The sequence below is a fragment of the Bos indicus x Bos taurus genome, chromosome 4, assembly GCF_003369695.1.
Source record: "Bos indicus x Bos taurus breed Angus x Brahman F1 hybrid chromosome 4, Bos_hybrid_MaternalHap_v2.0, whole genome shotgun sequence".
In the NCBI taxonomy this organism is placed as follows: Eukaryota; Metazoa; Chordata; class Mammalia; order Artiodactyla; family Bovidae; genus Bos; species Bos indicus x Bos taurus.
Window position 1 is genome coordinate 44,543,298 of NC_040079.1, and position 576,716 is coordinate 45,120,013.

The window sequence follows — 576,716 nt, forward strand, 5'->3', positions numbered from 1 at the left end:
TAGATTACTAAGGCTTTCCTATTGGGGATGTGGAGTTAGAAAGTTCCTAGTTTCAGTTTGAAAAGTTAAAGGTGTTTAAATGTGCTTGGAAATAGAGCTAGAATTATAAGAAAATTCAATCCACAATTGAGTGTTAAATAGCAAGCAAAAATGAGCATTTTTAAGTCAACATAAAGTCTACTAAACTTATGCATAAAAGATTTGCTCTTAGAATTTAAGAAAAGCTGTATTTTTAATTTAAAAGCAAAGCAATTAGATGTTATTTTAAACCCAAAAAAAGTAACTGTAAATAGTCTTATCTACAAATAGCTCCTCTGCACCAAACAAAACCCAGATGACACAGAAAAAGCAACCCTGAGAGAGGAGAATTTGGAGAAAGAAGAGAAAACTGCTGAGATGGTGGAGAGTCATAAGTGTATGGGTTAGTGAGAAGGTTGGGGACCTAGGAGAAGAGGGGACTCTTAAATCTAGGAGATTTCAAATGTGATAAAGACCTTTGCAACAACTTGGTGGGCAAAAGAAAGCACAGTTGTTGTAGCAACATGTGTCTGGGCAGAGGGAGTTAAACCATTTTCTGGGTTTCCAATGTCTCAGAGTATTATACAAAAACATCTGAAAAACATTTCTTCTTTGAGAGAGATACTGTCTCTCTAGCAGATGTCACTGAGAGAAGAACAGCAGACTTGAGAAGGTCTGATGCTGGGAAGGACAGCAAGACTCCTTGAGGAATTAGTAATATGAAGATGAGCAAAGTCATTAATAGCAAGAGATATACTAGAGTGGATGAGGTATATCTTAGCTGATGGTGGTAGAAGACAGAAGAAACACACATTGGCATTGCTGTTGTCTTAACATACAAGTAGCCCTGATGCCACCTTTCAGAGGAGAGAAGAGGGAGCAATTTTAAATTGCTGATGTGTCTGATATGAACCTGAATTGGAAAGATCAGGTAATTGAAGACTAGTTTGTTTGGAACTCTAGATACCAATTAAGGTTAATCACAAAATTAAAGATATCGTTTTACCTTTTTGCCCAACTGGAAAGCCTATGTTTCTGTATGATAATTCTTGATATTTAACAGTCAATGAAAGTTATTTCAGTTATAGTAGCAGAATATCATGGAAAATAATCTTCAATATTAAGTATTGAAGACCATTGTCCCCATTTTGAATGTCCAGGCTCTAGATAAGTTGTGGATATCACCTTGACACAGTCAGCAATTGGAAACCATCCTAGAATATAGGTAAGTTGAATTTCTCGCCAGTAATAACCCTCCCTGTATGAAAGACCATCCACAATGCTTATCATCAATTAACAAAGGGAAATACAGAATTTAACAAACACTACATGGCAAATATGACAAAGCCTGTAAGAAAAAATACATAGTATTTTCTAAGGTAAAAGGAAATACAGAAAGCCCAAGTGAAGACTGGCTATAGGTGGATACAGGAATGCAGAAGTATCTGCACTGGAGAGCAAGTATCACAGAAGAAAGTCTTTTCCAACCAGCAGGTGACCTTGCAGTAGCCAGTCTTGCCCCCTTAAGCATTCAGGAGTGCTCTTCTGAGGATCTTAGTGTATGCCTTTCTAAGTTTAAAAAAAAGGAGAGAAGATCAAGAATATTCTCAATGAAAATAATACTTTTTAGGAGCCAGGATTTCAGAAAAAGTCGTGGTATCAGAAATACAGTTTAGAAGTCATAGTTTAGAGTTGGCTTCCTGTCTCTGTCACTGGCAATGTATGGAATTTGTGCAATTCTTTTAGTTCATGCAAACCTTAGTTTCCCCATCTGTACAACCAGAAAAACCATAATGATCCCTCACTTATTGACTGACTCTCCAATTAATCATTTCCTACCACCTTCCTTTCATCACTGTCAATTCTAGAAGTGGCCAAAATAAACTTTTTCTTTCCCAGACTACCTCCAGTCAAGAATGGCCAATGAGATGTGCAGGAAGAGGGAGAGCTTCTGTTAGGCTTTCACCCTGGTTCTTTTCTTCATTTTACCTGTCTTGCCCACAGATGATAACTGCATCTGAGGCAATCACACTCTAAACAGGAGACACCAGCACAATTGGCCAACAGGATAAGAAGGTGACCAGTCCAAGATGCCCTGTTAAGCAGATGTATCAGTACAGCAACTGCCATTCTCTGGACTTCTTGTCTCAGATAAAAAATTAATCCTTTATTGTTAAACCAGTGTGTAGCATATTTGCTGCTGAAAGTATTTCTAAACACCAAGACATTTAAAAAACTGTTTTAAATTGTATGCAATATAAAACAAGATCTCTTGTTATTATACTTACAGATACATAGCATAATAGCATACCATAGAATACAAATTTTATTTGTTACATTGTATAAAATTAAATGACATTTATTTATGTACCAAATAAATCACATTTATTGAAAAAAATAGAAACACATATGCATTGCACCACTGAAAAGAATGAAAGAATAAATGTCTTTCATAGTTTTTAAGCCATAGACAACACATATGTAACATGAGAGCTTATGACATTTTTATTTTAAAACAGAAAATTTATGATAAATTAGCTCTGTTGGAACCATAGGATGAAATGAAGATATTTTGTGATGTCTTTGTGTCTTTCCTCAGGAAACTTGTCCTGGCAAAGATAAAATCTAACTTTACAGAACAAAATAGTCCAAAAGCACTCCCTTCCTCATCCACCCTCCATACATGACCTTCAGAAGCATTGCCAACTCATGCCTTGGGGATGCTGCCCAAGCTAGGGGTCTGACATACCAGCTTGAATCCCCCAGGGCCCTGGCCCAATCTGCCAACCCACATCATTTCCTGCCATTTCCTTCAATACCACCTATGTTCTATCCAGAGAATTATCCAATCACCTCTGAACAAATAGCTTAACTGTTTGCTTATTTTTCCTGTGGAAAATGCCCTTCCCTTAATTGTGTCTTTCAGGAAAACCCCTCTTATCCTGCAATGCCTGCCTGTGTGTGTACTCAGTCGTGTCCAACTCTTTGCGACCCCATGGGCTGTAACCCGCCAGGCTCCTCTGTCCATGGGACTTTTCAGGCAAGAATCCTGGAGTGAGTTGCCATTTCCTACTCCAGGGGATCTTCCTGTCCCAGGGATTGAACTCACATCTCCTGCATTGCAAGTGGATTCTTTTACTGTTGAGCTACCAGGGAAGCCCCTTATCCTGCAAAGAAGAAGAAGAGTTAGTTGCTCAGTCATGTCCAACTCTTTGCAACCCTGTGGACTGTAGCCAGACAAGCTTATCCTGCAAGGTCCTCCTCAAATATCTGCTCCTCACTGAAAGTCTCCACAGCAGAGTTCACAAATCCCTCATGTGATTCTCTTGTAGTATTAGCACAATGTCCTTGCTATAGGCACTAACAGTGTGTATCTTTTATCATATTATACAGCTCTTTCCCTCAGTTGAATGTGAAGCCAGAGCCCATAACTTTGACATCATAACAGGATTTAAGATGCATCATGACCTTCTGGTTGACTGGCATTGACTCTCAAGTGGATAGATTCAAGTTTATGCAAGCACCAGAAATGGAAGACTGCAAAGAAGCCACACAAAGAACTTCTCTACTGGGGATTGAGGTTCCAATTTTTTAAAAATTTACTCTAACACATGTCTATATACTTTTTTGTTTACTAGTTAGGTATACTCCATTACATAAAGGCTACTTCTGTGTTCTATTCATGGAAGAAATGTATATAGTTCAGTCAATCAATAATCTCCAATATTTTCACACAGCATCTCCTGATAATTGATTTGGGAACTATCTTCTACATTTAGAAACAGCTCAGTGACCCAATTGGTCTTTAGTGCCTCCAGGATAAATGAAAATGTGTGCTTCCCCTAAGGGTCCTGGTTTCCATTTTTATCCCTTAGCGTTTGACTTAACACCACATGAAAATGAAAAACCTATACTAACTTTCCTAATTGAAGCTGTGTCTGATTATGGAAGCACTTAAAATGGAAAAATGGATTGCACATGGCCTGCTCCCAGCATTGAAATCAGGCACCACTTCCTGCCATCAATCCTTGATAGGGCAGAACCAACCCAATACTGGGCTATGAAGTTATGATGAAGCATGAAATGGTAAGAATATTAAGTTTCAACTGACAACACTCTACCAGATCCAATTTAAAAGCATTTTCCTGACTATTTCACTTTGTAGGCAAACACTACCAGACATCTCAATGTGTATCTCTAAGAATCTGAGTTTATATGTAAATTGAATCTATGCAGGGGGCTGAAGTAAACTGTTCACAGACTTTTTCCACTAGCAGAGGGCAGTTGGCTTCAATCTCAAACTTTCTTAATAATTAGAACTACGTTACTAATCAGTTTCTAATGCCTATAAGTCTTCAAGAACAGAAGCCTAACAAGATAACTCAAGTCTGTGCTTGGCTAGATCCATATTTCATTCCCAATCCATATTTCATTCCCTACCCAGACTGCACTCCATTGGAGGAGGGCTGGGGAGAAGGAGGGCTGTTATCATTGTTAATGTTCAACAGAAATTAAATTTATATAGACTACAATTTAAGAAATTGGTTCTAATAAGAGTAATGAAGACAATCCAAATATATCAACTTTAGAACTCCAAATGGCTTAATTTTCATTTATCCTGAGGAGATAACTAAAAGGAAGGAGGTTTTTTTAACCGCAATGGGGATCTATGTCACTATGCTTTCTACATGTCTCCAGCCTGTGTTCATGCTATGAAAGTCTTCATATTCCCATAAAACCTACACTGAGTTCATGTCAGCAGACCTGGGCCAATTTCTCTGGGTCTCAGGTTGTAAAGAGGAGGAAGCAGAATCAACACTTCATCGTTTTAAAAAATAAGCTGTTTGGAATCACCAAGATGGGTTTCAGATCTCAGTTTTGCCACTTTCTAGGTAAAATTTTTTATCTCTTTTTAACATCTGAGAAGACATTTTATTAATATTTCACTATATATTACATTAGAGACTAAACCAGTTTGCATTTTCTCAATTAGCAAACAAAGCACACGATAACATTTCTCTTTGATTCAAGAGAAGGTCAATACCATTTCTCTTTGAGAGAACCCAGTTTTTATGACAGCTGTGGGACTGTCCACCAGAGTCCCAGTGAAGCTTAGTAGGAAAGAATATTTTGCTGAATTGTTCTATCATGGTTCTTATACCTGGCATTTACCTTTCACTTCTCATCTGTATGTTTTTTGTTGTTGTTGTTGTTTTTTCCTACACTTTGATCATGTTTCCTCACTATTATGCACAAGATCTGATCCAGGGATAAGTGTTGTGTGTTTATATGGGACATCCACAGAAGGGTGATGACATACTCTTGTCTTGCCATCAGATGTCAAATCAAAAACTGCTTTGCAATTATAGCCTTCTAGAAGAGAAGAATACATACAGACCTATGAAAAATGCAGTATAATGTCTTCCATTGTGTATCCATTCTCTTCCTGGTGGACATTTAGGTTTGCTCACCTTTTCCATTGTTACAGTCTTTAGAATGGAAATTCATGTCTCAAATAATCACTACTGTGCTGCTGCCACTGCTGTGGTGTGTCAGGATATCTATCAGGTGGTCTAGAAAAAGAGTGTTTTGACGAAAATTTGCTTTTAAAATCTGCTTCCAGTGCCCTAGTGTTCATATCCAGACAGGAAAGTGAAAGTGAAAGTCATTCAGTCGTGTCTGACTCTTTGCGACCCCATGGACTGTACAGTATATGGAATTCCCCAGGCCAGAATACTGGAGTTCATAGCCTTTCCCTTCTCCAGGGTATCTTCCCAACCCAGGGATCAAACCCAGGTCTCTCACATTGCAGGCAGATTCTTTACCAGCTGAGCCACAAGGGAAGCCCAAGAATATTGGAGTAGGTAGCCTATCCCTTCTCCAGCAGATCTTTCCGACCCAGGAATCAAACCAGGGTCTCCTGCATTACAGGTGGATTCTTTACCAACTAACGTATGAGGGAAGCCCATCCAGATAAGAGCTCACCAATTTTTCTCTGGAATTTTGTCTCTTAACTTCAGGTCACACCTATGTGGAAATGAAGAATGCAATTCAAAGAAGTATGTAAAAGCAGATGGTGCTTTGTAGAAGAACCAATGAAAAGCCATTTCCATTCATTTTGCTCATGAAGACAAAGGCAAGGCCAGGAAAAAATGTGTGAGATCCCTTCCAGATATAACAATCCATGGTTTATTTTCAAGCCAATGATGTGTTTGAATTTGATTAGTCGTCCAGACAGAACTGGGGGCAGATAATGGAGCAAGTCATATGCTTTGAAGATTTCCTTTCATCGCAAGGAAGCTACATGACTTAGCATCTCTCTAATAATAACACTTACATAGGGCTCTCCTGGACAGAAAACCTGGTGGGCTACAGTCCATAGAGTCACAAAGAGTCAAACACAACTGAAGAGACTTAACACACACACACACACACACACACACAGCACTCTCTGAAATGCTCATCACTGCCTTAAGAGTTTTAATCTGTATTGGACCATTTAGTCTAATGACCACTAATGCTTACATAGTAATTAATATGAATGTTCAATGTGCTTTGTGTTTATTAACCCTCAATCTTCACAAAACTTTAAAGTAGATACTTCTGTACCTCCTTTTGCACACGTGGAAACTGAAGCACCATAACCCAGCTTGCTACAGTGGAGGTGAGCATCAAGGTACTTGCTCAGAAGCCAGGCTCTTAGTAACTACCCTTGCAGCCTCTGGCTCCAAGCAGGTTCGAGTCATCACTCTTGTTGGGTTGTTCTGTCTGTTGTGCTTTTCTAACCACTGTGATAAAATTGTTTTCAAGAGCTGCCCGCCTGTCCTCCCAGGATGAGAGGTAAATGTAAAAGCTGAATTTTGTGGATAAAGAAAACTAACTCTTTGGAGAGAATGCAGGCCAGTTACCCGGACTTCACTTGCTAGCCATCCAGTTTAGGAGCATGGGATTTGTTTGTTTTTTGAGTAGAAACACCTTGGATTCGAAAAGCTCCTGTCTCTTCTAGAACTTTCAAATTCTACATTTATAAAACAATTCTCAAGTCAAGTAACATATTCCTCAATTTAGCATTTGAGGGGGCTTAGTAGGTTGTCATGGAGAAGGCAATGGCACCCCACTCCAGTACTCTTGCCTGGCAAATCCCATGAATGGAGGAGCCTGGTAGGCTGCAGTCTATGGGGTTGTGAAGAGTGGAACACGACTGAGCGACTTCACTTTCACTTTTCACTTTCATGCATTGGAGAAGGAAATGGCAACCCACTCCGGTGTTCTTTTTTTTTTTTTTTTTTACTTTACAGTGTTGTATTGGTTTTGCCATACATCAACATGTATCCACCACGGGTGTACACATATTCCCCATTCTGAACCCCCCTCCCACGTTCCTCCCCATACCATCCCTCTGGGTCATCCTGGTGCACCAGCCCCAAGCTTCCTGTATCCTGCATCAAACCTGGACTGGCGATTCGTTTCTTATATGATATTATACATGTTTTAATGCCATTCTCCCAAATTATCCCCCCCCACACCCACACACACAGCAAAAGAGACACAGATGTATAGAACAGTCTTTTGCACTCCAGTGTTCTTGACTAGAGAATCCCAGGGAAGAGGGAGCCGGGTGGGCTGCTGTCTCTGGGGTCGCACAGAGTCGAAGACGACTGAAGTGACTTAGCAGCAGCAGCAGCAGATTGTCAATTAAAAAAAAAAAAAACGCACAATGTGAGAGTTGCGAGTTAAGTTTTACTGGGGGTAAAATGAAGACTGCAGCCTAGGAGACAACACCTCAGATAGCTCTGAGAGGCTGCTCCAAAGAGGCAGGGGGAAGGTCAATGTACGTGATTTTGGTAAAGGCAGAGTACATGCACTCAAGCACAATGTAGAAAGCTTCTGCTAGTCAAGAGGAACAGTCGCCCCCATGAAGGATTTTAGTGCTTTTCTAGATATGAGAGATACAAGGATTTCACTCATAAAGTCAGTTTCTGAGAATATCTAACTATCTGAAGATGATTCCTGCCAGTTTTTCCCTGAGCACAGAGGGCCTCATTTCTGCTCTACACCCTGAACTCCTTCAGGGGGTGTTGAAGGTAAGCAACTGCAATGGAACATAATCTAATCCTTGTAGAGGTAGGAGGCAAGCACCCATAGCAAGTGCCAATTTGTAGTTGACAGGTGATGTCATGGGCCTGAATTTGAAGTGTAGGAGCCCATCATTTTCTTCAGTTCATCATAAGGAGGCCCTGCTACATCAGGTTAGAGTACCAAAGCTGTGAGACAAGTCATATCTCACAGCCAGGACTGCATGTCCTCATCAGCAAGTGATATAATTTATGTGAGGGGCTTGGCACAACCCCTCATACACAAGGAGTACAGAAAGTCATGAGTGAGTAGGGGTGTTATACTATTATGATTACTATTTCTTTTACTATTATAAAATTATTGTGGTGCAAAATTCTTTGACACCTGGAAGTAACTGAACTCTAAGCTGGGCTAGCTAGGGGTTTCAAGTTGTGAGTCCATCCCTTTGCAGACCTTCCCTGGAGCCTGAGATTCTGCAGATGTGTCCTGAGGCCATCTGATATGCAGATAGGTGTGACTTCCCCAACCAGATAAATGCACAAGGACACTACCTGATAGGTATATGCTTACAAGAATCATCACTCCTGCTGTTACAAAGAGCTACACTTTCTTTTGCTCCTTCCTTTATTTTTGAGTTCCTTTTTTCCTGACATACATGACACCAACAGGCTGGGAGAACATGTGTTTACACAGGGCTCCTGGGAAAAGGTAGCCTTTGAGGCCACCATGTTCAGAAGGCCCAGATTCAGTACTCACAATGCCTCAGCTGGTGCATGCAGAGTCACCATCAACTCCTTGAGCATCTGACTGTCGACCCAACTCCTCTTGGCTGAGTCAGTGGAAAATGCATTTACATTTGGCAAATGCCAATGCAATTGGGCTTTTTAAAGTTCCAGAAGACTTTCACTGCAGAAAATCACTTAATTTTAAATCCCTTATTGTCTTTTTTTTTTTTTGCTTTTGAAGCTGAGCAATGAAATGAGACCAAACTAGAGTTTAATAAAAATGAATTCCCAGTAGAATTCAGAGCACAACTTTAAACTGCCTTAAGTCTGTCATGAAACGCTGACCAGCAAACTGCAAGAGGTCAACAGCCTGTTTCTAATTTACACATTTTACTCTCTTCAGGAGATAGAAGGAAAAATATCCAGAAAATAATGTCTGCAAAGTAATCATAGTTCCCACAGTGCTGTGCAATTGCCAGCCTCTGCTCGACTCATTGGAGAGGAGGAGAGGAGTGGCCGCGAGGGTTCCCGAGGACCTCTGAGAGGAAGAGAGCTGCCCCATATCAGCACCTCATGATGCCAAGTGCTCGTGAGCATGATGCCTCTGCATCCTTGGGTTGCTCTATGAGACATGTTTGTATTACTGTGTAACCATGAGTTCAGAGAGGTGGGGCCTCCACACTAGCAATGTGCAAATGTCATACAATGTGCAATTCAAACCAGGTTCTCCTACTTCCTAAATCAGTTTTCCTGCCAGACAAAATACAGGATGCTCAGTTAAATTTGAATTTCAGATAAGCCAGATGTTTCTAGTAGCCCCAACACCCAGGGGAAGGCTTTGGTGTAAGTGTGTCCCAACCACAGCATGGAGGTAGATTCACTAAGAAATAATCCACTGTTTATCTAAAGTCTCCATTGAACTGAGCATCCTATATTTCTATTTGCTAAATTTGGTAACCCTAACATTGGGAGGTTTTTCTTGATAAGAACTAAATGTTGACTATCTTGTTCTCTTGATTGCTATAGGTTTCAATTTTAAAAGATAATGTATATTTGAAAGGGTCTATAGGAACTTGCTGCTTAATATTTTATTTTAGACTTACAGAAGGAAAGGAAAAAGAAGAAGGGAAGAAAGCAGGGAAGATGAGCAGGAGGGGAGAGTAGGAGTGAAGGAAAAAGGGAAGAAGGAAAAAAATATGATACTTCAGGACATTTCCTATTAAAATCAGCAATACTTTTACTATATCAGATTTGTAGACTGTTAAAAAATAATCTAGCTTACAACTAAAATGAATAATAATCTCTTATATAGGACATTTATTAAAAAGATAATCTGTAAAATTTTGTAGTGGGACATTTCAATTTAAATATGCATATCTTTTACTAACTAAATCATAGTATTAATGCCATGTTTCTCAAATATTATCATAACCAAGCAGATCTACAATAATTAGATTATAGTAAGACAACTAAATTATATGCAGATAAATTCTGCTTTCATCCATTCAAAACATATCATACAAATCCCCAAACATCTAGGAATCTGCAAGAAACTAAAACTCTGGCATATTGATAGGCAACATAATTCACTGATTTAATATTTTTTTGCTATTTATCCAGAAGTTGCATCTCCATATACACACACAGTCACATTTCTCATTGATTTAAGAAGCCATTCGACCTCTCCAGGCCTTGCCCATTGTCTCCATGTAATGAGGCGTGGGCTCCAGGACCCTCCTAGACCTTCTCACTCTGATATTTAAAGATTTCCTGAGTCAGACTTCAAGTGAGTAATTGCAAGTAGTAGAGGATTAAAACATTGCTCTTCTCAGTTGAAAGATGGTTAAAGAATACAAATATGCACTTATCTCATTTCTATTTAAGCTTCCAGGGATATGAGACATGGTATTTATAGCCTGCATAGATGATTATTAACCCAAGTGAACATGAGGTGAGAGTGGGGGGCAGAGGGAAGTAGTGGCAGGAGAGACAATAAAATCACACCGTAATCTTTTCTATTTACTTAAGGCTCATTGTATTTATTTGAAAATGCCAAGATATATTCCAATGGGAACAGACACCTAGGAAATAAAATGTCACTCCAGACTGACTTCACAATGATTTAATTGTTAATATAAAAATCCCTTTCCTTGTTATCCTTTAATTCTCAATCTGTGTGCCTCGAAAGTGAAGAGGAATGACTGTATCCAGTTCCCACAGCATTCCTGCAGTACAGAGGCGTTCACTAGCTCCTTGGGCTGCACATATGAAAAAAACATACTTTTCCCTTCAAGCAAGGAAAACATGGACTCAGCCAACTTTAATGCACTACAACTGGTTTGTAACAGCCAGAGATGAAAGGACCTCAGGGGAATGTGAAGAAAGAGCCCCAAATTCTCGGAGGAACCCAGAGATGATCCTCAGAGGATGAAACAGTGGTGGAGGGAACCCCAAAAGCTCAGGGCATCAAAGCTAACGAACACTATCATGGTATCGTGGGCCCAGGGACAATGGGCTGTGCTGCTGTGTATGTCCAGGCTGAGGGAGCATTAACGTGGTATATTAATAGAGACTTGAGGTACTCAAGTCCAACAATCAGGAGATGGTTGCCACTGAAAGGATAATCTGTTTGATTCCAAGAGGAGGAGGGCCCACCTTCAGAAGCACCAGGGTCAGTCAGGAGCAGAGAGAGGAGGGAGCAGAGAGCAAGAGCCTCTGTTGTGGTTTCCTGGGAAGGACCAGAGGAGACTGGCTACACATGCAGGCCTGGGACTGAACTGGTTTGAGTGATCAGTGGACTCTGGGTGCAGGGACTGTCCCTGGTTGCCTGGTCCCTGGTCCTCCAGTGACTGGGGAAGGGGTAGTGGATCTTTGCCCACTGCACACCCATCACCTGGCTGGGCACAACATCCCTAGAGGAAAGCATGGGTGTTGTGGTTGTTCTTGGGAGGAGAAGGTCGTGCCCAGTCCAGTGGGGTCCAGCTCCTGATGCATTAGTTCAATTCTCCACAATTCCCCAGGGTGTTCACAAGACCTTGTGCAGCCCAGGGGAACATTTCATCTCTAGTTCACAGACACTGACAGTAATTGTTTGTGAGCTTATTGCACGGATGGAGAAGAAAGGCAGGGCTTCCCTGGTGGCTCAGTAGTAAAGAATCTTCCTGCCATGCAGGAGACCCAGGTTTGATCCCTGGGTGGGGAAGATCCACTGGAGGAGGGCATGGCAACGCACTCCAGTATTCTTGCCTGGAGAATCCCACGGATAGAAGAGCCTGGCAGGTTGCAGTCCATGCGGTCGCACAGAGTCAGACATGACTGAAGTGACTAAGCAGCAGCAGCGGCGGCAGAAGAAAGGCAAGGATAATTGTCACCCCTGATCCCGCACTTTATCACCTCCACTTCCCACAAAGGCGAGGACCTGGTGAGTCTCAGCAGCACTGGAAAACTCCTCCAAACCCATACCAAACATGCATGGCATTCTTGTACATTCACTTGACTCATATAAAATGTTTCTAAATATTAGTAAACAACTTTGATTTCAGAGCCTTTGATAAGCATCATGAATGGTAATCAAGCCAAATAATGCTTCTATACCGACATAAAGTGAAATTCAAGTAATTTTTTGAGACTGCCAAGTATTTAAATATTAGACACTGTGTAGATAAGCATTACCCAATCATAACACCCCATATTCTATTACAATCTTGGACTCACTAGTTATAAATGAAGTCTCCTATGAATATGTGCACAGAGGAAGAAAACCACAGAAGCAAAGCAGTTAAGCTCCTCAGCACCACATCAAATTTACAGATGGGAAAACTGGTGTCCATCCAAATGACCCATGTCACTTGGGAACCCACCAATAGCACAATATTGAGATTGCAGTGTTTATAGTTTTCACAATTATGATGCTATTTTTTATTTCCCCAAATGGAGAGAGAATATATATACACACACACACACACATATATATATAAAGAAGGATGGCATCCATAAATTGGAATACTAGAATAAAATACTTGTATTTACTGACTTTTACTCTAATGTTTTTAGTTTGGAATAAGAAGAATAACTTTTATAAGATATTTTATGGCCAAAGCTCTCCTCCTGGAATCTTTTCAGGATGAAGCATTGTAAAAGAATCTGCCAAACAAACAGCTGTGAGGTTTACACAGTAGAGGGATATGGATATTTTTGGAAGAAAACACATGGGAATCATTTCTAAAGCACTTCTGAAGAGTCCTTCACATTTAAACAATAAAATATTAGCCATAAAAACCTAAGAAGATAAAAGTTATGGTGATAAAATCTTTTTAGCTTGGCCACACACTGAAAGCGAGGACATGCAGGTAAGTCATGAGACGCAGTGACCGAATGCCCTGAGATCCAGGTTGACACATGAGACAAATATGCCCTTCACACTGACTGACTTAGGACTCTAACCATGTGGATCAGAAGGCCAGAGAACCAGAGAACCTTGTCCTTCACACCACATTTCTCCACCTCTGTTAGGTGAGATGACAGATGAAACTCTCACCCAGTCAAGGTACAGCAAAGGTTAGGGGATAAGGATGAGGGCTAAGTGTCCAACACAGCTGCCCTCTCCCCAGCAGAAGCGGACCAGCTCAAAAAGTAACTTTGATCTCTATTTTATTCCAGACCAAGACCTGTTTTGTTTTTTCAAAGATTAAAAGGTCTTATTTTTCCTCTGTTGTCTGCTGCAAAGATTGGGCTCAAACTACAGCACAATAGCTAACACTGTAGTAAATCCCACTTCACAGTTCCCTTAAAGAATCCTCTTGACAAGGGGAAAGGTTCACAGGCTGCAGCCTGTATGAGGCCCTGGTGGCCTGACCTTCAAAGCCTGGTATGCCGGAAAGACTCCGTATGTAATCATGCATTACTTTGACAAATTTGTAAAATATGGACAAAAAGCAATCCAAAAAAATATCCCAAAGTATTTTAGCTATTTGATCTTAAGAAAGTTTTGGATTTCCTCCCCCTTACCCTCCACACAGAGAAGAGAAATAGATATATATTTGAAGTGGAGGAGTTAAATTCTGAGTGTATCCATACCTCCTGGAGTCCTTTTCAAAATAAGACAGAACTGACAAAAAGGGAGGTTTTAGATAGTAATAACAACCATTGACCTGTACTTCCTAATAGCCAATACTTACTTAAATCCAGTTGGGCCTTTTTTTAATATTAAAAAAATACTTAAGCAGAAGTAAATTCTAAATAACAGACTTCTTATTTTAATGTTGACTTCTCAGCAATCTGTACAACATAAATTATTGAATTCTTTATTGCTCCCAAGGATATTTTGCCACATCCAATCAGAACAGAAAGTTTTGGAAAGATAACTTGATAATTTACCTATTGTGCAAAAGTTGAGAAATATGAAGATATTTGTGAGTTTTGCCATGGGTGGAAATTTAGAAAATCATTTAATTCTTTTTTAAAAGGTAGAGTTTAGAAAATTCCCAAAATATGCCCTACCAACTATTCCCATTGAACTCTAGCTCTACTCTTTACCAAATATTGATTCTAAGAGGATTCTGATACATAATTTTGAAACAAAATTAAGAGATTTTTTTTTCCTTTAAAAACAAGGAACTAGTTAACCAAGAAGGATTTAGTTGATCACATTGAGAGCATCTCTTGGTTGTCAGGTAAGATTTCCTCAAACCCAAAAATGTCAAGAGCTGAAGTTGACATTGCAATTCAGTGAAATGAGAGAGTAATACATTCATCCCAAGAACAGTATGTCTTTCTGTGTTTCATATTTTCTAGATTTTGCTAATTGAAAGAACAAGCTGGAAGACTAGCAAGATGTAAGCTAAATTTTACAAAGGGTCTAAAATAAATCACTGTAAAGGATCCATCTCCTCATAAAATATAAAGAAATTGTCCACTGAGAGAGAAAAATTGTCCAAAGGAAGAAAAACATCCAGATGAAGAGAAATGGTTTTTCTAATAGCTAGTGTTTCCTGGCATCTTATGCTATGCATGACACTCCCCTGTGTGTGTTATGTGTGACCTTGTTACAAAGCTACCTTGAGATGTTGGGAAAAGGTAGATCCTTCCCTGCTACCACCACCATGCCCAGCTTCCAGGCATACTGTGAAACCTGCTGTGTCCTGGTCCTAGTACACAAGCCCTGTGCAGATATGGAAGGAGCACACAGCCACTTGGCCAAGGAGCTTTGTGACTTCATCACACCTAGCTCCAGGGCGATTCCCACAGGGGCTCCACCCTGACTTGACTTGGCCTTACCATGAATACAGTAGTAGCAGGATTGAAATGTTCTCTGAGGATTTCCAGCAAGTGTGGCTCCTCTAAGATAATTCTCACACCCGCCTATAAGAACCACCTTCCAGCTCCAAAGCATGCAAACAAAAACCAAAACTGTATAACAGCTTATAGGATGCCTTCTGAGAGAACACCTGATGTAAAAGTGATGGATGGGTGCATTCTGTAAGCATTCATTAGCTAACTTCTACATTCTTGGGGTGTACTGGACCTGGATTAATTCACTTAAACTCACAACAGCTTTATTGACTAGATTATTATTTTTCCCATCTTTTTATGTATAAGAAATGAGAGCCTTAGAGAAACTAAGACAATGTTCATGGTCACTGTGATAGTGTGATCTATAAGAAAAATATATTTGGTCATTCAGATGACCAAAACATATTTCTCATATATATTTGGTCTTCCTTCACAGTTTCTGGCTCATAGCTCCCATAAACCCTTGGAATTTCCTGAGCAATAAGAGCAGTGGAAGCTTTTGTTATATTTGGTCTCTTGTCCTCAGTTCTAGAAATCAGTTCAGAGCTGTAAAGATAAAATAGGTGTCTTATTATTCATAAAAAGCTCTTTCTACCACAGCTGGAAAGGTGAATTTTGAAAAGCACCTAACCAATGAGGGCTTGATGCCCAGGAAACTGCCAAGTGATGAGAGGGTTGTAACTCTCTCAGTTCCACCCTCTCCTAATTTCCAGGAAGAGGAGTGGGGCTGGAGGTTGACTCAATTACCACTGGCCAATGATTTAATCAACTGTGCCTCTATATTGAAATCTTCATGAAAAATCAAAAGAGTGAGTTCAAAGATCTTCCAGGTTGGTGAACAAGTGGAGGTTCAGGGAAGGTGGGGTCCCTGGAGAAGGCATGGAAGCTCCATGCCCTTCCCTATAACGTGGCCTGTGCATCTCTTCCATCTAGCTAATTCTGGGTTATATCCTTTTATAACTGGGTTATATCCTCTGATAATAAACTAAAATCTTTCTCTCAGTTTTATGAGCTGATCTAACAAATTAATCATATCCCAGGAAGGGCTCATGGGACCCTCTGATCTACAGTCAACTGATTAGAAGCACAGGTGACAACCTGGACTGGTGACTGGTGTGTGAGGTTGAGGGTGGGGAGTGCAGTGCAGTGCAGTCTTATGGGGCTGCCCTTAACCTGTGCGATCTGACATTACCTCCAGGTAAATAATATCAAGATTAAGTTGAATTGTAGGACACCCAGCTAGTGTTGCAACATTGCTGTGGGAGTGGGGAAACCTTCCCCCCAACACACACACATTGGAATTGGGTATTAGAACTGAAGAGCCACAGAGATAATTTGTCAGAGGATCAAACTTTGATTTCAGATCATCCTAATCTCAAAGTTCATTCTGCCACATCACAAGGCCTCTAAGAAGGGATACTTTCCATTTGGAAAGCTGGGTTCTTTTTTATACAGCTCTAGAGAATTTAATGCTTTTTTACTGAAGTATAATTGATTTACCATTTTGTATTAGTTTCAAGTGTACAGAATATACATATATATATATATATATATATATATATATATTCTTTTTCAGATTGTCCTTATATATTATTACAAAATATTGAGTATAGTTCCCTGTGCTATATAGTAGGTTCTTATTGGCTATCTATTTTTTTATATAGGAGTGTATATATATTAACTCCAAACTGCTAATTTATTGCTCCTCACACTTCTCCCTTTAGTATTCATAAGTTTGTTTTCTATGGCTGTGGGACTATTTGTATTTTGTATATAAGTTCATTTGTATCACTTTTTTTGGATTCTGCATATTAGTGATATCATATGATATTTGTCTTTGTGTGGCTTACTTCACTTAGTATGATAATCTCTAGATCCATCCATATTGGAGCAAATGGCATTATTCTGTTCTTTTCATTGCTGAGTAATATTCCATTGTGTGTGTGTGTGTGTGTGTGTGTATATACATATATATGTGTGTGTGTATATACACACACATATATACACATCTTCTTTATCCATTTATCTGTCGATGGACGTTTAGGCTACTTCCATATCTTGGCTATTGTGAATACCTTGCAATGAATAGATATCTTTTACTCTGGTTTTCTCTGGATACACAGAAGTAGGATTGAAGGATTATAGGGTAGCTCTATTTTTGTTTTTTAAGGAACCTCCATACTGTTTCCCATAGAGACTGCACCAATTTACATTCCCACCAACAGTGTAGAAGTGTTCCTTTTTCAAAGACTTGATTTCCTAAGATTCAGAAGTTTTCCAGTTAATAAGGATTCCCATCCATGTGTGCACCTTGATCTCTACTCAAGCAGCAGTGTGCAGGGAAGCAAAAAATCAAACTATGGAGGCTTTTGCTGGCTTATGCAACTGAATGATTGTACTCTCAGGAAAAGTGATTGCACTTCTGCACTCTCAGGAAAGAAGAAGGAAAATGAACTCTCAAGTCTTCTTTTGCTGCAAAAGTCATGACTTGCAGCATTATCCTATCTACAACATGAGAAGTTAAAATGTAGGCTTTAAGAGAATATGTTTCCAATTGCATTTTATAGCCAAGTCATTACAAAATGTCCATTCTCTGGATAAGATGAAACTGATGACTTCCTGTTGGAATATTTTCCACACTCTTAATCCTGGCCCTGGAAAGGAGAATTTGCAGAAGGCTAAAGTGGCAGGAGCCATGGATATATCTCATCTTCCCTTCATGTTTCACAGGCCTCCTTCTATTTAGTAAATAATTATTTTACTAAATTATTTAACCTTCCACACTTCTAATTTTGAGTATTGTAATCAATGTCTCCACATCTGCTTCTATCTCAGGAAACATCTCTTCTAGATAGCCCCAGGATTGTCTTCTTAGTAAACAAACCAGGTCAATCCTCTTCTAAGGCTGAAACAAACCTAACCAAACCAGACAAAACAGAACTTCTGACAACTCCTGCTTCATTCATATGGGAAGACTGTCATTCCCAGCCTAGCACACAGACCCTTGACATAAAAGCCACATCTTGTCTTCTTACCACCACCTACCACTTTTTTTCTGACTGTACAACCCTTAGTTCTAATTTCCTGTTTCTCATCAAGCACTGTTTTATCTTGCATATATCTAAGTCTTTTCAATATACTTTTATTTATTGGTTTGGCTGTGCTGGGCCTTCATTGCTGTGTGAGCTTTTCTGTAATTGTGCAAAGTGGGGCTACTCTTTAGTCGAGGTGCACCAGCTTCTCATGGTGACTGCTTACCTTGTTGCTGAGCACAGATTGCAGAGTGTTTAGACTTCAGTAGTTGCAGCAATGGGCTCAGAAGTTTCAGCTCCTGGGCTCTAGATCCAAGCTCAGTAGTTGCGGTGCACAGGCTTAGTTGCTCCATGGCATGTGGGCTCTTCCTGGACCAGGGATCAAACCCAAGTCTCCTGCATTGGCAGGCAGATTCTTTGCCACTGAGCCACCAGGGAAGCCTTCATGTATCTAGTCTTAACATGCATTCTTCTCTCTTCCTGGATTATCCTTTCCCTTATATTAACAAAGTGTTTGAAAGAATAATTCAGAATACAGAATCTCAGAGAGATTTCCATCTTGGGTTGACTTCAGGCTTTCTCCATGTACTTATCAAAGGCTGGCTGTACATCTTTCTGCAAACCACACATTGTATATGATGTCTAGTTCCACCAACTTGCTGCTTCACCAGTCCTTGCTGAGTCCTGAAGTAAAGAAATGTCACAGATCTTGGATGAAATATGCAGATTAAATTATGTTCCACTTTTATAATAAGGCAGCTTGGTTGAAGTCTCACTATAACCAGCTAGATGAGATTGGGCAACTTGCTTAACAATATCAACCTCCATTTTCTCATCCATAAACTAGGAATAATGACACACTTCTCAAAGAACTGTGGTGAGGATTGATGTTTGTAAACACTCAGCGCTGTCTGGTATAAAGCAACTATTCTGTAAATGAGTGGTCAAGAGTTTAGGCTCTGGAGGCAGAGCACAGTTGTCCACACTGGAAGCCCTACCTTTTAGCGGCTGTGTGAACTTGGCCAGCGAAGCCCTTTTAAACCCAGTTTCTCCATATATTAAAATGAGAGTGAGATGCTTGCACTTAGTTTGCGATTATGCATATAGATACACTACACTAGAATATTGTTGAGTAGAAGCTGCAGGACGCACCGTGCAGGCAATCCTCCATGTGTTAAATCACACCACTTTCACAAAGTCTGTGCTCAGCATTGTTAACTCTTAATGTTGGTGCTATCATTATTGTCATCATCACCAACATGACCATCCTCATCTTCATCATGGTCAGCATCATTATGGCCATCATCATCACTCAACTCTGCCTCACATCATCCTCACCATCATCCTCTCCTCTGCCATCATCATCACAGTTATCACAGATATCATCACCATCCATCATCATCATCTTAGTGGTCCTCACACACTCACACTGGCTCCTACTTGACACATTCCTGTCTAGTCATATCCACCCGTCACCTCCTTATAATACTTTAGTTATGAAACTTTGGTAATGTGCTCACAAGCCCCTTAGAATCCAGCCTCTGCTCTCCAGGCATGACAAGGACAGTTTGAAAGAAGCCTGATCACTCTGCAGTGCAACTCATGATATCATTTCTTCAAATAGGAGAATTGATTGAGCTCATTGTGTCCAGCTCACTCTTCTCAAAATCACCCACAAAAAAAAAAAATCTTATGAAATGTTCTGAAAATGTTTAAAATTAGAATCTATCCTCGATCAAAACTTTGAGAAAAATCATATTATACTTAATTGTTTAGATACACAGTAACTCATTTTAGCATATTAAAGAACTGGAGAATTGCCACAGTAAACTAATTAATATATTAAACTAATGTAAGTCTGCTGATCTGAGTAATCAGCTAATCCATAAATTTATGACTACAGAAAATTTCCCTGTGTTTGTGCGTATGTGTATATAGCCAAGCCAGGCTTCAGCAATATGTGAACCGTGAACTTACAGATGTTCAAGCTGGTTTTAGAAAAGGCAGAGGAACCAGAGATCAAATTGCCAACATCTGCTGGATTATCAAAAAAGCAAGAGAGTTCCAGAAAAAACATCTATTTCTGCTTTATTGACTATGCCAAGGCCTTTGACTGTGTGGATCACAATAAACTGTGGAAAATTCTGAAAGAGATGGGCATACCAGACCACCTGACCTACTTCTTGAGAAATTTGTATGCAGGTCAGGAAGCAACAGTTAGAACTGGACATGGAACAACAGACTGGTTCCAAATAGGGAAAGGAGTACATCAAGGCTGTATATTGTCACCCTGCTTATTTAATTTATATGCAGAGTACATCATGAGAAACGCTGGGCTGGATGAAGCACAAGCTGGAATCAAGATGCCAGGAGAAATATCAATAACCTCAGATATGCAGATGATACCACCCTTATGGCAGAAAGTGAAGAGGAACTAAAAAGCCTTTTGATGAAAGTGAAAGAGGAGAGTGAAAAAGTTGGCTTAAAGCTCAACATTCAGAAAATGAAGATCATGGCATCCAGTACCATCACTTCATGGGAAATAGATGGGGAAACAGTGGAAACAGTGACAGACTTTATTTTGGGGGGCTCCAAAATCACTGCAGATGGTGACTGCAGCCATGAAATTAAAAGACACTCCTTAGAAGGAAAGTTATGACCAACCTAGATAGCATATTCAAAAGCACAGATATTACTTTGCCAACAAAGGTCCGTCTAGTCAAGGCTATGGTTTTTCCAGTGGTCATGTATGGATGTGAGAGTTGGACTGTGAAGAAAGCTGAGCACCAAAAAATTGATGCTTTTGAACTGTGGTGCTGGAGAAGATTCTTGAGAGTCCCTTTGACTGCAAGGAGATCCAACCAGTCCATCCTAAAGGAGATCAGCCCTGGGTGTTCATTGGTAGGACTGATTTTGAAGCTGAAACTCCAGTACTTTGGCCACCTCATGCGAAGAGTTGACTCATTGGAAAAGATTCTGATGCTTGGAGGGATTGGGGGCAGAAGGAGAAGGGGACGACAGAGGATGAGATGGCTGGATGGCATCCCCGACTTGATGCACATGAGTTTGGGTGAACTCCGGGAGTTGGTAATGGACAAGGAGGCCTGGCGTGCTGTGATTCATGGGGTTGCGAAGAGTCAGACACAACTGAGCAACTGAACTGAACTGAACTGATGCAGTAGGAAAGGCTGTGTAAATGCCCTTCCTCTTCTATCTGTTCATATGTGTGTCTATGCATCTGTGGTGTGCTAGATGCCTCTCCTTTATGTGTATGTGTGTTTATTAAACATGCAAAGATGCACCATACACCTACTTTGTGTACAAGTGTGCGCTTGTACAATGAATGGAAAGAATGTATTACGTGCCTTCTTTTGGTGTATGCATGTGGGGGTGCATATGTGTGCTATGCTACATGTGTTCTCCTTTCTGTGTGTGTGTGTGTGTGTGTGTGTGAAGTAATGAAAGGATGTACCAAGTATTTTTGCCTATGAAATTTCTCCCACCTTAGCCTTCTGCTTTTCGAGTTTTGAGCTCCTTTCCTTTTCCTAATTATTGACTATTCTATCAGTATTTCTACAGTTTCTGTCTCTTTCCATACTTTTCCTCTACTCTGTAAGAAAAAAGAAAGTACCAGAAGGCAAAGGGGTGGTACAATACGTTGTACGGCCACTGGTCTTCACTTATCTTTTTCCATTCTGTGGGGCTGACCTGGTGCTGGGTCTGCTGCTGCATCAATACCAGTCTTCCCCCGTGCCTCTTGTCCCTTAAAATTTTTTGAAATGTCCCCTCTTCAGAAAATGAGCATGGGCCCACACTCACACCCATCTTCACATGTATGACCTTAGGCCCTTAGATGTCAGGCCCATGGACTCCAGGCTAAGATAGATGGATGACAATCACCATCTTAACCCCTGAATCCTTAAGGCTAGCAACAGGTCTGGCAGAGAGTCACACCAATAAATGTTAAAAGAATAAATGAATTAATCAGGATAGCTCACCAAGGACCTGTTTATTTTTAAGACCGTGTGGTATGTTTTCAGTCAGCAACATGTTCAACAGCAAAGGACAAACTTGTCCCAAGCCCCTGATGTACTATCTTAATCCCCTTTCTAAAGGTTATTATTCTCATACATTCATCCTGCTTTCCTCTAGAAAGTAAGTCTCCACCTTTAAGAGTCATTATGTACAGTTGTACAGATTGTGCACTGTTATTAAGCAGAGTGTCTGGCCAAGGGGAGTGAGAGTTGAAAGTCAAGTTTGCACATAGGAGCAGGGCAGGGTCTGCCATGAAAAAGCAGCATGTGTTTGCAGTTATGTGTTCCCAGAGGGGATGCTTTTTATTATTCGCTCAAAGAAGTAGTGTGGATTAGTGGTGAACCTCCCACAGGCCACATGAATCCCTGGGGGTACTTCTTTCCTAAAATCTAGGTCAAGAGTTGAAGAGGATGGACATATGCCACCTTTTTTATTATGACTTACTGTGTGGATCACAGTGGGAAACATTCTGGAAAGAACATAAGCAGCAGACATTAGATGTGACTATACTGAGTCTCATAAAACCCTTTCCTACAGTGGCCACAGAGTGGCTGAGATGCAGATATGTGCTGACAATTAAGAAACAGAAAGGGGTGAAGAAGAAACCAGGAGCAGGGGTGGAGCCACTGGCCCGCATGCAGTCCCAGCTGACGCATGGGAGTGAAGTTTTCTAGAAGGATACAAGTTGTACCCAGTGGTCACCTGCAACCCTCCTCCTATCAGGAGCCCATGGTATCTGTTAGTCGTTTTCTTCCATCTCCAAGTGAAGAGTCCTTCTGCCCTTCAGCCTGCTAGCCCTTCTTCCCTGGCATGAAGGTCTTGCCCCCAGTTACAGATTTCCTCTGGCCCTTGTCATAAAGAGACCCCAATAACAAACAGGTGGAAACCTTATTCACGTGGCCCCTGGTCTCAGAGGAATAATGGATATCTGCAGAGATCTCTGATCAGAAAAATTTTTGACTACTTGTCTCACCTGTTGCCCTAGAAAGGTCTCTCTCAGGTAGGACCCAGCAAGAACCATTGTTATGTGTACCAGTACACTCCAGGCATTGAGTTGGGCACTTGACCTGAAGAATTTCTTCATTTGTCACCAAATCTCCAGCATAGCAGGCAGATTCTCTACCATCTGAGCCACCAGGAAAGCCTCATTTGTCACCACAACCCTCTGCTAAGTTACTGTACATCTCTGCATCCTAAAGGAAAACAAAAACAAGAAAACCACCCATGTTGTAGGAGTGTAATTATAAGGAGGAAAACTGCATAGAAATACTCAGCAGGGCACCTAGAGTACACTGAGCACCAGGTCACTGAGTTGTTGGGTTTGTTTGTTGTGCAAACTGCCTCTGTAAAGATGCAAACACATAACACAGACATTTGGGCCTGATGCAAACAATGGTGAGAAATTGTTCCTTGCTGGACGAGTTAGGTTGAAATGATTTTTTAATATTCTATCTTTGTGGCCAAATCCTACTTGCTGGGTTAACTTTTGAAATTTAGAACAAATTGTCATCTAGTAAGTTAAAATGATCTCAGCCTGAGTGTGTTTCCTGCTGTTAGTTCACTCGGAATGTTCTGGGCTGTGTGTCAAATGCATTCTCATTGTGTGACTGCCAGAGGGGGAAAATGCCCATTGTCTTGGCTATTGCTATTTTTATTTAAATTGCAGTCCAACTTTTAGAAAGTCTTGATGGTCATAAATGTGAAATGGTGGGTAAAGTACTCTTGAAAAAAGATATATTGTTTTAATTAAAAGAAAACAATACATGTTCATAAGGACACATTTTGGAGACAAAAACTGTAAAAGCGAGAACCATTCTCCTATAAGCCTTTTTCTAAAACAGAACCACTTTTAAATTTTTGAGATTTTAAAATACAGACATATAGACAGATAGGTAGATAAACAACAAATAGACAAACAGATTGGATATATATGTATATGTCCATGTAAATGAGTGAACAGACATAAATATAGATATTTTCTAGATATATATACACATATATACCTAACTTGCAATATATAATTGGAGTTGTGTATATATATATAATATAATATATATATATATCTGTTAACATGATGTGTGTATGCATGCAGAGACACAAACATAAATGATATCTGGAGATAAATAGATACACTGATCATACTGTTGTGAATCTGCTTTTTAAGCTTAATACTCTAGCAAAAAGAATATTTTGTATTTTGCAATGCTTTTTATGATTATCATTTTAATAACTGCAATAATAGATGCAATAAAAAAAGTATATTTCATAGGTTTCCAGATCATAATTCAAATATCACTTTTCCTGTGGCTGGAATTTGAGATTGTTTCCCAGTCGATGTTTGTATAAAGATTGCAGGAATAACATCTTTTGCACAAATGCTTATTCATTGTTTCTCTCTAGGACATATTTCTGGATCAAAGAGTATGGCTACTTTGGAAGGATTTGAGATATATCATAATAAACATCACTTAATTATTTCATTGTTTTTAATTTGGTTTGATTAATATTCCCACCAGTGTATTTATACTTTATTTCCCTGAATTCTCCCAAATGCAATTACCACAATGTTCAAATGAGAATGTTTTTATATTGAAAATAATAGTATACATTCAATAGGGTTTGAAGTGTACCACAGAGAAGATAAACAACCAAGAACTCAAACTGTTATATGTAAGCCATTTTTAAGCATTAAGGTCACTAAGTTTGCTGTCGCTGTTTAGTCACTAAGATGCGTCCGACTCTTTGCAACCCTATGGACCACAACACACCAGGCTCATCTGTCCATGGGATTTCCCAAACAGGAATACTAGAGTGGGTTGCCATTTCCTTCTCCAGGGGATCTTCCTGATCTGGGGTTCAAACATGTGTCTTCTGCACTGGCAGGCAGATTCTTTACTACTGAGCCACCAGGGAAGCCCCCACACTAGGGTATGGGGGCTTTTATTCTTTCACTCAAGGAGATTATAGCACTGAGAGGAGGATGCTGGCATGACTGCACCCCATAAAAAGGGGGTTCACAGTCCCCATAAATGTCATGGTCTCTGCAAGTGAGGAGGACCAGAGAATATGCCTCAAAAGAGTTGAGATTCCAGTGGGACTGAAGAATGTGACAAGAAAAGCAGTCACCTGCAGAAGAGTTCGTGGAGAGCAGTGCCTGGCAAACAAGGGGCCCGGGGGTAGATCTGATAGCTGATGGTGAAGATGGGTGGCTGAGAGACCAGCATACCTGGTGGAGGTGAGAGACTCTGTCATGTCGGCCACACGGAACCTTGGGAGGAGTATGAGATGGACAGGGAGGACACCTGTGAGTTGTGGGGGATTCACAACCTTGCCTTGGGAGGGGGCGAGGGGAGACCCCTGGGGGAAGATGGCAGGTGACCTGAAAGAACAGTTCCACAGGGTGAGCTTTAACTAAAAGAGCATTGTGGCCATAAAAACAAATCCCCCATTCAAAACATGGAGGAAAGAACGGGTAGAAATTGGTCAATGAGTGCACCCTGGGAGGGCCGAGAGGTGCAGGTTTGAGTCAGGTGGGGTTGGAGCCACCTGACTCAAGCTACCTGAGCTAGGGTTTGGGTATTCTCAGCACCGGGAGCTGGTCTGTGTTAGTGACCTACAGGCAGATGACCCAAGTGTTCTTTCACTCGGCATGGACATGAGTCTTCCTAATATTCCCACACAGCCTCAGCTAAATGGTACCCCTAAAAACCCCAGAAAACCCTGCCCTCTTACTTCCCTAATCTGACAATATGTGTTCTCTAAGGTAAGGTTGAGAGGTTGACTGGGGAGTCATATCCAGCTCATTAAAAACAGCAAAAAAAGAAAAATATTTAAGCAGAAATGCTGTGGGAAACTTCAGAGACTTCTCTTCATAATGACGATGGTATGAAGGTTCCCTTCCCCTTCCTTCTTAATTGGCCCAGAATACAGCTGATGTGATGGTTGGAGCTCTAGCAGCCATGTTAGATCATGAGATGGCCTTAGAATGGAAGGAAGCCACAGGCTGAGGATGATGGAGACTTTCTTCCTAAAGGCACCGTGGAACCACCACATCAGCTTGTTTCTGCCACTTTTACTTTGGGTCTTTATGTTTTTGTTTATTTAAAAAGTAAAATTCAAGCTAATTTCCTTCATATTTATTAAATAAATTCTTAAGAAAAAAAATAAAACAAAACAAAAAAACAGCAGTCCCAGGCTTCCCTGGTGGCTCAGTGGTAAAGAATCCACCTGCCAATGCAGGAGACATGGTTCAGTCCCTAGTTCAGGAAGATCCCACATGCCATGGAGCAACTAAGACTGTGCACCACCACTACTGAACCTGTGCTCTAGAGCCCATGAGCCACAGCTACTGAAACCCACACATCCTAGGGCCTGTGCTCCATAACAAGAGAAGGCACCACCATGAGAAGCCCCCTCCCTGAAACTAGAGAGCAGCCCCCGCTCGCTGCAACTAGAGAAAAGCCTGTGCAACAACAAAGACCCAACATAGACAAAAATAAACTAATAAAACTTTTCTTAAAAGAACAGCAGTCCCGATGCCCAAACTGGGACCTCAGTCACCTCACTGTAACCAGCTCTGCAGGCCACCTCTGTGTTCCAGAGAGACAGGTGACAGGGGTATCTCCAAGGAAAAGAGGGAGGTTCCTTCCAAGAGCTGGTCAGCAGTGCACCTGCAGGGTCTGGGGAAGAAAGAGTGCAAGTCCAGGAAACAGAAGCTCCAAATCCACCCCAGGAAAAGATGACCAGGCCCTGGTGAGGAATACCCAAGGGGTTGTTCCCCAATCTGAACCCAAATAAATACCAAAATTCACAAAATATTTAAAATGTGGCCAAGTAAGAGGCCAAGCATGATAACTGAAATGACTTGCACTTGTTTCCCTGAGCAACTCTTATGTTCTGCTGTAGGATGATTGTATCCTGATAGCCTAAAGAAACCACCTGCCAATGCAGGAGACATAAGAGATGCAGGTTTGATCGATCCCTGGATTGGGAAGATCCCCTGGAGGAGGGCTTGGCAACCTACTCTAGTATTCTTGTCTGGAGAATCCCTAGGACGAGGACTCTGGCAGACTACAGTCCATAGGGTCACAAAGAGTGGATATGACTGAAACGACTGAGTACGCACGCATATAGCCTAAAACTAGCTTGCACAGTCATTAACAGGACCCCCAAATGCAGCAGAGTTGTGGTGAGCAACTGTTTTTAGAGATTATCCAATTTGTGGCACTGTTGCCACTAGAATGAGAAGCTCTTTTTCTTCCCATATAGCTCGCTGAAGATAGGTGTGGGGTTCTGGCTTGTGTGACCCAGGCTCTGGTGTTTGTAAATACCTGGCCCCCAGTGCCTTGCCTCAGGGCTGCTCAGGAGCTTTGTGTGTGTGTGTGTGGACAGAATGAGAAAACACACAGCCATGCAGTCAGTCTTGAGCCCCTTTCTCTACTATACAGGGGTGAAGGCGGGGGTCATGCATTGGATGTTTCAAACTTTACATGAGAGAGGAGGTGGAGGTCTGGCAGGCACAAGGACTAGCCTTTAGCCAGACAGAGAAGAAGGAATTATGAGTAGTGGTGGGAAAATTGAGAATATTCTAGAGTTAGAAAGTTTACAGTGCTCTGAAATAAAACAAAGATCTGTACAGGGGGCACTAACCACTGTGCATCTGCCTGGAATGCTTGTAGAAGAGGACCTGGAGTGGTACAAAAAATAATAACATAGAGAACTTAGAAACATGAAGTGGATACTCCTATTCTTTCAAAATTTTATATACATACATACACACACACACGGGCTTCCCTGGTGGCTCAGACAGTAAAGAATCTGCCTGCAATGCGGGGGCCCTGGGTTCAATCCTTGGGCTGGGAAGATCCCCTGGAGGAGGACATGGCAATCCATTCCAGTACTCTTGCCTGGAGAATCCCCATGGACAGAGGAGCCTGGTGGGCTACAGTCCATGGGGTCACAAAGAGTCAGACATGACTGAGCAACTAAGCACACACATACACACACACAGATGCATACATACACAAGAAAATGTGCACACAAATACATACACAAGCATATACACAGATACACACACACAAACATACATGCATAGACACACACACATACAAACATACATACATATTTAGGTGCTAAGTCGTTTCAGTCGTATCCAACTCTTTGCGACCCTATGGACTATAGCCTGCCAGACTCCTCTATCCATGAGATTCTCCAGATGAGAATATTGGAGTGGATTGCCATGCCCTCCTCCAGGGGATCTTCCTGACCCAGGGATCAAACCCAAGTCTCTTACGTCTTCTGCATTAGCAGGCAGGTTCTTTCCCTCTAGCACCATCCAGGAAGCCAAATTTACATGCATGCATACACACAAATAATGCACACTAAGCACAAGCCTGCATACAAACACTTATACACATGCAAACATACATACAAAACACCGAAATCAATACATGCATGCATACATACACACATACAAACATATATATGTTTGTGCACCTGTTCTCCTACTGGGGTCAAGATAAGTCAGGGAACAATCACAGTAACATGTCTATACTTCAAGTCTTTCAGCACCATTTCCACTGAACTCCAGTTCAGACCAATAGCAGCTGGGGACACCTGTCACAGAGGCTGGCCCCACAGCTCTGCGGGTGTCCCGGGTCCGTCACTCGGGGTCATGCGCCCATGTTCCTGTGTAGCAAACCTCCTGTCAAGGAGCGGCAGTGTCACTTATTTCATTGGCTGTTTGAAAACCCAACAAGACAACTGTTGAATTTCCCTATAAAATGTAAAAATTTTGAGCAATCATTCATCTGTACATATTTGATGAATCTACATGTTTTGGGCATTTAGGTATCAGGCACTATATCAATTATTTTTATAAATAATCACAAAAAGCAAGCCATTGGAATAATATACCACCATACAAAAAGACCTATTTGGAACAAAACGTAGGACAGGATGGAGGCTATCAAACCCTCATTTCCCTGAGAAAATAAGAGGCAGCCAGCCTGTGTTCGGGGAAGGGTGCTACGTGGATCATTAGTGATGAGGCCCATGTCCCAAAGCCTGGACCCTTTGACCTGGGGGCCAGTGCTCCCTTGACCAGACCGCCCAGCTTTCTGCTTCCCAGAAACCCCTGGGAGGCAGAGGCAGATACTGAAGGTCGCCTAGGAGCATATGAGAAATAAACATGGCAAGTTTCCCAGGTCCATGGGCTTCCCGCCAGGCCCTGGCAGCAAACAAAAGTGCAAGGGTGTCCCTGGCTCTGAGAAGTTCACCAACAGGGGCAAGGAGAAGGAGCACTTAGCTCTATTTCCCTCCAATTCCTATGAGAAATAAACCAAATCATATATTCATATAGGATGACCAAGGAGGGCATCCTATCATCTAAGTGATGCAACGAGGCATCATCTTCTACAGCTTGTTTGTCCAGCTGCACCAGGATACAGGGGCCTGAGACACAAACACCCACACAGTCCTCACCTCTTATCAAGAGCAAGGCAATAGAATGCAGTCAGGTGCAGCTCCTGGAGTTGTGTTCTCCTGTTCCCGCTAATGAGTTTGGACCCGAGATTTCACCTCTCACTTGCCACCTAGGTGTCACTGGAGGCTCCCAAGCCTGTTTCCTCACTTGCAAAGAAAGGATGACAATTGAAGTATCCTTGGTATCTTTGAGGGATAAATGAGACGATACAGAACATGCCTGGGTCCTAGCAGCACTCAGTGTATGACCTGTGATCCTTATGACGCCATGCTGCCTTCTAGGAAAGATGCTAAGTTGGCTCAGAGACACCAGATATCAGTGCAATCCTAAATCCAGGGACCAGTACAAGATGGAATTCAGGAGTCAAAGAGACTGAGGTTCAGACTAAGGAAGACATGGAAAAAGAGAGAGAGGGATTTTGAATTCATGTGAGAAGGCAAGGACCTTGAACACAATGGAACATGAATTTACCCTACACAGGGATGATGATCGAGCTTAATGTTTCTGAGGCAGAGAGGAAAAATGCTCCCAACCCTTGCCCTATGTTCAATGGTATTTAGTAACTAAATGAAATCCTATAACAGAAAAGAGTTCTTGAAATGCTTATAATCAGAAAGAAAATTTTGCACCAACGCTTGCAGCAAAATGTATGCTTCTATCTAGCAAATTTTCAGCCTGTTTGGGACAGGGAAGAATGGTATAGCAGTTGAGTGGTTGGGGACCCCAAATGCTTTGGCTGATGAAACAGAAAAAGACCTCGGCCATTGCAGTAGCAGGTGAACTTTTCACTTGCCTCCCTGGTGCTTAGTGCAGGGCCTCTGTAGCTGACAAATTCTTGCCCACTTGGATGACAAAGAGGAAGGCAAATCAGAGGGAAGGGCAACATGTTCGGGCAAGATCTGAGCATAATAATGAGATGAACGCTCAAGTCCCCCTCAGAATCAGGAAAACCAGATTGAAATCCACTTTATAATATATATTCAGACAGGTAAGATATTATGTCCCCATGTAGAAGCAAAAATGTGAAGGAAACAAACACACACATGAGCTCTGATCATAGATTGGACTGACCAGAGTGCCAAGCCTGGGGAAGTCAGTTGACAGCACAATCAGAAGCACACAGAGCCTCGCTGGACTATACAGCTTGCAGAAGGGGAGGGGCATGCCTGTGTTTTTACTACTGTATGCTCAAATGCTCACAATGCTTAAATTGTAATAAAGTAAATGTTTAATATGTAATTCTTACAGTGACTCTGGAAGAGAGCTCATTCTTCCATCATGAAGTAACCTGGGAGGAGCTGGGTCTCAGCAAAGCTGTGTGGATTTCCATTTCCCACAGGAACCAGTCCCTTTCAGGGCAAGGAGCTCAGCATCCAGGATCCTCAAGAAGTACCCAGTAAAGCTGACAAAATTAATCAATAAACAATCTATAATCGGAATAGAAAAGAGTTTTATTTGACCCAAACTCAGGATGACAGCCCAGGAGACACCTTCCCAGGCAACTCTGAGGAACTGCTCTGGAAAAGTATTATTTTTAGCAGTTTTCTGTCTTGTCAGATCAAAAAACATCACGTAAGTCAAGGGTACATCTCTTTGAGATTTCAAAAACACAGATCATTATGTACACAGTGGGTCAGTATGGCCTTGGCTCATCAGAAGGAAGTTTTATCATCAAAGGAGGACCATTATTGGCACTACAGGAAGAGAGTCTTCAGTTTTCACTTTTAACATGAACATTCTCTCTGATCAATACCCTCCTCTTCTCTAATAATTAAAGCAGATGTACAATGTATGTTTGATAGGCCACAAACAGGCTGTTCTAGTTAGTATAAAATTCAAGGTAAGCCAAGATGACAGCCTCTTTCCTCAATATGTGAGTATTTGTTTTAACAATATGAACTTAGCTTTAATAGATTAGGTGAGAAATAGGACTTCTTTGGTGGCACAGTGGATAAGAATTCACCTGCCAAGGCAGGGGCCATGGGTTTATTTCCTGGACTGGGAAGACTCCACACGCCACAGGGCAGCTAAGCCTGCATGCTGCAGTTACTGAGCCCACGTGAAGCCTGGGCTGAGCAACTACTGAGACCTGTGCACTCAGAGCCTGTGCTCCATGGCAAGAGAAGGCATCACAATTAGAAGCCTGTGCCCCTCAACAAAGGGGAGCCCCCACTCCCACAGTTAGAGAAAGCCTGCATGCAGCAAAGAAGACCCAACACAACCAAAACAAAATAAATAAGTAAATAACTTAAAAGAGAGAGGGAGAGACTAAGGGAGAAATGGTTAGAAACTGTGGGCAGGAAATTTGTCAGTCACACTAAAGGGACTGGACTTTGAGAGACCGGAGCCCAAGCTTGGTCTAAGAAGAGGTTAGGAGGAGCCTGCCGGCTTCCTTGTCCTCTGTGCTTGCGGCCACAACTTGTCCTGAGGAAACGCCCAGTGTCCTTTACCAAAAAATATGTAAAGGGGCTCATCTTCCATGAAAGCAATTCGCAAAAGAAATAAGAGTTTCAAAATATACTCAGAGACCAAGTAAGGTTGTCCCCTCCGTGCCTCTAAAGGATTATTTCAAGTTTCCCATGCTCAGTCTGTGTGCATCCAGAAAGCTGTAACTTCTTGGCTGAGCTCAAGCTGAACTGATAGGAACTCCTGGCTGAAAGATTAACAAGATATTTACACTCATTTTCACAGGGGAACCTCAACAAGGGTCGTTAGCAAATGATTTGTTTGGCTTTCTGGACTGAACCCCAGGAAAGTACATAAAAATGCTAATTAGATGTTAAGAGAACACAAGGAATCCTTGAGAAATCATTGAGGTGGTCACCCTACTTTGGCAAAGCCTCAGAGTCAGTAGATAAGTCTGCCTTATAAAAGAGATTCAGAGAAATGAGTTGGCAAGACCCCCTTGGTGCCCTGTTACCATGAGTTCTGTTAAAGGAAACCCTTCCTTACAATGCACTAAGCCCCACCTCGAGCCTCTGTTGCTGTGTTCTGTTCTAGAGGCAGCAACACTCAAATGACTGGTTTCCTTCTGTGTGTAGGCAAGTTCCATATGCTCCATTTCATCAATACCTGGCTTTTTCAAGGTTAACCCAGCCCGGATTTTCAAGGACACATTTCTTTTTATAAAACCCTTTGTAACAGTTTCCATCTGTCTCTTTTGCAGATTGAGAAACACAGCAGGATGAATAATAAAAGATCCAGGATAAAGTTGTGCTAGGAAACAAGAAACGGCAAAGACCCAGCGATAAGAGCAGCCCACCACCTGCCAGGTCACGGAAGGCAAGAATGCGATGCTGCCCTCTGGAGCCCCCAAAGAGGTGAGCTCACCACTGCAATGCGACTACAGAAAGAAAGCTGGGGCTGTCCTCAGCACAGGGACTGTGTGGGCTCTCCCCGAGGGAGAGGTTGAAGGACCTCTCAGGTGTCCAGCTGATCCCGTTGCTGGAGCAGTACCAGCCTGGAGTCCTGGCAACTATGCATTCGTGGAAATCTGCTCAACTTTGCTTTTGCTGCCTGATTGCCCTGCTCCTGTCCCTGCTGTTCCTATTCCCGATACACAGCACCTTCTTTCTTGGTCCTCTAGTTAGCTTCATTTTTCATTCCCTCTCAGCATAATGCTTGACTCATGCCTAAGTCTCAGCCTCATTTCTACCTTTGAGCTCATGAGTATTACCTGTTCTATCAGGTGGCTCATAGCAATAGCTATGGGTTTGGACTGTTAAGAACAGAGCTATAAGCATTTATACATAGTTTTTGTGTGAACCTGAGTGTCTACTGGAGAAGGCAATGGCACCCCACTCCAGTACTCTTGCCTGGAAAATCCCATGGACGGAGGAGCCTGGTGGGCTACAGTCCATGGGGTCGTGAAGAGTCAGACACGACTGAGCGACTTCACTTTCACTTTTCACTTTCATGCATTGGAGAAGGAAATGGCAACCCACTCCAGTGTTCTTGCCTGGAGAATCCCAGGGACGACAGAGCCTGGTGGGCTGCCGTCTATGGGGTCGCACAGAGTTGGACATGACTGACGCGACTTAGCAGCAGCAGAGTGTCTACTGCTCTGGGATAAATGCCCAAATGTATAGCTGGGTCATTTAGTATTTGCATGTTTTGTTTTATAAGAAAGTGGCTAGGTATTTTCCAGAGTGGCTGTATCTTTAAACGTTTACTATCAGCAATAGAGGAGTGATCTATTCTCCTCACCAGTATTTGGTATATCACTATTTTTTTTTATTTCAACCATTATAATAGATATGTACTGATATCCTATTGTGGTTTTAATTTTCATGTTCTTGACAGCTAATGATGCTGAATACTTTTCATTTGCCATTTGTGTATTCTCTTCAGTGAAATGTTTCTTCATGTCTTTTGCTAATTTTCTAATTGAATTGTTTGACTTTTATTATTAAGTTTAGAAAGCTCTTTACATATTTTAGAAACCAATTCTTCATTTGAATATGTGATTTGCAAACATTTTCTTCCCTCTTTAGTTTACCTCTTCATCTTGTTCATTAGAGTTTCCATGGAGCAAAAGTTTTAAATTTTGATTAGGTCATATATGTCATTTTTCACTTCTATGGATCATGATTTTAATGTCTAATAATTATGCATAGACCTGAATCCTGAATACCTTTTCTCTACTTTTATAGAAATATTATAACTTAATGTTTGCTATTAACCCCATGATCCATTTTCAGTTTTTGTTGTGTTTGTATAAGGTGCAAAGTTTACACTGAAGTTCATTCTTTTTGCCTACAGATGTTCAAATATACCAAAATAGTTTCTGGAAACATCTATCCTTATTTCATTGAACTGGTTTTTGCATCTTTATTGGAAATCAGTTAATTATATTTGTGTTGATCTATTATGGAATCCTGCATTCTGACCCAGTGATCTAAGTGTCCCTCCCTCCAGCAATACCAAACTGTCTTGACTGCTATAGCTATATAGTGAGACTAAGCACTGATTGGGGGTATAGCTCAGTAGTTGAGCACATGCTTAGTATGCATGAGGCCCTGGATTCAATCCCCAATACCGCCACCTTCATATATTGGACTTCTCTGGTAGCTCAGCTGGTAAAGAATCTACCTGCAACGCAGAAGACCCCAGTTCAATTTCTGGGTTGGGAAGATCCACTGGAAAAGGGATAGGCTACCCACTCCAGTATTCTTGGGCTTTCTGGTGGCTCAGCTGGTAAAGAATCCACCTGGAGACCTGGGTTCAGTCCCTGAGTTGGGAAGATCCCCTGGAGAAGGGAACGTCTACCCATTCCAGTATTCCAGCCTGGGTTGAAAAGAGTTAGGACACGACTGAGTGACTTTCACTTTCAAGCATTGGATAAAGTGAGTCCAACCTCTTTATTGGGATTTGTCAAGAATGATTTATTCTAACACCTGTGTCTTTCAATATAAATTTTAAAATAATATTCTCTATATCTACAAAAATCTTGCTGGAATACTGATAGGAATTGCAGCTATAGATCAGTTTGGGGGAAGTTGATGGCATATTTACTAGGTTGGATCTTTTGGTTCATGAACATGGTATGTCTTTCCATTTAGTTAGGCCTTCCTTGATTTCTTTCATGAACAAATTGAAGAATAAAAACCATATAATCATCTCAATATATGCAGAAAAAGCTTTGACAAAATTCAACACCCATTTATGATGAAAATGCTCCAAAAATTGCACATAGAGGGAACCTAGCTCAACATAATAAAGGTCATATATAAGACCCATAGCAAATATCATTCTCAATGGTGAAAAACTGAAAATTTTTCCTCTAAGATCAGGAATAAGACAAAGATGTTCATTCTTGCCACTATTATTCAAGATAGGCTTGGAAGTCCTAGCCATGGCAATCAGAGAAGAAAATGAAATGAAAGTAATACAAATTGGGAAAGGAGTAAAACTATTACAGATGACATGATACTATACATAGAAAATTCTAAAAAAAGATGCTACCAGAAAACTACTAGAGGTCATCAATGAATGTGGTAAATTAGTAGGATACAAAATTAATACATGGAAATCTCTTACATTCCTATACACTAACAATGAAGCATCATAAGGAGAAATTAAGGAAACAATCTCATTTACCATCACATCAAAAAGAATTAAATACCTAGGAATAAACCTACCAAGGAAGCAAAAGAACTGTACTTAGAAAACTGTAAGATCCTGATGAAAGAAATGGACACAAACATATGGAAAGAGATATATTCTTGGATTGGAACATCAATATTGTGAAAATAACTATACTACCCAAAGCAAAGTTCAGATTCAATGGGATCCCCTTCAAATGACCAATGGCATTTTTCACTGAATTAGAACAAAAAATTTTACAATTTGTATAGAAAGACAAAAGACCCTGAATAGCCAAAACAATCTTGAGAAAGAAAAATAGAACTGGAGGAATCAGGCACCTTAACTTCAAACTATACTACCAAAGCTCCAGTAATCAAAACAGCATAGTCCTAACACAAAAACAGAAATATAGATCAATGGAACAGAATAGAAAGCCCAGAGTGGTCACTTAATCTATGACAAGGGCAGCAAGAACACACAGTGGAGAAAAGAGAGTCTCTTCAATAATGGTGCTGGGAAAGCTAGACAGCCACGTGTAAAGGAATGAAATTAGAACACTCCCTAACACCATACACAAAAATAAACTCAAATAGGATTAAAGATCTAAATGTAAGCCTGAACACTATAAAATTCTTAGAGGAAAATGTAAGCAGACACTCTTTTATATAAATATCTTTTTTTACCCACCTCCTGGAGTAATGAAAATAAAAACAAAAATAACCAAATGGGATCTAATTAAACCTAAAAGCTTTTGCACAGCAAAGGAAACCATAAGCAAAACGAAAAGACAACCCTCAGAATGGGAGAAAATATCTGCAAATGAAGCAACCAATAAGGGATTAACCTCCAAAGTATACAAACATTTATGTAGCTAAATATCAAAAAAACCCTAATAACCCAATCAAAAATGGTAGAAAATCTAAACAGACCTTTCTCCACAGAAGATACACAGATGGCCAAAAAGCACAGGAAAAGATGCTCAACATCACTAACCTGCTTATCTCAACTAGAGAAAACCCACATACAGCAACGATGATCCAGCACAGCTAAAAATAAATAATTCAAATTTAAATAAAAAGAATTCACAGATGACAATTATTGTCTTTAATATTTCAAAAGTGTTGTGCTACTTTATTCTGGCTCCATGATTTCAACTCAGAAATCAACTGTTATTCATATTGGTGTCCTCCTATGGGTAAGGCAAAATTTTTCTGGCTTCCTGTAAGATGTTTCCTTTGTCTTCAGTTTACAGAATTTCATGGTGATATTTTTTTGGCATGGACATGTTTGGGCTCCTCCCATTTGCTTTTTTCTCAGCCACTTGAATCTGCATACTTGTGCATTTTAACAAATTTTAGTTTTCAGTTATTTTTAAAATATGCTTTCAGCTTCATTCTCTTTCTCTTCTTTTTCTGGGACTCTGTACAAACATTAGATCTCTGGTTATTATGCAAAGGTCTCTGAAACTGTTCTTATTCCATCTTTCTTGTGTTTTTTCAGTTTGGTAAACTCTATTTATTCATCCATCTTCCTGTTCATTGGTTTTATTCTCTGTCATCTCCACTCTACTATTGAGCCCATTTTACAAGTTTATTTTTGTTTCAATGTAGTATTTTTGTTTCCATAATTTTCATTTGGTTCTTTTTTCTTAATTTCTATTTCTTTGCGGATATTTTCTACCTTTTTTACAAGAGGATGTTTAATTGATCATTGAAACATTTTCATGTTCTCTGCTTTAAAATTCTCAGATAATTTCAACATCTGATTCATCTTGGTCTTGGCATTAGGTGATTGGTTTTTTTCTCATTCAGTTATGCTTTTTTGGCTCTCAGCATAATAGGAGATTTTCAGTTGTATTCTGGACATTGGTCTATGATATTAGGAGACCCTGGGTCCTATGTCAGTCTCTATTTCGGCAGCCACTCACCCTGTTTACATTTGATGTGGTGGCCTTGGCTTGCTGTAGACTGTGGTCCCACTGACAATTCAGTCAAAGTCTTTCCATGTTATTTTGGTCTGCATAATTTATCTGATGTATCCATGTTTCTGCTGGTTCCCAATGTTGCTGTCTGAGGGGTGGAGGGGTTTCCAGGCAGGGTCACTGGGAAACTCAGTGGTGGAAAGGAGGCTTCCTGGCTAGATGCTTGTCAGGTAACCCTAAGAGCGTTCCCCCTGCTGTCCTATATCTTAAGGGACTGTGATTTATACTGTGGGACAAGAAGACTTTCCAAGCCAGGACACACAGGCAGGGTGAAGCATTTTCCCCTGGACCAGAGTTGGCTAACAGACAGGTTGAAATGCAAATATACATTTGCCCGAAGTGGAGAGCTACGTTCTTTCTCCTTAGAACACTGCAGTAGATGAGAAAAAAACCAATGGAACAGTCAATCAATAACAATAATCTGAGATACAATAGATGGTTGATGCAAGGAGAAAGTGACAGTGTGGAACTTCACCTGAGTCTGTGCTTCTGGGAAGCAAAAGGTCCCGAAATGCCCCCACATTTGTATCCTGGGAAGTGACGTGCTGTGAAGGCCTAATATGACTTGAATCAGACTCACAATGCCTCCTGTTCCCCTAGGACCAGACCAGAGAGCCCAAACTCCCATTGACCAATCTGGACAAATGCCCACCAACTTGACCAGTTTTCAGTGAGGCTTCTCTCCTCCCACAGGCTCTGAACTTGGCTTGCCATTGAGCTCTGGAATAAGGAACTCCTCCTCCTTCATAACCCAATTTTGTCAGATCCATCAAAGGCTTCTATTGCTCCCTGCCCCGACATGATTGAGTTTTAGCCCCATCACAGTGAAGGCACCTGACACAGAGAGGTTGGAATAGTGCCTCTTGCTGACACAGATGATCAGTGGTCCACGAGAAATAATGGTCATAAGATGTCAGGGGAGAGAAAACTCTGGTTCCAGTCAGTGCTGACCTGCTTCTCCCCAGTGGTCGGATTCCATCTTTGGCGTCAGCCCCCCCAAGTCCCCCTGCACCCTCTTCAGGCGCAGCGTGCAGCTGTGAGTGCCTCTGGGTCATCACCCACCAAACCTGCCTGCGCGGAAGTTACCCACGATACACTTCATAATTGTACTTTGTGAAGTTGCCTGCTTGTTTTTTCCATCTCAAATTTCCTTCTCAGTTTAGTGAGTGCTTTAGATTCCCTTCCTACTCAGAAATAGCCCCTCCAAGAATCAGTCTCTGAAAAATGCATTCCCTATCAACAGTATGGTTCTTTCTAGTCTTTTTTGCCTTTCTAGATGAAAGGGTCTCTTTCCTGGTGACTTTCAGACAAATTCACTAAACCTCTTGGCAGAATTTAGCACAGTTGTCCAATGTCACTTTCTCTGAGCATAACATTCTCTCGAATTTTGATGGCACAGCATCCACTGGTCTTCAGTGCATATCCCTGGCTGCTCTTCTGCTGGCTCTGAGTTGAGGTCCTCCTTCCTTTTTAGCTGTCGGTGATAAAGATCATAAATAATGTTCATAAAGATCACAATTATGTTCCAAGAAATAAATGAGCTCTTGGAGCTTTTACTTCTCTTCTTTTCTTCCTTCTCAGTCTCCTCTCCCTCCTCCTTTTCTTCTTCCCCTCTTTCTCTCTCCCTCTCCCTCTTTCCCATTAATTGTACTCTTTCTCATGACTTTAAATTCCATCACTACGCAAAACCCCCCAAATTTATATCTCCAAACAAAACTTCATTTCCTGCCTCAGTGTCTATTACTGACTAAATTATGTGCTATCCCTAAAATTCATATGTTGAAGTCCTTATCCCTAGTAAGTTAAATTTTGAATATAGGGCCTTTATAGAGGGGATTAAGTTAAAATGAAGCAGTTTGAATCGGCCTAGTCCAATCTGACTGGTGTCCTTATTAAGAAGAGAAGACTGGTACACAGAGGGTGCCTGGAATGGGTGCATGCAGAAGACAGACCATGCAAGGACACAGCAAGAGGCTGCTATCTGCAAGTCAAAGCCTTGGAAGAAACCAAACCTGCTGACACCTTGATCTTAGACTTCCAGCCTCCAGAACTGTGAAAAAATGAATTGATATTGTTGAAAGCCCTCAGTCTGCAGTATTGGTTATGACAACTCTAGCAAACAAACATGATGTCCAACTGTCTGTTATCCACCTTGGAGATGTCATAGGCATCTCAGCATACACTTGTCCAAACTTGACCTTCCTCAAAGCTCCTCCTCCCCATTAAAGGTACCCACCATCCAACTATTTGATCAACATTAAAAGCTAGGAGTAATTCTGTTCAATATCATCAAATCCTTCCAACTACTCCAAGGAAATACTTATTTTCATTGCTAACTTTATGGTTTAGATGACTATTATTTCTTGGTTGGCCTGATAAAGTATATACATGATTATACCCCTGCATCTATTCTCCACTCAATAGCCAGAGAATTCTGCTAAATATTTTGTGTAGCTTTTTACTAGTCCTTGGAGGGAAAGTTGATCCAGATTCCCCATTCTGACATCATATCCAGATCCAGAGTCCAAACATCATGACTTCTTATCTTTCCTCCTTGGAATTGGCCATTGTCTACATCTTCTCCGTTTTTCTTTTCAATAATAGACCTTTAGCCACTCCACCATTCTTGCCTGGAAAATCCCATGGATGGAGGAGCCTGGTGGGCTGCAGTCCATGGGGTTGCAAAGAGTCAGACACGTCTGAGCAACTTCCCTTTCACTTTCACGCATTGGAGAAGGAAATGGCAACCCACTCCAGTGTTCTTGCCTGGAGAACCCCAGGGACAGGGGAGCCTGGTGGGCTGCCATCTATAGGGTGGCACAGAGTCGGACACGACTGAAGTGATTTAGCAGTAGCAATGGAAGTTGTCTCCCACCTCATGGAAACTGCACAGGGCTCTGCACAGATAGGGAACCCGAGCATAAGAGAGGTTAGCAGGCATACAACCCACATCTAGTAAGGGGTTGACCCAGGATTCAGCCCTGTCATCAGGCTCCAGCAACTACATTGGTAACCACTTTTCTAGCAGGGTCTCAGCTGCTGCACACCCCCATCCCCAGTCTACTGTCCTGGTACTTCTGAGAAAAACAGAGGTCCCAAAACCCTCAACCCACAACCAACTTTTCAGTTCAGCTCAGTTCAGTTGGTCAGTTGTGTCCGACTCTGCGACCCCATGAACTGCAACATGCTGGGCTTCCCTGTCCATCACCAACTCCTGGAGCTTCCTCAAACTTATGTCCATTGGGTCAGTGATGCTATCTAACCATCTCATCCTCTGTCATCCCCTTCTCCTCCTGCCTTCAATCTTTCCCAGCATCAGGGTCTTTTCAAACAAGTCAGTTCTTTGCATCAGGTGGCCAGAGTATTGGAGTTTCAGCTTCAGCATCAGTACTTCCAATGAATATTCAGGACTGCTCTCCTTTAGAATGGACTGATTGGATCTCCTTGCAGTCCAAGGGACTCTCAAGAGTCTTCTCCAACACCACAATTCAAAAGCATCAATTCTTTGGTGCTCAGCTTTCTTTATAGTCCAACTCTCACATTCATATATGACTACTGGAAAAACCATAGCTTTGACTAGACGGACCTTTGTTGGCACAGTAAAGTCTCTGCTTTTTAATATGCTGTCTAGGTTGCAAGTAACAGAAGTAACTCTCTTCTGTTACTTACATTTCAAAACAGGCTAAGAAGTGGGGTGATTTCGTTATCACCAGCTGCCAAACAAGGGCAGACCCATTTTGTGCTCCTCACTGCACACAATTTTGTCCAGAGACCACTGCAGTAGGATCAATAAATAGCAAGCAGATAATCAAATGAAATATTCTTAAAATATTCAGATGCTTGCCTAGAAGCAAAATATATTGACTTTCATTAACTTCCAATATAGAATAAATTAACCTAGAAAAAACTAATAAGAGAAAAATCTGCACTTTTAGGCTCTTTAAAAATATACTTACATGTTTTTTTTTTTTTTTCTAGGTTGTCTGGGAAATAAGAAAGCTCAGTCAGACATCATTCTTTTTTGTAGACATAACTGAAATTAGTGAAAGCCCGTGTCATGAGCCAGATGGGAGGAGAGAACCCCTGGGCACAGGCACCTCATAGCGCCCAGTCCATGTAATTCTGTCTAAATGGGTTGCCAACCAGCTCTCATATCAGCAATAGAGTCTTTGTTCACACAGTAATAAACTGAAGTGTACAATTGAGTTTACACTCCACACATAAACTGTATCCAGGACACAACAAAATAACAAGAAGTGAACCATAAAGTTTCCAAAATGTTTTAAGAATTACAGGAACTTCCTAAGAAAGAAACAAAAATACTATGCTTTGTGAAACATCAGTAGAAGTTGCACTTGAGTTGTTTTGTTTGGTGAGTAAATGTGGTCATTTTTCACCTCCTGAAGATGTTGACTCAAATCCCAAGTGTGACTGAGCTGCAAATTTTTCATGAAACCATGCTGTGTAATGTAGCCAACCCTCCAGCAATCTGAAGATAAGGACCATGGAAAGAGGAAGCATACTCAGCGCCTCTGTGCAGGGTTGCTACATGGAACCACCCGAAAGGGACCTCTCATGAGTGGGGCAGAAGCTAGAACCTGTTATACAGAATGAAGTAAGTCAGAAAGAGAAAAACAAATACCATGTATTAACGCATATATATGGAATCTAGAAAGATAGTACTAATGAAGCTATTTGCAGGGCAGCAATGGAGACACAGACTTAGAGAACAGACTTGTGGGCACAGAGGGGGAGGGAGAGGGTGGGACAAAATGAGAGAGAAGCATTGAAGCACATACATTACCATATGTAAAACAGGTAGCCAGTGGGAATTTCCTGGATGCTGCAGGGAATTCAAATCCTGTCCTCTGTGATAATCTAGAGGGGTGGAATGGGGCAAGAGGTGGGAGGGAGGTTCCAGACGGAGGGGACATACATATACCTATGGTTGATTCATGTTGATATATGGCAGAAACCAATGCAATATTGTATCTTCCAATTAAAAATACATTTATATAAAAATTAAAAAAATATTTTAAAAGGAACATGCCAGTCATGCTCTGGTGCTCACACTGATATAAAGGAGGAATAGGATAAGAGCTTGAGGAGCAGCCCATGTTCCCAGCCCCAGCATCCTGTCCTGCTCCTTCTACTTCTTCAGGTGAGCCTTGGCACCCCAGAGGCTCCTCCCAAAGGCTACTACAGGTTTTGTTTCTTGTGGTTTTAGTAAGCGCTGCATGAAACAGGCTGTTTCATCCATCACCTGGGATCTGGTGAAAGCCTGCTGAGTGGCAGACACAGTGCCCTTGTGAATAAGCCAATGCTCAAGGACCTCATAGGGCTCTCCCACGGTCATGTGCCAAGTGTAGCTGATCAGAAACTAGATCCCAGATCATGTGGTTTCAAGCCCTCTGCCCTTTCCGCTCCTGGGTATTTATCCAAAAGAATTGAAAGCAGGATCTTGAAGAGAAATCTGCACTCCTATGTTCACTGCAGCACTGTTCACACTAGCCAAGATGTAAAAACAAGCCAAATGTCCACTGACAGACGAAAGGATAAAGTGTGAGATAGGCATGATATAGATAGATATAGATACACACACTGGAATATCATTCAACCTTCAACAAGGGGGAAAACCTATCATTTGCAACAACATGGATGAGTCTGAAGGACATAGCACCAAGTGAAATAAAGACAAATATTGCTTGATTCCACTTACACAAGGAATCTAAAATTGTACACCCATAGAAGTAAAGAGTAGATTGGTGGTTGTCAGGGGCTAGGGGGAGGGGAACATGGGGAGGTGTTCAGTGAGTATAAAGTTACCATTATAGGAGATGAATAGATTCTAGAGACCTGCTGTACACCACAGGTACTTAGCCATTTAGTATTGTACACTTAAAAACTGGTGAAGAGCGTAGATCTCATGCTAAGTGTTCTTAACAGTAAAAATAAAGGCGAGGGGACACAAGAAATCTCATGGAGGTGATGGATGTGTTTCTCACTTCATGGTGATAGTACCCGGGCCAGGGAATGTCCAAACAAGCACAGTATACAAAAAGTATACAGTACATATGTGCAACAGTTGGTAGATTGCATATATGACAATGAAGCTGAACAAAGAAATGTCAAAGATATCTATTTTAAGTAAGGAGATATGTGTTAGAATTCATTCTCATGGTGTATGGACAGATTGCAGAGGAAACGGAGAGAGATTCTAGTTTCCCTAAGAAAATTTCTGGTTTCAATACACAGAGGTCTCTGATGTGTGGAAGTGGATAGCATGAGAAACAGGGGAGGAGCAGACCCTCTTGTAAGGATCTCTCCACTATGGCCTCTGATGGTTGACCTGGACACACATGGCACCCCATCAAAATCTGATAAGTTCTTTTTGCCTTTCCAGGCAACCCAATCTGCGGCTGACAGCAATGGGCAATGAGAAGACATTGCTTTACCTGGTTGAGTCTGAGTCAACCCCAGTAGGAAGGGCTGTTGGCTATTTGACCACAGTGGTTTTCTATGGAGAACAAAAACTAGAATAATGTGAAAAATGCCAATGAGAAGAAATCCAGAAAAAGCTACAAACAGAACTTATGACTTCGGAGAAGAATGTTGGGAATTGCCAGCAACATATCTGGGAAATGGGCCACCTGGTTTTGATGCCTCAGACACAACAAATGCTTGGGAGGACTTAGACTGGCCGACCTAAACCAGAACCAGACCGTTCACACGGGAACCAGGCTGGCCGCCGCTCCTGCGAGCTGCACTGGCTTGTGGCAAGGGCAGGGAAACATTCTGCACAGCTGAGTGAGGGCTCAGAGGAAACTTCGCGATGGTCAGGAATGTACTGTTCTTTGAGCTATTTCCTTTAACAACTTGGAAGAAATAATAATTAATATAAACAGTAGTCACCAGACTTGGACCTGCTGCAGGAGAAATAAGAGAACATGAATCAGGTTCAAGGCATAGTTCTTTCTCTACTGTCCTGTGGGGATGGAGCTAAGTTACCAAAACTCTCCGAGCCTCAGTTTTCCCTTCTGCAACATTAGCAGATACCTGCCTTGTAGGGCTAGTAATAGACTCAGGTGCCCCACAAGCATAGAAATCACACCATGGGCTTCCTTATTATTCTTATTAGTTCTATAATCTGCAAAGTAGGTGGTCCTCAGTAAATTAGAAGAAATAACAAACAAAGCTAAAATGAGACTCTTGGAAGAAATCTCTGACTTTCAAAGTGATTATAGTCACAAAGAGTTTAACTCATTAAATTTATCATATTTTCAAGAAACATTAAAATCCTCCCAGAATATATAAAAAGATGGAAAAAGCACCATATTTGTTTCACCAAGCATGCCTAACTGCAACATGAAAGTATAATTAAAATAGATCAGTAAAGAAAAACTGCAGAACTCATCTCACAAGACAGTATTTGAGATCCATAAGTATTAGCTAATAAATATATTCCAAAGTTCAAAAATATGAATAAGATGGCATAACACAAAGTAAAGTACTTATTTCAAAGCACCGCTCTTAACTTGGAGTCATTAGATGATTTTCAGTGGTAGCAGTGATACAAAAAAGAGAGAGATTACAAGAAAAAAGGGTCCAATGATTGAGAAAGTTATTGTCAATACAATATGACATTAAATATATATAGCAGACTGGAAAAAATAAAACTGTATTTATCTGAATCTGTGATTATGTAATAAAAATCCAAAGATAAGAACTAGAAGCAGATTTGGGGCAGATAAGAATCAGAAGATAAAGGCAGTAGCAGGCAGCTCTATGAGCCTGAGGAGGAGAAAGCCCTGTCCCCAAGAAACCAGACCCCTTGGGAGGCACAAGGTTTGAAGGGCTGGGGGTTCCACACTCAAATTTGTGGGTGTGATGATGGAAAGTTCACACCAATCTGGATGGGACTGCTGTGGTCCAGGCCTGTACATCTTGCAAACACACCAATCAAATTCCCTCTTCAGGACAATGAGGCGGTACTGATGAGAACCCCTGGGCAGAGGACCCAAGTAGAAACCACAAGGGAAAACAGTGACAAGAAAGTCTAGATTTATAAATGGACTGAATGACGGTGAAAATGGAGAGCAGAGCTTGCATAGTGTATCTCTGCTCTAGCTGATTGAACACTGCTTGAAAGGCAGGGTGGCCAGCAGGTGCTCTCATGAGACTAACCTAGAAGGAAAGGGTGGGGAGGAAAGAAAGGAGGAGGCTTCAGAGTAAAAGCCAAAGACTGAGAGAGCTCCATGCTAGCTGAATTGTTCTGTGTGTGATCCCATAATTTATCTGTTGAAATTCTAACCCCCATGGTGATGGTATTAGGAGGTTGGATTGTTTAGAAATGATTAGGTAGGATCAAGCCCTCACAAATGAAATCAATGACCTTAAAGAAGGGGCCCCAAAGAAATCTCTTGCCCTCCTTCTACAATGTAAAGATAAAAGAACTAGGCAGTCTTCAACCCAGAAGAGGTGCTCTCCCCAGCACCTGACCATGATGGCACCTTGACCTCAGACTTCCAGCCTCCAGGACTATGAGGAAAAAAATGCCTCATGTTTATAAGCCAGTCAACCTATGGTTCTTTGCTGTAGCATCCAGAACTGATCAAGACACTGCCTTACAAGGAATAAATATTAAAGGATGTCCTTCAGGTGGAAAGGAAGTGATACTGGCAAGATGGTAATCCAAACCCACAGAAAGAGATGGAGTGCACCAGAAAACACACACATACTTCATAAGACATTAGATTGCATAAAATAATTAGAACATAGCATTGTTGGGTTTATAACACATGTGGGTATTTTCTATATGTTTCCACAGCAATAAGGGAACATCACAAGGGAGGAAACCATTGATCATAATGGTTGCTGAGCTCACAGCCTTTCAGGCTGAGACTCTCTCAGCTAACAAGGCAGAAGGTGAGACTGGTCACTGCAATGCATCAGGACATTTCCAAGAGGAGAAACAGGGGCCCAACTGTGTCTCTGAGAACAGAGCCAGGCAGGAATCTCCCCACCAGTGGAAAGCTTTCCCTCTTGGAATAAATGTATGGCAGGCATTAAATAGGGCTTCCATGGTGGCTCAGACAGTAAAGAATCCACCTGCAATGTGGGAGACCTGGGTTTGATCCCTGGGTTGGGAAGATCCCCTGGAGAAAGGAATGGCAACCCACTCCAGGATTCTAACCTGGAGAATTCCATGGACAGAGGAGCCTGGCAGGTTACAGTTCATGGGATTGCAAAGAGTTGGACACGAGTGAGTAACTCAGTTTCACTTTCAGGCATTACATAAAGCATGGCCAAAAGGATAAGCCACCCCCATAACATTATAGATAATCCGTTCAAATTTGGATTTAGAGTCGCTGTAGCTGCCATGGACTTTTCCCAAAGATAAATAGGAGCCCCAATGTAGGAAAGTGGGTATCTCAGCACAGGATGGCACAAGATAGCCATCACTGTCAGGCTCATCTCTGAGCCTCAACAGAAGCTGATCAACTACCCATGCAGGCAAAGAGCTCCCACAGTTCTGAAGGAGGAGGGCCAGGGACTGAGCCAAGCTGATTGTACTGTACAAACATTCAAGATATATTCAAAACCGGAGGCTTCAGTTGAGTTCAGTCACTACTTTCTTTTTTCTTTTTTTCTTCATAAAGTCTTAAATTAAAATATCTTCTTCTTACGGCTATGAGGAGACAGCTGGGCCCCTGGGAGCATGGTTCAGAAAAGCTAAAAGAGCCTCCTAAAACCAGCAACACAGCAATTACCTGGGACCACTGGCTTTGCACTCTAAACCAGATAGCTCTTGGTCTGTATACTGGTTAATTTTATAAAATGGTAAACTAATCCAGGTTCTTTCAAAAGATAAAAAGAGATTCTACTCTCTCTTATCAACAGGACATTTTCTATAGTACATTTTTAGTTTCTTTATGAGGCCAGCTATCAGAAAGTACATTAAATGTACACTTGTCTTTGTTGAAAGACTTGTAAAACTTTAGTAACTTTTCTAAATTTGAATCTGTTTTACTTAAAATTGAAGTCATTTTTTTATATTCAAATTTTTTATAATTCTATAATCAAATTCTAGCCTTATAATTTTATACTCACTAAAGCTGGCTTAAAACTTAATATTCAAAAAACTAAGATTATAGCATCCAGTCCCATCACTTCATGGCAAATAAATGGGGAAAAAGTAGAAACAGTGACAGATTTTATTTTCTTGGGCTCCAAAATCACTGCAGATGGTGTCTGCAGCCATGAAATGAAAAGGTGCTTGCTCTTTGGAAGGAGAGCTATGACAAACCTAGACAGTGTGTTAAAGAGCAGAGACATCACTTTACCAACAAAGGTCAAGACAGTCAAAGCTATGGTTCCAGTAGTCATGTGGGGATGTGAGAGCTGGACCATAAAGAAAACCGAGTGCCAAAGAACTGATGCTTTGAACTGTGGTGTTGGAGAAGACTCTTGAGAGTCCCTTGGACTGCAAGGAGATCAAACCAATCAATCCTAAAGGAAAACAGTCCTGAATATTCACTGGAAGGACTGATGCTGAAGCTGAAGCTCCAATACTTTGGCCACCTGATGCGAAGATCTGACTCACTGGAAAAGACCTTGATGCAGGGAAAGACTGAGGGCAAAAGGAGAAGGGGATGACAGAAGATGAGATGGTTGGATGGCATCACCAACTCAATGGATATGAGTTTAAGCAAATTCCAGGAGTTAATGATGGACAGGGAAGCCTGATGTACTACTGTTCATAAGGTCACAAAGAGTCAGACATGACTTAGTGACTGAACAATTCTCTTTACTTTTCAGCCCCATGGGAAACATTTTCCAACTTGACATATCAGCCATTCTTGGCATTCAGCTATGTGAAAGGTCTTTGACGTATAACATACATGGATTTGTAGTTGGATGTCAAAGTCATGAAGTTTCTTTTTATTTGAGAGGTCATAAGCTTTAAAACTTAGTATAAGGAATGGGCAAATATTCATAATTTTCTCTACTCTTAAACTGGCAAATTAAAATTTTAAACTTTATATTCAAATCTATGGCTGCCATAGACCAAAGTTATCCTCATGTCCTGAGAGAGTTCACCTGTCAGAGAACCAGCTGCCCAGGGCTTGCAGCAGACAAAAGAATCAGCTTCAGCCTCACAGAGGCTGAAGTCATTTGGTGCTAGTGTTGCGTGCTGGCAAGAGTATGGGTTGGAGAAGTGGCCTCCAGCCTGGACAGGACCATAGAATCTTGACTCCAGATTGTCCCAGGTCTTTAACCTCCTGATTCCATGCTTCACAGTCCAGGAGGGCAACTTGGGTAGCTTTTGTGAAACTATGAGAAAAACTCAGGCTCTAAAGAGTACATTATTATTGTGATGTGCTTTCTCTTGCCTGAAGGAAAGAGGCAGATAAGATGGATCCACTCAAAGACAGTTTCCTTGACTAGCCTTCTAGAGAAGAGAATGCTAGGACTTTGGGGTGAGACATTTCTTTATTTAGGAGAATAATTCCTTATTATTTGTTTTTAAAAAACATTCTAAATGAATGCGTTTTTAATGGAAACTGGTAGATTCTATTATATGGGCAAAGTAATAATTGCCACCATATTGTAGGAAAGTTAAAAGACCCAACACCAGTCAATTTTCAAACATTAAAAAAATTAAAAAAAAAAAAACAGTTAATTTGTCAATGGCATAACCCTTAACCACTTAGATGCATATTGAAGTTCATGCATTTACGTCATTTCACTTTAATTAAAAACTGACTCACTGACTCTGAGAGGTTGCAATGATTTATTTGTCCATGATTTTTCTCACTGAGCAGAGACTTCCAAATCCCTGGGTCCATGTGAACCTGACTGATTTGGAGCCATCTGCCTCTGATGGACCTTTGAGCTCTCACCTGTAAAAACCAGTGCCCTGTTGTGATCTACTTCACAGGCTTGCTCTAGAATTAAATTAGAAAAGTTCATGATGAGAATTTACCCACACCGTGGCATGCACCCTGCAGGCAATCACCAATTACAGCTCTCTCACAAGTTATCCTTTCTCCCACCAGTCTTAACATTCAGACATGGAAATCAGAGAGCCCAGGCTGGCCTGCTGAAAGCGAGACCCAGAGGTACTAAGAGACTCGCTAACGGCCACATTCAGCCCTCACCCCCAGTTCCTCCTCTCTGCTCAGGCCTCTTGCAATGATACCACAGCTGCTCCTTCACAAAAGCTGTTTGAGAAAAGGCTGCTCTGTGTGACCCTAGTCTTTGCTCTACTTGAAACCCCAGCTAGCCTCAGCATTAAGATAAACTCTCTTAGAAGGCATCTGAAGGAAAAGCAAATATTTTGACCATTAAAAGAACTTCTAAATCTAAATAACAAATGTCAAAGGCCTGGCTTGTATTAGGCAACTTCACTTATCTCCTGGCTCACAAGGACACTTTGCTCAACCCATTTTCCAGTGACTGTCTCTCTGGGACCTCTGACAACAAGATATGTGTCTGCAAAGATGGCAATGCTAAATGCGCTCAAGAATTTCCCTTGCATGGAGGTGATTTCTTGTTTCTTAGACATTTTCACCATGTCCTCTCATGGAACTCGTGTGCAGAGCAGCTGGGAAGGGTTAATGTAGAAAGGGACCAAGATCAAGACAACATTCTGCAGGTACTTTGAGATGACCCTGAGCATTCTTTCTTCCCCTACCCCTCATAATTGCATTTTCAGAGGGTTTTATGTAACCCTAGTTTATGTAACAGATTTGGGAATTTGAAAAGCATGTTTATAGTATTGAGCTTATTGCCAGCTTAAAATGATAGAACTGAGTCTTTCAAAGAAGGTCTTGAGGGTTTGATATATGGCAGAGATTACCCACATTTATTCATTCAGTTCATTCTCTGCACACATTCTTACTGCTTGCTGTGTGCCAGGCATTCCTCCAGGAGCTGGAAGATGCTCAGCAATATAGGACCCTGGGACTTAAACATAATTCTAATATAGGCCACAGTCAAGAGGTTTTAAGAAACAATGTATGAACCTATGTCTCAGCACACCCGTATACAGTCAGTATATATGTTGTCCCATATTACAGATAAGAAAACTGGCCACCACCACCCAACTCAGGCACATGCTCTGAGGCTTCCTGACTCTTCAGCCGTGGTAGGAAGTGTTGAGAGGCGCACGTCCACCTACACTTCTCCCGCGTGTCTTTGAAAACACAGGTGACGATTAATATCATGCTATCTGTCCTACTAGGTCCACATTAAACTGGCATAAATCTCTGCTTTCTCCAAGATTTTTATCACTTCCTGGTATCTGACTCTAGGCAGCTCCAACTCTTCTTATTGTAAATTGCACATTTCTTTTCATCTCCCAGGGGACGTGGCTCTTCTCACCTCTCGCCTGTTTTTGACCCCTCTTTACTGCTCATCCACAAGAAGCATATGTAGATGCCAAATTCTCACGACTGCCTTCAGTGACAATGGTGGGCAATAACTCAGCAATAAACAGGAGATTTTAAACAGAAAAAAGGAGATTTTAAAAAATTAAACTTGAATGCTAGATATGTTTTCATTCTGAGGTTCTTTCCCCGCCCCCAAACCTGAATTTCTCACTGGCTGCTAAACCTCTACAGGCCTCTCATCTCTTATTCTGTTGCTCAGTCCTCTTCTGTCCATCATTCCATTGCTGCCTACCTCCAAGCTTTTATTTATTTTTTTTTTTGCATGTCATGATATAGTTCATTTTGTTTGCTTTTTCTTCCTAAGCCAGGTTTTATGATCCTTGCCCTTCATTTACAAAGTGGCATATAAAAGCTTTTTATTAATAAAGAGGATAGCTATTAAAAGTGGAAATTATACCAGTCTGATAAAGACTGGTATGGTAGAAATTACCATATGGTTTATTCATTCAATCCATTCTCTGCACACATTCTTACTGCTTGCTGTGTGCCAGGCATTCCTCCAGAAACTGAAAGATGCTCGGTAATCTATGTCCTGGGACTTAAACCTAATTTTAACATAAGTCATAGTCAATAATTGGTTGCACTTTAAATAGAATTTGGGTTGCCCTGACTTCTGTGAGGTAGGTATCATTCGTCACAAGTGCCAATGCCTTATCCAGGATCACAGAGGGGAAGAGATGAAGGCAGGACCTGAGAGCACATCTTCCTCCCCACATCCTCCTCATAGTTCCTCCTCCCCACCAGAATGCCACACTCATGAATCATGGCATAAATCCACCCAACACATGGAAACCATTATCAAAATACAATTTCAACAACCAAGAAAAATAAAACACCTAGGTATATATCTAACAAACATGTCAAGGACTTGTACAACAAAACCTACAAAATGCTGGTGAAACAGCTCAAAGAAAACCTAAATAAATGGAGATACATACTGTGTTCAAGGATTGGAACAGTCAACATAGTAAAGATGACACTTGTTAAATTGAACTCAATTTTCACACTACTTCCTACAAAATCTGAGCAAGGTCTTTCTAGATATGGACAAGTTTATTCTAAAACAAATATGAAAAGCATAGACACTACGGCAGTAGCAATCTTGATAAAGAATCATAAAGTGGAGGAATCGTGCTTCTGCGTATTAAGGCTTATTATCACACATAGTTACAGTAATCAAGACAGTGTAGTATTGTTGGAGGAGTAGACACATAGATCATCAAAACATGATGGACAACATCATTAGTATTTAGGGAAATGCAAATCAAGATGATATAACACTATGTACCCATTAGGATAATTATGATAATAATTAAAAACAGATAATAACAAGTGTTGGTGAGGATGTGGAGAAAATGAAACTTTTAAACATTGCAGTGGGAATGTAAATGGTGCAGCCACTTTGGAAACCAGTCTGATATTTTCTTACAATGTTAAACGTAAATGTACCACATGACAGAGGGTCCAGTCCAAGAGAATCTGAAATGAAATGAGGAACAAAAGCATATGTGCAAACAAAAACTTGTATACAAATGATCATAGCAGTAGAAGTCATAGTGGCTAAAATGTGCAAGCAATCCAAATGTCCATTAACTTGTGATGTGCTAAATCTCTGTCATGTCCAACTCTTTGTGGCCTCATGGACTATAGCCCACCAGGCTCTTCTGTCCATAGGATTTTCCAGGCAAGAACACTGGAGTGGGTTGCCATTTCCCTGCACATATAAATTATGGTATATTCATATGAATTAAAATATAATGGAATACTATTCAATAATAAAATAGAAATGGACCACTGATGCATATTACATGAATGAACCCCAAAAATATTTTGGTAGATGTCAGATGCAAGACTACATATTGTATGATTCATTTACATGAAATGACAAGACTAGGGATTTACTGCAAACAGGAATAAGAATATTTTCCAGGTATTAGAAGTACTCTAAAACACTTCTGTTTAGATAGTGCTAATGGCTGCACAACTCTATAAATTTATTGAAGTCATCAATTTACACTTAAAATGGGTGAAATTTTACCATATAAAATGTATCTCAATAAAATTATTTTTATTTTAAAAAAATCAGCATGACAGTTTTCTAATAAAGGCATGAGGCATTTCGAGGAAAGGGTACCTTTTTCGTCCTCAGAAGGGCAAGATGAATCCTCAGTTCGTTTGGAAGGGTAGGTTATAGACCAGATTGCAAAGGGTCTTGGGCCATACTGCGTGATTAAGGCTTGATTCTTCAGGCAATGGGAGACTGTCCACGGTTTTGAGGCTATCAATTCAGTTCAGTCGCTCAGTTGTGTCCGACTCTTTGCGACCCCATGAACCACAGCATGCCAGGCCTCTCTGTCCATCACCAACTCCTGGAGTCCACCCAAACCCATGTCCATTGAGTCTGTGATGCCATCCAACCATCTCATCCTCTGTCGTCCCCTTCTCTTCCTGCCCCCAATCTTTCCCAGCATCAAGGTCTTTTCAAATGAGTCAGCTCTTTGCATCAGGTGGCCAAAGTACTGGAGTTTCAGCTTGAAAATCAGTCCTACCAATGAACACCCAGGACTGATCTCCTTTAGGATGGACTGGTTGGATCTCCTTGCAGGCCAAGGGACTGTCAAGAGTCTTCTCCAACACCACAGTTTAAAAGCATCAATTCTTCGGTGCTCAGTTTTCTTTATAGTTCAACTCTCACATCCACACATGACCACTGGAAAAACCATAGCCTTGACTAGACAGACCTTTGTTGACAAAGTAATGTCTCTGCTTTTTAATATGCTGTCTAGGTTGGTCATAACTTTCCTTCCAAGGAGTAAGCATCTTTTAATTTCATGGTTGCAATCATCATCTGCAGTGATTTTGGAGCCCAGAAAAATAAAGTCAGCCACTGTTTCCACTGTTTCCCCATCTATTTCCCATGAAGTGATGGGACTAGATGCCATGATCTTCGTTTTCTGAATGTTGAGTTTTAAGCCAACTTTTTCACTCTCCTCTTTCACTTTCATCAAGAGGCTCTTTAGTTCTTCTTCACTTTCTGCCATAAGGAGTCTTATCAGAGCTATGGTTTAGAAAGCTTATTTGGGCATAACTGTGGAAGATGATTTCAAAGAAAAATTGAAAAAATAAGCCCTGTGGAAATGAATTTTCATGTATTGTCAATAGTACATCTAATATGTGCACATTCATACATTTTGCTTAGTTTCTGAAAACTCACTGGATTTGAAGCCCAAAGACATTTGATTGAAAAACCTACTTCTATTGTTAGTAGCTGAACAAACGTGGGGATGTTTCTTAATCTTACTATAAAATGAAGATAAGGGCTAGGAACTTGTGAAAAAAATATAGGTAATGAAAAATGGAGACCCGAAGTAACAACTTACCTCTCTGCTCACTTCCCCTTCACGGTGCTCATCTTCCTAGATGTCCAGGCCCAGGGACTGGATGTGGTCCTTCTCCCCAGGCTGGTACTGTCATAGGTTCTGTGACCTCAACTCCACTCAACCTCCACCCTCAGTTCTGCTTAGTCTAAAGTTACTTCCTTGTTTCTGGTGCTTCCCCTTAAAATAGAAACACATTCAAAATAGCCACTTTAAAAAAAGAAAAGAAAAAAAATTCAACCTCTGTTAACCTAGTCACTTTCTAGGTATTCACCATCTTTGCCTTCATAGCAAGTTTTGCATGAGTCCTTCACCACCTCACTTCTCACCAGTCCTCTGCCTTCTGCAGTCTCATTTCCCTACTTGGCTGATTAAACTGTCCTTGCTGAGTTAAATATGATCTCTGCCCTTTCTAAATCCAGTTCCTAACCAAGATGGTTTCTTCCACCTTGGAGCTACTCAGGATTGCTGCATCAAATTTCACTTGTGCCTGTAACCCAGGAACCTTTTGTTTTACTTGGAATTAAAAAAAAAAAAAAAAAACCAACGGACCTGTTACTTCCTTAGCTTTTGAAACCATCTCCTGCGTTTTTCTCCTGCTTCCGGAGCTCTTCAGCTAAGTCTGCAACCCCTGCCACCTCTTGGCCTGAGCCTCTTCTTTCATGCCCTTCCCAGACCAGCCTCCAACCACCACCTCACATTGACAATTCCCCACTCGAGATCCTCAGGCAATTCCACAGTCAGAGGCTGACACACCCTACTGCCGGATAAACTTTCAACCCTCATCTGTCTACACACTTTATTCTTTCCCCACACACTTGATCTTCTCACATTCCCTGATCCTGAGATATCCTTGATCTTTGTAACAAATCTTGAATTCCAATGGTGAGTTCAATGTTGTGATGGAACAGGTCCTCCTTGTTCTCCAAGAGCTCTGCTGTGCAACAGATCCTCAACTGGAGACCAAAGCAAGACTCCTGCCTACCCCAATCAGCCTTCTGCTGAGTCTGATCAACTGAATACCATCAGTGTTCCTCACATTGCCCTCTCCCCATTTTCTTTCTACCATCACCCTAGCTCAAGTATGCCTCATTTTTTGATCCACCTTGTAACCAGAATGATGCTCCTTAATAAAATACATATCCTGAAATGCTTTGGCATATATTAAATTCTACATTTTCTACAGCTCAACCCCTTCACATTACCCTTAGGATAGATGTAAAGTTCTTCGGCATGATTGCCAGTGCTTTATGGTCCTTCCCAGCATTGAAGTCACCATCAGTTGCACTCTTCACACCACAATCATCTTTAAAAGCACCCAGACTACAAGCATATAAAGTGCTGGAATTTCCGAGAATATGCTTTGCTCTTTTGGTCTCAACCCCTGTGTCTTTGTACCTGCACTTTCCTCTGCCTATACCTACTTCCTCTTCTTTTCTTCCCTATTGAATTCATATTGTTCTTTGAAATTCAGTCTATGAGTCATAGATATACACTCACACATATATGTACGTTTCAGGTGTACAGCATTATAGTTTGACATCTGTATACACTACACTGTGAGCACCATCACAGGTCTTGCTGCCACTTATCACCATACAGTTGACCATCTTCACCTATTTTGCCAACACCTGAAGCCCTTTCCCTTCTGGTAACCAACAATCTTTTCTCTGTATCTGTGAGCATGCTTTGCTTTACTTCGTTTGTTCATTGGTGTTTTTTGTTTGGGTACCTTTTTAGATTCCATATTTGAATGAAATAATACACTAATTGTCTTTCTCCATATGACTTATTTTACTTAGCATTAATAGCCTTAAACTCCATCCAAATTCCATTCCTTTTTATGGCTAAATAGTATTCCTTTATTATACATCTTCTTTATCTATTCATCCATTTACGAACACTTAGGATATTTCCATATCTTGGCTATTGTAAACAATGCTGCAGTGATATTGGGATTCTCATATCTGTTCTTTTCTAAATTTTCATTTATTTATTTTATTATTACTTTTTTGGCTATGCTGGGTCTTCATTGCTACATGAGGGCTTTCTCTAGTTATGGCAAGTGGGGGCTACACTATAATTGCGGTGCATGGGCTTCCCATTGCCGTGATTTCTCTTGTTCTAGAATGTACAAGCTTCAGTAGTTGTGATGCACAGACTTAGCTCTAGTTGACTAAAGGCTTTTTGTCATTTGTTTTTAACCATTAATTAAGGGTCGCATCTATTTTGACTCCCTAATTTCCATCCTGTGTGCCATCCCTACAGAAGTATTGCTGTTTTCCCAAATTGCCAGCTTTTCCATGCCTTTGTTCTGTTGCACATGCTGTGTTCCCTGGCAACATGATCCACTTTCACGTGTCCATTCAACTCCTACCTGTCCCTGTGAACTCACTTTTAAGGTCATCTTCTATGCAAAGCCTTGTCCCAGCTGTCCAGTCTAGGTTCCCTCCTTCCTAAGTAGCACTTGCCACATTATGTCTAATTTATATATATCACTTATCTTCCTATATTATGAGCTACTTGGGGAGATAAGGATGTCATATTTGTGTACCTCCAGCATCTAGTGCATTGCTTGATTCACAACTGCTGCTGCTGCTGCTAAGTCACTTTAGTCGTGTCCGATTCTGTGCAACCCTATAGATGGCAGCCCACCGGGCTCCCCCGTCCCTGGGATTCCCCAGGCAAGAACACTGGAGTGGGTTGCCATTTCCTTCTCCTATGCATGAAAGTGAAGAGTGAAAAGTGAAAGTAAAGTTGCTCAGTTGTGTCCAACTCTTAGAGACCCCATGGACTGCAGCCTACCATGCTCCTCCATCCATGGAATTTTCCAGGCAAGAGTACTGGAGTGGGGTGCCATTGCCTTCTCCCATATTTTGGATATTAACCCCTTATCAAATTGGGAGGCTGTCCAAACTGTAGATGGTTAGTAGTTTCCTTTTCTGTCCCCATCTTTCCTATACCCATCTCTCTATAATGTTTGTCAAACATTGTTTTCCATGTCTGTCTTCCCCAGGTGGTAAGAGCTACTGTAAAGAGAGGCACTGAATTGCTTAGTGACTGAACAACAAAAACAATAGCTGAATCTCTAGTTTATAGGCCAGGGTCTGGCACACAGGAAATGTATGTAAATGACTGAACCAATAACCAAACGAAAGGGCTTTCTTAAATCTAAACATTGAATATATACAAAAATGACATTATCATATGAGTTTTTGTTGCTTATCCAAATAAAAAAATCTTAAGAATGTATTTAGTCTTAGCCGTAATGTGGTTTTCCCTTCGGTTTAAGGAGACAATTCTATTTGATTCCAAAACAACTTTTTTTGGTCAGAAAATGATGTTCCCACTCATAATGAATTAAGAAGAGCTGGACATCCCGATAAGGACAGAGGAGAGGACAAGAGTCGTTCCCATCCCTGTCTGTCTCGCTGATCCCCTGCTGGTGCCGCCGATGTTGTAAAACTAAATAAACACTGGAGGAGCTGGACATCTGTCTACTGAGGCTTGACCTTTCCTGAACTTCAGTGCTGCATCCTACAATTTTGCTTATATTCTTCCTAATCTGTTTGGTCTGGAGCTGGAGCTGGACGGCTCCTGACTCTAGAAGACTCTTCAGGCAGGGCCAGAACGGCTCTCATGTGGCTCAGCCTGGAGCCATCCCCCCATGCAGACATTCTGGCTGTCTTCATCATGGGTGTAGGAAGTACAGCTTTCTTACTTGACTTTGGAGACCAAAACCCAAAATGCTCATTGCTACAGGGCCTGAAAAGAAGAAGATTCCCACACAAAAATCAGCACTAGTAGGCTGGAATATTAGACTGGAGGGTGAGGAACCTTGTGTAGTCTCATCTCTGGGATGGGCTCCACCAGCCCCCGTGGGGAAATGGACTGGCCCCATTGGGCGAGGGAAACTCACCTGGATGTTCTCTCAGGAACAGATTAACAGCCAACCAGCCCAAAGCCTTGGGGTCTGTAAAGGACTTGGGCTGCAAAACAATTGTAAAACTACATAGGAACCAGACCCCAAACTAGGTGTTCCCACCTTCCTAATTTACTTGGATCTCTGATTATGGCCCACATTTCATACAGGAAGACACCACGGAAGGTTCAGGATGTGGAAGTAACTCATTCAACATCACTGACCTCCCTGCAGGAGGCAAGGATGTGGTGGGGCCCCACTGTCTTCCTTTTACTCACCTTGGCTATCCAATCATAAGTCCACCTCATCCTACAGGCAAAATTTTGGCCCTGGATGTATAAACATTGAAATTTCTTGCTCACATTTTCAGCAAAATGTAACCACTCTTCACCCTAACCCTTCTCCACCCACGTACACAGAATCTAGGCTAAGACTGGAGACAGTGGACAGGGTGGAGATGGGAGACAATGGTTGGAAGGTTCAGGGGTCGGGGGGCAAGGGTGAAGCTGGTCAGCCAGTGATAAAGAACCAGGAAACAGCCAGAGCATTTGCAAATGGCAATCAATGATCAGTTCTGGGTTCCCTTTGAGGAAGGCGGATATCATAAAATATGAAAATGCTATGTAATGTTTGTGTCTTAAGTTTAAAAAAAAAAAGCTGAGCCCAAGTTTGTCTGATTTGTTTTTAAAGAGCTTACACTGACTACCAGTTCTCAGCCTCCACCAGTCCCTTGGTGCCCTGGGCTCTCTACTCCAAATGGTTTTGTTACTTTTATAATTGTTATAAAGATGAATGATGTAAGTGAAGCACCCGGGACCCTCCCAGACATCACAAGCTTCTGACCTGTGTTAACATTTCCCATCACCACTGTTCCCAGTAATTCCTCCAGCTCCACATCAATTCATGTCAGTTAGCTTCAGGGCTTAAGGCTGAGATTCCTGAGCCCTGCAGTATGTAAGGAAATCTTACCTTAGAAGATCAAGCTCCTTGTTTTTTAAAAACTTGCATTAAAGGGAAAAAGAGAAACAAATCCAGACTCTTCTCAAAAGTTCTTATTGGCTCACAAAGGAGGCTAGAGGTCCTCACCTGATGCAGGGAGGGAGCCAGGCCTGTGGGGCTACTTGGCAGAGGGATGTGTGTTTGAGGAAGTGGAAAATGGAGGCTGCAGGAGGAGGGAGCAGGGAAGATGGGGATGGGCAGGGGCTCCCTGGTCAGTCATGGAGGCCAGGTCCTGAAACAGGAGAAACCCCTCGTTCTCCAGAGAGGACTCTACACTCACAGAGCTGCACATGCCAGCCTGCAAGACCTGGCTTGTCAGTCATTGTCAGTTGACTTTAATGGGCAGCAGCCAGTGTTCTTCGATGAAATGAAATAAACAAAAGAGAAAGATTAGAAGACGGAAGAGAAAGTAAGGGAAGGTGAAGGGCAACCATCAGCCTGCCTGGCCCCGAGGAGGTAAGCCACTTTCTGTGATGCTTCTGTTTCAATTCCGTGTGTGACAGTAGAAGTACCAACTTGTGTTGTAAAATAGATGCCTTATAAAAATATAAACTGTGTTCAAAGTGACTGGTTTAGTCCACTCAACCAACTGACTCCTCTTCTTCTGAACCACATCTGTCTTCACTCTCTCTGAGGAAGTCAAATTCAGAGAACAGCTCTAAGACTGTCTTAAATGCACAGCTACCTTTCTCATCATGACGGAAATCTTGTTTTGCCAGAAAAAAATCTTTTAAAACTTTGTAAGAGCACGGGAAAATAAAAGTTAAGGTCTTTAGCCAAAAAAACCTTTACAGCACTCCTGAGAAACAACCAGCCAACAGACTTACGAGGGACAACCCCAGGGAACTCACAGCCCAGTCCCCCAGGCAGAGAGGGTACTGAGTATTCTAGACAACCAACCATTCTAGACTCAGAATCAACAAGTACCAGGGGCAGGAGGGGCATGGGCAGTTTCCATGACTTTGGATAGACACTCACATTCTTAAGTTAATACAATATCATTTCTTCCCCAGTCACTTAAGCTCACCATAATTATTTCCTTGCTAAGCCAGAGCAGTGGGCACAGAAGCCAGCCAGGCAACGCGGTGTGCCAGGAAACCTGTAAAACCCGAAAGGGACAGAAGCCGCAACCCCAGAAGAAAAGTTATCAGTCCGGCCATTAAAATGGAAGCTATTGGCCAATTTTCAAACACAAAAATTACAGTGTCCTTACAGTGAAGATATTTGCTGAAAACATAACAAAGGAGTACCTTCTAGAAAAGTGGGATTCATCATGAAGTTAATGCAGTGGAGGCTTCAGCACCACTTACTCGTGTGGGTTCATCCCAAGGTCGGGCAAGGAGCTGGAAGTAAGCAGCTACATTCTTCTCTAATTTTATATTATTTTCCTTGCGGATGGTCCTCTAAACTTGATCAGCTTTAGGAACCACAAAACCTAAATCCATCCTAGATTTCCAGAGCAAAAATATCCTATAAACCAATAAGAAAAACAGAAGCATTACAATAGAAAAAGGGGCAAAGGATATGAACAAATAATTCATAGAAGAAATGCAAGGAGCAAATAACCATAAGACATGTGCTCCAAAGCACTTGTAATTAGAAATATGCAGATTAAAACAAAAATGAGGATTTTTCTCCTTCAGATATGCAAAAATTTAGATGGCTGATAATGTTCTTCCATGGTGAGGATGCATACAATCTGACACATGTTGGTTAAAGTAGAAAATATCCAGGTCTTTTAGAAGAGCAAATTGGAAGACCTATCAAAGCATGTGTGACCTTTAATTTTCAGATTCCGTTTCTAGGAGTCTGTCTGATGGACCCACACATTCCATGAGGAAGTGAACAAGAGAATGTCTGCTGCAATACCGCAAAAGTCAACTTAGAAGAAGCCTAAAAGTCCAGCAGCACAGTCAGATGTCCACACACCCTGCCTTAGAAGGAATGAGAAGATACATACACCCTGTTCAGAAAAATAAGCCCACAAAGAAACATTTTACATGTGAAATTTGGAAGTTAAAAAAAGACTAGTGTGTTCTGTATTGGTGTCTTCTGGGAGAAGCACTGAGCCAGACAAAATTACAAGATTTGCTCAAGATTAAAAATTGTCATCAACGAAGGCTAAGTGTCATTCTCTCCCCCAAGAACACCTGCAGTGGAATTTCAGTTTCTTGTGAGCCCTTATTCAAAGTTAGTTCTTTGAACACATTTTTATATTTCTTATCATTTCCTTTGCTTATGGCCCCATTTGCTAATATGATTTCTACTCTTCCAGTCTCCTGCAATTCCTCCCTATCCTGGCATTTAGTATGATCAATGACTTGTAACTCATCATACAACATGATTTCACTTTAAATGTATTTCTATGTGAGGGATCACTGGTTGTATGACTCATTCTCATTGAATGCAACATGGTCTTCATTCAATGTCAGGTATACCACAAGTCCCTTTATTCTCACCTTGATCCCCTTCTCTGGGAGGAGGTTTTGTGTACAATGGTAGGCGAATCCATACATTCGTCTGAGCTACTATCATAAACGTGAATAATGCCCCAACCACCCTTTGAGACAGAGGCATCCTGATTTCAAACCTCACCTTGTGCCCTGCAGCCCCACCTACCTCTTGGGTTTATAGTAAATAAGTTGATGAACAGAAAGTCCTTAGCCCTGGGAAAAGTGGGAGTGCAAAAGCGGGTGTGCAAAAGCAATAGCTGTTTTAAATGACATTTTCGTTATAATTACCTGCTTTGTCAGATAACAAACACACAGTACATTTTCCAAGATTACTCACATAGTGAGGATGGCTCTGAACTTCAAAACCTCATTACCAGATCCTGTCACTCCCTGCTGGCCAGTGCCAGTCCATCAGGGGTCCCTGATGCCCACGCCTCCCTGGGAATATGCCTGCCCTGTGAGGCACTGCTCAGGCTGTCACTCATTCAGCACAGGTTACAGTTATTTTACTAGGTCTGCTAAAGAATAGAACTCTATGCCAAATGGAGCCTGAGATATTTCTTTATTTTTTAAAGATCGTGTGTGTCTGTCCTTTTGCATACAGCTGCCTCCGTAGATAGACTAGCGAGAATGAATCCCTCCACAGGTCAATTACCACACGAGAAATGCACATTTGGGTATCTCCAGGATCCCCCAGTTCCTGCTCTTGAGAAAGGAACCAGAGGCTGTGCTGGGACAGTCACTTCAGGCCTGCCGGAACCCCCCAATCATCTATGGGCAAGACCTTCTGTGGCCCCCACTCAGAGAGTATGGCCTTCCATTCCTAGAACTCCACTGTCAAGCCCAAGTTGGCCAAAATGTGGGTGCTACTTTACATCACATCGGGTAGGGCTATAATCCAGGGCAAACTAAAACAAAGCAGAGAAAGAGCACACATCTGAGTGGTCTCAGCCCTCAGGTTCTGCAATTTTCATCTCATTATTATTCAGATAATTGATATAAGGTCAAATCAGAATATAAAAGCACCTTATACAGCCTCACAGCTGCCAACTGCCAACAAAGCACCCAAATCAGCACCTATCTACTCAATTTTCTGGTCAATGAATGATTTAAAAGATTTGAATTTCAAGTACAAATGAATACATTTTCTCTTTGAAATGACGTACAAAAGAAAAGGTTATTTGCCAGGTAGAGTATAAGACTCTTTATTAGAAGATATCCACAGAGGAAAGACAAGTAAAGGACACCCTTTACTATCAGATCTAAGCCTCCCAGCCCTAGTGGGCACTAAAGGAACTGGCCAGCCAGTGGACAGAACTTTCCTCTAACCTAACGACCTGACACTTAGAACCAAAGCAGCTACGTGGCTCAACGCCTTCCAAACCTGCAGCCAGATCCTGGAATTTAACCTTGTGGGGACCAAGACCAGTCTGGGAAGGTCACTCTGAACAGTGAATGTCCACATTCTGAGGGCACAGCCAGCTGAAGCTCCTGCCCCAGACCAGAGAGTGCAACCTCCCCTCCCCCTAAGGAGAAGCAACTCGGACCCTCCTGTCAAAGAAGGGGAGCGGGAGGTTAGCCAGAGGGTGCGGTTTCTGGGTTTCCTTGCTCAGAAGGAAACCCTCCATCCTCAGCTAACCACCATGCAGGGAAGTCAGCCTGGGAGGCAGAGGAAACACTGAGGAAGAAGGGGGAGGGGAGCAGTCCCCCAAGCAGGTGATTGCCTGGATGCCCTCCCTTCAAAGACTTTGCAGAGGTCTTGCCCTTTGCCCAAATCCTCCAGACAGAGGGTCATCCCTCCCTCAGCATGCCTCCCTCAAGCTGTAGGTGCTTCTCCTCCAACACACATTCCTGTGGGAATCTCTCTGCCTTTTCCTGTGACCAGACTGTTGGCTTCTGGAAGGCATGAATCAGCCCTTACTCACACAGGCACCGCAAGGACGTGGTGCAGTGGTGGGAACTAGGAGGACTCACCGCTAGATAAGTAGCACAATGACCTCTGCAGACCTAGATGTCCTGAAATGCTCCCTTTCCAGGATTCCCTGAGTCAGAGGCAGGAACCTCCTTGGATCCAAAAGCACCAGGTCACTCAGCTGGGCTCCTGGGTCACAGAGCCTGATCACAGACTCCAAGGCTCTGCACATCTGGCCATAGAGCAAAAAGGCCAGAAGAATCCTACAACAGGGCTCTGTGTGCAGCCTAACTGGGAGGAAGGGCAGACAGACGGGCGTAGACTGGATGTGTCTGTGGTGGGCAGGTGACGCAGCAACAAACATTGAAAGCCCCAGCAAAAAAAAAAAAAAAATGGAGTAGGGCAGCGAAGCCAGTCATGGCCGAGAAGGAGGGCTGGGTGCCCCCCCCCCCCCCCAGGCACAGCGCAGCAGCCGCATCATCACATCCATGTCGGCTGCTCAGATGGACCATGCACACAACACACACGCTGCACGGTATGACTAGGAGACACTGCTGGTTTCCCAAGCACGGGTATAGAGACTGGAGCTAATCTGCGCTTCAGACATGGATACAAATTACCAGGAATTTTCACCTTCCTTGCTTTACTTTACGTGCAGGGAACTTTGCAGACCAATGAACCAGATCCTTCAGCCACCATCCCAGGGACCTTGCTGGAACTGGAGCCCACCGCCCAGGGTTCTGCTCGACGCTCAGACATCGCCATCTAGTGGTGAGGATGTGCAAACAGCACCCACTCTCCCATGCATAAAACATGCGAATTCTTGTAAGAAATAATTTTTTAATAATGCATATTTTAAAATATTTTTCTTCCTTTGAAACAAAACATAATGAAAACTGAACTTTGCTTTGGCCTTTTAGCCTCCTAAATAAAAGCGGATAATGAGAGAAAAACCATGTCAAGGATTTAACCAACCAGAAGTCAAGGAGTTTGCTCAGTGCTTTGTTTCAGATACTTTTCCCCCCATAAATGGCATAATTCTTCTTTAATGAAGCACAAGACAAGTGATAAAGCAGTGAAATTTAAACTTCACATTAGTGTGCAGATTCCTTCTCGGTCATTTTCCAGGGAGAGGACACAAATTCTCTGAGGCTCATACTCTTAATTGCAAAATGGGAAGAGCGTCACTCGTTTCACAAGATTGAATGATAAGAAAGTGGGAGTGATCATGTGTGCTCAACCTTGGCCAACGGACTCCACCCAGGAGAGCACTGACCAGCCAACCCCAGGAGCATGCAGCTAGCGTCTGTGCAGTGTCTAAAGTATTCCAAACAAATATCAAACATGGTAGAAAAACCCATCCATTTTCCGTGTGCTCAAGTGTCTAGAACACACTTCTAGTCTTCATTCTGGGAGCTCGGGTTCTGTGGCTCCAAGGAGCTGATGAAGATTCACTGTATTATCCTCCTGGCTCCACAACCCCTTTCTCAGTAATGAGCCTTTGCTCCTAAGACCACCTCTTCAGGATCCCACAGTGATTCTGCTCGTAGACTCACTTCCTGCTCCTGACAGTCTCTCTTCTCTCTCCTATGTGCGCAGACACCTCCCAAGCCCTCGTCTAAAGCCGATCTTTCAGTGGCCAGGCTGCCCCTCTGGCTGTGGATCTACTTCTGGTGGGTCATAACAAGCATCTCTGCTTCCTCCCAGCCACCTCCTGAGAGCCGCCCCACTTCAGGTTGGGTGCAGGAGACAGGAGTATAAAGCTGAGCCACACTCAGGGGTAGTGGAACAGACCCAGGGAGACACCCTCCAGGGTAACACAGGCCAAGTGCTAGTTTTAGTATGAGGGTGAGGAATTGCTGGGTCCCAAGAAAAGGTACAATTCTGCTAGAATCTTCCTAGCAAAGCACACACAGTCTGCAGCAGGACAGGGTCACCGGAACTGCCGCAGGGTCATTGGAACCGCTTCTCTGGACTCTCCTGGCAGCCCTTCAGGCCTGAGCTCTGGCTGACCACCCCAGGGCCACATCTAAGAGGACCCTCTCTGTTCCCCTGATGACCCTCCACCACCACGTCCCTTGCCTGGGTGGACCTCTCTTCGTGCCCCACAGGGCGGCACACATCCCCCAATGCCATGCGCCATCACCTTCCCTGATCTCTTCTCTCCCAGTGCCCACCAACCCAACCCTCCATTCGGGTTCCCACAGCCAGCCACCGGCCGCTGCATTGTCCTGCTTTCCTCTGTTTCTGTCCCTGGCACAACTGCTTCCCGTGGCCCCCCGTCTGCTGGGCATGGTGCATGATGTATTGCATGGAGCCCATGAGTGATGACTTCTGTACAGGACCCTTGCAGGGAAGCCGCGGACCAGGAGAGCTAACCCCACCGCCCCCATCCCACTCCACCCCCAGCTGGTGCACTCCTTCCAGGCCTGGCTGAAGGGCAGTTTTAGCCCTTTACATCACTTTGATGTCCCCGAGGGGAGACACCAGCCTTTCTCAGCTCGAGTGTTGCTACTCATGTTTATGGGGAACAGAGTCATAAGCATGCAAAAGGCTCCCCACTCCCCCATCTGGGATGGCAGCCATGACCCTCTCCAGGGGCACCCAACACCTCCCTATGTCCTTCTGTGCTGTTGCGAGAGAGGGATGTTTGCCAAAGCTCCCCATCACCCCTCTGCTCTTAGAAGCCACTGAGGAGTGGAGCCAGAGTCCTGGCAGTTTCACCAGGAGCCCATCTGCTCAGGCCCCCTGAGTTTCATCACAGCTCCGAGCTCAGGCAGGTCTGCATCTGTGAGCACGTTAGGAGGCTCCATGGCAGTTGCAGCAGCAGCAGCTGGGTAGTCACGAGCCCCCCACGCACCCATGCTCAAACCCAGGGTGTGTCTCCCCAGCTGTGAATGGGGACCCATCACAGTGACACCATCTCAGGGCATCGGCAGGTCAATGAAGTGCCAGATATCCATTCACACCTAGGGTGCTCATCAAATGCCCTCAGGACGAGGGCCGCTAAGGCATCACTGTGTGGAATCACCACTGAGGGTTTCCTGCTCTGTAACTGCCCTTCAACGCATGAAGGACACCTCTGTCTTTCAGAATCTGATTCCTTTCTCTTCCGTTAGTCCTTCAGGGGTGAGCCTGGCCACCTGGGCCGACTGTGATTTACCTGGTGCCTGCGCTCTGTCTCAGCACGATGTTATTCGAGCCGTGTGTTGTCTCTGGTGGATAAAAGGGTGTTCTCACAGTCTATCAGCTGAAAGTCGAGAGCAGGAGCTTTCTGGAAAGAATGCTTTCCATCCAGATCTCATGAATTTGTAGGGCTGGTGTGGAATGAGATAGTAAAATAAAGAGAGCAGGTCCACAATATGAGGGGACCCTTGCCAGAGTCTCAGAAGGAAGTCAGCGATTTGTTTTATTTGAAAACTTTTAGAAACATAAATCCATTAAATATTTGATGATAAGTTGAATGGTGAGACATTTTTAATGGGAAACTCTGAGATTCGCTCTTGAATAATTATCCCTGCTTAATGTCTTCTCCCTCCTCATGGCACTGTAGCATTTTGCTATGCATGAGGTCATTGTACATACACAGTACCTTCAACTCCCACAATATTCCTAAAAATGACTGTGGCGGGCCCCAGGAAACCATTATTACAAAGGAGTAACAGAGATTGGCACAGCTAAGGAACTTGTTCCCAGTTATTCCCCTGGAACTGGTCCTGTGATAAGACTTTCTATCTGGCCATCACTCAGTGACACGCAGGATATCTTCCCTTTGCTTCATTTTGCATTGTTGTTATCCTTTCTCCCAAGGATCCACTGCCTGATTATTCCAGTCATGTTTCATTATGTACACACACCAGGAAGCTCCTTGGAAAGATGAAAGGTTTGAATTGGAATATCTGAGAAAAACTGCCATTAAGGATTAGTTCTAAAAGTGCTGAGCTGATGGAAACCCCGAAGCACGAGCTGTTGCAAATTCATCAGGATGACCACAGGAAGCCTGGGGCCAGCCTGATTTTCAAGAGTGAGTGGGTGTGTGAATGTGTGTTTGAAGGTATGTATGAGTGTGTGCATGCATGAGTATGTATGCTTGAATTTGCATAAGAATCTGTGAGTGTGAAGTGTGAGGGTGAAGTGTGAAAGTGTGAGTGTGAAGTGTGAAGTGTGAGTGTGAAGTGCATATATGAGTGTGTTCTGATATGTGTGTGAATGTGTCTGTGTGTGAGAGAATGTGAGTGTGTGAAAGAGTGTACCTATGGCTGTGAGTGCACACGTGAGTATATTGTGTAGGGATATCTTTAAGAGTGTGTATATATACATATATGTGTGAACATGTGTGTATCTGTGTATGTGTATAGTAGGGTATCTTTAGGGTGTGGGAGTATGTAGGAGCGTATGTGTGAGAGCATGAGTGTATATGAGGTACATGTGTGAGCGTGAGCACCTAGGTATGTTGTTTGTGGGCGTATATAAGTGTGACTGAGTGCCTGTGTTGTATGTGTGTGAATGTGTGTGTGTGAAAGCATTTATGTTTATGTGAGCGCCTGAATGTTTCTGTCTCTGAGTTGTGTGTGAATATTTGTATACTTGAACTGTTCCCAACATGTGACAACTGAGATTTTCAATCAGGGATATTCCTGTTGTTTATCAGATGAGTCCATTTCAGAGACAACCAAGATTTCTTGATCACTTTTCTATAGATTGTGTCATGCACCCCAATGATCTAAAGCTACAAAATGAAATGTCATTCTGCCTGGTCACCCTGAGGCATCAAACTGTATCAAACCCCAAAGAAAGACTAAAATATACTCAGTTCTATGTGAAAAGTACCTGGACAGCTCCATCTCAAAGTATCACTGATTAGCTAACAAACCCAGTCGGCAAGCATTGTTTATCCTCAGGAGCTCCAGAGTTTTTCATTCATTTCATTCATTCACAAACTTCAGAGTTTTTCAACACATGCACATCAGATTGCTCAGGTTGCTCATCAGATCCTGTACCCTAAGCATTAGTAGGCACTTCCTAATTTGAACAATCTCAGCTCCCCCATCCTCTAGTGCCTGCCTCCTATTCGTTCTTCGGTAACATAGTGAACTCCATTTCTCAAAGAGAAAACCACTTCTCCTTTTTAAACAGTCACAGATCTGCTCTTTTAACTCAAGAGACCCCAGAGGATAAGCATGGGTTCCCAGAAGCCTGACGAGGTCTGGGACAATGGTGAGTGGGTTTGTAAGGCACAAGCATTGACAAGGGAGTCCATCTCTCCCTCACCTGCATGGGGTCACCCAGCCCTCACCCGCATCCTCACTGGCAGAAAAAATGGGAAATTATTGATTATCCTCGGGAAAGAATTCAGGACCAAGTGTTGGGTTTAAGAGGAGCAAACTGCCTCATGAATATCAGAACATGGGTGGCATCTCATTTCTATGCCCTCAAATCCAGTCCAGGGCCAAACAGTACTGAGGAAAGCAGTTGACCAGGGTCAGAAAATCTGGAGGTAAAGATACACTCACCTACTAAAAATGTGGTGACCTGGCCTGGGAAAGTCACAACTTCTCCAAGCCCTGATCTCTTCATCTTTGAGATAGAAGGATCAATAATACCTGAGGTTATGTGGACCCATAATATTTGGGATTACTCAAGTAAATGTGGACTCCACCATTAGTTTCAGGGTATACTAAGTTAGAAAGAGGAAACATTCTGTAAATGAGGATTAATATAACTATGAACAGAGGTTGAAATTTTCACAACATTTTGCATTTATATCATTGGTCAGAGAAAAGAAAAAAAGAGACAGCTAAGCAATTATGAAGGGAAGGACTTCCCTGGTGGTCTAGCGGTTAAGAATCCTCCTGCTAATGCAGGGGACACAGATTCGATCCCTGGTCTGGGAAGATCCCACATGCTGTGGAGCAACTAAATCCGAGAGGTACAACTACTGAAGCCTGAGCACCTAGAGCCTGTGCTCAACAAGAGAAGCCACTGCAGTGAGAAGCCCATACACAGCAGCTAGAGAGTAGCCCCCACTTGCTGCAACTGGAGAAAGCCCATGCACGGCAACAAAGACCTAGTGTAGCCAAAAATAAAATTAATCAATTAATGTTTTAAAAATTGTGAAGGGGAGCCCAGAGCCCTGCAGGGTAATGGAGGCCACCTGGCAAGATGACGAAGATGAAGCCCGAACCTTCGGTTTCTAGGGGCACAGGACAAAGGGAGCCCTGTGCAGTGAGCTGCTCTGAGGCCCCTAAGCTAAAGAAGCAGACTTCTGGAAGAGTCTCTGGAGTCTGAGAATCACTTCTGGCACTCTGGCAAAATGCTGACTTTCACCAGAAAGTGCATAAGCACCCCAGGACTTTAAGAAAGCAGATGCTGGAGGGTTTAGTGATTGCAGAGCTGGATCTTGGCAAGAATATGGAATTTAACAGCTAAACAAAGATGCCAATTGTTTAAAATTGGCAAGACCCTCACCTTTAGATTCCCATATTACACACACACACACACACACACGTACATGTACACATACACACGCATCCACCTCAAAAGGGACTCAAAAGGAGAGATTTCACAGTATGTCTAAATTTACCTCTTGTTACAGAAGCATTTCAGGATAGATAATTTGATCTATTTTTTTGCTTAAGACCAACAAGGCTTCATTCTTCCTCACCCAAGAGCTCTTATGATGAGTTGACACACACGCACAAAGCTGAATATATTACCTTAAAGTCGAAGACTTACATTTTGCACGCAGGTGACCAAATAGTCCCAGTCAGCATCTAAAACACCTAGGGAAGTGACCTCTGCTCCCTTAGGGCAACCTTCAAACAATCCCAGCTCCTAAGTAGGGGATGAATGGGCTGAGAACAAGTCACACCCATTTCTTTTTTTAATCTTTATTTTTTATTGGAATATATAGTTGATCTATAATATTTCAGGAGTATAATAAGTGATTCAGATAGATATATACATATATATATATATATATATATATTTGAAGCATATCCAATTCTGCCATTGGTTCAGACATTTTAGGATAGGAATATCCTAAATTGTTAAAACATTTTAAGTCTAAAACATTTTCAATTTGGGTTTTTTATTCCTGGATGTCTGCTATCCACTTGTCTCCCTTCAAAATGGATACCATTTTCCCTTTCTCTGTGGTTATAAAAACCAAAAAACTTCAACAAAGAGAGTAAGCTAAGAAAAGAGAATAATCCAGGAAAACAGGGATGGTGTGACCCATCCATGTTCTCACAGGTCAAGAGCAACTCTAGCTTCTTGGGTTTCCAGACGCTGCACACAGGCACCTGAGTGGTAAGGGCATCTTCCGTGTCCCGGAAGCAGCCAACAAAGTGGCCTCCATGTTTGTTTCCTCCCTTAAATGCTGAGTCATTCATCTGTTAATCTTCTACTTCAGAAAGAATGGAAGGAAGAGCTATGGAATCTGTGGAATAGGATTGCTGGTGTGAAATCAGTCTTCAAGTTAAGGTCAAGTGCCTCACACACCCTGCTGAGGTGTGGGGCATGCCCCCACCAGACCCTCAGCTGAAGTGGTGCAGGTGCCTCCAGCGTCACTGCCTCCTGGGGTGGGGACTGGGGGCACACTTATCCCTGAAGCCTGACAACCCCTGAATCCATGACTCCCAAACACTTCCCTCCAGTCCAAAGCTTTCCCCCAGAACTTGTCTCCTCTACCTCTGACTTAGCAAATATTTCCTCCTCAGGCTCTCTTCGGAGAAGGCAATGGCACCCCACTCCAGTACTCTTGCCTGGAGAATCCCATGGACTGAGGAGCCTGGTAGGCTGCAGTTCATGGGGTCCCAAAGAGTTGGACATGACTGACGACTTCGCTTTCACTTTTCACTTTCATGCATTGGAGAAGGAAATGGCAACCCACTCCAGTGTTCTTGCCTGGAGAATCCCAGGGATGGGGGAGCCTGGTGGGCTGCCGTCTATGGGGTCGCACAGAGTCGGACACGACTGAAGCGACTTAGCAGCAGGCTCTCTTAGGCACCCCTCTGTCTGCCTCACTTAACAACACTATTCTTCATCCAGGGGCTCCAGCCTCCATTCCCCAACCCTCCTCTTCCTTCCCTCTTTACGGAATTCCTTGCCATACCTCCCAGTGGGCCCTTCTGAGCTTCTATCACTTGCAACCCTCCCCATCAGCCTCACTCACTGATTCCTGCAGGTACTACTCCTGCTTCTTGCCTCTCTTTGCTTTCCTTCCTCTGCAGCCTGATTGTTAGAAGGATCCTCCTAAGACACACCCCAGAAATACTGCCCACAGGATCCAAATCTCTAATGGTTTCCTATGGTCAGGTACTGATCCTCCAGCTTGGCTCCAGGTTAGAATCACTTGGGAGAATTTTTTAAGTACTAATGCCTCTATCTGATGCTGGGCAAAAGGACAAGAGGACAGCAGAGGATGAGATGGTTGGAAGGCATGAACTTGGGCAAACTCCAGGGGATAGTGAGGGACAGAGAGGCTTGCGTACTGCAGTCCATGGGGTCACAAAGAGTCAGACACAACTTAGCAACTAAACAACAACAAATACTTCCACCCCTGGAGACTCTGATTGCATTAATACAAAGTGTGGTCTGAGAATCAGTGGTGTAAAAGCCACCCAAGGACATTCTAGTGTGCAGCAAGGTGTGAAGCCCCTTGGGCTCCATTACTCCAAGAGCTCCACTAGCCTTCAGAGCAGTCAGAATATTCTCTTTTCCAGGCCTCTATTTTGCCCCTATTATTCCCTACTCAATATAGACATAGATATGGATACAGGTGTGGAGATAAACGTAGAGGGAGGTATGTAGATGGAGATGTAGAAACAGATTTCAATATAGATATACACAATTTTATTTATGATATTGTTTAGAGTAACCAAAAAACTACACAGAAACTAAATCAAGAAGGAAAGCCAGCCAGTTGTAGTTATTTGCATCTTGTTGGCAATTCTATCTGCTGTTCACAGTTCAGCTCAGGTGCAAATGCTTCAGGGATGGGGAATCTAAAACACTTGGGGCAGAATTGAATGTTTTTCTCTAACACTCCCAGACCGTATTTATGCATTTCCTATTGAACTTACTGAGTTCTGCCAAAATAATGTTTGGCTTTTCCCCTTATGGGAACCATGAGATTTGGGAGACAGAAACCAAGTAAATTTACTAAATTATGTCCCACACTATCAGAATTCCTTCTACAAAGCAGAAGTTCAGTAATTGCTTGTGAAAAAACATGAACGAATTAAACAGATCTATTTCTACACATTTCCATGCTAATCTACCAAAAAAAAAAATTGTCAAGAAATACCAAGACCTCAGTAATTGCAACAGTAAAGTAATTATGGAAAGATAGAAGTGAAAGGGCATTAAATGTCATATGGTATAATCCCAACAATTTTCAAAGATAGAAACCCAGATAGTAAAGTTCTGAAAGGGGCAGTAAGTCACTTAATAGTGACTTAGAATCAACAAACAGCCAGATTGAAAGCATCATCTTCTGAGCCACGCACAGCCCCCTCCAGCTCTTCCAGCTTTCCTCCCATTCCCAGGGAGACAGGCACCCTGAAGTCAAGCTGAAGACACAGAGCAGCGTGCTTGCCATCCACACAGCTGGAATTCATGGGCCATGCAGGAAAGCGACTCCGCCAGAGTCACAGTGAAGGCTATCCCAAATCCTTGTGCTCATCCGAGAAGACCAGCTGTGTTCAGGAAGGTAGACTATATGAAAAGAAAACCCTTCCATAAGAAAGGACTGCTCCATTTTTAAAATGCACTGCTCATTCCCAGCAGTAGGTATAATGAGGCATTGTTCCTAAAACACAGCTGTGTTAAGTATAGCAAACCACTGTCAATTGCAATTGGGTCTGAGCAGTCCAGATTTCTCTCAAAAGAAGTTCTTCAAGAAAAAATAAATTTTGAAGCAAATGCGGTAATGTTTGGAGTACTTCTCCCAGAACACTATTTTTGCACCTTGCTTCTTTTGTTCTAGCTGTAGCATTTCTGATGTGGGTATTTATGTATGTGCTGGATGTAAGAACTAACCATTTCAAAGACCTCTTAAATCAGTTCCAGAAACCCCATAGAGTTGTGTTTAAAATGAGATCAAGTTTTTGGTATTACTTCAAGCTGTTTGGGGGAAATTCATTGTTCCTCTCGCTTCTGTGTTCCATGTTTCCATTTATATTTTAGGCTAATGTTTTTTCCCCTAAAACCTCACAAGCAAATCACAATTTTTTAAAAATAGGTTTTGTGTAAAATATGTTGACAGCCACAGTATAATTTGATGTAATAATTAAAGACATGACATAAAAATAACATCTCTAGATTATTTATGGAGGTACGTATTGAGCCCCTTTGATAAGTGGCCAGTAACTGAATTTTAAAACTATTTTTTCATGCAAGCTACTTTTTAATTTCGCCATCAGCAATTTATACTTAGATCACTGACCAAATTAACAAAACATTCTAAAATGGAATACCCACTGCTGACAAGTTTGGTAGAAGAGGCATTTCATAAACTGCTGAGTGGATACAGAACAAAGTGACACAATAAATATTAAGGATGACACCATTTTAGCAGGCATTGCAATTCCTGGAACTCTATCCATAGGTGTGTGAAATGTGGGAAAGGCATATATATGTGTACAAAGATTTTATGCCTAATATTATGGTTAATGAAGGGAAAACTACAAGCAATCTAAAGGGCCAATAAGTTGCTTACCAAGTGAAAACAAGTTAAGAACAAAATACAAAATTATTTTAAGGGATGATTCTAAAGATTATGTAACTGTAGTCACATAGTTATTCAACATAAGCTTCAGCCTTATATATAACCAAGATCCTATAAAAAATAATTTTGCTTTTTCAGGAAAGGCTGCTGGGTCATGCTACAGTTCATTGTACTGTGTCTCTCAAGGTCCCTTGATTTCCGAGTACCCCTCGGTGGTACTGGGCAACGGGAAGAGGTGACTGCCTTCCTGCCTTCAAAGCCAGTGAGGGACTGGAGTGAGTGTTTCCTGCTGCCAGCTAACCTCCAGAGAAAGGAAGCCGGGAGCGGGACTGGGGGGCCCACGATATTCCTGGGCCACCACTGCAGACAGCAGATGGGTCCTGCAGCCCAAGGCTCACTCAGTGTCCAACTCTACCACCCCAGGACTGCTTCCCCGCTATGCCACCCTGGGGATACCCCAGTGCAGGGCACCCCAGGCCGAGGGACAGAGAGAAATAGGAAGAAGCCACTGGCCCCTGCCCCCACCACACCAGAGGCCCAAATCCAGGAGGAAAGGCAGGGAATGTCGAACTCCACCTTGCCTTTCCCACTCAGGCAAAACTAGTGGAGAAAATGCAGCCATTGAGCCCTGAGAGCCCACCACACCCCTAGGGGCTGCCTGCCCCTCTACCCACTCTGTTTCCTCTGCCAGCATCCCTCACTTCAGTGCTGCTGCCTCTAGGGCTCCAAGTTAAAAATGCCAAGTAAACGTCAGAGTCAAATCTAGGTCTGTCTCGCTTCAGTGTCTTCGTTTCCTCCCACTTTCAGGAGTAATGAAGTCTTTTTTTTTTTTCCTGACTTTCATTATATTTATTGTTGAGCACTGAAGTTTCAATTTAATTCTCTTTTATTGAAGTATAGTTGATTTACAATGTTGTGTTAGTTTCAGGTGTACCTCAAAATGATTCAGATATATTCTATATATATACACATATACATATATACATATTCTTTTCATTCTAATAAATTCTTTTAGATATTCTGTATCTGTAAGCATGTCATCTCAGAATGAAAATTGCTTTGTTTCTCCCTTCTCAATCCATGCACTTATTTCTTTTACTCGCCTTTTTACAGTGTCTTGATACCTAGTAAAATGTTGAGCAGTTCAAGTAGTAGAAGGCAGCCACATCTCCTCCCCAATATTCTTTTCATCAGTAATTATGATGGTTGCTATAAAATTTTTATAAATATCTTCTCTTAAAAAGACAAATCTTTGTTCTTTACCTGGTTTCTAACTTTATCATAAACAGCTATGGAATTGTATCAAAACTTTTCTACATTGATTAAAACAATAATATAAAATGCCTCCTTTATTATGTAAATGTTGTTAATTATTTTCATTTTTAAACATGAAGTCATCTTCCATTCATATAATAAATCAAACTATAATGCATCAACCACATCCACAATCATCAATGTTTCCTTTATTAAAATATCCTTCAGATCACTAAATTTGAAACTATAATCTGTTGCCAGGTACCCAGCAGGAATACAGCTTTTCCCTCTTTTTATTTTCAATTTGAGGAGAAGGCAATGGCACCCCACACCAGTACTCTTGCCTGGAAAATCCCATGGACAGAGGAGCCTGGTAGGCTGCAGTCCATGGGGTCGCTCAGAGTTGGACACGACTGAGCAACTTCACTTTCACTTTTCACTTTCATGCATTGGAGAAGGAAATGGCAACCTTGCCTGGAGAATCCCAGGGATGGGGGAGCCTGGTGGGCTGCCGTCTATGGGGTCGCATAGAGTCGGACACCACTGAAGCGACTTAGCAGCAGCAGCAGCATTTTCAGTTTTACAAGAGAGAAAATAACATATCATTGTCTTTTATTTATTTAAGCTGTTGTTTTGAAGAATGTCACCTGTTTGCAATTAATTTATTTACTGATACGGTAGTTTTTAAACTTTCCATCTTGTTTGTTTTATACTACAATTTTCCACCTATTTTATCTTACTTTCAGTTACTTATCTTGCCTTATTTTGGACTGATTATTTTTTATTCCATTTTCTTCTCTATTATTAAAATAATCAAATATTATTTTGTATTGTTTTACTGGTTATCTTAGAGATTGTGACATGAATTTTTAACTTAGTAAAGTCTAATGTTAATTTGTACCATAGCCACTTGCCTGGTAATGCAAGGACCTTTGCACAACTGAACGACATTTGTCCACTCCTGACTTGTATGCCATTGTCGAAGAGTGGTTTACTTATTTCTCTGAATTTTTAAATTTGGAAGTAATTTCAAACTTATTAAAAAGTTAAAGAACAATACAGAGAAAGCTTATACAGGTTCACCATTTTTGTAATATTTTTGCCATTTTAGAGTCTTTATTCTTTCTATCTTTGTAGATTAATATTATTTTTCTGAACCATTTAAGAGTATTTGTGTTCATTTTGCCCCTTAACTCAATACTTCAGCATGTATTTCCTAAAACAAGAATCTTACTTTTTATATGACTATAATACAGTTTATAAATTCAGTTTATAAATTTTTCATGAATGTAATATGTATTCTTCATATTAATGTAATTTTCATAAATAGCCTACAGTCAATATTCCATTTTTTTTCAGTTGTTCTTTATAGTATATTTCTCCTCAGCCCAGGATTCACCCCAGAATGACACACCACATTGTCCATCATGGTTCCTTGGTCTTCTTTAATCTAGAGCACTTCCTATCACAACACTGGTAACAATAGATCAGATATTTCACATAACATTTCTTCATTTGGCTCATTGGATGCATCCTCATGAATTCTCTACCAGAAATAACATGATTTGGGGTCATCCTCAGGGGACGATGATCAACGGCACACATTACCCATCTGCCCTTTGCCAATCTTGACCCTAGGAAAGGTGTTGCCTGGTTTCCCCACTGCAACTAACTTTTCCCCTTTGTAACTGCTGGGAGATTACTTCTAACCAAAGTATTTCCAAGAACTAGAACCTGTTGATGACTTCCCTGCTCAAATCAATTACCTTGTGATGACTGCAAAATCATTATTGTAAAAAAAATTCCACACTCTCTCCACCTGTATCAGTCCATGTTCTACCTGATTACTGTTATAGCATAGTGATGCAGTATTTTTCCAGATAATATTCCTTTAAAAGTTATAACAAGATAATGGTGTACAGCAGAAATTAACACTTTGGAAATCAACTAGACTTCAATTTTTTTTAAAAAGAAAAGAAACAAGATAACAGCTATAATTCTCTGCACAGTGTGGAGATTCCTTAAAAAACTGGAAATAGAACTGCCTTATGATCCAGCAATCCCACTGCTGGGCATACACACTGAGGAAACCAGAAGGGAAAGAGACACGTGTACCCCAGTGTTCATCGCAGCACTGTTTATAATAGCCAGGACATGGAAGCAACCTAGATGTCCATCAGCAGATGAATGGATAAGAAAGCTATGGTACATATACACAATGGAGTATTACTCAGCCATTAAAAAGAATACATTTGAATCAGTTCTAATGAGGTGGATGAAACTGGAGCCAATTATACAGAGTGAAGTAAGCCAGAAAGAAAAACACCAATACAGTATACTAACACATATATATGGAATTTAGAAAGATGGTAACAATAACCCTGTATACGAGACAGCAAAAGAGACACTGATGTATAGAACAGTCTTATGGACTCTGTGGGAGAGGGAGAGGGTGGGAAGATTTGGGAGAATGGCATTGAAACATGTATACTATCATGTATGAAATGAGTCGCCAGTCCAGGTTCGATGCACGATACTGGATGCTTGGGGCTGGTGCACTGGGATGACCCAGAGGGATGATATGGGGAGGGAGGAGGGAGGAGGGAGGAGGGTTCAGGATGGGGAACACATGTATACCTGTGGCAGATTCATTTCAATATTTGGCTAAACTAATACAATCTTTTAAAGTTTAAAAATAAAATTTAAAACGAAAAAAAAAATTTTTTTAATTAAATTAAATTAAAAAAAAATTCTCTGTGCTTTGCAATATATATTTGTTGCTTACCTACTTTATGCATACTATTTGTATCCCTTAATCTCATACTCCTAAAAAGCCCCTCCATACTCTTTTCCACAGTGGCTGTACCAACTTAAATCCCCACAGACCTTTCCTTTTCTTCAGATCCTCTCCAATATTTGCTATTTATAGACTTTTTGATAATAGTCATTCTGACAGGCGTCAGGTAATATCTTACTTTTTTTGTTGTTGTTTAGCACTTCTCTAATTATTAACAATGTTGAGGATCTTTTCATGTGCCTGTTGGCCAACTGTATGTCTTCTTTGGAAAAATGGCTATTCAGGTCTTCTGCCCACTTTTTATTAGGCTTTCTTTTAAATACTGAGTTGTCATCTGACTTGTTTATGTATTTTAGATACTAACCCCTCGTAAGTCATATCATTTACAAATCATTTCTCTCACTCTGTAGGTTGGGAGAAATCCTGTCTTTTCACTTTGTTGATGGTTTCTTTTGCTGTGCAACAACAGCAAAAGTTGTTTAATTAAATTACAACTTAAATTAAAAGTTTAAGTTTAATCAGGTTTCATTTTTTTATTTTTGCTTTTATTTCTTTTGCCTTAGGAGACAAATCCAAGGGGTGTCAATGAGTATTCTGTGTTCTCTTCTAGTAGTTTTATGGTTTATATGGTATGAGGAAATGTTATAATCTCATTGTTTCACATTTAGCTGTCCAGTTTTCCCAGCACCACTTATTACAGAGATCCATCTTTTCTCATTTATACATTCTTGCCTCCCTTGTTAGCGCTTAATTGTGAGATTATTTCTGGGCTCTCTGTTCTCTTCCATAGACTGCTGTGTCTGTTTCTGTGTCAGTATTATGCCAAGCTGGAAATAAAACTCTCACTCTTTGCAGATGACATACTTTATATAGAAAACCCTAAAATCTCCACCCAAAAACTATTAGAACTAATAAATAAGTTTAGGATAGGAGATTAATATACACACATCTGTTGCTTTTCTATACACTATCAGAAAGAGAAAGCAAGAAAACAGTCCTGTTGAAAATTGCATCAAAGAGAATAAAATAACTGGAAATAAACTTAACCAGAGAGGCAAAAGAGAACTGTTTAACAGTGATGAAGGAAATTGAAGACGATATAAAGAAAGATATCCTGTGCTCTTGGATTAGAATAATTAATACTGTTAAAATGGCCATACTACCTGAAGGAACCTATAGATTTAATGCAGTCCGTATTAAAATACTCAAGGCATTTTTCATAGAACTAGAACAAATAACCCTAAAATTATATGGAACTACAAAATATCTCAAATTGCCAAAGAAATATTGAGAAAAAGAAAAGAACAAAGCTGAAGATATCATCCCCCCAGACTTCAAACCTATAATCAATCAAAATTGGATTTTTTTTTAATACCAAGATCTGGACTCTTTTGCTCCTGAGATATCTTTGGTTCTTGACATTTTCAGTAGACAAAATTAGTGTGTACATGTGTGTATACATGTGCATATGCATGTGTGTATGGGGTGGGGGGGGTAAACAGGTATACATGCACACACATTCCAATACCTCCATTACTATGACTTCTTTCTTTGCCATCACCCTATTCAAATGAAAGCTCTGAATCCCATAATGGTTACCATTGTTTGCCTTCAGTTCAGTTCAGTTCAGTTCATTCGCTCAGTCATGTCTGACTCTTTGCAACCCCATGAATCGCAGCATGCCAGGCCTCCCTGTCCATCACCATCTCCCAGAGTTCACTCAAACTCACGTCCATCGAGTTGGTGATGCCATCCAGCCACCTCGTCCTCTGTCGTCCCCTTCTCCTGCTGCCCCCAATCCGTCCCAGCATCAGAGTCTTTTCCAATGAGTCAACTCTTCGCATGAGGTGGCCAAAGTACTAGAGTTTCAGCTTCATCATTCCTTCCAAAGAAATCCCAGGGCTGATCTTCAGAATGGACTGGTTGGATCTCCTTGCAGTCCAAGGGACTCTCAAGAGTCTTCGCCAACACCACAGTTCAAAAGCATCAATTCTTCCGCGCTCAGCCTTCTTCACAGTCCAAATCTCACATCCATACATGACCACAGGAAAAACCATAGCCTTGACTAGACAGACCTTTGTTGGCAAAGTAACGTCTCTGCTTTTCAATATGCTATCTAGGTTGGTCATAACTTTTCTTCCAAGGAGTGAGCGTCTTTTAATTTCATGGCTGCAGTCACCATCTGCAGTGATTTGGGAGCCCAAAAAAATAAAGTCTGACGCTGTTTCCACTGTTTCCCCATCTATTTGTCATGAAGTGATGGGACCAGATGCCATGATCTTTGTTTTCTGAATGTTGACCTTTAAGCCAACTTTTTCACTCTCCTCTTTCACTTTCATCAAGAGGCTTTTGAGTTCTTCTTCACTTTCTGCCATAAGGGTGGTGTCATCTGCATATCTGAGGTTATTGATATTTCTCCTGGCAATCTTGATTCCAGCTGGTGCTTCATCCAGCCCAGCGTTTCTCATGATGCACTCTGCATAGAAGTTAAATAAGCAGGGTGACAATATACAGCCTTGACGAACTCCTTTTCCTATTTGGAACCAGTCTGTTGTTCCATGTCCAGTTCTAACTGTTGCTTCCTGACCTGTATACAGGTTTCTCAAGAAGCAGGTCAGGTGGTCTGGTATTCCCATCTCTTTTAGAATTTTCCACAGTTTCTTGTGATCCACACAGTCAAAGGCTTTGGCAGAGTCAATAAAGCAGAAATAGATGTTTTTTGGAACTCTCTTGCTTTTTTCATGATCCAGCGGATGTTGGCAATTTGATCTCTGGTTCCTCTGACTTTTCTAAAACCAGCTTGAACATCTGGAAGTTCACGGTTCACATATTGCTGAAGCCTGGCTTATCCTACATTAAGATAGCTTCAGAATTGCTATACACACAACACTACAAACCCAGACTTACTAATGAGAGTGCACAACTAATTGCAGTTAAGACTGCCATTTTACAATCAAATAACCATGTTCAAGCTACTTACATTTGATTTTTTTCCTTCACTGTGTGTATGAAGTAGACCTATATTCATCTGTTACTAATTGTATTCAGTATTAGATTTTCCCCCATAATTGTTTATGTAATGTTATTTTTGAATATGTGGAATACCAATGTTTCCAAAAGTCAAAATCCTTTAAGACATAACCAGAAAATTAACTCTGTCCTCTGACCCTTCAACACCATTGGGCTCACCCAGCTTAGAACCAGTTTTCCTGTTTTCTGATTTATCCTTCCAGTGCTTTTCTGTTTTGTTTTTGCCAAAATTGTCAAATACCTGTATATTTTATTATTTCTCCTTCCTTCATCAGAATAGGCAGCATACTATACGTTCTCCTTGATCGTCTTTCCTGTTTTAGTAAACAGAGACTCAGAATTTACTGCAGACTCTTCATATAGATCTTTCTTATTCTTTCATACCGCTGCATATTTCTCATTTGTGTAAGTACCAAATTTTTAAACTCATTCTCCTATATTGGGCATTTTGGTAATTTCCAAAATTTTGCAATTACAAACAATGCTAACAAATAATTTTGTACTTGTGTATTTTTGTATTTTAGAGGTGTGTCTTTAGGGAAAATTTCTAGAAGTGAGATTGCTGAGTCAAAGGATAAATGCACATGTATTTTGGAAATTCATCTCCCTGGGACTGTGCCATTTAACTTTCCCAACACAGAAGTATAACAGTATCCATTTCACCAGAGACTCACCAACATATATATCATCAAGGTTTTGAAGTCCTTAAATCTCCTTTAGCCACGTTTATGGGCTTTCCTGTTAGCTCAGTGATAAAGAATACACTTGCTAATGCAGAAGACATGGGTTCAATTCCTTGGTCAGGAAGATCCCCTGGAGAAGGAAATGGAAACCCACTCCAGTATTATTGTCAGGAAAATCCAATGGCCAGAGGAGCCTGGTGGGCTACAGCCCATGGGGCTGCAAACAGTCAGACATGACTGAGTGATTGAGCACACACGTGTAGCCACTTTTATAGGATTTTTAGACTTAGTTTAAAGATAATAATAACTTCAAATTATTCTGAATGTCTTGTCCAAACATATGTCCAAAAAGACAAAAGTAGATGAATTTGTGATTGAAAAGCTGTCTTTTGACCAAATTTTGAGCTGATGCATTTGAGAAAGAGCATTCAAACCATTGTTAACTATTTAAATTCAAAGGCTTAAATTATGTCAATCTTTATACCTGCTTGTGGTCTGGTGGAAGCAGCTAGACAGGCAGGACTAAGCTCTAGCAAGTTCACAACATCTTTGACCTTCAGTAATTCCACCCTAAGGAATAATGTTTTGTATATAACTCATAAGACTCTCATCAAGGACAGGGCTAGTACAGTCATAAATCTGTGTTCTGGACTCTCTTTCAAGTAATAATTGCCAGATCATTAAGAAATATTTTAACATGATAAAAATAGTTCCTGCAAAAAAAAGTTCAGATTCTTTTAAAATGTTCTTTATAAATAAGGAATATTAGTTCCCTTATCTGTGACATATATTGCAAATATAGACTCAAGATTATTCTTGATGCTTTTCTGCCATGAACACATTTTTCTTTTTAAGTTGTCAAATTAATCAATCCTTCATTACTGCCTCTAAGACACTGTAAGTCTTTCTTTACACTGAGGTTTTGAAGGTATTCACACATATTTTGTTGCATACTTTGTATATTACTATTTCTGAACCATTTGGGTTTTTCTTGTATGTTGGTAATTTTTTATTGGGAATATATATATATTCACCACCTGTATATGAAGGATGGTCTGGGGGCAGGAAAAGCCAGGGCAGTTCTTGTCCAGAGAAGTGCAAAGGAGACAACTGGCTGAACCCCTAGAACGTAGGATTTCAGGAGATAATTCAGGAAGCTCAAGTTAAGACCGTCTCCAAAAGAGGTCAGTTTAGGAAATGTTGAGTTTGGGTACATGGAAAATGCATAGTTAAGAGATCAGCTCCTATAATAGTCAACTGTGAAAATGGATTCTAAGATAGGAAAGAAAAGGCTTCTCACTATTCAAGTTCCTCTGTTAGAAGGTGGAGATAAAGCCAGGAATGTGACACTTTCTAACATGCTTCATTTTCATCTGACCCCAAATGGCAGCTATGACACTGGAGAAAGGGCTGGCAATTTAGAAAGGGCTGGTCACTGCTGGCTGTGACCTGGCAGTCCCCACACCTACCACAATGCTGGTGGGAATTGAGGGGTAGGGGTGAAGAAATCACTGAAACTCATTTCAGTGCTGAAGAAGTTACCCAGCATTTCTTATGGGACAGTCTTAGCAATTCCCATTTGTGACTCAGCTATTTTCCATGAATAGTACAAGCAACCCTCTCAGGCTGCCTAGTTTTATAACAATAAGTACAGTAGCACAGCCATTCTTTTCCTGGAAATGACCTATTGGGGTTGAGAAAATATATATTCAATTTAAAGGAGTCCAATTGTATTATATTCCCAAGTCTGTTCCCTAAGTTTTCATTAAATGACTTTAAAGTATGATAAAGAAAGAGCAGATTGCCTGCTGTATGATTGACACTTACATGGTTTTAGCCTTGGAAAATCCCTAAAAGTCCCTAAGCAAAATAAATTGCATTTTTAACCCAAATCCAAAGGAACAAAACAACATTAGCAATTGTACACACTGCGACTCCCCCCTCAGGCCAATTAAAGCCTTAATCGCCAAGTAAATCTGTTCATTTCTCTTTTTGTATTTGAGTAGAATGTAAACTGTGAAATGTCTTTGCTTTTCCATCTGCATGTAAAAATGTGCTTTGAAGCTCCTGGTATCTGGTATCCGGTTGTTCACCCTCTGCCCATCCTCGCCCCACATGGCTATCCTAAGTATCCTCCATGATAAGTGCAGGCTGGAGATCACCTCCACAACTCCTACTGACATCCTAGGGGACCTCAGTATCTGTCAGGATGACACAGCCAGCACCCCAGGCCAAGTGTAAGGATCTTCTCACCTGTAATGATCTTCACTGCCCTCCTTTCAGACACTAACCCATCCCACACCTGAGGGCTAGAATCAGTTTCAAACGCCCCAGGCCCAGGCAGGTTGAGGAGCACCTCTTGTCTGGTGAGTTGGTGCCCTAGAGGTTGAGCAAAGGCCAGGAGAAGGGAGCCGTGCCCTTGCAAAATGGCCACAAACATGTCAACCCACTGCAGTCCATGCCAAACATAACCAATCTGATTTACAGAGAAAAGAGAAAAAAAAAAAAAATCCAGACTTCTATGTGTAATCTGTTGGTTATTCAATTGGCTCAATTAAAATGCAAAATAAAACAAAAACTACAGCAGAAGCATGATATGAGTCAAACTAAACTCATGGACCCTGATTCCTAATTTTCACCCTCTGCTTTAAACCTCTTCCCATTTCAGAGCTGTCCCATCCGTGAAAATCAGGGTCCTACTGACCCTCTTCAAAGGCTGCTGCTCCTCCTTCTTGCTCCACTGCTCTGTCCAGCCCATGCTTCATCATCCTGAACACAAGATTTAGACTCTCTCCTTCCCTCCCAGGCTCTCCAGCAAATGGGCTTCATCTGGCCACTCCAGAACTTACTCCTGGGCGCATCGCCTCACTGGCTCCCACACCCCTCCTCTTCCCTGGGTCTGCCTCCCTCTGCACCTATACAGCCTGGGGCAGCATTCTTGGGCCCTATTGTGCTCTTCCAAGGAAGGACATGTTTGTCTTGGTGTGAACCAGACCCATGGCCATATCCTAAGGAATATATGAAGGAAGGAAGGAAGAGAGGGAAGGAGGGAAAGGGAGGAAGGAAGGCATTTTCCAATTATGTTAAAAGCATGGGCTTTAGTATCAGGTCAATCACTCACAAACTTTTTACATTATGGAAAATTACTTAATCCCCAAAGCCTAAGTTTCTCATATATAATACAGCGCTTGGCAATAGGGAAGAGCAAAGGGTTACTGGAGGCCACAGGCCCAGTACTAATGCCCAGAAGGTAGGCGGTCATTTCTTGCTATTGCTGTTGTTATCACTCTACATAAGCAGTCAAGACACCAAAACCCCCTACCTTAAGCACTGAGAACATCAGTTGTTACACTCTCTTCTCTTTGGGGGTGGGCCCTGGATCTGGGCAGCAGTGATACCAGCAGAGAGCAGCATTATTCAGGCTTGATCCTAGAGTTGGCACCAGGATGCAACCCAGATGGCACTCTGACTCCTGAGGGGATCAATAGTCGCACACCTGCTCAGAAAGATGCACGAGGGGCTTGCTGGCCTATCTTCCCCTGGCCCTGCAAATGAGGAGACTGGAGAAACGACCATAAGGAAATTGGAATTTGTTCTCCCTCCCCACATGATGGGATGGGAGGAAAGTCCTCAATGCCTGGATGTCCATCCAAGTGCATGGAGGGAGATGTTTCTCGCAGCTGCGTGGGTATCTGTGCCACTCACATTTGGGAAAGGTGGGGGAGTTCATCCAAAGATGAAGATGATCTGGGTCTTTATGAAAAAGGTCAGGGATAAGTCCCGAGCCAACCCTCAGAGAACTGAGCCTCCCGCAGAGCTGACAAATCAGTGGCCAGGCATTTCACCTCCAGGGCAGATGACTTGGGCTCGAATTTGGGCTCTAATCTTTCCTATATGGGACCTTGGGCAAGTCCACAACTAAGTGTCCATCCCTCCCCTGTGAAAGGATGATATGAGAAGAGCAGCCGCTGAAGGAATTGCTACAAGTAAGTAAAATGATACATGCAACATGCTCGGCGCTGTGGCTGGCACATAGCAGGGTCTGGATCAATGCTGTGTGCTGCACCGCTGGGCTTAGTTACTCAGTCGTGTTTGACTTTTTGCAACCTTCTGGGCTGTAGTCCACCAGGCTCCTCTGTCCATGGGATTTCCCAGGCAAGAATACTGGAGTGGGTTGCCATTTCATTCTCCAGGGATCTTCTTGACCCAGGGATCAAACCCACATCTCTTGTATCTCCTGCATTGGCAGGTGAATTCTTTACCACCTAGATCAATGTTACCTTTTTTTTTAATTAGAAAAGATACATAAATGCAGAATTATTTAGAGAACCAAATAATGACCTTAGGGTTGTATTAAATGTTATAGGATACAAACTGGGGGACAACTGAGTTGGGGAACACTCTATAAGGATGGCAGAATGTGAGAGCAAGAATTTGCCCAGTGATAAACAAACAGAACCTTCCAGTGAGAGCAGATAAGAAATGCAAAGTTACAGAAATACGAAATGGGTGCACAATTCCACTTTGGTCTGTGGGTCCTAGCAGAGTAAACAAGAGTCCTGGCAGCTTGGGAGACAGAAAAGTCATGGGTGTCAGCCTTGGAAGTCAGGACTTAACTTTTAAGACGGCTGTGAAGACTTTGTAAGAAGGATCTAAGCCATGGCATTTCTCAAAAAAATCAAGTGTGCAGGAGTTACCTCACAATGCCTTATTGTGATGAGGTTGCTTGAGTTTTCCATCAGCTTAATGTTCTGCCCTGGGTCTCAGGCCCCGTTCTCACTCACCCTTCACTCAGTGACCCACATGCAGGGGCACCCGACTGGCTGAGGATACCGTTCCTGATGCACCAGCCTCTTTCCAAGTTGTAACACCTCAACTCCTCCCCAGTGGCCACTGACAGCCCATTTCACTTGCTGAAAATGCTAGGATGCTGGCCAACACTTTGAGAAAATAAATAACCTTTTAATGACCTTGTTTTCATTCTACCTGCATTCAGACCCCAGCATCCAAATCTGATTTATGACTTTCTTCCTCACTGTTATGTTTCCATGACCCATACTTACTCACCCACCTTATCGATTCATCCGGCTGGACACATTTCCTTCCCCCAAAATTTTGCAATGAAATCCGGGAAGGGAAAACTCTTCGGGTGCCATGGAAGGTAGAGCACAGGTGACCTCAGCCATGGACCCGGTGGCCTGCCCTGGGGGACTCAGCACCTCTCTCCTGGGAGTCCTGGCCACAGGCAGGGGGAGAGTTCCCCCATCAAGTGGGACCACTGCATGGTTCACTCAGCCCATGCTCAGACAGGGGCCAAGGAGGGCAGGTTTAGGGGCCAGAAAAAATGTTTTCTTTGGCAGAGCCTCTGCATTCCAGATTCCTTCCAGAAGGCTTCCATCATCAAGGAAAGATTCATTATGGGCAATCAGGCAGGCTAGATGGGCTGCAGTCCCCTGGGACTTTGCAGCTGCTGAGTTGCTTCAGTCGTGTCCGACTCTGTGCAACTCCATAGACGGCAGCCCACCAGGCTCCCCCATCCCTGGGATTCTCCAGGCAAGAACAACGGGAGTGGGTTGCCATTTCCTTCTCCAATGCATGAAAGTGAAAAAGTGAAAGTGAAGTCGTTCAGTCGTGTCCGACTCTTAGCGACCCCATGGACTGTAGCCCTCCATGGGATTTTCCAGGCAAGAGTACTGGAGTGCGGTGCCATTGCCTTCTCCACCCCTGGGACTTTATCATCACCATTTATTGCCCAAACTGCCCCTCCAGGGTCACCCTGTCATCCTGTCAAGCCACCAGAAAGTGTATCTGACCTCGGATGAGAAAGTGGCAGGACCTGGCTTTATTCAGCACTAGATACGAATCCAGGATCAGCTAATTCCTGTCTATCTTAGTCTGTGTGGGCAGCTATATCAGAATATCACAGACCAGTTGGCTTATAAACAAGAAACCTATTTCTCACAGTTTCGAAGGCTGGAATTCAGGGATTAAGGAGCCAGCAGATCTAGTGTCTGGTGAGTGAGGCCTCCTTCCTGGTTTCATAGACAACAGCTTCTAACTGTGTCCTCATATGGCAGAAAGGACAGGGGAGTTAAGAGACGTGGGTTTAATCCCTGAGTCAGGAAGATCCCCTTGAAGGAGGGCATGGCAACCCACTCCTGTATTCTTGCCTGGAGAATCCCATGGAAAGAGGAGCCTGCGGGTTGCAGCCCATAGGGTCACAAAGAGTCAGACATGACTGAAGTGACTTAGTACATTCAGACCATAGCAAACCCTGTGGAAAGCAGTTCATCTCTCTGAGGTTGAAGCCCATTCAACCATTCAAAACACCTTATGACTGAGTTTCCTCAGGGCGCTGACCTGACAAGCCCCTCATGAAGTGTAAACTGGGTTTCCAGTCTCTTCTGGGCCCAGAGATGGGCTGGAGGCACAGAGAGAGTGATTGTGGGGACTCCAGGGAGGAAGAGGAAGCAGTGTCCCAGGGGTGAAGGTAAGGGATGGCAGTACTGACAGTTATCAGGCCCTCCCACAACCCAGGGTGGGGAAATCCTCTCAGAGAATCAAGCCATGGCTGGAGAGGCCCCATCAAAGGAAGGGGACAAAGCTGGGCTCCCTGACACCAAAACACTGCTCTTCAAACCACCCCCAGCTACTCACCAGCTCTGCTGTTACATGTGCTGCTCATTCTTTATTTGGCTTATAAAACACCCTTCTGAACTTTAGCAGGAAAATGAATCAGTCTCACACTTGATCTAATGAAAACAAATTATAAACGCATTTAATTTTTTTAATGTAATAAAACCCTCTGATTCTTGGAACTTTGGGAAATCGCTCCTGGGAATTACAATGTTTTCAGAATAGATGGTAACTCACCTCTTGTTTTGGAGAAGGCAATGGCACCCCACTCCAGTACTTTTGCCTGGAAAATCCCATGGACGGAGGAGCCTGGAAGGCTGCAGTCCATGGGGTCGCTGAGGGTCGGACACGACTGAACGACTTCACTTTCACTTTTCACTTCCTTGCATTGGAGAAGGAAATGGCAACCCACTCCAGTGTTCTTGCCTGGAGAATCCCAGGGACGGGGGAGCCTGGTGGGCTGCCATCTATGGGGTTGCACAGAGTCGGACACGACTGAAGCGACTTAGCAGCAGCAGCAGCAGCACCTCTTGTTTATTTCACCTGCCAACAATCACCACTTTGACTCACAGACCAGTGTGAGCCTCTGATTACGGAGCACGTGCTATTTTGCTGTTAGGTGACCCATGGACCTTTTTTTTATGGACCTGCTGGAGTCTGCTTCCTGAGCAGAACATTGCTAATGACTTGGAAGGATCACATGGAGAAATTGAATAGAAGCAGTTTTAACCTGTTAGCCTTCACTCCATTTAGTGCACACTGCTTGTTTTGTAGCAAGATTGCAGAGCGGACATTTATTTACTTCTTTCTTGAAGTATAGTTGACTTACGATATTATGTTAATTTCAGGTGTACAGCAAAGTAATTCCATTTTTTGGAGGATAATGGAGATTATTCTCCATCATAGATTATTTTATATGGAATGCAATTCCCTGTGCTATACAGTAAATCCTTATTGCTCATCTATTTTATGTACAGTAGTTTGTACCTGTTAATCCTGTACTTCTAATTTTTTCCTCCCTCCTTCCCTTTCTCCTTTGTTAACCATAAGTTTATTTTCTATGTCTGTGAGTCCATTTTTTATAGATTCACTTGTATTGTCTTTAGATTCTACATATAAGTGACATTATATAAAATTGTCTTTGACTTATTGCACTTAGCATGATATTCTCTAGGTCCACCTACGTTGGTGCAAATGGCAAAATTTCATTATTTTTTACATCTGAGTAATAGTCCATTGTATATATAATATACCATGCCTTCTCAATTGTCTGCTGATGGGCACTTGGATAGTTTCCATGTCTTGGCTATCATAAACAGTGAACATTGGGGTGTCTACATTTATTTATTTATATGAGAAACATGAGCATTTTTTCAAACAAGCCATCAAGTCACAGAAACTTATGCATTAATAGACACCTGCACACTGCTACAGTTGAAAGATTGTAAATAATACTGGAAAAAAACACCTTTTTGTAAATTATTTGGGGATATGCTTATGCTTGAGTAAGCCCCTAAAGAATGGAATAATTAAGTGTGGCTCTTCCTTGTGTTGTCTCTCATTCTGATTGTGGCTTGAGTCAACGTCAAAAATTATGGATGCGTTTACCTCGTGGCACTTAACAATGTAAGAACCATGGGGTATGATTGCAAACCACTGGTGTAGGAGTCCTGGATTGTCTTACTAGCTCACCCTGTTTGGCTGACCAGATACACTTAGGGGGACAATGTTGCTGCTCGAGTCCCACTTACTCAATATACCAGGGACTCTGCACTTGATTAGACCACGTTCTAATTTACCAGTGCCTTCTATGCACTGGTGCCATGCTATTCTCTTTAAACCTGTCTTCTTGCTTCTTCTGATAAAGTTGACTCTCAGTGGAGTAGAGATGGACATAATAGCAGAGATATATCTCAGAGACAGAGATAGAGCAGTCAACGCTGTGTCCGGTGGAGACACGGACTCAAATGTAATACTCGACCATAAACTTTGCCTAGTAGCAATTTCACCTGGAGAGACAGATACCAGCTAGAAACAGCAGCTTGTTAGCTGAGGCTGGGTGAGCTGAAGCCACCCACCCTTGTACATGCACACACAATCCTGCTGGGGAAGATGAAACATCTGTACTCTCTTCACACTGTTTTGTGTCCTGGCCACTCCTGCTCAGATAGTCTTTCTAAAAACCAGAGTGGATCAAACCACCTCCTAATTGTCATTATTCAGTTCAGTTCAGTTCAGTCACTCAGTTGTGTCCGACTCTTTGCGACCCCATGAACTGCAGCACGCCAGGCCTCCCTATCCATCACCAACTCCCAGAGTTCACCCAAACTCATGTCCATTGAGTCGATGATGCCATCCAACCATCTCATCTTCTGTCATCCCCTTCTCCTCCTGCCATCAATCTTTCCCAACATCAGGTTCTTTTCAAATGAGTCAGCTCTTCATATCAGGTGGCCAAAGTATTGGAGTTTCAGCTTCAGCTTCAGCTTGTCATTATTCAGTGACTCCTATATCTTTCAGGTTAAGCCTGAGATTCTTAAGTGCACAATCAAGGCCTATTTAAACCTACTCCTCCAACTTTATTGCCCCTCATTCAGGAAATTACTCTCCATCCCCAAGACTTCACTCCCTTTCACCTCTGCACCTTAGGCAGGAGGGTTTCTCCTCTTCTTGCAATCTATCAAACCCCGTCTGAAATTTTGCCTCCCCTGATTGTTCCCTCTCTTGCATCCCAACCATTTCTGCTGCCCTTTATGGAGAAGATAGCATTGGTTTGTATAGAGTGTTGTTGAAGTCTTGAGGTGAGACTGCCAATATCCATCTCTATGCCCTAGAACCAAGCACATGCTGGACTCCTGGAAAGGTATCAAGGCCACAAGGCATTGAGTGAAATTCATTGAGGGTCATGCTTGTACTTCCCTTGCCCAGCAACAATTATAAGGTAAATGAAAGGCCCTGGGATAGCCTGTATGCCCAGGGGAAATCTGTTCCTTCTCATGGAGAAAATAAAATATCTGTTCCCTGTACTCCCATCTTCCTCTCTGCAAGATTTTAGAGGGAAGACAAAGGTATTAAGAACAGAGATGTTTTGATGGCTAACAAACACATGACAAGATGCTCAACATCACTCATTATCAGAGAAATGCAAATCAAAACCACAATGAGGTACCATCTCATGCCAGACAGAATGGCTGCCATCAAAAAGTCTGCAAACAATAAATACTGAGAGGGTGCGGACAAAAGGGAACCCTCTTACACTGTTGGTGGGAATGCAAACTAGTACAGCCACTATGGAGAACAATGTGGAGATTCCTTAAAAAACTGGAAATAGAACTGCCATACGACCCAGCAATCCCACTGCTGGGCATACACACCAAGGAAACCAGAATTGAAAGAGACATGTGTACCCCAATGTTTATCTCAGCACTGTTTACAACAGCCAGGACATGGAAGCAACCTAGATGTCCATCAGCAGACGAATGGATAAGAAAGCATTGGTAAATATACACAATAGAATATTACTCAGCTATGAAAAAGAATGCATTTGAATCAGTTCTAATGAGGTGGATGAAACTGGAGCCTATTATACAGAGTGAAGTAAGTCAGAAAGAGAAACACCAATACAGTATATTAACACATATATATGGAATTTAGAAAGATAGTGACGATGACTCTATATGCGAGAGAGCAAAAGAGACACAGATGTAAAGAACAGATTTTGGACTCTGTGGGAGAAGGTGAGGGTGGGATGATTCAAGAGAATAGCATTGAAACAGGTATATTATCATATGTGAAATAGATCACCAGTCCAGGTTCAATGCATGAGACAGGGTGCTCAGGGCTCATGCACTGGTATGACCCTAAGGGATGGGATGGGGAGGGATGTAGGAGGGGGGTTCAGGATGGGGAACACATGTACACCCATGGCTGATTCATGTTAATGTATGGCAAAAACCACTACAATATTGTAAAGTAATTAGCCTCAAATTAAAATAAATAAATTTTAAAAAAATAAAAAATAAAAGAATGGAGATGTTTTTTAAAATCTGACTTTGAATAAGACACTGAAAAGATAAATCAAAAGCTTATAAAATATTGGCCAGAAATTCTCAGTACTGAGTTATGGATTTTATTCATTCATTCACACAGCAAAGATTTCTTAAGCACAATCTAGGAAAAGTTTTATATCAGGCATTGGAGTGGATACCTGCCTCCCCACCAGCACACCTCTAAGAAGACAGAAAAATGAGACCAACGTGTAACAGAAGTGTGAGCATGCTCAGGGTATGAAAGGGGCTGTCAGTGCTGTTGAGCAGGACTGAAAAGTGGAAAATGGAAGATGAAGGCATATCTTACAGATTTTATCTGTGAACTATATGAACAGATTATCTATGCTGATATTACTAAGTCTACATAATATTATTATCTAATATTAAGCAAATTGTCAACAACTAAAGCAAAATAGAAAACACGGCCCTGTGACACCACAGGTCAGCATGGAACCATACTCAGCACTGCCCGTCAGAGGAAGATTTCTCCCCACACAGAGGCTTCATCTCTGAGTACCCTTGCGTCTAAAAGCCTCACTTGACCGCCTCAGATGCAGATTCCCAGGCCACCTGAGCCCTCTGAGCCTGCAGTGTGCCAGAACATCTGCCCTGGAAGACTTCTGCCTGCAGAGCCTATCGGTCCCCTTCTCTGGGGAACAAGCTCTGATGATGACACCCCCGTCCATCTGACCCACTGTCTTATGATGCCCACATCCAGTAGAGAAACTACCTGAGGAGTCAGAGGTCTCAGGGTGATGCTGACAAACATCAGAGGGAAAGAGGGTGGTTAGAGCAGGTGGGGAAATACAGGTGTTGACCCAGTGCAGGTGGGCACCAGGCAGGTAAACAGATTGCTCACAACAGGACTAGAGTAAGCCAGAGAGGCAAAACCCATGGATGAGCACAAAACAGCGGGAGAAGCAGTGCTCACCCTGTAAGAACCCAAGGTGCTTCTGTGAGCAGCAGAGTTCATGTCAGGTTCAGGAAGGGGCCTGAATCCTAGAGGAGACCACTGTCACAGCAAGGCAAGTCTAGACTCAGAGGGTAAATGAGGAACCAAATCATGGTCTGAGGAGCAAGGACCGGACTGGACACGAAAGCAAGTCATGTTGGGTGGAGGAGGAAAGACTAGATTAACAAAGTTAGTCCTTTCTTCTCCTTCTCAGCAGGTGACACGGTCATCTTCTTTACAAAGAAAATAGGAACAATGAGAGAAAGAGGTCTTGCCTCCCTTCTCATCCTCTTATTATTCCTTGTGTATAATTTTTCTGTATAAATTTTAGAATCATCAATTTAAAATAAAAACACTAATATTGATAAACTTCTAATCTACATATAAATTTGAGAAGAGGTTAATATATTGGTAACCTTACACATCTTTCTCTAGATTTTTTCCTACTTATTTGATATTTTATAAAGCAATTATAAATAATGACTTTTTACCTTTTCTAATTGTTTACCCCAAATATAAAGATACAACTGTTTGGGCTTGTCTTATATGCAGCTGTTTGCTGAACACTCTGTCTTGGAGGGATCCCTCCTTCTACCTGCTCCTCTCTGCCTCCTGCACTGATGTCCTCCGCTGCAGAGACGTCAACTAGCTCTACCTTTTCCACAATACCCATTTGGGAGTTTTCTCTCCCAAATCCTTCTTCAGAAACAGCTGCCTGTACAAGCCTCAAGGGAAATCTCATTGTCAAGTCCAGTTGCCCCATCTCAGCCTTCCCTTCCTCACTTTCTCTGATTGCTCTGATACTCCTGTCTGGTCCCCTTCCTTTGCCTTCTGGGAATCTGCCCTCTCACTTTCTGCCTCTTATCTCCTGATTGCTTCTCACCATCTTTATCCCACATTCCTTAAGCATGGTTCTTCCCAGGAGCTCCCCCTCCCTCCTACTTTCCTGCTCAATGTAGTATCCATCTTTCTAAATGATATGAAGAGAGTTTTCAATTACTTTCACTAGTGGTTCTTTTATAATAATATTTTTGCATTCAATCAAGCATACACATTGTAGACTGTAAAACGTGAATTTCAAAATAAAACATTATGCTCAAGGCAAACTTGCACTTGGATTGGACATTTACACACAGTATACAAAAAGATTCTCCAGTTCTGCTTGGATATGCCTTGGTGGAAAATTTTGAGAAGCACTTCCCTAGAGAATCAAATACCCACTTCTCCAGCTGTAACAGGATATACCGTTTTTCCTCCTTTCTATTGCCTCTATTCACCCTATACTCAATCAAACTGAACTTGGATGTATCCACATTGAGCCTGGCTATCATAACAAATCTTGAGGGGGAGCCGTTGTTGATTGGTCATGTCTGACTAAGTCATGTCTGACTTTTTGCAACCCTATGGACTGCAGTATGCCAGGCTTTCCTGTCCTTCACTATCCCCTGGAGTTTGCTCAAACTCAAGTCCATTGAGTTGGTAGTGCTACCCAAACATCTCATCCTCTTCCTCCCCCTTCTCCTCCTGCCCTCAGTCTTTCGCAGCATCAGGGTCTTTTCCAATATGTCAGCTCTTTGAATCAGGTGGCCAAAGTATAGGAGCTTCAGCTTAAGCATCAGTCCTTTCAATGAATATTCAGGGTTGATTTCCTCCAGGATTGACTGGTTTGATCTCCTTGCTGTCCAAGTGACTCCTATTAAGAGTCTTCTTCTGCACTACAATTCAAAAGCACCAATCCTTTAGGGCTCAGCCTTCTTTACCGTTCAACTCTCACATCTGTACATGACTACTGGAAAATCCATAGCTTTGACTAGATGGACCTTTGTCAGCAAAGTGATGTCTCTGCTTTTTAATATGCTGTTTAGGTTTGTCCTGGCTTTTCTTCCAAAGAGCAAGTGTCTTTTAATTTCATGACTGCAGTCACCTTCCACAGTGACTTTGGAAAGGGTGCCATAACTCTGTCTAAACCAGGTTTCCTGAACCATAGCATCCATTTGCATGAATACATAGATCTGATTAACTTTTAGCCTATTTTTAAAGCCAAATGGCATGTCAAACAGCAGGGCCTTTCTATGAACTCCCACTGGGCTGGAATAAGAATGAAAGAACCAACCTGGAGCAGAATTGGAGAGACACATTTCAGGTAATTTTTAAACAATAGTTTCACTTGTCTGCTATGTTATAAATAACATATTTAAATTATGATGACAATGTGCCTTCTAATTAATAACTCCAATTTGAAGAGTATTTACCCTTGGAATTAAAATTTTCTCTCCTGGACTATTGCCAAACATAAGAAATTTCAGTCCAAGACATAATTTTTGCATAATGATTTCTTTCTAAAGAAATAAAATAATGCTCAGTATGTCTCCTCCACATGCAATATGGCAGCACCAGTACCATTAGTTCAGAGTGACACTGTCACAGTTCCACTCAAACAAAATAAAATTTTCATGTGGGTTGATCTTTTGGTTCAAATAATAAGCTTACTGACGAGTGCTTGTTTTATATATGCAACCTCTTCCCAGAAATCTGCAAAGGTAATATTATGTTTTAGTGCTTTTGATAAGTAGAGAAAACCCATCATTATTGGCTTTTTGTTTGTTTTGTTATAGTTGTTGTTATTGTTTGAAATGGCATGATTTACTGGACTACTCTTAGCATCCTGTACAATGCCTGGACCAGAAAGTTAATTTCAAAAAAAACAAATGTGAAAAAAAAAACAAAAAAAACAAATGTGATCAATTTCAACCATATGTCAAGCAATTGCTTTAAATGCTATATATAAAAGAGCAAAGAATTGTAAACAAATCCCATATGGGATTTGTTTTAATCCAATTATGATTCATACATATATATATAGGATTTGTTTTAATCCTATTACAATTCTTTGCTCATATATATATATATACACACATATATATATAGTTAAAGTAGATAGGCCAAAAATGAAATGATATGAAAACATAAACATAAAATATAGGAAAGACAGAGAAGAACAAAATAAAGATGATGGTAAGCATGATAATCATTGTGAAGTAAGCATAAGTCTAGGGCAAAATTGTTTAAGAATATGAAGAATAACATCTCTTTTGATGAAAATAATGATACAGATTTAAAAGCCATGAAGCTAATGCTCCAAACATTATGCTATCAAAAGCATAATGTGCACTTATATAAGAACTGGACAAAAACACAGCTGTTAGAAATATTAACCTACATTTACCATCCTAATCTATTACTTTCATCAAGTGATCAAAAAATGTCATAGGATATTTAATGCATGCATGCTTGGTAAGTCACTTAAGTCATGCCTGACTCTTTAGACCCTATGGACTGTAACTTACTAGGCTTCTCTGTCCATGGGGATTCTCCAGGCAAGAATACTGGAGTGGGTTGCCATACCCTCCTCCAGGGGATCTTCCTAACCCAGGGATCGAACACTTAGCTCCTGTGGCTCATACATTGCAGTCCAATTTTTTACCGCTGGGCCAACCAGGGTGAAATTACAGTTTCCCCTCACATCTCTAATTTATGGAGTCATCCACAAATGGACCACTCACACCAAACATAGTAACTGCACACACCTCCCCACAGACTCCCACAGACCCACTTGCATCTGGTTGGGCACCATCAGGTATTGCAACCATGGCCCCAGGGACACAATAACCCCACTATGCGCCACTTCCTCGGGATGCAGCCCTAAGTCCACCAGCCAGTCCATCAGTGTAGCTGCCGGAGGGCAGCATGTTTCACTGCAGTAATAGAAAATGCCAGTTACAAGAACTCAAATATTATTTTAAAAGGTGGGCAATACCTGGAGTTGGTCATCTGTTCAGTGATGGTAACAAAGACCCAAACTCTTCTTATCATCCCACTTAAAAGTCTTAATATCTTCGCTTCTCACACTTGTCAAGATGGCTTCAACACCTCCAGGCATCATGATCACTTCAGTCTGAAAGAAAAAAGAGGGAACAGCAGCCAAGTCTGTCCTGGCATCAATTAAGATAGATGAGGAAATGCTGTGATAGAGCACAGCCCTAGGGCTTTAGTGTCTGAGAACCACAAAGATCCATATCTTCTTACTGTTATATATTCCTCTGAACTCAGCAGGACCTCAGTTCTATATCCTCCCCACTCAGAGACCCAAGATGGAGAGTCGTCCACTTCCTGGAACCATATCAACTGCCACAGCAAAAGGAAAGAACTTAGACTCTCGCCTCAACCATTAGAAGCTTCCAGCCAGCATCGCACACATCGATTCTACTCATACTGTATTGACTGAAGCAAACTGCACACCACATATACATTTATGGTAAGGTAGACTTGCAGCTGAACCAGGTTCCAGAATGAGAAGAACCAGAAATACTGTGGAGCAGCACTGATGCCTGTCAGGAAAACTGTTAAATCAAGAATCTGGCCAACAGGAACAGGACTGCCATAGCTGGTCATAATTAGTTTAAACCAATCATCATTCATTGCCTGGGAGTGAGCACAGGGGTAGGTGGTGACAAAGGGACCCTTGCCCTCTCTGAAACACCATCTGCATTAAAGATGTCATATAAGTGAGCTGCTTGCTTCAAATGCATTACAAAAATTCTTAGTTAAATAGTTCTTATATGTGTTTCTTCATGTTGTACCCACCTTTCACTTCATAGAACTCAGATATGAGTGTCATGTGGCAGATCCAGGAGGTAAGATCACTTGTTAGTCTTGAGCTCACAGCAATCCACTCCCTTAAAGACCAATGCTTTTCTGCAGCACTAGCTCATTTTGAAGGCTTTTTCTTCCTTTTTAAAGCCCCTTGTACAGTGACATCTAAGCCGGAAACTGGGTTTCAAGCTTGATGTACCAACTTTGGGTTTGGAAAACTGGGTTCTAACCTTCCCTACCTTTCGGCTAGTGAGTGAATGAGTGATAGTTGCTCACTCATGTCCGATTCTTTGCCACCCCATGAACTATAGCCTGCCAGGCTTCCCTGTAGATGGAATTCTCCAGGCAAGAATTCTCCAGGCAAGAATACTGGAGTGGCAGCTAGCGAGCTGATGCAAATAACCCACACTGTCAGATCTTTGGTTTCCCCACTTATACTTGGAACATGATGTCTGCCCTTCATAACTGCCTGGTGCATAAGAGAAAACACATAAATAGTAGCCATGATTCTCAAAAAAGGAAGAATGTGTGCCTGACTCCAGTGCCCAGATTCTGTCCACAGCAGAATGTGGTCTCTCATTGTGCTTCCTAATGCTTATGACTTGTTTCAGAACATATTGAAAGTAGATGCTTCTTTTCTGTACATGTACTTTGAGCCTAAATGGATAGGTGGGGAGGAGGTTTATAAAATTTGTAATGATATCAACAAAAATTTGTCAAGTAGCATTTCAAAATGGAATCTTAATATCTTCATGAAAATCCCAGTGTTCAAAAAAATTATGATAACAATTAGTATTCAAAACCACCTAGCAATTATACATAGAAATAAATGCTTTCTGATAGAAACAATGCAAACTACATGAAATAAATGAGTGCAAGTTACCACAATCACTAGGGTTTTTTTAAATCCTCCTTTTTCCCCCAAATCTTGTTTGCTTCCTTAAGAATGAATCAAACACACAATGCTATGAGAAGTAAAAAGTATTTAGTATTTTCCCCAGCAATATTTGTTGAGTCATTACCAGTGATAAATAGTTTTTTGCATGAAATTTCTATATAATACCTGGGAAAATTAAGTTCAGATAAGGTTTCAATCAATAATTAAATCAAACAAACTCCTCCTATGCCATTTCTTTGGCTTCCCAGGTGGCACTAATGGTAAAGAACCTGCCTGTCAATGCAGACATAAGAGATGCAGAGTCAGTCCCTACATCTAGAAGATCCCCTGGAGAAGGTCATGACAACTCACTCCAGTATTCTTTCCTGGAGAATTCTACAGAGAGAGGAGCCTGGCAGGCTACAGTCCAGGGCCACAAAGAGTCAGACACAACTGAAGTGACTTAGTATGCATACACGCATCATACCTGATTAATCTCAGTTTTATGCCACCAAGGTGAAAAATAAAGTTAGTCTATACTTTTGATGGGGAAGTTCAAAGTTATATTCTATACAAGCATACTATTAATATTCCTGGTCTTATCTCAGAAGTTGAACTTAAAACTCCTGTCTAATGTAGGATTGTTGCTCACATTTTGCAGATGTAAGTCTCCAATCTTGGCAGCACCACATAATACACAGCTAATGTGTGGTGTGATTATCTGTGTCATGAAGATCTTTTTTGTACAGTTCTTCTGGGTATTCTTGCCACCTCTTCTTAATATCTTCTGCTTCTGTTAGGTCCATACTATTTCTGTCCTTTATTTTGGCCATCTTTGCATGAAATGTTCCCTTGGTATCTGTAATTTTCTTGAAGAGATCTCTAGTCTTTCCCATTCTATTGTTTTCCTCTATTTCTTTGCATTGGTCACTGAGGAAGGCTTTCTTATCTCCCCTTGCTATTCTTTGGAACTCTGTATTCAGATCCTTATCTTTCCTTTCCTCCTTTGCTTTTCACTTCTCTTCTTTTCAAAGCTCTTTGTAAGGCCTCCTCAGACAGCCATTTTGCCTCTTTGCATTTCTTTTTCTTGGGGATGGTCTTGATCTCTGTCTCCTGTACAATGTCACGAACCTTATTCCATAGTTCATCAGGCACTCTGTCTATCAGATCTAGTCCCTTAAATCTATTTCTCACTTCTACTGTATAATCATAAGGGATTTGATTTAGGTCATACCTGAATGATCTAGTGGTTTTCCTCACTTTCTTCAATTTAAGTCTGAATTTGGCAATAAGGAGTTTATGATCTGAGCCACAGTCAGCTCCTGGTCTTGTTTTTGCTGACTGTATAAAAAAGATCTTCACGACCCAGATAATCACGATGGTGTGATCACTCACCTAGAGCCAGACATCCTGGAATGTGAAGTCAAGTGGACCTTAGGAAGCATCACTACAAACAAAGCTAGTGGAGGTGATGGAATTCCAGTTGAGCTATTTCAAATCCTGAAAGATAATGCTGTGAAAGTGCTGCACTCAATATGCCAGCAAATTTGGAAAACTCAGCAGTGGCCACAGGACTGGAAAAGGTCAGTTTTCATTCCAATCCCAAAGAAAGGCAATGCTAAAGAATGCTCAAACTACCGCACAATTGCACTCATCTCACACACTAGTAAAGTAATGCTCAAAATTCTCCAAGCCAGACTTCAGCAATATGTGAACTATGAACTTCCAGATGTTCAAGCTGGTTTTAGAAAAGGTAGAGGAACTAGAGATCAAATTGCCAACATCCACTGGATCATTGAAAAACAAAGAAAGTTCCAGAAAAACATCTATTTCTGCTTTATTGACTATGCCAAAGCCTTTGACTGTGTGGATCACAATAAACTGTGGAAAATTCTGAAAGAGATGGGAATACCAGACCACCTGACCTGCCTCTTGAGAAACCTGTATACAGGTCAGGAAGCAACAGTTAGAACTGGACATGGAACAACAGACTGGTTCCAAATAGGAGACAGAGTACATCAAGGCTGTATATTGTCACCCTGTTTATTTAACTTCTATGCAGAGTACATCATGAGAAACGCTGGGCTGGATGAAGCACAAGCTGGAATCAAGATTGTCGGGAGAAATATCAATAACCTCAGATATGCAGATGACACCACCCTTATGGCAGAAAGTGAAGAGGAACTAAAAAGCCTCTTGATGAAAGTGAAAGAGGAGAGTGAAAAAGTTGGCTTAAAGCTCAACATTCAGAAAATTAAGATCATGGCATCTGGTCCCATCACTTCAAGGCAAATAGATGGAGAAACAGTGGAAACAGTGGCTGACTTTATTTTGGGAGGCTCCAAAATCACTGCAGATGGTGATTGCAGCCATGAAATTAAAAGATATTTACTCTTTGGAAGGAAAGTTATGACCAACCTAGACAGCACATTAAAAAGCAGAGACATTACTTTGTCAACAAAGGTCCATCTAGTCAAGGCTACAGTTTTTCCAGTAGTCACATATGAATGTGAGAGTTGGACTGTAAAGAAAGCTGAGTGCCGAAGAATTGATGCGTTTGAACTATGGTCTTAGAGAAGACTCTTGAGAGTCCCTTGGACTGCAAGGAGATTCAACCAGTCCATCCTAAAGGAGATCAGTCCTGGGTGTTCTTTGGAAGAACTGATGTGAAGCTGAAACTCCAGTGCTTTGGCCACCTGATACAAAGAGCTGACTCATTTGAAAAGAACCTGATACTGGGAAAGATTGAGGTAAGGAGGAGAAGGGGACAACAGAGGATGAGATGGTTAGATGGCATCACCAACTCAACGGACGTGGGTTTGGGTGAACTCTGGGAGTTGGTGATGGACAGGAAGGCCTGGCGTGCTAGGGTTCATGGGGTCACAAAGAGTCAGACACGACTGAGCAACTGAACTGAACTGAACTGAATGTGTGCCAAGTTGAGACCTGTATCCAGGTGTGTTTAATTATTTCACCTCACTGTTCACTAGGAAGTGACTCCCTTTTTTATTAACTCCCTTTATTAGTTATTTCTTCTAATACTGGATTCTAGAGGTTGAATTGTGTCCCCCCAAAATCCATACATTGAATTCCTAACCCCTACGACCTAAGAAGGTGACCTCATTTGGAGACAGGGCCTTTAAGGAGATAATCAAGTTAAAATGCGGTCATATCAATGGGCTTTATCCAGTATGATTGGTGTCTTTCTAAGAAGAGGAGATTAGGTTTGGGACACTCACAGAGGGAGAGTCCTGTGAGGATACAGGGAGAAGATGGCTGTGTGCAAGCTGAGCAGAGAAGCCTCAGAAGGAAGCAGTCCTGCCAACACCTTGATTTCCAGCCTCCTGAACTGTAAGGAATAAATTTTTGTGTTTAAGCCCTGCAGCATTTGGTACTTTGTTATAGCAGCCCTAGAAGACTAATACTCCGGGCAGTATCTTTCATCATATTTACTGTTCCTTCAGCATCCAGCCAATGTTATATCTTTATTAAAGTCATTGATTTAAAAAACAAATTGTATGTAACATGTCCCAAGTGAGAGAGCCTGAGGTTCAACCACTAGACCCACAAGTAGATGTCCCCTGAGAATGGTTCCTTACTCACTCATGTTTGCATATGTTAGCTGACTCCTTTCCTGGTTGTGTGTCTGATATATAGCCAATGACAATCCACCTCTATTAGAGAATAGAACTTGTAAGTACCATTCTCCCTCACTAGAGTGTAATTGTCTGAAGGCAAATGACCATGAGTTATTTATGATTAAATCTCAAGCAGAAACTAGTACAGCAGTTAATAGAGACACAACTGCATTGAAATAAGTTAATACTCATGGTATACTAGATTTGCAAGAATACCTAAATATCATTTTTAGATAGCAAAATTGGGACCCAATGGGATCAAATGATGTATTTCTTTAGCTAGTAGAAGAAATCAGTCTTGCTCTCAGCTTACGAACTCTAGTTTCCTCCTGTTCTCCACACACATCTCTCTTCCACTTAGCATCTTACTTTGCAATTATGTTAACTTGTTCTTATGAATGTGTTGGATTTGCACTTGTCTGGAGATGATAAACTTCTCCTTTATTCCCCATTGTCCGATTCTGTGAGTTATTTTTAAGCCTTGTGGAGTCATGGAAATTGCTTGAGAAATAACTCTTAGGAAAACTGGTTCTAATTATTTCCATTTAGAAATTTATTGACAGCAAAAATCTCCATGATGGTGCTTAAAAATGCACTGTATAACAAAAGCGATCCCATTTACACGATCATGGTAAGGAATATTGGCAGTGTGTAGAGTTCGGTCATTCCCTGTAATTTCTCTTCTCACATTATTCGGTGCTCTCTGCTCTCCCCCACAAGAGCAGCTGAAAACTGTCATGAGATAGTTTCACTTAGGAAAGTCATTTTGCAATTCTAGGAATCCCCAAATGTCCGTAAATCAGCATAGGAATGGATTCAGACCACTGTCCCCAGGTCCCAGTATTTCTGTGGTCATTAGTTGACTTCGTTAGGTCAAGAAGGGTGACTTGGATTAGGATAAGTAGAAACAGGAGAAGAAAGACATATTTCCAGTAGAGGGAGGATCATGGGCAGCAGGATGGAGAGGCAAAGCTGCCCATAAGTTAGCTGACACTGCAGAGGAGTGTTGCTGGGTCCTCTTGGGAGCAGCCTTGAAGAAGGGTACCATATAGTACAGACAGCAGGGAGCCAGCAAAGTGTTTGAGAAGAGGGATATGATCAAGGCTTGTTTGTGAAAGACATCAGGGCAGCTGAACCAGTCATCTGAAGAGGGAGTATCTAATAGGTTAAAAATGAGACCAAAGGCTTTAGGAGCACTCCAAATGAAGAGAAGGCAGTGGTAATGAGCAAAGAAGTAGGTGAAACAGGACATGTGTCAGAAGTAAAGTGAGCCAAAGTTGGTGAGAAGATGGGGGAGTGAAGGCTGTGTTGAGTTAAAGGGGACCCCTCAGGACAGGATGCTGCTGACGATGAGATCATGGGAAAACCAGCATTGTGGGGAGGTTTGTGGGGAAGGTGATGGGTCCACCTGGAGCTATTTTAAGATGTCCCTGTGGAAATGTCCTGCAGGCACATGAAAGTTTCCACCTGGTACTCACAAGAAACTCTGGAGGACAGAAGTCTGTCAGTCAGGAGATGAAGATGGATGTTGCAGTCAAGAGAAGCTAAGATAGCTTAGTCCGTTCAGCCTGGTACAGCAGAAAGTCCACAGACTGGATGGACTGGAAACAACAGACATTGATTCCTCAGTTCCAGAGGCTGAGAGCCCAAGATAGGAGTGCCTGCAGATACGGGGTACAGGGAGAACCCTTTTGTTTATAGGTCCTCACCATGTGTCCTCACATGGTGAAAGAGGCCAGGGAGCTCCCTGGGTTCTCTCCATAAGGGCACTAATCCCACTCACGAAGCTCTGCCCTCATGCCCCAAAGACCCACTTCCTAATACTCTCACCTTGAGGGTTAGGAGTCCAAATGTGATCTGCGGGATCTGAATACACAAGCATTCAGTCCACAGAAATAATAGAGAGAACATACAGTGTGGGAATGCAGGAAGTCCAAAGCAGGAAGTCTGAGAACAGTGACATTTCAGTGGTAGATGGAAGAGGCAGAGAAGAACTGATATAAATAAGAACCAGAGTTTCATGTGCCAAAGCACAGGAGCTTCATGAATGAAGGTATGGTCAGAGCTGTAAAATGATTCAGGGAAGCTGAATGTGATAAGTATGACAAGAAAGGGAATGACCAGAAATTCTTCAACCACTTTCAAAGGAGCCTGTCCAGTCAGATAGCTGTGCAGCTGGGTGAAGAGATCAGACCCAGTTTAGCTGAGGACTCAGGAGGAAGTCAGTCAGTGGAGGCTGTGCTCGCAAGAAGTTTGATGTAAGTTGAGGTAGAAGCCAGTTGGAAAGAAGTGCAATCAGGATAGAGACTGAAGTCAATATGGCTTGTCCCCTCAGAGTTGCAAAAATATCATAAGAAGAGTTACTTTTTGCTTAATTGGAGCTTCTGATAGATTCCAGAGATTTCCCTACTAAAGTGGTTTTGTGTCTTAAGACCCTTTTGGCCATATCTGAATTTTCCTCACCCTGGCCCGAGTCTAAATAGGATCACCAAGCCCTGTGTGTGTAGAAGGGCTCAGCATAGTGAGTGAGGACCAGTCTGGCTCAAACTTAGTTTCTAGGGCAAGTTGCCCCACCAAATGATGAGGTGTTTTAGAGCTGCAGTCAAGTTTTTTATAAACTAGAGCTGGGACCACAATCTATTAAGTGCAACATGTCTGTTAATAATTACTTAATGTCCAGGGCCAAGAAAATATTTCTTACAAAGAGTGTCCTTGAAAAGAGAACCGTGATATTGGCAATGCTAAAGGCTAATGGGCTTTCTTAACTAAGCTATGTGCTGAGTATGTATGTATAGTTCAAACTAAACCAAGGTCATCTCAGTTTAAAATGAAGGCTTTGTCTTTCTTTACTTCTACTACATAGAACTAAAAGCTTTTCTTTTATTTAGCAAGTTGGGGGTGGTGGGGGTGAGGGGTGGGGGTGGAGAATAGATTAATGCACTTTGGGAACTTTTCTTCTTTAACATCTGTTAAGAAAAATTATTTCCATATATTTAGTGGTCTTTCTATTTTTATATTACACAGATTTTTAAATTTTAAAATTACACAATACATTGTCAGTAATATAATAAGTACATTAAAATTATTCCAAATCCCAACACCAGGAAAACACACTATTGACACTGTATATATTATTTTTCAGATATTGATACAAATGAAAAACAAGTGAAGATATAAAGCAAAGAGATTTCTATTAAAAATTATTTAATAGCTAATAATGTTTCATGGAGAAGGCAATGGCACCCCACTCCGGTACTCTTGCCTGGAAAATCCCATGGACCGAGGAGCCTGGTAGGCTGCAGTCCATGAGGTCGCTAAGAGTCAGACCCGACTGAGTGACTTCACTTTCACTTTTCACTTCCATGCATTGGAGAAGGAAATGGCAACCCACTCCAGTGTTCTTGCCTGGAGAATCCCAGGGACGGAGGAGCCAGGTGGACTGCCATCTATGGGGTCGCACAGAGTCAGACATGACTGAAGCGATTTAGCAGCAGCAGCAATGTTTCATTATTTAGATGTGCCATATATTATTTTAACAATCTCTTATTGCTGGGTAATTAGGGTGAATCCAGTTTTTCACTAGTTTCAGCAATATTTAGAACAATTTTACACATAGTTAGTCATACTTTTGCATAATATTTCCTTGGCATACCTCTTATGAGATTGCTCAAAAAATAATAATTGGTGTTTGTGAGCACTTACAAGACATGACTCCTAAATTGTATTTTCAATTTCTAAATGGAGACATTTCCAGCTACCTTCCATCTACAAAACAAAACAGAAAATAGAGTAAGAAATTATTACTGTCAGCATTTGGAGTCTGCTGAGGAGACTGCTGATGTATATTCCTTTCTATTGGACTTATTGTTTCCCTTCCTCAATTGCAAGATGTTTGCAAATTCTGGTGATAGAGCCAAAACACTGTGACAGAAACCACTACTCACCCCCTGTAACTGATCTTGGGTCCATTCCCTAACATAGGGAAAGATTAGTTAGTAAAGATTTCTATCCATTACAAAGAATCTCATTTTCACATTAATCCACTCCAGTGGAACTTGGAGGAGGAAAAGAAATAAAGGACACATTCACATCAGGATAAATCTGTGAAGTACATGAAATATGTGCATTTCCTTCTTTATTTGGAGGCAGCATCCAGGATTCAGTTACGATGGTGTCCTACAGAGTTCCTGGTACCCAATATTAACTCCATTTGAACTAATCATTTCATTTGATCACTGGAATAACTTTGTAATATTGGGAAAGGCAGGTACTACTTTTCCCATTCATCAATGAAAATGAAAGTTAAGCAGGGTAGGAATGCAATGAGACTAATTTAACAAGAAATGGGACACATTCTTCTGTAAGGAAGGAATAGAGAATTCCATCAGGTTGGGAAAGAAAAGATATATATATGAGAATCAGCAAACAGTTGCTAATAAGAAGCCAGAAAGTCCAGGAAACTAAATCCAGGTCAAAGCTAAGGTCGCAGGTCAGACCACAAGGAAAAGCATTAATAGGGAAAAGACCATGAGGTCCTGCTCTCACCACTGTGTCTTGTCCAGGCAAAGATGAATGTGAGTACATCCTGTTACATGGCTGTGGATGGACCTGGGTAGTCACTACTCATTGCACACTATGAATGTATAGTAAATGACTAAAGTGTTCCAGCGGTACCTGACAACAAGCATTTAATTTCCCTCACATCTATGGGTCAGCTGGGAAGTTCTGCTGGTCTGAGCCAAGTTTGTGAGCCTCACTCAAGTGTCAGCCATGGGCTGACTAAAGATGATCTGTGCAGTTTCCTGATCTTGCCTGGGTTTCCTGATCACACATGTCTGGAAGTCCAGCGAGGGCAGCTGGTAAAAGCAGAGAAGCAAGAGAGAATGCAGAAGTACAGCTGCTTGACTCAGAGGGCCCAGAGGCTGAACACTTCCAATTTCTTGACTTCTATTTTGTAGTCCATTTTTAAGAAGTGGGGAGAGTCACTTGACCTCTAGATGAAAAAGCTTCCACAACAATATGGATAAAAATCCTACTGATGAAACTGTGGGACAGGACATAGAGAACAGACTTATGGACACAGTGGGGAAAGGAGAGGGTAGGACAAATTGAGAGAATAGCACTGAAATATGTACATTACCATGTGTAAAACAGATAGCTGATGAGAAGCAGCTGTACAGTGCAGGGAGCTCAGCCTGGTACTCTGTGACAACCTAGAGCGGTGGAATGGGGTGGGAGGTTGCAGCAGGGAAGGGGGGAGATCAAGAGGGAGGAGGCATGTATACCTATGACTGATTCATGTTGATGTATGGCAGAAACCATCACTACAATGTAAAGCAATTATCCTCCAATTAAAAATAAATAATTAAAAAAAATAAAGTTAATAAAAACAATATGGATACAGGAGAGCATGGAAAACAGAAGCCACTTTTGCAATCAATCTACCACACTATGAAATGTACCTGGGCTGATCTGCTGGAGGAAAAGCCAGTTGTCTACATTGGGGCCATATTAAATAAGTCCACACCCAACAATCACCAAGTATATGAGAGACCCATGCACCAAGTTTAAGAGATCCACAAAGCAGAACTTCCCTGTCAGCCCAGAGCAGCAGAACCAACAGACTTGTGAGTAACATGTAAGTCACCTGGCAAGTGATTAGATTGGTCCCATAAATCTGTCTTTTGCTTCCCAATCAAATTTTCTTACCCTGAACTATGCTATCCTTAGTAATATGTTTTGAATGAGTAACAAATGAAGAGACACAAATCAATATGAATAATTAAAGTCAAGTTATAATAGAGTAATTGATTATTCTAATTTGCCATAATATCCTCTGGGATGTAGATTTTCTGTCCTCAGTACCTAGGTCAGTGACAGATATACAATAAATATTTGTGTTTATATTACAAGTTTTCATGAGCAAAATTCTCTCAAAACACATTGCCTTTCATTCTTTTCATTCCAAATAGATTCACAATCAATTTCTCCCTTTAGGAGTGAATAAGCATGACGACATCTGTAAGTGACGCACTCATGAGGCCCTCCCAGCCTCGCAACCCGGTAGCGCTGCTGCCTCAAGCACAGTCTCCCCCAAGAAGCATGGAAGGATGCACAGAAACTGACAAAACCCAGGCTGAGCAGACAAAGCTCTCCACTTGGTTGTATGATTGCTCCCTAAAAAATTAGTGAGAATAGCTTGAATTTAGGGGCTCAACCATAAAAGCCAACTGTGATGATAAAAAGATGTGGCAGTCACTACCCCAATACAACAGATGATGAGCTTATTTATTTCAATTTTTATTTACTGAGAAGTGTTCCTTGAATCCATTTTTTTCAAATTGGGTGGGGGTAGGGGGTGCAATCCTGAAGAATGTTTGAGGTACTATTGCTTCTAAGAAAAGTGTTAGTAACTCAGTCACCCTCTGACTCTTTTCAATCCCATGAACTGTAGCCTGCCAGGCTCCTCTGCCATGGAATTCTCCAGGCAAGAATACTGGAGTGGATAGTCGTTCACTTCTCCAGGGACTACTACTTCTATATTTGGTATTTATTCAAGGCTTGTAAGTCTTGGATAAAGGAGGACACTGTTAATGGTGTATGCATGATCACAGACATTGGCATCCTGTTATGTTATTCTTACTTATCCTCATGGATCAGTAACTCTCCATCAGCTGTACTTATTGATAATGTAGAAAAATTTAATGATTTGCTTTTAAATACCAAGAGTTTTTCTAGCTTCTGGTTTTATATAGAGAAAAAAAAAACTTGTCTTTGATCCACACCACAAAAATGTCCAAATTTATATTATTGCCAAACACAAACACACACTTGAGAAATGAAAACAGAGTAAAATTCATAAAATTATATAAACCCAGGAATGAACTATGAAAAGAAATGGCATTATTCCTGTATATGAGACTCACATGATTTATCTAGAATTTAAAATGAATTTTCAGAAATACAGCTTACAATAAAGTCCATACCTTTGACAAAGTGATGGAATGCCTGTAGTAGAATGAAGTATTTGGAAAGTTTACAGGGCACCTGGAGACCCCTGGGTCCCCACTCATTCTCTCCATTTTTTTGTTGTTGTTGTTGTTAATAAACCTTTTGAGCCCCAGACTAGGATAAATGTGCAAAAAGACACACAGCTCCACGATAACAGACTAGTTCTCAAAATCCAGGATGCCTGTGTTTTCCACTTTCTCCCAATGGATCTTACTTCAGAAAAGTATAGACATTAAAATTAAGAGTTTAATTGGAGGTTATCTAGTTAAGCATTTTTATTTTTACCTGAAAAGAGAATTAACCTGTCCAAAATGAAGAGCACATGCTTAGAACCTGGAAGAGCTTGAATTCAGTGTCTCAATGGTAAACCTCTGTTTTCCCACTTTACTACACACACACACTCTCTTTCTCTCTTTTAATTTTATTAAATTCTGAGTATAATATTGCTTCACGTGCTATGGTATGTTTTCATTAAAAGAAAACAGCTATATGGATGTCATGAGAATATGAAGGAGAGGGAAATACCTTTAGGTGTAATAATGAAGCTGTGAAAACACAAATTTGAAATAATAGTGTGACATCAATTTCTCTGCCCCTGGGTGCCATCTTTTATATGTGTACATCTAGTAACAAATGCATGTGGTATTTGGGTATAGGAAGTACATGGCAGCCATAAAAAGCACTTTGAAATCTTCATTAGAGTAGCAGTTAAATTCTAGGAGCCCTGTGATCTTGACCTATCATATAACACACCCTTTGTAAGCAGGGGGGAGATATAGTTGTTGGAAGACTGACATCCGGGACTTCTGGAGGTCCAGTGGTTAAGTCTCGACACTTCCAATGCAAGGGGCATGGGTTCAATCCTTGGTCAAAGAACTAAGATCCCACATCTTTTTTTTTTGGGTGGTGCTGCCCGAAAAATAATTTTAAAAATAAAAAAAATGTTTAAAAAGACTGACAGCCATGGAAATTATGTCAAGGATGGAAAGAATTTTTCCTTCAGTAATTTAGAAGTCCTTACTCAGTCTTTGTAAAAGGTTAATTAAAAGTAAAATTCATACATGGGAAAAAGAAAAAAAATCAAAAGAAATAAAAGAAAAAAAAATAATAAAATTCTTGAGGTCAAAGTGTAAATAGCAGTCTCATTTGCTCTCTGGCACAGGACAAATGTTTATGTTTTACCCAGCCCCTGTCTTGGCTAAACATGGTTCCACCTATCATCCCTGCTGTTTAAAATCCCAGACATGCTCTCTGAAGTGACATGAAGAACCTCTCCCCACATCCAAGCACACAGACACTCCATGGGAGCTGGTGTCCTCCAGAGCCTGGTGCCACACAGGCGACCCATCTGCATCTGCCAATGACAACCAGCAATGCCGCTCGCTGGAGAGTGAGGAACGTGGGCCCACGAGTCAGGCAGACGTGCGCTGAAGCCAGCTCCTCCCTGCTCCGTGATGTTCGACTGTTTGTGTCACTTCTCTCAGGTTGTGAAGAATAAATAGATTAACCCCTGTGAAGAATTCAGCCACTTGCTGTCACACAGTAAAAATCCAATGTGTTTAGTTCTGTAGCTGTTAAGTGAAGGGTCTGGCAGAGCCCCTGGGGCCCCGTGGACCCAGGGGAATGGAATCCATTCTTAGGTGAACCGTGGTTCTGTCTGTAACTAGTTCCTTCTACTTCACAACCTGGAAGGCACCCATTCTCCTTGGTCCAAACTTTCACCACGTCTTTTTTGTGGATGTTTAAATACTTCTGACCTTTCTGCTGCTCCCTACAAGTAACAGCTTTCCACACGCATCTCAACAACAGAAAAAAATGAATGATGAAAGGAAATTTAAAAACATCCTTGCAAGTTCGAGTCTGATGCATGAAGCAGGGCACTCAAAGCCGGTGCTCTGGGACAACTCAGAGGGATGGAGTGAGGAGGGAGGGGGGAGGGGGGTTCAGGACAGGGGGACGTGTGTGTGCCCATGGCTGGTCCATGTAATTGTGTGGCAGGGGCCACCACAGTGTTGTGAAGTGATTGTCCTCCATTTAAAATTAATTAATAAAAAAAAAATCCTTGTGACAGAAATTGTTTTGCCCATGGCTCCCTGCTCTGGACTTCCAGGCTTCTTATTTGCAGGAACTGAATGGCCACAGGGCATCTGGATGTTCTAATCATCTGTAGAACAGAACAGCAGCCCCTCTTTCGAGGTGTAGCAACCTGCACAACAAATATGCTGGGGTCCTGTTTTGCTATATTCACTGAAGCATATTTTATTCCTGATGTTTCCTTCTGCTCCCCTTTTGACATTTGAATTAGAGGATGATACATTTTTATGTCTAATAAGTGCTTTTATAGAAGAGCACAAAACACAAAAGAGACAGTACGCAAAAGTCAACAAATACGGGATGACTCTTCTTGCCCTCCAGAATGGGAAAAATATTCTCCATGTTGTAGGAGGAAGAAAGAGATGAGAAAGCACAGGAAGCTTGAATATTTTGGCATAATTGATGTGGGGGCTGAGTCTGATTCCACATCAAGGCAGGACAAGGAGGAGACAAGAACAAGCTGGAAAAGTCTGGGGAACCCGAGGGCAGAACCTTGACAATCCCACCCTCCCTGTCCCACTTCCAGCCTCTCAAGGGAGTAGCAGCCTAGAATAGTCTGGGACCACTTCTAGCCACCAATTGTCAGAGAAATGTAAACGGTTTCCTGTCTGCCCCCCAAATAACATAGAAATATAAGGAAGTTCAGCCAGATTCAGAAGTTCAGAACTAGAAATGGGAGAAGGGTCATGAACTTTAAAGAACAGTCATGACAATGTGTGTCCACAATCAAAGAAGAGGCAGAATTAAGAATTCTTCCGTGGCTACCAGCCCAGAAAACCACTACGAAAATCCTCAGTCCTTAAGCCCAGGACATCCTCTGGGAAACAGAGGCAAGGGTGAGGAGACCCTGTGTTGTCAAGCATTAAGTTTCATAAATTGAAGGACTCAAAAAAGAAATGGTGTTCAAGGATGAATAAATAATGTCACATTCATTACACACCAGAATTTGTGGACTGAAACTCTTAAATGCAACATAAGCAGACACATTTCTTTAAATATAGGGATATCAGGCAATTCTCTCCAAGCCCAGTTAAGTTATCCTGCGAGTTCATAAGCATATGCTTTTGAAAAACCAGGGACTAGAGGACAGAGCTCTGTTGGAGTTGGGCAAATTGTGGCTCTCCATTCTTCATCCTAACACTGGTGGGCTCCTTCCCTTTTCCATTTGATGGCATCAGGCAGAGCTAAAGTGATCTCTTTCTTATCCCCAGTTGCCAGGGTTTTGTCTGATATGACATGCCAGGGGCACACAACAGGTCTTCATTAACATCACAGTGGATTACAGCCTGCAGGGGCTCAGCCCCCACAACAATTATGCCAAAATACACAAGTTTCCTGTGTTTCCTCATCCTCCTACGACTTGTGAAAACTGTTTTGAGTAAGGAAAAACACATTCAGCTTTCTTTTTTCTTTTTTTTTAAATCTTGCTGTCTTAAGAATGGTATCTCAGTTGAAATATTTAAGCCAAAACATACAGAAAGAATAGAATAGACTATAACTGCCTTGAAATTCCTAGTGAGATAGCTATGACAATAATAACCAGTGGCTGTTTACCCTTAGGTAAACAGCTGGTGGGTCATTTTATAAGGCGTAGATCAGGTGACCTCAGCTGTACCTCTGGCCACACTCAATGTTAGGGAGGCGATTCCGCTCCTCCCCATGGCGTTGGGGGAGAACACAGTGACACAGTCGGCAAGGATTCCTTCCAGCAGAGGAAACTGACCTGAACAGATCAGGTCAGGTGGAAACAGACAGGAAGCAGGAATACGGCCAACTTGAACACAAGGATGAAGGCAGTGATGTCCAATAATTGGGAAACCACGAGACAAATGTTCCAGTTTCTTCAACAAATAAATTGCAAGGAAAAAAAAAAAAAAAGATGAGAGGGAAGGTGAACAGGAAAATTAGAATGATGAGAGAAACATGAGTCAGCACAAAGTTTGGACCTTACAAGCCCACTAGATAGAACATTGATGAGACATCTGGGAAGATTTAAACCTTGGCAGACATATGTTAATGGTGGAAACTGCTAATAATTAGTGTAAGTATTAGTTAAAGCATCATTTATTCTGTTTAAAAAGACTCTTATCTGTTAGATAAGATTGAAAATGGGGAGAATTCCCTGGCAGTCCAGGGAATTATGACTCTTCACTCTCACTCCTGAGGGCTGGGTTCGATCCCTGGTCAAGGAATTAAAATCTCACAAGCCAAAGTGAAGTGAAAGTCGCTCAGTCATGTCCAGATCTTTGCGACCCCATGGACTATATAGTCCATGGAATTCTCCAGGCCAGAATACTGGAGTGGGTAGCCGTTCCCTTCTCCAGGGGATCTTCCCAACCCAGGGATTGAACCAGATCTCCCACATTGCAGGCGGATTCTTTACCAGCTGAGCCACGAGGGAAGCCCCACAAGCCAAGCATCACAGCAAAAAAAAAAAAAAAATTGAAAATAGGTGAAATGAGATGAGGTCTGGGAATTCATTGTACCATAAATGCAGTGGGGGTGGGAGAAGTTGAGGCAGAGATGGGACAAGACTGGTTCTGCAGATAATTGCTAAGTTAGGTAAAGGAAACCAAATTTAATCTGTTAGAATTCTACAACAGTCTCAAAACTTGAAAAGTATCCTGACTATTTAAATGTATGTTAAAAATATTTTACTTAAATAATACATGCTGCAATAAAATGCAATAATCAAATGGATATATAGTGAATAATACACCCATTTCCCTCCAGTGCCTATGAACATTCTCTTGGTAACAGACAGGAGTGTATGCTTTCAGAAATATTTTGTACATACACAGGCAGGTATATCCGGAGAAGGCAATGGCAAGCCACTCCAGTACTCTTGCCTGGAAAATCCCATGGACACAGGAGCCTGGTAGGCTGCAGTCCATGAGGTCGCTATGAGTTGGACACGACTGAGCACTTCACTTTCACTTTTCAATTTCACGCATTGGAGAAGGAAATGGCAACCCACTCCAGTGTTCTTGCCTAGAGAATCCCAGGGACAGGGGATCCTGGTGGGCTGCTGTCTATGGGGTCGCACAGAGTCGGACACGACTGAAGCGACTTAGCAGCAGCAGCAGGCAGGTATATGTACAGGTGGGCTTTCCTGGTGGGTCAGTGGTAAAGAATTCATCTGCCAATGCAGGAGACACGGGTTCTATCCCTGGGTGGGGAAGATCCCCTGAAGAAGGAAATGGCAACCCGCTTCAGTATTCTTGCCTGGGAAATCCCATGGACAGAGATGCCTGGTGGGCTACAGTCCATGGGGTTGCAAAGAGTTGGACACCACTTAGCAACTTAACAACATGTAGAGGTAGCTCCATTTTACACAGATCTTTTTCTGTTATCCACTGTTCTGTACCTTGTGTTATTTTTAAATTAATATGTTTGGAGATTACACTATTTCTTTTTTCCTTATTTTCTTTTCTTTTCAATAGTTCATAGTATAGGGATGATCCATAAATAATTTACCTTCTCTGCTAGCTATGAAACTCTAAGTTTTCTCCACTCTTCTGCTATTTCCAAAATGTGGTCAACATTTTTGCGAATAAGTACTTGCACATATGATGGTCAGGGAGGCCTGGCGTGCTGCGATTCATGGGGTCGCAAAGAGTCGGACACGACTGAGCGACCGAACTGAACTGATATCTGTAGGAAGATTTTAAATAAAGAAATAAAAAAATATATATTTAGATTGTTGTTGTTCAGTTGCTAAGTTGTTTCTGACTCTTTGCAACGCCATGGACTTGTAGCCCACCAGGCTCCTCTGTTCATGGGATTTCCCAGGCAAGAATACTGGAATGGGTTGTCATTTCCTTCTCCAGGGGATCTTCCCAGACCAGGGATCAAACCTACATCTCCTGCATTGGCAGGTAGATTTTTTATCCCTGAGCCACCAAGGAAGCCCTTTAATTTAGAGTAATACTGTCTAATCACTCTTCAGTGATTCTGTACTAATTTATTATCTCACCAACACATAACTCAGATAGCTACATGTGAGGAAAGTGAATGATGACATGGCCTAGAAAACAGTAGCCCATAGAACAGCTGACTCAATATTTGATATATGTGCTAAAAGTCACATTCTAGTAATTAAATTTTATATGTTTTGTGTGTGTGAGAGAGAGAGTGCTTGCCTAATATTTCAGCCATTCTCATGACTTCTGGGAAAGAAGAAAGATCCATAAATCTTCCATGAAAATAACACAGGAAACATTTCAAAAAATACTGCAAAGATTATGATGTGAATAAAAGGACAATCCAAATTTTAAAGTTGGAAAAGGATCTGAATAGAATTTCTCCAAAGAAGATATGTATATGACCAATAAGTACATGATAAGATGTTAAACAATGTTAGCCATTGAGAAGATGAAAATTAAAAACACAAAAGATGCTACTTTGCATTCTCCAAGACGGCCAGCATCAAAAAGTCAGTGTCAGGTTGGCAAGAATGTAGAGCAAGCAGAACCCTCATACATTGCTGGTGGGAATGTAAACTGGTAGAGTCACTTTGGAGAACAGTCCAGAAGTTCGTCAAAAGGTTAAGCATAGAGATATCATGTGAACAAGCATTTCTGCTCCTTGGTATATAGATCCAAGAGAAATGAAAACGTGCCCACCCCAAAATTTGTATATGAATATTATAGCATCATTATTCACAACAGGCAAAAAGTGGGAACAACTCAAATGTTCGTTAAAGCATGAACAGAAGGACAAAAAGTGATATATCCATAAAATAGAATATTACTTGACCATAAAAAGAAACACATTTCTGACATAGGCTATTACATGGTTGAACCTTGAAAACATACCAAGTGAAAGAAACCAGTCACAGACAACATATACAGTACAATTCCATTTACATAAAATATGCAGAGTTGGCAGTAAAAACAGAATATAAATGAGTGGTTGCCAAAGGCTGAGGATCAGTGAGTCAGAGGTGGAGGGTGGGGATGGGGTTGCTGGGGAGGTGCAATATTGGGATAAAAGTGGAAGAACAGCTAAGGGGTACAGGTATCTTTTTGGAGTGACCAAAATGTTGGAAAATTGATCTCCATGGATGTACTACTTTGTGAATACACTAAAAACCTTCAAACTATATGCTTTAAATGGGTGAATGGTACGTATATTGTATCTGAAGATGTTGTCTATAAAAAAGATTAACATGTGACAAGTAAAAAGGTAGGGTTTTATTTTGCTCTTTTAATCATCCAGTCCCATCACTTCATGGGAAATAGATGGGGAAACAGTGGAAACAGTGGCAGACTTTATTTTTGGGGGCTCCAAAATCACTGCAGATGGTGACTGCAGCCATGAAATTAAAAGACGCTTACTCCTTGGAAGGAAAGTTACGACCAACCTAGATGGCATATTCAAAAGCAGAGACATTACTTTGCCAACAAAGGTTTGTCTAGTCAAGGCTATAGTTTTTCCTGAGGTCATGTATGGATGTGAGAGTTGGACTATGAAGAAGGCTGAGTGCCAAAGAATTGATGCTTTTGAACTGTGGTGTTGGAGAAGACTCTTGAGAGTCCCTTGGACTGCAAGGAGACCTAACCAGTCCATTCTGAAGGAGATCAGCCCTGGGATTTCTTTGGAAGGAATGATGCTAAAGCTGGAACTCCAATACTTTGGCCGCCTCATGTGAAGAGTTGACTCATTGGAAAAGACTCTGATGCTGGGAGGGATTGGGGGTAGGAGGAGAAGGGGACAACAGAGGATGAGATGGCTGGATGGCATCACTGACTCGATGGACGTGAGTCTGAGTGAACTCCGGGAGTTGGTGATGGACAGGGAGGCCTGGCGTGCTGCGATTCATGGGGTCGCAAAGAGTCAGACACGACTGAGCGACTGAACTGAACTGAATCTTGTGAAGGTAAATTGTCTAAAAGTTTTCCCCAACTTTAAACTTTATTATAAATAAGGAAAGGAATATTATTTTCTAGATGAACAATGTAAATATACATTCTATGCCAAGTCCCCAGGGTAGAGTCTGAAATGCAAGTGTTTGTCTCTGACAATCAGAAGTTGTAAGTACTTGTCAGAAACAAATTGAATGTAGCAACACATGCCCGAGGCCCATGGTCTTTATCACAGTTTGCACACATCAACCATGGTTCCATGTGTGTGACACCAAAAGCTGCCCAAGTCTGTCTCCCAGTAGAAGTGCTTTGCAGCACTGACTACCATGGCTCAGGTGTGGAATCCTAACCAGACAAGAGGGACCTGCCTTGGTGGTGTTTCAGTAAATAATCCACTTATTTAGAGCCACTGCAGCAGAACCATGAAATCCAGCCAAGCAGCTGTTGGTGGCTGCTGTGGCCACAGGAGTGGCCCCCACTCTAGCAGAGCAGGTTAACCTGTGTCCAGTATCCGAGACAACAGACGTCATGTCAGTGATTGGCCTCGCAGGGTATTTTTCCCTCTGAATAGGTGGGTCTTCTAGAATGAGGGCAGTGCAGAAACGCACTTTCCTTCTGCCTGAATCTTCCATCTGACTCTTCCATTCTGCCAGAACTTTCCATCTTTCACAGCTAAAAACCCAAAGGACTTTGTTTCACTCTAGTCATATGGACAGTTTTCAGTGCCAGTGACGGACAGTTACACTACCTGCCTTTATAAGGCACTCTTGTGTCCATTTGCCTCTCCCTGGTGGCAAGGGATGGTGTGGACTTGCCCTAGACACACACCCCTAGTAGTTGGTGACTCTCCTGAACATGCCTCTTCTGGTCTCTCCCCCTGAAGAGAGATGGCCTCAGCAGTAAAAAATAAGTTAAATGTATTGTGACATTTAAGGTTACACTGGAACCAATTTATTCTAAAATACAAATATGCATGAAAACTTAACCATAATAATGCCTATATCTAAGTTCTTTGTACTTGGAAAAAAAAAAAAGATGAGACTACTTAAAAGAAGACTGCTTAAAATAAAACTGTGACGTAATAAAACTGGATCTGTGTAGCTGTTTAAAGTCCTCCTGTAAAGGAACATTTAGTAACCTGGGGATCTCACATCCCGTGACAGCACACTAGTGGCATAAACCCTGCCATGTCACCAGGCCAAGGGGACGCTCTTCCTTTGATCTCATTCTATATCCCAGCTCTCTCTTAGTCATCCTCGAGAACGTCACTCAAGGTTGGGCAAGAGAGATAGGAAGGTTTGAAGTCTTCCTATCACTTCCAAGAGCCCTTCTGCCCTGTATCAAAATCTCCTCCACAGGAGGTATCCTTCCAGCACTTACCACCTCGAGCTGTGATTATATCTTATGTAGTCAAATCCCTCGTACACTGAGAACTCACAGTCAAGGTCATTCAGGAAAACACAGCACATTCATCTGCTGGAGCTGCCATAACAAAAGACCACAGACTGGCTGGCTTAAACAGGAGACATATACTGTCTCACTGTTTCAAAGACTAGAAGTCTGAAATCAGGCAGAGTCACACTTCCTCAAACACCAGGGAAGGATCAGTTCCAAGCTTCTCTCCTTGGCTTTCAGAAGGCCAAGTTCTCCCTGTGTCCCTTTATCATTTCCTTTTTATAAGGATACAGTCACATTGGATTAATGACCCACCCTAATGATCTCAATATCAATAACCTCGGATATGCAGATGACACCATCCTTATGGCAGAAAGTGAAGAGGAACTAAAAAGCCTCTTGATGAAAGTGAAAGAGGAAAGTGAAAAAGTTGGCTTAAAGCTCAACATTCAGAAAACAAAGATCATGGCATCTGGTCCCATCACTTCATGGGAAATAGATGGGGAAACAGCGGAAATAGTGTCAGACTTTATTTTCTGGGGCTCCAAAATCACTTCAGATGGTGACTGCAGCCATGAAATTAAAAGACGCTTACTCCTTGGAAGAAAACTTATGACTGTCATGTGAGTGTATGCACAGCAGTCAAGGTACCAGGACATGACTCCTGGATTCACTATTCACAAGTCAAGCCGTGGAAGAAAACAGAAGAGGACACTCAATACACCTGTGAGCCCCTAGAAGAGCTCAGATACCTATTCAGAACTACAAATGAATGCCATTCTCAGGATAACTCTAAAGAGCTAACACAGCTTGACAGAGCCTGTACTCCAAAACAGACAGGAGATAGATCTTCTGATCCCTGAACAAGGAGGGACTTGAGCGAGCCATCCTGGCCGTGTGAATTTAAAATTGACTAATGCCCCTACTAGTCCTTGTTATGCTATATTGATGATGCTCATGATTACTCCATGTACTGTCAATTGTCTAACCTCTTTTGTCTCTGCCCAGGTCAACAAGCCACAACATGCAGTGCCAGTTCAACAAAGATATAAAACTACAGCCGACCACGGAAAATATCACACACTCTTAGATGGACACCGCTATAAGGACTCTGAGGCTTGAGACTAGAAAGGGGGAGGCCCAATACCCCTTGCCATCCCAGTTCAGCAGGAAGTAGCCAGAAAGACCTCGATGCCCCTATTCCCAAAGAATTGGGCCTCCCATCTCTTGAGGGGGGAATGTTAGGTAGGTAGAATAGGGAAACTGCTGCTGCTGCTAAGTCACTTCAGTCGTGTCCGACTCTGTGCGACCCCATAGATGGCAGCCCACCAGGCTCCCCCATCCCTGGGATTCTCCAGGCAAGAACACTGGAGTGGGTTGCCATTTCCTCCTCCAATGCATGAAAGTGAAAAGGGAAAATGAAGTCACTCAGTTGTGCCCGACTCTTAGCGACCCCATGGACTGCAGCCTACCAGGCTCCTCTGCCCATGGGATTTTCCAAGCAAGAGTACTGGAGTGGGGTGCCATTGCCTTCTCCGAGAATAGGGAAAAGGAGTCCAAAATGGAGGTGGCTAAAAGACAAGAAAGGGAAAAGCCTGCGAAAATAGAACAAAGGAAGGTCAAAGGAAGGTCCGAGGACCAGAGTGAAGACTTCAGGTAAAACAAACAGCACTCCTGGCTAAGCCCAATTTGAATAGGGCAGCCCCAGGTGAAGGAAGAACATATAAAAGGAGGAGCAAAGCACTTTTTCTCTCTTTTTCTCACCCATGTGCATGCGTTCTTTCTCTCTCTCTCCCTCTCTCTCTCTCCCCCGTGCGCTCCTCCACTCTCTTCTCTTTGAGTCTTTGGGTTGGCATGCCCTGTGCTTTGAGGATGGATTCTCCTGCTATCTTCTAAATAAAATAGAGCTGTTTGCCTAAGAGCTATAACACGGTTGGTCCAAGACCTGAGAGCTGTGACGCACCGAGGGCTTTAATATCTGTCGCTCCAAATTTTTGTTGTGATGAGACAAAGAACCGAGGAACATACACTGGCATGACATGACCAACCTAGACAGCATATTGAAAAGCAGAGACATTACTTTGCCAACAAAGGTCCATCTAGTCAAGGCTATGGTTTTTCCAGTCGTCATGTATGGATGTGAGATTTGGACTGTGAAGAAAGCTGAGCCTGAAGAATTGATGCTTTTGAACTGTGGTGTTGGAGAAGACTCTTGAGAGTCCCTTGGACTGCAAGGAGATCCAACCAGTCCATTCTGAAGGAGATCAGCCCTGGGATTTCTTTGGAAGGAATGATGCTAAAGCTGAAACTCTGTAATTTGGCCGCCTCATGTGAAGAGTTGACTCATTGGAAAAGACTCTGATGCTGGGAGGGATTGGGGGCAGGAGTGGAAGGGGACGACAGAGGATGAGATGGCTGGATGGCATCACTGACTCGATGGACATGAGTCTGAGTGAACTCTGGGAGTTGGTGATGGACAGGGAGGCCTGGCGTGCTGCGATTCATGGGGTTGCAAAGAGTCAGACACGACTGAGTGACTGAACTGACTGAACTGACTGAACTGAACTGAATGACCTCATCTTAACTTGATCCAGAACCCAGTGCCTTTGCATCTGTCTTCTGCTTTCAACAGGAATAATTGGGACCACATTTAAGTTTACACATGCAAACCTACTCAGCCAAGTACCACACAATTGAGATGTGTAATTTTAGTTGTGTGTGTGTGTGTGTGTGTGTGCACTAAGCCACTTCAGGAGTGTCCAACTCTTTGAGACTTTATGGACTGTAGTCCGCCAGTCTCCTCTGTCCATGGGATTCTCCAGGCAAGAATACTGGAGTGGGTTACCATGCCCTCCTCCAGGGGATCTTCCCAACCCAAGGATCAAACCCACATCTCTTATGTCTCCTGCATTGGCAGGTGGATTTTTTAGCACTAGCACCACTGGGGAAGGCTCAAATCAGATATACCTCAAATCAAAATTTGTGGACCCCTGTATTTCCTATGATTCCTGTTTCATTGTAAGTGCACAGGTGGAAGCCCCACACTCTAGAGCACCTCCCAGTCAGTCTGACGGTGGATGAGGAGCTTCCTCCGATGGTGCTGCACAAAGTTAAGGAGGGAAGTTGTATGATGTTCTGATGTGTGTTTCTATGTTGCAGACTCAGATGCACTGCTCTGATCCACACATGCCCTTGTAAAATATGCATGATTCTGCCCACTTTATGCATGAAGCCTGAGGATCCCCAAGGAAGCAGCTTTCCCTCAGGGTAGCCCAATCTCCAAAGCCCGCTCCATGGGGCCGCTATGCAGACTTCCAGGTTCTGGACTGCAGAACCACACACAGCAGTGTCAGGGCAGCCTGGACTCTGTGAGGATGCAGTCAGGCCTGCATGTCAGCTGGACTCTTGTCCAGCGCTCATCTAGACCCAAGCAAGCGCCCCTCATAAACACAGGGAGTGGGGAGGGCAAAGCAGAAGCAGCTTTCTCTCTCATTCCCTGTTCCTGCTGAACTTCTCCCCATGGGCTTTGTCTGAGGGTGAGAGGTCTGTGCTTTTTTGCTGATATAGGGTCACTGACAATTTAGGCTATGGCTTTTCCAGTAGTCATGTATGGATATGAGAGTTGGACTATAAAGAAAGCGGAGTGCCGAAAAATTGATACTTTTGAACTGTGGTGCTGGAGAAGACTCTTGAGAGTCCCTTGGACTGCAAGGAGATCCAACCAGTCCATTCTGAAGGAGATCAGACCTGGGTGTTCTTTGGAAGGACTGATGTTGAAGCTGAAACTCCAATACTGTGGCCACTTGATGCGAAGAGCTGACTCATTTGAAAAGACCCTGATGCTGGGAAAGATTAATGGTGGGAGAAGAAGGGGATGACAGAGGATTAGATGGTTGGATGGCATCACCGACTCAATGGACATGAGTTTGAGTGAACTTCAGGAGTTGGTGATGGACATGAAGGCCTGGCATGCTGTGGTCCATGGGGTCGCAAAAAGTCGGACACGACTGAGCGACTGAACTGAACTGAAGGCTCACTGACAGGGACTACAAGAGAGGCAGAGCCAGTGGTCCCCTCCCATCCAGGGAAGCCCAGGCCAAACCAGAGCTACTGCAGTTGGGGATCTCAAAGGCAGAGGCACCCCTGCCCTGAGGAAGTGTTCACCCAGGGAGGGAAACCATTTCAACAGCACAAAACAAAACAGAGACACGCCAGAGACCAAGAAGACAAGGAAAATGTACATAATGTGACAGTAGCTGAGCAGAAGGAAAGCAATGACAAAAGAGAGAGAAATGGGCTGGTTTGGAAGCAGACCTGGTTTTGCATCCTTGCACAAGAAGCAAGGTGCTTGTCGTGAAAATGGAACAGGGACACCAGGGTCCTGCGGGTGAAGAAGACCTCTAGTTGTGTTTCTCATGGGGAATATTTGAAAATCAGGACTGGACAATGGGAGCAGGGTGGGTGCTGAGTGACTGTGCTGCTTGGATCAAACGATTTTAGTTCAGAGGTTTGAGTTGAGTGAGGGGCTAGGAACCAAGACAGAGGGCCTCTTGCCCTTGTTGTTTAGCTGCTAAGTCATGTGCAACTCTTTCATGACGCCATGGACTGTAGCCCACCAGCTTCCTCTGTCCATGGGATTTCCCAGGCAAGAATACTGGAGTGGGTTGCCATTTGCTTCTCCAGGGGATCTTCCAGACACAGGGATTGAACCGGCATCTCCTGCACTGGCAGGTGGATTCTTTACCGCTAAGCCACCTGAGAAGCCCTGAGGATGTCTTACTGTCTAAAACACTTGACCTATTCCTTTGATGGTGGAGAGAGCCTGTGGAGCTTCTGAGGCTCTCTCTGGGATTTGAGAAATCCTGCTGCTCCATACATCTCCCAGCTTGGAAGGAAGGCAGGCCAGTCATGGTTTCCCTACACCATGGGTCTCTGGTGAAATAAACAGGCTGTTTCCTTTCCTTTAAACAGGTGTTTCCAGGACTGGTGCCACCACACTCACTTCGTGGGAGGGTGCCCTTCACTCAGCACAGACACCAGGACATTTAAACCCCAGCCATGGGGAGAATGGGCTTCCCAGGTGGCGAGAGTAGTAAAGCACCTACCTGCCAGTGCAGGAGACTTAAGAGATGCAGGTTCAATCCCTGAGTCAGAAAGATCCCCTGGAGGAAGCCATGGCAACCCACTCCAGTATTCTAGCCTGGAAAATCCCATGGACAGAGAAGTCTGGTGGACTACAGTCCATGGGGTCATAAAGAGTCAGACAGGATTGAAGCCATTCAGGATGCACTCACATAGGGAGAATGAATGATGTGAACCCACCATTCTTACTAAGGAACATCCTCATGCAACCAGTCCTTCCCTGCTGCTACTGCAGAATCACAGAGCCTGGCTCCCACTGTAGCCCCAGAGAAAAGTACACATAGAACATGAGCGAGATTGGGGTGGAGAAGGGGATAGAAGGGGAGGGAGAGGGCAGGAGGGGTGAGGAGGGATCTTCCCTAAGATCCACGGAAGAGCCTGGTAGGTGGAGAAAGAAGACCCTTTCTCTCTTCCTTCCTCCCAGCCAAGGAAACCAGTGAAAGCTGGTTCTCACAGCTCCCTCATCCTGTCCCTCCCTCTCCCACCTCTACGCTACCCCTACCCTACTCCCAAGATTCTGAAGCAGCTGAGAACATATTCACTGGACATCTTTGTTTTCTCTCAGGAAAATAACCCAACCCACTCCCCACCTGGCAGACCCAGTCAGAGCTGTCCCAGTAACCAAAAAGACAGTGGCTTTTTCTATTTTCTTAGAAAATGACAAGATAAAAATCAAGGTGAACCGGGAGAAGCCATGCCTTAGATAATTTTATCACCTAGGTGACTTTGAATAAAATGTTCCTGAGATGATCTTCTTTGAGAGTAGACGTGCGTGCCCTGAGACTCTGCATGAGTCAAGGGAATCATGAGGAATTTGACATCAAAGGTCAAATTCAAAAATCATCAAAGATGATGATGTTCGTTTGGCAGAAACCAAAGAAAAGTATCCACATTCAATTGTGTGACAGAAAGTATTTCCTCTTCATTAGACAAGTTGTCCTTAGGGAATAATATAGAATGTTGTCTAATTTGGGTTTTCTTGGACATTCCCAGGAAAACTGCTCTTTAGAGGAAGCAGTTTCCCATGGGGGCTGGTCCATGAGATTCCTGGTCAGAGACCGCCATCTGCTGGAAAGAGGGTGGGCCAGAAACTAGCAGGGTTTTTCTGTTTGGGGCTCAAAGAAGCCAGTGATGGGAAACAGCCACAAATGAGTTAATCTGGAGAAGGATTTAGGTAAATGAGGTTCAGACACTCTCTGGCACCCGCTGAGAGTTCCAAAATACCTGAGCTTCCCCAGGGCAATGTTGTGGAGCACAAGCCTTCACGATGTCCCAACCACGAGCAGGTTGTTAAAATGAAGGTTCCCAAGCCCCTTCCTGGACAGTCCATTTCAGGATGTCTGGCAGGCCTGAGACTCAGCATTTTGAGCACACTCCCTGGGTAATTCCATCATTGCCCAAGAAAGGAAAAGGGTTCCTGAAAGGGACGAGGTATTGTGGGACCCATCTGAATTCCTGTCCCTGCTCTGAGATCTCGAACAAGCTAACCCCCCCACCCTACCCTGCCTCACCACCCCACCCCACACTGACCCAGGACAAGGACAGAGATCCAGTCCCATCAGTCCTCTGCTTTTCTGTCCACTGCAGAAGGTCCGAGTTCCTCAGTGGGACAGACAGGCTCATCTGATCCATTCCACCAACTCTGCCCACTCCCCTCTCCAGTTAGCCCCTGTTCCTTCCCCCACATGTCCATTCGGAAGACCAAGCCAGGGTATATATATGCAGCCAAGATGGTGGCATGGATCTTCTCACAAAACTCAAATTAGGGAAACAGGTGGAGGCTGGATACAGCCCAGGGATGCAGGGTGCTGCTGCTGCTAAGTCGCTTCAGCCGTGTCCGACTCTGTACCACCTTATAGGCGGCAGCCCACCAGGCTCCGCCGTCCCTGGGATTCTCCAGGCAAGAACACTGGAGTGGGTTGCCATTTATTTCTCCAATGCATGAAACTGAAAAGTGAAAGTGAAGTCGCTCAGTCGTGTCCGACTCTTAGCGACCCCATGGACTGCAGCCCACCAGGCTCCTCCGTCAATGGGATTCTCCAGGCAAGAGTACTGGAGTGGGTTGCCATTGCCTTCTCCAGGACACAGGGTGCTGACCCTCAATTCGAGGGAAACTGAGTGCACATTGCCTCCTCCCCACCTGTCTCCTTTCATGCCTGCTAGCTGCGTGTGTGCCGTCCTCCTGAGGTGTAGGCTGAATGGAGCAGTGTAGCTGCCTGGAGTGAATGCAGCAGCGTGGCTGGGTAGCCTGGTGCAGACGGGGCATGAGCAGGGGCTCTGGCTACTGCAGAAGGGGATAGTCTTGGCACTGATGGACAAGGACATTGGCATTACCAGCACGACCATGAGGGATCCAGCGTGGAGGTTACTGCCTTCACCTGCGCTCACTCTCCCTCTGGTTAAGTCACACAGGTTGAACCGATGAGGCTTGGAGAGTCTAAGCTACAAAGAACTTGCGTGTCTGACTTCACAGTGCGTGTCCCCCTGAGCCCCTCCTCCTGTCTGAATTCTTCCTGAAGGGAGGATACCTGCCCTGGAAAGAGCACTCGGTCCACTCACCCTCCACTCCAGCTCCCCGAGTTCAGCATTCCCATGATTCACGGGGGCCTGTCCACACAGACCTGATTTATAGCTTCCAAATATTGGCCCTGGAGCTGCCTCCAGCCTGCCAGGTACTTTCTGAGGGAGAACACAGCTCAGTGTGCTCTTTCTTCCTCTCTCCCTCTATCTCCTTCGCCCTCTCTGTCTCTCTCTATTTCTCTCCTTGTCCAAAGGCTGTTTCTGAGTCACCAGCCCTTCGCCGAGGGGGAGCTGGGACCACCAAGACCAACGCCAGTAATGTCCTCGGGTTTCCACCATTCTGAATTGAAGGGCACCACCGTCCATGCAGGGTGTGGGACGGTTTGAGAAACTCAACATCTTTAAAAATCTTACAATCAAGGACTGGCCCTCACGTTCAGGGAGAGCATTTCAGTGCCCTTCATGCAGGTGCTGGGATAGCACCTAAAGGTGCACAGACTTGGTAGGGTCCTTTCTTACTTTTCCATGGGCATGGACAGCCCTCATGTTACACAAGACTCACAGAGCCCAGCCCAGGCATGGACCACAGCCTGGGAGCTGCTGGATCCCTCATCTCCCTATGCTAGTGCCCAGCCCAGTGAGAGGCACAGTAGCCTTCAGTGTCCCCACTGCCATTTGGGGTCCACTCAGGGGATGAAAGCAGGACATGGGACAGGAGTGAAGTGTGTGCTGCACCTCCGGCTTCTATCATATTAGTGGATCTGGGGTGAGGGGCTCAGAGACCCCCATCAAAGCGAGCTGACTGAGACAAAAATGGAGCATTTCCTGCTCTGTGCTGTGGCCCACAGCTGCAGCAGACCAGGGACCCCTGCTGCCCTCCAGTCCCCAGCTTCACCCCACTCCAGGTCTCCAGCACGTAGAGACACAGCACCCGCTCCCCAGAGTGTGAGCACCAGGTCTTGCCATGACCAGAATGTCTCCTCTCCATACCTGTTCATCACTGGCTGCTCCTTCATATTCTACTCCTTAAAAAAGGTCACTCTCTGCGTAGGTCCTATCACTTCTCCTGGCTTTATTTTCCTTGTTGGGCCAGCCCTGTCTGAAATAATCTTATTTGTTTATGTGTTTAATTGTTTCCTGATTGACACCAGAAAACCCAGTTTCTGGTTCTGCTGTCCACATGCAGTGCTTGCCCCTGGATTAGTGGTTTCCTTCTCTGCCCAGTCAGCTGGTGTGCCCGGCGTGACCCAGGGCCCTTCCCGCACAGTCCTCCGTGACCCGCCTGGTCTTCCCTCCATTTCCATCACTTCTCTTATTTCTTTATTGCATCCCCAAGGCATGGATGCCCTGAGCCAGCAAGTGTCAGCAGGAACCACAATTGAGGTGGCTGGGTTCATCACCTGCAGAGGCCTCTGCCATCTATCAGCCCCTCAGCAGACTCCAGAGAAAAAGAGGAATCATAAAAACTCATAAAGGAACTGGCAGAACTCGTAGAAAATTTGAACCAAAACATCTGTGGGTAGGCTGTACCGTCCAGGACTTTGAATCCCAGAAGCCTTCCTTCCAGGAGCAAAAAGGGTACCAGTTAAAGACTCTATCCAGTTACAGGCTGGGATACAGTTCATGAGAGACGTGGACTGGAGAAAAATTCTGCAGATACAGAGAGACCGAGACAGAGAGAGACAGAGACAGAGAGAAAGGGGGAAGGGACAGAGAGAAGGAGAGAGAGGTTTAGACCAGAACAGAGATAGAGAGAGAGAACGTGGGCTTGGCAGGGATCGTGCTATAGAACTGAACTCTGTACAAACTCATCTTTTCACTCACTCATGTTTCACTCCTGGTTTGTGCTGGAGTGCACTGCTGCTCCTGGTGACCTGTGCAACTCTCCACTTTTCCTCCCCTCAGTCAGGAGCTGGACTAAAAGACATGTTCTCAATGGGCCTGGTTTCCTGCTCTCACAGTCATCACTGTGAATCCCCCCGTGCAGTCATTCAGTTAGAATCATCAAGTGAGATCTTAGCTCATTCATAAACCCAGGACCTCATGAGTCCCTCCCTACCTATGTGTGTTCCTAGGCCACCAGCCCATCTCTGGATCCTCTGGAGGGGCCTGTGTGATGACTGGACTCCTGTCCAACCCCAGGGCAGACTCGTGGCCAGCATTTCCAGAACAGCACAGCCCACTATGTGTATAAAGGACTAGCCACTTCTCTCAGGCAATCTTCCAGTCTTTGCGCTCAGCAACAGGGATGCCTCCTAAATAGTAGTATCTTATGTCTAAATTGTATCCTCTGTGTTATGTCTCCATCTCAGAAGTAGTGGCCTAGTCCTTTTCTCCCTGATTGCCATCCTGCCTTCTCTCAAGTTGGAAACCTTCAGAGAATTCATTCTCTTACTACCAAAAGTAATATGCTGCTGCCGCTGCTAAGTCGCTTCAGTCGTGTCCAACTCTGTGCGACCCCATAGACGGCAGCCCACCAGGCTCCCCCGTCCCTGGGGTTCTCCCAGCAAGAACACTGGAGTGGGTTGCCATTGCCTTCTCCAAAGGTAATATGGCAGAGTAGGAAAACAAAGCCACGAGAGGCCAGTGGACTGGGTTTAAATTTCCACGCTGCCACCAAGTGGCCATGTAACATCAGCCAAGTCTAAGTGAATTCATGGACTTCAGGAAATAAATTACAAAATTTGTTCTCAATTTCTTTTACATTCAGGGTGGCTGAATAGCCCCTAAAGACTGCAGGTTTCCACTAAACCAGGGAATGTACACCATGTTCCTACAAAAGTTATTGTCCATGAAAGCTAAGTTGCAGTTTCTTTACTCACATATGCTCAAAGAGAAGGAACAGCCCTGGTTTTCAGCTGTCTAGACAAACAGATGTGACCAGGCCCTTAGTCCTCATTTAGACCATATCAGATGGCCTGGAAGCTCCCTGGGAAAGAGAGGAGTCCCATAGTGTCTGATGGATGCAGACACTCAGCCAAGCAGCCCTGGGGCAAGGGCCATGCCTTCCAAATGCCTCGGAACCGATTCTGAGCAGAATGGGACTCAGAATGACCCATTCCTCAATGACCCTGTCCTCAGGCCTCCCTCTGACAGTGATATACTGGGGTCGGGAACAGTGGGAATTAGATTAGCCTTCTTCCTGCAGCGTGAAAGGTTTCCCCTGAATTCAAGGCAGGCAGGAAAGGAAGGTTCACCTCATGTTGGCAGTGCAGAAGTCTCTCAAGCAAATCTCTGATGATGAGACAAGAAGGAGATCTCAGCAAGTGAAAATCACGTGTCACACACTCACTGGAAAACAGCTCCGTGGAGTCACTGCCATATGAGTTTTGCCACTTCTTTCTGAAAATAAATGAAATGCTGCATGCCTGGAAATTACAAAGATGGATGCCCAGACACCTCCAAATTTCTTTTTCATTTCTCCAGTCTGGAATTCCGCAATCTGCATCACTGATTTGGTGGAAACATGATGATGCTATAAGACAGTAACAACAGACAGTAGATAGATGTGTCTCCCAACCAGAGGGGAGGTCTTCTAATGTTCTTTGGGGGAAGGGCTGCCTGCAAGGGCCACCCATGCAAAGCAGTTAAATTTTACCACAATGTCAGAGGGCAACAAGGAAGCATCGTAGAAAGCTTTTCTCCTGTTTGGACTTTTAGATCACATTTCAATAATATTAGAGCTCAGACAATTATTCATATGATTTCTCAAAGCACATGTGTATTACAGAGCTCACTGCGTCACATGGTGACTTATTTTCTATGTCAGAGTTGCTGGGTCTGAGACACATGGGTCACCCCCAGCTACTTCCTATTTAGGCAATTAATTTGTAAAAAGTCTTTCAAAAAGAGGAAGTCACTTGCAAAGTTGTCACAGATGAGGGCCATCCATATGAGATAACCTCCCACCCCATCTGACCTCCCTGATCAGGGGTCCTGTTCTCATCCATGCCTTCTCTCCTCTCTTTTCTCCAGGGAAAAAGGACCCTGGTTTCCAATGCCAACCTCACCTGTGTGGTTGGTGTGATTTCCTCCCACATCACTCAGGATCTTCCTTTCAATCAATCACTTGTTGAGACAATCTACACAAATCAAGTGAATTGGATGGTGTTATGGATTGAATTGTGTCCCTCCGAAATTCATGTTTTGCAGCCTTAGCCCTCAATGTGACAACATGTTGAGATAGGGTTAAATGAAGTCATCAAGGGGTCCAGAACCGATAGGACTCATGTCCTTTAAAAAAGAGGAAGAGACACTAGAGCTCTCTTGATCTCTCTCCACACACCCACAGAGAAAAGAAAGGCCAGGTGAGGACACAGGGAGACAGTGGCCATCTGCAAGCCAGGAAGAGAGGTCTCACCAGAAACCAGCTTAGCTCGAACCTCAGTCAGGGACTCCCAGTCTCCAAAACTGAGGGGAAAATGTCTTGTTTAAGCTTCCAAGTCTGTGATGCTTTGCTGCGGCAGCCTGAACTGAGTAGTATAGATGGGGAGCATGAGAAGAGTGTTAAGAGAGAAATGCTATCTAACTGAAGAGGAGGACCATACTGCAGCACGTGAGAGCCTCATGCTGACAGGATCTCCTGCATCCTTCTGATTTCTCCTAAGATTTTCTATCTATCTATCTATATATTTGTCTGTTTACCTACCTGTCTAGTCACCTATTTGATAAATTATGGTTCTCCATAGTGAAGACTATGAGGAAATACTGGAAAAGACCAGTTTTCATTCCAATCCCAAAGAAAGGCAATGCCAAAGAATGTTCAAACTACCACACAGTTGCACTCATCTCACACACTAGCAAAGTAATGCTCAAAATTCTCTAAGCCAGGCTTCCATAGTACATGAACCATGAACTTCCAGATGTTCAAGCTGGATTTGGAAAAGGCAGAGGAACCACAGATCAAATTGTCAACATCCGTTGGATCATCGAAAAAGCAAGAGTTCCAGAAAAACATCTACTGCTGCTTTATTGACTATGCCAAAGCCTTTGACTATATGGATCACAACAAACTGTGGAAAATTCTGAAAGAGATGGGAATACCAGACCACCTGACCTGCCTCCTGAGAAATCTGTATGCAGGTCAAGAAGCAACAGTTAGAGCCAGACATGTAACAACAGACTGGTTCCAAATCAGGAAAGCAGTACGTCAAGGCTGCATATTGTCACCCTGCTTATTTAACTTCTATGCAGAGAACATCATGAGAAACGCTGGGCTGAAAGAAACACAAGCTGGAATCAAAATTGCCGGGAGAAATATCAATAACCTCAGATACGCAGATGATACCACCCTTATGGCAGGAAGCAAAGAAGAACTAAAGAGTCTCTTGATGAAAGTGAAAGAGGAAAGTGAAAAAGTTAGTTTAAAACTCAACACTCAGAAAACGAAGATCACGGCATCCGGTCCCATCACTTCATGGTAAACAGATGGGGAAACAAGGGAAACAGTGAGAGATTTTATTTTGGGGGGCTCCAAAATCACTGCAGATGGTGATTGCAGCCATGAAATTAAAAGATGCTTTCTCCTTGGAAGAAAAGTTATGACCAACCTAGACAGCATATAAAAAGCACAGACATTGCTTTGTCAACAAAGTCCGTCTAGTCAAAGCTATGGTTTTTCCAGTAAGTCATGTATGGATGTGAGAGTTGGACTATAAAGAAAGCCAAGCACCGAAGAATTGATGCTTTTAAACTGTGGTGTTGGAGAAGACTCAAGAGTCCTTTGGACTGCAAAAAGATCCAACCACTCCATCCTAAAGGAAATCAGTCCTGAATATTCATTGGAAGTACTGATGCTAAAGCTGAAACTCCAATACTTTGGCCACCTGATCCAAAGAACTGACTCATTTGAAAAGACCCTGATGCTGGGAAAGATTGAAGGCAGGAGGAGAAGGGGACAATGGAGGATGAGGTGGTTGGATGGTATCACCAACTCGACGGACATGAGTTTGAATAAGCTCTCGGAGTTGATGATCAACAGGGAGGCCTGGCATGCTGCAGTCCATGGGGTTGCAAAGAGTTGCACACAACTAAGTGACTGAACTGAACTGATACTCAAGACGCTCTCCAGATGGTGAAACTGATTAAAAGTCAGTATATTTATAGCATAAAGGACTAAGTGGTGGGGACTGGTCTTATTGGGCTGAATCTAAGCTTAGAGTTCTGATGATGCACTCAAAATGTCCTTGTGTTTAAGACCATCTTTGAGGATTCATCTGCTTCAATTGTTCCTGTCTCTCTTCTCTCAACCTCTTGGATTGACTGACTAAAGTGGCACAAGCCTCCTTCGCTATGGAAGGCGTCGCGCTTTCTTAGGTGTACTGGGCTATGAAGAACAGAACCAGTGATTTCGAAATCTTAGGGAGAGGTGCGATTCTCTTTGCTGCCTTGGGTTTACTATTGTTCAAAATCATAGTGTTAGAATCTCTAATGCTAAAACTGGATGGTAGCACAGGGCGAGTAGGTGCACTGAGAGTCATGGCACTTGGTTTCTCCCATGGTGTCCATAGACTCTTCTGTTTCCTGGCCACCAGGATAGCCTTAGCTCCATGTGGCTGTCAGGGTTAAAATCAGAGAACTCTGTCAGGATTTGGGGCCAAAGCCTCACAAGTAATAACAAAATGCGTATGTGTCTGACCTTGTCCACAGGGAATATATCAGCTCTGAAAAGCTGAGTGGCAGTAGTTGGAAATTAAAAACACCAAAGTCATTCTGAGTCATGAAATAAAAATCTGGATGACTTCAGAGTAAGAGTTGTAAATCAAAAAGGTCAGCAGTGCATCTTCTGATGGGACTCTGCATGAAATGTGTGGATCAGCCCTGTGCCCAGAGATGGCCCATGACTCAGAGACCAGCAAGCCTGCCATTGCCTGGTCAACCCTAGCTGTGATGAAGCCTCCCGGACTCCTCCCAGCTTCATTTCCTGGTGCCAGTAAGTACATTTTTCTAATTCTTTGCCTTTCTACCAAGCCTGCCTGGCTTGATCCCCTGAAAAGGTTCTCCTTTTGCATTATGTTCTCTGGACTCTTTTTGGTATGAACATGATATATTTCACATTCCATTCAGCCAAATAAAATGTAGCTGAGTGACACAGAGAAAATCCCTCACATTCCCTAGTCTAGATCAATTCGATAAATGTATGCATTGAAGTGTGCCCAGAATTTTTTTTTTTGCCTGTGTCTGGCCTTAGTTGTGGCATGCAGGCTTCAGGAGTTGCAGTGCATGGGCTTAGTTGCCCCACGGCATGTAGGGTTTGGTTCCCTGACCAGGGATCGAGCCCATGTCCCCTTCGTTGGAGGGCAGATTCTTAACCACTGGACCACCAAGGAAGCCTGCACACAATTTTTAAAATAAAAAATAATATAACGTTAAAAAAAAAAAAACAGAGAAAGTAGGTGGGTGAGAAACAAAAATAAAAATTTTTGTTGAAGTGTTGATTTACAGTATTGTGATAGTTTCGTGTGTACAGCATGGTTGCTGTTGTTCAGTCACTCAGTTGTGTCTGACTCTTTGAGACCCCATGGACTGAGGTATGCCAGGCTTCCCTGTCCTTCACCGTCTCTCCAGAGCTTGCTCAAACCCATGTCCATTGAGTCAGTGATGCCATCCAACCATCTCATCCTCTTCTCCTGGTGCCTTCAATCTTTCCCAGCACAGGGTCTTTTCTATACATGGTAATTCAGTAATTTTGCAGGTTACATTTCATTATAGGTTATTATAATGAATATAGGCATTATGTTTCCCTGAGCTATACAGTAAATCCTTGTTGCTTATCTATTTCACATGTAGTAGTGTGTATCTGTTACCCATACCCCTAATTTGTCCCTCTCCCACTTCCTTTGGTACAAGTTTGTTTCTATATCTGTGAATCTATTTTTTTTTTGACATATATATTCCTTTGTATTACTTTTAAAATTCTATGTGTGAAATCATACAGTATTTGTCTTTGTCTCATTTATTTCACTAAGCATAATATTTCCTAGGTTCATCCACATTGTTGCAAATGACAGACTTTAATTCTTTTCAATGACTGAATACTATTCCATTATATGGAAAGACCCTAATGCTGGGAAAGATTGAAGGCAGGAGAAGGGGATGACAGAGGATGAGATGGTTGGATGGCATCACCAACTCAATGGAGATGAGTTTGAGTAAATTCCGGGAGTTGGAGATGGAAAGGGAGGCCTGGCATGCTGTGGTCCATGGGGTCACAAAGAGTCAGACACGACTGAGTGACTGAACTGAACTGATATATATTGATGGGCATACATTGTTTTCTTGTTTTGGCTATTGTAAATAATGTTGCTATGAACATTGGAGCGCATGTATCTTTTCAAACTAAATTTTTAACTTTTCCAAATATATACCCAAAAAGGGTATATCCTGGGTCATATGATAGCTCTATTTTTAGATTTTTAAGGAAGGAACACTCATACAGTTCTCCATAGTGGCTGCCTCAATTTACATTCCCACCAACAGCAGAAAAGTGTTCCCTTTTCTCTACATCCTTGCCAACATTTGCCATTCGTAGACTTGGTAAAATATTGCACTTACTTTGAAAGCATTGTTGAATTATTTTCACTGTGTATGTAGTACTTCAGTTTGACAGAGAAACTGGTTTCAGAGAATGTGTCACAGTGTCTTGTGACAATGCCCTAATTATACAACAAGAAAGCAATCTGTATGAGATGCCTGGTGAGAGCACAGCATTTCTGGAAGCGTCGCAGGACTGTTTCAGAGACAGGCTTCCCCATGGGTGGGTTTGGGTTTTCAACCACAGCATAGCCAACACTGAAGTCTATCTTAGCAGAATAGATTATCACTCCTGTGCTGGTTCCAGATTAAATTTTGTGACAGAAAGGATATCAATACATGGAAAAGTGGAAAACAGCAGCTCTAATCCTGGGCAGGGTGTGTGGTAAAGAAATCAGCAACTTCCAGCAATTGTACAGCATTCTATCTTTCCACACAGACCTAAGTCCCCAGTTTCTTTTTCAGATTAAGATAGGGTTAAGGATCACAGGATTAAGATAATTTGTCTAATATAGATGGCCAATAGGCACAGGAAAATATGCTCTCCATTGTTAATTATTGGAGAAATGCAAATCAAAACTACAATGAGGTACCACCTTACTCTGGTCAGAATGGCCATCACCAAAAAGTCTACAAATAAATACTGGAGCAGGTGTGGAGAAAAGGAAAACTTCTTACGGGTGGTAGGAATGTAAGTTGGTGCAGCCATTATGGAAAATGGTATGGAGGTTCTTCAAAAAACTAAAGATAGAGTTACCATATGATCTAGCAATTCCACTTCTATGCATATATCCAGACAAAATTTTGATTAGAAAAGATACATGCATCCCTGTGTTCATAGCAGCATTACTTACAGTAGCCAAGATATAGAAACAATCTTAATGTTCATTAACAGATGAATCGATAAAGATGTGGTACATATATATAATAAAATACTACTCAGTTATTAAAGAAAAAGAATGAAATAATGCTATTTGTAACTACATGGATGGACTTGGAGATTATTGTACTGTGAAGTAAATCAGAAAGAGAAAGACAAATACCATATGACATTATATATTTATATACATGTTATATACATCATATATATGATATATACATGTATATTTATATATCATACATATATATACATGTATATATGGAGTCTAATACATGTCACACAAATGAACTTATCTATGAAACAGAAACAAACTCAGACATAAAGAACAGACTTGTGGTTACCAAGGGGAAGGAGAGTTGGGGAGGGATGGGTCAGTAGTGGGATTAGCAGATGCAAATTATTATATATAGAATGGATAAACAAGGTCCTACTGTATAACACTGGGAATTATATTCAATATCCTATGATAAATCATGATGGAAGAGAATATGGATATATATATATTTGAATCACTCTGCTGTATACCAGAAACTAACACATTGTAAATTAAAAAAAAAAAAAAACTTCATTTTTTTTTTAAAAAGGGTGATTTGTCTGGTTACTTCCATTTAATGACAAGGTAAAAAAGTTAGTATTCATTTTCTCCAATTTTTCTCCTCTTAGTCTTTTCCTCGCTCCCTCTTTTTCTCCCTCCCTTCTTATCTCCCCTCTCCCTTCCTCCCTATTTCACTCTTTCATTTTATTTTTTATGGAGACTTAACATGAAGTAAACTAATCTTAGTGTAGCTCTGTGAAATTTTAGATATATCAATGTATGCAACTGTGGGTACATCCACCCAGATCAAAATTAACAGAACACCCATAAATTTTCTGTATGCATCATCCCAGTCAGTAATTAACCTTCCCCTACCCTACCAATGGGTAACTATTTTTCTAACATCTATCACCATGTCTTTTAAATATTGAAATCATGGAATATTTTTTCTGCCTTTTATTTTTTTCACTCAACATAAAGACTGCAAGATTCATTCATGTGTGAGACATATCATCACTGGTATATACCATGAGGATATCAGTACTTACTTCTCCATTCTTGGTGACCATATAAGTTGTCTTCAGTTTTTGGTTATTATGAATAAAGCACATATGAACATTTATGTTCATGACTTTTGGAGGAAACATTTATCATCTTTCTTGGGTAAGAAGTGAACTTTCAAGGCAATAACTTTCCACTTTTTCTAAGAAAGTAAACAAGAAGCAATGGCCAAAAGCAGCACTATATCCAGGGAGCCCGCAGACACTCATGCGTATATGCAGTGCTGGAAGGAACCAGGAGAAGAGCTTCCTATCAGCCCCGCCATCCCCGGTTTCACTCACCAGTTAGACCTTGCAGATTCCCAAGGACCCTGGAGGATGTGCATCAGCAAAACGTAACCAGGTGGTGACTCCAGCTGCAGCTGCCCAGGTGTGTTTTGGAAGAATCTACTGAGACCACGATCCTCTTGTCTTTCCACAAAACAACACTCAGATCCCTTTCCAAGATGAAATTCAGGTCACTGCATCTCATTCCCCTACCGTGAAAAGAGAGGCACAGTCTGAGGAAGCAAACTTGCTTTAATATTGCAGTCAAAGATCAGTTCAGTTCAGTTCAGACGCTCAGTGGTGTCCGACTGTTCATGACCCCATGAACCACAGCACATCAGGCCTCCCTGTCTATCACCAACTCCTGGAGTTCACTCAAACTCATGTCCATTGAGTGGGTGATGCCATCCAACCACCTCATCCTCCATCGTCCCCTTCTCCTCCTGCCTTCAATCTTTCCCAGCATCAGGGTCTTTTCCAATGAGTCAGTTCTTCGCATGAGGTGGCCAAAGTATTGGAGTTTCAGCTTCATCATCAGTCCTTCCAATGAACATTCAGGACTGATCTCCTTTAGGATGGACTGGTTGGATCTCCTTGCAGTCCAAGCGACTCTCAAGAGTCTTCTCCAACACCACAGTTCAAAAGCATCAATTCTTCGGCGCTCGGCTTTCTTTATAGTCCAACTCTCACATCCATACATGACTTACTGGAAAAATCATAGCCTTGACTAGACAGACCTTTGTTGACAAAGTAATGTCTCTGCTTTTTAATATGTCATCTAGGTTGGTCATAACTTTCCTTCCAAGGAGTAAGCATCTTGTAATTTCATGGCTGCAGTCACCATCTGCAGTGATTTTGGAGCCCTCAAAAATAAAGTCTGACACTGTTTCCACTGTTTCCCGATCTATTTGCCATGAAGTAATGGGACCGGATGCCACGATCTTAGTTTTCTGAATGTTGAGTTTTAAGCCAACTTTTTCACTCTCCTTCACTTTCATCAAGAGGTTCTTTAGTTTTTCTTCACTTTCTGCCATAAGCGTGGTGTCATCTGCATATCTGAGGTTGTTGATATTTCTCCCAGCAATCTTGATTCCAGCTTGTGCTTCATCAAAGATGCTAGTCACAATTACCATTCAGTAAATCTATGCCTTGCCAGACCTTGTGTTAGAGATAGGACAGCATTTATTTTTACAATGACAACATTATTTGCCCCATTTACCCCATTTTGAGGGGCTAAAACCGTGTTCATATAAAGCCATCAAGGTCTCATAGCTAAACACTGTTTTGATTGACTCACCCTGAACTCCGAACACTGACTTGAGATCTTTAAGGGGCAGAAGGATGTCTAACAATAATTATAACAACTGTGACTATCACATTTCTACAAAGAAGAAAAGAAAAGAAAAACTTTAAACCTAATGATCTTTCAATATCTCATGGGTCAAGCATGAGATTATACTTCTCTGCATTCCTATTTTATTTGCAAAATTCAGAGTAGAGTTGAAAAGACAGAGGCCACTAGCCAACCACCATGGATCATGATTAATCCCAGAAAGGAAGTGTAACTCAATAGCTCAGAGGGTGTAAAAGAATCAGCCCTCAGTCCCTGAGAGCCATGTGGGCTTCAAAAGAGAAATCTTTGAACTTGGCTTTGAAGGGGACTATTCTTTCAGTAAACACAGCAAAGAACGTAGCATGGATTGACAAATTCAAAGGTTCAACGTGAGCAAGAATGTAGAGGTGCAGGAGAAAGCCTACAGAGATAATATTCAAAGAGTAGCAAGAACAGCTTTCATAGGAAGTGAGAGAGGTAGTAAAAATAATGCAGAAACTAAAGCCAGGTGAAAACTGCTGGCTTGTTAACCTCTATGTGTTCTGCTTTTAAAAATATTCCATAATACAATATCCCATATTACAGCTGACCTGAATTTTTATATTAAAATTTCACATCAATTATTCTCTTTAAGAATATTATTTAAATGTAAGTGAATTTTTGGAAGCATTGGATATGTTTATTGTTGGGATGCACAATACTATAGAGAGAAGACATGCTATGTAATTTACAAATAAGGGCTTGTTTTTTAATAAGTGACTGATAATGGGAAATTTTACATTTATTAATTTAAAAAAAACTTTTTTTTAAAAGCCTGGCAAGTAGAGCATGTGTGGCCAAGTGGAATTGGGATGTATTTGTGTTGGGAGTGACAAAAGAAAAAGCAGGCTGGGAAGAAACTACAAAGTATCCTGAGTGTCTTGCTAAGTAGTGAGTTTATTCAATAAAGAGATGAAGAATAAGGCATGCAAACAGAGTTTCAGTTAAGGGGTTATAGGGTTGCTTACACATAACCCTGACATTCCAACAAACACTGGATTAGTCAAGATAGGCTAATTTGTAATTGATAACAAAGAAGCCAAAAATGTCTATGGCTTTACAGATCATGGATCTGAGCAGCCACCTTCTAAGCAGTGGCTCTGAACTCCAAGCAGCTTCCAAAATGTGGGTCTGTCACCCCGGCAGGGACTTCCACAGGTGACACAGCCAGCAAGAGCTCTCGACTGCCACAGGTAGGAAGAAACACCTGGTAATTCTGCTTGTAGCCTGTGGGCGAGAAGCAGGAGCGGGGCAGCTGAGAGGTAGCGTCTTCCTGTGCCCAGCAAGGAGTGGAGAATGGGATGTATGTAAGTGGGCACCAGCAATCTCTACAGCAAACACTGAGGAGTTAAACTTTTGTTTGACTTGGTCAACTGCTGACACGAATATCAATGTCAAACATTTCTCTAACACTTCTTGCCTCATAATTTTAATTTGTGGTTTTGGTTTCAGAACAAATCTTGCCTTTCACATATTTTGTAATTTAGTTATTTGGGTTAAAGAGTGACCTTCATTTACTGTTCACTTGGAAGGAAAGAAGCATTTTTGAACTGTAATTATGTTGATTTAGTAGTCACACTGTTAAATTTAAAAAAAATTAAAACATTCTAAAAAAGATCTGGCCATGGGGTGCAGAGTGCAGATTCCAGCTGGCTTTGCACAATCTCAACACACAGAATCCAGCTCCCATGCATCTACAGCCTCTACCTTTAATTCAGCCCATGTGGCCCTGTACCATATACTCACCTGTCTCTAAGGTGAGCAACGAACTCTCCTGATGTGTTCTTCCTCCTCCAGCTGATGTTTCTGTCCCTTGGTGCCCAACTCAACTGCCACCCGGAAGTTCTCTTAGTTGCTGAGTCCACCCCAGCTTCCATGGCTGCCTCTCCAAGCCTTCAGCTTGGCTTTGCTCAACCTTGATACCAAATTTTGGAAGGATCTTCCAATAACCCCTAGGATTCTACCCCAGCTGGTCACCTGATCCCTAAAACAAGTATGTTTGGAAGCCAGATTTACTTGCATTCATCAATAGATTCCAGGTCACTGTGGGAGTTCAGAGTAACAGTCAATACTCCTGGGAGCCTGGAGGAGAAGGAACTGGAGGAGAATGTGGACTTCCACGTTCATGACCAAGGCTGGGAGGGCTCCCAGTGCATGACTCATCCCTGTTGTTCTAAAGAAACCCAGCCCTGAGCTCCCCTTTAAGAAAATCGGCCAGAACACCCATGTTATTCATTCCATCTCCCTTGAGATTCCCACAGGGTGGCTGAAAAATCAAGCCCAGAGCTCATATGCTTCTGAATGGGTGTGGTTCTTTGCTCTTGATCACGTATCTTTAAAGGCCACATGACCTTGTTCAAAGTCAGCTTTCCTCCTGCCCAGTTGAGAGGAGACCCAATGGGATGCAGCACCACCATCCCAGAGTCCCTCTGCTCAGTGACAGATGCCACAAGCATTCTCTACAAAGCCCAGGACTGGGAGGTGGATGACAGGAATGTGGAACCCACTTTGTCATTTCCTTTCCTGCCCAGGAGAGTCCACATGCCAAATGTCTGGCTATGCCCTCTTATTTGAAAACCACCAAAGCCTCCTCTGATTGGATCTTTCTTAATTCTTCAATTCTTAAAGGGTCTGATAGCCCCAGAAAACAAATGAGTGGAGGAGTAGTTTTAACTTCCACCAAGGGCTGCTTCTAAATGGATGGACCATGAGAAGAAGAGTTGAGTTTGTGCATTCTGCTTTTTTTTTTAAGATTTATTTATTAATTTTGGCTATACTAGGTCTTCATGGCTTTGCATGGGCTTTCTCTAGTTGCAGCGAATGGGGCTACTCTTGGTTGCAGCATGAGGGCTTTTCACTGCAGTGGCTTTTCTTGTTTTGGATCACAAGCTCTAGGCTTGAAGACTTCAGTGGTTGCAGCCTGTGTGTTCAGTAGCTATGGTTCAAGGGCTCTAGAATGCTGGCTCAATAGTTGTGGCACACGGGCTTCATTGCCTCACAACATGTGGGATCTTCCTGGACCAGGGATCAAACCGGTGTCCCTTACATTGCTGGGAGGATTCTTAACCACTGGACCACCAGGGAAGCCCCTCCCTGCTTCTTTAGTTCCTGCCCATCTCATGTCATTACTCTGCACCAGGAAATAACTCTCAATGACAAGACTCAGCACCTTTTCCTAAGTGTCTTTGATGTATCCAGGATATTCATCAGCATAGTATCTGGAATCATCACAAATGCCCTACAAGCATTCTCAACTCACAGATAGGAAAAAAGCTGCTGAACCAGTCCTCAGTCAGGGCCCACAGTCAGATGTCCCCACTACACAAAGTCTCAGGGCCTGGGACACTGGGACCCACTGCCTGTCTGCACCTACAAGAAACAAGGGGCCTTAGCACTTCTCATGTGTGGAGAGTCTCAGCTACTATAGAGATAAGACGCAGACAATAATTCTTATATTAGTTGGTTCTCCAGAGAAACAGAACCAATAGGAGAAAGAGAGATTGTAAGGAATTGGTTCATATGACTGTGGGGTCTGGAAAGTCTAAAATCTGCAGGGCAAGCCTTAGGTTGCAAATTCAGAGTTGAAGTTGCAGCAATGAATCTGAGAAACTGAAGCAGGGTTTTTCTCTCACAGTCTTGAAGTAGAACTCCTTCTTTGGGAAACTTTGCTCTGATGATCTTCAAACTGATTGATGAGGCCTACTCACATTATGGGGGCTTCCCAAGTGGTGCTAGTGGTAAAGAACTTGCCTGCCAATGCAGGAGATGTAGGAGATGTAAGATACGTGGGTTTGATCCCTGGGTTGGGAAGATGCCCGGGAGGAGGACATAGCAACCCACTCCAGTATTCTTGCCTGGAGAATCCCATGGACAGAAGAGCCAAGTGGGCTACAGTCCATAGGGTCTCTACCACAGTCTGACACAACTGAAGTGACTCACACACACACACACGCACGCACCCACTTTATGAAGGTTTATTTGCTTTACTTTAATGTCAATGGATTGGAAATATCAATCACATCTAGAAATATCTTTCCAGGAACATCTAGACAGAATTCTGAGCAAATTATTGGGCACTGTGGCCTGGCCAAGGTGACATGTAAACTGTCACCATCCCTATACAGTGCAATACAGTTGAAAGTGTTTTTCTGCTCCAGGTGGCTTCCCCCTGACAAATGCAGGAACTGCCTGAAGTGTCGCTGAGGCTCAGGTGCCAGGTGAAGTCTGAGGCAAGGACCATCTAGGCAGCTCCAGCCCCATGCCGGGCCCAGCCAGCTGTCCCCGCTCAAGGACAAGCTGTGGACACCTTCCACTTGCTGGCTTTCAACTCTGGGATATTTTTTTTCAGTGTGTTTGTTTTTGTTTATTAATCTTTGAGGATGTATTTATTCTGTTTTAAAAACTCTTTAACCCTTGTAACTCTGCCATGTTTCACAAATTCCGTGTTTCTGATTTATGCTGTTTTTGCTTTCCTTTTGCATTCTTATCCATCTTTTACCATCCATCTTTGTAATTGTCAAGTTTGCTGATTTTACTTTTCTCCATTTTTCCCCCTATCTCAAAAAGAGAGTAAAAGAAGCAGTCTTTTCATGTTTATCTGTTTTTCTTTGTAATTATTTTGTATTCATTTAGGTCTTTTTTAGCCCCCACCACGCCCCATGTATTTTTCCTTCCCTCAGTCTCCTAATACTTTTTCTTTCATGATGGACTTCTAGGCTAATTTTCCATTTCACTAGTTTTAGTAATATTTCTTTGCTTTTGTTATTTAGCTGATTCTTATTATAATTTTGCTAACTATTCCTCTTTTTCATCATTTGTTTTAGAGTTATCATTTTACCCACTCAAGTTTTAAAACGTTTCCTTCAATGATTCTTCACTTTTCATTGCCTTGTTGGCATTTCTTTTCACTATTTTCACATGTCTATCGTCTGTCTCTGTCCCATGAGCATTGGGACTGGAAGCTGACAAACCCCTGGGCCTGGTAAGAGTCAGGGCACAGGCATCGATACAACTTGCATTTCTTCATCTGTATTTTTCAACTTAAATCTGCTCTGTATTTTGTTTTTATTTATTTACTTCATTTATTTATTTTACTTTTGGCTACACTGGGTCCTTGTTGCTGCACGCCGGTTTTCTCTAGTTGCAAAGCACAGGCTTCTCATTGTAGTGCCTTCCCTTGTTGCTGAGCACAGGTGCTAGGCATGCAGGCTTCAGTAGTTATGGCACGTGGGTTCAGCCACCCCGAGGCATGTTAGATCCTCTTGGACAAGGGATCAAACCCATGTGCCCTGCATCACAAGAAGGATTCCCAACCATTGGACCACCAGGGAAGTCCTGCTCTGTATTTTATACTTCATATTCTCCTTAAGTCACAAATAGATATCCTCATGGAAATAAGCAAAGAGTGGTCGTGAAGACTCTGCCCATGAAGAAATCACAACAGTGGACTAGCTTGGGCAATGTTTCTCAAAAGGGATTTGGGGAGCTCCTGCCTCAGGACTGCTTGGGGAGGATGCCAACATGGGTATTCCTGCACCAGAACCTTTTTCAGAAACTCCTCAGATGATTTGCATGCAGATAGAACTTGAGCCGCAGACTCAAGGTCCCTAGTTTAAAGGCCTCTTCTTCCCTCCAGCTGGCATTCGGTCTTCCCATCTTCCTGCACCCAGAGGCCCCCAACCCACTTGGCCCCACTTCAGCAAGGGTATCTCTTTTCCAGGATATTCAGGTCCTGGCCAAGCAGAGAGATCCCTGGACCATGAAACTGCACTGTTTGCTGATAGGGTGTCCTTTGGTCTGGTGGCTCAGACAGTTAAGAATCTGTCTGCAATGCAGGAGACCCAGGTTTGATCCCTGGGTCAGGAAGATCCCATGGAGAAGGGAATGGCAATCCCCTCCAGTATTCTTGGATGGAGAATTCCATGGACAGAGGAGCCTGGTGGGCTATAGTCCATGGGGTCACAAACAGTCTGGCATGACTGAGCAACTTTCACTCACCACCCCCAGAAGGAGCTGACACCTGAACTCCCATCCATCTGAGTCCATGGCCCAGGATGATGGGCAGGCAGAAGTAGCAGAGAACCCCACAGAGCAGAGAATCTGAGGGCAATTACAGAAGTAGGGGGAGGGGCCAGCTACTTGCCAAAAGCTGTACCATGTTATCAAGTTCCAGTGAACAAGGAGGGCAAGTAAAAGTGTGGCCAGGATGACCCAGAACTTAGGCAGATACAGGGGCCCCCCAAACCCTGACCCAGGCTGAAGAGCTTCCAGAGCTGTGAACAGACTCTGCTCCAACTGCAGAGGCACCTGGGCCTGGGAAAAAGCAGCATCTTGGAGCTTTCAACACAACCTGGGTCAGGATCCATACTAGGGGGCCTCATGGGGAGCCAAATGGTATAAAATACATGCCTAGAATGTACTATTCAGTAAAAAGGGAGAGGAGGTGAGACAAACTGCCCAGAAAGAGATCTTTCTTCCTCAAATTCAAACCTTTCTCAGCAACCATGAAGTGAGGAATCTCCCTAATTCCCCTAATCTTGTCACTTCCCAGCCCCAACAACAGTAGACCTCTCTCAATGGTTATTAGCAGTCTTATATCCCTTATAAGATATGGCTACCATGGCCATAACAAACACCACAGAGAAACGTGCTCTCTCACAGTCCTGGAGGCTAAAAGTTCGAGATCAAGGTGTAGGCTACACTGGTTCCTCAAGAGGTCTCTTCTCTTGGCAGATAGATGGCTGTCTTCTCCCCGTATCCTCACATGGTCATCCTGCTCTGCATGTCTGGATCTTGATCTCCCTTTAAAAAAAAAAAAGTCTTTATTGATTATGTTACAGTATTGTTTCTGTTTTACACTTTGGTCCTTTGACCATGAGGCAAGGGATCTTAGCTCCCTGACCAGAGATCAAACCTGCACCCCCTGCATTGAAAAGTGCCGTTTTAACCACCACACCACCACGGAGGTCCCCTGATCTCCTCTTCTTATAAGGACACCAGTCCTATGGGGTTAGGACTCCACTTCATCTTAATCACCCCTTCAATGACCCTGTCCCCAAACACAGTCACATTCTGAGGTCCTAGAGATTATGACTTCAACATACAAATTTGGAGGTAACATGATTTGGCCCATGCTGCTTCTGCTGTTAAGTCGCTTCGGTCGTGTCCAACTCTGTGTGACCCCATAGACGGCAGCCCACGAGGCTCCCCCATCCCTGGGATTCTCCAGGCAAGAACACTGGAGTGGGTTGCCATTTCCTTCTCCAATGCATGAAACTGAAAAGTGAAAGTGAAGTCACTGAGTCTTGTCCGACTCTTAGCGACCCCATGGACTGTGGCCCACCAGGCTCCTCCATCCATGGGAATTTCCAGGCAAGAGTGCTGGAGTGGGGTGCCATTGCCTTCTCCAGGTTTGGCCCATAACAATTGCCAAATGCAAACTCATGGTGTTCATTCTGTGCCAGCTCAGGCTGATTGCAGGTCCATGAGAGTCTGGAGCATTGCTCTGAGTGGGCACTACACTCAGTCCGGGACCTCTGTGAGGGGTCACTTGGACCCTGCCCACCTGTCCTGCAGGTGCTCTGCTTCCTTTTCCATCTCCCTTTCTTCTGCTGCTCCACACATGGCCTTCTCTGCAGAACTGGTCTTGCCTCTCCTTATCTCAAAAGTGTGCTTATCTTAAAAGTGTTTCTGCTTTCATGCTTTCTTCAGTCTTTTACTATAAAATTCCAGGCCAAGAATCTACAGGGAAAAAAATGATCGCTAACCAGAAACCCTGTAGAAACAGCATATAGTATTCAGTTGTCCTGGGAATGAGTGATCATTACATGAAAAGTAACTTTCAAGTAAAACTCAGGTTGAGTTTCTCACTCAGTTTAGTTCCATCACTCAGTCATGTCCAACTCTTTGAGACCTTATGGATTGCAGCATGCCAGGCTTCCTTGTCCATCACCAACTCCTGGAGCTTGCTCAAACTCATGTCCATCAAGTCAGTGATGCCATCCAACCATCTCATCCTCTGTTGTCCCCTTCTCCTCCCGCCTTCAATCTTTCCTGGAATCAGGGTCTTTTCCAGTGAGTCAGTTCTTCGCATTAGGTGGCCAAAATATTGGGGTTTCAGCTTCAGCATCAGTCCTCCCAATGAATATTCTGGACTGATTGCCTTTAGGATGGACTGGTTGTATCTCCTTGCTGTCCAAGGGACTCTCAAGAATCTTCTCCAACACCACAGTTCAAAAGCATCAATTCTTCTGCACTCAGCTTTCTTTATAATCCAACTCTCATATCCATATGTGATTACTGGAAAAACCAAAGCTTTGACTAGATGGACCTTTGCTGGCAAAGCAATGTCTCTGCTTTTTAATATGCTGTCTAGGTTGGTCATAGCTTTTCTTTCAAGTACCAAGGGTTTTTTAATTTCATGGCTGCAGTCACCATCTGCAGTGATTTTGGAGCCAAAAAAAAATAAAAGTCTGACACTGTTCCAGTTATTTGCCATGAAGTGATGGGACCAGGTGCCTGATCTTTGTTTTCTGAATGTTGAGTTTTAAGCAAACATTTTCACTCTCCTCTTTCACTTTCATCAAGAGGCTCTTTAGTTCTTCACTTTCTGCCATAGGGTGGTGTCATCTGCATATCTGAGGTTATTGATATTTCTCCTGGAAATCTTGATTACAGCTTGTGTTTCATCCAGCCTGGCATTTCGCATGATGTACTCTGCATATAAGTTATATAAGCAGGGTGACAATATACAGACTTGACGTACTCTTTTCCCAATTTGGAACCAGTCTGTTGTTCTACGTCTGGTTCTAACTGTTGCTTCCTGACCTCCATACAGATTTCTCAGGAGGCACGTAAGGTGGTCTGGTATTCCCATCTCTTTAAGAATTTTCCAGTTTGTTGTGATCCATACAGCCAAAAACTTTGGTATAATCAGTAAACCAGAAGTAGATGTTTTTCTGGAACTCTCTTGCTTTTTCAGTGATCCAACAGATGTTGGCAATTTGATCTCTGGTTCCTCTGCCTTTTCTAAATCCAGCTTGAACATCTGGAAGTTCATGGTTCATGTACTGTTGAAGCTTGGCTTGGAGAATTTTGAGCATTACTTTGCTAGTGTGTGAGATGAGTGCAACTGTGTGGTAGTTTGAACATACTTTGGCATTGCCTTTCTCTGGGATTGGATGCAAGCTAATCTTTTCCAGTCCTGTGGCCACTGTTGAGTTTTCCAAATTTGCTGGCATATTGAGTGCAGCACTTTCACAGCATCATCTTTTAGGATTTGAAATAGCTCCACTGGAATTCCATTACCTCCACTAGCTTTGTTCATAGTGATGCTTCCTAAGGCCCACTTGACTTTGCATTCCAGGATGTCTGGCTCTAGGTGAGTGATCACACCATCATGATTATCTGGGTCATGAAGATCACTTTTTTATAGTTCTTCTGTGTATTCTTGCCACTTTTTCTTAATATCTTCTGCTTCTGTTAGGTCCATACAATTTCCTTCCTTTATTGTGCCCATCTTTGCATGAAATGTTCCCTTGGTATCTATAATTTTCTTGAAGAGATCACTAGTCTTTCCCATTCTATTGTTTTCCTCTGTTTCTTTGCATTGATCAATGAGGAAGGCTTTCTTATCTCTCCTTGCTATGCTTTGGAACTTTGTGTTCAAATGGGTATATCTTTCCTTTTCTCCTTTGCTTTTCCCTTCTCTTCTTTTCTCAGCTATTTGTAAGGCCTCCTCAGACAATCACTTTGCCTTTTTGCATTTCTTTTTCTTGGGGATGGTCTTGATCCCTGTCTCCTGTACAATGTCACAAACCTCCATCCATAGTTCTTCAGGCACTCTGTCTATTAGATCTAATCCCTTGAATCTATTTGTCACTTTCACTGTATAATCATAAGGGATTTGGTTTAGGTCATACCTGAATGGTCTAGTGGTTTTCCCTACTTTCTTCAATTTCAGTCTGAATTTGGCAATAAGGAGTTCATGATCTAAGCTACAGTCAGCTCTCGGTCTTGTTTTTGCTGACTGCATAGAGCTTCTCCATCTTTGGCTGCAAAGAATATAATCAACCTGATTTCAGTATTGACCATCTAGTGATGTCCATGTGTAGAGTTTTCTCTTGTGTTGTTGGACAAGGGTGTTTGCTATGACCAGTGCATTCTCTTGGCAAAACTCTATTAGCCTTTATCTGGCTTCATTCTGTACTCCAAGGCCAAATTTGCCTATTACTCCAGGTGTTTCTTGGCTTCCTATTTTTGCATTCCAGTCCCCTGTAATGAAAAGGACATCTTTTTTGGGGTGTTAGTTCTAAAAGGTCTTGTAAGTCTTCACAGAACTGTTCTACTTCAGCTTCTTCAGCATTACTGGTTGGGGCATAGACTTGGATTACCATGATATTGAATGGTTTGTCTTGGAAATGAACAGAGATCATCCTGTCATTTCTGAGACTGCATCCAAGTACTACCTTTCAAACTCTTTTGTTGACTATGATGGCTACTCCTTTTCTTCTAAGGGATTCCCACAGTAGTAGATATAATGGTCATCTGAGTTAAATTCACTCATTCCTGTGCATTTTAGTTCACCGATTCCTACAATGTCAATGTTCATTCTTGTCATCTCCTCTTTGACCACTTCCAATTTGCCTTGATTCATGGACATAACAATCCAGGTTCCTATGCAATATTGTTCTTTGCAGCTTCGGACTTTACTTCCATCACCAGTCACATCCACAGCTGGATGTTGTTTTTGCTTTGGCTCTATTTCTTCAATCTTTCTGGAGTTATTTCTCCACTGATCTCCAGTAGCATATTGGATACCTACTGACCTGGGGAATTCATCTTTCAGTGTCCTATCTTTTTGCCTTTTCATACTGTTCATGGGGTTCTCAAGGCAAGAATACTGAAGTGCTTTGTCATTTCCTTCTCCAGGGGACCACATCTTATCAGAACTCTCCACTATGACCCTTCTGTCTTGGGTGACCCTACAAGGCATGACTCATAGTTTCACTGAGTTAGACAAGGCTGTGGTCCATGTGATCAGTTTGATTAGTTTTCTGTAATTGTGGTTTTCATTCTGTCTGCCTTCTGATGGAGAACGATAAAGACTTTTGGAAGCTTCCTGATGGGAGAGAGTGAGGGGGAAACTGGGTCGTTTTCTGATGGGTGGGGCCATGCTCAGTAAATGTTTAATCCAATTCTCTGTTCATGGACTGTGTTCCTTCCCTGTTATTTGATCTGAGGCCAAACTATGACGGAGGTAATGAAGATAATGGTGACCTCCTTCAAAAGGTCCTGTGCATGCACTGCTGCACTCAGTGCCCCCTACCCTGAAGCAGGCCACCACCGACCCATGCCTCTGCCAGAGACTCCTGGACACTCACAGACAAGTCTGGGTCAGTCTCTTGTGGGGTCACTGCTCCTCTCTCCTGGATCCTGGTGCGAACAAGGTTTTGTTTGTGCCGTCCAAGAGTCTGTTTTCCCAGTCCTGTGTAAGTTCTAGTGGCTCTTTGGTGGGGTTAATGGCGACCTCCTCCAAGAGGGCTTATGCCATACCTAGGTCTGCTGCACCCAGAGCCCCTGCCCTTGTGGCAGGCCACTGCTGACCCATCTCTCCACAGGAGACATTCAAACACTCAAAGACAGGTCTGGCTCAGTCTCTGTGGAGTCTCCTGGGGCACACAAGGTTTTGTTTGAGCCCTCCAAGTGTCTCTGGTGAGTATGGGGTTTGATTCTAAATGCAATTTTGCCCCTCCTATTGTCTTGCTGGGGCTTCTCCTTTGCCCTTGGACATAGGGTCTTTTTCTGGTGGGATCCAACATTCTTCTGTCGATGGTTGTTCAGAAGTGAGTTGTAAATTTAGAGTTCTCTCAGGAGAAGATGAGCGCACATCCTTCTACGCCACCATCTTGAGTTTCTCACTAGTTGAACATAAATGAAAATAAGACAAAAAGGACAGGGCCACATTTCCCAAATGAACAGAATAATTTTGCATCAGGAAACATTTGAACACATGCAACTGAAACTGACAGCAGTTTGAAGGCCAGCACCAGGTTAACATAGGCAGTAACTGAGAATGTCACATCTAGCCTGTGGTCCCAAGACAGTTTTGCTTAGTTGTGGAAATTAATTCTCTCCAGCCTTTTCTAAAGACATCAAAAATAATGTTGCTATTTCAGAAATTCTGTATTAGTGCTTATCTTCAGAAGTTTCTTATTTCTGGACAGGTGGGCAATGTCTTCCATTTTTGTCTTCCCTCTCCTCTCCCACTTCCCACCCCATGGTTCCCCAGAAACCCTGTGATTTCACTGGTTTTCAGTACTTGTCCTGAGGCTTCCCAGGTGGTGCTAGTGGTAAAGAACCCAAAGAACATTTCCTGCCAATGAAGGAGATGTAAGAGACGCAGGTTCGATCCCTGGATCAGGAAGATCTCCTGGAAGAAGGCATGGCAACCCACTCCAGTTTTCTTACCTGGAGAATCCCACAGACAGAGAAGCCTAGCAGGCTACACTCCATAGGGTGGCAAAGAGCCAGACATGACTGAAGCGGCATAGCTTGCAGTACTTTTCCTAACCCCTGTGTTAGTCATGATTCAAACACCTCAGATCAAACATTTTATTCTTACAGTACACATGTAACATTGAGGTACATGTGACAAAGAAAAGTAACTACTTGCTCAGATCAAATATTTTGTAAACATGGTGGGGAGGGAAGTTGCAAGGCAGTCGTGATCAGGAACTGGAGTGGTAGATATGACATGGTCCAGATAACATGGCCTTCCAGATCTGGTAACAGCTGCCCAGGAGGAGCGTCCTTCCCTCCCTCTCTGCTGTGTTACTAGTGGAATACCACTCAACCTTCCAAAAGAAGCTAATTCTGCCATATACAACCACGGACACACATATGAACCTGGAGGACATGACACTAAGAGAAATAAACCAGCTACAGAAAGACAAACACTGCATGATTCACTCCTCTGAGGAAGCTAAAATAGTCAAAGTCATAGGTTGGAAGAGGAGGGTAGTGACTGCCAGGAACGAGGGGGAGATGGGGAGCTATTAGTCATCAGGGATAAAGTTTCAGTCAAGTAAGATGACTACATATTGGCTGCAGAGCATCATGCCTATAGTCTACTGGACCATACTACTCACACAAATGTTTGTTAAAGGGGAAAATCTCAGGTTGAGTTCTTACCACAATAAATTAAAGTTTGAGAGAGAGAGAGAAAAATGGCCATGTCTTTCCAGGCTATGGGCTTGCTTCTCCCAGGGGCTTTCTCTCTAACTAGGTCAGTCTCCCTGCTTCTTCCCACTCCTATTCCCTGTTCCACCAGGGTTGCCGATATCCCAGCCTGCTTAACTACCATGCCTGACCCAGTTACAGCACGTAGCCATCAAGGCCAGCCTTGGCTCTAGGGGCTTACACTGCATGAGCCACCATCCTTGGTCCGCAGCCCCTCAGCTCCTTACATGACAGTGCAGAGTCCCAGTGTGGCACTCTGGGCCACTCATCTCCACCCCTGCCCCTCAGCCCTGACATCCATGAGGCAACTTGACCACAGGCAGCTGTAACACATCATGGTTATTTGCAGCAAAACGGAAGCCTGCCCCAAACCACTGATTTCTAGGAACCTCCGTTTAGATTCCAAGAATAATATTTATGGCAGACATTGTGACGATGCCATGATTGCTGGAAGCTGCAAGGCTTTGCAACTCACAAGGCAGTGATGTGATTTCTTCCTGCTGTCCCTAATTAGGTTCAGCCCCTTCTAACATTTAGTAAATGATTTTTACGGTGAGCGTCAGAGCTAACTGTACTCTGGAAAAGCATTGCTTCTCTAAGTCTGGCTCTCCCTCCAGCATAAGCCAGGAGCTCAGCTGAGATCTCCCAGCCTTCACCTTCTATGAACCACTTTAGGAAAGACAGATGGCCCAGGAATGAGAAAGTAAATCTGCTTCTGTTCATGATGGGTCATTTCTGTAGGACTGGAGCAAAGGAGAACATATCCATGGACTTACTATCTTAGAATCACAGAACAGGCTCCATTATTTGAGCCTTCTTTGTGAAGTCTTGTCATCAAGAACAAGCATATTAACACATTATTCAATAAATATGTCTTATGTACCTCCTATGCTCCAGGTTTCATGCTGGCTCTTCAGACTTAAAGACCCTTCCCTTGCTCTAGCAGATTTTAATAGAATAAAATAATGAGCAGAGTAGACTTTAATGTATGTAAGAACTTAGTATATGTTAAAGGATCCATTAGAAAAAAAATGGGATATGGGCTATTTTACGTTAGGAAAATGACTTGCAATTTGTAACCAAAAAGATAAGAAGTTCTTATCCCATATACCTATCAAAATAAATTCCTAACAGAGTTAAGAATTAAATCAAAATATAAAAGATTTCTGTTGGGCAAAGGACTTGCTAATATAAAACATTAAAATAAAGTGGAAATGAAATGATAGATTGGACATTGAGTTTTAAGCATCTTTATATGCTATACATGAAATACAAAAATCTTTTTTGAAAAAATATGTATTCTATTGATAGATCATATAGAAAAATCTCAAATAAAGTTTATCACAGGCTTATATCCCCAAAAATAGCCATCAGGGATTGGATATGAAGCAACAGTCAGCAGGAGAGAAAACATAGAAAGTAATAAAAATATGGATAAACTATCCTGCAATTATTTCCTCTGCATGTGACACCACCCTGTCTTTCTCCATTGAGCTTCTACTCACCTTCAGGGTCTCTATGATCACTATCTTCCCTGTGAGGATTTCTCTGCCTCCCTCTGGGCCCCATCTTATGAGTTGAATGGTTAAAATTTGATGGGGCAACTCTTCAGTCCTCAGCATGGGGCTTTTGTTTGGGTCCATTTATCACCATTTTCCACTTAATGAGAAAAATAGGAAAAAAAAAGATTGAAATAAAAATAGTTGTCTTATCAAAAAAATTAAGCTAAAATTGTCAGTATCTGAATATGATACAACCATTTACATAGAATTATTCAATAAATTATTGAAAAAAGTAAGCAAGTTTAACAAGGTTTCTGGATACAAGATTAATACACAAAATGTAGCAACATTTCTCCACATTCTAATTTTTAATGCATAAAATATAATGGAAAATACACCACAGACTCAGAACACCAACTAAAATGTATTAAAGTGGATTATTTTAATTCAATCAAGTGTTTTCTCATCAAGTTTTATCAATGTAATGATAGAACTCAAACTTTGAAGACACTCTGCTGCCAGCCTGAAAACTACTGCAAAACTGTGTCAGCTGTGAACAGAAGTGTCTGCTCCAGGTGGAGACAGATTCCAGGTTGCTGTCTTGAACTACTCCCACAGGATCCCTTCTAGGCTTTCCCAGACCTCACAGGAAGCTGCACGTCTGCTTCTTGGGCAGCAGTGAAACACTGGGTGTGTTTGCAACTGGCAGTTGCAAAGCTTAGCCTGATGTAGTGGAGCAGCTAGTGCTAGGGGCCCTCATGTTGCCCATGACCTACAGAGACCATGAATGAGCACACCACATAAACCAGCCTCTTACCCTCCTTCTGAGCAGCCAAAGATGGGGCTGCCTGGGGCCAGAGGCTAGGAGTCCTAGGATTCCAGCCACACCAATCTCTGCTCTGCTCTGCCATTCTGAGGACAGATGGACACCACCACCCCCCCCAACCCATGTGCTGTGATACCCATAAGGACACTGCTGAACCTCAACTTTACCCTTCTCACCAGTTCCCACATTGGCTCTGAACACCCTTCTAGGCACTATGCAGATAGAACAAGTTTTTTTAAAATCTGATCAGATGACTGTTCTAAACACTTGAGCAGTTTCAAATCTCTCTTGAGTAAACACAAACATCCATGAAGTAGATGGCACTGCGTGAATGAAGCCAACCTTACAGCATCCTCTGGGGCTGACCCCCAGTCACTGTCTGCATTCAGGCTTCACTGCTCTTGTCCAGGCCCTTGAACACACTTCTCTCCTTCCCATCACTGAACTTGCCCAAGAGGGTCTTTCCATGGGCACCACCCCATACCACCACCTTGGGCAAGGAAACCTCCTCTTCTTTCTGGGCTCAGCCCAGTCTCAATTCCCCAGGGCCACTTCCCTGATCTCTCCACAGAGACATCCTTTGTAGTTACTTGTTGCAGTTATAACTTGAAACTCATATTGTGACTCCAAGAGTGACATTCATTCTCCTTGCTAGAATATGGTCCCATGCCTTAGCCAGCCAGGATTGTCATAAGAAACTACAAAAGACCAGGTGGCTTAAATTATAAACATTTGTTTCACCCAGTGCTGGAGGCTGGAAGATGAGGGTGCCAGCAGGGCTAGTGTCTGGTGACTGCTCTTTTCATGGCTTGCAGACAATCTCCTTCTAGCTATGTCCTCACAAGACACATACACACACAGAGAGAAAGCACACTCTGGTGTCTCTTCTTATGAGGACACTAATTATATCAGATCAGGGCACCATCCTCATTACTTTATTTAATCTTAAATACTTCCTTAAAGGCCCACCTCCAAATCCAGCCATAGTGGATTTGGACCTCATAATCCACTATGAGGTCCTCATAATCCTATTGAGAGAGTCATTTCCTAGGCAGGTTGATAAGAAGTCTAGGGGTCCCCAGGGAGAGAGGCATCTGGAATTCTCATGGAGGAAGAAAGGACAAAAATTTTTTTTTCACTCTACATTCCTTAGGATTATACAACAATAATGTATCCTGCTCGAGGACAGTCTCTGGAAAAAACCTTCTGGCTAATCCTATTATCTTAAAATGTAAATTATGGGAGTAGGTCTAGTGAGGGACAACCTCCAGACATTCTTTTGATTCACTGTAATAACTAATTAGAGAGTATATAACTCCATTGCTAACACTAGCAAGGGGGTACTCTTTCTGCCCCCTTCTGATGCCTATGTCAGAAGCTTTCTCTATCTCCTTTATACTTTAATAAAACTTTATTACACAAAAGATCTTAGCGAACAGCCTCGTCTCTGGCCCTGGATTGAATTCTTCTCCTCCAGAGGCCAAGAATCCCGGCATCTTTTCATGATTCAGCAACAACTTTCCACTATGAGTTCCTCATAGATTAGGACCTCAGTGTTACAAATATGAAAGCTGAGGGGACACTAATATTCATTTCAGAGAGTCCATGGGAACAGAAATGATGTCTTGTCTTCTTTTGCTCATCATTTTGTCCTCAGCACCTAGCAGAGAATCTGGCATTAAGTAATCAGTAAACATGTTGAATAAATACACAAATTAAGCAATAATTTTTCTAGATGACCCATAGATTATGTAATTTCTGTATTTGGCTCATCTGTTAAACCTGACATGGGGAAAGACCTAAGAAATAGCTTAGATATTTATAGTTTCTGAAGGCAACCACCTAAATTTAAAGCAAACATCACAAGGGCAGACTTGCAGCTTCCTATAATGTCTCCATGTTTTGTTATGGGCTGTGAGTTATCATGAGGTTGATGAGAAAAGAATTGAATTAGAAAGATGGTATAGAGCCTTGCAATGAGGGAAAGGAATTTTCTCTTACAAAAGCTTTAGTCAAATAAATATATTCTTTTAAATTATGATTAAGTTTCACATATGCTGCTCCATTGGTGTTTTCATTATAATATGAAAAACTTTCCCAATATTACATTGGGAATATTGAAGCAGAAAAATCTCCCACAGTTACTGCTCACACAGCTACTTATTACAACAGGTAGCATGGGGTGAGGGGAGAGGGCAGAGGATTGTTCTGATGGCTCTAACTTTAATGTATAAAATATCTAAGAATTTGAACTGAACTGAGAGACAAAAAAAGGGTCTGGTCTTGACTCATCCACAAACAAGCTTTGTAACTTTGAACAAAACACTTTGCCTTTCAATCCAGCTTCAATGTTTTATAACTTTACGATTTTGTTTCTCTATAACATTCGTAATGGTAAGCCAAAGCACACATTTGCTTTCCTGAGAAAGCTCCAAATAGCAAAACAATGACATTCTGAGAGGAGGCCATTGAGAGAATGAGAAATTACTTAAAGTCACACTCTAGGAGGAGTGATGATCAAACTGCTAAATACTGAAACTCTGTCTTCTCACTCTGCCCAATCTGCTCAATAAAGTCAGAGTCAGTTGTAGCAGAAGGGACCCTAAGCGGCAAGAAAAGATCAGCATGATCATTTGACCTTTGTTCTCTGTTCATCCACTCATCCAAGAATCCAAAGAACAAAGTAAGAGGTGTCAAGGGAATTAGGGGAGTTTATTTTTCTGTAAACCAAGGAATTATTGTGATGTGAGGTGTTGAAATTTTAAGGGAGGCTATATTTTTAGTATTTTCTTCCAGAATAACAAGTGCCAACTCTTGAGAAAGAGAGAAATCTGTACAAATTCTGAGCCTATTCTGATATACTCAAAATTGAGATTACCATGGGCAGATTATCTAGGTAGAACATGCGTTCTGGGGCAGTCAGATGTTCATAGGACTGCTGTCCTAATGTGGTGAACAAAAATTCCCCTGGAAGGCTCTCTATCATCCCTTCAGATATATCTATATCCAAGAGTCAATGGCCTGAAAACAAGAACTGAATGTACTGATTACAACAGAAGTGAATCTGCTCACTTAGGAATAAACAAGACTACCAGGTGCCTTGAAGAAACAAAAGCAAATACATTGTTTAGTCCACACCAGGTGCCAAGCAAATGGTACTAGGTGCTTCATACATGTTATCTAATTTAACACTCATAAGAATCCAGGGAGCTAAGAATATAACTTTTATTTGATACGAGAAGAAGGGAAGACTCAGAACATCCCATTGGCTCAGATGGCACATCTATTATTAGCCCCACTGTGAATGTGTGACTTTGGCTGCTGGACGACCTGAGAGAGCATAGATGAGATCAACCTGAAACTGACTGGTGTCATTTCAGGAAGTCTCCAAAGATCTCTGGTACCATAGCCCTTTATGTCAGCACTGAGGAGAATTCAGCAAGAGCAAAGTGGTAGATAAGAAGTGATTTATTAGAACAGGACGCTGATGAGGCTTATAAGCAGGTGGGTGAGAAATGCTGCTCCCCAAGAACTTAGTGGGCTTTTGTTTTATAAGCAAAGTAAAAGCAGGGTGCAGGAGGACTTTCTTTGTCTTTCTTGAGTAGACGTCATTTCTCCATCATCAGTTCCTCCCCCAGATAGGGTAGGGAAGTTTACTTGTCCCTCCCTATATGGTTAGGCCAGGACTGTCAAAGCATTTTGGAAAAATATTTTCAGGTCTCAGTCAATGAGGGTTTTTCGTTTTGAAAAGTCATCTTCCCATCAATGATTGTTTATTGTGTGCACAGAGCCTGTTTTGAGGGTCATTAACTTACTGAGTCACTGGGCAGGATGTGGGTCTTATGCCGCCATTGTTTTACTGTTTGGGGGCATGTCCCATGCTTCTGTTGCATGTTCTGTTGCTAAGCAAGCCTGCTTGGTTGTGTGGTTAAATAAACCTGCTTTCTCGAGTAATCATTAACTTATCAGAGTTTCCCATATTTCCCTACTTATAATCCCCTAGTGGGATTAACTATTTAATCACCTATTTTGCCCCTTCATCTTGTCCCTTTCAAACCCAATTGCATTACTTGGGAGAAGAAAAGCTAGCTGCCATCCCTTATTTATTAACTCATTGAGCACAAAGTTAGTGAAGCATTGATAGCATCAGCAGTTCCCAAAGGGTGGTTTCCATGTGAATCGCCTGGGCAAGTAACTACAGCAACCACCCCAGGGCAGCCAGCCTGGGTAGGGCCTAATGATTTTCATTCAGTGAACTTCTGTGGGGGTGTATGTGTGTGTGTGTGTGTGTGTGTGTTAGTCACTCAGTCATGTCCAACTCTTTGTGACCCCATGGACTGTAGCGTGCCAGGCTCCCCCATCCATGGGATTCCCCAGGCAAGAATACTGGAGTGGGGTACCATTTCCTTTTCCAAATGAACTTCTAGATGATGCCAATGTTTAGGGTCCATGGGTCACATTTTGAGTAGTAAGTGCTAGTTGGCCAGTCTTTGGAAGGCCAGAGAAGAACATAAAAATCAATAAGACATAGTTCTTAACCTTGAGGTACTCACAAGTCTAACAGAGAAAGACACACATGACAAATAGGCTGAAATTTGTCAGACTCTGAAATGCCAGACTCTTCAGGAAACCCCTAGCCTTCTGGAGTGAGAAGTAGAGAAAACTTCATCAAGGAGGCTTTGGGGCTGAGCTTGAGACAAGAGGAGCAGTCTTCTCAGAGAGAAGCTGGGGTGAAGTTCATTCTGGCAAAGCAGCCGGATTAGGGACAGCAAGTTTATAAGTTAAGGGACAGCAAGTTTCACAGAAACCCATTTCAAATGCAGTGTTAAAAACAGCACAAATCACAAGAAGGTCTGAATCCATGATCCAGATTAACAATGAGAAAAATATCAGACAAATTCAAAATTCAGGGACAGTCTACAAAATATCTAACCAGGGTTCCTCAAACTATCAGGATCTTGGAAAAGAAGAAGAGACTGAGATGCTGTCACAGACCAGGGAAGACCAGGGAAGGAGCATGACCGAAGGCAATGTGGTATCTTGGACTAGATTCTGGAGCAATAAAAAAGGATAGTAGTAGTAAAACTAGTGAGTGCCAAGTAATCAACTTTTCCATTGGTCTAAAATTATTTGAAAACTAAATGTTTAGTTTAAAAAATGTAACACTGCATGAACCATATTAATATCAGGAAAAGCAGACTCAGAACAAAGAAAAGGACCAGAAATGAATATGGATCCAATTCAATGATAATAATGAATTCACCAAGAAGATATAATAATCCTAAATACAGAGATGTACCTAAAAACATACTCCAGGTACATAAGAGTGAAAATTGATATAAGTGAAAAGAGAAATAAACAAATTCACAATTATACTTGGAAATTTCCACACTCTAGCCTTAGTTCTCACTACAAAAAGGAAACAGAAATTCACCAAGGATATAAAAGATTTAAAAATACTGTGACAACCTGGGTGGGGTGAGGTGGGAGGTGGGAAGGAGGTTCAAGAAGGAGGGGACATATGTTATACCTATGGCTGATTCACATTGATGTATGGCAGAAACCAACACAATATTGTAAAGCAATTATCTTCCAACTAGGAATAAATCATTAAAAAAAATAATTTTAAAAAACACTATAAAATAAAACTTGACTTAACTGAAATATATAAAACAATTCATTCCACAAAGCAGAAGATGCCTTTTAAAGCACAAGACACATGCACCAAGATGAGGTATATGCAGTCTCATAAAATTAACACTAACAAATGTAAAAGATTTGAATCATACATATTATGTTTTCTAACAAAGACAGAATTAACCTAATGTCGACTTTAAAAATATTTACAACCTAAAAGTTGAGAGTTGTTTTTTATTCAGCAGGAATTTCAGGACTTCAAGCCTGGGAGGCAACATTTCAAGGAACCCTGAGAGAAAAGCTCTGAGGAGGTGAGGGGAGGAGCCAGCGTACATAGTAGTTTTGCAATAATAAGGGGCAGATAGTCTGAACATCAAAAGATGTTTGTTAATTAAAGAAAACCAGATATCCCAAGTAAAGGAATTTAGTGGGTGTTTATTTATGGGAAGAGGCAAGAGTCTGGGCTCATGGAAAGCATTCCTTTCATATGCATCTCACCTATCTGAGACCAGTATCTTATTTTCAGGTCCTGAGCTTCCTTTCCTCAGGGCTTACTGCAGGGAGTGGCTGTAGTCTGATGGCTGTTAGATGGCAGGTATCCTTCTTCCCGCATTCCCGTAGGACTCACCAGCTCAAATTGGTGGTGGTAGTCACTAAGTTGTGACCGACTCTTATGACCCCCATGGACTGTAGCCTGCCAGGCTCCTCTGTCCATGGGGTTCTCCAGGCAAGAACACTGGAGTAGGTTGCCATTTCCTTCTCCAAGGATCTTCCTAACCCAGGAATTGAACCCAGGTCTCCTGCATTGTAGGCAGATTCTTTAAGCTACCAGGGAAGCCCCGCAATCACTGACAACTGTAACATCCTGCCAGGAGCCACCACGGGAGATCCCACCCATGACAAAGGTCTTGCGGAGAGAGCCATCACAGGCAAAGGCAGATCATGGCTCAAGGGACCCCTGAATCTGCTCGAGCATCTACCCCAAGACTAGAATCTGTCTGTCTTACTATATTATGCCTTTCACCAACTCTTCTGACATTAACAAGGGGCTATCCCCGACCACCTTTCTTTGGAAAAAATCAACTTAGGGCTTTAGTTAATAAGTCTCCTGGGCATGAAAGGAATATTTCTATTTTAACCCCTCTGTTGGCATTCTAGCTTGCCTGACAGGTTTATCCATATGCTTGCAATTAACACACATGATTGTTCACATCTCCCTAACCTTGAAAGGCACGGGAAGCCAAAACATTCTAAAAGTCCTAATGAGCATAGAGTCCTTTAAGGGATGACAAATTATTCGAACAGATAGTACTGGTAAAGGGCTTCATCATTGGGCCAATGCTTGCTGCCAAGTGCCCATATCCCTTATCCATTGTGCACCTGGGAGTGCATTGGTTAACATAGTTGGAATGTAAGAAAAACAAATAGCAGCCTTGGAATTCACCACATCAGACCTTTGAGCTAATTGGTTCTTTCTTTGTTGTGACCCACTGCACCTTTGCTCCCTGAGAATGTAACTCTGTTTAGTACTTTCTGAGGCTGGGAGAAATAAAGAAGAAACACTTTAAGGGAAAATAAGTTTTCTGGTTGAGCAGCCTTTATCAAAAAAGGGTCATAAAATGTCCACAGGCCTCCAAGTCCAGAAGATAATGTACACAACATTGTTTATGGGAAAGGTATGCAGAAAAAATCCTGGTTTTGATAAAGACAAAACAGATGTAATGTTTGGGCTGACTCTGTATGACTTTGTAACTTTCATTTCCCTCGATGTACAAGTCAAGGTATAAAAGTTCCTTTTGAAAATAAAGTTATGAGCCTCGCTCACCGAAGCTTGGTCTCCCCATGTCGTTCTTTTTTCCTTTTCCCTCCTTTTCTCTCTTTGTTCTTCTTTCAGGATGACTCCTTGGAACACAGGAGCTTTATTGGCTATCTGTGTAAACCAAGGAAGATCAAGCCCTACTCTCTGCTTTGCTATCTTTATCGCCTAGGCCGTCATCCTGAGGGTACCCCTGGATCCTGCTGGGGCTGGACCCTGGCAACATCCTTCTTTACTGATAGTAATTTCTCACTATAAATCAAAAACAAAAAGAAATCTGGAAAAATTTCCCAAATACATACAACTAAATTACACACTTCTAAATAGTACATGACCAACCTAGACAGCATATTAAAAAGCAGAGACATTACTTTGCCAACAAAGGTCAGTCTAGTCAAAGCTATGGTTTTTCCAGTAGTCATGTATGGATGTGACAGTTGGCCCATAAAGGAAGTTGAGCGCTGAAGAATTGATTCTTTGGAACTGTAATGTTGGAGAAAACTCTTGAGAGTTCCTTGGACTGCAAGGAGATCAAACAAGTCAATCCTAAAAGAAATCAGTCCTAAATATCCATTGGAAGGACTGATGCTGAAGCTCCAATACTTTGGCCACCTGATGTGAAGAACTGACTCATTGGAAAAGACCCTGATGATGGGAAAGACTGAAGGTAGGAGGAGAAGGGGATGACAGAGGATGAGATTGTTGGATGGCATCACTGACTCGATAGACATGAGTTTGAGCAAGCTCTAGGAACTGGTGATGGACAGGGAAGCCTGACATACTGCAGTCCAAGGGGTCGCAAAGAGTTGGACACGACTGAGTAACTGAACTGAACTGAACTGAGCCAAGGGGAGAACACAGCAGACTACTGCCTCAAGAACTGTGTGCTGCCCTGCAAGGGGAACTGAGAGACTTTATAGATAGGGCTCTCAGTGGGGAAGAGGAGGTGATATGGAGCAAAGTAATAAGAATCTTGAATATTCTTCTTCTTGCATTGTTTCCAAACAGTCATAGCTGGCATCAGGTAGCCCAGTAATTGGGTCCATTCATCTCTGGTTTATTACACTGCGGCCTTATTTCTGAGATGCAAAAAGCTACAAGGAGTGGTCTGAAGAGATTGGTGAAGGACAGGACGTAATTAACAGAGTTAAAGGGTAATCTCTGGTGGCTCAGACAGTAAAGAATCTACCTGCAACGCAGGAGACCTGGGTTTGACCCCAGAGTTGGGACGATCCCATGGAGAAGAGCATGGCAACCCACTCCATATTCTTTCCTGGGAAATCCCATGGACAAAGGAGCTTGGCAGGCTATAGTCCATGGGGTTGCAAAGAGTCGGACACGACTGGATGACTAACACTTTCACTTTCACACTTTAAAGGATAGGTGTGGATGTAACTTACATAGTGTCAGGTTAGTTTTGAGGACTATAAACTTAAGTTATAGACTACAGATTAGGAAGAGTTGAAGCAAAAACAAGGAGTGATCAGGCCTGTTCACTGTTCTCTTTATTTTCTTTGTTCTCAGGAAAGGGAAAGAAAAGAAAGAAAAGCTCATTCCTGAAAGAAAAACACATTCCTCTTTTTCCAGTTTCACTGCAACAGTCCAGGGTCCAATTAATCTGTGCTCAGAGCGTGGTGTCGAAACAGAGGCCCGATGGGACAGTCTTAAACTGGACACTGTCCATGCTGACTGCTCTGATCATTCCTCTGAGGTCCTAAGCCCAAAGCTTTTAAATATACAAGAGAAAAATGCTTTAAATTTAGGAATGAAAGCATTGTCTACCCACACATGAACGGGCACACACAGGTATACGTGTGGGGGGGGCTTTGTGTGGGCGTGTGTGTGTGTATAGTAGGATTTAAAGAATTTGCTAGGTCTCAGGTGATTCTGGGATTACCTTGGTCAAAGTCTTAGGTAAGAACCCAAAATTGCTGTGTAGAGTGGCCTCAGAGAAAAAAGATGTTGCAAGAAAGCAAAGCCATGGGCCCAGTGAAGGGAGAGTGCAGTACGGAGCCAGCCGGCCCTCCTGCCTGAGTTGCTGTGGAGTGTGTTGCAGACAGGTTTATGTATTCTGCACTGTTTTCATTTTTGTGTGTGTGGTTTTTTTTTCTTTTTTTTTTGCTTTGGTTCTAAGGCCATCAGATTTTATTACAAGGGTTGCATGCCCCTCCAAAAAAACATTTTTTCCTGGGTAGCAGTGAAGCTGATCCTTCCTAAACTGAATTATGTACACAGTAGATGAGATTTCAGTTTTTCTTTCTTATTTATAATCCCACAGGCATCAGTTAACTGTATTTCTCCAAATCCCCAGAGAAGGAAATGGCAACCCACTCTAGTACTCTTGCTTGGGAAATCCCACGGACAGAGGATCCTGGTGGGCTACAGTCCATGGAGTCAGAGAGTCAAACATGACTTAGAGACTAAAACACCACCACCGTCCCTGTAGGGTCTCACTCCTTGAGCACTGAAGTGCAAATGACTCAATGTCCTGTATCCCGTCTTCATTGGGAAACTCCATCTACCCCTTCCCCACCACCCACCTTCAGACCTGGGGTCACACCCTGCCCCTGATATCCTCTGCTCTGCTCCTGTCAACTCACACCCTTTAGTTCTACAATAGCCACCAGCATGAGGCTGTGACCTGGGACATGGGTTTCCTGAATGGAGTGGCCTCGTGGAGGAGAACTACCCTAGAGCATCATAGACAACGCCAGCTGAACTTCAGCAAGGTGCTGCCAGGAGCTACTCCTAGGACACCTTTCCTGCAGGACCTCCCTCCCAGCCAGCTCCAGCTTTCTCTGTCCCAGAACCTGGCCATTTCACAAGAATAACTCACACCCAGCCTCTCCAGGGCTCAAGCTGTGCAGCCTTCCAAAGCCTCCTGTTGTTGCCTCCAACTTCCCAGCACTCTTTTCTACATAAAAGTGAAAGTTGCTCGGTCGTGTCTGACTCTTTGCGACCCCATGGACTATATAGTCTGTTGAATTCTCTAGGCCAGACCTATACAGTCCATGGAATTCTCCAGGCCAGAATACTGGAGGACAGTAGCCTTTCCCTTCTCCAGGGGATCTTCCCAACCCAGGGATCAAACCCAGGTCTCCTGCATTGCAGGCAGATTCTTTACCATCTGAGCCACAAGGGAAGCCCATTAAGGTAGGATACAATTGACATTCACCTTTGCCAAGCCATTTACATTTTACAGAGAGTAAAGAATCCACCTGCAATGAAGGAGACACAGTTCATCTCTGGGTGGGGAAGGTCCCCTGGAGAAGGGAATGGCAACCCACTCCAGTATTCCAGATAATTCCATGGATAGAGGAGCCAGGTGGGCTACACCCCATGGGGTTGCAAAGAGTCGGACACAACTGAATGAGTAACACTTAAACACTTTTATTTTACTTCCATCAGAAAATGTGTATCCCCTTTGATAAAAACATGTTCTGGTGTTTTGATGATGCTGTAAAGAGTTGAATTGCCATTCCTCGCCTCTCCGAGGAAAGCTAATATTCTAAAACAGTACGTACCTAGAGAAATGCATTAAGAGGAACAACTACAGGAAATATGCATCACACCTGTAATCTCATTTAGACATTCCCCATCACAACAGATAGCCCCAGGGGCAGAGCAGTGGGTCCCTACCTTGGACTGAACTCCAGATAGTCCCTGCCTTGGACTGAACTCCACTTCTGAGCAAGCCTACAGGGAGGAGCAGCACCAGGCCAAAAGCATCCCCTTTCTCAAGTCAGTTCAGTTCAGTTCAGTCCCTCAGTCATATCTGACTCTGCAACCCCATGGACTGCAGCATGCCAGGCCTCCCTGTCCATCACCAACTCCTGGAGTTTACTCAAACTCATGTCCATTGAGTCAGTGATACCATCCAACCATCTCATCCTCTGTCATCCCCTTCTCCTCCCGCCTTCAATCTTTCCCAACATCAGGGTCTTTTCAAATGAGTCAGCTCTTTGCATCAGGTAGCCAAAGTATTGGAGTTTCAGTTTCAACATCAGTCCTTCCAATGAATATTCAGGACTAATTTCCTTTAGGATGGACTGGTTGGATCTCCTTGCAGTCTGAGGGATTCTCAAGAGTCTTCTCCAACACCACAGTTCAAAAGCACCAATTCTTCGGTGCTCAGCTTTCTTCATAGAAAGGTGAAGCTTTCTTTCTTTACCTCCACCATAGTTTGCTGCTGCTGCTAAGTTGCTTCAGTCATGTCCGACTCTGTGCGACCCCATAGATGGCAGCCCAACAGGCTCCCCTGTCCCTGGGATTCTCCAGGCAAGAATACTGGAGTGGGTCGCCATTTCCTTCTCCAATGCATTAAAGTGAAAAGTGAAAGTGAAGTCGCTCAGTTGACTCTTAGCGACCCCATGGACTGCAGCCTACCAGGCTCCTCCACCCATGGGATTTTCCAGGCAAGAGTACTGAAGTGGGGTGCCATCGCCTTCTCCGCCATTTTGGTCTCAGGTAAATAGCAGGGAAGGAACACAGCCCCACCCAACAACAGGAAATTGGATTAAAGATTTACTGAGCATAGCCCCGCCCATCAGAACAAGACCTAGTTTCCCCCTCAGTCAGTCTCTCCCATCTGGAAGCTTCCATAAGCCTCTTATCCTTCTCCATCAGAGGGCAGACAGACTGAAAACCACAATCACAGAAAACTAACCAAACTTATCACATGGACCACAGCCTTGTCTAACTCAAGGAAACTATGAACCATACCTTGTAGGGCCACCCAAGACGGATGGGTCATAGTGGAGAGTTCTGACAAGATGTGGTCCACTGGAGAAGGAAATGGCAAACCACTTCAGTATTCTTGCCTTGAGAACCCCATGAACAGTATGAAAAAGCAAAAAGATAGGACACTGAAAGATGAACTCCCCAGGTCAGTAGGTGCCCAATATGCTACTGGAGATCAGTGGAGAAGTAACTTCAGAGAGTTATTAAAATTCTTAAAATTCTGTAATATTCTGTTTTAAAATTCTGTAATTTGGCACAAATGAGTAAACAGGATAGTTTGTGACTGAATTTTTGTATTTATTCATCAGTCACTTCTATAAAATGATCCTCATGCAGATTCTTATATCCTCTTATTCATCATCTCCAGATGTTTTCCTTTGTTTGGTTTCTAACGGTTATTCTGAAATTGCTATTACAATTGACCTCTTTCAGCTGATTTTCAGATCAGCGATTTTTAAAAAGTCTAGGCAAGTTGCAAGTGTCCCAAACTGAGATGATCTGTTATTTCCAAAAGTGTTATTTGTAAATGTGGTTTTTTCTTCCTTTCCTAAACTTTTCTCAAGGGGTTACATTGTTCCAGATCATTCTAGCACTTGGAATAGAGTTGAGTTACACACTTAACATTCTTCTTTAATTATGAAGTTGAAATAAACATCAGTAGATGCCAGATCCAGTTGTTGATGGGGACAAAAGTGCATGGGCCAATGGGAAAAGGAGTGTTGATCTTTTTGAAATAAAAATGATGAATAGTTCACGTTATCAGCCTTTGAAGGAAGGACAAGGGGGAAAGCATTTCCATTTTGGCAGTTTCTTTGTTTACAGAAAAGGGAAGGTAGGAGAGGCTTGGGTTCCCACAAGCCCTCACAGTGTTTTGCAACGTCTTTGAAAGGCCACTAGGGAACCAAGGCCTCTGCTCCCCACTGACAATTGATGAGGAGATAGCACCCTCATGCCACAAGAAGACCCCAGAGCTGGCTCTGGGCTTCCTCTGGGGTGCTCCTTGGCAGAAGCACATGAGTGGCTAGGCAACAGAGAAACCTCAGTGGTCATCAGACTGACTTTCTTCAACCATCAATCTTACCAAGTCTCTTCTTCAGGACTCTGGAGAGTCCCCACACTCCACAGGTGAGATTCCAGGCCCTCCTATTTCTCCAGTTTCATCCCATCTCAGCCACTGCCCTGCAACCTTGACTTTTGTGTTTTAACAGCCATGCCTGTTCTATTGAAATAATCTCCCCTCCCTTGGTCTTCCCTTTGGTCACCTCCCCGAGGGCCCATGGAGCTCTACGGCCCTGCCTTCTGGCAGTCTCCCCACTGCTGGATAATCATTATGGGTAGAATTGTGTCTCCTCCAAAATTCATAGGCAAACCCTAAATTTCAATGTAACTATATTTGGATAGAAGACTTTAAGAAAGTAATTAGGGTACAATGAGGTCATTACACAATAGGACTGGTGTCCTTATAAAAAGAGAGAGCGCAGAAAAATGAAACCACAGAATGCATTTTGGGTCTTAGCAGAGCACAAATTCTTCTGTCTTGGTGCAGAGAGAATTCAGCAAAAGGCAGAGAGATGGGTAAGGAAAGAGTTTATTAATACAGGACATTTGTGAGAGATACAAGTTAGCAGGTAAGGGAGTGCCATCCCCCGAAAGCTGGGTGGGCTACATTTTTATAATCAAATAAAATTAGGGAGGGGAAGAAGACCACCTTCTTCCTCATATTTGATGTCAAGTTTTTGTCATCAGCTCTTCCTCTGCCTCATGCAGTGGAGTTTTCTTGTCCCTACGTGGTCAAACCAGGACTGTCATGAAGCTATGGAAATGAGCAAAAAGGCGATAACATATACTAAAATATGGTAAACCATCTCAGGTTTCAGTAAAATGTCACCTTTCCCTATATTTCTGCTCTTAGTACAAGCAGAAAAAGCCCCTTCTCAAGGATCATTCATTTGTTGACTTCAATGAACAGGATGTAGGCCTCATTCCACCATTGTTTATGCTCTGGGGCACGTCTCATGCTTCCTTTGCATGGTTTCATTGCCAAGCAAGTCTGCATGGTTTGTTTTTAAGCAAGCCTGCTTTCTTGATAGATCATTAATCTACAGGAGTCTCCATACTTTTTCTCTATTTATGAACCCCTAGTGAGAATAATTATTTAATCTCCTAAGTTGTCCCTTTACTCTGTCCCTATCACAAACACACAGAGAGAAAAGGTCTCAAGAGAACTCAGCAAGAGGACAGCCATCTGCAAGAAAAGAAGCTGCGGGAGAAACCAACCCTCTCAGTACCCTGGTCTCAGACTTCCAGCTCTGTGACCCACGAGAAGACCAACGTCTGTTGTTTAAGCCCCTCAGCCTGTGGTGGTCTGTGATGGCAGCTAGCACAAAACCGTCTGCCTCTCACATCCATGGTGGCCCTTCCTGACCATCATTACAAATAATTAATAGAGCATTTGATCTTCCATAAATACTTCTTCCCCAAGGTTTCCCAGGTGGCACTAGTGGTAAAGAATACACCTGCCAATGCAGGAAATATAAGAGACCAGGTTCAACCCCTGGATTGGGAAGATCCCCTGGAGGAGAGCATGGCAACCCACTCCAGTACTCTTGCCTGGAAAAGCCCAAGGAGAGAGGAGCCTCATGGGCTACAGTCCCTGGGGTCACAAAGAGTTACACGAGTAAGCGACTGAGCACTAGAACTAATCACCTCCTCCCTAGTGACAGAATATACTTGCTATCTTTCTTATAAGTGCCATCAAGCAAGAAAATAAGATCTTCCTTTCCCCAGTAAGAAATGAGCTTCCCTTAACCCCTGACATCTTAGCTCAGTGCCACATAAGAACAGAAGTGGATTAAATGGAACGAATGGGTTAGAGGAAACCAGGTTGGTGTGAGGATTCAATAACCATGATGATGTCAAAAAGCACACAGTTGGTCATAGAGTGGGTGCTCCATGAATGTAAATGCTACCCCTCAAGAACACACAAGCCACCATGCCCACTGAGAGGACATCTACAGAGGGAGGACACATTTCTCACTTTGTCCATTTGGTCAACAGATACTAACGAAAACCCAGTGTGAGCCAGCCTTGTGCAAACTGGAGGGAAACCAGTAAGAAGCAAAGCCAACTCCACCCTCAGGAGTTTACTCTCTTCTGGAGAAAACAGATGACAAACAAGGAGTATAATCGGGGTCTTAGTGACGGACAAGCACTAGACAGGGAAAGAGGTGGAGTTGGGGTTGGGCTGATACAGGCGCTGGGTTAGTAACATTGATTCCAACATTTGCCCGACACCCACTCTGTACCAGGGATCATACCGGGTGTTGGGAAAATAAAGACGAGCAAACAGCTTCTCTCAGAGAATGGCCGTCGAGGGCGGGGGAACCCCTGCCTGCCTTCCTCAGGGGCTCCAGAAGCTCTGGTGGTAACCACCAGGGGCTGTCTGAGACTCCTGTTGGTACTCACAGACCTTGGTTACACTGACAGCACTGTTGTGTATGGTTTTTTATTTTCCTTTCCCTTTCTTCCTCCACAATTAAATCTTGTTATTCGAGTGGCCTCAGACCTCTGTTCTCCACCGACAGTATTCAAGATTAGGACTAGAGAAACTGTGGAAGAACTGTCAATTTCCCCATGAGACTTTAGAAGTCTAAAATAAAGAATTCTCTATAACCTCGTGGACACTTCTTTTATTCTTTTAAAAGGGACAAAACTACCTTAAGAAAATATCCTTTGCTTATGGTCAAAGGAAGAAAACAAAAGCATTTCCAGTGTACAATCATCTGACTTAATTTTCAAAGCACCAGTATCTTTATGGGGTCCCAGATGGTGGGTGAGCACTGGGCAGTGCTCAGGAGGACATCAGAAGGGACGGCTGGGATGACTGATGGACATGAGCGGTGGTCACATGGAACCGAGCTCCATGAGGGTTGCACAATTCAAAATAAAATTGGAGGGAAAATATTGACTCTGAGCCTTTTAGTCACCAGTGCAAATATATACTATTTATATTGGCTATAAAATCCACCAGGAGTGATCTGCCTGGTCTCAAAGTGGTCACAGACTCCAGCGACTAAGAAGAAAGTTTGGGTTCTGGACTCATCGTCCCCTCTTCCTGTCCCTCTGATTCTAACAGTGCGGCCTAAGACCTGGCTAATCAGAGCAATCCTCTGACCCCAGGGGGAATGCAGGAAGGGTGACCCTGATTTGACTCAACATGAAGCAAAAAGACTTTGGGCTCCTGGGGAAAGCGATTCTGATTTGGAGCAAGCTTGATTCTGAGAAGATGTGGGCTGGGCTGGTGGCCATCGGCTCGAGAGGGGACAGAGTCAGTGCAGTGAAGGTGAGACTGCCTTTAGACACCCAGTGTGGAGGCTGGGTCATTAACTCTTGGTCAGACCTGCAGAAGCAGAGCGACTTTGGAGTGCGGTGACCCTCTGCTTTTCTTTCTGTACCTCTGGCTTCCTTTGTGTTCCTTTTTCAGCCTGGTTGAGGTTGGGTTTTTGCCATCAGCACCTAAAAGACCACATGGGAGCCTGTATCCTGGTCCCAGTTAGTTGGCCCTGCTTGTGCAAGGAAACTGTGACCCACGGCCCACGGCCACGCATGGGTCAGTGTCTCGCCTCTTAAATGCCGCGTGCTTCCAGGCCCAGCGGTGCTCTCCTCCTGGGATTTGCCAGGAATGCTGGGATGGGAGCAGGTGCGGTAGGGGACCAGATTCAAGCTGATGTTGTCGGAAGCATTCAACTTGATGTTTGGTGCCTTCTTTTCCCTCTGCTATGAGAAGAGGATGTTCCAGATCCGAGGAAAAAGGGAGGCCCCGTCCCTGACCGAGGATGCAGAAAAGTCACGGGCGGGGGCCAGGAGGATCAAGCCACGTCACGGCTGACCTGCAGCTGGCAGGACAGAGTGGCAGTCCCCCGGGAACATGGAATGTGAGAAGTCAGCTTCTGTTGAGCAGCAGTCTCCCTGGCTTCTATTACATCACTGGTGGTGGTGGAGGAACACAGCATCCTAACCCGATCCCAGTGAACCCCGACTCCGAGCAGCCCTCGTGATGTGGTCCGCTTGGGCACCCCTCACAGCTGCTTAGAAAGCCAGGCAGCCTGGCTGTCCCTGGAAGGTGCCTTGTCTTGGCAGGCTCCCCCCACCCTGGAAGAAGTGATTGTAACTGACTCCATGGACTGTATCACCAGCCACAGAAACAGCTTGTAAAAAACAGATCCCAAAACGGGTCAAACATTTTCCCTCGCTATGGCCAATTCTAGGTTTTTATCCCATGATAGAAAGTTCTACCATCTTATAACAGGCACTTGTTTAGGAAAATACCACAGCGTGGTGGCTTTTAAGAAATATCTGTTTTCTGAGTAAGAGAAGAGAGGGCAGAAAACATGAAAAAAATGTCTGTACGGTAAGAAAAAGTAGGATTTATCTTTTTTGATGGTTCACTGGGGAGTGACATGATTTTCTAGAAATGTCAAGTTCCACAGAGCCAAGCAATCATATTTTACAGAATTTGGTTCATTATGAGAAACATGCACAAAAGAGAGAAACAATTTACCCTAAAATGGAATTGAATACATGGAGAAACTCAGAGATTTGTGGACAATCCACTCCAGGACTTCTCCACTCATGGCCCTGGAGTTGTGTGACACTGTGATTATATATTATACATATATATATGTATATTTATTATTATATATGTATAATCATAAATATATATATATATATATATATGCCTGGGCTTTCCTAGTAGGTCAACTGGTAAAGAATCTACCTGCCATGCAGGAGACCCCAGTTCGATTCCTGGGTCAGGAAGATCCTTTGGAGAAGGGATAGGCTACCCACTCCAATATTCTTGGGCTCCCCTGGTGGCTCAGATGGTAAAGAATCAGCTTGCAATGAGAGAGACCTGGGTTTGATCCCTGGGCTGGGAAGATACCCTGGAGGAGGGCATGACAATCGACTCTAGTATTCTTGCCTGAAGAATCCCCATGGATAGCCTAGTGGGCTACCGTCCATGGGGTCCCAAAGAGTCAGACACTACTGAGTGACTGAGCACAGCACACAGCACATATATATACAAGCATGCTAAGTCACTTCAGTCATGTCTGACCCTTTGCGGCCCTATGGACTATAGCCTGCCAGGCTTCTCGGTCCATGGGATTCTCCAGGCAAGTATACTGGAGTGGGCTGCCATGCCCTCTTCATATATATATATATATATATATATATATATGTATATTTGGGTTTTGTCTCCATCTCTGGCACTAGAAACTTTGAGATTTCCTAAGTGAAGAAAGCAATAGGTGTCTCTTTTTATGTTAATGGAGTGACTTTGGAAAGCTTCTGGGAATGGAACATGGTTGCCAATGGAGCCAGTCCTGTGATTAGAAGGTTAGAATTTTCAGTTCCATCTCCCTTGACCTCTGGGGAATCAATCAATTGGCAGTAGCCAATGATTTAATCAATCCTGCGTATGTAATGAACCCTCCAGAAAAATCCAGAAAGGCAGGGTTCAGGGAGCTCCCCAGTAGATGACCACAGGGAGATTTGGGGAGAGTAGGGTATTTGGAGAGAATATGGAAGTTCCATGTCCTTCCCCATGTCTTGCCCCCTGCATCTCTCCATTCTGGTTGTTCCTGAGTTATATCCCCTTACAATAAACTGGTTATCTAGTGGGTAAAATGTTTCGCTGAGCCCTCTGAGCCACTTTAGCAAGTTAATCAAACCTGAGGAGGGGGGTCATGGGGACCTCCCTGGAGCAGACTGGTCAGAAGAAACACAGGTGACAACCTGAAGTTTCCACTGGAGTCTGAGCTGGGGGAGGGGGCAGTCTTCTGGGGTCTGATGCTGTCTGTGGGGACAGGGTGATGGAACTGAATTGCTTGTTGGTGTGTATCTCTTCAACTCTACCTGCCCCCCGCCCACACACACACACACACGGCAACTGTGGGCAAAGCTTTAAATTGCTGCACACACCTTCACATCAGTTCTCCCTACACATCGAGGGGTATGAGAACACACAGCCCAGATCAAATAGTCCAGACTCATCTTCTACAGACAAGGACTGAGGGAAACCATGCCGAAGCCTCCAGGGCAGGTCAGCGGTCCAGCTGAGGTGTGATACTTCACAGGCAACAACACTCAAAAACCCCATTGTTCCCCGCCGAGACGGCCAGTGAGCAGCGCTCCCCAGCACTGACGCTGCGCCCACAGAAGAGGTGAGCAACTTGCTCGGTTTTGGGGATTTGAGTCCCAGGTGCAACCTCTGGGTAGAGAATGCACAAGGGGAGCCACTGAGAATATGCAGCAGCCCCAAAGGAGGGGTTTTGCTACTAAAAGTACTAGCTTACTTCAGAAACAGTTGGTGAAATAAAATTCATGTTTTATGGCAAGATGAAAAAAATTTAAACAAATTTTTCTTTGCCCCTTTGGGCCTCCTCCCTCACCTCTGGTGTGTGTTGTGCATCTGCGTTGATCAAACCCCTTAGGAGAGAACCTTCCTTCTTAACCTTGTAAGGGGCCATGGTGACCCATGACCCACCATCACTTTGTTCAAGGAGATCTGGACGGTGCAAATTGTCAATAATGCATCATGTAGTACACAGCCCTCTGTCTCAAAAACTTACATAACTGTGTTTTGACTTCTAACAGGCAGAAGAGTTCTTGGAGCTTTCTGAGAGTCTGTTCCCGTGTTATAATCCTCAGTCTGGCTCAAATAAAATTTTCCATTTCTTTCTTAGATCTACTGATTTTTTCCATTGACACAAGAAAGGACAATGTCCTATGAAAGTAATGAAGAGAAAACCCTGGCAGCCAGCAGGGCCCAGGCCCCAGGGCCAGGGGACAAGGGGGCATACCTGGTGCAGGACGGGTGGCCCAGCCCAGGAGCCGGGAGGACCTGCCGTCTGGACGTCACCCAACTCAGTCCATGGGGGAGAGACACCCTCCCAAGGCCTGGACGCAGTTGGTTGGCACCGGGGGCAGGGCCCAAATTCTCACCTTCGACACAGCACACCACTCCCTCCCCCGAAATACCAAAGGAAAATCTGATTTGGAGTCAATGAGTGCCACACCACCCCAATAGAGGCCCCATGGCATGGCCCCACAGGGACATGGCCAAGCCCAGACACAGCTGGAGGGGCCTCCACCAGAAGAAGGACTCTGAGACAGCATTCAGGTTATCAGAGGCCATGAAACAGCCTGGGCTCCGGGGGCTGGGAGACTGACACTCAGGGAGGCAGAGGTTATAGAACCATGGAGCTAGAGCGTTTGAAAAGAGCCAGGATTTTAGAGGAAAGAACAGCATCCACAGAACGGGGCTGCAGAATCCAGAGGAATTGCAGGTTGTCAGACACAGTCATTGGAAAAAAACAGAGCAGACAGTGTGAAATACTGACATGGACCAGGCACAGGAGAAGGTGGGAGGGTGGTAGAGTGAGAAGCCCAGCTCTAAGTCACAATTGATCTAGAAGACGAGAACAGCTCATCTCATGGAGTTGCTGGTGTCTGGAAAGAAGGAACATGATTTATTTCTCCCCTAACGCTGAGTGGCCCATCTCATCCTCCAGGCCGGGCCTCGTTGGAGCTGGAAAGGATGCCACTAAGCCTCAGCTGGGACCAGAGGCGTGAAGCAGGCAGCCCTGGGCTGGCTGACCGAGAGGGCAGCCATGCCCTGGGATCCATGCCCTTTGTTTCAAGGGTGCCCGGGTGCCTATGTGGGCTCTTCACATGCCTTCCCGGCAGCCTCTTCACATCTGCTAACAGCCAAGTGCACCTGCCTCTACTGTCCCACAGCTAGATTAAATTCCAGATTCTCTATCTGAAGAAGACCCCTCTTAACTTTCTTCCAGGTGACAGTATCAGGCTTCAGACACCCCAGTCCCACCTCCTCTCGGAGCAAGGAAGCCATGAGGCGGGCAGTGGGGCAGTTGGTGCCAACAGGGTGCTTGGCTCTGGGGCCAACATGGGCAGCACAAATAGAAGCAGCAGGAACCCCACTTAGGGGACTTTGCTGGTGCTTAGGACTCCATGCTTCCACAGCTTGGGCCTGGGTTCAGTCCCTGGTTGGGGAACTGAGATCTTGTAAGCCATGCAGTGCAACCAAAACAGAAAAAAAAAAAAAAAACACTTAGGAAACACTGCCTTCCTCAAAACCTTGCTCCTTCCACGGCCACCCACAGAAGGCACCTGGCTCACCAGGACAGCTGGCAGGGTCTCAGGATCCCCCAGCTCCATGTTCACAAACGAGCATTTCAGTCCCACATCCCACCAGGAATCAAATGCCTGCTTCCTGTGAGTTCAGCAAGCCTCTACAAAGGTGACCTGCCGTGTGGTTCCTTTTCTCGGATGCCAACTTTCTCACTAGCATTCTCTCAACGATGGTCCCCAAAGGACATGAGTCTGGAACCTGTGACCTTGTCTCCCAGCTAATGGATGCTCTGAAAGGGCAGAAGGGTCTGCTCTCTCCCTCCCACTTCCTTTCTTTCTTCCCTTGCTTGCTCCCCTCCTCCCTTCCTTCCTTCCTCTTTCCTCCATTCTCCTGTCCTCCTCTTTTTTTGGTCTCGACACTCTAAATGCCAGGGGCTCTGCTGGTTCTTCAACATTTAGTTTGCATCAAGCCATGGCCCCTGGGCTCAGGAAATTCAGAGGTGGGAAGGCCAAGTCAGCCTGCGCCCCTAGGAGTTCCTGTGTGTGGACCTGGAATTGGGCCCAAAACAGCAGCTGCCTTTTAACCTACGCACACCCATGCCAACCTCAGCTCTAGCCCATTAGGGTCACCAGAGTCAGCAAGGGAGAGTTCAGGAGGGCCCATTAAACTTGAATTTAAATGAGCCATAGGAGGTGCGGTCCTAGGCATTTGTCTCTTGCTTCAGCAGTGCTTGGATGGAACAGGCCCAGGGATGCCCCTTTCTCCAGCCTCTGACCATCCCCCAACCTTTATTCCAGTGGCAACTTTTGGCATCAGCTACTCTGCTGTCCATGATTACCGGGACCAGCCACAATTTTTTGAGCTTAACTCCTGATTAATGATCAACCACTAGTCCCAGATTCCTCAGAATTATTCCACTGAGGTGGAGGCCGCCGTCAACCACCTGGTCAACAAGCATCTGGGGACTCCTACACCTACCTGTCTCTGGGCTTCTATTTCGACCAAGACGATGTGACTCAGGAAGGGTGTGGGCCACTTTTTTCCACAAATTGGCCAAGGAGAAGTGCAAGGGCGGCAAGCATCTCTTGCAAATGCAAAGCCAGTGCAGCAGCCATGCCCTCTTCCTGAACGTGTAGAAGCCATCTCAAGATGAGTGGGGTAAAACCCAGGATGCTATGGATGTTGCCCTTCTCATAGAGAAGAATCTGAACCAGGCCTTTTTGGATCTGCGTGGCCTGGGTTTTGCCAGTGCAGACCCCCACCTCTGTGACTTCCTGGAGAACCACTTCCTAGGTGAGGAGATGAAACTCATCAAGAAGCTGGGTGACCACTTGACCAACCTCTGCAGTCTGGCTGGTCCCCAGGCTGGGTTGGGTGCATATCTCTTCAAATGGTTCACCCTCAAGCATGACTAGGAGCCTCTGAGGCCAGTGGCCTTTGAGGAGCCCCCCGCTAATGTCAGGGCTTCCTGAAGTCCATCTCTACAGCCACTAGGCAGCTTTTTAACACCCCCAAGACCTCTCTCAAGCCTTGGACAAAATGGAAACAATAAAGGTTTTTGCAGCGAAAAAATAAGTAAATAAACGAGCAACAAATACTGTTTGGTATAAGTACGTCCCACACACTGCATGGGACATTCTTACTCCACCCTAGTACAATGCCATGGCAGCCTGCCAAGAATCTCCTCCTTTACTTGGAGGATCTGAGGTCTAAAAGCGGTGGAGCCCAAACTTGTAATCTGCAGATTAATGTTCTGTGCTCCCTTCCAGGTCTGTGTCAGACAGTCACTGAGACCACAGTCTGGGTGAATCCTCACAACACCATTCTGAGAGCAGGTGGCTCTTTAATGGGGTCCAAAAGGGCTCTGTGAGCTCTGAGCTCTTCCAAAGAGATCAGTGACCACCAACCAGAGTATAATTCTAAAATGTTACAGAAAAGTTTAATCACAGTTTGAAAAATGAAAAGGAAAAAAAAAAAAAAAACACCACCCCCAGAGATTATCAAGTTTACAACCATGTTCCTTCTTTCCTTATTGAAGACAAGCACACCAGGAACCAGCAACACCAGCACTGCCTAGCCAGTCCTCATTCATCATTACAACTTTAGTCTTTAGAAAACTCAGACAGAAAAATTAAGCAACTTGTCCAAAGTAACACAGCTGGGGATGAGGGTGATGGAAGTGAGGGGCAGGCCCAGCACTTGGTGGCTGTGAGATACATAATCACTGAGAACACCTATCTGTCTTGCTCTTTTCATTGTACACTCTTCATGGTCCTTCTTTCTTCTCCTCCTTTCCCACTCCTCCTCCAAAAAACCAGTCTTACTCATCATCTCAAAGTAAGCGAAGCATCTGTGCTTACATTTCATCCACCCAGAAACACTGACTTACCATATATTTCAGGTAAGGAAACCAGTTCCAAGAGGTTTGCCCAAGTCACAGAGAGACAAAGTGGCAGAGTGGTAATCAAATTATCCTACATCTAAAATCTTAGCTCTTTCCACTGTATCACTCTACTTCTCAAAAGGCTACAAAAAGCCATTCATTTATGGCTATTGTTTTTTATTGTGGTAAAATTAACATGGCTAACCATTTTTAAGTGTACAGTTCAGTGGCATTTAGCACCTTTACAACACTATGTAACAAGAGCCCCTCTCTAGTTTCAGAACTCTTTATATCACCGAGAAAGGAAAGCTTGTGCCCGTAAGCAGTGACTTCCTGTTTCCCCCTCCCTCAGCCCTCAGCAGCACAGACCCCATTTCTGTCTCTGTGGATTTGCCCATTCTGCACACTTCCTATGAATACAGTTCTATAACATGTGATTTCTTACACCTGGCTTCTTTTATCAACATAATGTTCTGAAGCTCAGGCACATTGCTTCACGTGCTGGTACTTCATGCATTTTTAGGGCTGAATGATATTCCACTGTGTGAACATACAACAGTTTTCACCCGTTCTTCAGCTGATGGACAGCTGAGTTATTTCCACATCTTCCCTGTTGTAAACAGTGCTGCTGTGGCCCTTCACGAACAAGTTTTTTCTTCAGTACCTGTTCTCGTTTCCTTGGGGTATAGACCCAGGAGAGGAACAGCTGGGTCATGAGGGAATTTGAGGGCAGTGGGAACCCACACTGGACTGTCATGCTTGCACAACTGTTATGCATGTGTTAGAAGTTAACTCTGCACGTTTAGGGCTTCCCCAGTGGTCTAGTGGCTGGGAACCTTCCTGACAATGCAGGGCACATGGGTTGATCCCTGTTCGGGGAAGATTGCACATGGTACACAGCACCTGAGCCCGTGCGTCACGACTGCTGAGCCCACACGCTCTAGAGCTCCTGTTCCCCAACAAGGAGCCCCACTCACCACAACCAGAAAAAGCCCACATGCAGCAACGAAGACCCAGCTCAGCCATAAGTAAACAAATACATCTTTTAAAAAAAGTTAACTGAATACATTTAAATTGGGTGACTATTGTATGTATATTATGTATTTCCGTAAAGGTTCTGTTATGCAGTTTTAAGAATGACCATTTTAATCAGAGTACAATATTTCATCAAATGGATGTGCCCCATTTTACTAAATAACTATTGAACTACAGAATGAGAATATTTTCAATCTTCCATTTTTTTAAAATACTTCAACCAACATCTTTGTTCATAAAGCTTTTACTCAAACCTGTTTTTTAATGATTTCGTGAGAGCTGAATTCCAGAAATGGAACATGGGACAACTGGAATGCCCCCTGTCATGGCCCTTGTTGTGTATTAGGGCTTCCCTGGGAGCTCAGCTGGTTAAGAATCTGCCTGCAATGCAGGAGACCCCGGTTTGATTCCTAGGTGAAGATCCCCTGAAGAAGGGATAGGCTACCCACTCCAGTATTCTTGGGCACTGGTAAAGAATCTGCCTGGAATGCAGGAGACCTGGGTTTAATCCCTGGGTTGGGAAGATCCCCTAGAGAAAGGAACAGTTCCCCACTCCAGTAGTCTGGCCTGGAGAATTCCATGGACTATACAGTCCATGGGGTTGCAAAGAGTCAGACACAAGTGAGTGACTTTCACTTTCACTTTGCTGTGTATTCACACTTCTTGTTCTTTAACATTAAAGGCAAAAAGCAGTCACAGAGGTGGATGGAAATATATCACATGTGTTAAAAACTGAGGAATTCAGAAAGGTACTAAAACAAACAAAACTCTACTTGTTCACCATGGGAGGATTCTAAGAAATAAACGCATCCTGAAAACTGTAAGTAAAACGGGAGGGAGGAATCAAGTATTTATCCTGATTTTCCTGTAAAAACTGTACTTTAGAGTCATAATGTGATTGCAGTGAGTAAATGCCTAAGGTAAATACAGTCCTTGTAGGCAATACACACAGAAGAGACAAATAGAATATTTCCATTGTGTGACCATTTTGGTCACTGTAATGCAAGGTCTTTACTTGTCATAAAAGGAATGATCCCAAGTGTTCCTTTTTAACACCAGAGACAGAAGACAGGAGGAAGGGCAACACCTGGAGGACTCTGGGTGGGAGTCTTGGCAAACAGAGGCAGCTCAGAGGAGCCTTCAGAACTCAGCTGGATGACTCAAGACAAGCCATCTGGTTTAGAAGTCCTCGTGGGGGCCTGTCAGACCCCCAGAGACTACAGCACAGGTATCATCTCACAGACAAAGCCATCCACCATGAGATGGGGGAAGGAATGGGTGATGTCCCAAAGGAGAGCCACGCCAGGACCAGGTCACAGGACTCCTGTGCCCCACGGGAAATAGAATCTTTACTCAAGTTGCTGTTGTTTAGTCGCTCAGTACTATCCAGCTCTTTGGAACCCCAAGGACTGTAGCCCACCAGGTTCCTCTGTCCATGGGATCTCCCAAGCAAGAATGCAAGAATACTGGAGTGGGTTGCCATTTCCTTCTCCAGGGGGTCTTGGCAACCCAGGGATCCAACCTGCGTCTCCTGCATTGGTAGGCAGATTCTTTTAACTGAGCCACCAGGGAAGCCAAATTACTCACAAGAAGGGGAATCAAGGAGCTGAGCCCTGCTACCTGGGACCATTGCCCTCTGCCCTCCGGACTTGTAAAGCAGCTGGGCCGGACCGGCGCCCTCTGGGGTTCATTCTTACAAAGGACCTTACAGAGAAAAGAAGACTTAGATGCTCAGCAAACCCTACAGCTTCACAGCCACAGTCATTGCATACAGAACGCCCCCCTTCTGTTTCTGTGCTTAAAACTCACGACACGCCTAGGAAATCGCTTTTCTTCCTCGTTTCTGCAGAGCTGAAGAGGATGAGGGAGGCGGAGAATGTATGCCGCCCCGCCCCACACCCCGGCCCCGGGACGGCGCAGGGCCCCCAGCTGCCGGGCCTCCCCTGTGGAATGGAGACGCCATGTGCAATCCCGCGAGATAAACCTGCAAAGCACCGACACGTGCCCGGCCCGAGAAGGCTCTGAGAGGACCTGCCACCTCTTCTCCTCGCTGAGCGGGTCCCTGCGGGGTTCGGGCGACGAGGAGGACTCCTTAGGGCTCCCGACTATTCTGAATGCCGATCTCCTTGCCACACCAAGCATCCCGTTTCCCCAGCCCTGAGGTCTCAGCTGGAGCCTCCTCTCCTCCCCAGAAGGCTCTTCACAAGGCTGGGCTACTACCGATACAGTGCTCAGGACCGAGTGGGCTGTCCACAGATTTCCCCCACTCCCCACCCCGCTCGAGATCCTCGCTCCCTAACCCTAGACCTGGTCCAGGTCTTGCGCGCGAACCTCCCGGTAGCCCCACTGCCCGTCTCGAGTCCCCGATGGCGCGCGCCCCCTGCCGGCCACTCCGGGACCCTACACAGCATAGAGGATTTTCCTTAATAGAAAGCAGTTTATCGTTGTGTTTAGTCGTTCACTTGTGTCTGACTCTGCGATCCAATGGACTGTAGCCCACAAGGTTCTTCTGTCCATGGGATTTCCCAGGCAAGAATACTGGAGTGGGTACCTATTCCTTCTCCAGGGGATCTTCCCGACCCAGGGATCAGACCCAGGTCTCGTGCATTGAAGGCAGAATGCTGATCGACCATTCTGAAAATACTCCCCCCTACACACACACACACACACACACACACACACACACACACACACACACACACACACACACACACACCAAAGAAAGAACAGAAAAGAAGGGGAACCTTCCCACTCTAGCACAACTACAGCTACCATTTTGTGTTTTTTTCCGAAGCTTTCTTCCACGGTGTTTGTGCTTCCACATCCGCCAGCAATTGACAGGAAAGCCCACATAGCCAGCCAGCCCGCAGGTGTAGACGGTGGACAGCAGTTTGCCAACTCCCAGGAGCCTGCAAAGGTGCTGCGCACTTTCTCTAAATCAATGTTAGTATGTCTTCAACCCCCAGCCTCCTCCTGGCGGTTGTGAAGTGCAAGCTGTGTGAGCATTTCCTCACCCGCTGCCAGCAGCAGGGAATGTCCTGGGGTCCCAGGTGACCCTCCCAGCCTGGTCCCTGCTGACCGCTGAGGAGCAGGAGGCCCTGCAACTCTGTAGTCAGTGTTGCTCCTGGCCCACATTGGTCACTCACCTGTAGGTTTGAGGGTGATAAGGAAGACCTCAGATGCACAAGCACAAAGAACCACACACACAAGCAAACACGCACACATTCACAGCTGCTCTATAGAGCAGAACCCCTTCTCCAGAATCCTTGGACCCAGTGGTGGCCAGGGGAGAATGAGGGGCCAGGATGCAGCCCTCTGAGCTGGGGGCACGGTCCCCTCCAGGAGCAGAAGCTCCCACAAAGCCAGGAAGAGAAGGGTCTTCCCACAGCAGTGCTTGCAGCCTTGCCCAGCCTCACTTCTGGGAGCACAAAAGACCCTCCAAGTCACAGAGAGCTAAGATCAGCAATCGCCTTGACTTCCTTCCTCCTTCTCGCCCTAGTAAATTGTCTGTGCTTGTACAAAGTATATGCAGCCCTTGTCTGATACCCTGGCCTGGAGAGGTGCACCTCTGTGACCTCCCAGGTGAGGGGGCCCCATAAAGCTGGAGGGAGAGGAGGGGAGGGAGGGTGCAGACAGCAGCATGGGGAGCGCTGCTCAGGCTTAATCTCAATGGATGGTTTTGAGGCTTCTAGGAGTTAATGTCTGACATAGAGTAAATGCTAAATGAAGTTTAAAGACTAATATTTCTCAGATAATTCATGGACCTCTGTCCAGAAATGAGGCATTCCTTTCCACTGGGTAAACTCCTAAGAGCAGGTTTGGTGGGTTATACGGTAAGTGCATGTTTAACCTTGTAAGAAATGTTTCCTAAGTGTTCACACGCTTTTTGCATTCCTTCCAGCAATGGGTTGGAGTTCCTCTTGGGCATTTTAAAAAAAATTTAACCACCTAAGAGTGATGGAATGATATCTCATTGTAGTTTTAATTTGCATGTTTCTAGTGCCTAATGAGGGCTTCCCTGGTGGCTCAGTAGTAAAGAATCCACCTGCCAATGCAAAACACCCAGGTTTGATCCCTGGGTTGGGAAGATCCCCCGGAGAAGAAAATGGCAACCCACTCCAGTATTCTTGCCTGGGAAATCCCATGGACAGAGAAGCCTGGTGGGCTACAGTCCATGGGATCACAAAAGACTTGGACACAACTTAGCAACTAAGCAACAAACGCCTATTGATGTTGAGATGATTTTCATGTGCTGATTTGCCATTTGTATCTCCTTCTTGGTAAAGTTTCTATTCAAATCTTTTCCCCATTTTTTTTCCAACCTTCACTTTTTTTTTTTTCCAACCTTCACTTTTACAGTATCTGTAACGATGTCCATTCCCACATATCTTTTCCTGCTTTCCTTTGGATAATTAGGTGGGTAATAGGCCAATCTAAGAGACTAAGCATATGGAAAATGCAAATACATGTTTGATTATATGCCAGGAGATCTAGTAATTCTGCTTCCTTGCCAGCAGAGCAAGCAGACACCCTGGAACTACACTCACACCGTGTGTCAGGACTCTTCAGATACTTCAGTTTGGTTCTCTTTGTCTTTCCATTCAACTGGGCCTAACACAGGAGGAAACAAAGTACTCCCAATCTGACCCCCACACTCCAACTCTTAGGAAGCAGGTTTGGGGGCTTGTCACACCTGACTCCTAGTAACAGGAAGTTCAGTTCAGTCGCTCAGTCGTGTCTGACTCTTTGCGACCCCATGAATCGCAGCACGCCAGGCCTCCCTGTCCATCACCAACTCCCGGAGTTCACTCAAACTCACGTCCATCGAGTTGGTGATGCCATCCAGCCATCTCATCTTCTGTAGTCCCCTTCTCCTCTTGCCCCCAATCCCTCCCAGCATCAGAGTCTTTTCCAATGAGTCAACTCTTCACATGATGTGGCCAAAGTACTGGAGTTTCAGCTTTAGCATCATTCCTTCCAAAGAAATCCCAGGGCTGATCTCCTTCAGAATGGACTGGTTGGATCTCCTTGCAGTCCAAGGGACTCTCAAGTGTCTTCTCCAACACCACAGTTCAAAAGCATCAATTCTTCAGCGCTCAGCCTTCTTCACAGTCCAACTCTCACATCCATACATGACCACAGGAAAAACCATAGCCTTGACTAGATGGACCTTTGTTGGCAAAGTAATATCTCTGCTTTTGAATATGCTATCTAGGTTGGTCATAACTTTTCTTCTAAGGAGTAAGCGTCTTTTAATTTCATGGCTGCAGTCACCATCTGCAGTGATTTTGGAGCCCAAAAAAATAAAGTCTGACACTGTTTCCACTGTTTCCCCATCTATTTCCCATGAAGTGATGGGACCGGATGCCATGATCTTCGTTTTCTGAATATTGAGCTTTAAGCCAACTTTTTCACTCTCCACTTTCACTTTCATCAAGAGGCTTCTGAGTTTCTCTTCACTTTCTGCCATAAGGGTGGTGTCATCTGCATATCTGAGGTTATTGATATTTCTCCTGGCAATCTTGATTCCAGCTTGTGCTTCTTCCAGCCCAGTGTTTCTCATGATGTACTCTGCATATAAGTTAAATAAGCAGGGTGACAATATACAGCCTTGATGTACTTCTTTTCCTATTTGGAACCAGTCTGTTGTTCTATGTCCAGTTCTAACTGTTGCTTCCTGACCTGCATATAAGTTTCTCAAGAGGCAGGTCAGGTGGTCTGGTTTTCCCATCTCTTTCAGAATTTTCCACAGTTTATTGTGATCCACACAGTCAAAGGCTTTGGCATAGTCAATAAAGCAGAAATAGATGTTTTTCTGGAACTCTCTTGCTTTTTCCATGATCCAGCGGATGTTGGCAATTTGATCTCTGGTTCCTCTGCCTTTTCTAAAACCAGCTTGAACATCAGGAAGTTCACGGTTCACATATTGCTGAAGCCTGGCTTGGAGAATTTTGAGCATTACTTTACTAGTGTGTGAGATGAGTGCAATTGTGCGGTAGTTTGAGCATTCTTTGGCATTGCCTTTCTTTGGGATTGGAATGAAAACTGACCTTTTCCAGTCCTGTGGCCACTGCTGAGTTTTCCACATTTGCTGGCATATTGAGTGCAGCACTTTCACAGCATCAACTTTCAGGATTTGAAATAGCTCAACTGGAATTCCATCACCTCCACTAGCTTTGTTCATAGTGATGCTTCCTAAGGCCCACTTGACTTCACATTCCAGGATGTCTGGCTCTAGGTGAGTGATCACACCATCATGATTATCTTGGTCTTGAAGATCTTTTTTGTACAGTTCTTCTGTGTATTCCTGCCACCTCTTCTTAATATCTTCTGCTTCTGTTAGGTAACAGGAAAGATGACAACAATAACACTGATGTTGATGGTGATGATGGTGAAGACACTGGTGGTGGTGGTAACGGTGATGATGGGGATGATCACCATGTTCCAGGCTTTGCACTGGTTCTTCTTATACGGAACCTCATTTCATCTTCACTGCAACCTTTTGAAGACATGGAGTCTGACGCCCACGATCACAGAATGAGGACTCATCAGCCCAAACCCACCCATGTGCAGAGCACTGGAAAAGGGGGAGACTCATCAGTGCACGCCTCCAAAGTATGTGTCCATGCTCTACCAAGCACAGTCACCTTTCTTTTTAAACTTGTGTTAAAATACTTTCATTGGTATCTCCTTGGCTTGTTTTCTCTCTGTTCTTAAATGCAATGTGATCAGCAGCTGTGTCTCCACAGCTGTTGTTTGGTTGGCTCCACCATCCAGAGAGGTAACTTTCTTGGTATTTTCATCTTACAGATGAGGAAAGTCTTCCCCTCCGAAACCCTTCTCCTCAGCCTCTGGCAGGTCCCGAGCTGTGTGTACAGCACACCTGCTGGGATAGACACATATTCCTGCCTGTCACCTGCCCACCAAGGTAAAACAGAAGTGGAGAAGGCAGGACTCACAGAGTCATGGCACAAGTGGCCTCGCTTTTGTCTTTCTTTTTCCTTCGTGTCCGCTCAGGGGGAACAGGTGCTAGTTGACATCTCAAGCAGGCCCAGTAACTACTCTGCTCGTGTTTATATATAAAATGCCCACTCTTGCTTATGGAAAAAGCCAATTGGTGTTGAAGACATGCAGGGCCTCCTGAGAATTCACTTTTCCAAGCTAACTCAGAGTTGTTCACCTCCCCTCAGGATTTGTTGCTGGAGCCTCAGGCGGGGTCTTGGGAGAGAAGAGCGAGGAGAGCAGAAAGGTGCTCATAGCTGGACTCTGAGCTCCCCGTGTCCTTCTGCAGGGTCTTCACAGCCTGGGTGACCCCACCGCCCTGCACTTCCCCGGACCTGGGCAAAAGTTCTCCCTTTTGGAAATCACTTCCTCCCTCCTCGGCCCCAATAAATCCTGACCACCCACCACTTCTCCTGGCTCAGACCCGTCCACCCTGCTGGGTGGTTCCTGAGGTAGGTGCGAGGTTGAAGGTTCTCTCCCGGCTACAGGTCTCCCCCTGCAGCAGAGCCTGCAGCCCAGGCCTGAGCCCCACCCATCATCTGGTCAAGCCTGAGCCTCTGCCAAATTTTCCCAGTCTCCTCTTCATTGTACTCGAGCTCTCCCACCCCTAGTTTTCCAAGGACAGAAGGGTGGCTGAAAACACACCAAGTTTCTCCTTGCCTGACTTGAGGCAGTAAAGTGCATGTGTGCTCACTTGTGTCCAATCCCATGGACTCTTGGCAATCCCATGGACCATAGTCCACCAAGCTCCTCTGTCCATGGCATTCTCCAGACAAGAATACTGGAGGGATGTTGCTATTTCCTACTCCAGGGGATCTTCCCAATCCAGGGATCAAACCCACATCTCTTGAGTCTCCTGCATTGGCAGATGGATTCTTTTTTTTTTTTTTTACCACTGAGCCACCTAGCAAGCCCCATTTGAAGCAGTAGTGCCCACCTATGTGCCCCTGGGAAGTTCCACCTGCTGGTGTTGAGTTTTTTAATCAAAGGTGAAGTTTGAAAACTCAACCCAGGTCTTTTGGAGAACTGGTCACCCCACTGAGAGGCCCCCCCACACTGCACTGTGGGAGGCCTGCCTTTCTCCAGATTCCCTTCCTGTCTCAGCTTCCCTTTCCCCACCCCAGGGGTTCCCCAGTTCACTTCCCTGCACAGGCCACCCCGGGGCTCCCACGTCACAGAGGAGGAGGCCACCACAGTGGTTATAGGTTCATCCTCTGCAGGCATTCTGTATTTCCCAGTTGGAGCATGTTTGTAAGAGGAAGCACAATTCTGCTTGGTTAGCAAGCCTGGAAGGCAGCTGCTTTGGGTGGTGTGGCAGTGCCACAGAGGTTCCCATGCTGTCAGGCCGATTTCCCTTGCTCTCTCCACGCAGAGATGTTGGGTTGCTGTCCATACCACTCAGGACTTACGTTTGTCTTTAGTCTTCTAGATTCTTTCCACTTTTACCTCTGTAAACAGCTCTATGGAAATACAATGCACACATTACACCCTTCACCCATTCAAAGTGTAAATGGTTTTCCTATCTTCCCTACCATTCACTGACAACACAATCAGTTTTAGAACATTTTCAATACCTCAAAATGAGGTTTCTTTTGTTTTCACTCCTGGTATCTCTTTATATCTGTTATCAGATAACAAGGATGACTGGGACATGGAGGCGGGATGTGGGGGGAAGCAGAAAGGTTGGCTGGTGGGGCAAGGAGGTGTAGGAGGGAAGGGAGTGAGGTATGCCCTCTCCTTCCTGTGGAAGCTTTGCTGGGCCGGCTCCTATTCAGGCTAAGACAGGGAGACCACCAGACCACCACCTTAGCCACTCAGGGATGCAAACCTTCTCAACCCCAGCAGTTTGAGGCCAATCCTGACCATCTCACTTTAAGCCAGTGCAGTACCTTTATTTGGAAGTTTCCCCACTCTTATTCTAGGGAGTCACTGCTATGAAGGATGAAAGTGAAAGTGTTAGTTGCTCAGTTGTGTCTGACTCTATGCAACCCCATAGTCTAGAGCCCGCCAGGCTCCTCTGTCCATGGGATCCTCCAGGCAAGAACGCTGGAGTGGATTGCCATGCCCTCTCCAGGGGATCTTCCCCACCTAGGGATCAAACCCAGATCTCCTACATTGTAGGCAGATTCTTTACCCTCTGAGCTACCAGGGAAACTCCTCACTTTTTGTACAGTGGGTCTCAACTTTAACCTGCAAATACCATCGATTGGTCTATCAAGGATTAAAGACTGTAATAATATTTTTCAAAGATAATTATAGGTATGATTATATGCCAATTCCCTACAGGTGCTGTTCTAACCCATTCACTCATTTAATTCTCAGGACATCAGTATCACATAAGCATTACTACTGTTTCCTTCTGACAAAGGAGAAAAGTTGGTCTGGTCAAGTAGCCTGTCAAAGTCACAGAGTGAATAAGCAGGAGAGCCAAAATTTGAAGTCAGACAACTAGGCTTCAGCATCCAAACTCCTCATATTAAGACAACTCAATCTATTTTTCATTTCACATGCTCTCCATCTGTAGGTTAACAGCTAACAGACACTGCACTGGTCTTTGCAGTTGTGCCTGCTGTAGTATATGGAGAAGGAAATGGTAACCCACTCCAGTACTCTTGCCTGGAAAATCCCATGGACGGAGGAGCCTGGCAGGCTATATACAGTCCATGGGGTTGCAAAGAGTTGATATGACTGACTTCACACTCACACACTGCTGTAGTAAGCGATGCTGCCACTAGGGGGCGATGGTGTCCACTATGCTCTCAGCCACCGCCAGATTCAGCACATAGTTCAAATGGAAGGCAAAGTGCAGAAGGAGGGAACCAGTTCACAGGAGATTGCTCACTGGGGAGAGTGTGCAGGGATGTCTTTTCTAGGCCACAGGGAGGACACAGGCTCTGGAATCGCTGACTGGGTTCTTGCAGCCTCCCATGCTGCCTGGCTGGGGCTTTGACACAGAAAGAAATTAGAGTTAAAAAAAAAAAGACAACCAGGTCTGTGTCCAGACTGTGGTCAAGTCAATGCATTTTTCTGACCCTGAGCTTCATACTCAGTAAACGGGCCCAGACCCCTGCTGGTAGCTGCCTGCAGCTGTTCATTTGCAGCAGCTAAGATCACCTGACACGTCTGTGCCCCATTTGGGAGCTGTTGTGTAACCATAAGCCAGTTTCAGGGGCTCCTGGCCAAGGTTGTTGGCAGACTCAACCTGTGACACTGGGGGGATCTGTGTGGGGCCCACATCCAGGCCCGGATGGCAGGAAGCACGCTCCCACCAAGGCCACTCGGGTTTGTGCTGTGTGGATTCCTTGACTTTTCCACAGCGGGGGGCTTGAACCCATAAACCAAGCCAACTGGCAAGGGTTTGCACTGCACCTAGCAAACAGTAGGTGCTTAACCAATGTCTGTTTTATTGTCCTAACCAACTCTCCAGGATCTAGGCACTTGAGATGGTCTTAGAAACCCTAAGGGCCCAGAGAATACCTACACCATTTCCCAGGATTCCCTCTGCTTTTAGTTCAGTTCAGTCACTCAGTCGTGTCCGACTCTTTGCGACCCCATGGACGGCAGGACGCCAGGCTTCCCTGTCCGTCACCAACTCCCAGAGCTTACTCAAACTCATGTCCATTGAGTCGGTGATGCCATCCAACCATCTCATCCTCTGTCGTCCCCTTCTCCTCTGCTTTAAGGCTCAATTTATGGTCTATTTGGTGAAAGGTCCACAGGTGCTCAAAAATGTGTATATTGCTGCTGAGTGGGGTTCAGGATTGTCAGTTAGATCCTGTGGCTGCTTACGTTGTGCAGGCTTTCCATATCCTTCTTGATTTTCTTTCCATACTATTCTATCATATAATGAATAGTTCTAGTATAATAGTTCTATCAGATGCTGAGAAGAGCAGGTTGAGTTCCCACCTATACTGTGGGTTTGTCTGTTTCCTTTCAGCTCAGCCAGCTTTGGACTCGTGTACGGAGCTTCTGATGAGTGTGCATTTAGAAGCCTCATGTCTTTCTGGTGGACTGGTCCTTTTATAATTGTATAATGTCCATCCTTGTCTCTAGTAATATTCTTTACCCTAAAGTATACTTTCTTATCACTACAAACAAAGCTAGTAGAGGTGATAGAATTCCAGTTGAGCTATTCCAAATCCTGAAAGACGATGCTGTGAAAGTGCTGCACTCAATATGCCAGCACATGTGGAAAACTCAGCAGTGGCCACAGGACTGGAAAAGGTCAGTTTTCATTCCAATCCCAAAGAAAGGCAATGCCAAAGAATGCTCAAACTACCGCACAATTGCACTCATCTCTCACGCTAGTAAAGTAATGCTCAAAATTCTCCAAGCCAGGCTTCAGCAATATGTGAACCATGAACTTCCTGATGTTCAAGCTGGTTTTAGAAAAGGCAGAGGAACCAGAGATCAAATTGCCAACATCCGCTGGATCATGGAAAAAGCAAGAGAGTTCCAGAAAAACATCTATTTATGCTTCATTGACTATGCCAAAGCCTTTGACTGTGTGGATCACAATAAACTGTGGAAAATTCTGAGAGAGATGGGAATACCAGACCACCTGATCTGCCTCTTGAGAAATTTGTATGCAGGTCAGGAAGCAACAGTTAGAACTGGACATGGAACAACAGACTGGTTCCAAATAGGAAAAGGAGTTCATCAAGGCTGTATATTGTCACCCTGTTTATCTAACTTCTATGCAGAGTACATCATGAGAAACGCTGGACTGGAAGAAACACAAGTTGGAATCAAGATTGCCAGGAGAAATATCAATAACCTCAGATATGCAGATGACACCACCCTTATGGCAGAAAGTGAAGAGGAACTCAAAAGCCTCTTGATGAAAGTGAAAGTGGAGAGTGAAAAAGTTGGCTTAAAGCTCAACATTCAGAAAACGAAGATCATGGCATCCGGTCCCATCACTTCATGGGAAATAGATGGGGAAACAGTGGAAACAGTGTCAGACTTTATTTTTCTGGGCTCCAAAATCACTGCAGATGGTGACTGCAGCCATGAAATTAAAAGATGCTTACTCCTTGGAAGGAAAGTTATGACCAACCTAGATAGCATATTCAAAAGCAGAGATATTACTTTGCCAACAAAGGTCTGTCTAGTCAAGGCTATGGTTTTTCCTGTGGTCATGTATGGATGTGAGAGTTGGACTGTGAAGAAGGCTGAGCACCGAAGAATTGATGCTTTTGAACTGTGGTGTTGGAGAAGACACTTGAGAGTCCCTTGGACTGCAAGGAGATCCAACCAGTCCATTCTGAAGGAGATCAGCCCTGGGATTTCTTTGGAAGGAATGATGCTAAAACTGAAACTCCAGTACTTTGGCCACCTCATGTGAAGAGTTGACTCATTGGAAAAGACTCTGATGCTGGGAGGGATTGGGGGCAAGAGGAGAAGGGGACTACAGAGGATGAGATGGCTGGATGGCATCACCAACTCGATGGACGTGAGTCTGAGTGAACTCCGGGAGTTGGTGATGGACAGGGAGGCCTGGTGTGCTGTGATTCATGAGGTCGCAAAGAGTCGGACATGACGGAGCGAGTGATCTCATCTGATACTTTCTCAGGTATTAGTACAGTGGTTCCTATATTTTTTAAATTAATGTTGGTATGGTATATATTTTTACATCTTTGTAATTTCAACTTACCTCTGTCACTGAATTTGAACTGTCTTGTAAATGGCATTTTCATTCTGCAATCTGTTTTTCTTCAGACATTTATATCAAAGGTAATTACTGATAAGCTAGGACTAGATTCTGATATACGATTGTTTTTGTTTCCTTGTTTCTGTTTTCTTGCCTTCCTATTAGTTTTCATTTAAGAGTTTACTTTGATGTATTTAGTGTTATGAAGTATATCTTTTTGCATAATTTCTATGCTGCTTGTTAAATTACTAATTTAATTACTAATTTAATGTAATCTGTTACTGCCTATGTGTGTGTGTGATTTGTCATTATCTGCTGGTATCAGCATTTCACCACTTGGTCTGACGTGTGGAAATGGCACCTCCATTGAGGTCCCTTTATCTTCCTCACTTTGAAATATCACTGTCTTGAGTATTGGATGGTTGGAATAATTTTTGTTTCAATCATCAATCATTTTTTATTTATAATATTTGTGAGGAAAAGCAGGGTCTGTCATTCTTTCCATTGTTCTCTTTCCTGATGCTCCAAGTTCATCATTTGTACTTCTGTTCAAAGAACTTCCTCTAGCCAAATTGTTAAGAAGAGCCCTACTAAATAACTAATTCTTTTAGTTCCTTCACCTGAGAAAGTCTGTTTTCCCTTTATTCCTGAAGGTAGTTTCACTGAACATAGAATTCACAGCTGGTGTTTCTTTCCTTTCAGCCTTGAAAAATGTGTCACTTCCTTCTGGCCTCTGTGGTTTAAAATGAGAAATCCACCATTGTCATTCAGTATACATAATCTGACATCACTTCTGTCTGGCTGCTTTCAAGATTTTTTCTTTGTCCTTAGTTGTCATAAAGCTCATGATGAAAAGTCGTGCATGGAGTCTTGTCGTTGCTGTTTTGGACTCCTGTTTGGGGTTCATGCAGCTTCTTGAATCTACACGTTCGTGTCTTTTGCTGGATTGGGAGAGTTTGGCTCATTGCTTCAAATTCTCCTTAGCCTCATTCTCCTTCCCCTCACCATCTAAGACTCAGCAATAATAAACAGTTGTCCCTTAGGTCCCCTCATGTATTCAAGTCTCTGCCAATCAGATTGAACTCATCATTGCTCAATCAGGTTCCCAAATTCACTCTTCCATCATCTCCACTCTGCTTCTGAGCTTCCAGTGGATTTTTAATTTGCTTTATACATTTTTGTAATGTAATCTGTTTGGCTTTTTTCATGACTTCTAGTTCTTTGCTATGGCTCTGTTTCTGTTTCTCCATTTATTTGAATAGAATTTTGACTTGCTGGTTTAAGCATTGTTGCAGCGGTTGCTTTAAATCCTGGCCAGATACTGTAATCCCAAAACCTGATTCATCTGGATGCTGGCCTCAGTCAATTGTGTTTTCTCATTCAGGCTGTAAATTTCTTGGTTCCGGGTACAAAAGGTAATTTTCTATTTAGCCTGGATATTTTGGCTGTTATGTTAGGAGACCCTGGATCTGGATTAAGTCTCATGTGTCAGCAGGGGTGGACCTGTGTGGGGGCAGCATCAGTCGACTTTCAGGCTTTTGGTGAATAGCGCCCTGAGGCTCTCACTGGCCCCCGTAGGGTTGCCTGACGGGCGGAGGGGGTCTCAGTAAGGGAGAAGGTGGCAGGCCCAAGGCTCAGAGAGCCTTCCCTGGCCTGGCATTTACTGTGGGGGATCACTTGCCTGTGGGAGATACAAAGTGCTTCCAGGAAGGGGCAGGACCCCTACCTGTGCCCCCACCACCCCAGCGTCTCTGGGATGGGGAAGGAAGTCTCAGATCCCCAGGGACAAAAGGCTTTGGGAACCAGGTCAGTTGTGGCAGAATCCCTTTTGCTGGGACCCTCACAGGTGACAGGCTTTTGAGGAGCCCACCACACCCCTACTGTTGCCCCAGCCCAGGTTTGGGCTGTAACTGGGCTGTGGTCTGATTCCTCAAGAACTTTAATGTCGTTTGTTCTTAGACCATTTTTCTTGTTACAAATTCAACAACGCTGCAGCTCAAATGTGTCCAGACAGAGCCCATTCCCAGGTTGTGCAATGTCCCTTCGCTGTACCCCAGGTCCACCTGGAAACTAATTCAGTCTTGAGCCGGGCTCCAGTGCTCCTGCTTTGTGAAACGTGACCTCTGGGCCATGGTGGGGGGCAGTTCATCCCACCACCTTGGAGACCACACACAAACCTCTAGGAGACAAAAAAGCCAGGACCATGAAGGGTCAGAACTGATGGCCCCCAAAAGATTGGTGAGGGGCCATAACTAAGGAATCCAGGATATGAGTGGGCAGGGCGAGATGGGGACAGTCACTGATTGGTCCAGGACCCAAGTGGGTGGGGCAAGGGGGGGTCTGTCACTGATAGGTCCAGGACCCAAGTGGGTGGGGCAAAGGGGCAGTCACTGATAGGCGGCTGAGTGATGAACAGGGAGTGGTGAAGCTCCCCATAAGGCAAAGGCTGTCCAGCGAGGCGTGGGGGCATTGGGTCTCTGAGTTCTTTCTGTAGGCTAGGGCCGTGGTGACAAATCCAGACTGTGTCCTTGAAAGCACACCTATAAGATGGGTAGAACCGCTTTTTCTCCCTGCTGTGACACTGGTCAAGGGTCCAGGCCTAGTGAGAACCTTCTGTTGGATAAGATTCAACCCACCCCAACCTGCTCTCCCTTCCACTCTCAGCACCAACCATGGGGCCACTACAGGTCCTCCTTCACAGCACAGCCCCCTGGGGATGTCAGCAGAGCAGAAAGCAGAAGACTGCACAGGTATACCCAGCTGTGAGGAAACTTTGAGGTTTGGGGAGGGGGCAGCTCCTTATCAGCCCATAATCAAAATGGGCCCAGGTTCTGTTTCTTTTCTGACCTGGAGCAGAGGCAGCCCTGGGGGTTTAGCCACACGGATGGTCGCCTTAGTCCTGAGCCTGGTCATGCCTTGGCCCCAGTGTGCATCACAGCCAGGACCCAAATCTCACACGCACTGGTCATACCCAGCCTCATCTTCCTTTCTCATTGCAGGCTCTGGCATGGCCAGTGGAACTGAGGCCACCATCCAAGTGGCTTAATCCCCATGGCTTCTTCCACTCCAGCTGAGGAAAGAAACCAACCCTAGAGGGCAGAAAGCCAGCACAATGGGGCTCCACCTAGCTGGGGGATGAGCCCTACAAGCCCATGAGAACCTGCAGAGCTGTGCTGGGACTGTCACCAGCATCTATTGAAAAAAAATAAGTGAACCCACCGGAATTTTGGGGCTTCTCTGGTGGGTCATATAGTAAAGAATCCGCCTGCAACGTGGGAGACCTGAGTTTGATCCCAGGGTTGGGAAGATCTGTTGGAGAAGTGAACAGCTACCCACTCCAGTATTCTGGCCTGGAGAATTCCATGGACAGAGGAGCCTGGCAGGCTACAGTCAATGGAGTCACAAAGAGTCAGACACGACTGGACTTTTTATATTCAGGTTCAGCACCCACTCTGATTAAACACCTGGGAAGTCCCATTAGAGGCTGACCTACACTAGGGGCTTCCTCCTACAGGTACTAGATTAGGGCCTTTGTATCAACATCAAAAATGTAGCAGTACCTATGATCAATACCACATGTCATTATTAAATTCTTAAAATCTCTGAATACAATTTTCAAGTCTCTGGGCAGAAATCAAACTATATTCCTGAAGGAAAAATATACAGTAAGTTTGTAAGTGAATCCACTCATTCATACATAATCCCCTTCAAACTCCCAGATAAACACACACAGAGGCATATTCAGACATGCACACACACTCATCCACACTTCCACACACCCTGTGGGGCACTTCTGTCTAACACCACAAACACTTGCCTCACTGAGGCTTATCAAGTTTATACTTTTATTATACTCTGAATAGAGGTGATATTTAAAGAGCAGAGAAAATGACTATACAAAGGATTTATAGAACATTCATTTACATACTGGATATATTCTTTACAATATAAGAAAAGTAAAAATATCCACTACTAGGTAAGGCAGAGAAGGAGACACAATGAGGTCTCTGATGCCAAGAATACACACAGAGACCCTTAAATGCGGTGTGACTTAACACGTTTACAGGTTAACACTGGAGGAATACAGCATAGGTTAATGAGCAGGTTAACAGGCTCTGGCTATGAGGCTATGATGCTAGTGGGGTGCAGTCCTCATGCACAATCCAGCACAGTACGCCTGTGCCCATGGGCACCCCAGATGCCTGGGGATGTTGCTTCCCTGCCTGCCCAGAGCCAGTGTGGGTGGTGGGGCTGCCCAAGGTCTGAGCACAAAATTCACGGACTTGTCTTGTTCCATTTTATACATATGTAACACACTCTTGTACCAGCTCCTCAGAAACCAGGAAACTCGATTCCTTTCATTCCTTACTCCAGAGGGAGCCGGTTGCTGGGAGGAAACTTCCTTGACCACTGAGAGAAAAAGGCTCAGCTGCCAGTCAGTTTAAAAACCAAATGTCAGGGCTTGTATGATCTGGACAAGGACAGCCACGGGTGGGAGAAGGTCCCTCTGTGACTGGGGCAGTTGATGCTACTAAGTCCGGAACCCCTCGTGAGCCCTTTCTTCCTCTGTCAGAAGGATAAGGGACCTCGCCCGCAGTCTCTGGGTCAAACTTGTGGACCAGCATCTCAGGAGGAGGCCCCTTTGGGAGCCAGCACAAACCTCTGCTCCTCTTCGCTGAGTTCTGCTGTGAATGAAAAACTGAAATGCTAGATGCCCCCACCCCAGCGACCAAGGCATCAGGCCTCTGGGAGACACCAGCACACTCTTGGCCATGCCGCCACATGTCAGAGAAGAGGGTCCACGAGGACCAAGGCAAACATTTGGCACAGAAACGAGGCACTTGTGTTGGTGCATCAATAGGAGCTAAACAGTGGACTCACCCGCCTGCTTTCACACACACACACGCACACACACACACACACAGTGCCCACTGGATTCGGTGGATCCCACCTCTGCTGTCGCTAACTGTCTCTGCCCCACTTTAGAAACAAAGACTCCACAGAGCACTTCAAACACTAGTGTGATGACTGCCGTGGTGATTCCTGGTGTTTGAAGAGCTGGTGCTTTATTTGGGAAGCGGAGGAGATGGACAGTTCTTTGGGGATGCAGAGCCACAGCGTGAACGTCTGGGGCGATGGGAAGGAGACGAGGGCTTTATGACGATGTTGCCCAGCTCTGTCTCTTGCTCTGGGGAGCCTGCAAGACCACTGGCTTCTCCCAAACCTCTGACCACTGACAGATGCAGGTGGACAGACCTCTACTTAGCAACATGCACATCAGCATAAACAGCATGCCTGATTTGGTGTCTAAGATGATGCAGAAGAGCTGGGAACCAGTGTAGAACACCTCCCCTTGCTCAGGTGCCAGAACACATGGATCCCAGTGGGAGACAACAGGCGGGTGGAGACAGATGAGCACTCCCGCAGGTCAACAGTTCTGGGGTGGTGAGCTTTCCCAGGCCCCATGCGATACAGAGCAAGCCTGAGTCTCAAACTAATCATGTCCCACCTCTCAAGGCCTTCCTCCCCAGAAAGGCTGTATCTGCAGCCAGGAAACTACACGTGGATGGTCAAGTCTACACGTGGATGGTCAAGTGTTCGGAAGGCTGCTTGTGGAAACCAAATATGGATGATCAAGCATTTGGAAGGCTGCTTGAGGCAAAGCCAGTTTTGGCAGCCGCCCTCAGGCAATGACAGCTGAGAGCATGGCCAAAAGAGTCCATACTGCACTCCTGGTACATCTGACCGGGAGTAGATGCTAGTCTTAGAACCCTGACCTTGGCAGACGGCAGCATGTAGACACCAGTACAGCATAACAAAGGCAAACTGTTATCATAAATAACTTGGCAAAAGTAAAATATAAATTATATGGAAATGGGGCTTTTCTCCTATCTTCTCACTTTTCCCTCTCATGGCCCAGTGCGCCATTCAGACCTGGTATGTGAGCGGAGGTGGGGAGCTGTCCCCACGCTCGGGCTCTGGCCTCACCGTGACCAATGTGACCTTTCTTGTCCTCGCCGCCCATCACATCGTCCCTTGCCCACGATGCCATAGTGCTCCAGGAGGGCCTGACCTGCACGAACCTTCAATCAACATGCATCCCCTTCTCAGGTTAATCAATATCTCCACTGTGGGAGGACAGAGGTCCTGGCGTGTCCACTGGCCAGGAGCGCTCTGACATGGCAGTTACGAGGCACTCAGGGCCACGGGGAGCAGGCTGGGCTCCCCTCCTTCCCATAAACACCAGAGTGTGAGGAACAGGGGTCCCCACGTCTCCTTGAATGGTTCCTTCCCGAGCGGGGACTGGATGGGCGCACCTGATGTCCAACATCCTCTGCCCAGAAATGCATCCATGAGCTGTGCCCCTCAACTGAGACCACAGGCGGCAAGGTTGTTTGTTCTCATGTTTGAAAAGTCGGAGGAGCCCCTTTCCCTCCTGGTGCTGGACTACCAGGGTCACGTCGGCCCCTCTGGAGTCTCTGGGCTGTGAGGGCTCAGATCTTCTTAGGGGAGCCGATCATGACCTTTGACACGAAGTTGACAATGGCGCTGGCCGGCTGCTCGGGGTCATGCTCTGCAAACAGGTGGCACACGTTGTCCGTGGCACTGCCCTGCTTCCGGGCCACAAATCCAAAGACTCTGCAACAGGAAAGGTGGGTTAGCATGCCAGCCGAGGCCCATCCCTCCCACAGGGTGCACGCCTCTGCTTCTTCCCTCACCATCGTCGACTCTAAACACCACCTCTCCAAAATCTTGGGGCGATATCCCCTGCCAGACACCTGCCCGTACATCCCCTCCATGCCGGCAGGGAAGATGCTGTGCCCAGACTTCGCAGGGGAGGAACCCGAGGAGCAGGGCTGGGGAGGGCCGGCCATGAGACTGGGACCTGAACTGAAGACTTGGGTCTAGCCTGGCTGGAACCCTCCAGATCTGTCAGCTCCTGGGCACCAGTCCCGAGTCTCTGGGGAGGACCCTTGCTCCACCACAGGAGCTGCCTGTTCCCTCCTCACACCATCAGAGCAGACGGGCGCAGACAGGCACATGCCTGCAGATGCCAGCACCCCAGCCTCGGTTCCTGGGGTTGGGGTGCTCTGCCTAGATGCCCACACTCCCAGCCACTGGGGCTGGAGGATGGGGGTGCTAAAAACACACCAGGGGCTCCCTGCCCAGGCCACATGTGTGCAGGAGAGGAAACCATTTAAAAGAACAGCACAATCTATTTTTTCTGAATAAGCTTTCATGAGCCCCAAACAACACAATAACTACCATTATCCAAACCCAAATCCCTGGATTATCCCTTATTTAAGGTCCTTCTTCTCTTTCTCAGAGAAATGAAGGATGTTTTTATCTGAGCTGAGTGGTTTCCACCCCATGGGAGGGACAGGCCAATGGCACTCAAGTGACCCTCCGGGGCAGCAAAGCCCACGTATGGGGAGCGCATTTGGTCCTAAGAGCCAGAGCTGAGGTGGCCTGGGGTAATGCCCCTTCTGGAGGGCTGGGGAGGCCTCCTAGCACTTTATTAGATGCCAAGACAAAGCTATAAACTCAAAATTGGAATCCCAGGAGAGGGCTCCTGCAGTGAGACATTTGCAGTCATCAAATTTAGGTGACATGGAGATGGCCACCTGTGGGGGTGTAGACAGCTCTGGGGGATCTGAGGTTACACGGGCAGCAGGGCTGGGGGCTCCCTCTGGTCTGGGAAGCACTGACGCCTATTGCACCGACACGGCCCTCCCTAACACACCAACCCCCTCCTCAACCGCCGGAAACGCCATGCAATCTGCTTCATGCTATTTATACCCTAGTTTATGGGTCAAATGGAAGTGTTGCTCATTCAGAGAAGAGCAAACAGAAAAGTTAACCCTTGGCAGGCCCCTTCTGCATAAAAAGAACACTTGCATTTTTGTTTAAAGCCAAACCCAAACCCATAAGCATTATTTCTCATCTTCCTCTTTGGAGATCTGGAGTGGAGTGAGTGTCAACTGAGAGAGGACACAGGCCGGCTGGCAACGTACCTCGAGCAAGGGCCGTCTGTGACCCACCTTGCAAATCAGAACAAGAGAAGAGTCATGTTAATTTCTTTAGTAACTTAAAAAGCCAAGGAAGCACATGCATCACTTAGTAGGGATACGGGCATCTTACTTTCTGTCCTGTGGGTCCAGCGCACAGAAGATCACGCTGCTCACGGGGTAGTGTCTCCGGAAGAAGAGCCTGCAGGGACACGGGGGAGCACAAGCCCGTCACTGGGGTCTTGCAGTGACAGTGCTGCCCTAGGAGGGCCCTCCATGAGGAGGTTTAGTGGGGGCAGAAGTCTATTTTATGCTTTTACTGGTCATCTGGAGAGAAGAGTAGAGTGTACATTTGTTAGAAATCAGCAGACATATGAAGCTGGGCGCTTGGGAAGGAGCAAGTCTTGGGGTGAAGGCAAGCACCGTGAAGAGCAAAATGGAGAAACTGCATCAAACTGAGTGAGTCCTGGCCTTCCTGCCTTCATCCCAGGAAGCCACGAACTATCTACAGTTTTAGATGATTGCCTGTGAAAACGCCTTCAGTATAACCCAACATTCTCCTGCGAGAGGAGCCCAGTCACCCCCATAAGGGATCTAACGGCCTGCTGTAAACCATGCACATTAAATTCACTGGGAGGTGCTGCTAACGCCAGGCCAGTACAGTTGCTGGGGGAACCATCAGAGGACCCCTCTGTACTGGTTCCAGCCCCTGTCACTCGTCCTTTGCTTCATGGCCAGCCCTGTGTGCCCCACGCCAGCTGGACAAGTGCCCCCTCCTCCTGAGGGAGGTGGTGTCCCCAGAGGCCAGCATAAGGGAAGGGATGGGTGGAGCCAGGCACCTTTCCTTGGGGATGCTGAAGACACAGCCCCCTTTATCCAGCATCAGCTGTACAGGCATGTTCCGTCTGGCAAAAAGAAAGCTCCTGAGTGCTGTGGGCGCAGCCCATCCCCAGGGTTTTGTAAGCACACGGGGAAACCAGAGGTACACAAAGAGCACACCGGTAGCAGAAGAAAATAGAGGCTGCAAAGGAAGGAGCCGTGCTGTCCCGCCTGACCCTGTGTCCACGCTTCGGCCGAGCCAGGCTCGCAGCTTGTGTCTATTTCATTCGAGTCACAAACATTCCGAGCAGCTACCTCGGTGCAGCTTGAAAAGTGAGGGAACTGAGTGCAAAGCATGCGGGGCCTGCTGCGTGGACCACTAGGGTCAAGAGGGGAGCGAGGACCCAATTTGAGCGGTAGAACCCACACCCCACCCCACACTCCCCACCTATTTTATCCTGAGAGCAGTGGTTCAGAGCCCCTCCCAAGCCCGGGACTAGCTCTGGAACAGGGGCCACGCTGGGAAGAGCTCCTCGGGCACTGGTGTTGGCGCTGCCCTTCCAGCTGGTGTGGGGACTGGTAGCTGCCTACCCCTCGAAGCTCCTGCCACCACTCTGCTTTTTAGGGCAGTTGATCGGGCTCCTTCATTAACTACAGCAGGCCGTTTCCATTGCAAATAAAAAACTGCCTCCTAAATGCCTTTCATCCTGAGGTCAAAGGCTCTGCCATTGTTCTGTCCAGGCACCTAACCCTGCTCTGTGCTCCGGCTGGAGCTCCACAAGTGCCCCCCCTCTCCCTGAACCTCCGCTCCCTTGGAACCCACTCAGCGACAGCTTGGCGGGAAGTCCCTGGAAATTGAAACAGCATCTACTGCCTAGATGTTCAAATGTTGCTAACTAAGATACAGTACTATACAGTATCTAAATAATAGTTAATAATTATTGACATAAATTATTCTTTTATATTATACATTATATTTTATATATTATATATATAATATATATGTTAAGTTAATTAACATTAACTTAATACTGAAATAATATCTAACAAGGTCATACTCTTACCTGAAACAGGATAATAGTTATAACTTCTGTCATAACTGTTAGAAGTAATGACACTAAAGCAAAGATGAGTAGAGTCTATCATAGTCACGGAGAGTTTTTACAGAAATGACTTAGAAGATTTTTGCATTTGCAGATTACACACACACTGTGTGTGTATCTAAGAGATACTCAAAGATCTATATATCTTTTTAAAATTTTTACTGATTCTTTAAAAAAACAGCATGTGGGCCAAATGTTAATAGTTTATATATGTCTCTGGGGACATACCGAACATCAGGACAAAGCACAGACTGACCAGATCATTGATTCGTTCCTGAACCGCAAAGCTCTGCCTGGTGACCACCACACATCCAGGGGCTTGAGCAGAGCTGGTAGGAGGTCTAACCCCAGGTGAGGCCAGAAGCCTTGCCCGCCCACCCCGGCAGCCTGGCCGCTGGGCACACTCACTTCCTCTGGTTGTCCGTCAGGGTGATGCCCTGGGCCGACACCTTGAAGTGCACGACTGTGGACAAGGGAGGTGGCTCCTGGACTAGGGTCATGCTCAGGGCCTTCTGGATGGCTTGGTGGCCCGTGAGGGACTCCATCTCCACGGAGTTCAGGTACCACACATTGCAGGCTGGAAGACACAGGGGGAAGCGGCGTTAATGCGTCTGCCAGACTCAAGGGCCCTGGGGCTTACGAATGACGTGCATAAATTCATGGCCAGGTGCATCTGGGGCAAGTGCCCTTTATTCTAATTCCAAAGGTGTAGACAGCAAGTGACTCAGAGACACACACACACCCAGCACTGGAGTCAAGGAGACTTCGCCCACTGGTCAGGATGTGTTTCCACCTCTGCTGAGTTATTCATACCTGGCATCCCTGGGGGGATGAGGGGACTGGAGGCACCTCCTCAGTCTCAGTGTAGGCCTGGGTGGGACGAGAGCCCAACCACACCTGCAGTTAAGGAAACATCCCGAGAGGGGAGTGTGCAGTCTGGACCCTGACTATCCACCCTGCAAGGAGTTCTAAAAGCACACGCATCCAGAAAGAGCTGCTGAGAACAAATGACTTGCAGTGACTCAGAATACAGTTCTGTCCCAGGCAAAGAGCTGGGACAGCCTGTCCCATCCCCACACTGCAGGGGGCTGGGGGCTTGTCCATTGCCATCACCCCTTGGAGAGGCAAAGAGCTGATTGTGAATGCGGCTTTGTAAACAGCCTGAAGGCCTTTTGAGCCTAGCTCCCTGCATAAGTCAATGGGTTGTTGTGACCATGGGACATTCAGACTCTGCCTCAAGTTCAGTTGTGTAGGAGCCATGACCTCTCCTGGCCACTCCCCAAGGATGTGATCCCCCCAGGAACAGAGCCGCTCTCATTCCCCAGTCTGCCAGATGCAGCTCTGAGAGTGAGTAGGGGTATCTTCACTCCATCTCTAAAGGCCTCTAGATATTCACTAAACAGAAGTGAAAGTGCTTTCCTGTGACTGGATCGATCAACCAGGCTGTGTCCCCACCCAGGCTGTCTTCCTTTGGGAGAGTCTCCCTGGAGGCCTGGCCACGAACTGGCTCCGCTTCCACCCCAACTTCTGAGACTGAGCAGCAGTCACACCTGTTGGCAGGTGCGCTGCCACATGACCACGCAGGTGGGTTAAGAAGAACAGAAATAAAGTACAGTGTCCCTGGTGTCAAGACGCAGGGCACACCCACAAGAACCCTGTGGCCTGTCCACAGCCCTCTTAAGCTGGGGTCGCTAGGACTGCGTCTTATGCTGCAAAAATGGCCTGGCCTGAAACTAATAAGCAATTACAGCAAGGCTGCAGGATATAAGGTGAATATACAAGTTAGTCACTTCCCTAAGAACAAGAGGAATTTGGAATTAAAAACACAATCCCAATTTATATTAGCACCCCCAAAATGAAATAGGTATAAGTCTAATAAAATATTGTATGTACAAGATCTATATGAGGAAAACTATAAAACTCCCACTGATAAAATCAAAGAACTAAACTAAATATTCCACATTCATGAATGGGAAAACTCAATATATAATTAAGATGTCAGTTCTTCCCAACGTGATCTGTAGAGGCAATGAAATCCCCATCTAAATTGTAGCAACTTACTCTGTGGGTGTGAACAAACCTACTCTAAAGTTTATATGGAGAATAAAAGACCCAGGGAAGTCAATACAATATTGAAGGAGAAGAACCAAACGAGAGGACTGATATATTAATACCTGACTTTAAGGCTTACTATAAAATGTCAGTAATCAAGACAGTGTGGTATTGGTGAAATAATAAGACAAACAGATGAATAGAGGAATGAATAGAGTCCAGAAATAGATCCACATAAATACAGTCAGTCGACCTTTGACAAAGGAACAGAGGAGATGCAGTGTAGCAAAGACAGTCTTTTCCCACAAATGGTGCTGGAACAACTGGACATCCACATGCAAAAACAATCAATCTAGACACAGACCTTAAACCTTAAACCCACCAGAAAAATTAACTCAAAACAGAACAGATGTAAATGTAAAACGTAAACTATAAAACTCTTATAAGACAGGAGAAACTGCTGAGATGACTTTGGTGATAACTTTCTAGGTACAAAAGATAGGATCCATGAAAAGAAGTATTGATAAACTGGGCTTCATTAAAATAAAAAACTTATCTTATGCTCTGAGACACACTGTCAAGAGGATGAGAAGACAAGCTGCCTCCTAGGAGAAAGTATTTGCAAAAGACAAATCTCACAAAGAACCAAAATATACAAAGAACTCTTAAAATTCAGCAATAAGAAAACAAATAACCCTATTGAAAAATGAACAAACAACTTTAACAGACACCTTACCAAAGAAGATATGAAGACGGCAGACAAGTACATGAACGATGCTCCACGTCATATGTCATTGGGAAGATGCAAATTTAAATGACAATGAGATACCACTAACCACCTATTTTGAATGACCAAACTCCAGGACACTGACAACACCAACTGCTGGGAGGGTGTGGAGCAGGAGGGAGTCTCATGCATTGCTGTGGGAATGCAAAATGGTGCAGCCACTCGAGAAGACAGTTTGGTGGTTTCTCACAAAATGAACATACTCTTACCATATGATCCAGCAACTGTGCTCCTTGATACTTATCCAAAGGAGTTGACAATTACATCCACATGAAAACCTGCATGTGGATGTTTATAGCAGTTTTATTCACAATTACCAAAATATATAAGCATTCAAGATGTCCTTCAGTGGGTGAATGGATAAAGTGTGGTATATCCAGACAATGGAATATTATTCAGCACTAAAAGGAAACAGCTCTCAGGCCCTAAAAGGACATGGAGGAATCTTAAATGCATAATACCAAGTGAAAGAATCCAATCTGAAAAGGCTCCACATACTGTATGATTCTAATCATATGACACTCTGGAAAAGTGAAACCACAGAGACAATAAAAGGATTGGTTTGCCAGGATTTGGGAGGAGGGATGAGCAGGTGGAGCACAGAGGATGTTTAGGGCAGTGAAACTATTCTGTGTGATACTACAATGGTGGATACATGTCATTAAACATTTGTCCAAATCCATGGGCTTCCCAGGTGGCGCTACTGGGAAAGAACCCATCTGCCAACGCAGACATAAGAGACTCAAGTTCGATCCCTGGGTCCGGAAGATCCCCTGGAGGAGGGCATGACAACCCACTCCAGTATTCTTGCCTGGGAAATCTCCATTGACAGAGGAGCCTGGCGGGCTAGAGTCCATGGGGTCTCAAGGAGTAGGACACGAATGAAGCAACTTAGCATGCACGCATAGAATGTACACCAGGAGTGAACAGTAATGTAAACTATGGACTCCGGGTGACTGAGATGGGTCAGTGTAGGTTCATCAGCTCTAACAAATGCCCCACCTGATGGAGGATGTTGTTAATTGAGAGGCTGTGCATGTGTGTGGGGACAGGGGGTATAAGAGAAACCTCTGCAGCACCCTCTATGAACCCAAAACTGTGCTAAAAAATAAAATATATTAATAAGAAAAGAGTGCCCCCAGTAGCTTGCTGTCTGGTGGTCGGTGTCACCCTGGGTCAAACTGTGGACTCATTGATCACTTTACTATATATCTGCTGGAGGGACACGTTACCCACAGTCTATCTGACCATGTCCCCAAATGAAACACAGGTTGTGACATTTATACCACTGAATTTGGTCTTGTTCAGCCCGTGGAGTCCTGGCCCTGCCGCCAGGACACTTGCCCCACCACCCCCAGCCCAGCCCTGTGGTGGCTTGTACAGAAGGAAGCCTCCCCTGACACAGCAAGGAAAGGAACCCAGCCTGCAGGCAAGAAAGGAATCCCACCTCTGCCCAGGAGCCAGTAGGAGAGGAAAACACATCGAGGACTGACCTGCCCCTTGCTTCAGCAGCTCGGCCGCAGAGTTGGCCGCTGTTTGCTGAGGATTTTCGGCTATTTCCTCCAATGGATCTGTAGGAAGAAGGAACAAGAAAATGCATGACAATGTGGATGCTCATGACTGCATGCCGGAGGGTGACAGGCAGGCTCTGCAGAGCTGGGCCTTCCTCCTGGCAACAACAGCTGCACCCAGAGAAGCCATCATCACACTTCAAGCAAAATCTGGGATGGCACAGGCCAGAAAATTACCCTTCTCATCTATGAATTAATTTATATGAACAATTACATTTTGAAACGTAAGTCACATCTACCTATATTTTAAATTAATCATCTTTCTGGAACATAATGCAATTATGTGAACTTGAGATGGCCTAGGAAAGCAGGGATATGTCTGATCATATGCTGTGGGTGCTATTTTTAAAAATTCTTTTCCCATGGATAGTTTGAAACAAACACAAAGGTAAACAGAATAGTTCATCTGGCACCCAAAGTCAACAATATCAACATTTTTCTGATTTTGTAGAATTACAAAAATGAAATGTGAATGACCTTGCAAGGTCTCTGAGTCCAAGCATTTTATACTTCTGAGCTATAGAATCTTTGCTCCACAGAAGCTTTTCACAAAGCCATGATATAAAGATATGAGTGGAGGCTGTAGAGGCAGTGGGCCACCTCTTACCTGACCTGGCCACCTCTTCTTACCTGACCTGACCTATTCAGGGTTTACCCACAGACATGTGATGGAAAGGAAGTTTTGTTCTGATTTTTCTCACTGAATCTCTATGGATTCCAACACCTTGTGAATGACCCCACACAGAGAGCCAGAGCAGCCCTGAGGCCCCGGCAGCGTACCTCTATCCGGAATGAGCAGTTTGCAGGGCAAAGCCAGGGGCGTAATGGAATGCTGACACACCAAAGCCGTCAGGCTCCCTGTGAATGGATGAACAGCAAACAGGAGTGAGCACAGCCCTAAATACTGCATTGCTCAGTTAATTCATCTACTGAAAGGAGGCTGCTGTAAAGCATGTCACCTTATATTTTTAGCAACCTACATACTCAATAACTGGGAATTTGTGCAAAGCTTCAATGAAGCAGCAAGTCCAGCAGACAGCAAAGGGGCAGGTAATAGGAACTACAGATGATTCTCACCAAAGATACGCCATTGCCAATTTATAAAAAACAAGTCACACAGTCTGCTGATTCTGAGACCGCCCTCACCGGCACCACCAAATCGTCTCTGTAGGGTGATGCTTTGGCTTGCTCAGGCTCTGCCTGTGAGTGCATGCCATCTTTTGGACACGCCTGCAGGGTCAAAAAATATCTCTTCTCACAGGGAATCTGTGCTTTCCTTGTGCCTGGTGGACTCCCAACCTTGTCCATACTTCTCTGCTTGCCTGAATAGACCATACCTAACGGAACCTGCATTTCCAATCCTAGCATGGTGCATTTTATTTGCCTAGTTTTAAGAATGCTTTTAAGAACAATTTCATATCCAGTTTATTTTAGAAATGATAATTGAGGGATCTAAAAATGGGGATGAAAAGCAGATGCTCTGAGTGAAGCCCCAGCAGAGTGATGGACCAAGCAGAGGGAGCTCATGCTCATGGGTTCAGACACCATGTCAGGCGCTCAGCCACTTACCGAAATATGGTTCATTGGAGCACCCTTTCAACCGCACTCCTTTTGGGGTACACTCAATCAAAAAATGCCGAACAAGTTCATTGGCCAAATCTCCAGCTGAGGGGAGAGATTTAAAACAAAGAGAAGAGCATTTTTAAAAATGAGAGCATGGGAGGATGAGAGCACGAAGGAGAATCTGGCCCCTGCAACAGGTAGGCTGCAAACAACCACTCCAGAAATAGCAGCTGGATTGCAGGACAGTGTCTGAGCACTGCCTGGATGGGCAGCTAGAACTCCCTCCAGTGACCACGGCTGGAGGTGGAGGAATCCTTGGGAAAGAGCTTCAAACATTCTGCAGAATTCCCAGTTATGGGAATGAGCAGCTAAGAACTGAGAACATGTACCTCCAGTTCCTTCACCTCCTAAGACAAGAGCTTAGAAGGACCCAGACACAGCATGATGGCCAAGAATGAATCACTGGAAAGAGCTGGAAGGGTGCCAGTCTTCTGAGTAAGATTTAGCCAGGAGTCAGCTACCAAGCCCCTCCTGAAAGCAAGCCCTCTAATCATATTGCTACTACACTGTGTTCATGCCAGCCCACGAGCCCAGAAAGAAAGTGCATCCTGAAAAACCACAGAATGGCAAACTGTCTGGTGGTGGAAAAGTACTAATAACAAACAGAATAAAAAGAAGTCACTGCTGTGCTAATGAATCCCACAGACCTTCATGCTGTGCTGTGTCTCTCCCACCTCCTTCAGCACCCTCCCTGAGAATGTGTCTCCATGGCAACAGGTTTCCATGGGAATGTGTCTGCTGTAACTTCTAACATTTCTGATGGCCAGGTCTGCTAGAGGCAGGTTTGGGCCCCACACCTGGCCCACAGCAGGTTCCCTAATGATGCTTATTATAAACAACAGTGACAAATATCAACATCAGTGTCAGCATTTCACAAGGGCAGTATAGCTGGTAGGAAAGGAAATGATCAGATTCCATAAAAGGCAGTACTGAATAAAAACGGGGAAAAGAACATTTTGCCATTCAGCTGTGGGAGGAAAATGATCCATGGCTTCTAAACTGAAGGAAGACCCAGAGTGTGGTCTGGATGCCAGTGGTGAGAAGTGACTCAGTGGGAAACCAGCTGTGTAGGGGTTTGGAGAACAGCCCCCGCCACACGTCTGTCGCTGTTCTGTCTCTGGGGTACCAGGGGTGGCTGGTGACTTGCTGGGCTTTTTCCTGGTTTAGTCAACTCTCCTCTCAGATCTGTCCTTACACTGTGAAATCCAAATACCAGATCCAAGGGCTGGTTGAAGACTTGGCAGCCAGATAAAACTTCACCAAGAGGACACCAGCAACGCTGCATGTCCAGAAATCTGCTATTCTAAAATCCTCTATTTTGTTGCCTTCGCCTGAAGACTGAGTCAATATTGACCTTAGAGGCAGGATGCACACCTGGAGGTTAAGAATTATACACCACCGTCTGTATTTCCAAAAAGATAACACATGCAGGAAAAAAAAGTTTTGGCCTAGGTTTGAAAGCTCCAGCTGAACACCAAGGGGGCAGAATCTGTGCTCATTCTGGTCTACCATTCCCTCACCCAGGTGAGTCCAGGTGCCCAGCAAGAGTCATGTGACCTGCTGACATTCCAGCCCACAATCTCCATTTAGGGGAAAAGAATCTTTTCCCTTTCCTTAGAATTTGTGGCATAGTTGGTAAAAAAAAAAAAAAGGCACAGAGGGCAGGATGAGATTAAAAAAAAAAAAAGAATAAACCAGAAGCCATATATTAGGGGACAGAGGAAGGGAGAAAGTCTATTGCTTTGTTGGGAACCGAGCTTGTCCCTGAGGGAGCAGTGAGAAAAGACCTGTTGATTTTGTATTTGAATGGGTGGTTATCAGCATGAGCTCAGGAATTGTTTTAGATGGGTTTCCCAGGTGGTGTTAGTTAGATGAAGAACCTGCCTGCTAATGTAGGAAACGTGTAAGAAACATGAGTTCTATCCTGGGTTGGGAAGATACCCTGGAAGAGGAAATGACAACCCACTCCAGTATTCGTGCTTGGAGAATTCCATGGACAGAGGAGCCTGGTGGGCTGCAGTCCACAGGATTGCAGAGTCAGACACAACTGAGTGACTAACACTTTTACTTTTTACATTCCCTAGCTCAGGTCCTAGAGAGGAGTGATACTCTGACACCAAACTAGAGATTAGATTTTGGTTTCTAGATACTATTCCCCAATATAAAGAACCAAGGATCTTTAGAGAAATGGCCGGAGCAGGGGAAGTACAAGGTAAGCCTAAAACATGCTTGCTTTCAGAAAGCTGGAGCACTCACGGGCTAATGGGGGTATGTCAGAAGGACACGGGGTCACTGGAAGGGCCTTCACCAGTTAAATCCAGTATCCTCGAAAACCAAAAGCCATGGTGGTGATGGATTACGAAACACAGAAAAGGGAATGTAGGGGCTTCCCCACAAGGCTGTCACCTGTGGTTGGATACATGCACATCTGCTTCACAATAATGTTTACTTATGCATGTAGGCATCGCAAATGCTTTTGTACCTGGTTATGTTCACAAGTGAAAACATTAAAAAGGTCAGAAGACACCCTGCCTGCACTACACATTATTCAGCTAGAATTTGCCACCAGTGCAATGTTGGACGAGAGACGGAGGAAGTCTTTGTCCTTTTCCCTGAGAAGGGAGAGTCTCAAGACTTCAGGCTCGCACTGGCCTCATCTTCAATCCATCAAAATACTCTACAGGGTGTAGGAACAAGAACCGTGTATACTGTATGCCACCTTCTATGTAAGAGAAAAGGAAAAATGCCTATTTGTGTGCACTGAACAGATAGTAAGAAGACAGGAATTTATTACAGATGTTTACCCACAGGAAGCAAGAGGGGACTGAGGCAGACAGGGCTGAAAATGGAAACAAAGACTCCTGATCAGAGGCCTTGCTTTATTGTTCTGTTATCTGAACAATGGGATGGATCACCCATCAAAACAAGTTAAAAAAAGAAAAAGGAAATTTATAAATAATTAACCTTCTTTCTTGAGCTAGGACAGTACTTACTAAAATACAGCCAAAAAAAAATAAATACTAAGAGGAAAACCTATGAGTGCTGTTGCAAGTCACCCACCACCTCATGGGAACAGAGGGAACTGACAGGCAAGGCCCCGCTGAGCAGAGCAGGACCCACCTTTCTTGTTCATCTGCAGGACAGAGGGCGGGGGTGTGGCCACCTTCATGGCCAGGCCGTAGGCACCTCGGAAGGAGTGGCTGTCCCTGACGATGAATGACCCGGGTTCCTTGTCCTTCAGCATGGCGATGGCTGCAGAGGGGAACAGACAGACGTGAGTGTCTGTGGGGGACGCCACGGCCTGACTCCACTTACGGCCGTGACAAGGGTAAGGGAAAATGCAATGACCAGAAGTTCCGTGTGGGCTTGACTATTTTATTTTACAGGGTGGCCCGTCCGTTCAGATCACAAAGGTGCTGCCTTCACATGCAATTCCCATTAACCCCACAGCATCTTTGAAGCCCAAATGAGGACCCCACCTGACAGCCCAGGAAACCGAGGCCCACTGGTTTCCGCATACAGTTCGTGGAGCAGGAAGTCAGGCAGGGCTGCCACTTGGTCCCCGGCGTGGCCCTGCCCTACGGCTCCCTGCGTGCACTTTCAACTTTCCATAGGAGGAAAGAAATTTCCAATCATACTTTCTGAAGACTGTGGATGTACCCCCAAAGTTACTGAATATTTAATAAAGTCCCGAGGTTCGGCCCAGGGGATGGCCATAGGTAGCCCTCCGTCCCGTGGCTTGGAGGCAGGGGTGGCAACTGTGGCCAGCTGTTTCCAGTTTGGACGAGGCTGTGAACCCCATCTGATGTGGCCAGTGAGGGCCATGAAATGCACCTGGCACCGCACCTGCCATCTGCCCCAGGGAGGCTGGAACACAGGTAGCTCTAATATCCCTCCCATTGAAGCTCAAGGTCCAGCCTCCCAGGTCCTGGACTCAGGATACAGGAAAAAAGAGGGATGGGTTAGCATCACAGTATCCTCAGGTTGATGCGGCCCAGACACCAGTGAGAATTTTCTCCAGTAACCAGAACACCTCTCAAGATTTCTTTTATACATTTTACAAAAAGAAAACTAGGGATTTAAAGTATAAAGCACTTCACACTTATAGCCATGGAAATGCTGCCTTTCTGTAGAGCCCAGGGCCCTGTCTGGAGTAGAGTGGGCCGGACATTAACCTGGGAGTGGCTGGAAGCACCGTCAGCAACAGAAATAACCCCAGAGAGCCCCCTGTTCCAGGTCCTCTGTGTACCCTGACTCCAGCCCCACCCCACAACATGGCATTTGCTTGGCTGCAGATAAAACAGCCAGTTTCTTCTACACCTTTTTCCATGCACTGCCCCAGCCTGTGGCAGGACAGGCCCCAAGCACGAGCTTATGCGCATGGTGGGAAAGAAGCAGAGGAAAGCACATGCTCTCTAAGGGGAGGGGGTCTGGTGTGACCCCAGGGGTGCAAGCCTAACACGTGGAGCCACAGCCCACCTGCTGCTCTGGTACCCGCCCCCCAAGACGGGTGGGGAACAGACACCAGGGACCCAGGCCCGTGAGCAGGTCTTGTCTCATAGCATGTTTTCTGATTATGGGAGCTGAACATATGTTATTTTTTTAAAGTAGGGGAAAGATCACTTACAGAAGTCATATTTTTCAATTGTGATAACCAAGGCTTTTCTTTGTCAGTCATGATTTTACTTCACTGTGGTACAAAGAAGTGCCCCAGCCTTCTGGGCAGCAGACTTCTGGGTGGTGGAGAGAAGGCTGGCTCCTCTCTGGCCCATTCTACCCTCTCAGGCCTCCCCTCTCCACCCATCACCAGGCCACCTGGGCACAAGAGAGCCTGAGGGCCATGCTGGACTCATTGTTTCTGAAACAGAAATGAACCCTTGCTGAGGTTGTGAGAACGAGCTAGTGTACCTTCAGGGGCAAAGCCAGGTCTGCCGTGTGGCTGCAGGGGCAGCAGCCACATCCTTACCACCTCTCTCCCTGCAGCTGGAGCTTTCAAGGATGCTGGAGCAGAGACCAGAGAGCACAGCTGGCACAGTCATACTTAATTTCTACTTTAGGCTTTCCCTGATGGTACAGTGGATACGAATCTGCCTGCCAATGTAGGGGACATGGGTTCGATCCCTGGTCTCGGAAGTTTCCACATGTTGCGCTCAGAGCAACTAAGCCCGTGAACCACAACCACTGAGCCCAAGTGCTGCAAGTACTGAAGCCTGAACACCCAGAGTCTGTACTCTGCAACAAGAGAAGCCACCACAACGAGAAGCCCATGTACCACCACAATGAAAAGTAGCCCTGGTTCGCTGTAACGAGAGAAAGCCTACATAAAGCAACGAAAACCCAGTGCAGCCAAAAATCAATAAATTTAAAAAAATTTTCTACTTTACTTTGGAGCCCCTTTTCTCCTGAGGTTTTTATGTTCACCTTTAAAAAAACTCCCAAGGAACTAACCTTTCCATAGAAATATGTGAACAGTTGTGCCCCAAAACAGGCAATAGGTTTTCTCCCCCTCCTCCATCTCCCTGAAATTTCATCACAGTTCTTCCAGAAAACAGCACATCCCAGCAGTTACAACAAACCCACAAGAGGCGTTCTTCCATTTGGAGAAGTTGGCACACCCACCAGAGCGTTCGTTTGTGTAGGTGCTGTCTGCACAAAATATCCAGAAAATAGAAGAGGTTCCGCTTTTGGAGTTCAACTGGGAAAATCAATGCCCCATGCACGTATTAGCTATTTTGAGATGGGATCCACCCCAAAGAAATATTTTTAAATGTGTGGCTAAGGATTGGGGGCAGGAGGAGAAGGGGACGACAGAGGATGAGATGGCTGGATGGCATCACCGACTCAATGGGTGTGAGTCGCGGGCGTGAGTCTGAGTGAACTCCGGGAGTTGGTCATGGACAGGGAGGCCTGGCGTGCTGCAATTCATAGGGTCACAAAGAGTCGGACACGACTGAGAAACTGAAGTAAACTGAAGGTGGCTTAGACAGTAAAGAATCCACCTGCAGTGCGGGAGACCCAGGTTGGATCTCTGGGTTGGGAAGATCCCATGGAGGAAGGCATGGCAACCCATTCCAGTAGTCTTGCCTGGAGAATCCCATGGACAGAGGAACCTGGCGGGCTATAGTCCATGGGGTCACAAAGAGTCAGACATAACTGAGCAACTAAGCACAGCAAGATTAGTCAAATGACAACAATAACTCCTACTGCCTAGCAGATGCCAACAAGGGAGGTTCCCTCCACCCAGAGTCTCTTCCCCACACCCTATGAGGCAGGCTGCGCCATGCCTGTCTTGCAGGACCCATCAGGCACACTCCAACCAAGCCCGCCTCTTCATTCAGAGGAGACAGTCCAGCCCAGCCTCCACCTGGTCTGAAAGACTGAGCCACTGGAGTAGGATGGTCTATTTAGAACGCTCTAGAGCAAGGTCCTCAACAAGCACTCTCAGGGTCTGTCGAGCTGGATGAGGCACTGAGCACTAGAGCTAAGGACCACAGTGAGTGGGGTTCTTGCAACCAGAGCAGGGAGGGGACGGGAACGGAGCATCTGGCCACACCAGAGCCTGAAACGTGGTGAGTGCACACAGCACAAAGGCCAATTCAGGGACTCAGAAGCCTCTCGGGGCCAAGAGGGCTCCCCCCACATGACATGACAATTGGTCCATTGAGCTCATGGGAAGAAAGCCACATTCTTACCATTTTTATTATCTGCCTAATTGAGTATAAGAATTTCTATGAAAAAGTTGGATGGCTCTGTTTTCCAGGCATTTAACTATTCACATCCAGGCATTTCTGAGGAATTCCCCAGGAGAGCAGTTCCTAGTTTCTTCCCCAAGTTGAGATCCCAGCCCTGAGTGGCGGTTCACCATGCGTTTAGCACGCCTGGCCGCTGGAACACCCGCCATCCCCTTTCTCAGTCCAGCACCCCCAGCCACCCACCCCGGGGAACCTCCTTCCTGGGCATCCTGACCAGCGTCTGCCAGCCCCCCAGCCAGTTCCATGTCATCCTCTCCAAGAGACGCCTGGGAGTGATGAGCCCACAGGCGGCCGTGTCATCACCTCCAGGGCGGACAACAGCACCTCGCAGGGACCCCAGGAATTTCTGCTGAAGGAGTGAGTGCTGTTTGCCTAAGGGCCGGTCCCAGAGGGACCGCCACCAATGGCATGCCAGCTTCCTTCTGGGACATCTCTTACATTCGTGTTCTAGTAAAAAGTGACATGCAACTTAGCTGCTCAACAGTAGTAACAATTTCTCATATTCGCCAGCTGCCTTAAGACTGAATTGCACACCCAGAGTTACTGTGCTGTGTGTGAGAGCTGGGCTAAGGCTGCTGGCAGTCTGTCCTTCCGATGTGACACAGGCAGGTGTGCCCATTAATAGGAAAGACACTTCTTCCCCCTGACTTCCTCCTGAGGCTGGGACCCGTGACATCTCATCACAATCTGCGGCATCGCGGGCAACACCGGCCAGACCTTGGCTGGTGGAAGCCACCAAAAATTGCACCCCAACACTGGAATGATCATGGCTGGTCCCCTTCCTGGCTGGCTCCCTCCTTAGGAATAATGTTTTCCAATAAAAACTTAAAGGTTGCAGCCTTTCCCCTGAGGTAGGTAATGAAGTGCAGGCCTTGCTCTAACGCATCCATCCCCAGGTGATGCCTCCCCGACGCTCCCACCCCAGACACAGGGTCCTCATCCGGCCCACGCACCTTGCTCTCTGGAGATGTCCGCCTTGTACCAGAACTTGGATGTGTCCTGAACAAAGTTTACAGACACGTGCTTATCACCTGGATTATCTGCAAAACAAAATTTAAAAACAGTAACTATGAAGGGTGTTTTTTATTGCAACCTTTCACCTCAAAAGGACCTAGAAGTTCAAAGTCCCACCCCAGGTGAGAGCGCTCTATTTACAGGGGAGAAGCCTAACACGGAGCAGGGAGTGGCTGTTTGATAACAGAAAACACAAAGAGAGCAGGACACCTCCACGATCGGGCACCCCATTTCACCCACACACAGTTACAAAGACAGAAAGCACGCAGAGCAAGGCTGACGTCCCTTACTCCTATCAGTGTCTAATTCTTTCTTCGACACTTGAAACATGAGATAATTAAATTTCAAATGTATTTGTTTAAAATTTTTTTTAATTACTATTACAGAACACTGACTCCAAGTGAAAAAAATAGAACCACCATGGATGTCGGCGTTTTCTGCTGTTGAACAAAATCTAATGCGAATAATGCAGAAGTGTGTGCATGCTCAGTCATATCTTACTCTGCAACTCTATGGACAATAGTCCACCAAGTTCTTCTGTCCATGGGATTCTCCAGGCAAGAATACTGGAGCAGGTTGTCATTTCCTCTGCCAGGAAATCTTTCTGATTCAGGGATCGAATCCACGTCTCTTATGTTGCCTGCACTGGGAAGAGGATTCTTTACCCCTAGGGTCACCTGGCAAGCCCAGGTGAATGAAGAGGCAGCTCCAGATTGGTATTTTCCTTTGGGCTAGGCTGAGATTCCCTGGCGGCTCAGTCACTAAAGAATCCGCCTGCAATGTGGGACATGTGGGTTTGATCCCTGGGTTGAGAAGATCCCCTAGAGGAAGGCATGCCAGTATTTTTGCCCGGAAAATTCCATGGACAGAGGAGCCTGGCAGGCTATAGTCCATGGGGTCACAGAATCAGATACGACTGAGTAACTAACTTTACGTTTATTGCAGTGAGATGGAAAAGCACCCTTGAAGGCTATGGATTCTTCTCTCAAGGTACTCAGCCCAGTAACAGCACTGGGGCTCACTGGGCAGGCCGAGCCATAACCCCAGGGTGCTGCCCTGCACGAGTGCAGGCTTGAGCACAAGGATAGGCCCCCTACCCGTGGAGATGCACCTACCTGGGGAAGGTGCTGCCCCCTCGGCAGCCTTGGAAAAGTCCGGGATGATGTTTGGAAAAGGGATGCTCATGGTACTCCCGCTGTGAGGACTGGAGAAGCCACTGGAGGATGGCGAGACGGAGCCAAAAGACCGATCTCCCTCTGAGGTCCGCTTCTTCTCAGGAAGGGGTGGCTGCCCGGGCAGAGCCAGTCCCGGGCCCTGCAGGACCGGGCTGTGGTGGCCGCTGTGTCCAGGTGCCACCGTGAGAAAGCTGTGGGACAGGAAGCTGTTGTCGGCAGCCTCAGCTGCCGTCAGTGGGTTGCCAGGGGCCTGGGCTGCTCCGTGGGAATTGGCCAGCAAGGCCCCGGGGTCCTCCCCGGCGGGGAGCCCACCTCCCGCCATGGGGGCAGTGCTGAAGCTCAGGAAGGCCTGTTTGCTCGGGGGACCCAGAGCTTCCGGCGGCTCCGCCAGGGACAGCTCGGGGCCGTGGAAGGATGTCTGGAGGTCGGCAGGCGGGAAGTGGGGTCGCGCGGGGCTGTCCTTGCCAGGCCGGCTGCCCCCCAGGAGGGTCAGCGTGGACTTGGGGCTGGTCTCCACCCACTGGTGCTCAGCTGAGGAAGGGCTGTTCAAAAGACAAATGGCGAGACAATGACATATCCAGAGAGAATTAGCAGTGGTTAATTAGGGGAATTAGTCTAATTAGCCTGGGAATTAGCATCAGTTCCCACATGATGGGGACGAGAGGCGGGGTACTGAGGTTCCCCTTGCAGCAACGTGGGGCTCCCCAAATATCAGAACTCAGGCCCTGCTTCTCCAGCCTCCCACCTGACCATTCACGCCAGATGCTCAGTCCACAACCTCGAGGAGGGGAGGCGGCCCTCCCTGCCTCTACAGCGTGCGTGCCTTCCTTCCCACTCTGACCTGGCAAAGTCCCCTCTTCTCTTCAGTTCAAGCTGCAGCTCCACTGTGTCCGACTTTGAAGTCCTCCCTGCCCGTGTCCATGTGAGCACAGGGATTAGCGTTGTCCTTCCCCTGGTCCCACCACACAGGCACCACCCATGTATCTGCTTAAACCCCCTCCCCCTGGGTTCCTCTTCCCCATGCCCAACATCCTCACACAGTCGATTTTCAATAAGTGCTTGCAGGACCACAAGCTAATTAAGGATACCAGTAAGAACACAAGAGATTACCATATCAGAAATGGGAAATTCCAACAGTAAAATACTGGAGGAGGTTCAAGAAGGAGGGACATAGGTATATCTACGGCTTATTCATGTTGATGTTTGGCAGAAACCAACACAATACTGTAAAGCAATTATCCTTCAATTAAAAATGAATAAACTTAATTATAAAAAAATATTGGAAACTATATTTAGAAATATAGAAAGACAAGTAACACGTATATCTCACTAGCAAACACATACTTGCTGTGTGTGTAACGTTAAGCCCTGATATGCAACGTGCCCCTTTTTTTGTAGAGAAATGAGGTGGGATTCAGGATGGTAACTGTAGAGCAATGTACCCACAAGTAAAACACTAAGAAATGATTCCTACCCTGAGCATGTGAATTTGCACAAGGGTAGTCCTTTGTGAAGCAGAAATAGGACATTTCTCTTTGTCCATGCACCCCCCCCCAACACCCAAGGCTTTCCCAAACACTAGCACAAATTCCTTTTTTTCCCCCCGAGAGCAGTGCATCCTGCCTGCTCTCCCCACCCGCAACCTGCAGCCCTGGGCAGGCCCGCTCCTAGCCTGACCACTGCACCCTCCTTTCCAGCCTCAGCTCAGACAATGCCTTCACGGTCCTTAACTGGCTGCTGTGCCCAGACTCTAAGAGCGGTGTGTTCCTTGAGCACCCCACCTGCTAAAAGTGAAGGTGGACACAGGAGTTTTTATTTTGACTGCATTTTTGAAGACCGATGGCTGTCAGTGCACAAGGCGGCCTGGTGTCGTGTGGAGGACGAGACCCCTGCCCCCCTCTTCCCTCTGTGGTGTTCAGGCTGGGGTCTGTAAGAGCAGCCTGTGTTTGGTTCAATGGCCACCTTACCTCCCTCTCCTCTGGCTGGGGCTGTTCCCAGAAATGGTGCAGGAGGACGTGAATGCCCGCTGGAAGGAGGGCGCCGTGGGCATGTCGGCCCGGAGCATCGTGGGTTTGGGTCCAACAGGGCTCTCTGACATCCCCACAGAATGACTGAGAATCTCAGGGCAGCCTCGGGGTTCTGGAGCAAGGAAACATGAGCAGACTGTAAGCAGCAGTGCCACTTACAAAGCTTTCTGCTGCAGAAGGAGGTGATCTGACTCCACCAAGTGCAGCCTCCTCTTTCCCAGCACATTTCCAAAGGAGAAACATCTGGCTGGTACTTGCAGCTGTCAGCACATACTCATGAGTATCATCAGTGAGTAAGCTGAGGGCCAGTTACTCTGATACACTTACCACCCCGATGAGATAAACCATTTCTCACTAGAATTGGCAAGGTCTCCATGCAAACCAAAGAAAGTGCAAACCAGCAGCTGTGGGGTGGGTGGGCAACTGATGAGTCTTGTGCTTTCAGCTAACACTTTCCTCCCCTAACACAGCCCTGCCTGCAGTGTCTTCACCCCCACGAGGTGCAGAGACCACTTGGCCTGACTCTTGTCAAGGGGTGATGAGAAGCCGAATACCAGGAAACCCTGCCTGACACCTACAAACCCCAGGCAACTTCACATGTTCCACTGACCAGATGTCCACCCTGCTTACAGTCTAGCATCACTACCATTTCTGGGTATTTTTAAAAATATGCAAAATATTTTTAAAAACTAATTTTTGAGAACTAGACAAATCTACCATGGTCAATAAATAATAATAAAATAATACTGTGAGAAATACAAGTTATTTTGCTTTCTGCCTTAAAACAAGGGAGGATTGATCAGAAAATAATAAAGCTGAAAAAATTTCACATTACTCACGTTACTCAGCTCTATCCATCATAGTCCATCCACCTATCTATCCATCCATCCATTCAGCCATCCATTTATCCAACCATCTAACATCTGTCTGTCTATCAATTTATCTATACTTTTTGGACACAATATAAAATATTTATTTAAAAAACTGAACAGGCATTCCAGGTAACAAAACAAAAACATAAAAAACAAAACAAAAAATGAAAGAAAAAAAAAAGAAAAGAAAACACACCCACAGGTAATACAAACAGTGGCGTTAAAAGGCACAGATTTTAAACAGGAAGCTGCAGTGGCTTAGTGGTAAAGAATTCACTTGCAAATCCAAGAGATGCCAGAGACGCAGGTTCAATCCCCGGGTTGGGAAGATCCCCTGGAGGAGGAAATAGCAACCCACTCCAGTATTCTTGCCTAGAGAATCCATCCCATGGACAGAGGAGCCTTGTGGGCTACAGTCCATGAAGTCACTAAGAGTCTGATACGACTGATTGACTAAGCAACCCAGCACCAAACTGAAAATGTTTCAGAAAATATAAGACAAGAGAGAATTTCACCAGAGACCTGGAGTCCATTAAGAATAAACAGAAAACCTAAAACTTAAAAACACAATTAATATAATTAAGCCTTACTTAGGTCAATAATTGTATCAGCAGACTAGAGACAGCATAAATGATGACTGGTCCAGAGAAAAATATCCAGCCTGAAGCCATGAGAGGAAAAGAATGGAAAATACAGAAAAGAGGAGAAATATATGTGAGATATGATGAAAAATTCTAACACATATAATTGGAGTTTAAGAAGGGGTAGAGAAATTCAATGAGGCAGAATCAATACTGGAAAATACTGAGAATTTCCCAAAACAGACTAAAGAAATCTAGTGTAAAAGTAGTGTAAAAACTAGTGTAAAAAAGCCACAAGTGTAAAAAAAAAAAATCATGAAATCTAAGCAGGATAAATAAAAAGACAACTACACTTATTCACTTAATAGTAAAACTTTTGAAAATCAATGACAAACTTAAACAGAGCACTTGTCCCATTTTGGGAGGAAGGTGATATCCAAATTCTGTGTTAATTCTTTTAAACCTTTAGTAAACTTTTGATCACAGAAAAGTCGAGTGCTACTGTTCTATTGGTACAAAATACACTGTAAGCCCCTGGATGGACGCTGTCTCCTGGACCCAGATGCAAATGCTCCATGATCACTCAGAGCTGGGTGTGCTAACGTCAGTGTCACACACAGGGCTGGTGTGTCTCCTTCTGTGACTCACCTATAAATTACTAGAGCAGATGCAGTCATCCTATTTATGCTGTTTAACTGCCCCTCGTGCAAGCACAACATCCTACGGCAAATGTTCTAAAATAAATGTTTGTTGAATTAATTAACCAAGAGGATGGTCTCCAAAGCCCATCCTTCAATATTTCTGATTGAAGTGGGACAGATAAGCAAAGATGCATGGTGTTTCAGATATTTCTCTGCACCCACACTTCTCTTTCTGATGATAAAGTTACATCTTCAGTTACATCAGCCTGTGTTCATTTTCTACTTCAGAAATGTATTTGCTGAGCACCAGCTAGCTCTTAGCACTCAAATCAGCATTGCATCAGGGAGCATGTGAATTGCAGCCTGTGACCTGCAGGAGGAGATGTTTCTATCTAGAGAGAGTTCAATTTCTGGAGGAAGTGGTATCTGACAGTATCTTGGAAGGCTGGTGGGATTCTGACAGCCCAAAGGGTATGCATAACGGTGCACTGGGCACCATCCGGGGGCTCCGTGCTCACAGGGTAAGAGGAGCCTCCACTGTTCACTGCTGGCCCCGCCACTGAACTGGCAGCTGGTGGGAGCTTCAGGTCAGTCACACTATGAATGAGTTAGCAGAGGTGCAGAGGCAAAAGTACAGGGCAGGAGAAAGGATGCAGATATGGTTCAGGAGACTGGCGAGAAGTGAGAGGACGCTGTGCCCATCAGCCTACGGTCCCACGTCAAGGAGCAGCACAGACCCAGCATGTCAAGGATCGGAAAAATGGTTTGAGACTTCCCTGGTGGTCCAGTGGTTAAGAATTCACCTGCCAATGCAGGAGACGTGGGTTCGATCCCTGGTCCAGAAAGATTCCACAGGCCGTTGGGCAGCCAAGCCTGTGTGCTACAATTACTAAGTTCACATGCCCTAGAGCTAAAGTGCTACAATTAGAGAGTAGCCCCCACTTGCTGCAAATAGAGAAAGCCCACATGCAGCAGTGCAGACTCAGCTCAGTCAAAAACAGATAAATAAAACAATTTTGAAAAGAAAAACGGTTTATCCATTAAGTCTAGCCCATCTGCTTCAGGGCTGCTTGAGTATGTCATGGGCCATGAGTGAATGGCACGAGCATGCATACAGTGCCTACTCACAGGGTCAGTTCCTCTGCCACCAAGGTTGCTCTCGGTGGTCCCCATGCAGTGACAGGGGCTGCATGTCAGCAAGTCCAGGGGCCATAGGAATCCCAGCTACCTCAGGAATCCTCCACCACCCTCAAGTGGTGCACAGGAGTCCCACCAAAGGAGAAGCCAAAGGAAAATGAGATCCCAGTTTGTGCTGTTATCACGCTGCCTGTTCCAGAAAACAAGCACAGTGCTTTCCATGAAAGTGGCTTTGTTCCTAACTCAGCTAGAGCCAGCTCTGGGGCACGTGGCTGGGTTTGATGCCTTCTGCTCAGATCAGCCCCTGCCAGGGCAACAGGATTTAACCCCTAAAGGAGTGGCCCAGCACCTCAGAGTGGAAGCCCCGGGTTCCTGGTCCCTAAGTGTGCTCAGAGATACAAAGGGTACTATGAGTGGGGCCTCGTGGGAGGTAAGGGCACACCCTTCATTCTCCAAGCAGTGGGGCACTGCCCCCTAGCCCCACTGGGAATCTAGAGACATAAGAAGAGGGGTCCCACACGGCTGGAGAAGGACCCTGAAATCTGAGTTCAAGTACAGACGGAGACACCAGTCGCATGAGTCAAGCCAGCAGACCCTTCTGCAAGAATCTGCCTCGTTTCTCAAAGTGCGCATGCGCCAAGAGCAGGAAGGATGTGTCTTGACTGGGTTTTGTTCAACTTGCACATTTGCCATTCACAGTTGAACAATACATGAAATTTCTGAAAGGAGAACTGTCCATGGGCCCTGCTGCCTATTGGGGACTCGGGGCCGGGGGCTCTATCTTCTCAGCTCTGGACCCAGAAGGAGGCTCAGGGGTGCAGTGACAGCCATGGGAGCAGATGAGAGTTTCGAGATGAGGGCAGAGAAGCAGGCATTGGTCCCAGCTGCCTTTTCTCCACTCTGGACACCACAGACAGCATGTCCGTTTGTCCTAAACCAACTACATAAGGGGCTCCAGGACCGTGAGACTTCCAGGGCCACAGTTGCCATTAGGCTGTGTCCACACTTGCAGGGGAACTAAGGCCTACAGGGACACTGCTGGACACCCCCTGCATGTCGGATCTCTGGTGCCCAAGTTGATCTGGGCTCTTTTTGGTCATCCTCCTGGCAAAGTCGCAGGTCTGTTCCTGCTCACTACATTCCCGCATTTTCTCTTCCCTACTGACACCCAAAGGAGCCCACATAATGCCTTCAGTGTTTGGAAATCAACCCCCTCGCTTCCTGGTTTTCTCTGAGCAGATGGTCCTGGGCTGAGGGCTGAGAGGAGGGCGCCTGCCTCTCCCTCTGGGCTCCCAGGATGTCCGGTGTCCTATCCCCTCGGCTTCCCCTTCCTGCACTTCCTTTACCCAGAACAGGGTGAGAGAGGGTCATAGGCTCTTTCCCAAAAGGTCTATTTTTATGCTCTCATTCGGGCCACTGCAGGAGGTTCTGTGGGAAGCTGGGGAACATTTGCTCTCTGGTCACCACTATTTACATCACATGGTGTAAGTTAACAAGAAGAAAGGGAACCTGCACTGCTCTCAGCTCCCTGTCCTCCAGAGCCTGGTGCCGCCTGACCCAGAAGCTGAGGCCTTCACCGGAGGGAATGGCCCGGCATAAAAGGTAAAGAGGGGCCCAAACAGCAAGGTTCATCCCCATATGACTGTTCTCTCGGATGTAGGTACCCCTACTGACTAATGCACGTGACATTACAGAAAAGAAAATCAACACTTCCTGTCTTCCTAGTTACATTAAAAAAATCATAAAATGTATAAAAAAGTATTCACTCATATATTACTTACTCCTAATAAGTACAAATTGCTATTAAATATTCTATATGAACTTTAATATCTGTCTTTCATATCTATAATCTATCTATCTCCATCCCCTCGTTCCTCCTTCTGGGGATGACGTAGTTAATCAGGAAGTTCCCTTCCCTGACATTTGAGAGTTCTGCAAAATGAAACATTAACAAATCTTTCTTTTCTTTCACTCTACTTCTGGGTTTGAAACTGGGGCTGACAGGGAAGGAGGGCAGAGACCCCCAAGTTCTAGTCTGGGTTCTGCCGTGTGTCATAGGCCATTGAATATGCTGTCAACCTCTGGGACCTCAGGTTCTTCATACACAGAATCCCATCAATTAGGATCAAAGAGGATGATTTCTAGGGTCTCTTTAGCTCTAGATTTACTTCTCCGTTGTTTCTTTTCCTTCTGCTTCTGTTTTCCTCTGTAAATTGGTGGTTTCCATCTGTGGTGATTTACTCAGGCCCAGGTGGCTCAGTGGTAAAGAACCTGCCTGCCAAAGCAGGAGACACAAGAGACATGGGTTCAATCCCTGGGTCGGGAAGATCCCTTGGAGGAGGAAATGGTAACCCAGTCCAGTATTCTTGCCTGGAGAATTCTATGGATAGAGGAGCCTGGTGGGCTACAGTCTATGGGGTCACAAAGAGTTGGATACAACTAAGCATACATGCCCTTTCTCACGTTTCAAGTCTCAGCTCTTGACTTTTGCTTTATGTAAACTAAAGTTTACAGAAAACATTTCATAGGTAAAATAGTCCTTTTTCTGTTGTCTAGCTCTAAACTTAAAATATTATTTTTAAATGCAAGACTGTATGGGAAGTTCAACAGTAGTAACTTTTAAAGGGAGCCCTTATCTTGTAGTGTTTCTTTTATATTTGTCTATGAACAACAGACCATTTAGCCAGTCTTTCTGAGAGCAAGGGAAAGATGAGCAGACAGCTAGATACAATGACAATCAAACACAGAAAAACCCCGGAAGACTCAAAACACAACGCTGCGTAGAAGGTTTTTCTTTTTTTGTCAAAAATCAGTCTTGCATCTCTGGCCTCATAAATACTCTACAAACACAGAAGGAAGTGATCGACAGCCCCCACATGGATAAACACATACTTTCTAGATCTTGAGTTTTTTTTCTTTTGTAAATCTTTATGTCAGAATCACATCATATGAATGTGTTCTATGGGTTAAGGTCACCATTTCCAGTAAGTACTAGGAGTGCTCTCCCAAGAATGAAATGTCTTTCTTCTAGAAGCATCAACATTCTCATGCTTCCAACAGAGCTGATGTGCCCCAACCACCACTGCAGTCAGGGTCCCTGTCTGTTAACAGATGGGAGAGCCTTCCACAAAGATCTCATCCAAACTGGAATTATTCCCACAGTTTTCCTTCTACTCAATAACACAGAAGAAGCAGAAAATGCAGATAAAACAGCTCATTACAATCGGGATCTTGTTTCTTCTTATTCTTTGAAGATGTCTTGTTTCTATTCAGAGGTTTTGAGTCAAACACGCTGGAAAGAAAACACATTTGCCCCTACTCCATTGGTGCTGTGCAGGGAATTCTAATGTGGCAACATTGGAAACTGTTTTCGGTTCACAATGAGTCTTCCCAAGCAGTTTCTACTCTGATGATGCACTAAGCGAGGCCAGTTTCTCAAGTGACTAACCAGGACTCTTAGCAACCTGTAACGAATGAGCATCTTTCAAAAATAGGCTTTGGAGTAAGCTCTCAGGGAAACAAACTCCCTCCTTCCTGCTAGACTTTAACAGCACTGGGGCTGGAGGTCCTGGAGATACCATACACCCCCACTCCCAGAGCCCGAGGATGAGGGAGTTTCCACAAGAACTGAGAAATGAGGAATGAGGCTTCATGACACCAAAGCTGCGGCCAGAACTGCTCTCCGAGACTCACTTATATTTCCATTAAAAAAAAATATTGAGTGAAACAGACATAACACGGTTTACCAGTTTTAAGTGCTCAGTTTACAGGCGTTGGGTACAATTCACACGTTGTGCCGCCGCCACCACTATCCATCTCCAGAACTCCTGTCATCTTGCTAAACTGAAACTCTGTCCCCACTAAACACTGCCTCTGCACCCCCTCCTCCCCCGATCCTGGCACCTGCCTTTGTACTTTCTGTCTCTATAAATCTGACTTCTGTAAGTACTTCACGTAAGTGGAATCACACAGCATGTGTACTTTTGTGTCTGGCTGTGTCTTAAAGGTGCATCCATGTGGCAGCATGTGTAAGAATTTCCTTTCTTTTCAAGGCTGAATAACATTCCATTGTATGGATGAATCACGATATGTTTATCCTTTGCCCGTGGAGGGACACTTGGGTTGGTCCCACCTTTTGGCTCCTGTGAATAATCACACGTCCTCCTTTCTTGTTCCTTTACTCACGTTTGAGTTGGGACTGGATACTTGCAACAGAAAGCAGCCTCAGTGATACAAGATCCTTGCCTCACAGCTACTTCCAGTGGTTTAGGAATTTACTTGCCAATGCAAGGAACACAGGTTCAATCCCTGGTCTGGGAAAATTCCACATGCTGTGGGGCAACTAAGCCCATGCACCACAACTACTGGGCCCACGCACCCTAGAGCCCATGCTCCCCAACAAGAGAAGCCTTCAACGAGGAAACCCGCACGCCGGAACTAGAGAGTAGTCCCCGCTAGCCACAAGTAGAGAAAGCCAGTGTGCAACAACAAAGATCCAGCACAGTCAAAAATTTAAAAATCAAATAAATAAGATTCTATTAAAAAAAAAAAGCTACTTCCAATCCAGCAGGAATCCAGGTAGACAAGAATGTTTACGGCAGCTGTCAGGCTATGGGGAGAAATGGCGCCAGAGAGAAGAAAAGAGGCATTGAAACAGGGAAGCTTTCCTTGAGCTGAGCCAAAAAAAAAAAAAAATCCAGAGAAAGTGTTTAAGCAGAGGGAGAATGTGTATAACTCACTTGCAGAGGAAGTGGGTAGTGAGGACGACAGAGAGGGAGTCACCCTAACAAGCCACTAGATTTACCCAGGAACAGGTAAACTGTCAGCAGAAGGCAGAAATGAGGCCCCATCTATGTTGGTGAAGATGTTGCACCCATGACTCCCTGTTGGGTTAGAAGTCTTAGATTCTCAGAAAAACTGCTTCCTTCCTTCAGGCAGAAGCCCCAGGGGCTCTGGCCCGCCTGTGGAAACAATGTGTGGCATTCACGCTAAGGTCTTCCCTGGTGACTCAGTCGGTAAAAGAATCTGCCTGCAATGCAGGAGACCACCTCCCACGCAGGAGACCCAGGTTCGATCCCTGGGTTGGGAAGATCCACTGGAGAAGGTAATGGCAACCCACTATAGTATTCTTGCTTAGGAAATCTCATGGATTGAGGAGCCTGGTGGGCTACAATCCATGAGCTTGCAAGAGTCGGACACAACTTAGCAACTAAACCATCACCATTCATGCTAAACTTTGTCCTGGACCTTCTCCGGAAAGAGCCATCAGCCTGGTGAAGACTGCTAACAAAGGAGCCTTGAGGTGCCTTCATCTGCAGTGAGAGCATCCTCTCATCAGGACTGCACCATGGAGATTCAAAATCATATTCCAAAGGAGGGCCAGGGCTTAAAACCCTCCTGTAGAGTCAGAGAGGGTCTGGTTGTGACCGGCAAGCCCTATTTCCTGTGTAGGGTTTAAGGACACAACTCTAAGATATCCTCATAGGAACTTTACCTCTCAGAAGCCCTGCAGGACCTGGAGATCCACATTGGTTAAGCCCCACGCCCACACAGTAGCTGGGGCCCTAGGCGGCCAATTTCTCCCCAGATTTCAGAAGCCCAAAGTCTGCTGTTTTCCAGAGAATTATCACTGCTCAGGGTCTAAAACCAGGACTCTGAATCAGGCAGCCGCATCGCACCCGGTCCTTCTAAATCACCCTGATGACAGACCGAGCGCAGCACCATGAACCCTCATTAGGTCGCACCAGCCTGGGCAGAGGTCCTGAGTGAACACAGGTGGCTCACTGCAGTGCCAAGCACTGCGGCATAATTTAAGTTGGATTTTCACCATGTGAGCAGAAAAAGCAAGCTTTCTTCATAAATTATCAACAGTACCAATAATTATTACCTGTGTGGTACCCAACAGGCTTCCTTGGCCCTCAAAACAAACCCCAGGGGTATGAAGTCCTGGGCAGACCCAGGAAGCTGAGGCCCAGGGCCTGCTCTCACTTACTCCAGGAACACAGAGTTTCCTCTTTCTGTGGTACAGAGAAAAGGATAGCAATGTGACAATCCATTTGCCTTGGGTTACATGTGCGAGATCATCTCTCACTCCCAGGGTGGGCCCGGTGTCTCCCCAGGACAAGGGTGTCTCCCAGAGGTGACAGTGCTGAGGAGTGGGCACACAGGGACCAGAGGGTCTCCATGGCCTGGTGAAATCAGGTCTGTGCTGCCCCTGACTCTGCAGGAATGTGAATTGATGGTGCCCCTTCCAAAGGGCTGGGGCATGCTCTGGGAAGGTGATCACTAGGGGTCTCGGTCTCCCCACCAGATGACCTTGGAGCCACTCCCACTTCCTGCTCAGGAGATTTCTGAGGCTACGGCCTTGGGATTGAGTCTCCCCTTCTTCCCTCTCAGCGGTGAGGTGGCAACAGGTATTCTTCTGTTTTTATCTTTTTATTACAAAACTGCCCACGTGCTACCTCAACCCCATCTACTCTAGGAAACAGGACTCTGTCTCAAGCTAACGGCTTCACATTCTACACAAGGATTTGATTGTTGGAAGGCCTTCTGCTAAATCCCTCTTCCTCACTAACTTCGTTTTGCATCTCTTGTCCTTTCATTGGCTATTTCAGGTTCCTGGGCATCCCTTCTGCAGCCAGCCAGTGAAGCGCCTGCCATGGGTCTTGTGCCTGCTCCACCTTGGTGTCCACAGCTACCCGGCACGTGGGAGGTGTTTGTGCAGTGTTTACTGAATTAGCAGGGCTGAAAATAATAACGCTGGGAACTTGCGGTTCTGGCCAAGACAGGGTAGCCCCACTTCTCTCTGGTCCTTGTGTTTACAACTACAGTCCCAGACATCACACAACCACTCACACAGGGAACTCTGACAGATGGAAAGAAGGACCTAACGCTTTGGGCTGGGGGGTGGGGATGGGGTGGGCAGGGTAGGCGGGGTGGAGGGGAGGGGAGGAAGGACACTATCCAGGGCGAGTTTCCTGACTTCCTTATTGCCTCAGGTAGATCCCAGAACTGTCAGCAAAAACAGCTCCAGAAAAGCCTACTCATCTAACCAAAGAAGCAAAACTGACCAAAGGAAAATGAGTGGACTAAAAGTAGAAAATCTTTTCCTTAACACCGGCTGGCCCTATTCCTACCCAACACCCACAGGACTCCACCCCCACCACGGGTTTAGCAAGGCCCAGTGGAAAGCTGATCTTCCATATCAACCCCACCTCACAGGAGGAGGTAGCCCTGGACTTCCCCACCAGGGTGGAGTCAGCTGGGTGCAGGGTGAGCCGGCCTTCTCCCCGACCCAGCCTCAGGCCCTAGTGCAGAGGTTGGGGCAGAGCAGGAGACCCACACTAGCTCCTCCCCCGAGTGAGCAAGGTCTTTGGAAAGTACATCTAAATATCCACACATCCACGCAGCCTTGGAACTGCACTTGGGTAGGAGCACTGCCTCAAACAAGAAGACCAGATGAGACAGAACTGATAGCTCACAACATAATATCAGGAAAGTCCAGGATAAATCCTAAAACCCACTCATCACACCAAGAACTAGAAAGTGAACAGGCAGTGGAACCTACAGAACAATCAGAAAACTATTGCAGCTCCTCAGAGCGTCTGCTCTGAGGCAGGGGGATAGCTGGGTGACATCAGGTCTGTTCCTACCCACAGACCCACCAGGCAGGGACCCTGAGACCCATACCATCTGGGATCAAATCTTGTCCTAGGGAAGACTGCTCTGTCACCTTCTCAGAGCTGTTCAGGAGTCCCAAGGCATTCTAGAAGCTTCTCTATGTGCACTCAAGTCACCCAAGAAAGCTAGCAGTCCCATGTGTGCCTGGGTCCTCCACCCAGTTGAATCCTGCTACTGCTGCTGCTGCTGAGTCGCTTCAGTCGTGTCCAACTCTGTGCGACCCCATAGACAGCAGCCCACCAGGCTCCCCCGTCCCTGAGATTCTCCAGGCAAGAACACTGGAGTGGGTTGCCATTTCCTTCTCCAAATCATATCCTAACCCCAGTCCCTCCAACTCATTCTGTTGTTTCTCATTCTGAGTTTATAAGATCCTACCTGGATTTCATTTATTTACCTGGAGTGGCTGGTCCCTGCCCACCTTTTCCACTACGTGCCCGCCCTGAGGCTAGTGAGCACTATCAGATATCAGAGGATGCTTTCTCAGGCCAAAAGTCTCCTGGTATTTAGTGGAAGAACTGGAGGCTGAACTGGTTCCCCAACTTCTCTGTCCAGTGTCCTTAAATCTGCAGGGCAAAGTGGGTGGTAGTACAGAAGGAGCAAACAGGAGCGCGGTCTGTGAAAGGGGGTCTTCTGGGCCCCAGCTCCTCTGTCAACTATGTTTCTGTTACCTTTAAGTCACAAGAGAATGCCTGGAGTAAAGACTGTCAAGGGGAGCCTTCTGTAGAGTGACTGGGACTCAGAACCAACTCTGGACACGCCACTGACAGCTGCAGACCAGCTTCCGGGGCACTTAACAACACTTTCAGTCACACACACAAAATCACTATCACCACCCAACCTACCTGATTCCAACTCACCTGACCTGAGCAGTGTTATGCCTTTGGACGTTATTTTATTGCTTTCTTAAAATATAGGAAGGGGAAACTGAAGGGTAGGAGAGAGAAAAGACAAAGTAGGCAACAGTCAGGACTGTCAATTAACAGTCTGTAATCTGTAAACTGCTTGCCTAGAACTTACGCAGATCATCAAACCCAAGTCCCACTTTATGCTTTCAGAGCAATGCTGTGGTGGCTACAGGTACAGATCTGAATGTTCACGACTTCTCACAAAGATGTTTTAAAATCCTGATGATTTCACACACAGCAACTTTTCAGAAATCAGAATAATAGCTGCTTTTTGCTGGGTGCCTACTACTACATGCCAGGCACTATGCTAAGCCATATACAGCTGATTTATCCTCAGAAAAAGGTTTCCATGTGCAGACTTATTAGCTTACAGATGAGGAAAGAGATGCTGAACGGTGAGGTTAAGGAACTTTTTCAAAGGCAGTCACCTCATCTCTATGACTGGGAAGCTATGTTCTTTCCACAAGACTCCTTTGCACCCCACCAGGGAGATCTCAAAGTCAGCAGCCTTCAGTTCAGTTCAGTTCAGTTGCTCAGTCGTGTCCGACTCTTCGTGACCCCATGAATCGCGGCACTACAGGCCTCCCTGTCCATCACCAACTCCCAGAGTTCACTCAAACTCACGCCCATTGAGTCGGTGATGCCATCCAGCCATCTCATCCTCTGTCGTCCCCTTTTCCTCCTGCCCCCAATCCCTCCCAGAATCAGTCTTTTCCAAAGAGTCAACTCTTCGCATGAGGTGGCCAAAGTACTGGAGTAGTCAGCAGCCTTAATGTAACAGAATAACCCTACCCTATAGTATCCGCCTCTTTCCTCCAAATACAGCATAACACTATCTCAGAGAGCCTGCTGTGCAAGTTCCCCTCATGTGGGGAAGCTCAGGGTCTCTGGAAGTTGCCTGCAGCCCTAAGACCTTGAATCCCACTTAGAAAGAACATCCATAGGAGGCCCCACCTGAGGCTGGCTCCCCAGATCCTACCAGCCACCATCACCAACAGAAGGAGAGAAAGACCTCACTGTCCTGATATAAATGGACCAAAATGCTCTTAAATTTACCTTTGGAGTTAGAAAAATATTTCCATCCTAACCAGATAAGTTCTGATATATTGTCATACATATGGAATTCATGGAAACCTACTATCGTGTATATACTGTATTAAAATGACATCTCTGTCATTTTCTGTTCAAATGTCTCTATTTGAATGACATTATCATCCATTCAATTGCGGGAAATCCTCCCAGTCCTCAAAGAGAGAACACATAAGACTTTAAGTCTGGCAAGAGTGAGAAGGAGGACCACTCACTGACCTGGGCTTGCCTTTCTTAGAGGGATTGTTCCTCTCTCTCCTCTTGATCACCCCCATCCTTCCAGCTAATGTACACACACAGTGGTGTGTCAGCCCAGGGTCAGCAGGACACAGAACAGTAAGGGGTCCTCAGGCACAGATGCCCCAGGGTGGCCCCTTGATCCAAGTATGCCCCGTGCCTGTGCCCTCAGAGCCTGGGCTCACGGTGCTGCCTGGCTCACCTCGGCGGTTCCAGAGTAAGACACAGAGAAGAACCCTCCAGAAGCTCTGCTAATATTGCAGACAGGTTATTTCAGTGACTGTGTCTTGTTTTACAGTCTTGGACTCCGAAATCTTCCCTCTGATTGCTCCAACAGTAGGCAAGACAACAGTAAAACTCATTGTGAAAGCCCAACTTTGCTCCTCAGGCGGGCTGTCTGCATTCCATAAAAGCACTGCTTCTCCTAAGAAGCAGGAACACCTGGGTGCAGCCTGGGGGCCCTCTGCCTTCGGGGCAGCCCGAGATCCCTCAGGGGCTCTGGGGGTGGAGGACAGCCCTAGAAATGGGCAGGCGGGCTTTCTCAGTTGCAGCAAAAGAATGTGCTGTGCTGGGAAGCAGCCCCGGCTCCTCCGGAAAGCCGCACATCTGTAAACCAGGCTTTCCTCTGCCCCAGTGAGTCTCGGCAAAGACAAAGCATGGCTTTCTTCTAGAAGGAGGAGCCTTTCAAGCTCTGGGGCTGGGGCATTTTGTCCCATAGCCTTTGGACCTGAGGGCTGTCCTCAAATGACAGGGGACTCTGGGAAGAGTCACCCTCCTCCCCAGTCCTGTCTTCCCTGCCCTTCCTGGTCCTGGGACTTGGCATCCCACCTCCTCCCACTCCCATGCCTCCCCTCCCCCACTCCCCCAGAGCTCAGGTTTCAGCATCAGCAGAGACGTGGCCAGAGGCTGCAGAGAGCAGGGACTGAGAGCGGCACTTACCTGGGCACCTCGGGGCGCCGGTCAGTCCACAGACAGCCAGGGAGGTCGGGGGGCCAGGCGAAGGCGCTCCCAGGACTGTCCCCAGCGGAGTCCCCCACCCACCGGGGCAGGGCGACTCTGGGTTCCGGCGTCCCGGGGGAGTCGGGGCGGGACGCGGGGCGGCCACCTCTGAGGAGGCCCATTCAGAGGGCGGCAGGGAGAGCTCGTCCGAGGAAAGAATCCGGGCTTGCTGGGCGGCCGCTGGCTCTGTCGGGCGGCCTGCCCATTCAATGCCTCAGACGGCAGTGGCCCCGCCTCGCTCCACTGCGCGGTTTGCTTCCTTTTCATTTCTTTCCCCTTTTTTTTTTCCCTTTCCCTCCCTTTAATCTCTTGCAAACTCCCCGCTGAAACCCTCCACAGCTTAGCTGCAGCCCCAGAGTCAGTGCTATTCAAGGGACAAGCCGCTAGTGCACGTGCGGCTGGTGACCCCGGGGAGACAGACACCCCAAACCGCACCCCCAAGGACAGCCTCCTGTCCACGACTGAGCCTCAAGAGCCACCTCCCCCAAAGGCAGACCGGCTTCCCTGGGATCCAATGCTCACAAAGGAGAAGCTTCTGGAAACCACTGGAGTCCCTGGTCAGTTTTGCACCCCACCCGCCAGCCAGGCTCCACACCCTTGTCCCTTCCCCCTAGGTGGGGGCATTGCCTCTCATCCGCCCCAGTCACCAGCCCTAAGACCTTCACTCCATCCCCTGCCCAAAATAGCCTGGGGGACCTTCCTCTTGTTTTCTTCCTGGCTGCAGTCACCCCCACACCCTACCACACCCAGTCTGCAGAGTCTCATTTCCAACTACTTAGACTGTTTCACCTGGCTGGTAGCTTAGTCCACCAACAGCCTGTTGGTGGACCTAAACACATTCTATCCCTTTCTTCCCTCTTCTCTGCTCATGTTCTTCCCTCTAGCTGAAAGGCCTACTACCCTGTAATCTGGTGTAATCTCCTATATACTCTTCAAAGCCCATTTTCAAGTGACCCCCATCCTGTTATAAGACTTGGGACATTATCCCCCTCAGTCAGGTAAGTTCACGCTTCATATCTCATGGCCTGAGATCTAACAGTAACAAGTCCATAAAGCACGGTAGAGAGGCTCTGTCCCGTGTATGGCCTTTGAGACTGAAGCTCTAGGCAGCAGATACCTGCCTGACCAGGTTTATATCCAGCAAGCACAGAGGGGAGTGAGCACTCACGCCTCGCCTCTCCTGCTTTCAGATCTGGCATGATCCAACTCATCTGTTAAAGCCTAGTGCTGATGCCACTCACCCTAAAGTCCTCCCTGAGACAGAAGGTCCCATATCACTCCTGGGAGGCCCCTTTCTTGCTGGTGGGCCGGCACTGGCACCGCCTTCGGCACATCACAATGGGACGAGGCGCCTGCACACGCAAGCAGGCTTCCAGAACACGCTCCAACCACCCAGGGCTGAGTCACATCTGCCCAGCCCCGGCATGACCCTCTGACCCACTCATCATCTTGGTGAAAGTTGACAGGTACACGCCTCTCATCAGGAGAGACAGGCACACCTGTGACCCTTGGGTCACCTCCCTAAGTTACAGGTCAAGAAGATCCCAAGGACCCTCCGCCCTAAGGTCTGAGCAGGGTTCTTCCTCTGGCTTGTTTATGCGCCTGCAGGGCAGCAGCTCCTGCACAGGATCTGTAGGAAATGCCTGAGCACAGCCCAGGGCAGGCCCAGCCAGCGGATGGACGGGCCTTTCCCGTGGCCCACAGCTCCCTGGACAGAGAGGAAGGCAGCCGTCCGGCAGTCAGGCCCAGGAAGGGCAGTGGTGCAATGGCAGTCCCCAGGGTGGGTCCTTCCCTTGGGGCTCGCTGACTTTGTGGGCCTGGTAAGTCTGGGGCAGTCCACGGGCTGGGTGGAGGGGAAGGATGTTGTGTCTGTGCTGCTGCATCTGCGACCAGGACAACTTGGGTGGGGATCTAAGACACTTTATAACCTTCTGGAGATCTGTCTGTCCTTTTCCTTTCTCTCTTCTGCTTAGCTGGGGCAACGGGGACTAAGGTGACGTGGCTGTGCTGCAAGTGGCAGCGATTCTGATGCAAAGTCACACTCAGAAAACTAATCCTCTGCAACTGCGCTGTCCCCGCCCAGCACCTAGGATCTGGCTCAGTGTGAGGTGGGGTACCCATGGGTGCTCACACCTGCAGGGTCACCCACTTACCCCCAGTGGAATCACGGATCAAGTGCACACAGACTGTCCACTGTTGGCAATACCAATCCTCCCCTGCACACATCAGGCTGGCCACCATGCTGCTGGCCCCCGCTGCCTCCCTTCACACTCCTAGCAGCAAACGGCATGCCTGGCTCCCTTTAAGTAAAAGGCGCCTATTCCCTACTCACTCACTTATTTACTAACTTATTAGAAAACAACACATAACACATAACCAGAACCTTCTCTATGTCAGATGCCGGGATGTACTGATGAGTGAAACATAGGCAGATAATAGTTTGGAAGCTACAGAGGGAGAAGGACATAACCCCAATCCAGGCTCCTGTTTCCTGCAGGCTGGCCCCCCACCCTGCTCACCCCACTGGGAAGCACATTCCAGGGAAGATGAGAGCTGGGCAGGCTGTTCTGGAAACAGTGGGGACCCCCTTCACCCTGATGAGGAGGTGAGAGCCAGGCGGGCTGTTCCAGGGACAGTGGGGGTCTCCTTCACCTGATGAGGTGAAGCTGGCTGTCCCTCTGACACACTGCACGGCCACAGCCACATCAGGAGAGGTGACTGTGGAACTGTGAAACGTTGCTGTGGGGATGGGGTCAGCAACTGTGAGGCTGGAGGGTGAGGCCTGAGCTGCCATGAGATGAGCAAGGCAGAGGGTGGAGAGAGGCAACACGAGTTTTTCCTACAGAGGAAGACTCAGAAAGGCTTAGCTGTCCGGGATGTAAGAGAGGGCAGAGAACTGTGAGGGGAGGCAAGGATGCCAATCTGGTGGCTAAGGCACCTGAAGGAGCACAGGAGAGGGTCCCCCTCAACAACCCCGTCTCACACCTCCCGCAGAGCATGTGCCATCCGAAAGCACCATCTGGTCAGTCTCTTCTAGCCGCCCACCAGCCCCTGACATGCCCACCAGCCTGACAGGTCCTTAGAGGGGCTGTGCTGTCAGCTGTCAGCACTCTGTCCTGCCCAGCATTAATTTAATGAAACGGAATCCAGGGCCTCTGCTCCACCCAACAATGGGGCATCTGCTGGATCGCCCTTAAAACTCAGTATATGACATGGCAAAGGAAGTTCAGAAGCCTTAGAAGAAGCTGCTTCAGAGAAAGGGGGCCATTAACACCCGTGTGGGCTTCTCCCATGTACACAGAAGGGAAGGGCAGAGACCATGGAGGGGAGACTTTCAAGGACCCGCAGGTCTTCAGCACGGGCTCTGCCCTAGTGAAACAGAACTAGGAGGGATCTCAGAAAGACTCCAAATGATGGTACATCAGACAGGAGTCCTCAGGGCCACTCTGACACCCTCCTGCTGCTTTCCCAGGGATTACCTGCTCACCAGCACCTGGGGAGGCCCTGCTCTGCACATTCTAGGATCCAATTCAATGGTCTGCTTTTGCAGAGAAGGAATTAAACACAAAAAGTCAACCCCAGGACCTCAGTTCCACACTGACTTCACAGCAGTCCAACCTCACGCTCCTCCAGGAAATTTAATTCCAACATCACTAGGTCCCTCTGTCCCAGTGTGTGACCCACTGAGACCTGAGGGCATATGACATTCACCCCAAGATGTCCATTAAGAGTGTGCCAGGTCCCGGAGCATAGGAAAGGTTTTCCTTATTTTCAGACTAGGGAATTCTCATTTCCCCTGGCTTTTGTGTTTTTTACACTTGCTCTTTCTCTACACAGGTATATATTTAAGTGCACAGCATGTAACAAGTGCTCAAAAAGCAACGAATCCCTTGGTCTGGGCATAACCATGAATATGTGGATACACACACCCGCAGTGCATATGTGTGCTATGCAATATATATATGCAAACATACTAACACATGACAGGATTTCAGCCACACACAAAGCTTCTTTACCTCATCAGGGTGGTTTGTCCAGTGTCCCTCTCTGTTAAGGAGGCACTAAAATGTAGGCACCAGGTTCCAAAAGCACCAAGCTGGGTGGACCGCAGCCAGTAACCAAGGGTGAGAGGCAGATGCCAGATTTAAATCGTTACCCTTCTTAGGTCTCATAAACCCAAAATCTCCCCAAGTGTATCCAGCAGAATGCGGAGTTTTCACCGGGACAGCCACCCCCATGTCACACCATGTTAGGAATCTGCGGTCCCTGCAGGGCAGGGAGCGCCTCTATAGGAAAAGAAAAACTGCCAGGGGCATGCGGGCGCATGCTTCTAGTAAGAAAACATCTCAGCTGTTACAGGCCAGGGCTCCACGTGCATTTTCTTTCAAGTCATTCCCAGTTCTCAGAGGCATCCTATCCCCATTCAGAGAGGTGAAGAGAAAACAACACACGGGCCGAAGCGGTGGCCATGTCTGTAGAGGGATTCCAGACCCCACACCCATCGCAGGCCATGGCAGAGGGTCAGCAGCCTGCAATTCACTCCAGGGCTGAGACTGACCCACATCTGTCTCCCTGGGGCAAAGCAAAATTGTGATAGATGATGGGGCTTGACCAAGTGTATTTGGAACTTAAAAACCATATTGTAAGACAAGTTTGGGATACTTGTTCAATGTCATGCACGTGTGTGTGTGTGTGTGTGTGTGTGTGTGTGTGTGTGCGCGTGCATGATAAGTCATTTCAGACTCTTTGCAACCCTATGGACCATAGCCTGCCAGGCTCGTCTGTCCATGGGATTCTCCAGGCAAGAATACTGAAGTGGGTTGTGATTTCCTTCTCCAGGGGATCTTCTCCACCCAGGAATCAAACCCGTGTCTCTGACATCTCTTGCATGGGCAGGCAGGTTCTTCCCCTCTAGAGCCACCTAGGAAGCCCAATATCATATACAATACAGCTGCTACTATTTTTGCTTCAGTTTTAAAACTGTCTTAAGAGGTTTGCAACCGGTGAAAGAACTGTATAATGGTGAGTGACTGAGGACCCACTTGTGTCTGTCACCAACCCCAGGGCCTGCTCCCAGACCACTGGCCTGTGGGGCTGAGCACTAAGAGAGCAGCAAAAACCCATTGGCAGCACATCAGAATAAGCTTTATAGGCTGAGATTCAAAAGCAGTCCACCACATGGAGGATGACATGAGCTGATAAAATAAATTTAGAGAAACAAAGACTCCTCTAAACTCAAAGGAAGCAAACAAAAGATGGCATTCATCACGATCGGGAAATTGTCGGCTCACGTGGGGACCCTTCCAAGCTGGCCTGTTTGGTGGATGAGGTGTCAGCACAGGATGCCAGCTTCTTGTATGTTTTGAGCTTCATTCCACTCAAGCGAATGAGTGTTCTCATCTCTGCAGACTGCTGACCACACATTCACAGGCCAGTGCTGCAGGCTGACCTCCAGCCACCCAAAACCGCTGTTTATTTTTAAATATTTTGAAGCAGTCAAGTTTCCTTTTTTCATTTTCTAAATCTGGGGTGGCGGTGGGGGGAAAAACAGTGACTAACCCTGGCAGTCACACTGGGTCACAATGACCAGCAAGCGTCCTTCTGCATAGAATGCAAAGTATACCACATGGGTATACAGATGTGGACCTTCCCATACATAGCTACATCCACATATGTACCTCAGTGTAAACATGTTATATATACACACACACACATATATATATATATACACACACACACACACACACACACACGTATCACTTTTTAGGTTCTACAAAATTCAAAGTCATCGGGGACTTGCATAAATGTCACACATGTTCACATTCAGCACATGTTTTTATTCCTATTATAAACATTCTCATTAAAAGTTCATAAAATTTCTAAACAAAACAGAGCTGGGTACAGGAAGAAAGGGGAGGTCTGGGAAAAGTATTTTAGTTTGTCAAGCTTTGAAGAATGACAACTTTTTTTTTAAACAAAAATAAAGCACTGCCTCAAACTAATCTCTCTCTCTCAAGACATTCCTGAATATTCCTTTCCTTCCTCCCTCCAGCAAATGTCACCCATTTTTGCCCTTTGAAACCAACTCCAAGAGATTTCAACAGCAAACCCCATACCCTGCAGGCCAGGGCCTCCTTCCTGCAGGCTCAGAGCAGTCCAGGGTCAAAGCTCCTCCTCCACATTCACATTACCACCCACAGCCCCAGGCAGGGCCCTGAAAACACCAGCCCTCCTCTCAGAAACACGGGTATACAAACTATAAGTTGCAAAATGTATAAAGGCCTTCCCTTTCAGTAAACTAATGCTGTTAATCGTGTTCATTGAAAGCAAAAGTCCCCAAATATCCCCTAAACCCCACTTGTAAAACCATCAGGTGAAGATAATGTTCTGTAACTAAAGATGATGGTCCTCCACGTTGTGAATGCACAAAATGCCACTGAACTGTGCACTACAGATGGTTCACTTATGTGAATTTTATCTCGATTAAAAAAAAAAAACCTATTATGAATTAAGTTGGAAGCTGAGCTATATCAGAATCATACACTTTTAATGAGGCCTTTCTTCATTTTTTTTCCCCCATTTATTTCGAAAATGTCATCAGGACTGCTTAGCCTTTCAGACAGGAATAACAGTTCATAACACTTCATAATTCTCTCTTTTGCCTTCATAAGGATTGATAGTAAATAACCTCTTTACCTAATCTCTTACTAATATTTTTGTTTTCAAGAAACACATTTCCTTCTGGGGCTCTAAAATGTTCTGCACCCAACTCCAATGCTCGGGGTGGTTCCCTACGCCAACAAGCAATGCTCCGAAACCAGCCTGGGGTCCTACAATTCAACTCGACTCTGATCACCTATGCAGACAGCATCAGACTCCATAGGCTAAGGGCTCGGTCCCACAAGACTGTTCTCCCTTCAGACCAACCAGCTATGGATCAGAGGTTCTCACAACCCCTTTCTTAGGTTGCAATAATTTCTTACAGTTGCTCACAGAACTCAAGAGAAACATTTCACTCATCAGTTTATCATAAGAGGATATAACTAAGAACAGCCAGACTGGAGAGATAGGGAAGGAAGGGCATAGAGCTTCTATGCTGTCTCAAAGCACCTCACTGTCCCCAAATCTCCAGGTGATCACCAACTGAGGAGCTCCCTGAACTCTGTCCTTTGGCATTTTCCTAGAGGCTTCATTACATAGGCAGGGTTGATTAAATCATTGGCCAGTGGCAACTGGTTCAACTTCCAGCCCTCTCCCCTCCTTGGAGATTGGGGGGAAGGGGAAACTGAGAGTTCCAACTCTCTAATCACAAGGTTGGTTCCCTTGGCAACATGGCCCCCATCTTTTCCAAAAGTCATCTCATTATCATGACAAAAATCACCTTTATGTTTTCATCACTTAAGAAATTCCAAAGGCTTTAGGAGTTTGGTGGCAGAAATAAAACTAAATATATATTTCTTATCATAAATCACAATATTACAGACTCATATCAGGGATTTCTAAGATAGCATTCCCAGAGATGTATGTCTCCCAGGGAGTAACACAGGCTGTGTCAGGGATGCACTGAAGAGATAGTCCCAAGGGGAGCCACTCCAGGCTCCTGCTTGAGGGTCCTAGGTGGGTAGGACCTGTTGGTCTACTCATGGAGCTCACAGTATTCTGTCAGACCCTTGTGACGTGGTCCAGGCCCTGGAGCCAGCTGTCCTCCCAGTGCCTACCATGGCCCTGCCATCTCCCGCTACCTGTCCCCAGTCCCTGAAGCTATCATCTCCTCTTCCAGTTAAAGCACACTGCTAGGATAATTCAACAATATGTGAATTCATATTTAAGTATTCATTATTTGAGTAAATATTTAAATACCCCTCGCTTTGCTGGAGTGAGTACTGTAATTTAAAAGAGGCGTTGTCTTGACACAGGCACAGGCAACAGCAACACAAAAGGGAAGGGCAGGCCACACTGGGTTCTGACCCAACCATCTGTCACCAATACACTTCAGCTTGCTTTCTGTTTACTTGTTCACCGCAGAGGTGAGCAGTGGGAATGAGGTGCGTGTGACACGGGACGAGCCAGGAGGCTCCTGAGAACCCTGGCACTGGAGTCTAGGGGCTTAAACTAAGTGCCACAGGACATGGAGGGACACAGAACAGAATGTGTGCTATCCCGAGCAGAGGGCAGAGGTGCCAGGTGAGAGGGGATACCGCGGGGCTCTCCCGTGACCAAACTCTCCCTCCCTGACCAAACCTGAGGGGGTCCTAGAGCTTCTCTACAAGGCCTCAACCTTGGCCTTTGATGTCTATCCTTGGAAGCCCAGTCTTGGCAAGCATTCTGCTGAGTCATCTCCTCTGCTTGCTCCCTGATCAAGTTCCTCATCCCTTGATGCTCAAGCCTATCTTCAGCAGGATCCTGTTGGGCCAGTTTGGCAATAATCTCCCTTTCCTTGATGTTCCTCTTAGTAACTTTTCATCCCCTGACCCTGTCACAGCTCTTGGGCTGTCTTTGCTACATGAGGAGTTGAGCTCAGCTCCTTACCCTGCTTCAACTGTACCAAATAAAATTCATCTCTACCACCTTTAATTGGTGTCCTGCTGTTTCTCCCTGACACTTGTGTGCTGGCTGTCTGGGAAATGAATTGACACATTTGGGTTTATGCTGACTAGTGCCGGTCGCTAAGTCACGTCCGACTCCCTGTGAACCCATGGACTGCAGGCTCCTCTGTCCATGGAATTCTCCAGGCAAGAATATTGGGGTGAGTAGCCATTCCTTTCTCCAGGGAGTCTTCCCAACCCAGGAACTGAACTCAGGTAGATTCTTTACCATTGCATCACCTGGGAAGCCTTTACACTGACTAACCTGGTACCAAGTTCAGGCTGATGGAATAACACACACAGAGGAATTTTATGTAGTTAGTGTTACACTAGCTGCATACTAACAAAGGACATAATTGACATCTTAATAGCAACAAAATCAGAAATAGTCGTCAAAGCTCAAATCCATTCTGATTGGGTCAGTTGATTACGCTACCTGACCTGTGAATCTCCCACAAATCCAACACACTTTTCCCCATCATTTCTGAAAGCATTTTTGTCAGAGCTGCTCCACCCCACTGCCTATTCCAACTGCTGTTCTGCATACAGCAGATGGATCAATATATGAAAACAGAAGCCTGAGCAGTCGCCTCCCTGTCTCAAGCCTTGTTATGACTAGCACTGCTTGCAGATGCCATCCCACTACCCTCCATAGCTACAGAGAACAGCTGTGGCTGGGCCTCTGCTCATACCTCCAGTGCCCTGCAGACCCCTGTTTCCATCCTCTCCTGGTCTGAAGGACCCTCTGCCACAGGGCCTGTGCCTGCTATTTCTCCATTCCAAATGCCCCTCTCCATTCACCTAGTTAACTCCTACTTAAACCTACTCACCCTTCAAACCCTCAGACCTCCTCACCAGGTAAACAACCAATACAAATTGGCAGAGTGCCACCATTCTGTCCAGGGCTCTTCCCCATCACAGATCACTACAAGACTGAAAAATAAAACCTGCTGTACAGAAGAGGGTTGAATATAGTCCCTACATGGGAGCCACCACCACATCACTGTGTCTCAGGGGTTAGCCATACCCCTCATACAATGCAGAGCACATGGGACCCCCAGTCAGTGCTGTGTGTATGTCTCTGAGCTCTTCTTGGGCAAACGTCCTCAAGGATTGCCAACATGAAAATATGGATGACTCAGAAGGTGTTCTTAAGATTAAATAGCTCCTCAACCACGTGACCCTGCAATTCCACTCCGGAGCATATATCCGAAAGAAAAACAAGATCCAAAAGGACACATGCACCCCAATGTTCGCTGCAGCACTGTTTACAAGAGCCAAGACATGGAAGCAACCTAAAACCATAAAGGAAACTTTGGAAGAAAAGCAGCCCTTCTATTAAACGATATACAGATCTTGTTTTCTCTGGAGAAAGAGGGGAAATGGAGCTAGCTGTCATCACTACAACTTCCTCTGCATAAAAGACGGTATTTAAATACATAGTCTGCTTCCCCCTCCCACCAAAGCGCATCTGACGAGCAGCAAAGGGAACCCTCACTCACCTTCCCCAGGGCAGAATAGCAGGAATCCCCACTTACAGAGAACAGCGATTCTAAAATGTAAGTTCAGTTTGGGCTACATCCCCCCTCCACCTGCCCAGGGCTATGATGTCCTGGACTCTCAAGGGAGCTGGAGAACGTCCATACCAGGAAGGGGTGCTGAGTAACCCACCACCACTGTGTTAACGCTCCCTTCCCAGGGCCGGTGCACAGGCTAACTAGACCCCACAAGTATGTAAAGTGCTGGGTGGAGTGGGGGCAGGGTGCAGCAGACAAATCCGAAGTGGCCACTCAACTGGGGAGATTCAGGATGGTGGCCAAGGACGTAAGGAGTCAGGACAGGGCTCTGTGAACATAAAAGACGGGACACCTCGCAGCAGGCGAGGGGCGAGGACAGCCGTGTCTTTCACAGTGGGGAGCTCAATGCTCTCTGAAAGTAGCCCTGACTTTCTCTGAAAAGGGTGGGCTGGGTGTTTCCGTTTCTTCTTTCAACTCTAAGTAATGCTACAAGAAGCTGAAAAGCATTGATGTTTGGCTGCTGAGAACACCAGGACCCAACCCATCAACACCTGAAAGTGTTGAGTGAACAGAAGGAAACACAGTCAGCACCACTCCTGCCCCCAGCAGGCTGCATGCTGTGTTGCTGCATCTTCCCCGGCCAGAACCACATTTCTTAGGTGTGACACACGTAGAAATATTTCTGCATGAGTGGACGTCCACAGCAGAGGAAAGGAGGTGGGTGTCTTACCATGAGCTCCTTTATACAGAGCACTGGGGCTGCCCATCTGTGGCACGGATGGGCTGAACGGAGAGTAACGTGGGCTTGTTGTCCCTGGAAAAGAAGGCAGAGTGAGGAGCTGTCCCCCTCTCCACCCTGAAGGGGTGGGATTGCACACAGGGAGCTCTGCTTCTTTCTTACCATACGGCGTTTCTGGAGACACAGGAAATGCAGGGGTGGGAGAGATGGATTCACTGCCACTGTTGGTTGGAGAGAAGATCCTGCCATCGATCACATCCAGGTCTGGGGGATACGTGGTGATCACTGCCTGAAATTGGCAAAGTGGAAGTCAGGTGAAGGCCACCTCCAGACAGCTGGGGTTCCTGGCCCTCACTGAGCCAGCCCTCTTCTAAGACTAGTGACACGAGGCAGCCATGGGCAACTGGAAGAAGCTTCAGTAACAGTCAAGGAAGAGCGAAGTGTTTTGTGGTCAACATTACATTGTTCGTAAGTGGAGATGGCAGAGAGTTTATTTAGCAGAGGGAAATGAGTGTTAAGTAAAAAAAGCAGGATAAAAGAATTGTCACCTGTAATGTGTTTACAGATACATAAAATACCCAATGAATTAAATACATAGGCATAGAAAAGAGGCTGGAAGGATACATTCCAGATATTAACTTTGCAACTTTCTTTCCTTGTCTATTCTGGGTTCCAACTTGTCCACTTTTGAGAATAAATGAAACCCTAATTTCAAGGTTCACCTTTGGGGGTTTGTCAACCTGTCTTACTTCAATTCTGATTAAAAGCCTTAAGTATGGCTCCTCAAAAATATTCTGTAGATCTCCCTGAAGGACACATATCCACAGTGACCATATTTCTTCCTCCTCCCTCCCAGGGACCCCAGGAGGCTTTGGGTCAGGGACTCAGGTTCCTTTAAGATGACTTCCATTTGCCCTTTGCCACTGTTGTCCACCCTCTGAGACCTCTACCCTCACAACTCATCGCATACTTGGCCCCTCAATCCCCATTCCACAGATCAGAACACAGATGACCAAGTGCACGCTGGCACAGCTCTCTTGGGAGAGGGGATCCCACCCAGCCGGCAGGCCTGCCTTCAGGGAGGAACCATGTTTGTGAGATGGGGACGAAGCTGGGTGGGGAACTGAACTGGCGACTTGGGACAGGGCTCAGGCCAGGCTCTGGGTAGTGGTGTGTATACCTCTTTGGTGTTGTCTGGGGAGAGAAAGGGCGCCAGGCCTGGAGTCTGTTCTGAACTGGTGGTCTTTCCCCAGCTGCATTTGGAGAAGGTGGGCTGCTCCCCAGCTTCGTTATCATACTGCTCAAGGCTTAGCTTCCGGAATCTTCCCCCAAGTGGCTCATCCCCTGTTAGGAGAGAGACAAGTGGGCTGCAGGCACTTTCATCATGGAGAACACTGACCTTTGATTAAAACCGACTTTAAAACTTCTCAGAGGCACTCTGTATTTTAAATTTTTTTAGTTCCAGAACATCTTCATCACCCAAGTCATACTCCATACCCATTAAGCATTCTCTCCCCATCCCCGACCTCCAACCCCTGGCAACCATTCATCTACTTTCTGTGTCTATGGATTTGCCTACTTTGGACACTTCATGTACACGGAATCGCACACTCCACGTCCTTTGGTGCCTGACTTCTTTCACCCAGCATGACCCTTTCAAAGCCCGTCCTCTTACTGGGTGGAATAACCACTGTCCATGTCCCATCTGTGTTTCTCAATGTCAGCTCCAGCAGGGAGTCGTGCCTGGCTGGTTCCCCAAGGTCAAGAACACTGCCCGGCCCACCAGAGGTGCTCAGGAAGCATATGGAACAAAGAAAGGCTGGGACCCAGGATCGAGGCTTCTTCCCCATCACTGAGTGAGCAAGAAAGAACAAGACTGAAAGAACCCAGGCTGCCTAACAGCTGCAGGGACTTGGTCTGAGGCCTCTGCCCTAGTAATTCATCTTCTTCTCAAGGCATTGGTGGTCAACTTTGGGGTCAGAGTGCTTGCACCTTGCTCTAGTCTGAGGAAGTAACAGCCACTCAGACCAGAGACACAGAAATCTTTTCTTGAGTCACAAACAGGTATACATATTCACTTGTCTACACAAACGGTCACCTTCTTTATATGTTGTGCTGAATCTTTAAGAAAAAATTTTTGTCCATTCTTTGTTACCACCATGAATCATCTAAGTGCTTATTTGCTCAATCCCAGTGTACAGATATAGTGATACAAGAACTGTAACCAGTACAACTTTTTATTTCAAAGTGTCAAAAAATACTTTGTGTTTTATCGCAGGTCCACACTGGTTGCTCAGGGGAGCCACAGGGGCTGCTGTGCATGGACATGCAACCCAGAGGGCATCCTCAGACTCACAGGGCAGGCAGGGAAGCAGCCCAGGCAACCAGCAGCTCTGACAGCCTGCCTGCTCCTTTTGGAAGCAGCTTCTGGGGAGGACCAGGCCGTGGACGGTGCCTGGGGCTCTGGGATAGGACTGGGCTGGGTGTGACCTACGGTGGCTAAGAACATGCCAGAGGTGTATGTGAGCCCTGTGTACTCATCCCCAGTCAGGGCCAGAGTGCCCTGAAGGCCACACCACCTGCAGAGGTGCACGGTGGAGTGAGGCCCCTGAGCATGACTGGTCGACTCTTAACAGTGAGGAATTCTGGGCAGGGGAAAGCTAAATTCAGGCACTAACAGTCAATATCCACTGCCCCACTGGCCAGTGCAAGAAACATCATAGATCCTTCAGCAGTGCCCCCACCAACAAAGACTCACTTTATGCAGGATGGGGAGAGGGTCTGGGGAATCTCAGCAGGGGTGGTTTGGAGACTTGCTGCAGGCTATTAGGATGGCAGTGTTTCTTTCTATCAATGACACGTGTGTGTGCTAAGTCACTTCAGTTGTGTCTAACTCTGTGCAACCCCATGGGCTATAGTGCGCCAGGCTCCTCTGTCCATGGGATTCTCCAGGCAAGAATAACCTGGAGTGGGTTGCCATGCCCTCCTCCAGGGGATGTTCTGACCCAGGGATCAAACCCACGTCTTTTATGTCTTCTGCATTGCAGGCAGATTCTTTACCACTAGCGCCACCTGGGAAGCCCTGCACAGAGGCATCGCTCTCCCGGCAGAGTGTGTCTGCCCTTCCTAAAGAGGTAAAGATACAGGCATCGGAGTTATCAGAGGCCAGCCCTCCCCAGACGACAGACCGTGCCCTCCTCTCAGACTCAGTGCAGACAGGAGGGACCCCCGCACCATTTCCAGCCCACTGTGACACCCCTGGAGAAACAAGGAAGGGGGGCATGATGGTGCTGTGGCACCGGGATGTGCCCACCGTGCGCCCACCTCTGCTGGGGGAATGACGAACAACAACCCAGGCTCCCCACAACAGCCAGGCCTGGGCACACGGGCTACAGAGAAAATCCCAGAATCACAAAATTAAGTTGGTCTACTGCGTCTTTTTGCAGACGAGGAAAATGGGGTCTTGGGTTGAGACCTGCCCTTCCACACATAGCACGCTCCAGAATTTTACTGCACTTGACACTACTTTTTTTTTACAAATGGAAGGTTTGTGTCAATTCTGCATCCAGCACATTTATTGCATCATTTCCCACAGCACTGGTTCACTTTGTATCTCTGTGTCACATTGTGGTAATTCTCATAATACTTGAAACTTTTTCATTATTATATTTGTGATGGTAATTTGTATTCAGTGGCCTTTGATATTACTATTGTAATTACTTTCTTGTTTTGTATTTTTAAATTAAGGTATGAACACTACTTTTTTTTTTTTTTTTTTTTAGACATAACACTCTTGCATACTAAACAGACTACAAAGATGCTTGCTCCTTGGAAGAAAACCTATGACCAACCTAGACAGCATATTAAAAAGCAGAGACATTACTTTGCCAACAAAGGTCCATCTAGCCAAAGCTATGGTTTTTCCAGTAGTCGTGTATGGATATGAGAGTTGGACTGTGAAGAAAGCTGAGCGCCAAAGAATTGATGCTTTTGAACTGTGGTGTTGGAGAAGACTCTTGAGAGTCCCCTGGACTGCAAGGAGGTCCAACCAGTCCATTCTAAAGGAGATCAGTCCTGGGTATTCATTGGAAGGACTGATGCTAAAGCTGAAACTCCAATACTTTGGTCACCTGATGCGAAGAACTGACTCACTAGAAAAGACCCTGGTGCTAGGAAAGATTGAAGGAGAGAGGAGAAGGGGACGACAGAGGATGAGATGGTTGGATTGCATCACTGACTCACCGGACATGAGTTAGAGAAAGCTCTGAGAGTTGGTGATGGACAAGGAGGCCTGGCATGCTGCAGTCCACGGGGTCACAAAGAGTCGGACATGACTGAGCGACTGAACTAAATAGTATAAATATAACTCTCATATGCACTCGAAAACCAAAAACATATCTGAGTCACTTTATTGAGGCAATATTTGCTTTATGGCAATGGTCTGGAGCCCAGCCTTCAATGTCCCTGAGGTCTGTACCCGTGTTTAGTTTCTGTGTGAAGATTCACAAACACAAACGTGCCTGGTGTCTGATTAACAAACATCATTCTGACAAGTCCGCTGGACCCTCCCATTAGATACAGAGACAATCCCATGGGAGGTGGCTTTCTGCACCAATACGCTCAGAGGATTTGTACAAGTTACCCTAATTTACAGACAGCAGGACTAGAGTCCTCGAGGTTCGGATGGGAGTGCCTCTTGGGATCACACCCTTTGAGTCATCCACCAGCGGCTGGAGGCAGGCTGCCCATCCTCTCCAGGGAGTGCCTTGATTCCATTTCACTTAGTCAGTTATATAAGAAATGCTTCAAACCCATACTCAGAACTGTAGTAAAGAAGCCACTCATAAATCTGGCTATGACCAAATTTTTCCTCTTCAGTACAGAAGTCCAAAGAATCTGTCTGACAATTCAGGAGACATGGGTTCAGTCCCTGGATTGGGAAGGTCCCTTGGAGAAGGAAATGGCAACCCACTCCAGTATGCTTGCCTGGAAAATCCCATGGACAGAGGAGCCTGGTGGGCTATAGTTTATGGGGTTGCAAAGAGCTGGACATAACTGAGTGACTGAGCATGCCCTCAGAGAAGTCAAATCCAAAAAAAGAGGAAGGAGGAGACACTGAGAGCAGGACAGAATTGCTGCACTGAGCCCTGTGCCCACGACGGCTGGGTCCCTGCAGATGGCTCAGCAAACTGCTCCCTCCTGGGGCCTTCCTCAGGCAAAGGGCATCCGGCGCCGCCCCCTGCCCTGCTCGGCTCTGGTGCAGCCAGCAGAAAAGGCCCCAGGACCCCACTGCCCTCCAAGTCACAAAAGCGATAGGAATCAGCATAGAAACCATGGAAACCTAGGATCACAGGGTTACCAACAATCCCAGTGACCTGCACGTCCCCGTACAAGCCCCGCTCACATTCTCAGCCAGGGGTCTCTGTGGGGGATCTGGTGGGGAGCAGCTCTTCCTGAACAAAACGCTGCCTGCCAGTCTTGTCCTTGGGATTCACTTTCCCACCAACATGCAGCACCATGACATGGTCTGCAGTGGCCATATAACCTGAGACGGTCCACTCCAGCCAGTCCCTACGCTGGGCAGGGACATCAGATGTCTTCAGATCCTTCTCCTCTCCTCCTGACATAGGACATGATACACACCAGGCCTCAGGACCCACCTATCCAGGCTGGAAAGGGGGCAAGTGTTCTCAGGTGCCCCCCTTATCACTACTCCCGAAGGCCTGAGAATCGCAGTGTTTCAATGATTCACCTTATCCATGGGTGGAGCCGGGGTCAAGGACAGAGAAATAACACGTGCTGAGCCTGAGTGCATCTGTCTGCGCGATGTCGCCTCAGTCCAGGCCAGGCTGAGGGGTAGGGCTCAGCTTCACTATGGGATGTGGGAGCTTGCTGAGTGTGAGAGACAAGCAAGTCTTGGCCATTCGGTCATCCAGGCCACTCACAGGGACGGAGCCCTGCCGGGATCAGGGCAGTGCAGCCTTACACTGGCCACCGCAAGAAAGTGGCATGGAGTGAGTGCAGGAAAATTTGGGGGTGCTGAAGACAGAACAGGAGAGCCAGTCCTCATATGGGGGCACCCAGACATACCCACTGAGCCCTGGAGAAGTGGGGGTCTGGGGCCAAGAAGTGGGGTGCCCGCGAAGCACTTAGCACCTGGGATTGAATACAGCCTAACTAGGAAGGTGGCACTATGGTTGCCAATTTACCACTGAGCCAATGGAGGTTCAAGAGGTGACATTCTCAGATCGCTCACTAGAAAACTGTAGCCAGGAGCCCCTTGGCTACTCTTCACCTAAATACAGACAACTCCGTTATGCAATAGAGTGAAATCACATGGTCATAGGTAACTCAGAGCACACAGATTTTCCCTGCACTGTGCTAGGGCAGATTCAGATTTATCTGGGTAACTATCTGATCCTCTTTAAAAATGAACTTGAGAACCAGCGAGGTGAGATTCTATTCTATTTCTATTCTATTTCTACCTGCTGAAATAAAGCTTGGACCTGTGTCGGGGCCAGCACAAGGAGTCACCACCCAGCACCATGGCACAGAACACCCATCCATGCTCAAAATTCTACATCAAGTAGAATTTCTCCTGCCTCACCGAACAGTAGAACAGCCTCCGGAAGGTTAGGCCACAGCCCCAAGATGAAACATGAATATGAAACAATGATTTTCAAATGTGACTGAACATTAAAATCACTAAAAATCCTGACTCTAGGGCCTCACCCCTTACCTGTGAAGTCACGACCCTCAGGAATGAGGTCCACGTGTCAGCACTTTTTATAAACTCTCATGTTTCCAACACACAAACAAGCTCGAGATCCAGGCCTCATCTCAATCTTGGATTCACACTGGAGTTTCACAAGTGGGGAACATTTAAGATAATTCTGACCCCTGAGACACGACCCAGGCCAATCCAACCGAACCTTCTGGAGGCGGAAGCTGCATGGGCACTTTCATCACCTGCATTTTGTCCAGTTCCCAGGTGAGTGTGCTGTGCGGCCAGGTGGCAAATGCCGGCTCTGATGAGTGAATGAAAACTCATGACCTCCTAGAACATGACCTTCGTCTTCTATCTGGGGCACTGCGAGGTAAAGTGCCCTTTATTTATTTATCTCTATACGATCATATAAGAATGAAGCCTGCGTCATCAAGGCTTGCATGGTGGGTTCTGGAAACTCCCCCGCCTTCCTAGGAGCAAAAACAATCACCAAGGATTTGTCTGGATTATTTGGCTCCCGAGTTAAGTTTGAGGCCTCCTGATTTCAGCTCATTCAAATAAACATGTGCATCCTCTAAAGAGAGAGTGGCAAAGGGAAAGTGACAACAAGAAACCCAAACACTCCCCCCAGCTTAAATGTTCCCAGAATGATTTAACAATGACGTAAGGAGCCTTTCCCTCCTCAAACTGATTCAGCTGCAGGGTATATTCTTAAAGGGTTGGGTAATGCCTTTTAGAAATTCCTAGTCTGAGTGCAGAATAATGTTGAAGAGCTCAGGGAGAAGCCTCACCCCCTGGGATCCCTCTCTGATCCAACGGACCCCAGAGCCTTAGAAGTGCTTATAGGAATGTGACCAGCGGACTCCAGCCAAGGAACGCCAAGAGGCTGAGGAAAGGACACCTACCATTTGGATTACAAAAGTGGAAATCCTTTCCACTGGGGAACAGCAAAGTGCTTGGTTAGGTGGTAGCATTTCCTCTAAAATGACAGATTTAAAAGGGAAACTGATTGTGTCCAAAAAGCTAGGAAGCATTCCCTTCTACTATAAGAAATTTCAGCAATATGCTCATGTTTTACCCAGAGTAAGCTTGTAATTTACAGCACAGATGTAAAAAGTAGCACAGCAACCAAAAGGCAAGACCACTACTGGCCCCCTGCATGACTCCTGCCCGTTTAGACACCATCAGCAGAGGCTGGTGCCGAGTTTGAGTTCCTTTTTGCTTATCTGAATTTATTTTATTCTTACCTTCTCCTTCCACCCACTACCATCACTTGATCTTACTGGCCTCTCCTCACATACTTCATCTTTCAGCAACTGTGATGTTTCCACAGTGCACCTCAGGACGGTCACTAGGACTGTCCACTTTTGGGGCCACCTTCAGTGGAAGGTGATGCAGGCAGATGAAGCCCTAGGCCCGAATGGCCGATGGGCCATGAGAAGAAACAACACACAAGACTTGCAGAGAGAAGCCAAGAGAGCTGTGACTCCTAGGCCTGTCTCGGCTGGAGCTGCCATAACCTCTTTATCCTGAGCAAGAGCGGGGTCTTGGTGCTATCTACCCAAGGATGACATAAGTTAACACTTCTCCGCAGTGAAGGCATATGTGAGTGTCAGTCACACCTGTACTGACCAGCTTATTTCTACCACACACGAGGAAGAGCTTCTGGAAACAAGCCATCCATACCAGAGGCCAGGGATCACCAAAGCAGACTTTCAAATATCTGAGGGGGCGTCTTCTTGGCAACTTAGCCAAAGAACTGCCACATGGTCCAGCAGTTCCCCTCCTGGGTATTATCCCCAAAGAATGAAAAGTGTCAGTTGCTCAGTCATGTCCGAGTCTTTGTGATCCCAAGGACTGTAGCCTACCAGGCTCTGCTGTTCATGGAATTTTCCAGGCAAGAATACTGGAGTGGGTTGCCACTTCCTTCTCCAGGGGATCTTCCTAATCCAGGGATTGAACCTGGGTCTCCTGAATTGTAGGCTGATTCTTTACCGTCTGAGCCACCAGGGAAGCCAGGGGTTCGAATGAATACTTATACGTGAACATTTACAGCAGCTCTATTCACAGTCACCAAAAGGTCACCATCCACAGATGACTGGATAAGCACAGTATGGGCTGTCCATGCAGCTGAATATCACTCAGCCTTGCGCTACAACACGAGTGAGCCTGCAAAACCTTATGCTGAATGAAAGAGGCCTGACTGCAAAGGCGACACATATCCTATGATCTCATTTATGTGAAATGCCCAGAGGAGGAGAATCTCCAGAGACAGAAAACAAACTGGGGCTCCCAGGGGCTGGGAGAGAGGGGAATGGGGGTGACTGCCATTGAGTACAGATTTCCTTTTGAAGTTTCAGAAGCGCTCTGGAGCTAGATAGAAGGGATGGTTATACGACACTGTGAAGGGACTTAATGCCATAAATTGTACATTTTAAATGGTTAAATGGTAAATTTTACAATAGATGCATTTTTCCCCAGTAAAAAAAGATCTGAGGGGATGATTTTTGTTCACTAGGCTGGCCTGCCTGAGGGTTTTCACCTTAAGATGAACACTAAATTAAATAAATCGCTTTTCTAAAAATTTATCCTTTAACATGAGTGTTAGGGTGTTACATGTATTTAAAAAAAATTTGTTTAAGTAGTTTACATAAGCTGTGACTTTGATTTCAGGGTAGTAAAGTTGGCATCAGATAACAGATGTTCTAAACACAGAATGGTGGGCCTGAGGGGTTGAGAATCACTGCTGCAGGCCAAGGTGGTGCAGAGCAAGTAGAAGAGGCCACACCTGCAGGCCTCTCAGGAATGTGGGGAGACGCCCGTCAGGGTGACCGCCTGGGGCACTCAAATCCGCCTGTTGGTGCAGTGAGGGTCACTGGAGCAAAAGGAACTGATTCATGAACTCTCAAATTTATAACATGCTTTTTATGCAACAAAAGTAAGTAGTTGCAACAACAACTTCCAGCAATGACCATGCATCTCTCACTCTAAAATCTTTCCCAAATTAGAAGTATGCAGAGCTCCCTGCAACATGGCAGGCCAACTCCATCACAAATGTGCGCTTGTGAGCATCTGTTTGTCCACCGCTCTTCATGGTCCTAAAGCATCAGTTTGAAAGGTCATGGCTTGTCCTAACCCCAGGCGGGACCCTCCTTTTGGACTGCGGATGGCACCTGAATACCCCGCCTACCACTCACCTCCAGTGATAGGACCTCACAGGTGGAGAAAGTGCAGTTTTGCCTCTGGCAAAAGAGAGAACAAGAGTCCTTCCCAGAAACATCACCAGAAGCCCTCAGCCTGGGTTCACTGGCCATCGCTCCACAATCTCCTTTACCCTGGTAGGCTTGGCTAGGAGGAAGTTCCTCCCCCACAACCATAATTCTTGGTTTCTCCCGCTTTCCAGGAGCTCATGACTGGCGTGGGGTAGCTGGGGCAGATGGTGATAGAAGAGCAAAGAGACAGTCACAGGTCAGTGTTTTCCATGGAGATGGGTGGTGAGCCTGGACACGTGCGGAAGAGATGGTGGTTGGGAAAGCATTTCAGAGAGGATGTGACCCTAGGCTGACCTATGACAACCCAGAGAGTCCCTGAGAGGTGGAGGCCACTGAATGGAGCTCCAGGCCTCCTCAGGCTCCCTGAGGGAAGCACCGTGCCCGGTGGGTCCCTGCTCCTGTGCGTCCTGAGGGCCAGGGCGTCCTGCAGCTGCACTGAGATTGGTCAGTATGACACACAGCCTGAAAACATACGCTCCAGCTCAGGTTGAAATCAACATCCAGAGCTGTCATGAGGACACTGATGGTACCCAGTAAGCCTTCGCCAACCCAAGGACGCTCACCACCTTGCTCACTGGGAACAGCTCTAGTGGACAGCTGAAGGCACAGGGGGTTTCAGCATGCAGTGAGAGGGCAGGTGTGAAGGTAGAGTTAGATTAACTGGGTCCAGGGACTGTGATCACAGCAGGCAGCCAGAAACTCTAACCACAAGCCCCTTCCAGACTTGCGTGATCAGGACCTTGTGCATGGAAGGAAGGAAGAAGAGAGGCAAGTGGAGGGGGAGACAGCGTTGGGCAGACACCCACGTAGAAGCCATGACTTTGACAGACTCCAAGGGATGCAAATATGCATACACAGAGCAGGTCAATTAAGAAATTACTCTAGCCTTTAAAATGTATTCACCTTTTTTGTGTGTTAAAAACACATAACACTACATTTACCAACTTGACCATTTTTAAGTGCATAGTTCAATGTTAAGCATATTCAGACTGTTCTGCAACAGATCTCTGACTTTCTCATCTTGCAATACTGAATAAAAGTGACTCAGCTGAAGATGCTGAAGAGGTATGGAGGTATAGACACATTTCCTTAAGCTCTACTCTGCTAGAGCTCTTCAGACAATATGAGTGAACCCGAATCCAGATTACATCAGATTTGTGAGCATAGCACCCACCATCTAAACCCACCCAAAGAGAACCAAAACCTAGTTTCAATGAGTTAGCGCTTTGCTTTGTGTTTCTGAGGAAACCAGCGGAACTCATCCTTCACCCTCTTATTCCTGAGATTGCCTGCAGCTGCCAGGGTGGGCCCTACCAAGTCCTCTCCACCCAAGGATACAGAACTGCAGCCGGCTTCTGCAGAGATGCCAGGTCCTGCCCCCGGACACAGGACCACCCCTGACCGGCAAATGGTCATCCTGTCTTGGAAGGTGATGAGAAAAGGCCTAAGGGTGGAGAAAAAAGCCCTGAGCCCTCACTCTCTGCTCAATACATCCCCAGGTCACACAGTCTGCAGCAGGTTCTGACCCTGATCCGGTACCCTCTTCCCGGAAATGCCTAAGAACTAACACAGGAAGGGTCCATGGGCCAACTCTGAGTCTGAGTCACCCGCCCTCTCTGACCTCAGGCTTCCTCTCTGTGACGGGACGTCATCTTCCACCTCGTTCAACCAGAGGAACCAGGAGTGCCTTGAAAGCAGGCGATCCTGGAGGAGTCTTCTTGGTTCTGAGAAGCCTGGCTTCCCTGGAAGCACAGGGGCTGCCCCCAAAGCCTTGCAGCAGCTGGCTGGGGTCCACGGTAGGCCTGGGTCCTGCTGCCCCAGGTGACGCTGGGGTCAGCCCAGGAAACTTTTCCCTGACTCAGGGTCTGCAGCCTCAGGGAACAGACGAAATACTGAAGGCAGGCATTCTGTCTCAGATGTGTTCTGTGTCCACACTCACCCCTTTTTCCCTCTTCTCCTCCGTCTCTGTGCACCTGGATTCCCGATCCATGAACACGCCTGCACTTCCGTGTACCTGGGCCCGGTCTCTCCCAGTGTCTGCAGAGCCCACACCCACCTTTCCCCCAGAAAGGCCTTGCTCTCTACTCCCTGATGCCCCCTGGATCTCCTGTCACACCCCTGTGGGCTCCTGCCGCCACAGCTCCCACCTGTGCTCAGGAGGTCCCGCACTCATGGTGCGGACCCATGGCTGAGGACCTTGGGTTCTTATAATGGTTCCCTTTGGCTGGGATTTAATGTATAATGTAAATTGATGGGCTTTCCACTATGAAGGACTGGAAGTTGATACTTGTCACTGTGACTCTCCTTCAGCATAAATGAGACCTTGGACGTGGACGGGCACTCCTACAGGGATGACTGTGTCCACAGAAGCACAAGAGGGGCGCTGGCACAGTGCCCTAGCGCCATCTGTGAACCGAACATGAGGCCGGCCAGGAGCCGGCAATTGTGGGTGGGGGAGTTGATGTGCCATGAATAAAGTATCTCGACAATAGGAAACAAGGAGCCCGTAGGTATGAGCAAGAGAGCTGGCCTCCTGCCATCCGTGGAATCAGAAACTTCACATACTGAGTCATTCCTTTTGTTGCTTGGTATTATCAGCTGAAATCTCCCCTCACTTAAAGGATGTGATCTAAGAAACCCACTTTTGAGCAGGGATGCAGTGCAGCTGGGTGACCTTGGGGGTGGGGCAGCGCGAGGCCCCAGCAGCGCCCAGACAGGCTGTGGCTGAAGCACAGTCGGTATCCGCTCAGAGCAGGGGAGCTGCAGAGGCGCTGGGCACCTGCACGGAGTGAAACGCCTCCATACCTCACCCCATTTTACAAGGCCTCCCAAGGCTTTCCGAGATTCCACCACTGTAGGGCTTTTCTCTTGTCTCAGAGCCAGGACTGACTTCCTACACAGCCCATGATGAACCTCGCTAAGTTCTCCAAGCCAATTCAGCAAAGACACATGAGTTCTTGGAAGGTCACCTGCACTTCCAGCAGCACCACGTCTACTCTATTTACAAACATTACTATGTGCCAGGAAACAAAAGAAGTCACTGCCACTGCCCTCCAGGGGTGTTTTGATCTGGGAGCAGAATTTGAGTGGAATTAGGTCTCAGCCATAGGATGCAGAGTGAGACAGATGGAGGCTATTTATACACTATGAAAGTGAAAGTTGCTCAGTTGTGTCCAGCTCTTTGTGACCCCATGGACTGTAGCCTGCCAGACTCCTCTGTCTGTGGAATTCTCCAGGCCAGAATACTGGAGTGGGTAGCCTAACCCTTCTCCAGGGGATCTTCCTGACCCAGGAATCAAACTGGAGTCTCCTGCATTACAGGCGAGTTCTTTACCAGCTGAGCTTCTAGGGAAGCCTGTTTATTCATTGGGAATGAACGTCAGGGGTGATGCAGACACAGCACCAAGAACAGGGAAGGTGCTGAGTGGCAGTGCTCACTATCACCTTACCATCACCACCCCCACCACCATCACCATCATCACCCTCCCCACCATCACTATCATTACCATCACCATCACCACCACCATCACTACTATCATTAACGCTACCACCACCACCATCCTCACCATCATTATTATTGTGCTGACTGCAGGCAGACTTTCTCAGAAAATGCTTAGCCTTCGCATATAATTGTCATCTCAGAAATAACCAGAGCCACGGTAGACATGCTGCTGCCTGAAGAGCTGGTGCAATGTGAGCTATGCAGGACATGAGGCAATCCCCAGGAGGAGTTCCAGGTAATGCCACCCCCAACTCCCTACCACCAGGTAACTTGTGGTCTTTCTCATAATCAGGACACAACCTGCCAAGAGTGAAGGATTTCACTAACTTCTGGATGCTAACGTCTCTGTGACAAACCTTTTTCTACAGCCAGAATTAAGACACACTATGCAGCAGTCAGCATCTGGGGGCAAGATGCAAGGCAGGCCAAGGAGGGTCTCATGTAGAAAATACAGCGTCATAGAACTTTCCAGCCTATTTCCTATTTGTATGCAAGACATGAGGCCACTCTGGTCAGATACTGACCCCCATCAATAGGGTGAGCCTCAGGCACACAGACATGGGACGATGCATCTGTTGGGTGAGAGCCATTGTCCTGCAAATATCATGGAGCCTTTCAGACTCATTGTCCCCTTCCTACTCAGTGTGGTAGAGCCAAGAACCACATGTGGACCAGTCCAGCTTGGCAGCCCTAGCCTCCCCCATCCAGAGGATGGATGTGTGCACTGGGGATCTGAACATCTTCAAAGCACAAGGATGCAGCATCCCCGAACCTTCCACATCTCCACATCAGTTGGTTAGCTGACTCTCCTTGCCATCTAGCAATTTTTTTCTATTGCTGGCTGATCTAGCTTTTTTGCAATTGAAAGATGTAAATACTCAGATGACATTTTGATATTAAAATCAAATGGGTTCCAGTGTCCTCTACACCAGCCAGGGAGAGAAGGAAGTTCTCTCTCCACCTCAATTCAAAGAGCTGAAAGCTAGAGACATGCACATTCTTTAGATGGGATTTCTAGCAAGACAAGACGTCCCAGAACAAAAGCCAGAAGTCTGCTTGCAGACTGTTCCAAGAACCCTCTACACTGTCCAGATCCTTTTCATCAATGTGGTGTGAGTCTCCAAGGCTCTGCACTTCCCGGCTTGGCACTGTCCTCAAACAGGAGCTCGCTCTGAAACTGAAAGCCGAACTCTGAGTTAGAAGGCCAGTCCTCACGCTGTGAGCTGCGAGCTGCCCAGCTGGCGGGTATTCATCGCTGCTCAGGGGTCCTACCAGAAGCTCATGCCCAAATTTCAGGAAGGTCTCTGAAGATTAGTGCCCATGTTTATTTATACCTCATCCCCTGACATCACCATAGTTTTACAAGTATAGAAGAAAACTAACAAATACCCAAGATTCCTAACAAACAGGAATGGATTAATAAACACTCTTAACTGAATTTGCATAATTAATAGCCTAACATTTGCTGAAATTTTACAGGTCTGTTGAAGTATTCAACATTTTAAAAATGTCATTTTAAAAATGTCACTACTTTATAAGACCAGGAAATAGAAAAGATCTAAAATCAAAATTAAAATTCCAGTAATTACAGTGATGAGTTTATCAAGTAATTTAAGTATAGCTATCTAAAGGATGGAGGAGATGAAGGGACTTTCTAAAACCCCAGGCTCTATGTTCTACTGTTAAAAGACAGATGAGTCATTTGGGAATATGTTCCATCCACTGGAAAACAAATGAACTAAAGGAAGCTGTCAGACGGTAACCTGAGCTTAGAATCCTTCCCTCTTTCATATACTCAGCCACCTCCAACCTCTTCCAAATCTCAAAGGAGGTTTTAATACAAGAAAGAAAAAAAAAAAGATTTCTGGTTTTAATTTTTCCAAGAAATTCCTTTTAAGTAGGTTTGGTGAGGTAAGAGACAGGATGCGGATAGCTTTGTTCCCACTGAAACTTTTTTTAAACTCAGAATCTCCTGAATGTATCTGACTAAATGAGTTCATATATCCAAATCATTCCATCTGTTTTGTTGCTACAATTAACTACTCCAACAGCTACATATTCAAGTCTAATAACCTATTCCCAGAAGGTTCTCTCAGTTTTTCCCACCTCCCAAACTTCTGATATCCAAGGGCCCCAGGTACTCAGGGAAAGGAAATGAATGTCACAGGGTGCGTGCGAGCTCAGTTGCTTCAGTCGTGTCCCACTCTTTGCAATCCCATGGACTGTAGCCCACCAGGCTTCTCTGCCCACAAGATTCTCCAGGCAAGAATACTGGAGTGGGTTCTTGCCAACCCAGGGATCAAACCTGCATCTTCTGCACGCAAGCGGATTCTTCAGCATCGAGCCACCAGGGAAGCCCAGACGTCACAGCATCATCACACTTATGATCCAGGTGCCCTTCAGGGGCTTGCGGACCAGCACTGCCTGTACCTTTCCACCCCCGGGGATGTGACAGGGTTTAATAGATGGAGCGAAGAGAAATTCAGAAACCACACCCTTAACCCAAAGCACACAGTCAGCCAATGCACAGCTAGACAGGATGGAGGTCTGCAAAGCTCAGGTTCCCCAAGCCATCTGGGACCTGGCTGGGTCTGAAATCCACCCTGTCTTACTGCAAAGCAGGCAGGGCCTCTGTGTGCAGTCCCGCTCTACTGAGAACCACCTATGAGACCTTGGTCAGGCCACGTCCTGACACCTCTGGAAAATCAACTGTAAGATGGGATCTGTCCTTGCAGCTGAGGGGCCTGAGAAGATGAAAGGGCCAAGAACAATGCCAGCGGCAAGAGCAGCACTCCTGCCCCATCAGTGACCCTGGCTCAGCCCTCGGGGTTGGACTCAGGACTAGGAGGAAGCTACAGAATCCTTCCTGCATCCCACCTCCCATCTTCACTTTTAGAGGCAGCATCCTTAGGGAACCAGCTGACACCAAAGATGTGGATGCACACCGACATACCAACACAGGGAGGCCTGGTCTCACTGGTCACCACACTCTCGACCCCAAGGTGACCCCTGGGTCCTTGCAGCTCCACCCCTCCCTAACCTCCCCAGACTTCAGCAGCACTCAGGTTTGGATACCTGATTTGGCCCATCTCCTCTGTGTGGAAGCTTCTATACACACACTCCCCCGATGTCCTCACATACTATTCCTTGACCCACTCTGTCCCAGTGCCCACAGCCTGCGGGGCATCCGCCCTGGTCCCACAGCCTGTGCCTCTCCAACATGGAGAGCCTATCACAGGCTAGAACCCAACGCTTGCTCTCACATCCATTCAGCCATACACACAGAGATCATCTCTCTCCGCTACAGCCACCCCCAGCCTTCCAAGGTCTCGCAGCTGGGCAGGAAGGCCTGGCCCTAACTCTGCACAAGCCACGTTCTAAGCGCCTGCACAGTGCCCGCCTCCTGTGCAGCAGAGCCCCAAAGGCTGAAGGGTGCACAGGGACACCCTCAGGGCCCGCATCCCTGCTGTGCTGGGGCTGCTGCTGGACCCTGCAGCCTGCCGTGGTGGCTGGGATCCCTACAAGCCTCTAGGCCCCGACTCTCCAGAACCTACCCCTCCATCACTTCTCCCACTCCCCGCCTCCACCCACCCCATGACCCTCTCTCTCTAGCTCGAGCTTGATGCCCCATGAACAGCCTCCCCACTCCCTGTGTGGCCAGCTCGTGGCCACCGTCCACACCTGAACAGTGTGGTCACTTGCCTGTCCTCACAAGACTGTGCCCAAGGCCCCAAGTGTCCTCCTCATTCCCCCCTTTCAGACTCTGTGACGAGCCCGGAGCTCTTCCATAAAACCTTATTCTATAAAACACAGACACAGGCAACTGTGCATCCCATGAAAGCCCAGCTCACCTTGCCTCACTGGGGCCCTGCCAGGGCCATCTCCTGTGTCCTGCAGGCGGCCACTGGCCCGTAGCCCGCCTGCCATGCCGTCTGGGGGCATGGGGCCGTTGGCCTGGCTGCTCGACATGTTCATGTGGGTGGGGATGGGCTCAAAGGTGGGGTCCAGCTCCAAGATCAGCCTGTTGAGCTGTTCGATCGACTGGTCGATGTCCAGGGTGGGTGAGCCTGGGGACAGGTCTGTGCCCAGCTCTGGGCCAGCACCATTCACGACTTTGACATCTGGAATCCTGGGTTTGAAGGCTGCTTTGCCAGGAGGGGGTCTCTGTATATCGGGAGGATGTGGCCCAGGGCCTATGCCCCTCTGGACGGCCACTCTGCTGCTGGCCCCCCGAGTGGGGGTGAGCGGGACCCTAGGCTGTGTCTGCAGCAGGCCAGAACTGTCTGCTGCACCAAGGCCCCTGAGCCTGGCCTCCCCATCAGGGGCAAAGCTGTACTGGTGAGCGGCCACCATCTGCTGCTGGCGCACCCAGGTCTGCGTGGAGTAGCTGCTCGGCCCGTAGGCCTGCGTCTGGGCAGGCACAGAGGGCTTCCTGAGCACAGGCTGTGGCTGCTTGGGCTCGCGGCTCCCGAAAGCCCGCTCTCGCTCGAACAGGGGCTCCGCGGCGAGCCCCAGATCTGGGGCCAGAGCACCATGCTGATCTTCGCCGGCAGTGCTGCCGAATCCATCAGACAGGAGGGAGTTCTGGCTGCTCTGGTGGCAGGTGAAGGGGCTCAGGTGGGCTGACGGGTGGCCCTCCGAGGAGGACAGGGTCCCGATGCTGTCCACGCTGTGCAGGTCGTGGCTGGGCATCTCGTCATCCAGGATGTCCGTCTCTCGGTCCTTGGGGGTGGTGTCTCCGTTCACGTGGACCTGGGCCGGTACAACGTGGCGGGTCCCGCTGTACTTGCTGCGAGCATCGCTCATATCCTTCAGGGGGCTTCCAGAATCCTCGAGGCCAAAGCCACTGAGCAACTGATCCAGCTCGGCCTTTTCCTGGGGGCTCAGGCCCCTCTTGGATCCGGGAGTCAGGTGCTCCTCGGTCCTGTCGGTCCTCACAGAGGCTGTGGAGTGGCCCGAGTCACTGCTGACAGACAGGGTGTGATCGCTGTGGTCTGGGCTGCTGGCGGCTGGGACAGCGGGGGACCCGCCTGGGACACTGGGATCTGAAGTGCTCTTCTTTCTCACCTTGGCGTAAAGACTGCCGTCCACGGGGCCCTGCGTGTGCAGCACTGGTGGGGAGACAACGAGAGACAGACTGTAAGTCAAAGATGAAAAGGGGCTTTGGGCTCTTAGAACACATCTATATTTTGTCTGAACAAATAAAACAAATGCATAACTTAGAACGCTCAGGGCCAAAGACTCTGCTAGAATCCAAAAATTCTACATATACTCCTGCGTAGCAAATGCCCACAAAGAAATCTGAATAATCAAACATCTTCAGGCCCTACCTTTTTATGCAAAGAGAAGGGTCATTTAGAGAATCTTTGGGCTTCTTCACACTCAGAGTCGCCTTGCCTCGAGGGCTCACTGTTCATTTCATCTGTAGTATGAATGGTGAGCACAGCTCCACTCACAAGTCTCCAAGACTCAGAATGGACTGTGCATATAAGACAGGAGAGAGCTTCTGTCAGCACCTACAAGGCATCTTCCAGGGGCCTGGGTAACAAATCCTTAGTAAACTGAACATCTAACATAGGTGCCTGCTGTCCTCAACCTTCTGAGATCTGCTAAAATCTAAATATGTAGCTCAACAAAAAGAGAAAGCACAGAAACTGGTCTCCGGCCTGCCTTCCTGGAAGTGCAGCATCTTTGGGCCAAGGAGGTGCCCACGAAGGCACAGCAGGACCTCAAAACACAGAGGGGTAACCACTGATCTCCATGCACAGAGACGGCCAAGGAAAACAAAATTAGGCCTCCAACACAGATGGGAAGAGTGGAACCCTCTGCCACTATTATTAATTACGGCCTTGGCGGCGGCAGTCAACCACTCACTGGCTCACAACAAAGAGCTAGCTGGGAGGGCACTCAACAGCACAAGAGAGCTCGCGGTCAGCACCTCGCCACTGCATCCTCCTCTGCCTCCCTGTATTTCCAACTGTGAAACTGCAGGCAGACCACAATAACAGAGCCGCAGAGGGCTTGACCCGTGTCTGCGGCCCCAGGAGCCACTGCATTCCAGCGGTGACTGGGCCTGGAGCCGCTCTGAGGGACCCAGCTCTAGCCCTGATGCACTCCATCGGCAGGTTTCAGCTTTTTAAAAAAACACAGGGTTGACACTCCAGGACAGAGCCTGTGGGGTAACTTGCACTGTTACGCTGAGAGCACATGAGACTCCAGCTTCCTTCTTATCCCAACTGTGCACGAGAGGAAGAAGCAGAGCAAGAAGTGATGGGGGACACTGGACACAGGGATACAGGCTGGTATGACCCTAGGGACCCTCCTTTTAATGTAGTGCCTGGTGGGAAGGCTAGGGGGAGCAATGATACACAAAATACAGTAAATAAACCAAGTCTGCAAGACAGACAACTGGACGTGAGCGTCAAAGTAAGAGGCAGGAACTAGATGCAGCCGTAGGGTCATTAGGGAATGGTGTCAGTGACAGCTGGTGGTCACAGAGCACCAATCACGGGGTATGCACTCAACTGTATTTTCTCTGACTTTCTAGCATATTCCCTTTGTAAAGATGAAGAATTGAGGCTGAAAGAGCATGAGTAACTTTCCCAGGTTGGGGAGCTGCTGTGAAGTGCAGATGGGACCAAAACCCAGGTTCTCTGGCTCAGTAGGCTGGCATCCCTGCTGCCCTGCCCCGTCCACAGAGAGGAGGCAGCCAGTCATGATGCTCTGCGTGGCAGCAGTGAGTGACCTGAAGGTGCCAGGGGGAGGAGCTGCTGAACCCAGCTCCGCACACGAGGACCTCGGAATGAGCGCCCCAAGTTAGGGGACACCTGCAAACGTCACCCCTCCCGCTGTGAAAGGGAAAAACTGACCCATGTGTGAGTCACTAGGTCACCATGTTTAGGATGTTCTGGGCTCACACAGAACAGCCCGTGGGTGAAGTGGGAGCTGGAGCATAAGACAGATACCAGTTCAAGTCCTCTGCCCCAACCGTGCACAAGCAGGGGGTGCCTGTGCCCTACATGAAACTCGAACACAGACACTGAAAGTCAGAGTACACAGATAAGCAGCTTTCATCTCATTTCTTCACCAGCTGTGGCCAAGAAAATAAGGCAAGACCTGGGGAATCAGGTATTCCCCTTTGGCTTTGCTGAGCGAGCAGCAGAAGACACTTTGCTCCGTGAGAATCTCAATCCCCCCAGAGCAAAGGGGTGGACAGCGCCAGGCCCAGGGGTGGCCAGGGCAGACCACTAGCCTCATAGCCAGCAGGGAGCTGGCAATGTCTAGAAACAGATGTCCATGCGTCCATGACTCCAGTCCTCCTCCCTCAATCTGAATGAAAACGGACTGGCACAATGAATTAAGGGAAAAAGGGAAGCCAAGAATGAGCTGTTTGAGTAGGGCCCCATGGCCAGCCCCACATGGAGAATAGTCCACAAGGGCCTGCAGGAAGTGGAAAAGGGCAGGATATTCCCTTGGCTGCAGAGTTACGAGTAATCCCAATCTGACTGTTTTTATTAGTATTAGAAATCTTAAAATAATAATAAGCACATTAAAAACAACTCGACTGCCGCTGACAAAACACCGGCTCTGTGTGAGGCCGGGCACGGAACATTTAGGCCTTGGTCTCATGGACCCTCAGAGCTTCACAGGGTATGCAGTGAGGGATGGAGCCAAACCCCACCACAGACTCCTTTCTAAACTTCCTACCACACGTGCAGGTTACTTTTTATGGTGGAAAATGTCCAGTACATTTTATATCTACAGGAAAAGTATACAAACCAAATCAGCGAGCCCTCAAAGTCAGACCCACCGAAACTTCTAAATCACTCTGTAGGAGCTTGAATCTTCCCAAAGGCAGCGCCAGGCCTCTGGGGGGGCTGTCCAGGGGCCTCCCCGCTGCACCCACGCTTTGTGATCCTGGGCTGTGGGGGGCAAGAAGGAAGAGGGGCCTCTGGCACCCACTGCCCCTGCCCTGCATTCTCCACAGAAGGACTCAGACTGAGTTTCTCTAAATCTGCAGGTGGGATTCTTGCTCTGCGTTTACTCTGTGCGTTCCTGGTCATGACGTTTAGACTGTCCAAGCCCCTGATTTATAAAAGGGAATAAACAGTATTATCTTTCAAGACACTTGTAAGAATTAGAGAACATATATAAAGAACACAGGCCCAGGGCTCCTAATACGTGAGTCCACGTGTGCTGTTGCTCAGTCAGGTCCAATTCTTTGTGACTCCATGGACTGTAGCCTGCCAGGCTCTTCTGTCCATGGGATTCTCCAGGCATACTGGAGTAGGTTGCTATGTCCTCCTCCAGGGGATCTTCGCGATCCAGGGATCAAACCCACATCTGCGTCTCCTGCATTGGCAGGCCGATTCTTTACCACTGAGTCACCAGGGAAGCCTAGACTCATGTGAGTAGCCGCACTTATTAAAAGCTCCTTCCATGGTGGACAAGGCCTGGCATCCCCTGACTGTGCTGCTTCACTTCTCTCCTGTTCACCACTCAGACCACAGCAGGCACAACCTGCCCCAGGGCCTTTGCTCATGCCGCTCTCCACCTGCAGTGCCATCTTGGCTTGCTCTCTCACCTCCTCAGTGTGGATTCTCCGGACCTTCCTTTCTGTCTCTGCTGGGTGTTTGTCTGCGGCACGCACCTACAGCCAGATATACTGCAGACTTACCAATGTCTCCCCCACAAGAACATGGGCTCCTGGAGGGAAGGGATCTGTTTTTTTGTATCTGGGGATACCTGCGGTATCCCCAGGATTAGGGACCCCCCAGTGAGCCCCGAGTACTGAGAGACTGAATGTTCTGGCTGCTTCTTACATGACAAAACCTAGGGAACTATTTTGGAAAGATGCTCCGCTGTCTTAGCAGGTAAAAAAAAAACTAACGACAGCCAAACAAATAAACAAGGGTCTGATGGCAGAAGTGCCCACAGCCCTTGACCACCTGCAACCCGAAGGTCTCTACTCCCAGACACCAAAACAACCTCTCCCCCAAGTAGACTGCAGAGATCCACTTAGTGGGCCTTCAAATGCCACCCAATAAGACTGGGAAGGTGCGGAAGTCAATATGAGGGTTTCAAAATGTCAATGAAAACAAGAGTTGTGAACCTAAACACGACTCAATGTGCCTATCAGATAGGCAGAGGCCTGAGGGACGTCTGAATGCTATCTGTGCGGCCGCAGGAACTGCGGGTGTGATAGGGTCCTGACATACAACAGGTGCATAACAATGACACAGAATCTTTGCTACTCCCCATCTCCTTCATCCTCCTGCCACCTGTGAGTCGGTTAGTTCCCACAGCTGCAGGGTGGGCAGGGTGTCCCCACCCATGTATGGCCCCTCTAAACCACACCTGGAGAAGAGTGACCTTGCCCACACTGTGCTGGAATTTTGTTTTCTGAGACCCCATGTGAAAACTGCAGGGTGAGAGCAATGAAAACAGAATCACCGGGGACAAAAGTTACCTGGGAGGCTTGGGGGAGGAAGTCATTGCATGACTCACTGCCAAACCCTCCATGGAAAATGAGACACAAGCCCTAACCCATTCTGTGAAGCCCCCTAAAACTGTGGTCAGTTTTCAAGGACGTTCTGACATAACTGATGGCAAAGTACCCCTTTTAATGAGATTTGGAGAAGTGATGCAACAAATAATTTTCAGAGAACTGATGAAGCCAAACTTACTTCTGTGATGCTTGGCAGGGCTGGGGCTGGGGTCCCACCACCGCCACCATCGCCAGCCCCCAGCGGAAGGGAGGGTGGGGCCCCTCAGGTGAAGGAGGCTTGGGGCTGTGAAGCTCTGCTCCATCACAGAATGCAGAGTGCTATCAGAGCCACTGGGTGGGTGAAGGGTGGAAGGCAGAGTCGTTCACTTCATCTGCCCCTTGCATCCTTTCGTATATTCAAATGACATGTTATAATTTTGTGCTTCCAGCTCATGGGGATTTTGAAGGGACTTAATCTTCATTCTGCAAATGGAGACCCCGATCTCCAGACTGGGATGTGAGCTTCCCAGGACCCCCAGTGCTTCTGCTGCAGATGCAGGACAAGAGAGAGCCTCTACCTGTCCCAGTGCAGATCAACCATTTGCTGTGCCCCGTCCATTCCCACTGTCCCCACCCCGTTGAACAAAACCCAGAGCCCCTTCCAAAAGGTGGCCTGTGAGTTATCTGGTAATGTTTTCCCTGCAGCCAGGGCCTGGTTAAAAATCAAACGTAACTACAGCTCCGATTGCTCCCACTGAAAGACACACCAGGGAGGTTCTCAGCTGGAAAAAAAAAACAGAAGGAAGAAAAGAGCCAGAGGACATTCCCTGCCTCATTAAAGGGCAGAGGCTGCAGGACAGACTCGCCACTCTACCCCTGCTATCCTGTGACGATTCCCTGCCCACTCCCACCTGACTTTTGAGCAGGGGCTATCTCACAAGGAGGGAAAGAGACACACCCAAAATATTTCAAAAGTAAGCAAAGAAAATGAAGGGGACAGGAAGAAAATGAAAACATTCCTTCCTATCCTGGCTGAACACAGATTAACCAATGCCCACCTGTGCTCAAAGGTATGTGCTCACAGGTATGTGAAGAATTGGCCAAAGGGAAGGCAACATCTCAACTTCACCTCCATTCAAGTACCAACCACTCGGCCCCCAAAAGGGTACAGAACTGATCTGTACGAAGTTCAACTGTCCCCTAGCCCTGCTTCCAACAAAAAAATCAATTTGAAACAAAAGAGAAAACCTGATAGATACACTAAGCTCGCTGAAATCTTTCTTTCTTTCAAATACTGAATCAATGAATCTTATGTTTTACCTTTGTGAAAGGTTTACTTTAAAAAGTAACTTTTCATTTCAAAAGCACCAACAGTATCTTCCCTGCAAGTCTTCACTGGGGAAAAATAGAAAACTCCTCTCCAGGAAATGTCCATGAGCGTTTACTAAGCACTGGCCATGGCTGCCAGTTAGTTGTTAATGGAGACTGAAATGGAATACTCAGCAGAGTCCCGATGATGTGCTGGGACGAACCAGCCTGGGGAATACGGAGAGGAACGAGAGGAGACGGAGGGCGTCAGGCACATCTCATGGCATCAGATGGGTCAGCAGAGATAGAAAGAAAGAGCAAGACTGCAGGAAGGGATGTTTCCAGGAGCCGCTGCTCTCAGGTGTGGCTACATCCAGGTGAGGTTACAAAGAATCGTTATTTTTCTCATCAGTGGAGGACAGAACACAGGAAACAGCCCTCTCCTGCAATAGGGCTGACATTCTAAAGACAGAGGTTCTTTTTAAGAATCTCCTCTATGCCAGGACGGGCTTTCCAGGTGGCCCTAGTGGTAAAGAACCCTCTATAAGATGAGAACACAGAAGCTCAGAGAGGTTATGCTAACATTTAATATAATAAACGGTTACTGGAATCATCTGGAATGCAACTCTACCTCTGTTTCACTCCCAAATCCATGCTTTCTGTTTTTTTTTAAAACACTGGAATTCTAAACCTGACCAACCACTTTAATGTGAAATTAACAATTTAATTTTGGAAAGGAATTTGCCTAAATATTTTCTTTTCAGTTCCCTCTCTCCCTCTCTCTCTCACACACAGACACTCCTTAGAAACTACTTAATCACTCTGCTTTCCTCCCTAACTCCCAAAACGGTCCGCTGTCGGGACAGGAGCCCGTGTTCTGAGGCTGCTGGGTCGATGATGGCAGTGTTATGTCTGTTTCCTAGGCTGCAGTAGCGGGAGCTCATGGCAGGCTGTGCATTTCTGTCCTCAAAATTAAGGAACTGTTCCTGGGTGGACCACTCAGTACCCACCCACTGTGGCCACCACGCCCACCGCACCCACAGCCACTTGGGAGCCCTGATAAAGGAAAGGCTCTCCACCCACCCTGACTCACTAGGAGACATGCTGTGTCTCTGGGCACAGCCTGCTGACCACTGTCAGTCACTTCTACTTCCTGCGGCAACCCCACATGAACCATCTCCAGCTCGCTCTAAATGACTCTCTACTTGAGGCCACTCAGCTAAACCAATTCACTCTATCAGAAAGACCCCATACCAGAACCTATACATCCCCATGGAAGTCTTATAACCACAGTCATCCCTGGAACAGTGTCTGAGAAGAAAGAAAGAAATGATGCCATTGTCTGCATCCACATCCAAGGTACTGAGAGAGCAACCAGACTCCAAAGACTTCAAGTGACATCCCGGGGGGAGATCGGGGTGGGAGATGGGCTCAGGGAGAGCAGGCTGCGGCAAAGGGCCATCAGAAATGAGTGGGGTGACAGAAATGTTCTTACTGTGGCTGTGATGGGAGTTTCAGGACAGGAAGTTAAACTCCTGGAACTGGGCAGTAAAAAGAGTGAACTTTACTGTATGTAAATTATACCTCAATGATTCAAAAGATCATGGATTCAAGACAGAAATGAGGCTCACAGTGCAATGGGCCCCTGCTGTGTCCACCTTTCCCCGCTCCCCTCTCCCCTCCTCATCTCTTCTGACTCTACTCCCCACCTCTCCATCCCCCACTCCTTGAATTCCTCCACCTTCTCCCTCTCTTCCAGGATCTCCTTCCTCTTCCTAGACTCAATGAGATAGTGGAGAGTTCTCTTGTCTTCAGTATAGTTGTCAGGGTCCCTTTGTGCCCCACCCCCACCCCCCGCCTTGTGACATAAAGCTTGTTTTAACTTTTTCACTGGAGCAATTTAGTGCACATTCTCAGTCCCCCTCTAGACTTTCTGGCATAATCCACCTGGGTGTGAATCCTAATTAAAAATCCTGCCCACAGCTGTGTGACCCTGGGTGAGTTACTCAACCTCTCTGAGCTCCACTTCCCTTATTGGAGAAGTTGGCTGGCAATGGGGTGCTTGATGAGGTTTGCCCAGGATCATCCTGGTAATTCAGGGAGACCAACATAAAGGGAAGAGAACAGGCAGGTGCTGAGTGGACACTGTCTCTGCAAGTCCCCACATCTCCAGTCTAGAGCCCGGGGAATAAGAGTGTCCCATGGGGTCCCATAAAGGAGTATTCTTAACTCAGCCTAACTGACCTCACACTTCGGAATTATGTTGAAGAACTGCTTTTTAATAGAGATCTAAAGTAAAAGATGGAATTTTAAAAATACTATTTAATTCTATAAGTCATCTAATATGGGGCACAGTAAGGCCCTCCAGCTGCCTATGCAGGCCACCTCCAGCTCTCACCAGCTGTGCAACACTGCTCAAGCCACCTAATCCGCTCTGCTTCTCAGCCTCCTCTGGGACTAATAACCACAAAGACAAAAGCAGTTAGCAGTAAGCCAGCTGAGTGACGCCAAGGGCCTCTGCATTGTCTTGGTGGATTCATCACAAACTCGCTTCTGCTGAATCCAGGCAGTTGTGGGGGCCTCATCCCATTCCACAGGGCACGGTAGCAGGATGAGTAACACTTTGGCAAATCTTTCAAAGCATACCCAGGGCCCTTCCTCGCCTCTGTACCTCTCAGGCCCCGCACCCAGTTAGAGACCATCTCTCCCAAACGTGCTGCATCAGCTCTGACTGACCAGTGTGGGAACCTGTGATAAACTGCCCAGCTTTAAATTCTGAGGACAGGCCCTGGAGCAGTGGCCCAGCACTGCAAGACATCCAGAAGCAGGCGAGCATCTCAGTGCCTGCTGTGTGGCGTGCAGGCAGAGGGGGCACTGGGGCTCCAGTGTCTGAGGCATGCGGAGGACCACCAGAGAGCAGGGCCCCTGGAAGGGGGATGGGCCCAGAGCAGGAGGCCGGGATGAGCGGGGTCAGTGACCCTCCATGACCTCTGGCCAGGAAGGGAAGGCTCTGGGAGTGTCCCAGGGACGCCTCCTCTCTCAGGGGCCTGTGGGGGCCGCAGAACCTTCAGGATCAGGAGAAACACCCAGGCTCGGCCGGTGCCCCTCACAGGAGGGTCCCTGTCATCTCACTGAGTCACTCACACTGAGATCTCTCTTTTTCCACTTGGACATTTATAACTGCAGCATTTATAACCTCTCAGGAAACACAGCATGCTTTTATTTTACTGCAGTGGAGTTCCGCCTCTGGGCTAATTAAAGGCTCCCTTGCGTGTATACTGAACTAGTTCCTATTCCAAACAAATCGAGAGCTAAGAAAGGATGGCCACACTGGGACCTCTGAGAATTCGACCTTTGGTCCACAACAGCACAGATGGGTGACTGGGCTGTCCCAGGTGAGATGAAACGTGCCATTCTCTTCTAAACAAAAGACAGACAATGCTATGAGCAGCTCAGAACCCCAGGGCTGTGAAAGCCTCGCCCGAGCTCTCCTCAGGCCAAGTTCCAGAAATAACTCCATGTAGCATGGAACTTCTCTGGACATTCCATCTCACACCTCGAGAGCAAACACCTGCCCAAACCCCCAAACCCAATACTGTCCCCCTGAATGCCAGGCGGGGAGGCACCTAAAGTAGGAAGGAGGTACCTGGCCTGCCAAGGGAAACGGATGGAAATCGCTCCCTTGGGACCCAAGTCGGGCACTGTGTAAATGTTTTCTAAAACCGAGGCAGGCTATAAATTCTCGGAAAAAAATAGTGAGAGCAGGGGGAGCGGGGTGTTCCAGCCAGAGAGGCACATGGCTCATGGAAAGGGACGTGCCAACAGCAGGGCCCATGTCTGGGACGCTGGAGCCACACGGATTCCAAGCGCTCCTGGCAGTCCTCTGGGTGAGGCCCGGAATGCGGTGATAACAGAGGCCAGGCTTCACGGTGGGGCTGTGGCAGGCGTGTCCCAGCCATGGCCACCGTGCCCCAGACAGCAGGCACAAACACCACCGACGGGACACTCCCATGGGGGCCCCTCTCCTGTCCAACAAACACCCCAGCTGGGACCATCCCATCAAGGGCACTTACCTTGGCACCTGATTCCCTCCCAGGCACTCGTTACTGTGGAAACACACCTGAGCCCCAGCCAGCCAAGGAAACAGGAGGCCCTGTGGCCCACTCAGAAGTCACCTGAGCCAGCCAGCCACGGAGCGGACCGTGAGCTTCTGCATATAAACTTTACCCCAAACCATCGCTGACCCTCCAAAGGCAGAAGCAGCTAAGACTCCTCTCACCTGCAAATAAACAGTCTTCTGCCTGGCCTTCCTTCTTGCCAGGTTAAAGCTGCTGTTCTGCTCATCACTTACCACCGGACATCCTCTCCCCTAGCAGAACCCACACACACACACACACACTCCCTGCTTACCTTGCTTCCAAACAGCCCTGTAGCTTGTTTAGCCCACAGCCGTTGGACCCCTGAAGGAAGCCTTCAACCCCAAAACATAGCATCCCGGGGTGGGGGTGTGTCTCCCCTGCCAATGACCCAGCCTTGCTCTCCAGGCAGTACAGAAGGTAGAAGATCTTGTTAGCTAAGAAAGGGACTTTGGTTCCACCAAAAAAGGCCAGTGCAATGTAAACACGTGGGTGGGGTTTCCTGCAATCAGGTTTAATGAAATTTGAACCCTGGAGGCTGAGGAGGCGGGGAAAGGGCTTCTACTGGAGAGCCACCCAGCTAGACCTGTGTTCACGCCAAGACTTCTCAGCTGACAAACTGACGGGTGGAGCCAGCACCACCTGCGCCGGTTTACAAACCAGTTTCAGCATCGCTTGTGTTCTTCAGCTACAGTCTTCACCTGTAAAGTCTTCACCTTACAGTCTCCATGTCCTGGGACTGTGTCTCTCTTTCAAGCTCCACGTGGCCAAGTTCACTGTCAGTGTTAACTGCACATGGCCCATCTTTCAGTGTTTACTTGCACACCCAGACTTCCACATTCTGCCCAGCAGCGCCTCTGCACCTCGGGCCTCTTTGCATGCAATTTAGGTGGGCTTCAGCCAACAGTTTACCCCTCTGCTTTGACTGCTTGTTGGTCAAAGCACAGCAACATCCTCTGAGCCTTAAATGAATGTAACACACGAGAGCAAACAAGCAAAGCTGTTTGGACGCCTTCATGTTTCCATAGCACAACTGGAACCCTCACAGATGTCACCACTCAATCAGCCTGAGATGGAATATAGTCAGCACATCACAGACACAGATTTCTCCAACAGACCCCCAAATGGCCACCAAGGCACAGGTTATGTCTGTGCTCAGGAGAAAACATCTGTTTTACTGTGGGACATAAAGCACTTCTTGTGCAAGAAGGTCTACTCAGTTTGGTGCTCAGTAAGGGTCCTAACCAATCCCCATTCCTATCAAGGGAACTGACAGGACTGTGCCCACTCTGCAAATAACAAATAACACTATCACTGCAATCAAGAAAGCAACTAAACTGAAAGAAAGTGAAAGCTACTCGGTCATGTCCAGCTCTTTGCAACCCCATGGAATTCTCCAGGCTAGAATACTGGTGTGGGTAGCCAGTTCCTTCTCCAGGGAATCTTCCCAACCCAGGGACCGAACCCAGGTCTCTTGCATCACATGCGGACTCTTTACCAGCTGAGCCATCAGGGAAGCCCAAGAATACTGCAGTGAGTAGCCTATCCCTTCTCTAGCAGATTTTCCCGATCCAGGAATTAAACTGGGGTCTCCTGCATTGTAGGCAGATTCTTCACCAGCTGAGCTACCAGGGAAGCACAGGAAGCAACTAACTGATCGCATAACAGTTTTCTTCAAAGAATTCACATCAAAAGAAAAAAAATTAGAAACAGAAGTCTAAAAGATCTGGTTTGAGGACTGAGACCAATGGTCCCTGCCATGTTATAGCCAAGGCCATGCCCAGAGGGGGTCCCAGTCTCCTACAGGACAGAGTCTTAAAATCAGACCTTTGCACCCCATAGCTGACAACTGCATGAAAAAACACAGAATAAGGTACCAACAAAGAGGAAAACAAATCTGTACACTGGCCAGTGGTCTCTTTTCTCCATTTCTAACACAAAGAACCTGCACGACTAGTTGTGTGTCAAAAGGAGGCTGGCCTTTCATGAGGCTCATTTTCCCACTGTGTGGGATGCAGGGTGGGTTTTCCTCATGTTGGCAGCGGCTTCACAAAGGAGCTGCGACAGCCTTCATGAATGCACAGCAACTGGCACCAGCGAGGCCTTCAGATCTTGGCAGTCATGCTGTTGCCAGCCTCTAATACTCTCGCCCAAAACACTGTCATATTCCCTCCGCCCCTACCTGTGGGTTTCAATCACATAGAGCCCATTCAGGCTGTTCCTGTCAACTTCTCCTGAAACAACGTGGTCTTGTGAGGCTCTGCTGATGTGTGGCCAAAAGGCAGTTCTGCAGCTCAGTGTTTTGACAGGCTTCAGAACTTTCCACTGTACTGAGATGGAATTTTGTGCATGAGATTACATAGCTAACACAGAAAAGACTGGATGGGTTTCCTGAATATTCCTGGGAGTAGCTGGCAAAGTGGGACAGGAGACCCTCAGAAGGTTCACTGTGATTCCAGCGTGAGACCCATAAAGGCAGAAGAAATAACCAGAAAAGGAAAACCAACTAGGACTAAAAGAAGCGGAAATTTCACAAAGTAGTAGAAAAGATGGGCAATAAAAGAACAGCCTAAGGCCAAAACGTGTACAAGAAGGTTCATTGTACAAGAAGAAAAAAGGTGGAAAAAACCCAAATGCTCACCTGCTGATGAATGGATCAGCACACTGAGGTCTAGTCACACTCTGGAACATTATTCGGCCATAAAAAAAAGGAGTGATGTACCAAAACTGAATGAACCCTCAAATCATCATGCAGCGTGAAAGACGCCTGTCGTAAAAAGCCACACACTGCAGGGTTCTTGCATGAAATGTCCAGATGAGGGGAATTCACAGAGAAGGAAGATGGGTGGTCTCCTGGGGCTGGGAGAGGGAGGGCTGGGGAGTGACTGCCAGGGGGTTTCATTTGGAGCTGACAGAAATGTTCTTTACTTAGAAAGTGGTAACAGTTGCCTGGCCAGACCCAGCCCCAGGACCGTGGAGGAGCAGCAGCCCACCATGAGGCTGGGAGAGGTACCTCTGTCCTCACCCCACAGCAAGCCGTCTTCACCTCCATCCAAATCTCCTTTCCCTCTAGAAGACCATGCTTTCCCTCCAGCTCCTCCTGAGGTGCCTGCTTGGACTCCCAGAGCTACAGGACATAAAGTCTGACCCCAGAACACCCCCTCACTGCCACAATTCACAGTTGCCAAGAGAGCATCACAGTAAATGACAGAGACCCCACCTTTTTTTAATAAAGAATAGGCACATGATAACTGTCTCTAAAGAGATAAAATAAAGAATGTCCCCAGTTGCCCCCTTTTACAAAACACCTCCCTTTTCCTTTAATTCATGGGGAACTTTTCTCTCCGGTTTGCAGCATTTTCCAAAGGTAGTGTGTGATAAAGTCACAAACATGGGATTTGAAACCTCCCCTCCCCACCCTACATTTGTTGAGTCTGAAGAGATGGGAGGAAGGGTGATAGTGAAACCACATCAGGCAAGAGGTGGAAGGAGGAGCGAGATGCGTGCGTGTGTTGCGGAGGTGGGTACCCACGAGTATGTGCATCCCGGGCCTCTCCTCCTCAGGCTTTTGGTTCTGGTTGTTAATATGAAGTTTGTAATCTTTCCTGAATTGGTGATGTCGCCAAAGCGTTGGAGCCCTAACTTGGCAGAAAGGCACCTGCACGCTCTGCAGGGAATACTGCAACCCTGCCTGCTATTGAGAAAGTTCTCCACATGGAAGGCATAGAAGGAAGTTCACCAGGTTTGGTCTGAGCTTAATCCATGCAGCCAATGTGCAAGTGTCCAGGCTGGGAGGGAGGTGGAGGAGCAAGCCGGGGGAGGCGGGGGGCACGACTGAGATGCAATTCGGTAAAAGTCAGTCTGTGAGACCTTTCAAACAAGGGAACAGGAACAAACTCTTTGCCATGCCATATTTACACACTCTCTGAGCTCACACTCGTGTAGAAGTTGTGTGACTTGGGGTCTTAGGGAGACCAGGGGGTCAGGTCCACTTTTAGTTTCATCTTTCGGAAAACCCACTGGCAGGCAGAACTCAGGTGCTGGTCCCCAAGGCAGAACGCCAGTGACGGAGTCCAGAGATGTGCACTCCAGAGCCAGGATGCAGGGCGCGGGCAGGCCGCCCAGGGAGCCACTGCTAAAGCAGGTGCAGCATCAAAGGGCAGAAGCAATGCCGACACTGGTCATAAAGGACAGGAGGAAAGTGAGAGACGGATAAACATGCCCTTGGCTGAAGCTGAGGGCATGTCCACAGCCACCTGCCTTTCATACCCCTACCCCAAGCACAGGACATGCTCACTCCCAGGGTGGGTTCCACAGCTCGAGGGATGTGGGCAGGGTGGGAGCTAAGGACCCCAGTGAAATCAAGCCAACTCTCAGTGCTTCTGTTCACTAGCTGTCCTGGGATAATGCTACTTAAGGCCTCCAGCCGTCCATGGCAGGCTGTGTGTGTGTTAGTCATTCAGTCATGTCCAAGTCCTTGCAACCCCATGAACTGTAGCTCACTAGGCTCCTCTGCCCATGAAATTCTCCAGGCAAGAATACTGGAGTGAGTGGGTTGCCATTCCCTTCTCCACCCTCTCAGGTAGGAAGGCTAGGGGTCCCCAAGAGGAGGAAATAAACTGCAAGTAGGTCACGGCTTGCAGCTGCAACCTTTCACTGGGAGGCTGACATGGGCTAATTCATGCAAACTCGTCCAGATGACATGAATTTCAAGTCAGTTTCTCTGACACCACTGAGATGGCAGTTCAGGGCCAGTTATGACTCATTAACAGGCTCCAACATCACACTCGCTCTTCTGACAGGATCCAATCCACTTCAAAAAGTTAACACCCAAAGGACTTTATGGTTCCCAGCACAAAAGGTGAGACTCTTGTATTTCAGATTGAAAGTGAAAGTGAAGTCGTGTCAGACTCTTTGCGACCCCAAGGACTGTAGCCTACCAAGGCTCCTCCGTCCATGGGATTTTCCAGGCAAGAGTACTGGAGTGGGTTGCCATTTCCTTCTCCAGGGGATCTTCCCAACCCAGGGATTGAACCTGGGTATCCCTCATTGTAAGCAAACACTTTACCATATTTCAGATTAGATGAAGCTATTGCTCTCCATCCCAATCACTGCCCGAAATCCCTTATCAAAACAGGATTAACTCCAGGTCACGGGTTCACACCTGGAAGGGGACCTACAAGGCCAGGGAGCTGGAGGTTTAAAATCAAGAGAGGACAGGAGGGCGCTTCCTGAGATCTGAGCAAGGTGCCATCGGCATTTGACAGCTGGGCTGTATTAAAGCAGTTACTCTGCTCTGAACCATCAAAGCAAACAATGTGAAGCAAAGTTTTGCAGGATGCAGGATCTAAAGCAATTCTTCTCAGTCTGGGTACAGAGAGTGGAAGCATTCAGTGAGTGGCTACGCTGGCCAGACACTGATGATGCAGCCACTACATTCTGGAAGCTCAGCCAGCAGCATTCCCATTCTGCCAGGGAGGAGCTTGGCCTTGGACAGAGAGCAGAACCAGGACCTAAGGTCTGATCTGCCGGATTCCAGTGGACCCTCTTTTGGATAAGTCACCAAGGTATGCTTTGCTTTTCCAAATCTCAACACCTGACAACAATTTCTGGGGAGAAATACTTTCAAATACATTTTCAAAGTATGCATGCATGCTAAGTCACTTCATTCGTGTCTGACTCTTTCTGACTCTATGGACTGTAGCCCACCAGTCTCCTCTTTCCATGGAATTCTCCAGGCAAGAATATTGGAGTGGGTTGCCATGTCCTCCTCCAGGGGATCTTCCCGACCCAAGGTTCGAATTCACATCTCTTGTGTCTCCTGCATTGGCAGGTGGGTTCTTTACCACTAGCACCACCAAATGGCAACATCTAAATATCACAGCTTGATCCAGAACTTGTAACTGCACACACCTGTGGCCAGTTCTTCCAGACCCAACTTGTCCTCACCAGCAGCCCGACTGCCGGTGGCTCAGTAGAGCGTCCTGCATGGGACAGTAACAGGACTGGGTCTTATTGTAAAAGTGATAAGAAATCAGAGGCCCCCTTTCTGCAGCACCCCCATGGAGCTCTGGGGCAACTGTGGTTGCCTGGAGGCCAAGTCTGATTGGCCAATGTTTATTGGGCAGTGACCTGAAGTATCAGAGCCCTAACCTGGGGGACAGCGGCCCCTGTCTATGCAACCCTGGATCCACGAGCTTTCCCTGTGGCCAGAAACGCACTCGTTGGTTAAAGCCAGGAATAGAGGAGAGGAGGGGCACAGCAAGGCTTCATGCCCAACCATGGGCTGTGCTGCAGGCCTCACTCTGGTCCAGGGACCAGCGGGTCTTCAGCTGGAAGGATGAGGTTTGCACCAAATAGCAGGGGGGTCAAACAGGCCCAGACTTGTGTCCCACTTCCACAGTCTCCATCCTGCATGATCTCAAACACACGGCAACTCACTCAGCTTCACCTGTGACCACCAACAGTGCACAGCCCCAGAAGGCTACCAGAACCCCTCACCAAAGTCCAGCTCTTGATTTCTCTTGGGTACTGCCCCCTTTATCTCTAAAATGGGTCACAGGATCTTATGTGGATCAAATAAAATAGCACGTGAGAGGCTCCGGTAGGCTGCCCCACTGTCCACCCCCACCCTCCATTTCTCTCCTTGAGACAGTGAGAGTCCTGTGAAATACTGATGAGGCAGTGGGAGCCCCAGATCCCCTCCAGGCCACAGAGCTGGGAGCAGAGAACTGAGTCTCCATGATGAAGACAGGACATTTGGAATCAAGTGTCCACACATGAACAAGTTCATGGCTGGTGGAAGAGACACACTTTGCTCCGACATAACACGGGGTCAAGGTCCTTGACTGAAGGTCACTGCAGATGGTCCACTCCAGGACAGCAGAGATAAACACAGTTTAGGTCAGTATGTGTGTGTGTGTGTGTGTGTGTTTTAACCAGTAGAAACTAGAAATGGAAGTGCACATAGAAAGGAGGGCCAAAAGACATCATTTTCTAGCCAAAACTATACGCTGCCAAACCTTCCTTAACCCCGGAGAGTTTTGCCCTGATGGAAGCGTGGCTGAGACTGCTTCCTGCCAGCCAACGCCCCCCACCTTCACAGGAGTCGGGGGGCCAGTGGTGCCCTCCTCCAGGAACCCAAGCCAGGAACTGAGGCTCCAAGTGAGAGCTAAGGGCACTGGGAATGAGGAATGAGTTCACCAATGCAGGTCAACCCCACAGAGGAGCCTGGAGAGTTGGGAGATGGAGGGAACCTCAGGAAGGGTAATGATTCCACGTGAGGGGAACTGCATGCTTTGTGGAAGGTGGCTGTGCAAGAGTCTGCAGGGCCTTGGCAGCAGGGGCCATCCACGCAGCACCTACAACAGTGAGAACTCAGAAGCCCCTGTGAGCTCCACTGGGAGCAAGTGTAACTGACGAGGGGTCAGATAGGGGTAGGAAATTAAGAGGTACACACTATTACGTATAAAATAAATGTGCCATGAGGATATATTATACAGCATAGGGAAAATGGCCAATATTCTATCATAACTATAAATGGAGTATAATCTTTAAATATTGTGAATCATGATGTTGTATATCTGTAACTTGTATAATATTGTAAATCAGCTATACCTCAACTTTGAAAAAAAAAAAAAAAGTAGATTTGCAAGGTCTAAAAGAAACATCAAAAGCAACTGGGACCCTCAGATGGAACGCAGTGTGGTGAATGAACTGGGCATGGGAATGACGCTTCAAGGTGTGGACAGAGGCTTGACACACAGCACTTAGAAACCATGCCTGAAGTACAGGAGTGATGAGGGCTTCACCTCTAGACAGCAGGATGCTCTGCATCACAGAAATACTGACATGGCCCCAGACTCTCCAAGTGGACAGGCTGAGGAGCCTCGTGCCCGCCCTGACACCGAGTAGACCACAGACATCCCCGGCCGGTTCCTGCAATCCCAGCGATGCACAAAGATGGGCACACATGGAGTTACCACCACAACACTTGCTTTTGGCTATTTAATGTCTGGACAGAACTAATTGGACAAAATTGTTTTCACTGTCTCTCCCAAATCAGGTCTGTTCACAGTTTGGTGCTTGAAAAAGATGAAAGGCCAGTGTTCTCAAGCGCCTGGAAGAAGTCTCATCCCTCCTCTTTGAAACTGACCTCCAGAGGCTTCTTTCTATAAACCTGGCAGGTGCCACCCTTCATTCCTTTTCTCTTTCATGATACTTGTGACTCAAACTGCAGATCCCGTGGCCAACAGAGAATATGTTTCGGAGAGACAGACTCACACAACAGAGACTAAATGACGCAGCCATACAACCTGGACACCAGTGTAATGAGCAAACAGAAACAGAACCCACATACCTATTGCTCATGGGGCTCCCCAGTAGTAGGAAGGCTGCCAGTGCTCAAATACCAGGCATTCCCCTTCCGCAATCGGGAGGGCAAGGGAGAGACAGACATATAGCTTCAGGTGAGGAAGCTTCTAGATGACAAGTTCACTAACTGACCATCTCAACACAATTCACCAAGCCTGATTCTCACAAGTGCCATCAGACTCACAGTGGTGTGGACTCTTAACAGCCTCCAAGCAGGCTGCAAGGAGATTTTCTATCTAAAGGTGAACAGGCTGCTTGTTCTGGGTTCTACTCTCCAGGAACTGATAGCAAGGTAATAAGACTCACCTTCACCGTCTGCACTCAGGTTCTCGTAGGAGTCCCAGCGGATTAGCGGGTCTGCTGTGTTGAAGTCCACAATCACTCTGTGGTCATTCTGCAAATGTTCACATCCTGCAGGGTGGCGGAAGGGACAGGGGTGGACAAAGGGTGTTAGTCCCAGTCAAGCTGGCACCTGCCAGCAATGTGCAGAGAGGAGCCTCTGGATCTGAGTGCCAGCCCAGAGTCCAGACCCACACCCTCTCCCACAAGCCTGCCAGTAATCTGAGCTGGAACTGAACAACAGTGCAAACCACTTGGCAGGAAGGAAAGGTGAACACTGGTCCTCTGTCTTCCAGGTGGGAGGCTCTGTGCTCTGGATGATTTCTGCACAAGGGGATCACCTGGATGGCTCTGCAGCTCAAGGACCCAGCAGAACCCTGAGGAGCAGCCTCAGGGCTGGTGGACGGGAGGGGTGGGTTTGGGCTCTTGCTCTCTGAGGCTTCCAGGAAGATTTTTACCCCACAGCCTTGCATTTAACTATTCATGCCTCAATCTATGGCACTGGACACAGAAATAGGGTACTTCTTTTCCACAGCTATTAAAAACTGAATTAAAACTTTCACAAATATGAATCTCAGTGATGGAAATGAGCCATTTGTCTTCACAGTAAAGAGACTGCTTTCTCTTTCAATGTATTGTTAGAAGAAAGGAGTCTATTTTGCACACAAATAGTTGCAGTCTTTCTACTATATTTCTAGTCCTTTTTAAAAAATATGTGGTTGCTTTTTGAGGGGAGAAGTAAACAGGGCATCAAATCATCGTCCCAATCCTGAAGTTCTGGGCTCTTCTTTGGGCAAGCCACACCATCTCTGGGGTCTTTTTGACCTAGCTGGGCCTCACTGTCTCTAGGCTAACACCTTCCCACTGTCTAATATTCTATTTTTAATGTATTATAAATCTTTCCAATTATGTGCAAAGGTGGGAGGTTCTACAGAGACTCCAGCATACACATCACCCAACCAGGTGCGCATCTTGCTGCCCTCTCCACCCTCCTGCCAGCACTCTGTGTCTACGCACCTTGAATCTTCTCAGGAGTGGCTGAGAAGACTAACTCAATCTTCCCATTATCAGGAAAACGGTCATCTAAAAAAGAAATCCTATTTCAACAAATTTGGAGACAAATGAATTTTGTCCTTATATTCCTACCAGGGCAATACCACTCCCAAATCTCCAACAGCACACCAATGACAGAGAAAAATGTTAGCATTTTTACTGCTTCTCTAGAATTTTTTTCTTTGTTGGAACAATCATCAGTCTTTTGTGAGACTGGTAATACTTTTGTCAATAGGCTGGTTTATAGTGTAGGCGGGGGCATAGTGGAGAACAATGAAAGGAACACATGAGGCTTGCGGGGGCCACGCACTAAGGGCCTATTCTCCCTACACTCAGTCTGGACCCGGGGAGGGACCTCACCTTTGCTCGCGTTGTCCAAATCCTCCTTCGCAAACACAAGTCTGTAGCCCTGAACAGCCCCGGTGTGAAACTGCAGGCGGAAAATGACATCACGGGTGGCCGAGCGGTACTTCTTGTGGTAGCACTTCACCTGGGATGAAAAGGGGTGTGTTTTCCAGGGAGCCCCACCTGCGAGGAAGGCTCCTGTGGGAGTGCACAGGAAGACGTCTGAAGAATGAAACTGCGCAGCCTCTTTTTCCTAATTTCATCTAGACACTCCACATTTACCTTAAAGCCTTCCTGCTCTCGTGAAAGGAGCAGGCAGTCATTACTTCCTGTACTCGGCTCAATACTTATGTTGTGTGCTATAACAGAGAGAGAGAGAGAGATGGCAAGAAGGGAGAAGGAAGGGAAAGGGAAAAGGCCTTGGAATGTAAATTCCACAGCTGGGCTGTCAAGACGTCCTGAATGACAGTTTGAGACCAGTCTCCAGAATCATCAGGGATGTGACTTGGATTCAGGCTATGGCTCCGAGGCCCTAGGTCTCTGGGAGCAGCTCAGGCCTCTGGGGTGACGGTGCCAATAAGCAGGGTAAAAGCACCCCTTCCGGGCACTTGGCAGGGAAGGGTGGGTGGAGGAGGGGCCCTGGCACCATTTCTCACCTTTCCATGGGGGCCCCCCTGCCTGAGGTGTCTGGGGGTAGGGCTGCCCATGAGGAGGGCAGGAAGGCCACGGCAGAGTGGTGTATTGCAGGAGAGAGGGCCCTTCCTCCCTCCTAAGTAGGGCAGGGGCTCCTTTCCAGGGTCCCCAGGGGTTCAAGCCCAGAAGCAGGCTGGATTCTGCCCTCAGACACTCAGAGTGGAGGAGGCCACGCCCTGCACTGCGCATGCCCAGGAGGAAGGGAGGCTAGAGGTGCAGGGATCTCACAGGCAGCCATGCTCACAAAAGACTCAGGGCAGAAAAAGATGGGCTTCAGATATCTTGTGCCAGGTCAATGAGAAGCAGTCCCAGCAAGCATGGTCCAGACCAGTGATTCGGGAGATGCTGTAGGTGACTGTTCTGTGTGTATGTTCGGTCACTCACTCATGTCTAACTTTGCAACCCCATGGAATGCAGCACGCCAGGCTTCTCTCTCCTTCACTATCTCCTGGAGTTTGCTCAAACTCATGTCCATTGAATCAATGATGGCATCCAATCATCTCATCCTCTGTCCTCCCCTTCTCCTCTTGCCTTCAATCTTTTCCAGCATCACAGTCTTTTCCAGTGAGTGGGCTCTTTGCATCAGGTGGCCAAAGTATTGGAGCTTCAGCTTCAGCATCAGTCCTTCCAATGAATATTCAGGGTTGATTTCCTTTAGGATTGTCTGGTTTGACCTCCTTGCTATCTAAGGGACTCTCAAGAGTCTTCTCCAGCACTACAGTTCACAGGCATCAATTCTTCGGCGCTCAGCCTTCTTTATGGTTCAACTTTCATATCCACACATCACTACTAGAAAAACCATAGCTTTGACTATCCAAACTTTTGTTGGCAACTTTTGTTGTCTCTGGTTTTTAATATGCTGTCTAGGTTTGCCACTGCTTTTCTTCCAAGGAGCAAGTGTCTTTTAATTTCACGGCTGCGGTCACCATCCACAGTGATTTTGAAGTCCAAGAAAATAAAGGCTGTCACTGTTTCCACTGTTTCCCCATCTATTTGCCATGAAGTGATGGGACCAGGCCTTCAGTAACCAGAGAACCATCACTCGAGAGAAAAAATAAAGACCCAAGGAGCTTCGGCCCCTTAGGGCAAACCCCAAAGGTGTTTACCTCTGTGCTATCTACAAGGAAACAGTCTGATAAATAAATGAAGAAATGTACACAAACCGTCAGAGGAGCGATTCATGTTGACAAACACAAGCCCCGCAGTCACTATGCAGGAGGCGCCAGGCGGCCTGTGCACACGCCTGGTGGGAATCCAGATTCAGGCCTGGCCTCCAGGCCCCTGTCCAGGGCTGGCATATGGAACCAGCCCACAAGAACTCTTCAGAAATGTGACAGCTTCCATTTACTCTCCAACAGCAAATGGATCTCCGGTTGCCAAGTCCTCTCTCATTTCATCTGGGGTCTCTGGCTCCTCTGCAGAGTCCAACCAAAGGCTGTGCCCCCAGCCCTCCTTCCCGAGATGCTGCTTGAGTTCTCACCCCTCCGAGGCCCCTGCACAGCACTGCTGTGCTCACACCGACTGCTGAGCAGAAGGCCCCATCCCACACATGCTGCAGCAAGACCCCCACGGAGAGGACATGCCCCCATGCACCTATCTCTGCTGGATGATGGACCCACCCTCTCTGTTTGCCTTTCTCCACTGCTACCCTGGAAGTGAGAGGGAAAGGGGAAGAAGACTTGGAGAAAAGGCAAGAGAGTTTCAGGCACATGCCAGTCTGACTCTGAAGTCTTTATCAATACTGAGGGGAACCAAGGCTGTAAAATAACAACAAGGCCTCCCTCCAGAAGCTGACAGCCCCTGACGGAGGTGGCCCCAGGCCAATCCACAGGGTCATGCCTCATAGTAGCTCCCCTCCCCGTTTGGCACCAGGTTCTGTGGGCAGGTAGAGCCCCTGGTGGACACAGGGCAGTACAGGTGCTGGGTAAAGAAGCATAGACAGCCTAAGGGCAGGGGAGGATGCCCCTCACGCACAGCTCCCTTTGGGGGAACCTTTCTCCTGCTCTGAGTTAAAGGGTTCATCCTTCAGCCAGCTCCTGATGTACACAGCTCATCCCTACCAGAAGCCCCTAGGCCCGCCCCAACCTTTCCCAGAACCCAAGGTGCTCCATGGTCTCCCCTCCTCTGGTGTCACCATCGCTCATCACAGCAGCTATACACACACACACAGAGGGTGACTCATCAGACACGAATCCCAGCCCACTCCAGGCACCAGGAGGGGGGAGGCAGAGGTCACCACGTGCCCTGGAGCAGGGGAGGAACAGCAGATGGGTTCACCCTCCCCTCCCCGCCCCCTGGCTGCCCGCTGTCAATCGTCCTGGTGCACAGACACCTTCCCAGGCCCTGCATGACTCTAGTGTCTAAAGACTAGTTTTTCACAGGACAAGGGTTCAGGGTGGAAGGAAGAACAAAGTATCCCACTGCCACAGAGCATCCGCCTTCTGCACACACGTGCCCTGCCTGAGGGGCTTCCAGGGACTCCTGACAAGTGGCACTGGCAGGGACCTGAGCCCTCCCCGCAGTCCTGCCCGCTGTTTCACCATATTCTCTTCCCACTGCTCATGGCTGCACTCGCCACCCGCTCCAGTCCTCCTGGCCACCTCAGGAATGAGCCCAGCTATCTCCTGAAGGCGCAGAAAGCCACAGGCATCTCCCTCGCATGGGGACCTACAGCTCCGACCAGAGAGGAGATGGACCCACCTCCACCCAGTGGAGCCCCACCCCCGGCACCTCCCACAGAGTCAGTAATGATTCATCATCCGAGCCAATAAATGTTAGTAGTATCTGTGACAAGAGACCAGAATCATGCTCTTAACACTCCATGGAAAGAATCAGCAGCATTTTGCTTGACAGAAGTGCCCCAAATGCTTCTTTTAAGGTACAAAGAATCGGTAGCATTTTATAAAGATTAGAGTGATGAAGGTTGTAATACCCTCTTCATCCCTTCAGCGTTAGCAGTTTCATTTACCTATGTCTCCCCAGCGAGTTTCTAAGAACACATCAATCCCCTGCCTTCAGATTTTAGAATATCTGCACTTGAAATAATTTCTCTCCACTTTGCTGGTGGGCCTGCTGGCTGTTTACACAGGCATCAAGGAGCCACAACCACACACCCTCAAAGGTTTAGCAAGGCTACTGGCTGCCTTCCTAAGTCACAGCACCTACATCATCCAGGGCCAACACTAACCATGATTTCACTTGGAGGTGAAAATGATTTCAGAGGGTGGCAAGACTGTAACTTACTCCCTAAACCATTGGGAGGACAGCAGTAAAGCTGTGAATAAAAAATACAAGTAGATCTACTGAGGGCTTCCCTGGTGGCTCAGCAGTAAAGAATCTGCCTACAATGGAGGAGACACGGGTTCAATCCCTGGGTGAGGGAGATCCTCTGAAGGAGGGCACATCAATACACTCCAGTATTCTTGCCTGGAGAATCCCAGGGACAGAGGATCCATAGCGGGGGCTACAATCCATAGGGTCACAAAGAGTCAGGCAACTGAAACTGAGCACTCATACACAGATCCACTGGGCTGATACAGAACGGACTGGGCCCGACCCAGGTCTAGGAGACTCACGGCAGAGGGAGAAGGATGCATGCACAGCAAGTCACAGGGCGATATAGCACAATAGACAGCCCATAACGACGTCCAACAGGAGCAGATCCAGAGGGGCTGAGGATGCATTCATCTTCCCTCTTCTTACTTAAGTGCCCTTAACAAGAAACAATAAACTAACGTGTTGTTTGTTTGTGACAGCTCCTTGAGAAGGGTCCCCTCTGTTTAGAAGTCAGGTTGCTGGAGCCAGGCAACGGAGCCCCACAACCACGAGGCCGAAATGTAAGTGGCCATGGGGTTGCACAAGCAGGGGCAGCAAGACGAGGCATGTGGATGGGAAAGTGTTTACAAGCCCACTGGGGCCCTGGACCAAGGCCAGTTCTTGACGGGGCTGCGGCCCACGCGAATTCCTTAGCGAGGTTACATAACGACACGGCTGTGCTCGCAAACGCTCTGCCCTCCCACTTAATAGAAGTGTGTTTACTGAATACCTGAGGCTCTGCCCTTTAGGAGACGGTGTCCAAACCTCAGTACAAGCACGTCCCAAAGATGGGCAGGTCAGGTGTGCAATGGGGAGGGTGTGTAGGAACAGGCCGGCCATGTTTAGGTGAAGCCAGACGATGGGTAGGTGTCACCCTGGCTTCAGCAGTAATGGCCCCCTCAACAGCCCGCAAGTCAAAGGAATGACAGATGGAGTCCACTCCACTTTCCCCCACAGTGTTCCCAACCCAAAGAGATCACAAGGCCTTACTTCTTATAAACTTGACCCCTATAACCTTTGCTGCTGCTGCTAAGTCGCTTCAGTCGTGTCTGACTCTGTGTGACCCCATAGACGGCAGCCCACCAGGCTCCCCCGTCCCTGGGATTCTCCAGGCAAGAACACTGGAGTGGGTTGCCATTTCCTTCTCCAATGCATGAAAGTGAAAAGTGAAAGTGAAGTCGCTCAGTTGTGTCCGACTCTTCGAAACCCCATGGACTGCAGCCTACCAGGCTCCTCCGTCCATGGGACTTTCCGGGCAAGAGTACTGGAGTGGGTTGCCATTGCCTTCTCTGATAACCTTTGCTGCCTGTCTCAACAGAGAATCAATCCCTCATGAGGAAAGAGGCAGGTTTATCTGCGCACAGGGCTGACATTTAGCAAAATCAAAGGGAAAAAAAAGCAAAAGACAGCATGCTGTCTCAAAGGATGGTGACCATGGAGTCACCTTGGGACACCTTCCCTGGGAGCTCCCCTTCCACCTTCCGGAGCAGAGGCAGGCTCTGCAGACACCAGACAGCCCGGCCGAACCCTCTGCGGCTGTGAGTGGGAAACCCATAAAAGCATTCTCTACAATGCAGGATTTGGTCCAACTCATGACGGTTGCCAAATTCTTGACGAGAAATGAAAATGCCTACATACTTGAACTTTAACACAGAAAGGCCCTGACATACTCTCCATGTCCTCCTTTCTCCACTGAAGGCAGGCTCGTGAATGTTCAGCGGTACACATCAAGTGGTAACTGACTACAATTGAAGGACAGGACAAACTGAAACGAGCAGGTCTCCCACAGTTAGGCTGAGACTGTGTACTTCTCCTGCCTCAGAGACTTGGGAAACCAGAGCCGATCTGCACAGTAGGAGGGGAGACGGCTCTCCGCTCCCCAGATGCTCAGCCAACACCATGGAATGTTCTGCCACCGTCTACTTCCGTGTGCTGAGCGCTGAGGTCATTTTCAGGTTGAACCAACAGTCCTGGGATTTGGAGGAGCAGCGTGTACAGATCACACAATGCAGTGTGTCCCCCCGAGATTATGTTCTGAGTGTGGGGATACCTGGGGCTGATCCTCCAGGCTGGCCGGTGCTGTCAGCACCCCTTGAGAGTCTCTCCTCCTCAGACACATGGTAATCACCTCTCCCACCTGTGAGCCTTCAACTCCTGCCTCTATGCACACGTGAACACACCAAATTCTCCTGGCACGAGAGTGATCACCAGCGTATCTCACTCAACGTTCACAACCACCATGTTACCTGGTTCAGGACATACGCTATGGGGAATGAATGAGGGGATGAGTGAACACTGGTAACAAGTCAAAGCCAAGGGTGCTGGATAACCCATGATACCTGACTCCACTATTAACCTTATTCAGTTCAGTTCAGTTCAATTCAGTCACTCAGTCATGTCTGACTCTTTGAGATCCATAGCCTGCAGCACGCCAGGCCTCCCTGTCCATCACCAACTCCTGGCGCTTGCTCAAACTCACATCCATCAAGTCAGTGATGCCATCCAACCATCTCATCCTCTGTCCTCCCCTTCTCCTCCTGCCCTCAATCTTTCCCAGCATCAGGGTTTTTTCAAATGAGTCAATTCTTTGCATCAGGTGGCCAAAGCATTGGAATTTCATCTTCAGCATCAGTCCTTCCAATGAATATTCAGGACTGACAGGTTGGATCTCCTTGCAGTCCAAGGGACTCTCAAGAGTCTTCTCCAACACCACAGTTCAAAAGCATCAATTCTTCGGCATTCAGCTTTCTTTATAGTCCAACTCTCACATCCATACATGACCACTGGAAAAACCATAGCTCTGGCTAGACAGATCTTTGACTAGACAGTTTATTCTAGAATGGGTTTACTCAATGAACACAGATATTATGGGCTGAACTCTGTGACCCCAAGATTCACCTGTTGAAGTCTTAAAGGTGGTGAGGGTAGTCAGGTTATACAGGTGAGCCCTAGTCCAATCTGACTGGGGTCCTTTTAAGAAGAGACCAGGACCTAGACACATGTAGAGAGGGAAGATGACGTGAGGGCCTGGGGAGAAGAGAGTCATCCGCACGCCAAGGATAGAGACCTCCGGAGATATCAGCGCTGCTGACACCTTGATCTCTGCCTTTCAGCCTCCAGCACTGTGAGGGAATCATGTCTGATGTTTGAGCCCCCAGTCTGTGAGACTTTGTCATTACAGCCCTAGGAAACTAATATAAGAGGCTAGAGCCACTGCGAGGCTTCATAGAGATCAACAACTAAACTAAACCTCCTGGGTAATCATTTCTACAAATGAAGCAAGGAAAAATTACCCCGTGGGATGGAAAATTACCCACTTCCAGCTGTAACCCGTATCACCCTTCCCCCGTCTGATAACGCTGCAAAAAAATAAGTGCAGAGTGTACAAAAATGAACTGTAAACACAGGAAGTATAAATCAAATAATAATTCAATCTAAAAATACTCCATGTTAAGAATGGACAGAGGTGCAGGAAGGGGCTGGTTTTATCAAGTTATGCATTTCCTGTGATGAGATCTGGGAGATCCTATTTGCCCCCATTGCCAATGGAAACAAAAATTCATGGAAAGGGTGCCTTCAGGGCAGGAAACATTCCCCTCAAGAGGCCCCCAGGCAACAGAACACCTGAATGCCAGACCTCTCAGCTTCCTACAGCATCACTCACGGCTCGTCCAGCCAGGCTGTGCCCTCACACAAGCAGCAGCCTTCAGGGCATGCTAGAGTGTGAACTTGCCCAAGGACTCCCACCTTTGGGGCGGGCTCTAGGCAATAAGGTGGAGACAACGGCACTCTGGGCTCACAGCCAGGGTGAGCTGCCACCCCTGAGAAGCACAGTGACTGGCTCCAGAGAGGCTGGAACAAGTCAACCACCCACCTCAAGGGCTCGGCATCCATCTATGAGAGATCATCAAATGTGGCCTAAGGGAGGCACAGCCATGTGTCCAATGTGGATGACATGAGTGGGCGGCATCTGCAAGACCGCAGAAAAGGGCCGTGGGGCCGTGTGCAGAACAAGACCGATAATCCAGCATCTCTGGGGCTAAGCAATTGAGGAGCAGTAAACCAAGGGGCTCCTAGGCCACCTACAGGAGCCTGGACCCTCTCTTCCCACTGTGGGCCCAGGCACTGGAGCACTGTGCTTGGATGGGGTCACTTGGATGGGGTCATGCTGTGAGGCGCAGGGCTCAGGGACACAAGCAGTCCTGGGATTTAGGACATACTGGGGTGAAGGAGCTGCATGATTGATGAGATGTGGGGCAAGGAGACGCTGAGAGGAAGCTCCCATTTGGGGTCTGGGGAACAGGGGGGGATGGTCCTAGGAAGCACAGAATGGATTCCAGGGGGGCTGGACCCAAGACAGAAGCAAGTAAGAGGCAGCCTGGACCCCTCAGAGCAGTTGCTCCTGCCAGAAGGAGCAGCACTTGTGAAAGGGGAGCCGCCCAGAGGACAGTAGACCTGCCAGGAGCCGAGGACCACCCAGAGAGGAGGGGCTGCAGGCGGAGCTGAGGGAAGAGGAGGCCCCATGAAGAGCAAGCAGCTACATGATGCGAACACCAGGGAGATGGCCACTGGGGGGTTGGGGCAGAAGGAGAGCAGACGGCAGGGGCCGCTGAGCGTGACCTGCCCTTTCCTAAAACCCAGACTAGAAAGTGGGCAGCAGAGGCAGGGTGCTCACAGGAATGAGGTGTCTGACCCAGTGGAGAGGCACCAGGGCTTCCTCCCCAGCTCCTCTGAGCAGGGTGCAGCCCACGTGCTCTGAGGACCATGCCAGGCTTCTTGCCATTCCTCCCACTCGGGCCTGTGCTGCACCCACCTCTGTTCTCCTGCAACTGGGGGGGAGGTCCCCCTCCCCTTGAAGACCCTGCATGCAGGCCATGAGCTGCCAGCACTGTAAGAGGAAGGCTCCAGTCTGACGGCTCTAAACTGACCGTGCCTGCCACACCGGTGGCCACCCGACATCCCCACCCAGGCCTTGCTTGGGCCCAGAGGTCTCAGGCAGGTGCTCGCCAAACCCTCGCTGGCCCAACACCTTCACCTACAGCTGGTGCTTCAGAAGGCCCCACTGGGCACTGAGCAGACTCATCAGTGTGCACTGGAAATGAAACTTCTTGAGAAGGGCCTAATAATCACACTTTCGGACTTCTTGCAAAGAGGTAGCAAAGGCACAGGGAGGGGCAAGTCAGTGAGTCCCCATAGCCACTGGACGGAAGCCACTTACCAATGTACCTGAAAAGAGCCATGGGCCAACCGCATGCGGCGACAGGCACCTTTCATGCGGCTGTGTGTGCCCCAGGCACCATCTCTCATCTTAAGACAGAGCAGGAGACAGTGTCCCAAACTCACAGGTGGGAGCCTTCCTGCTGTGGCTTCAACAAGTGCGCTGCGTGCCCAGGGATGGCTCCTGGCATCATACCCGTGCCAGCTCATGGGAACCAAGTCCAAGCACGTCTGCCACCACGTCCTTCCCCCACCTGCTCCCCATTCCTGCCCTGCCCATTCCCAGACCTGCCTCACAGTTACCAAGGGCCAAACCACAACCTCCCACCCAGGTCCCCTCAGAAAGACCCCACCCGCCTGCTCAGACTGCATTCCAGCACGTGATGTTTTCTCAGACACCTTGCTCCGGGGTGGCGGGCTGGCTGCAGTGCCCCTGTTGCCCTAGGACAGCAGGGAGACTCGTGGGGGTGAGGTCTGCTGGGGAGGGCGTCTTCCAGGAGTGCAGGTGGTGGCCCCACCAGCGGGTGCTCGATTATACTATGTAGCCTTCACACCCTGCCAGCTGCCCCAGTTCAATCTCATCCCCATGAAGCCCACTTACAGGCCTCAGGCAGCAGAAGGGGGTGCAAGCTTGGATAAGGGCCCGTCTGAGGCCACCCAGCCCCATTAAGCTGTAGATCTGGTGGGAGCCCAGGCATGGGACTCAAGGCCCACCCTCTGCTTGATGCCCTTGGGCCGTATCTATCTGCTGTTGCTCATAAGAGCTGCAGGGCTTCCTTCCTTCCGCTGGAGACCAGGCGTGTTCTCCTCTCATCCTTGCTACTCCTCTAAGTCAAGAGTCCTAGAAGGCTTACCCTTAAGAGGTGATTCAGTGCATTTTCGGGACACACAAAAGAACACAATCTGGCTTCAACTTCCCAAGACAACTAACTTCCACAAGGGTATCCTCAAGGCCTGGGGACTGCTGCACCCCCAAGCCAGAGCCTCACACCCAACTCCAAGGGCACTTCCACCTGAACTTCCAGGTCAGCCGGCCTCAGCCATCAGGACCCACTCTGGTACTACTGAATCCCCCTCCTGATATCCATTCACCCAACCAGGCTCCTCCAGGGCAAAGATGTCCCTCTGTCCTCCCCTTCCTTGCTGTGCTAGGGCCCAACTCGGAAAGCTCAGAATACTCAAAAAAGGATCGCTGGACAAATAAATTGATGGTGCAAAAGGAAGAGGGGAGGCAAGAGACAGTGGAAGGGAGAGGAGGAGGAAGATGGAAAGACGGAGGAAAGAAGGAGGTGGGAGGAAGAGTAGAGAGAAGGGGCAGATGCAGTGAATCCCCCACCAGCTTCCAGAAGACCTGCAGCCAGCAGCCCACATCAGGTGCTCTTTCTGGGAGGAGGAGCCCCACAACCAGACATGGGAAAACTAATGAGAATCCTATGGGCTTCCCAGACAGTGCAGTGTTAAAGAAATCACCTGTCAATGTAGGAGACACAAGAGAGACTGACCTCCTGGGTCAGGAAGATCTCTCAGAGGAGGGCATGGCAGCCCACACCAGTATTCTTGCCTAGAAAGTTTCATGGAGAGAGGAGCCTGGCAGGCTAGAGTCCAGGGGGTCACAAAGAATTGGATACAACTGAGCGACTGAGTGCATACACACACACACACACACATACACACACATACACACACACACACACACACACACACACACACACACACACCCCACACACACACACCCCACACACACACATGCACAATGAGAATCCTAGAAAACTCTGACTGAGCCACTTAAATAAAAAGTCAATTTGTAAACTATCTTATCTTCTTGTCATAGGGTATCCTCCTAGGCCTCAAATAGATGATAGGAGAGCTAGTCTATGCGTGTGGGAAACACACATGTGCCTCAAAGTTGTTCATTATTTCAGACAATTTTCTCTTAAATTATTTTAGATGTATGCATTTTTTAATACTCAAGATAGATAAAAGACAAAGGTGGAAAAGCTAGTCTGCCTCAAGAAGCAGCAGACCCAAGAATCAAAACGACCTGGAGAAATCACTGTTTCACTCATAAGCCAAGTTGCAAGACGCTGGCTGTATCTTAGACACTAACGGTGAATATTTTATGTCTGCGCCTGCCCCTGGAAGGCCTAGTCATTTTAAGACTGCACATTATGCTTGGGGAACTGGAATTCTGGGAAGAGCAGTGGTTGAGTTAGGACTTTAATTTCAAGGGTGCATATAGCAAGTGGCTCTAACAATTTGTTCTGTTCCTTTTATTAAAACAGGTTTACTCAGAAAATCAACCGATTTCCTTAAGGTAAAGGCTACTTTCCATTCTTCTTACAGGTTTTCGGGGGGCAGGGTCTGATGTTATTGCTTTAAGATGAGCTTGTTTTTCCCTTTCCAATGATTCCTGGGAGAGCAGGGGCAAGGCCATGACACTCACCATGATGTCCCCTTTCAGGAGCTGGGCCGGCTCGATGGCAATGTAGATCCTGCTTTGGTTTTCTGGGCCAACATTGCTTTGGAATAAAGAAGGAGGCACATCATTATACAATTTCATGATTTAATGGAAAGAATTCCTTCTGAGAAAAGGAACTCTACAATTGAAATTAGACAAAATATCCTGCTTGGCCCAGGCATCCCAATTCCTTAGACTCTCTCCTATGAAAATGAGTCTAAAAGGTATAAAAAAGCAATGGGGCCAGGCAGGGTCCTGAGAGCAATGTCAGGGCCAGTGGTCGCAGGCCCACCCCGGGCACCCCGGGCCCAGGCACAGCGGGGCACGCAGCGTGGATTACTGAGGTTCTGCTGGCACAGCCTCTGTGGTTAGCAGAGGGTGACATGGCCCAAGTATCACCGATGCCAGGGTCCAACAGGAGTCCAGACATACGATAACAGTTCATTTTGAGTGATGACAACACATTTTCTACCTTTATTCATTTTCTATTAAGGTGTATAAAATGCTAATCCAAACTCCCAAAAAAGCAAATCAAGTAAGTCTAGAATTAGTACATATTCTGGAAACATCTGCCTGCCCTTTATCTAAACTGCCAAGGGGAGAGAAAGGCAAAACACCATGGCCCTGTCGCAGGCTCCGACGTGATTACTCCCACACAGTGCGGGACCCTCTCCTGCCCCCGGGTTCCTGTGCCCCTGCGTCTTCGCACAGCCAGCTGGGTGACAGTGGCGGACACCCGGCAGGCAGGGTCATGGGCACCCGCCCACGGCTCCCCTTCTGTCCCCTCCTCTGGGCTCCCCAGGCGTCACGCCTCCCACACCTCCCAAGGGAGAAGCAGCCTGGAGCAGGCCCCTCCCTGGCTCTCCCGCGGTCCCCAGGAGAGCAGCCGCACTTACTAGATCCCCGACGTGTACACGGGCTGCATGGCCTGGTAGAGCTTGAGAAAGGGCCGGCACACTGAAACACAGGTGGAATCGGCTATAAACACGCGGAACTGGGGGCCAGTGCCGGGCGGCACATCTCCAGACCCCACCCTGCGGGAGACACTCACCTCCACCGGAGTCAAAGTTGGGGGTTCCGTGCAGGATGACGAAATGCAGGAACAGGGGCGAGGCATTCATCTTCACCGTTCCTGACAGGAGCCCACTGAGAAACTGCACATACCTGCAAAGGGCAGCAGCTTAGAGCTTCCGTGACAGCTTGGAGCGCAGGTGGGGTCGGAGGGAAAGGAGGAAACGTGCCTGCTTTTTTGGGAGTTTCGGAAGAGGACCCATCCTAACTGCTCACAGCAAGGAGAGGTGTCTGCATGCCAGGGCTTGACCCATGCCCTGCAGAGCACGGCTAAGCCCACAACCCCACAGAGAGTCTCCGGGCTTCCCACACTGATGTGGCCAGTCATCTGGAACCGCAGCAAGGGTGCCTCCTGGGCGTGAGCCCCCACACATGGCGCCTCCTGCTCTGCACCCCAAGCGCAGGTGGCATCACCTCTGTCCACGGAACCAGAGCCGGGCAGGGCTAGGCCACGGGATGTCACAGTCCCCCACCCAGAATGGAAAGGCAAGAGACCTGCAGTCACGTGAGCATGCTCTCTGAACCAAACTACACGTCACGGTAACTCAGTCTAACTCTCAGTCCCACCCACCGCTCTCTCTGTTCACACCAGGAAACCTACAGAAGGCTGGAGTCCACACAGTGAGCCCACAGGAAGCCTGTGGATGCCCCATCTCACTGTGAGAGCCCCCCCCCACCCCCCGCCGCCTGAGCCACCCCGCCCTCCTGTCTTCTGTCTCCTCTGTACCGTTCCTCCTCACTGCCCATCACAGCAGCGGGATGAGCACGTCTGTGGTGAGCTGGGAGACCTGTCTTCTCTCTCAATACCACGCACAGCCTTGTGTGCCATGCTGACGCCCGCACCCTGCGTGGGTGCTTGACAGTCTAGAGAGAAGATTCTACCCAAGAAATGCTTCCTCACTGGTTTCTCCCAAGGCACAAGGTGGTAGGGCACACCTACCCAAGAGGGCACAGACCTGCCAACCTCGCAGATGCTGCCCAGCCTCAGCCCCTCTCTCTATCCATTGTGTGTGACTCCTGAGCAAACGCACACCCCACGACATCCAACATCTCTGTACATCTCTAATGCCAACACAGAGCCATGCAGGCGCAGGAAGGAAGCAATCACTGAATCACCAGGCTGTGTGGCCAGCACAATTTCCTCCATACCCTCCAGCCAGCTCACTCTAGTCCACTCCCCACAGAGCAGGGACATCCCCCACACAAACACCCTAGGACTGAATGCTACTCAGGCTCAGCCCACTTAGGTTAAAAAAATTCTGGCTTTCTCTGACTTACATCACTGAGAATAATGACCTCAAAGTCCATCCATGTTATTGCAGATGGCAGAATTTCATTATATTTTGTGGCTGAGTAGCACTCCATCACACATTTTTACCACATACTCTTTATTCATTTACCCATTGAGGGATATCTAAATTGTTTCCACATCTTGGCTATTGGGAATAAGAAACATGGGCATGAAGAGATCTCTTCGAGAGCCTGTCTTCATTTCCTTCAGAAATGTACCCAGAAGTGGAATTGCTGAATCATATGGTAGTTCTATTTTTAATTTTTTGAGGAACCTCCACACTCTTTTCAACAGTGGCTGCACCAGGTTACATTCTCAGCAATAGTGCACAAAGGCTCCCTTTGCTCCACATTCTTGTAAACACTTGTTTTTTCTTGTCTTGACCACTGCCTTTTCTAACAAGTGTGAGGTAACACCTCCCTGTGGTAGAACAGCACTCATATATGGAATCTAAAAAAGCCACACATACAAAAACAGAGTAAAATGGTGGTCACCAGGGGTTGGGGCCTTGGGGACAGAACAGAATTTTTAAAGGGTACAAACTTACAATGAGCAGTAAATATGCCCTAGAAATATAACGCACGGTATGGTAAGTATGGGCTTCCCCAGTGCTTAGCCGTAAAGAATCCGCCTGCAATGCAGGAGACGCAAGAGATGCGTTCCCTGGAGGAGGTCGTGGCAACTCACTCCAGCATTCTTGCTTGGAGAATCGCATGGACAGAGGAGCCTAGTGAGCCACAGTCCATGGGGTCACAAAAGAGCTGGACACGACTGAAGTGACGGAACACCAGCATGAGCATAGTAAATATAGACACTGTATTATAATTATCAAACTTGCTGAGAGATAGAACTTAATTATTCCAACCACTAAAAATAAATCATAATTATGTAATATGACAGAGGTGCTAATTATGGCTATAATAGCAATCATACTACAACATATGAATGCATCAAATTAACATGTGATACAACTTAGGACTTCCCTGGTGGTGCAGTGGTTAAGAATCCACCTGCCAATGCAGAGGACATGGGTTCGATCCCTGGTCCCAAAAGAGTCCACATGCCACAGAGCAACTAAGCCTGCGTGCCACAACTACTGAAGCCCGTGCACTGCAACAAAGAGTAGCTCCCACCTGCCGCCAGCAGAGAAAGCCTGCATAAAGCAATGAAGATTCCAGGCAGTCACAAAATAAAATGAACAGGTTGTCACAGACTAGCAGGCTGAGCTCCTTAGAGGGATGGGATGGGGTAGGAGGCGGGAGGGAGGTTCCAGAGGGAGGGGGACATGTGCATACCTATGGCTGATTCATGTTGATGTATGGCAGAAACCAACACAATATTGTAAAGCAACTACCCTCCAATTAAAAACAAACTTCAAAATAAATTTTAAAAAACATGTCATACGCCTTAAATTTACATAATGTCATTTGTCAAGTACATCAAAATTTTTTAAATATCTAATTTACACCAGCAATTCAGATGCAGTCCATTATCTCAAGCAGTTGAATCTGCATACAAAGCAAACTGAACAAGAGGAAATATCCAGTAAATTTTAAAAATAAAGTTTATAAACTCTACTTAAAAGCCATCCTTTTAGAAAAAAAAAAAATGCTAGCTTCAACTTAGGTGCCCTTGATGGTGTTCACATTTCCCTGGTGGCAAATCGCTCTTCCCTTTCAGAAGAGGACAAAACCTCACTCACCCAAGCCACAGAGACCAGATGGAAGCCTTGGGGGTCCTGAGACCACGAAGCCAGGCCATGGCTGCAGGGCTCTGACCACCAGATGGCTCCACAGGCCTTTTCGTTTCATCTTCTATTTGAACAACAGATGCCTCGGTTCCACTGGGGGCAGACACGGGAAAGTTCACGTGACCTGTGCACCTATATTTAATCACCTAAATGCCATGCACTGCAGATTTCTGGGTTCGCCGGCCCTCTGCTTGTGAGCATATGAAAAGGGATGTTGAACTGGGGTTGGGAACCCCTGCCCAATCTGGACAGCAGTCTCCCCTCTTCCGGTGCTGCGCAGCCCTGGTCACCACGCAACCCGCTTCCTTGGCCTTGTCAGTGGCCCAGCCGGTGTGTTTACTCCATGGGCACCTGGCCGTTTGCTCAGTCTGCACTGACCACTCCAGGCAAGATGGCCCTTCAGTTTGGACATCTCAGGGATCCACCAAAACACAGACCAGGCATCATGGAAGGCAGGGGTGGTCGGTTTCTGTTTCACATTTTTTCCTTGGTTGTGCCGGAACTTCGTTGCTGCGCGCGGGCTTTCTCAGTGGCGGTGAGCAGTGGGCTCATTGCAGTGCGTGGGCTTCTCGGTGTAGCGGTCTCTCCTGTTGCAGAGCACAGGCTCTAGGCTCAGGGGCTTTAGTATCACACAGGCTCAGTAGTTCTGGCTCATGGGCTCTAGAGCATGGGCTCAGCAGTTGTGGCACATGGGCTCTCTAACAGTGGACCATGGGCTCAGTTGCCCCGCAGCATGTGGAATCTTCCAAGACCAGGGATTAAACCGGTGTCCCTGCGCTGGCAGGTGAATTTTCATCCACTGCGCCCCCAGGGAAGTCCCCGATTCACTTTTTGATGCCAACATGGAGGGTCCGCCCCCTGCACTGACACAGCCTGGCCAGCACTGCCGCCCAGTGGCCAGAGGGAGCGTGAGAAGGTGCTTCTTTGAGGAGCAGTGTCAACATCACCAGAGAAAAGTAGGAGCTGGAAGACCAGGGCTCACACTCACACGGGGTTAGAGACAGAGGGGAGGAAGGAGATCCCGGACATCTGCCCTTCTGACCAGTTCATCACTGAACCACTGCAATCAAGCTCCCGGTCTACAGTTCTCATCTGCCCTTTATAAAAATCTGCTTTATATGGATCCATAGTTAGGTAAATCAAAGACAAAAATATTGTACAATGCAACTTACTCCTTCCTTCACATGCTTTCTTAATAAGGAAAAGGTACAAAATTATTTTATCCATTTCAGGTATTTTCTATTCGTTAGTGCTACTTTTCAGCAACTTTACTGCCTAACTTTGTGGAACTGAAGTCATTTTTGGTTACTTGTTCATAGGATACAGTACAACTATAACTTCTGAGTTCAAGTTCTGGATTTTGTAATATTGCAAAAGTTAGTATAACGTTTGTTAGCAGCCCGACTACCATCAGAACCGCCTTTGAAGAAAACTTGACACCAACTCATGTCACCATCTACCTCCTAAGAGAGGGACAGGTGACAAGGGTCATTTGTATATTTATTTTTGTAAAGTGTATGGACAGCGTCGAGACAGCACCCTTGCCTGTTCCCTCTAGCCGTGGCTATGGCTGATGTAAATGAGCTGATGTAAGCCCAGGGGCCTCGCCTGTCACCCCAGCCTACCACCCAGAACACAGGTTGACATGGCCAAGGAGGACAGCACAGGCTCCTTGCCCTTCTCGGGGGCCTTCCTCCAGGCAACCCTAATTGGCAAATCCGAAACTCCAGATCCCACAGTGACTGTGGCCTCAGTCCAGGGAGGCACTCTTGGTTGTGTGCGATGGGACACTCGACGCCATAAATCAAGCAAATCTCCTCTCTATGCACCACCAATCAGTGTGTGTGGTGCGGGAGGGGTAAAGAAAACCTTTGTACAGTAAAACGAATTTTTCATGCATTTTTATTCAGGGGGGCCTCATTCTGCTGTCCCAGAACTCTTTCATACCCTCGTCAGTCTCTCAGATGAGTGGCTGAGAAGCTCCGCTCTAGGCCACCTGAGTGTGACCTGGAAAAAAGAGGACTGTGGGGTTTTTGCGGTTGTTGTTCAGTCCCTAAGTCGTGTCCGACTCTTTGCAACCCCATGGACTGCAGCATGCCAGGCTTCCCTGTCCTCCATTATCTCCCAGAGTTTGCTTAAACTCATATCCACTGAGTCGATGATGCCATCCAACCATCTCATCCTCTGCTGCCCACTTCTCCTCTTGCCCTCAATCTTTCCCAGCATCAGGGTCTTTTCCAATGAGTCAGCTCTTCATATCAGGGGGCCAAAGTACTGGATCTTCAGCTTCAGCATCAGTCCTTCCAATGAATATTCAGGACTGATTTCCTTTAGGATTAACTGGTTTAATCTCTGTCCAAGGGACTTAAGTATCAAAGAATGCTGCAATGTTGGGGAACTTTCCAGCTACTAGAAACACCTAGGAATCCAATCTTGCTTTCTGCATGCCCAGACTTCTGGCTTCTCTTCCTCTACCTCATGGGACATAGGAACGACCCTCACCCAGGAATTCCGGGGTGTCTCTTCTTCCCCGAACTCTCAGGAGAGATTTGCTGTCCCAAAGAGCGAGCCAGTCACCTGTCATTCTCCCCGCTAAACAAACCCAAAGTAATAGGACTCGCTCCCAACTCCTTCACGGAAAGAAAGGAAAAGCGGAGGAGGAAAGGAAAAGGGGAGGAGGAAAGGAAAAGGGGAGGAGGAAAGGAAAAGGGGAGAAGAAAAGGAGGTCAGAAAATTTCATGATTTAAGTCATGACTCCCATGATGCTGTTGATAACTAAGGCTGTAGGTTTTTCTTTAATTACTTGTCAAAGTGAAAGGGCCTCCAAGGTCACGGGTGCCTCTCTGAAGCAGAAGGTTCATCATCCCCACAGGAGGTCACCTGGGGGTGACCTCAAGCTGCTCCTGAGGCTTGCTCAAGGCAAAAGGTGCAGGGAGAGGTAAGTGCTCTCGCCTGAGGAATTCTACTGGAAGCAAGCAATCTCCAACAACCACTGCTGGCCAAGCTGCTGCAGGTCAACTGCTCAGTGGTTTTTAGGAGTGAGGCACAAAGTGACAGAGAATCTGCCACCCATCAAATGGGCCTCCAGCCTCTCCAGCTCATAAACCCATTATTTATTTTTTAATTGAAGGATAATTGTTTTACAGAATTTTGTTTTCTGTCAAACATCAACAAGAATCAGCCATAGGTGCACTCATGTCCCCTCCCTCCCAAACCTCCGGCCTATCTCCCTCCCCATCCCACCCTTCTAGATTGTCACACAGCCCTGTTTGAGTTCCCTAAGTCATACAGCAAGTTCCCACTGGCTATCTATTTTACACATGGTATTGTAAGTTTCCATGTTACTCTCGCCATACATTTCACCCTCTCCCTCCTCCCTCCCCCGGTGTCCATAAGTCTGTTCTCTAATTAATTAATCCACTCTCATCCCGAGATTGCTTTTGAAAAGGTTTCTTGAGCTCAGTCCTAAAGTAGCCTGCAGAGCTCCCCCTCGGGCTTTGGGACCACAGTGATGGTCCCACCATCACTGAATCCGTCCCCACATGAGTGGTCACTGCACATCCTCCGGGTCTCAAATATTCCTCCAGAAGTACCTATTCTTTCACTCAGTCATAAACCCGCTCCATTACGAGGTGGCGAGCATCTTCTGAGGCAGGTGCTGTCAGGATAGGCTCCCCTATTCTGAGGGAGCAGGAGGATCAGCCTCGAAATGCTGGGTTTAACCCACGCCACCTTCATCAGTGTCAATACTACAGCTTCTGCTGTGTAATCACGCGGGAGAACCATGGGCAAGTTAAAGTGGGAAGATAATTCCCTTTTTCCACACTCCTTCAATGGTATTAAAAAGCTGCAGCAGAAACATCGCATGATATCCCTTATATTAATATGTGGAATCTGAAAAGACTTGATACAAATGAACTTATTTACAAAACAGAAACAGGTTCACAGACTTAGAGAATGAACTTACAGGTTGCCAGGGTGGGGAGGGGCAGGGAGGATAGGGGAAGGGACAGTTAGGGAGTTTGGGATGGACAGGTACACACTGCTTATTTAAAATGGATAACCAACAAGGAACTATGGTATAGCACAGGGAACCTGCTCAGTGTTATGTGGCAGCAGGATGGGAGGGGAATTCGGGGGAGCATGGATACACGCACATGTATGGATGAGTCCCTTTGCTGTCCGCCTGAAACTATCCTAACACTGTTAAACTAGCTATGCTGTGCTGTGCTTAGGCATTCAGCTGTGTCCTACTCTGCGACTCTATGAACTGTAGCCCACCAGGCTTCTCTGTCCGTGGAGATTCTTTAGGCAAGAATACTAGAGTGGGTTGCCATGCCCTCCTCTAGGGGATCTTCCCAACCCAGGAATTGAACCGGGGTCTCCCTCATTGCAGGCCAATTCTTTACCAGCTGAGCTACCAGGGAACCCCAAATTAGCTATACTCCAATACAAAATAATTTTTTTTTAAAGCTGCAGTAAGTAATAAGAATAAAAAGAAGAAAATAAGGCAAACATCCTTCCCTGGTGTGTGCTGAGTTTTGAGGTGGGTCACTCCCTGTTTTCCCTCACATCTCACACAGGGGCTCATATGAATGTAACCATTCTGGAAACTGCTCAACCAAGAAATGACACTTAATGGTTCAAAATAGATCAAGGGGCTGTTTAACTGTAATACTAATGAAATGCTGGTTTTTCCAAGGCAACTCACATGCCCTGTGGGGCCTTTGCTCAGAGCAGGGCACAGCCAGGCTCCAACCCACCATCTCACATCCACAACACACTCTGGTCCACAAACAGACCTGCCATGGGGAACAGCCAGGATGAAGCAGGCAGTGCCTCTGGTGACCCTGGAAATCCCTTTCCCAAGTGGAAATACCTCAAATCGGCTCTGGACAAAAACCGCCTGTGCCCCTGCCCCCTGGATGCCAATGAAGCTTCCAATCCTCCCAAGTCCACTGGTCCAGCCCTCTGGCCCTGGTGGGAAGAGATGCAAAGGGCAGGAAAACCATCTTGGCGATGGCCTTGGCAATTCTTGAGCAAATGCCCTGCCATTTGCTTTGAAGTAAAAACATGGTGTCCTTAGCACCATGTCCCCATCTGCAGAGGAAGTAGGTCTGGAAGACAAGTGGCTGAGGCCCCTCTCAGGCCACGCACCTGACCCTCCTCCGATTCTTCTCCACCTGGGCCTGGGGACAGCATGGATTCACCTGGGGGCCGGCAGCCAGAGTAAGTCTGCTCCCCAGGGTCCCGCCGCAGCATGTGCCAGGGGCCATGCTGAGCAGGAGACAAGGGGACATGGGCTGAGGAAACCAAGGAGAAGGACTCCTGGGCCTCTGAAGCTGGCCGACTTGGAACCTGAGTGTGTCAACAGCTTTGCTGGTGATAAGCTGCTTTCACTGGCTTCTACCACCCACAGCCCCTCTGTTTACAGGGGCCGTGCCAAAGACCACTTGGCCTGCAAAGCCCAGCACATCCACCATCCAGCCCCTTACAGACACAGTTCACAGACCCCTGGTCAGGAGAAACAAACCAGTTCCAACACAGTAACAGCACCAACACCAGCTGGGAGCGCAGGAGACTTGATGGCCGAGCTTGTGGGGAGGGAGCCCTGAGACCACACGGGAGTCAGCCAGGGTGAGGGGCTCCCCACGCAGGGTGGCTCGTCACTCACTACTGGACCCCAACAATCCCCGCCTCCTAATCACGGCTGGTCAGAGGGGGTGTATCTTCCGTCCCTACATTTTTAAATGTAAGATCTCATTCCACCTTTCCTTCTGGCTGTGGAATAGATACATACCGTTTCTGGGATGGCTGCATTAAAGCTGCAAGTTTATCATCATAAAACTTCTTCATTGCGAATCTGTCAAGGGCCTGGTCAGCACTGGGAAAGCAGAGACAGAGAGAGATTTAACTCCATGGCCACGGAGGGGTGGGAGGTGAGGTGTAACAAGGGACAGGCCCTGAGGTTGTTCTGAGCAGCTGGCACCCACTAAGAGCTCCATTTTGCTACATTCCCTCCTCGGGCACACCCACTTTAGCGTCTCTTCTCAGGCCTCATCTCCTCCAGGAAGATGTTCCAGGCCAAATGGAAGCCAGGCCTGCAGGGGAAGCCAGGCCTGCAGTTCCCCATTTGAAACAGCAGCTCCTGATCTTAGCACATGGCACTTTCTGTGCTGCATTTACAACACAGAACAATCACAGGATACTACCCTGACAGGATAACCACCCATCTGCCACTGCTCGCAGGTGGGCACGAGCCTCGTGTCCTAACTACCGAAACAACCATCTAAAATAACAACTTTGTCTAAATAAGGGGCTGGTTGCTGGGGCTGCACAAAAACAAGGGTCACTTAAGCACTGCATGTTTAACGTACCGGATGCACGTGTTTTTTAGAGTGAAAAGTATAATTACATATTCACCTATACATTTTTAAGTGTTCCTTTTTCTGGAATTCACTTGTTTTATTAAATGCTGACAATGCATTTTGGTCACTGTTTATGTTCACTGTTAATATCACTGCTTAGTGACTCAGCCCGGAGAAGGCAATGGCACCCCACTCCAGTACTTTTGCCTGGAAAATCCCATGGACGGAGGAGCCTGGTAGGCTGCAGTCCATGGGGTCGCTAGAGTCGGACACGACTGAGCGACTTCACTTTCACTTTTCACTTTCATGCACTGGAGAAGGAAATGGCAACCCACTCCAGTGTTCTTCCCTGGAGAATCCCAGGGACGAGGAAGCCTGGTGGGCTGCCGTCTATGGGGTCGCACAGAGTCAGACACGACTGAAGCAACTTAGCAGCAGTAGCAGCAGAAGTGATTCAGTCATGTTCAATTCTTTGCGACCCATGGATTGTAGCCCACCAGGGTCCTCTGTCCATGGGATTCTCTAGGTAAGAATACTGGAGTGGATAGCCATTCCCTTCTCCACGAGCTCTTCCTACCCCAGAGATTGAACCTAGGTCTCCTGCATTGCAGGCAGATCCTTTAACATCTGAGCCACCAGGGAAGCTTGTTAATATCAGTACCAGAATTCATAATATTAGCACTGACTCTATCTTTATGAACTCTTATCTTCCTAGTGCTGGTACCAGAATGTTTTTCTTACTTCACTTAGCGATTTGGAAATGTCTATTTCGATCTGTGTGTGACACAGTGTGTGACAAAGGCCTTCAAAAGTCCCTATGATTACACTACTTGTGTGAATACTATCTAAGGGGAAAATAGAAATAGTAAAAATGATCAAAGATGTAATGATGAGAATCTGTCACCAGGGCATACTTCAGTGTACAAAATCATTAGAAGCAACTGAAATTCTAAAGAAAAACTGCAAACAACTCGGATAGGCAATACTGGTAAATGCTTAAATACATAACATTCTATTCATGAAGTAGCAAACTATGCAGCCGCCAATTAGGAAAGTGTGAATTCAGAAAACCGTGTTACAAAAATCTTGGTAGTGTCACTTCACTTTAGCGAAGAGCACTTAATACTATCTTATCTACTAGTACCAGCAGGATGAACATCAGCCCACACCAGCACTGATGCTGCAAATGCCTTTCATGTGATAATACATGGAATTGTCAAAAAAAAAACCCTGTGAGGAACAGCCATCAGCCCTGCTTCCTAGGTGAGGACCCCGGAGTTTAGAGCCTTTCATGTGAATTGCCTAACACGTGCAGCTGAGACACACTTCAGCTATTCAGAAAAAAGTGCGGCATTTAGAGAGAGTACCAATGATAAGCTTACAGTGAAAAAAAGCCCAGTCTCCACGCTTTCCAAAAATGCCAGGACTGTCTATGGCACATGAAACTCTGGTTCCAGACAGAGCTGTGCTGTTGTGGGCACAAATGTGAGGTGGCCTCTGTCCAGAGTCCGCCAGGTGAAATCTGCTCTCTGACCAGAGGGATGTGACGTGAGCAGGAATCTCAATTTGTCTGGCACACACACACAAGTGCTTATTATCACCAAGAAAGGATCTGACTTTCACTGGAGGGTTGGGTTTCCTGCCTGGCAGGCATGAGCTCTCCAATTTGTTTCCACAGAAAACATTTGGAAAGTCAAATTTCATTCCTTAATGCTAGAAAGGAAAGGGTTTATCGGCTAATATGAATAGGCTTATATTTCCTCAGAACGGAGTAGTTCATACTTCACAAAGTGGCCATTGAACAGAGAGGGCCAACGCAGATGCAACACCCAGAAAGAACGATTTTTCTGAACTGGATCTCAGTGTGAGTGGAGACGTGTGCTCGGGGGTGCCTCTGGGTCTACCAGTGTACCCAGCGCCCAGAGGCCTGGCACGCAGCTGGGGCCTCACTCACGGGCCTCGCAGTGCCTGTCACGCCCAGTGGACGGGACCCACCTCCTGCGGGCAGCAACCCCATGCCCATGGCAGCACCTCCTGAGAACCAGACCAGATCTGGCTTCCTGCTCATTAAGATCCTGAGCAGTCTTAAGTCCGCCAAGTCTCAGTTTCCTCATCTGTAAAATGGGAGTGATGACTACTCCCTCCTGGATTACTTGGGAGGATTGAGCAAGAAAAAGGGAATATGCAAAGTACTTCCCAGAAGCACAGTGCATGTAAACCACGGCAGCCATAGCCATCGCCATGGACCTGGGCAGAATGTGAGGTGTCCAGTGAGAAGCACTGCTTTGGTTTTACTAATGGTAGTGTCTGTCCCCATCAGCCTTGTCACAGGTTGACAGTGCACTTGCTTTATCGGTGATGCCTCCCTGAAGCTTTCAGTGTGAATCATACATCGCTGCCACTGAGGACAGTGTCTTTCTCACGAGCTCACACCCTCAGCTGCAGCTAGGTTTCTAGGCACCAGGGACATGAGCCTTGGTCTCCAAGTCAGCTCCGAGGGGTCCGCCTCCTGCCCACCCAGCCTCAGAGCATCCCAACACCCACGGCAGCGAGGACACTTCCCTCCTACCTGGCCGAGACATTGGTGAAGTGCATGTAAGATGATATGACCACGCCGATGCGTCCCTTTCCACCCTGCAGGAGATGGAAGAGAGGTCATTAGAACAGGAAAGCACTGCTTCCTTCACAGGATGGCAAAGAGCCTGCTTTGACAGGGAAGCCAGCAGTACCCTCCTCTGGTCCCTGTTCTGAGGGACGGCAGCTCCCAGCTCAGCAGAGAACACACGCGTGGGGTACTAACAGCAGGAGTAGGTGCCAACCAGGCCCTCTGAGGACGTGCCCGAGGCCAGGTCTGCACAGAGGTGGCCAGTCAGTTCCTCATTTCCCAGTGAGGCCAGGAAAAAACTGTTGGGTGGAAGCCATTAGTGCGACTTAATCACCCAGGTGAGAGAGACCCGAATGCCCCACTTATAAGCTGAGGACTTTGAGGGCTGCATACAGAGCCCAGAAAAGTCCAGAGGAGTAGGACAGCCAATCTCAGGGTGCTGCCACATCACAGCTTCACGGGCACCACCCAGCCCTGCACCGTCACAGGGGACACCCCGCTGAGGCAGCTTTATGGAAAATGCATCACTCAGTCCATAACCACAGACACACACTGCCCAGACAAGGCAGCCCAGCAGGACCTCAGACCAACATCACCAACAGAAGGTTCTGGAAGCACCACAGCTCTGCAATGAGCCACCTCAACCAGAACCATGGACTGCCACCTTCTGAAACACACTGTCATGACCCAGGACAGCGATCAGCAAACCACAGCCCACCGGCCACTTCTGCCCACCAGCTGTGTCCCTTGGAGTTAAGAGCTGTCTTAACATTTCCTCAAACAGTTGAAGAAAAATCAGAAGAACAGTATTTCAATGACACACGAAAATCATATCAAGTTCAAACGTCAAGTGTCCACAAATAAATGTGACTGGGACACAGCTACGCCTGTCAGTTTCGGCGCATCTGGGGCGATTTCCACATGGCAGTGGCAGTGAAGTAGTCTGTGGGGCCCCAAAGCCTGGAAAGCCCTGTTTGGGTTCCTTCAAGAAGAGTCAACAACCCGTGATCTAGAATCACATGGGCCACAATGGCTGCGTCACCAACATGCAGCTCCTCTGTCTATTCTTAAAAAGGAATGATAAAGGAAATTCAGGTCAAAATCCTGGCGTGTGACTATCCCCTGGGAGAGTTTTCCTCTCTGTCTCATGAGCATTGAGTACGTGCCTCAGAAACTCAGTGCAGACACACCATCAGTCCTGAACCCTGGCGCCTGCAGTTATAACCGCACACTTACAAGTATGTTGCTTATATAAATTCACCAGCAGGGAACAACACCTCCGCCAAGTCAGGCACATGGAGGACTTCACTGCCACCGTCTCTAACGCTGCTCATTATGGACAGGAAGTCTTTAAGCACCAGACACATTCTTTAGGACCTGAATAGCTTGTATCTGTTCTTAAGAGAAATCACTGATGACACGAGTCCCAGTGAGTATCCTCCACCAACAACTCAAGACTGAACCACATGGAGGGGGGTGAAACCATCCAGGAGAAATCACAGGCTATTTCTACTCAAAATTAGTGTGGGTAGGGTGAGGACAAGCACACACAGATACCACCGTTGGCATCCAGCGGGAAGACAGGGTCGCACAGTCTGGTCCTTGCCTGCCCTCCCCAGGCCAGGATGCCATTCCTGGCACTCGTGGGCAGGAAGAGCCCGTTCTGCAGGGCTGGCAGGTTTGGGGGAAGTCAGCAGTCTCAACCCCACCAGCAACCACGGTGAATTTCCCTTGAAGTCAACCTCTATAAATTCAAATTCAGAGGGCTTCTCTCTCATGGTGTGTTTCCTGAATCATCTCCAGAAGGGTTCACGGGCCACCAGAACAGGGCAAGAGATGAGCAAATGGTTTCCAAGAAGTTTCAACATGTTCCCAGTTAATCCCACTGCCAAGACTTGTCTCAAAAGGCAAGCATAGTTTAGGAAAAGGATGTTTCAGGGGACTCTATGTGGTAAGTTCATCACTTGTGGCCCAGATGTTGTAAAAAGTTTGATAATTCAGTTCATTAAAAAAGTGAACTGTTGAAATGGAATGATGGTGAAGGGGGCACACCGCAAGGTCTAGGAGCCAGAATCCTCGGGAGACACAGCTGGCAGCAGGTCTGGGTGCCCCGGGTGGGCAGTTCTCCCCAGTGCTGGGCACTGCAGTGCTCTGGGTGGTTTAGAGACCACTGCCTCATGGGCCTGTGAAGGGATCTTGGGCAAAAGCAGCCCATCAGCAGTATCCTCACATGTAAAAATCAATAGGCCATACCCAGTAAAAAAATACAGAGCTCATTTTAATTGATAAGAATTATTTAAAAAAAAAAAAAAGTCTCTTTGTTTTAAGCTTGCACCAAAATACAAATATGGAGAGAAGCACCTTAATATAACATAATCCTTGAATTAAAGTCCTGGTTAACTTAATTTAGTAAGAGAACTAATGGGGCTCCCTGGCTGTTTGTGGGAGAATGTAATCAAATCTGACTTGAGAGTAAGCAACAGAAGCAGAGAGCAGCAAACACCATGTGTGCACCCAGAGGCTTTTCCTCTCAGCTGAGTGACCATCGAATTCACCGAGTATGGGAGCTCTGAACATCATCAGCCGCTGTCTGCCCTCCTCATTCAATACCCTTGCAGGAAACTCACCTGGAAAGTCTGATAACTTTAAAAAAAGGTTCCTTTACACTAAAGTCCATAATGCAAAGGGCTTTTGTGCAGCTTTTGAGTATGAAAAGTCTGAAGGAAGAAACATTTCAAGGTGGAAATGTCCATATTTTTGAGATATCCTGATGGTGTAAAGTGTACAGAGCAGGGAGCAGACCCCTTCTTCTCGGACGGAGCGCCACCCCTCGCCCCCCCAACCCTCTCAGAGCATTCCTCCCACATGCTGCATGAGCTCAAGGTGTCTGGGAAAACGCATCAGATTTGAGGAACCCAGAGTAGTGCAGGAAGAGGCTATGAACAAGCCAAGGCAGTTGAGAAACCAGAGAAATAAGAGGAGAGGCAGTTCCAGGAGGTTGGAGAAGGGTGCCTAGCAGGTCAGGAAGCCAGGACAAGGCACGGACATCCCCGCAGCCACCCTGCAAGCATGGACATGTCACATCCACCCCACCAGGCTGGCTTGCTCGGAAAGGACCATATAACTCCTGTAGTAGCATCCTGCCCACAGTCTCATGCCAATCAACTGGCATCACTCAGGTGGCACAGAGTCCAATGTTGTATGCCTTAATAGTACCCTTTGCTTTTTAAACAGGAGGTTTTCCATAAAAAAAAAAACAAACAAAAAACACATGAAAATGAAAGGATTACCTCCCAGGGGCCCCCACCTTAGCTTCACCATGTACAACTGTGCATTTAGGAACATCAGTCCTATGCACTCTGAAGCCAGACTCCAGGAGGCTGGATGATTATTTCCCTCCTCTTAGGGTACGTATGAAAACCTAACCACAAACCCCTAAAGAAGCAGGCAATCAGGGTGAAGAGGCAGTCCCCCTGGGCCCCCGAGCGGGTGCTCACCCTGCAGTGAATAACAACCACGTGTTGGGGGTCGCTGTTCAGCCAGGCCTCCTGCGCCTTGCAGATGGTGCACACCTTATCCAGGGGTGGCGCATGCAGCTCCGGCCAGCCCACGTCCAGAATCTACGAGGAAAGAGAGGAGGCTTTCTGCTGTCCATCTCCAAGAAGCCCTATGAAGTCATCTCAAGACCTTTTTTTTTTAATTTAGCAAAATATTTCATTTTATAATATAGAACAACATTCTGTGTTCCTTTTCTAAAACTTAGTGGGAACTGTGGCTCCTTTACTGGAAAGAAAAATATGAAGGATTATATTTTCCCCATGAGACATCTACTCCCCAGTCTTATCTGCTTTTGTGCAGCTGGAATGACAATTCTAGAAAGGGCTTTCAGGAGCCGCTAATGGTGCATGGCTCATGGGGAGAGGCCCAGGCCTGGCAAGATCTGAAACAGGAGTTCTTGGCATGAGCTGCTGCCCAAATTCCTCCCTTCAGACTCAAATCGCAGTTTGGGAAAATGCGGTGAGCCATTCCCCCACACAAGGGGCAGATAACTACGGGGAGGGAGATGCCTATCACACGTGACACTCCTCAAAAGAGAAGACTGTGCCCAGGAGGGAGGGAGGAGGCCTTCAAAGCTTGGTTACAATTCAGGAACAAAGAAAGTCTGTGCCCCAAAACACAAATTCTGAGCCACTTGACACACATTCCCACCTCTAAGCCTGTGGGCCATGCAGGACTGGTATTTTTGCTTTCCTTTCCTTTTTTAAGAAGGGAGGGGAGGCAGAGCTCTGTCTTATTATAAAAGCAATAGAAATTGTGTATTGATGGAAAAATTCAGAAAATTGCTGGAAGCAGGCAAAGGCACACACCCCTTCTGCCATGAAGAGTGATGAGCTATAACATTCTGATGAATCCCTTATTCTTTTTCTACGTAGCTGAAATACTATCATACATAAATTCTATTTAGCATAGGTGAAATACTATCATACATAAATTCTATACTCTGCCCTTGTTAACGAGCAATAAAACAGGCAATTTACCATACTATTTTCTTATCCTAATGGCTGCAAAATACTCCAACATATGAAATACAGTATGTGCATACATATATATCATATATACCACAACTTACACTTATACAGTCTTAAAATTTTTCCCCTAAATCTTTGTTATTAAAAAAAGAATAATGTATGGAAGGGGAGAGTGAGCTGTACAGACAGGGCAGGAAGGAGATCTTTGAGGTAAAAATGTCTGGATTTGATTGTGGTGGTGGTGACATAAATCTACATACAATGAGATGGCAGGGCAACACACACACACACACACACACACACACACACCCCTGCTACATGTGAACCCAGTGGAGGTTGCACGCAGTCTGTGGGTTGTACCAACGTCAACTTCCTGCCATCAATATTTTACTACAAGTTGTGCAAGACAATACTACTGGGGACAGCTGGGTCGGGGTATGTGGGATTGCCCTGTATTATTTTTGCAGTTTCCTGTGACATTATAACTACTTCAAACTAAAAAAATGTAAGAAAAAAATAAGCCATGGATATGAACAGTTCCTAACAGCCCTCATTAAGTCATATTCCACAGAGACTTGCTACATAACCTTTTTGCACGAGCAGGATAAGCATCACAGACACTTAACAAAACTCAGAATATACAAAGGGCTAAGGTCCTACCTTTGGGTTAAGCTTTGTAAGGTCATATCTCTTTTCCGAGAGGTTTAACACCTACAAAGGGGAAATAAGAAGCTATTAGACTAGTCATTATCCTCAGACCAAAGGGAACAACTACATTCTCACAGGCTCTTTGCCTTCGATTCGGCAGATTATGAAAAAGACAGAAATGTATAGATATGTAATCGTCATGGAATGAAAAAACAGATGATAAGGACAGTCACCTCTTAGTGGTTCAGATGGTAAAGCATCTGCATGTAATACAGGAGACCCAGGTTGCATCCCTGGATCGGGAAGATTCCCTGGAAAAGGGAATGGCAATCCACTCCAGTATTCTTGCCTGGAGAATCCCATGGAGGAGCCTCATGGGCTACAGTCCATGGGGTCTTACAGAGTCAGACATGACTGATCAACTAACACTTTTGAGGAGAGCATACACATCCTTTGGAACTGGCCTTGGTTCCTGGAGGGAGCAAGGTACGGGGTGGAGGGCCCTGGGCCTGCAGGGGGCCTGGTCTCAGGAAGCCCCAGCCAGCCCAGAGCCCCAGGCCACGCTCTCAGAGAAGCAGAGCTGTTTGTGGAACCTGATCACACCTCAAGCAAAGGAAAAACTAAGGACAGCATTGGGGCAGGAGGGGCTCCACACACCTCTCTCTTCAGAGATGGACGCTATAGAGACCTGAGAGGAAAGGTGCTCCAGGGATGAGGTCCACGGCTCCTCTACCCCAGAACAAGCTACACCCTGGACCATGGGCTCCATTAAAACCTGCCTCAGAGAGCCAACGTCTGTGACCTGACCATGCAGCTGTGTGTACGTGTTGGGGAGCGGGGGGTGATCGGCCTCCACATGCCCTTGTCAGAGCACACAGTTCAGATGTGCAGTGGGGAAGAAGTGCGTCCAGCCCAGGGCTCTCAACTCAGGCTCCATGGAAGACAAACATACCCTTCCTCCCAATTTTCAAAAAGGTCCTTATCCTCGAATGAGGTGAGGACCCACAGCCTCACCATTTTGCAAGGTGGACTCAGGCTCTGACAAGGCACCACCACTGTGAGGGGAAGTGCCCCAGCCCCCAGCCCCCTGACCCCAGGCCTCAGGTCCCAGGCCTTCACCCTCAGTGAGCAGCAAGCAGGGGGAGAAGGGAGGAGGCATCCCACCCTGAGTGTCAGGAGGAAGAGACCATTCCTGCAGCTGTGATCAAGGACGGGGTGGGACGATCTCATGGGCTGGACCCCACCTTCCCTGCCTGTCACCAGGCCATGCTGAGGACAGTGGGAAAGCCACAGGCTGGGCAGGGGCTGCTGGAAGCCACTGGGCAGTCACCTCCCTCTCTCTGCCTCCAGGGCCACACGCCCAGCCGTTTAGACATCTGAGGAGACCGATAAGGATGACAATAACTGCCTTGTCAGTTTAGGGTAAAGATTAGCTGCCTTATGGAGATAAAGAGGCCTTCTAGCAGCAGGTCTGGAGAAGGGCGAGGAGCTGTCATCTAACTCAAGTAGTAGAAGATGGAGCCACAGAGCCACCTGCCGGACTGGGGCCTCAGGAACAAGAAAGGGTAGGTGGAGAAAGAGGACGTTCAGGAAGACTGGTCCTCCTCATCCTCCTCAAATGGCCGGTTAGCTCAGTTGATTAGAGTGTGGTGCTAATAACGCCAGGGTCACAGGTTCGATCCCTGTGCAGGCCAGAAACTTACAGTGGACTTCCCTGGTAGCTCAGCTGGTAAAGAATCCGCCTGCAATGCGGGAGACCCCGGTTTGATTCTTGGGTTGGGAAGAGCCCCTGGAAGAGGGCATGGCAACCCATTCCAGTATTCTTGCCTAGAGAATGCCCATGGGCAGAAGAACCTGGTGGCTACAGTCCATGGGGTCACAAAGAGTCAGACACGACTGAGTGACTAAGCACCGCACAGCACCTTCCTCAGATGTGTGCTCTGTTCAACAGCCTCATGTGTGTTTGAAAGGAACTGGGGTGGAAGATAGTTCTGGATGCCCACCCTCCAGTCCTGGATTCACTTCAGAGGCAGGGGTGCTAACCCCAGCAGCAGGGAAGGAAGCTGACACCCCCCGGGGTGCACATGGGCCACGAGCTGGGGGGGCTGCACGTTCACGAGGAGCCCAGACGCCCCACTGCACAGCGGGCTATGTGGCAGGATAGCCTCCCTGTGGCGGGCCCCCTCCGCGCACCACTGCCCGTCAAGCCAACTGCAGAGGAACCAGCCTGTACTCCCACCCGCAGGCTCCTCAGTCCCCACACATGGGGACCCTCGCTCATCAAGTTTCAGCAAACTCAGCGCCCCCCAGTCCCCCACCCCCGCCGCACCCCCTGGCCATCCTCATGCTCAACGCCCCCCCAACCTCACGGTCCCCACCCTCAGTGCCCCTCGCCTCCCTCACGCTCAGTGTCCCCGCTCACCAAGTAGTTGTCCCCATGCTTGGAGCGTAGCATGCGCGTCACCTCCTGCAGGTTGTGCAGGTAAGACTCCTCGGAGCAGCCCGCGGGGAAGGACACGGCAATGATGCGCTCGGTGATGTAGGTGAGATCCAGCTCGCGGCCGTCCTCCATGGCGGGGCTCAGCCCTGCAGGTCTGGGAGACACACGGGCAGCTGTCAGGAAAGGGGCCAAGCACCAGGAGGGACGTTCGCTCACTGTTCACACCCGGACCTGATGACAGGCTTCTGGGAATTTACTGATTCTCATCACAGGAGGGCACAAAGCTAAAACTTCCTTAACGGTTATGACTGGGGCACAACTAGCTACAACCAGGGAGCACACTGAGGCTCCTGGTAGGGGCAGGCCTGATGGAAAGCCAGCAGAGAGAGCACCTCCTTGGGTGGGCATGAGTTCAGAGAGCCTGGATCTTGGAAGGAGGGGCATTCCTTACTCTGAGTATCAAGTCAGGTGTAGGCAGCAGGGAAGAAGCCCATTAGACAGATGAATGGCAGAGCAAGAGGCCAAGGCTGGGAGACATCAACAAGTGCCTAGGCACATCTGCAGGTCCCATCCTGGGGGACATGTGGAGGCCCACTGCCCAGGGAGGAGGCTGGCCTGTCCTGCAGAGAGGAGGAGCTGGGAGGGAATTGCAGCAGCTGGGAGGCAAGGGCTGGTGTCTATCAGAAGAGCTGTGTGCTGGCTCTGCTGAGACTGCCCCTAGGTTAACCTAGAGGGCAGGCATCAGGTAGCAGGAGGATGGGGTCTGGAAGAGGATAAAAACACCAAGCAATGAAGCCAGCAGAGGGGAGGACTTAGTTAGGGCCATTGGGTGGGGAGAGCCTGCAGCCTGGTGAGCCCAGGATAATGCTTCCAGCACGCAGCATCCAGGCTCTGCTTCCTCATCACTAGGACTGTGCAATGGGGACCACAGGCCCCAGAGCCCCTCCCAGGAAGAGCCTTCTAGGGCTGTGGGTGCTGTCAGGAATAGAAGGTGAAAAATCCAGGTGAGAGGTGATGGGGTCAACCCCAAAGACTGGTGAATCCACGGAGCGGTGCAGGACAGTCATGGGAGGGTGGTTTTAACCTATCAAATCCCCCACCACCAGCTTTAGGGGCTCGTAGCTGTTGTTTGTGTACCACTCCTATTACATGAGTCTCTCTCCTAATTCTGAAAAAAATTAAAAAGTATACTAAATAGTTTAAACACACTTCTGAGTATTCATCATCCAATTTCAAAATGGACACACAGCCAAGCTTTTTCCATCCATACTCTCTGTTACCCCCCTTCCTCACTGTGATTGCCCTGAAAAAACCCAAGACATTATATGTCATTTCTGTAAGTATTTTTGCATTTATTTCTAAAAGACAAAGATACATTTAGAACTATCTACAATGCAATTATGATGCCCAAAAGAAATATCAAATATCCAGATCATAAATCTATTTTTTAAAATTGGTTTATTCAAATACAAACAATCACCAAGATACTTTTCTCTACCTTATGCACCAGACATGAATGTAAAAGAGTCCTGTTTACTTTAAAAAATCAAATCACATCTTTTGACTCTGGAACTTCCCTGGTGGCTCAGACAGTAAAGAATCTCCTGCAATGCAGGAGACTCGGGTTTACTCCCTGGGTCGGGAAGATCCCCTAAAGAAGGGCACAGCAACCCACTCCAGTATTCTTGCTGAAGAATTTCATGGACAAAGGAGCCTGATAGGCTACAGTCCATGGAGTCGCAAAGAGTCAAACACCACTGAGCAACAGTGACCTATTAAAAAATAATGGGCTTAAAAAAAAAAGAAAAAAAATGGGCTTTTCATGTGCTGAAGTCAATTCTAGAACTCTCCCCAATGCTACACTTCACAATCAAATCACAGCAACGCAATTACTGATTGGACATTTCCACAACCAGGATTTCTAATGCTGGGACATTACATTCCAGAAAGAGACACACATATGATATTTACCAGCTTTGAGCATTTCTATTTAAAATTGAAAAAGACATTAAGATTACTACAGAATAAAATAACACTGTGTCCAGGCTTCCTCTGCGAGAGCTGACCCAAGGCCAGAGGCACTGAAGTGGCTTCAGTGACGGACACTCACCTGAACGGTTTGTCACAGCACAGAGAAGCAGGTGTTGATGATGCCCCCGGAGCCTGCAAATGACAAGACAAAGGTCATTCTCAGATCTCTGTGCTGCCAGCCCACACACTGCAAACCCCACTGGGAAGGAAGGATGGCAGTTGTTTCACATGATCATAAACGTCATCAGACCCTTCACTATTGGCTCATCGTATCACCTGGGAGGGTCGCCAGCTTATCAGGACATCTCAGCCCTAAGACCTCAGATCCCAAGTGACACAATTCCACTAATCAACAGCAGGGCAGGTTCCCATGACCCCTGGTCAGGGCAAGGTAAGCGGTCCACGGTCATGGCCTATCTGTCCCAGGATACAGGAAGCCCTCAATCAACGTTGGCCACTATTACATCATTATTGTTATATCTGCTCAAAAGAACCAGTTACTGATTTTCAGAGAATTCTCCATTTTTACCACTCTATTTTTGAAAAGCTTATCTGACAGGGAAAAAAACTTCAGGTTATAATTACTTTACAGTCTACACAACCCTTATGTATGTGTGTGAGTGTGTGTGTTAAACTCCAAGGCGTGTGAGCAAACTAAAGTCGCTTCAGCCACGTCCACCTCTTTGTGATCCTATGGACTGCAGCCCACTAGGCTCCTCTATATCCACTATTTCAGCAGATGAATCCAGTAACTTTGTGAGAGAAATTACTTCCCATTTCAGAAGTGGGGAAACCAAGGCACAGAGAGGTGTAAGCTTTCGTGGAAAACGGCAGAAGGGGAGGAGAATCCAGATGTCCCTGTCTCAGCTCCCCCGAATGCCTTCCTCTCAGGAGGCTCCTTTCTCTCCTGCCTTCTGTGAGCTCCTCCCTGCCTGCTGCGTCTCATGGATACAGCTCTGTGGACCAGCCCAGGACATGCTCTGAGTAGGTGACACAGGGGTGACCATGCAGCAGGCTAGAGCTGGCCAAGGTGGATAAAGCCTCGGCACCCCCTTCTGCTCCTGCCCACCCTGGCCCTGGGGAACCCTTCTCAGACAGGATCTGACATCCCCCCTTGCCTGGTGTCCCACCTGGGCAGCTGGCTCACAGTGGCTCCCCCAGTGTGAAGTGAAGGGATGAAGAGTGAATACCAAGTTTATTTCAGGGATCAGTGAGAGAGATGACCTCCTAAAATTACACAACGTGTGGTCAAGCCAACTCCAAACCGCAGAGGTTGTGACATGGGCCCCAGACAAAAGCAGGACCTGGAAGGCACTCTCCTCCATGCTCAGATGTGACAGTGGGCTCTGGGTGTCCACACGCAGTGGCTGATCTTCCCTAGCCAGGACACATGCCTCTAGGTCGTCTCCTCCTCTCGCAGAGGTGTCTGGGGACCAACTGAGATGGTCCCCGTGGGTGCCAGGTACCAGAACTTGCCCTCCACTGTTCCAGTGTCCCCAGCCTCCAAGACCACCTCCCAGTGGGCGGCAGGCCTCACACCCCATGTCTGTACTGTTCTGGGCTCCACATCGGTCCTGCCCATCTTCCCAACACCCCAGAATTCTGATGGCTCAGGCCATATGGACTCCAAACAATGAGATTTGGGGGGAGAGGTCCATTAGAAAGCAAAGATTAAAATCTAAAAATATATATTTTTAAAGTATTTCTAAAATGTAAATGAAATGTAAACGAATTCATCATTTTAGAAAACCGCTTGTCCATAAATATAAAAAGCCCTTAAAAGGTCTGAAACACGTGACAGCAATGTGAGGAATGACTCAGGAAATTACTGGGAAAGTCCGTAAGTCTCTATGGACCAGGGTGCTCGCTGCATTATGATGTGTGTAACTGTGAAAAATACACAGCCTAAGAGTTCAACCCTGCGACTTAGTGACATTAGATAAGTCGTGGGGCTTACAGATGGTGACACACTTGTGGGCCTGGAGAGACGCCGTGATGTGTGACAGCACTAGCACTAACAGCCACGTGGCCACTCCCTGGCGCAGAGTGCGTGACTCACACACACTCACAGCTACACACACACACCTGGAAATGTCTATCAGTGTGCAGGCTGCCTGGGCAGCGGCGTGTTTCTGGAACGTTTCACTACGTATCTTTTCTTATTTTTTCTTCTACGTGCATTTATTTTTTCCTTTTCTACTGAGAACACAGTTTACTTCTGTAACTGGAGAAAGTGCAACACCAGGGTCAGCTCAGATGAGGTGCCAGCTCCCGGTGTGGCATTCAGGTCTTCCCGCCAGTGACAGAACTCAGACACTCGTGGAGGGAAGACAGTGAGGGAGCCTCTGAGGGTGGACCCTGAGCACCTTGGAACTGGAACATTCTTGGCCTACCTAGAGTTACTGCATGACAGCTGCAGGGGCCTAAAAGTGACCCCACCCTCACCAGGGCCGGGTCACAGGCCCTGAACACTGTGCAGGGCCATCCAGCCTGTCCTTCCTCCCAAGGACTTCATCTCCCTTAGGACTCAGCTACTAGTCTTGGCATATCATCAAGATTCCAGAAGAGCTGGTTTTAAGCTAACCTGAGTCCAAACATCCCCATGTCTGAGAACCACTGTCCCAGTCGAGGGCACACAGCACCGTCTACTGTTCCTTCAGCACTTTCCATTTTGCTTTACACTGTGAGTGTGTATAAGGAAGGCACACAAAATCTCTGCAATGTGGGACAGGTACATAATTTATACATAAATGAACATAATGTAGTGCATTCACACTCCATTGCAATTAAACATACATAGGTCCCAGCCCTGGGGGTGAGTACATAAACCTGTCTGGAGACCACTGCTCCCAATCAACCAGCACAAGGGACTGATTATGTCTTCTGATATTTGCAAACATCTCTGCATTTTCACTAAGAAGCTGCAGACCCTGGTAAGCAGGTTGTGCAAACCTATGTGACAAAGCAAAGCAGGAGAGCAGACAACACTCTGAAGGGAGGGGAAGCCATGGGGGTCCTGCGGCCCAACCCCACCTGCTGATGTCCAAGCACTGACATGACCAGGCCAAGCTGCCTGTCCCCAGGCCGACCCTGCCTCACTGCTTAGCCTGTGAGGGTGCTTCCCCCGTCATTCCTGACACACAGGCGCTGAGTTTCAAGGGGGCTACAAAGCCTTCTCCAAAAGCCCCCATCATCTCACACTCTCCCATGGTGTGGCTTCAAGGTCTAAGAGAACTGACTTAGTTTTGCTCTGTAATTCCCCAAATCAGCACATGAGCAAGAGCTACCTCCTGTTCCAGAAGCCACCAAGCTGAGCAGCTTCTGGGCCTCAAGTCCCAGGAGGGCAGGGAGGGTGGGCCTGGAGGGGCAGTACCCACAATCCCTGCAGCAGCCTCAAAGCCTCGCAGCTCCACAGAGGGTCTGAGCCAGCCCTCATCCACAACAAGTTCTGAACACCACTGCCCTTCACATGACAGATGTGTTAGATAATAAATGCATAGCTAGATGGTACAAGATTACTCCATGGAATAAAAGTTATGACCAACCTAGATAGAATATTCAAAAGCAGAGACATTACTTTGCCAACAAAGGTCCGTCTAGTCAAGGCTATGGTTTTTCCAGTGGTCATGTATGGATGTGAGAGTTGGACTGTGAAGAAAGCTGAGCGCCGAAGAATTGATGCTTTTGAACTGTGGTGTTGAAGAAGACTCTTAAGAGTCCCTTGGATTGCAAGGAGATCCAACCAGTCCATTCTGAAGGAGATCAGCCCTGGCATTTCTTTAGAGGGAAGGATGCTGAAGCTGAAACTCCAGTACTTTGGCCACCTCATGCGAAGAGTTGACTCATTGGAAAAGACTCTGATGCTGGGAGGGATTGGGGGTAGGAGGAGAAGGGGACGACAGAGGATGAGATGGCTGGATGGCATCACTGACTCGATGGACATGAGTCTGAGTGAACTCCGTGAACTCTGGGAGTTGGTGATGGACAGGGAGGCCTGGCGTGCTGTGATTCATGGGGTCACAAAGAATCGGACACGACTGAGCAACTGAACTGAACTGAACTGAACTGAGATGGTACAATAGATGATAAATGCATAGCTAGATGGTACAATAGACGGATGATAAATGCATAACTAGATGGTACAATAGACAGATGATAAATAGGTTGGAGAGCTGATAGATACACAGATAGAGGATATGTAGACACACACATAAACACATGAAAAATAGGTAAACAAATACAAACCTACATACAAGCAATACAATCAGAAAGCTAGGCCTCAGCCTAGCCTCACAGTATTTCTCAGTTTCACCTGCAGCTGAGCTGTTAGAACAAGTTAGACTGAAGTAACACACAGCGACTCAAGACAATCTGACACCAATCATAACTATAAGTTTGTAAACAGAGAGCGAACTCCTTGAAGGCTGGCCCTCTATGCCTTCCAGCAGACCCCCGTCACCTAAGTGGATGACAGCAGCTGGAACCCCCACATACTGACTATCCACCCCAGCCTGCCAGCAAGGCTCCTGACAACCCTCAGGGGAGGAGCATGCAGGGAAGCAGGCACAGCCGCAGCCTAGTGTGGAGGGGCTGTGGGAGGTGAGGGAGGTGAGGGGCTTAGGGAGGTCACGTGAGGGGGATAGGACTAGGCAGGGCATGGCCAGTGCCAAGGCCCTGCAGTGGGACCAGCGAGGGAACCAGTGCAGCCAGAACAGGTGCAGGAGGGAAAGAGTGAGGAGGGGATTCTCTAAGAAGGCAGGCCCTCTGGCCAGTCCAGGGCCTCCAAGAGGCTGGAGAGAAAGCCCCCTGCCTTCCTGCACGCCTCAGCAGCCAGCTGTGCCTGGGGTGACAAGGCCTGTGTCCACAGACCATGCAGCCCCCCTGCCCCCCTATAGAAGATAGCAACACTCTACCAGCACCATCTGGTAAGACGCAACAGGTGACCAAGGTCAGGAAGCAGACCCATTCATGGCCAGGCACCTGGTTCTCAGCAGGAACCCCAGTAAGTCATGACTGTCCTCACTTCACAGCTGGGGAAAGGGCATTCAGGACTCTTAGGTGTATAGAATTAAGAGGCAGCGCAACTTCTGACACCAAAACCATGGACTCTTTCGATCCCCCGGCCCTTGGTGGTCCACAGCCCATCCTGCCCAGCCTGTCCTTGGGTCAGACTGAAACGAGTGAAGCTAGAGGAGCTTTTCCCCGGGAAGCAAGTCTAGCCCTAAGCCTAGACGGACAGAGGAATCATGAGTGAGTCACCACTTCTAAGCCAGGTTCTGAGATCTGATGGGCACGAAATCCTGCAGCAAGGGAGAACCTCATTCTGGGGCTGTGTTTGGAACCAAGCAGATGATGAGCAGTGGGTGGGACCCAGATACACTGGAGAGAGGCCCCGTGGCTGCTCAGGGAGCTCACGCCTCACGCCGACTGGAAGCAGCCCGACTTGTCCAAACACTGCACTTGTCAGGAAGGTAACATGTGACATTTCTATGCGTCTTTACTTGGAAGTAAAGCATTTATCTACTCTTGGGGCTAAAAAGCTGAAGCCCTCATCTATCACCACAGTACAGTTCATGCCTTAAGAATGTCTGATTTATTTTAATGCACATGTATATATGGAATCTAGAAAAATGGAACTAATGGAACTATTTGCAGGGTGGGAAGAGAGAGACAGATGTAGACAATGGACTTACGACACAGGGGGTAAGGAGAGGGTGGGATGAATTGGGAGAGAAGCACTGATGCACATACATAGTGCTTTGCTAGTCACTCAGCCGTGTCTGACTCTGCAATTCCATGGACTGTAGCCTGCCAGGCTCCTCTGTCCATGGGACTCTCCAGGCAAGAATACTGCAGTGGGTTGCCATGCCCTCTTCCAGGGGATCTTCTTGACCCAAGGATCAAACCCATGTCTCTTATGTCTCCTGCACTGGCAGGCGGGTTCTTTACCACCAGTGCCACTTAGGAAGCCCATATATACACTAACATGTGTAATACGGATAGCTAGTGGGAAGCTGCTGTATAACACAGGGAGCTCAGATCGGTGCTCTCTGATGACCTAAAGGGGTGGGACGGGGGAGGGAGGGAGGCTCCAGAGGGAGGGGATATATGTATACATATGGCTGATTCACAATGTTATACAGCAGAAGTTAGAACATTATAAAGCAATTATATTACAATAAAAGAAAAATGGCTGAGAACTACCTTGCTGAAGTCTCTTGAAGACGGTTCCTTGCTCATAAGTTATCCTGCATCCTGACCTTGGAGAAGGCTAAAGAAACCTCTCTACTTGTAGACCCCGGGCCCCTAGATCTGTGCTGCAAACTCCTTTTCTCGTGTTATTTTGCAAGAAGAGGGCTGCCCACCTGCCTTCCTGGAGAGCCTCTGGAGTCTGAGCCCTGCAGGCCACCACCGCCCTCTATGGATCAGTGCCAGTGTCCTGGGTGAAAGCAACTCGGGCACCTCCCAGTTCCTCCCAGTCTCCCTGTCTCCAGGGCAATGCAGCACCCCCCTCCACCCCGCCCAGCCTCCTTCACCTGTGTCCCCTTTGGCACGTGCTAGTCACAGCTTGCAACTTCTCAAGGCACCAAGAAAAAGAAGGAAAAAGGAAAGAGACACAGGTGGGACCCGTGGTAAAGGTTAACCTATGAAAGGTAACCCAACGAGGCCCAGACTGCTTCTCCTTAAAGGTGCTGCTTGAGGCCCAAAGCTCATCTGCTTGGACCAGTATGTGGTCCTGGGACTCCAATGAAGCCGCTGGCCTCCCTGGGCATCAGTCTCTTCTGATAAAATGACAACTTTTGGATCTAGTGCTCAGAAGGCCCGGCCCAGCCCTGAAATCCCCGAGTCCATGGTTCCGAGGCAGAGACTAGTGAGCCGTCCACCCGATAAAGAATCAGATGACCTGCCTGGGGGCTCTCTTGTTCAACATATTTTTCAAAGTATTACAACTCATTTATTTTCCAAATGGGGTTATTTTCATATTTGAAATAGGCAACAGCAATTTTGCTGCCAGGTGCCCATCTTTCAACTAAGGATAGTAACCAACACGACATCTGCATGCTGATACAAACTTCTTTTATTAAAGAGGACAGAGATGGGTGCGCCACTGGCCGAGACCAGCAGAGGCTCAGTCCAGAGCACTTGGTGACACTGGCCCAAGCACCTCTGGGAGGGAACTGCTTTGCCCCTGATAACTGCGCCTCTCTAAGAAGGAAAGGATGGGGTTCGGACAGGCCAGCCACCATTTGGGAGCAGACGTGGGCCAGCCACATACTTCCAAACAACAGAGGGAGAGAACAGGGTGCCTTGGGGTCCTGGTGGGGACCACTGGGGTGAAAAGGCAGCTGGAAGCTCTCTGGGGATGAAGGCCAAAGCACATGTCCAAAGTGGGAGTGCTGGAGCTCCCCGGGGAACACACCCTGCCAGCCCCATCTGGGTTGAATAAACACAGGTCTCCACAGTGCCTGGGGGCCCCTGGCTCACAGACATGGGGGGTGTCTGGAGGAGAGGGGGAGGCGGGATCCCCATCCACTGGGCAACATCTCCTAAGAACTACTCACTCCCCAGGGCGGATAGGGTTCCAGGGCCCTGGGTTCCCAGCTGGCCTGACATTTACTTGGTTCTGTCAAGTATCCCTGCACCACCTCGAACCAAGACTCAAACCTCTGCTATCTTGACAGGATGCCAAGTATCTTATACTTTTTCAAGGAAAAGGTGTGTAGTCGATGCATCACAGGAAACAAACACCCTGAAGGCCTTACTCTGAATGCAAAAGTGCCATTGAAGGCTTTGGACAAGGGAGCTGCTGTCACAGCCAGCAACCGTCTCCAAACCAAAAGACCCTGCGTCGCCAGTAATGAGTGCCAATAATAATCTGCCAATGTGAGAGGCAGATCACTGGCTTCCTATAGGCTTCTACAAAAAAAATGGTGCTTAACAAACCCGACGCAGGAGTGACACAGCACAGACGCCACATCACTGAGGGCCTCAGTGGAGCCTAGGGGACCACCTGAAAGGATTACAAGAGGGATCTGATTTGGACTGCAGGGAGGGGTGGAGACAACAGCAGCTATAAGGCTATGCGCTCTGTCACCCTCCAATCCCCAGGGCAAGAAAGTGGAGGAAAAGACAAGGCAAGACCCGCCACACAGGAGTTAAGTCGTGGGGCCAGGGCTAGACCCATGCCCGCACTCCTCGCCATGGCCATCCTCTGGGCTTCTCCGGGAGTCCCTTCCTGCCCCAGGAAGCTGTGACTACAGGGCCACATAGGGACAGCCAACTGACACAGAGCCAGGGTTAGCCACACAAGGTGCCCCTGCATTACCAGCTTCCACTCTCCCTTAGTTTTAAAGGCCTCTAAGAACAGGTAACAGAACTCCAAATGCTCCAGCTGTGTAGCCTTGAGCAGGCACCTTGCCCTCTCTGTGCTTCATGCTCCTTACCCAGAAAATGGGCTGATAACTACAGCAACCTCTCTGCAAGGTGGCTGAGGTTAAAGCAGCAAAGGCCAGTCACATACCCAGAACAGGGCCCAGCAGAGAGTAAATGCATTATTAACATTTACAGTAACATATGTGTTTTCTGGGAAACCATGAGATGAGATGAGGGGAAAATGAGAACAGAAGAAGTGCCTTAATAAGAACCACTCGGGGGACTTCCCTCATGGTCCAGTGACCAAGACTCTGAGTTTCCAATGCAGGAGGACTGGGTTCGATCCCTGCTCCAGGAACTAAATTCCATCCACATGCTGCAACTAAGACCCGGTGCAGCCAAATAAAAAAATAATTTTAAAAAAAGAACGGCTTGGTGGGGAGACCACGGATGCTTCCCTGTGAAGATGCAACAGCGCCTGTTTCTGTCACAAGCACAAACACACACACATACATACACATACCCATACACGCACACACGCACACACTGCAGGCCTGGCACAGGGGAGAATCAAGCCTATGTTGGGGGGATGACGCTCCCATGTCCCCTTGCCACACAGTACAGCAGGCAGCAAAGCACTGGGGTCTGCAGGATGAGGGAAAGAATAAACCCAGCAGTCATTTCAAAGCAACAGAGGGCTGCCCTGGCCATTTTAAGAGGCAGGAGGATACTGTTTTACATTTCAGTAATGAATATCTAGTTATTTTCAGGCTACTAAAACTAAATAGGGTATATTTATTTATTATTTAAGTGGCTTAAATGGACTCATCATCTAAAAGAATAATAGCTGAAGAGTAGCCACTCTCTATACCTTCACAAGTTTGTACCATATGGAATCAATGAAATAGGGGGTGGCTGGCTATCAGGAAGAAATTGTCCATCGAACAGCCAGGCAGTGAAGCACCAATTCAGACAACCCAGTGACGGTCAAGGACAGCCTGTCCCCACAGACCATAAAAGGTGGGTTCTGCTCACTGGCTGGCTGGGACTCACAGGCTGCACTCGCCCAGGTACAGGCTTCGGTAACACATGTTCTCACCCACAGGACCCCCCAAGTCACCCCATGGAAATATCTAATGAGATTCCCCCCACCCCCCGCAAAGTGAGGAACCCGAAGCAGAGGCCTCCCTCCCCAGGCTCACTACCCCCAACTCTCACGGTGAAGGGTGGCACTGGGATCCCTGGGCTGCGCCCCTGTTTCCCACCTCCCCTCGCCCCCTCCACCTTCTGGGTAAAGAGCAAAGAAAGACCTTTCGCAGCTACCATACCAGAAACTTGGCAGGGCCCGAGGACACTTCACGGCCCCCAGCTTCCCAGAGTCGTCGGACCTGTGTGCTGCTCCCAGCCATGCTGACCAGCCCTGAAACTGGCGCTGTGAAAAGGTCCCGCAAAAAGGAACAAAAGGAACGTTGCATAACCAGAGCCAGATTCACAAGGAAGCACAGGGCCTGGTGGCAGTGCATAAATGTCATCACCCAGCTGGGGACTGGGGTGGGGGTTCCCTTAAGGAGACCAACTGAAACAGCTCTGCACGTTCTGTTTGTTTCTCCAGGAAAACAGACGGTTTTGAACAAACAGTTTAAAAATACGTTTTAAAACTTTTTGAGGGACTTGCGTGGTGGTCCAGTGGTTAAGACTCCATGCTTCCACTGCAGGGGGCACATGTTTGATCACTGGTTGGGCAACTAAGATCCTGTAAGCCACATGGCGTAACCACAAAAATAAAAAAAAATAATTACAATCTTTTAAAAGGCAACAACTAGCCACATCCAGTTCAAACACGAAGGCCTTCATGTGTTCACTCATTCATTCACTACTCACCACCTGGCTCGTAGGGTGCAGGGGTGAAGTGTACCTGCTTTGGAACCTTAACGCCTGGGTGAGACCCATGCTGTCTGACCTTTGGAAATTACTTCTCTGTGACTCAGTTTTCTCATCTGGAACGTGGGGGTATTGGGAGGATTAAATAAGGAAATGTGCAGAGCTAAGAATGGCATCTAGCAGATAATAAAAGCTAAATAAATCTCAGCTTTACGTTCAATACTTGTGTTTGGGTGCCAGGGAGGGATTGGCCCATGGAAGTGAAACTTGCCCACAAGCCCACACTAAATGCAATAACCTGCCAAGACCACAGCTCCATTCAAAGAAATAAGACTTGGGCAAAGAAACTTTCCCAACGTCAGTCAGCCAGCAAGACACTGTTCCCTTCCAGAATGAGAAGACCAGAAACAGATTCATTATCAGGATTGCCCACCTTGAGAATTTTTTTCTTAACGCTCCTACAAGTAAGCAACAATTACCATGAATTACTAGAAAAATACACACCCCTCTGAAGTTAGGAAACTAAAAGTGTGTGAAAGTCACTCTGTCATGTCTGATTCTTTGCAAACCCATGGACTATACAGTTCACGGAATTCTCCAGGCCAGAATATTGAAGTGGGCAAGCCTTTCCCTTCTCCAGGGGATCTTCACAACCCAGGGATTGAACCAGGGTCTCCTGCATTACAGGCAGATTCTTTACCAACTGAGCTAAAGTAACGTCATTCTGCCCCCAAGCTCAACTATGAGAAGCAAGGTTTTGTTCACGCTAAGATTTGTTGTTGTTCGGTCACTAAGTCATGTTCTGAAACTAAGTCTATGCTTATTTGTCACCAAATACTCAGATTTCTGAGATGCGTAGGCTGGTCTGAGCTATGTGGAACTCGGAGGCTGATGAAGGGAGGGAGGGAGGCCCAGGACAGGCAGCGGAAACCATGCTTTCACAATCAAGCCTGATGTCCCAGAGGGGCTGGTGGGCAGAGGTCTGCAGGGCAGGCAGCGGCCACCCCCAGGAAGCAGAGCGTGGGAGCCAGGGTCAGGGCTCAGTGCCCCATGTAACTTTCACAGTCCCATTAAAGCAGAGTGAGGACAGGAGCAAACAGAGGAGAGGCGCCAGGGACGGACTCAGTGCCAAGTGCAAGTGGAGGCCCTGCAGATCCCTCTGGGGAGGAACTCACTGCACTGGGGAGCATGGCCCACTTCTCCTTCCAGAAGCAGTTCCCTCTTCCCATCTTGCCCCCTCCCTGCCCTTGGCCTGATGTGGCCCACGAGTGGTTCAGCAGGAGCGGGGAGGCTGGGAGCACAGGCGCCAGGGGGGCCAGTCCCACAGTGGAGCCGAGGGCTCAGTGGCAGCATGTACACGGGCTCCGGCTGAGGGCCTCCTGCCAGGACCCTGCAGGAACCAGAGAGGGGTCAGGAAGGACCGCACAGGGCAGGGGTTGCGTCCTGCTGGCGCCAACGAATCCCACCTCTGTGGGGATCAGAAAGGGCAAAGCCAGAGTGCCCCACCCCCCCCCACCCCACCCCCGCCTCTGTCCTCCTAAATTCCCCCAGGAAACCTACTGGGATTCTTGGGAAGGCAGGTGTCCCAGAACCTAACAGGTGTCTGCTCACCCACCGGCCTGCCTGCCTTCTGTCCTTTTGAATTAGCACAAAACCAATAAACAAACACAAAATCAAAGTCAAAGAGCAAGGCAGGACCAGAAAGAAGCAGGCGCCTGATAACCCCATTAGCTCCTGAAATGTCATGCTCCTTGGGTGCCAAGTTTCCAGGAGGCCAAAAGGATAAGGGAGGTAGTGGTTGGACACACGTCAGGCTGTGGGGACACTGCGGCTTTACAGGTGACCCAGCCTGTCTGAGGCTGCATTCAACTCACTCCCTTGACACTCACAAGAGGAAAAGCAAGCAGCACTGAACCACGAGCCGCCCATAACCAGAGCCCCATCCCCTATCCCTCACTGTGAGAACCTCCCCTCCAGCTGTCTACACTAGTGGCTGTCCAGTAGATTTCATTTTATGAAATAGTCTGGTACGCCCCTTAAATTAAGTGGAAGATTCACAATGGGCCCACTTTATAATTACATCTAAACAAGCAGTCTTTTTTTTTTAAATCAGTTATTTCATAACAAGAACATTTCACTTCTTCTCACAGAATAACAGAGGGAGGGGTGTGAGTGGCCCTCACAGCCCTGTCCCTGGCAGGAAGGCCTCCAGAGGAAATCACCTGGGGTCTCCTTCCAGTCCAGACACAATGGAGACCCCGAGGTGGGGAGCCAGAGTGTCTGTCTTAGGTCAGCTCAGTCCTCACAGGACAGCAGGGGGTTCCTGAGAGGGACCACAGGGGTGAGGGTAATCGGGCCACTTGTCCCCTTACCTGTCATGTGAGCAGAATTTGGAACTCTTCTAAGCTCCAAAATCACTGCAGATGGTGACTGCAGCCATGAAATTAAAAGACTCTTACTCCTTGGAAGAAAAGCTATGACCAACCTAGACAACATATTAAAAAGCAGAGACATTACTTTGCCAACAAAGGTCTGTCTAGTCAAGGCTATGGTTTTTCCAGTAGTCATGTATGGATGTGAGAGTTGGACTATAAAGAAAGCTGAGCACCAAAGAATTGATGCTTTTGAACTGTGGTGTTGGAGAAGACTCTTGAGAGTCCCTTGGACAGCAAGGAGATCCAACCAGTCCATCCTACAGGAAATCAGCCCTGAATATTCATTGGAAGAACTGATGCTAAAACTGAAACTCTGATACTTTGGTCACCTGATGTGAAGAACTGACTCATTTGAAAAGACCCTGATGCTGGGAAAGATTGAAGGTGGGAGGAGAAGGGGACAACAGAGGATGAGATGGTTGGATGGTATCACCAACTCAATGGACATTTGAGTTTGAGTCAACTCTGGGAGTTGGTGTTGGACAGGGAGGCCTGGTGTGCTGCAGTCCATGGGGTCACAAAGAGTCAGACACGGCTGAGAGACTGAACTGAACTGAAGCACCAGCTCTAACCTCTGTGCAATGGGTCAAGGGTGGGAGCCTCTAGGCTTTCTGAGGATTGGAGAAGTCAAGAGGACCCTGTCCCCATGGCTCCTGGCAGTATCAGCTCAAAGGCAGACCCTTCACCATCTGAGGGCCCTGATGGAGAGACGGTCCAAGTCCAGCTCCTGTATATCACAAGAGAGGAACACAATGGGGAGGGGCAGTGAGTTCTGGTGGGGTCGTAGACAGGGCCAGGTGTGGTGCCCCAAGGACAAGCTGTTTACTCCTTCCTCCATGGTGATGGAGAACACCCCACGCCTGGGGAATCAGGTCTCAAAGACACCAACAAATTCCCAACAGGAGCATTCTCAGCCCCAGCCAGGGACATGAACAATGCAGGAAGGAGCAGCCCAGGAGTGACTAGCAGCCCAGGAAGAGACTGGATGTGTCTCTAGAAGGTGAGGACCTGTGTTATTAGACCTGGGGTAGGGTCACTCAGCCTGGGCGAGTGAGAGCTCTCTGCAGAGACAGGGTTTCAGCAGCAGAGATGTGGGTCTACTCTGGGGTGTCCAGCAGGGGCAGTGTCCTGTCCGGCAGGCCCATCCTGCCCCAGTGCCCAGACCACTCAGCCCTCCACCATGGATTTCTTCCAGCTTGGCCCCTCCTCCCGCCCACCTCTCAGGTTTGTACATGAAGTGTTCACCGCAGGTTCAGGGGGAGGCAGTTGCAAGTGAGTCAGGGTCTGTTCTTTCTGATGGGCAAATCAGGGGAAAGGTCTGAGGACCCCTAAATCAATAACTGATCGACTATAGTTCATTCAAGGTTGTCATGTTCTTAAAAAGTCACCATGACACTGGCCAGGCTTCTGGTGCCTCAAAGCACCAGTTAGCACTTCAGGACTACAGCTGGGTGCCATTGTAAACAGAAATCATGAACAAAAAGCAAAAAAAAAAAATCCCAAAATGTGGCACTAAATATAAATACACTTTGAGAAGGACCCCTGTTTACTCTTCGTCTGAGGGCTGAAACAAGAGGCGCCTTGTACAACACAGCCGGTGAGTGCCCGCATGCAGCTCAAATTTTCTGCCTTTCTGCACATGTCCCTGGATGGCCACAAAATCACAGTGAGTGTTGATTTGGGGATTACAAATAAGTTTTCATAAATAGGCAAGTTTGCAAATATATGATCCACAAATAATGAGGAGTGACTGTAACTGAACCTGTTATTTGTAGATGATTCAGTCTTCGATTCACCTAAGAAATACCTGGAAAACTTCCCAATTCTAATGTCCCCACATAATAAATTTGTCCCAATAATATCATGAAAAGAATCCTAATCACAGTCTAACCCAGTCACGTTTGTAACTTGACAGGATGTCATTTCTTTATCCCGAGGATGCTTTACACTCCTTAGGAAGCTAAGCCCCGGAGTTCTCTTGCCTCCTTGGATGGCACGCTGAGTGGTGAATGCCACCATGCTTCCTTCTAAAGACACATCACTGTCTCTGCTGGAGCTCTGTTCTCACCTGAGGATTTAGGACGCCACACGCTGAGCTGCTTGGAGCATTTTTTAGACAGAGACTCTGACGAAGCTGGCTCTGTGTTCTAGAACACAGACAAAAGGACCACAGTGTTGTCTACACAACACGGGGGAAGAGAAGGGCTTCAGGAGGTGAGAGACCGTTCCCAGGAGGAAGGGATCTCAGTGAGGCAGCCCAGCACCCTCGCCCACCCCGCAGGCTGCAGGGTCCTCAGTCATCGCCACGCTCAGCTCCCACAACCTGCCAGCCTTGCTCAGAGTAGGCCCTCCCCTGGAAAACATCTCCTTCTCTCAGGCGCCCAAATTTCAGCTGGCAGCACAACCACCCAGAGAAGGCTTAGGTAAAGAGATCTGGGGACAGGGGTGGGGTCAGAGAATGTGTGCTTCTAAGTTCCCAGACTTATGCTGCTGCTGCTGCTGCTGGGCTGAGATCACACTTTGAGAACCACTGACTAAACCATCTGTGCATTGCTCGGTTTGTACTAAAACCTCGTTACCACATAGTAAGATGACTTTATTAAAGCGTCCCTCACTGTCACTTTCACTCAATATGAAACCCCAGTCTCCCAATCACATTCGGAATGACCACTGCAGCAATGCTGTCAGCTTTTACTTGAATATTCCCAAGGACAGGGAGCTCATTTCCTCAAGTCCGTTTTAACTCTTCATTTTCCAAAGTCGTTTGTGACATTGAGTTTAACTCATTCAACATCAACCCCTTTGGAAAGGAAGCTGTATAAATTTCTCAAAGAGTAAGAATGCCCTTGGCTAGTTTGACACTCACTTCTATGTAGAATGTTTTTAAAAAGCTTTATGAAGCAAACATTGCCATTTTAGAAAACAATATATCAATCCCCTCTGGGTCCTGTGCTGATGAAAATGGCAGGATTTCAGTGAAGCGTTTCCTCAAGCAGACACAGTGTCCTTCCAGAGGCCAGCTGGTCATGAGACCACACTGGCCACTGGTGGGCAAGCCTTGAGCCCTCACATGTGGGAAACGACTGCAGGGTGGGGAGCTGGCAGTGTATCTCAGAACATGGTGGGCGATGCGTATGATGAACAGTTCCTGGCCACTGGGCCTCAGTCACCTGCTCACCTTGAGCTCTGTGCCTACACTACCCACATCCTGCATAATAACCCTGGGAGCGGGAGACAAGGGTGCGGAGCTTCAGGTGCCCCAGCTTCCAATACCCCCCAGATAAACTGCATCCACACACTCACCCCCACAGCCCCTCACTGAACCACTGTAAAGCCAACTCCAGACATTATACCACTTCGTCTAATAAGTGTTTCAGTATCTTTAGAATAGAGAAAAAAAAATACCAGTATCATTAGCAATCGTTCCTTAATATAAACCAAATACATCATCATATTTGTACACAAACATGTAATCAATGTTCCAACGTCCCTGTCTTACAAGTATTGTTTTGGTTTTGTTTTTTCACAGTCTGACACTGTGACTGGATCCACATCAAGTCTCACCATGTTTATTTAACCTGTTTCTTCAGTTCCTTTACAACACAAGTTCCTCCTCCTCCTCTTCCTGCAGCATATTTAAAAACAACCGGGGTTCTCTTTACCAAGTAGAATTTCCCCCTTCTGGATTTTGCTGACCTCTCTGGAATTATTTTTCAGATCGCTCTGGCCCTGTATTTCCGGTAAGTCGTGGGTGGGTCTGGCTTAATTTGATTCTGGTTTGATTTCTGGTAGGGGCAAATATGTAATCAATGTTCCAACATCCTTCACATGAGGCCCACATGACCCCACCAGCTTCCCTTTGTGACCAAGCCAGTTACAGAAGGTCACGTCCTAGAGAGCGCTGCTCCGCCCTTATTAGCGGTCTGAAACACGGCTACTCTATCACTTTCTCGACATCTGTCAGCCGGAATTCCTCACCAAATAAGGCTTTCTCCCTTCATCTATATTGAACTCTGAGGTACAGATCAAACATGAAAAGGTTGAATGCTTGATTGCTTTTCTTTACCAAATTTCACAAGTTGGTTCCTTAGCACCCCAGCAAAAGTCTCAAAGTCACAAAGCTGAAAACTGTGACAACACCAATCCAGGCAACACTTAGAGGTCCCAGTCCTGGCCTCCACACCTGCTCTTCAAACCCAGTTCTGGAGACAGGCCCCTGGATCCCCACGCTCCCTGGCTCCCAGGAGAGGGCCAGGTGGAGGGCCCGAGGGCATGTAGAATTTGGGGGAGAATCTGACTCCCCAACCTGGGATCCCAATCTGACAGCCAGAGTCACTCCACCCCTCGTCCACTGCTCCGCGGCAGAGACTTCTCTATGGGGGAGTTCGCTGTTATGCTTTTTTAAAGGAATACTCTCCTTACAGGTAAAAATACATGCAGGTAATTCAAGTGCTTTGGTAATATGACGCTTCTCCTCCATCCCAATTCAAGGCATTGAAAAATAAGCAGTTGGTTTTCCCTTTCAGTGGTCACTGCTATTTCCACCACCAATCACACAAAACCACTGTCTTCAGGCGTCCCTCCCACACTTAAAAACCTGTGACTGCAATAGACTCAGGGCCATAAAAGAAAATAAATAACACTCAACCTGAGTTTTCTTATCCACTGCAGACTTCCAGCCTTTGGACCTGGGGACACCCCTGTCATTACTTGGAAACATTTCCAAAGGCCCATCCCTGGGAGAGGAGCTGTCACTCTGGAAGTTATTGGCCCTGGTCACATCAGCCCAGAGCATGGGGCATGGGGACCCAGGATGAGGGTGGACAGGGACACCGAGTTGTGCCATACCTGGGTGGACGTGCAGAGGACACTGACACCTGACAGGCGGACAGGAACAGACACAGAGAAGCAATTGCTGGTGTGACTGCAGGCGGCTGGTGTGGGTTTTAATCATTAGCTGGGCTCCATGCTGCCATGGGTTAATGTGTTTCCTGCAGCCTTCTCCTCACACCCGCAGGCAGGCCTGGCAACAGCAGGGAGCCACCAGCTCTCAAACCCCGGCTCCAAAAGGGGTGGTTTTCCCTTAATTTGTGGAGGGTTGTCCCTCTTTCTCAAAGGTCCCTGAACTGAGACTTGAGGAAAGCCTCCTCGTGGCTGACCCGGAGTCCCCACTAAAGAACTGCAAACACCATCAGGGCCTCTTTTACCAGGTCACTTCCCAGAAATCCTGGCAATTCTACCCCCAAAGGTGAAAAAAAGCCAAAGCCTGGGTGTTATTTCAGGTGTGGAAGGGAATGGTGAAATCAAAGTTAGAGTAGACCGAAGTCTGGCCTGGGGTTAGAAAAGGTTGGAGGCAGGTGCCCCTTCCCTGGAGATCTACGGGAACGCACACCCAGGTGCAGGGATGGCTCAGGGCAGCATTTAGGGGAGGTGCTGAGGGCAGCTGCAGGCAGAGGCTGGGCAAAGGTCAGGGCCCCTTCTGTAACGGGAACTGGCTGGCCCTGACCAGTTTGGCCTGGGTCCTGCTGATTCCCGAAAGGAATGGAAGAGGTCTTCCCATCCCAGTGTGAACTCACACTGACTTCATGCCAGTCCAGCTCCCCAGCCTTCAAAAAGGACTCTGAAGTGAGAAAAAAAATACAACAAACAAGCAACTGAGAAATGAAGTAACAAAGTCATCAACCCAGTCCAGGAGCCTGGCCTGCTCTGAGCTGCCCTGGAGGGGCTAGTGGACATCTGGGTCCCCAGGGCACATGAATCTCAAGAACAGGGAGCTCCCAGACTGCACCTCAACTCCAGCACTTTCTCAATGCTTCCCACTGCTCCCCCAAGCTGTAAATCCCTGGGCACTCCTGTCCATCCATACTTCTTGAGAATATGCAGAAGCCGCCAGCATGTACACCCACGGGGATGCAGCAACTGGAGACATAGGGCCTGGGGCTCCCCAGAGCAAACACAAACCCTCAGCAGCACCGCAGGGCTAGAGCACCCTGCCTTTCCAGTGGAGATACTGCCACAAGCTCTGGCCTCACCCCTGTCCCCCGTTTCTAGTTATTTGACCTTGGGCATGTCCCAGCCCCCTGAGTCCAGGTGTATTCCCCAGGCTTCTCTCATCCTAACTGGGCCTTTCAGTCTCCATATACCCCCTCAAGGATCTTCCACGGGGCTCCTCAGATGACTCATCCCTGTATAGACAGGCTACCTGGTGCAGAGCAATCAGAAGACTTAGTTTCAAGGTTGAACTCTGGGAATACAGCATCATGCATATTTTTATTCGAGTTTCACCTGGCTTTTTACCAAAAACATAGATGTTAAGTTTGGTTCCACTGACCAAGTGGAAGACTTGGCCTTTGATCTGAAATGACTCTTGAGACTTTTCTCTATTTCTAAGATCAGAGGGATTAAAGAACAAGGAAGTTTGCAAGTGTCTTTTGGCCTGAAACAAATTAATCTCATCGCGGTGGTGGTTTAGTTGCTAAGTTGTATGCGACTCTTGCGATTCCATGGACTGCAGCCCACCAGGCTCTTCTGTCCATGGGATTTTCCAGGCAAGAACACTGGAGTGGTTTGCCATTTCCTTCTCCAGGGCATCTTCCCAACCCGGGTCTCCCACACTGCAGGCAGATTCATTACTCACTGAGCTACCAATTCTGGTCAAATATGTTCTAATGAGACAGACAGCCTCTGAAGGGGCAGCTGTGCATCCCTACATGTGTGTAGGCACACGTGTACACGTGCTTTTGACCTTCAGAAAACAGCATCTATCACTCAGCTAAGACTCTGCTGTGGTATGCAGACCCATGTCTGTGCTTCTGAAGTTCACTACACAAGCAGAAACAGTCTATAGCCAGGAATAACCAGCATCTAATCAAATATCTGCACTTATAGACGAGGACAAGAAATTCCTACAGAGAGCCTGCTATGGATGGGAGCCAGCAGGAGGGACAAGGTTCCATGAGCTTCAGTAACACTTCTTCACAAATTAGTACCAACAGAAAGCCTGTACTCTGTCGTTGTCACCTAATTTTGCAGTAAAATAAAGGGAATATCATCAGAGTATGTTTTTTTTTCTTGTATCTCAAACTCCTAATTATCCAATTTGGCGGGCATCCTTACTGAAATAATTCAATACTTTTGAGAGAACCTGTCTCAGGTCAATCATGGGAACTGTGACGATGACAGCACATGCTCACGGGCCCGTGTCCTCAACAGTCAAGGAGCCGTCCTGTCAACGTCATTTCATGACCACGTCCTCTGACTTTGTGAGTTTAAGCCAACTTTATTAAACAAGGGGCTCCCTGGTGGCTCAGATGGTAAAGAATCAGCCTGCCAATGCAGGAGATGTGGGAGACACGAGTTCAATCCCTGGGACAGGAAGATCCCCTGGAGGAGGAAACGGCAACCCACTCCCATATTCTTGCCTGGAGAATCCCACGGACAGAGGATCCTGGCAGGCTACAGTCCAGAGGGTCACAAAGAGTCGGACACGACTGAGCGACTAAGCATGCACGCACATACACACAAATACAAAGGTGTAGCTGTCAGAAGGCAGGTTGGAAACTGTAGCCTGAGACAGTGTAATGTGACTCCTAATGTCACCTTTGGCAGAAACTACCCATTGTCTTCACTTTAATTAAACAAGGAGAAATAAAGCCGCCCGAGTTCAGTAAACAGCTGGCTCAAATTTCAGAAGCTATTCTTATACAACCTCTCCTCCAGTTGGAGAAACCACAATGGCTGAGCAAAACAATGGGCTGTGTGCGTGCCAGCCGCCAGGTGAAGGCCTGCACCTGCGCCCTCCGCTGGGCCTGACACTGCCGCCCTCCGCCCGCACATGGCCCCGGGAGGCGGGGGCACGGCCTCTTTCAAGGACGGCAGCTGCTCTGAAGAGAATGCACTCAGACACCAAGCAGCGAGGGGCTTCCGCAGGACTGGCTCCTCCGGGGCCTCTCCAGCCTGGACAGAGGCCCATGTGTGCTTCCCGTGGGTGTGGCTGTGTGGGTGGTTCACACACATGGACTCCCAGGGTCCCCGCGAAAGCTACAGCTGCACCCAGGAATGAGTTTCCGTTGGTGCACTGATATGAATGCACCCCCTCGGGCAGCACTGGAGGGGCAAAGATAACATGGAAAAACAAACACCACTGCCTCGCGCGTCAGTGAAAAGCTGTCAGGCCAAGTTCAGAGCTCCATGAGGCCTGTGTCGTGAAAAGATCCTGTAATCAATCCGCCTGCCACCATCTGGAGGCTCTCACGCCACCTGCATCCTGACCACAGGCTCTTTTCCATGGGCTTCCTGAGTTCCTCTAAGTCTCTAAATGAGAGATGACAAGAATCAAGGTCTCAGAAGAGCCTGTCAAGGTGCCTTCACCCTCCCGCAGCAGAGGGAACACTCGATGAAACCGATCAAACTGGTTCTCCCCGGCAGATGGCAAGAGAACAAGGATCAAAGACAAAACACAAACAGCAAAGGCAGCGGGAACTGAGACCTCTATCGCCCTCCTGACTTCACGGAACAACAAATAAGGATTTCCCCACTCACTGTGTACTCTCCTTATACCAGAGCCGGTGCTAAGAATCTTCATACATTACTTCATCCCATCATCCTTACAATGACCCGCGAGGAAGGTAGTAGCATCCCCACTTTATGGAAGAGGAAAGCAGATCCCAGAAGTAGGAGGGCTCAGTTCAAGGTCACGCAGCTCTCTATTGTCACAGCCTGGGGGGGACCCTGAGCTGACTCCAGCCCACGCTTGGAATCACTGCTATACTCTGTGCTGGACGTGCCTGTGAACGTGCATGTAGATCTACAGAAACAGCTAGAGCACACAAGTGACTCAGTTTTGAAGAGCCTGGCTACCTCTCCCATCACTAATGATCATGGTCACCTAGAGAAACAGTGACGCGTCCACTGCACAACCCAGCAGAACACATGCCACGGAAGTCCACAAGTGTGACCCAAACAGACAGTGAAGTGCCGTTATCCTTTTCTATTCTAAACGCCGTGCCTACCGCCACAGCCACAGAGTGCCTAAGGATTTAGCAAGATGCACTTCAAAGCTCGTATCTGATATTCCTCTAAAACAGTAATTCATCTGGATCTGGGACGAAGGGGGAGCATTTCTGGGCAGCGGGGTTCGGCACCTGTCTCACACACAGTCAACACCCTGAACAATTTTCCACACGGCACTTTCTCCACTGACTTGCCTTTTCCCCTCCTTGCTGATAAGGCACGTGCCGATAACGTGGTTTCCTTTTTACACTGGCTTCCAAGAAACTTGGAGCCTGTCTGCATGGTTTCATCAGCTAAGTTAACATTTACAAAAGGAGGTTTGCCTCCCAGATCTTTTTCTCAGCCCCACTGCCTGCCATTTTTAGCCAAACTTCACACCTATCTTTTAAACCATCACAATAAACTGAAGATCTACAACCAGGAAAAAAAAAAAAAACCTAGAAAATTGAGCATCAACGCAAACAGCCAAGGGTTCAGAGTGCGACAAACACATGAAGGATCCCTGAATCCCTGTTCCAAACACCCCAGGCAGTCACAGAGGTGCCTAGTCTGGCAAAGACTCTCACACAGCATAACTTCAAGTGCAGGGCCCCCTGCAGCAGTCATGGGAGGCTGTCACATCCTGCTGGTACAGCCCATCACCGACCTCTCCTCTCTAGTGAGGACAGTGAATTATGCCCAAGTGTGTTCAAGGAAACATGCTCCAGGCTGCTGTGGCCCCAGGAACTCAGGCAGACCTGATGGCTCAGAGTTAAAGAGGGCTGAGATGGAGCTATTCCTCCTCTGCCCAGAAGGACTCCCTGCTCTCAGGTGACATCTGCATAGCAGGTGATTGCCAGGTGAAGGGTCCCAGGCACAAAAGTGGTCAGAGGGCCGGGCACAGATGGGTGGGAAGGGGCATTCACACCCTAGAGCTGACTACCATCACAGCTTCAGGTGAATAAGGACACAGCTCCCTCTCCCAAACCTAAAAGGCTGATGATGAGTCCCCACAACCACTGATAACCCAAGAGGAGGAAGCTGGAAGGATAGGGGGACCCTGCGTAAGTTTAAGCAGCATTGGGAAAGAGGTGGGATGGCGGGGCCACTGGGCACCTGAGATCCACGTTTCTGCTGACCATTTTCCCACAGGTGAGCAATGCCACCTTGGGGAAGGTACTCACCCACAATGTCCATCAGATAGAGATGTTCTGAGAATGAAATACCAAGCTGGGTCTGAACCCCAGTGGCACTAAATTACCACTAATTTCCTCTTGAGCTCCACTGACAGAATATGAGTTTTTCCCTGCACAGTTATCCTTGATTTTAAAATGCAGTATATCCTTGATTTTAAACTCTGTTTATGCCAATGAACCTGTCTCACCTCTCACTGTCAGGTGCCAGCAAAAGAAGCCAAGGTCAGAGGTGAAGGCCTCTCAATGTCTGTGGCTTTGGAAAGCTATTTAACTTTTCTCAGGTTCTTCATGTCTTAGGTGGGTGAGCCAAGGTGACCTCTGGGCAAACATGTCTAAGACAGAGCAGGTACTCAATCACTATAAGAAAGGGAAAAACAGAACCAGGGTCTCAGTGGCCTGGTGAGGACCCACACAGCCGTCTGGTTCCCAAGGTGACATGGGGACGGTTGCTGTAATCTGGAGGTCCATCCTTACCAATCCAAAATGCCAAGTCATGGTGCTAAAAGGATCTTGACTGATGCAGGGCCAGGAGAGAAAAAGTTGCTTTTGTGCTTTCTGCCCTGAGAAGCGACACCGTGTACTTGAAAGCCCTTCACTAAATCTCCACCAGACAAAGCTGGTGCATTTACACCACCCTGCCCATGGAAAATCCCATGGACGGAGGAGCCTGGAAGGCTGCAGTCCATGGGGTTGCTGAGGGTCGGACACGACTGAGCAACTTCATTTTCACTTTTCACTTTCATGCACTGGAGAAGGAAATGGCAACCCACTCCAGTGTTCTTGCCTGGAGAATCCCAGGGACGGCGGAGCCTGGTGGGCTGCTGTCTATGGGGTCGCACAGAGTCGGACACGACTGAAGCGACTTAGCAGCAGCAGCAGCAGCAGCCCAGTACGGGCAGATGGAGCGCACAGGCCAGGCTGGCCTGCCTACCTCTTTCCTACCATTTATTTATTTCTCCAGCAGCCTGGAGGGACACAGCACTTCCTGAGTTTTAGGAGAGAGAGACACATGCAGAACACAGGGCTGAGCCCTTTGGAGGGTGTCTACTGCTGCTCTAGGGAAAAACCAGCTCTGGCTCTAGAAGCCACTGGGCTCTCAGCCAACAGAGGCCCCGGAAGCAGGAAGGTGGGCAAAACCCACAGCAGGACTTTGGAATCTGTATATGGCAAAACTGGGATTGAGGGCATGGTGCCACGTCCAGACTCCATGGTGCCCTGGAGGAGGCACCAGGGAACACCCATTTCCCCTCCTCACAGGTGAGGCTGGGAAAGGCGCACACTCGCAATCTGCAGTAAGAGAAGAGGGTTGTCCTGGAAGTGCACTGAGCCAGGAGTCCTACAAGCCGCTACTAAGTTACTAACAAAAGGCTGACCTCCCCCGCCCCCACCCCCCACCCCTGCCTCACAAGGAGGGGCGTGGGGGGGGGGGCAGTAAGGAGGTGGGAGGCGGCAAAAGAAAACACCCAGAGGCACAGTGACATTCAAGAACATTTCCATTTAGAAAGCAGACAAGGATAAAGATTTGCCAAAGTGAAAGTGTTATCACTGTTTACCTCCAATCTGATAGAAAGATGGTCAGAGCTTCCTGTTCCAAAGCCAACACATTGTGCTCTCTGCGCAGACACCCGAGACACAAGTGCTCTGCCCACAACCTTATCACTAAGAAAATGCACAAGCAGCATCTCTGTGTTACAGCAGGGGAAACTTGGGCTCAGGAAAATGAGTTCCTGAAGTAACTAATTGATCAGAAAGGTAGTTCTTACAAAGGAGTGCATGCTTCACCCATCTTTAGGCAAGTATGCAAACAGCTAGTGCAAGGTGGTCCAGGGTCCACAGAGAGCTCTGTGAACAAAAGCCACAGCTCAGAGGGACAGGATCCTGGCAGAAGACTCCACAAAGACGGCGCGGCAGGAAGAGTCTCAAGGAAATGCCAATGACTTACCTGTTCCAGGTGGACCTGCACACAGTGGGGACTCACCACCTAAAGGGAGAAGAAACATGATAAACGGTGGGTGCTCTCAAGAAGAAACTCGGCATCACAATCAGGTGAGGCTCCCAAGCCTGAAAGCACCTCTGACCATATTCACGGTCACAGCTTCAGGATCTCAAGACAAGAAAAACTTAGAGTTTACAGAGTCCAGATTTTTGTTCACTTTCATAAAGTCCTTATCCTTTTCAGAGAATGTCATTAAAACCATGGACCTCTCTCCTCAAGAGAAATGCCCACTGCTTATAAACACAGGACCTTCATGTTTAATTTGGAAGGCCTAAATGGCAACCCACTCCAGTATTCCTGCCTGGAGATCCCAAGGACAGGGAAGCCTGGTGGGCTGCCATCTATGGGGTTGCACAGAGTCGGACACGACTGAAGCGACTTAGCAGCAGCAGCAGGGGACTCCAATGGAGAAGGCAATGGCACCCCACTCCAGTGTTCTTGCCTGGAGAATCCCAGGGACCGCGGAGCCTGGTGGGCTGCTGTCTCTGGGGTCGCACAGAGTCGGACACGACTAAAGCGACTTAGCAGCAGCACCAGGGGATTCCCAGGCCAGGAACTTCTGAGCTAGTGCAAAGCATTTCTCACCTGGGAGCACAGGGAGCAGGGCCAGCAGACGGAGGGGAGGGAGGTCTGCCTGGGGGTCTTCCAGCTGCCCCAGCATCTCACAAACACACTCAGAGCCTGCATACTCTATAAAACAGAATGCCTTTTCTAGAACTATTTCCACAGGTGGAACTAAAATCAGAGTCTAAATGTGGACATTTCACTCTAGGCTGGAGTTTACTACATGAGACAGTGGGAAAGGAGTCCCTCTGACTCCACCCAGGCCCCCGCAGATGTGAGCACGTTAAGAAAGACACACAGACCAATGTGATGAGGCCACAGTTGCAAAGAGGTCAGAAGAAACACAGCTACGGGCGCCCATGACGACAGACCCAGTGGGATAAATACCCCAGCTCTCAAGTCTGTCTGTGGGGGGTGGGGTCTTCTGCTCCACCACTTCCTGGCCATGGGACCTTGGGCTCCAACCACTCTGGGCTTTGGTTCCCTCCTCAGAGAACTGGAGGCAGTAAGAGCTTGTGGTGCTCAGAACAGGGGCTGACACAGGGCAGCTTCTCCTCTCAGGAACACGGAGCCTTCCCTGAGCAGAAAGGGCTGTCAGCAAGTGAGAAATCAGGCTTGCTTCCTGCAGTTCTGAACGGCCAGGATTCTAGCACCTGCAAGCCGGACTCAGCTCCTCCTGACTTTCTTCCCCCCAGACCCCTCGTGGCTCAATCCTCAAAGAGTTTTCTAAAAATGTGTAATGGCAGCAGAAATTCCAGGGATCTGACTAATTGTCCTTGTGGGCTGGAGTGGGCAGCAGTGCACCCTTGGTTCTTGCCATGGCAACTATTTATAGTTCTCTTGCTTATCTTACAAAGTTCCTCAAGGAACATGATACACAGTCATTCACTTGTCTGGGACACATCATTACTCCACCAGGGTTCTGACTCATGCTCTCGTCTGGGACAGGGGTCCTCTCTCCTGGCACCCCCTCTTCTTCCTCTCTACCTGGCAGCCCCTCTCCCCATACACTTAGCAGCCCCCCTCCCAGTACAGAATCACTGAGCTGAGGGTTGCTTCACTCCACACTGAGAATCCCAGGGAAGCCCGAACAATGTTTGGGAACACACGCACAGATGCTTATAGGATAGATGTGCTGGCGGTCAGACAAGGAGCCGCGTGGTCATGGAACACGGTGATTCATTTTATCCTGTGTACAGATCTCACTTGGTGCAGGCTCATGCCCTGGTCCTTCACTAAATGCTTAGCACACTGGTGAGAAATGTGCAAGCAATCAGAGCTCCTGCCTTTGACAAAGCACTACCCATATTTCATGCAGTGGAATACCAATTCAGCTGATGAAATGAGCTGTCAAGCCATGAAAAGATATGCAAGAACCTTAAATACTTATTTACTAAATGAAAGAAGCCAATCTGAAAGGCTGCATACCATATGATTCCAACTTTGTGACATTCTGGCAAAAGCAAACTATGGGGACAGTAAAAAGATCAGTGGATGCCAGGGACTAGGGGACAGATGCGAAGGTGGAGCTTCAGGACAGGAAAACTGTTCTTTGTGCTACTGTAGTGGTGAATAAATATCATTATGTGGCATGCGTGCTACATTGCTTCAGTCATGTCCGACTCTTTGCAACCCCATGGACTGTAGCCTGCCAGGATCCTCTGTCCATGGGATTCTCTAGGCAGGCATACTGAAGTGGGTTGCCATGCCCTCCTCCAGGGGATCTTCCAAACCCAGGGATCAAACCCACATCTATCTCCTGCACTGGCAGGCAGGTTTTTTATCACCACCTGGGAAGCTGCACATACATGTCATTATACATTTGTTCAAATCCTAGAATGTATATAACACCATGTAAATTATAAACTATGGGTAATAGTGTTAGTTGCTCAGTCGTGTCTGACTCTTGTGACCCCATGAACTGTAGCCTGCCAGATTCCTCTGTCCATAGAGTTATCAAAGCAAAAATACTGGAGTGGGTTGCCATTCCCTTCTCCAAGGAATCTTTCTGACACAGGGATCAAATCCAGGTCTCCCACATTGCAGGCAGAGTCGTTACCATCTGAGCCACCAGGGAAGCCACTAGAATTAATAATGTATCAGTACTGTCTCATCAAATATAACGAGTGTACCACACTAATGCAAGGTATTAATCATAGGGGAAATTAGGGAGAGAAGTGGGCACAGGTTAACTCTCTATACTACTTGTCTAATTTTTCTTTAAGTCTAATACTGGCCTGAAAAATAAAGTCCAGTAATTATCTAGAAGATGTGTTTGTTAAGAGAACAAGAGCAAAAGCCCTGTGTAATATCAGAAGTTCGAGTTTTAAAAACAGCAATCACGAGGAGGACTATCCAGAAGTCAAGCATGTCCTGCATCTCCCACATCCCCTACAGCCACGTGAAATGCAATGACACCCACCACCTGGCCTGGACCCAGGGTGTCTTCCCGAAAACGAAAGAGGGCTCCGTGCAGAGGGGCTCCCCAAATCCCACTTCCCGGGGCCATCACAATAAGCCCCATTGAAGGCTGACATCACTTAGGAGCTATGCAATCAACACCCCCATCTTATTTATACTAAGTACCTTCTCTTGTCAAGCACTCACTGTCCTTCACAGAAAACAACAGTTTAAAAAGACAAGTCCTCAGGGAGGAGACACCAACTAACACAAACTGCATAAACTCTATTCTTCATTAGAAAGTGAGCATGGGGATCCCCACTTCAGGGGAGCAAGCCCCTCAGTTTAGGGGAGCAAATGTCAAGCAACAGCTCTGTATTCCCGCCAGAAAAGAGCCTCTGGTCCAGGGAATCGATTACCAGCTCTACTGTCTGTTTTAACACACACTGCTGTGAAATGCAGACCGCACATGTCTGCAGAAGGACCTGGAGTCAGAATGAATTTGCAAACAAAAATGCACAAGAAGTACCAACTGAGAGAAAAGAGGATGGTCTGGGAGGAAAGCAACCTTTACATACAGAGAAAACTAATGTTTACATCAAGAACTACAAACACCTACTGTAGTAAAGACCTTCATCAAGTGGACACACTGACACATGTCCCTTCAGTGTGGCTCAAACCAAATCCCAGGATGCGAACCACATGGAAATCTCATACATTTCCTTAGAATAAGAAAGAGGGACGCAGCAGCTGACCACAGTCTGGCAGAACCATGAAGCAATCAACGGTGAGGACACAGCATCTTCTCACATGGACCGCCCTGCTCCGCCTCAGGGACACGAGCAGCCTACAGGCTGACCAGAGACAGAAACCAGGGCTTCTCTGAGGGGCCACATCCAGCACTGGAGCCCCCATGGCTGCAGGCTCTGCCTGCCTCCCCCTTCAGGATGAAGACACCAGGGAACCGTGCTGAGGGCGGCCGTCCTGGGTTCAGGTCGGGTCAGTGATGGTGGGACAGGCTTACCTGCTTTCTCTCTCCATCTCCTCTGACCACAGCCCTCACCATGCCGTTGGGGTCTTCTGCTATTTTCATTTTACAACAGGAAATGCCAAGGTGCTCGGTCATTTGCAGGTGGCCTTGGCCATCCTCAGCAGGAAGGAGCCGGTGCTGCCTTAGCGTTTGGCCTCTGCAGGGCCAGTTCCAGCTCACAGAAGGAGCTGAAAACTGAGCAGGCCCACAGCTCCCGGAGTGCATGGCCCCAACGTTCAGAGGGACTGGGCAGCGCCCCCCTCACTGAGCCCCTCGCCTGCTGTGTGAGGTGGTCTGAACCAGTGGCAGCGGATGAAAACAGGGTTGCGTCACCTTCAGCAGGGCAACCTCACGGGGGTGCTGGTGGCTCAATCACAGCAGGGCCGGGGCACCTGCAGGTCCTCCTCAGCCCTCACTGGCCCGCACAACCCCGGCAGCTGGTGAGCGTCCTGTCGGTACCCGGAGCACTGAGTCCCAAGGAGGCCGGGCCACACAGGCACAATCTTCTAGTTTGGTGGCCACGGGGGCCAAACTCCACATTCCTCTCCTAATAGGAACAGCTCCCCTTTCTCACCAGGAGGAGCCTGGGAGTGCAGGTGACACATGATGTGGGAGGGACAGGCTGAGCCAGCGCCCACTAGTGACTAAGGAAGCCCCAGAGACCGGACTTTATGGCCTGTCGCTGCTCTGTGTGAGGCTGGGTCACTGTTACCAAGGGCAACCACAAACAAACAGGGCTGCACCGGGCACACCTGCCGACGTGGCGCCGGCTGCCTGCTGGTATCAGCACCCTGTCCCAAAGCCAGCGGGCGGGCAGGCGAGTGGGACAGAGGTGGGACGCGGGGCCCTTGCACCCAAAGTGACTGTGCAGCAGGAAGTGGGAGTGCAGGTGAGTACACGAGGGTGAGGGAGGGTAGAGGAGGGCTGTAAGAGTGTGCGGCATGTGTGAGAGCGAGGGTGTAAAGAAGTGAGTGTGAGAACACAAGAGTGTCTGTGAATGAGTGTGTAAGGATGAGAATGTGGGTGAGCATTGTGTGTGTGTTCCTATGCGACTATGTGTCTGAGTGTGTGTGTGTGCAATTGTGTACACACTACAAAAGCCCAGCCCAGCACTTCACCACCCTGAAGAACCATGGTACTCAGTGGACACCCCAGGGCCGAGCCCAGGTCTGCGGCAAGGCACTTTCTCTGGAGGCATAAGGCCGCCTCTGACAGTCCACAGGCACCTCTGCTCATGTCTGGAGATGAATCCTGAAGAGAGACCACACTTCAGGTCTCCATGTACCTCACAGAGATTTCCTTCCTACATGTTTTCCTCCTCAGGGGTACCATGAAACAATGAGTTCAGCTCTGTTGTCATTGTTTCTTCTTACATTTTACTTTGGACAAAGCCACAGAAAGAGTGACATTTTTCTCACCAGCTTCTCCAAAAGCATCACTGATGCTCTGTACATCACTGTGTGCATGGAGAAGAGTGCAGCCTCCAGAACCATTGAGAATCCCAACTGTGCTGAGTCCCGTGAGCGAGCTCCCCAGAAGCTCACAAACACACGTGCCCTAGAGCATGTGGCACATACCATGTTTCCAGATGCCACCACCAAAGTCTCCAGCCTGGTCTCTCCTCCTGCCATTTATTCCCACTTGTTTCCCAGATAATTCTGCCCACAGATGAATCCCTCCAGGTTGGCATCAAGCCGACCTGAGCAGATCCAACCTGAGCCAGGATCTTGGAAACACAGATCAGTTCAACAGCAGCAGCCAACAATGACCAAAATGCACTCAGAAACTGAACACTTGTGCAGAGATAGACCCATTCTCCAACACAGAAGTGCAAGACGAGCGAACAGGGTGAACCGATTGGCTTGCAGGCGGGATTGAAGCCAGTCTGCTGAGCTACACCAAGCACAAAGGCCTCACTCTAGGCACACATTGCATCGTTAAATAAAATTTAGCACAGTTCTTTGAATTCCAACCCAGGCTGTGCAAAATCTGGAGTAAAGTTTACCTGTTTTATCTTTGCGAAGATAAAGATTTTGCAAAGGAAATTCACAATGAGATCAAGATTGAAGCAATTTCTTTTCCACGTCAGCCTGTTAAGTCACAGGCCACCTTCTCCCCCTTGCACTCCAGACCAGGAGCTGGAGAAACGGATATGGATGCACCGGCCAAGGCGACTTTACAGTAACAGTGGATACACTGGCCAAGGAGACTTTACAGTAACGCTGGATCACTGGCTGAGGGGACTTCACAGTGATGGGGAGGGGGTGACACCTCCCTTGTCTCTGCACAGGGCAGCAGTCCCGTGGGAGGAGGGGCAGAAACTTCATTATCATCTTTATTTTGTATGACTGCACAGTTTCTACTTCTTTCATTTCATGTTACTGATCGATAAAGTAGCAAGATGTTTCCTGTGCCCATTACAGATGACTGAGAAAAGATAAAAGTCCAATTATCTCCATTTCCATTACTACCATTTATTATAACTAGGGGGTAGAAAGATGAGAAGAGGAAAGCTGCCCTCCCCTAGAGCTCACAGTCTGAGAGGGAGCATGTCTGCTGTCTTAGTGGGCTCAGGATGCCATAACTAATACCACAGCCTGAATATACCACAACAGAAATGTATCATCACAGTCCCAGAGACTGGGGGTCAGAGACCGACGTGCCAGCAGGGCCGATATCTCCTGAGCCATCTCTCACTGGCATGCAGAAGCTACTTTCGCTCCTCTCCTTGTCTTCCCTCTGTGTGATTTCCCCTTGTAAGGACACCAGTTGTATAAGGACAGGGCCACCCATAGGATCCCATTATACCTTCACCACCTCTTTAAACCTAGACAGCATATTAAAAAGCAGAGACAATTATTTTGCTGATCAACGTCAATCTAGTCAAAGCTATGGTTTTTCCAGCAGTCATGTAGGGATGTGAGAGTTGAACTATAAAGAAGGCAGAGCATTAAAGAACTGATGCTTTTGAACTGGGGTGCTGGAGAAGACTCTTGAGAGTCCCTTGGACAGCAAGGAGAGCAAACCAGTTAATCCTAAAGGAGATCAGTCCTGAATATTCATTGGAAGGACTGATGCTGAAACTGAAGCTCCGATACTTTGGCCACCTGATGTGAAGAGCCGACTCATTGGAAAAGACCCTAATGCTGGGGAAAACTGAGGGCATGAGAAGGGACAGAGGATGAGATGGTTGGATGGCATGATCAACTTAATGGACATGAGTTTGAGCAAACTCCAGGAGACAGTGAAGGACAGGGAAGCGTGGTGTACTCCAGTCTATGGGGTCACAAAGAGTCAGACAGGACTGAGGGACTGAAGGAAAACAACAAAACCTCTTAAAAGACCCCATTTCCAAGTCCATTCACATTCTAAAGTCCTGGGGGTTGAGGTAACTACCTATGCCTTTGGGGCCACATTCAGTCCGTAGCATCCACCATCAAAGGCCTGAGGGGGCCAATGGGGAATGAAGGCCATTCTCACAACGTCATCCAGGCAGATTTGGGAAGGTGGTCTGTAAAAATGCTCCTCTGGGGAACTCCAGTGAGGGGTCCAACACAAACCTCCAAAGAATTACAGACTCCATGCAAAGGGATGGCTCCCAAAATGCCAATCTTCAAGGCTTTATTAACTTACATGCCTCCTTCAAGCACTTTTCCTTAACTTTATCAGGCGTGACCCTGGAATCCCTAATTAGGTTCACATTCCTCAGGAAACTGTTCTCCCACTGAGAGTTAAAGCCCAATTTAGCCTGTCTAATCCGCATGAGAACACACCGCCCTACAAATGCAATTAAGCCTTATTGGTCCCGCCTGTCCCCCCACAGCCCCTGGATGCAGGCGGGGGTTGGGGGGTGGTGGTGGAAGAGAGAAGGAAAATCACTGGGATCATTTCACTATAGTTTCTCTTAGATAAGTCTTCTAAAAACTATTTTTACTTTTCCCATAATTTCTTGCAAGAAGCCCACGCATGGGAGAACACCCCCCTCCCCACACTGTGACCCAACGGCAAGGCACTTTAAAAACACTGGGTGCACCGCAAAGTGACAGAGGGGGGCTCAGATGTCAGCGGTAGAACGAGGAAGATGGGAGGAGAGTGGGTACTCTGGGGGTCCACTGCTTCAGGTGCAAAGGCCAGCGAACTCAAGCTGAGTGCAAGCAAGTGGAGGGCCCCAGTGGCACGAAGGACTGCAAAGCGCCAAGCACACACCAACTCCCCACCTGTGATGTGACCACACAGATGCACCCACCATCAAAACACATCAAGCTGGACATTTATGATCAGTGACCTTTCTGAATGCATGCTTCAGTGCTACACAAAAGTTTATTTTAAAATATATATCTTAGTTTCAAGTGCCACAGAGTCAGCTATGGAAGAACAGAAAAAGCTTAGGACTCTGCTTCAGAGACTGACGTTCAGTTCCTAGAATGGCCCCTGCTCTCTCCCAATTGGCCTGAGGGACTCAGGTGGCCCCCTGCTATCTGAACTCAGTCTTCCTCGACTATGAAATGGATACTATCACCTTACAAGAGGGATGTGAACTTAGAGATATCAGGAAAGGCTGTCAAGATACACACTATCAGATTGTGATGGAAACTCCCGTCCCTCCAAGAGGACCATCCTGTAGGGCTGGGAGGATTCTGTCTCTCCCGACACAGACATCCCACAGCAATGGTCAGACGGCATTTCCTCAGGATGCAGCTGCAGCAGCAAGACTGCCTCTGTCATCACATTCAAGGTGGAGGAAAAGGAGGGCATCTCCCTGACCCCCTGTTCACCAAGACTTCTCCTTCCCTCTCTTCCCACTAAGCCTCTCCCCGTCCCCCAGCAAGCCCCTCCCCTCTCTGCCAGAAAGCCCCTCCCCTTCCAAAAGCCCCTCCCCTCCCCTTTCGCTCCCAGCAAGTCCCTCTCCCTCCCTTCTTCCCCAACTTAGCCCCTCCCTCCCCTCCGCTCCCCTCTCCCCTGCAAGAGGCACCAAGCTCTTTCCTTCTCTCTCATTCTACAAGGACACCTGCAAGGCTGGGAGGTCTTTGCAGACAGCAACACAGGAAAAAGAACCCTTCCCTCAGGCTTAAACAACTCAACCAGAACAGCCTAAATAACAACACTTTGTTGTACAAGCTAGGTGGAGCCAGGAGAAACAGAGTCAGGAGCTGCACCAAAAATTCAGGACAAATACTGTGTGTGCTTTTGCTTTTTTTATGAGAAGAGCTTAGAAATGCTATGACACCACCCCCATGACTTTGTAACACTCTCCTTCTTGTTACAAAGAGGAAAGGAAGAAAAGGCACCTACAGAAGCAACAGTTTTTAAGGACGGAAATGGTACATGCCACAAAAGGGGAATACCAAGGAAATTTCTCAAAAAATATTTTGTCAAAAGTATCTAAGAATAGTACAATGAATAACCTGGTTTTTGCCAACTGTCCTTTGATCCAGGGAAGGACTGATAAGGGAGAAAAAAAATGACAAATTTTAATAGATCATAATTTATCATCAAATCTCAGAAGAAAAACTTAAAACTTTAGCATTAGGCTGCACAGGGCCAGCTAGCTCATTCTGAATGTCCACATAAACATGTCCCACTAAACCCACAGGGGTTCACCCTGATGAAGCTAAACCTCCATCCACATTTGCAAAATCCTATCAATGGTGTCACTCTCCACCCAGAATCCCAAAAGGAAAGCCTAAGAACTGTCAGCAACCCTGTCCCCATCTGGCCAGGACACCAATCCTATCTGCCAGTTCTTCCCCCAAATGCTCACGAATTCCTTCCAGTAGCCTCCTCTGCCAGAATAGGCTTCAACCCTTGTTGGGCACCACTAAGCTTCCAGAGGGCCTCCTACAGCCGGGAAACTCCCCAAAAAAACACTTATTAAAAGTAAAGAAGAAAACCTCTACAAGGACAGAATCTCTGACTTCATAGCCTGCGGGAGCCACTCACACAGTCTACCTCCCATCCTCCAAAAAGAAGCTCTTATGAGTTTATTCTAATGATGGTCTACGCAGGGGAAGGGGAAGCCGACAGCCCAGAGCCCAGTGCCCAGCTCTGCTAGGACAGAAGGGAGGCCGGCTGCCTCTGGAAGTTCCTGGGGGACTAAGGAGTTGAAAGGTGCAGAGATACACAGGACACATGAGAAGGCCAGAGTCAAAACGCCTAGAAACACACAAAAATGAACGGTGCCAGCTGTACCCAGAGGTGACCAGAGGGCATCCCAGGAGCTATTTCTGTGCTTGAAGGAAGATGGGAGGCAGGCACTTCCTGAATCCTGGCTCAAAATAAATAGCTTTCCTAGAGGAAAAACAAAGCACAGAGTGCAACTGGAGTTTAATTTTACAGATTAAAATGTGAAGGCGGGGACTCAAATGCTTAGTTGATTATTTCTATCCTGTTGCTACAAAAGGAGAAATGGATTTTTAAAATATGACACCTATCCTCTAGAAGTAGCTACACAAATGTAAAACCAGCAACTTGATTAGAAACGTCCTTCTCTGTGTACGACTATAAGCAATTCTGGACAAGAGGCCTGAAGATGCCAACACAGACCCCCATGAAACACCCACAGACACACTCTGGTCATCACCAGGGCTGGGTGAGCCACATTTTGGGTTGTGACCTCAGTGCTGGCCCTCTGTTCTCAGAGGCCCTCAGCCTCAAGGTGCAGACCATAGACACACATGCTAGGGGGTGGCCTGCAGTGGGGGTGGGGGTGGGGGAGCTGCCACAAGGCACAAGGTGTCCAGATATGGGGGGAACAGGCCCAAAGCCAGCACCCTGAGCATGGGACCTGCAGAGATCCCTGAGGCCCACCCACAGGGGATAGGGGACAATGAAGTCATGCGGGGTTCTGTCACCTCTCCCAGCCTGAACCTAGTGCTTAGGACACAACAGACAGAAAAGCAGCAGAGAGAGGATCTCGGAGAACAAGAGCTGGCTTGAACCTGCTCTACTGGAAGGCTCGTTTCACTGGCCAGAGTTGGACCTCATCCCCAAAACCACCAAGCAAGTCCCAGGAACCTGCCTCTTCGTAGACCACATGCTAGGACCTGAACAGACAGCATGGGCATGGCAGGAGGGCACCAAGAGGACCATCTACGGATGCACGGAGGACACCTGGGCATCTAGGGCACACTGCCTTACTCCTTTTCGTAGGAGGAGACACCCACACTCACAGAGCTGCCATGTGCTATCAGAACCCAGCCCCAGGTCCAAGGGCCCCTTCCCCTGTGGGTCTCATGGCTTTAGGAGATGTTTCTGACAGCTACATGTGGAAATTTCCACTTTCTACTTCTATTCTCCCAAAAGGAGTGCAGGTTACAGGGAAATATCGATACAGAATCATCTATTACAGAATCTCATGAACCAGTGAATCCAGTCACACCCAGAAAGGAGGGAAATATTCACTGAGTGCTTTTCCTTGTTTTTGTTTACATTTGAGTGACAGGTGCCCACAGAAGCCTGGCCCCGGGACAGCTCTTCCTCCACGACTTGTCCCAGGCTGCACAAGGCACACTCCACAGCCGGACTCCCGCCCTGCTGTCTGACCCAGAACGAGCACACGCTCCATGGTTACTCTCCTCACAAAGGGGGACGTCTGCTTTGATCTGAGGAGTCCTGGGTGCCCTTGCTCTGTCAGCAGAGCCCAACTGCACCAGCATCCTGATGCCTTGCAGGCAAGGCACCTGTCCTCTCCCGTCTCTGGCCTCAGCAAGCAAGCTTGCTTGACTGCATCTAATTGTCTGTTGTGTAAGTTCCCCTTTGCAGTTCCAATAATTAACTGGGATCAATTTGCTAAAACAAAATTTCAAAACATTACTGCTATCATTCCTCCCATTCCCCCAAATCCTACAGATGTGGGGGACACAGGGCAATGGCTAATTTGTCACAGGGCCCTCACCCAAGTGGTCTCTCTATAAAGGACTATAAGTTGTGCTGGCTGAAGATGATGGTGAGGGAAGGGCTGTTTTTGAACGAACCTTCCCAAATATACACATTTAAATGACTACGGCTCTTCAAAAGTCACCTTGAGACACTTTACACGTATTCCAGTTATCGTGTTATCAATTAAAACTGACAAAACTAAAATCCTGTTACAACTGCCTTCTGGTCTGAGTCAGGTCCTGGGGAAGAGGCACGACTACAGGCAGGGGCGACCAGCACAGCGTTCCTGTGCCAGGATCCACCTTGGGATACACCAAACATCAAGTCCTCCCCTAAAGCATGGAGCCAAGCCACTAATGAAGTCACAAAACACATGCTCCCAGGATTCTAAAAGGTATTCTGGGAAACTTGAGCAATGCCCAGGCTCAGGCGCCCCTCCCCTCACAGATGAGGTTGCCAACCAAGAATCTGTGACAACTGACCCCAGAGGATCCCCTACCCAAGGGTTTGGCTCCCACGCTGGAGTGAGAAGGATGTGGTTCAAAAGTAGGCTCCAGGGGTGCCCCCAATGTCCTAGGCTAAATAACAAAGTACATTAGGACCCACAGCGGCCCAGGCTTCCTCCTGCTGCCCTCCCCACCCCCAGAGGACCCCAGTCCATTAGGTAACTAGCCAAAAGGCTGAATGTGCAGCCAGGGAGTACAGATTCACATTAGGTATGTGTGGAAGCCACCTTCTTAATCACTATGCCATGTGGAATGAAAAGTGATGATTTAAAGAAAGCAGAAGAGCATATTTGTATATTACATGATTTATGTAAAATAAATCTATTTCAAAATAAGATTGTAATTTCCTTCTGGGCTTTTCTGAGGAAGGACTAGTTAATTCTACATAAATATAGCTTTATAGCTTAAACTTTGGAGAAGGCAATGGCACTCCACTCCAGTACTCTTGCCTGGAAAATCCCATGGACGGAAGAGCCTCGTAGGCTGCAGTCCATGGGGTCGAGAAGAGTCGGATGTGACTGAGCGACTTCACTTTCACTTTTCATTTTCATGCATTGGAGAAGGAAATGGTAACCCACTCCAGTGTTCTTGCCTGGAGAATCCCAGGGACGGGGGAGCCTGGTGGGCTGCCGTCTATGGGGTCGCAACAGAGTCGGACACGACTGAAGCGACTTAGCAGCAGCAGCAGCTTAAACTTAGGCTGCACTAGAGAACAAATCAGTCGTGAAGGAGTGAGACAGTCAACTACATAGCCACGTGATCGTATCACCTGGCCACGTGCCACCACCAGCTTCAACAGCCTGCTTCCTCTCGTGTAATGTCTGCCAGTCTGTCCGGTGCCCAGCAGGGTCTGGTAATGCCCACACACAGAGAAGTGAGAATAAAAAGTGGCACCAGAACCTCCTATAGCAGTGTTGTTCATGGGATGAGCTTCTCCAATTTACAGTGATTCCATCCTGCTGGCCACTTTCTACACCCTGGAGGAGAGCTCCATGACCCCACAATCAGATTATTTGGGATTTAAAAACATGAATTTTTCATACGGAGGAAACTGCCATGCTTCTATTTTATATATATATAAAGCTTATATATAAGCTAGGAGAGTGCTTATATAAAATAGCACTCTCCTAGCACAGCTGCATGGGCGTCCCTAGTGGCTCAGTGGTAAAGAATCTGCCTGCAATGCAGGAGACCCAGGTTCGATCCTTGGGTCAGGAAGATCCCCTGGAGGAGGGCATGGCAACCCACTCCAGTGTTCTTGCCTGGAGAATCCCATGGACAGAGGAGCCTGGCAGGCTACAGTCCGTGGAGTCACAAAGAGTCGGACACGACTGAAGTGACTAGCAACAGCAGCACAGCTGCATATGGCTTGTTGACAGAAGAGCAGATCCAGAACCATCCAATAGGAATTCACACATGGGGCTGTTCCCCAAACTCTGGCCTTAGAGTAACAGTTTCCAGTGGGACAACAGCCACAGCCATGAACACACCTTTAGCAAATGAAATGTGTCAAGTGACTTTTCTACTAATTATAATAAGTCAAAAAAAGATCAGTGAGGACAGTCTAACAGGAAAGGGATCTTACAGGAAAAGAAACAAAATTGCCCACAAGAAGAGCAGAACTTACTAGGGCTTGCTGGTGCTTCTGATCCCAGTGACAATGTGCAAAAAACAAAAAACAAGACAGGGAAGCAACAAAGATGTCCTTCACTGGGCGAACTGATAAATAAACCACGCTACATCCAGACAATGTAATGTTACTCAACACTAAAAAGAAATGAGCTATCAGACCATAAAAAGACACGGAGAAAACCTAAATATATACAACTAAGCGAAAGAAGCCAGTCTGAAAAGGCTATATACTGTACGCTGCCACTTAGCTGCTCAGTCATGTCCGACTCTCTGAGGCCGCATGGACTGCAGCCCACCAGGCTCCTCAGTTCACAGGATTTTCCAGGCAAGAATACTGGAGTGGGTTGCCATTTCCTCCTCCAAGGGATCTTCCTGACCCAGAGACGGAACCTGTGTCTCTTGCATTCTTAGCACCACCTGGGAAGGCCATATGTACTGTACACTTCCAAATATATAATGTTCTGGAAAAGGTAAAACTATGGAGACTGTAAAAAGATGGGCAGTTTCCTGGGGTTATGGGGGAGAGAGATGAGCAGGTAGAGTACAGAGGATTTTCAGGGCAGTGAAACTACTCTAATGATACTGTAACGATGGAAACATGTCATTACATGTTTGTTCAAGTCCACAGAATGAACACCACCGAGAGTGAACCCTAACATAAACCATGGACTTCAGTTAATAATATTGCATTGATATTGGCACATCCATTGTAACACACGCACCATACCGGGCTGTGTGGATGTTGATGGTAAGAGGGATATATAAATTCTTCCTACTTACCACTCGATTTTATTATTTTACTATCAGTTTTTTAAAAATCAAAAGCCAAATATCAAAACACAGGCACCCACCTGTCTACTGAGGGTGGATAAATGAAATCCTCTACCTGGACTGGCCCCGCCCCCTGGTCAGTCCTGGACGGGTGGCAGGCCAAAATGGACCTGAGGTCAGCGAGCTACATCTAGGCACCCAGCTCGGGGCCTGACTGACAGCAAATCAGGAAACGTTTGTTGAATTGGGCAGTTTAAAAATTAACCACCTCTTTCCTTAGTGCAAGGAGTGGGAGGAGGAGGGAAGGGAAGTGTAAACATTCAGTGAGAGGCCAGGTCAGGGTGTGCAGGTAGGACATGGCTCTCAGGTCTTGTTTCCTGGTGGGCAGTGTGACTCTTTCAAGGCTCAGGGTCACCTGTAAGGCTGGGATGAGGACACAATGACCTCTGAGGGAGGCTGTGACAATCAAAGTTAGAAAAGCCACAGCTCAGCACCTCACTGACAATCCCACAATACCGTAGCTGGTTCTCATTCCTTCTGAGCACCCATTAGGAGCCAGTCACTGGTTAGGTACTTCGTTATTGATCTCATGTCACCCAAAACCACCCTGCTGGATTACAACCACCCATCATGTTTCAGATGAGACCGTTAAGCTGCCTGTGTATGCGAGGACCTGGGGTGATGAACACACAGACCCTCACAGGCTCTGTCCTCAACCAACCAGGACTTTTATGAAAAAATTCTCGCTCTTTCCTTTCTGCCAACTCACAGCTCAGCCCCTATATGGGGCCTTACATTTGCAAAAACCTAGTGGAGGTATAGTGCTCACACCCACTCACCAAAGCTCAAGGAACCCCATCTCTGCCACGTCTAGGGGGTGCCCCACTAGTGACCCCATCCCCCAAGTGTCTCCTCACCATGGTCTGCTTTCCTGAAACAGCTTTATTTCTTTTCTCCTACTTCCTTTTTTTCTCTTACCAATGAGTCAGCCAGAGGCCAGGAAAAAAACAAGATACAATGCCCAAACAGCTCTCGTGGCACCCATGAACAAGCACAGCCTCCCAGGGAGCAAGATATTTGGAATTCCAAACTTCCCAGTAATTATACATAACTCATTCTGCTTCCTTAGAATTTAAATAATTACCATAATTAATAGCTAAAAGCAAGCTGATTCAAGTGGATTGTAGATGTATTATTCACCCATTTTACACATGAAGAAACTGAGGCTCCAGGGAACTGGACTTGCTCCAGCACACGAGAAGGATAAAAGCCCAGGTTTCTGCCTCCATGTGCCCTTGGACAGCAGGGCCTCGCCTGAGGGGACATACTGCCCAACAGCCAAGAAGAAAGAGACCCTGGTCCTAGCTCAAGGCTCCATTCCCCTGCCTGAGCACCCAGTCCATGGTTCAGTCCCTTTTTTGCAGGGTGGCTCTCTCCTTCCATATCTCCGACTCTACCAAGGGGACATGCTGGGCCCGGCTGGGAGTCTCTGCTGGACAGCAGCATGACGATGCCAGCAGACTCACCACGTAGTAACATACCACACGATGACATGCGTGCTGTGCCCTCCCCTCCAGTGTTCCCAGCACACAGACCCACAGACCACACCATCCCCAAGTCAGTCATCACAGCAAAGCCTGTGCTTTCAACCAGAGCTTCACCTAAGTTTTCTCAAAGAAATCTGGACACACACAGTTAGGCACAGATGTGCAGTGATTAAGGACCCAGCCGTGTGGGGGAGCCGTGGCTCAGCTCCTGGGAGACTGAACTGCCTACCTCCCACCCCACACTGTGCTTATCTTCAGGGGCGGCTGAGAATTTATGATCTGCTCAGCAGTACCACCATTATAGTTCTGGAATAAGAAGAGTCTTTGTTATTGCCAGTGGCATTCTCTCCTGCCATTCAAAGCTGCGTTATCCAAAAAAAAAAAAAAAAAAACGAATACGGATACATTTCCCCCTCCACCATGATCTAATAAGAATAAAAGCTTAACTATCCCGAGCAAACTGCCAATTATTGTGGCTAGAAATGCCATAATCAGTGATAGTTAAGGCTTTTGGAATAGTCTTTGAACCAAAGAATTCAATCCCCTAAGTGGCCGGCACCAGGTCTCCTTGGAGAATCGGTGCCAAGGGCAGTGGGGCTCAGTCTGCAACAGTGGGTCAAGAGTGGCCAGCCAGAGTGTCACATGAGAAAGTACACACAGGCATACATACACAATGTATGCTCACACACGTGCTGGTGTGTGCACATGTGCACACATGCACGATAACACAGGACAAATAGGGTTCTGGGCATGGCTCTCTCCTCTGTCTGCCCTACGTGGTGATGTGGATTTTACATAACTCATTCCATTTCCTTAAAATTCAAATAATTACCCTAACTAACAGCTAAAAGCAAGCTGATTCAAGTGGATTGTAGATGTATTATTCACCCATTTTCAGTTCAGTTCAGTTGCTCAGTCGTGTCCGACTCTTTGCAACCCAATGGAACTGCTGCACTCCAGGCTTCCTTATCCATCACCAACTCCCGAAGCTCATTTTACACATGAAGAAACTGAGGCTCTGGGGAACAAGCTCCGAAGTACAAAGCTCACTGTAACTGGGACTCTCAGGGGCTGGGGTTCCGTCCAAACCCTCACCAGGTAAATGGGAGAAAACCCTCTTGGAAATCTGAAATGTACCCCCAGGGTGGCATCGTCCACACCTCCACTGCTTACAGGAATCTCTGCTCTGACACACACACACACATTGTTCCTTGGGTTGAAAGTACATAGCACGATGGAGGGTGGCAAAGCAGACCTAAAATAACCAAGGTTAGAAATCAGTCACTCCCAGTGCTAAGAGTGAGCAAGAACGCCTGGCCTTGGACAGAAAGGGGAAGCCTTCTCCACAGCAAGATCGGAAGTGACAGCAGAAGTGCCCCAAAGCCCCACCATGGGGCCTGATCTTGAACCGACTAAAGCACACATCATGTGACATCTCGGAAGAGAATGGGATTTGGGCGGGGTTGTGGGGGTAGTTGGCCAGCTTGGGGGCTGGATAACAGAGCAGTATTGCACTCTATCCTAGCTTTGCCACTTCCCCATGAGTCCCAAATGCGCCATAACAAAAAGTTTAATAAGAAAGTTCGTTCTTTTAATCTCTTTATTGAAAAAAAGCAGGGCTAGAGCCACCTGTGACTTTCCTAGCTTTATGTGTGTGCATGCGCCCATGTGAGTAAACTGCATGCATGTGTGTGAAGTGTGTGCATGTATGGGGCATGGGCGAGTGTGGACTGTGTGTGACTGCATGTGCATGCCTGTGTATACGGTGAGGAGAGTGGAGGAAACCAGGATCCTCACGCGGAGAGCACACATGTGAAGTCAGCCCACAGTTCCACAAAGCTGGCCTCCAGCACACATTCCTTCCACTCAGAGCCCAACCAGGAAAGGTTGACCCATGAGGTCCAGAGCAGCGACAAAATCTCAAGACTCTCTAAACCCCATCTCCCTGGACCTCCAGCCACAGGGCGACCTGCAGGGCATCTGAGGAGGTCCCAGAAAGGAGAGGCGATGCATGGGCCCTGGCCCCACTGAAGGTAACATCATACCTGGAATGTATGAGAGATGCAGACACCGGGACCCACGTGGAAAACCAGGGCTTTATCTAGGGGTGCCTGCAGCTTCCATATGCCATTTCCAGGCCTCCTGCTGCTGCTGCTGCTAAGTCGCTTCAGTCGCGTCCGACTCTGTGCAACCCCATAGAAGGCAGCCCACTAGATTCCTCTGTCCCTGGGATTCTCCAGGCAAGAATACTGGAGTGGGTTGCCATTTCCTTCTCCAATGCATGAAAGTGAAAAGTGAAAGTGAAGTCACTCAGTTGTGCCCAACTCTTAGCGACCCTATGGACTGCAGCCTACCAGGCTCCTCCATCCATGTGATTTTCCAGGCAAGAGTATTGGAGTGGGTTGCCATTGACTTCTCCTCCAGGCCTCCTCATTCCCCACTAATTAAATCTCTGCACCCAACCCAGCACCCCAGACCTCAAGTGTTTCGTAGGGCCACCCAGCAATTTAACCCTTCCAGGGAATGCACAAATATAGGACAACTTCCCTGATTCAGGGTTTCCATACTTCCATGACTGCCTGAAAATCCCAACCCATCCATGTATGTGCATGCTAAGTCGCTTCAGTCATGTCCAACTCTTTGCAACCCCATGGACTGCAGCCTACCAGACTCCTCTGTCCATGGAACTCTCCAGGCAAGAATACTGGAGTGGTTGTCCGTTTCTCCTCCAGGGATCTTCCCAACCCAGGAATCGAACCCACATCTCTTACGTCTCCTGCATTGGCAGGCAGGTTCTTTACCACTAGCACCACCTGGGAAGTCCTCCAAATCCCATGTATGAACTACATTCAAAAATGAAACCAGAAAAATCCCCAAGGCCAGCCATGGGCCCCAGACCCTACCCAGCCCCTCCCTACCCTACAACAGCAGCACATCAATGTGATTAGAAAGAAGGGATCATGTGATGTGGAGAAAGGGTTGTGACATGGCCAGGACAAAATTACCAAATTCTTTTCTGAAACCAAATTCTTAAGAGTTATTTTTCTATAATTAAAAACATGGATTTCATAGCTCCTCAGTTTTTTCTTGAGAGGAAAACTATACACCCTATCAGAAAGCATCTAGCAGCCATTTCTTAAAGAGTTTCGTTTCTGTGGCTACGATCCAATGCAGTCTCCTCCCATACACATCATTCAACACAGGCCAATTCGGCTCCAGAAGCCCCAAGGGAGAGCGATGTAACACTTACCTTGGCTTCACATTTCTTGTGACAGGAATACTTGCAGGCTGCAAGAGAAGGAAAAAGAAGGTGTGTTGAGCAGTCTCTCCATACTTTTTACATTTCCATCTGTAAATTCTTGAGAAAGTCCAGACAGAGGGAGGTTGTTTTTCGCTTAGGACACAACACTGAGTTCAACAGAGTGTGGGGTGGATGGACATGGTGTCCAGGAACCCAGCCACCTCTGCAGTGTCAGCAGTGGCCCAGATGGCGCAGGGAACTCTGGAGAGGAGTTACCAACATACTGGCTCTTCCAGGGGTTCAGGCCACCAGATCAGCACCTTGGGAGGAGAAAGGCAGCAAAGCTGAGCAGTAGAAAGTATCAGTGTTTGCCTGGAAATTACAGCTTCTCCCTGAAGAAAGGAGAGAAACTTGAAAATGCCCCAGAAGACTCAGGACTGGCGCCTTTAAATTAGTGAGAAATTGGACATTTGCCTTCCACGCTTCTTCCACTTCCGGATGACCTAAGAACTGACTGTCAGAACAAATCCACATCTAAATTCCTGCAGGGGATCCTTCAACCCAGGCCATTGTGAGGACTGAGAGAGGCATGTGCTGGTTCGGAGGCCCCAACAATGCAGAGAGAGCCGGAACCAATGCGGATTTCACAGGCCCGCCCTCCGTGGTCTGCAGCTGTGCCTACAGGACATGAAAGCCTCCCCCCACCAAAGCAGCTCGGGGCACTGGGGCCTGTCTGCCGATGTTCCCATGCAGAGACAGAAGGACGGGGAGACAGTGCGGAATGAAGCAACTGCACCAAGTAAGTGCAGTACAGGCACCCCTGTGGGCTCCAAGCAGGCATCTATCCGATAAACCCAGGGGGTGATTGTGGGATAGGGGACAGGGATCTAGGCTTGGGGGCACAGGACCTGGGGGCTTACTGGCCCAGCCTGGCTGGGCTGCCCTAGGTGGAACCAGGCCTCTTTCCTCTTCCAGGGTTATGGTGATGCCAAAATGCCATCATCCAAGGGACCCTGCTTTGAAACTGCAAAGCACAGCATCAGTGTATAGAAGTGAGGGGTCCTGGAAGAACAATGCCTGAGGTCAGGAGATAGGTCCCAAATTGCGGTCAGCACTTCAGGGCCCAAACTTTTCATCCTCTATGTTTTCTGAAAGCCCTAACTCACAGCCCACCTCGGACTGAATGAGGGTGAAGCAAACTAATAAAGAAAAAGAGCCCGTGGCTGGGGATCCCTGGAACTCCAGCAGGGAACAGCCAGGGGTATTATCTTTGCAAGATCTAGTTTTTGAGCTCTTTCTATGCATCCAAAGTTTGTGAAATTATTCACAAAGACAAATATTTATTCTACATCTTCTAATGGGTCCACCCAGAAAAGGTGATGAGTGATTTTCTAATCAAGATAGGCTAGCCATTGGAATAAAGGGGCTTTCACACCAGATTAAAATCTTAGACAGAAGGACAGCCAGGGGCAGAGGCCAGCAGGAAGAACAGAGATAGAGACGAAGGCAGTTGAGGGGCCCTCTGGCCTTTAGGGAAGATGAGAATTAGCGGAAATGCAGCGAAGACTTCCCCGGCTCCAGAGGAAGCTCTATCTGCACACACTGAATGGGGCGGGCCGGACCACTCTGCAGCCAGGACACAGGCACAGCCTCCTGTGGCAGCCAGCCCCTGAGATGGCCTCAGGGCTCCTCCTGGAGCCTGTGTCCCCGTGCGTCCCCTCACACAGTGACAGCAGGTCGTGTGACAAGGCAGGACGGTGGAGGGTGTGGCGAGTGACTTCTGCTCTGGGCTCCTGGACCCCCCCTCTGAGAGGAACCCTGCCCACGTGTGAGGCACTGAGGCAGCCCTGGGGAAGAGGCCCATAGGAAGGAATTGAGGTCTGCCGCCAGCAGCCAGCTGGGAAGCCACCTGGGAAGCAGGTCCTCCAGCCCCAGGAGAGCCTTCAGATGATGCAGCCTCCTAAGAGACGCTGAGCCAGCACTGCCCGGCCACGTGACTCCCAAATTCCTGATCCACAGAAATGGTGAGAACAGAAGTTACTGCCACAGTAAGTCACTAACTTTGGGAGTAACTGGTTACGCAGCAGATCAACAAACCGATTCAACCCAAAAAGGAACTCTGGTGTGTGGAACCACGACAGTGGTGTGAAATAGTCACGGTGGATGGCGCACTGGGCTATGACAAGAGCCTTAGGCCATTACAGGGCAAACCATCACATTCACAAAGGTTAACTAATCAGACTGAATTGCATAAACCACCAGAGTCCTAAGGCGAGGATCCTGAGAGGTGGACCCACTGTTCCTGGGATGTAAGCCGGTAACCCGAGTATTATGAACTTTCCACCCAACAGCCAAGCACCACAGATGGTCCCTCAGATTCAGATTTCAGTTTCCATATATAAGTGATACCATGCAGTATTTATCTTTCTCTGTTTGACTTAGCACACTGCTGTTTCATGATGGTGAATGGCAGGATTTCCTTCTTTTTTCTGCCTGAATAATGTTTTATCACCTTTTCTTTATTCAGTCAACCATTGATGGACCCTTGGGCTGTTTCCATGTCTTGGCTGTTGTAAATAACACTGCAACCAACGTGGCATCTATTGAAGATACTGATTTTGTTTCCTTTCACTATATACCCAAAAGTGGAACTGCTGGATCATATGATAACTCTATTTTTCACTTTTTGAGGAAATTACATACTGTTTTCCATGATAGCTGAACCAATTTATATTCCCATCAACAGTGTACAAGTGTTCTCCTTTTTATTCTACCCTAACCAAAGCATGTTTTCCCTTGTGTTTTTGATGACAGCCATTCTGACAGGTGTGAGGTCGTATCTCACTGTGGTTTTGATTTGCATTTCCCTCAAGAGAAGGGGGCGAGAGAGGATGAGATAAGTGGATGGCATCATTGACTCAACGGGTATGAGTTTGAGCAAACTCCAGGAGATAGTGAAGAACAGGGAAGCCTGGCGTGCTGCAGTCCACGGGGTCGCAAATAGTCAGACACAACTGAGCAGCTGAACAACAACAACAACAGGATTAGTGATGCTGAGCACCTCTGCATGCATCTATTGGCCACTTTTATGTCTTCTTTGGAAACTGAGAAACTATCATTTGAGTTTTGGTGTAATATCAAAAAAGAATATGCTTTCCTTTCCAAATATGTATCTTATAGAGCTAGATTTTCTTCAACGACTGCAACCAAAACAACATATTTGGGATGGTTAATTTTATGTGTCAAGTTCACTGAGCCACAAGATGCCCAGATATTTGGTTAAACAGTATTCTGGGTGTGTCTGGGAGGGTGTTTCTGAATGAGAAAAATATTTGAAACTGTAGACTGAGTGAAGCAGATTGTCCTCTCCACTGTGGTGGGCTTCGTCCAATTCACTGAGGGCTTGAAAAGAATAAATGGTGAAGTAAGCTGGCACATCGGTCATCTCTTGCTGCTGATTAGAACTCAGACAAGAACTACACACTGGCTCTTCTGGATCACAGCTTGCCAACTACAGACAAGACTTAGCCTCCATACCGTATGAACCAATTATTTGCAGTAAATTTCTTTCTCTATATACATCCTATTGGTTCTGTTTTGCTGAAGAACCTTAACTGATACCATGCTGAAACAGACTGATTGCAGAAGCAGCTAGGGGGATCCAGCCAACTAAGTCACACATAATGTGCACTCAATTTATGTGCATAAAGTAATACTATTCTTCTCGTGGCATGTAATGAGGAATAAAAGTGATATCAAAGACCCCTTTCTGCCATGGAAAAAGAAGTTACTGAAGCAATAAAGAAGAAAAAATATTTATATCCACAAATGACATTCAGAATGGCTACTGAGAAATCATGACTTCTAAAAAGCTAACCTGTGACAATGCTTATAATGTTGCTCATATGTGCTCAGTCATGTGCGACTCTTTGCTACCTAGGGACTATAGCCCATCAGGTTCCTCTATCCATGGAATTTTCCAAGGCAAGAATACTGGAGTAGGTTGCCATTCCCTACTCCAGGGGATCTTCCCAACCCAGAGATTAAACCTGGGTCTCTTATGCTTCCTGCACTGGCAGGCTGGTTCTAAACTCTATAAAATCAGACATGTGCAATGGACAGGTCCACATGTGGGAATTCGGCATAGGGGAGAAACACTGTCATATTCACTTACAAAAGGATGAGCCACACAACTAAACATGCTGGGAAAACCAGCTCACTCATGAGAAATAACCTAAATAACATGAATTCCAGATGAATCAACCATGAAATTGGAACAGAATTGGAAAAGCAGAAATGAATATTAGAATAAAGTATTGTAGAACATCATTAAGACCCCAGAGAAGGGAAAGCATTCTTAAACAGAAACAAAACAGAAATGAAATGAAATGAAATGGTGGGTAAATCTGAACTAGCCAAACCTTAAACCTTTCACATGACAACCACTCCATGAGCAAAATTAGTCAAGCAACTGCTCACAATGTTTGCAACATGTAAGTTGGAATGGTAAGGAACTGACGTTTCTGTAGGTCAAAATCCATTAAAAATTGGCCTAAATCCTATCTAATTTAAGGATAGAAACATTAATATTATAATATCAATACTATGATTTCTTAGAAATCAGGAAGAAAAAATAATCTAATTTTTTAAATGAGCCAAGGATTTGAAAGGCCAGTTTACTAAGTAGAACATTACAGGGACCTCTCTGGTGACGCAGTGGATAGGAATCCACCTGCCAATGCAGGGGACATGGGTTCAATCCCTGGTCTGGGAAGATTTCACATGCCAGGGAGCAACTAAGCAACTATTGAGTTTGTGCTCTAAGGCCCAGGAGCCTCACCTACTGAGCCCGCATGCTGCAGCTGCTGAAGCCCACACACCTCAAGCCTGTTCTCCACCACAACAGAAGCCTGCAGTCCACAACAAAGAGGAGCTGCCACCTGCCACAACTAGAGAAAGCCTGTGCAAAGCAACAAAGACCCAGTGTAGCCAAGAATAAATAAAAGAATCTGTCTGTCAGTGAGAAGGATGCAGGTTTGATCCCTGGTCCAGGAACTAAGATCTCACAGGCCGTGGGGCAGTTAAGCCTGTGTGCCACAACCACTGAGCTTGTGTTCTAGGCCCCACGCACCGCAACTGCTGAGCCCACGTGCTGCAGCTACTGAGCCCCCATGCCCTAAAGCCCACGCTGTGCAACAAGAGAAGCCACCACGATGAGAAACTCATGCACCGCAATTAGAGAGGAGCCCCTGCTCACCACAACGAGAGAAAGCCCGCGCACAGGAATGAAAATCCAATACAGCCAAAAATGAATAAATAATACATAACAGACATCTTTTCACTATCTTTTTATATGCTCAGTCTCAGTGATAACCAGAGGAATGTAAAAAACATAATAGAGCATGACACCACTTTTCATCCACTGACCTGCAAAAATGAAAAGCAGAGAAGCATCAAGTGAAAGACTGAGTTAAGTTCAAGGCCAAGGTCCACGGTCAGCTCCCTAAGGCTCCCTCAGCAGTTCCCATTAGGGGTCTTTCTCCACCGGCGAAGGGGTATGTGGCCAGTGCGTGTCTCACAAGTTTCTAGGAATTAATGACACATGGAATCCTCACCTCCACAAGCCTGGGGCCTGCACCGCATTCCTTGGTCAAACGGGTTTCCAAAGTCCCAGGCAGGAATCCACTCTTAACAGCAGCAGCAACTGTCCAGAGCGTCTGGCTCTGAAAGGCCCCACATTGTTCCTTGTTGTCTTGCAACTGCTACTCTCCCGAAGTCTCCACGAGCCTTGGAAATCCAGGCCACTGTTTTAGGCTTGTCATACAACACTGTACACATATTTACCCAGAGAGAGACAAGCCCTGGGTCTCACCTCTGCTTCTCTGCCTCTGCCCTCAAGGTCACCCAACCTGCCCTCAACCTCTGCCCCAGTTTAACCACACCCACAGTCACCAGCTACATGAGACGGGTGACCAGATGCTCATAGCAGAGGGCCCAACGCCACATTCACTGCTTGGTCACCTGCTCCTTTTTCTTGCCTTGATGGTCCTAACTGACACCATGTCCTGGGGTTCTAATTCAGCACCTGGCACAAAGCAAGTGCTGACATGCTGATCAGCCTATCCAGCCCTAAGCTTTGTCTGTAATCCCCTAGCATACTGTAGACTGTGATAGTCTCACACACAGGGACAGAACTACCCCCCTCCCCAGACTGTAAGCTTCCTACTGACAGGATTCCCCGCTCAGACTCTGAGCTCCCCACTGACAGGACTCCCCCCTCAGACTCTGAGCTCCTCACAAACAGGTCACAGCTTTCTCATATTTTTATTCCAGCAGGCAGTTAATATGTGTTCAGTTAACCAAAGGGGAAAAGTCATTATCAGATATTCCTTACAAAGCCCCCCTCCATCCCATTTTCCCTCTGTCCTCTTTTTTGCTCTCTTTTCCAACCTTCATTTCGTTCAGGTTCCTCCCTACAGTTGTCTCTTGCAGCATTTCTTTTTTTTTTTTTTTCCATTCCAGTCTGTTCTCTCCTATTTCATTATTAAATTCAGGCAAACCATCTCTCCCAATGCCATCACTTCTGTCTGATCTGACACTGCATTCTCTCTGAATCCATCTCCTCCATGAGGCCAAGTTCTGCAGAACTTACAACTTTCAACACCCAGGAAAAGACTTACCCACTCAGGACTAGAACATCATGATCAACCACGCCAGTGCCCTCAAGTGTGGACTTGTAGAAGGATTTTCAGTGGAAGCTTGGCCACTTAACCCACCCAAGAGACCTCAGTGGAGCAGTGAGAACAGGCTACCTGTTCAAAGCCCTGGCAGGTGGGGAGGGCAGAGTAGGAACCGCTTCTGTAGGTTTCTGAGCAGCAGGAGGCAAACCACAACCAGACGCTTAACCCCATCGCGCACCAGCCATCTGTGTGGCTTTGCCTGTAGTTACAGTTTGAGAAACAGGGGTTAAAGAGCCTCTATGTACAAACAATAGCTTCTTAAAAATGAAATTTTTCTTCTAAGTGAGCCACATAAAAATAATCTGTGGCAAACAGGCTAAAATGTGAAAATAAGTGACTTGAAATCAAGAACAAGCTAGAAAAAGAATAGTAAAAATATTAGCCAAAGTCACAGAGTACACACCTAACCCTTCTCCATCATCACCACCATCAGCATGTGACACCATAACCAACAGGAATAACACCTAACACTACCAGACACTTCCTGGAGCCAATCAGTGTTCTCTGCGTTCCTTGTGCCTTTACTCTGTTCCTCACAATGACTCTAAAACAAAACTCAAGCACAGAGAGGCAGGGCAGGAATCCAAGCAGCCTGTCTCCAGGGTCCATGCTTCCCTACTGTTCCAGAAACAAGTCAAAGGAAGGGCCCCTCCAGTAAGACCTCACACAACTTGCGCATGATCACTGAGAGAAGCCATGTAATGTCTGCAGGCAGCACATACACACTGGCTCAATGTGCAAATGTATACAACATACATCTAAATTATTAGGAGGGAAAACTACTAAATTGTCTGAGATTTTTATGATATCTATATAGCTTCCTGACAAAAGGAAGAGATCCTAGAGATTAACGACTCAACAGGCAAATTGTAAAGGTTGCAGGTTGAAGGCCAGGAAAGGCGCCTGTCCAGGGCCACAACTTCTTTTGCAGGAGCCAACCACTGACCCTGCCAGGCCCTGTCTACACTCGTTGTGACTGTGCCAGGCTCCCAACCCAGTGGTACCCCCACATCTTGCCCCTGCCCATCCAGAGGGATGCAGTGCAGAAGGGAAAAAAGCCCAGCCTTCGGATGCAGACAAAAAGCACAGCTAAGAAGATGGCTACACAGCAACAACACATATAAACACCCAGCTCTCACATTTCTATCCCTATGGGCCCCGCCATAGGCCTTTTTTCCCTTGACAGTGTCAGGGGCTATGTCACTGATGATGGCATTTTTGAGAAAGAGACTGTCACAATCACAATTCTTGGATCTCCCACACACATCAATTTAATTTAAGAAGATAATGTCTAAAAGACTCCTGGCACATAGAGTCCTTTCTTTTTCAAAAAAGAGTAGCTATTGTTTATCGACACAATTTTTACAGTTAGGTACATAAATATGATAACCTATTGAGTAGTCTCATAGGTGTTTACAGTCCACCATATGCCAGTGCCAGTGCCAAGTTGCTTCAGCTGTATCTGATTCTTTGTGACACTATGGACTGTAGCCCCACCAGGCTCCTCTGTCCATGGGATTCTCCTGGAAAGAATACTGGAGTGGGTTGCCATGCCCTCTTCCAGGGGATATTCCTGACCCAGGAACTGAATGTGTGTCTCTTATGTCTCCTGCACTGGCAGGCAGGTTCTTTACCACTAGCTCCACCTGGGAAGCCCGTCCCCACCATATGAGGGAGTTCTAAAACACCTTTTTCTGGAGAGAAGTCAGTAGATACCTCACGAACAATGATACAGGTGAGTCCCCAGCCCCTCAATGCCCGAGGGCTGACATTCACCACATTATGAACACACCCCGTGCTGGACCCAGAAATAGGGCATGATGCCTCCATGGGCACCTGTCACTGTGGCCTCCTTCCATGCCACCTGTGCCTTCAGGAGGACCTGCTCCTGTTTACTTCTCCCAATAGCACAGCCTCCAGTGCCCATAGCCAGGTAGCTGATTCCTTTGGCCAAGAATGTGGCTTCCTTGAGCTGTACATGCCACCAAGGTGGCCTCTGCCAGCTCACTGCTCCTGGCCACGTGCTTCAGGGTGACAAGTGCCACCACCTGGCCACGAGGGATGGATCCAGGGCCTCTCAGGGAGAGTCCATACACTTCCCTCAGCTGGAGGGCTCAGAACAGAGGAGTGTGGCCTTAAGACAAAACAAGGAGGCCAGGTGAGAATGGGGACTGTGGCATGTCTGCTGGGGTGTGCACACAGGGAAGGGGAGCATGAGTGCAGAGCGGCCCCAGGACCTGTGCCCAGCCCCAGACCTCTTCTTACTGCCTCCAAACCAGGCAAAGCATCCCAGCCAAGTGGTGGGGTGACAGTGTGTGCCCTGGTTTCCCCACACAAGAACACAATAGCAGTGTTCCTACGGGGAAATGACACGTGGAGATGAACCCCCTGAGGCAGAGGGCACCTATGGGACAGTCGCTAGTGAAGGACTTTCTTCAAGAAAAAAAGAACTAGATGGGTCCAAAAAGTGATTTCCACAGGGCTAGACTATGAGATTGGAGAAGGCAATGGCACCCCACTCCAGTACTCTTGCCTGGAAAATCCCATGGATGGAGGAGCCTGGTGGGCTGTAGTCCATGGGGTCGCTATGAGTCAGATACGACTGAGCGACTTCACTTTCACTTTTCACTTTCATGCATTGGAGAAGGAAATGGCAACCCACTCCAGTGTTCTTGCCTGGAGAATCCCAGGGATGGGGTAGCCTGGTGGGCTGCCATCTATGGGGTCGCACAGAATCGGACACAACTGAAGCGACTTAGCAGACTATGAGATAAAACAGAACCACAGTGATTCTTAGACCAGAGAAGCATAAGCCAGACAGATCACGAGTTAGCACTGCACAAGGCCAGCCTGTTGCCACCCTTCTGCCCTCCCATCCTTTTATGTTGGTCCTGCACAGGGTCCTCGGGGCCGAGTTGGCCTTGGGCAATGCCGCACCCAGTGGTATCCTGAGATCTCACTGCCTCCCCCATAGAATTCTAGACGGTGCACAACCACACGCACGCACAACCACGCACACGCATAGCCACACGCACGCACAACCACGAGCACACAGCCACACACACACACAACCACATGCCACCCACACCACTCCACCAGGCCTCTCAGTCCTCCTTGACATCTCACATATCACAGGCACCAAATGCCATAAGACAGATCATTCAGAAACAAAGAATATTCCGGGCCCCTCCTGGCCCCTACAAGCCTGGGAAGCTGCAGGACAGGGAAGGAGGCATGAGCCTGGAATATGCTCTCATGCCAAGCCCTGGACGGTACTGGGGGCTGTCAGCATCCTTGAGGAGCTCTGGCCTGATGGGAAATCCTAGCTGCTGGGCACCGCTGTCTCCAGTCTGGTCAGATCTCATTGCTTCCATTTACTTTGAAGAGAACAACTGTATCTTATAGGTCATTCAGGCAGAAGTACTGAGAGTTTTAAAAGGATGTTTGGGATAGCCCCTTAGTCAACTCAGGCCTCCGCTATACAGAGATGAGAAGGAAACTGACTCTCCCAAGAGCCAATCTGTTTGTCACCACCAGGCCATCATTAACTGTATGTGGGAGACAGAGCCCTTGGGCCTATGGAGCTAAACCAGCTTGGTCTGTGTTCATAACCTGCACATGTGGACAGCAGCCAGCTAAGGTCCCCCGTGTCAGCCACGTGGGAATCACCCCGGCACATTCAGGTGGGGTCATCGAGCAAAAATCATTATCACAGCAGCTGCAAAGTAAAGTGCCAGAAAGTGAGCTCAGCACCTCACACCCATCCCAGCCAGGCCCTGCACCAGCCATCCAGAGGACAATGTTGCAACCCACATCAGGGACTCAGAGAGCAGACTTTGATCTTAACAGACTCAGAGCACCAGCCTGTGCTCCTGGCCCAGCCCTGTCTTGGCCACGCCCTTCTCTGCATCTCCATGTGTGTGTATGCTCCTGTGAGCATGTGTGTGTGTGTCTGTGCGTGCATGTGTGTGCGTGTGTACGTGCACACCCATGCAGGCCTGCTGATGTGGGGAGAGGGCCTGTGCCAAGAGGCCTGGTGCTGGATCCATGCCCCAGGTGCACCCCCACAGGTGACGCCTCAGCCCCCAGGGCCTGGCTCACCCTTTCTAGGTGGAGAGGAACCTTCAGGCCCTGTGAGATAGGCTGCATACAAGGACAAGGTGAGAGCGCCATGCACTCTGAGAAGCAGGTGCGTCAACTTTGAAACAGAGACCCGTGTGGGGTGAGGGAGGGAGGGGACTTATGGCACCTCCAGGAGGCCGCAGAGGGGGAAGGAGAGGCGGGAGCTGGCTCCAAGGCACCGTCAGCGCTGACAGTGGAGGGGCGCTTCAGAGGAGGGGACACACCTGCCTCCCGCCCCCTCTAAGGTTCCACTGCAGTTTGGCCATCATGCATCTTTCCTTGAGGCCGCCTAACCCCAAAGCAGCCCTCAGGGACCATGTGCCAGGGAGTCCACTGGGAGGATGGGGAGCCTAGAGGCAACCCTGGAACTATTCTACAGAGAAAATCCCAAACCCATCAGTGATAACAAGCCCAGAGCAGCCCAAAGCCTTCTCCCAGGTAACCCCACCTGCCTCCACTCTGTGACACAGAACCACGATTACAGGGTTCAAGGGAAACAATAGAAATCCTCCTCACATGTCCGTTATACAGATTTACTACCATGAAAACACAAAAAAATAGCAAGTTGGATTGATTACCTGGGGTTTAAACACCAAATACTGAAGCTGGTGGCTCTGTTTATGGACGGGCGCAATGCCTGACAACAGGCTAAAAGGACAGTAACGCAATGAACCATCACTCAAAAGAACAGAAAAATTTCATTTGTAAACTCTGGTAAGAGACCAGAAAACAAAAGGGGATGACTCAAGCTACTGACACTACAGGACAGAAGGAAAATAAGTCATGAGACACTCACGGCTGCCCCCCTCCTAAGACTAACTTTGCTCTTTCTGGAAAAATTTCTCATGAGCATATATCTGTGTAAATACGTTCCATCCCAGTCCAGTGAGGGTAAGGGGAAACTCAGGTTAAGATGGGGAATTCCATGATTTAACTTTGGAAACTCCCGAAAGAAGGTTTCATTTTGGGTTTTTGTTTGTTTGCTTTGCTTCAGTTTAATCGGCATGAGAAGGATCAACGTGGACTCACCTCGGCATGAAATCCCTCGACCTTCAATAATCTGTTTGCAAACCCCACAGACTCTGGCTTTTTTAAAGGCCTTGTTCTTAAAACTGTGCAGACTCGCAGTTACTTCTTCTGGCTGAAAAAGTAAAGGGAGAGAGTGTCAGCGCTTCCATTGATAGTCCGTTTGCTCTTCCTTTTCCCTTTCAAGAGATAATAAATCCAGCTGAGTTGGTGAAGAGCTGAAACAGGAACTTGACCAGGCAAACAGAGCAGAACAAGACAGCACCTTGCCAAGGCTGGGATCCCGGGAGCCTGGGATACCCCATCAGCACGCTTAGTGCCAGAGCCCTAGTGATGACCCACATGCGCCCACCTCATAATCCCCTGGGTGAAGGGCTTATGCGATAGTGTATCAGCTTCCAGACTGCAGGCTTACAGTCACCACTTCTGTGACAAAAGAATCCACGTGCATGCCTAGAGTCTTAATGCTTTTTTCTAGGGAAGACACAATCAGCAAACAGCATGATTATAGCAGAGGACACTAACTCACTGGCCTTCCTGGCCCCTTAGCCTCTCTGAACTCAGGTACTGGTGGAGAAGCTGTCATCAGACCACGGTGACAGGACAGGCGGTTCCTCTTTAAACCTGGTACAGCATCGAATCCATTACACACACAGGCACGGCAAGGAGAGGGACCACTTAGCCACCATTTCCATGTTTGTAGTGTCAAGCAAGGCTCACAGCTATGGCTGAGGATCTTATAAAAATTCAATTTGCCTTTGAACCTAAACACCAATCATATTCCCATTTTCTGATATGCGACAGAGGATTCTAACATAACCGATATCCGCATGGACTCTCAGAGGCCATTACTCACACCAGAATAGCTAAAATTCATTGAGAAGAAGAAGTGTTACCGAGAATGGAGACAAATGGTACAGCTACTTTGGAAAGCAGCTTGACAATTTCTTAACACATATTTTTAAATCTACACCAATCTTACGACTCAGCAATTCCACTCCTGCTGCCGCTGATGCCGCTGCTGCTGCTAAGTCGCTTCAATCGTGTCCGACTCTGTGCTACCCCATAGACAGCAGCCTACGAGGCTCCTCCATCCATGGGATTTTCCAGGCAAGAGTACTGGAGTGGGTTGCCATTGCCTTCTCCGAATTCCACTTCTATAGACACTTAAAAAATATGTCTGCAAAGACATGTGTGAGAATGATCAGAGCTACCTTTTTAAAAAGTGCCCCTAACAGGAAGTAACCCAGATGTCCATCACAAGGAACCTGGACAAACAAACCATGGTATATTCATAAAATGGATACATATCATATATCCAAATATTTGCTTGGGTATACACAAGAGTAAGCTACTAATACATGCAACATCATGAGTGAACATCAAAAGCATTATCAGGCTGAATGAAGAAGTCAGATATGAGCACACAGTGACTGATGAAAAGGCAAATGAACCTATCTAGTTCCTCAGAGGCAGGAAAAAATGAGGTGAGCTCTACGATGTCTCCAAATTCCTACATGGAGAAAGATTTCAGGATGCAGAGAGGGAAGGTCGAACCAGTATACCACATGGGTTGAAGGAAAGGAGTTAAGAATTCAAGCTGAGTAAGCCAGCAAGAAAGAGTTCACTAAGGAGAGCACTGGAGAAGAGAGAGCTGCAAAGAACTCTTAAGATCTTCAGAAGGGCCCTCGGAAGCATTCAGCACAGTACCGGAGAGCATGTGTGTACACACAGCTGTTTGAGGAAGATACTCAAGGCTGGGGAAAGAACCCCCATTTAAGGACACAGTGCTCACACAGAGCCGAAAATAGTCCTTCTTCCCACCGCCAGACCAGGAAAACCCAAGATTCAGGGAATATTGCATAGAAAACAGGAGGATCTTGCCTCAAAGTCTCTCCAAGTAATTTAACTGCATTTCAGAACAAAGCTCAAGAATATCTGTAGAAATAAAAAAATACCCAACACCCAGCAAGGTAAAATTCACCATGCCTGGTACCCAATCAAAAATTATCCGGCATGGGAATTCCCTAGTGGTTCAGCAGCTATGACTCCATGCTCCTAGCGCAGGGGGCCCTGGTTGGACCCCTGGTCAGAGAACTAGATCCCACATGCTGCAACTAAGGATCTCAACACCACAACTAAGGATCCCAACACCACACCTAGGACCTGGTGCAGCTGAATAAAAACAAATAAACACTTTTTAAAAAATTATCAGGCATGCAAAGCAACAGGAAAACATAACCCATAATGAGAATAATCAGTCAATTGAAAGTGACCCTGAACTGACGAGAATAAGCACACAGGATATTAACAGAGTATTATAACTATATTCCATTTGTTCAAAAAGGTAGGTAAGAAAAGATCCAAAACAAACATTTACAGAAGCAAATGCAAATAACTGAGATATTAAAATATTAAATATTTTAATATTTAAATATTAAAACACTGGATAAAATTATTAACAGATCAGACACTGCAATAGAACAGATTAGTGAATTTGAAGATATCACCATGGAAACTTACCAAAATAAAGCACAGAAAGAAAAGGCAACCTATGTAAATAAACAGATAGATAACAAACAAAAAGTGTATCAGTGAACTGTGGGACTTTTAGCAGCTTATAAGCCCCTGAAAGAAAATGGGTGGGTGGAGGGAGGTTTGAAGAGATAATGGCTGAAACTTTTCCAAAACATGAGGAGAACTATAAACCCATTGATCCAAGAAACTCAAAAAAATCTCAAGCACAAAAAAATGTGACAGAAACTACATAAGGCACATGAAAACCAAATTGCTCAAACCCAGTTACAAAGAGACAGTCTTAAACAAAACTGCAACAGACTCACAAATACAGAAAACAAACTTATGATTACCAAAGAAGTATGGAGGAAAGGGAGGGATAAATTAGGAGTAGGGAGTAACAAACTAGTATAAATAAAACAGATAGGCAACAAGGATTTACTGCACAGCACATAGAAGTATATTCAATATCTTACATTAACCTATAATGGAAAATAATCTAGAAAGAAATATATATATTTAAATTAATCACTTGCTGTACACCTGAAACTAACACAACACTCTAAATCAACTATACTTCAACTGGAAAAAAAAGAGATCTTAAAAGCAGCCAGGGAGGCAGGGGAGCACAAATTACACTCACGGGATTAAGCATTAAAATAACAGTAGATTTCTCATTCAAAAAAAAGCAAGTGAAAACACGGTGTAGCAATATAAAACACTAAGAAAAAACTGACCAATCCAGCAAAAGCACACTTCAAAAATGACAGTGAATTATAAACTTCCTAGAATATACAAAAGCTGCAATGATTTATCACCAACTGACACATACTACAAGACATGTTAAAGATAGTCTGAGCAAAAGGAAAATACTATTAGATGAAAATATAGCTTTACACAAAAGAATGAAGACCGCTAGAAATGATTAATTACATGGACAAATATGTAAGGTCTTTTACTTATTACTTAAAACTCATCAGAAGATAATTAACTCTTTAAATAAAAACTAATAATGATACATTGTGAGGTTTAACATAAGTAGAAGTAAAATTTACGATAAAACAGCACAAAGCTCAGGAAAGGAGAAATGGTAGGTAGTATGAAATTAAAAGACGCTTACTCCTTGGAAGGAAAGTTATATCCAACCTAGATAGCATATTCAAAAGCAGACATTACTTTGCCAACAAGGGTCTGTCTAGTCAAGGCTATGGCTTTTCCTGTGGTCACATATGGATGTGAGAGTTGGACCGTGAAGAAAGCTGAGCACCGAAGAATTGATGCTTTTGAACTGTGGTGTTGGAGAAGACTCTTGAGAGTCCCTTAGACTGCAAGGAGATCCAACCAGTCCATTCTGAAGGAGATCAGCCCTGGGATTTCTTTGGAAGGAATGATGCTAAAGCTGAAACTCCAGTACTTTGGGCACCTCATGCAAAGAGTTGACTCATTGGAAAAGACTCTGATGCTGAGAGGGATTGGGGGCCGGAGGAGAAGGGGACGACAGAGGATGAGATGGCTGGATGGCATCACTGACTCGATGGATGTGAGTCTGATGGACAGGGAGGCCTGGCGTGCTGCGATTCATGGGGTCGCAAAGAGTCGGACACGACTGAGCGACTGAACTGAACTGAACTGAACTGATACCACTGTAAGGCTGTCATAATATACACGAAGCAATGCACTATCACTTGAAGGCAGACTGCGACAAGCTAAAAATCTATAACATAAACCTAAAGCAACAACTAAAATAATGAGTTGTAGGTAATAAATACAACAAAGAAGAGAAAACAAAATTATGTTAAAATGGCAAGAAAAGAGAAAAAGCAGTAATAAAGAACACATAAGAGAAATGGAAAACAGCTAAGCAGCAAGATGATAGATTTAAACCTCAATATATTAGGAATCACATTAAGGTAAACAGTTTAAACATCTCATTAAAAGGCAGGGATTGTCAAATTATATTTTTTTTAAAAAGTATAGAAAAATATACAACGTTAGTGTTAAAGAAAAGCTGAAATGACTATATTAATAACAAAGTAGATTCCAGATTAAAGAATACTCCCAATGATATCCATCTGAGCCGCCAGGGAAGCCCCAGTGACATAGAGAAGCACTACAAAATGATAAAAGGGTAGAAACATCAAGAGAAGATAACAAAGTTACGCATTTAATAACAAAATTCTCAAAATATATGAAACGAAAACTGACAGAATTGCAATGAGAAATAGGCAAACATAGACAGTCAGAAATTTCATTACCCCACACTGAATTGTGTCCCCACCAAATTCATATATTGAAGCTTTAACCTCCAATGTAACTATGTTTGAAGTTAGGGCCTTCAAAGAGATAATCAAGGTAAAATGAGGCCATAAGGGTAGGGACCTAATCCAACAGGGCCGGTGTCCTTATATAAAGAAAAGGGGATACTAGGGAAGCTTGGCACGCAGAGGAAAGTCCATGTGAGGACCTGGTGAGAAGGTGGCCACACAAACTAAGCCAAGAGGGAGGCCTTAGGAAAATCCAAGCTTGTCAATACCTTGATCTTGGACTTCCAACCTCCTGAACTATAAAAAAATAAACTGCTGTTGTTTATGACACCTAGTCTGTGTTATTTCATTATGGTAGTCCTAGCAAACTAATATAGCCTTTCTCAATAATTAATATTATTTTTAGAAATAATGGATAATTATTGCAGAACATAAGCAAGGATACATAAGCTTTGAACAATATTATCAATATCTTGACCTAACTGACATTACAGAACATTTGACCTAACTGCGGCAGAATACACACTCTTTTCAAATGCATATGAAATATTTAGTAGACAAGTCTAAGAAAATTTTAAAGTATTCAAGTTGTATTAAATATGTTCTCTGACCACAATGGGATTAAATTAGGAATCAGAAACAGAAAGATTTTAGTAAAATCCCCTAAAGTATTTGGACATCAAATAACACACTTCTAAATAGTGTATAGATTAATACACCACGGCAAGGCACTGCTATTCCAAACTTGTTTACCTGTCTGTTTCTGCTTTTTTCAAGAGACCGTATACTTTTTGATAGTAGGGCTCTTGAACTCAGTGCTTACAAAAGAGGAATGAAGATGCTACTATCATGAAGTCCATGACATTGGCAGGGCCCTTCTGTACTATAAATAATCAACACTGTTCTACATGGAGAGCATAGGATGCAAGCTCAAGACCCCGTAGCCAAGGGATAAGGAATATGGGCTCAGATCCAGTCTCCCCCCAGGCCTCATGCTCACACAGGAGTAGACATTCAAGTAGCTGACACACACAGCCTCTATCATAATCCCCCAGCTGGCACACACTTTTCCTCCCTTATATTTCAGTTATTTGTTTATAGCCGTCTCTTTTGTGTAATTTCCTACAGGCAGGACACCAGGCTCTTATCTATTTGTCTTCCAAGGCCCTGCACAGTGCCTGGTACCCTCAATTAATACTTGTCAACTGAATGAATTGGCTGTATTCTGTGAGCCAACAGGGGATACTGTGACGTTTTTATTCCTTACAAATACCTTTATTACAACCAGGGAGAAAGAGGCACTGTGTTCCTGTGGTTTTCCTGCCGGCTGGGCCACAGTTAGAAACCTGGAGGAAGGAAACAGCAGAGGTGCTGTGTGGAGGCCGAAGCCATTTCAGTGGCTGGATGGTGGAGGAATTCATTTCAGATAGTGTAATAACATCTGCTCACGCTTCATCTGTACATAACATCTCCATTGTGAAGTGAGCCTAGACGGGATTAGGCTGCCTTTGTTTTCACCTGATACTGTGCTTTCATTTCTCCCAAAGAGGCGGGCCCAATGAGTGCACGGGGAACAGGGGAGGCCGAAATGCTGAAGCATTTAGCAGGCTCAGTTCAGGAATCTAAATTGCATTTAATTGTTAGGAGCAGACAGTGGGAAGGGTAGAGAGCAAGGCTGCCAGTTCCACAAGGACTCCCTGAGGGGTTCAGGGTAATTAGTGCTGATCTTGATGGTGAGGTCTCTTTTTAGAAAGAAAAATCTCTGAAAAACTGAGCGAGGAAGTGCTCCACTGGCATGCAGCAGGGTAACGTTTTGCTCTGCTCTGCGAAAATGCAAAACCTCACAGTCCTCTCGGCTCAGTTCTCTCAGCTAATGTTGCAGTGGCAACAGTTACCCCCACAAAGCCTAAACCAACACAATCCAAGCCTCTTTTCCTTTCAGGAGAGAGGATTTAGGTGAGTGTTTTCCTACCTAGGAAACCTTCAGTAGCATTCGAGGGGGGCTGATGCACTCAGCAAAATCACCAAGCAACTTGACTCTGAAGTTAAACACCACAACTTCCTGCGTGAAGAGAGCGAGCCCCAAACCTCTGGAGTGATCCTGCCCAGAGATGCCTACACCCAGCCAAAGGACCCAGAGCACAGGGACATCCTCTGCCTTCCACACACGGTCCCCAAGTTTCTCAGGAGTAGCATTTGATTGTTAAACTAAAAATCAGAATGAGTACAATTCAAAGTGATGTCAAGTGGCTGACATTCTGACAACTTCTCACTCCTCAGAACCTTCATAAGTTTCCAGTAAAACGAATGCAATAAATGCCTAATTATTAGACTCAGAGAGGGGACTGCTGAACCTAGTAGGGAGCCGCCTGTGCATCTACTCAGCTTAAGTCAAGCGCCATGGGAGACAGTCCCAGGACCAAGCGCTGTAACACGGCCCTGGGGAACTTGCACTTCTGCAACAACGCTAGAGCATCCTCACACACCCAGAGTTACAGCACCCTTTTCCTTGGCAAAGAAACACAAGCTAGAAGGGAGTCCGTGAAACTGCCAATGTCCTGCTTCCATTCCAGGAAAGGAGTCCAGGGAAGTGTGTTGAAGACGGAGCTGGATTCGAAAATTAAGAGCAAAGCTGTCTCCCACTTCACGTGGGCTCACCAGGGCGCCGGCCTCCCACCAGGCAAAGCTCTGCTTTCCCTCGCTCGTTCTTTCCTGCTCAAGTAACACGCGCACAGACGAACACACACGAGACACGCGTACATAGACAAGGACACGCGCGCACTCGTGGACATACGGGCACGCGCAGTGACCAGGGCAAAAGCGCGAACAGGCACGCGCAGACAAGAGTGCAAGGGCACACTGGCGCGCAGACCGGGGTACGCGGGCACACACAAGCACAGGCGTGCACCAACCCAAAAGTGCTTCCACTCCCAGGGCTTCCATCCTGTCCCAGCTCCCAGCTCCCGCCGCGCCGGGGTCCCGGTTCCCTGCGCCCCTCCCCCTCGCAGGACGCCCACTCACCTGGCGCCGGTGCCGGAGAGCCCGCGCCCCGCGCGCGCACCCTCCAGGCGGCCCCGGGGTCAGCGCGCGCAGCCGCATGGCCGTCCGGGCCACCGCCGAGGGCCGGGCCGGGCGAGGAAGGCCGAGGCAGGCGCGGACCTCTCCCGGGTGGTGATGCCCGGCAGGTATGCCTCCTGGGCTCCTGTGTCTGGGAGTCTCAGAAGTTCGACCCCTGGAGCCCTGAAATGAAGCGGTCGCCAATTCCAAGTCCACTCGGTCGTCAGGAGTCAGATGCCGCGAACAAAAGCCAGACGAATGAGCGCACGGCCCCCCGGCGCCCCTCCATCTGACACAAATTAGCGCTCCCTTCCCCCCGCCCCAGACCGCAGCTCCGGAGAAGAGGAAAAAGGTTTCTCAGCCAAACCCAGAAAAAGTGGCGAGGAAACGCCTCCTAGGACAGGGGTGGGGGGCTAACCCTCCATCGCCCTCCAACGCCCTTGGCCCTCCCACTGGATTACCCCCGCCTTTGGCTGGAGTACAGCTTGACTAGGATTTCAGACCTCTCCAAGAATGCAGACCCAGGGACTTAAAATCAAAAGCGTCAGGCTCTCTGGCTTTCGGGATTTTAAATCTTGTATACTGTCCAGTAAACTTGCATCTGTAATGGTCAGTATCACCGGTAATCTATACTGCTAGCCAACAGTGGCTTTGGAGTGGAAAGAAGGAAAACTCTAATACAGAAAGGTTGTCTTTCCAATTTGCCTCTTCAACTAAGAAAAACAAGGAGCAGCCTTGCCAAAGTGGGATGAGAAGCAGGTAGAGGTTCCAGCAAGCACAAAGGAAATGACCATGGGGCCTTCTGTACCTGGGGTCTGGGATCCACAGCACCCTTCCCTCTCCTTACTATCCAGAGAGCCATCCAGCTCCCAGCAAATCACATCCGAGTTCCCTCTCTGGGTCCGTGATTTTAGAAGGAAATTTAAAACTGTTTTTAACTTATTTTAAGAAGATAAAGGTGACTGGGATGGTGAGGACAGGGTCTCACATGAAGAGGAAGCCAGACACCTGGAAAGGGGAAGGGTCCCTTAGCCTGAAGCACAGCCCAGAGGGGGAAGGTGGGCCTGATCCACAGACAGATGGCCCTTTGCCTGTCAGACCCCACAAGACTGAGTCGTCTTGGGCAGGGCTCGTGGACCAGTGGCTCTTAGCTCTCCACCATGAGAAGCTCTGAAAACATTCCTGGAAAGGGGTCCCTTGACAGTGGACTTGTTCAGCTGAGGCCACCTTCTCCCTTCTGCAGGGTCCCGTAGAAGAGGCCAATGCAGAGGAGCACGTGGCCCCGGGAGCTGGATGGTCTCAGACCTGCCGGCTCGCTGTGTGCATAGCAGCGCCAGGTGTTCCAGTGGCTCAGCCTGCCTCTTGCCCAGCCCAGGATGCAGCAGCACTGATGCCCTGTGTTGGTCTAACGCTCTGACTTCAGATCTTCAACTCCGCTTGCAACTCCAAATGTCTTAGCTTTGGAGAGCAGTCTGGGTGGGCTAGACCCCAGGCCTTTATGGTTAACACATGTGCAAATTCCAGCCATCAATTCAAAGGCCGACATTAACCTCTCAGGTTCTGGCACCAAATACCCATCTTTCCATTTCTGGGGTGGAATAGCAAAGCTGCTCTTTGACTTTCAACCACACACCAAAAAAAAAAAAAAAAAAACCCAGAAACACATCATTCTGGCTTCTCACCTGGCAGCCACCCATTCATTCTCATTTCGCCTTCATCCTTCAAATAAGAGTATATTCATCTGTCTCTATAATCATTCATTCATTTGTTAATTTATTTTCTAGATTCATTCATCATTATTCACTTTTTCTATAAAGGAGTCAAACTTTAGTTTTTGTAAACACCTCTCAGCTCTATTTCTTCATACATATCCTTCACCCCCATATGACTGCAGGATCCCTAAGAACACACATCTGTATCGGATTTGGGTCCCCACCATCGAGAACAAGACGGAGCCCAGAGCTGTGCCTACAGGCTCAGCTAGAAGCACACTCTTCTGCTGTCTGAGGGCACACAAGTCAAGCATTTTCCCAGGAATCAGCCAGATCTATCACCAGTCTCACCCATGGAACCAGAAGGAGGAACCTCAATCCTAGCAAACAGGTAACTTTCAACATGATAAAGCTCCTTGAACTCATGGACAGGGCTGCACACTCTATGGGGCCCTTGGTGATGATGGTCCTGAGCACCAGTGCACCTAGGCCCATGGTTGCCAGGTTGGAAGACAAACGGGTGTTTTCGTAGGGACACCTGAATCTCCTCTGATTCAATTAAAAAATACATCATTCAGAAAATTCCCACACTTTATTATTAATAATAAATACATGCATGCAATCACACCTCATGGATGATAGCACAGTGGGCTATCACAACTCAGTGAGAATCAGGGATCACAGATAGTCCACTGAAGTCCAGAACACCAGAGCCCAAGTGAACTTCGCAAACACAAACCTGCCAGGACTCCCCGCTTTGCCTCTTGGCCCCCTCTCCAGTCCCTTTTCCCTGTAGCTTCCCACACCACCCCTCTGAGGCAAGCCGAAGCATGAGGGTTTGGGGCCAGCTCAGCCTAGGGACCAAGCCAGCCACTCCAGCCTTGCCAGATTCACCCCACTATTGTGCTGCGAGCCTAGCCTGCCCCTGGTGAAGTGACAATCCTCCTTGCTTCTTGCTGGCCTGACATCTGCTTCTGAATTCTGGCTGCATTGAGTCCCCAACAACAAAGGAGATTCTTCCTGTACAAGATGGACTTCAGGGGGCCTGGGTCCAAACTTTGAGGGTAAAGCTCCAATACCAGGCCTCGGGGCTGTATCACCAACCCAGACTGGGAAGCCAGACTGGACTGGGGACATGAGCTCAGCATTGAGTCCAACTCTAAGACAAGATGTGAGGTTGGCCCATCCAGGATCTCATCTAACTGAATGGAGGCTACTCCCATAGGCCATCCCAGAACGCTGATGAGCAGCCTGTGTGCCTGGCATCACAGGGACTACAGTGATGAATGACTCCCCTTTACCCAACGGTGGAAATGTCTGTATGTGGCATTATGAGGGGGCACTGAGCCCACTCATGGGACTTCAGGGAAAACAGATGACAGGTGGGCTGAGACCTAGGAGAGATGGACATTTTTGAGACAGGAAAAGAACCAGGGGACCATAAGGCAGGGTGTTTGTGTGAACAGAAGCACAGCATGCATTTGGGGCATGGATGGCAGACAGGCAGAGTCTGCATCCTAAGAGCAGGCGTGGAGAGGAAGGGGGCCCCACAAAGCAAGCCAAGGCCCAACCCTGAGGGCAGTGGGAGTCTCTGGAAGTGAGAGAGGAGGAACCACGTGAACATACTGTGTCCTGGGACCACTGGGTGAAGAAGGAGTTTACTAACACAGAAAGGGAGAACATTTCAGTGAAAGCCGTGCTGTGGGACTGGAATCAGATGCTGGTGTAACTCATGTTTTCAATGCAGAGACACAGATACAGAAATGAAAACTAATGCAAATGTGCACATGCACACACACACACACCCATGCACAGGCATGCACCCATACACACAGAGGCACATAGAAACTCCCTACACTCCCCAGCTCTGTCTGTGGTGGGGGAGGGGGCGCCTAAAGAAGCTCCCAAGAGTAGTGGTTACATGCAGCACCCACATCTCTGATTCCCAGTAAAAGAAATCAGGGCTCCCTGGAGACGTGGCTGATTTCAGATCAGGGAGTCAGGGATGGTACAAACGTCAAAAGGTAAAGGAATGCTTCCAGAATGGTGGGGCTGCATGACCAGGGGGCTGAGTTGGCCTGCAGAGGCTGTCCTGGCCAGATCTGGGACAACCTGAACATCAAAATAGTGATAATAGTGGATTGTGTGTGTGTGTGTGTGTGTTAGTCACTCAGTTGTGTCCAACTCTGCAACTCCATGGACTAAAGCCCGCCAGGCTCCTCTGTCCACGGGATTCTCCAGGCAAGAATACTGGAGTGGGTAGCCATTCCCACTTCTTCAAGGGATTGTCCCGACCCAGAGATCGAACTCAGGTCTCTGGCATTGCAGGCAGATTTTTTATCATCTGAGCCACCAGGGAAGCCCCTAGCCCCTCCAGAAATCCCAGTTCTGCAGAGATGCATCCCCAGCTGTTGGCAACCAGCAGAAGCTTTGGGAAGTTTAACCTAGTGAGCAATGCTCCACTGTCACAGCAGAGCCGACCTCCTACGGGTGGTCCCAAACCCAAGTTATCTCCCCAGGTCGGGTGTGAGGATAGAGGCATCTCATCCGGCCTGTCCCTTCTGCTAGAGCATCCAGACAGCCCTCCTGTGTGCCTGGGAACTGGCCCCTACAGGGAAGGTGTGGTTGGAAAGGAGACACTGACAGAGCACCCTCTGAGTCACCAAGCTTCATCTCTGGATTGAACCCCAGTCTTTTCATTCCTCCATAGTTCTGTGAACCCAAAATGCCCAACATCCCCTAGCTTTGACCAAACCTGGCTAGACCACATCAGGAACTCTGGGTAGGGATTCTGCCCATAAGGGTCCAATGTTGCCTCCTCCGAGAGGCAGGGCCGAGATGGGCTGCAGAAGCTGCAAAAGAGACAGCGCCTCAGGGCACTCTGGACCTGCTCTGCTCCTTGTTATGTGTCTGCTGGTTTATAGTCATCACCCTGGGCCTCCCATTTCTTCCTCGGCTAACAAGAAGAATAAGCTCACTGCCGACCTCAAACAGTCCCTGTGCAGTTCACCCCAAAGCGGAGGGACTTTGGTGTGATGCCCACCAAATATTCCTCCTCCCCTGCTAAGTCAAACCAGTCAATCCTAAAGGAAATCAACCCTGAATATTCATTGGAAGGACTGATGCTGAAGCTCCAATACTTGGGCCCCTTGATGTGAAAACTCATTGGAAAAGATCTTGATCCTGGGAAAGATTGAGGGCAAGAGGAGAAGGGGGCAACAGAAGATAAGATAGTTGGATGGCATCACTGAATCAATGGACATGAGTTTGAGGAAGCTCTGGGAGATAGCGAAGGACTGGGAAGCCTGGTGTGCTGCAGTCCATGGGGTGGAGAAGAGTTGGACACAATTTATCAACTGAACAGTGACTCCTGCTAAGAGGAATCCCTGCACAGCCAGAAGAGTTTGGAGGACTAAGGTAAGAGGCCCCAAGTAGACAATGAGGAGAAAAATCAGTTTCTGAGAAAGATGGGGTATTTTCAACAACATGAAGTGAAGTGAAATGAAGTGAAAGTCACTCAGTCATATCTGACTCTTTGCAACTCCATGGATTATACATTCCATGGAATTCTTTAGGCCAGAATACTGAAGTGGGTAGCCTTTCCCTTCTCCAGGGGAGCTTCCCAACCCAGGGATCAAACACAGGTCTCCCACATTGCAGGCAGATTCTTTACCAGCTGACACTGGGGAAACCCAAGAATACTGGAGTGGTTAGCCTATCCCTTCTCCAGCCAATCTTCCTGACCCAGGAATCGAACTGGGATCTCCTGCATTGCAGGTGGATTCTTTACCAACTGAGCTATCAGGGAAGCCCCTCAATATGAACAAGTTTTAACTATTTCTGAAATTTTTTTAAAAAGCAGACATTGCTTCTGTTTATCATCGCCACTATGAATCTGTATCTGTAGTCCCAGGACGGGTGTGAGGAAGGCGACTGGGTCTCATCTTTCTGTGGAGAAGGTAGGACTTTGGGGTGACTTCCCCCATACCTGGGTCACCCTCAAACTCAGTGAGGCCATGATGGAGCTGGGATTGCACCCAACCCCATCAACGTGTTCTCAAAGAGAGTTTAATCATTAAAATCTCTGGTTTAAATTCCAACAAAAGCAAGTTTCCCAGCCTGGTATGATGCTCCTGACTTGAAGCAATCTCTCCTTCACCCAGATCATGCTCCAAGATGCTTCCAGCACATGAAAAGAGCATTTCCTGTAAATAACAATGCTTGGTGCAACTCAGAAAAAAGACAGCAAAATCTCCACCCAGGCCCAGAGAGCAGGAATCAGCATCCACCAGAGGAAGACACTGTCCAGGTCAGACAGAAGCACACTGCCTGGGCCCTGCCCCATCACAGGCTTTCTCTGTGTGTCCCCAGGCCCCACCCCCAAACAGTCAACTGTGTGTTTCTCCAGGATCCCAGGCTGTGCTGGACACACATCACTGGAGGAACGAATGACTATAAATCAATAAAGACAGATGCCAGGTTTTAAGGCAGTGGTCACTAGAGGCCACACCCCGTGGTCACACCTGGGTTGGGTCTTGGAACTTGTGGCCTCATGTCTGCTGCCCTTTGATTTCTGATTAGCTGATTGACAGTGACTCACAGCACCATTCACCCACCTCCCATTCTTTTCCCATAGTTCACTGTGTGGGAGGGACAGACAGTTGATAAAGCCTGAAGAGGAAAGTGGTCCCAGTGATGAGAAAGCTTGGGGTGGGGGGCACTGGGAGCCAGACTCAAGATCTGACTTGACTGTGGAGAAAATGAGGAGTCAGAGGTTTACTAGCAAAGGGGCAGGAGGGGGCAGAGTGTGGGGGATGGGAGGGGCCAGACCTCCTGCAAAACAGGCCAGCAGAGTGGGGACGGGTGTTTCAACCAGGACCTTAGTGGTGGTGGCAACAGGAAGAATGGGAGCTGACTCCAGGGGGGTCACGACCACCAAAGATGGGCTGGGAATTAAGGGAGAAAGATCTGGTTTGGTAGACCAGACTGAGGCCTGGACTTTCAGAGACTGTCAGCACTCGCTGGAGAAAGGGGGCTTCGGATCTTTCGTTACTAGCATGATTTTGCCAGTCTCAGGTTGGGTAGCTGGGGGTGGACCCTTGTAAGCACAGGTGCAGGGCTCTGCTCACTAGCTCTCCAGTCTCCTCTATCACAAGTGTAGGGGCTCAGGGACCACCTACTGTTCAATCAGCTCACCAAGTCCACTGTACACCCACTGTGCATGAGTTTGGGATGGCCAAGGTCAAGGACACAAGCAAAGGTCACCACCTGCAAGAAGCACTCAGTCTGGCCGCCAGGAAACCTCTGTAAGGGGTGCTGCCACCCACCCCGCTCCACAGTGGGCTCCTACCAGTGCTTATCCACCCCGTGCACACCAACACTCAAAGTCTGTTGCCCTTGGCAAATGAAATGCATAACAATGTCTTGACCCTTTTCCCAGCTGGCAGGGTGTAAACCTGGATGACAGCAGGTGCTCATAGCAGCCTTGACTCTCGCTCCCCTACAGTCAAGCCTCATCAACTTTTCTTCCTGTGCTGACTCCCCGGCAGACACAGAGGCTGCAAGGCACCCAAGTTTAAAGATAGCCCCCCTGCAGGCTTCCTTGGTGGCTCAGTGATAAAGAATCTGCCTGAAAATGCAGGAGACACAGAATGGATCGCTGGTCCAGGAAGATCCCATGTGTCTTGGAACAATTAAGCCCATGCACCACAACTATTGAGCGAGCACTTCAGAGCCCAGGAGTCACAACTTCTGAGCCCACGCACCACAACTACAGAAGCCCGTGCACCCTAGAGCGTGTGTTCCACAAGAGAAGCCACTGCGATGAGAGCCTGCACACCTCAACCAGAGAGTAGCCCCTGCTTGCCACAACTAGAGAAATGCCTGTGTAACACAAAGACCCAGCACAGCCAAAAATAAAATTATTTTTTAAAAATTATTAAAAAGCAGAGACATCACTGTGCTGACAAAGGACTGTATAGTCAAAGCTATGATCTTTCCAGTAGTCATGTATGGACATGAGAGTTGGACCATAAAGAAGGCTGAATGCTGAAGAATTGATGCTTTGGAACTGTGGGGCTGAAGAGGACCTTTGAGATTCCTCTGGACTGCAAGGAGATGAAACCAGTCAATCTTAAAGGAAATCAATACCGAATACTCATTGGAAGGACTGATGCTGAAGCTGCAGCTCCAATACTTTCGCCACCAGATGCAAAGAGCTGACTCGTTGGAAAAGATCCTGATGCTGGGAAAGACTGAAGACAGGAGAAGGGGATGACAGAGGATGAGATGGTTACATAGCATCACCAATTCAATGAATATGAATTTGAGCAAACTCTGGGAGACAGTGAAGGACAGAGGAGCCTTGTGTGCTGCAGTCCATGGGGTCACAAAGAGTCGGAAACAACTTAGTGACTAACAACAGCAACAAACATTTTTTAAAAAGGAAAGAAAAAAAAGATGGCCCTTGTGTGACCTCCAACCCCGGCCACCATCATGGCTCATTTCATAATCCTCTTCCAGGGAAACTCCTTCAAGGGTTGGCTAGAGTCCACGTCCACTGCCCAGGTTCCACGCCTGGGACTGACAACCAGAATTTCCTCTCCATCCTCCCAAACTGCCCACCAGTGCCCACCTAGCTCATCACACCCAGCTGCTCCTCACCCACCCCAGTTGCCAGCTCACCTGGCTGCTACCCACGTGCCACACTTCCCTACACTTCCCTCTCCTAGTTCCCAGCCCCCCACGTCCTAGGCACCTTCTCTTTCTTGGGTCCTGCTCTCATCTCCCTTGGACAGTCCTTGTCCCCTGGGCACCTCTAAGTGTCCTGGACTGTCCTCTGTGCACATTCCCCCCAGCTGTCCCCTCCAGCCTATCCTGTCATCATTGATGATGCCCCACGTCCCCTCTGGCCCTTCCCTGCTGAGTCCCGGGTATCACTGGCTCCACATCTCCACCAAGCCATCCCCTGAGCATCATTAACCTCAGCCCTCCAAGTCAGAACTCTGGGTTGTCTCCTCACAAGTACCATAGGGCCACCCTGCCAACAAGCCCTTCAAAACGAATCTCCAAAAGACCTTTCTCTGGTCTCCATCCCCACCACACCCGGCCCCCTATCAGCAAGCTAACCGGCTCTCTGCACCCACAGGCCCTGCCATAATAGGAATCAGGACTTAACAAAGCACAGCACACTCCCCAGCTTTCACAAGCACACTTTTAACCAGAAAATCCCAAACTTCTGACCTTGGGCCCATAGACCATTTGCGCCAGCCCGTGACCGCCTTGCATCTGTTCAACTCCCCTGCTCTTTTCCCACCTGCTCAGAAAGCTCCTGTCTCAGAACACTTGCACCTGCTGTTCCTGCCACCTGCAACTCACCCGTGCGGCTTACTCTTCACTTCCTTCAAATCTCTGCCAAAACGTTACCCTGAGAGGCCTTGCCTGACACACTGTGGAGATAGCCCTCCCACCTCTGCCCATGCTCACTCTCCTCACGTGGCCTGGTTATCCTTCAGTGTCCTTACGGCTACCTAACTTCCTGTCCTGGGGGCATTGTGGATGGGTTTACTGCCTGTCCATCCAAGAGGGCAGGGACCCCATGTGCCTGGCTGGCGTGGGATTCCCCATGCCTGAATCAGCACTAAGCCCAGACTGAGTGATAAATGAATGAATGAATGTGCTCCTCACGGCCCTTGGCAGGCCCCTCACTGACCCCTTCAGGCCTCCCCACTGCTCAGAGCCCAGCTGCTGCATCTGACCCCTCTCGCAGGGCAGGGCGCCTACCTGGTCTCCTCTCTCCCCTCCTGCCTTCCACCTGGAGGCCCTTCATCCCAAATGCCAAAACACATCTCCCTGCAGGGCCCTCTCAAGGTGACATGGGTGAGGTCCACTGGCCCCCAGCCCATTCAGCACGTACAGTGCCCCATGCTCGCCTCTCCAAGCGTGTCACACATCATCATAGGAAGACCCGTGCCTGTTTGCTGCATAAATGAAGGCTGGAAATGGAATCAGGGATGCTACCCTGGGCTCCCGCCCAGCAGCCCCCGCAGGACAGCTCAGCATACTGCCCTTTGCAAAGTGAAACACACAAAGCAAGACAGTAGCAGCCAGACCACAGGGACCCTGTCCCAAAGCAGGAGAAGCACAAGACATGCTTATACAGCATCTCAGTCGGCAAGGTGCATGCAAGCAAAATCTGCATCTCTTCATGTAAAACATGCATGGGGTGTGCGATTCCACACAGGAATATGTTCTAAAGCAATGAGCACACAGGGAGATCAGGATTGGATGGAAGGCCATTCCTCACAGAAGTATGCACAGCAGAAGAAACTGGATGCAGCTTCAGTATCCAACGAAGAGCCAACTAATTAGAAAAGACCCTGATTCTGGGGAAAACTTAAGGCAGGAGGAGAAGGAGATGACAGAGGATGAGACGGTTGGATGGCATCACCGACTCAGTGGACACGAGTTTGGGCAGGCTCTGGGAGATAGTGATGGACAGGGAAGCCTGGCATGCTGCAGTCCATGGGGTTGCAAAGAGTTGGACACGACTGAGAGACTGAACAACAACAAAATTGCCTGAGACAATTTGATGGCACTAACACACAGGAATCTTTAAGAGTATACCATCATAAAAAGCAGCAATCAGATCCATACTCCTTGACATGGAAATACCTATGATAGATTGAGAGAGGTACAGAAGAATCTAAGCTTTGATTGTTCCCACCAGTCTTTCCCCACTCCGGGGGCATCTTGCCACCCCGAAGGAGAACTGGTTCTGGGGTGACTGAGACCCTCCTCCAGGTTCACTCCCAGCCCAGGAGTGTGAACTCACTCTGCAGAGGGGCAGCCAGGGCTCAGCCTCCTTGGCCGCCAGGTAAACACCAGGAGTACTCCCTGAAACACCTGGCCCCCAAAGGAGTCGACACTTTGCAGTGTCCCCCTGCCTCTTTCTTGTCAGGCAAACAGGGCCCCCTGCCACCCAGAAGACAGACAAGCCTGGGGCCCAAGCTTGGGCCCCTCTGGGTCCCTCCCCATGTGCGTATCCCCCTCAGGACCCTGACCACGTGTCCATGTGCAGGCGCTGGACGCCAGCAACAGAGCATGAATGAAATAAGGACTTTGTCCTCACAGGGCCTACATTCCAGGAGGTAGCCAGGCAGGCAACAGAGACAGCATATGGCATATGCCACATGCTCTGGAAAAAATTAAGCCAAATGAAAAAGACAGAAAATCATGCCAGGGACATGTAAGGGCAGGGTGCTTCTTCATCAAGGGTGATTTGATATTTTATATACAGGTGACTGAGGGGCTTCCCAGGTAGTACTGGTGCTAAAGAACCTGCCTGCCAATGAAGGAGACATAATAAGAGACACAGTTTTGATCCCTGGGTCAGGAAGATCCCCTGGAGGAAGGCATGGCAACCCACTCGGGTATTCTCACCTGGAGAAGCCCAGGGACAGAGGAGCCTGGTATATTACAGTCCATGGGGTTGCAAAGAGTCAGACAGACTGAAGAGACTTGGCATGCATGCATGCACACCCAGAGGACTGAGCAGAGGCCATGGACATAGACGCCTAAGGAACACCAGAGCCATACGTGGAGAGGAGCCACTGCAGGTCATGCCCAGGGCAGGGGTAGGGGACAGAACGGGCTCCGAGGTGGGAAGGGGACCAGGCCAATGTAAGGACTTGACTTGTGAGAAACAGAGCTAGCCAGAGTGCTGTGAGCACAGGAGGGCTGTGATGTGACAGAGACTGGAGGGAAGGAGAGGTGGCAGCAATGTGGCAAAGAGCCCCAGCAAGGGACAATGGCAGCTGGTAGCTGGCACCAGGTGGTAGCAGGGGCCAGGACCGAGGTTCTGCAGCCCAAACCCACTCTGACATGGAGGGTGGCAGGGTTCTGTCTTGCTTAGTGCTGATGTAGCAGAAAGGAGACCACAGAGTGAGGGGACGTAGAGGCTTTGGCCCAAAACTCCGATGAGGAGACATCCTGAATGAGACAGTTCATTATCCAGGGAGGCACTTTGGAAAGTGATGTGACCATATAGATCAAAAACTACAAAAATGGTCACGCTCCTGGCCTCGCTCACTCAATCCCTGTGAATTCCAGTTAAGGAGGTGTTAGAAGACAGAGGTGCCAAGCAAGAAGGGGCGATGTCATCATCGTCAGTCACAGCGAGAGGGAAACAAAATCCATAAAGGGACGGAGCCATGCGGTAACCCCAGCACCTAGGAAGAATATGCCACTGAGCAAATCCATAACCAGAAATATTACATAGGCAGGAGTCCTCACATTGCAGAGACAATGTAATAACAAAGAATATTTCTGCTAAGGCACATTAAGAGGCATTGTGCAAAGAGCTTCAACGATGTATCTTCGTCCAGAAAGATGGATGGGCGGGCAAAGTAGAAGGAAGCAGGCTTTCTTCCCTTCCTCTCCACATACCCACATTACAGTGTTGTAGTTGTATCTGTTGTGGCTGTGTCTTTATCATTTTCTTTTTTTTAAAGGAAACATTTAAACAGACATTGAAAAGGAACAGCGAGCTTATTTATTTGCATACACCCCATTCCAGGCACATTCTTCTGAAACATCTCATTCATTTCTTTTTTTCATTATTTTTCCCCTGAGGTTATTTTGGCTGCAAGATGAATTCTCACAAAATAACAGGGGCTTGACAAATAAAAGAACTGCTCAAAGCATTCATATTAACCTTGCCAAGCCAGGAAGCAGTCTGGAGTTCAGCATGTGAGTGAGCTCCAGAAATGATTTGCCTGAGGAACAAAAACAATAGCAACAACAATCTCCGCCAAAAGGCTCTCTGCTTCCATTTCAGAAATCGAAAGGGACTTCCCTGACGGTCCAGACTTCGCACTTCCACTAAAGGGAACACAGGATCGATTCCTGTTCAGGAAACTAAGGTCCCACATGCTGCCAGGTGCAGCCAAAGGGAAAAAAAAAGAGAGAGAGGGAAATCGACAATGGCATGTGCATATACCTATACATATGTGTGCATTACATACACATGCTTTGCATATGAATACATATGCATATGTTTATATGCATACACATGCACACACGTGTACACATAAGATATTCATTACATAGATGTGTGTATGTCTATATGTGTGTACATGTGTGAGCATGAGCACGCAACATGTGTGCACAGAAATGTTCACAGATGCACATGTGCAGACACACAGCACGTGTATATGCCTGCCTGCATGCCTGTGTGCACATACACGCACATCCACAAAGGGGGAGGCAAGCAGGTGGGGCTTTTCTGTGAGGGGCACATTCGAATCCTCCTGAACCCTGTTACCTTCTTTTGTAAAATAAACCCCACTGACTCCTGGACAGTGAGACATTCCACTCAAAACATGGTCGACTGTAGGGGCCTCTAGAGAAACTTTTAAGTCAAAATGTGATCTTTTAAAGATTCCTTTTATTTAATCAAACAGAAGTTGGCTACCCTGAGGCAGACCCAGAATGTTTTCAATTCCCTGGTCCCAGCCCCAGAGTCTGTCCCGGCTGTCCACAGCCACTGCTCGCCGAACCTGCTCACAGCCCATCCTGGAGCATCAGGGGTCACCACAGGGATGTTCTGTGCAACCTGAGAGGACAGAATGACTTTGCTCATCATTTGCTTGAATTTCTTTTTTAACCAATAACTGTGCCCTGCTATGAGCTTCTCTCGTCAGTGGGAGGACCTCTAAGCCACACTTCCTAAGCAGAGTGAAATAAGGCTTCAGCCTTTTTCCCAGAGGCTGAGGGGATGAGATGAGATTTCTGAGGTGGGCATGCAGTGCAGACCGCTGGCCGGCCACCCACACCTTCCTGCATGCCTGGCATGAAGGCCAGACCCCAATGGTAAGGCTCCTTCCACAAGTGCGCTGGTCGGGGTTCGATTCCCGTGGGTCTTGGCGTGGAGGGTGCTGCCCCCACTCCCCAGCCTGAAAAGGAGCAGGCTCTGTGCCCATGCTGAATCACCCAGGAAGGCTGCCAAGAGCAGGAGACGAGCGAGAGCAGGAGGAGGAGCCATGGGGGACACCCTGACCCAGAGGCTCTGACCTTCCTGGGAACGCCCACCAATCTGAACAATGCTTGAGCCAACTTCTTAGGCATCTTATTCAAAAGGGTTGACTTTGTAGTCTCTCCGGTCTTCACACCCATGTACAGATGCAGAACACGAACGCCTCCCCTGAAGGGCCCTGGACAAACGGGCCCCTTACCTCAACCACGACCATCAGTCCTGCTTGTGCCAAGCTCACACAAGGACCTCTTTACCCAAACACGAGTTCTTTTAACCCAGTCCTCCTCCCTACCCTTCAAAGATGCCTGTCTTTTAGTCTTTCAAACACATAAAAAGAATTTCCACAAGGTATAATGACCAAAACGCCCGTCAGTCCACAGCATTTTTCCAAACTTTTTGACAGCAACACACAGTAAGAAGTGCATTTCAACCAGCATCGTGGTAAAACACACATTGATACATGTATTAAAAACTCCTGCATCGATTGTTGTTATATAGTATTCAAAAGATGATTAAAAAAAATTAAAAACTGAAAAAAAAATTTTTTAAATACCTTACAACCTGTAGAATACTCTGGAATTGTTTTCATCCTAGTTCATTTTTTTCAAGTACTGAGTGATTTCTCTAGCCACGAATAATTGGAGAGCTGTCAAGGGCATTTGGAAATAAAAGGAATCTTTTTTCTTTCAATCGTCACCACAAGTGGGGTGGTCACCAACTTTCACTGGGAGGGGATAGAGATGCTGTGCAATTCCTGGGGCAAACCCTCCAACAAAGAATTATTCCACCAAAATGCAATGAAGCATGTGCTGAGGGGTGGCTCCCACAGTTCAAAAGCATGTATCATGGAATTTTCCAGAGAAAGTCTACAAACTGGAAGGATGTCCTATTTCAGGAGCTCAGGGTAGGAGGTGGGTGGTAAGCAGGCCTCCGGGAGATGTGCCATCTTGCTGTCAGTCAGTCCTGAGCCTCAGGACCATCCCAGCCCCATCAACAAGGCCCCAGCAGGTCTTCCCCCTTCATACAGGGCAATGCTTCCTGCAAGCAAGAGGAAAGAAGCGCTTCCAATTTCAGAGCCCTGTGTGGGCTCCCAACATAAAAGGGGAAAGAGAATTTGTTGTCCTGATGGTAGCAAGTTGCAGCCAGTCCAGGGCACCAGAGATCAAAGGGGCTGGGCCGCCTCCAGGTAATCCCCACTAGGGATGTTTCCTCTGCTCACACTGTTTTCTCTTCTTTTCTTAGCCCAAGGCAAAATGCAAAGCTCCCATCTGTGCCCCAACTTTCAGGCTCACCAGGAACTCCCAGACTCTGGGTGCCCCACCTTCCTCACAAGTGTCCAGAGGCACAGATTTCACAGAGCCCAACCGGGTACACTTCCTGCTACAGCTACATGGTGTGTGGGGTTTTCATTCTAAGGACACAGGGCTGAAGCCCACCTTTGCCTTCACTCGCCTGCAGAATTCAACTGTGTTTCCTCCCTAGAAAAATTGGGACAGAATCATCCCAGCCCCATGCAGCAGGAATAGGACAGGGGTGTGACCGGTACAGAGGCATTGGCCTCACTCGTGGTCCCACGCATCTCCACCCCTCAGGGCCCGCTTGGGGATTCCCCTGGTGTGTCCCCCTATGCAAGCTCAGCGAGAAAATCTAGGTCTGACACCAGATGGAGCCTCCTAAAGGGGAAGGAGGGGGCTCTGCAGGACCTCCGGGAGCAAGTCCATGGACCAGGGCATGGGAAAGCCAGCTGAAACCTCCTAGAGCCCAAAACCACTCCCCAGCAAGCTGATTACTGCACTCTTCAAGGCGTATGCTAAGTAAATATGAAACACTGAGCAAGCATGCTCAGATATACACACTGAGGGTGGACATTCCCCAGGACGGCTGTCCCCCAGGGACAATGTTATGACATTCACCACTGGTGAGTTGATAATATTCCTGGTGGCTCAGAGGTTAAAGCGTCTGCCTGCAAGGCGGGAGACCGGGGTTCACACCCTGGGTCGGGAAGATCCCCTGGAGAAGGAAATGGCAACCCACTCCAGTATTCTTGCCTGGAGAATCCCATGGACGGAGGAGCCTGGTAGGTTACAGTCCACGGGGTCGCAAAGAGTCAGACAAGACTGAGCGACTTCACTCACTCACTGGTGAGTCCCCAGGACTTTCTGGCGCACAGAAGTGACTAGGCTGCTCATGCACCAAGAACGGAGACCCAGAGGCCAGGACAGACGAGAGGACATACAGACATCTTGCCAGCTGAGAGGCGGCACAAGAAACTAATCTCCTCTTTGTAGTCACCATGACCCACCCAGCAAGAGAGGACAGGCTTCCCGCTCTCCCAGCTTCAAGGCCTCCATCAAGGTCAAGGGCATGACCCCAACCCTCCCTTAACACATCACAGGGTGTTAAAGGCTGCTCCCACCCAATCTATCTCTGTCCACCCACCCCTTCCACCCATGCCAGGCCCTCCTGCCCGCCACCTGGTATCTTCTACAAGAGAGGAGGGCTGCAGAGCAGATGGATGAATAAGGACTTAAGAGAGGCCAGTGCAGTGTGGGGCCTTGTTACAATCCTGATTCTAACAAACCTACTAGAAAAGTCATTTTGAAGCAATCAGGGAAATCTGAATACAGATTTCCAGCAATGTGTGTTAAGCTGCTTAAGTTGTGTCCAACTCTTTGAGACCCCATGGACTGTTGCCACCAGGGTCTTCTGTCTATGGGATTCTCCAGGTAAGAATACCAGAGTGGGTTGCCATGCCCTCCTCCAGGGGTTCTTCCTGACCCAGGGATTGAACCCATGTCTCTTACATCTCCTGCATTGGCAGGTGGGTTCTTTACAGCTAGCGCCACCACAGAGTAACTACTCAGAAGAGCAAGGACTCTCAAAGGCAACATTCCCAAGAACTTGTGAAATGTCACCTCCCCTTCAAGGGAGTGACAGTAAGGATCAGAGAAATTTAAATAACATCCACACTGAGTAACTACAACCAATGCGTCCCCCCAGGGCCTAGGCACCTATGTCCAAGGGTGCCTTGGGAACACGTGTTTGTCCCCGAGAGGACAGCTGCTGACCCGGCCTCTACCACCTGGTCCTCCTCTTCCTTCTAACTCACTAGCAGGAGGGGGCTGCACCACAAGTCCAGTGCACGGACGGACCCCCAGATCCACAAGGCCGCACTCTGTCTGCCCCCAGGTCAAGAAGGCATCAAAACCAGGACATCTGGGCATCCCTGGGCCCGCACTGCCCACTGGAGATAGCATACAAGCCACATTTTATATAGTTTTCCAATTTCTGGTAGCCACATTTTGAAAAGAAACAGATGATAGCAATTTTAATGATATATTTTACTTAACCCAATATATCCAGATGGTTATTTTTTTAACCATGCAATCAACACGAACATTACTCAGGAGATATTTTACCTTTTTTTTTTGGCACTGTCTTCAAAATCTTCTGCGCATATTATGCAGTCAGCACATCTCAGTTTAGACACTAAATTTCTGAGTTAAAGTGAAATATAGTCCCAGCAAAACAATAAAGTTGTGTTCAATGGAAAAATAACAGTACTCTGCTAACAGCTTTTAAATTTAAATGACTTAGAATTAACAAGGAATCTGAAATTCCCTTCCCCAGTCACACCAGCCATGTTTCATGCACGTGGCCAGCATCGACATACTGGACAAGCAGCTTTAGGCTCCTGAGAACACTTACTCAGCAGAACCTGTTGACTCATCAGTTTGACATGAAGACGATGCAAAACGCAAAGGAGGCAGCACAGATGGTCTCTGTGAGGGTGTGCTGAATTAGCAGTGTTGGCACAGGTTCTATCCAGTCACGGGAAGCCCAGGGCCCCCACAATGCCCTGAAGGGAAGCCAGCAGAGGCAAACACGCGTTGGCAGGCGCAGGGGACTGGAAGAGATCTGAGTGTCTTTGGGCCCTATAGGACCCTAGAGTTCAAGGACAATATTCCAGGGTTTTATCTTTGTATCTAAGTGGTACACTTGGAGTAGCATGCTTATGTTCTTTGGGATGTTCCTCCTGCAGACCTGAGTTTGTTACACTGCCCCTGGCCACCATGGAGGCTCTTAGAAACTTGTGCTCCACTTCTCTACTATGCTGGTTGCAGGATGTAACTGAAGACTCTCCAGGGACTCTACAGAGGCATTCCCTCAAGATTCAGATTTGGAAAAACTTGTTTCTGATTCTGTTGTTTGTTTTTCTCCAGTTCATTTATTTTTATCATATAGATACAATGAAACAATTAGAAACAACTGTTTCCCTTACCCAACTGGCTGCCAGGAGGCTCACAGCTAAATCATTGTGGTACACAGAATTTTTTAAATATCCACTGGACACTGACATTCCATGGGCTACATGGGCTTCTCAGATCTATATTTTCTCTCTTTCTCTCTGTATTTCCTTTTGACTATTTAATCATCTTTATATGCATGCATGCGTGCTAAGTCACTTCAGTCATGTCTGATTCTTTGCGACCCTATGTACTATAGCCCACCAGGCTCCTCTGTCCGTGGGATTCTCCGGGCAAGGATACTGGAGTGGGTTGCCATGCCTCCTGCAGGGGATCTTCCCAACCCAGGAATCAAACCCATGTCTCTTATGTCTCCTGCATTGGCAGATGGGTTCTTTACCACTAGTACCACCTGGGAAGCCCCCAGTCTTCACACATGTATACTTCCGCACGCTTTTCAAATCATTTTGGAAATCTGGCAAGGCAGTAAGTCATGGAACTAAAGTTAAAATTCAGTGGGTTTAGAACATGGACTTGGAGGTTTCAAGGATGAACATAACAAGCACATTTATGTCTGTGGTTAAAAGGCATGTGTCTGGGCATCCTGGGCTCCAGGAGCTGCCCAGCAGGTTCCTACCCAGGACAGCAGCATGCAAGCACCACACTCCCACACAAACACCAGCAAGATTGCGGACACCAGACCAGAGGCCCAGCCCTCAGCTGAGCTGTGCCAGTTCCAGAAATACTCTTCTTCTTCTAGATCACCATGAGCTAAAATCATCTTCACAAACCTCACAGCCTCCTCTCCCAGCTCACAGATGAAACAGACCCTTCCAAAACAGTAAATCCACTGCCCCAGGATCACACAGCAATTCTTCCACATCCCCGGGCTACACATACTTCTAGAGAAAGGTGACCACTATACAGTCCCTGAGCATCTTCCAGGCTCCACACCTGTCCTCAGAGCTGGCCACCAGCTCAGAGGAGTGTCAGCTGACAGTTAGAATCAGTGCATCCAGGGAGCAAGTGGCTCACAGACCTCGGGACACACAGTCGGCCTCCGGACTCATCTTTCAGACATGTGCCCCCAGAGACCCCCCTCTTAGAAGTGGTGCTGAGCACGTAACCTCACCCCTGGTCTTCTGAGAAGCAAACCTTGACCCAGGATACTAGGCAAGAGCACAGCCAGTTTCCACTGTCCTCAGGAGGATGAAGGAGCAGGATGGAAGAGCCCAGAGTAGACACAGGGGGACATGCGAGGGCCTGTCTTCTTGGAGGACTTTCACGGTCATTCAGACAGTTCTATTCAGGGAGAACTCTGGAGGAAGAGGTCCCATGGCCCCAGCGCACACCCACACACCAGGCTCAGAATGAGACGGAGCTGGGTGATTCCTGAGGTACCTGCGCCACTGGTATCAGCAAGAGGCCAAACAGTGAAACAGAATGTGCGCAGTCACTAAAGGGAGCAGCTAGCGGCATTTCAGAAAAAACTGCTCCACACTTCTCACCCTACAGGGACCTTGAATCAGCATAGATCTCGCTGTGTGTGGCCCACAGAAGCTGCTGGAAGTGCTGGCACACAGGCAGGGCTGGCCCACAGCTTCTGCCTTCGCCCTCTTCAACCCAAAAGCTCTCTACTGAGGAACACCCCAGACCCATGGCCCTGAGGAGGGACAGGCTGGTGGCCAGACCCCCTGCTGAGCCCAGCCCATCCCCCCACCCCAACCCCAGGCTGTCCCAAACCATGAGAAATAAACCTTGTTGCTTTAATCCTCTGAGTCTTGGGTGGTCTGTGTCACAGTAGACAACTGGCACAGTCACCCACACCAAACTGAGTGGCTGCTCAAGGCCAACAGGAAACCGGGGCCCAAATGCAATGCACTTTGATAGAATATTTCTCCGTTTTAGTAGTGATGGCAAACACTCCAGACACACTCACCTCCAGGGGACAATGCACTGAGCAGGGCCCAGCTGGTGATCAGTTTGGAAATGGCAGTGAGCCACTTTTCTTCAATGAAGTTCTGCAAAGAATATCTCCGGCACCATTTACAATTATTTTTAAAAACTCCAAGAAATGGAATTAGAATTATTTGGTCAGTGGTGGATAGGACAGACAGTTGAACATTCACATCCTTCATCACGGTGAGGTGCCTGCTGCTGAAGTGGGTCACTGGGTGAAGCTCTCCGATCTGCTGTGTGGACACCCTTAGAGATGGTGTGACTTTTCAGTGGGATTCTTAACTGCCTGCAGAACAGGTCATCAGTCTCTTAGCTATGTGTACAGACAAGACTTCTTTTAGATTTGCCCGAAGATGAACACTGGTAGTAAGTTCAAGACCTGTCACTTTATCAATACTTTGCATATGGAAGTAGGTGTCAAGGCTGGCCACCTCTATCAGTGCCTGGAGACAATGCATCAGTGGCCAACTACATACCAAGCTGCCAGCAGGGGTGGAGGAGCCCAGATGAGTGCCAAAGACTCCCGCTCTGGGCACCATGATGGCCACCCCAGTTCCTGCTCCTGCCCCCACCTCAAAGCCAAGTCAGGACTCGCTACTGGGCACCACCAGGCCAGGCCCTCTGCCCTGTGCAAACATCACTACAGACAACAGCATCAGAGCCGGGAAACTTGGAACCCCCTCCCTGGGACCCACCCTTCAGGGACTCTCAAACCCCTAGCCAGTGACAATGGTTCCAAAATCAACAGTCATGCCAACTGCACCAAGTGAGACAAAATATATAAAAATGGCTCCTTAGCCGAAGGCATTTCATAAGTAATGGGAGGAAAATACACTTTCTCCAACTTCTTATTTGACCACCATGCTAAGACACACCCTTTACAGAGGCCTTATCACCTGTCTTCCAGGAGAAACACACTGAGATGCAGGGAATTGAAGGTCACAGGCCAGTAAGCAACAGAGCAGGACTTATCGGCAACAGAGAACTCTACCCCTCCTGCCAGTAAGTCCCTTTCAATAAGGACCTTTTCCTGGTAAATCCACCTAGGTCTATTCTAAGCCAACGTACAGAAGACTTTCCCTGCTTCTCCAGGTAGGGGATATTATAATCACAGCCCACTTTGTTCAGTACTTATATGTGCCAGCCAGTGCATTATCTCATGGGAGCCCTGGGCTGAGGCCAACCAGCGAGGGGACAGCATTGGTGGCTTTTCTGGCACATATTTACCAACCCACATAAATCTTCCCCTCTTCCACCACAGTCACTGACTACAGGAAAAACCTACAACTTAGGCTTAACCAGTCAGTGCAAGGCTTCTGTGGCCAAAGGACATTTGTCGAATGGCCGTAGAAGAGACGCTCTCTCTCCAGAAGTATGCAATGGGCAATTGACTGCCATCTTGTAGTCACAGGAGGCCCACCAGGGAAAGAAAGTGACAACTAAAAAGGCAGAGGAGAGAGTTTATGGGCAGTCACATGGTTGAGTTGCTTGATCAACCAAGCCTGATGTCCACATTACTTCTCGTTATTCTACTTATATAAATCAGTAAACAGCCATTGGACCTAAAGAGCCCTTGACCTCAGAGGCTCAAAAGGAAGTAAATTGTCCAGGGTTCCCAAGATAATACAAAGTAAGGTTGCTACTTGAATCTTGTATCTAGTCCAGATTCTCCTCTGTAATGCTTAATTTTCTGTGTCCTTTTAGCTAGGTTATGACACCAAATGTCTGTCCACATGTTGCTGTAAAGGTTTTTTCAGATATGATCCACATTTAAAACAGTAGATATCAAGTAAAGCAGATTTTCCTCCATAATTGGGTGGGCCTCATCCAATCAGTTGAAAGCCTTGAGAAAAGACTAAAGGGAAAAAATAGAGGGAGGGATTCTGCTCTAGACTGTTTTCAACTCAAAACTGTAATATCAGAACCTGTGGAAATTTCTAGCCTGCCATGCAAACTTCAAACACACCAACCCCCTCAAATTCATCTATCTAGATAGATGATAGATAGATCTATATAGACATGTATCTGTAGATATCTGATATACCTGACTGACTAAAACATCTGCTTTAAACCCTAGGCTCTCTGTTGCTTCGCTCTTAGTCATGATCAGTTCCCACAGCACGTCCTTCTGCTCTTATGAACGCACCCTCTTCCTACATCAAGTTCATGTGTGCACAGAGCTAAACTCAGCTTCTGAGCTGGAGGCAACTCGTCTCCCTTTGCATGAAGAGCACACTGTCTTGCACACAAAAGAATTTCCATCTTCATGTGTTTGATGAAGAATAAAACTATTTTCAACCAGAAGAGCTGGCAACAAAGGCCTCCAGAAATATAGATTATCACTCATTAAGGCAGCAAGCCAGTCAGTCGGGGACAAAGTGAAATATGAATGAGTGCTGAAAACATGCCCAAATTTACACTTGTTAATGCAGACCTCACTCTCCAAGTCTACACTCTGCTGGATGTCCTAGTCTTGGGCAGGAATAGGAATTGAGGGCTCAGGTGGCTAAAGGATGGAGCTCTCCTAAGTAAATGCAGCTCTTTCCTGGCACAGACCCCTGAGAGGAATTGTAAAAATTACCAGCCACAGCCTGACACAAAAAGATGTGTGGATTATTGCAAAGCCAAACTGAATTTTAAAGATATCTGACTGAACCATCACTGGGTTTCCAGAGCTAGTGCTTCATGCAGAAGAATGGATAAACTTAACCAGTGGTTCTCAGACTTGAGTGGGCATCTGAACACCCTGCAACTGTCACTCCCAGACCAGAGTATGGTGGAGCCCAGACCTGGAATTTCTAACAGCCCCCAGGGGATGCTGATGTTGGTCCTGAGACCTCACTTCAAGAAGCCCTGACTTAGACATATGTCAGAAAATACAGACTCTCGGCAAACCCACCCAAACAGTGGGCTGAGCTGGGCAAGTGAGCCCTGGGTAGGCATCTGCTGCATGGCTGTAGTGATAGCTACAGTCTTTTTCCCAGGAAGATTACGTAGGGTGCCACTGGAGAGCACTTGAGAGTATCATCACAAAAACAAACTAAAGAGCATTCTTCTTTTGCCAAATTCACAGAACCATCTAAAGAATAAACACAATAAATAAAATTATCTTACTCTATCCAGGTAAGACAATTGGTAATTAACAGTCTGATTACTTGTAGGATAATGTCTGCAAAGTACTTAAATGGTAAAAGTCCAGCATTTCATGATCTCAATATATAACTGATTCAGGCAAGGACTATCCTTGGATGCTGAACCACTGAGTGAGTGGTGATCAGGAAGCAGGATGCTCACAGTCTTAAAGGGACAAAGGAGAAGATATACCTGACACCAAGAAATTCTAGGGCCTTCACCAGGTAATTAAGCTTTGAGGGCCAAGACCAGGACAACAGACACTGTACCTCTTGACATGAGGTGAGCAGAGTACGCCACCTCACACCTATGCGATCCTGAATGTAATGACAAGAAAAGACTCAAATCCAAGCTAGCATATCCTATGAGGAAATTGCCCTCAGCTCTTCAAAACCTCAAAGCTAGGGAATAAATAAATCTGTCCCTATTTTCAGATGACATGATTGTCAACAGAGATAATCCCAGGAAATCTATAAAACTCCTAGAACTAGTAAATGAGTTGACAAAGATCATAGGATACAACATAAACATGCATAAGTCAATAGTACTTCTAAGCACTGTTCTTCTCTAGTGGCTCAGCCGGTAAAGCATCTGCCTGCAATGTAGGAGACCCAGGTTTAATCCCTGGGTCGGGAAGATCTCCTGGAGAAGGAAATGACAACCCACTCCAGTACTCTTGGCTGGAAAATCCCATGGATGGAGGAGCCTGGTAGGCTACAGTCCATGGGGTCACAAAGAGTTGGACATAACTGAGCGACTTCACTTTCATGCACTAGCAATGATCACATGGAAGCCAGAATGAAAAATACAGTACCATTTACAATCACTCAAGGAAAAGTAAATACCTGGGTGTAAATCTAACAAAACTTATATAGGACTTACATGCTAAATTCTACACAAAGCTAGTGAACAAAATCAAAGATCTAAACAACGGGAGAGACATACCATGTTCATGGATTGAAGACACAGATTAGCAGAGATGACCTTCAACCAGTGAAAAAACAGTAGTCAATCCACACCACAGAGTAACACTCAGCAATGAAACAGAATGAACTCCTGATACAGCAACAACCTGGATGGATCGCCAGAGAATTATGCTGACTGAAAGAAGCCAATTCCAAAAATCTACAGACTGATGATTCCATTTACGTAACATTCTTTAAATGTCGAAACTACAGACATGAAGATTAGTGACTGTTAGGATGAAGTTTGGGTGCAGATGGATGGGAAGTAAGCTTGCTACAAAGGACATATCAGGATCCTTGTAGAGATGGAATGTTCTGTACTCTATCAATGACAACATCCTGGTTGTAACATAGTCCTGCAGTTTTTCAAGATGTTTTCATAGGAGGAAACTGGGTCAAGGTACACAGGATCTCTCTGTATTATGTCATACAACTGCCTGAAAATCACCTCAAAATTTAAAAAAAAATGTCTTCAAGGGGGGAAAAGCCATGAAAAAAAATAATAATAATATTAAAGAAAGAAAGCTGGTGGCCTGCTCCCACTTTCAGGGCACAGATAGATAAAATCACACAGTGTGACACATAGCCATGATGAGATTCAGAACAGATTAAGGACAGCAAGAAAGCACTTTGGGGGGCCAATGCGGAAATCTAAGTGAGAACTAGACATTAGCTGATGTCAACAAATTAAAATTAAATTGCTTAGAGTGATCATGGTCTTGAGGTTGAGAGATGAGGGAAAGTGTCCTTGTTCTCAAGAAACACAGGCTAAAGTATTTGTGGATGAAGTTCATGATAGACACATAAGTTATGTAAATAAAAAGAGATATCACTTAAATAGAGAGAGATACAGCCAATGTGACAAAATGGCAAGGAAAAAAACATGCAGAAAATCAAGGTGAAGGGTATGCAACCGTTGACTATACTATTCTCCAGAAAATATGACCATTTTTAAAAATGAGGTTGGATGAAAAGCAGTCTTTTAAGTTCAACAACCATCCACTAGGTTTATCTGTACTTCTTTAACAGTCTGTCTCCTTTTCCTTTCACCCTTAAGCACAGATTCAGATGATGCTAAGTTTCCACAGTCCTGAATGATGGCAAAAAACCTCTCATACAAGCGCCGAAGGGCCCCTTGGCCCCAAGAGAGACAGCCTTGGACAGATGTGGCCTCAATCTCAAAATGACAGTGAGAATTCAGAATTAGATGGTCATAAGTAACTAGAGATGGACACAATGAGAGCTATGATGGAGGAATCCCCAGCTCTGAACTCTCGGTCCTCAGGACCACCCAATCCCATGGTCCTCAGGACCTCCATCAGCCCCATGGACCTCAGGATCCCCCAATCCCATGGTCCTCAGGACCTCCACCAGCCCTGTGGTCCTCAGGACTGCACAATCCCATGGTCCTCAGGACCTCCACCAGCCCCATGGACCTCAGGATTCCCCAATCCCATGGGCCTCGGGACCTCCACCAGCCCCATGGTCCTCAGGACTGTGCAATCCCATGGGCCTCAGGACCTCCACCAGCCCCATGGTCCTCAGGACCACCCAATCCCATGGGCCTCAGAACATCCACCAGCCCTGTGGTCCTCAGGACTGCACAATCCCATGAGCCTCAGGACCTCCACCAGCCCCATGGTCCTCAGGAACTCCACCACCTCCATGGTCCTCAGTACCTCGACCAGCCCTGTGGTCCTCAGGACCTCCACCAGCCCTCTGGTCCTCAGGACCTCCACCAGCCCCATGGTCCCCTGGACCGCCCAATCCCATGGTCTTCGGGACCTCCACCAGGCCCATGATCCTCAGGACCTCCACTAGCCCAATCCCATGGTCCTAAGAACCCCCAGCACCATGCTGTTCTGTTGCATACAAGCTGATGTCTCAGCCATCAAGCCATAGCAAGCCCTGCTGAGTTTGCGAGGGTTAACCATATCCCAGGACACAGCCAGCACTCAGTAAACGCTAGCTGCCTGAGAGCAATGAGTGAGGGAGTGAATGAACAAACAAAGGAAGAAACAATGGAGTCACCCTCTGACAAGGCCTCACACAGAGTCAATAATTAATGTCAGCCCACCCACCATCATCACCCTCAGGTACGTACCTTTTATTCCCAGCAACCAGCCTGAGATCTATGAATTGCTGGCACACCACATCTCATTCATCAGGTTGGGAAGAGAACAGCATCATGGAGATGGAAGCTGGTGATGTTTGTGGTGGGAGGAGGGTAGCAGGGGAGGTGGGGGGCGGGGGTCGTGTACCACAGGGCCATGAATTTAGCTAGGGCCAAGGCCCTGAAGCGGCCACTGGCCATTTGCAGCAGGACAGATGCATCAACTAATCAAGAGACCCAGCTTATGGATGGAAAACAAAGCCACACTCTTGCTCTCAACTCTTCCGTCATCATCTGAACGTGAGTTATGTGCCTCCAGGCACCAAGGATACCATACAGCACATCCAAACTTCTCTCTAAAATCTAGCCATATTTTTAAAAAGACAGTTCCCACAGAAAGAATTTGTGAACATGATCTGAGCAGCCTGGGCAGAAGCAGATAAGTGGGAGAGGCGACTCTTTTCTCAGCAGGAGTCTGATGGATGCTCAACATTTTTATAAGAACAAAACTCTCATTTAAATATCAGACAAGAGATTACACATTGCTAGTGGATCTGTATAGTGACTGGAATCCATTCTGAGAGAAAGACAAAGGAAATAATTCTTGACATTTTACAGTGTGGACTTCAAGGAACCCCACAACACACTCTGTCCAAAATGAATATTCTTTTGTGCTACCGAAATAGTGAAGTAACAGTTTTGTATTCCCAACTCTTGTCAGGGAGCCTTCATGGATTCCTAGCAGGCACTGACCATCAACTTTCTATAATACGACAACTTAAAATATGGCCACTTTCCAAGAAAATAACAGTGGGCTAGATTCTCAAGCCTGTAAAAGAAGTGTCAACTGCCCTCCTCTGAAAGTTCATGGAATACACTGCAAAGCAAAACTCCCAGAAAGAAGAAAATGGTGGCCCTTTGGGGGTGGGGGGGGGGGAATTAATGAAACCCTGGGAAAATATGCAAGCACCTCCCTCTCTTCTTGTAAAGAACCAGCTTCTCAAATGTTTCCACTTAGCTGTGGAATTGTCCCTCCTCTAGTGAAGGCTTACAGTAGGGAGGCTCCAGAGGCAGAGGCCTTGACCAAGGTCACACAGGCGTCCCTCAGCTCCTTCCAAAGCCCTTATCACATGAAGATAGAGGAAGCCTTGGTTCCTGTCCTTGGAAGAGCTCAGATTTTTGTGAGGAGAGACACAAACAACATGTACATGGCCCAACCCCAGAGTACATCAGAAGACCAAGGACGTGCTAACTGGGCAGCAGAAGGGCAATGTGAGCCTGTGACTGTCAGGTTCCCTCCCAGAGGACATGCACTTGGGTAGGAAGAGCCCGGGGCCCCACAGACCCACCTCCTTCCCAGGAGCTCTACCTCAGGGAGGAGAGCTAGCATGGCGAAAGAGCCTTCTGGATTCAGCTCCTAGAAAGGCTGAATGACGAAGTGAAAAGAAGACTAACAACAAGATACCTAGTATGTATACGCATGTCAAGTTGCTTCAGTCGTGTCTGACTCTTTGCGACCCTACGTACTATATAGCCCACCAGGCTCCTCTGTCCATGGGATTCTCCAGGCAAGAATACTAGAGTGGGTTGCCATGCCCTCCTCCAGAGAATCTTCCTGACCCAGAGATCAAACCTATGTCTCTTACATCTCCTACATTGGCAGGAGGGTTCTTTACCACCAGCGCCACCAGGAAGCCCAGTGTGTACATGACATTACCTTTACCCCAACAACCCAGGGAGGTCCTTTATACCAATTCCCCGTGTTCAGCAGCACTTCAGAGGAGCAAGGTGTCTGTCCCAGAGAGGCAGGACCCAGGCCGCAGTGTTCACTGCAGAGCCCGCTCCCTTTTTGCTCTGGCCCCAGAGTAAACAGGCAAGACTGTGCCGTTTCCAGCAGCATCAGAAGACACAGAGAAGCTGATATCCTAAAAGTGCACGGGCCTGACAACAGACAGAACGCATCAGAAACAACCAGTGAAGCCAAATGGAAGGAAGGAGGGAAACGCAGGGGTCGAGGGAGAGCAGACAAGAAAGATCACTGCTGGCCAAAAGTCTTCGTCAGCTCCAGCCCGTTAATCCAACTTATCTTGGCAGTGAAACCTGAGAGCTGAGCCTGTCTGGACCCCACTAGAACATTATTAGTTGCAGAGCTGAGTTCAGCCCCAACAGGTTCTAGCTGGACACTGGCCAAGATTCCTGGTCACAAAGCCTCCCAGAGCCAAGGTCAGCATGACAGCAGCTCCGATGCACGTAATCCCATCAGCACGTGGCAGACCACAGGGCACAGTGCCGGCCCTGACCCTGGTGCCTTTGTGAAGACCTCACTGGGCAAGGGCCTCACTCACGTCCACCCACTGTTGCCCACAGGACCCAGGAGCAGGGGAGAAAACCTGGCCCTTCGGGGCACAACAAGCAGTCCAGGTAGAGGGGCTGTGTCCCAGCCAGGCCTGCAGATACCTCCCTGTGGGCTACACACAAAATCAGCGACCGGCGGATCCCCAGCAGGCCAGAGCTCAGAGGCTGCTTCTTTCACCTTCTGAAAGCAGCAGCTCTAATAAGAATCCAGCCCAGCAGCTAGGAGCTCATGCAAGCATGGCCATCACTCTGCAAGGCTATAAGGGTCATCACTGTGATAACTGTGAAGTCAGGCAGAAATATGGGAAATGCTTAGGATAAGATATAGGTTTGGGAAAACCATCAGCATAAAAAGTACATACATACACACACCACACGTCTAACACTGTGTGCTAATTTGCTTCAGTTGTGTCCAACTCTTGTGACCCCATGAACTGTAGCCACAGCCTGCCAGGCTCCTCAGTCCACGAGATTCTTCAGGCAAGAATACTGGAGGGGGTGGCCCATATCCTCCTCCAGGGGATCTTCCTGACCCAGGGATCAAACCATTGTCTCTTTGGTCTCCTGCATTAGCAGGTGGGTTCTTCACCACTAGCACCACTTGGGAAGTCCAAACCTCAAACTCTTACAAAAAGCAAGCCGGAAAGAGGAAGATGATCACGTATTTGTAAGTGTGAGAATGGGGGAGCTTTTATAAACGTTTAAACAACATTTAAGTCATGATAGTGTTTCTAACAAGAAACGTATTCTATAGAAGTGCATTATGCTCTTACAGATGACCTATAGTTTGGACTTTTTTGCATTTAAATGGGGTAGGGAGGAGCAGAGAGCAAAAGAAGTCACTCTCTTGTTGCCAGTCACCCATCTCACCCAAAGTCTTCATCAGCCTGGCCAGCCCTCAGCCCAAAGACTTTCCTATTTGTTATGCTAAGAGCCACCTTCCTCAGGGGACTGTGCGCAGCTGCCCCGCCCCTCCACAAGCCAGCAGGGCAGCTCAGCAGCAGCTGATGCAGGCGGGCACCCGGGGGTCGGGTCGGCTCAGCCCCACACCCCTAAAAGCTGGGTGCACACTCGCTTCTCCTGCAGGTCAAGGCCCACTGTCCCCCCACCTGACTTTCACTCCTGTCCCCCTACCACGCTGGTACGCCCCTCATTCTGGGCCACAGGATCTGCAAGGCTAAAATATCTTCAGGCTCCACAGTTCTCTGACCACCTAGCCCAGTAAGCTGTCCTTCCTCTGTGGTTGCACCCATGCACATTTCCTGTGTGAGACTGAGCTCCCTACCCAAGCCCCCACTGCTCCAAGGTGGCCAGCACTCATGAAACCTGCCACCCCCATTAGCATGGAAGGCTAAGACTTTGACACAAGGTTCCTAGTTTATGGAGCTGAATGCTGGTGTCCTCTTCTTCCTCTGCCTTCCTCAATCCCTTCCCTCTTCTGGAAACAAAAAAGGCAGCTCCTGCCCAAGGCCTCTGCCCTCACTGACCCTCCATCCGATGGATCCTTCCCCAAGCACCTAGGAGTCACTGACTCTGATACATTCTTCAGCCCATCATCTCCCTCCAAACCACCCTGTAGAAAGCCCAGTGCTCAGAGTCTGAACCCGGCCTGAGCCAGGAAGCCTCCATAACAGGAGACAATATAAGGATGAACCATCTCCTTTGAAGCCCAACCAATTCTGCAAATGCCCACACTGGAAACGATGCCAGCAATTCTGGTCCAACATGTTCCAGCACTGGGGGTAGGGCCTGCTAGTTGGCATTCCTGACTTGAGATGGTGAATACATTCTTAAAGGGTAAAAATTAACCAGCGTCCACCAACATCCGGTCCAGCAGGCTCCATGTACTGATCAGAAGAGTTGCCTCCCAAAGGCACAGCCACCTTCATCGCCATTTCACCAAGGCTAAGCCAGAGCAGGGCCCAGGTCTGTGCTGTTCCCGAGGAAACCTGGAGTAATTGCACTCATACATCATAGGTTCTGGCATGCGGGTCCCAGACTGAACCATTTATCCAAATTAAAACCATTCTCCAGAAACAAAATCAGACCCTTTTAATTGAAAAATAAAACCAAGCAACCCTAAAGCCTCCTTTTTTTTTTTCTTAATGAAAGACATTCTTCCTGCTTTCTCATTCCATTAATCACTGAGTTTATACAATCTGTCAAAATAGCTTGGTAAAAAGTCTTCTCTTCCTTTTCCTGCAGGCCTGGTTTTTCCCAGCAGGCGCCAACCCGGCCAGGAGTTCAGGCACGCGGGTGAGCACGAAGAGGATTCAGCCAGCACGCCGTTTCTCAACTGCAATTTGACCTTATATCTCAAGGGACTTCCAAAAGCTTGTGTTCACTTCTAGGTATACACCCCAGAGAAGTGAGAGCAGGGACCCAAACACATACCTACACACCCATGTTCAGAGAAGAGTTACTCGAAATAGCCAAAAGGTGAAAGTAACCCAAGTGTCTACCAGAAGAAACCTGAATAAAGTGGTCTTTAAGTACAATGAAATATTCCAGAAGGAAATCCTGGTACATCCTACAACATGGATGAAACCCGAGGACATTAAGTAAAGTGAAATAAGCCAGTCACAAAACACCAAATATTGTATGATTCCACTTCCATAAGGCACCTAGGGCAGTAAAACTCATAGAAATGGAAAGCTGAATGGTGGGTGATGGGCTGTGCGAGGAGGAAAGAGGAGTTAGTGCTTACTGGGGATGGAGTTGGTTTTGCAAAATGAGAACAGTTCAGCATATGATGATTTCACAATATCAAAGTACCAATGCCACTAATGAACACTTGAAAATGGTTATGTTATATGCATTTTCCCACAATCAAAAGTAGTTTATGTTCTTTGACCTTAGAAGTCCTTCCAAGAACATGACTGGCCAGGATCTTGCCCAATCTCTATGCAAGAATGCACACAAGGCTGCAAGTGACCAGAGGACAAATAAATGGTCATCACGTACATACTGGGTTCTGTACTGTGTTAATGAATTCACTTGTGTGAATGCAGAGTTAGTTACAAGTGGGGATTGCTTACATTGCCGCACTGTTACGATATGATCTCAGATCGGTAAACTTGAAAAACATAGAATGCACACAGCATACAAGAGGGTGAAAACACTGCTCCATGGGTGGCACTATTAGGCCACATTTCCTGCATTTTTAACATTTCTCCCTTTTTTCTAAGTCTACAAAAAATATATTACACAAAAACTACTTTGTAGAAAAAGAGTCAAAAATTAATTTAGGAAACAAAGGCACATCCATTACCTGGGAATCCCCTCGCACCCCCTGAGCAACATAGATGACAAACGTCCCTTCCCGTCCTAGGGCAGGACAAGAGAAAACATGCGCCTGGCCAGCTGAGAGCCAGTCCTGCCTCACTCAGCCACCAGTGGACACAAGCAGAGCTGTGTCCCCTTTCCTCCACCCCCAGCCACTTCAGATCTTTCCAGAGAAGACAAACTGGAAACACACCTGGCCAAGATCTAAAGGAGACTCCCACATCCCCCACCACCTCCTCCAGTTATAACAAAGGATTGCCCCTGACAGGGATCAGATAGGGACTCCAAGAATGCAGAAGTGATGTTTCAACAGAAGCCCCGGGGTGGGGGCGGGGGTGGGGGGAGCAGTGTCAATTGGGCAGAATGAGAGTGAGCAGTGGCCCAAGAGCCAGCAAGCAGGAGGGACGCCCTGGGCCACACAGGAGACCCGGTAGTCAACAAAACAGCCCCCAGGAGGAGCGCTGGTGTGAGCCCCTTGGAAGGCAGTGACGTCCCCAGGCTGCAGGTGGGGAACCAAGAGGGCAGCCTCGGGACAAAGGGTGCCTTTTACCCCAGATCTGTGGCTGCCAGAGCCCGGCTCTCTCCTCCCAGCACGCTGCCTTCACCGTACCTTTGATGTGCGTCCAAAATCACCAGTGGTGAGGGGTGAGCACTCAGGAAACCTCTGAGAAAGGTGATGGATTACGAGCGGAGCAGAGTCAATGGAGCCCTTTTGTTCCCGCAGCCAGCGCCGCAGCCCCGTCGTCGTCGTCGTCCGGGAGGAATGTGTACAGAACGCAGACGCCCCAGCTAATGGCCCAGCCTGGCCCTGGGGCGACATGCATGGCCAGATGAAGGCTGCTCCCCCACGCCCTGGGAGGCTCCACAACGAGTGAGATGCAACACAGAGCAGCTGTGGGCCAGGGGATTGAGGAAAGCGGATTCCTGAATCCTCCTGTGTGAAAAGCCCGGCTCCCAAGTTCCCGGGCCACAGCCGCCTCTCCCTGGAAGAAGAGCGGAGCAGGGTACTTGGCACACAAAGCCTTTGCCTCTGCCCCTCTCAAGAGCCTTGGCCGTCTTCCACCGGGGCACCTATCTCATGAGTGTCTCTTTAAAACTTTAGGGTTTGTTGTTTATCACCAGTTTTGGAAAAGCTACACTCAAGAGGTACCAGGTCACACCGTGATGCTGCCACCCACGGAGACACAGTGAAAACAGATGAGACCCTTCCCACCTGAGATGAGACTCAGCCCACGGGTGCAAGCTGGTCGGAGTGGCACCAACTGTCTGGAATGAGAATTCCCACAGATGTCACCTCAGTCTCAGAACAGAGCCAGGCCTGTTCTGTACAGCCAGTACACCTTAGTACAAGGTGTACTAAGTGCTATCAACTCCCTCAAGGAGAAGAGGACGAGGAAGGCAGGCAGCTGGCCACATGCCACAGTCACAGCCCAGGGAGGAAGGAAGAGGGACGAAGGCTGTGTCTGAGGAAGCAGCTGTGGCTGGAACCCAGGCCAGCTGTGGACAGTGGGCATCCGAGAGCTACGGAGCTTCCGCCAGGCACTTGAGGCAGGTCGAGAACCAGAGATCCCTGGGTTCCACTTTGGGACCTCCCCCAACACCACACCACCCCCTCGCACATGCTCAGGCCCCCGTAACCAAGGGGACACGTGCCTTCTGTGAGTGAGGGCCAGGCACAGGCTCTGTCCCCAGACAGACCTGAGTTACAACCAGTCCCATGACACAGGCAGGTGACTTAAGCTTGCTAAGTCTCAGTGTACATTCCGGAAAACAAAGATAAAAATATTTTCCTGCAACGTTGGGTGATGATCTATCTGATCGTGGAAAGTAAGCACCCCCAGGTGCATGGGTGACCGCACCATCAGAAGAAGGCATTAATCTTGCAAGGTTACCAGGCTGGGGGCGGGGGAGAGGGGTGGCAGAACAAGGGCAAAGCCTTCTCTCCCAGAGTTGGTGTCTCTGGGGAGCACCCCCTTGGCACAATCAGGAAATGATCCACAAGAAGGAATTTTCCTTAAACATAAATTTTTCAGTAATTTAGCCCATTTGGGACCAAACATTAATACCAGATCATTGCCTTCCTATTTTAAAAAATAACATAACTCTTTAAATGTCTAGGGGTCATTCTGATGACTATCTTCCCCTTAATGACACCGTAGGGCATTCTGACGGCTCCCAACAGTGGGCCCAGGTGGCGGTCATCCTCACTGGCTCCTCCCTCCTACCCAGGGAGCCCCCAGAGGGGTCTGGGACAGCAGGTGGGAGACATCCGGCCCCCATGCACCAGGGACAGGCATACAGTTGGGACCCCAAGTGCATACAGAGCAGAACAGAGAGGTGTCCCTACAGGAGGGCCCAGTTCATGGATCCGGCAAGACACTTGGCTGACACACACCAAAATGAAGGTGGAGGGGAGGGGGTGAGGCAGGTGCTCACCAAACACATTCCTAAAATTCAGAGTGCAATAGGAAGCTCCAGAAACCTGGAGATTCTACTTTGCTGCTTTTATGGGAAAAGAACAGACAAGAAGCAGACAAGTGTTCCCACACTGAGTCCACTTACAACTACAGAATGGCAAATCTGCCTGGTCTGAGGCCTCAACACACTGGAAGATTCAAAACATCTTCTGAGCCTAAGAGAAGATAACTCACATTCAGCAGCATTTAGACTGATTTTTAACGTCTAGGTGTTTTAAAAAGCAGTGAGGAAGCACGGAGAATACATCCCGGCAGTCGGACAGTCGGGGTTTGAATATTAGCTCCACATGGACATCCCTGGGAAGATCGGGTCACATCACACCGTCTCACACCTGCCTCTGCTTAGCCATGAGGGTTAACAGAAGTAATTCTTTCCATAGCTAGAGCAGCGCTCAGAATCTGGACAATAATGACGACAGTAAGATTCTAAAAACATTTGCTAACAGCCAGAAAAAGGTAGCTATTCGGAGTTAACAAAATGCCTATTGAACAAACCGACTAGCCAGACCTCTTGTTCTGGATTAATAGAGACAACTGCAAAGGATTCCAGGGGAACAGGGCCAGCCCTAGGTCACTGATGATCCCCCTAACTCACCGGGTCTCACAGGAAAGAGCCTGGGGTTCAGGGTCTGCATACCTCGGGAACCCCATCGCTCTCCAGCTTCCGCTGCCAGCAGACTCTTCAAATCCAGTCTCAAAACAGTCCTTTCTAAGACAAAGCGGAACCACGGTAAGGAAGCCTCTCTACTCCAGGAGCACTAGGTGGCTGGGATACAAGGTAACTTTCTACCCGCGGGAGGCTGTTTCTCTAGCAGGAACACCCTGCACCTGGCCTCCATAAGAGTCTGAGGGTGTGAGTGGAGGGGTCAGGGCAGGGTGTGGTTGGGAGACAAAAGGTTGTCCTCTAGCATGGTGGTGGTTTACGCCAGGCTGACCCTAGAGAAGGAGTACTGCAGGCACGGAGAGCCAGAGGACTGGGTCTGGTCTGGTCCCTAAACATTCTGCCCTTTAACAAACATACTCATCTGTAAAATAGGCCTTGGGCCTTGCGTACAAGCTGCCATTGCCACATGGTGGGTCAGAAATCTCTCCCCCCTCAATCTTTCCCCTCTCTGTTCTTGCTTTGTGCCTTCCCCCAGGCCATTTTTAATCCCATCAGTAATACCTCCTGCAGCCCAGGAACAGACTTCAACCTGGTGACATTTAGCTCCCAGGGTCACCTTTGCAAATAGCTCCATTTAAAACCAAGAGGTGCCAAAGCTACATTTTTATAAAAAGCCAAGTCAATTTGTATCCAGGAGTGCTCCCAGAGGCTACTCCTTTTTCTATCTTCTCCGTGGTTTGTAAAGAAATGATTCATCTGCTACTGCTGATAACTGTGACACCTCGGCTGAGAAATTTGCTGTCAGGACATGCATCCACTTGACAGACAAGCAGCAGCAACTTCAGGGCCCTGGAATTTCACTGTCCTGGACAAACCCTGGGCTTCACCCCCATGTTGATTGAGCAACAACTTGGGCAAGATATTTAGCCTTTCTTTGCCTCTCAGTTTGCACATCTGTAAGATGGAGCAATTATCCCAGCTCCCTCCAAAGGTTGTTATTTGAGAGAATGCAATGCATGTATGCAAAGCATTTAGCACAAGCAAACATGTAGGATTTACTATGATCATGTTGTTACTTTGCCTCTGGGGTCACTATTACTTTGTAAAATTACTAAGATTACTATTACTTTGTCTTTGAGGTCAGGAGTCTGGCCTTCTGCCAGTTCCCACAGTCAGCTCCCTGTGCACTGAGTTCCCCTCATTCCCTGCAGACTGGCCAAGCCCCCACCATCCTCCAGCTGCAGCGACTCCCTCGCCCCTCCAGGCCTCTGCACAGAAATGCCTTTCTTAATACTTGTTGATTGATTTGCAAATATAACCTCCCAGGCCCTAAAGAGGGGAAGAATCACAAGGACATAAATATCTCTTTCAAAAGGCAATGAACTAAAGCACTTCAAAAAAATAGTATCCACTGACCACATATACCAAAATGCCACGATGGTTAGTTCTGAAGGGCTAAGTGATATGGATGCAATGATAATTTTCAATCAAATTTTCAGTATATTTAGAGTCGTCCATGATCATGGGCTCATGTTACAGAGAGAGACTATGGGGGGTGGGGGGGACTGCCAGCAGATCAAAGTGTGTGAAGGACAGGGACACCCTAGGGGTCTGGGGGTGCTTCTAAGTGGGCAGCGACCTCCTTCAATAGTGGTCTCCGAAGGCCCCACATTCCATGGGCTTTTATTTTTTAACCAGCGCTGTCTCAAGAATTGGAGTGGAGCTTTTCAGCCCCTTCCCGCCACACAGATTTTCATATCACTTCAAGCAAAAGACCCCGGCTCACTTATCAGACCCCGACGGCGCCCACCGAGTACCAGACCCTCCCTCTTCCTGCCTGTCAGCTACAGCGCCGGCGTGCCAGCAGGCACGTGCCACAGGTGGCCTCGGCCACGCACGCCCCCGGCCTGGTTCCCGCTCCTTCAGAAGTTAGGAAGGAAGCACCAAGGGACCCCCTGCTTCCCGCCCAACACAGGGAAAGGGAAAGAGAAACGCACAGGAAAGCCTGCTTGCAAAGAGCCGGAGAAGGGTCCTGAGCCTTCTCAATGCAGCTCCAAGCTCGGCTCTCCGCTGCGGAGTCTCAGGACTCGTCCTAGAGAGCGAAGTTCACCCGGGCGCCGCCGCAACAGTGCCGCTCTGGCCCGCGGGCCCCCGATCGAGCTGGCCTGCTCCCCGGCTGCATCCGCCCGCCCCAGCGCTGTCCCCGCGCCCCAGTCCCCAAACAGCGTCCGGGACCCTGGCCGATCCCGCCCGCGCCCTCGCCGCGTTCACCAGCCTCCGTCCCTAAGTCCTGCTCCCTGGTACCCCGGATCCCGGCCGAGCTCTCGGTCCCCGCTCGCCCCAGCTCAGGTCCCCGCGCGCGCGGAACTCCGTTTGCCAGCGCGCCCCGAGCCCCTGGAGCGGACGCTGGCGCCAGCTCGAAACAAAGAGGTTGGCGGTGCGCTCCCCGCTCCAGTACCTGGGCGAGCGGCGGCGCGGTCGGTCCCGCGGGGCGATGGCCGCAGCAGGCAGGGCTCGGAACAGCGCAAGCAGCGCGCGGGCGGGCCCGTCCTCCTGGCTCGCGGCCGCGCCCGCCGCAGGGCCCCCTCGAGGCGGCACGGGCAATCGCCGCCGCCGCGCCCTGGCCGGCCGGTCACCTGGCCTCATCGCCCTAACAATGCGGCGCGTTCCAGGCGCGCCCCGGGCCCCATGCGCCTCTGGGACCTCCCTAAGTTGGCCAGGTGGAACCGGGAGTTATTAGACCCGTTGAGCAGCCCAGATTCAAAGTGTTCAGGGGGCTGGTGTGTTCCAGATGGGCAAGCGATTTCCTGATTCCTGCACAACTAGTTCATTTTTTCGTTAATTCATTCATTCGGCACTGTAAGTATTGTGTGTAAGAAAGCAAAATCTCGCTGCCTGCCTGTAACTCACAAAAGTAAGCTACCGGGAGTAATGCAGACATAAAGGAACAAGGCAGTGACAGAGGAAACCCAAGATGCTTTGGAAGCCCTGGAAAGTCCGACCAGTGGAGGGAAGGAGTGGGGAAAGATTTCAGAAATCACCTCTTCTTAAAATGAGGAGAAGGAAATGATAACCCACTCCAGTATTCTTGCCTATACCGTGGACAGAGGAGCCTGGTGGGCTGCTGTACATAGGGTTGCAGAGAGTCGGACACGACTGAAGCGACTTAGCATGCATACATGCATTGGAGAAGGAAATGGCAACCCACTCCAGTATTCTTGCCTGGAGAATCCCAGGGACAGAGGAGCCTGGTGGGCTGCCATCTATGGGGTCGCATAGAGTCGAATGCGACTGAGCGACTTAGCAGCAGCAGCAGAAGCTTCTTAAAATGAAAGGGGAGAAATGAGCAAGAAATGAGCAGGCCAGGAGTGGACAAGAAGAAGGCTGCAGACAGAGGATCCAGAGGAGGAAACACAGATAGATGCCAACACCCCCAAGACAGAGACGGCCCCTCATCTGTCCCTCAGCCTTGACTTCCCTATTGGTGAAATGTGGGGAGTGGACTGAATGCTCTTGAATTCCCCTTGTAAGACATATGCCCGTATGCAGAATTAGAAGTGCTATTCCTCCTGTACAAAAGAACAGGTTCATCAGCACTTTATCTTGTGAACACACAAAGACCCTGACACAAAGAAGACTTTCCAGGAAGGTACTCCACTCTACATCCTGCAGAAGCTATTTAAGATTGTATCTGTCACTCCGACCAAATGTTCTTGGACTCCCACCTGAAAAAGTGGGCATATCTCAGGGTGCAATTACCAGGAACTGTCCCTGATTCAGAAATGAAGTACCTTAATCTACCCCGGCCTTTTGGGTCCAGCTCTGCCCATCCTGCCCATGCACAGAGCAGAAAAACACAGCTTGTCAGGACCAGTAGAGAGACTCAACAAGAAAATCATTCATGAATGGACTTCTTTCAAAGTAGCCAGCTGGGACTTCCCTGGTGACCCAGTGATTAAGAATTCGCCTGCCAGGGCCTCTCTCCCATAGAGCTGTAAAAGTGAAACTGTTGGTGGTTTGGTTGTGACTCTGCGACCCCGTGGACTGTAGCCTGACAGGCTCCTCTGCTCATAGAATTCTCCAGACAAGAATACTGGAGTGGGTAGCCATTTCCTTCTCCAGAAGACCTTCCCCACCCAGGGTTCGAACCCAGGTCTCCTGTGTTGCAGGCGGATTCTTTATCATCTGAGCCACCAGGGAAGCATAGAGCTAAAGGAGGTCCCTTTTCTCCTCAGCCAGGACTGGAGGCCAAAATCAGTCCTTGAGAGTCATTGTCGTTGGGGCCGCCATGAGCTGGGAAGCCATATTTTCCTACCCCAGACATTTGTAGAAAAGAAAAAAAAAAGAATCTGCCTGCCAACCACAGGCTCAACCCTTGGTCCAAAAAGATCCCATATACCACGGCTCAACTAAGCTTGTACACCACCACAAGTACTGAGCCTGCACTCCAGAGCCTGAGAGCTACGGAAGCCTGTGCACTTGGAAGCCATGCTCCACAACAACAGAAGTCACCTCAGTGAGACACCTGCACAGTGCAACTGGAGAATAGCCACGACTCATCACAACTAGAAGACCCATCGCAGCCAAAAATAAATAAAGTAGCCAGTCATCAAAAATTGTGTGGCCCTGGATCCAAAGTAAGCCTGTCCAGGGAGGAGACACAGCAGACCTTTTGTTTCATCCCTGAGGACCAAGGCCAGGTCTGCTCAAATTCTACTCCCATCGTTCACCATCTCTTCAAAAGGATTTGACCAATCCCTAGAGAGATAAGAACGCCTTCCTCAGTGATCAATGCAAAGAAATAGAGAAAAACAGTAGAATGGGAAAGACTAGAGATCTCTTCGAGAAAATTAGAGATACCAAGGGAACATTTCATGCAAAGATGGGCCCAATAAAGGACAGAAATGGTATGGACCTAAAAGAAGCAAAAGATATTAAGAAGAGGTGGCAAAAATACACAGAAGAACTGTACAGAAAAGATCTTCATGACCCAGATAATCACGGTGTGATCACTCACCTAGAGCCAGACATCCTGTAATGACAACTCAAGTGGACCTTAGGGAGCATCACTACAAACAAAGCTAGTGGAGGTGATGGAATTCCAGTTGAGCTATTTCAAATCCTGAAAGATGATGCTGTGAAAGTGCTGCACTCAATATGCCAGCAAATTTGGAAAACTCAGCAGTGGCCACAGGACTGGAAAAGGTCAGTTTTCATTCCAATCCCAAAGAAAGGCAATGTCAAAGAGTGCTCAAACTATCACACAATTGCACTCATCTCACATGCTAGCAAAGTATGCTCAAAATTCTCCAAGGCAGGCTTCAACAGTACGTGAACTATGAACTTCCAGATGTTCAAGCTGGATTTAGAAAAGACAGAGGAACCAGAGATCAAATTGCCAACATCCATTAGATGATTGAAAAAGCAAGAGAGTTCCAGAAAAACATTTACTTCTGCTTCATTGACTATGCCAAAGCCTTTGACTGTGTGGATCACAACAAACTGTGGAAAATTCTTCAAGAGATGGGAATACCAGACCACCTGACCTGCCTCCTGAGAAATCTGTATGCAGATCAAGAAGCAACAGTTAGAACTGGACATGGAACAACAGACTGGTTCCAAATTTGGAAAAGGAGTACTTCAAGGCTGTATATTGTCACCCTACTTATTTAACTTATATGCAGAGTACATCATGAGAATTGCTGGGCTGGATGAAGCACAAGCTGGAATCAAGATTGCCGGGAGAAATATCAATAACCTCAGATAAGCAGATGACACCACCCTTCTGGCAGAAAGTGAAGAAGAACTAAAGAGCCTCTTAATAAAAGTGAAAGAGGAGAGCGAAAAAGTTGGCTTAAAACTTAACATTCAGAAAACTAAGATCAGGGCATCCAGTCCCATCACTTCATGGCAAATAGATGGGGAAACAATGGAAACAGTGACAGACTTTATTTTCTTGGCTCTAAAATCACTGCAGATGGTGATTGCAGCCATGAAATAAAAAGACATTTGCTCCTTGGAAGAAAAATTATGACCAACCTAGACAGCATATTAAAAAGCAGAGACATTACTTTGTCAACAAAGCTCCGTCTAGTTAAAGCTGTGGTTTTTCTAATAGTCATATATGGATGTGAGAGTCAGACTATAAAGACAGTTGAGTGCCAAAGAATTGATGCTTTTGAACTGTGGTATTGGAGAAGACTCTTGAGAGTCCCTTGAACAGCAAGGATATCCAAACCAGTCCATCCTAAAAGAAAGCAGTCCTGAATATTCATTGGAAGGACTGATGCTGAAGCTGAAGCTCCAATACTTTGGCCACCTGATGCGAAGAACTGAGTCATTGGAAAAGACCCTGATGCTGGGAAGGATTGAAGGCGGGAGGAAAATGGGACGACAAAGGATAAGATGGTTGGATGGCCTCACCGACTCAATGGACATGAGTTTGAGTAAGCTCTGGTGGTTGGTGATGGACAGGGAAGCCTGGCATGCTGCAGTCCATGGGGTCGCAAAGAGTTGGACACGACTGAATGACTAAACTGAACTGAACTGCACTGCTCTGATTTCTCAAGAAGTCAAAATCACTGGACTTTCATTCCAAGCTGAGCAGGGCATTCATTTCCTGAGGCAAAAGCTTCCTGAACCCTGAGCCCCAGGCCTGGGAAACAGAGCAGGCATTTTTCCTGCCCTCTAGGATACCTTAGCCCAAGAGGTAACAGGATGAAACAGGAGGTGTGGAGGGAGCCTCAGGGGAGGTGGGGAGGTCACAGCCAGCTGATCCCTAAATGGGAATGAGGCAGGTAATATTACTATCTATCTCCTTTTACTGACAGGCTAAAATCATAGGTAACTTGCCCGAGGTCACTCTCGGGTCAACTACAGAATATGATAAAGATCCAGGATGATCAAGCCAACAAGCTACCCTAATTTTATTTTTCCAAATACTCTGCTCATCCATCTAGCTCAAATGTACTGAGCTGTGTCTTTGCTTAAATGTCTCTCCCACTAGACTCCCTGGGGTAGGGGGCAGAGGGTGGTGGTGGTGATAAGAGCCAACAAGTCTATCTTGCATCTTTGCATCACAAAATCTAGCACAACATCAAGGCCATACTAGCTGAATGACTACGTGAATTTGGTATTGCAATATGAGGTATTGAGGTATCATGAGGTATTGCAATATCCAGTATCCACTTGTAGGAGCTGGGTTGGTAAGTTTGCCCAAGATTCCACAGCTACGGCTTCCCTGGTGGTCTAGCGGTTAAGAATCTGTCTACCAATGCAGGTGACATGGGTTCAATCCCTGGTTCGGGAAGATCCCACATGCCAAGGAGCACCTAAGCCTGTGCACCGCAGTGAAGACACAACTAGCCCCCGTGGCCACAACTAGAGAAAGCCTGTGCACAGCAATGAAACCTAGCACAGCCAAAAATAAATAAATAAAGGCTTAGGGGGAAAAAAATCCACATCTAAGAAGCTGGGATTCACCCTTGTTTCTGGGACCATGGTGACTTAGACACCCATTCATGCAGTGTCTGTCCTCACACCTACAGTGTCTTCGGAAGGCGGAAGGCACCCTGGGCCTGGTGTCCCCTTGTATTCTCTGCTAACCCATGCAGCTGGCTCCTTGATTCACTGAAGTACAGACTCCACACCTGACCCAGAGGCTCCTAAGGGGTGGCCCATGCCCCATGAGGCTGTCCTGAGTCTAGGGACTCTGAACTTCTCAGACTGACCTTTTGAATTCCCAAGAATTTAAACAAAAACAAGGCATGTAGCAATTATCTAAAAGGGAGTGCACATTTTTTTCCATCCTTACCCATCCAAAAATATCTCAAATCTGAAAACAAAAGTCTCAAACCAGTTTAAAGGAGGGAAAAGCAGGCATATGCCAGAAGTGGCAGTTCCCTTCCCAGCACTCCATGGGTGGGGCTGGCCAGGAAGCACTGATACCTCTGTCCCCTCAACCCCTCTCTGCAGCTTCAGTCTGGTTCCTCTAGGCCGGGAGTTCTGAAAGAACTTCTTAGAAACCTGTCATTGACATAAAGATGGTCTTGGCCATGGCAAAAGTCTGATACATTCTTGTCCTTAGATCAAAGGTAATACATGAGCAATGATTTGGATTTTTTTTTTAATTCCTTTGTCTTAAAAGTTGATATTGTCCAAAGAGACCCTGAAAGGGGCAGTGGGAAACATTATTTCCTCACAGCGCCACAGTGCTGTGAGGAAAGGGTGAAGCAGGAGTGGGAGGACGTGCCTTACGATACGGTGTCCCTCTAGACCCCTGTGGGACCATCACCCTCTCCTCCCTTTCCTTCTCCCCTCAACACACAGTCCTTACCCACAATTCAATGCCTTGCCTTTTCTATACCCCAGAACCTTCTGCGAGTATATGGAACCTTGGTACTCTCTCCCTGAAAATGCACAGGCACACCAGCTTCTGCAAGGTGGGCTCCAGGAACCCACTGTCTGGACACAAATTAACTCTTTGTGCTGCTGGCCCCACCTGGTCCCACGGAAGTGGGATCCTAGATGGTCACGATCAGGGATCATGATTGGGGATCACGCCCTGGGAAGTAACAGGAGGGCAGGTGACATGGAAGAGTGGTGCCGTGACCCACCCCAGGGAGTGCTGGGAATTTCCTGGGGCCACAAGGGTCAGTCTAGGTTGTGAGCCACTCCCAAAGCAGGGGCGACCTCAGACAAGGCCAGACTTTGCAGCTTCAGATATCCCCAAAGGAGGCTGATGGCTGAGTGTTGCTTCCCAGTGGCCAGGTCAACGAATGTTCACTGGGGAGGGATCTGAGTCACTATTGCAGAGCCAGCTATACTCCCTTGGGATGCTCTTTGCCCAAGAGCTGTACCCAGCACTGGAACCACCCCAGGAAGAACTAACTGATCTCTGGGCTCTCTCTCCATATTGAGAACAGGACTGCCCATCCTCTTTGTGCCCCAGGAGCAGCCTGCTGATCGAACCCTGCTGGGCTCCATCCTGAGGTACTGGGGGTGCTTTCCCTTCCCCAGTGACAAGCAGGCCTCACTGGGAAAAGCAGAAGTCCTGTGTTCTCCTTCCTTTTGGTTCCGTGGAGTGGCACTTAGAGTAGCAGCCCAGGAAACCCACAGCAAAGAGCATCAGGACAAACATGATGACAGCAGAGAGGAAAGATAGACTGTCCTAAGCAGATGTGATCGGGATGTCTGTGATATGAAAATCTGGCGCTAGTCAGTGCCCCAATCATGGGGTTTTCTGTCTCTACAGCCAAGCTCACTCTTAACAGAATCAGAATGCACAGATGCATCTGCATGCTCTTCTCAAGATGTCTGGAGAAAAGAGGAGATAACGGTCCCCTCAAGGAGGAGCTAGTAGACTTGTCCTCCCCTCCTCACTGTAATCTTTGACCACCAGCACCTCTGCCTCCCCCAGTCCTCACTTTACACATCTGGTCAGCTAGAGACCCTTAACCAGGAAGTCATTCCCCCGCACTGAAGCAGAGCCCCTGTGACCCTTGGCACTCCCTCCTGCTTTTTAGCTGGACTGACCGCTAGTTCCTCGTGCTCAGGGACTCCATCTCGCAGCTCTGCATCCCTAGCAGATATAGGGGGACATTGCTGGTTCTAAGACTGGGGCAGGAAGCCTATGAGGTGAGCTGCAGAACAGAGAACAAAAGGTGAGCTCAGAGAACAAAAGGATCAAGGCCACCCATCAAAGGAACACAGCAGAGGGGCCAACTCGAAACGGTTCCCAGTGACCAAACCTGAGCAATTTGAGCAAAAAAATAAATAAACACTATAGCTTTGCGTTGTAACTTAAAATATAAAATTAAATGCCCATGAGTCCATTACTGATTGAATGAATAAATGGGGAGAAGAGGCAAAACTCCCTTACAGAAGAATCCCAAATAATTTTTGTAGATATCTTCAACACATGCAATGGACACCACCCCTAGAGTGTGGGTCGTGCTTAGCACTTCCTTCCAAAGAATCAAGTGTGAAGGAGCAACTCTACAGTGGAGAAACTTGACAGATGTGACCTCAGCCAGGTGATCAAGGTCACCACTGATGAGTCATGTTGAGAGTGTGTGCCCTTGACCTGATGGGATGAGAATGGCACCCCAAGGCCTTTCTCCCAATAACCAGGAATCCCTGCCTAACTGTGAGTGAGCATCAGACACATCTCGACCGACGGACAAAACACCCAACCTCCTCAAAACTCTCTAGGTCAACAAGAACAGGAAGTCTGAGAAACTGTCACAGCAAGGAAGCCTGAGGGAACACGATGATTAAATGTCACAGGGTGTTCTGGATAGGATCCTGGCACAGAGAAAGGATAGTACAGAACATTCAGAGGTGTGGCCTCTGGAGAAGCTGCTGATCGAGTTAAGAATAATGCTCCCCAGTACCAGTTCTTTAGCTGTGACCATGTGGCATGCTGACATAAGATGTTAACGGCTGGAAAAACTGGGCTGGAAAAATGGAACTCTGTGCAGTCCTTGCAACTTTTCTATAAATCTAAAGCAATTCCCAAATAAAATGTCTGGTTTTTTTTAAAATGCCATTGAAGCTATAGGAAGAAAATGGCTTCTTTACAGATGGCAGCCGAGCTGTGCTTCCCTGACTGCAAATATCCTAGTGGAAAGCTGTCACGATCGATGGCTCCTCTGTGTCCTAGAATAACCCATGCATGCTAAGTCATCGTATCCAACTCTTGCAGTTGTATAGACTGTAGTTCACCAGTCTCCTCTGTCATGGGATTTTCCAGGCAAGAATACTGGAGTGCGTTGCCACTTCCTTCTCCAGAGGATCTTTCTGCTACAGGGATACAGGGATTGAATCCGAGTCTCCTGTCTCCTGCATTGGCAGGCAGGTTCTATACCACTAGCGCCCCCTGGGAAGCCCAAGAGTAACCCAAGCGCCCCCAAATTTCCTATGAACTTCTGGCTACAAAGAAACATGCTTGCCTGGAGTAGGGAACTTGCCCAAACTGGAATTTATAGAAGTGTTAAGCTAGTTCCCTCAGTTTCCCTTTCATCCTCTTATTTCTTCACTTCTTAAAAGTTTTTAATTTTTTTTTTAGTGAAATTCTAGATTCATTTAAAGAGAAATGAAATTTCCTGGATAAAGCATTTGTGTAATAATATTACTTCTGAATCTATGACTCAGAAATAAATGGATGAATAGATACATCTATACATTTAAGCATTAATAATAATTTTTGTTCGGAACACACATTGTGAAAAAAGACATAATTCAGTCAATTCCTAAAACATACATATCACGATTACTTAAGATAACATGGATATTTAATTAAAATTTACAATATAACAATATCTAACTTTTCTCCTGTGGACATAAAAAGAAAAATACAATAATCCATTTTACTCATTATATATTACAAAATTAGACAAACTTCATTACAAAATGAAGTTATAAGTAGTGTTTTATAACAATGATAGCAATTTAATTTTAAACAAATGTATTCACATCCTCTTCCTTTATCCTGTATATGTATCTAACTGGCAAGGCCTACTAGATTGCTGAAATCAGTAATAATCCAGTCTATGATTTTTCAATTTTTTTTTTTTTTTCATGTTCGGCACCTAACTCAAAAATACTGTGGAATGGGGTTCCCTGGCAGTCCAGTAGTTAAGAATTTGCCTTGCAATTCAGGGGACAGTCCTGGTCCAGGAAGATCCCACCTGCCACGGGGCAACTAAGCCCGTGCGCCACAGCCACTGAGGCCCACATGCCCTAGAGCCTGTGCTCTGCAATGAGAGAAGCCACTGCAGTGAGAAGCCCGCGCACGGCAACCAGAGAGTAGCCTCCACTTACTGCAACTAGAGAAGGCCTGGGGACAGCAATGAAAACCCAGCACAGCCAAATATAAAATCAATAAGTAAATTTAAAAAAAATACCATGGGATGAGCAGTGCACAGTTCACAACATTCATGTGAAGGTAAGTCATGACTCCTGCATATGCTAAGTGCCATCTTCAGGTGCCTCCAAAAGACCCAGGGTTTCCCTCAACAGAACCTGTAGGAAGGGAGCTCGTGGTCCGTCTCTGGGTTGCCCACCTGTGCTCTCAGGTCCCAGCAGGCTCTGCTGACCACCCCAACAGAGCCCAGGACAGCTGAGAACTGATATTGTGTCCAGCCCCATTCCAGGCCTGCTGAGGTCAGCTCCCCGACCATGACTGACCAACCATGAGCCAGACTGCGTTTGGACCTCCTGGCCAGGAGCACAGTGCTCAGCAACCTGCCCAGGGTCCAATAGGCCACATGGACAGCAATATTTCCCCACCAAAGAACAGAAGAATAAACCTACTGTAGGGCAGGGGGCGGGTGGTAGACACGGAGACCCTATCCCTATAGACCCACAGACATATTCCCATATCCCATGTCAGACCCACCTGCAGGGCCTGAGACAGATCACGTTCTCAGGTCAGGTCGTGAGCTCCTGCCCTGTTTGCGGCCAGGAAAGGCCAGGCAAAGCTTGTTGGTGTAACTGAGCAGACCCTGTGTTGCCTTCCTGGGACAGGCCCTTCCCCATATCCTCAGTTGAAGTACCTAGATAACAGTATCTGATGCACGTGTCCTGAGTTGTTTTACTGATGTGAACCCTCCCCGCATCCACCACCACCAAATGGATGATGTTAATTACTTGATGACCATGAGCTCATAGCCCCAAGCCTCTTGGAGCCTAAGAGTGGATAATGTTAAACCCTGTGACACCACCCTGTACCTCACCATCACCAATCAGAGAATTGTGCATTAGCTCATCCTGTATCTTTCAACAACCCTCTCTCACCTGGCTTTTAAAAATGCTTAGCCAAAAGTCTTGGGAAGTTTGGGGTTTTTTAGAGCATGAGCCACCCGTCTTCTCATATGGTCCTGCAATAAACCTTTCTCTGCTCCAAATTCCAGTGTTGCAGTTTGTTTGTTCTCATTCGGCATCAGGCACACAGATTTAAGCTAACATTTGGAAGCTGGTCTGCAGTCCCAGGCCTGGTACTTCAGAGGGGAGTTACCACAGAGGAATGAGACTGCCAAGACTGAAGATGAAAAGGAAATGGGATCTCTGCAGGTTGCACAGAATCCCAGGCACTGCCAGAGCCACTAGTGACATGGACATGAGCACGTGGAGGAGAGCTTCAGGGCACAGGGGAAAAGACCACATGAGGGACAGCAAGCAGGAGCTCCCCCACAGGAGCCCCATGAGGCATCTCTTCCTGCAGATCACAGGCATCTTCAGCCACATCCTACTTGTGACTGACGAATCAGAGGCTGTAATGGGCAGAATTGTGTCCCCGCAAAACTGATGTGTTAAAGTCCTAACTCCTCTTATCTCAGTGTGACTGTATGTGGAGATGGGGCCTGTAAAGGGGTGATTAAGGTAAAATGGGGGCTTCCCTTGTAGCTCAGTCAGTAAAGAATCTGCCTGCAATGCAGAAGACCCAGGTTCGATTCCCGGATCGGGAGGATCCCCTGGAGAAGGCAATGGCAACCCACTCCAGTATTCTTGACTGGAGAATCCCATGGACTGAGGAGCCTTGCAGGCTACAGTCTATGGGCTCACAAGAGTTGGACACAACTTAGCAACTAAACCACCACCAAGGTAACATGAGGTCATTAGAGGGGACTAATCTGCTGGGAGGGATTGGGGGCAGGACAAGGGGATGACAGAGGATGAGATGGCTGGATGGCATCACCAACTTGATGGACGTGAGTCTGAATGAACTCTGGGAGTTGGTGATGGACAGGGAGGCCTGGCGTGCTGCGATTCATGGGGTCACAAAGAGTCGGACATGACTGAGTGACTGAACTGAACTGAACTGAATCTCTTCTTATGAGAAGAAGATATTGGGACATAGACAGGCACAGTGGAAAGACCATACAGTGTAAAGACCACATTAGGCAACAGGGAGAAGATGGCTGTTGATATGCCAAGGAGAGAGGCCTCAGGGGAAACTGACCCTGCAGATGCCTTGATTTTAGACTTTCAGCCTCCAGGACTATAAGGAAATAAACTATTAGTTAAGTTCCCAATCTCTGGTACTTTGTTATTGCAGCCCAGAGAAATATAGTGGCCCCAATTGTTGGCTTAAAACCCGTCATGGAAATCATTCTCTGATTCATTCATCTGTTCATTCATGTATTCAATGAAGGATCGTAAGACACCCACCATGTATCAGGCACAGGGCCATTAGATGACATCAGATGCTTCACTTAACATCTAGCCAACAGAACTTTCCAGAGCTCATATGCAAGCCAAAGCTGTGCTGCATGCTGAACATGGGAACTCATGGTATGTTTGTTGAGCAAACCTTTACCCTCATCCTGCTGCAGTCCAGGCTTCTGGGAACACCCCAGTGAGAGCCCAGGGCCTGAGTTAGGTGACAGACCATGGGCCAAGTTGGGTGATCTGAGGATCTCAGAATTTTCCAGCTGGAAGAGTCCCTTGCCTCTGCCCTGCATGCCATGATGTTCCTTTTACTGTCCCTGACACAGGCTCACTGAGTTCAGCTTAAAGGCCTCCAACAATGCAGACCACCCAGTTTCAGAAGCCCAGTTGTCATGAGGGAGGGCTCTGGCATGTAAGGAGGCCTTTCCAGAGATTCCCCAGAGGCTGTGGGGCACGGGAGGGGAGGGGGTGCACCGGGGATGGTTCCCTAGAGGAGCTGGGAGTGTATCAAGGTGAGGATTCCTCCTTGAGACCCCAGGCCCAAAACAAAGACACTAGTGTGGGGTCAAGGATGGCCTTCAGGAGCCTGGGCATAGGCATTGGAGGACATGGCCTCGAGGGGACAGCACAGGGACAGAAGTGAGAGCCCAGCTGAAGGATACAAGGTCCAGGGCAGGGAGGGGTAAACAGGGGGATGATAAGCTCAGGCCCTTTCAGTTCAGGGGAATTTGACTGAGATCATGGAGCTGTACCATCGACACCTCTATAAGCCTTAGTTTTCCAATCTGTAAAATGGGGCTGTTAAAACTGAAATACAGCCTGCATAAGGACAGCTGAGGCTGTGTTCCTGCAGGCCTCACACAGGCTTTGACACTGATCATGCCCCTGACAGCCCTGAGTCTATGACTGTGCAGGAAGCTTGTTGGCTTGGGTGGGAAGTGGAGGTTGGCTGCGGTGGGGCTGAGGGCCAGGTGCCTTGAGAGACCTAGTCTGATAACCTCATCTGGTCCCACGGGGTGCAGGGCTGTGGGGAAGGACTGAGGAGGGCTTATCCCTTCTCTGATAGAAATAAATACCAAAACAGACAGACCATCTGCCTGGGGCTCTGTGGTTTTTGCTTTGCCTTTTCTTTGCCTTTAAACAATTATGAATTGCAGAAGAAGTCGCTCAGATATTTTATGTTTGCTCAGCAGTCTTCCACTGAGAACCCTGAAGCACTTTGTAGACATGTGATGGGCTAGGACTCCCATGTAGAGAAAATCAAGCCAGGCTGGCACCTGTCACTCTGCCTGACAAGGCCCCTCCTGCCCCTTTTAGACTTTGTGCAGACTTCTTGATTCCAGAAAATGCCAGCAGGTCCACTGGTCACTGTGGGATCTGCCCGGCATTCCCAGTGTCACAGCCCAGTGTCACCAACATGCGTCAGCTCCTGCCCTAGGCCTGCGCCACCTCACCACTCAGCACATCCAGAGATGACTTCCATCCCCACAACACCCTTCTGACCTCTCATGCTCTGTCCTTCGTACAATATACCAAAGCGTCTAGAAATTGGACTAGAGTTTCATAGTGTTCTGGACAATCATGCCATTTTCCGTTGAGAAATGGACTTTAGCAGGGAAGACGCCCCACTTCCACCCCCGAGTTTTCTGTCCTACTTCTAAGCCTGCACTCTGCTCAGGTCCCCAAAGTGCCCATCCAGGGCTCCCAAGGGCTCGGGCCTATTCCCATATTAGTGCAAGCACCTTGATAATGATTTTTAAGCTTCCCTCAATTTTATATCCAAGTAGGTTTTCTTCGTAAACATCTGGAACTAAAAACACTTCACAAATCAAAGTAAACATTGTCCCTTTGCTTTATCCAGATTTTATTCCTCGAGAATCATTCAGAGAGGGCTTCCCTGGTGGCTCAGTCATATAAAGAATTTTCCTGCCAATGCAGGGGACACAGATTTGATCCCTGATCTAGGAAGATCCCACATGCTACAGAGCAAGTAACCCACGCACCAGAACTATTGAGCCCGGAAACTCCTAAAGAGATGGGAACACCAGACCACCTCACCTGCCTCCTGAGAAACCATATGCAGGTCAAGAAGCAACAGTTAGAACCGGGCATGGAACAACAGACTGGCTCAAAATTGGGAAAGGAGAATGTCAAGGCTATATATTGCCACCCTCTTTATTTAACTTATATGCAGACTACACCATGAGAAATGCTGGACTAGATGAAGCACAAGCTGGAATCAAGATTGCCGGGAGAAATATCAATAACCTCAGATGTGCTGATGATATCACCCTTATGGCAGAAGTGAAGAGCCTCTTGATGAAGGTGAAAGAGGAGAGTGAAAAGCTGCCTTAAAACTCAACATTCAAAAAATGAAGATCATGGCATCTAGTCCCATCACTTCATGGCAAATAGGTGGGGAAACAATGGAAATAGTGACAGACTTTATTTTCTTGGGCTCCAAAATCACTGCAGACGGTGACTTCAGCCATGACATTAAAAGACACTTGCTCCTTGGAAGAAGAACTGTGACAAACATAGACAGCATATTAAAAAGCCGAGACATTACTTTATCAACAAAGGTCTGTCTAGTCAAAGCTATAGTTTTTCCAGTAGTCATGTGTGTATGACAGTTGGACTATAAAGAAGGCTAAGTGTTGAAGAATTGATGCTTTTTGAACTGTGGTGTTGGAGAAGACTTTTCAGAGTCCCTTGGACTGAAAGGAGATCCAACCAGTCCATCCTAAAGGAAATCAGTCCTGAATATTCATTGGAAGGGCTGATGCTGAAGTTGAAGCTCCAATACTTTGGCCACCTGATGCGAAGAACTGACTCACTGGAAAAGACCCTGATGCTGGGAAAGATTGAAGGCCGGAGGATTAGGGGATGACAGAGGATGAGATGGTTGGATGGCCTCACTGACTCAACAGATATGATTTTGAGCAAGCTCTGGGAGATGGTGAAGGACAGGGAAGCCTGTCGTGCTGCAGTCTGTGGGGTTGCAAAGAGTCGGATACAACTGAGCAGCTGAACAACAAGTAGGACCCAGGAGCCACAGCAAGAGAAGCCACCAAAATGAGAAGCCCACACACTGCACCAGAGAGTAGCCCCAACTCGCCACAACTAGAGAAAAGCCTGGGCAGCAACGCAGACCCAGCCCGGCCAAAAACAAATAGAATTATTTAAAAAAAAAAAATCATCAGAGAAAATGAGGAAGACCCAACTCTGAGTTCCCTGGGCAGAAAAGGGACTCTGGAAACTTCTCTGCAGGGTCCTGACCAGTTGGCCTGCCCTGGAGTTCTGCAGTGATGGTCTTAGGGCAACACCTGTTGATTCCAGCCTCAGGCCCAGATGCTCCCCACACAGCCTGGAGGGAGCAAGTAGCAGTTAGGAACTGAGAGCAGAAAGACAAGACCAGAGAGGATTCTTCTCCCCACTCGATCTTCTTCTGTCTCTCTACACACCCACACACACACACGAGTTCCAGGAATTATTGATAAATTGGTGTGTTTGTGTGTTAGTCGCTCAGTGGTGTCTGACTCTTTGCAACCCCATGAAACTGTAGTCTGCCAGGCTCCTCTGTCCATGGAATTCTCGAGGCAACAATGCTGGAGTAGGTTACCATTCCCCTCTCCAGAGGATCCTGGGATCAAACCCAGGTTTCCTTCATTGCAGGCAGATTCTTTACTATCTGAGCCACCAGGGAAGTCATTGATAAAATGGTACTAATTTACAAAGAGTTAGTCAACATAAGATTCTTTGAAACATATACTCCTTTGAGAATGAAATATATGATTTATTTATTAAAAGTGCACATGTAGCATCTCAGGAATGCCTGCATTTCTTGCAATGAGGGCCTGCCTCACCCCTGGCTGAACTCTGGATACAGGACACCACTAGCATCTGTACCTGCAAGAGAGGCAGTGCTGGGACTGGTCACAGGCCACCCATTACATTTTTCTGACCTCAGACAGCAAGCATGTTTCATGTTGATATTGGTTCTGAAGTTTGAGCTGGTCCCTATGCCGGATGAGTGGGCATACCTACAATAATGATGAAATCCAATTGATCTGGCTCTTCCTCTGCTTGGGTATCTCTCTGCATTGCTGGGGCCTCTGTACCCCCTAACTGGCCCACAGTGGGCCCTTCTGTCTTCTCCACTTAATTCAGAGCTCCTTGCGGGCACAGATGGTGCTAGTGGTAAGAACCCCACCTGCCAATGCAGGAGATGTAAGCGATGCCAGCTCAATGTCTGGGTCAGGAAGATCCCTTGGAGGAGGAAATGGCAACCTTCTCCAGGATTATTGCCTGGAGAATCCCATGGACAGAAGAGCATGGCAGGCTACAGTCCATGAGGTTGCAGAGTCAAACATGACTGAAGTGACTTAGCATGGCATCTGGGGGCACGACTGGGAGCCAGGCAGGATGCCTGGTTTTGAAATCCTACAGTGACTAGTTATTCACTGTGTGGTTTTGGTGAATTAATTAACCTCTCTGAGCCTAAGTTTCCTCTTCTATTAAAAAATGGAGATGATATTTGAGCCAACCCTGTGGGGCTATTGTGAGCACTAAGCATATCCTGTGCTCTGTTTACAGCAGTGTAAAACTCAGTGCAGATGTTGACCATCACAACCGCTCCCCTGACTTCCCAGGGCCCACCTAGATCTGGAATATGACCGATATTTGATTAGGGTAGCCAAAGAAAACACTACAGCAAAGATCATTGTGCCACAGGCCCTCCACCTCCCTACCAGAGAACGCTGGCTTGATTTTGTACTACCTGAATCTTTTGCACCTTGGCCCTTCCTCCCAGAGGCCAAAAATCCTCCTGCGGAGGTGTGGATTGCAAACCTGCAGATCATCAAAATCATATTGGGGGAGGGGCGGCTAAACAGGCAGATTCCTGAGCCCAGACCTCTGAATTTCAGGGCTGGATCCAGGAATGCATTTTTTTTTTTTTAAAGTAAAGTTTCCCATTTTTTTGGTAATTACCCCTAATAAGAAAGACCTGCGTATGTGTTCAAGAGAAGAGCTTTGTTTTCCTGAAGCCTTATTAACCAGCGTTTCTTTTCTATTACTGTCTTTCACTGGGGACCTGGGAAGCCTGTGCATTTAAAACTAGCTCAAGGATTTAGATGGGGGTATTCCCAGCAGATCCCAGGGAAGCATTCTGAACTGCGGGATTCTTTAGCAGAACTATATGCAAGGGATCAGGGCTCTTGGTGGTCCCCAGCTCTCTTCGTGACTGGCTCATACGGGAGGCACAGGGTGGGATGGGGGAGTAGGAAGGGGGAGGTGGTGGCTGCAGAGGCTGGAAGCAACTAAGGAGATTTAACAATCTGAGAGGAAATCAGACATTGAACAAAGTATGTTGGTTTTCCCAGAAGAGGTTTAGGAGCTTAAACAAGTACCTGCCTTGCCACAAAGGGAGAAGAGTGTCCTCTAAACCAGCCCTTGGGAAGTGGCCACTGTCCACACCTGGCTGTACTCACTGGTGTGTTATACTCACTACTTCCTGGGGGCCTTGCAGTGGCCCCCAGGCCCCAACCCAAAGAAGGGAGGCCAGCTTGCCCAGAGGCTGCCAAACAGCACCTAAGATACCCCAGGCCCACCCCACCACCATGGCTGCAACTAAAGAAACTCTGGGTTCCTCAGGGTTGCACCCTGAGAAACCCCAGAGCCCCCCAGGGTTGACTCCAGTTACATTCTTACTTTCATGAGAAAACATAACATCACCCCCACCCATATTTACCACCAGCCTCTCTGCCCACTTGTGTCTCCAAGTTGTGTAATTTCCTGGAAGCAAGTCATTGACTGGGAACTAGGTGCCCAGCTCTGGCCTTTCCTGGCCATGCCATGAACCACAGGGCCTGGTGGGTCATGGTCTTTTCCAGCAGCATTCATTTCATTTCTAAATAAGCAAGTAAATAAATAAATACTCAGCAACCGTCCTGTTTTCCTTCTACTTGTGAACACTCCAGAGTCCAGGGTAAAGTCTCCAGCCTCTGCCCTACCATCCTCGGACCCACCCAATGGCCCGATCAAGAGCAAGTAATTCCTCAGAAATTAGATACCTGAAATTAGATGCCCATCACCCCTTACAAGGGCTTCCCAAGTGGCATTAGTGGTAAAGATCACGCCTGCCAATGCAGGAGACATAAGAGACTTGGGTTCGATCTCTGGGCTGGGAGGATCCCCTGGAGGAGGGCATGGCAACCCATTCCAGTATTTTTGCATGGAGAGTCCCACGGACAGAGGAACCTGAGGGGCTACAGTCCATAGTGTCGCAGAGTCGGACATGAGTGAAGCAACTGAGCACGCATGCATGCATGCATGCATGCATTCATCTTACAAAAGATGAAGGCTAAGGGTTAGAGGGCAGGGGCAGCGAGGAGCTGGGCAAGGACCAAGGTAAGCAGACACACGTGCCACAGAGGCCACGGTGCAAGCCCAGGACTCCTCCAAGCACGTCCGGAAATCAAACATCTCCTAAGAAACTCAAGCAGTTGGATAATCTATTGATTAAAATTAAACTTTCTTATGAGCTTTGCAGGCTGCAGGGTTGGTTTTAAGTGGAGACCTCTTATTCTGCAGAGGAAAGCCGTTGAGTGTGATATAGTCCACATTCCTTCCCCGGGCCACCTAGGAGCCAGGACTTCCGGGGTTCTGTGCACTAACAGGAGGGGAGGTCAGCCGTGGGGCTGCCTGAGGCCCTCAGCCTTCTAGCCACATGTGCCCAGCCAGGCCCTGCCACTCGTCACTGGTTTCGTGTAAGGGTTTTGAACTGGAACGTGTAGTTTTATATACAGAAATGACGAATTTGACTTTTCAACATTGGCACTCTTGTGTGTATCAGCTTGATTGAATGAAAGGTTTTATTTTTAAAAGTTTGTGGGCTTCCCTGGTTGCCTAGTGGTTAACAATCCACCTGCTAACACAGGGGACGGGCTCAATCCCTGGTCCCGGAAGATCCCACGTGCCATATGGCAACAAAGCCCACGCACCACAGCTATGGAGCCTGCGCTCTAGAGCTTGTAATCTACAAGAGAAGCCGCTGCGATGAAAAGCCTGCACACCACTAGAGAGTGGTCCCCGCTTGCCACAAGTACAGAAAGCCTGCACGCAACAGTGAGGACTCAGAACAGCCAATAAATAAATAAATATTTTTTAAAAGTTTGCAAACCATGCACCTGAGTTTCAAGCATGTGATTTGTAGGTGAGAAAACTGGGCCACAGGATGAGGCAAGTTGCTAGCTGTGGCTCTGATTTCCTTCTCCAGGCCAGCTGTGCCCCACTCCTCCTCCATCAGACTCTTCCCACTCAGTCCCACCCCTTCCCCGGGGCCCAGGTGGAGGCCAGGTCATCTGTCGCCTTGGCAGTGGTTATACGCTGTTTGAAATCTCAGAGCCAAATTTCTGAGTGCTGTTCTGACAACCCCTAGGACCTTCAGTAAAGGGGGGACATATTTTGTGTCCCCTTAGTTGCAACCCAAAGTGTTCAAAGAAAGGAAAAAGTGAAAGTGATTATAATAAAAAGCCTTTCCCTGGAATGGGTCTTGATTTCCACTTTTACCCTCAAGGTAAAGATAAGTGAAGAAGTGAAGATGTCTTCTGCAATTTCATATTAGTTTAACAAATAGTTTATTGAGCACTAATTTCAGTGCTGCCCCTATGTTGCCTAACTCTAGGCCCCATGGCCCCACTGAGGAACCCAGTGACCCACAGGGACCTAGCTTGTGGCACCTGCTCTCCTGAATTAAGCTATTTCCTTTGACAACCACTTGACCCCAAAGGAAGGAGGCCATTTCCCACTTTGGACACTCTATGGGACGGTGATGAAACTGCTGCTAAGATTCTACCCAAGGAGATTGTCATCTACATAACCTGAGATTTATGTGCAAAGATGTTCCTAGCAGCATTGTTTATATTAAGAAGATATAAAACAACAGGTAAGTGCTAACTGAGGACACATCTTGGGCAGGGAGCCATCTGTGCTTTAGAAGCATTAACTGATCTTATTCTCTCAACAGCCTCATGAAGTAGGTGCTATTGCTGTCTTTGTTTCAAAAGAGGGAAAACTGAAAATACAGAGAGAAAGGGTTTGAACTTGACTGACACTGGCTTCAAGCCAGCCTGACCCTCCAGGGAGCACCAGTAGGTGCCATGTGACTCAAATTAGATACATCTAGTTAAAAAATGACTTCAAAGAACTTTCTTAGCAGAAGATTTTGCTCAAACTATTTAAAGTTATTTGGAAAGAACAAGCTTACATACATGAAAATATGCTTAGAAGAAATCTTGGAAGAAAATGTTGAGTGATAACCAGGATTATTTCTGATTGGTAGGATCACTGACAATTGTTAACCTCAAGTTACACTTTTTTTTTTTCCAGTTTTCCTATATTCCACCATGGACTTGTATTACTTTCATGATGTTAAGAAAGTAAAAGTGAAAGTCACTCAGTCATGTCCAACTCTTTGCAACCCCATGGACTATACAGTCCATGGAATTCTCTAGGCCAGAATACTGGAGTGGGTAGCCTTTCCCTTCTTCAGGGGATCTTCCCAACCCAGGGATCGAACTCAGGTCTACCGCACTGCAGATGGCTTCTTTACCAGGTGAGTCACAAGGGAAGCCCCATGATGTGAAGAACACTACAATATTTTCCCAATAATTTTAAATGATGTATCCTTGTAGGACTGGGCCCTGTTAGCTTCTGAGATCTCAGTGTAAAGATTAGAGAAGCATTTCTCTATATTTGCTATCCCTGTGTAACTTCCTCCAGTTTCTGCTTGATTAAATGTGAAGACTGTTTTTAAGCAAAGCAGATTTCACTTCTCCAAACAAAAGTGACAAGAAACAGCTTTTTTACCCTGGTCGCCTCTTGCCACATAGTTGGGATGCCAGAATTCTTCCAAATAGCGTGGAAAGTCCCAGTGACCAATCTAGATGTCAACCTCTAAGTAAATAACTTAACTTGCCAACATTCCTTTCTGGAGTGAACCTTCCAACTTGTTCATGCTACTCAGTATCTAACTTCTGTGCAGTGTCAGGCCCCATAAGATCTTGCAGTCAGCTGAGGGCTTCCATCTGTGTCATTAGGAGCTCAGGGTCCAGACGCTCTAGAGTGGTCACTATGAGTCTGAGAAGTGCTACTTGTCACAGTAGTAAACTGCTGAAGATGAGAGTGATTTACTAAGAAAGTAATGAGACAGAAGAATCAAGGTCATTTCTGCAGGAACGTCATCCTCCTTCCCGTTCAGGTTGATATATGTGTGTGGGTAGCGGCAGCAGTTAAGGTCAATTTGCACATAACCCTTTGTGCACCTATGCAGCATGGCCATCATGCTTTTTGCATGTTGTGGCGAATGGAAAATTTGAGAGTTCAGCTAGTAGTTCAAATATTGAAGAGCAAGACTGCTCTCTTCAGTGTACTATGTAATATGGCATTGGAGCCAAAGAGTGGGTAGACCAGATGACAGCGTGGTGTGGCACCTTTGCTGGTCAGGTTTGCTGAGTCAGGGGCACTGGCAATGCACTGAAGAGACCAGGAGATCTAGAAGAGGATTACAGCTTTCAAAGTGACCAATGTGAAAACAGTTCTGGGGAGGGATGTGCCAGGAAAACTCAGAAGCCAAGAGACACACAGAGAAGCTCAGCAGCGACCTGGAGGGCTTCGTTTTCCACTAAACTTTCATCTTCTTGTTGAATATGGGCAAGCCTGATCCACTGGCAGTGTCCGTATGGGTGAGAGCAATCCACTCCAGTATTCTCGCCTGGAGGATTCCATGGACAGATGGAGCCTGGCAGGCTACGGTCCATGGGGTCTCAAAGGGTTAGATATGACTGAAATGACTTAGCACACATGCAGCGTCCATAGGCGATCACATCTCTGAGTGAGCTGGGGACAGATGTGCTAGGATTTCCTCCTGGTTCCTATTGCTGCCATGTGCTTGTCAACTTTTACAATCATAAATTAAATATTTTAAGAAACAGATGACTGGGACAGTGTTACGGGCTGAGTTATGTCCCCTGCAAACCTGTATGTTGGATTCCCAACACCTAGGACCTCCGAATGTGGCTGTATTTGGAGACAGGGGTCTTCAAAGAGGTGACTAAGGTAAAATGAGACTGTAGGATGGGCCCTAGTCCAATCTGACTGGGGTCCTTGTAAGAAGAGGAGATCAGGACCCAGACACACACAGGAGGGATGACGATGTGAGGACCCATGGAGAAGACGACTGTCGATACGTCAAAAAGAGAAGTGTGGGAGAAACCAGATTTGATCTTGGACTCCTGCTCCCCCACCCCAGAAGTCTGAGGGAATACATGTCTTGTTTAAGTTGCCTGGTCTGCGACACTTAGCTGTACAAACATGAAGCATAAAATAAGCATTTTCTTGTAATTCTCTCTGTCTGTGTGTACTCCGTGCCAGACAGTACAAGTTCACAAGAGCTGATTGTTATGCTTTCAGGAATTTTGCCAGTTGTTAAAATTTGAAGTTGATAAATGGACATGTCATTAAAAACTAAGTTATATTAACTTATAATTAAGTGAGTCGTTAAAAATAGAAGTGATAAATTCTCAAAACCTATCACTTCCAAATTGTTTTACTATGTATCACTATTGTGGATGCTCTGGGGTGATTCCCATCTGTTTTGTCTGCATGGTGGAAGCATGTAGCATAAGCTCGGGCACTTTTTCCCAACTCTGTGCTCAGCAATGTCATGTGACTCCATCCATGGTGGAAATATTTACACCACAGAAATTGGCAAGTGGTAGACATCAGAGTTTTACCTTTTTTTTCCAGAGAGCCCATTGGTGAGCATTTACTGCCCCCCGATTCCTGTTGGTATTCCCTCCTTGGTCAGAGCAATTGTAATCCCTTCCCAGATTCCAGGGAGGGTAGCACTGGTCATGTGAACAAGACCATGCATGATGAGACAAATACAGGTGGGCAGCTGTCTTTGGGACAATGACCTGCCCAGGGATAGTGGAAGGACATCTTATGCCGAGTGTTTCTCTGAGTGCCTGGGACATGGCTTCCTCAGTAAATGGTCCTGTTATGATGATACTCCTGTCTCTGTGCTCAGCATGGTGCTGAGCTCTGTGCTCCCTTCAGGAGGAGCTTTGCCACGAGCTCCCTCCCACCACCAAGCGGTAAACTTCCTGAAGGAAGGAAGGGCTGTTCACCTGGCCTCCCTGAAGCCTAGCACACAACATGTGTCCTCAACGTTTGTGAGCAGATGAGAAATCTCCTGCCATCTGGGAGCTTGTCAGCAGCAGTCAGTACAAGGCTTTGCAAAGCTGGGTACGCTGTACACAGGTTGGAGCTCCGATGCTGAAGTCCCCAGTGTTACCTTGGCAGGTAGTGTGTCCTTCGTGTGTGTAGCATCTCAGCAAGGTCTGCAGGGGGCTCAGTGAAGCAAATAATAAGAATTAGACTAAGTGTCTTTAAAGACTCACACACGCCTGAACACTGATCACTGATAATGGACCAACACGCTGGTGCCTTCCTGCTGCCCATGTGTCCCTCGCCTGGAGCACTCTCACTCCAGTCTACTTTGATACCTAACCTGCAGTTTCCCTTCCAATCACCTCTGACTTTCCTTGTTCCACCAGAGCTGATGTGGAGCCTGGCCCTAGAGGCTCCCACTGACCTACACTGAGCAACAGGTTTACCTGTTAATTTCACAAGCAGAATCATGGGCAAGCGAGACAGTAGAGGGCGTGGAGATTTCTATAGGACCCCAGGAGCACTTGGGGTCCCTCCATCACTTTGTCCCCAGCCCATCCTGGGATGGCCCCTTCTTGTCACAGAGTTTCCCTGGCCTTCACCCCTCACCCAACAATGGCCAGAGTCTAGAGGGAAGGAGATGGGCCCCATGCTTGGTCACATATGAGAAGGGAAGAAAGGTTCCTAGAGGCCTCCGAGCAGACCAAACTCATATTTCACTCTCCAGAGTCCTGCACATGCCCCTCCTGAAGCTGTTGCTGCCAGGCCAGCAGACCCAGGACTGACTTCACCAGACCCACAGCTGGGACCTTGGGGACAGTGGAGCCACAAGGCCTGGGTGGTGGGGAGCAGATGGGCACTGCAGAGAGAGCCCTGGCCTCAGTCCTGGACAGCTTAGCCCAGGTTGGGAAGCAGGACTTGAAGGGGACCCCAGAGAAGGATAAATTTATTCCTACTGGCTGCACAAGTTACGGGAAGTCAAAAGGATGCAGAGCTGAACAAAGAAATTATTGGGATGTGAGGGCACGATAGAAAGCTGCTCGCCTCAAATACTGTTCATCTTAATCATCAAACTGAGCTCATCACTGTCTTCCTTTGTTCCTTCCCTTCTCTTTCCTTCTGTCTCTCTTTCTTTCTCTTTCTTCTTTTTAAAACAATCTTTCAGTCCAAACACTGTATGGAGTGCCAAATATTGACACAGAAGGAATGTTATGCTAACTATTTTCAGTGCTGGGAATTCATTAGACTCAGACCTTTTTAGATTTTTCTCTCCAGCTCTAAGCAATTTTTTTAAGTCTTGGTTTTTTAACAAATGAGGTCAGGAAGTGCCTGAGAACAGATCCACACAGATTAATATTCAGCACTCTGTTCTATAGAGACAGGAAGTGAACGGTTGTGTTAAGAATACGAAGCTGCCATGAATATACTCTTGGCTGTTTGAAAAGATCCAGTACCACTTCAACTTCAAAAACAGCTCTGCTCAGTGTGATCACAGTCGGGCGTGGGGAATTTTCCAAAATCAAAAGCAGCTGTTTCATCTTATTTAACCATTAGGCTGAGTTACACAGACTCACAGCAGGAATCATAAAGCCTTGAGAGTCCCTTGCATAGAGCAGCCTGATTTTCCAGTGTAGAGTGAAGCATGTTCCTTGATGGCAACTGTTTACATTTGTTTGCTGAGCACCTATGAGTCCTCTGGGAGCAGAGACAAAGAAGTTACTCTGAGCTTTCTAAGAACACATGACTTCACTGAGTAAGCATCAGATCCTCAGAGGTGCAGTATGTCCCCCAGGTAGTCCTGGCTGAGCTGAGCAGGGCACTCGTGACAGTCCTGCAGGAATGCTTCTCGATCACATGGAGGTTCAGAGCCAAGATTTTTTTTTTTTAATATCTATTTATTTACTTATTTGGCTGCATTAGGTCTTAGTTGCATCATGGGGGATCTTTTGTTGCAGCAGACTCTCTGGTTGCGGCATGCAGGCTCCAGAGCACGTGGAAGACTTATTTTTAAAATTGCATTTGTTATATTGTTGTAAAAGTAGAACATGTGCGCAATAAAAAGATTCAAATGTTACACGCAGGGAGCTCAGCCTGGTGCTCTGTGATGGCCTAGAGAGGTGGGAGGTGGGTGGGAGGGAGGCTCAGAGGAAGGGGATGTATGTATACTTATGGCTGATTCATGGTGTATGGCAGAAACCAATAGAACATTGTAAAGCAATTGTCCTCCAATTAAAAATCTAAACTGCTAAGTCACTTCAGTCGTGTCCAACTCTGTGCGACCCCATAGACGGCAGCCCACCAGGCTCCCCCATCCCTGGGATTCTCCAGGCAAGAACACTAGAGTGGGTTGCCATTTCCTTCTCCAATGCATGAAAGTGAAAAGTGAAAGTGAAGTCGCTCAGTTGTGTCCGACACTCATCGATCCCATGGACTACAGCCTTCCAGGCTCCTCCATCCATGGGATTTTCCAGACAAGAGTACTGGAGTGGGGTGCCATTGCCTTCTCCTAAAAATCTAAAAAAGACCTTCAAATGTTATAGAAAGGCTATAATGTGAGTATTAGAAGCCCCCTCTCTGGCACCCAAATCCCCAGTTCATACATTTCCTAAGTGTATCAGGCACATTATCCCAGACTCTCTGAGCATGGGCAAGTGTGAACGTGTGTGCTTGGCGTGTTTACTACATGTGTATAAATTATATGCATATGTGGATGTACTTGCACACATATCCCCTGGCATTCAGAAATAAATATATGTATTTATAGCTACAGTGTGGCAGTGGGCAAGCTGACAGGAGGTTCTCGCAGGTAAGAGACCTTGGCACTGTTTCTGATTCCCCTGCTCCCTCAGCATTTGGCTCATTGGAGCCAGGTCTGTCTTAGGGAGGCAGTGCTTGTGCATTTTAATAGGCCCGGGTCCCAATCTAATATAACCAACTCTTCCTTCTTGTAACTAGGTCTGTGACCTGTGACTTTCAACTCAGGACCTCGGTTTTCTCATCTGTGAAACAGGGGCACCATTTGCCAACTCACAGGATGAAATGAGGTGATGCATGTAGCACGGCTGGCATATGTGTGCACGTGATCTGTACTGCGGTACCACTAACTGACATAGTGGAACATCGTATCCCCTCCCACCCGGCACTGGCACATCCATCCCACAGTGACAACAACCCCTGGGTGGTCTCCAGGTCTGTTTCTTGGACCTGTTACCACTGTGCTGGGGTGACTTTTCCAAAGCACACGCTTCAGCACAACCTGGCTCTGTTTGAATTCTTCCCAGAACCCTCCCCCAGCCAGCCTGCACTGTGCACCTTCCTGGACACCTGGGCATCACTCAGTGTGTCTGTGGGGTCCCAGTGTCCTCCACACCCTGGAGTGGTGCGTATTTGTTCCGTGTGTCAATAGTCTTATGTGCAACTGATGCACAGCTCATGTGTTTTGATGAATCAATTACAAAGAAAATCCTTTGTTATTTTTTATCTCAGTTGTTTTTAAACTGAACCTTTAGCCATATCCTTCCCATCATCTCTGCCATTTGCAGAGCACATGGACCAGGAGGTTGCATCTTGAGCAAACATTAAAATCAGCACAAGACAAGCTGGATAACGAGACTAAAGCTTATGCTGTGCTTAGTTGCTCAGACGTGTCTGATTCTTTGTGACCCCATGGACTGCAGCCCACCAGGCTCCTCTGTCCATTGGGATTCTCTGGGCAAGAATACTGGAGTGGGTTGTGATGCCCTCCTCCAGGAGGATCTTCCCAACCCACGGATCAAACTTAGGTCTCCCACATTGCAGGTGGATTCTTTACCAACTGAGCCACCAGGGAAGTCCAAGAATACTGGAGTGGGTAGCCTATCCCATCTCCAGGGGATCTTCCTGACCCAGGAATTGAACCGGAGTCTCCTGCATCACAGGCAGATTCTTTACCAGCTGAGCTACCAGTGAACCCTCAAAGCATATGATACATAGCAGAAGTAATGGATGGGTCCCACGCCCCAGGACAACAGCATCAACCGGTACTTAGAAATGATAGAATGTTTCTCTGAAGTGACAAGAGGAAATGCAGTGACCCCCAAAGTTAGGTCTATGACATGGCCAGCCCCTGCCCACTTGTCCCCTGCCTTCCCCAGGTGACATACCCACCTCAGGAACAAAAGGAAGCCAGAAATTATCTGCCCCAATGCCAAAGAGACATACAACACCCCTCTACACTGCATCCAGATGCCCTCCCCCAAATCTCACACTTAATGGGTGGTGGGACAGGTGGATACAATTCCTCAACTTGTTCCCTATGTGTGGAATCCTCTACTGCCCTCAGGATATGGACACCAGACAACAATCACCAGCTGAGCGACTGCTTGCTAGATTCTTAGCAGGTTAACTGACACATCCCCATAGGGTCAGCCATGTAGCAGGAGGCTGAGCTGGCTTTCCTATCCTGAAATTACTCTTACCTGTGGTTAGATGATGCTACTTGTGCAGAAATTGGTCTTGGACAATGCTGCCAGTGCTTGAGATGGTTGTGACTGTCCTTCCTGCCTCCCTTTCACAGGCCCTGGTGGTGGGGCCCAGGGTCTCTGCTATAGGGTTCTATCTTTGTTTCTCTGGCTCCATGTGCACTTCTGGTCTCCTGGATGACTAGTAGTCGTGGTTTTCCAGATGACAGGAGGACCAGGAAGCCCCCTTTAGGAGCCTGAAGTCTGATTGTTCTCTTTGGGCTAAGTGTGCCATCAGCTCATCCTGGTCAATCGGACTTGCAAGCCCAGAATATGTGTGGGTTTAGGAGTTTAGGGTTTAGGTATTGTCTTAGTCAGCTCAGGCTCTGTTACAAGATGTCACAGCCTGGCAGCTTAAACAACAGATGTTGATTTCTCACACTTCTGGAGGTGGGAAGTCTGAGATCAGGGTGCCAGTGCCATCAGGTCTGGTGAGAGCTCTCTTCTTGGCTTGCAGACTGCCACCTTCTTGCTGTGTCCCCAAATGGCAGAGAGAGAGCTCTGCTGTTTCTTCCTCTTCCTATAAGGACACTAATCCCATCACGGGACCCTCACCCTCATGATCTCATCTAACCCTGATCACCTACCCACCTCCAAATATCATCATATTTGGGTGACAGCTACAACACAGGGATATTTTGGAGGGACCCAAACGTTCATTCCACAACAGGTATCCTATTTCCCAAGAACTCATCATCTATGGAGAGTTCATGTGCAGGTAGAATGACTTTCCATCTGAGACCCTCTCTGACCCCTTGACAGCCTTTGGGGACTGTCCATGCTGGAGTCGTGGACCTCAGATCCTCTCCATGCAGCTGTTTCCTGTTAATGAGCATTTGGTCCCCACACACTCCTGGGTGGCAATGCTGTTACAATCCTCTTGCTTGTGTGTGCCTTGAGGTGAGAGTGGCCAAGAGGGAAGTGGAGAGGGATGACCAGTTGGCCAGTGGCGGGGTCAGAAGTGAGGCCAGAGCTTTGCTTGATCCCTGCAGTGAACCTGCTCTATTTTGGCAGCCAACTTGTGCGAACTTCTGAACTTGAACTTCAAGTGCACTGGGCATGGCCCATCCGCAACCCCCAGGTGGCCCCTGAGGAAGGTGCTATCTCTGAGCTTCTGAAACCCAGGCTTGCGTTCTCCACTCCCCTGATGGATACAGGGGATGACAAGCCTTAGGTCTCTCAAGTCTGTGAAAAGTGGATGGAGGGGAGGGGTGAGGTTTAGGAGAGTGCTGGTGGAGGTGTTTTGGGCTCAGTGGAACTCAAGGACACCACCATTCGAGAACCCAGTGGGAAACATTAGCAGCCCTTTGACCAGGGAGCTGAAAACCTCTGTGGAAGGTAAAAGGCGGTTTTTAGGAACCTGGCTGGATTATATCTGAGGAGATTTGGACTGGGGCTTGGGGAGACTCTGAGTAGAGTGTGGAGGCTCAGGGCCAAGATGGCAGGGCATAGAGAGAGAAGGAGAGCAGGGGCAGTCAGGACTGGCCTCACACTCTCCAGAGTCCCCTCTGTCCTCACAGCAGCCACTTGAGGAGACAGCACTGGAGCTATTTGCTCAGGCTGCAAGTGGCAGAAATGGGATTTGGGCTGCAGTCACCAGCTGAAGAGGGAGCTGACGGGTGCCCCTGGCTGCATCCAATCCTGCACGCAATTTGCTTGTCCCATGCACGTGGTGTCACACTGCTTTTAGTTGATTTTGTTGCCAACCTTTAAAAGTCAGGTGGCTTTACACAAAAAACAGTGTTCTTGGCTTCTTTGCAACAGAAAAGTTCCTGCTGGATGGAGCCCACTTTGAGAACTTGAAGGGGAGACCGGGTCCTCAGGGTCAGACTGTCTCTGGAGACCTAAGCTTGTGAGCCCCAGACAAGGTCACACAGCCATTGATTCGTCCCCTTGTGGGCTTTGCCCAGCACCAAAGGTTCTCTGGGTTTTCCTCTGTGCCAGGTCTTAATGCTTTGACCATCGCTCTGTCCATTTGGGACTGGAGGCTCAGATCTCAAGCTGGTGGCAGCAAGCCCCATGTGGCCAGAGGCCCCTGGGTTCTGTGTCAAAGGCCTGCATCTAAGAGGGAATCTCTCTTTTTAAAAAGCCACTCATCAAAAAAGACTCTGGAGAGTCCCTTGGACTGAAAGGAGAATCAAACCAATCCTAAAGGAAAGCAACCTTGAGTATTCATTGGAAGGACTGATGCTGAAGCTCCGATACTTCAGCCACCTGATGCAAAGAGTCAACTCATTGGAAAAGACCCTGATACTGGGAAAGATTGAAGGCAGGAGGAGAGGGGGGTGACAAAGGATGAGATGGTTGGATGGCATCACTGGCTCGATGGACATGAATTTGAGCAAATTCAGCTAGATACTGAAGGACACGGAAGTCTGACGTTCTACAGTTCACGGGGTCGCAGAGTCAGACACAACTGAGCCACTGAAAAACAACATCCAAAAAAAGCAACACTGAATCATTTTGAAGCAAAAAGCCCACTGCTAGCATCCCTCTCAGCTCTTTAAACATCAGGACATTTTTATTTAATTATTATCAGGCAGGAGAGTTTTCTCAAGTTGCTGGCAGCCAGCAGCCTGAAACGAAGCTCTCCTGTCACTCTGGCATTGGCCGTGGCCGTCACGTAGAGGAAGAGGAAAGCTTGTGTCTGAGTTCTGATTGCCTCCAGGCCTGGCTCTGTTTATGGGAGAAGATTGGGGGCCCAGGCAGTCTGGGCAGACTCAGAAAAATCCCATATAAAAATGAACTCTTTCAGGTTCCAAAGTTTCAAGACTAGAGCCAAGTCAAGAGGTGGGAATGCCATTGAAATGTTGACGCTACAGGTTCTGTGCCGGGATCTGAGCAGGTGGTGACAGGCTTCGTTTCGTACTGGCTCCCACGTGGCCAACTCAGCCACCTTCTTCCCTCACCTTCGTCCCATTTGCTACAGTTCTCAAATTCCAGATGACCTTTGGAAATTCCTCATGGAGGAAACTAGTAACAAACAAATTTCGAGACCCAGATCCAGTGCAGAAGCATAAATGATCACATCTATTTAATTTCATTTCCTTATATACAGAATACTATATTCAGGCATTTTTCCTCCATGTTTTTGTAAGGAGAAACTGCCAACACAGAGAAAGCTTGAAAAAATAGTAAAATTTGCACCACAAACCCTTTACTTAAAGTCCTTAACAGGCTTCCCTGGTGGCTCAGTGTTAGGAATCCACCTATAACGCAGGAGATGTGGGTTCAATCCCTGGTAGGCTAGAGTCCACGGGATCACAAACAGTCGGACATGACTTAGGGGCTAAACAACCACAAGAATCCTTAAAAGAATGCTTTGCCACATTTCTCTTCGTATTTCTCTCTTTTTGAAACTAATACATTTATCTCTAATTTTGATTAAAAGAGTACAGAACTTAGAAGTTTACAGACTTAAATCAGGTAATAAAGTAATCTGATATATTTTCAAATCCTGTATTCAATCCAGAAAATTCTGTAAGTGAATATTTCTTTTTTTCTCTCTCATTTTCTTTTTTCTGAACCACTTGAAACTTTAAACGACACAGCTCATAACTTAAATATTTCAACAAACGTCTCCTGAGGATAGAGGCATTCTTTTAAGTAGCCAAAATGACATTATCATACATAAAAAATCCACAATAATTCCCTACTAATATCTACTATTCGGCCATCCTCCCATTTCCCCAATAGCTCTAAAATGTCTATTACAGTTTGTTTGTTTTTTTCCCCTGAAAGAGCATCTAATCAACATTCATGCATTGATGTTTTGTCTTTCTGGGCTCTAAATCTGGCATACCCCCCCCCACGTTTGTGATTTTCTCTAAAGACTCCAAGGCAGTCATTGGAAACATCTTGCTTACCCCAGGAAGAGGTCCAGGTGCACCAACTGCACTTCCAAAACCCCGGCTGTTTCTGCTCTCCATTCTCACCTCCACGGCCGGCCTCAGGGTTCCTGTCTCCATCTGAGACTAGTGGTGACCTCCACCCTCTGGGCCTACTCCATCCATACTACCCCAGCGCTATTTCCTGTAAACCATACTTTTCTTTCCTTTTCCTCTCAAAGAGCCCTCTGCCTGTTCTCACCCCATCATCAACTGTTCACTGTCTCTCCAGCCTCCTGTGGAGTCAGGGCCCAGGTGTCCAGGTGTTCGCAGAGCGGAAGTGAACTCTCTCGGATGCATTTCCTTGGGCTCATGCACAGGAGTGTGGCTCAAACACAGGAGCGGGACTTCCAGCATGATGCAGGCAGCTCCTGCTGGGGGTTGCACCGTGGCCCCCCCGCCACAGTGTGAGGGTGCCCCTTTCTCCACTTTGTGGCCAGTTTTTGGGACCATCACACCTTTTAATATTGATCAAATTGTTGTTTTTGTTGTTCTGCAGCTCAGGCATGTCCAACTCTTTGCGACCCCATGGACTGCAGCATACCAGGCTTCCCTGTCCTTCACTATCTCACTGAGTTTGCTCAAACTCATATCCATTGAATCAGTGATGCCATCCAACCATCTCATCCTCTGTAGACCCCTTCTCCTCCTACTTTCAATCTTTCCCAACATCCGGTGTTTTCTAATGAGTCAGCTCTTTGCATCAGATAGCCAAAGTATTAGAACTTCAACTTCAGCATCAGTCCTTCCAATGAATATCCAGGGTTTATTTCCTTTGCTGCTGCTGCTAAGTCGCTTCAGTCATGTCCGACTTTATGCAATCCCATAGACGGCAGCCCACCAGGCTCCCCCGTCCCTGGGATTCTCCAGGCAAGAACACTGGAGTGGGCTGCCATTTCCTTCTCCAATGCATGAAAGCGAAAAGTGAAGTGAAGTTGCTCAGTCGAGTCCGACTCTTAGCGCCCCCATGGACTTCAGCCCACCAGGCTCCTCCGTCCATGGGATTTTCCAGGCAAGAGTACTGGAGTGGGGTGCCATTGCCTTCTCCGTTATTTCCTTTAGGACTAGCTAAATGGATAAGTGTGAAATGGTGTTCCATTGTCATTTCTGTTCACATTTCCTGATTTTCAGGGCGGCCAGGCAGCTTATATTTTCAAGGTTACTCAGTCCCTCTGTCCTGAGAATCTAACCTCCTATTCCTTTTTGTAGTTGTTGGGGTGTTTATCTTCTTCAAAATACCAAGTATATTTTATCTTTTCCTCCTGGTTCATCATCCAAGCGCCTGCAGTATGGCTGCAGCTCAGTATACATTTTCTCGGCAAATGTGTAAACGTTGGCAATCCAGAAAGTGCATGATAGCAGAGGTCTGTGGGTGTGTGATGGTGGAGGCCAGGGCCTTGGTGCAATTTGTAGTTTGTCCCAACAGAGGACTAGGCACCCCAGCTGGAGGTGATGGATCCCTCCATTCTGGTCTTTGCCCCATGGAGGAATCCCACATCTGGAAAAAGCCAATTGTTTTTATATTGCCAACACAACTCAGGGGTGAGCTGACACCAATGCTTTTTCTGTCAGGTAGTGGCTCCGTAAAAATAGGGGCAACATACATAGGGGCTTCCCTGGTGGCCCAGTGGTAAAGAATCCTCCTGCCAATGCAAAAGATGTGGGTTCAATCACTGGTCCAGGAAGATCTCACACGTCTAGGAAGATCCCACATGGACCAGGAATCACTGGTCCAGGAAGATCCCACATGCCACAGAACAACCAAGTCCTTGCACCACAACAATTGAGCCTGTGCTCTAGAGCCAGGGAGCTGCAGCTATTGAGCCCATGGGCCCTAGAGCATGTGTTTGGCAATAAGAGAAGCCACCTCAGTGAGAAGGCTGCACACCGAAACTAGAGAGTAGCCACAACTAGAGAAAAGCCTGTGCAGCAATAAAGACCCAGCACAGCCATAAATAAATAAATGAATAAAGAAATAAAATTCTATAAAAAATGAGCAGCATACATCTCCACAAATGGTGAAGAGCCTCAAGACATGGCAAAACAGAAGGCTAATGCAAGCAAAAAGAGAGAGCAGGTCTTGGTGAAAGGGCTGGATTGAGCTCCAGTGCTGTCATGCACAGCTTTGGAAAACAGAACCTGGCTAATAGGAGTTTATAGCATGCATCTGGAAGGACTGGCAGAAAAATAAAACCACAACATATATAAAACTCCTATGGTGTCTGGTCCAGAGCAGGAACCTAATAAACATTCCACTAACACCCCTTTCTTCCTCTGTGTGTGTCCCTGTTCTGACTGTGTACTTCTGTCCCTGGTTGGTGGCCTCATATAGGGGTCCCCCGATCAACCACTTGGGCTTCCAGGTCCCTGACTCACTCACTTAGTTTGCCCAGGAACAAACTGTCCCCTGAACAATCTCTGGGGGGCAGGATGCTGCATCAGGACTCTGTGACTAGATGAATCCCTTTTTACTTTGGCAGCTTCTCATTGGAAAAGAAAATAGGGTGGGGTGGAGAAAAGCCAGAGTCCCCATGCTCTGTTGCCACCCAGCATGAAGCTGCTGGGGGCCGTGGGTTAGGGAAAGACAGTTTCCTATGGATCCTGCAGGATGGAAAGCAACACATCCAAAAAATAATGTGTGACACACGAACCTGGGTGCACAGGCCTGAAGAGTAGTTGTTTCATTCAGTGGCTAAGTGTTTGTTGAGCCCATCTCTGGTGTTATGTCCTGTATCTGGTGCTGGGGTGTAGGAGTGAGCCAGACATCAGTGATCATGGATTAGCCACAGTGGCCTGGGAGAAACTCCAAGGCCAGTGGGCACCACAGCTGTACATGGCAGAGACCACTAGGAGAGCTGCTTTGGGGCACAGATTCTCTGACACTTAAAGTATAACTAAGTTGGAAAAAATCTGCATATAACTTCTTTATTTAAAAAAAAATTATTTACTCAATTTTGGCCACACCCTGAGGAATGTGAGATCTTAGTTCCCCAATGAGGGATCGAACCCTCAGCCCTAAATTTGAAGCATGAAGTCTTAACCATTGGACTGCCAGGAAAATCCTTGCCTGTAACTTCTTTAGAAATTCACCATTGTACTGGCTGAGGTGACATATACTAAGACAGTTGACTGAATTAATATTTTTTTGCACCTCCAGCCCTTGGATTAAACTTTCTATCACCCTCCTTGCCACTAAACAATTCTTGCATGCTAAGTCACTTTAGTCATGTCCAACTCTTTGCAACCTTATGGACTGTAGCCGTTCAGGCTCCTCTGTCCACAGGATTTTCCAGGTTAGAATTCTGGAGTGGGTTGCCATCTCCTTCTCCAGGGGAACTTCCTGACCCAGGGATTGAACCCACATCTCCTGCTTGGCAGGCGGATCCTTTATCACTGAGCCACACGGGAAGCCCAGGGAAAATCAATGAAACCAAGAGTTAGTTAAATCAATAAACTGACAAACTTTTGGTTAAGTTGACAAAGAGACTGAGAGAGAGAAAAAACTCAAATAACTAAAAGCAGAAACAGAAGAGAGGCTATTATGTCCAATTTTATAGGAATAAAAAGAATTATGAGAATACTGTGAACAACTATTTGCCAACAAATGGGATAGCCTAGACAAAACAAATAGATTCCTAGAATCACACGACCTACCAACCAACCAAGACTGAATGATGAAGACAGAGAAAATCTGAACAGACATATAACTAGGAAGGAGATTGAATCACTAACAAAAACCTTCCTACAAAGAAAGATTCAGCACCAGATGGCTTCACAGGTGAATTCTACCAAACATTTAAAGAATTAACACAAATTCTTCTCAAACTCTTCTGAAACATTGAAGAGGAAGGAACATTTCCTAACTCGTTATATAAGACCAACATTAGCCTGGCAACTAAGGCAAACACACTACAAGAAGTGAAAACCACTGACCATGTCCACTACGAATACTGATTCCAAAATTCTCAACCAAATAGTAGCATATTAGAAGAACCATACACCATGACTGAGATTTAGTCCTGGGATATAAGAATGATTCAGGATATGAAAATCATTCAGTGTAATAACCTCATTAACAGGATAAGTTAAAAACACAACGTGACTGTCTCAACTGATTAGATAAGTATTTGCCAAAACTCAGTCTTTCAGGCGCTTCCCCGATGACGCAGCAGTAATGAATCCAATTGCAATGAAGGAGACACACGTTCAGTCCCTGGGTCAAGAGGAGGAGATGGCAACCTGGAGGAGGTTGCCTGGATCCCCTGGAGGAGGAGATGGCAACCCACTCCAGTATTCTTGCCTGGAAAATTCCATGGACAGAAGCCTGGCAGGCTACAGTCCATAGGGTTGCAAAGAGTCGGACACGACCGAAGCGCCTGCATTGTACACATGCAAAGTTTTTTCATGATTAAAAAAGTGCTCAATAAACTAGGAATAAAAGGAGATAAACTCAACATAATAAATACCTTGTATTCCACACTCTCAGACCTGCCTTGGAATCCCAGAGTAGGCCCCTCCTTACATCTATTTCTGCTTTATTGACTATGCCAAAGCCTTTAACTGTGTGGATCACAATAAACTGTGGAAAATTCTTCAAGAGATGGGAATACCAGACCACCTGACCTGCCTCTTGAGAAATCTGTATGCAGGTCAGGAAGCAACAGTTAGAACTGGACATGGAACAACAGACTGGTTCCAAATAGGAAAAGGAGTACATCAAGGCTGTATATTGTCACCCCGCTTATTTAACTTCTATGCAGAGTACATCATGAGAAACGCTGGGCTGGAAGAAACACAAGCTGGAATCAAGATTGCTGGGAGAAATATCAATAACCTCAGATATGCAGATGACACCACCCTTATGGCAGAAAGTGAAGAGGAACTAAAAAGGCTCTTGATGAAAGTGAAAGTGGAGAGTGAAAAAGTTGGCTTAAAGCTCAACATTCAGAAAACGAAGATCATGGCATCTGGTCCCATCACTTCATGGGAAATAGATGGAGAAACAGTGGAAACAGTGTCAGACTTTATTTTTTGGGCTCCAAAATCACTGCAGATGGTGATTGCAGCCATGAAATTAAAAGATGCTTACTCCTTGGAAGGAAAGTTATGACCAACCTAGACAGCATATTCAAAAGCAGAGACATTACTTTGCCAACAAAGGTCCATCTAGTCAAGGCTATGGTTTTTCCTGTGGTCATGTATGGATGTGAGAGTTGGACTGTGAAGAACGCTGAGTGCCGAAGAATTGATGCTTTTGAACTGTGGTGTTAGAGAAGACTCTTGAGAGTCCCTTGGACTGCAAGGAGATCCAACCAGTCCATTCTGAAGGAGTTCAGCCCTGGGATTACTTTGGAAGGAATGATGCTAAAGCTGAAACTCCAGTACTTTGGCCACCTCATGTGAAGAGTTGACTCATTGGAAAGGACTCTGATGCTGGGAGGGATTGGGGGCAGTAGGAGAAGGGGACAACAGAGGATGAGATGGCTGGATGGCATCACTGACTCGATGGACGTGAGTCTGAGTGAACTCCGGGAGTTGGTGATGGACAGGGAGGCCTGGCGTGCTGCGATTCATGGGGTTGCAAAGAGTCTGACACGACTGAGCGACTGAACTGAACTGAACTAGGAGGGATTCTGAGCCTGTGTCTTGAACAACAAACATCAGAGTCCCTCTTCTATACCTGTTCTCCTCAGCTCCCTGAACGCAGCCAATCTGAGGCAACCATTGAGGAAGCGTGTCCCTGTGCAGTAACCTCAGGAGAGCAGGAATTGCCACCCAAAGGCAGGGAAGCCCCTCTGTAAGTCCATGGATTGCGGGAGACGAGGAGGCTCAGCCGTATGATGGCGTATCAGAAAGTATCAGAAAGAGCCCATTTCGGGGGGGCCCCCTGCTCCACCAAAGGGCAATAATTGTAGTGTCCCCGAAGTAGTCAGCCAGTAGGGACCGTGCCTGTTTGGACGCTGAGTAGAGTATGAACCTCCTGTTATGGAGCAGCGGACTGGTGAGACTGGGAGCAGTGGGTCCCCAAATGCCCATGGAGCCGAACACCACCTTTCCTCTGCATGGCCACAGGCCTGTGGACTCAGCTTCATGATGGGAACCACCCACAGCGCATGGAGCTGCCAGCAAAGCACCGCGGTCTGTCTCTGAGGAAGGGCTGGCCAAATGGTGGCTTTGATTTGGGCAAATGTTAAAATAGATTCTCCCTCTGGACCAGCTAAGCTCATGGGAAATCCAAAAGGAGTTCATAACAGTACAAGGGAGAACAGGAAAGTGGCTGTCTTTCCTGCCTCCTGGCCCAGGGCCCCACCTCTCTGGGGTCGGCAGCTGCTTCCCACTCAGTGGCCTTGCTCGGGGCCTTCACTTCCTTAGCTTTGGCTTCGCCCTGTGATGTTGCCACTTCATGGGGAGTGCCTTATCTAAATAGTCTTCAGGACTACCCTGTTGGTACAGTGGATAAGAATCTGCCTGCCAAGGCAGGGGACACGGGTTCAATCCCTGGTCCAGGAAGATTCCACACGCCATGGAGCAACAAAGCCTGTGTGCCACAGCTACTGAAGCCTGTGTACTCTAGGACCCTGGAGCCACAACTACTGAGCCCACGCGCTGCAGCTACCCCCCACTCCCCCACAACTAGAGAAAGACCATGCACGGCAACGAAGGCCCAGTGCAACCAAAAACGAACAAACAAATAAAAGTCTTCATTATCTAAAGGAAATCAGTCCTAAATATTCATCGGAAGGACTGATGATGAAGTTGAAGCTCCAATACTTTGGCCACCTGATGTAAAGAACTGACTCATTGGAAAACATGCTGGGAAAGACTGAGGGCAAGAGGAGAGGGGGGCGGCAGAGGATGAGATGCTTGGATGGCATCGCTGACTCAATGGACATGAGTTTGACCAAACTCCAGGTGACAGTGAAAGACAGGGAGGCCTGGTGTGCTGCAGTCCATGGGGTCTCAAAGAGTCAGACACGACTTAGCAACTGAACAACAATCTGAAGGAATTTGGGGATAGGTTGTTAAGACACCGTTAAAAGCAAACACAGTGTTAGAGAAAGGGGCTTCAGGTTGTGCGAGTGTCCGTGACTAGGTCACTTCATGTTTCTGAGAGGGTCCTGGCCAGCCTCACCTAAGGGTTTAATCATGAATGAAGCGAAGGATCATTTGTTTGTTAATTTCTTCAGCAGTCACTGAGCAGGTGCTGTGTTGTTGGCTCTGCGAGGCACTTGCAGTGCCCTCCCCCTGCCAAATCAAGCAAAAATGACAAAAAAGAAAAACCCTATTCCCATTTCTGCTCTGAAAGAACTCACAGCGCAGACCCCGGCTGTCTTCATTTCCAGAGTCTTCATTTCAGAGCATACTTTTGAGTATCTAATAATCCTGTCTTCCACACCTCAGGCCCCCAAACCCTGAATAAATGTCCCTTTCTTACTGTTGAGAGAGAAGCTGCTCTTGAAAGGTTCCCTGGTGGGCAACAGTCCCCTGGCTTAGCCAGGGAGGGAGGGCATGTCCTGTACCACAGTCTCCCACCAGCTGGCCTATTTCAGTCTCTAAAATGTCCTTCAGTCTGCTGAGGTTTCATAATTAGAGGGTCCCAGCTGGCCCTGTTCTCATCTTCTGGAGAATCCCACACTAAGGAAGAAGACCTGGTATGTTTCTGGATTTTGAAGCAGCCAAAAAAAAAAAAACCCAAACACTGGAAACAGAAATGACTACAAATCCATAATTTCCCAGGCAGCCCCATGGAGACCAGAGTGCTGGGAAAGTCTCAGCCATGCTGGGGGGGCCCTCACTTCTGTACTCCCCCTTCCACGCAAGGCGGATGTGTGGGTTTAATGTTTCAGTGAGATTTTCATCAAACCAAACCACAGGAGATAGACGGATTTTCGTTCCAAGATTTTCCCCTTGTTTTTGTTGAGGAAGTTGTCTCAAAACTGTGTTTACATCTCAAGATTGTCACCTCATTCATAAATACATTCAGGATGGCTTGAGATGATAAGCAAACTGTGGATTTTGAAAGAACGCAATAAATTATTCACCTCTCTCACCACTCCAGGAAAACTGGAAAAAGGAAAATATCTCAGGAGAGAGAAAATTTTCTGAAAGGATAGGCATAAAATACTGTATGTAGTGACTGTTGGTGTGCTTGTTGCTCAGTCGTGTCCAACTCTTTGTGACTCCATGGACTGTAGCCCACTAGGCCCCTCTGTCCATGGGGATTCTCCAGGCAAGAATACTGGAGTGGGTAGCTGTTCCCTTCTCCAGGGGGTCTTCCCAACCCAGGGATTGAACCCTGGTCTCCCGCATTGGCAGGCAGATTTTTTGCCTTCTGAGCCACCAGGGAAGCCAGTGACTGTTGGTAATCTTGTAGAATTTTTGCTTCTCTGAAAGGTCAAAAAGAAAACCTCCCACACACTACCTCACCAGCAAATGTCCCTGAGGGTCCTTCCTGCTGCAGCTAACTTCTAATGACAATTCATGAGAACTACTGAGGAACATGTTCAGAGCACAGATGGAACCCTGATCTTCTGAATTAGAGCTTCTGAGATGGGGGCCCAGTAATGTGCATTTCAAGAGGTTCTTCCATGGTGACTGTCCTGGTCTAAAAGCTTTAGAACTGCTGGTGGAAATGGTGGCCGTGGAGATTTGGCACAGTGGCTTGGATGCACCCAGACTGTGCTCTTGAATTCTTATTTCCCATCAACCAGCACTAAGATGTCTGAGACAATAACTTGTTCTTGGCCTGAGTTGGGTCTGGAACATCTGAGCTTCCCTGAAAAACAGAATCTGTTAGAGACTGTGAAGGGCAGGTCAAAAGGTGAAAAACCCAACTTGAAGGGGCTTTCAGTGGTCAAAGAAGGAACCACCTGAGTATCAAAAATAAAAGACTTCTCTGGATCAGACACCTCAGTTACTTTAAAATCCTTGGATTCATCATGACAATGAGAAATGAAAACTCACTGATCAAGGATGCTAGACAATCCAAACATTTTTTTAAATTTATTTTTAGTTGGAAGATAATTGCTTTACAATGTTGTATTGATTTCTGCCATACAACACCATGAATCGGCCATAAGTATACTTATGTCTCCTCCCTCCAGAGCCTCCCTCCCACTCCCAACCAAAACATTTTACGTGGGATTCATGTACTTATTCTGCCTTTCCCTCTGGGTGACAAGATATCTGGAAGGCATCATATTCTACTGGTGTTTGCAGCCACCTCGAGCCTTGAGACTCCACCTGCCAGTCAGGGAACACAGGTTTGTTCCCTGGCCTGAGTCCTAGGGTCCTCCATGCCACGGAACAACTAAGCCCGTGAGCCACAACTACTGAGCTTGTAAGACTCTAGAGCCCTTGCTCCGCAGGAGAAGCCAGGGCAACAGGAGAGTAGCCCCCTCTAGCTGCAACTAGGAAAAAGCCCTCGCAGAGCAACAAAGACCCAGCACAGCCAAAAATAAAATAAAATTTTTTTAAAAATATGAAAAATAGAAACATGGGATTGTCCGGGGTGCCTATGCCATTGCCCTGAGGCTGAAGTTACTCATTTCCCATCTTGGGTGACTGAGGATTTTATCAACTTCCTAAAATTGATAGGCATGTCCCACATGCTGCAATGTTCAGACTTAAAACCATTCCACCCTGTGCGGTCTGCCTCAGCCCCCCTTTCTATGGTTTAGTTAAACTGGCTTTGTCCCTGTCACACTTTACTGAGGAGGGAGCTGTGTCTGAGCCTAGAATGACCTTGGGAAGGTGGGTGGGGACCAGGTTCATCTCCTGGCCTCCAATCCCTCTCTTAGGAGGGGTGGAGAGCAAAGTGACATTGGAAAACCAGAGCACTGGGCTTCAGGCCCATCACCTTCAGTTAGCGGAGGCCCCTGAGAGTGGGGAGCTCAGCCTGGGCCCCTCCCAGCCCGGTGTACCCCCTACACTGAGAGGGAGCCTCGAGGTACAATCAGTGTTTCCATGCTGAGAGGAATACCAGAGCTGAGGCGCACATCGGTCACCGCCACTTGGAACCTGGGGCAAGTCCAGGCTGTGTCCTCCACCTGAAGGGGAATAGTGGCCTTCTCAGGAGCATGGCGGCAGTGGGAAGCAGGTGATGGTGACACGCCTGGAGTGGGGCTGGCACTTGGTGGATACTGCATTTGTTCTGCGTGGGCCATCCTGACCCACCTGTGTCCTCAGGAGCTGAGGCTCAGTTCGGCTTATCCCCAGCTGCTTCTGTGGTCCACTGTCCCTGTGCCCCACTCCTGGGAGGGCCCCTCATCAGTGACGTGGGTGACGAAGGGGAAGTTCTCCCCTTGCCCAGGACCCAGCCAACCCTGGAGGGACACTTCCAGACTGTCACCCTGTTCCCTGAGGGTTGGTGGGAACTTGGGACCCACATATCCATCCAGCCCCTCTGCCAGCTGCCTCACCGTCTTCCACCACAGTCCTCACTGAGACACCACCTTTGAGAGGCACCCGCACGTGAGCCCTGTGGTGAGTCTCACCACAACCCTCTCAAAAAGCCCTATGACGTGATCCGGGCAGGGAATTAACCCCATGGAACAGAGCAAGAGAGAGCCGCTTGCTGGTGGTCACTCAAATGGGGGCCACACAACAGCAGGTGGAATCCCTGCCAAGGTCACTGTAACCCCACGGGTGCCTAGGCCTGGGATGACCCCTGTGAGCCCTTACCAGTCCCCCCATCTCCCCACCCTCCTACCAAATATCCCAAAGGACAGCAGGCTCCAGGATGTCACGTCTAGATGTTTACAGTTTTCTCAGGAGGACTCTGGTCATAATATAATCCCTTCAACTCAAAACCTCAAAATAATCCCATAAGAATTATGGAGTGAATGCCCTATTCACAAGAATTTTGTCAAACAAATAACAATCATCTAAAATACTTCAGACAAACGTCAGTTGCTTGCCCAGTGCAATGTCTGAAGCCTTAGTAATTAGAGGTCCCTTAGGGGAAAAGTTAGGACCAAACAAGCCAAAGGGTGGCACCAAGTGTGAGATCTGATGCCAGAGCCCTAGGATTCCCTCCCAGCTCTATCCACACACCTCTGTGCTCTTCAGGCAGCCACTGAGGATCCCAGAGGCTCGATTCTCTCAACTATAAAGTCAAGAGGTAAGACTTTCAAAGGACACTGTGAGATTGCAATTTTTAAAAGACTACTTAAAACTCTGGGACTTCCTGGTGGCTCATTGGTAAAGAATCCCCCTGTCAGTGTAGGAGACATGGGTTCAGTCCCTGGTCCAGGAAGATGGAAGCCTTCGTGAGGAAACAGAGAACCAGCCTTCCATACTGCTTGACATGTAATCTTGTAGCCGGTACTTAAGACAAACCTATGATTCCAAATGAATCGCAATTAAATTATCTTGTCTCACAGGATGAGTTAGAGTAGCATTGAATGATACCCATAGATTTTGGAACCAAATCACTGGATTTGGATTAATAAATATCAAAATATTAAAATAAATATCAAAATGTTAAAATTCCCTAATTTGGGGAGACAGTTCATTTCTATTGATGATACATATGCTGAATACTCTCTAAAATTATCTCTGACGTTCTTTTTACATTGACTAATGAAGTGATTTCTCCTTTCATCCCATTTCACACACAAACTGTTACAAAGTACATTTTTGCTTTTCTTCTGGTGAAAAAATAAAACAAACATGAAGGCACAGGACTGTTGTTAATGCAGTTACAGGTTTTGAAATAAGTCCAAAGAGCCCTAAATCCTGTTTTCCACCCTGCCCTCCCTTCCAGAAGCCTGTCACTGCAACACTCAAGATTAACATAGCAACGCAGTAAAACATTTGCATCTCCATGTTCTGAGAACAGGCCCCTAAAATAGACACAGGGACTGAAAATTATAGGAAATTAGTGAAATTCTAGGATTGCCGAGGTTCCCACAGGCTCAGCCCTCCCTCGTGGAATGTGTGGGCAGGAGGAGTCCAGGCACCTTCACTTATGGGAGAATCAGGGGGATTGCCCAGTCATGCACCCCATGGAGGCCGAGGGGAGAGGGATATAAATCACCTGGCACCTGCAGCAGGCTGCTGTTGCCTGGCACCACATGCCACACCCCAGAGAGGGCCACTCCAGGCTCCCTAAGCAAAGTCCAAAGCTGTGTGCTCCCCTAGGGGCTCAGGGTGCGGGTGCCATGCAGGCTGCGAGGCACTAGCCTCAGCAGCCTCACTCGTGCCTTGGTAGGAGGGGATCCAGGGCAGCAGGGTGGCAGGGTGCTGACTAAGTCAACAGAGGAAGGCCCTGGAAGGCGGCTCTGGCAGTCAGGACAGTGTTATTTGTGGGAACAGGAAGGGTGGACCCTGGGGGGTGTCCTGGACTCCTGGACCACTGCTGATGTTCCCTTTCTAGGCTTGGGAAGTAGTTACATGGGTGTGTCCACTTTGTGATGATTCAGTAGGATTTTTTGTGCCCTTTTCTCTGTGTTTGCTTCTTCATAACAGTTTGAAAAAAAGGTCTCAGGGTCCTTAGTAAAGCCCAGAGGGGTAGTGGGACCCCCAAGAATGGAAAGACTACATTCCCATCATCCTGAAAGGAGGAGGGCTTGAGGATGTTATTTAGTTTGTTCAAAGGAAGCGAAGAAATCAGGCATATCTTGCACAAGGGAAGGAAAAGCTGTTTATCCTATGTCGGAGGTTAATAGGTGTTCAGAAAGCAGATGACTCGCAGCATTGGAGGGCCTCCTGCTGTCCCCGGCAGGCCGAGCTGTCTCCCATTCACTCTGAGGGCACATGGAGGCTTGGACTGGGTAATGTCCATGTGTACTGAGGGTTGTCTGCTTGATGGCTCTGTTTGCCCAGAAAATACCCCACAGAGGGAGGAGAGAGGTGAGAAATGAATTAATAACAATGATATTGGTGTTATTACCGAATATCAGTGATGTGGCAAATCAGGGGAGAAAAAGACAACTAAAACCTTGGACAGCAAGGAGATCAAACCAGTCCATCCTAAAGGAAATCAACCTTGAATATTCACTGGAAGGACTGATGCTGAAGCTGAAGTTCCAATTCTTTGGCCATGTGATGTGAAGACCCGACTCATTGGAAAAGACCCTGATGCTGGGAAAGATTGAGGGCAGGAGAAGAGGGTGACAGAGGATGAGACAGTTGGATGGCATCATCGACTCAATGGACATGAGTTTGAGCAAACTCCGGGAGACAGTGAAGCATAAGGAAGCCTGGCGTGCTGTGGGCCATGGAGTCGCAAAGACCCGGACATGACTGAGTAACTGCTGCTGCTGCTGAGTAACTGAACGAAAACAAAAACCTATAAAGAGGGTATTTTTATTAGCCCCAGGCAGCTTACAAACTTGAGCACAGTTTACACAGCCATCCAGGCTGAGTGCTGCCATTCCCTTCTTCAGATCCAGTCAGAACCAGAACAAGGGAAACCCCGAGTGCCAACATTATTATTGAGTGTGTCCCTGGGTCTGGCATTGTCCTAAACTTCACTTTTTTTTTTGGTCGCTCCACACGGCAAGTAGAATCTCAGTTCCTTGATCAGGGATCAAACCCACACCCCCTTCAATGGAAGTGCTGGCGCTCGGTGTGGCCTGTCCTGTCCTGGGTGCTGCTGCCTCCTGAGCACGAGCTCCGCAGGGTATGGCGTGGATGCCCCCCAAGCCCACTCTCCCCATGAGCTTCAGGGCTGTTGGTGGGTGGGCCCTGCCTATCCAGCCTCTTCTCACCCTCCGGTGGGACCCACCCTGCACCCTCCCCTTCCCTGCTGACCCCGGCCCCAGCCAACAGCCTCCCCACCTGCAACCCACACGGGAATTTACAGTCCCAGAGCTTTGCCCAAAGGACACAAAACAGTAGTGCGGCAGCCTTCGGCCTTTCATTGGCTCCACGTTGCCAAGCAGCTGAGGCGGGCTGGGAGCTGTGCAGACCCTGGGGGTGTAGCAGTGGGTAAAGCCAGTGCCCCCTCTAGGTGCTTCCAGAGCCCAAGGAGGCTGGCAGGTCTATTCCACCACTGAACATTGGCAGGTCCATTTGACCATCCAACGCAGAGGACTGGGTCTGGTCTCTGTCCCTAGGTCATAGTAGATGCTCAGTAAATATTTACTGAAGGAATAGGGTCAAGCATTGTTCTAAACTTCACTTTTTTTCTGGCTGTACCGCACGGCATGTGGGATCTTAGTTCCTTGATCAGGGATCAAATCCACACCCTCTGCACTGGAAGCACAATATCTTAGCCACTAGACAATCAGCGAAGTCCCTTCACATCCTGAACTCACTTGGTCTCCCTAACAACCTTCCTGATTTTACAGTCAAGGGAAAGGATGCACTGAAAGGGCAAAAGCACAGGGAGGATGGTATAGGAAGAAAGTAAGGAGTCTGATCGCCTGCATTTCACATCACCAGGGCAAGGACAGAGGAGGGTGGAGAAGGTGGCTGCCGCTGGTTGGCCCATTCTTCCCAGAGGAGGTGGCAGGAATGGTCCTGAACAGAGTACAAGGCAACAAAAAACTGTTCCTGTGTAAATGGCCATCATGCTCTCCTCTGAAACCAGCACATTGCCAAGTTCTCTGGAGCCAGCTGTGGAACACTCATCTTTCTCTTCCAGGCTTCCTGAGGGACCCTTGCATGCTGAAGTTCCCCAGAGCAGCAAGGTGTAGCCAGGTGGGGGAGAAGGGAGAAGGGGGCAGCCTTGATTAAGTCTCGGGCTTCCCTGGTGGTCCTGTGGTTAAGAATTTGCCTTGCAATGCCAGGGACATTGGTTCGATCCTTGGTCTGGGAAGACCCCACATGTCATGGAGCAACTAAACCTGTGTGCCACAACTACTGAGTCTGAGCACTGTAACTACTGAAGCCCTTGAGCTTAGAGCCTGTGCAAGAGAAGGAGATAAGCCACCGTAATGAGAAATCTGTGCTTGTTGCAGCTGGAGAAAGCCCCAGTGCAGCATCGAAGACTGACCATAGCCAAAAAATAATAAAAAATCAAACTGAGAGAGAAAGAAGTATCTGGAAAGCCAAGAGCACAGATCACATTCTCTCTTATTCCAGGAGCAAGGAATGGATGGGTCTCCCATTCTATTCTGTCATCTTGAATTACATGGGAAGAAATATATGAACTTTGTGCAAGCTGCAAAGCCCAGGTCTGAGGCCAGGACTCCATGTGCAACTAGTGCCAGCCTGGAAGCTGATGCCACTCCAGGGCTGTCCTCTCTGCGCCCACCTGAAATGTGCATTCACCAGCTCCCTGACTGTAAGTTGCAACATGCTTGCCTCCCTAAACAATGAGTTGCTCAGCCTGTCTTATGCGGGGCTCACTAGAAATGCTGTCATACTTTGCATCACCTTCAAGGTCATGTTCACAACAATACATTCCATTCCTGAGGCTCTCCCAGGCCGATGTGTCCAGGACACTCTGTACAACCTGTGCTAAGCACCTGTCCCCTCCCCAAACAGCTCTGTGCCATGCCCTGTGTGATACACTCTCACCCAGGTGGAACTTTCCAGAACAACTTGTCCAGGAGAAACAGAGAGCAGGTGCCATGAAAATAAACAATTTGGTAAATTTGGTGCATCTCTGTATATTCTGGAAAACTTAGGGATCCATTTACCGTAGTGATTTCCTCTGCTGTTCCCACAGGTGTGTGACAGCACCACCCCTGCCTCTGCAGCCCGTGTTGAAGGTGTCGTCTTACTGAACACACTCATTCATGTTTGTGTTGTCCAAAGCTGTGCATGAGCCTTAACAGCAGAGTTCGGTGCTAGCCTGTACGATCCACAAAGAAGAAAAACATTTACTACCTGGTCCTTAGCCAGAAATCTTGTGACCACATTTTGGATGCTATTTCTCCTTTATTATCTGTAAACACTTTAGTTTACATTATATTTTGGCCTCTAAACTTCCCGAGCTTCTTTTCTTATCTTTCCCCTGCCCTGAAACAGATCGAGTGCGTTTTTAGAATAGCAGAGTGAGGGTCCCAGTGCGCTTGACAGGAGGCCGATAGAGCAGGCGACGGTGCAGGGTCTGCAGCTGGGCCTTGCTGTGTCCCCTCACCCCGAGGTCACCCGGGTTGTCCATCTGCAGTGGGCCCAGCTGGTCTCTGGCTTCTAGTTTCCTGCTTTCATTCTCAGTATTCATTTTATTCTTAGCCTAAGCTTGACACTTCCTCTTAGCCACATGCAAATTTCAGGCTGCCACAGATGTCTGGAAAGTTACAGCCCCACGATGTCAGTGCTGAGGGTGGGACTGCATAGGAGTTAAATTTTTTTTAACTTTCTCAATTATGTTTTTCTGAGTTTTCCACTAGCTGGTATTGTTTCGTAAGGAGGAAAATCCTTTGCAGTGTTGGCAAGAAATCCAGGCTTCAACCCATGGCTCCCTCCTCTGAGAACTTTCCTCACTGGGCTTGTTAAAGGATTAGCTCATCATCATTAGTTACTGAGCCCCTTCTGTACACAGAGGTCAGGGAATGTGGATGAGAGGTATATGGGCCCGGTCTGGGAGAATCTAGCAGAGAAGAGAGAGGTTTCCATATGCAGCTAAAATTCACAATGGCACAGAGAATGGTGGATGATGGAGTGAGGAGGGCAGGTAAAGAGATGTGACTCGCTGCTGCATGGACCATGGGACACAGTGCTCCAGGCAGGGGTGGGTGGGCTGTAGTCTACCAGCAAGGGGTCTCAGGGCTCCTGCATATCTGAACAGCAGGAACGGTATGAAAAGATGAGAGAGACCATGGTACTTGGGGCTGGGCTCAGGGTCCACAGGGAGATTGTTACCACATGCAGAAGGATGGGTGATGCCTGGCTCTAAAGGACCACTGGTTTCCTGCAAGGTTGAATTGCCTCAGACTTTCAATCAGGATGGATTGAAGAGATTTATTTGTGTTACGAGCTTCCCAGGTGGCTCAGTGGTAAAGAATCTGCCTGCCAATGCAGGAGACTCAGGTTCGATCCCTGGGTTGGCAAGAGCCTCTGGGGAAGGAAATGGCAACCCACTCCAGTATTCTCGCCTGTGAAATCCCTTGGACAGAGAAGCCTGGCAGGCTAGAGTCCATGGGGTTGCAAAAGAGTTGGATGTGACTTAGCAACTAAACAACAACAACAACTTGTGTTGTAGAGTGAAAGCTAGAGATACAACTTAATTTGGTACCAAATCAGTCCCACAGCAGGGGCGCCAATTTCCCAGCGGGAGTATAGAGGGATCCAGTGTCTCTGCACCCTACCCAGCGTCTGAGGTCGTCGTCTGTGTGCTCGCTGCTCTGACAGGTGTTTAGAGCTCTCTCATGTGGTTTGCATGTCCCTCGTGGCCAGTGACCGTGCCTATCTCTCCATGTGTGTGTTTGCTGTGTGTACATGCTCTCTGCTGAGAGGTCCCTGCAGCCTCTGCCCACACTGAGCTTCCATTTCTTCCTTTCACACGAATAGCTGGGGAACAAGTTCGTGGTTGCCAGGGTTAGAGATGTGGTAACGGGACAATTCCGAATCTGGCCTGCGGTGGTGGTTACACACATCCTCACATGTGATTAAACGACACAGCACTACCCCCATTGAACCAAGGTCGGCTTCCTGGTTTTGATGCTGCGCTACATTTCTGGAAGATGCGTGGGGCACAGGGAGTAGGTACACAGGACCTCGATACAGTCTTTGTGTGTTCCTTTGTCTCCAAATAAGAAGTTAAAAAGCAAAGTCAGTACCAATCATTCTGACTGTCAGTTCAGTTCAGTTCAGTCTCTCAGTCATGTCCGACTCTGCGACCCCATGAATCGTGGCACCCCAGGCTTCCCTGTCCATCACCAACTCCCGGAGTCCACCCAAACTCTTGTCCATTGAGTCAGTGATGCCATCCAACCATCTCATCCTCTCTCATCCCCTTCTCCTCCTGCCCTCAATCTTTCCCAGCATCAGGGTCTTTTCTAATGAGTCAGCTCTTCCCATTAGGTGGCCAAAGTATTGGAGTTTCAGCTTCGACATCAGTCCTTCCAATGAACACCCAGGACTGATCTCCTTTAGGATGGACTGGTTGGATCTCCTCGAAGTCCAAGGGACTCTCAAGAGTCTTCTCCAACACCACAGTTCAAAAGCATTAATTCTTCAGCGCTCAGCTGTCTTTACAGGAGGATCCAAAATCCTACAATTATTATTTTATCCCTCTTATCAACTAATTATTTGTTTATCTGCAAATATCCAGATCACATCATTTGGTGTTAGGGCTCTATGTTCCCTAAAAATATATGAAAAAAAATTTTTTTTCCATCCCTAAGAAAACACACAAAAAGATTTTTTTTCCCCATCATGTGGAAAAGATTGTCACAGTTCACTTGAGGAAGTGAAAGAAGAAAAACGGGATCTCCCTGCTTGGCCTCTGAGAGCAGCAGGAGGCAGAGGGAGTAGCCTTCCCATCTCATCCCAGTCCCCACCTCTTCGGTGGTCTCTCCACACTGGGGCAGGCCGCAGACTGCTCCCTCAGCTTCCCCTGGCCTTTGTAAAAGGTCCCTTTGATGTGCCCTTTCTTATTTGTTTACACAACACCACAGGATTCCTGAATGCTGCAACCCGTAGGCCAGTTGGGTGGCCTTGCTTTTTTATGCAAAATTGTTGAGAAGCACCTGTCAGACTCTGAAGAAAATTAACCTTCATTGTTCTCATTAAGACTGAGACAGTCACTCAGCACCAATGTGGCCTCTGGATGGGGTTGGGGTGGGGAAGAGTAGGTGGGGAGTGAGCCGCTGAAGTGCAAACTCTGGGGGCAGAGGCACCCACTGTCTGTGGTCAGCGCATCTGGGGCCTGGTCTAGCTGGATTGGGGCACAACCCACATCAGGACCTACCTGGCTGTGGCCTCCTGAGCTGCCTTGCAGAAGCGGGGAGACAGAGGTCCACAAGGAGAGACATCTCCTAGTCAAGAGCAGGATGAGAATCTCCATTACTGCTGGAAGGGAAACATTCCAGGGTGCAGGGATTCAGACTGTCTGGGCCCTTGCTGAGACTCTCGAGGCTATGGGCTCCTCCTGACATGTATATTTGCTGGAGGAGAGGGATTAGGGAACTGAGGCAGAGAAGAAATACAACCTGCACGCAGTGACCGAGGCAGTGGACCATTCCAACCTGGATGAGGGCTGTCATGGAGCAAAGGGGTTGGCAGACAGTAGAGATGCCAGTGGCCCATTGGGCCGCTGACAGTGGGCCACCTGTCAGTCAGGTCTCTTCGCCCACAGCCAGGAGCTGAGCGATCGTCAAGTATTTTACATTAGCGGGGGAAATGGTAGAAGATCAGCTTCAAAAATGGAGCATCTGTGTGCAGTGCAAAGAAGGGATTGTGGAGGGACAAGTGTGAGAGAGAGAACAGTTAGAAACTGATGGGATAGAACACACACACATACTTTCCACACGTACACATTCACACATATGTGCACACACAGCAGTGGTGATCACTCAGGGCGGGGGCTGTGCACATGGTAACAAAGCAGAGCACCTCAGGCTGAAAGTCTTGCTGTGGACAGGGTGCTTTGCCCACAGTCCTCACTGTCCACGAAACCTCGGCAAAGCACAGTATCACAAAGAGGGAGGGCAGTCCAAAGCTTTACGCTTTCTACTCCAAAGTGTAATAAGACACCCAGCAAGGAGCGGAGACAGTACCCAACCTTCCAAGGCAATTTTTAAATGACAGAAAGTTGTTAGCATAATGTGATCTTTTTACAGGAGTATTTTCAATATAGAATTGATTCTATTGCATAGGAGGGAATACACGGCCTGAAAAAAAGATGTTATAAGCTCCATGACTATCTGAGGTCAGATGACTATCTGAGGTCGTCAGATAGTCTAAGATCTTCCAAGATATTCTAAGATCCATCTTCACTGAGTACAAATCCCAGCACTCTCATTTAAAGAATATCTGGACTTCCCTGGTGGTCCAGTGGTTAAGAATCTGCTTGCCGGTGCAGGGGACATGGGTTCAAACCCTGATCTGGGAAGATCCCACATGCCAAGGAGTAGCTGTGTGTCACAACAACTGAGCCTGTGCACCCAGAGTCCTCTGCAGAGCAAACCCACCTTCTCCAGCCCCTCCAGCCCATGCTCCGCTAGAGACGCCACTGCAGTCAGAAGCCTGTGCACCGCAACAAGAGTAGCCCTGCACTCTCCACAACTAGAGGAAGCCTTCGTGCAGCAATGAAGACCAAGTGCAGCTAAGAAAATATAAATAACTCTTTAACAAATAAAAATTGAGAATGCTTGATACTAATATAAACACTGATGTCTTTTTTGTCCACTAAACATGGAAAACAGCAGTGAAGAGCAGCGATGCCTCAGTTTCCCGCACAGCCTTGGGTTCAAGCATGTCTCTGGCTGAGTCTTGGTGTCCCTGGCATTCAGTGGAGTACAGTAATTTTGTTTCAGTTTCTAGTACGGCAAATATCGACACATAAACCCATGGAAACAGAAGCTCTTTAGGGTTCTTAACACACTTTGAGTGAAAAGGGGTCCAGAGACAAAAGTTTAAGAATGGCTGGTGTTTACAAGGAGGTTTTGGAATGTGTTTGGGAGGAGGGGCTGGAGAAGGCAGGGTTGGTCTGCAGATTGGGGTGGGCAGGTCAGTGCGGGAGGAGGCCAAAAGGGAGTGACCTGGGTGTGGGGAGGGTGAGGGGACCAAGCAGGCAATAGTCTCCCTGCATGGGGGCTGCAAGAGGCAAGAGGACTCAGGAGACCAGAGGGGGGCCAGCTGTGACTTGAGGCGGACTTGCTGCTGTGATGTAGCTTTCAGTTAGTCTTCTGCGCTAAAAGAACGGGGTGTGTGTACATGCATGTGTGTGTGCATGTGTGTGTACACTCGTGTAAGAGTGGATCGGGCTGTGCTAAGTCAGGGTAGGGCAGAAATAAACACGTAGGCACTAAGACCCTCCATATTCCAGAGCACTGAAGGTGACACAGGCTCCTGATGCCAGAGTGTACACCACTTTCAGAGTGTACACCTCACCCCGGCACCCCCAGCACCCCAAGATCGTAGGAATTCACAGAGGTCCGCAGGAGACTCTGGATGTGCTTGGGGGTGAGGATGGAGGACTGGCCCCCCTTGTTCTTGACTTCAGTGCTTTCATGTGAGCACAGCAAAGGCTCAGGGAGTCCTCAAATAGCAGGACAGCCATGGAACCACGCACGAGGCACTCTTGCACGGACACAGTGGGGACATGGTGAAAGGTGCAGAAGGCTTCTGGAGGTAGGCCTTCCCTCCAGCACCAGCAGCCAGAGCAGCCCAGAGCTCTGCTTGCAGTCCAGGGACAGCTGCCCAGGGACAGCCTGCTCTGGGGGTTATGGTGGCCCCTGCTGCCATGTGGGCCTTGGTCTTGTACTACAGACTCAGGCTCGGGTAAGATCTGTGCACTAACTCCTGCCCAGAGCTTGTCTGACATCATGAATCGAATGGTTGCTAAATCTGTTCTTTCGCCTGTCTTCATGCCTGTGTTTTTGCTGGTTTCTCCTGTGGTTTACTTTGATTCTCTCCTTTCTCAAGCAATAGAATGGACTTCTAGGTCTCCAGTCTGAGTCTGCAAGTTGAGCAACTTAGAAACCCAGACACAGCACACAAGAGATCAGCGTTTAAAAACTTCCTGTGGAGACATAGCAGGATGAAGGGCTGAACGGAAAATCAATCTATTTCCCAGGGATACAGGCCCTGGGCTTTGTGCACTGAGAGTGCCTCGGGAGAGATGGAGGGGGTTGATTTCTCTCCTTTGAGAAAGTCACCTGGCCCAACAGCCGGGGGGTGGGGGGGGGGGAAGCATGCAGGAGAGGAGAGGGATCCTTATCCAGGGACTAGGACATGTCAGAGGAAGGGAACAAGGCAAATAAGATGGCTCCAATGCCTCTTATATTTCCCAGGCGGCACAGTGGTAAAGAATCTGCCTGCCAATGCAGGGGACGCAAGAGATGCAGGTTCAATCCATAAACTGAACAAGATCCCCTGGAGGAGGAAATGGCAACCCACTCCAGTATTCTTGTCTGGAGAATCCCATGGACAGAGGAGCCTGGTGGGCTACAGTCCATGGGCTCACAAAGAGTCCGACACAACTGAGCGCACACACACAATGCCTGTTATTTAGGACTCAAGCTTGCCATATAAGGGCAGTGGGAGTGGAATTTAGCAACACACTGTGATAGAAAGACCAGGGTCTACACATAGAAGAGACGGGTCAGGAGGAGGGTCTGAGCAGGTGTGCTATCCGTAAACTGATATAAGCTGCTCCTGCCTGAAAAATGGCGATGATAATATTGACTTCAAAGGTGTGTTTTGAATTAAATGAGATGCTAAGTGTAAAGGGTTTTGCAAACTGCCACACAGGAGGAAGATGCTGGCTACTTCTGCAGTGACGCTTGCTGACAGCCTGCTCTGTGTGCAGGTCCCTTCCCCACTTTCAAGAGAACCCTAGCTTTTGCTTAAGAGTCCACCCCGCTTCCACACAGCCTAAGTGCCTAGAAGGACAGTGATCCCACCTTCGGGCCCCTGGGTGGACTCTGATTGACTTAAGCCATTCCCCCATCCCTGAGATTGGCCAGGGGTGGGTGTAAGAATCTGTTAGTGCAATCAGGGCCATGAGCCACCAGGGCAGCTGGGCTCAGAGGGTCTCCCATGGCCAGGGGGCCAGGGAAGAGTCAGGAGGAAGAACCATCTCTGATGAGATGACTGATGACTAAACCAAGAGAATGAAACATTCACTGAGACCCTCCATCATTCAGGCAGGCATGTTTTCTGGGACTTGTCATGAAAGCACCCTGACGGCTGTGTTGTGGCTGCTGCCACTGTGACCGATGATAACTCAGACCCACCTTGTCTAGTTCTTCTTCACTCTAGACATCAAAAGAGAGACCCATCAGGTTATCACATTGGAATGAAAACGTAGTCAAGTTCACACAGCCTTTCGAATCCCAGGGCACAATGCTAGAAATTGTGAATTCACAATTTCCTTTAGAGTGAAAAGTAGTCAAGTTCACATAGTCTTCTACATCCCTGGGCACAATGTTCTTTCAAGGTGAATTTGCATTCTTAAACGTGAAACTTCTCCCAAATGACCATCATTTTAAGGCAATAAAGAAAGGGCTTCCTGAAATAACTCCTACTTAGAGGCCTTGGTGGGGGCTTCCCAGGCCTGCTCTGCCTTGGTGGGTTCGAGATGCATGGTTTCTACGTGAGGACGGGCTATCTCAAGACAGTTGCTCCTAGATTTTACTGTTTTTTAGAGCTCCCAGGAAGTTGATCAGCACAGGTTTTCAGGACCCTCTCTCTGATATTCTGAGGCAGGAGCTCTGGGGTGGGGCCCAGAAAACTACATTTGAACAGGCAATTCTAAAGCAGGGCTCCAAGTGTTCAGAGGCCACAATCCTGGTTTGCCTGGGACAGGCAGAATCTCTGTGGATGCCAGCTGTCGTGGCATGAACTCTCAAGGCCCCGCTTACTGTCTAGGGTTTCTCAGTTTGGGAGTAAACAGCATGGCCACTCATTTGGGGAATGGGCTGGGAGCCACATCTGTTGAGGTGAAGCCTGCATTGTGGGTGGGGTGTGTGACTCCCTTTGTCCTCTCTCTGCTCTGCTACATGCCAGCTCTCTAATGTCAATTTAAAAATATGCACAGCATCAACATGGCGGAGTAGAAGGACAGGCACTTATCTTCTCTTGTGATAGCACCAAGATTGCAAGTAGCTGTTGAACAAACATCAACAGAACACTGGAACCCACCAAAAAAGATACCCCACATTCAAGGACAAAGGAAAAGCCAGGAGATGGTAGGAGGGGTGCAACCACGATAAAATCAAATCCCATTCCTGCCAGGTGGACCACCCACTACCTGGAGAGCAATAGTGCCAAAGAAGTCCTCACATTGTTGTGAAGGTTCTAGGTCCCACATCAGGCTTCTCAGCCTGGGCATCTGGCAAAGGGACTGAGAATCCCAGGCAATCACTCTAAAGGCCAGTGGGATTTGATTACAGAACTTCCACAGAACTGGGGGAAACAAAGATGCCACTCTTGGAGACATAAATAAAACCTTGTATGCACCAGGACCCAGGAGCAGTGAATACATATGAGACTGAGCCAGACCTATGGCTCCCTGGTGATACTGATGCTGAGTATCCACAGACTACTCTCTGAGTAGTAGGGCTTAAGGCCTCTTCGGAAGTTCAGATTCACTGGATATAGAAGAAATGACGGTGTATTCCCTACACTGATTGTATAGCCTTTTCATCTGGGAAATAATCAAATGCTATTTATTATATCTTTAAAACATGAATCTCGCAAACTTTTTTTTTCATTGCCTGAAAGTTTTTGAGCATCCTGATTGCAAGTGCTACATGAATTACAAATAAAGATTGTAATTGAAGACTCCTCTGGTGGGGAGAAAATGCACAGCATGAGAATTGTCAGTTAAGTTTTATTTGGGGGCAAAGTGAGGACGATATCCCTGGAGACAGCACCTCAGATAGCTCTGAGAAACTGCTCCAAAGAGGTAGAGGGAAGGTCAGTTGTGATTTTGGTGAAGCAGGGGTACATGCAATCAAGCACATATTTTTCTAGAAGGTTTCTGCTTGTCACAAGGAGCAGTTGTCACCATGAAGGATTTTGGTGCTTTTCTAGATATGAGGAGATTCGAGAATTGTTCCCATAAAATCAGTTCCTGAAAATATTTAACTATCTGAAGACCTGTTCTGTCAATTTTCCCAGAGCCCAGAGGGTCTCCTTCCTGATCTCCACCCTGAGCTACTTTCAGGGGGTGTTGAAAGTCAGCAGCTGCAGCATCACGTGATTTAATCCTCGTAGAGGTAGATGGCAAGTGACAATTTGTAGCTGACACTCGTACCTAATTCCACTCAAGGCACCGGCCATACAAGGGGCTGTACGTAAATCCCTCCCACATGTGTCGAGGTCCTGTGCTCAGAGCTTCCTGCCCAAGGGTTTGGGGAATTCTGTGTAATGGATTTACTCAAAAAGATGGATAAAAGTACACCACCACCTCATACCACATTCAAAAGGAAATGCCAGAGGAAAACATTAAATATTGAAAACCCACAAAACTAATGGAAGGAACTGTAGGGGATTTAAAAACTTGACATCAGCGGGGAAGTGGCTTTGTAAGTGTGGTAAGAAACCCAGAAAAAGTAAAGAAAAATACCGGCAGAATTGAACATTTGAACACTAAAAGCTCTGGATGGATCTGGACTCCCGAAAGAATGCAAAAAGACAGAGACACTGTGGAGGAAATGAGGGTTGCCAAGAGCTGTCTTAGTGGGTGTGCGGAGGGAAGAAAACCTCCGGGGCATCCCCTTTCCCGTGCTGCTAGGAGCTGGGTTCTGCCCGCTTCCTGGTTGCCCCTTGATCCGGTGCAGTTTTGGAACCTGGACTCCGGTCTTCCTTTTGGTTTTGTGAGTAACCTGATGCAGGAATAAATGCCTTTGAGTTCAAAGTTCAATTGTTTTGCTTGCAACCTGAGCCCTGATTGATACACACTGTGGCAAATAAATTAGTTTCCTTCCTCAGAAAGGGGTTTTTAAAGTCATGCACTCAGGTGCTGTGGAAGCTACCATCCTCCCAGCTCTAAGATTCAATGAACGCATGGTTCTTAGGACTTCATAAAACTTCTTTACTCTCCAAGGGTTCAGAAAGACCCAAGATACGATGATATCCTGAGAAACTTGCTTCAGATGTTTGCATATCATTTTGGCTGCAAAGTCACCCCCCTTAATCAGTCATTTTTATTACTGGGAAAAGCAACAGCTGGCTGACCAATGTAGCATCATTCAGGTTCCACCTTGGCGCCCTGGTAAAGACACTACTGTTCTGACCGCCACCCCGCAGAGCAAGCTCTATCACCCCAAGTTACAGATGAGAAAACTGAGGCCCTGAGTAGTGTGACTTGCTTTGCTTCACTCCTCAAAGGGGAAGAATACAGATGGAAACCCAGGCCTGCCCACCTCTGCTCTCTGCTTTTGCTTAATTGCTTCAGATAATACATAGCAATCCCACAAATTACTGAAACTGTCTTAATGGAAATTAGTCACAGATGACTTAGAGGTCATACTTGTCTATTTAAAATTCCTGACTAGCAAATAAAACTGTTGAGTGAGGTCTATGTGATTTTTAGTTAAAGATTGAATGACAGGAATTTCCACTATAGGGCTTTCCTGGTGGCTCAGTGGTAGAGAATCACCTGCCAATGCAGGAGACTCAGGTTTGAACCCTGGGTCAGGAAGATCCCCTGAAGAAGGAAATGGCAACCCACTCCAGTATTCTTGCCTGGGAAATCCCATGGACAGAGGAGCCTGGCAGGCTACAGTCTATGGGGTCACAAGAGTTGGACAGGACTGAGTGAGTAAACAACAAAAAATGTCCACTATTGCTTCAGAACATTCTGACAGCTTCCACATATGTGAACTGACCGTCTCCCAGTGCCTAGAGGAACGTTGTTAACCCAGAGTATAGATTGGGAAACTGAGGTCTGGGGCAAGGATCTGCTCTCTCCTCTCCAAGATGCTGATGGCCTTCTCAGGCTGATGAGGCAAAGGGGCCATTACCCCAAAGCTGCACTTTTCCAGGGAAGTGGACACTCTGGGTGATCCCAACCCCTCCCACCCCACTGGGCACAAAGGGGTCTGTTGCCTTTGAGTCTCCTGAGAGTCAAGAGTCTCATCAGTCAGTCTCTACCCATTCACCAGTGACAGGACCAAACAGTGCTTGTCTAAAGTGCTGGGAGAATTGGTGTGAGCTTTGAGGGGAGCTCCCAGAACACAGCGTGAAAGGGCAGGAGATGATCCCAGTGGCTGGGAGTGTGCGCTTGCTCACCAAGCTCAGGGGGTGGGCTTCCCTTCATTGGAGATTGCTTGAATAGACCTCCAGGCTAGTTTGCAGTTGCTGTAAGCAGCCCCCTGTGCTGACTGGACATTCCCTCCCCTCCGACCCATCCCCCGCCGGGTCATCACAACTCCCAGCAGGGCCCCAGCCCCACTTATCACAGTGAGAATCAGCAGTGGAGAAAGTGCTGTGACTACAGGAGCTGCTAACAGGTCATTACAATGCCTCAGAGGACATTTCTTCATCAGGATAAGTCTCCCTGGCAACACCAACTTGGTTCAAACGCACATTTTTGGTTTAAGCCCAAAAATGGGCTTAAAGGGAAAGTTTAAGATGGAGAGAAACACCCACAGGTCCATGCACAGAGGATAGGGAGTGGGGACCCAGATCTTGCCCGAAGGAAGTGACAGTCTATCAGGGAAACTGATCACTGCACATTATTAACTAAAGTTCACACTTCATATTACAGTTCATGCTATATTTTGTACATTCTGTGGGTCTGGACAAATGTATGATGACATGTATCCATTATTACTATTGTACAGAATATTTTCACTGCCATAAAAATCCCTATATCCTCCTTCTATTCATCCCTCCCTCTCTCCAACTTCAGGCAACCCCTGATCTTTTCAATTCTTATTCTCCATAGTTTCACCTTTCAGGATGTCATATAGTTGGAATCATACAGTGTGTGGCCTTTTCACGTTGACTTCTTTCACTTAGTAATATGCATTTAAGATTCTTCCTTATCTTTTTATGACTTGGTAGCATTTATCTTGGGGGCTGAATAATATTCCATTTTCTGGTTGATCACCCAGTTTATTTATCTAGTCACTGACTGAAAGACACAGAAGGTGCATCTAAGTTTTGGTAATTATGCAAGGAGATCCAACCAGTCCATTCTAAAGGAGATCGGTCCTGGGTGTTCTTTGGAAGGAATGATGCTAAAGCTGAAACTCCAGTACTTTGGCCGCCTCATGCGAAGAGTTGACCCATTGGAAAAGACTCTGACGCTGGGAGGGATTGGGGGCAGGAGGAGAAGGGGACGACAGAGGATGAGATGGCTGGATGGCATCGCTGACTCAATGGACCTGAGTCTCAGTGAACTCCGGGAGTTGGTGAGGGACAGGGAGGCCTGGCGTGCTGTGATTCATGGGGTCGCAAAGAGTCAGACACGACTGAGTGACTGAACTGAACTGAATTGAACTGATGCTATAAACATCTGCATTCAACTTTTTGTTTCCACATGAGTTTTCAACTTATTTGGGTAAACACCTAGGAGCATGATTATTGGATCACACGGTATGTTTAGTTCTCTAGAAGACTGCCAAACTGTCCTCCAAAGTGACCACACCATTGTACTTTCCATCCTGTGATGAAAGAGAGTTCCTGCTGCTCCACACCCTCACCAGCAGTTGGTGTTGGTGTTTTGTATTTTGGCCATCCTAATAATAATAAATAATGGCATCACCTTGTTTTAATGTGTATTCTTCTGATGATATATAATGTTGAGCATCTTTTAAAAATAAATTTGTTTATTCATTTATTTTTGGCTCTGGGTCTTTGTTGCTGCGTGCACTTTTCTCTAGTTGTGGCACTTGGGCTTCTTGTTGCAGTGCCTTCTCTTTTTGCAGAGCACAGGTTCTAGGGTGTTTGGGCTTCAGTCATTGCAGTTCCCAGGCTCTAGACCTCAGGGTCAATAGTTGTGGTGCCCGGGCTCAGCTGCTTCAAGGCATATGGGATCCACCCAGACCAGGAATTGACCCCGAGTCTCCTACACTGGCAGGTCGATTCTTCACACTGAGCCACCAGGGAAGCCCTGAACATCTTTTTATATACTTACTGACCATTTATAAATCTTCAGTGAGGTATCTGTTCAACTCTCCCGCTCATTTTCAGTAGAGTTGTTATTTTCTTATTGTTGAGTTATGGAGTTACTTGTAAACTTTCGCTATCAGTCCTTTATTAGATACATATTTTGCAAATATTTTCTCATGATCTGTGGCTTGTCTTTTCATTCTTTTAACAAAGTCTTTCACACAGCACAAGTTTTAAATTATAATGAAGTACAACTCATTAGTTTTTTCTTTTCTTTTGGTTTTTCTTTTCAAGGTGTCATATCCTTGGTGGGATGTCTAAAAAGTCATTGCCAAATCCAAGGTCATATAGATTTTCTTCTATGTAATCTTCTAGGAGTTTTATAGCTTTTTGTTTAAGTCTATGATATATTTCAAGTTAATTTTTGTGAAAGGTGTAAGGTTGTGTCTAGTTTTTTTTTTTAAATTATCATTTTCTTTTTTAAACATGGATGTCCAGTGGTTCCAGTACTATTTGTTGAAAAGAATATCCTTTCTCCAAACTTCATTTGCTCCTTGTCAAAGATCAGTTGACTATATTTATATGGGCCTACTTTTGAGCTTTCTATCTTGTTTCGCTGTCTTGTCCATTCTTTCACCAATGTCACACTATCTTGATTACTGTAGCTCTGCAGTAAATCTTGAAGCTGAATGATGTCAGTCCTCCAACTCTTGTTTTCCTTCATTAAAATTGTGTTAGATGTTCAAGCTGGTTTTAGAAAAGGCAGAGGAACCAGAGATCAAATTGCCAACATCCGCTGGATCATCAAAAAAGCAAGAGAGTTCCAGAAAAACATCTCTTTCTGCTTTATTGACTATGCCAAAGCCTTTGACTGTGTGAATCACAATAGACTGTGGAGAATTCTGAAAGAGATGGGAATACCAGACCACCTGACCTGCCTCTTGAGAAATCTGTATGCAGGTCAGGAAGCAATAGTTAGAACTGGACATGGGACAACAGACTGGTTCCAAATAGGAAAAGGAGTACGTCAAGGCTGTATATTGTCACCCTGCTTATTTAACTTCTATGCAGAGTACATCATGAGAAACGCTGGGCTGGAAGAAGCACAAGCTGGAATCAAGATTGCCGGGAGAAATATCAATCACCTCAGATATGCAGATGACACCACCCTTATGGCAGAAAGTGAAGAGGAACTAAAAAGCCTCTTGATGAAAGTGAAAGAGGAGAGTGAAAAAGTTGGCTTAAAGCTCAACATTCAGAAAACAAAGATCATGGCATCTGGTCCCATCACTTCATGGGAAATAGATGGAGAAACAGTGGAAACAGTGTCAGACTTTATTTTTTGGGCTCCAAAATCACTGTAGATGGTGACTGCAGCCATGAAATTAAAAGACGCTTACTTTTTGGAAGGAAAGTTATGACCAACCTAGATACCTAGATAGCATATTCAAAAGCAGAGACACTACTTTGCCAACAAAGGTCCGTCTAGTCAAGGCTATGGTTTTTCCTGTGGTCATGTATGGATGTGCGAGTTGGACTGTGAAGAAGGCTGAGCACCAAAGAATTGATGCTTTTGAACTGTGGTGTTGGAGAAGACTCTTGAGAGTCCCTTGGACTGTAAGGAGATCCAACCAGTCCATTCTGAAGGAGATCAGCCCTGGCATTTCTTTGGAAGGAATGATGCTAAAGCTGAAACTCCAGTACTTTGGCCACCTCATGTGAAGAGTTGACTCATTGGAAAAGACTCTGATGATGGGAGGGATTGGGGGCAGGAGGAGAAGGGGATGACAGAGGATGAGATGGCTGGATGGCATCACTGACTCGATGGACGTGAGTCTGAGTGAACTCCGGGAGATGGTGATGGACAGGGAGGCCTGGCATGCTGCGATTCATGGGGTCGCAAAGAGTCGGACACGACTGAGCGACTGAACTAAACTGAACTGAGCTCTTCTGGGCGTTTTGCCTTTTCATGGAAACTTTAGGATCAATTTGTCAACACTGATTAAATAACTGCTGGGACATCTTTTTAAATTGGAACTGCATTGAATCCTTAGATCAAGTTGGGAAGAACTGACATCTTGACAACATCAAGTCTTCATATTCATAACCATGGATTACCTCTCCATCTATTCAGATCGTCTCTGAATTTTTTTATTTTCCTGGTTTAGATATTTTACATTTTTGTTAGAATGTAATGAAATATAACTATTTCACTTTTTGTTGCTAATACTATGTATATTTTTCTGAATAATACACATTTTGATGTTATTCATGGAGTTAGTCTCAGAACTCCTGAGGTTGAAAATTCTGGCTCTGCCTTTTCTCAGTTGTTCAACCCATGGCAAGCCCTGCCATTTCCTGGCCTTTGCTTTTTCTTCTCTGAAGAATGCCCCTGGCTTTATTCACAGATTGACTTGTAGACTTTCCAGATCTTTGTGGAGATGGAACGCCTGCATGGTTTGCCTTTGGGACTATCCTTACTGACCTCCAGAGAACCCTGCATGAGACTGTGGCTCCCTCCAAGCCAACCAAATCTGTGATCAGTGATGTCACTAAGGATACATGTGTGGTCATGGATGACTGGAAACTATTTAGAAGGCAGTAGAGAGGTATCTGGCAGCCCACTCCAGTACTCTTGCCTGGAAAATCCCATGGACGGAGGAGCCTGGTGGGCTGCAGTCCATGGGGTCGCTAAGAGTTGGACATGACTGAGTGACTTTACTTTCACTTTTCACTTTCATGCATTGGAGAAGGAAATGGCAACCCGCTCCAGTGTTCTTGCCTGGAGAGTCCCAGGGACAGGGGAGCCTGGTGGGCTGCCATCTATGGGGTTGCACAGAGTCGGACATGACTGAAGCGACTTAGCAGCAGAAGCAGCAGCAGAGAGGTACCTGGTCTCTGGTGATGCTGAGAGATGAGATGCTGAGAGACGGAATTTGTGCTAACAGAATTTGCCATGATTCTACTTCTAGGGCTTGGGCTCATGGATAAGTACATTCTTGAGATGATTGAAATTAGAGTTTATAATGGTGGCAAAAGATGATTAACATCTAGAACTGGAGATGGGCCTGGGACTTACTGGCCCTTCTGTGTCCCTTGGCCTTGCCATGATGCATTCTCACCAGGTCACTCTCTTTCATACTCTTTCCTCCCATGTGGCTAGTGCAGTAATACATTGATGAATTTGCCACCCTTGGGTTTCTGGCGGGCCCTGAGCATGGGCTGTGTAGTGGCAGACCCTAGTTAGGCCGCAGGGGACAGGGAGCTGACTTTTTTCCCATGTTCTTGTCCCTTTGTACCTCACAGAAACTCAAAGAAACTGTGAGAAGGCTCTGGACCACCATGGGCCATGGAGTTGGGGTTTGGTGAGTGGAAGCAGCTCTCTGAGAGTCCTGGGGACCTAGTGGACACCAGGGTTCCTCCTGATCATAGTGGAGAAGACTGGTCAGGAACTGATGACTGTGATACAAAACATTAAGTCCATGCTGGAGAAAACACCTACTCCACCAGGTAAGGCCTTCTGTCCTTCACAGAAGCAACTGAGGGACAGGTGGGGTGGAGTCTTGAGGGGTGGGCTACCTGGGCAGACATGTTTAGGTTCTGTCATGGGCTCAATGCATCCCCCAAATTCATATGCTAAAGCCCTAACCCTAAATGTGATCATATGAGAAGATGAGGCCTTTGGGAAGTAATTAGTGTTTGATGAGGTCATGAGGGTGGGGCCCCCATGATGGGATTAGCGTCCTTACAAGAAGAGACACAAGAGCTCCCTCTCTGTGCCATGTGAGGACACAGCAAGAACATGTCATGCCAGCCAGGAGGAGTGCTTTTACCAGGAAAAGAATCTGCTGGCACCTTGATCTTGAACTTCCAGCCTCCAGAATGATGAAAAATCAATGTTTGTTGTTTAGGCCACCCTGTCTGTGGTGATAAGAGCTGATGAACAGAGGGTCTGATTCCAGGGAAGGAGGGTAGGAAGATGTCTTCATCTGGCTCTGTCCACACCTGATCCAAACTGTCCACTGGGGAAAGGACTGAGACTCCTCGAAAGCACAATTCTACAGCAGACTGACATTTAAGACTTTTTGAGTTAAAACATTGTAATAGTTTAAAGGTGTCTTGCATGCCAGTGTCAGTACATCAGAAACCACCAACCTGTGCCATCAGATTAAATGGTGTGGGAGAAAGGTTCTCTCGAAATCAGCTTTGTTAGCTTGTTCTTTTAAGAAAGGACTGTAAGTGTTCCTCTCACCTGCTTTTAAACTACACCCTGGAGATGATGGGCTTCCGCAGTGGCTCAATGGTAAAAAATCCACCTGCAATGCAGGAGACACAGGAGATGCAGGTTTGATCCCTGGGCCGGGAAGATCCCCTGGAGGAGAAGATGGCAACGACTCCAGTATTCTTGCTTGGAAAATTCTGTGGACAGAGAACTCTATGGTCCATAGGGTCACAAAGAGTCAGACATGACTGAGAACACACAGGCAGGCAGGCCTGGAGATGGTGATTCTTAGAGTAACTGTGCGAGTCCTTGTCCTCCTGGCCTCTGTTGAGCCAGGTTCTTTTTGCCTCCACTTGTTCAGGGTCTGGCATGTTGGAAAGTTTCTGGCCAGAGGGCTGGTTGTTGCTTCCATATTAAAGCCTGTTCTCCTTATTCCTCTGCTTATTTCACATATTAAAGCCTGTTCTCCTTCAGTTCAGTTCAGTCGCTCAGTCGTGTCCGACTCTTTGCGACCCCATGAATCGCAGCACGCCAGACCTCCCTGTCCATCACCAACTTCCGGAGTTCACCCAAACCCATGTTCATCGAGTCGGTGATGCCATCCAGCCATCTTATCCTCTGTTGTCCCCTTCTCCTCCTGCCCCCAATCCCTCCCAGCATCAGAGTCTTTTCCAGTGAGTCAACTCTTCGTATGAGGTGGCCAAAGTATTGGAGTTTCAGCTTTAGCATCAGTCCTTCCAATGAACACCCAGGACTGATCTCCTTTATAATGGACTGGTTGGATCTCCTTACAGTCCAAGGAACTCTCAAGAGTCTTCTCCAACACCACAGTTCAAAAGCATCATAGTTTCAGAGAGCAAAGAAATCACTTTGATTAAAGATTTAACTTCCAAAAGTATTTAAAACTCAGTTAAAGTCAATAGACTTTGGCATAATAATGCAATGATCTCAGCTTTTTATGCTTAATTTATAAAAATAAATGGCATTTATTTTTATCATGATATACTGATTTGTTTCTTTTGGGCAGTTGATACATAAGGACACGCATTTAAGAGACCATTGTTAAGTATGTTGTAACTCCTGGCCTCCACTATAAAACCTGGGGCTGAATAATGACAATTCTATTAAGCTCATTATTAGTAAAGTTTGAGAAACAATTGCTGAAACATTCAAGTGCTTCAAAATTCAAATCAAACCAGGGTTTCCCTGGTGGCTCAGTGGTAAAGAATCCACAAGCCTATGCAGGAGACCTGGGTTTGATCCCTAATCTGGGAAGATTCCACATGCGCCGGAGCAACTAAACCCATGCACCACAACTACTGAACCGGTGCTCTAGAGACCAGGAGTCCCAACTTCTGAACCTACGTGCTGCAACTACTGAAGCCTGCGTGCCTAGAACCCACACTCTGCAACAAGAGACGCCCTCACACTGCAAGTAGAGAGCAGCCCCTGTCTGCCATAACTAAAGAAAAAGCCTGTGCAGCAATGAAGACCCAGTCTGGCCAAAAATAAAAATAAGTTAATTAAACTTATAAAAATTCAAAGCAAAACCAAACCCAAACACCACCAGGGGCAGCACTTGGTTTCTGGCAAGCTTAGAAATGTGTGTGCATGTGTTTTGTGGAGGACAGTTAGGGTCTGGGCATCCTGTATTCTAACCTCATCACCTGGGATCACCCTTTGGTGTCACAGGCTGGCTCAGAGTGCCAGGCATTTGCTGTCTGTGGCCTGTTTCAGGGAGGTTGGAACAGCTCCTTGTAACCCCATCACGTGGAGCCAGGGCCATTGCCAAGAGAAGTTGCTCTGGGTTGAGGAGCTCAAAGAGCAGGTGAGCTGCACAGGGTTCAAGGTCCTGCCTTGAACTCAGTGCTGGGAAGAGGCTGAAATGACCCTGCGAGAGAAGAAGGGAGGAACGAAAGGCGTCTGCAACCGGTGAGCTGTGCAGGAAATAATATGTGTACTTTTAGGCCTGGCACAGGTCATTGCCTTCCCTCTGAGCAGAAAAGGAGTCTCGGTGTTTTAGAGCTGGAAGGAGGCTGCTTTTAGGTCTAGGCACTGTCAGAAAAGGGGAGCAGTGAGAAGGGCCTCCTGGTGCCTGGCGGGCACACAGAGGGGCTCTGTCCTGCAGTCCCTCCACCCGCTGGGCTCTCATGGTTGTCAAAACACCAGAGCATTCCTCAGCTAACCCAGCACACAAAGGCGAGCCCTAGGCCTGGAGCAAGCCGCTCACACATTTTATTAGTCCAGCAAAGCCATAAATTCCCCTCTGGAATGTTGGTCTGCCCCCACTTCTCTGCCCCTCCAATGGCCAAGCCTGAGCCACAACCAGCTGGCAAGTCCAAGGCAGGCCGATTTTCCTTCCTTTGTAAAGTGAACTTCTCAGTTCACTGTAATATTATTTATTTTGCTAAGTATTGAAGTCAAAGGACGAAAACTTAAAGAATCAGATACAATATTTATATTCACAAGCAAATATAGGATACATGTATATGAAGTGTGTGTATATGTCTAAATCTGTATATATATATCAAATGTATATGTATTTGAGCTTTGCCAACTCTTTATTGTGAAATACCACACACTTTCAATGTAATCTAAGCAACAGTTACCACGTGGTTGCCCTGCCTGTGGCAGGATCCCCCTGAAACAGTTCCTTTTGGATCACCCGCTTTGCCCCAGCAGGGACCACAATCTTGACTTGGGTATCCTCATCCTCTTGCTTTTCTTTGTAGTCTACTATCTAAGTATGTGGGCTTCCCAGGTGGCTTAGTGGGTAAAGAATCCACCTGCAATGCAGGAGACGTTAGAAATGTGGGTTCGATCCCTGGCTTGAAAAGATCCCCTGGAGGAGGGCGTGGCAACCCACACTAGTATTCTTGCCTGGTAAAGTCCACGGACAGAGGAGCCTGATGGGCTACAATCCATGAGGTCACAAAGACTCAGACATGAGTGAAGAGACTGAGCATAGAACACATCTAAATATCTATCCCTAGCCGTTCAGTTTAGCTTAGCTTTGAACTGTATATTAATAAACTTCTCTATTTGCATATGTGTGTTTCTGGTGTCTTTTGCTCAGTTTTGCTTGGCAGATGAATTCACCATGTTGTTGATATGGTTCACACAGCCTCAAGGCAGTAGTGTGTGTCTTTGCACAGATATGCCACTTTTTAAAAAATAGTTATTTTACTTTGGGCCGCGCTGAGTCTTCATTGTTGTATACGGGCTTTCTCGTGAGTTACTCTTCGCTACAGTGCTTGGGCTTCTCATTGCAGTGGCTTCTCTTCTTGCAGAGCATGGGCTCTAGGGTTCGAGGGCTTCAATAGTCGTGGGCTCAGGAGTTTCGCCTCTCCGACTCTAGAGCACATGCTCAGCAGTTGTGGTGCACAGGCTTAGTTGCTCCACAGTACGTGGAATCTTTCTGGAGCAAGGATCGAACTAAAATATTTTAGTTAGTGTGGGTAATTTATTTTAACCCTCTGTGTGCTATTTTTCACTGGTAAAATGGAAGGAATAATAATTCGTGCCCTGAAAAGTTGTTCTAAGAATTAATTGAGCAACCAGACGGGTCTCTGGACACAGTAGAATTTTAACAAGTGTTCATTTCCCGTCTCCTTTCCTTAAATAGTAATTGCAAATACCACTGAAATGTCTGTTTATCTGCACTTTCTAATTACTGAAACTTAGATAAGGTCATTCCTCTTATCATACATGTGCTCCAAACCACCAAAATGTGGGGGATGCAATAATCTAATTAAGATGCTTTTTCTATTAAAAAAAAAGCTATATTAACCTCTCTATTATCAAAATCATTTTTCTTTGATGTATCTTGCCAAATAAGTCGTAAGTCATCAGTCCTTTCTCAGACTGAACATTTGGGAAGGGTGGGTTTTAAAACGTGTGAACATTCCAGGATCTTGACACCCAAGAATTCTTAATGCAGACCCCTGGCATGAGGATTTCCTGAGCGGTCCTTCAGGCCTGCAGGCCAGATGGGAAGAGCTGGATTTTGCTTTTTATACACCATCTTAAAATGCTTGAAGATTAACTAGCTTTGCTTGATTCTAATCCCATTTTATACAGAGTTATTATGACATGAACTATTTTTAAGACGTGATATAATTACTTACCTCTATCTTTAATGTATAATTTTTAACAGTTAAATACGATCTTTTTGGAAACTTATTTTGAAAGAGGGACTGGCTTACATTAGATACAAGTAGAAAATTCAGCATTTTCCAAGAGCAACACATAAAAATTTTTAGTCATATTTTATTCATATTAAACATGTGGTTATTGCATTACTTAAAAATATCAAAATAATTTATGACTTTTAGAAAATCCACAATGCTGGTCCTTATTTTTAAAAAAAGAGTGAGGGTTGGTGTGTGGAGTGTTGTTTTTCACAGTTATTTTTCTTTGGATATTTTTAGTGTGTTTTACTATTAAGCTTGCAAACAGGAAAGCAAGACTTTGTCCTTGAGTCTTAGAATATAATTTTATTTCTCATTTCAAATTTTGAAGATTTTGGTATTACATAGTTTTATTTTTGAAATAAATCATTTAAAAAGTCACCCATATTTTTAATACGGCTTCCCAAGTGGTGCAGTGGTAAAGAAACTGCCTGCCAGTGCAGGGGACACAAGAGAGCAGGGTTCGATCCCGGGTTAGGAAGATCCCCTGGAGTAGGAAATGGCAACCCACTCCAGTATTCTTGCCTGGAAAAGTCCATGGACAGAGCCTGGCGGGCTACAGTCCATAGGGTTGTAATGACGCGGACAACTGAGCACAACTAAGCACGCACATGTGTTTTTAACGAGCCATTTCAAAGAACTGATAAATTAGTACCTCTCTGCTTCTCCGCTTATGGTTTTTTCTCCGACAATGGAATTAGTATCTAAAAAAATGGAAAGATGGCCTTGGCAGGTTGGAAGAAGCAGTATTTGGGAGGAGCTGTGCCCAGGACTATCAGATCCTGGAAGATGTGGCAGGAGAAAACCCTGGTGGGAGGCATGAAGGCCTGGCTAATGCAGGCACACCAGTGGCCTCCCACCAGGTAAATCAGAACACAGTGGGAATCCGTGCCTGGGGAGGACATACCACCAAACTTTAGTTCTTTCTGAACCATCTGGGATGCGTTTGCTCCCTGTGGACACTCGAATCTGCTGGACGTCTGGGACGCTGGCCCCGCTTTGGCCGATGCCTGCTTTTCTGGTCTATCCTCTGCAATCTCTCACTCCACCACCCAAAGCTGGTCCTCACCACAAGTGTTCTCCCGCCTCACACCCACCCAGGATCATCTCATCAACTCTCAAAGTTGCAACCCTCACCTACCGATCACCTGTGCCCTAAAGTTTACTTCAACCCTGTCTCTTTACTGAACCTGAGTCCCTGAGGCATCTTCACATTTCTGGTTCCCTCACTGAACCAACTACATACCCTTGCTTTGCATGTGCACACTCCTCACACAATCTGTGTTCATTTTAGGCAACACTCCACCCAGTAGCCTAGGCTAGAATAGTTAGTCTTGTTTGTCTACTTGGATTCTGTCATCAACTTATCCAATTAGTCACTAGTTTTGTTCTGTTGATTTTATTTCTCAAAACCATCCCCTCTTCTCCGTCCCAACCCTGCGCCTTAGTTCAGACTATTCTCGTTATGTCTTATCTCTTATTTAAAAAACTGCTTAACTGGGTTCTCTCCCTCTTACCCTAATTAACAATGGATAATTCAACCAGAGATCCTCCTGAAACATAAATCCAACCCTATTTTCTCTAATTAAACTGGTTCAATGGTACTCTGTCTCATTTAAGGAAAATCCAAGCTTCTTAATGTGATGATTAAAGCAAGTGCCCTGATCAGACTTAGGCCTTTTCCCTCTGGGCAAGAGCTAGTCTCTGATGCTGAATTTGGGAGACTGGGTTTAACGGGCGTGGTACCTGCCTGCACCTCTGGGCTCTGAGTGTCGGAATTCACAGAGCCGAGTTTCTCATGAAAAAGTCATTGAAATGAGTTCATAGGCACATCCTCTGCCCATATGGAGTTTTGTACTAAGAAGTTCAATAATATTTCTTGTAAAACCGTGGTGGAATGTATTGCCTACTACAAGTAGTAATAAATCCTTCTGTGAGTTCTCTTCCAGGAAATTTTTAGTCTCTACAATTGGAGGCATCTGTTTTCTGTTGTCAGAAATTTAAATCTGCGTAACCTGGGGTCTCCTTTGGCTTTAAGTGCCAGAAAACTTGGAACCAGATATATTAGCCAAGGATTGTAAACTGCTTAGCTCTGCTATCAGAGTCTATGGACGCCTTTGGCTTCCTTTAAATGGATTATTTTCCTTAACCACTGGAAGACATTCCTGACTTTTCTGTTCTCTAAAAACTTAAAAGATTTCTTGGGGTGAGAGGACTCAAAAATCTATCAACATTCAACATTATGGCTTTTATATCTTGGTTATTACCTTCTAGCCTTTACCCACATGTTTTTATAAAGTTACAGTTTTTTACTTAATATGAGAAAGATCAATAAATTCTGTTCATTTCATCATCTCTCTGGACTTTCCTGTTTCCATCATTTTCATCTTATTCAGACCCCAAACTTTCTGGCCAGGATAACTGCAATCTTCTTTCCATGCCTCTACAACCAGATTTTCTATCAATTCAGCTTCCAAATGACCAGCCAAGCAATCTAAAGTTCATGTGGTGGGGCAGCTGTCTGCCCAGCAAGGTTTTTAACTTGTGCCTAGATGTATGCATGTTTGCATGTTACTTACTTAGGGAAGAGGACTGTTATGTTAAGCCTGGAATTTGTTTATAGAGGTGATGATAGTACTCAAACATTCAGATATATCCAAAGATTCTAGAAACCTCCTGGAAGGGATAAGCTGGGGACTCCAATCCCTTCTGTCTGAGAATCTGTATATAAAAAAAGAAAGTGAAGTCGCTCAGTCGTGTCCGACTCTTTATGACCCCATGGACTGTAGCCTGTCAGGCTCCTCCATCCATGGGATTTTCCAGGCAAGAGTGCTGGAGTGGATTGCCATTTCCTTCTCCAGGGGATCTTCCAGACCCAGGAATCGAACCCGGGTCTTCCACATTGCAGGCAGACACACTTTACCGTCTGAGCCACCAGGGAAGCCCAATCCCTTCTGTCTGAGAATCTGTATATAATAGGATGCTAAATGAGACTTTCCTTATAGAGACACTCCTGGAGGCTGAATACAGTAGGTAAAAAACACTGTGTATGGTTTGATCTGTCTTGAGATTCGTAGCTTATCACCTTCTTCCAGGATAAATAAGAAAGTCAGGAGAAATTATTTTGGAGAGACTTATTGGTGTGTTGTACATTTTGTCTCCCTCCACGGGAAAGTGGGGGTATTTCTCCACTCTTCCAAACCACCAGCTGGGTGAGGGGCAGTTCAAGTCACTGGGAGAGCTGGACAGGTGACCCCAGGAATTGAGAGCAATAAAGATCTCATATCTGATTCTCATATGGAAATATCTAAAGGTGAGAGCCTGGCTGGAGTATTGGAGAGAAGATTGTAGTTGGAGAATAGTTCATTCACATGGGTGGAGGGGTGAAGGTGTGAGTTTCCATGTATGAGATGTGCAGTCAGCGTTGAATCATTTTGATAGTTGTTGTTGTTCAGTCGCTAAGTCACGTCCAATTCTTTGTGACCTCATGAACTGCAACACACCAGGCTCCTCTGTCGTCTACTATCTTCCAGAGTTTGCTCAAATTCATGTCCATAGAGTCAGTGAAGCTACCTTACCTTCTGCCACCTCCTTCTCCTTTTGCCCTCAATCTTTCCCAGCATCAGGGTCTTTTCCAATAAGTCAGCTCTTCGCATCAGGTAGCCAAAAGTATTGGAACTTCAGCTTCAGCATCAATCCTTCCAATGAATATTCAGGGTTGATTTCCCTTAGGATTGACTGGTTTGATCTCCTTGCAGTCCAAGGGAGTCTCAAGAGTCTTCTCCACAGCTCAAAGGCATCTGTTCTTTGGTGCTCAGCCTTCATTATGGTCCAACTTTCACATCTGTACATGACTACTGGAAAAACCATACCTTTGACCATATGAACCTTTGTCAGCAAATTGATGTCTCTGCTTTTTAATACACTAAGTTCATCATAGTTTTCCTTCCAAAGAGCAAGCATCTTAATTTCATTGCAGCAGTGATTTTGGAGCCCAAGAAAAGAAAATCTGTCACTGCTTCCTCTTTTCCCCCTTCTATTTGCCATAAAGTGATGGGATTGGATGCCATGATCTAGTTTTTTAGTATTGAATTTCATGGCAGCTTTTTCTCCTCTTTCACTCTTAACAAGAGTCTCTTTAGTTCTTCTTCACTTTCTGCCATTAGAGTGGTATCATCTGCATATTTGAGGTTGTTGGCATTTCTCCCAGCAATCTTTATTCCAGCCTGTGATTTATCCAGCTTAGCATTTCACATAATGTACTCTACATAGAAGCAGGGTGAAAATATACAACCTTGTCACACTTCATTCCAAATTATGAACCAGTCAGTAGTTCCACATCCAGTTTTAACTATTGCTTCTTGACCTGCATAAGGATTTCTCAGGAGGCAGATAAGGTGGTCTGGTATTCCCATCTCTTTAAGAATTTTCCAGTTTGTTGTGATCCACACAGCCAGAAGCTTTAGTGTAGTCAATGAAGCAGAAGTAGGTGTTTTTCTGGAATTCCAGAAAATGTGACCAAAGAGGGTGGGCATTTACCTACTTTTCTCTTTCTGGGCACCAAGGAGGTTGCACTCAGTCCCATACCACTGAGGCTGGATGTGGCCAAATTACTTGCTTTGACTATTAAAATATGAACATAAATGATGCGGGTCACTTGCATGTAGAACTTTTAAGGGCCAGCGAACGATTTGCCTCTTTCTGTGTTGCGGTGGCTGTCAAGGAGGTGTTGATGACTGCTTTTCCAGCCTGGAACGTGGCCTGTGGATGACACAGAACAGAGCACCCAGGCAACCCACAAGTGTCCAGGAGCAAGGTATTAAAAAGTCTAGTCTAACCCAACACTAAGATGTTAGGGTTTGTTACACAGCTTACCTCTTCAGCTTACCATCCTGACTGATGAAAGTCTCTACAGAGTCAAGGTGCTTCCACAGAGCAAACACGTGAATATGGATGGCCTGGGGCCAGAGGTGAGATCATTGCCCATCTCACAAATAGCTGGTTAGCATCCACTGTGGGAGAGGGTTCCGAGGAATCCACAAAAATGCCTCTTGAGAGATGACACCATGGCCATGGTCAAAGGGCTCAAGCCTTAACTGAGTCACTTAAAAGTAAGACTTTTCAATCTTGGTCTCTTTTCCTCCACCAACTCCTCCTTGGAGAAACCAGAGGCAAGAATGAGGAATACAGGAAGAAGAGAAGGGCAAGGTGTGCTTCTTAGATTGCTTGGACTGCCACGACAATATACTACAGTTCAGTTCAGTTCAGTTCAGTCGCTCAGTCGTGTCCGACTCTTTGCGACCCCATGAATCGCAGCATGCTAGGCCTCCCTGTCCATCACCAACTCCTGGAGTACACCCAGACTCACATCCATCGAGTAAGTGATGTCATCCAGCCATCTCATCCTCTGTCATCCCCTTCTCCTCCTGCCCCCAATCCCTCCCAGCATCAGAGTCTTTTCCAATGAGTCAACTCTTCGCATGAGGTGGCCAAAGTACTGGAGTTTCAGCTTTAGCACCATTCCTTCCAAAGAAATCCCAGGGCTGATCTCCTTCAGAATGGACTGGTTGGATCTCCTTGCAGTCCAAGGGACTCTCAAGAGTCTTCTCTAACACTACAGTTCAAAAGCATCAATTCTTCTGCACTCAGCCTTCTTCACAGTCCAACTCTCACATCCATACATGACCACTGGAAAAACCATAGCCTTGACTAGACGAACCTTTTTTAGCAAAGTAATGTCTCTGCTTTTCAATATGCTATCTAGGTTGGTCATAACTTTCCTTCCAAGGAGTAAGCGTCTTTTAATTTGATGGCTGCAGTCACCATCTGCAGTGATTTTGGAGCCCCCCCCCCCCCAAAAAAAAAGTCTGACACTGTTTCCACTGTTTCCCCATCTATTTCCCAGAAGTGATGGTACCGGATGCCATGATCTTCGTTTTCTGAATGTTGAGCTTTAAGCCAACTTTTTCACTCTCCACTTTCACTTTCATCAAGAGGCTCTTTAGTTCCTCTTCACTTTCTGCCATAAGTGGTGTCATCTGCATATCTGAGGTGATTGATATTTCTCCCGGCAATCTTGATTCCAGCTTGTGCTTCTTCCAGCCCAGCGTTTCTCATGATGTACTCTGCATAGAAGTTAAATAAGCAGGGTGACAATATACAGCCTTGACGTACTCCTTTTCCTATTTGGAACCAGTCTGTTGTCCCATGTCCAGTTCTAACTGTTGCTTCCTGACCTGCATACAGATTTCTCAAGAGGCAGGTCAGGTGGTCTGGTATTCCCATCTCTTTCAGAATTTTCCACAATTTATTGTGATCCACACAGTCAAAGGCTTTGGCATAGTCAGTAAAGCAGAAATAGATATTTTTCTGGAACTCTTGCTTTTTCCATGATCCAGCGGATGTTGGCAATTTGATCTCTGGTTCCTCTGCCTTTTCTAAAACCAGCTTGTACATCAGGAAGTTCATGGTTGACATATTGCTGAAGCCTGGCTTGGAGAATTTTGAGCATCACTGTACTAGCGTGTGAGATAAGTGCAATTGTGCAGTAGTTTGAGCATTCTTTGGCATTGCCTTTCTTTGGGATTGGAATGAAAACTGACCTTTTCCAGTCCTGTGGCCACTGCTGAGTTTTCCAAATTTGCTGGCATATTGAGTGCAGCACTTTCACAGCATCATCTTTCAGGATTTGAAATAGCTCCACTGGAGTTCCATCACCTCTACTAGCTTTGTTCGTAGTGCTACTTTCTAAGGCCCACTTGACTTCACATTCCAGGATGTCTGGCTCTAGGTCAGTGATCACACCGTTATTATCTGGGTCATGAAGATCTTTTTTGTATAGTTCTTCTGTGTATTCTTGCCATCTCTTCTTAGTATCTTCTGCTTCTGTTAGGTCCATACCATTTCTGTCCTTTATTGAGCCCATCTTTGCATGAAATGTTCCTTTGGTATCTCTAATTTTCTTGAAGAGATCTCTAGTCTTTCCCATTCTGTTGTTTTCCTCTATTTCTTTCCATTACAGATCAGGTGGCTTTAATAAGAATTATCTCACAGTCCTGCAAGATAGAAGTCTAAAATTAAGATGCTGGCAGCGTTGGTTCTTCCAAGGCCTCTCTCCTTGGCTTATAGACGGCCGTCTTTTCACTGTATCTTCGCATGGTCTTTGCTCTGTGAATGCAGAGAGAGCTCCAATATGTCTTCTTCTTTTAATAATGACACCAGTCTTACTGGTTCAAGGCCCACCCTTATGGCCTCATTTAACACTGATTGTCTCTCTAAAGGCCCTGTCTCCAAATACAATCATGTTGAGGACTAGGGCTTCATTCTCTGAATGTTCATTCCATAACAGTGGGTCAAAGGAGACCCCATCCCCTTTCTTAAGCTAAAGTCAGATCACAATGGAGAAAATACAGTCTTAAAGGAGACTAGACTGGACTTTTTAATACCTGCCTGGGCCTGCTGCTGCTGCTGTTGCTGCTAAGTCGCTTCAGTCGTTGTCCGACTCTGTGCGACCCCGTAGATGGCAGCCCACCAGGCTCCCGTGTCTCTGGGATTCTCCAGCAAGAATACTGGAGTGGGTTGCCATTGCCTTCTCCCACATTAACTGACTACAGAAGATTTGGAAACCAAACAAGATGAACCATGTATCCTTAATCAAGTTCAGCTGGTGGCAAACAGGAAGCTGAGACAGAATTCAGGACCAAAGTGGTGCTCAGTAAGGGAAGTGGCAGCCTCCAGAACCACCCAGCCATCCTGCTCTGGCTTTTAGAAGACGTCTGAATGACTGTGCCGACCAGGAACCTAGGAGCCCAGTGTATTTCCGATGAGCAGCTGCTGTGGCCAAGTACCCCTGGTGGACCATCACCTGCCCTCTGACTGTAAAGAATTCCTAAAGCTGGGAAGTGTCAAGGGCACACACTGGCTTGGATGGTCTTGGCTTCAGCTGGAGCCCTGGCCTCAACCACATGGCCTTGAACATGACAGAGAATAATAGGCCACCACTTAGAGTTGGGGGTGCACAGTGGAGTAAGGATCAACTCAGGCCAGAGGCCACATATGACGCATCATAGTCAAACGCTGAAAAGGTTTTCTTTGGAACTCCTTTGCCCTCAGGATTCTGTGTCTGGTTGGGGAAAAGGATCAGCAGCCAGAAGATGACAAGGAAAAAAGGTAAGTACTACTCTGCAGGTGCCTAGAAAGTATCTATGACAGCTTAGAGGAGGGAGAAGGTGGAAGAAGAAAAAGGGCTTGGAAAAGATAGCTTTACAAGAGAAGAAAAGCAGAACAGAGCTGGTCAGTGAAAGAGACCCCTCATCAAGGAATCAGGGGCCCCCAGAAACAGTGCCTCTGGCGGCTCTGTACTGCCAACATTGGTTCACTGTCTCCTTGAGTCTTAACTACAATCTGACTATCAGGGCTGTTTAAAATAGGAGAGCATCCAAGCTCAAGATTTTCCTGTGAAATACACTAACTGCTAAAAAGAAGCCCAGGCACAGGATCGTAAGAAATTGCAGAGCAGGGGAGTGATAAGGGCATTGTCAGTTGGAAAATCTATAACAATTATAATAGAAAATACACAGAAGTTTAAAAAAATACATAATTTTTCATATAATGAAGTGAGGCTAAGGGAAGCGGAAAAATTGCATCTTCAACCAAAAACGCATTTCATAGGTGATTATGTTTTTTTCTGCATAGAATTCCATTCACTTATTTTTGCGTCACTGGCATCATTTGGCTCTATGATATTTGGACATCATCTGTGGTTTCTTTTAATATTTACCTCCCCCCCCCTCCCCGCCCAAATAAACCAGGAAGATAAAATCTTACAGCTTTTAAAAAGCTGGACACAGCTGTTTGCAGTTCTGATGGTCACAAGTCCCGTGGAGGGAACTACAGCTCTGCCGCTGCTCTGTGACGTGGTGCGGGCTCGCGTGGGGACCCCATGCCCTGCACCTGGGCCACCCCCTTTCTGGTATGGCCGAGCACTCCTGGGGCCTGGGACCTGAGTCTCCTCCTGCCCAGACAGGAAGCCGAGAGCCAGATCTGGCCTTTGCCCACACTTTCCTGGGGTCAGACGCCCAGGAGCGTTCCCCTGGTGACCCCCACAAGGGCAGTACTGCACATCCATGTCCGTGGACAGTGATGGCCTTTGCCTCACCTCTGGCGCCCTTACTCCTTCTTTAATCCAGCCACCACCTACTGGGGGCAGGAACCTGGCTGGAGGGACAGGACGGAGCAGTAGTCAAATTGAATGATGCACTGGTCTCAAGCAATGCAGAGTCCAACAGGGTCAGGCTGCCAGACACAAAGAAGTAGGAGGAAGTGAAAAGTAGACTCAAAGGACCATTTAGGGGCAGGGTTCATAAAGAGGTACATGACTCAGGTCTCAAAGGTGGGCACAGAGAAGGTGAGCAGGTGGAGGGCACGCAGCCACGTTCCCTGGAAGCCGTGGAGGATCGGGCGGTGTGGGGCGGGCGGGGACGGGGGTTGTTGGTGGGGAGGGGAATGCAGACCACTCAGAACACCGAGCTCACATGTTGTTTCCACTGCACCTCCTGCCTGACCAGGCCTCTGGAGGAGCAGAGTACACGGACCATTTACAAAAAGGTACCAACTTGCAGCTGGGCCTGGCTCCACCCACACCTAGGTTAAGTCATCCTGACCCTGTCCATGAGCCTGCTTCTCCTTCCTTCTCTGCTGGGGGTGATCCAGACGGGCACTATGGAGAGCTGGCCTTCCAAAGGGCCAGCTGCCCCCAGTAAACTAGACAACAGGCAGCCACAGACATCAGATGAGATTTGGGGCACAGACTGAGGTCTGTCTTAATTCAGGCTGAGCCCACAGAGATGAGAGGCCAGGCCTTAAGTCACTGTGGACAGGGTCCTTCCCCAAGCCCTTTACACAGATTTGGGCACACACTCAATGACCAGCCCCCACCAGTTTCACATTCCCACGTTCTGCCCAAGTTCATGCCCAGCCTGGCATGTGTGGTGGTAGGGTCTTGCCTCAACAGAGTTGAGAAACACTTTGGGGATATTTAGAAGGATGTGTGTCACTCATGAGATGGAAGCAACAAGTCAGTGGGCTCTTACTATTCCTATGACCCAGTTTGCAGCCCAGACAGGGCCTCAGTGTGGTTGGAGATCTGCTGATGTCAGTGGTTTCCAGCCCTTCCTACCCAGCACAGGACCTGGGGAGCCTGACAGTACTGATGTCCTGGGTCAGGGTGATGACGGAGGAAGCAGGTGGGCCTTCAGCTTGCTCATCAGGTTTTAAAACCTCCTGGGAAGTTTTCCCATGTGGCCAAGGTAGACACCCATTGTGAGACCTCACTATAGATCAGAGGGGCCCAGGCCAGGCCTCTGCAGGCAGCCCAAGGGGCCAGGGGTGGACCTACCCACCTCCAGACCCCAGCATCCAGAAAAACACGTCAAAGTCAAACAAAACACTGGGTCTCCATCCAAACCACAGATGTGTTGGGGTCAAATCACTCTCTGAATTCAGGGTCAGGTATCTACTCTCAGGCCAGGGGGCCTCCAAACAGCTGGCCCTGAGATGCTGGTGCCTCTCAGCCCTGGCCACACAGAGACGACCTGGGCCTGTGGGACCTGAACGTCTGGGCAGTCTCCATAGAGCAGCAGGCCTCCTCTACGGAAGGAGAGGGTCCCTTGGACAGAGCCCCTGGATGGGAGAAGGGCTGCTGTGGGTTATGTGTGGTCACACAGTGGCCAGCATCAAAACTTTTCAGCCACCATAGCGTGTGGACCAGCTCACAGTGGTGGGAGGGAATCCTGAAGGCAAGTACAGTGAGTACCACGTCCCAGGAGACAAGACTGAGAACTGAGGTCTGAGTCAAAATGTCTTCAGTACCAAAAGCCACATCACACATATCGACAGACAGTGCCACCGGTCACAACTTCATGAGGCAGACACTGTGGCCCCTCATGAGAGGTCGTTTATTTGTTTTTTAAAGCACAGTTCAGGACTTACCTGGTGGTACAGTTGATAAGAATCTGCCTGTCAGTGCCGGCGACACGGGTACGATCCCTGGTCTGGGAAAGATTTTACATGCTGCAGAGCGACTCAGCCTGTGTGCCGCAAATGCTGAGCCCACGCTCTAGAGACCATGAGCTACTACTAAAGCTCTTGAGCTCTAGGGCCCAGGAGCCACAGCTACTGAGCCTGTGTGGTGCAACAACTGAAGGCCTTGCACCTAGAGCCTGTGCTCCACAGCAAGAGAAGCCACCACAATGAGAAGCCCGTGCACCACAACGAAGAGTAGCCCCCGCTCACGCAACTAGAGGAAAGCCCACTTGCAAAAATGAAGACCTAGAGCAACCAAAATAATAATAACAATAAAACAATGAAGTACAATTCAGAAAAAAAAAAAAGAGAGATTGTGTGGCTTTCAGGTTCCAAGGCTGGGAACAAGAAGGACTGTAGAGGAAAACTCAGGAAGCGGAAGGGATATTGTGCAGCCTGAATGCAGGGCTGGGGATCAGGACCCCTCTTCCCTCCCATGCACACAGCTCATGGCTCACAGCCTGGTACCGGGAGTAGGGAGTGTGATGCTCCAGGCCCAGGGCAACCCTGCCCAGTGTCTTTTTGGCTGAGTAACTGGATGTGCGTTCATGCCCCAGGGTCCTCATTATGAACTGGCTCTCAGTAACACACTGTCCATCACAGGACTTGTGAGGAGCTGGCTCCTCTCAGATGTTAGTGGTAACTGGGCTTGAGGCTGAGCCAGGGAGGAAGCCCCTCTGGCTGGGTGCAATCCCAAGGGCCTCTGCTGAAAGGGATTTTAGAAATGACTTTTACAATAGTAGCCCATTGGCTGTTGAGGGAAACTGAGCTTCCTGCAGGCACTGCACAGGGGAGAAGTGTTGTGGTCATTCTAACATTGTAACTTCTGCTGGCCTTTGTCTCAACCCTAACTTGCATCACTTTACAACCATATTTTCGTGATGGTCCCTTTCCAGGCACCCATTCCTTTGACACAGACAAGTGAAAAATGAAATCTATTCCTCATTCCCTAATGATTAACATCAATATAAAATGCAAGGGGCTTCCCTGGTGGCTCAATGGTAAAGAATCCTCCTGTCAATGCAGGAGACAACGGTTTGATCCCCAGTGTGGGAAGATCCCACATACAGTGGAGTAGCGAGGCCCATGTGCCACCACTACTGAGACTGAGCTCTGGAGCCTGGGAGCTGCAACTACTGAGCCCATGTGCTGCAATTACTAAAGTCCTTGCACCCTAGAGCCTGTGCTCCACAACAGAGAAGCCACCGCAATGAGAAGCCCGGGTACCGCAACTAGAGAGCAGCTTTTGCTTCCACAACTTGAGAAAAAGTCTGTGCAGCAACGAAGACCCAGCACAGCCTAAAGAAATAGATAAGTAAATTATTTTTTAAAATGCAAGGAATTACATTTAAAATCAGGTCTGAGACAATCAAAATATTCTTCTTGTTAAACATAACTGCTATAAACAGCCCAGTGATGATGGGCAAGTCCTACATACTTGGTCTCCTCACATACTGCATCTCAGCTCTTTTATCTAATCTCCACTGGGAGCAGGGCTTCACATCAGAGGAATACAGGAAGGATGAGAATGGCTAGAAAGGGCGGCGCTCTAAAATATCTACCAAGTGCATTGGAAATTGCCAGGAAACATTGCTCAGGGAATCCTGATTTCAATTATGTTCATAAACTTCATAGCAGCTAAACTACAAACGCCCCATCTTGGCTAAATTAACATCTTCAAAGTAAGTCCTTTAAAGGAAACATAAAAAGATCATCTTTACATAACACAAGAACTAAAATATTTGAGGTTAATGGGTCCCAAAATAGATAATACTGCATATATCAACAGAAACACCAAAGCACATTTGCTCTTTAAAATGCTTCTACTTCAATTTCAGTGACTAAGGGTGCCAAATATATAACCTGATAATTCTGAAAAATACAAAAGGAAAAAACGTTTCCTCCCAGTAATGGAATTCTCTAGGCCAGAATACTGGAATGGGTAGCCTTTCCCTTCTCTAGGGGATCTTTCCAACCCAGGGATTGAACCCAGGTCTCCTGCGTTGCAGACGGATTCTTTACCAGCTGAGCCACAAGGAAGCCCCTCAATAATTATTGCAGAAGTTCTATTTTAAACTGATTAACTTAATGTTCGGAAGATTTCTCCAATAGTGGTGATATTAGTGTGAAATAGTTACCCTCATTAAGACTGGCTGCCCTGAAATTTCTGGAGGGCATTTTAGGAGCAGTGTGGTAATCTGTAACTAAAACCATAAGTATATTTTATTCTTCTTGGCCCAATATTCCAAATACCAAGAATTTATCCTCAGGAAATATTTCAAGAGGGAATAGTTTAGAAGTAGCAGAATACACATTGTAGTTATTTTCTGCCAGAGGAAAAGAGATAATCATTTGTAGCAGGGGTTGGCAGACTTTGTCCCATGTGCCAAATTGGCCCTCTGACTGTTTCAGTAAATAAAATTTTATTGGCACAAAGCCATGCTCATTCATATGTACATTGTCTCTGGCACTGTTTCTGTGCTGTAATGTAAAACTGAGCCTTTCTGACATAGACCATATGGCTCACAAAGCTGAAAAACATTTACTATCTTACCTATTTGCAGTATTGATGTTTTAAAATCCCAAATTATGATATTGCTCTCTGTTCATAAAATTATTCATTTATATCCCTCTGTAAACCTTAAATTTAATCTTAGGCATTTTATATTTTTCTTACTATTGTGATTAAAGTACTTTAAAAAAATGTTATTCCTTGCTGATAATGGCTGTACTGGAAAAGCTTTTGATCTTCAAATATTTATATTGTAACCAACCACCCTCTGAAATCTCTTACTTGGTTAATTAATTTTACTTGTTTCTCTAATATGTTTCATATAGACGATCATATTATCTGGAAGTATTAGGATATTTTGTACCCTCCCTTCAATATTTGTCTTCCTTTATTCTTGTATTACTGAGTCAGCTGTTATTTCTTGGACAGTGTTAGATATTCATAGGGACGATGAGCATAATTCCATTCATTCTGAAATAGCCTTCATCTAGTTCCTTAGACTTCAGGAGCCATAAGTTAGCCCTAAAAACCCCAGTTACAAAGTTTATATTTCCCTAAAAAAAATTCCTTCTCAATTAATCCACTCTCAAAGAAAACAACTGCCGGCTGAGAGCAGCTGAGATGTTCATGCTCTTACAGAATAGCGTATCTGGCTTAGAAGAAACCATGACTTCTTCCTGCTCCTGAGTCACTCTATTTTGGACTGAAATACTTAAAAACTTTTTTTTCTTTCCAGGCACTTCAAGACAGGGATGAGGGATACAAGCTTCAAAAGCTAAAGAAACCAAATAAAATTCTGTTCAAATAAGAAGTACCGATTGCCGGGAGAAATATCAATAACCTCAGATATGCAGATGACACCACCCTTATGGCAGAAAGTGAAGAGGAACTAAAAAGCCTCTTGATGAAAGTGAAAGTGGAGAGTGAAAAAGTTGGCTTAAAGCTCAACATTCAGAAAACGAAGATCATGGCATCTGGTCCCATCACTTCATGGGAAATAGACGGGGAAACAGTGGAAACAGTGTTAGACTTTATTTCTTTGGTCTCCAAAATCACTGCAGATGGTGACTGCAGCCATGAAATTAAAAGACGCTTACTCCTTGGAAGGAAAGTTTTGACCAACCTAGATAGCACATTCAAAAGCAGAGACATTACTTTGCCAACAAAGGTCCATCTAGTCAAGGCTATGGTTTTTCCTGTGGTCATGTATGGATGTGCGAGTTGGACTGTGAAGAAAGCTGAGCGCCAAAGAATTGATGCTTTTGAACTGTGGTGTTGGAGAAGACTCTTGAGAGTCCCTTGGACTGCAAGGAGATCCAACCAGTCCATTCTGAAGGAGATCAGCCCTGGGATTTCTTTGGAAGGAATGGTGCTAAAGCTGAAACTCCAGTACTTTGGCCACCTCATGCAAAGAGTTGACTCACTGAAAAAGACTCTGATGCTGGGAGGGATTGGGGGCAAGAGGAGAAGGGGACGACAGAGGATGAGATGGCTGGATGGCATCACTGACTTGATGGACGTGAGTCTGAGTGAACTCCGGGAGTTGGTGATGGACAGGGAGGCCTGGCGTGCTGCGATTCATGGGGTTGTGAAGAGTCGGACACAACTGAGCGACTGAACTGAACTGACTGACTATCTGAAGTACAGATGGTGAGACAGACATGGATTCTGTGTGCCTCCTATAAGCTCTGTGATGCTGGGCAAAGCTTCTGAGTCACAGTTTTCTCGACTATAAAATGGGAAGTAATACTGGAATTCTAGAGTTGTGAGAATGAGGACTACCTCAACATGTGGATAAGAGATACGGGACAAGTCCTCACAAAGAAAAAATTGTACTAACCACACTGTTCTCAACATTTTGAGATTTGTTCCTTTTGGGTGCTCAGAACACAACTTTTCTATAAACACAAGATCTGAGTGAGAAGAGGAAGGGTGGGGAGGAGATGGCTGAGAAGGAGGGGTGGCTCCAGCCCACCTTTCTGTCCGTAGGTCCCTGACTTCATGTTTACCCTCCCGCCCGTGGAGCCTAGGCTCCCGGCAATGCTCAGGGCACCAGGTCCCCTTTTCCCAACTACCAGGCCTTCTCTGATCTTCATTGCTGCTCACAAGGCCTTGAACTTGCTGTGAACTTGACAGCGATTGCCCTTCTCCCCAGTGGCTGGATTGCTGTAAATAATCAGGATGATGATAATGAAAAGAATTGCGCAGGATGCGGCAGGAGTCCAGCCAGACTCCCAGACTCGCTAGGGAATGAGGGCTGTCATGTCCAGGGCACTGCTCTATGTACTTAGTGTTAATAAATCACAATAATTAAATACTGGCCCCAGTAACCTGAAATTCTTTTCTTTCATTTGGTGCAGCGTTTATGGAAAGATGAAGACGAGTGCTGACGGTCCTTGTTATCCACATGGAGTGCTAGGGCTGGTGCAGGATTTGGCCAGCTGCAGCCTTCCCAAGGCTTCCCCTGCAGACCTGGCCCCCAACTGGACTGTGAGCTTGTACACTTCTCCTCCCTGTGCACAGATGATAACAGTGACTAGGATGCAGACCTGAGGGAAGCGCTAGGGCTACTGGAGACAGAGTGCCCGGAGCTGGGACTCTGGAGAAATAATGGCTAATACGCATTTGTCTGAGCTGGGTCAGCACCATGCTGAGCTCTCCACGGGCACTGCCTCAGTTAGTCTTCCCCACCTCCCTTTGGTGCATGAGGAACCTGAGGCTTGGAACCTGGCCATGAATGTAGTCTTCACCGGCATATGTATTAGTCAGGCTGAGCTGGGTTCTACTGTGTTAACAAACATCTCCCAAACCTCAGTAGCTTCACACTGTGAAAGTTTATTTTTCATGCATGCAATATCTTGTGTGGCCCTGTGATTTTACCAGGTTGCTGTCCCTGAGCGGAGACCCAGCCCTGCAAGGTGCTCCTGTGTCCTGGCTCAGCCGTCTCCTGAGGAGATCACCTTTGCCTTCCCAGCAGGGCAGAATGTATGTGAAGATCTTCCACACACATATTTATTTAAAAATCCCAACCCTTCCTTCCTACCCCTAACTTTGGTCTAGTGACAAAGGGAGCCTGTTAGCCTATGAGAACAATGGAGTCCAGGTCCAGATCTGCCCAGGGTTTACTTCAGAATGTGCGGAGGAAGGATAAAGAAGTAAATGTCAGAAAGGAGAATACGAGGTGCCAACCCAGGGCGTCAGGTAAACCACAGAGGGCTCTGGGGGAGTCCCTGAACATGACCCCAGAATCTGACATTGTCCAGACGCTCCAGCTCTGAGGCTCCCACTGGGAAGAAGAAAGTGCAGGGAGGATGGCCGTTCTTCAGGCAGGCAGCAAGCTCACTACCTCAGTGATGCTCATGGGTACCAGGTAGCCCTCTCTCAGTGCTGCCAGGACACCCTCCTGCCCACAGACTACCTGAAACAATGAAGCAAAATGAAATTTAAGAACAAATTTGCCCGTGAAGGAGCCCTAAACCCTGAGTGTCCCAGGGCCTGACACCTTAATGTCACTGTGGGGACACATTTGCTTCAGACTGGAGAGTGTGATGACTAATTTTATGGATGGTGGTACCCAGATAGTTGATCAAACATGATTCTAGATGCTGCTATCAAAGCATTTTTACATCAGTAGATTTTGAGTAAAGTAGATCGTCCTCTTAAAGGGGGTTGTCTCATCCCATCAGTTGAAGGGCTTAAGAGAAAAAGACTGAGATCCTGTGAGCAAAGGGAATTCTGCCTCCAGGCAGCCTTTGACTTGAACGGCACATCAACACTTCCCTGTGTCTCTAGCCTGCTGGCCTGCCCTGCAGATTTTAGACTCACCTCCCTTCTCCTCCATACTCCATGACTATGTGAACCAGGTCCCCCAAATTCCCTCATCTCTCTCCATCTTTCTCTCTCTCTCTTTATATACACACACACACATATATCCTACTGATTCTATTTCTCTAGAGAAATCCTGACAGCCCAGTTGATAGTTTGCTGCGTTGACACAGAACTGTTTTTGTTTGATTGGAAAATCATTATTAGGAAGCCCCCATGGGTCAAAGATTCTTTCTCTGACTTGCTCAGCAGAGGGGAAGGCTCCCCTTTCTGCCCATTTCCACCAGGGATGTCCACTCGACCCTGCCTAGATGATGAATCTGCTTATAAATTTGCCTTCAATCAGCAAAACACACTTTATCCAGGAGTAGAGCCAGGGACCCATGACTGTCCAATTCTCATCAGAAGCTCGTCTGCTATGAAAACCAAGTGTGGGAATTCATAGGGGACAGCCTGAGAGTCTGTTCCTCCTGAACCATCTTTACTTCAAGTGTAGATTAATCCAGAGCAGGGAAGCCTGTATTTCACAAGCAGTGATTTGGCTCCTTGTAGAACATTTACCTTTGCTGAATCACCTGTGGGCATTACAAGTGGATTTGAGACATGGCAACAACAATACTCAAGAGTCAAATAAAAAGAGAGTGTTGAATACCCTTAGAAGAAGAAACACGGAGAGGCGATCTTACTCTTCGTCATGTGAGGACATGATGAGAAGATGTGTGCATGCATGCTAAGTCACTTCAGTTGTGTCCGACCGACTCTTTTTGACCCAGGAACGGTAGCCCACCAGGCTCCTCTGTCCATGGGATTCTCCAGGCAAGAATACTGGAGCGGGTTGCCATTTCCTTCTCCAGGGAATCTTCCCAACCCAGGGATTGAACCTGCATCTCTTACGTCTCTTGCATTGGCAGGCGAATTCTTTACGACTAGCACCACCTGGGAAGCTCTCTGCAAATCAGGCAGAGGGGGTCTCCCCAGGATCAACCCTGCTGGCACCATGATCTTGGACTTCTAGTCTCCAGAGCTGTGTAAACATCTGTTGCTTTAGAAAAAAGTGTCAAGGCACAGACGGTGTCACTCATTGGTTAAGAGGATGGTGCCATACAAATCCTGGTGTCCTCTGGTGCATGACTTAACTGTGTCTCTGCCTCAGATTTCTCACCTGTAAAGAGGCAGTCCTACCACTTCCTAGGCCTGTTGAGATGATCAGATGAGATGAAGAAGGTAAAATACCAAGCCCCATAGAATCAGAGGCCCTCAGTGCAGGTTAGTGCGGAGGTCAGGGACCCCACTGGGCACCTGAAGAAGCGGAGGATGGAGCGAGTCAAACAAGGAGGTTGGTACTTTCTAACCAGACTGGCCGGCACCAGAGCTGCTCCCCAGTTCTGGTTTTGTTTTGTTTTTTTTTTCCCAGAGAACCCTGCTGCTCTCTCGTAAAGCCAACACAGGGCTTCCAAGCAGGGGTTTGTTCTTTCGTGCACAATTTAACATCCAGTCAGGCGCATCCGCAGCCCTGAGCCAAATGAAGGCATTCTGGCCGGATGGTGAAGGGCTAAGCCAATTACTCTGCACAGTGCTGTTCTGGTCTGGAAAGATGTAATGACCCCCTATTAGCATGTGTTAGCCAGTAGCAAACAGGATTTGAAATTAGGAATTCTTGATCGAAAGCCTGACCACTTTTGAACTCTCCACAACCTGGTAAATTCTTAAATGTCCTATTAGAAGGAAATTAAAGCTCTGCTGGACTGCATATAGAGTAGCAATAGGAAATCTTATTACAAAAGTGTAAGGAGATTTCACATTTCCTCAATATTCAGAATAAGCAAGCAATATCAACTTATTTGACATTAAACACAGAAGCCAGATTTCTACTGCTTTTGTAATGAACCTGTTTTTCTGTTCTTACTGCAGCAAATGTCACTCATTTCTGAAGAGGTTGACTATAACTTGCCATAATGTCCTAAAATGGGACAAACATGCAGGGATAAAGATAGGCAGAGTCAACAGTTCTCTGGTATGAATATCCTTTGTGTTCCTTTCTTCTACTATTTCTCTATATGGCTGCCTGTCTTTCCTTCTACACATGCCCTTAGTGGTAAAGTTTATTGTGGAAAACACTTATTTTTCAAAAGCTCTTTGCATTAAAGAATTATTGTAAGGCCCCATGAGTTACACTGGAAATTTGCTCTTGGAAACAGTGCGAGAGGAAGAGAGCTGAAAAGGAGGAACCACCAAAGAAGTCAGATCATAGCTATGTCTGAACCTGCATACCTCCCGGGGCACACGGCAGGATTTCTGCATGATGTAGCCCAGGTGTTGTTAGAGGCAGGATGTGCAGTAAAAAGGTGTGAGACCTCCCCTACTGTCTCCCTTTTAGCACTGCAGATATTTTTCAGATTCTATTCACGCATCAGTCAGAGGGGATTCTCTTTTGTTCTGATAGATTACAGGTTGGAAATTTCAGTTTCCTGAGCTATTATTGCTTTTTCAGGAATATCTTTGGATGGGAATAATAAAGATGATTTGGGTATTGCCATCTAGAGTCTATCTGAACCTGAAAATTCCTATTTCCCTTTCTGAGTGACAAATTGACACAGGACATATTGCAGTTACATCGTGTGATATAACTGCAGACTATAAAAGCAGCTGAAAGCCTCTTCTATGATGGTTTTCTGGAAAAAATAGAGAGATGTGGGCCAGGGGCTGAGTATACCCTACCTCACCTACTTCTGATTAGGAAACCAAACACAGCTGGGGGCATGAATCTTGATCTTGGGACTTTTTCTTTTCCTCATTAATTTTTGGTTGTTCTTTAACAATTCGTTACACATTTTATTATGTATGATGTGGGCCACATAGGTAATTTTGTTTGAGTTCCAGACTACCCACTGTTGTAGTTTATCCTTTAAATCTCACACATAATTTAGAAAACGCAAGAGAAAAAGTCTTTTGCATTTACCTATATTTTTACTCTTTCCATTATTCTTTCTTACTTCATGAAATTCCATTATGTTTCCTCTTATTTTTTTCTTTTCTGTTTAGAGAACTTCCTTTAGCCATAATTATAAGGTAGATCTGTTGTTGATAAAGTCTCTTAGTTTTCCATCATTTTCTGGGTCGATATTTCCTTCTTTCAACACTTCAAAAATATTGTGCCACTTTTTTTCTGGTCTCCGTAGTTTGTGGTAAGAAATCTGCTCATTTGAGCCGCTTTTCCCTGCCTTTTTCATTTCTTTCAGGTGTGTTCATTGAAGCATTTCTATGATGGCTGCTTTTAAATGTTTGGGTTTTTTTTTTGTCTTGCTAATTCATCTTGCTTTTTCCAAGTCCTTTGACTTTTAAGAGTGAACTTTTGTTTTTGTTTCTGTGTGCACCCATCTCCTTCAGCTCCCAGTGTAGGATATCTGAAGCAAGAAGAAAGCTCAGGGAACACAGCACCAGGTCATGCCTCTGGCCCTGAGGTCTCTAGTTGGTCTACTTTCAGCATCTTCTTATTGTGTTTTATATATGATTCTGATATATATATATAACTTATATATGATTTTCTGTGTTTAGCAGAAAAAAATAGAAAATTTTTTTCTACTTTGTGTGTCTACTTTATCTTTCCAGAAAATGAATTCTCCTGGTGTGTGTGTGTGTGTGTGTGTGTGTGTGTGTGTGTGTGTGCTGAGGCTTTAGTCCCTGGATGAGCTCTGAGAGAAGCATGCAGTTGGACACATGGCACAAAAGTGAGCATGACAGAAGACTCAGACTAAACATTTCTCAAGAAGCCATGCACTTGTTTCCAAGTAATGAACTGAAATTTAATCAGATCATTAAACAATTGAACTGTAGTAGTAAAAAAAGGAGGAAGAGGCATAAGAGATATTAACATGAAAAAAGAAACTTAATTCTGAGCTAAATAGGAGTGAAAGGATTGCTTATAGGTATGGTGATCTGAGAGTGAAGCAATGCTTTGACTGTCAGGCTGAGACCAGGGTTGCTTTCTTCCAGACTTTTGGGGATGTCCACTCAAGCCAAGCCCAAGGACACATGGAATGGTTTTATAGCACAGGATCCAGAAATTCTTGACTAATGCAGGAAGTAGTGCTTATGTGCTGAGAGAATCAAACAGCATATGCAAGTATAAAAGTAGTGAAAAAATCAAATCCTATAGGGCTTTCTCTTAAAAAGTAAGCTTAGTTTGAAAGTGATAATTGATATTAATACAACACTTTGTAGACAATGACTTCAAAGCACTCTACATATATTCTTTCACTAATTCCAATTCTTTCACTCTCCATTGCTTTGTAAACCTCCTCTCCCTCTATCCGCCCACCCCCCACATGAACATACATGTATGCACATATACACACAAACACATACACAAACCTACCATTAACACAGTGAACATATTAAAAGTAAAACAAGAACCAGTCAAGAGAAATATGAGGCTATAAAACAAAATCAAATACCTAGATGCATTAAGAAATTTTAGCTTAACATGTTCTCTCCAAATGTTAAAGTCAACAAAGAGATCTGATTCCTTTCCTGAGGAAGAAGGGCTTTTTAAAGACATTTTATAAAGGAGTTGTTTATGATTAGAAGATCCAGATGTGCTCATGTCTTTTAATAATGTTTTTAAAAAGATTAAAAATGACTGCTAAAATGCAGGACGCATAATTTTCTGTTTATGTGGTTGTAGCTATTTATGATACTAGAAATGTTTCAGTTCTCAAAGTTGGGCTAAATGAGAAGTTTTACAGAAGAAATTTTTGAGTTTTGGGAGACTGGGCAACCTAGGACTTTATGCTATTTTCAAAACACTACTAACCCCAGACTGACCAAAGTTTATTGCAGTTCCACGCATTTCATTATCAAGCGTCTTATCTTTAGAGTTTAAATTTTAGCTTAAAAATTGTATTTTAATAAACAGAAAAACACACCAGTCATGAGTATACTGTTTGAAGCATTGTCACAGACTGTATGTAAACACACGTATAACCATCATCACTCAGCACCCCAGAGTCCTCTCGTGGCTCCTACCTCTTGTTATGCTCTCTCCTACTTCCAGGGCTAACCATTACCCTGAATCCAGTGACGTTAATGAGTTCTGCTTGTCGTCGTAGTTTGTATAATGGGATTCATGCACTACGTGTGCCTTTGGCCAGGCTTCTCTGGGTTGATCTCACGTCTGCGAGACTCATCTACATCACTGCACATAGCAGCAATCCATTCATTTCATCACTTGATGTACCATTTATGAATATACCATATTCTGCCTGTTTTGCGGCTAATGGTAGTTTTCTTTTTCTTCATTTTTGGGTGTAACAAATGAAGCCAATGTCAGCATTTGTATGTGTACTTTCTGATGTACAGATGCTTGCATTTCTGTTGGTCTTTCACCTGGGAATAAATTTTCTGGGCTCAGGTATGTGCCATATTCAGATTTAGTAGGTATTACACAAGAGTTATCCAAAGTGGTTATGACAACTTTCATCAGCCATATACAGGACCTTTGCCTGTCTCACATTTGGCATTGCTATGGTTTTCTCTTCCCTTAGAGCCATATCCACTTCATTTCACAAAGATGGGACCAGGGTGAAGGTGCTTATCTTTCTACAGATTAGAATATGATTATCCCACTTGAGTAAACAGAGGATTTCTGCACCCTCATTCTCCTCAACATTCATCTATTTATGATACACAATATTTCATCATTCCAAAATGAAAATTTAGGCACATTAGTAGTGATTCATTTCATTTTTTCCCCATGCCCTAACAACCACTTATCTACTTACTGTCTCTGTGAAATTGCCTATTCTGAATTTTTAATATAAGTGGAATAATACAGGATATGGTCCTTTGTATCTGGCTTCGCTCACTTAGCATGATGTTCTCAAGGCTCACTGATGGTGTAGCAAGTGGTAGTCCCTCGTTCCTTTTCACGGCTGCATAATATTTGATTGCAATGATGGGCCACAATTTGTTTTCCATTCTTCAACTGATGGGCATTTGGGTTGATTCCATTTTTGGGCTATAATGGGTAATCCTGCTAAACATGTGTACATGTTTCTGGGTGAGCATATGTTTTTAGTTCTCTTGGGTGCATACCTCAGAGTAGAATTGCTAGGTCATATGGTCGTTCCATATTTAACATTTTGAGGAACTACCAGACTGTTTTCCACAGTGGCTGTCGTGCTTTACAATCCCATCAGCAATACACAAGTCTTCCCTCTCTCTACAGTCTTGCCAACACTTGTTATTGTCTTTTTGTTACTATAATTATCGTAGCCATTTGAGTGGGTGCACTTATTTTTGCAAACAAATTTTTCCAGGTAGATTTTCATAAACTCAGAGTTAAGGCCAGTTTCTTTCTTTTATTTTCCTGCAGGGAGATAGCTTTAACCAATCTTTTTTTTAAAACAGAAATATTCCCAGCTAAAAGCCTTGATTTGCTACTAGCATGACTGTCAGACTTACACCAACTTTGAAGTTGATTCTTATAATAGTAGTAGGATGATGATAAGAGCTTTTCTGTTGCCCTGAAACTGACAGCTAGTCCCTAAATCTTGGAACCAAGAGGAACTGAGTACTTTACATTCTAGGGAGAAGCCCAGCCAAATGTGGGGTTGTGGGGACCAGCTCAGGGGCAAAGAGTCTGCCTGCCAGTGCAGTAGACATGGGTTTGATCCCTGATCCAGGAGGACCCCACATGCCTCAGAGCAACTGGGCCCATGTACCACAACTATTGAGCCTGTGTTCTGTTGCCCAGGAGCTACAACTACTGAAGCCCATGCACCCTAGAGCCTGTGCTCCATGACAAGAGAAGACACTGTTTTGAGAAACATGCACACCACAACTAGAGAGCAGCCCCCACTCTCTGCAACTAGAGAAAAGCCTGAGCAGCAACGAGGACAAAGCACAGACAAAGATAAATAAATAAACTGCTTTTTAAAAGTTTGCCTAACAGAGTCTACTATACGCAGTCATCACCTCTACCCATCCAACCCAGACCTGTGTAGAAATGCCCACCCATGTTCTCCCTCTGGATCAAGAAGGCACCCCAATCACACCCTGTTTTCTACCTCTTCATGAGCAATGAAATCTGAATATTTCCAAGTTTTTTCCTCATGTTCTAATTTTAATATTTTGGTCATCTGTTCCATTTCTTTGTTTGGCAGCCTCTCACCATTCACAGAGATTTCCTCCAGTCCCTGCAAGTGGGTCTCCCAGTGTGTTAGAGAGTATTTCATCATCCTCTCATCAGCACAGGCCCACCCTAGTCTGTTTTGCCAATGGCCCTGGTGCCCCTGGAGCAACAATGGCACCCAAGCCCTGCGCCTTCTCAGCCATTGGCAGCTGTGCCAAGAGGGGCTTGCAGCTGTTTCCACAAACCAGGTGGAAAGTGAAAGTGGAAGTATTAGTTGCTCAGTTGTGTCTAACTCTTTGCGACTCCATGGACTGTAGCCCATCAGGCTGCTCTGTCCATGGAATTCTCCAGGCAAGAATACTGGAGTGGGTTGCCATTTGCTCCTCCAGGGGATCTTCCTGACCCAGGGATTGAACCCAGGTCTCTGGCATTCCAGGCAGATTCTTTACCATCTGAGCCACCAGGGGAGCCCAAACCAGGTGGGGCTCCTAATAAAGACATCTCCTGTAGGGAAGCTTGTACACGAAGGACCACTGGCTTCCAAGCTCTTGCTCTGGGAAAAAACACCCTAAGTGGGAACCAACCTGCTCCTGCAATGTCAGCTCTCCTCCTGGCCTCCAGCTCTGGAGGCTCCTCTCAGATTACTACCCAGAGGCTTCTGTGCTGGTTATAATGTTCCTACCCTGCAGAGGATGCTGCTTTGGGTTGAATCATGTCCTCCCAAAGATACAGTGATATTGACAAATAAGTTTATGGAAATAAATTAGTTAGCACCCCATGTACCTATGATGCAGTTTCTGCAGTTTCAGTTCAGTTCAGTCGCTCAGTCGTGTCCGATTCTTTGTGACTCCATGAACCGCAGCACGCCAGGCCTCCCTGTCCATCACCAACTGCTGGAGTCTACCCAAACCCATGTCCCTTGAGTCAGTGATACCATCCAACCGTCTCATCCTCTGTCGTCCCCTTCTCCTCCTGCCCTCAATCCCTCCCAGCATCAGAGTCTTTTCCAATGAGTCAACTCTTCGCATGAGGTGGCCAAAGTACTGGAGTTTCAGCTTCAAAATCACTCCTTCCAATAAATATTCAGGACTGATTTCCTTTAGGATGGACTGGTTAGATCTCCTTGCAGTCCAAGGGACTCTCAAGAGTCTTCTCCAACACCACAGTTCAAAAGTATCAATTCTTCAGTGCTCAGCTTTCTTTATAGTCCAACTCTCACATCCATATATAACCATCCACAGTTCAATATCAAAAGTACATGCTTGAACTATTCTTAATGTTTCTGCAGTTTTACAACTGACCTTAACAATGTGAGGAATTCAGCTTTATGAATGGGTGCTAATCGGTAACGGAGATCATTTAGTAATGGGCTGCTTGATTAAGTAAAAAAGGAGGCATTGGCCTGAGATGCAATGCCAGCAACCCAAAAATCTAAACTGTAAATGCCTCGAAGTTATGAATCAAAATGTTAGCAACAGAGAACCACACACGGCCACCTGGGCTTCAAGCTGCAGCCATCAGTCAGGTTCTTGCTGTGTTTCCCCTTTCTCTCCATTCGGCTCCCCCACCACTTTCCAATTCAAATTGGTTTTTGCTTAGACTCTTAAAAATGTTAACATGTCTCATCTTCTCCTGTCAGAGATGTGAACATTGAGTAGGTCCAAGGGAAGGAGCTCTGAGTCCCACGTCTGCCCAAGCTATGGCAGCCACACTCTCCCTCGTGCAAGGGAGGGTGGCTGGGCTGGAGACAGAGAGCTTTGTCACCTGTCGCCTCAGCTCTGGGCATCTGAATGGTGACAGAGGACTATGTACACAGGACACTTAGCGGCAAAAGAAACATCCGGCCTTACGCCTTCCCCTGGACTTGGCTCCCCGCCATGTCTCCCTGAGGGCCCAGGACACTGGCTGACCAGTGAGCAGGATGCAGAGGAAGCTGACAGTCACAGACCCTGCTAGCCAGCCTTGCTGGGTGGGAAGCTCTCCCACGCCTGCATGGTCAGAAGGCAGAGCTGGGTTGTGGCGCATGTGAAGACAAGGCCAACCTGTCCAGGGGCAAGTCATTTGTGTCTTGTGAGCTTCTAGATTATTTCTAGTACATCCTGTTCATGTTTTGCTGTTTTGGTATAAGGCAACTCTATCTTTCTGAATATAGCATAGCATGAATTAATCATCTCATTTCTGATATAAATAACTGGTTATTTTCAGTACATCTTAAACACAGTCCTAAGTGCTTTGCTACGGTCCTCCCACTCAATCCCACTAACAGCTCAACCTGCAGACAAGGAAAGCAAGGCCCACCCAGGTTGCCGAGGCCCAGACTTCACTATAGGATCACACAGACCACGGTGGATATAGCTCCAGTGTTTTCCTATTAAGAGACTTTTGTGGAAGGGTATTTCCAGTGTGAGCTACATCAGTTAGAATGACAATTTACTGCTATTAACAGAGGCCAGAAAATATTTAGACAAGGTAAGAGTTTATTTTCTTCTTTTTCATAGAATCAGTCTAGGGGCAGGGCGTCCAAAGAAGCCATGTGATTCAGTGCTTGGGGTCCTTTGCTCTCTCTCTGCTTTCTGTCCACAGGGGCTGGCTCCCCGTTTACTGGAATCTCATGGGTCAAGATGGCTGCTGGAGGCCCAGCCCTCAAATCCACATTCCAGCCCAAAAGCAGGAGGAAGGAAAAATAGGCTAAAGGACCTGGCGCCAAGCTCTGTCCACGTCTTAAGAAGCTATTCCAGAAACTTCTCCCGGCAAATTCCCCTAGTATCGCACGGTCAGAGCTGTGTGGCACAGTTGGCTGTTAGGGCAGCAGCTCTCCTTGCCACCTCTCCTCCACTTAACACAGAAATTCTGCTCCTATGGAAAAAGGGACAGTACAGGGCTTCCTTGGTGACTCAGTGGTGAAGAATCCACTGGGTTCAATCCCTGATCTGGGAATATCCCATGTGCCATGGAGCAACGAAGACTCTGCATCACAATTATTGAGCTTGTGCTCTAGAACCCAGGAGCAGAACTGCTGAAGCCCACACGCCCTAGAGCCTGTGCTCTGAAACAAGAGAAGCCGCCACAATGAGAACCCCACAGTACTGCAGCTAGAGAGTTGCCCCTGCTCTCTGCAACTGGAGAAAGCCTGCACACAGCAACAAAGACCCAGCAGAGCCAAAAATAAATTAATTAACTAAATTATATAAGAAAAAAAAAGGACAGTACACATACGGAAGATGGAAGGCAACCTGTGTCTTGGTTCCCTGTGTCATTTATATTTGGTGGCTTCTGTGTGCTGTGTTTCTATTTGCTTGTTTCTGATTAAAGCACACAGTGCCTTTATAGGTAAGGTCCCAGGTTTGGAGATTAGGATGTGGACATCTTTGGGGACCATTATTCTGCTGACTGCAGAGATGTTGAGGGGCTTTCCCCCAATTTCTCCTGAGCCCCTGCTTCACTGCACCAGTGCAGCCACTTTAAATAACGTCCCCAGCAGGACCTATCAGACTCGGGCTGTGTTCGGGGGTTGGGGGTGCTGTGAGTCCTGCTCTGTGGGGCTGTGAGACCGGACGTGAGCAGGAACAAACTGGGTCCCAAGGAGAAGCGTTTGCCCCCAGTCAGAGGGTGGAGGCAGGCTGGACTTCCCCACAGGGGGACCTCAATCTCCACCCCTTCCCCTCTTGGCTTCGCCTGGGTTAGAGGCCTCCTTGGACTTGGTCATCATCTCTGTGTGGTCTCTGCCCACGCCAGGACAGATGGGCTGTTCGCTGTGTGCACAGAGTAGTCCTGGGGGCTGCGAGAGCCCGATAGTCCTCCCTTCTTCAGGGAAATACGAAACCTCCAGAGCCTTTCAGTTTTCCTTCATTCCACCGCTCAGTTCCCATCTCTTTCTGGTTTCCAGGCCCTGGGAAAGATGCTGAGGCTACAGCTGTGAACACTGTCTATCCCCAGCCTCGTCAGGGCCCACAGAAGGGTTTCTTTGTCCAAACCCAATCTCCTGGACTTGGAGTGCACTCCTGTGATGATCTTCACAGCTTTAAAGTCACTTTGCAGTAGGCCTGGCCCCATCACATCCTCAATATCTATGGCGATGGTCTGTCTCCCACTCAGGCCTGGCCCCCTCTGTCCTCCTGATCCCAAAGACCCCCCAGCATCACTTGCCCCCCTCTACTTGAGATCCACAGGGTCTGAATCTTCATCTTATCAACCACTCCTTCATCTCTAGTTGACACATATACAAATTCAAATTTGAGAATCACTGGTATGACTTCAGAAGGACCAGTTCATCTCTCTGAGTCTTACTGTCCTCATCTGCTAAGTGAGAAGTGGACAGAAGGTCCCCAAAGCTTCCTTCCATCTGGGATGTCTTATGCCTCTTCCAAGGGGCTCTGTGTTTTAAAAGTTTCGAACAAAAGGCCTCACCACACCAGCAATACACTCAAGACTGGGCGGTTTTCACACCAAGTGCTAAACTTGAGCGTCTGACTCTCAACCTGATTTCTGTCTAATGCAAGGTCCCGTCCCAACTGAGCTGGTGGCGATCATAGGGACTGTGGTACCTTCCACGTCACCCCCACCACCCCCACCCTCACATCTTCATGGCCTCTTCTGGGATCTCCTGCCGCTGCCCCGCTCTGTGCCCCATAAGCAGCTCACAGACGCTGTTTATTGATTGACTGAATGAAGTACAGTTGATTTACACTTTTGCATTAGGTATACATAGCAAAGTGATTCAGCTTCTTTTTTTTCAGATTGTGTCCCATTACAGGTTACTCCAAGATATTAATTCCCCATGCTATACAGTAAATCCTTGTTGGTTACGTATTTTACATATAGTGAAAGTGTCAGTCGCTCAGTCACGTACAACTTATGACCCCATGGACTGTAGCCCACCAGACGTCCATGAATTCTCCAGGCAAGAATAGTGGAGTGGGGTGCCATTCCCTTCTCCAGGATATCTTCCTGACTCAAGGATCAAACCTGGGTCTCTGGCATTGCAGGCAGATTCTTTACTATCAGAGCCACCAGGGAAGCCTATTAATGCCACACCCCTAATTTGTCCCTTCCCCACTCCCTCTCCTCTTTGGTAACCATAAGTGTGTCGGAGCCCCTTTTAAAACCAGTATCAGAAGGAGCAGTGGTCCTGACTCACTGAGTAAAGCCAAAACCCCCCACCTGAGCCTCCCTTCCATGCTCTGCTGCTTCACCTGCCTTAGCTTGCCCCACTCCAGTCTTCTCTGAGGCATGGTCTTCTATTTGCCCAGATCCTCGGGTCTCTGCCTGCACTGATCACTGAGATCCTGGCCAAAGTACCAGCTTTGCCCAGGCTGCCTCCTTTAAGTCTCTGACATGCCCTCACCTCAGAGGCCTCTTTCACAATGTTAGTGAACCTGTAACTTTCCTTCCCTCCCCACACACTGCTGGGTCTCTTCTCTCTCAGTTTTTCATCATTCCATGCTAATCCCCACTTCCCAAAGGGAATCCATGTTGTGTTCCTCTGATTGATATTACTGGTTTTCTCCCATCCCCAGACATGGAACCCCTCAAGGACATGGATTCCTTCAGAAAAGTTTCTAAGCTCCCAGATGCCCGGCATAGTGACTTGATCATGAAAGTCCCACGGGACACAGGCCCTTCCAGGAACAAGAGAGTGACATTCTCCCTAGTGTTCTGACAGAGGTGACATAAAGGGACAGGAAATCATTCAGTTTGTAGTCGCTTTCTCCATGACAAGAGCTGCAATACTAAGAACACCTTTCGCTGTCAGAGGGGCCTGTGCATGGCTGGTTCTGGGGCTTCCCAACTCTATACTGTGTCTCAGAGAAGCAGCAGCCTCCCACGGATGCTCAGCCAGTCCTGAGAAGAAGTGCTAGTCCTCGCTGGGGCCCCCAAGCCTGCCCCTTTACTGAGGCAGCTGATGGTGAGGCTCCACACCCAGGTGCTGAGGTTTGAAGACTCTCCCTGCCCTGAGTGGGGTTCTCCTTTCACAGGCTCCACCTTTATTGCTTTGCCTCTTCCCTGTCTCCTTGTGGTCATATTTTTGGCCCCAAACACAACAGTCGGCTTGGTCAGCAGGGGTTAAAGACATACCCTGGTGACAGGATCAGTGTGGCCCTGGCACAGTGGCCAGAGTGACAGTGCTATCCTTTGCCCTAAAATATGGCTCCGCAGACATACCCCTTGGGTAAGAGCAGTGACCTGTGGCCATGGCCTTTGCTGCACAAACCAGACTGAAAACTGGTGAGGCTGTCCCATGTTGAAGGCTCCTCCACATTTAAAACATAGGAACACTTAAGAGCCACAGTGAGTGGTTCTCAGGAGATGGTTCCAATCAGGTGAATTGAGGCTGGATGTAATGGCCAGGTCCCCGGTTGGATCGCAGCATTGCAGTGATGGGGAGGGTTGGTGTGAGGGCTGGTGTCAGCAAGAGAGGAAGGCTGTGGGTTTCTGCTCAGCATTATTTTCCATGCACCGACTTGGATGGTGGCTGTATGGGTGTCCCTGGCTTGGGATATCCCCAGAGATAAATCATACGCCCACAGAGGAGGGGCCAGGTTAACATCATGTGACCTAAGTCCTGGAGGGCCAGCTCTGCATTCGTGCCTGGTGCTCCAGGGTAGCAGGAGGGGAGCTCTGAAGCTGTGCAGCTCCTCCCAGCCCCATGCTCCTTGCCGTTGACTTGTTTTGACTCTGTAACCAAAGCAATGCTCAGTGGGTCCCTTGCCCTCCTGGGGTTTGGTACTGACTCACTGGGCCCCAGGCTGATTCCCTTCAGGGAAATCCCTGCTTTTCCCAATTGTTTCAGCTCTTATTGACACTTGTTCCTGTCCGAGATTCCAGCTCCGGCATTTTCTTGTTGTGTGACCTTGTGCCAAATTACCCAACTTTTCTCTGGGCTCTCTTTTCCTGTGCAAGGTGGACAGGAATCCACCTCAGTTTCTCTGAGGATTGAGTAAAGCACAAAAACTTTATTGGTTGTAGCCGTGACACCCTTGCTCTTGGTTCTTCTCTGTCCCCATAGCATGCAGGCTCCTTATTTTCTTCTAAGGACCATCTGACTTTCTTCTTTGTCAAGAAAGAACTGGGCATCTTAGTACAATAAGACACTCACTCCAGGAAACTTGTTATTCTCTTTGGCATCTGATGGCTCTTGATAACATCAACCAGGAAGGTTTTGTTTTCAGTGTTACTGAACCTGATTTATTTAGTATATGCCTAAATCTCATTTGTGGTTTGACAGGGAACAAAGTAGCTGAGCCCTAAAGGTCAGGGGTCACTCCCAGTTGATCCATCCATCAACCTTGTCCCTGGACTCAGTGTCTTGAGCCAAGTCTGGGTCCCCTGATCACAAGATTTGTTATGTGGAGACACTATGAACATGACTGAGCAAATGCTTTATTTCAAATATTTTTGCTCATGGTTTAGTCAAGAAATTCTCTTGGTTTTTAGCAGTAATTTTGCATCCTGAAGACTTGAAAACCACAAAGAGGAGAGGATAATGTGCAGCCATGGTCAGAGAAATTCATGAAACAAAAGGAGGCACGGCCAAAAAAAGGCAGAGAGGCGCTCCTGTACCTGCACTGGGCTTGCACTCCATCTGAGCTGGGCTCAGGCCTGGCCGCTCCTCGTGGGCGCTGCTCTGACGTGTTCTCTCTCTTGGTTCTTTGTTCTGTTCCTCTCCAAATGCCAGGCCAGGCACCAAGAGACCAGAGGCGTTTGGAGAGGTGAGGTGGGCTCCATGGAAGATTCCTTGGTAGGGGAAGCGCTGGCTTCAGGGTGTAAACATATTTGGTTTCCTGAATGTTGACAGATGCCTGCAGTGGTTACCCTAAGGGACATTCTACCAGCTGTGCTTGGGACCTAGAGAAGTTTCTGGGCAGCTGGGATCACAGATGCTGCCCAATTCAGCTACTACATCCAATGTGATCCAAGGGCATCCTTACAGTCTTAAAATGTAGACTCTGTAGGAAAGGAAGTCATGCTCTACACAGCAGTGACAAGGTAAGGAACTCATTAGTCTGAGGTCGTGGGGTTGACTATATATACAGGCTCAAGAAAGATTAAGACACATTCACGAATGATAGATGAGCCAGGGGTCATTAGGAAGATCTGAGCTCATCTTTAATCCATCTTTGTTTTCTCCCCAAAATACATTTTCATTAAAAAAAAAAAAACAATAGGCCAACAGGTTAGAACTAAAAAGTTATGTCTAGTTTTCAAAATATTACCATTATTGCTGTTTTGTTCAAGTTTCTTCAAGTTTTGTTCTCCACAAAGCGTTGTTTGCATAATTAAAGCTGTACTATGTAGACAACTTTCCAACTTGCCTTATAATCCAACATTATATCATAAATATCTCCACAAGGTATTTAAAACTCTTTGCCACCATTTTTTCAGATGCTTGCAAAATAGTTCAGGGATATTTAGTTTACTTCCAAACTTACTGTGATGAATAACTTTGTACAAAGAATTTTTTCAGGTGTATTTAGAGTTGTTTCTTTTGGCCATGTTTTTTATACATTAAATGTTTTTCTTTTGGTCAGATTTACTCACATGGATTACTGGTTAAATGATATAAACATCAGGCTAAAAGGTATGCATGTTGTTTATAGTTCTTAATACATTTTACCACTTCTGAAAATAGTTGTATCAATTTATACATCTATCAGCATTACATGAGTTTCTTGCTTCTGAAAATAGTTGTATCAATTTATACATCTATCAGCATTACATGAGTTTCCTTGACCTTACCAGCATTACGTATTTTATTCTGTTTTGACGTTTTTGTTAACTTGATAGGCAATGAAAGATATCCCATTATCTTAATTTTCATTTCCTTAATCACCAGTAAGGCTAAACATTTTCCCACATGTATTAATATGTTCCCTAATCCCTTTTTCTCTGGAGTGAATTTTCTGTCTCTCACTTGTCCATTGGGAGTTGATTTCCACAATTTGCATGAACTCTTCATGCAACAAAAACATCAAACTTCTGTAGCATTTTGGTGGCCTAAATGTGGACGCTCTTGCTCTACAATAGCCTGTGTGCCCCTAAACGTGCGGTGAATACCACTGCCTGCACCAGGGAACAACCAAGGAGAAAGTATTTTTTACTTATTTCTTTGTTATCTTCTCTTTCCTGAGGCTCTGTCTGGATTAGATTCATCCTTTATGAGTGGGGTCATGTTTATTTTACTTTTCACTATAATTTATTATAATAAGTGAGTCTGTGTTTTTACTAACAGCCCATTTCCTCCTTCTTCCCCAAAGGAAAACACAGATAAATGGCATATCTGGTGCTGGAAAGAAGTGTGCATCTGAGCGGCTGTGCCCCAAAGACCCTCCGCAGCCTCGTTAATCAAACCCAAATGAAGTGTGCCAGCTCCCAGACTCAGCCTTTCCTGACAGACGGAATCGGGTTACAGGGACTAAGAGGGCAGCCTCCCAACAAGGCAGTCCAAGTGGAGGGGAGGCCTGTCCATGTTTTGCCAGAGGAGCTGGTAAGGGTGACGAGAGGTGTGTGGATATGGGATGCTCAGCAGCCTCTGCTTTGCTGCAGACAATTCACACTTTGGAAAACACTTTCACATACAATCACCTTGTAAGTTAAGAATGCTTCGATCCATTCTGTGGGCAGGGAAGCCGGGTGTCAGGGCTGGAGTGCTTTGCCCACCATCTCAGAACCAGAGTCACACCTACAGGGGACCTGACCAGCTCTGCTATGTCCAATTACTGTTATGTCCTAGCCACTCAGGTCTTCCTGCAGGAGAGAGAACTCTGTATCCAGGGCCTGAGAAAATCCCTCAATTGTGGACTCAACACACATCAACTTGTGTCTTGTGGTTTAACATCAAAGGAAGACACTGATGCCATAGGTTGCCTCGGAAATTTATCCTTTCTAGTTCAATAGGTTCACCCATTTTGGTCAGAATTAGGCAAAGTAACTAGGAAATCCTGGAAGTCAGTCTGATTGCAAAGAAACTTCATCCATTCATTCATACAGCAAATGCATCTTAGAACTTCCCTGAGTGTTCAGTGGTTAAGACTCCATGCTTCCAATGCAGGTGGGATGGGTTCAATCCCTGGTCAGGGAAGTTCCGCAGGCCATGTGGCACAATCAAAAATATTAAAAAAAAAAAAACACAAAAAAACCCCAAACTTAAATGATACATCTTAAATCAACCTACAGTAATATCAGCTTTTTTGGTGTATAGTTCTATAATTTTTATATATGTATAGATTTGTACACCAGAGCACCACAACAATCAGGATATAAAACCATTTCATCATTCCCCCAAATGCCATCATACTCCTCCTTTACAGTCACGCCCCCACTAACTCTCGGCAACCACCAATCAGTTCTGTCACTACAGTTTTGTCTTTTCCAGAGTGTTGTATATGTGGAATCGTACCACTTAGATTGGCTTACTTCACTTTGCATGATGTCTTTGAGATTCCTCATTCTGCTCCTATCATTAGTCCATTTCTTATTATTGCTGATAGCATTCCCTTGTTTGGATGCTCCTTCCATTCAGCTGTTAAAGGACTGGTTTCCAGTTTGGGGTGATTATGAATAAAGCAGTTATAAACATTTGCACTGGCTTTTGCATTAATATAAGTCTTCATTTCTTTAGAACAAATACTCAACAGTGGGATTGCTGGCTCATATGATAAGTGCATATTTAACTTTACAAGAAAAAGTGCCAAAGTGTTTTCCAGAAGGTTTTCCCCATTATTTGGCATTCCCACCAGCAGTACAGAACCATCTACAGTTCTGCATCCTTGTCAGCACTTGGTACTGTCAGTATTTATCTTAGCCATTCTAACAGGGAGTTAGTGGTCCCCATTTTGGTTTTCATTTGCATTTCCCTGATGGCTAATGATGGTGAACATCTTTCCTGTGCTCATTTGCCACCCGAATGTTCTCATTGGTGAAAAGTCCAGGTCTATCAATGACTTTTTAGTTGGGTTCTTTATTTTCTTACCACTGAGTTTTGACAGTTCTTCACATATGTTGTAGTCTTTTGTCTGATTTGCATGACGGACATGATTGTTCATTGACAGGTGTCAAACAAGTGTTGTGTGCAGAAGCCACAGCCCAGGTCCTCCAGGCAGGAGTGGGTGGGCAGGCAAGCAACTCTTTATCACTAAGTGGGGGACGGTCTTTAGGAGTAGGTGGGATGGCATCTCTTCCAGCCTCCTGTAGTCAGCTAACGCTTTCCAGGCGAAGTGTTTCCAAGCTGATTTTTGAAAGGTGGTAGGACTGAACCAGTGTTTGCCCAGATTTCTCACACTACTGTGTGACTTGCTGTTCCACCCCCTCAGCTTTTATTTTCTACTGTCTCTCTCTTCCCTAGGTTATCTCAACAAGAAACATGTCTTCAAATGTCAGAAATCTATTTGGTTTGGACCTGTCTCCCTAGTTTCCCAGTCACCCAACCACCTTTCTGAATCTCTGCTTGAATTTGAAATAAGAAGACAGCTGTGGCAATGAGAAGTCTCAATTTTTCCTGTGCAGCTTTCCCAATATGCCATAACTTAAGGATCACATCAGCTTTTGTCCTCCTTACATATCCATGTCCAGCTCATCCTTTGAGTTTGATTTCACAACATATCTTAAGTCATGCCACAGTAAGCTGCCATCAGCTCTTGCTTGGATGATAGCAATATGCCTGGTCATCCCCTCTGCCTCCACCTTTGCCTTTCTACAGCCTAGTTCAGTTCAGTCGCTCAGTCGTGTCTGACTCTTTGCGACCCCATGAATTGCAGCATGCCAGGCCTCCCTGTCCATCACCAACTCCCGGAGTTCACTCAGACTCATGTCCATCGACTCAGTGATGCCATCCAGCCATCTCATCCTCTGTCGTCCCCTTCTCCTCCTGCCCCCAATCCCTCCCAGCATCAGAGTTTTTTCCAATGAGTCAACTCTTCGCATGAGGTGGCCAAAGTACTGGAGTTTCAGCTTTAGCACCATTCCTTCCAAAGAAATCCCAGGGCTGATCTCCTTCAGAATGGACTGGTTGGATCTCCTTGCAGTTCAAGGGACTCTCAAGAGTCTTCTCCAACACCACAGTTCAAAACCATCAATTCTTCAGCGCTCAGCTTTCTTCACAGTCCAACTCTCACATCCATACACGACCACAGGAAAAACCATAGCCTTGACTAGACAGACCTTTGTTGACAAAGTAATGTCTCTGCTTTTGAATATGCTATCTAGATTGGTCATAACTTTCCTTCCAAGGAGTAAGTGTCTTTTAATTTCATGGCTGCAGTCACCATCTGCAGTGATTTTGGAGACCAAAAAAATAAAGTCTGACACTGTTTCCACTGTTTCCCCATCTATTTCCCATGAAGTGATGGGACCGGATGCCATGATCTTCATTTTCTGAATGTTGAGCTTTAAGCCAACTTTTTCACTCTCCACTTTCACTTTCATCAAGGGGCTTTTTAGTTCCTCTTCACTCTCTGCCGGTGGCTCAGATGGTAAAGCATCTGTCTACAATGCAGGATACCCAGGTTCAATCCCTGGGTTGGGAAGATCCCTGGAGAACGAAATGGCAGCCCACTCCAGTACTATTGCCTGGAAAATCCCATGGATGGAGTAGCGTGGTAGGCTACAGTCCATGGGGTTGCAAAGAGTTGGACACGACTGAGCAGCTCCACTTTCCACTTTCACTTTCTGCCATAAGGGTGGTGTCACACCACCCTTCTACAGCCTAAGCTCCACCCAAACCCAGAGGCACCAAGGCAAATCTTATCTTGTTGCTTCATGGCTTCCCACCACGCCAGTCGGGTAGCACTCATCACAATTATAAGAACCTGTCTGTCCTGGACCCAGTAGATTTCCTCCCTACCATCCTTTCTTCTTCTATCCCTTACACAGCTTACACAGCTGCCTCATCATCACTAAGATCTTCCCTAAAAGTCTGCTCATCCTACTATTAAGGCTACCCTTCAAGAAATCCCCATTCTACTATCTGTCTTATCTTCGTAAAACCCCCGAGTTCCCGAAATACTGTGTTTGTTTGCTCTGTGTCTTTTGTTCGTCTCTCCCTGCTAAAGCATCCAGCTTAAGGGGCAGGACTTGCTCATGCTGCATCCCAGCTGCTAGTACAGGATCACATGCATGTAGGTGCGAAGGGCACCTCACAGAGAGAGGGTGATGCTGGCGAGTCAGCAAAAGATTAGTATGGCTGGACCTGGGCAATGAAATAGAAAAACAAGGTTCTGGGGAGGAGGGCTTTAAGAAGAATGCAAATAGTCAGATTTTCATTCTTAAAAATTAACTACAGAAAGTAGAAAAACCTGAGCAGAGGAGGTAAGTTAGGAGAATGCAAAAATCCAAAAGAAAGATTGTGATGCTTTAACTGTGATAATGGAAATAAAGATCTTGATGAGGGGAGCCAGAGTTAAGAAATAACGATCTCCAATAACATGAATTGCTGGTCTACCCAGTTGAAGTTGATACTTCGACACTTCAACTACCACAACAGTGAAGTATCATTCAGTGAGAAATCTCCAGCACAAAACTTTGCAAACCACTGTTGACACATTCAATAACAGTACCTTCTCCATACACTGCACATTTTTTTTTTTTTTTTTGCATTTAAGTTGCGTTATTGATCTAATTCTTTAATAAATACTGGATTATCTATTAAGTGAGTTCTGTGGACTTCCTGTCAACAAGTGGTCCATCTAAGCTTCAGGTTTGTTGGCGTACCCTTTTAATGGTCATTGGCTGTAATATATTTGGAATTAGGCCACTAGTTTTGTTCTATCTTTGCAGGTGCTACAACTCTTTTGCTCATTTGTTTTCTTGTTTAATAACTGTTTTTGCATTTCTGTTGAGCCCCAGATGCTGTGTTGGGGTCTTGGCAACTAGAGGTAACAGGAGCAAATCCCTTTCTGGTGGACTAGACTTGTGGAGACTACCAGACACATTCATGAGTCAAAGTTGGTGGTCTGGGAGGTATTATGGAGATACCTTGGCCAAGACCAATCTGGATGAGCACTTCCCCTCTTTGGTGTGGGATCTGCATAACTACTGGGAGCAGGCCATTGGAGGGGCAGGCTGGCCATTACTACTATTACTTCAAGATAGTGACAGAATGGTGGATTTTTATCAACATATGCAGGGACACTTTGGTTTAATTGCTTAGAAAAACTCAGATGAGCCTATAATTAAAATGCTGGGTAATGGGACTATTGAAAGGGATAAGAAGGTTTACTCTTTAATCTCCTTTAATCTATAACTGAACAATGGCTTCTTTGTTGTATCTGTTGTGCTTCTTTGGTTGTGAACAGTAGCCAACCCTGGCCACCTCAGGGAAACAGGCTTATTTATAGAGCTTGGGCTTCCCTGGTGGCTCAGACAGTAAAGAATCTGCCTACAACGAGGGAGACATGGGTTCAATTGCTGGGGTGGGAAGATCCCCTGGAGAGGGCATGGAAACCCACTCTAGTATTCTTGCTTGGAGAATCCCCATGGATAGAGGAGCCTGATGGGCTACAGTCCATGAGATCGCAAAGAGTTGGACATGACTGAGTGACTAAGCACAGCAGAGTACACAGCACATAGAATAAGCTTGACTGGAGGCTGTGCCACTGGGCTGGATGGGCAGGTGCAAGGGAACCACAGTTTCCTGGAGTAAAGCTCTACTCCTTGTCAGCTTCTTTGTACTGCTGTTCAAGATTCAGATTCTGGGATGCAGTATCACATAGTGCACGATTTCTACCCACTGGCAAAGAAGCTACATCTTATCTATGATTATTTCTTTAGAATTAAAAAAATAAAAAGGGCTTTTTAAAAGTTTATGAACTTTGTTGTGGGGTGGATGTCATTTTAGAGTTTCCTGTGAAAGTGAGTTCATCTCCTTTTCTTTCTCAGTCTCTTTAATGTGAGCGTGTGTGTGCATGCGTTAGTCACTTAGTTGTGGCCCACTCTTGTGACTCTGTGCACTGTAGCCTGCCTGGGTCCTCTGTCCATGGAATTCTCCAGGCAAGAATACTGGAGTGGTTTGCCATTCCCTTCTCCAGGGTATCTTCCCAACTCAGGGATAGAACCCGGGTCTCCTGCATTGCAGGCAGATTCTTTACTCTCTGAGCCACCAGGGAAGCCCATGGACCTATTTCTTATGGTGGCAGACAGACCCTTCCCTAGTAAATGCCTCACTGAAGATACTCTCCTATATAACAACAAAGCCATGGTCATACCTATGACATTTAATGTTTATTAAATTGTCCACAAAATATCTTTTAAAGATTTGCAAACCAAAATCCAGTACAGGATTTCACATTGCGTTTGACTGTCTTAACTCTTACATCTCCTTTAACAGTCACCTCTACACTTTTGCTGTCATGATCTTGTTCTCCAAAGTTAAACCTTAAACTAATAACAACGTTAACTCACTTATGGAAAATCAACTATGTGCCAGGAGTTTTGCAATAATTTTAATAGCATGTTTTAAAATTTACTTTCCAATTGCCTCTATCCCTAGACAAGACCCGCTTGGGCAGGAGTCACGTCCAAAAAAAGACACTAAAGACCTCCTTGTTCGAAGGATGATTTCACTCGGCTCCTGTGAATTCTATATTAGCACCTGATCTTCAGGATGATTATAAGATTTGCCCAAATCACCAAGATCTGGGAAAATGGGCATTCAAATGAGGACCTCTGATTTCAAGTTTAAGTCTGTTCAACTTGGAAGCAGCCTGTCCCTCAAAACTTTAGTTTCCCCCTAGGGAGATTAAGGAATTCAACCGTCTCATCTCAAAAATACATCGCAGCTCTAGATGTGCTGAAAGAACGTCCAGGAGTTTCAGAGACTTAAGTCCTCAAAGCAGCACAGCTTAGTGGAAGGAGCACGCTAAGATCTTGGCTCCATCACCTGCTATCCATGGCCATGGGCGAGGCATAGAAACTCTCACAGGCTCCCAGTGGCCTCACATGGTAAGCAAGGAAACAATATCTGCCTAAGGGGGCAAATGGAGGAGAAAATGAGAAGGGGATGTAAAACACAAGGATTATGCCTTGAGCAAGGTAAAATACTCATTAGAATGAGATGGAGATGGAGAAGCTGTAAAATACAAGACAGAGGGCAGAGCAGGCAAGAGCTGATCAAAAGTCACATCTGAATAGTCATGAAACCACCAACATTTCCTGCTTAAAGAAACTTATTTCTTCCATACTTCCAAAAAGTGAAGCTCCGTGTCCTGCTTCCTGTCATGTCCTGAGAACACCAAGCAGTAGGAGAATGTTAGAGTTTGTTCCTTCCTAGGTGATTGATAACTTCTAGGTGCAGAGTGTCTGAAGAACACAGACAGCACCATTCAGAGCTCATGGAATGAGAAGCAGATGTGACCTGGGAGGCTGATGCCATAATTCATTCACACTGTGCCCTGCCTGGCTTCAGTCTCTGCTGCAGGTTGTGGCCCAGAAAATGCATTACGAAAAGATATCTGCTCTAGCTGGGGGATGACAAGGTGGAAAGTTAAAGTAGAATTAAAATTTACTTTCATTCTTGTAAAGGAATCAATATGTATGTGTCTTCCAAGTTTTAGGAAAAACAAAATAGACCTTTTCTTTAAAAAAGAAATAAGCAAAAACGTTCTTCATTGCTAAGGATTTATGTCTAGATCAAAACCAACCTGGCTTAATAAACTATAAATTATTTTAGATTTCAGGAAAGCATGTTTCAGTTTGACGGTGAGCAAATGGAGATTTCGGACATGTGCCTAAGGCTATACTAAATATTCTAGAAATGAGACCACCGTGCTTCCTCTTAAGAATGGAGGTGAATGAGATCTCTTTCAAAGTGAAACTTACAGTAGTTATTCCATGTAGTCAAACAGGGAAGCCTGGCAGTCTTTGCACGGCCTGATTCTCTACAGAGCTAACTGGGCAAGAAGACCACCGGGATGCTATCATAAAAATCCAAGTGGAAAACAAGGTGGCTAAAGCAAGATGGTAGCCAACGGGAGGAAGGCAGTGGGACAGTTGTAGGAGGTCACCTCCAGGGGGCTGTTCATTGATTGCATGTCTGGATGGAGAAAGTGGGCTGGGGGAAGGGGCTGTCTAGAATGAATCCAGGTTTCTGGCTTCAGTTTTTGAGTGGATAGTTGTACCAAAAACTAGGAATACTCTGGGGAAAATTACCTAGCCTTTCAAAACCTTAGTTTTTCTTCCATAAAATAGAGAAAACATCATGTACTCTATAGTTGTTATAAAACTTGGAAAGTTTTATAATACATTTAAGAGTGCCTGGAACACAGAGCATGTTTACTAAATGTTTTTCCCACTACGTGTCCTGCCTCGTCTCCCAGCTCCCCTCCTCCAGCTCCCAGGCCCAGTGGTGCTCTTACTTGTAAGAATGAATCCTTTTCTCTCCCAATCAGGCTTTCTCCCCTACATCTTATCAAAGCATCTCAGCTGCCTAGGATGGCAGAGCCTTTAGCTGGCTATCTCATCAGTTATTGAGATAACTTATCATCATTCTCATCTCAATGTAAGTTGCCCTTGGAATGCAGGCTTTTCATAGCATGGAGGGATAACATTTTTTTTTCCCCCCAGAAATGGATCAGGTTTCTTTTGCTCCCCGCTATTTTCTTCTCTTGCTTACTCCTTTTCCTCTCCTTCATTCAAGCAAACAATTGGATCTCTATTGCATCTGAGAAAAAAATACAAAAGTTGGAAAGCAAAAACAACAAACAACAATAATGATAAGACTTCTGCATCTCATCAGTGTTAATTTCTTTTTTTTTTTTTTCAGTGTTAATTTCTTAAAGCAAATCACCCAGGGAATTAAGAAGGTGTGAGAAAAGTGGTCACATGCATATACACACACAACCCTCACATCTGTCTCTTCTCTCCACAACCCACGAGGAGGTGTATGTGCCTCTTCTTCCTAATCCTCTCCCAAAGCATACATGCAAGGGTGCATGTACATGTGTGTCTGTGAGACAGACAGAGAGAGAGAGATGGGCCTCCTGAGGGGCTGACCAACAAGGGAGGAACTCCTTTCTGTGATCAGACACTTCACAGCAGCCAGAGTCAACATACTCCATGGGCCATACCCGGGGCTGCAGGCGACTGGGATGCTCAGCGGCCGGGGAGGCAGGAGCACACACACCTCGCTCGGTGCCACTGCCATGTGGGGCTCCACCAGAGTTTTCAGGACAGCCTGGGTTTGCTTGTCTGTGACCAACACCCACAAAACGAAGGTTGTTGACAGACTCAGACTTCATCTGGAAAGGAATCAGACCCCACTTCAAAACGGTATATGGGGACTTCTCTGGTGGCACAATGAATAAGAATCTGCCTGCCAGTGCAGGGGACACAGGTTCGATCCCTGATCCGGGAAGATCCCCCATGCTGAGGAACAGCTAAGCCTGTGTGCCACAACTATTAAGCCCAGGTGCCTACAGCGTGTGTTCTGCAACAAGAGAAACCACTGAAATGAGAAGCCCGTGCAGTGCAATGAGGAGTATAATATCATATAAGAAACGAATCACCAGTCCAGGTTCAATGCAGGATACAGGAAGCTTGGGGCTGGTGATGGGATGACCCAGAGGGATGGTATGGGGAGGGAGGTGGAGGGGGGTTCAGGATTGGGAACATGTGTTCACTCGTGGCGGATTCATGTTGATGTATGGCAAAACCAATACAATATTGTAAAGTAATTAGCCTCTAATTAAAATAAATACATTTTAAAAAAAGAGTAGTCCCCATTCGCCGTGACTAGAGAAAGCCCGAGTGCAGCAACGAAGACCCAGCACAGCCAAAAATAAATAAAATAAAATTTGAATGGAGTGATCTGAGATCATCTGTTTTGTAAGGATAAGTTGATTATAGAATATATTATTCTAGAAATGTTTTTTTTCCTTAATTTTTAGAGAATATACACATAGAAGGTTATGATTGAGTTAAAGTTGTCTATTGTTTTTGAGAAAATGGTATTATTGTTTGCATTCTTTTACAGCCTCACCCTTTTGGTCCACTAGTGTTCGTGGCTGACCACAATACATTTGGGCAGTGGACACAGCTCAACCCTTTCACCAAAGATAAACGTAAAACAGACCTGACACCATCATTAGCTTAGCTAGGGATCTCCAAACCCACATCCTTTCTGTTCCCCATCCATCATGGGTTTATTATTCTCATTAAAACAAGCTATGATTTGATTTTTCCAGGGAGCTTCATTAGAATGAGAAAAAATTAAATTTACCAAGGAGGAAATGGTTGAATAATAATATGACAAGTAATTGAATTTTAAGTCCGTGAATGCCCCGGTGTGATTCAATACTGACACATGAAGCTAGTAATGAGAGGAAGAGTCCTATTCCATGCAGAAATCTGTTAATCCACATAAATAACTTGATGTTCTCAGTCATCTGGTTCGCTTAGTGATGCATGACTTGTTTACTCCACGGGGAGGATCTGGTCCTTGCAGAATGGCTTTGGGAGCTTGAGCATCAGTCACAGACATCACTAAGAACCCATCACACACCACAATGTGATACTGTAATATCCTACTTAATCCTTGAAAAGCCAGCGAGGAGGGTAATGTTATTTCTATTTTGCCTATTAGATAACAAAGATCTCAGGAGGTTGGGAAAATATCAGACGTAGAAAGTGCCAGAAGAAAAGCTATGACCAACCTAGACAGCATATTAAAAAGCAGAGACATTGCTTTGCCAACAAAGGTCCCTCTAGTCAAAGCTATGGTTTTTGCAGTAGTCAAGTATGGATGTGAGAGTTGGACTATAAAGAAAGCTGAGTGCCGAAGAACTGATGCTCTTGAACCGCGGTGTTGGAGAAGAGTCCCTTGGACTGCAAGGAGATCCAACCAGTCCATCCTAAAGGAAATCAGTCCTGAATATTCATTGGAAGGACTGATGCTGAAGCTGAAATTCCAATACTTTGGCCACCTGATGCGAAGAATTGACTCATTTGAAAAGATCCTGATGCTGGGAAAGACTGAAGGCGGTAGGAGAAGGGAACAACAGAGGATGAGATGGTTAGATAGCATCACTGACCCAATGGACATGAGTTTGAGCAAGTTCTAGGAGTTGGTGATGGACAGGGAAGCCTTGCGTGCTGCAGTCCATGGGGTCGCAAAGAGTTGGACACAACTGAGCAACTGAACTGAGAGAGTGCCAGAGTTGGGATTTGAATGGGAGGATGCTTACATTGAGGTGGACAAGGATGCAGGAATCCTGCTGGAACCAGCTCATCTATTTACTGAACTTCTAGCTGATTCTCCTCCTTCTTGGTGCATTTTTCAATTCTTGTCAGTACAAGAGGAGACACACTCTTATGTTTTGTGAAAGGATCAAACAGCCAGTGTATAGGTGACCAGTTTATTTTGGAATGAATTAGCAATTTTTAAAATCCCCACCTTTTTTAAAGATAGCACTTAATGCCAGGAAGATTGCAATGAAATAATATTCCAATACACTGTGAATGAGAGTGCTCACTGCCTTAATCTTTTTTAAAAATTTCTTTGGTAACTGCTATGAGTTGAACTGTGTCCCCCTAAAATTCATGTTGAAAGTCCCAGACCCCAGTCCCTCAGAATGTGACTTTATTTGGAAATAAGGTTTTTGCAGATGTAATCAAGTTGAGGTGAGGTCATACTGGAACAAAATGTGCCCCTAATCCAACACAAGTGGTCTTTTACAGAAAGGGGAAATTTGGACACAGATACACAGGAGGAGGGGGCTTTCCAGGTGGTGTAGTGGTAAAGAATCTGCCTACCAATGCAGAGACACAAGAGATGATGGTTCAATCCTTCAGTTGGGACGATCCCCTGGAGGAGAAAATGGCAACCCACTTGGACATGACTGAGCATGCACACAAGCACACAGAAGGAGGAGAAGGTGAAGAGACACAGGGAGAAGACAGCTGGCTACAAGCCAAAGAGAATCCTGGAACAGCTCCCTCACAGCCTCAGAAGGAACCACTCTGGTACCTTGATCTTGGATTACAGTCTCCAGATTGTGACTTAAACAGCTCTACTGTGGTCAAGTGTTATGGCAGCCCTAGGAAACCAATACAGCAATGCATCCTGAGAATCTTAAAACTGATGATACCGTTTGGCACAGCAATGTCTTGCCTTCAGTTGCCTCCTACAGAATAATGAAGACTGATAAAGATTTATGCATAAATGCGTATTTCTCATGTGTTTCCTTCCATGTGCTATTGCAGGAGGCCATTCAATGGCCTCCAGAGCCTGCCTTATTCCTAAAATTTCTCTGGGAGCTTGAGCATCAGTTACCAAGAAAATGCCTGTTAGGTTTTTCTCTGCTTATCTGGCCTCCTTCAGCGAATCAGCTGTCATGCTCTATTCTGTGTACATCACTGTCCCTGGGTGCTGCCCTTTCACAGTTCCAGTGCTATGAGTTCTGATCACAGTCGAAGTTAAGGCCCGGTCTCTCTCCTGGGGCCCAAGACGCAAGTCTGCCAGTGGGTCGGGCCCACTGACCCACCAGGTGCCACAAGGCCCCACAACCACTGAGGACACTCCCTCTCGCAGCCCAGCCTCAGGACTGGACCTGCCTGGGCATGACTTTCTCATCCTCTTGCAGATGGGAGTCGCCGGGCCATCAGGCCAGCTGATTCTGAGCAGTCTGGCACACTGGACACATCAGATCTCAGTGTTGACCACAGTTTGACCACCCATCCTGCTTCCCACCCACCGTGTGATAGTCACACCAGTTCTCATCTCCCAGTCGATGTTCCATCCAACGGCCCACTCACACCTTGTAGCAGAACCCTGTGCCCAGCCACAATTTCGTGAGAAAGTCGACCACGTGAGGCCGGCAGACCAGGGCCATGTCCTTTTTTCTTTGGATCTGAGCTTGCGGGTGTCGTATGTAGCAAGAGGCAGGACCAGCAGCCCCTTCAGTACTCACCGGTTGACCCCTGTGCTTTGGAAACTTACACAGAGTGAAAGGAATTCTGATTTTAAACAGCATCTCCTTGTGTGGCCTGTTTGCAGGACTGCACAGGCCGGCTAGAGCAGCCCTGTTGACCTCTGACCCTTGGCCCGCTAACCGAAACAAGGTGAATATTTCTTGGGCTGCTGCGGTTGAGGGAGGACCAGAGAATAAATCTGACCCTACTTCCCCCGAAGGTGATGAATGGCTCCCCTTTCAAGCCGGGGCCCTCCGGCCCTTTTATTCACTGCTCTGCTTTTAAAAAGTGGAGGATGTATTGAGTGCCTTTCAACTGTTTACCAGCAGAAGGGCAAAGATCAGGTTACCAGCCCAGAGTGGTTCATCTTTTTTCCCAAATCAAAGCCTGTGTCCACAGCACCTATGTCCACATGGGTTCATTTTCTGTATTCAGGCTGTCAGAGCACGAGGCGAGGGACAAAGGCCTGGGAGAGAGAAGGAGCAATTAGGTGCAGACACGGAGCAGCAAGGACTCATCTCTGCCTTCACTTTAGGACTTTAATACGGTTTGTGGGGGGTGGGGGGTAGTTTGTGTGTCTTTTTTTTTTTTTTCAATATTTTTTATTGTTTGACAGGCATTTACAACGTTCCATTCATAGACCTAAAAACATAAAAATAGACCTTCTTTCAGCTTATAAAAGAAATATATAAGAACTTTTGACATAGACACGTCATGACCTTATGTACAAGAGACAATGGCACCCTCTCCAAGCACCAGACTTTCCAGCATTTTCAGACAAACCCGTTGCACTGGGACTGGTCAATGGGACTATTAGAAGCCTCCGCTTCAGTTTTCCACCCAGACACAATCGAATTAGAGATGATATGGAACAATGCAGTGATACAAAGGGTATAGAAACCATTCTAAAGCTCTTTAAGAAAATCAGAAGATATAGCAAAAATTTAACAGAATAAAACTCTCAAAAGATCAAGCTCAAAGCCCTGGAAACCCGAAAGGGAAGGGATACAGGGTGGGGAAGCAGGTAAAGCAAGCAGGGGCACAAGAGCGTGATGTTCTGAACTCTCTATTGTCTGGAAATATAAATTCATAACTGATCTTTATAAAATATAATTCCTAAAGCTACTATAAAATTCAGGTCTTAAAGTACCTACTGATGTGTCAAACACCAAATAGATATTTTCCCCAAAAAGAAAGTTTTCATATTATTTAAACCTTTTTTAGGAAGTGGACATTGTGAAATGGGGGGGAAAAAAAAAGCTATAAACCTTTAAAAAAATTTTTTTTTGAAAGTGCTTTAAATTGTTTTTGTTCATCCTGTTTGGAAATCTGTTTAGAACATTAGTTGTTTTCTTTTTTTTAGCATGTTTACCCTGTTTGTTGGCATGAAGAAAGTGTTAAATAAGCAGAAGTGTCTCTGGTTTCCTCCAAGTCAGAACAAGAGATGTTTTCCTAAGGATCCTGAGTTGGGGCATGTTTTAATTTGAGAGAAGTTTCACTACAAAAATAAGTATGTTTTGAAACATTTCTGTTGGAATTGTGAGAAAAAGGTGCTGTGGGTCTGAAATAGACTGATGCCATGACAAGTGGCATTATAAATGTATGGAGCATTCCAAATATGGAGAATATATATTATTCAAGTATAGGGAATAGTCACTTACATAATTCTAACATTGTGCCATATTTGTGTCAGTTTTCACTAAGAAGTAAAATACACAGAGACCATGGAAGCCCCTTTGTACCTCCCTGCCCGACGGAGGAGCCTGGTAGGCTGCAGTCCTTGGGGTCGAGAAGAGTCATACATGACTGCACAACTTCACTTCCACTTTTCACTTTCATGCATTGGAGAAGGAAATGGCAACCCACTCCAGTGTTCTTGCCTGGAGAATCCCAGGGACGAGAGAGCCTGGTGGGCTGCCATCTATGGGGTCACACAGAGTCGGACACGACTGAAGTGACTTAGCAGCAGCAGCAGCCCTTAAATTGATGTTTTCCTCCCCAGAATGTTACTAAACTATTACTATAGATGAAGGTATTCGTAAACAATTTTGTCTGAATACATCATTCAGTAATGAGCTTTTTTTACTCAATCTTATGTTTCTGTCATACTATTTCACTCAATGTTTATGTTTTGTGTAATAATATTGACAGATAAAATTCATTTAATTGAACTGCTGCTGCTAAGTCACTTCAGTCGTGTCCTACTCTGTGCGACCCCATAGATGGCAGCCCACCAGGCTCCCCCGTCCCTGAGATTCTCCAGGCAAGAACACTGGAGTGGGTTGCCATTTCCTTCTCCAATGCATGAAAGTGAAAAGTGGAAGTGAAGTCGCTCAGTCATGTCCGACTCTTAGCGACCTCATGGACTGCAGCCTAGCAGGCTCCTCCGTCCATGGGGTTTTCCAGGCAAGAGTACTGGAGTGGGGTGCCATTGCCTTCTTCTTAATTGAACCAGTGTATAACATTTCATTTCAAGCATATTGTACACTTCAATCATGATGATGATGGGTATTTAGGTGACTTCTGTCAAGAGCTGTGAAGGGTCTGAAGCTTCACCCCACTTGTGTGCGTGCATGTGTATGCTCAGTCACGTGTGACTCTTTGCTATCCCATGGACTATGGGGTCCAACCAGGCCCCACTAGGCTCCTCTGTCCATGGAATTTTCCTGGCAAGAATACTGGAGTGGGTTGCTATGTCCTACTCCAGGGGATCTTCCCTACCCAGGGATTGAGCCCTCACCTCCTGCATTGGCAGGATTCTTTACCACTGTGCCACCTGGGAAACCCTTCACCCCACTTAGCAGTTAACAAGTTAGGCTGCTGCAATCTCTTAGATGCTGGCAGAAAAGATGGGATTCCGGGATCAGAAATGGAGACTTCATTATTCACAGACAAAGCAGTAACCAGAGTGCTGGCATACTTGCGCTGGTTTCCCAAGCACCCCAGACCCACAGGATGATGTGGAGAGCCAGATGTCAGCTGCACAGGAAGTGGGTTGGGTTGTAGGAGAGGACCAGTGAGCTTGGAGATCCTGTAGATTTGGGGCAGCAGTAGGCAAGCTGCCTCTTTGTCCTGGGGTGAAATGTTCCTTCATTCTTTGAGGTTCCCCCCTGCAAATACAGCCCTGAAGATGGCTGGGTAAAGCGCAGTCAAGGCTTTGTTTCTTTGGCACAGCCAGCAAGGCATGTATGGGAACCAGAAACCCAGGGAGGACTTCATCTCCCAAAGCTTCCAAGTGTCAGCTCTTATAGAGCTACCAACAGGCATGCCATTTTTCTCCTCACACAGCATGTGTGAGAAGTAAATTTGCTTCTCTCCAAATCATTTTCCACAGTGATTGTGGGAATCTATGATCACCAGTAGCAAGTAAGGATCTTCTTGCTTGTTTATCTCCTGTTGAACCATTGTGTTGTCAGACACTTTAACCATTGTGTTGTCTGAACACACATTGTGTTGTGCTAAGCTGATTGTGATAGAAGGATAATGCAGGCTGTTTTAATGTGCTTCCTTGATTTTGAGGATGTTTTCATTTATAGCATCGATCTTGCACTTTATTCCCTGTCCTTTGCCTTTTCATGCCTTTTGCCTATTTTTGTGGCTTTGCCTTTTTCAAATAGATTTATAGGCATTCTTTGTACATCCTGTATATAATTCTTTGCCAGCTATATGTATTAATAATATCTCCTCCTACTCTGTAGCTTGTCTTCTCACTTGGAGTATAAATTTTTATTTCAGAGAAAAATTTTAAAGTTTTAAATATGGAAAAGAAACTAAGAAAAAATCCATTTACAATAGCATCAAAAAGAATAAAATACTCAGTAATAAGTTCAACCAAGGGGGTGAAAGAGCTGTAAACTGAGAACAACAAGACAGTGATTAAAGAAACTGAAGAAGACACACAAAAAATGGAAATACATGTAGTGTTCTTGTATTGAAAGAACTAATATTGTTAAAATGTCCATACTACTCAGAGTAATCTCCTGATGCAATACAGTTCCAACCAAAATTCTAATGGCAGTTTTCATAGAAGTAAAAAAAAAAATCTTAATATTCCATTGTATGGAATCACAAAAGACTCCAAACAGCCAAATTAATCTTAAGAAAAAACAGCAAAGCTGTAGGGATCACAATTCCTGATCTCAAGCTATATTAAAAAGCTATAGTAATCAAAACAGTATGGCACTGGCATAAATACAGAATGAATGGGACAGAATAGAGAGCTCAGAAATAAACCTATGCATACATGATCAACTGGGCTTCCCTGGTGGCTCAGATGGTAAAGAATCTGCCTGCAATGCAGGAGACCTAGGATCCCTGGGTCAGGAAGACCCTCAGGAGAAGGGAATGGCAACTCACTCCAATACTTTTTCCTGGAGAATCCTTTGGACAGAGGAGCCTGGTGGGCTACAGTCCATGGGGTTGCAGAGTTGGACACGGCTGAGCGACTAACACACACAATATTTGATAAGGGCACCAAGAATATACAATGAGAAAGAATAGTCTTTTCAATAAATGATGTTGTGAAAACTGGATATCCACACACAGAAAACACTTCCCCAATGGCTCAGCAGTAAAGAATCCACCTTCAATGCAGGAGACGCAGGAGACATGGGTTCAGTCCTAAGGATGAGAAGGTTAGATAGCATCACCAACTCAGTGGACATGAATTTGAGCAAACTCTGGGAAATAGTAAAGGACAGAGGAGCATGGCATGTTACAGTCCATGGGGTCACAAAGAGCCGGACACCAGTTGACTGAACAGCAACAACAACGTGCAGAAAAATGACACTGGACCCCTATCTTGCACCACTCACAAAAATTAATCAAAATTGATTAAAGTTTTCAGGTAATGCCTGAAACTTTAAAACTCCTCGAAGAAAACATAGGGATAAGGCTTCTTGATATTATTCTTGGAAATGATGTTTTGGATTTGACACCAAACACACAAGCAAACAAGTGGAACTTACCAACTCCAAAAGCTTTTTCACAGCAAGAAGTGACAAAATGAAAAGGCTACCTTTGGAATGGGAGAAAACATTTGCAAATCATATATCTGACAAGAGGTTAATTTTAAAATATATAAGAAACTCATACAAAATAGCACAACACTCAAAAACAATACAATTAAAAATGGGCAAGGGAAATGAACAGATATTTTTCTAAAGAAAGTATCAGTTCAGTTCAATCACTCAGTTGTGTCTGACTCTTTGTGACCCCATGAATCACAGCATGTCAGGCCTCCCTGTCCACCACCAATTGCTGGAGTCCACCCAAACCTGTGTCCATTGAGTCAGTGATGCCGTCCAGCCATCTCATCCTCTGTTGTCCCCTTCTCCTCCTGCCCTCAATCTTTCCCAGCATCTGGGTCTTTTCAAATGAGTCAGCTCTCCGCAGCAGGTGGTCAAAGTATTGGAGTTTCAGCTTCAACATCAGTCCTTCCAATGAACACTCAGGACTGATCTCCTTTAGGATGGACTGGTTGGATCTCCTTGCAGTCCAAGGGACTCTCAAGAGTCTTCTCCAACACCACAGTTCAAAAGCATCAGTTCTTTGGTGCTCAGCTTTCTTTATAGTCCAACTCTCACATCCATACATGACCACTGGAAAAACCATAGCCTTGACTAGATGGACTTTTGTTGGCAACGTAATGTCTCTGCTTTTCAATATGCTATCTAGGTTGGTCATAACTTTCCTTCCAAGGAGCAAGCGTCTTTTAATTTCATGGCTGCAATCACCACCACAGTGATTTTGGAGCCCAGAAAATAAAGTCTGTCACTGTTTCCATTGTTTCCCCATCTATTTGCCATGAGGTGATGGGACCAGATGCCACGATCTTGGTTTTCTGGATGTTGAGCTTTAAGCCAACTTTTTAACTCTCCTCTTTCACTTTCATCAAGAGGCTCTTTAGTTCTTCTTCACTTTCTGCCAGAAGGGTGGTGTCATCTGCATATCTGAGGTTATTGATATTTCTCCCAGCAATCTTGATTCCAGCTTGTGCTTCCTCCAGCCCAGCATTTCTCATGATGTACTCTGCATATAAATTAAATAAGCAGGGTGACAGTATATAGCCTTGACGTACTCCTTTTACATATGGTCAACAGGAATATGAAGAGATACTCAGCATCACTCATCATCAGGGAAATGTAAATCAAAGCCACAGTAAGATAACTGCACATCTGTTAGAAACACTTTAATCAAAAAGACAGGAGATAACAAGTGTTGGCGAGGATGTGGAAAAAGGGGAACACCTGTGCATTGTTGGTGGGAATGTAAATCTGTGAAACCATTATGGAAAACTGCCAGAAATTAAAACTAGAACTACAATATAATCCAATAAACTCACTTCTGGGCATATATCAAAAAGAAATGAAATTACTATCTCAAAGAGATAGCCAGTCTCATGTGCACTGTAGCATTATTCACAATAGATAAGAAGCAGCCTAAATGTCTGTCAATGGAAAAAGAAAATGTGATATCACACACACACATACACACACACACACACACACGCACACACAGGTACAAGGCAACATTATTCAGCTATAAGAAAGAAGGAAATCCTGCCATTTGTAATGACATGGATGAAACTGGAGGACATTATTCTGTGAAATAAGCCATTGGCAAAAAGACAAATGCTGTATGATCTCACTATGTGTGGAATCTAGAAAATTCAAAGTCACAGAAACAGAGAAAATAGTGGTTACCAGGGGCTCAGGAGTATGGTGAATAGGAGATATTGGTCAAAGGGTAAAAACTTTTAGTTGAAAATGAGTAATTTCCGGAGCTCTATGTACAGCATGGTGACTATAATTAATAATGCAGCGTTGTATACTTGACATTTGCTAAGAGAGTAGATCTTTTGTTCTCACTACATGTGTGCTCAGTTGCTAAGTCGTGTCCAATTCTTTGTGACCCCATGGTCTGTAGCCCACCAATCTCCTCTGTCCATGGGATTTCCCAGGCAAGAATATTGGAGTGGGTTGCCTTGTCCTCCTCCAGGGGATTTTCCCGACCAAGGGATCAAAACCGAGTTTCCTGCATTGGCAAGTGGATTCTTTACTTACCACTGTGCCACCTGAGAAACCTTCTCTTTACACACACACACACACACACACACACACACACACAAGGTAACTATGTAAAGGTGATGTATGTGTTAATTGCCTTTATTATGATAATCATTTCACTATGCACATGTATGTAAAATCATCGCCTTAAATATGCATAATTTCTATTTTTAAATTATAACTAAGTAAAGCTGGAGTTAAACAGTTTTAAATAATAAAAATCTATGTTTAATTTTTAAAATTTTGTTTTTGTACATTAAGAAATATTTTCCTACTATAAAGCCATAATATTTTTCCTCTTTTTCTTTTAAAAACATTAAAGTTTTGTTATTTCATCTAGGTCTTAAGCACATGGGGAATTTAATCTTCTATGTAGTGTGAGATGTTGAATCTAATTTACTTTCATATGTGGACAAACAACTATCTGATCACCATTTAGTGGATTCCCCATGGACAGGTAAAATATCCATTCCATCATGCTCAACATTTGTTCAGGCTAAAAATCATGGAGCTTTCAGACTCTTGTAGCTGATATCCAATCCATCAGCAAATCCTGACAGCTCTGCCTTAAGCAGACCTCCCCAGCTGGCCATTTCTCATCCCCAGCACCACTGCCGCTCAGCACCACACCACCCTCAACTTTTGCTTGGATTACTCTGTGGCCTCCTTAATTATTAGTCCTCTTCCTCCATATCTTGCTTCCCTACAGCTTCTTGTCTAGACCACAGCATAGTCATGTTTTTAAAGACATATTTTTGATTATGCTATTCCTTACTCAAATTCAGAATAAAATTCACAGTTACACTATGTTCTCAAGAAACCTGGTTGCTGGCTGCTTACCACACCTCATTTCCTCCTCTCCCTCTCTGTCTCTCAGGGTCCGCTGATTCTCTCTGTCTTTCTTGCTTACTGTGCTGCAGACACAGACTTGCTATTCCTCACACGCTGATTCTGTTCCTACCTCAAGGCCTTTGCACTTCTTCCTGCCATTTCTCTTTCCCAGATAACTGTCTGGCTTGCTTTAACCTCTTTCAGACTTCTGATCAAATATCCCTTTATCAAAGAGGGCCTTCCCTATTCATACTCTACTAAAATAGAACCTTTTATATCCACTTACTTAATTTTCTTCATAACATTTGCCACTACTTAATGTCATAGTATATGTTCCATTTATTGCATGTTCCACTTATTAGAAAGTAAGTGCCCTGGGGGAACGAATTTTGTTAGCTTTCCTCACCCATCTATTTCTTTTTTTAATTATTTATTTTTGAAAGTTTATTTCTAGTATTTGCTCTGCACTGTTAGGTCTTTGCCGCTGCATGTGGGCTTTCTCTAGTTGCGGAGAGCAAGGACTACTCCCTAGTTGTGGTGCGTGGCTCCTCAGTACAGTGTCTTCTCTTGTTGCAGAACACAGTTCTAAGAACAGAGGCTTCCACAGCTGTGACTTGCTGGCTCCAGAGCACAGGCTCAGTAGTTGTGGCACCTGGGTTTAATGGCTCCTCAGGATGTGGAATTTTCCCAGACCAGGGATGGAACCCATGTCCCCTGCACTGGCAGGTGGAGTCTTATCAGTGTAGCACCAGGGAAGTCCCACTCATCTATTTCGAAAGCTAGTAACAGAGCATGGTGCAGAGTAAAGCATTAAACACATATGATAACTGAATGAATGAATAAAGGAGTAAAGGTTCCAACTTGGAAAACCAAATCAGTTTTTGGTAATAGTCATACTGAATTGAGATTTAAGTCCTTCCACTTTATTACCTTTATAAAATTTGCCTTAGCTATTATTGGCCTTCATTTTTCCATTCCAGTCTTATAGCCAAATGTCAAGTTCCATATAAAATCATATTTGAATTTTGATTGGAAATTCACTGTATTTATACATTAATTTGAGGTGAATATCCTCATTTACTCAGGCTTTCTTTATGTCTTTCAATAACGTTTAGTAATTTTTAAAACTAAAGGGCATGTATTTATTTTCTTATATTCATCATTTGGGAATACTCATGGCTCATACACACACAGGGTATAGGATCTTTCTTTTGCATTTTTAATTGTAGGTGTGGGCTTCCCTGGAGGCTCAGCAGTAAAGAATCCTCCTGCCAAGGCCGGAGAAGCAAAAGTCACGGGTTTGATCCTTGGATCTGGAAGCTCCCCTGGAGGAGGGCATGGCAACTCACTCCAGTATTTTTGCCTGGAGAATCCCATGGACAGAGGAACTTGGTGGGCTACAGTCAAAAGGATCACAAAGAGTTGTATATGACTGAAGCAACTTAGCACATACGTGTGTGCGTGTGTACCACATCTTCTTTATCCATTCATCTGTCAGTGGACATTTATGTTGTTTCCATGTCTTGGCTGCTGTAAATAGTGATGTGATGAACACTGGGGAGCATGTATGTTTTCAAATTATAGTTTTGTCTGGGTATATGCCCAGGAGTGAGATTTCTGAATCATATGGCAACTCTATTTTTAGTTTTTGAGGAATCTCTATATTGTTTTCATTATGACTTTACCAACTTACATTTGCACCAACAGTGTAAGAGGGTTCCCTTTTTTCCACAGCTTCCCTAGCATTTGCTATTTACAGACTTCTTAATGATGGCCATTCTGACTAGCGCAAGGTGATAACCTCATTGTAGTTTTGATTTGAATTTCTCAAATAATTAGTGATGTCAAGCATCTTTTCATGTGCCTATTGGCCATCTGTACGTCTTCTTTGGAGAAATATCTATGTAGGTCTTCTGACCATTTTCTGATTGAGTTGTTTGGGTTTTTTAAATTGAGTTTTAAGAGCTGTGTGTATATTTTGGAAATTAAGCCCATGCCAGTTGCTTAATTTGCAAATATTTTCTCCCTGTCCAGAGACTGCCTTTCCCTTCTGTTTATGGTTTCCTTGCTGTGCAAAAGCTTGTAAGTTTGATTTGGTCCCCCTTTTGGTTTTTGCTTATATTTCTGTTGCTTTGAGAGACTGACCTAAGAAAACATTGGTATGATTTATGTCAGAGAAGGTTTTGCCTCTGTTCCCTTTAGGAGTCTTTGTGTCAAGTCTTGTATTCGTCTTTAAGCCACTTTTGGTTGTGTTTGTATATGGTGTGAAGGTGTGTTCTCACTTCATTGATTCACATGTAGCTGTCCAGCTTTTCCAACACCACTTGCTGAAGAGACTGTCTTTTTCCCATTGTATATTCTTGCCTCCTTTGTGGAAGATTAATTGTCCATTGGTCTGTGGGTTTATTTCTGGGCTCTCTATTCTGTTCCATTGATCCATATGTCTATTTTTGTGCCAGTACCACTGTATTTTGGTTACTGTAGCTTGTAGTATTGTCTGAAGTCTTGGAGGATTATTCCTCCTGCTTTGTCTTTTTTTCCCTAAGGATTGTTTTGGCAATTAACATATACTTCTTGTTTTGTTGCTGTTCAGTCACTGAGTCATGTTTGACTCTTTGCGACCTCATGGACTGCAGCACGCCAGGCTTCCCTGTCTCAGACTCATGTCCATCAAATCAGTTATTCTATCCAACTTTCTCATCCTCTGTTGCCCCCTTCTCCTCCTGCCCTTAATCTTTTCCAGTATCAAGGTCTTTTGCAAAAGTCAGTTCTTCACATCAGGTGGCCAAAGTAATGGAGCTTCAGCCTCAACATCAATCCTTTCAACGAATATTCAGGGTTGATTTCCTTTAGGATTGACGGGTTTGACTCCTTGCTGTCCAAAGGACTCCCAAGAGTCTTCTCCAGCACCACAATTCAAAAGCACCAATTCTTCAGTGCTCAGTCTTCTTTACGATCCAACTCTCACATCCACACTTGATTACTGGAAAAACCATAGCTTTGACTATATGGACCTTTCTCAGCAAAGTGATGTCTCTGCTTTCTAATATGCTGTCTAGGTTGGTGATAACTTTCCTTCCAAGGAGCAAGCGTCTTTTAATTTCATGGCTGCAATCACCATCCACAGTGATTTTGAAGCCCAGAAAAATAAAAGTCAGCCACGGTTTCCACTGTTTCCCCATCTATTTGCCATGAAGTGATGGGACCAGATGCCATGATCTTCGTTTTCTGAATGCTGAGCTTTAAGCCAACGTTTTCACTCTCCACTTTCACTTTCATCAAGAGGCTCTTTAGTTCCTCTTCACTTTCTGCCATAAGGGTGGTGTCATCTCCATATCTGAGGTTATTGATATTTCTCCCAGCAATCTTGATTCCAGCTTGTGCTTCCTCTAGCCCAGCATTTCTCATGATGTACTCTGCATAGAAGTTAAATAAGCAGGGTGACAATATACAGCCTTGATGAACTCCTTTTCCTATTTGGAACCAGTCTGTTGTTCCATGTCCAGTTCTAACTGTTGCTTCCTGACCTGCATACAGATTTCTCAAGAGGCAGGTCAGGTGGTCTGGTATTCCCATCTCTTGAAGAATTTTCCACAGTTTATTGTGATCCACACAGTCAAAGGCTTTGGCATAGTCAATAGAGCAGAAATAGATGCTTTTCTGGAACTCTCTTGCTTTTTCCATGATCCAGCGGATGTTGGCAATTTGATCTCTGGTTCCTCTGCCTTTTCTAAAACCAGCTTGAAAATCTGGAAGTTCACAATTCACATATTGCTGAAGCCTGGCTTGGAGAATTTTGAGCATTACTTTACTAGTGTGTGAGATGAGTGCAATTGTGCAGTAGTTTGAGCATTCTTTGGCATTACCTTTCTTTGGGATTGGAATGAAAACTGACCTTTTCCAGTCCTGTGGCCAATGTTGAGTCTTCCAAATTTGCTGACATATTGAATGCAGCACTTTCACAGCATCATCTTTTAGAATTTGAAATAGCTCAACTGGAATTCCATTGCCTCCACTAGCTTTGTTCGTAGTGATGCTTCCTAAGGCCCATCTGACTTCACATTCCAGGATGTCTGGCTCTAGGTGAGTGGGAGTGATCACACCTTCATGATTATCTGGGTCATGAAGATCTTTTTTGTATAGTTCTTCTGTGTATTCTTGCCACCTCTTCTTAATATCTTCTGCTTCTGTTAGGTCCATACCATTTCTGTCTTTTATCGAGCCCATCTTTGCATGAAATGTTCCCTTGGTATCTCTAATTCTCTTGAAGAGATCTCTAGTCTTTCCCATTCTATTGTTTTCCTCTATTTCTTTGCATTGATCGCTGAGGAAGGCTTTCTTATCCTTGCTATTCTTTGGAACTCTGCATTCAGATGCTTATATCTTTCCTTTTCTCCTTTGCTTTTTGCTTCTCTTCTTTTCACAGCTATTTGTAAGGCCTCCTCAGACAGCCATTTTGCTTTTTTGCATTTCTTTTTCTTGGGGAGGGTCTTGATCCCTGTCTCCTGTACAATGTCACAAACCTTCGTCCATAGTTCATCAAGCACTGTGTCTATCTAGTCCCTTAAATCTATTTCTCACTTCCACTGTATAGTCATAAGGGATTTGATTTAGGTCATACCTGAATGGTCTAGTGGTTTTCCCCACTTTCTTCAATTTCAGTCTGAATTTGTCAATAAGGAGTTCATGATCTGAGCCACAGTCAGCTCCTGGTCTTGTTTTTGCTGACTGTATAGAGCTTCTCCATCTTTGACTGCAAAGAATATAATCAATCTGATTTCGGTACCATCTGGTGATGTCCATGTGTAGAGTCTTCTCCTGTGTTGTTGGATGAGGGTGTTTGCTATGACCAGTGTGTTCTCTTGGCAGAACTCTATTAGCCTTTGCACTGCTTCATTCTGTACTCCAAGGCCAAATTTGCCTGTTACTCCAGGTGTTTCTTGACTTCCTACTTTTGCAGTCCATGGAGTCACAAAGAGTCAGACACGACTGAGCAATTGGGTTGAACACCTTTGACTGTGTGGATCACAGCAAATTGTGGAAATCCTTAAAAAGTGATGGGAATACCAAACCACCTTATCTGTCTCCTGAGAAACCTGTATGCAAGTCAAGAAGCAACATATACCTATAATTGTATATAGTTAACATATACTTGTAAAAGTATAATCAATAAGCAATTTAATTTTTGATATAATCTATCAAGTTCCGACCTCACCCTTGGTCTTGTATACCATGGCTTCTGTCTGGATTCACTTTTTTTCTCGCTGATCTACAACTTTTCGTGATTCTCTTAGTGTGTGTCTATGAGTAGGAAACTGGAATAGTTCTCATATTTCTGAAATGTCTTCTTCTTGACTGCATCCTAGATTCTAGCTTACATGGCATAGGATCCTAGGTATACAAAATTTTCCCTTGGGACTTTGAAAATATCACACCAGTGCCTCTGGCCTCTATTTTTCCTGATAAGAAGTCCTCTGTTGTCTGGTTGACATCTGTTGTACATTGTCTTTCCTCATCTCTCCAGTAGCTTTTAGCATTTCTCTTTACCCGTGACACATGGAGCTTCTGTACCGGGTTTCACCATGTGGACTCCCTGTCATTCAGGCTGCTTGATGCTTACAACACTCACTTTCGATCTGAGGGCCTGTGAATTTCTTCAGTGCTTAAAATTCTCAGTTGTTTCATCTTCAAGGTAGATTTACTTCCATTTTCTCCATTCCCTTTTTTGGTGGGGGGAAATCTACAATCTATCCCTGGGACCTCTTGTTGATATGTTTTAATCTCTTTGCTAAATCTGCTAGATCCTGGAAAAATGATAGCATTCGATTCACCATTTTGTCTTCAACTGTATCTAGTCTAGAGTTTAACTTTCTGTTTTTTAATTTTACTGTCAGTGCTATACTTTTAATTTCTTAAATGTCTAAGCTTTTAATCATTTGTATTTGATTTATATATGACAGTTGTATTTCATAATTCCTTATTTTTCAAACATGTTTTATATTTACATATATGAATTATTGTGTTGAATGTTGATTTTATTCCCTTTCTTTAGCTGCAGATGGCTTCAGGTGCTTTGAATTTTTAATACCATCTGATTTACCATCTGATTATGAATGGGAAGTTTTTGTGTTGATATTTTGTTTTGTTTATTCTTCCTTTCTCTTAGCTACCTCTCTCTTTCTGGTGATTTTGGGGTTCCCGGAGAAGGCACTGGAACCCCACTCCAGTACTCTTGCCTGGAAAATCCCATGGACGGAGGAGTCTAGTAGGCTGCAGTCCATAGGGTCGCTAAGGATCATGTCACTTTCCCTTTTCCCTTTCATGCATTGGAGAAGGAAATGGCAACCCACTCCAGTGTTCTTGCCTGGAGAATCCCAGGGATGGAGGAGCCTGGTGGGCTGCTGTCTGTGGGGTCACAGAGTCGGACACGACTGAACTGACTTAGCAGCAGCAGCAGGCAAGGCAGAACCAGCTTTTTGCTTGCTGCTTTGGGGGGTGCTGCACTCAGAGGCACTGCAGGGATCTGAGACTCAGCCTCTTCGTAAGCATGGATCTCTGTGGTGCAGCCCCTGTCCTCCGTAGGCCCCCACGAATGTACTGCTTCATTCTGCCTCCTTCCTGGAGCGGGCTGGAGCTGTGGGGCTTTAGGCTCCATCTCTCAGATTGCACTCTGTCTAGTGTCCTATGGGAGCTGGCTTGCTCCAGGACCAGATACCCAGCAAGTCTGCTCTTCTTCTGCCCTTCAGAACCCCAGCTGGTCCTGCCCATTTGGTTCACTCAGCTTGTGCTTGTCTTCTGTCAGTGCCCTGTGTCTGGAACAGAGGTGGATGCACCCAAGGACCCACATGCCCCGTGTCATTATGAATAAAAGAGCAAGAACACCTATCCAAATGTTTGGCACATGAGGCCCTGTCCGTCACTTGGGGGGCACCCCAGGAAGCCATGCAGGCACTGAAGCCAAGAAAGCACGTGCTGCCCACAGTCAGCTGCAGCTGACAGGGCAAGTCGAGTGACGCTCCATGTGTGCTCAGAGCTGCTTCCACAAGCTTCCACCCAGGGAACTTCTTTCAAATCAGTGCCGGAGAAGTGTTTCCTGCTGAAGGATATTCCAACAGAGTTTCCTTTCATCATGGCCAAAAGCAGCTGGATTTCAGTGATTTATTTTCCTCCTGGATGTCATTTGCTTTCTCCTCTATGATTTTTTATTTCCAAATCTAGTTTCTTAATTACCTTATACTGCTGATAGTTTTCTTTATACACCGTCTCAACATTTCTTTTTATGGAGAGAAGCAAGTATAAATAGAAAAGAAAAAACAGAACTCACTCCCTTTAGCAATATTAAGTGTTGACATTTTTTTCTATGATTGAAGTTAATTTGTTGAGATATAATGGACATGAAACATTATATTAGTTTCAGGTGTATGACATAATATTTGATATTTGTATATATTGCAAAATGGTCATCACAATGTCTATTTAACATCCATCACCTCACATAATTTTTTTCTATGATGAGAATTTTTAAGATCTCTTAGCAACTTTCAAATTTACAATAAGTATTGTTAATGTCACTATGCTGAACATTATATTCCCATGACTGACATATTTAATAACTGTAAATTTGTAGTTTTTGACCCTTCACCCATTTTGACTACCCCCTCCCCTATTCCCTGTCTCTGGCAACCACCAGTCTGTTCGCTATAATTTCTTTCTTAAAGACTCCACATAGAAGTGTAATCATACAGTATTTGTCTTTGTCTGACCCACTTCACTTAAAAGCATTTCAATAAAAACAAAAATTAAACCTGTAAGCTGTTTTTCCAGTTTTCTCACATGTGACTACACTGTCAGATTCAAAGAAAATCCCACGTTTCCCTATTCCCTTCTGGCCAACTGCTGACACTGCTGTGAGGGTCCCAGCCTGTGACATGGAAAAGGACCCCGGGTTAAGGGACAATAGCTGTCAGGGTGCATGTTAAGCCTGGAGGTGAAAGAAACCAATTAGCTTTGCCAAGCAATACCCCGGCTGGGCCCCCATAGCTGGGAGTTCAGTGAGAAAATAATTAGATATTCAGGATGGGATGAAATGAAAGGCTCTTTTGAGGAAAAGAACACTGTTTCTCAGAGAAGTAGGAAAACGCCTGTGGGAATAGCACTTTTAGAGGGGCCAGTGACAGAGAGAACTTCAGTGGGTCTGTGTGTCTGGCACTGAGGCCACTCCCCTGCCCTCCCAGCTGGCTCTGAACAGCAAGGAGCCTTGGGACCACACCAGCTTTGTGGAAAAACACAACAGTTGCATTTGCAGCGTTTCATCGGCATCAAATCACTACTCTACCAACAATGTCATGAATCCTTCTCCAGCACCCTGTGAGAACATTTTCATTGTGTTTGTCCTACAGAGAAGTTGCAGACCAGCTCACACTTCTCTAGGGCCAACTGTGAGCCAGAAATTCAACAAAAACAATGGGTTCAGCTTCCTCTGCCAGCAGGGGAAGGGGGAGAGGTGTCCACATTTTATGAACGAGGAAATCACATCTCCTAGAAACTTGGAGTTGTTCAAAATGGACACAATGGGGAGGAAAGGCTCTGAACTTGGCCTCTGACCCCACAGCCTCTGCACCTTCCACCCCTATGCAATGCTACCTGCCAAAAACGTGCCCTATTCCACAGTTCTAAAACTGCCAGCTCAACCACTTATTTACAACCATCACTAAAAACCACTGTGACCAGTAGGGGTAGATATAGCTTGTTGGTGCAATAACATGGATGCCTCTCAAGATTGTGCTGGGAAGCTCCTTTTCCATCTTCCCCAGTGATTAGTTCCTGATAAATTTTCCCAAACAGATCTTTCTCCCATGTGCACTTGCCCAGGGGCTCTGACAACACTTTGAATTTCTGCCTAGTGAGACCCCTTTCAGACTTCTGGCCTTCAGAACTGTGAGATAATAAATTTGTCTTTTTAAGCTACTTAGTTTGTAGTGATTTGTTACAGCAGCAATAAGAGATTAATGTACTCACAAAAAGTGCCTAGCAGGGGCCTTGTCGAGAAAAAGCTTCCACGCATGGCACTGTTATCTTTTCTACTGTCGCACCATTGTGGGCTTAGGTAACCAGAACTCAAAGTGGAGCATTCTTAATTTTAAGACCACCTCAATCCCCACACATATATCACCCTCCTCTTCCATGCTATGCAGAGCATCGAGGAAGAGCCAGCAGTGCACCTCCAGCGCACGCTTATCTGCACTAACCTGGGCCACACACATTGCGGCCAGGGCGACAGTCTGTCTATCTTGTATGGGACTGCCCTGCCTCATCCAGAAGGTGTCTGTGGGTTTCTTGCTTCCCCTGCTAGAATAGGTATCTTTGAAAAGTGGTCATGTGTCTTATCATGCTTGTGTCTTTCACAGATGTCTGCACACAGTGGGGCTCAACAAATAGTTTTGGAATGAATGAATCAGTGAAGAAAGTCTATCAACTCCTACCCATGGAATGAAACAAAGCCTCATTCGGTGAAGATATATTTCAGGGAATCTTAAGACTTCACCGGCAGAGGGAGGTGTGTTCTCCAGTGACTGGCAGACTTCTTACCTGCCACACGCCAGACAACACAGGTTATGCAGGGGTCTCCCACATCTGGATACCCTTTCATAGTTCATACATGTAAAAATGGGACAACTTGGCAACTGAACAACAACAATCAATCATGAATTTTATTGGAGGAGACCTCCGATTCTCAAACATGTAAATGCACACAGAGAATAACAAACGAGCTTCAATCAGATCAACAGCAGAACTGCCATTTGCCACCGGGCACTGTGCTGCATGCTTTACATGCATTATCAAGGATTCTCATAAAATTCTTTGAGGCAGGTTTTACTTTCCTCCCATTTTGCCCATAAGGCAATTGTGCTGTAACGAGCTTATGCGCCTTGCCCAGGGTTCTGTGCGATAAGTTGACGACACTGAAGGTCTCCCAGCTCTGCCTGACTCCAGCCTTTCCCAGTCTGCAGCCTGGTCTCCCTGGACCCACAGCATGGAATGCGTTTCCCTGGATGCCAGGGGCATGTTCCACACAATCCATCTGCCGCCACCCAAACCCAGCATTTTGAAAATATTTTGAATTCAAAAATAGTAGCACACACTCTAAATTCCATAATCTTAGTAAATTCTTCTCTGAGTGTATAAGTTTTTTAATGGATTTAAAACAGCAGCCCAGCTGACTTCAAAGGTTTAGTTTGAATAACCATTTTTCATGGAATTATTAACTTGGAAAGATGAGTTATTAATTTTGCAAGATTCAATTTTTAACTTTACAAAATGAGGACTTTATTTAAAAGAAAAAAAAAAACTTCTTTAAATATCAGAATTCTATTCTGGTCCACTGAATTGCATTTATTCTATTTAAGTGATCTCTTGCAGAAATAGAATGGATAGACTAGAAATTCCACAAAATAAAATTTGGTCTTTTGATACTTAGGCCAATTCAGTAAGACTAATAAACAAATATAACAACACATAGCTCAAGAACAACTGGCAAATGAAGCACTTGGGAAAGCTGTAGAGTTGGAATCCTATCTCCACTGTCAGAATGGTGATTTTGAGTAACGAAATGGTGACTCTGAGTAACAGTCTGGTGACTGATAAACCTTGATTTTAACCCCAGTTTCCCATTGATTTGTTATGTGAACTGGAACAATTAACAACTTCCTGGAAACTAAGGTTTTCTCATGTGTACAACCAGGAGGTTTGCTAAAATTGGTTATTGTATGGCTTAAGTAAATTTGTGTTTGTAAGTACCCTAGCACAGCACCAGGCAATCATAAGTCCTCAATGACTGATGGCTAATGAGGAAAAAAAAAAAAAAAGTTCTTGGACCTAAACAAATTCTAAATCAACATGATATAAATAGAAGAAGGAAAAATAAATCAGTGTCATGCTACTGGGATGAAAAGGCTCCGTAAAGTACAACCCCCAAGGGAAGCAAGTTTGAGACCTCTGGATGGCTAAGGTTCTCCCCTGGGAGGCAGAATTGCATATTGGTTAAACACTGCCCAGGTAAACATATTAGCTTCACCACCTCCTAGTTGTGTGACCCAGGACAAGTTAATAATAAAACCTACTTCACATGGCTGTGTGATGATTAACTACTTAATATTTGTAAATAATTTAGTGCCTGGCATGTGGCAAGCAATAGTTTCTTAGTATTAGCTATCAACAGAAATAAATTTAGAAGGCAAAAAATGGACTAGATAGAATACTTAAAATTCTGACAGACATGGGCTCAGGATTTGTATGTTGGGGATTAAGGTAAAATGAGGTCATCTGGCTGGGACCCTAATTCAGTCTCACTGATGTTCTTTTCTTTTTTTTTTTAAACTTTACAATATTGTATTGGTTTTGATGTTCTTACATGAAGAGATCAGGACTCAGACACACACAGAGGGAAGATGACATGAGGACGCAGGGAGAAGACAGCTGTCTACAAACCAAGGAGAGAGGCCTCAGGAGAAACTAACCCTGCTGACACCTTGATCTCTGACTTCTAGCCTCCAGCACTGTGAGAAAATAAACTTCTGTCATTGAAGGCACCCTATCTGCTGTACTTAGTGATAGCAGCCCTAGCAGGCTCTGGGTGCTCAGTTGCTTCAGGGGAGTCTGACTCTTTGCAACCCTATGGACTGAGTGTGCCAGGCTCCTCTGTCCATAGGATTCTCTAGGCAAGAATACTGGAGTGGGTTGCCATGCCCTCCTCCAGGGGATCTTCTGGATCCAGAATCGAATCTGCATTTCCTGTATCTCCTGCATTGCAGGTGGATTCTTTACCCACTGAGCCATGGGGGAAGCTCCTTAGCAGCTTAATACACCTATTAAAGATCTCTTAAAATCAGACCAAAAGGCAAATATTGCAAATACATGAACAAGCAAGATACTAAAAAAAAAAAAAAAAAAAAAGTCAACAAAACAAAAATTAAAAAAATGTTAAACGTCACTAATAATCAAAGCAATGTGAATTCCAGCAATGAGCTACTAGTTATCGCATAAGACTGAACAAGATATAGAAGATAATCCCCAATACAGATCACCATTGAAAAGAAGGGGAAACTTTCTCACTGCTGGTGGGAAAATAAATTGGAAAAATCTTTATGGAGGGCAATTCAGCAATAGTTATCCAACTTTTATATACAAAATGCATTCTATCTGATCTTTCAAGTTTTTGTTTAGGAAAAAAAAAAGGCCACAACAAATACCCAGCACAGAACGTCGTTTTTTCTAATCATCCCATTCCTGGACTCTTGTTTATCATTCTGGGAGACACAAGGAATACAAAAAGGAGAATCAAAAATGGTCACACCAAGCAGGTGAAGCAACTCAAAGAAAAGTCAAATGAGGATATTGAGAAGGGACATGGTTGTATGGGACGGGGTGGGCAACATCCTGTGAGGATGATGGGGATGGGGACACTCACGTGGGGACCATGGAGGATGATGTAACATGGGGACGGTGGAGGCAGAGGCATGCTTATACGGGCTGTCATATGTGACTGTCTTCCTTGACATGGCATTTTATGGAGGCTGGGACCTAGACCTCCTCCTAACTTCAGTGGCAACTCTGCTCTTGAACCAGATCTACTTGAAATGCAAAGCTGCTGCTGCTGCTGCTGCTGCTAAGTCGCTTCAGTCGTGTCCGACTCTGTGCGACCCCATAGACGGAAGCCCACCAGGCTCCCCCGTCCCTGGGATTCTCCAGGCAAGAACACTGGAGTGGGTTGCCATTTCCTTCTCCAATGCATGAAAGTGAAAAGTGAAAGTGAAGTCGCTCAGTCGTGTCCAACTCTTAGCGACCCCATGGACTACAGCCTACCAGGCTGCTCCATCCACGGGATTTTCCAGGCAAGAGTACTGGAGTGGGGTGCCATTGCCTTCTCCGACTGTTTATTTTGGAAGGGATTTTGCCCATGGAATAAACACTTGTGATGATATCTTTTTCAAAAATGAGACTGAGTTATGTTGTTGTTGTTGTTTAGTCATTAAGTTGTGTCCAACTCTTATGACCCCATGGACTGTAGCCTACCAGGCTCCTCTGTCCATGGGATTTCCTAGGCAAGAATACTGGAGTGGGTTGCCATTTCCTTCTTGAGGGGATCTTCCTGACCCAGGGATCAAACTTGAATCTCCTGCATTGATAGTCTGATTCTTTACCAATGAGCCACCAGGGAAGCGCCCGACTGAGCTAACAGATTGTTATATTTGTAACTAACTTAAGATTTTTTGTCCTGTACAGAGAGAATCTCAATAGTCCTGGAAATACATTCTTTCATAGCCTTACCTCAATTCAATAAGTTTTCTGGTCTCAAGAATGCCAGAATTAGCCCTGCTCAGCACACAAAATTTTCCATTTATTTTTTAGGCTAGGGCAGCAAACCTGGATCCAGAGGGAGAAGAAATTAGACACTGCTGATTGCAGATGTCCTGCCAGTAAGTCAGGGAACTAAACATTTCATCGGCCAACCCTGTCAAGAGGTCAGATTATAAGTGGTACACATGGACAGCATGATTCCTTGGTCCCTGGCAGACTCCATTTCCTTGGTCAATTTCAGACTGGGATATGCTGCTGTTCAAATGATGGTGAGCCTTTCGTGGCTAAAATATGCCTAACTGATGATGTTTAAAGGAACGAATTGCCAGATAGCTGGGATATAATGTCAAGAGGGTGGTCCTTGCCTCTGGCAGAGCTTCTGAATCTCTCCCACTTGGCTTGATTTTCTGATCTTTCTTCCACCCCCATTTCCTGCTGGTATTCTCTCTGGAGATGTTTGGTTATTGACACAAACATATTACCTTGATCCCAGATAAATACAGAATTTTTAAGCTTCCAAGAATTACTCTACAGGATCTACTATGGTACAGAATCTCCCCCATCTGGGTCTTAGTACACAAGAAAGTAGAAACAGATGGTGTTGGGCCCAAGATAGGGCTGGATCTCGTTAGGGAGAAAATCAGAACAATTCAAGATGTCCACCCCCTAGAGGATCTTAGATGCTTTCCTGCTCTGGAACTTTTATCCTTAAAAGATAATTGGGGAAAAGGATACCGTGGGCCTGGTTAGAAAAAGGAGGTGTGAGGAAGTAGCTCACACTTTTAATTTTGCCTGTTACAACAACCTTACGTGCGTGCTGTGTGCTAAGTCACTTCAGTCGTGTCTGACTCTTTGCAACCCCATGGACTGTAGCCTGCCAGGATCCCCTGTCTGTGGGATTTCTCAGGCAAGAATACTAGAGTGGGTTGCCATGCCCTCCTTCAGGGGACCTTCCCAACCCAGGGATCGAACTGCTTCTCCTGGATTGGCAGGTGGGTACTTAACCACTAGCACCACGTGAGAAGCCCCAAAACAACCTTAAATTATTTTTAAATTAAAATTTTTACTTCAAGATAACTGGAGTTTTTAAAAAGTATATACCACATACCCTTTACCCAGATTTCTTCAGTGGTAACATCTTGCACAACAACTACAAGACAATATCTCAATCTTTGATATGGCCAAGATCCAGAATGTTCCATCACAAAGATCCCTCCTGCTGCCCTATTATAGCTGCACTCTAACCTCCTAATTAGCTCCTCCACTAATCTCTCCATCTCTATAATTTTGTCATTTCAAAAATGTTCTATAAATACCATCATATGGTATGTAATAACCTTTTGAGCTAGACTTTTGCCCTCAGCATCTCTCTCTAGAGACTCACCCCGGTTATTCCCTGTACCAATAGTCCTGCATAGTGTTCTATGGTGTGAAGGTTCTGCAGTTTGTTTAACTGTTCAATCAGTAAAGATACTGGGGAGGTTTCCAGTTTAGGAGTATTACAGATAAAGCTGCTAGGAACATTCATGCACAGGTTTTGGTACGAACATGTCTCCATTTCACTGGGATAAGTGATCAAAGGTATCATTTCTGGGACATATATTTTCCTGTTTCATTTTATAAAAAATTGTCAAACCATTTCTCAGAGTTGCTGTACTGTTTTACATCCTCACCGGCGGGGGATGAGTGATCTAGTCTCAGCACCCTTGCTGGCATTTGGTGACACTGTTTTAGCTCAGCTAGTTCTCTAAGTGTGTAGTGATATATCACTGTGGTCTTACCTTGCGTTTCCCTAGATTGCTAGTGATGTTCACATACATCCTTTCATGTGTTTATTTGTTCTTCACATTCTCTTCAGTGAAATGTCTATTTTCATTTTGAGGTCCAGTTTCTAACTGGATTATTTGTGTTTTTACTGTTGAATTCTGAGAGTTCTTTATACATGTTAAACACTAGTTCTTTGTTGAATATGTAGTTGGCAAGTGTTTCTTTTCAGACTGTAGACTGTACTTTCAACCTTTTAGTAGGGTCATTTGCAGCACAAAAGTTTTAAATTTTTATGACATTCAACTTAACCATTTTTTCTTTTATAGATCATGCTAATTTTTTCCTTTGGTTTTTCTTTTTTTCAAAAATGTTATCATTTTACATTTTTTAAGTCCATGATCCATTCAATTAATTTTTATATAAGGTGTGAAGTGTAGGCTGAAGTTCTTTCTTTCTTTTTCTTTTTCTTCTGGATGTCTAATTGTGCCAGTATCATTGTTGAAAAGGCTACTCTTTCTCCACTGAGTTACTACTGCACCTTTGTTAAAAATCAGCTTGGCCTATTTGCTGCTGCTGCTGCTGCAAGTCGCTTCAGTCGTGTCTGACTCTGTGCGACCCCATAGATGTCAGCCCACCAGGCTCTCCCGTCCCTGGGATTCTCCAGGCAAGAGCACCGGAGTGGGTTGCCATTTCCTTCTCCAGTGCATAAAAGTGAAAAGTGAAAGTGAAGTGGCTCAGTCGTGTCCAACTCTTAGTGACCCCATGGACTGCAGCCCACCAGGCTCCTCCATCCATGGGATTTTCCAGGCAAGAGTACTGGAGTGGGTTGCCATTTCCTTCTCCAGTGCATGAAAGTGAAAAGTGAAAGTGAAGCCGCTCAGTCGTGTCCGACTCTTAGCGACCCCATGGACTGCAGCCCACCAGGCTCCTCCATCCAGGGGATTTTCCAGGCGAGAGTACTGGAGTGGGGTGCCATTGCCTTCTCCGATTTCTGGTGGGTCTATTTCTGGATTCTTTGTGTGTCTCCCTCTGTCCCTACCATCCTGTCCTAACCACTGTCACTACTGCTGCCTTCTCCACTAGCATCAAGTCTCTCCCCTCTGCACAAGAAACCAGCTATCTGTGAGAATTACAAATTTTTGTCATCCACAGCATTTGAAGAAAAATGCTCACCCTCTGCAGGGCACTGGTGTTATTGAGGTCTTTCAAAGTTCAGCTCACATTCCTGAACTTTGACAATCAAGTTTCCTTGCTGCTTGCCTGACAACAGTGGCCAAGGAGATGGTTAAAAAAAATGCAGTAACTTACGAAAGTAGAGACTCCAAGAAAGAGGCCATGGCAAGCACAAATCTCTGGAAAATGATTCAATTCAAGCCAACTGCAGAGAAAGTTTTTCTAAGGTCTTTAGTTGTTTGAGGCCAAGGGCTAGTATTTTAGTGCTACTTTAACTCTGGTATTGGAGAAGACTCTTCAGAGTCCCTTGGACTGCAAGGGGATCCAACCAGTCCATCCTAAAGGAAATCAGTCCTGAATATTCATTGGAAGGACTGATACTGAAGCTGAAGCGCCAATACTTTGGCCACCTGATGTGAAGAACTGACTCATTAGAAAAGACCCTGATGCTGGGAAAGACTGAGGCAGGAGGAAAAGGACAGAGGACAAGATGGTTGGATGGTATCACCAACTTGATGGACATAATTTTGAGCAAGCTCCAGGAGTTGGTGATGGACAGAGAAGCCTGGCGTGCTGTAGTCTATGGGGTCACAAAGAGTTGGACACGACTGAGCAACTGAACTGAACTGAACCAATTCCACTCTACAGAAACTTAATAGTGAGAGACACCCAAGAGAAGAAGGTCCACCCTGGAATGGGTTCCCCTAGTCCTTAAGATTTTCATAACTTATTCTACATTGACTTGAATTCTGACAAAGTGATCAAATAAATCTCTACACAGAGCAGTGGATGGTAACCTGCCTGGGTGTGGCAAACCCTTGGGTGCTAGCTGTGATTTGAACTCTTTCTCTTCCACCCAGAAAGAGCAAGTGGGGTACCAGGAAGGGAGCATGGGTTCTGACCAAGAGCCTCCTGCATCCGCTCCTCTCCTCCCCTTGGTCCCACTTAAAACTACTGACTGGCCAAGCCCATCAACTCCATGATTTCTGATGAGTTACTGGGGACAACACAAGTGGCAGTGCCCATGTATGAACTGTTGCTTTAGAATTTACCCAAGACAGACACTCATGTCCAAGCTGCTAGGGAAACGCATTCAATTTTTACTCAATTTTCCATTTTCAAAATATTGGTCCGGTGACATGGATCCAGGGTGTCCCTATGGGATTCTAACATGATCTTACCCCTCAGGGATGAGTTGTTCACCTGAGGAGGAGGTAGTGAGGAGTTCTGACCTCAGAGGCCTCCTGCATCATTATGTTCTATCTCTTAGGAGCACACAGTGGTGTTAGGGGAGGTCCAATTATGCACCCATTTAAAACTTCTATTTAAAATAGCTTGCATATACATGGAATCTAGAAAAATGGTACCGGTGAACCTATCTGCAGAGTAGGAATAGATGCCGATGTACAGAACAGACCTGAGGTTAAAGAAGGGGGAGGAGAGGGCTGAATGAATAGGGAGAGTAGCACTGACATACGCACAGCACCACATGTAAAACAGACAGCGAGTGGGAAGCTGCTGTTAACACAGGGAGCTCAATTCGGTGCTCTGTGATGACCTGGAGGAGTGGGATGGGAAGGAGGCTCAAAAGGAAGGGTATATGCATACATATGGCTGATTCATATGGCAGAAATCAACACAACAATATAATTATCCTCCAATTAAAAAAAAAAACACAAAAAATAATTCATTTCTGGTTTTAAACTGATCTTTCTCAGAGTCAAAGAACTCAGATGATCTATTGGTTTTATAATTTTTATGATAAGCAACTTGTGCCTGCATGATCAGTCACTAACTTGTGTCTGACTGTTTGCAACCCCATAGACTGTAGCCCACCAGGCTGCTCTGTCCATGGGATTTTCCAGTCAAGAGTACTGGAGGGGGTTGCCATTTCCTCCTCCGGGGATCCTCCTGACTCAGGGATCAAACTGGCATCTCCTGCATCTCCTGCATTGGCAGGTGGATTCTTTACTATTATTGCCACCTGGGAAGCCCAAGCAACATGTACTAAGATGCTAATGAAGCCTCCTTAAATTAAGATCTACACAGGGTAAAACATAAAATTTGTATAAAATACAATATAAAGTTTGAAATTATTTGAGCATTTTCTTTTACTTTGATCAGATCTGTGGAATTAAATTTCTCAAAAAGTTGGAGTTAATTAAAAACTATATAGCCTTTATCTTCAACTATCTACAGTAGCATAAATGTCTTTGTTGTGGGTCAAATTATGTCTCTCCCCAAGATACTGATGTACTAATCCCAGTACCTGTGTGTGTGTGACCTATTTTAGGGTGAGGTCATGGCAATGGCACCCCAATCCAGTACTCTTGCCTGGAAAATCCCAAGGGCGGAGGAGCCTGGTAGGCTGCAGTCCATGGGGTCGCTAAGAGTCAGACACAACTGAGCGACTTCACTTTCACTTTTCACTTTCATGCATTGGAGAAGGAAATGGCAACCCACTCCAGTGTTCTTGCCTGGAGAATCCCAGGGATGGGGGAGCCTGGTGGGCTGCCGTCTATGGGGTCGCACAGAGTCGGACACAACTGAAGCGACTTAGCAGCAGCAGCAGCAGCATGAGGGTGAGCTTTAACCCAAGGCAAGTGCGTCCTTACAAAAAGAGGGCAATTTGGACACAGGTTTGCACATAAGGACGTCATGTAAAAATTGGAGTTACACTGCCACAAGCCAAGGAGATGTGAGAAATGAGGAGAGAGGCCAGGAACTGACCATTCCTGAGTGCCTCAGGGCCCTGGCCGTTCCTTACCACCATCTTGTACTTGGAAACGCCACAACAGGAAGATAGCACATGTCTGTCTGTGGGATGTTGTTACAATGAAAGTGAAAGTGAAGTTGCTCAGTCGTGTCTGACTCTTTGCGACCCCATGGACTGTAGCCTATCAGGCTCCTCTGTCCATGGGATTTTCCAGGCAAGAGTGCTGGAGTGGATTGCCATTTCCTTCTCCAGGGGATCTTCCCGACCCAGGAATCAAACCCAGGTCTCCCGCATTGCAGGCAGACGCTTTACTGTCTGAGCCACCAGGGAAGCCCTGGTGTTGTTACAATAGCCCTAGCAAATTAATATTGTATTTCATTTGGGGAAATAATTGTAGTTGGTAAGACTCCAAGCTGAAACAGAAATTTCTTCAAAAAGACGTCAGCTGAGAATTCAGCTTAGTCTTTGAGAATTCCACTTTTTTGGCCCTCACTACAAGGTAATTTGGTTCTAGTAAATAAATTACGCCTTCATAGTAACACAGAAGTGCTGGTTTATATCCATACTGCCTCAAGTGCTATTCTAGCACACATCTAAATAAAAAGAGATTAACAGTAATATCTCAACTTTGTTGGTGCTCTGTCTGCCAAGAAGAAATGAATCAGCAGCTACAAAAATGTTCCTTCTTGTGAAATTATCACAGGCAGACTTAATACAATCCATGAAAGCAGAGAAAATTTATCTCAGAAGGCTGTCTGTTTCAACATTTCTGTCTGGTGCTATTTCCAATTCTAGTTTATTAAATATTTATAAATCATATATAATTAATTCTATTAAATTTAATTAGTATTTCTTGTAATGTCCATCATGGGAACAAGTCCAAGATATACTTAGATGTACAGAGTAGCTCAGAAAAACGACAAGAACCATTAAAATTAATCATACCCTACAACTCTATTAGTCATCTTTAAAAAAACTTTTCATTGGAAATATTTTCAAATGATTTCAAAGATCACTCAGAATCACCTGTTAATATTCTGCTATTTTCACTTTATTATTTGCTTTCTTTCTATCCATATGCATATTCCAGTGGTTTCTTCCTGCTCAGTAGTCAATTTATACTCCATATTTACTGAGTACCAAACTTTGCAGAAAGCACTATGGTGAAGAGATGAGACAGAACTCAGGTAGCAAGAGCAGACCAGGATCAGACCCACCTGATCATTTTTAGTAAAATCCAGGAATAATCTGGTTCTTACATATTGAGAAAATCTTGGGAATTATGGTGTACATTCTTCCTAGGTATCCTCACTTTAATTCAATGTTTTCATCATTAAGGGCCCCATTCAGTTTCCCATGAAGGTACACACTGTCCTGCAGAACTAATTGGGCAAAAAAGATGCCCACAACTTTGCCCATGATCCTAAAATCAATATTTCCCAACTTCCAGGAAAATTGTGTCTTCTTGGTGGACATACTTTCAAACCATTGGGTCCCTGCCCCTCGGATTGTGCCTGGCACAAAAATACTTGGAGTGAATGAATCTTGAAACTCGGTTTGAATAATCATGTGTTAAACCCATAGAGAACACTTCCGTATGCAGGTGCTGACATTTACTTCTCTCAGAGGCACTTGGGAGAGTCTGGACTAGTACCCTCGTTTCACAGAGGAGGGCATTAAGATGGACAGAGGTCAATCACTCGTCACGCTCTACCTAGACAGTGTTGAAAACTGAATCTCACTTAGCAGGTGTTTGACCAGCAGACTTGCCGGCCTCTTAGGGAATCCATCATTTCTGCATGTTTAGGCTAAATTGGTATCTCTTTGAACAAACCCGAATGAGCCTGTTTTCTCCTCAAAGATTTAAGTTTAGTGTATTCAGATATCTTGCATCATCAATTAGAAAATACTGTGAGGCACTGCAGATTCAGTAAGTTGGGTAGATAGAACCCAGCTATAATTACAGAAACTCCTGGATATGAGGGCAAGTGTGCCCAATTTCCCTGACAGTCAGTTTCTGTGACCTAGGTGTCTGATTGCATTAGAAAGCCAAGTCTGGGCTTCCCTGGTGGCTCAATGGTAAAGAATCCACCTGCCAATGCAGGGGACAGAGGTTTGATCCCTGGTCCGGGAAGATCCCACATGCTGAGAAGCAACTAAGCCCATGTGCCACAACTACTGAGCCTGTATTCCAAAGCCCAGGAGCTGCAACTACTGAGCCCATGCACCTAAAGCCCATGCTCTGCAACAAGAGAAGATACCTCAATGAGATACCACACACCACAACTACAGAGCAGCCCTCGCTTGCTGCAACTAGAGAAAAGCCCTCGCAGCAATGAAAACCCAGCACTGTCATAAATAAATAAATAAAATTATGTATAAAAAAAGCCAAATCTTCTAAAATCTTGAAGATATCCCTCAAGCTGGAAAAGTTAAGAGATGGAAAGGAAACCCACCTTCCTGATGACTTCCTTTATCATGAATATCACTGGCCCACAGGGCTCACAATACAAGCCTTTCTAAGTCAGGAATTATGGACATTGAATGAGTCAGCCCACTCTGTAAACCCACATTGGCTGTCACAAGGACCCCAGATGTGGAAAGTGAACATAGATCTTCCAAAGCTGGACAAAATTTCCCAACTTCCTACCCCACCCACCTTGGCAGGAGGGTGCTAAGAAATGACACTTCAAAAAAAAAAAAGACCAAAAATCACTCAGGCAGACCGTGGAACTTGAGGTCAGAATGTTCTTGACCTTCTGGATCTTCCTGCCTTACTCAATCATACAACTGAGTCATAAAAGCAAACCAAGAGGGAAAGAGGTGGGGGAAAACCCTCTGGCATCTCTAACATACTGCCATTCTCAGGGGCCTAGCCAGTTCCTACAAAGTAGTAAGTCCCAGGGAGCCTGGAGAGCAATTTTGAGACCGGAGCATCAAGGATTTGGGAAGGAGTTGCCCAGGGGACAAAGTTCTGCTCAGTAAGAAGTGAGGACTGGTATGGAACTTCTTTCCTGAGCTAGACTGTCACAGCTAAAGAGAGAGAGCCGGGGGCCCATTCAGGGAGCCAGGCTAGTGAGGAGGAGGCCAGTGGATCCTGGTGGAGGCTGACAGCCCCACAGCATTTCACTGCAATGAGTCACTCAGACAATACAAAGAACAATGTGATCTGTAGGCGGTTATTGATAGCTCCAGGCATCCAATCCTTCTAGTCTATAAAGATACAAATCTTAATTATTAATGGTTAAGATGAAAAAATTACTGCCCTCAAGTTAGGAAATTCAAACAGACTGTTTCCTCAGATCGCACCACACAAAAGAGGGTCTGTTCTGTGAAGTCCAGCCTGTTTGGCTTGTTCCAATGCCAAGTACATTCCCGGTTCTATCCCACTCAAGGCCAGTTAAACTCATGTTGCAGAAACTTGAGTTCCCAAGGCATAGATACACCTGGGAGCCAGGTGAGAGATGTCTGGCCCTGGCAATACTGCCTTTTGTGAAAATACTTTGATAATGTCTCATGTAGCGATAGGTCCAGAAAAAATTGCGTTTTTTTAATGGCACAAAATGTAGATTAGTAATTGCATTGCTGCTGAAAACATCCCGCATCAAGAACAGTGTGTTGAAAGGGCAAAGACAAAACCACTGCAAACCTCCATCATAATTTGAGTGAAACTACTTTTTAAGCTTTAGAAAATTAGTCTAAATGACTATAGCTTATGATTATAGTAGGACTCACAACAGTCTATACTGTGTACATAAAAGACTACAACCATATTATACATTTAAATTGAAGTTCCCTCCAGTTGAAAGGGTTATTAAGTCTATAAACAAGTTAAGTATGTTTACAGTAAAGAGATAATGAATCCCTCTTAAGGAATGCGTGCTTATGTGCTTAGTCATGTCCAGGCTCTTTGCGAGCCTGCAGACTGTAGCCCACCAAGCTACTCTGTCCATGGAATCTTCCAGGCAAGAAAAGTGCAGCAGGTTGCCATTTTCTAGTCCAGGGGATCTTCCTGACCCAGGGACCAAACCCACATCTCCTGTGTCTCCTGCATTGGCAGGCAGATTCTTTATCACTGAGCTACCTTTGGCAAGCCCTTTTAAGGAATGGGCCCTTTAAAAGTACTATTATGGGACTTTTCAACTGACAATCTCTCTTGGTCCTTAACTCGGTGGCAATGGACATGAGTTGAGCAAACTCTGGGAGATGGTGAAGAACAGGGAAGGCTGGCATACTGCAGTCCATTGCGTGTAAAGAGTCAGATACGACGGAGTGACTGAACAACAACAACAAAACCGTAAGACATAGCACTGACTTTTAACTTATTTTTTAAAAATTATATCAATTCCTTTGATATTAAGAGTATGTTTTAAGAGTTATGAATGAATATTAAATTTTACCAAATACAGTCATGAAGAAAATCAAAGGACAGCTTCGTCCATTTTTGATGAAGCTGCTTAATATATGTTCTGATATAACATTTCTGTTGCTGGTTTAAAACTCATATGATCATGACATATTACTTTTTTCTGATGCTGAATTCTATTTGACTATATCTTATTTAGAATTTTTGTTATCAAAATGAATAAGATTGCCATGTGGTTGTTTTCTCTTTTTAAATTTGGGATACTTTTGTTCATTTTTTTTTCAAATAATATATTGCTTTACCTCATAAAAACATACATGGAAGATTTTTCTGTCTCTGCTCTGAAACAGTTTATAGAGTATTTTGAAATTCTATGTTTCTAAATAATTTCTTATATTAAACCTGTGAAACCATCTGGGCAGAGGTGCATTTGGAGGGACAGAACTTTGAATACTGTTTAAAATTTCTATCTCTGACTAAAAGCAGTTTGGTACATAGGAGTATTGACACTGTTCTCTTTCCAAATGTTTTATGATTCATTCACTTTCCTTAAAGGTTTTTCCCTTTCTCATTTTTATTGTGTATAATATTATGTTTGCTTTTCCATGTGTGTGTGCTCAGTCACTTAGCTGTGTCCAACTCTTTGAGACCTCATGGACTGTAGCCTGCCAGGCTTCTCAGTCCATGGGATTTTCCAGGCAAGAATATTGGGGTGAGTTGCCATTACCTTCACATATATATAGAGATAACCTATATATTCAGTTCAGTTTAGTCACTCAGATGTGTCTGACTCTGCGATCCCAATAGACTGCAGCATGCCAGGCTTTCCTGTCCATCATCAACTCCTGGAGCCTACTCAAACTCATGTTCATCACATAGGTGATACCATCCAACCAGCTCTGTCATTCCCTTCTCTTCCCACCTTCAATTTTCCCCAGAATCAGGGTCTTTTCCAATGAGTCGGTTCTTTGCATCAGATGGCCAAAGTATTAGAGTTTCAGCTTCAGCATCAGTTCTTCCAATAAATATTCAGGACTGATTTCCTTCAGGATGGACAGGTTGGCTCTCCTTGCAGTCCAAGGGACTCTCAAGAGTCTTCGCCAACACCATAGTTCAAAAGCATCAATCCTTTAGTGCCCAACTTTCTTTACAGTCCAACTCTCACGTCCATACATGACAACTGGAAAAACCATAGCCTTAACTAGACGGACCTTTGTTGGCAAAGTAATGTCTGTGCTTTTTAATATGCTATCTAGGTTTGTCATAGCTTTTCTTCCAAGGAGCAAGCTAATATAGATTAGCTAAGAGTGCCAAAGAATTGATGCTTTTGAACTGTGGTGCTGGAGAAGACTCGAGAGTTCCTTGGACTGCAAGGAGATCAAACTAGTCAACCTTAAAGGAAATCAACCCTGAATATTCATTGGAAGGACTGATGCTGAAGTTGAAGCTCCAATACTTTGGCCACCTGATGTGAACAGCCAACTCATTGGAAAAGACCCTGATGCTGGGAAAGTTTGAAGGCGGGAGGAGAAGGGGACGACAGAGGACAAGATAGTTGGATGGCATCACTGACTCGATGGACATGAGTTTGAGCAGGCTCTGGGAGTTGGTGATGGACAGGGAAGCCTGGTGTGCTGCAGTCCATGGGGTCAAAAAGAGTCGGACAAGACTGAGCAACTGAACAACAACAACAACTGTCTATTTAATTGTTAAAAGAATCATCTCTTGGATTAATTCATTTATGCTGTTTATATAATTAAGTTATGTTTTCAATTTTAAAAAGTTTTTATTTTACATTGGAGTATAGTTGATTAACAATGTTGTGTTAGTTTCAGGTGAAAAGCAAAGTGATTCAGTTATATATGTGTGTGTGTGTGTGTGTGTGTGTGTATCTATTCTTTTTCAAATTCTTTTCTTATATAAGTTACTACAGAATATTGAGCAGAGCTCCCTGTGCTGTGCAGTAGGCCTTTATTGGCTATCTGTTTTAAACATAGTATATACATGTCAATCCCAAACTCCCAATCTATCCCTCCCCCCTACCCTTCCCCCCTGGTAACCATAAGTTCATTCTCTAAGTCTGTGAGTCTATTTCTATTTTTGTAAATAAGTTCATTTGTATAATTTTTTAAAGATTCTGCTATAAGTGATATTTTATATTTGTCTTCCTCTGCCTTCACTTAGTATGATAATCTTCAGGTCCATACATGTTGCTGTAAATGGCATTATTTCATTCTTTTTAATGGCTAAGTTATATTCCATTGTATATATGTATCATACCTTTTTTATTCATCTGTGGATGCACATTTAGGTTGCTTCCATGTCTTGGCTATTGTAAACAGTGCTGCAATGAACACTGGGGTGCATATATACTTTTTTTTTTTTGATGTAGCAATCTTTTTTATTTTTTATTTTTTTTAATTTTATTTTTAAACTTTACATAATTGTATTAGTTTTGCCAAATATCAAAATGAATCCACCACAGGTATACATGTGTTCCCCATCCTGAACCCTCCTCCCTCCTCCCTCCCCATACCATCCCTCTGGGTCGTCCCAGTGCACTAGCCCCAAGCATCCAGTATCGTGCATCGATCCTGGACTGGCAACTCGTTTCTTACATGATATTTTACATGTTTCAATGTCATTCTCCCAAATCTTCCCACCCTCTCCCTCTCCCACAGAGTCCATAAGACTATTCTATACATCAGTGTCTCTTTTGCTGTCTCGTACACTGGGTTATTGTTACCATCTTTCTAAATTCCATATATATGCGTTAGTATGCCCAGCAGTTGGATTGCAGGGTCATATGTTGGCTCTGGTTTCTGTGGCTCAGTGGTAAAGAATCTGACTGCCAATGCAGGAGATGCAGGTTCAACCCCTGGGTCAGAAAGGTCCCCTGGAGTAGGAAGTGGCAACCCATTCCAGTATTGCCTGGGAAATCCCATGGTAGGACATGACTGAGTGACTGAGCATGCACACAGGCATGATGGCTTTATTTTTAGTTTTTTAAGGAATCTCCAAACTCTTCTTAGCAGCTGCACCAATTTATTGATGCATTCCCACCAACAGTGTGAGAGGGTTCCCTTTTCTCCACACCCTCTCTAGCATTTACAGATGTAGGGCTTTTGATGATGGCCATACTGACTGGTGTGAAGTGATACTTCATTGTAGTTTTGATTTGATTCTCTAATAACTAGCAATGTTTAACATCTTTTCATGTGCCTCTTGGCCTTGAGGCCAAGTATGTCTTCTTTGGCAGAATATCTATTTACACCTTCTGCCCATTTTTTGATAGGGTTGCTTCATTTGTTTTTTTTTTTTTTTTTTTTTTTGAGTTGTATGAGCTGTTTGTAACTGGAAGTTAATTCTTGTCCCTCATATCATTTGCAAATATTTTATTTCAAAGTTTGTCTGTTCATTTGTTTATGGTTTCCTTTGCAATTCAAAAGCTTTTGAGTTTAATTATGTTCTATTTGTTTATTTTTGTTTTTATTTTCATTATTCTGGGAGATGGCAACTGTATGCCAATCAAGTGGACAACCTGGACGAAATGGCTAAATTCTTACAAAGGCACAATCTCTCAAGACTGAACCAGGAAGAAATAGAAAATATGAACAGACCAGTCACAAATACTAAAACTGAAAGCATGATTAAAAAACTTCCAACAAATGAAAGTCCAAGACCAGATGGCTTTACCAGCAGATTCTATCAAACATTTAGATAAGAATTAGTATCTATTCTTCTGAAACTATTATAATATATTGCAGAAGAAGGTACACTCCCAAACTCATTCTATAAAGCCACCATTACCCAGAAAGTAAAACCAGACATACCACAAAAAGAGAAAAAAAATTATAGGCCAATATCACTGATGAACACTGATAAACACAAAAATTCTCAACAATAAACTAGCAACCTGACTCCAACAACACATTAAAAGGACCATATACTATGATCCAGTGGCTTTATCCCAGGATGCAAGGATTTTGCAATATCTTCAAACTAATCAGTGTGGTACAGCACATCAACAAATTGAAGGATAAAAGCCATGTGGTCATCTCAATAGATGCAGAAAAGCTTTTGACAAAATTCAGCATCGATTTATGATAAAAACCCTCCAGAAAGTAGCCACAGAAGGAACATATCTCAATATAATAAAGGCCATATATGACAAACCTATAGCTAACATCCAGATGTTCCACTGAGAACTTCCAGATGTTCAAGTTGCATTTAGAAAAGGCAGAGGAACCAGAGATCAAATTGCCAACATCTGTTGGATCATAGGAAAAGCAAGAGAATTTCAGAAAAACATCTACTTCTGCTTCACTGAATATACTAAAGCCTTGACTGTGGTTCACAATAAACTCTGGAAAATTCTGAAAGAGATGGGAATACCAGACCACCTTTCCTGCCTTCTGGGAAATCTGTATGTAGGTCAAGAAGCAACAGTTAGAACTGGATGTGGAACAACGGACTGGTTCCAAATTGGAAAAGGAGTACATCAAGGCTGTATATTGTCACTCTGCTAATTTAACTTATATGCAGAGTACTTCATGCAAAATGCCAGCTGGATGAATCACAAGCTGAAATCAAGACTGCTGGGAGAAATATCAATAACCTCAGATATGCAGATGATACCACCTTTATGGCAGAAAGTGAAGAGGAACTAAACAGCCTCTTGATGAAGGTGAAAGAGGAGAGTGAAAAAGCTGGGTTGAAATTCAACATTCAAAAAACTAAGATCATGGCATCTGGTCCCATCACTTCATGGCAAATAGATGGGGAAACAATGGAAACCGTGACAAACTTTATTTTCTTGGCCTCCAAAATCACTGCAGAAGGTGACTATAGCCATGAAATTAAAAGACACTTGCTCCTTGAAATAAAAGTTATGAAAAACATAAACAGCATGTTAAAAAGCAGAGACATTACTTTGCAGACAATGGTCCATTTAGTCAAAGCTATGGTTCTTCCAGTAGTCATGTATGGATGTGAAGGTTGGACCATAAAGAAAGCTGAGCACCAAAGAATTGATGCTTTTGAACTATGGTGCTAGAGAAGACTCTTGAGAGTCCCTTGGACTGCAACGGTATCAAACTAGTCAATCTTAAGGGAAATCAACCCTGAATATTCATTGGAAGGACTGATGCTGAAGTTGAAGCTCCAATACTTTAACCACCTGATGTGAAGAACTGACTCCCTGGAAGTGACCCTGATGCTGGGAAAGATTGAAGGCAGCAGGAGAAGGGGATGACAGAGGATGAGATGGTTGGATGGCATCACCAATTCAATGGACATGAGTTTGAGAAAGCTCCAAGAGTTGGTGATATACAGGGAAGTCTGGTGTGCTGCAGTCCATGGGGTCGCAAAGAGTCAGATACAGCTGAGTAACTGAACTGAACTGATAGGTAACATCATACTCAACAGATAGGGTAACATCATACTAAACAGTGAAAAGCTGAAATCATTTTCTCTAACATCAAGAACAATCCAAGGATGGCCACTCACCACTCTTAGTCAACATAGTTATAGAAGTCCTAGTCACAGCAATCAGAGAAGAATAAAGAAATACAAGGAATCCAAATTGGAAAAGAAGAAGTAAAACTGTCATTGTTTGCAGATGACATGATACTATACATAGAAAACCCTAAAGGTGCTACCAGAAAACTTTTAGAGCTCATCAATGAATTTGGCAACGTGGCAGGATACAGAATAAACACACAAAATCTGTGCATTTCTATACATTAACAATGAAAGATTATAAAGAGAAATTAAAGAAATAATCCCATTTACCACTACATCAAAAAAAGTAAAGGACCTAGAAATAAATCTACCTAAGGAGGCAAATTTGCCAGCAAATTTGGAAAACTCAGCAGTGGCCACAGGACTGCAAAAGGTCAGTTTTCATTCCAATCTCAAAGAAAGGCAATGCCAAAGAATGCTCAAACTACCACACAATTGCACTCATCTCACACGCTAGTAAAGTAATGCTCAAAATTCTCCAAGCCAGGCTTCAGAAATACGTGAACTGTGAACTTCCAGATGTTCAGGCTGGTTTTAGAAAAGGCAGAGGAACCAGAGATCAAATTGCCAACATTCGCTGGATCATGGAAAAAGCAAGAGAGTTCCGGAAAAACATGTATTTCTGCTCTATTGACTATGCCAAAGCCTTTGACTGTGTGGATCACAATAAACTGTGGAAAATTCTGAAAGAGATGGGAATACCAGACCACCTGACCTGCCTCTTGAGAAATCTGTATGCAGGTCAGGAAGCAACAGTTAGAACTGGACATGGAACAACAGACTGGTTCCAAATAGGAAAAGGAGTATGTCAAGGCTGTTTATTGTCACCCTGTTTATTTAACTTCTATGCAGAGTACATCATGAGAAATGCTGGGCTGGAAGGAGCACAAGCTGGAATCAAGATTGCCGAGAAAAATATCAATAACCTCAGATATGGAGATGACACCACCCTTATGGCAGAAAGTGAAGAGGAACTAAAGAACCTCTTGATGAAAGTGAAAGTGGAGAGTGAAAAAGTTGGCTTAAAGCTCAACATTCAGAAGATGAAGATCATGGCATCTGGTCCCATCACTTCATGGGAAATAGATGGGGAAACAGTGGAAACAGTGTCAGACTTTATTTTGGGGGGCTCCAAAATCACCGCAGATGGTGACTGCAGCCATGAAATTTAAAGACGCTTACTCCTTGGAAGAAAAGTTATGACCAACCTAGATAGCATATTCAAAAGCAGAGACATTACTTTGCCAACAAAGGTTTGTCTAGTCAAGGCTATGGTTTTTCCAGTGGTCATGTATGGATGTGAGAGTTGGACTGTGAAGAAAGCTGAGCTTCAAAGAATTGATGCTTTTGAACTGTGGTGTTGGAGAAGACTCTTGAGAGTCCCTTGGACTGCAAGGAGATCCAACCAGTCCATTCTGAAGGAGATCAGCCCTGGGATTTCTTTGGAAGGAATGATGCTAAAGCTGAAACTCCAGTACTTTGGCCACCTCATGTGAAGAATTGACTCATTGGAAAAGACTCTGATGCTGGGAGGGATTGGGGGCAGGAGGAGAAGGGGATGACAGAGGATGAGATGGCTGGATGGCATCACTTACTCGATAGACATGAGTCTGAGTGAACTCCGGGAGATGGTGATGGACAGGTAGGCCTGGTGTGCTGTGATTCATGGGGTCGCAAAAAGTTGGACACAGCTGAGTGACTGAACTGAACTGAACAAGACAAATTCAGGATTCAGTCCAGAGTATAGTTATCATGCTGTCTGGGTAAAGCACTGCTGCTGTCTTGTCCCTGGCCCACTGCCCTGGGCTCATCAGCAACCAACTTATCAGTACTGCTGGAGGGCCTGCAGGCAGCCCAATGCCCACCTGCTAATACCACTGTGAGGCAGTTGCTGACCATGAGGGTTACCTCAGCTTCTTCAAGATGGTGGAGGGTCCCTTTGACCTCAGTGCTAACATCATGGAGGACAAACTTTTAGAGGATCTCAAGACCTAGGAGAGTGAGGAGCAGAAGCAAAACTGGGTATGTGATATCTCACAGATCATCAAGGCCTGCAACTATGTGCTGAGACTGTCCTTCTCCATATGGTGGAACAACAGCTCCTGGGAGATCATTGGGAGCTACCACATCCAGCACAATCCAGATTTTTTCTGTTATTTATAGATTTGAATCCATTTCTTCCCTTGGATAAAATGCCTTTTAAAATAAATAGATCTATAGCTTTATTTCAGGAAAGTTTTCTTAAATTATATCTTTAAATATTTTTTCTTTAAATATTCTGGACTTTTTCTTGGGGGTAGAGGGAAATACTATCCTTTCTTTTCCTTTGTATTATGCATATTCTTCTTTGTCTGATTTCCATGTGTATTGTTTTCCCTAAAATCAATTTGAACACTTTCAAAAAATTGAATTTTGCTGATCAGTCTCAAGCTTGTCATTCATATTCTTCGCTCTCTTTACAGTGAATCTCTCTCTCCTATTTTTCTAGCATTTTTTTAGTCTTTCTTTTCTTCCCTTTCTCCATTTCTTTTCTCAACTCTGTTAATTTATTCTTTGTCTTTTCTTTCATTTTTTAGCTCTTTCATTTAGGCTTTGCAGTCTTATTTCAAAGAACTCTTCTTTTTTTTTTTTTCACAAATTCATGTGTGTGATCATCTTAATTATAACTTGACCATGTGGCAATGATTTTCAAAGGTCTGATCTTCATCTCCTCCTCTTTGTGTCATTTTTAATTACTGCTTTTCCCTATAATACGTTTGCACAGATCCAACAGTGATTGGTGTTGAATGTGACAGCAATCCTACATGAAGGAATTCATCTTTTCATGAGGGAGCCCTTCCACAGTGATAATTCATTAGGGCTAGGCAGGGGCTGGGGATGAGCCTGAGAAGCAGACTACTCTGGTTCCCACCTTTGCCAAGGAACAGTCTCAGTGCCACTCGGCCATGTGACTATGACTTCTCTGAGCTGCAGACTATCTCTCCTGATCTCTGGGAATCCACTACTAGAATGCACTTTTCACTGGAGCACCAAATTCATCTTCCCTTTTCACTGTGCACCTAGCTCCAGTGTGAATCTGTGTGGCTCCAAGTCTGTAAGCCACCAACAGCTCCTACTATATTCAGGCAATGGTGAAACAAACATAATAAGATCTGATCCACAGTCGATACAGGAAGATATGCATATAAATAAAGAGTTATAGAAACTTCTATGTTTGTCGCACATTCCCTTTATTGGATATGTGATCTGTAAATATTTTTTTCCCATTCTGTCTTTGTCCTTTCATGCTTTTAATTCATTGAGCTATAAAAAGCAGTCACCACAGAGGAGGATGTGGAAAATTCTCAGTGCCTGTTGACTTCCTCCCCTCCCTTGGTATGCACAGAAGAGGCTACAGGTTAACAACTCTTTCCATACACAATTTTTTTTTAACTTAATCCTCATAAAAACCAGAAGCACTCCTAATTAAATTGTATCCATGGAGTCTGTGGCTCAGATAAACGAGACGATCAAACAGAACCTACCTTGCAGGAGAAATAGCAGATGAAGTCTGCCCGCAGCCTCTTGCCTTCACATCCATTCCTCCCATGCTCATCCACCTCATCAGGGGCTTCTACAAGACTGCTCACCTTTCTACAAGTAAGTTTATCAGAAAAGCACTTTTGGATGTATACTCTCTTCTATTCTCACCAAGATTATAAGTCAAAGAGAAAGAAATGAAAGCTGGATGTTTTAAAATCTACATGGGCAAAGGATCAAGGTTTTCTGTGTGTTTTGTTTCCTCATTAATTAGTGCAGGGTCAACAATGGCCTCTGACAACTAAACCCAGAGGAGCTATCTCTGTTGGTCAACAGAGATAGGGGATAGCCATACACTGGCTCCCTGCAGAGTGTATGGCACAGACTAGCCTGGGGAAAACAGCTGGACAGGCTCTAGCCAGATAAACCAAGAGAAATACCATTCATGCTTCACATCATCCAAACCCTGGAGTGTGAACATCATGCTGTCCATCAGGTCTCCTGACGTTCATGCCAGCCCCTCCCAGTGTTTTCTCAAGATGCTCAATAGAATATTTTCATACATCTGTGAAATATATGAAATATAACAAAGGTCCGTCTAGTCAAGGCTATGGTTTTTCCTGTGGTCATGTGTGGATATGAGAGTTGGACTGTGAAGAAGGCTGAGCACCGAAGAATTGATGCTTTTGAACTGTGGTGTTGGAGAAGACTCTTGAGAGTCCCTTGGACTGCAAGGAGATCCAACCAGTCCATTCTGAAGGAGATAAGTCTTGGGTGTTCTTTGGAAGGACTGATACTGAAGCTGAAACTCCAATACTTTGGCCACCTCATGTGAAGAGTTGACTCATTGGAAAAGACTCTGATGCTGGGCGGGGGGTTGGGGGCAGGCAGAGAAGGGGACGACAGAGGATGAGATGGCTGGATGGTACCACCGACTTGATGGACATGAGTTTGGGTGAACTCTGGGAGTTGGTGATGGACAGGGAGGCCTGGCGTGCTGCAGTTCATGGGGTCGCAGAGAGTCAGACATGACTGAGCAACTGAACTGAACTGAAGATATATATTATGTTTCCTTAGCCAAGTAAAAACCTTTAAAATCTCCTGTATGAGGAATTTCTTCCAAGTTCTATTTATGGTTATCTTGCCATTGATGAGCTACTTGTTCATCCATGCCTTCATGTATTAATGCATTCATTCATTCAGAAGAAAAAGAGGAGGAAGAGGATGCTCACTAACATTGGGAAATAATTTCTTTGAGACAAAATCAGCCTTGCAGAGCTCCTGTGGATCCTGAGTTGACACTTTGAAGCTAAAAAAAGGGGGTTCTTCCTTTCCTCCCCCTGGGGAGTATTGCTGGCATATACTAATATCCATTTCAAAACAAAGAAAGAGTGTGCATGCAGTGAGTGCCAGCTAGGTATCAGGTACCATGTCCCTGTGACTGGAACAAGACAGTAATCACTGCTCCACAGAAGACGGACTGAAAGGAGACAGCATGTGTGAAAGCATTCTGTGGACCATAGCCACATGCTGAACACTAATCTTAGATTATTGCAGACAACCTTCTTGCCTGCCGGCACCTCACTTTCCTGCCTCCACACCCTCAGCTCATTACAAAGTGCTTCGTGGCTCTTACAGAGTCACATACCCAAACTCAGATTAGGTCAGGAACTTTTTTGGAGGTGAAGCACATAGGAGGCGCTGTACCCATTCTTTCCTGTCTTCTTTTGGAGTTATATGCACTGTGCCCTGTGGACCCACTATCAGAAGCTGCAAAGGTAATCAGACAGAAGTTCACTTGGGGTGGTCAGTGTGAAGGTATTAGAAGCAGTGCTGAGCTAAGCCACAGTGGAGTCTGACACAAAAGGAAAAATCAGTAGCACTGATTGTCTTGGTTTAAAATTTTGATGTTTTGTCCATTGTGAAGTTTTTGCATGAATTTTGATTTTTTTTATATTGCACTAGAATATTCCTTATCTTGATGAATGGTTTTGGTGCCCGAGGTGAGTGTATTACCTAGGAAGAGCCCATTCTCCTGTTTTTCCCCTCCCTTGTGTTCATGCACAGGCACAGCTCTGAGGTTCCATTCACAACCCCAACATGGACTGTATTATTCAACTATCTCTAGAGCCTGAAAAACCTAAAGGAAATCAACCCTGAATATTCACTGGACTAATGCTGAAGCTGAAGATCTAATACTTTGGCCACCTGATGTGAAGAGCCAACTCATTGGAAAAGACCCTGATGGTGGGAAAGATTGAGGGCAGGAGAAGGGGGCAACAGAGGATGAGATGGTTGGAAGGCATCACGGATTCAAAGGACATGAACTTGAACAAACTGGAAGACGGTAAGGGACAGGGAGGCCTGGCATGCTGCAGTCCATGGGGTTGCAAAGAATCAGACAGAACTTAGTGACTGAACAACAACAACAACAGAGCCTGAAACCTCATAGCATTTCCCCTCTTCACTTCCAAGGCAAAACACGCTTGACCTGTAGTGTCAGCTGGTCTTAGATCATCATAGCAGAAAACTGAAATACAGACTCACTGTGTTAAAGGTGTGTACCCCCAACCCCTCAACTCATATAGCCCCCAGGGTGGCTGTTTCTGGAGACAGGCCCTCTTAGGAAGTTCCCAAGGTCAAATGAGTTCATAAGGGTGAGGTTCAAGTGATGCCATTAGTGTTCTTCTAAGAGGAAGAGACACCAAAGACCCCTGTCTCCACCATGTGAGGACACAAGAAGGTAGCCGTCTGTAAGCCAAGAGGGGAGCTCTCACGACCACCGTGATCTCAGACCTCCAGAACTGTGGGAGATCAGTGTTTGCAGCTTAAGTCCCCCAGATCATGGCATTTCATTATGGAAGCCTGAGCTAGGACCCAGCT

General features: G+C 46.3%; 1 protein-coding gene, 3 long non-coding RNA genes, 2 other non-coding genes and 1 pseudogene across 13 annotated transcripts; 5 read left to right on the forward strand and 2 right to left on the reverse strand.

The window, feature by feature from the left end:
• Positions 1–32,494: 32,494 nt before the first annotated feature.
• Positions 32,495–46,565, forward strand: LOC113891354. Its single transcript, XR_003510731.1, has 3 exons — positions 32,495–32,980; positions 41,707–42,343; positions 44,132–46,565. It is a non-coding gene; the product is annotated as an uncharacterized LOC113891354 (long non-coding RNA).
• Positions 46,566–54,160: 7,595 nt separating this feature from the next.
• LOC113891355 lies at positions 54,161–60,946 on the reverse strand. The gene is made up of 3 exons (XR_003510732.1): positions 60,731–60,946; positions 54,563–54,739; positions 54,161–54,311 (listed from the first exon to the last, which is right to left on the reverse strand). It is a non-coding gene; the product is annotated as an uncharacterized LOC113891355 (long non-coding RNA).
• A 110,351-nt stretch (positions 60,947–171,297) lies between these two features.
• Positions 171,298–178,002, forward strand: LOC113890901 (annotated as a pseudogene).
• Positions 178,003–196,130: 18,128 nt separating this feature from the next.
• On the reverse strand, positions 196,131–418,784 carry TNS3 (tensin 3). Of its 8 annotated transcripts, none has more exons than XM_027539303.1 (31): positions 418,689–418,784; positions 373,513–373,624; positions 361,631–361,668; positions 341,999–342,037; positions 317,260–317,312; positions 315,132–315,303; positions 312,722–312,772; positions 311,030–311,152; positions 307,497–307,561; positions 304,360–304,443; positions 295,499–295,611; positions 295,344–295,404; positions 294,433–294,508; positions 282,780–282,909; positions 282,384–282,449; positions 281,334–281,438; positions 261,575–262,834; positions 245,403–245,566; positions 244,385–244,511; positions 244,214–244,297; positions 219,181–219,352; positions 217,154–217,755; positions 215,978–216,064; positions 211,393–211,524; positions 208,219–208,314; positions 207,430–207,507; positions 206,572–206,649; positions 202,648–202,816; positions 200,451–200,519; positions 200,324–200,350; positions 196,131–198,947 (listed from the first exon to the last, which is right to left on the reverse strand). In XM_027539303.1, the coding sequence occupies exons 6-31, from the start codon at positions 315,279–315,281 to the stop codon at positions 198,803–198,805; spliced, it is 4,314 nt and encodes a 1,437-aa protein (XP_027395104.1). In that variant the 5' UTR covers positions 315,282–315,303; positions 317,260–317,312; positions 341,999–342,037; positions 361,631–361,668; positions 373,513–373,624; positions 418,689–418,784; the 3' UTR covers positions 196,131–198,802. The 8 variants fall into 8 exon arrangements, with proteins under 8 accessions (XP_027395104.1, XP_027395097.1, XP_027395102.1 ...); XM_027539296.1 differs by lacking the exon at positions 418,689–418,784 and adding an exon at positions 413,760–413,855; XM_027539301.1 differs by lacking the exon at positions 418,689–418,784 and adding an exon at positions 405,377–405,482.
• On the forward strand, positions 314,330–314,403 carry TRNAI-AAU. Its single transcript has one exon. It is a non-coding gene; the product is annotated as a tRNA-Ile (tRNA).
• On the forward strand, positions 346,684–354,080 carry LOC113891357. The gene is made up of 2 exons (XR_003510733.1): positions 346,684–346,935; positions 353,488–354,080. It is a non-coding gene; the product is annotated as an uncharacterized LOC113891357 (long non-coding RNA).
• A 1,634-nt stretch (positions 418,785–420,418) lies between the features above and the next one.
• LOC113891940 lies at positions 420,419–420,556 on the forward strand. Its single transcript, XR_003510919.1, has one exon.
• Positions 420,557–576,716: the final 156,160 nt, after the last annotated feature.

Bases quoted from the DNA above. Each gene is read 5' to 3' on its own strand.
- TNS3 (XM_027539298.1), bottom strand. From the start codon at position 346,271: ATGCACTCCGGGAGCTGTGGGCCTGCTCAGTTTTCAGCTCCTTCTGTG. The intron at 282,450-282,779 runs GTGAGGTCCCTC...TTTCTTTTTTAG, and splicing joins TTTGGACAACGCGAGCAAAG to ATGACCGTTTTCCTGATAAT. The intron at 219,353-244,213 runs GTAAGACACCCA...TCCTTGCTCCAG, and splicing joins TCTGTATAAAGGAGCTCATG to AACCCCGAGGCTGCCCTGAG.